The sequence below is a fragment of the Cervus elaphus genome, chromosome 3, assembly GCF_910594005.1.
Source record: "Cervus elaphus chromosome 3, mCerEla1.1, whole genome shotgun sequence".
NCBI lineage: Eukaryota > Metazoa > Chordata > Mammalia > Artiodactyla > Cervidae > Cervus > Cervus elaphus.
The window spans coordinates 41,806,371-42,380,521 of NC_057817.1; the positions used below are offsets into that span (position 1 = coordinate 41,806,371).

At 39.1% G+C, this 574,151-nt stretch overlaps 5 protein-coding genes and 2 long non-coding RNA genes across 12 annotated transcripts; 3 read left to right on the plus strand and 4 right to left on the minus strand.

Moving 5' to 3' along the window:
• Window positions 1-3,836: 3,836 nt before the first annotated feature.
• On the minus strand, window positions 3,837-77,532 carry KCNMB4 (potassium calcium-activated channel subfamily M regulatory beta subunit 4). Its single transcript, XM_043887135.1, has 3 exons — window positions 76,873-77,532; window positions 45,933-46,060; window positions 3,837-7,267 (listed from the first exon to the last, which is right to left on the minus strand). Exons 1-3 carry the CDS (start codon window positions 77,206-77,208, stop codon window positions 7,099-7,101), a joined length of 633 nt encoding a protein of 210 aa, XP_043743070.1. The 5' UTR covers window positions 77,209-77,532; the 3' UTR covers window positions 3,837-7,098.
• A 372-nt stretch (window positions 77,533-77,904) lies between these two features.
• Window positions 77,905-80,058, plus strand: LOC122683514 (WAS/WASL-interacting protein family member 1-like). Its single transcript, XM_043887139.1, has 2 exons — window positions 77,905-78,693; window positions 79,938-80,058. The coding sequence occupies exon 1, from the start codon at window positions 78,018-78,020 to the stop codon at window positions 78,285-78,287; it is 270 nt and encodes an 89-aa protein (XP_043743074.1). The 5' UTR covers window positions 77,905-78,017; the 3' UTR covers window positions 78,288-78,693; window positions 79,938-80,058.
• An 11,089-nt stretch (window positions 80,059-91,147) lies between these two features.
• On the minus strand, window positions 91,148-214,198 carry CNOT2 (CCR4-NOT transcription complex subunit 2). Of its 5 annotated transcripts, none has more exons than XM_043887154.1 (16): window positions 214,072-214,198; window positions 172,979-173,121; window positions 132,272-132,394; window positions 121,346-121,412; window positions 112,166-112,313; window positions 111,237-111,419; window positions 108,915-108,994; window positions 106,216-106,341; window positions 104,307-104,431; window positions 103,233-103,353; window positions 102,980-103,136; window positions 102,052-102,113; window positions 101,913-101,962; window positions 100,009-100,109; window positions 98,162-98,306; window positions 91,148-92,307 (listed from the first exon to the last, which is right to left on the minus strand). In XM_043887154.1, the coding sequence occupies exons 2-16, from the start codon at window positions 173,024-173,026 to the stop codon at window positions 92,221-92,223; spliced, it is 1,623 nt and encodes a 540-aa protein (XP_043743089.1). In that variant the 5' UTR covers window positions 173,027-173,121; window positions 214,072-214,198; the 3' UTR covers window positions 91,148-92,220. The 5 variants fall into 5 exon arrangements, with proteins under 5 accessions (XP_043743089.1, XP_043743098.1, XP_043743124.1 ...); XM_043887163.1 differs by lacking the exon at window positions 214,072-214,198 and adding an exon at window positions 143,315-143,371 and having other exon boundaries at window positions 172,979-173,086; XM_043887189.1 differs by lacking the exon at window positions 172,979-173,121 and having other exon boundaries at window positions 214,072-214,193.
• LOC122678924 (mediator of RNA polymerase II transcription subunit 15-like) lies at window positions 196,723-240,571 on the plus strand. The gene is made up of 8 exons (XM_043879086.1): window positions 196,723-196,806; window positions 213,238-213,475; window positions 213,559-214,206; window positions 214,640-214,724; window positions 215,538-215,645; window positions 221,243-221,359; window positions 238,574-238,683; window positions 239,128-240,571. The coding sequence occupies exons 1-7, from the start codon at window positions 196,723-196,725 to the stop codon at window positions 238,641-238,643; spliced, it is 1,350 nt and encodes a 449-aa protein (XP_043735021.1). The 3' UTR covers window positions 238,644-238,683; window positions 239,128-240,571.
• A 123,801-nt stretch (window positions 240,572-364,372) lies between these two features.
• On the plus strand, window positions 364,373-383,901 carry LOC122683546. The gene is made up of 5 exons (XR_006337776.1): window positions 364,373-364,420; window positions 366,193-366,220; window positions 371,773-371,841; window positions 378,356-378,477; window positions 383,026-383,901. It is a non-coding gene; the product is annotated as an uncharacterized LOC122683546 (long non-coding RNA).
• Window positions 365,362-428,951, minus strand: LOC122683537. 2 transcript variants are annotated; one of them, XR_006337773.1, is made up of 4 exons: window positions 428,854-428,951; window positions 378,311-378,470; window positions 370,064-370,159; window positions 365,362-365,424 (listed from the first exon to the last, which is right to left on the minus strand). It is a non-coding gene; the product is annotated as an uncharacterized LOC122683537 (long non-coding RNA). The 2 variants fall into 2 exon arrangements; XR_006337771.1 differs by lacking the exon at window positions 428,854-428,951 and adding an exon at window positions 382,447-382,881.
• A 10,381-nt stretch (window positions 428,952-439,332) lies between these two features.
• MYRFL (myelin regulatory factor like) lies at window positions 439,333-560,535 on the minus strand. The gene is made up of 25 exons (XM_043879096.1): window positions 560,490-560,535; window positions 535,197-535,308; window positions 515,602-515,669; window positions 515,254-515,500; window positions 514,105-514,196; window positions 507,783-507,933; window positions 503,384-503,579; window positions 501,285-501,361; window positions 499,359-499,469; window positions 497,192-497,282; window positions 489,765-489,965; window positions 482,939-483,047; window positions 481,979-482,088; window positions 465,637-465,800; window positions 464,939-465,002; window positions 458,580-458,665; window positions 455,954-456,028; window positions 455,821-455,873; window positions 455,510-455,699; window positions 446,618-446,667; window positions 445,894-445,981; window positions 443,533-443,607; window positions 440,469-440,589; window positions 440,087-440,161; window positions 439,333-439,810 (listed from the first exon to the last, which is right to left on the minus strand). The coding sequence occupies exons 1-25, from the start codon at window positions 560,533-560,535 to the stop codon at window positions 439,724-439,726; spliced, it is 2,739 nt and encodes a 912-aa protein (XP_043735031.1). The 3' UTR covers window positions 439,333-439,723.
• Window positions 560,536-574,151: the final 13,616 nt, after the last annotated feature.

The following is a 574,151-nucleotide window of genomic DNA, read 5'->3' on the forward strand; positions in this document are numbered from 1 at the left end:
GGTTTTTCCAGTAGTCATGTATGGATGTGAGAGTTGGACTATAAAGAAAGCTGAGTGCTGAAGAATTGATGCTTTTGAACTGAGGTGCTGGAGAAGACTCTTGAGAGTCCCTTGGACTGCAAGGAGATCCAACCAGTCCATCCTAAAGGATGATCAGTCCTGGGTGTTCATTGGAAGGACTGATGTTGAAGCTGAAACTCCGATAGTTTGGCTACCTGATGTGAAGAGCTGACTTATTTGAAAAGACCCTGATGTTGGGAAAGATTGAAGGCAAGAGGAGAAGGGGATGACAGAGGATAAGATGGTTAGGTGGCATCACCAATTCAATGGACATGAGTCTTGGTAAACTCCGGGAGCTAGTGATGGACAGGGGAGGCCTGGTGTGCTGTGATTCATGGGGTCGCAAAGTGTTGGACACGGCTGAACTGAACTGAGCACCATCAAAAAGTTTATTCCTGGGACTTGGTGGTGTGTGCTGTCACTTCAGTCATGTCCAATTCTCTGTGATCCCATGGACTGTAGCCAACTAGGCTCCTCTGTCCAAGGGATTCTCCAGGCAAGAATACTGGAGTGGGTTGCCATCTCCTCCTCCAGGGAATTTTCCCGACCGAGGGATTGAACCTGCATCTCCTGCATTGCAGGTGGATTCTTTACCACTGAGCCACCGGGGAAGCCTCTCCCTGGCAGTCCAGTGGTTAAAACTCCACCTTCCAATGCAGAGGGTGCCGGTTTGATCCCTGGTCTGGGAAATAAGGTCCGACATGCTGCAGAGTGAGGCCAAAATTTTTTTAATAATAATAAAATTTAAAAATCTGTTCCAATGACTTCTTTGGAAGCTTCTTCACGTTAGTCAAAAAACACAGATGATTGAACTTTGCTCACTTTTTGTTCTAAGGTTCCTGTCTAATGGACAATTGTGTTCTTATCAGAAGCTCCCCACTATCATTCTGCTGGATCCCTGTTTTTGAATTTATTCCACTATAACCCTAATCCATGCACTTATCTTTCTAAGTGGTGAGATTTCACCAGGAATAATTTAGAATTACAGTCAAGCTACTTCCTGATTCCTAACTTTCAGGAATGATATGAGATAATAAATACTTGTAATAAGCTTCTTCAGTTTTAGGATAATTTGATAATGAATGGAGTGACTATTCTTCTTTTCTTTGTTTAACGGGCTGCATATAATATTTATATATAAAAACATTAGTGTATCTGTCATAACTTTTCATTTAAAGGCTAAAATTGCAACATGTATTTGTTTATTCATTAATTTTAATTTTTTCCAGGGTTAAGTATGCCCTGGGTACTATGCTAAGTGTCTTACTCTGCACAGCTTTGATGAAGAACTTAGAAAGATGTTAGACAAGGCATTTAGACGCACATGGAAACCACTTAATAAAAGTTAATTGGGCATTATTGTCATTGTCATTATGGATAGAAAGATCAATAAGTTTCTTGTTGGAAAGGACGTGGAAACAATATGTACAAAGGACATAATGGATCTGGGGAGCACTTATTTATTTAGCATCTTAATGTGTCAGGCACTATGCCAGTCATGGGGAAAAATATTCCACCAACACTGTTCTTATGGATCGTATCATCTAATGGAAGAGAGAAATAATAGATAAGTAAACAGGTATAAGCAGTAATAGGTACTACAAAGGAAGAAAGAAGAATGGAGAGGAAGACGATGACAGGAGAAATCTACTTAAATAGGATTCAGGGAAGGCTTCTAGGAAAAGTCAATATTTAAGCTCAGATCTGATGAGTAAGAACCAGATTTACAAACATGGTGAAAAGCGAGGTCTAAGCCGTGGGACAGGACCAACTGAACTGTAGAGCATGTGCTAGGAACACTGAGATGTTAGAAAAATGTTACAATGAATCAGTTTATTTCAATAAATTTTCAGGACAAATTATCTGAGCCGGAAATGTTTCCTTATCCATATTGTTTGGTACTATTTTGTTGCATTCAAAGTATTAGTTGCTCAGTTGTGTCTGACTCCTTGTGACCCCATGGACTGTAGCCCACCAGGCTCCTCTGTCCATGGGATTCTCCACGTAAGAATACTGGAGTGTGTTGCCATCTCCTTCTCCAGGGGATCTTCCTGATCCAGGGATCGAACCTGGGTCTCCTGCATTGCAGGAAGATTCTTTACCATCTGAGCCACCAGCATTATCTGTCATCATTGCATTGTCTACCCATTGCTATTCTTAATAAAGAATTCATTGGAGCTATTGCAAATACATTCAGAGCTCAAAACAGGAGAGAATAGATGTGGGAATCACCAGCTGAGATCATCAGATGAGACCATTCAGAAAAACAGAACATATGTCTGCATGTCTATTCCTTTCTTGGAACTAGGTTTAACTGTACCATTTTTCTAGATTCCACATACATGCGTTAATATATGATACTTGTTTTTTCTCTTGCTGACTTACTTCCCTCTGTATGACAGACTCTAGGAGAGAACAGATGTGTAGACACAGTGAGGGCCGGGGAGGGTGAAATGAATTGGGAGATTAGGCTTGACATATATAGACTACCATATGTGAAAGATAGCTAGCTAGTGGGACGCTGCCGTGTATCACAGGGAGCTCAGCTCGGGGCTCTGTGATGACCTAGAGGGGTGGGATGGGGATGGGGTGGGAAGGAGGCTCAAGAGGGAAGGGGTATGTGTATCCTGTAGCTGATTCACTTTGCTTTACAGTGGAAACTAAGGCAACAGTGTAAAGCAACCATACTTCATACAAAAAGAGAGAAGGGCCATGTAAATTATAGCCCTGTCATAACAAAATATGTGGCTATGTATTGTTGCCAGGCAGCAAGGAAATAGATATTACAGGATGGAAAACTAGAGACCCTTGTGCTTTGGCTAACCATTAGATAAAACTGGCACTTGTAATGACTTGATAGGCAAACCTAGAGCTTTGTGGCAAGTAATTAGAAAAAAAAGCAGAGTGGGGCTTCCCTGGGAGTCCAGTGGTTGAGAATCTACCTGGCGATGCAGGGGATGAGGGTTTGATCCTTGGTCGGGGAAGATCCCACATGCCGCAGGGCAAGTAAGCCTGGGCCCCGTAACTGCTGAGCCGATGCTCTGGAGCCCTCAGGCCATGACGACCGAAGCCCTCGCATCACCACTAGGATAGCCCCTGCTCTCCGCAACGAGAGAAACCCTGCATGCAGCAACAAGGATCCAGTACAGCCAAAAATAAATCAATAAATAAACATTTAAAACAACAGTTAATTAAAAAAAAAAAAGCAGAGTGATGATGTGCATTGGCTGCTTTATTGCTGTTTTTGGCAAGGAACTATGAAAAATAGTGAAACAAGAAAAACTATTTACAAGTAGGTAATTCAGCCTTGTTTCAGGAACTAAGACTATATCCTGCAGCCCAACCATTTCTATGCACCAAAAAGCAAATTATTATGCAGTCTCTCTAAAAGTCTCCACTGAGTATCCCAATATTACTGACCAGACAACGGAAGTCAGCTGAGCAGAAAAGACCAGCTAAAGGGTGAAGCATTCTTACTTAAACCCGGTTTTCCAGAAGGCTTCAAAGTGGCTGCCCCTCAACTGAGGGATGGAGACACGGGCCAAGCACAGAGACTAGTAAATAAGATGCTGCTGCCTTAAGAAGTATAACAAGAGTAGCTCTTTGACTGTGAATACTTTTGTGTGAACTAACAAAACTAAAAGCAAAAACACCCAAAACCATGTTTTGATGAAATTTCATCACCAATGTTGTAAGCACCCCTTCAGAGGCCACATGAAAACCCAATACCCCAAATTTGGTTTGGATGTTGAGACTAATAACCATACACACATCAAGAGGGTATGAAAAGGTTTATTATTCACATAATGAATGAGACTTTCTAGGAGAGTGGAGCAGTTCCCAAGCAGATCCAGAAATGACTTGACTGGTTTGACTTTTATTATTTTTAGGGTGTGGGGCAGGGAGGGTTCCTGCAAGCAGGCCAGGGCTTGTATGATTTGAACTTCCCACCCAGTCCAAAGGAGGGGCTACCCAGGCTCACTAATCAGCTTGCCCAGATGTGCAGCAGAAGGGGAAAGGAAAAGGGGAGCAGAAAGGGAAAGCTGTTAGCATCCCAACATCAAAAATAGAGTCAAACTCCCTACTGCAGTCAATTAAACAACCACCCTATAAACTTGAAAAATCTACATTTGTTCAGTCTCTAAAGAAATCTAGGTCTACTCTACAAATGTGCACCAGCAGGTGGGGGCCTGCAAAAGCTGTGATGCCTCCCAAAAGCTTCAGATGTGGCTATGAAGTCTGATGAGCAAGAATCTCCTAGAAGTCAAAGCAGAGGCCAGAGAGAACAGAGGACAAGGGAGTTTCTCCCAGAGAGAAGATTCAAGGTCTAACCAAGGACTGTACATCCTGCCAAGGCAACAGATCTTTGTCATCCCTGCCCAGATTTTCATCATAGCATGGGCCACTGACAGCTGCCCATCATTCCTGTCTTTAACTCTAGTATCATTCTCCCCTTTTCCTTTTTTCCTGGAGCTTTAATAGGACACATGTCCATCTAGCTGGAGACAACAGGTCCCAGTCTTCCTTGAAGCTAGGTATACTTATGTAATCGGTATTCACGGATGGACTATGAGCAGAGTGATGGCTGGAACTTCCTTAAAAGGAAGCATTGGGTTGGCCGAAAAAGCTTGTACAGACTTTTTCAAAAGGTTAACACCTTATGAAAAAACCAGAACGAACTCTTGGTCAACCCAATAGCTAGCTCCCAAATTGCTCTCTTTTCACGGGCTGCAGAATGGGTGTGTATTTTTGAGCCCACTTTGACCATGGGATGAATAACACCTTTGGTAATGAGAGGACAAGGTAGACAAGCTTGGGTTCCTTGATTACCTTAAGAAACAGACCTGCCCTCCTGGATGACTTCTCAGGTACCTCCGGATTGCCATAAGAGAAAGAAAGAAACTTCTGTCTTACATGAGTCATCATATTTGGGGGTTTCTGTTCCAGCAGCTTATACCATTTCCTCGTTTATATTTAGAAAAAAAAGAGAATTGAAATATTAAGAAGTTAAGCTTCTTTGTCTTCTGTGATCTTAAAAATGTTGTTCCATTGAATTTTATCTTTAATGATAAGTATAAATAAAGTACCTCAAATTTAACTGGCTATAAGCAAGGAAGATTTTAAAATTATATGTGACCTCAGTAATTCAGCGTGCTTCTCCTTTTTTCCAAAAATCAACCTACAGAATATAACCAGGTATACTCTTTGAGCCTAAATAGAAGCATTTATTTAATATAAATGGTTAAAAACTGGTAAATAAAAACTCACATCAATATATATCAACTTCCCTTTTTACCAACATGTATGTTCACGCACTGTTTTTATCAACTCCCTGTAGTCAATTAATTACAGATTATTGGATTTAGATAAAATGGATAAAGAGACTTCATCTACACAATACATCTCCCACAATGTAATGCAATGACGTTGACTTTCTCTGAGCCCCATTTTCATGTTACTCTGTGCTTCAGAATGGTTCACTTTGTTGCTGAGACAACAGAGATGCTGCAACAGAAAACTGGGATTGAAGTCAAGGCACAGTAGCTGCCTCAAAGGATGTCATAAATAGTGTGTTCAAGGCCTTTTTCACAGTGAAATCTCTAACACTTGAATTGGAAGAAAAATATCTTACTCATCCAACACCCTAGTCTTCCACAGATGACAATGGTTCTTTCAGTTACTTGAGTTTCAAATTTAAGAAAACATTGCTATGTGGACCCAAAGTCAGGAAATCATCAAGCCACTAATATGTATCTTTCTTAGAATGCTGAGCAAAATAAATGAGGGTAGCTTGTCCTTACATTCCAATTTGTCATCATTCTAACAGAAACACGTCTGAAGAATAAGAAGAAAGCAAATAAAGTGTGTGTTGTCAGTTTTTCCTCAACCAAAAATTTGTACATCTCTTGTAAGCAAAGGTTTGATTCTACATGGTAAATAAATAGAGGAGCTTAGATAGTCACTTAGATGTGATTGATATTTGGAATCTGAGTTTATGAACAGATGCAAAGAAGTACTGTCTCGTCCATGAACTTCTGATAAAGGCGCAGAGAGCTCAGCGGCAGAGTGATGTGAGCTGGCTTGCGTCTCCAGGCTTGTCTAGGCAAACATTAACAACTGCAGCAATATTCTCATTTTAAAACTGAAAACATCAAGGCAAGGACAAAGAAAATAAAATTAACTGATTTTGATCATTTTTTTCCTGACCTAAAAGAAAAATGAAAACTGCATTTAAATAAGCTGAAATGTGTCCTTCACATCATGTACATTCTACTGCAGAGAGACAAAAACCCATCAAAAATTACCTGAACAGATGAATAATGAGGCACAGTGCTCTTAGAGCTAGGACAGACCTTGTTCAGAATCACCTCCCTCTCTTAAGAAATAATCTGGTGAGAAACAATGGAGTGTTGGGAGAATGTTTTCATCTTTGAGGGTTCCTTGCTGGAGAGTCACAGAAGTGACTGCAGACTGAGTTAACAGTGGCAGTTTTCCCTTTTCAAATAGGAGTCTAACGTACTCCTTCATACTGGAGACTGGGGGTTACATTGTGAGGTCAAGATTTGTGCAGGAATCCCTGTGTCCAGGTAAAAGTTTCACCTAGCAAAATCAAATGAAACCCATAAGACCCTTTTTTAAAACCCTGGTGTTCAAAGCATAAAAAAGGAAATAGAAAAGAACACAGACCACTCTATTTTAATATTTTTAGGTAGCATAAATCATAATAGTTTGTATTCTACACTGTACAATTATATACTGTTACTTCCCCGAAGAAAATTAACTTCTATAGGATTTTCTGAAACAGATAACTCCATACAGCTCAGAGCTTGACCCTGCAGCTATTGCTACGACACATGGAAAACAATCGATGAGGTTCCAGGTCTTCCGGTTGTGCCTGCTTCTGCTGTCATTGAGGGGGAGCCTCTCGGAGACCTCTCACAGCCCCTTCCATCTCCTCGGCCGGGAAGCAGGCTCTGCAGGTAGATGTGTGCAGACGAGAGCAGCTGCTGGGCTTCACTTCCCACGAGCCAACTCCCCTTAAGAGAACTTGCGCTTCTTCATGGCTTCTGCCTTGACTGCTAGGCTCTTGGCACAGATGGTCAGGACCACAATGAGAACACCCACCACGAACGTCACCAGGGGCCAAAGGAAGCAATGCAGGAGGACTATCTCGTCATGCGTGCGATGCAGGAGCACATCGTCTGGTCTGCAGGACAGTGGAGAAGAGGAAAGAGAGAGCGGTCAACTGCCTTGGCATGGCAGAACTCTTCACAAGTGGAGCTCAGCTGGCTTTCTAGCCCCAAGAATATAACCATTCTTGAAAGTGAAGACTCCACGCTGGCTATAAATACTGTATTTTGTGCTTCAAATCCATTACAGAAAGGTCTGAGGTCCTGAATCAAGTAACTGGTGCATATTATTTATAATGCAATTTACATGTGAAATGTCAAAAGTGCAGCAATCTCTTATTCCATTATTTTCCCCCATTCTAAATTGCTTAACATATTCCATCTACTCACTCATCCTTTAACATCTGCTGACTCAGTCTAAAAATGACTTATGAGCTGGCGCTGTCAAACAAAACCAGACCCAAATGATAGCTGGCTTTTTACCCTTTCACACATTTTGCCCACCTCCCCAACGCTTCACCTCTGGCAACCACAATCTAATCTCTACATCTATAAACTCGGTTGTCTGCTGTGTTTGTTGTTTATATGTGTTTATATATTTAGATGCAATTCTACATGTAAGTGAAATCATATGACACATATAAAGACATTTGTTTTTCTCTATCTGACTTATTTCACTTAGCATAATACCCTCAAGGTCCATTCATGCTGTCAAAAAAGGCAAGATTTTGGTTTTTTTTATGGTTGAATAATGTTCCACTATATATACTATATAACTTATATATATATATAGTTTATATATATATAAATATATAAAATCACATTTTCTTTAGCTACTCTGATTGTTGGACACAGGCTGCTGCCATGTCTTGGCTATTGTAAATAATGCTGTAATAAACATGCAGGTGCATACATCTTTTCAAATTAGTGTCTTCATTTTCATCAGATAAATACCCAGGAGTGAAACTGTTGGATCATATGATTGTTCTAATTTTAATTTTTTGAGAAAATATTTCCACACTATTTCCATAGTGGCTTCATACTGTTTCCACAGTGGTTGCACTAATTTACACTCCCCTCAATGGTACACAAACAGTTTTCGTTCCAATTCCTAAGAAGGCCAATGTCAAAGAGTGCTCAAACTATTGCACAACTGCACTCATCTCACACGCTAGCAAAGTAATGTTCAAAATTCTCCAAGCAAGGCTTCAACAGTATGTGAACCTTCCCCTTCTCCACATCTTCACCAATACTTATTATTTTTGTCTCTTTGATTTATTCTGACAGGTATGAGGTGATATTTCATTGTGCTTTTGATTTGCATTTCCCTGATGATGAGTGATGTTGAGCATCTTTTCATGTACCTGCCAAATGATCTTAATTTACACAAAAAGTCAGCTAATAAAAAGGAACACATCTGAGTCAGTTCTAATGAGGTGGATGAAACTGGATCCTATTATATAGAGTGAAGTAAGTCAGAAAGGACTTCTGGGGTGGCTCAGATGGTAAAGTGTCTGTCTACAATGCAGGGGACCCGGGTTCGATCCCTGATTAGGAAGATCCCCTGGAGAAGGAAATGGCAACCCACTTCAGTACTATTGCCTGGAAAATCCCATGGATGGAGGAGCCTGGTAGGCTACAGTCCATGGGGTGGCAAAGAGTCAGACACGACTGAGCGACTTCACTAAGCTCACAAGTCAGAAAGACAAAGACAAATACTGTATGTGCTCAGTCACTTCAGTCATGTCTGATTCTTTGCAAACGATGGACTGAACTCCGCAGACTCCTTTGTCCGCGGGGTTTTCCAGACAAGAATACTGGAGTGGGTTGCTGTGCCCTCCTCCAGGGAAATACTATATATTAATGCATATATATGGAATTTAGAAAGACAGTAACGACGATCTTATATGCAGGGCAGCAAAAGAGACACAGATGTAAAGGACAGACTTTTGGACTCTGTGGGAGAAGGCGAGGGTGGGATGATTAGAAAGAATAGCACTGAAACATGTATATTACCATATGTAAAACAGATGACCAGTGCACGTTTGATGCATGAGGCAGAACACCCAAAGCCAGTGCTCTGGGACAACCCAGAGGGATAGGGTAGGGAGGGAGGTGGGAGGGGGGTTCGGGATGGGGGGACACAGGTGTACCCATGGCTGATTCATATCGATGAATGGCAAAAACCATCACAATATTGTAAATTAATTATCCTTCCATTAAGATAAATTAATTAATTTTAAAAAAGAAACACTTGAGTAAGTGTGCTAGAATCAAAGATTAGAAGCAATAATTATGCACCAACACTCATATCTTCTAACAAAAATCTCACACAGATTAAAAAAAGGCCAACTAAAGTCACTATTTGAATTTAGTCATGAAGACCTATGGCGTAGTCTTCAGGTTAGCTTCACCACGAACAGTGAATGGTTGCATTTAACGCATTTTCCCATGCTTCTGGGTAGGATTAGCCATCATTTGAAACCACTGACCACTTTCTTGATAAATTCTGCAAAGTCTTAGCAACATAGCTTAAAACGTGAGGGTTCTATTTGCAATTTCAACATTGGTCTCATTCATAGGAAGTAACAATATCTTCCACAAACCATGACATGTCATCTTTGGCCACTTAGATACTGGGAATTTTGCTTTCATACAAGAGGTTTACATGTTCAAGGTATTGGGTTGACCAAAAAGTTCATTCATATTTTTCCATAAAATGGTACAGAAATGCCTGAGGGAACTTTTTGGCCAACCCAATATTTCCATTTCATCCACAGAAAAGTTTGTTCCATTATACTGGAGTAGTGATGCTTCCACTAGAAAATAAAATAATGCAGTAAAATCAGTCCAATTGCCCTCAAGAACATCAGAAGCTTTAGAGTACAAAAGCAATGCATTTAACAGAGGAAGGCATTCCTGAGGCGCTCTCACTAATCACAGCTCTCATAATTCAAGCCCTAGTTTCCCAGAAGACTGACAAAGAATGCTGGGTATGTCTCTTCTATCTACAATGCAGTCATCATGTAGCATTAATAAAAATGGTTTGGCAGATTGGCTTTGAAATTACATAATCCTTGCCCTTTTTTGTGCATAGTGTTTCAAATTCTGTAAACAAAGTGAGATTTTTATTGACATTTGATTTCAATTAGAATTTGAACTAAGTGAATGCAGAGTCATTGTAACAATTAAGCAAAAATCATTCCAGCTTGCAGAAGTTACTCCTTTATCTGAATTCCTGTACCAAAACATTGTCTTCAAGACCTGTGCTATCATTTGGAGAAGTGTGCTCAGTATTACGTGGCAGCATGGATAGGAGAGGAGTTTGGGAGAGAATGAATACACCTCTATGTCTGGCTGAGTCCCCTTTGCTCTCCACCGGAAACTATCACAACATTGTTAATCTGCTATACTCCAACATAAAATAAAAAGTTTTTTTAAAAACAGACTTCTGCTACCACTGATTTGTGATTTATATTAATGTGCATATCCTTTGCTCCTTTAAGACCCTTGACTGTGTCATTGTCTGTTATTCTGCACATAGAAGGTGCTTAGTAACAGCTTCCCACTGATCAAGGGAAAACCATCCCAACTGCATCCCATCTTGTTATCCATGCAAAATTTCAACAAACTTCAAGCCTTGAATGTAAAAAAGTAGAGACCTGGGTCCAAAAATAGGGAGCAACATATTTTACAGTCTTTGAAATCCCACCTGTAGCACTGCCAATGGTTCTTTTTTCAGCTATGAGAGCTCACAGCTGTCAAACTCTCTAAGTGTGCAAGGCAAGTGAAAGCTAAAGTTATCTTGGGATGACCCTCCTTCTTCCCTTCCTTCTTTTTGATTTATTTATGGCTGCACTGGGTCTTGATTGCTGCACGTGGTCTTTCTCGAGTTGTGGCGAATTGGGGCTAGTCTCTAGCTGCAGTGTGCGGGCTTCTCGTTGTGGTGGCTTCTCCTGTTGTCGAGCACAAGCTCTAGGCACACAGGCCCAGTAACTAAAGTACATGGACTCAGCAGGTGTGGCACAGGGCTCCAGAGCATGCAGGCTTCAACAGTTGTGGTGCATGGGCTTAACTGCGCTGCAGCATGCTCAGTCCCGGACAAGGGATTGAACCCATCCACGTCCCCTGCACTGGCAGGCAGATTCTTAACCAATGACCACGCAGAGAAGTTCCTTCCCTTCCTTCTTACCTTTATTCCTACCTCCCTGCCTTCTTACTTTCCTTTCCCCTCTCCTTCCCTCCCCTTCTTTCTTGGATTGTTCTACTCCTGATTTGTACAAAGATGATCTAGATTCTTCATCAAAAGGTGAGTGTATAGTAATGTGAATGTACTTAACATCATGGACTATGTAATTATACATGGCTGAAATAGTTAAAAAAGCGGGAGGTTGGTGGAAGGGGACTTGGATTTTTAATGCTATTTAATTAATTTGCATGTGATTTCCAAATTGATGTGTTTTGCGGCTAATTTTCTAGTAAAATAATTCAGTGAGTATCTTCTATCCTTTTTCTAGACATAATTCTTGAGGTTGAATCCTTTACCACAATACAGGCATCCCCTTCCCTTACCTGTAGTTTTGCTTTCCATAGTTTCAGTTACCTTGAATCAACTGAGATCTGAAAATATTAAATGGAAAGTCCCAGAAATAAACAATCCATAAGCTTTAAATTGTGTGCCATGCTGAGAGTCATGGTAGAATCTCTTGTCACCCTGCTCTGTCCGACCCGTGATGTAAATCATCCCTCTGTCCAGAATGTCCTACCTGGTAGTCACTTAGTAGCTATCACGGTTATCAGACCCACCGTCACGATATTGCAGTGCCTGTATTCAAATCACTACTATTTTACTTAATATTAACCCCAAAGCACAAGAGTAGTGATGCTGGCAATTCAGATATTCTCTTACTGTGTCTAATTTATAAATTTGTCATAGATATTATGTATAGGAAAAAACATAGTATATATAGGGTTCAGTGAGAAGTACTCCCCACTTGGGGTTTGGAACATATCTATACAGGGTTCAGTTAGATGTACTCTCCACTCGGGGTTTGGAACACACCCCTCACCTGCAGGTAAGGGACATCACTGTACCGTAAAACTGAGTCAGGAAAACAGTCCCAGACGAAGGTGGTTGGAACCGTTAAACATATTTCTGAAACACAGTTTGAGGAACATTTACTAAAAAGAATGAATAAAAGGAGGAAAGAAACAATAACTGGAAATTGCTGGACCCAGATATTTGCTTTATCTAAAAACTGTTTAGCATTCCACACCTACTAAAGCCCTTGGGGGAAAATTTGATTTTAATATTTCAAATGACAAAACAACATCATTCACTTGAGTTAGCTATGTTGAATTTGTAAATGCTTCAAAAGCCTTCTTTGAGGTAGAAATATTATATAAAAATGTACCTGGTTTCTAAAATAACTAGTGTCTGTTTCCGCTTCACACGGTCCTAAAATGCTCCACGGTCTCCTTCAATGGGAATGAAGGGTACAGAATATCCTACTTTAGCATAAGGATTATTTTGAAATGAAGGCAACTGAGAAGAATCATATTCAAGGAAAGCTCTCCACACTTTCCCTGTTTGCCTGAAAGGAGGACACAAATTTGTAAAGGTATCCCCCTCCTTTCTCTTCCTGGAAGGACAGAAGTTAATCACCGGAGACAAGTTTAGACCCTAATGGCCCAGGGATGGCACCAACGAAATCTATAAAATGAACTTTATTAACTCAGCACTTATCTTCTATTAGCTCCTAAAATATTTACCTCCCTACAATATGCTGCCCTAGAAACTCAAGGTCCTTATCCTTCATCTTGCCTCTTCTCTAATCATTTATCACTTTCTTTTCTTTTTTTTAAAGATGCCATAAGCCCAAGTTCTAACTACCTCTTTGAATCTCATCACTGAGTGCTCCCTTGTATACACAGGTGTACATAGACTTCTCTGTTTAATCAGTCTTTTTTCAGTCTGATTTACAAGGCCCCAGGCAATGAACCTCTGGAGTAGGACATGGCAACCCACTCCAGTATTCTTGACTAGAAAATTCCATGGACAGAGGAGCCTGGTGAGCTATAGTCTATGGGGTCTCAAAGAGTCAGACAGTCTGAGCATGCACATATACACAAGAAATGAACCTAAGCTGGGTAGAAGGAAAAACAGCTTTTCCTCCACTATAGGAAAAACTTATTTCTCTGCAGAGTAATGCTTAAGTCCACATTCAGTTATAGGTTTTACTGAGATTATCTCTAAATTGTCTTCGTGATATAAAGTCTGGCTCTTTCAACTGGGCAGTTAGTGCCTTAATGGAAGGGAACCCCCAACTCTGCCCCAGCTTCCTGCAATGTTACAAGGCAGACTTCAGATGAGTTATCAAAAATTATTCCCAAGGGGATTTGGGCTTAGAATTCAGTTTTCCATAATTCCATAATAGTGAGACTAAAGGGAAACATTGAAAAAAAAATAATCACTGTTTTCAGCATTCGCAAACTAGATAAATGGCTTGATGAGATCTGAATATTATGTATTAAAATAAGCATGGTGATGAGGATGTAGGCAATAAGCAAAAATAAAAAATAAAAAAGGATGACTACTTTGTATCTGAAGACTTCAAAGAAGTAAGCAAGAGATTTCTTTGGGGTTGTATAGATATGCTAATGGAAAGCACTTCTATGCCCTGAGGAGGGTGCAGACGAATATCATAAAATGAGAGTAAGTGCTGTCTGCGCGTTCCCTTAAAAATACTTTCCTAAGGGTTGGACTTACCCTGAATAGAGCTTTGAAAGTATATTGTGAAAACAGTAACCGGCATTTATTATGTGCTTACTACCCTCCAGGTACTCTGGTAGAACATTTAATCTGACTTCATCCTTAAAATAACCCTGTGCTGGAAGAATTTTTAATTGGCACTTTACAATCAAAGAAACTGAGGCAAGGAAAAGTTGGTTTTCCCAGATTTCCCTGGCGGTCCAATGGCTAAGACTCCACACTCCCAATACAGGGGGCTCGGATTCGATCCCTGTTCAGGGAACTAGATCCTATGTGCCGCAACTGAGAGTTCACGTGCTGCAACTAAGGCCTGGTACCGCCAAATAAATAAATATTAAAATAAAAATAAAGAAAGAAAGGTTAGTTTTCCCAAGTTTACACAACTTATAATGACACAACAATTTGAAATTCTATCAGTATGATTTTTAAACCTGTACTATTTACTCCTTGGCCAGCTTTTCTCAAATTGGAATCAGCTTGCTTTTTGTTGAAATGTAGCTTCCTGGGTTTCAATCCCTGGTTTAATATATCAGAATTGGAGGTTGCAGTATCCAGAAATATGCATTTTTAAGAAGCTCCTGTGTGATTCTAATACCTAATAAAGTTTAATAAGCCCTGTGAAAAATTCTATTAGTTAAAAAAAAATGAGGGTGAAACATGAGGCTGTTTAGCTGGCTATTTCTGAAACTGCCTAATTGATCCTTCAGTCCAGTTTCATGACTGCCACATACTTTTGCGCATGTGCACTGCACAAAATGTGCCCTGTGGGACTTCCCTGGTTGTCCAGAGATTAAGACTTTGCCTTCCAATGCAGGGATTGCAGGTTTGATCCCTGGTCAGGGAGCTGAGATCCCAGATGCCTTGCCGCCAAAAAACCAAAACACAAAACATAAGCAATACTGTAACAAAGTCAATAAAGATTTTTAAAGCGGTCACATTAAAAAAAAAATTTTTTTTTAAATAAAATAAAGGTGCCCTGAGATAAGAAAGGAGGGGAGCAGGGGGGCTGGTAATGGGAGGAGAGATAGGGGTGGAAATCTAGATCTGAATGCTAGATTTGCCTAGGGTTGGGGGGTGGTGGTCCTTTGTTCTAATTGGTAAAAAAGCACCCTATAGCCTAGAAACTGACCTAGTGATACCAGACAGGAAGACAAAGATTTGGTATGTATCATCCTCAATTAAAAAAAACTGATTCCCTTTGACTTTGTATCACCAAAGGAGATTTCTTCCACCCCACAATGCTTGTTCTGTTGGCTAACAAGGAGAAAAAATGTTGACAATCTCTTTTTTTAATGGACTGGAAAATTTCTTAAACTCATCTTAACCAGTTCACATAAAAATCTGAACTGCATTATAATTTACTAGCATGACATGATGGTAACGGTCCCCACTAAAAGACAAGACGATCTCCTTCAAAGTGCTTTCTCCATGAAGATCTTATAGGAAACAGAGATCTTTCTAGATTTATGATCACACGTACTTCTTACATGAGCAGAGAAACTTTTCATATGGGCCGCTAGAAAGTTAAAATATTCCCATCTCCAGCAAGACTATGTTGACTTTTTTTGTGCCAATCAGACCTTTCATGCTTTGTCTTATTTTCTTCACATTTTTCTAATTTATTTTACCTTGCAAAATTCTGTGAATCTTTAGAGCACTCATTGAACCTTTCTTAGAATAGGTGTGTGTTAATTATGTACATTTATACATCAGTATACAATAAACATTGGAAATTATGTTAGTTGCCAAGCTTTACCCATACTACTATGAGAAAGAATATGCTATCTCACTACTGAAAATTGCACTTAAGTATTTTGATGAAATCTCACTTCAAAGTCTACAAATGCCTCATCATTATCACAATCACAATAATTCTGCAGGCATAATGTTAGTTCATATATGCCAGGCCTCTGGTACAGCGGCATAGCCAAATGACATAAAAAAGGTCATGATTTCATCTTTTGAACCTTTTAAAGAGATTCTATCTATTCCTGCTCTAAATCTTGTTTATTATTGGTAACATGACCTACTTTAAAAAAAAAATCTGAAAAAAAAATCAGAAACAGATAAAAATAAAAACAAAAAACTTAAATACAATAAAATCTTTAAACTGACAGTAAAGAAGAAGTAAAATGTGATTAGGATAGAAATAAAACAGAAATCCCAGGCTAAGAAAAACTCCTGCCTTAAAGCAGAAATGGAACTTACCTCTCGAGCATCCCAGTGCCCAAGGGAAAAGGAACAGAGATGAGTTACACGTTGTCATTATATAAGAAAAGGAAGTCTGTCAGTTCACCAGATTGAAATTTTTGCTAGGGCTAACCACCATAAATTAGGTTGTGTGCATTTTTACATGAAGCAATCTGTATAACACATTTAAAGGCCCTTAACAAGCAGGTTTACAAAAGCTGGTTAATGAAACCATATTAGGGGTTTTCAAATACTGATTTCAAGGCTTCAGTTCTTCTGAGGTTTTAAATAAGCTTCCAGGTGAGGTTGATGATTACTCACACTTGGTAATACCTGACCTAAACATTATTTTACTCCAGTTTTACTGTAGTATACATATAACAAACTGCACACACTTAAAGTATACAACCTGACGAGTTTCACAGTATACACCTGTGAAACCATCACCAAAATCAAGCTGGTAGATGTATCCCCTGCCGCCAAAGTTTCTTTGTACCCTGTGATAAGCCCTCCCTGTCACTCACCTACACCTCCTACCAACAATGCTTTTTAAATATCAAATGTATCAGTCTGGTTTTTCACAATAACAAGAGCAAGTCGTTCAAGACTGAGATCACTGGAAAGCAGTCTCGGTTATGGGTTGAAAGGAGAGTCTTCTGTCAGGTTAGATTCCTGTCACTGAAGTGACAACATATTTTATATTGAATACTGAAGAACCTGACATGTATTCATTCCCAGAGAGCTTTGGGCTTCAGACAGTGCATGGAGTTGGGCTTCAGACAGTGTTTGAAAGTTTTCTATAAAAGTCTCTAATGTATAGACAAATATTCAGTTGATATAAATCCCTGGCGGTTCCGTGGTTAAGACTTGGTGCTCTCACTGTCACGGGCCCTGCGTCTGATTCGAATTAAGATTCCACAAGCTGCGCAGCATGGCCAAAAATAAATAAATGAAAAAAATAAAAACAATCCAAATATTCAGTTGAATTGCCACAGGTGCGAGGTGGCTATGGCACACAAGATTTTCAGGTAGGAACTCTTATTTAGTCATTGATACCCAATCTGTAAAACTCTGATGTGGGTATTCTTAAATGTTTCTGTTTTCAGCAACATTGAAACTTAAATGTTTCAAGTTTCAGAGCACATGTCTCTACCCATGTGCTTTCTGCTGCTGCTGTTAAGTCACTTCAGTGGTGTCCCAACTCTGTGTGACCCCAGAGACGGCAGCCCACCAGGCTCCCCCATCCCTGGGATTCTCCAGGCAAGAATACTGGAGTGGGCTGCCATTTCCTTCTCTGGAAGACCAAATTAAAATGCACCCGATGAAGAAACTGACTTGATCCACTGATTAGTGATTTTTTAAAAAATTGTTTGCTACTTATAGATGTTGAAGATTAGCCAATAAAAACAATGAATTTGGTTTTGGCGTAATTGAGCTGTCCTTACTAAGAGTAATTAACCAATGTGTTTATTTAGTTACTGTCTGAAGCAATTACAAGAACTTGGCAAGAGAGGATGAAAGCATGTTAATTGTCCTCTCTTATACAGGATTGTATATCTTCTTATGCAATCACAGGAAGGCACCTGAACAGCTGATCCAGAAGCTGTATGAAGTTATTGCTATAAATTACAGTAGGAAATGGGGACCAGAATACAGACCCTTTATAGTATTCTTTATGGTGATCTGCTGTGTGGTGAGCCCATTTTTGTCCACTTGCGTTCAGCTATGATACTGTGATATGGGCTTGGTTTTTTTGGTTGCTCTGTATCTTCCTTCCAGAATGTGGGCTTTCTCTGGTCACAGTGAGTAGGGAACACTCTCTAGTCGTGGTGCCCAGGTTTCTCATTGCAGTGGCTTCTCCTGTTGAGGGTGGAGCATGGGCTTCAGTACTTACGGTGTCCGGGCTCTCGCGCATAGGCTCAACAGTTGAGGTGCACAGGCTTCGTCGCTTCATGGCATGTGGAAGCTTTCCAGCCCAGAGATCAAACCCACGTCCCCTGTCCTGGCAGGTGGATCCTCATCCACGGTACTACCAGGGAAGTCCTGTGATTAGGGCTTCTAAAAGCTTGAGAGGTATTCTACTGACATCATGGCTTTACTCCAAAGATGGCATCTATTACGGTGAAAGGTCGATTATAGGTCTATAAATGTTATAAACATCCTTATATTTTCTTAGCTGTTTTCTCCAATCAGATGAACTTAGAGATGTAAATGTTTTCTTTATTTATAATCAGAGGATAATTGCTTTACAATATTGTGTTAGTTTCTGCCATACATCAACATGAATCAGCCACAGGTATACATATATCTCCTCCCTCTTGATCCTCCCTCCCACCTCCCACCCCATCCCACCCTTCTAGGTTGTCTGGAGTAGTGATGTTTTTTTAAAAAATATTTATTTGACTGCATGGGGTCTTAGATGTGGCATGAGGGATCATCAGTCTTCACTGCAGCATATGGGATTTTTAGTTGCAACATGTGGGATCTAGTTCCCTGACCAGGGATTGAACCTGGGCTCCCTTCATCGGGAGCTTGGAGTCTTAGTCACTGGACCACCAGGGAAGTCCAACAGTAATGTTTAATTGTATAAGAGTTGTTCCTCAGCTTGCCTGTTCTTCATGCTGGAAATTATATCAAGACCCAAACCTGCATTTTCCAGAAAGAAAAATCTGCACTGAGCCTTGGCAGGATATACAGCAAACTGGCAGGTGTGATATTTTGGAGCAATAAAGGGTTACATTAATTATAAATAGGAAAAGATTACACTTTAAGTCCACCCTGATGGAGAGTTCTAAGTAATGCTGCAAGTATAGCACCATCTTTCAGCATATGAATTTGAGTTAGAAAAACCTGGGCTTAAATATGGGCTTTACAGCTTGCTAACTACATGGTCTGAAGAAAAATACTTAATACCTTTGAGTCTTAATTTTTTCACCTGTAAAATGGGTATAATAATATCTACCGTATAGGATTCTCCTGAGGAGTAAATGAAATAATGCACACGAGGTATGTAGGCAGATAGCTGCCTAATAGTGAGCATTCAACATTCCATAAGAGGTGGTATTGTTAATGACTGTCATTACAAATTTGGGGCACACAACTCAGAAAATGATTTTAAAATGTTGGCAGTAACATATCTTCCACAAATATCTTCTTCAGTCTAAGACTCCCAGGCTGAAGTCATAGCAAACTCTTTTAATCAAGTTAGAACTCCTTTTGGTATAGATAACCTCATTTCCCTCAGGTTTCTTTGGCTCTTGTAGGCATCATTCCAGTCCTACACAGACAGGTTTAAAGGCAGCAGTGTGAAGAAAGAGGATAGAAGGAGACTTCCTTGGAGGTCCAGTGGTTAAGACTCTGTGATTCCACTGCAGGGGCCACGGTTTCAATCTCTGGTGGGGGAACTGAAATCATGCATGCCATACAGTGAGGCCAAAGCAATTTTTTAAAAAAGAAAGAAAAGAGAATTCGTTTAACAAGCTAGTGATTACAGTTGCCCCCCAAAAGCTCAGGGGTTAGGGGTACTAACATCCATATAGTCAAAAATCCCTATATAACTTTACACTTAGTCATTCTATCCCAAGTTGCTCATCCATGGATTCAGCCAACTGCAGGTACCACAGTATTTATTGAAATAAAATCCATGTATAAGTGGACCTGTGCAGTTCAGACCTGTGTTGTTCAGGGTCAATTATACTTTCCATTCTGGTATATGTATCTTGAATAGAGATATGCAAGGGAAAAAAATCAGTAACACTACTTGCTTGATTAGGAACACAAATGGAAGTTATCCCCTAAATGTATCCCAAGCCATCATTTAGCAACATTAAATTATTATAGTGGTTAGGCTTATTTAGCAAACATTTTCCTACTCATTAGGATGATTGTCCCTACAGATGCAGCCCAAATAACTGTCTCAATCCAGCTCTTCTAAGGCAGAGGCCTAGGAAAACCATGGCAATCTTGTGCTCCCAGAGTAAAAAACTTCTTTTAAGCTTTTATTCAATCTAGGTAGTAATTATTTTTAACACATCTGTCTGTTTTCCCAGCCTGAGTCTAAGAACCCTGAAGTCATTAGGGGTAATCCTTGCCTGAGAAAATCTTTCCTGCGTCTTCAAGAAAAAAAGAGGGATTACTGGTCAAGACTTGCAAACCAAGAGGATGTTTATTACTTTTTGCCTTTAAAAAGGGCAAATCAATGAATCGATTTTATCCTACATTCAGCTTGGCATAATTATAAATCCTCTGTTTTTGCTGTTCGCTTTGTTTTTTAAAAAAACTTTTTGTTTTGTTTTGGGGTATAGCCGATTGACAATATTGTGACAGTTTCACATGAACAGCTGAGGTATGACTCAGCCATATATATACATGTATCCATTCTTCCCCCAAATTCCCCTCCCATCCAGGCTGCCATATAACCTTCAGCAGAGTTCCATGTGCTATGCAATAGGTCTTTGTTTAAATCCTTTGTTTTGTTCCATTTAAAAAATGGAAAAATAATTTAAACTATCTAGATAGTCTCTAAGGCAGAAACCTAAGACTGCATTAAATCTGCATGAAATCCTTTCCTTTTCCACCCACCTCTGTGAATTGCTCAGGAAGAGTCACCTGTATCTGTGACTGCGAAAGCTAGATAGCATGACTTTCAGCTCCCTGACAGCATCAAAGAAGAGGACGAGTCTGTAAAGTGGAGGACGGTGTTGGCCCAGTACTTCCTCTGAGCTTTTCCTAAGAAAAGCCATTCTTTGGGGGTAATTTGGCTTGTGGGCCTCTGAATTACCAGGTAAGCTATTTATTTCACACAGAGCTGTGTTTTCTGGCCAGAGTGCTTAAATTTAAGATTTAAACAGAAATAAACTAGAGAAAGGAAGACATCTATATTCTATTTAAGACAAACTGTTCCCATAATAGTTCTTACCTGTGTACCCTACTTTGTAGTTCCAATTTTAAAGTGAAAATCTAATACCATTTAAAAAAAAAATCAGTGTGGCAAAGATGGGTTATTCAATAAAATTGCGTTGGGACAAGACTGACCATTTGGGGAAAAGGCATTGGTTCTCCATCTTATTCTTTACCAAAAAAAGAAAAGAAAAGTTCCAGATGGATTGAAAACCATGAATGCTCTAGAAAAACACCTGAATGTTTAAAAATAACATTGGAATGAGAAAAACAAAAGGTCTTTGTAATGGAGTTTTTTTTGATACAAATATGTCCCAAGTATTCTACTGGACTTACTTATACTAAGAAGTTACTAATTGTTTATCAGAAATTAAAATTTAACTGGATTTCTTGTATTTCAGTTCACTAAATTTAGCAACCCTAATTTCTAAGACATGAAATATAGAAACTATAGAGAAAATATGGATGATCCAATTATAGAAATGTATACATTTTTGTATCACCAAAAAACTCCACGAAGACCATTGGTCAAATAAAAACAACTAGCTAATAAAAATAAATCACTTTTCAGATGAAAAAGATACTCAATTCTTTAATAAAAGAACAGGTAGTGTCAGTGGCCAAGATGGTGGAGTAGGAAGACCTTGAGCTCACCTTCTCCCAAAAGCATCCAAAATAACAACTATTTACAGAGCAACAATCCATGAGAACAACGCAAAGACAAGCAGAAACGATTTTCCATGGCTAAAGATATAAAGAAGGAACCACACAAGATGGGTAGGAGGAATGGAGCTGACAGAGTCAGAATCCACAAGCTCGGGTGCTGATGCTGCTAAGTTGCTTCAGCTGTGTCCGACTCTGTGCGACCCCACAGACGGCAGCCCACCAGGCCCCTCTGTCCCTGGGATTCTCCAGGCAAGAACACTGGAGCAGGTTGCCATTTCCTTCTCCAGTGCATGAAAGTGAAAAATGAAAGGGAAGTCACTCAGTCGAGTCCAACTCTTCGCAACCCCATGGACTGTAGCCTACCAGGCTCCTCCGTCCAGAGGATTTTCCAGGCAAGAGGACTGGAGTGGGTTGCCATTGCCTTCTCCAACAAGCTCGGGTAGACAGCTCACAAACAGAAGGATAATCACAGTTGTAGAGACTCTTCCCAGAGTGAGAGGTCTGAGCGCCACACGGAGCTCCCCAGCCTGGGGGTCCTGCACCGAGGAGACAAGCTTCCAGAACAGCTGGCAGTGAGGACAGTGGGACCCAACCACAGGATAGCTGGAGCACTGTAGGAAACGCAGACTCTGTGCTTCAAGATGCACAAAAACATCCTGCTCTGAGTGCCAGCCCAGAGGCAGTGCTTTGAGAGGAGCCTAGAAAAACCCACTTGCTGGTCCTGGAGAGCCTCCTGGAGAAGAAGAAAGCAACTGGAACCACCCCCGGGGACACAGACACTGGTAGGAGCCGTTTGGGGAGTTCATTCTCCCACAAGGACACTGGTGCGGGTGACTGCCGTCTGGAGTCTTCCCTAGCCTATTACTGCTAGGGGAGTATGTGCCCCCCAGCAGGCCAGGGCAAGCCCTGAGTCCTCCACAGCAGGGTGGCTATCATACAAGGCAGGGTCTGACAGCCAGCTGGGGTGGGGCTAGCCCCACTTACCACTGCATCCACCGAGGTAGGCCCTATCACAGCAGATGGATGGATGCAGCCCAGAGTATAGCTCTGGTGGCTAGGACCTCCTAAGACCTCTCTTCCATAGGATAGAATTTCGTAGGATCAGAGGATCGAACCTCACAGGATGTCTCTTAAATGCTGCCATTTTTCCACATCAGGAAACAACCCACCTACCCGAAAGTGAAAGTCTCTCAGTCGTGTCCGACTCTTTGCAACCCCATGGACTATACAGTCCGTGGAATTTTCCAGGCCGGAACACTGGGGTGGATAGCCTTTCCCTTCTCCAAGGGATCTTCCCAACCCAGGTCTCCCGCATTACAGGTGGGTTCTTTACCAGCTGAGCCACAATCAGGAAACAACCCACCTACCTAATACAGACAAACACAGAGAATGAGGTAAAATAAGGCAACAGAGGAATATGTTCCAAATGCAGGAATAAGAAAAAACCTCAGAAAAAGAACTTTTAAAAGTGGCAAAAGCAAGCTACAAATATTTAAAGGTAATGATCATGAGATCAACAAACTCAAGAGAAGCATGGATGAACAAAGTGAGAATTTTAACAAAGGATTAGAAAACCCGAAGAACCAAACAAAGCTGAAGAATACAATAGCTGAAAGAAAAAATACACTAGAAGGAATCCACCGTAGAGCAGACGATACAGAAGGCTTCCCAGGTGGTTTAGCAGTGAAGAATACAGCTGCAGTGCAGGAAACAGAGGTTTGATCCCTGATTTGGAAAGATCCCCTGCAGAAGGAAATGGCAACCCACTCCAGTATTCTTGCCAGGGAAATCCCATGGACAGAGGAGCCTGGAGGGTGGGGGCTACAATCCATGCAGTTGCAAAGAGTTGGAAATGACTTAGTGACTAAACAACAACAAAATGATACAGAGGAACAGATCAGTGAGTGACCTGGAAGACAGAGTGGTGAAAATCACCCAAACTGAACAGAAAAAAGAAAAAAAAAATTTTTTTTTAAAAATGAGGATAATTTAAGGGACTTCTAGGACAACATCAAGCAAACTAACATTTCTCTTAGAAGGAGAAGAAAGAGAGAAATGGGGCAAACTTATTTGAAGAAATATTAGCTGAAAACATCCTTAACTATAAAAGGAAACAGACATCTAAGTATAAGAATCACAAAGTCCCAAAAAGAGGAATCCAAAGAAGTTCACACTGAGAGACACTGTAATTAAAATGGCTAAAAGACAACTTTCTCACACCATAAACTCAAAACGTAAGACCTGAAACCTTAGAACTCCTAGAAGAAATCACAGGCAGTATGCTCTTTGACATGATCTTAACAACACTGCTTTGGGGTAAGGCTTCTCAGGCAAGGGAAACAAAAGAAAAACTAACAAATGGGACTACACCAAACTAAAAAGCTTTTGCACAACATAACAAAAGCCTACTAAATGGGAGAAGATATTTGCTAGTGATCTATCTGACAAGGGGTTAATATCCAAAGTACACAAAGAACTACAGCTCAACATCAAAACAAAACAAAACAAAAAACCAACCCTGATTAAAAAATGGGCAGAGGACTTGAACAGACACATTTGCAAAGAAAACATGGCCAACAGGCACATGAAAAGATGCTTGACATCACTAATCATCAGGGAAATGCAAACCAAAACCACAGTGAGATGTCACCTTGGTTAATCTAAGTAAGTGTTTCCCTGAGTTCTGTGAGCCACTCTAGCAAATCAAGCCTGACATGGAGGTCATAGAAACCTGATCTGTAGCCAAGTCAGATCCCAGGTATAGTTAAAGCTATGATTTTTCCAGTAGTTATATATGGATGTGAGAGTTGGAGCATAAAGAAGGCTGAAATTGTGGAGCTGGAGAGTCCCTTGGACAGCAAGGAGATCAAACCAGTCAATCCCAAAGGAAATCAACCCTGAATATTCATTGGAAGAACTGATGCTGGAGCTGAAGCTCCAATACTTTGGCCACCTGATGCAAAGAGCCAACTCACTGGAAAAGACCCTGATGCTGGGAAAGATTAAGGGCAAGAGGAGAAGGGGGTGACAGACGATGGGATGGTTGGATGGCATCACTGACTCAATGGACATGAGTTTGAGCAAACTCCAGGAGATAGTGAAGGACAGGGAAGCCTGGAGTGCTGCAGTTCATGGGGTTGACTGACACACTGAACAACATCAGAACCCAGCTAGTGCTAGTGGCGAAGAACCTGCCTGTCAACACAGGAGGCTTAAGAAACGTGGGTTCGATCCTTGGGTTGGGAAGGTCCCCTGGAAGAAGGCATAGCAACCTACTCCAGTATTTTTGCTTGGAGAATCCCATGAACAGAGGAGCCTGGCGGGCTATGGTCCATAGCGTCGCAAAGAGTTGGACATCACTAAAGCGACTTAGCATGCACACACAGAAACTGTGGGTAATCTAGTAAGACCTACTAATAATTGGTATCTGAAACGGTGTAGAAGCAACCTGGTGCAATTGAGCCCTTAATCTTTGGGTTCTGACTCTATCTCCAAGTATATAGTGTCAGAACTGAGTTATTAATAAATTGTAGGACACCAGCTGGTATGGTGGAAAATTGCTTGATGTGGGGAGAAACCCACATACATTTAGTAATCAGAAGTGAAATTTCTGTATGAAGAATAAAGGAGACACACAGGAAGGAGACTGAACTGAGATTTTCTATTAAAGCCTCAAACCAAGGCCATACCCAAGTTTCCTAACTTGGAGAAATGAATTCATCAATCCACAGAACACAACACAGAATCAAAATCTTTAGAAACTTGTGGCAATCTAAAAGCCTTAGGCTCACAGCCATTCATTGTAAAAGGTAATTACACTTAATAGTGTCTACAGATTACTACCAGTATGTTTCCTATTGCTGCTCTAACAAATTTAGCAGCTTTAAACAATGCAAATTCATTCTCTTCTAGTTAGTTCTGCAGGCTAGAAGTTTGAACTCTGATTCATTGTGCTGAAACGGAGGTGTTAGCAGAGCTGTTCCTTCTGAAGGCTCTCGGGCGAATCTGTTTCTTTGCCTTTTCCAGCTTCTAGAGGTTCCCCGCATTCCTTGGCTCCTGGCCCCTTCTCAGCATCATTCCAATCTCTTGCTTCCATTGTCACATCTTATGTTACTCCTCAGATCTTCCATCTCTCTCTTAGAAAGACCCTGTCAATTCAGATCTACCCAGATAATGCAAAGAAACCTTTCATCTCAAGATCCTTTACTTAACTGCATCTGTGAAGTCCCTTTTACTATACAAGGTAACAAGGTAACAAGGTAAGGTACCATAAATCCATGGAGACTAGGATGTGGACATCTTCACATGTATACGTGCTAAGTCACTTTAATCATGTCCAACTCTCTGTGACCCCATGGACTGTAACCCGTAAGACCCCTCTGTCCATGGCATTCTCCAGGCAAGAATACTGGGATGGGTTCCTATGTCCTCCTCCAGGGAATCTTCCCGATCCAGGGATGGAACCCACATCTCTTATGCCTCCTGCACGGGCAGGAGGGTTCTTTACCACCAGGGCCACCTGGGAAGCACTGTGGACATCTTTGGGGGCCATTATTTAGACAATTATATAAGTTTCCTATTCCTTTCCCCAATTAGTCATTAAGAATTAAATCATCAACAGATGGAAGTTTTTAAAAAGGCAAGGGAGTACTTCCCGGGAGGTTCAGTGGTTAAGACTTCAATGCAGGGAGCGTGGGTTCGATTCCTGGTCGGTGAACTAGGATCCCATGTGCCATGTGGCACAGTCAAAAAATAAAAATTAAAAACAAGACAAAAAAACTACAGAATAAATTCTTTTCCAATATCCCAATTTGAATTATTTTAAAAAATCTAGTTTTTTCATTTTTTTCAACATTTGCTCTTTTATACAAAGGCATTTACATACAAAACACACATGACCAAAGATATTAAAAAACACTTCTCTTTCCTTCATCCACACCATTTTCCTGTACTCTTTCCTCCTAGAGTTCCACCACATCCCCCAATATCTGCTGTTCCTAATCACATCATTAATAGAGCTCCAAAAATTTCAATCCTCCACTTTAATCCTCCCTAAGGAACTGCCTCCTTATTTTTCATAAACTTTATTTTGTCTTAATAATACATTAATATAATATTACATTAATACATTAATAATAATAAAATAATATATCTTTTCTGTTTTCCTTTCAACTTTACACTTTATCAAATGTGTCCAAAGATTCTTGATTCTTCTTTACTCAGTCTTTCATGAAACAATGTCATGAGTAATTCTCTGTATTAAGTTTAACTACAGTGCCATACCACATTTTTATAATTTGACCCTCTTGAACTTTTTCTCCACTATTTTTCCTTCAAATCTTTTCAAAGCTCTGAATTTTAAAACCGGGGTAAATTTCCACACAGAGAAATTCAGAGATAATAAGTGCATAAGTTTGATTATGTCATGTTAATATTGTTGATTTCTGGTCCTTTTACCTCTAGTTTATAAAAAGTTTCATAATTTCTATCCAACCCATTCTACCATTTAAAAGCATGCATTCTTCTATAGAATTATTTTTCTCATATTTAATGATTTGATCTCATATTAAACAGATTTTAATCAGAAATGGGGAAGTTGAAGAATGCGCCTTTATGTTCCCAAAGGAAGTCTCTCAGAACCTGTTTTCCATTTCAGCAATGCCTACTCCTGGAGATAAATCCTTAGAAATTAGAAATGCTGATTTATGATGCCAATGCTTAAAATGCTCTTTGGCTTTTCAATTCCTTATTTAGAGTAACTAATACTTTTTCAAAATAATTTTTTTGATGTGAACTATTTTAAAAATCTTTATTGAATTTGTTACAATATAGATTGTTTTATGTTTTGGTTTTTTGGCTTGAGGCATGTGGGAACTTAGTTCCTTGACGAGGGATCAAACCCACACCCCTTGCATTGGAAGATGAAGTTTTAATCACTGGATTGCCAGGGAAATGCCTAGAGTAACTAATTCTTAAACATCAAAAGATGCTTGTTGTGATCTAGCATGCCTGAGCATTCAGTGAAACAAACAAGACTTCCTAGCAAGCCAGGGACTAGGAGGGACTAAAAACAATAGTACTGATTAACCAGGATATCTCAATATTCCTCCTGCTGACAGATAACAGGACTCTTTAGTCACTTTGTGAAGCCAATACCAAAGTAGAAAGAGAAGCTCTCTTTATAGAAAAGGCTGCAAACACTATATTAAAAAAAAAAAAAAATCACAGATTTTATTAAGTGCCTTTTTCTCAAAATCTTCAAAAACAGGGTAGAGGCTCCCCTTTGAAATGAAATAAAACGATATCCAAAGGCCTACAATTGAGCTAGTGTCTTCCAGGCCATCTGATTTCGTGATTCTGAGATCCTCATATTCAAACTTACTCCATCGTTTCAGGTGAAGGAAGACTTGATTGCACTCAGCATAGTAACTGCACACATAGAAAAAGGACTCTTTTGAAAGATCACTTTAACAGCCAAACTTTGTATCATTTCCCTAAGCTGAATCATATTCACAGCCCTCCCTCCAGGCAAAGAGGACACGAAAAGTAGCAGGAGATAGAATCACAGATCACACACTTGCAACGTGGGTGTGAGAAACCGTTTCCAGGGAGAAGATGACAAACATTTTGAAGCACCCGAGATATGCATTAAGCAGGGATTCCATCGGGTATTTGTAAGGCTGGCAAGAGCTTCAGAATTTGGTTCTCAAGGAAATGAGGCAGGTAAGGAATCTCCCCAAATGTCAATGTGTCTTCTTACCATCTGAACAATGCTGGACATATTGTATGCAGTTTGAACTGTGGCATTTCAAGGGAGGTAGAGAAACACTGCCCCCATGATTTCCGATATACAATCAAGATGGCAGGGGTTCCTTAACTAGCAAAACTGAAGTAGAGGCAGAGCAGTGAGGGCTCCCTCACCCGCCTTCAGTTCGAAGGCGAATGCCCCCACAAAGCGTGATCTCAATGCGTCTGCCCAGCTCGACGAAGCCTGGATTTTCTTCCAGTGGTTCCCACACCTAGAAGAGCGTGACACTGAGCTAAGCTGGAAATGAAAGCTCGGTAAATGTCAGTGGAATAAGAAGGGAGTGAAAAGCCAGCAACACAGTTTCAGTTAAGCAAATCTGGGGGGATGGAGGGAATGAGGGGGATGGGGGGATGGGGGGCGGGATCCTAGACTTCATGGGAATTCTTTCAAAGGCCATGTATATTTGTTTGGAATTATAAATACCATCGATGTAGTTGCATAAACAGTCAAGTCTATTTTTGTTTTTGCTTGTGTTTTTACCAACTGTGCCAACTATTTTCAGATAATTTCCAAGAGTGATCGTGTATACTACACTTTCTGTCATCACAAAATTTCCTTTCTTCTCTTCGTGCTTGGTTATTTAAAAATCTATCTCTAGCCTGTCCAACCAATACACGTGCATGTAACTCCTGTCACTAGTGGTTCCTTTTCCTTCGACTCATCTGCCCCAGGCTTGCTTGGTCGCATTACCCTCCCTGAGAAGCCTACCAGTGCTGCTGTTCCTTTGACGCTGCTTCAGGACTAGCATGCTTGGAAATGCTGCCAGGACCTAATAAAGCCAATACCAGATGAGCCCAAGCAGCTGAACAGACACTCTACTTTTTCCAAACCTCGGAGAAAGATCCTGTAACTCATTTCACAACTCACCCTCAGGAAATCACTGTTAATGTCTGATTAGGTGAAGTCCAATTCCCTGTAATTAGATCCTCATTGAAGAAAAATCAGCCAGTCATAACAATTTCTTTCCCTTTCCACCCCTCTCCCATCAGCCCCAGCTTCATTATTTTGGCAGCTTTGAAGAGAGGATCTGAAAAATACATCCTGGGTGGGGGAAGAGTGAACTGCATGTCTTTCTGATTATTACGAAAGCTCGAAGGAAACAGAGTTACTGCCTAATATAATATTGTCATTCCAGAAGCTTCCCAATTGTTAAAAACCCATTTCATTAAAACATATTATGCACTAAACAGTTATTTTTTTAATGGAATAATTCACAGATGATCTATACTTTGCTGCTGCATGTAGGAAAACAGAAACAGGCTAGCATTTCTATCAAGGCTAGCAATGAATCCTTCAACCTAACCCCTAAATTATACAGTAAAGAGTACATGAATAATAGCTTTACATTCTGTTTTGTTGCAGTCTGTAACGTAGTTATTTTTCTTGGTAAAAGTGCACTGAACAGATATTGTAATACTTCAACCCAGTAAAATTAGCTAAATAATTGTCAAGCTCTTTTCCTAACTAGTAAATTGCTTATTATATATATATGTTTGGAGGACAAAAGCTTTATAAAGAAGTGTGTATAACAATGAAAGTGATGACTTACAGTACAATCATAGAATTTTTTATATTTGAGAAATTAAAAAGACCCTATCAGGCAATCATAAAGTCTCTCTTGGATGTGCCAGTAACTTAACTCTACCTTGGTAGCAGGTGATATTCAAGATTCAAGAAAGTACACATACATAGCCATCAGACTGTTGGACTGAACGTGATAAACAGTTTGAAAATCACTAAAAATTTCCAGCACTGAACGTGATAAAGAGTTTGAAAATCACTAAAAATTTCCAATCACTAAAAGTTTCCTAAGGAAATCTGTTTTCTTTTCTTCTGCCACAAGACTAATATTAACGTCCCAGAGAGGGGGCCACCCCTTCAGCTGGGGGTCCTGCAGTGATAAAGGCAGGGGTTGAAGCTGCGTGGGGCCCCAGACAGACAGGTACTGTAAGCAGAAAATAAACTCTCATTGTTATAAGCTACTGAGGTTTTCAGGTTGCTATCCCAGCACAACTCAGCCTCAGCTGACTGAATCGCACAGGTACAGGTTGGGGATCCTAAAATTTCACCAAGTAAACTAGCCCTCTCTTAATCTCAAACACAGTTTGCAGGTGCACATATGAGTATCTTAAATGAATTTCTCGGTACTCTGTTCCCTTCCATTCAGCCATTCAACAACAGTTGCAGCACCCACAGCGCGGCCAGCCCCAGGGCGGCGCCTGTGTGTTGGTTCTCACGAGTTAGTGGTAAGCCTGTGGGCAGAACACTGTCTGCTCCTGTACCCTCGTCGGCCAATGCCGGGCACATGCTGGAGGTGCTCCGTCAATGTTTGCTGTTTGTTTACTGTTGAGATATATTTCAAAGTGCATTTGTACAAATGCAGAGGTGATAAAAGGGAAGGAGTACTTCCACGTGTCTGGGAAAATAAAACAGAAGTATCTTTTGAGCAAACCCAAAGCAGAAGAGGAGTATGGAGTACAAGTTTCTTGGCAGAGGACCCAGCACGTACAAAGGCACAAGTTCCTTTGTCTGCCATTTCAGATCATTTTGCCACCAAGGGTGCAATTAAAGAATGGTATAATTAAAAAGTCACTGATAAGATTCCATGGAGTTCCTGATGTTATCTGGCCTCAGTATGGGCTAGAATCCTGGCTGATGTCAGCAGCTGTATAGTAGAGTGAGTAAGAGCCTGGGCCACAGAGGTAGACTGCATAGGTTTGGATCCTGGTTCTGCTACTTGTCAGCTGTGTGATCTGTGCAAATTGCCTCACCTCTCTGTGTTTCATTCCTTTATGCAGAATATGAGAACTACGACAATAATGCTTTATATGGATGCTGTGCAGATTTAATGAGATTCAATGTGTAAAGCACCTAAACTGTTTCTGGAACACAGTAAGCACTATATGAAGGCGTTGGCTACTATTGGGTAAGGCCAGAGGGCAAGATTATCAGGGAAATAGTCCCATCTCTGCCTGTGACTCAGTATTTTCCAGCATTTTTATCAATAACTTGCATAAGGAAATTGAAGTCACTTAGATTTACAATTAGAGTAACATTTTTCAATGGAAGAAATAATACCTGTATTCCAGATTCAAGATTCAAAATAATCATAAGAGAATGGAACAAACAGGAAAACAGCATTGGTATGTATTTATATAGGTATAAAATTCTTGCACTGAAAATCAGAACATCATCTTACAGAGAAATGTGAGAAATGGGGATAGGGAGAGACTTCAAGAGTACCCTGTATAAAACAGATGTGGGTCAAGTAAGTTTGATTAATCATAAGCTCTGTATGAATCAACAGTGTGTCGTTGCTGCCAAAATAATAATAATGCCACGTCAGGCCTCATTAACTGAGTTTTAGTCTCGAGATTGAACAATGGGGGCAGAAATGTTTTGCCTTCCTCTGTACAGGCCAGCTCAGAGCAATAGTAAGAACAGCATCACAAGCAGTGAAAACACGTCTATTCTCCACAGCATGGCAGTGTGGAACGGAGGACGCCTTCGGTCTGAGGGTCAAGGACGCGGGTTCAGATCCTTACTCTGCTCCTTCCAGGCAGTATGACCTTAAAGGCTGTTTCTTCTTCTGTAAAATTCAGATAATAGGGTCTACCTTCCTTCCGAGACCACAGTGCTAACCAAGATGAAGTCTGTGTGTGTGCGGTTAAAACATACATATATATATGGAGGCTTCCCAGGTGGTATTAGTGGTAATGAACCTGCCTGCCAATGCAGGAGACATAAAGAGACATGGGTTCAATACCTGGGTCGGGAAGATTCCCTGGAGGAGCACATGGCAACCCACTCCAGTATTCTTGCCTGGAGAAGCCCATGGACAGAGGAGCCTGGTGGGCTACAGTCCATAGGGTTGCAAAGAGTTGGACATGACTGAGCGACTAACACTTTATTTTAAATACACACACATATATATGTGTTATATATATACACACAATATATATATATATACACACACACTATCTGCCTGCAACACGGGAGACCTGGGTTCAATCCCTGGATTAGGAAGATCCCCTGGAGGAGGGCATGGCAACCCACTCCACTATTCTTGCCTGGAGAATCCCCATGGAAGGAGGAGCCTGGTGGGCTGCAGTCCATGGGGTTGCAAAGAGTCTGAGGCAACTGAGTGACTGAGCACATATATACACACACGATAAAATTTGCCATTTTAAGTATACAATTTAGTGGCATTAATTAAATTGACAATGCTGTACAATCATCACCATTATCTATTTCCAAACAGAAGCTCTGTAACCATTAAGCAATGGCTCCCCTTTTCCTCTTCGACCCAGTCCTTGATAAACTCTAACCTATCCATCTCTACTTATGTGCCTATTCTAGGTATTTCCTTAAATGAATTATGGACAACTAAAGACATTGGGAAATGGACTGGATTGCTTTAGGGGAGGTGACATATACTATCACCAATTAGAGAATGGAAAATATTAATACCTACAAAAAAATGGGCCAGGGAGCCACTCTGGGTTGTGATAAATGGCTAGAAGATGTCGCCTAGATTTGATACCCTCTACATGTTCAGCTCAGGTCAGTTTCTCAGTCATGTCCCACTCTTTGTGAGCCCATGGACTGCAGCACACCAGGCTTTCCTGTCCATCACCAATTCCCAGATCTTTCTCAAACTCATGTCCATTGAGTCGGTGATGCCATCCAACCATCTCATCCTCTGTCATCCCCTTCTCCTCCCACCTTCAATCTTTTCCAGCATCAGGGTCTTTTCAAATGAATCACCTCTTCGCATCGGGTGGCCAAAGGATTGGAGCTTCAGCTTCAGCATCAGTCCTTCCAATGAACACTCAGGACTGATCTCCTTTAGGATGGACTGGTTGGATCTCCTTGCAGTCCAAGGGACTCTCAGAGTCTTCTCCAACACCATAGTTCAAAAGCATCAATTCTTTAGCGCTCAGCTTTCTTTATAGTCCAACTCTCACATCCATACATGACTAATGGAAAAAACATAGCTTTGACTAGATGGACCTTTATTGGCAAAGTAATGTCTCTGCTTTTAACAAGCTGTCTAGGTTGGTCATAGCTTTTCTTCCAAGGAGAAAGTGCCTTTTAATTTCATGGCTGCAGGCACCATTTGCACTGATTTTGGAGACTAAAAAAATAAGGTCTCTCACTGTTTCTGCTGTTTCCCCATCTATTTGTCAAGAAGTGATGGGACTGGATGCCATTATCTTAGTTTTCTGAATGTTGAGTTTTAAGCCAACTTTGTCACTCTCCTCTTTCACTTTCATCAAGAGGCTCTTCAGTTCCTCTTCGCTTTCTGCTATAAGGGTGGTGTCATCTGCATATCTGAGGTTATTGATATTTCTCCTGGCAATCTTGATTCCAGCTTGTGCTTCATCCAGCCCAGCATTTCGGCATATAAATTAAATAAGCAGGTGACAATATACACCTTGACGTACTCCTTTCCTGATCTGGAGCCTGTCTGTTGTTCCATGTCCAGTTCTAATTGTTGCTTCCTGACCTGCATACAGATTTCTCAGGAGGCAGGTCAGGTGATCTGGTATTTTCATCTCTTGAAGAATTTTCCACCATTTGTTGTGATCCACACAGTCAAAGGTTTTGGTGTAGTCAATAAGGCAGAAGCAGATGTTTTTCTGGAATTCTCTTGCTTTTTCGATGATCCAACAGATGTTCGCAATTTGATCTCTCCCTTTTCTAAATCCAGCTTGAACATCTGGAAGTTCACGGTTCACATACTGTTGAAGCCTGGCTTGGAGAATTTTGAGCATTACTTTGTTGGCATTTGAGATGAGTACAACTGTGTGGTGGTTTGAACATTCTTTGGCGTTGCCTTTCTTTGGGATTGGAATGAAAACTGACCTTTTCCAGTCCTGTGGCCACTGCTGAGTTTTCCAAATTTGCTGGCATATTGAGTGCAGCACTTTCACAGCATCATCTTGTAGAATTTGAAATAGCTCAACTGGAATTCCATCACCTCCACTAGCTTTGTTTGTAGTGATGCTTCCTAAGGCCCACTTGACTTCACATTCCAGGATGTCTGGCTCTAGGTGAGTGATCACACCATCGTAGTTATCTGGGTCATGAAGATCTTTTCTGTATAGTTCTTCTGTGTATTCTTGCCACCTCTTCTTAAGATCTTCTGCTTCTGTTAGTAAGAGGCTGTTTCTGCCCCCATTTTGTCCAAGATGAAACTGAGGCAAGAGCTCTTCAGTAAGTAGCCCAAGGTCATCCGCGAGTCAGGAAGAGAGCTATGGATAGAACGCAAGTCTCCTGACGCACAGCCCTGCCCTGCATTCCGCCCTCTGACGGTTCTGCACTCTGTGACCCACTTGTCCTTTGGTTCCTGTAGTTTTCCTCCCAAACACCCTCAGGGCTTTGTTTAATAGCTGCATAAACTATCTTAAATGAAAAGTGATTTAATAACACCAAATTCTTGACTTTACTGCCATGATGATAAAAACTGTTAGGAGATGAATTTGCAAGCATTAAGAACACTTTGAATAACCATCAGAAAACAGACTCTCAAATTTATATCCTAAGTAATGTACAGCCATTTGGATGTCAGATTTTGGAAGAACACTGAAATGAATTCCATACATATTCTACAGCATGCTGGAGAAGCCACAGAAATCATTGCTTGTTTTTAAAAAAGTACAGATTTTGAGATCAGAACTTTCAATTCTGATGTAATCTCTCTTAATAGGGAACCAGACACAAATGTACACAGAAAAGACTCAATGTGGGTAAGAATCCAGAGTCATTGCTTTGTTTTATAAAACTCAAGATATATCATTGGACTTAATGTCTAAAAAGAAAGCCATATTCCTTAAAAAAAAAAACAAAAACAACTTCGGAATCAGTCTCCTATTTAATGAAAGATTATAAGAAATATTTTTCAGAGTAAACAGAAAACAAAAGTAAAAAGATCTATTAAAAATGAAATTTTTGTTAAATAAATCTAGTATTTAGTAATTTATCCAAAAGTCAATAAAATTTCCCTATAGAATTTATTCAAAATATCCTTTTCCACATTTATATGCACATTTCTCCCCATTTGTATCCTAAGGGGTCTACCAGTAAAAACAAGTTTATTTCTTTATTAATTTGTCTTATAAAAAAATGAAAGGAAAGCTTAGAAGCCATTGGAACAATTAAATTCAACTATAAATATATTAAAAAGAAATCTGGCAGATTTTCTGCCAATTCAATGGTTAGGACTTGGTTCTTTTACTGTGGGGGCCAAAATTCAATCCTTGACTGGGGAACTAAGATCCTGCAAGACGAGAGGCGTTGCCAAAAAAAGAAGATTTTAGAGTTTCATAAGTCAAAAACAGATGCAAAGACATAGCCAAAATCAACTATAACTGACCAACCATTTTTCACCATACTGATTATAAATGCATTCAGAGACATATATATAAGCCTATATTATTAATCTCACATAATAAGAAACCCAGAGGTAGGTGGGCCAGGGCAGGGGCAGCTACTCAATGATGGTGTGGGAGAGCTGGCCTTTTCTATCCTTTTGCTCTACCCTTCATAACGTATGCAAGCCCACCTTGATGCATATCACCTCAAAGTTGCAATATGGCTTCTGCATTTCTGCCATCAAGCCACTTCTATCCACTTCTCTGCCAGGACAAAAGTAGTAGAAACAGGAGGGGATGGTACTTATATTAGGAAAGCAAAAGTCTTCACAGAGACCCCTAACTGATGTTGCCTCCAATACCCAGGACAGCACAGGTCAGAGTCAGAGGACAGCAAACCAGAGTCGTGCAATCCATCCTCCTCTGAACCTGACTCCCAGTCATGCACAGGTGTATCTCCAAGTCTGTGAGCTCCACTTCCATACAGTCTTATACCCGGTCCCTCCTTCACTTCTCCACTAATTCTGCCTTTGCCCAAGCTCTTTTCATCCTTTGTTTAGACTGACTCAATAATTTCCAAATTGTTTAACCTTATATCCTGTCTACCTTCCATGCAGTCACAAGACTGGTCTCCCTAAATCACAAACGTGAATGTTGCTCCTCCACTGCATACAGAGTAAAGTCTAAAACCTCGGCATGCCATAAAAGCAAAGCATTATCTGATTCACCCTCTTCGAGTTCATCTATCACTTTTCCCCTAAAAGTACTCTCCAAGAATGTGTAGAGCCTTACGTTTCATTCAGTTGCCTATGACATTTCAAATCTTCATGCCTCTGAATATTCTTTATTTTACCCGAAATCTCTTTCCTTCAGTTCAGTTCAGTCACTCAGTCGTGTCCAACTCTTTGTGACCCCATGGACTCTGCAGCACACCAGGCCTCTCTGTCTAACACCAACTCCCGGAGCTTACTCAAACTCATGTCTATCGAGTCGGTGATGCCATCCAACCGTCTCATCCTCTGTCATCCCCTTCTCCTCCCACCTTCAATCTTTCCCAGCATCAGGGTCTTTTCAAATGAGTCAGTTCTTCACATCAGGTGGCCAAAGTATTAGAGTTTCAGCTTTAGTATTAGTCCTTCCAATGAATATTCAGGACTGATTTCCTTTAGGAATATTCAGGACCTATTTCCTTAGCCTTCATTTATCTGGAAAATTCCTACTCATTTTTAAAGAAAATACAATTCAGACTTTCCTCTCTGAAGGCTTTTCTCTCTCCACTCCTTTTCTCCATTCAAGTAGGGTCCAAGCACTATACTCTGTGTGTGTATGATATGTGTAATTACGGCACTTACTACTGAATAAATTACATCCCAATTGTTTGTTTACATGATGGTCTTTCATAGTACTCAGTGACTTCCCTGAAGACAGAAACTAAGTCTTATTATCTTTGATTACCATCACCTGGTGTAAGGCTAGTCATTAATAAATACTTGAATAAAAGAGTAATAGGGTATGTGTGCTCAGGAGTTCAGTCGTGTCCAACTCTTTGTGATCCCATGGACTGTAGCCCACTGAATTCCTCAGTCCATGGAATTTTCCAGGCAAGAATATTGGAGTGGGTTGCCATTTCCTCCTCCAGGGGATCTTCCTGACCCAGGGACAGAATCCTTGTCTCCTGCAAGTCTCCTACGTTGGCAGGCAGATTCTTTACCACTGAGCCACGGGGGTAGTTCTAATTCCTAGATTTTTAAGGAGTCTCCATACTGTTCTCCATAGTGGCTGAATCAATTTACATTCCCATCAACAGTGCAAGAGGATTTCTGTTTCTCCACATACTCTTCAGTATTTATTGCTTGTAGATTTTTAAATGATGGCCATTCTGACTGGAGTGAGGTGATACCTCATTGTAATTTTGATTTGCATTTCTCTAGTAATGAGCAATGTTGAGCATCTTTTCATGTGTTTATTTGTCATCTGTGGCAGAAACCAACACAGTATTGTAAACCAATTATCCTCCAATTAAAAAAAAAATTTTTTTTTAAGAGTAAACGACTGAAATGGTGGTAATTCGATGGATGAAATCCAGGATGCTGAAAAGGGTAATACAATGCTAGAAGAGTCATTAGCTATTTTGTGGCAGGAAGATTTTGGACTCTCTAAAACAATATTGTTTATTTCAAGGGAAGGAGGTAGGTATTCACATAAGTGATTCTTCCAAATAATTGAAGTTTAACCTTTTAAGTTGAATAAAAACCAATACAAATATTAAAATATAATTGGTAACATCTTTCTAAAAATGCACTACACATTTTCTTACCTTTTAAAGAGATAATATTGAACCAAATTTAACTTTTTTGATGACTCAGTATCATCATTATGAACTCAATTACTGTTGAGGTAGGACTCTCTGCTCCTCCACTTAATGGCTCCAGACTGTTAACCATTTGGTTCTTTGCTAATTTTCTTTCTCTTTCACCATTAGGATTTGATCCAACATCTTAAGCTATTGCAATTGTACACACCTTCAGAATCAGGGAATTACAAAATCATAAAACTTGAGAACTTAGAGGATTCTTAGAGATCATTTAATCTATGAAATTTTGTAGGTAAGAAAACTAAGCCCTAAGTAAGTGAGCATTCCTTTTCTATGACTTTCAAACTGTACTCTAAACAGCATGTATTCAATTTTAGCTCAGACCATTATGTTCATCTTTCTCTAAAATGCTAAGGACAAATTTAATTTGGAAAATATATATCATAGGACAAACATACTCTGGATGAACTTAAAAATTAGGATATATCTGTTCAGGATCAGAAGTACAACATATTTATTTTATTTCACAATAGAATTCTTTCCTTTGAGTTATTTTTGTGTGTTCCATCACTTTACTCATTAATCAAATTTCTATTATGTATTCATTCAAGATCTCACTCAGCATCTAATCAGTCAATACCTAGGCTATGCTCTGATTAGTTGCTTCCATCATTGATGTTACAAATTTACAGGGCAAGGAAAGAAAAGCACATACATATACTAAGTACTCATTCTTGTGCAGATATGATCACTACCAGAATAAACAAATAAAAAGTAAAATCCTTAAGATAGACAATGTTGTCTCATTTTACAGATGATAAAATCAAGAGCAAGAAGTTCCACAATTTACCCTCGGTCACATAGTTATTAAGTGGTAGAGAAGAAATGTAAACCAGACACCTAAGGCCACATGGTTGTTGCATTAAGGAAGTTATAACCTATCTAAGGAGAAAGATACATATTCAGCCAACTCTCTAACAGTGTGATAAAAGCAATCATAGCCCTGCAGAAACTCAGAAGAGGGAGTGACTGATTGTACATGAAAAGGTGAGAGAAGTTTACACAGTGGCCTTTGAGGCAAGTCTTAATAGTAACAAAAATAATAATGGCAAACACTTTCATAGGAATTACTCAGGGCTAGGCATGTGCCACCTCATTGATAACCTCACAATAACCTTGTTATTTCTCCTTTCTACAAAGAGGATGGGGGCATACATAGGTCAGAGTAATATACCACATGTTAGAAAGTGGCTAGTTTCAGGATTCTTACCACTGTAGTGTGCTAATTCCTACAAAAGGGAGAAGGAGAAGGAAGGAGAGAGAGACATGAATGTGTGTGTGAAACAGGGCATACTCTGAGGTGACTGGACTAGGTGGAATGAATGTGAAAACCTTTAAATCAGGTCATGTCACCACTTCCCATCACTGGCTACTCACTGAGTTTAAGAGAAATGTGTGGCTCAGATGGTTAAGTGTCTGCCTACAATGTGGGAGACCCAGGTTCAATCCCTGGGTGGGGAAGATCCTCTGGAGAAGGAAATGGCAACCCACTCCAGTACTCTTGCCTGGAAAATCCCACGGGAGGAGCCTGGTAGGCTACAGCCATGGGTTTGCAAAGAGTCGGACACGACTGAGTGACTTGACTTCACTTCAAACCCTGCCTATTCTCTCCAGAATCAACACTCACCACTTTCCTTCTCCCTAGCAGCTCCTCTGTCATGGGGGCCTTTTGGGCCCTAAAACTCACCAAACTTTCTTGCCTCAGAACCTCTGCACACAGTGGTGTCTCATTCTGAAATACTGTTCCCCTTGCTTTTTGCCTACCTAACTCTTGACCATCTTCTGGTCTCCACCTAATTATGATTTATGCATACAGGCCTTTGAAATTCCCCACCTTGTTATAATATCTCATAGCAGCACCCCTGGTTTTCCTTCATGGTGTTTACTCCACTTTGTAATTATACATCTAATATGATGATAGGCTATAGGCTCCATGAAGGCATGGATCACATCTGTTTTTCTTTTTCCAGCTTATGGACATGTGGGTAAACAGCAGAAGTTGAACCTGGAATTGGAAGGGCATAGTCTTCATCCAATGAACAATAAGAAGGCAGAAAATTTTAATCAATGACTGTGACAAAATCAAATAAGATTTAAATGAAGTACAACAATACTTAGTCTAGTGTAGATGATTGATGAAAGAAAGGCCAAGCCTAAAAGACCAGTTGAGGGGCACTTCAACAATCTAGATGAAAAACAGTGAGGGCCTTAACTTAGGGAATAAATTCAAGGCTTCACAGGTGAAGTGGCTGGATTTGTTCAACTCTGTGTGTGTGTGTCGGTGTGGGTATGTGTGTGGGTATGCACGGGTGTGCGTGTGTAAGCCTGCTCTGTGCCCTCTGTGAACTATTATCCACTTAGGACAAAAAAATTAAGTATTAAAAAGTAAACCCGTATAGAGAAATACAATGCTTTCCTTAAGAGGAAAAGTTCAAAAACTAAGGACAGATCACACTTCCTTGTCCTTAGACCCAAAGGGAATTAAGGAATGAGTACCTATTTTCCAGGGACACGCCCTCATCAAGGGGAAGCTGGTGAAGGCAAAGATGAGGGAGGAAAATTGTGTGGAAAGACTAAGTAAGAGATGTTTTCAAGCAACTGAATGGAGATTTCAAAATAAACTTGGTGGGCCTCCCTGGCGGCTCAGTGGTAAAGAATCCACCTGCCAATGCAGGAGACACGGGTTCCATTCCTGGTCCGGGAAGATCCCACGTACCTTGGAGCAACTAAGCCTGTGTGTCACAACTACTGAGCCTGTGTTCCAGAACCCGGGAGCCACAACTACTGAAGCCAGAGCTCTTAGAGCCCACGCTCCGCAACAGGAGAAGCCACGGCGATGAGAAGCCTGCACACTGCAACTGAAGAGTAGCCCTCACTTGACGCAACTAGAGAAAAGTCCGCGCGGCAACAAAGACCCAGCACAGCCACAAAAAGAAAAAAAAACTGGTCAGGGGGCATGGATCCGGGTGGGCTACAGTCCATAGGGTCAGAGAGTTGGACATTACTGAGAGACTTTGAGAGAGAGAGAGAGAGAGAAGTGGGCGTTGCTGGGGTTTTGCTGAGAAAAGATAAGCCAAGGAAAGGCTAATAGGAGACAAAAATATATAGGGAAAGTAAGTGTGATCTTACCCATACCAAAGAGTGTAAAATAAAAATCTATCCATTGTATGGAGACGCGATGCTTCAAGGTTGAAGGAGACATAGAGCCAAAAGGCTGTATGGGAAGATCATGAATAGAGGCAGCCAGGGCCTGGTTCCACGAGCCCTGGGCATGAAGTTACTACACCACGGTGTGCTTCCTAGGGGGCACAGAAGGAAGGGGTGATTACATGGGGACCATCCTTCCAAGGCAGGCCTGGCTACTGATGGCTGCTCTGGCCACTGCAGATTCTATGTCTGAGTGTAACTCACCTAAATAAGCCTTCAACAATGGAAAGCTAAGACTCCAATCATCTTTGTCTTAGATCTTTAAAATAACACCCTTTTCTTGAAAACGGAAACTTCTTGGGAACTTTTCTCCCCAATCCTGCATTTGAGTGAAATCTAAAGGTTACTTTAAATATAAAGTTCATCTTATCAAAAGCATCTGGGAGTCTTTACAGTGAGTCTATTTTTATTTCATATTTAGCAGTAGTAAAAAGTGTACTAAGAGTAGATGGCACCAAGGAGCTGCCATTTTTCACACCTCCAACCAGCACTCTTGTTTCCTCTTGCAAATGTCATGATGAAAGAGCCAAACTTCAAACTTCTGTTTTCTCGAAGTCACTTAAAATCATGTCTGGAGTGCTTCTGAGTTGTGACAGACCACCCCTACTTCTGTCTATACCCCAACAGTTTGAAAATGGGACAGTGAGATGATGGATGGGGAATGAATATCTGTTCTGAAGAAGGAATGATGAGCTTAAATGTACCACTACTAAAGTTGATATACTATAATTGATATACTGTGTTGGCCAAAAAGTTCATTCAGGTTTTTCCATTAGATATTACAGAAAAAACCCAAAAACTTTTTGGCCAACCCAGCATAATGCAGGGTGAGTTCTTACAGACAATTCTCAGCATGCCAGGGAATGGTCCTGTGTGATTTGGTACCATGGATATTCAGAGTTCGTGCCCTAGCAGAAGGCAGCCCTATTTGCAGGAGGCAGCCTTTAGAAAACTTGGTACCTGAGTGGGGAGTGAGGGCAAGTTACCAAGATGACCGGCAGCTGGGGAGCATAGCCCTTGAGAGGGGGTGCCTATCTGCTTCCTCCTGCAAGCTCAAGGTCATGCACATTTGGAAACCAGCTCCTGGTCCAGGGGTTGGGAGCCTAAAGGATCACCTCATGCAGACCGTGGTGGGTTCGGTATCAAACTGTCTTGACTGCTAATGCCTATTTCCTGTGGCTGGGCTCCCCGTCTCACTGAAAAACATATCCCCACTTCACCTCTGCATTTCATCCTCCCCTGTTTTCCTCAGGGAATGTTCCCTTTTTTCCTTGTTTACTATGTGTAGTCAATATTTCCTTCTTCCTCAGAAGTTTTAGTCCATGCCCCGTCTCATTCCTCTGTATCCATTCCTATTTCCCTCTCAATTACTCATCTCCTCCCTCAAATTCTTTTTCCAGTCACGGCAAACTTCTTGAAAAAGTAGTCTGCACTTGGTAAAGCCTTCACAGGCTCATCTCAGCCTAAGACAAAGTGATTTCAAAGCCTTTGCTTTACGGCAGTACCTAAACTGTGTTCACAAAGATCACTTACACACTCGGAGCTTCCACAATTGATGACTTCTCAGTAGTTCATCTTGATTATTCTTTTCCCCTTAAAACACTCGCGCTTCCAAGTCTTTTCACTTTCTTCTCAACATCTGGCCACTCTCTCTCCATCTCCTCCCCCTCATACATCAACACAGCGGATCCCAAGATTCCGTCAACATTTCTCTCCTCAATCCAGGATGCATTCTTTCCCAGTGTGCGTTCTTTCTCTTTGCTTCAACTATGGCTTGTGTGCCAATGATTCCCAGATCTGTATAGCACTGACCCTGGCTTCTTGCTCTTGAACTGAAAGTCTGTACTTCTACCTCTTTCTTTTTTTTTTTTTCATTTATTTTTATTAGTTGGAGGCTAATTACTTTACATTATTGTAGTGGTTTTTGCCATACATTGACATGAATCAGCCATGGATTTACATGTGTTCCCCATGCTGAACTCCCCTCCCACCTCCCTCCCCTTCTACCTCTTTCTTTTGGCTATTTTGAGACTCTCAAATTCAGCATAGTCAGAGCTAGACAATCCTTTTCTCACACTCAGTCAAATGTGACACCTCCCTTTTCCGCATCACTCTCATGGCTGCTAAGTTCTGTTGACTGTGATTCTAAATGTCGCTCGGATGTACCCCTCCATGGGTTACTGCCACTACAACTACTCTCAGACTGCTTTATTGGGATAAGAAGATGGCTAACAGAAGGAGCTCAGGGAATCAGATGAGCTGGTTTCGAGCTGCATTCTGTTTTTTTCACTTAAAGACTTCAGCTGGAGTCTTTAAGACTCAGTTTTCCCACCTGTCAAGTGGGACCAGTATTTAGAACTATTATAAGAGATATAGTGATCTAACCAAAATGTTATTCACAATGATTGGCACAGGTCACCACTCAGAAACGCAATGCTTTTCACTCAGGACTCTCCTTACCTACCCCCCCAGCTCTGAGCTGGAGCTCCTTGCTTTCAGCCCATCTTTCCTCTCCAAAACACATTCAACTCTCACACCCCTTACTTTCTATATCAGAGATCTACTCAAGTTGAGTCTTTGGTTCAAAAAAAAGAAAACCTTTTCACAAATTTTCATTGCCCAAATGAGAAAGAACATTCTCCTTAACATGGCATTTATGACCCTTTGGAAATCTAACCCTAAGCTACATTTCCAGCTTACAAATTCACCACGCCATAACCTATGTACCTAATGTTACTTATATTGCCACACTTGTTTTTTTTTCACAGCCACCCCATCTTTAAGGTCTTCCTCCCTTTCATTTCTAACTGATGAAATCATTCTTTGCGTGAAATTCTTGCCACCTCTTCTTAATATCTTCTGCTTCTGATAGATAAACCATTTCTGTCCTTTATTGTGCCCTTACATTGCATAAGCTCTGTTTCCCCCAAGAAAGTCTAATTCCTTGGAAGCAAAGAACCCTCGTTATTATTCTGGCACATTACATTCATTGATTCATTCATTCACCAAACATTTCTTAACTGAGAACCAGCCACTGCACTAAGTACTAGGGATACAAAGCCAAAGAAGATATGGTCCATACCATTAACCAGTAGGCAATCTAGTTGGGAAGATGGGCATACAAACAATTCCAGTAGAGGGTTATAGGTGAGAGGATAGAGCAGTGACTCTCAATCCTGACTGTATATTAGAATCCCTAGAATTGATTTTTTAAATGCTAATGCTTAGGTTCAACCACCAAAAATTCTAAGTTAATTCATCTGTGATGCATTTTTTTTTAAAGTTCTTCCGGTATAGTTAGGACAGTGAGGACTGCAAACCTGGGAAAGAGCTCCAGACAGCACACAGAGGTATATCTTGTAGCTGGCACTTTGGGAGGTTCTACAAACTGTCCCTTTTCTGTACCTCCTTCCTCTACATGAATTAGGAGACTCTGCCATATCCCTGACTCAGAGGTAGATCCTAACTGCTTATTCTTGCTTTCAAGTTTAAGAAAGACATTCTTGGCAGCAACATGGAGAATGTCTTAGAGTGGGGCAAAGGGTGGAAGTAGAAGGGCTGGTTAGAAGACTATTGATTGTTGTGTTAATAGTTAGAAGACTATTGTGTTCTCAGATTCATGAGAAATAACATGAATCTGAACTAAAACAGTGGCAGAGGGAAGGCACAGAAGAGTTAATACAGGATAAAATCAACAGGATGATAAATGTAGGTTATAGAGCACAAAGGAGAAAAGTGAGTTAAGAATTACTCAAAGTTTCCAGCCTCAGTAAGTGAGTAGACTACAGTGCCATTCACTAAGAGAGGGGTTATAGGAGGAAGAGAAAGTCTGACCTAAGTGTGGAACACCCAAATGGAGAGTGACAGCAAAGAGCTGAGAATACTCAACATTTGATGAACAAATTACTATGGTTAATCTGGGTGGATACTGAAATATTCGAATTCAAGGAACTGTTGCTATATGTTATAACTTGAGTTCTCTTTAGGTCGAGTAAAGTTTTAATGATGGAAACATTTGAAGATACCTGGTCAGAATAGAAAGGAAAAAGAAAGGTAAGATTTGATATAGACCAAAATGATGATAAATCTGAACACTGTTCAGTTTGTGATCATTAATCACAAATGATTTGGGAGAACACTCCTAATATACAGTCCTCCTACCTAAAGGCACTTTCTTAGTGTATCCAGAGGGTAAACTCTATGATGCATGATACAGTACTCACCTTTTTTGGCTAGCATATACATGCTATACACCTTTTTTGGCTAGCTATACACGCCCCCCATCCTATAGAGTAAGAAAGGGCTACCCTAACTACATGCTAGGAAGAGTCGAGACTGTCTATCTCCATGTTGTATATTTTGTCAAGTGAGCACAATCTATGATTTATTAATATAATTAGCTACCGAGGCTACAAACAACTTTAATATGCACATGTAAATATTTGCTTACCTTTGAAATTGATTAAAATAGCAAGTAAATGGCTGGGAACCAATCTCATCTTTCCAGTACTGTTGCCAATTCATGACACTTTCCAAGTTCTTCTGATTTTCTCTCTTACAGGGAGGAATATAGGAGCACTAACAAAAGAGAACACAGAAAGTAAACCTATTATTCTATAGAATACTGAAATATAGGCCGTTTCTAATAGATAGATGGCATTATGCTTAAATGGTAAATCTAATTCTGACCTACTTAATTTTAACCAAACTGGAATTGCTAAACTATATTTCAAACTTTGAATTTGGTGCAATTACAGGAAGTATTCCAATAATAAAGATACAGCCAAAAATAACTTTCAGTCATTACACTATAAAGATACTTTATAAACAATTAGTTACAACCTACTAGTGGGTTGAAAGCATAATATGGGCCTGCTGAGCAACAAAGGGAGGTAACACAAAAGTTGATTTTTATCCCCAGTCTCCAGCAGACTTTGATGTTTTCCTCTTCTACTTTTAACTAACAGAGCAAGCACAGGGCTCTCTTCTGATACTGATCTCAGCTGCTGAAACTCGTTTTCTTTTCTTACATGTTCTTGAACAGCAAAATCAAAGGGAAAGTTCATCTCAGTTACATAATCAATGCATTTTGCTAACTGTTGCCCCTTTCTAGCCATGCCTCTGACAAAGTAGTCCTCTGTGAAGGGACTTCATTACTTGAAGCGATATACTCAGCAGAGTTAGAACACTGCCCTTAACCCTAGATGTTACAATTAACCCTTAGCATGCTAATCCCTTTTTTTCCATTTCAGTCTTTTATGATGATGATCACGATGAAGATGATGCCAGTTTACAGTTATTGAGTGTTTACTATGCCAGCGAAGTGGAAGTCCCTCAGTCATGTCCAACTCCATATAGTCCATGGAATTCTCCAGGCCAGAATACTGGAGTAGGTGGCCTTTCCTTTCTCCAGGGCATCTTCCCAACCCAGGGATCAAACCCAGGTCTCCCACATTGCAGGCAGATTCTTTATCAGCTGAGCCACAAGGGACACCCTTACTATGCCAGACATGGTAATAAATGTTTAATAGCCTTACCTCCAGTCCTTCTTACAACAATCCAATAATGAACCCCACCCTACAGATGAGGAAACTGAGATTTCCGTCAGTTCTACAACTGGAACTAGAGTCTGCTGACTCATCACATCCCACTCTCAGATGTTATATCAAGGTGTTCAGTATAAAGGAGCAGAAAAAAAATCCACTAGCTCTATAGTATAATTTGAGTCACATGATTTTAGAGCATCTACTTTCTCAATGTCTTCTAGCCATTTTTGGGTAAACTACAAGCATTTTAGCATGATGTACAAAGCTCTCCATGATCTAGTCCCTGCCCGGTCCTCATTCTTACTCAAGCCTGGGATGCAGACGTACAGAAGAAGCTCTTGTTCCCAAATCTGCCATGTGGAATCACACAGTATCATACTTGTCTGTTTTATGTCAGCCTCTCCAATTTGTTGGCAAGCTGGGACAAGGGCTATTTTATTTTCTCTTCTGTATCTTTAAACCTAGGACTATACCTGGTTAACATGGAAATTTCAAAAATGTTGGTAAAATTAAATAATAATAACACATGTGGATACATCTTTATTCAAGAAGAGGAAGATTCTTTTTTTTACAGCAGTTAAACATTTTAAAGTATATATAAACACATTTTAAATTTTATTTCATTTAAATTTTAAATATTTTTATTTAAAAATTTTAAAACTTTTAATTTTAAAAAATTAAAATTTAAATTAATTTAAAAATATTTTTATTTTAAATTTCTTAGATTAAAATTTAAAGTTTTATTTAAATTTAAAATATTTTTCTGTTATATATAACAAATTCACGTTACACAAATATTGTCTCAAAGCATATTTACCCTCTGCATATATAGTTTCACTTCTACTAATAACAATAATATATAGCTAAAAAGTTCTGTGAAATTATGAATCCTGAGCTCTTCAAAGCAGCAGTCGGGTTTAGAAGCAATGGAGACCATTAGATCGGGTTCCAGTCTTATTAGCTGTTACATGTTTGGGCTTGAGGTAAATTACTTTTTTTCCGAATTTCACTTTTTCTAATCTGCTAAGTCTCCAAAATAAATTCTAGCTCTACATCTCTATGATTCTCTTCTTGGAGATACAGCAAGGAAGGACCCAGCAGAAGACAGGACTGCAAACCCTGTCAAGTATTTTCTCCAGAAGAGGTCCTGCCCACTGGGGAGACGGCCAGGAAGCCCGAGGAAACCACCATTCCGGCCAGCGAGGAGGACAAGTGTGGTTAGTCTTTACTTGGAGACATGTATTTTGCATTAAGAAAATGTTTATAAAGGGCTTCTGATTTTCCTGTTGCTTATTTCCTATGATGTGACAGATGTTTCCTTTCCTTCTATTAAAAATTCTTTTTCTGTATCATGGTCAACTAGTTTATAAAGTGAGAGTAGTTGTGTCAAATGACTGTGCTCTTTGTAGGGGGCAGAAATTTCTAGATCTGGAGGTAGAAGCCATGAGGTATGAAACTTGAAAAACTCATCAGAGCTCTTTTTGCAACAGGCACACTCAATACAGGGCTTCCCTAGTGGCTCGGCAATAAAGTATCCACCTGCCAATGCAGGAGACACAGTTTCGATCCCTGGGTTGGAAAGATCCCCTGGAGAAGGAAATGGCAACCCACTCCAGTAACCTTACCTGGGAAATCCCATGGACAGAGGAACCTGGTGGGCTACAGTCCATGGGGTTGCAAGAGTCGGACATGATTTAGCAACAAAACAACTGATCCTCAAAACAAGAAGTACACTAAACATTTTGGGGAATAACAACCAAAAACCAAAAGTAATTAAAGCAGATTTTTAAATTCTGTAATTATCTCAGTTTGAAAATCTTACTATTCAGTTTTGGGAGGAGGGGGAAATAAATGGATTTAAAAGAAATGTCTCTATTGAATGACAGCTCTATAGTCTGATCAGGAGAATTACAGCTACACATTTCTGAAAAAGTCAGACTAAAACTTTCACTGAGGGCATAAAGTTTTATATTAGGTATGTTGTGATTTTATGTGGGATAAAAGAAATGTTTATTGCCTCTAGGAGACTTTGAGCTAGTATAGATGGATTTTTGGAAGCAAAGTACTCTCTCACATTGGGGAAAATAACCTGTGATCAAAATTTAAGTATTTTTTCCATGGACTGCATTCTTTCCAAAGAGTATCATAGATTAAATAATGAGTTTACAATACTCCAGCAACTTCTAAAGTGCACATCTCCTTGAAAGGAAATTTGGGAAAACTGTTAAAAGGCTAAACATTAAGGCTCTTAAAAATCATTATTATCTATTTTTTTATACCTTGATTGTCCATTTAATTGGTCTTTAAAATTTCTATGAAGCCTAACTCAGATTTGCTCTAGATTCTTTCTCAATTTAGTGGATCACTGTAGACTGTTAGAATTTTAAAATAAGGTATAAGTGATCAAAGCAGTGTTCCAGAAAAAAAGAATTCAAAAATCAGTCATAGAGATTTTCTTTTCTGGGTTCTTCACGTTGTTCAAGGTTTTCCAGGCACCAAATAGCTCCCTCATAAATCTCTCTCCTTTGGAGGCGGGGCACAAATAACAATGTGTGTCTTATCACCATCATCATCACTATCATCAGCATGGTTAACATTTATTGACTATATGTCAAACATCTCATTGATCCAAATCTCATTTAATTCAAATGAGCAAATATTATAATCACCCTCATTTTACAGATGAGGAAACTAAGGGACAGAGGAGTTTCAGAAAACTTTCCTTAGGGCTTCCCTGGTACAATACAGTTCAGTCCCTCAGTCGTGTCTGACTCTTTGCGACCCCATGAACCGCAGCATGCCAGGCCTCCCTGTCCATCACCAGCTCCTGGAGTTTACTCAAACCCATGTCCATCGAGTCAGTGATGCCATCCAGCCATCTCATCCTCTGTCGTCCCCTTCTTCTCATGCCCCCAAATCCCTCCCAGCTTCTCTGGTAGCTCAGTGGTAAAGAATCCGCCTGCCAATGTAGGAGACACGTGTTTGATCCCTGGTCCTACGTGCCATGGAGAAGCTAAACCCGAGTGCCACAACTACGGAGGCTGTGCCCTAGAGCCCAGGAGCAGCAACTACTGAGCCCACGCCCCTAGAGCCACTGAAATGAGACACCTGCTCACTGCAACTGAAGACTGACACCCACTTGTCACAACTAGCGAAAATCCTGAGCAGCAACCAAGACCCAGCACAGCCAAAAAATATTAAAAATTAAAAAAAAAAAAAGAAAATCTTTTCTTAAATTATAATGGCAAATGGAACAGCTGGGGTTCAAACCGCAGAGAATTCTTTTTTTCCTGAGCTTCTTGAGTCATTTTATTTTATTATTTTTAGTTTAATTTTTTTTTTTTTGCTGCTTGTGGGGTCTTAGTTCTCTGACCAAGGATTGAACCGGGACCCTTGGCAGTGAGAGCGCAGAGTCTTAACCACTGGACCACTGAGGAAGTCCCTGCAGAGAATTCTTAACCACTGCACCACAGTGCGAAGGCAATGGTGACCCACCCCAGTACTCTTGCCTGGAAAATCCCATGGATGGAGGAGCCTGGTAGGCTGCAGTCCATGAGGTCGCTAAGAGTCGGACACGACTGAGCGACCTCACTTTCACGTTTCACTTTCATGCACTGGAGAAGGAAATGGCAACCCACTCCAGTGTTCTTGCCTGGAGAATCCCAGGGACGGGGGAGCCTGGTGGGCTGCCGTCTATGGGGCCGCACAGAGTCGGACACGACTGAAGCGACTTAGCAGCAGCAGCAGCAGCACCACAGTACCTCGCTTGAGGGCTTCCCAGTTTTCCCTTTTTGGAGCCCCCTGATTTGGTGGTCAGGGAGATGGCCTGATATCCACCCTCCCCTCTTGGAGAACTAGTGTAATGTTTTCTTGGGAACGGACTTTGTGAAGTCCTCCTGAGGATTGGAGGGCTGAGGCTGTCGGTTGCAGCCCTTTGGTTTCCCGGTACATTCTCAGAGAAATGTAAGTCTTTGCTTGTTCCCTCCTGTCTCAATTTGGCTTCGGGGTTGGTTTTTGGTGCCACAGATGTAATTTCACTTAGGTGAATTTATAGACACAATGTCTTTGGTCATGGAGGACAATGAGCATTCCCTTGGAGAAACTTCCTCATGCCGTTCTGACCTTTTCTTGTTTTTCATTTGCAAAGGCTGCATTTCCCAACTTCTAATACCATTATCACCCGAATAACCTTCACTAGAGGCTGTGTCATTTGCTGCCTAAAATTGCATGAAATCACTCTCTTTAAAAAGTCAGGAGAAAAAGAGGCACATGATAAAATATATTTGTTTAATGCCTACCTTTTAGAAAGGAAATTTGACTTCTGCATTCATGAAGGAAACTGATAGAACTGAACGGACTGTTCTGAGTGCATTAATGTAAAAACGTTCAGAGAGTTTATAAAGGGAAGAAACTATCATCACTTGACGTGAAATATCTGATTATGTATGTATTATCACTTATTTTACATTATCTTATTTTAGGGCTTATCAAGATTCATAACAGCATTCTTTTTCAGCCTACCACAATGAATTTGTATTTTAATAGAACACTTCTTGAGTGGGATCTTTGTGATGTGTCTTGAGGACTGCGTTTCACTCATGTGGGCAGAGTAGGCAAAATTCACTTTCTTCCTTTACTGAGTCACTTTAAAAAAACCACTGCACAAAACACTCCATCTATTTAACTAAACACTGGGAACTGGGTTCTATGTTAGGCATTACCTAAGAAAGGGAAATGAAGACATTTTTTTTGGTTCCAGTTTCTTTCTTGACTTGACTTGGTTAGGGAGGTGATTATTGAAAGACATAATATTGGCATGGGTTTCGTAGATTAAATAATTTCCAAAGTAAATTTGGTTAGAAAATGAATTCTTAAAACATTATCTACTGGAACATAGATTTAATTATATTTTATACCATACTTTTCTATTTTCTGAAATCCTGTAAGACCTCTCTGTGTCAGTTCTGGTGTATAATTTTAATGACATTTCTGACAAAATAAACATACAATCAGAAAAGCACTTAAAACAAAGCGGGGGAATTCCCTGTGGTCTAGTGGTTAGAATTCAGTGCTTTCACTGCCACGGCCCAGGTTCAGCTCCTGGTCAGGGAACTGAGACCCTGTACAGCCAGAAAGGAAAAAAAAGTTCTGTAGAATAAAAAGTTTAACTGAGTCATTTATAAACCCTACAATATTTCACATGCCTCATGACTTCATTAACTGTTTGCAAACGTGTGCACTGCATGCAAACACATATTTCTTATGAATGTAGGTTAACTGAAGAAACACATAAGGAATTATATGTCAGTTAAGCTAAATTCTAGGGCAAGTGGTTCCAGTATGCACACCCACATCTGAAAGCTAAATGGAAATAATCTTATGGAAGAATCCGAAGGCCAAATAAATGGCTTAGAAAATGTGAAAAGTAGGGCTAAGAACAAAGGGGTGCTAAAATGAGCTCTTCAGAGAGAGCAAGCTGGACAGGTACAGAGCAGTGCCCAGCCTAGAATTGGGTTCGTCAAAGGATGGTCCACAGACCCCTAGACTGTCAAAAGATCCACCCTTCTGAGAGTCTCATTCAGAGGCACTAGGAACCTGCACTTTTAACAGCTCTCTTTCTTCCTTGGAATGACAGGTTTGGGGAATTGATCATTTATGCACTAAACCATTCTTGATTGCTCAGTACAGGATACTTAGATATTACTCCCTAGCCCTCTTCTTCCTCCCTTCCCAGGAACATGTAGTTACGAAAGAGGAAGTGAAAATTTTGGCTTTGAGGGGAAATAGAAGGCTTCACAAAAGAGACAACATGATTGTGTCTTTAAGGTTGAATGGGAGTTTGTTTCTCAGAGAATGGGTTGGGAAGGGGGACATTCCAAGAAGAAGAAATGGAATGTGATGGATGTTCCAGAAAGACTGAATCATCTAATGTGCTTGAAGGTGAGGGACATGGAAGAAGACATTGGAAAATGCCCCAATTATCTGAACCACTCATTACTCATGAAGAATTGTTCTCCTAGCCTTACCAGTTTCTGTGAAAAACAGCTCACTACCCACCAGACTATTCCCACCCGCCCCCAACTCTCCTTTAGTTGGACTGTATTATTAGGTGTTGAGACTACATCTGCATTTCTGTAATTTAACATTATTTATTTAACTTCTGGATTCAAATAGACTGCTAAAGTTGGTGACATTATTAAAACTGAAAAAAGTTTGGAACATTCCACTTTCAAGAGAAAACAGTTCATTCAGCTGGAAAGTCAGAAAATAAAAATGCAGAGTCTTTGCCAAAAAATAGAGGTTGAATCTCAACAGCAGTCAGACCAAAACAAGAAGTTTTAATCTGGAAGAAGCTCAACAATAATTATTTATAATAAGCATGGCAGTATATGTACAGATGTGCTCAACGGCTTATGATGATAATTTAAAATCCTTGAGGAGATGGCCAATCCTCTTATGACCATATAGAACACTGAAATGAAATAAAATGTCTTAAATGCTCTTGCATGCTTTCAGAAATGCCTCATAATACGTGTATATGTGTGTGTGCTTGGTCGCTCAGTCATGTCCAACTCTTTGTGACCCCACGGACTGCCAACCGCCAGGCTCCTCTGTCCATGGGAATCTCCAGGCAAGAATGCTGGTATGAGTTGCCATTTCCTCCTCCAGGGGAACTTACCAACCCAGGGATCAAACCCACACATCTGCATCTCCTACACTGGAAGAAGGATACTTTACTACTGAGCCGCCTGGGATTCATTTTGTGTGTATGTGTGTGTATAAAATAAAATATTAACAGCCATCATTTCTGCATGAATGGAAACAAGTCCTGTCTGTGGTTAAGTCCCCTAGAACCAGGATTGATAGATAGTGGTGATGAAAAATTGATGCTTCCTATTTGTGGCAGAACGTATTTTTCCATAGATGGCTCCACCAACATCTATCCTACTGTACATGCTCTTACAATGTGACATTGACTCTCCTCTCCTCAGGGTTGTGGGTTTCCCTTCCCTAGAATATGGATGAGTCTGTGATTACAGAGGAAGCGACGCTGTGTGACTTCCAAGGCTAAATCAGAAAAAGAGGACACAGCTTCTGCCTGCATTTCTCTCTTGGGAACGCTTGCCCTTGGAGTTCTGACACTATGCTGTGAGAAAGCCCAGAGTAGTCCATGCAGAGACCACATGGAAAGGCCTGGGTGGAGAGGAACCAAGGCCCCCCACTCAACGACCAACGTCAACTCTCTGATGTGTGAGTGAATGAGCCTTCCGATGGTTCTCGCCTCCTGGCTTCGAGTATTTCACTAGAACCTCAGACATCACAGGGCAGAGATAAACTGTCCCCATTATGCCCTGTCTGTATTTATGATCCACAAAATTTGTGATCATAATAAAAATGATACACACTCGTGTGTAGTCGCTCAGCTGTGTCCGACTCTTTGTGACTGGACTGTAGCCCGCCAGGCTCCTCTGTCCATAGGCTTTTTCAAGAAAAATACTGGAGTTGTTTGCCATTTTCCTCCTTCAGGGGATCGTCCCCACCCAGGAATCGAACCCAGGTCTCCTGTGTCTCCTGCACTGCAAGCGGATGATATCAGGCTGATGATACACACTGCTGATATCAGAAATTGGGTAGTACAAAGTGCTCTAGATTCCTTGGTAAAGTACAGGTGTGCCAGAGGGTGGGAAATGCAGTGGTCTGTTATTTCGGTGATGCTTCTGGGGGTGTCACGCCACAGGGAATTTCTGGATATCTCCTCCAAAGTGAAAGAGATTGCTGTCCCTTTCACTCGTTAAAACTGAGAGGCACAGTGCTTGATGGACTCTTGGCATTTTGGAGGAAACACTTACCCATATTTGGGACTGCACCTCTGATCCCTTACTGAGCAATCCACAGACCTGACCCCTTTCAGTGGCAGCCAGAGCAGAAGAACCTGCTCTTTTCACTGACTTCTGTGGCCCAGGACCTCGAATGGTATCCAAGGAGTGCCGGATGGGAGGGATAGATGGAGCCTGTGGAGTTCTGATAGTGTAAATCAAACCCATGCTTTCTTTGACAAATTGCTATTCCCCTCAAGAAACCCTTGGTTTGTTACTGATGCCTAAGCATGGGACATCCAGTCACCATGTCATTCATTGTATATTGGGCTATTCGACCCACCTAGACAAAGAGGTGGGGTTTTCAGGGCTAACTAACGCAGCTCCTGCAGGCAAACAAGATGCATAAGAAAATGCTTCACATTCCTGACACATCTTCACTCTTGTACTATGGCCTTCTCAACTTATCCTAATGTGCAGTCGTTAACCTAGGCTTATTTTTCTCAAACTAAGATATTCAGGAAGGCCTGGCATGCGGCAGAGCATGGGGCTGCGAAGAGTCAGACATGACTAGGTGGCTGAACAACAAGATTTTCATCCCTCTAGGAGCACTCTGCAGTGTGCGTGAGAGTGCTTAAAGCCTGCGACCAGTTCTGGTCCAAGAAAACATTTGAACTCAGTTTAGCATAATTTTGAGCAGAACTTCTAACTGTTTATTTCTCTTTTAAAGGAATGATGTTGGACGTATAGGCCTATGTTGATTTATGGGCAATAGATAACAAATAATAAATTGCATTTTGAGTAAACTGATTAGAGTATGTTACAGCCTCAGAAAAAGAACTCTGATCGATACATAACATTCTAAAGTTGTATTTCCCAAGCACCCTTTCTCAGGAAGCTACTTGAAGATGTATCTCACCAAAGCAAAGGTATATAGACAATGGCATGGGGTCAAGGAAACAAAATATCTAATAGAGGAGGGACATAGCAGGTCCGAGGTGCAACCAGCGCAGTTTGGGGCAGTAGGCTGAAGGAGTTCAGAAAGGCAAGTTTTTGAAAAGAGAAAAAAGTAGAATGAAACAGTTATACATTATGAATAAGTATAGGGGCTCCCCGGGTATTGGCACTAGCGGTAAAAAACCCACCTCCCAGTGCAGGAAACATAAGAGACGAGGGTTCGATCCCTGGGTTGGGCAGATCCCCTGGAGAAGGGAATGGCAACCCACTCCAGTATTCTTGCCTGGAGAATCCCCATGGACAGAGGAGCCTGGTGGACTATGGTCCACGGGGTCGCAAAGAGTCAGACATGAATGAAGTGACTTAGCATAGCATATATATGAAAAACAGTATACAAAGGAGTCTTACAATTCTGTGGGAGAATTTTGTAAAAGAGAAAGGTACATAAGGAAGTAAGAAAATATTAAAAGAGCATGATTATTAGCACAAAGAAAAAGCAGCAATAAAAATGAACATTATGTAGTTAAAATAAAGTTAAGCACTCCATGTTAATTTGGCCCAAAACTATGATATCTAAAGGATGAACGGCCGAAAAATGAGATGGAATGGGATAGTGTAAGAAAGTTAAATGCTCAGATTCAACCATTGGCAGGTGATTGTCTAAAATACATACACTGGAGAGCCTATTGTTTGAACATGGATTTAAACAATGGAAAAAGAGAAAACAAAAACAGTGAAATATAGTGATCTCTGGACGACAAAAAGGATTGGGACAGAGGAGTCCTCATTGTGGTTCTATTGAGATCTTTCTCTATTTCCTCTCTAGTAACTGGCCCACTTTGAAAAAGAAAAAATCATTACTAGATTGTTTTAGTTTGGAAGTTTGTATTACCCTAGAGGATCACCATATCATCCTATGGTTTCAAATCTACTAGCATAGTATTTGATCCAAGCATTCAGGAATCAGTATAGAATAACAGGCAACTTTTTTGTTTTTGTTTCTTAACCATACCATGCAGCATACGGGATCTCAGTTCGCCCACCAGGGATCAAACCCGTGGCTCTAGCAGTGGAAGCCCGGAATCCTAACCAATGGACTGCCACTGAAGTCCTCAGAGAATTTATTTTACAGTAATATTTCTGGAATTTCTCTCATTACAGAAATAATGGTTTACAGATATCTGGACATCCTTTAGCCCAGGTAAGTTGACACAGGAAATTAACCATCACATCTATAAGTCTTCCACTGAAGAGAAAGCCATTTATTGCCAAGAGCTCTTCACGGAATGAGTTTTGAGTCACTGCTCTACCATGGTGCAAATATTCTCCCAAATTGGTCATTTTTTCCTTCAACTTTAATATTTTTGAAAACCATGTTAACTTTTTTCTTACTGTGTCATTAAAAAAGTGTATTATTTTATAATATTTGCTTTTGCTTTAAAAGGCTTTGTTCACTGACAAATTTATGTAAATATTTACCTATATTTTCAGGATTTTCACAGTTTATTTTTTGTAAATTAAAAGTTCATTCCATCAAAATTATAATTTTATTTTAATTAAATATTTTCAGAATAATTTTGAGTATTTTACAAATAAATTTTATTTGGAAAATTACTATTTTAAAATATATAACATTCAGAGATCAGATCAAAATAGCAGAGGGGTATGATATGGAGCTCACCGTCTCCCCTACAGATACATCAAAAAATATCTATGTGTGTAACGACTCAGAGAACATCTGCTGAACACTGGCAGAAGTCCTTAGACCCCCAACAGAGCAAGAAAATCTCCAAGTAACTGGGTAAAATAAAAAAAAAAAAAAAGACAAAAGGAAAAAAAAAAACTTCCCACACTTCCCAGCCTGCGAGGCTTGTCCACTCGCCCAATGGAGCGGGTAGGGGCTGAGTACTGAGGCTCAACCTCGAAGGTCAGATGCCAGGGGGAGGACCGGGGTTCACTGTGTGAAGACGGTGAGAAGGGGCTAGGCTGTAGGGCCCCACAAATGAGGTTGTCTGGGAAGAAGCCTCTCACTAGAGAGGCAAGGGACCATTGTAGGAGGCTGTGCATGAAGACAGGGGGGTCTGCCACACGAGCTTCTTTCTCTGCATGCCTTCAGGTGGCAGGGCACCGCCTACACAAGCTCCAGGGAAAACAGAACTACCGTATGACCTAGAAAACCCACTCCTGGACATAAACCTAGAGAAAAATCCGTAAGTCAAAAAGACACATGTACTTCAAAGTTGACTGCGGCACTCTTTATGATAGCCAGGACGTGAAAGCAACCTAAATGTTCATCAACAGAGGAACAGATGAAGACGATGAGGTACATATACACAATTGAACTGTTATTACCCAGTCATCAGAAACAATGCAATTTTGCCATCTGCAGAGATGTGGGCAGATTGAGACTGCCATACTGAGTGAAGTTAAGTCAGAAAGAGAAAAACAAATATCGTATAATATCACCTATCTTTGTAGAATCCAGAAAAATGATACAGATGAACTTAATTTGCAAAGCACAAATAAAGATACAGACATAGAGAACAAACATATGGATACCAAAGGGCAAAGGAGAGGTGGGATGAACTGGGAGACTGGGATGACATATATAGACTACTATGCATAAAATGGATAACTAATGAGAACCCACCATATTAGCATGGGGAACTCAACTCAGTGCTCTGGAGAACTGGGCGGGAAGGAAATCTAAAAAAAGAGGGGGCGTCTGTATGTGTATAGCTGATTCTGCAGAAACTAACACAACATTATAAAGCAACTCTGCATGTGTGTGCGCTCAGTCGCTTCAATGTTGCCCAACCCTTTTCGACCCTATGGACTGTATGGAGCCCTCCAGGCTTCTCTATCCATGGGATTCTCCAGGCAAGAATACTGGCGTGAGCTGCCATGCCTTCTTCCAGGGGATCTTCCCGACCCAGGGATCGAACCTGCATCTCCTGCACTGCAGGCAGATTCTTTACTGCTGAAGTCCTGTAAAGCAACTATACTTCAATAAAAATTAATTTAAAACAACAACAACAAAAAATCCCCTGGACTCCTACCACCCAGAACTTCTACCACCGGACTTTCTCCTTTACCCCGCTCCCCAACAGTTTCCCACAAATTAAATCAAAGTAAACATTGTATTTTGCATTTGTTTCTCTCATTGACTATCGTTGAGTATACCCTGTGTTATCCTTTTTGATGGCAGTGCTTCTTGGCTGCATCTTCATCTATTTCACCTTCTTTAATCAATAGACATCTTCCATTTTTTAAATCACTATATACAATGCTCATTAAATACTGTGCACAATCAATTTTGCTGACAAGTTTGGCATTGATTCTTAAGAGTAGAAATCCTACCTCAGGGGGAGTGGGGAAGGAGAAATTAGGAATTTAGGATTAACAGACAAACATTGCACATGTGTGCTCAGTTGCTTCAGTCATGTCCGACCCTGTGTGACCCTATGGACTGTGGCCTGCCATTCTCCTCTGTCTGGGGCATTCTCCAGGCAAGAATACTGGCATGGGTAGCCATTCACCTCTCCAGGGGTTCCCCACCCAGGGATTGAACCTGGGTCTCCTGCATTGCAGGCATATTCTTTACTGTCCTTCTTATAGCCAAATAAAATTCCTTGCATGAATACAGCACATTTTATTTGTCCATTCATCAATTGATGGACATATGATTTATTTACACTTTTTGGCTATTAAGAATAATGCTACTATGAATAGTCATGTACAAGTTTTTGTGTGGACATGTGTTTTCATTTCTCTTGGGTGTATTCCTAGGAATGGAGTTACTGGGTCTAATGGTAATTCTGTTCAACTTTTCGAGGAACTGTCAACTGTTTTCCAAAGCAGCTACAAATCTTTTACATTCTTATCAACAATGTACGAAGATTCTAATTTTTCCACACCGTCATCAAAACTTGTTACTGTCTTTTAATTTTTAATGGTCACTTAGTGGGCTGAAAGTAGTATCTTATTGCAGTTTTGATTTGCGTTCTCCTCTTTGCATCGAAAAAGCAAGAGAGTTCCAGAAAAACATCTATTTCTGCTTTATTGACTATGTCAAAGCCTTTGACTGTGTGGATCACAACAAACTGTGGAAAATTCTGAAAGAGATGGGAATACCAGACCACCTGACCTGTCTCTTGAGAAACCTGTATGCAGGTCAGGAAGCAACAGTTAGAACTGGACATGAAACAACAGACTGGTTCCAAATAGGAAAAGGAGTATGTCAAGGCTGTATATTGTCACCCTGCTTATTTAACTTATATGCAGAGTACATCATGAGAAACGCTGGGTTGGAAGAAGCACAAGCTGGAATCAAGATTGCCAGGAGAAATATCAATAACCTCAGATATGCAGATGACACCACCCTTATGGCAGAAAGTGAAGAGGAACTAAAAAGCCTCTTGATGAAAGTGAAAAAGGAGAGTGAAAAAGTTGGCTTAAAGCTCAACATTCAGAAAACTAAGATCATGGCATCTGGTCCCATCACCTCATGGGAAATAGAGGGGGAGACAGTGGAAACAGTGTCAGACTTTATTTTTTGGGGCTCCAAAATCACTGCAGGTGGTGATTGCAGCCATGAAATTAAAAGACGTTTACTCCTTGGTAGGAAAGTTATGACCAACCTAGATAGCATATTAAAAAGCAGACATTACTTTGCCAACAAAGGTCCGTCTAGTCAAGACTATGGCTTTTCCAGTGGTCATGTATGGATGTGAGAGTTGGACTGTGAAGAAAGCTGAGTGCCGAAAAATTGATGCTTTTGAACTGTGGTGTTGGAGAAGACTCTTGAGAGTCCCTTGGACTGCAAGGAGATCCAACCAGTCCATCCTAAAGGAGATGAGTCCTGGGTGTTCATTGGAAGGACTGATGCTGAAACTGAAACTCCAATACTTTGGCCATCTGATGCAAAGATCTGACTCATTTGAAAAGACCCTGATGCTGGGAGGGATTGGGGGCAGGAGAAGGGGACGACAGAGGATGAGATGGCTGGATGGCATCACCGACTCGATGGACATGAGTTTGAGTAAACTCTGGAAGTTGGTGATGGACAGGGATGCCTGGCGTGCTGTGATTCATGGGGTCATAGAGTCGGGCACAACTGAGTGACTGAACTGAACTGAATGACTAAGCGGGCTTCCCTTGTAGCTCAGTTGGTAAAGAATCTGCCTGCAATGCAGGAGACCTGGGTTCAACCCCTGGGTCAGGAAGATCCACTGGAGAAGGAAATGGCAACCCACTCCAGTATTCTTGCCTGGAGAATTCCATGGACAGAGGAGCCTGGCAGGCTACAGTTAATGGGGTTGCAAAAGTCAGACACAACTTGGCAACTAAACCACCACCAATGACTAATAAGGGCTTCCCAGGTGGTGCTAGTGGGAAAGTATCCTCCTGCCAACGCAGGAGACAAGAGACTAGGGTTTGATCCCTGGGTCGGGAAAATTCCCTACAGGACAGCACGCAAACCCACTCTAGTATTCTTGCCTGGAGAATCCTACGGACAGAGGAGGCTAGTTGCTACAGCCCATAAGGTTGCAAAGAGTTGGACACAACTGTGCACACTTTGGACATGACATAGTGACTTAGAACACATGCATGCAATGACTAATGATATTGAGCATATTTTCATGTGCTTATTGCTCATTTGTATACTTCTTTGGAAAAATATCCATTTCCAACTTTTGTCTATTTATAAATTGGGTTGTTTTTGTGTTACTATTGTTATTGAGTTGTAAAGGTTCTTTATATATCCTGTATATTCGATCCTTATTAGATACATAATTTGCAAATATTTCCTCTCATTTTGTGGTTATCTTTTCACTTTCTTGACAGTATCCTTCAAAGCACAAAAACACAAATATTTTAAAAAGTTTTATTATGTCCAATTATTTTTCCTTTGGTTGCTTGTGCTTTTTGCATCATATTAAGAAACTGTGCCTAATTCAAAGTCATAAAGATTGACAACTGTGTTTTCTTCCAATAGCTTTGTAGTTTTGCTCTTACATTCAGGTCTCTCATTGATTTGAATTAATTTTTGTATTATGATGTGAAGTAGAAGTCCAACTTCACTCCTTTGCATGTGCATATACAATTGTTCCAGCATACTGGTTGAAAATACTTTGTTTTTTTTTTTTCTATTGAATCCTCTTGACACCCTTGTCAAAATCAATTACTTATGAATGTATGCACTTATTTCTGGACTCTCAACTCTATTCCATAGATTTGGAATCTACCCCTTACACCAGTATCATACAGTCTTGATTACTGTAGCTTTCAAGTAAGTTTTAAAATTGGAACGTGTGAGCCGTCCAACTTTGTTCTTGTTTTTCAACATTGTTTTGACTATCCTGGGCCCTTTGCACTTGTATCTGAATTTCAGGATCAGCTTATCAATTTCTGAAAAAGAAAATCCAACTGAGTTTATTTATAGGAGTTGTAATGAATCTATACATCAATTCAGAAAGTGTTGCCATCATTACAATATTAAGTTTCCCAATTTATGAACAAAAGGTATCTTTATTTAGTTCTTTCTTTCAAGTGTTTTGTAGTTTTCAGGGTACAATCTTACACTGTTGTGTTAAATTTGTCAAATATATTCCTAATTGTTTTATTATTTTGATGCTACTGTAAGTAGAATTGTGTTCTTAATTTCACTTTTGGATTGTTAATGGTTACTGTATAAAATACAATTATACATTTCCTAAAAATACCGGCACTGTACACTTATAGAGGACATATCCTTATGAAGATCTCAATAAAGCTATTACAAATCAAAGCTTTAAAAAATAAAAATACAATTGATTTTTGCACATTGACTTTATATCCTGCAGTCTTGCAAATTTTATTTGGCTCAGTAGCTTTTTTTTGCTGGAGTTTTCAGGAGTTTCTATATACAAGATCATGTGATTTGTGAATAGAGATAGTTTTATTTCTTCCTTTCCAATCTGGATGTCTTCTGTTTCATTCTCTTGCCTAACTGTCCTGACCAAAAACCTCCAGTACTATGTCGAACAGGAGAAGGAAGAATGGACATCCTCATCCTGTTTCTGATCTCAGGGGGAATGTTTTCAGTCTTTCATCATTAAGTATGATACTAGTTGTGGGTTTTTCAACCCTTATCAGGCTGACAAAGTTCCCTTCAGTTCCTAGTTTGTTGATGTTTTAAGTCATGAAAGGATTTTGTCAATTTTTTTCTGCATACATATATGCATGTGATTTCTGTCATTTATTCTATTAACATGCTGTATTGATTTTATTATGTTTAACCAACCTTGCATTCCTAAAATAAATCCCACTTGACCATGGTGCAATATCATAAACTCTTCTCAAAAAAAAAAAAAAAAAGGAGAGAATACATCCCAATTCATTCTGTTACTATGATACCAAAAAGCAGACAAAGATATCATAAGAAAACTACAGACCAATATACTTTATGAATATAGATGCAAAAATCTTCAACAAAATGCTAGCAAACCAAATTTTGGAATATATAAAAAGAATTATATATCACAACCAAGTTGGAGGAATTGGGAGTGAGAAATAATATGCATGAGATTTCCCTTGGGAGCAACGGAAATATTCTGAAATTAGCAATGATGCTTGCACAACTTTGTGAATATACCAAAAAACTGTACACATTAAAAGGGTAAACATTACAATATTTGAAATATATCTTTTTTACAGGAAGCTGTCTTTCCTTTATTTTTCCTCTTTCATTCTTGTTTCTGCCCACAAGGCAGATGTGATGCAAGTTAGGAGAAACATGTTAAGGGACATGTTAAGAGCAACAAGACAGTAAGAAACTGGGTGTTTGAACGACCTTCCAGATTAGAATGGTTTAGCCCCACAGACTGCTTACAAGCTCAGACATTTACAAAGAAAAAACCTAGTACTTCCTTAGATGGAGGAGACATGGGTTTGATCGCTGGGTTGGGAAGATCCCCTGGAGGAGGAAATGGCAACCCACTCCAGTTTCTTGCCTGGGAAATCCCACGGATCGAGGAGCCTGGTGGGTTACAGTCCAGGGAGTTTCAGAGTCCGACACGACTTAGACAAATTAGGATGTGGTACTTCTTAGGGTTTTTCTTATTTGTTTGTTTAGGTTACTTTTGTTAGGTTCTTATTAAAACATCCCATCCAATATCCTAATTAACTCAGTTAGATTGTTTCTACTTTTTCACTACTATGAACAGTTCTGCAATGATAATCCTCACACATACTTCTTGGACATGTGTTATGTTTTTTTTTAGGGCAAACTCCTTTGAAGGGAAATTGCTGTCATTTGCTTAGTTATCACAACGATTGTCAGGTATGCACAACTTCAGTTTCACATAGTATGTTTATTTTCCTAAGTTGAACTAACTTTCCAGCAATAAGTTAGAACTTAACATTTTCTCAAATCCTCACCATTACTTGGTCTTATGAAGCATATTATGTTTTGTCAGCCTAATAAGTGTGAAATAGCATTCCATTATTGTTGTCATTTGAATTTCCCTAGGATTACCAGACAGAGAATTATTTCACATTTATTGACCATTTGGGTTCTTTCATGAATTGACTGTCCATAGCCTTCACTGATTTTCCCATTATGTCAAACAACATTTTCTTAATGATTTGTAGACATTTTCATAAATATTGCTGATTGTTTTTGCCATTATCTTCTACTTGTATGTGGCTTACATTCTCACATTGTTTGCAATCATTTTTGTCACATGTAAATCATTGTTTTAAGATGCTCAATGTATCAATATTTTTATGATTTGTTCTTTAAGCCTTATTTAAAAAAATATGTCTTAGACCTATGTCATAAAGATATTTTCCTATTTTAACTTCTGAAAGCTTTATAGTTTTCATTTTTAGGTTTTATTCCATTTAAAATTTGTTGTTATGGGTATGAAGCATGTATCAAATTTTATTTCTATTTTATGTAGAGCTAGTTGCTCAGGTATCATTTATTCATAAGCTCACACTTTCACTGATGAACTTCCTATACTGACTATGTCTCTCAGTAAAATTTAATCATTTCTACCTTAATTTCACTGAGGATATAATATTCATTATTTCACTCCTTTGAAATTTGTTAAGGCTTGTTTTATTGCCCAAAAGTGATCAGTTTTGGGAAATATTATGTGGGTACTTGAAATCATGTGCACTGTGCTGCTACTGGATATATTAATTTATAAACATCACTTGGGTCCATTGTTAAACATGTTACTCAGATCTGTTGGATGTGTATTCATATTACTGTTGTCTGAGTATTTATCAGTTAGAAACAGAAATACCTTAAAATCTCTCATCATGATAGACATGTATATTTCTCCCTCAAAATATTTCTATATATTTCTGTTCTAATTCTTTGTTTTTATGTATTTTGAGTTAATATTTTAGGTATATCCCAGTACAGAGTTGTTATATTTTATTGAATTAACTTTTATGACTATGAAATGTCTCTTTTTAGCTCTAGTGACACATTTTTGTTTCAAAGTCTCTGTGTTTCATATTATACAAGTACTCCAGTTTTTCTTTCTTTATTTTTTTGATGGGGGTACTGATGTTTGTATAGTGTGTTTTCCAGTCTATGATCTCTACCTTTACATTGGAAGAGTTAGTCCATTTATATTCAATATAATTATAAATTTGGGTTAAACTCTGTCTTATTTTTTTAACTTTTTATTTTTTATTGGAGTATAGATGATTAATGATATTGTAATAGCTTCAAGTGGACAGCAAAGGAACTCAGCAATACATATATATGTATCCATTCTCATCCAACTCCCCTCCTATGCAGGGTGCCACATAACACTGAGTAGATTATTACTTTTTTTTTTGATTATTACTTTTAAAAATGTATTCTACCTGTCTATAGTTTTTTTACTCTCTTTTATTGCATTCTTCTAAACTTACTGCTTTACATTACTTCATTTTCCCCATCTATTAGCTTGGTAATTATTTTCTGCTGTATAAATTCTTAGATTCCAACACAGAACTACTAAATCAAACGCTAGGGTGGAATTTCTGACTCAGTGGGTTTAGGATGGGTATTGAGAATGTGCATCACTAACAAGCTCACAAATTGATGTTGATGCTTCTTGTCCACTGATTATACTTTGAGAATCACTGATCTGAAGGAAGAAATTGACTAGAAAAAGGGGATTATTGAAGAGACTGTAATAACCGAGGCAAATTGCAGTATCTTTGACCAGAACAGTTCAGTTCACTTCAATAGCTCAGTCGTGTCCGACTCTTTGCGACCCCATGGACCGCAGCACGCCAGGCCTTCCTGTCCATCACCAACTCCCAGAGCTTACTCAAACTCATGTCCATCATGTCAGTGATGCCATCCAACCGTCTCATCCTCTGTCATCCCCTTCTCCTCCTGCCTTCAGTCTTTCCCAGCATCAGGGTCTTTTCCAATGAAAAGGTGGCAAAGTATCAGGTGGCCAAAGTATTGGAGTTTGAGCTTCAGCATCAGTCCTTCTAATGAATATTCAGAATTGATTTCATTTAGGATGGACTGGTTGGATCTCCTTGCAGTCCAAGGGACTCTCAAGGGTCTTCTCCAACACCACAGTTAAAAAGTATCAATTCTTTGGCGTTCAGCTTTCTTTATTGTACAACTCTCACATCAATACAAGACTACTGCAAAAACCATAGCTTTGACTAGACGGACCTTTGTTGGCAAAGTAATGTCTTTGCTTTTTAATATGCTGTCTGAGTTGGTCATAGCTTTTCTTCCAAGGAACAAGCGTCTTTTAATTTCATGGCTGCAGTCACCATCTGCAGTGATTTTGGACCCCCAAAAATAAAGTCTCTCACTGTTTCCACTGTTTCCCCATCTATTTGCCATGAAGTGATGGGACCAGATGTCATGATCTTTGTTTTTTGAAAGTTGAGTTTTAAGCCAGTTTTTCACTCTGCTCTTTCACTTTCATCAAAAGGCTCTTTAGTTCTTTGCTTTCTGCCATAAGGGTGGTATCATCTGCATATCTGAGGTTATTGATATTTCTCTCAGCAATCTTGATTCCAGCTCGTGCTTCATCCAGGCCAGCATTTTGCATGATGTACTCTGCATATAAGTTAAATAAGCACGGTGACAATACACACCTTGATGTACTCCTTTCCTGATTTGGAGCCTGTCTGCTGGTCCACGTCCCGTTCTAAATGTTGCTTCTTGACCTGCATACAGATTTCTCAGGAGGCAGGTCACGTGGTCTGGTGTTCCTATCTCTTTGAGAATTTTCCACAGTTTGCTGTGATCCACACAGTCAAAGGCTTTGGTGTAATCAATAAAACCGAAGTAGATGTTTTTCTGGTATTCTCTTGCTTTTTCAAGGATCCAATGGATGTTGGCAATTCGATCTCTGGTTCCTCTGCCTTTTCTAAATCCAGCTTGAACATCTGGAAGTTCATGGCTCACATACTGTTGAAGCCTGTCTTGGAAAATTTTGAGCATTACTTTGCTAGTGTGTGAGATGAGTGCAATTGTGCAGTAGTTTGAACATTCTTTGGCATTGCCTTTGTTTGGGATTGGAATGAAAACTGACCAGGACAGTGGCAGTAAAAATCAAAGTATTAATACCAGAGAATAATGATATCATTGATAGAAACAAAAGATTCTAGAATAGAAGCTGGTTTTAGAGAGATAAACATGATAATCTTTTGCCATTTTTATCCTCGTAACAAAGGAAATAGAAAATAATTAAAATCAGAATAGAAGATTTTAGTCTCAGTAAGCAGTATTATTTTCTGGCTTTTTATTCTTGAGAATTATTTTAAAATAAAGTTGTCTCGATAAGGACAATTTTGTAAATTAACTTATTACATAGGAAAAAAGTATTAAACTTCCGAGATTAGAATTTAATTTTACAGGATATATTGATGAGATGGTTGGATGGCATCACCGACTCAATGGACATGAGTTTGAGTAAACTCTGGGAGTTGGGGATGGACAGGGAAGCCTGGAGTGCTGCGGTCCATGGGGTCGCAAAGAGTCAGACATGACTGAGCGACTGAACTGATTGATAATTCCCACTAAGGAGATACAACATCAATAAGTGCTTCTACAATATTGTTAAATTATAACTAGTAAATTGGCCATCAGATAAGGTTTCAAAGTCCATTTGGTCTAGTGCATCAGTTAGATGAATGGATATTTCTTCACATGTGCTTCAAGGTACAGAGAACTTTCAGTGACCAAATCTGCTGGCTTCTGCTAACCAACCAAGCAAATACATGAAATAAATTTGTTTGATTAGTTTATTTACCAAAATGGTCACAGATTTAAATAATTTAATAAACATATGGTTTTCAATTTTATAACTGATTATTTTAAAAGAAAACAGGATATTACCATAACTCAAATTACAAATTTTTACACATTATTTTATGTGTCCTAGAGACTACCAAACACACAGCATGAGGAATAGTTAGAAACATATGTAATATTGAAAACCATTCTGTTCAGTATTACACTGTGAGTATTTATGGTAATTGTAATATAAGTGTACTGTTTATCTAGGAACTCAATCGAATACGAAATTCTGCTAAAGACAGAGAAAAAAATTTTAAACCCAAGGTAAATAAAATGAATGACATCTTCACTCACAGGTGAGTATTAAAAACATTTCAGATAAACAAAACTGACAACTTATAAAAAGCTTTGTAATTCTGAGGTAAGTTTGTAATAATGGAAAATATATGCATTTCCCCCAAAACTTTAACTGAAATGTATTGTAATATCACAAACCTCTCATGTAAAAGTAAAAAGTTTCTGATTAAGTCTGAGATACAAAATTTTGAGAGTTCTTGCAAATAATTAATACATTCATAAACAGCATCCACAATGGAAGCCAGAGGTGGCTCATGGTTAAGTACTCTCAGACAGGAAGATCCTAGCAGTCTGCAGAGTAGATTGTTTGCAAAGAGCTGTAACAGGTGGATATAATCTGACCAAGCTTTCAAACATCTAATCATATTGGTCACCTACTCAAAAGCCTTACTTGGCTTCTGTGTTAGGTTCCCAATGCTGCTATAGCAGAAACTTAGTGGCTCAAAACAAATGTATTAACTTGCAATTCTGGAGGACAGAATTCCAAAACAGGTCTCACTGAGCTAAAATCAAGACACCAGCTGGGCTATACTTCTTTCTGAAGCCTCTAAGAAAGAATCCATTTTCTTGCCTTTTCCCGCCTGCATTCTTTGGCTCATGTCCCTCTTCTGTATTCAAAGCTGCCAACAGTCAGTTGAGTTGTCTTCAAATTGCATCACTCTGACCTCCTCTTCCACATTTAAGGGTGCTTGAGATTCCAGAGCCCACCAGCACATCTCCCTATTTTAAGGTCAGCTGATTAGCAAATTTAACTGCATCTGCAACCTTGACTCCCCTTTGCTGCATAACATAAGATATTCACGGATTCTAGGGATTAGTATGTGACCATCTTTGGTAGATGGGCACAGATTCTTCCTACTATGGGTTCCCAATGGTCACTAAACCCACCCTGTCTGTCAAGGACCTCTACATTACTGGCCAGAATTTACTCTCCTGCCTTATGCCAGGTGGCACTAGTGGTTAAGAACCTGCCTGCCAATGCAGGAGACTGAGAGACATGGGTTCGATCCCTCGGTTGGGAAGATCCCCTGGAGGAGGGCAGGGCAACCCACTCCAGTACTCTTGCCTGGAGAATCCCATGGACAGAGGAGCCTGGCAGGATATGGTCCATACGGTTGCAAAGACATGACTGAAGTGACGTAGCATGCATGCACACCTTTCCCCCAGACCTCTGCTCTTTGTCCCCTAGGTTCCAGCCACACCAGTCTCTCTGCTGGTTCCCCAACACACCCCATACTCCACAGCTTCAGAGCCTTGCTCCTGGCATTTTTCTCTTTCTTGATGTTCTCTTCATTTCTCCTCATCTTTCCTCCCAAGATAAAAATTCTATTCATTCTAAAAGTTTCATGGCAAATGCTTCCTCCTCCAGGAAGCTTTCCCCCCAGTTATTCCCCTTTAGATGTTTGTCATATTGTTTGCACCTCCCAGTAGAACTTGATGTGTTGCTTTGTTTGATAGTTATTGAGTTCTTATCTTGTCTGCTAAGTAATGATCTCCTTGAGGGCAGAAACTCAAGAATTCATCCTTATTTGTACATCAGTTGCCTCCAAGGGTGCTCAGCTGTTTCCGACTCTTTGCAATGGAGTGTAGTCTACCAGGTTCCTCTGTCCATGGGGTTTTCCAGGCAAGAATATTGGAGTGGGTTGTCATTTCCTACTCCAGGGGATCTTCCTGACTCAGGAATCGAACCTGTATCTCTTGAGTCTCCTGCACTGGCAGAAGACTCTGCGCTACTGGAGAAGCCCATAAGTCAGTTGCTGCTGCTGCTGCTAAGCCACTTCAGTCGTGTCCGACTCTGTGCGACCCCATAGACGGCAGCCCACCAGGCTCCCCCGTCCCTGGGATTCTCCAGGCAAGAACACTGGAGTGGGTTGCCATTTCCTTCTCCAATGCATGAAAGTGAAAAGTGAAAGGGAAGTTGCTCAGTCGTGTCCGACTCTTTGCGACCCCATGGACTGCAGCCTACCAGGCTCCTCCGTCCATGGGATTTTCCAGGCAAGAGTGCTGGAGTGGGGTGCCATTGCCTTCTCCACATAAGTCAGTTAGGCATATCTAAAACTGAACACCCGCTTTTCATGCAGTGTGTTTCTGTGTGTGTGTGCTCAGTTATGTCCAACCTCCAAAATTGCTCCTCCTTCAATTTTCCTATTTATAATAAAACAACCTCCCTTTTTCAATGGTGATTGCCACAAACCTTGGAGTCATCTTCATTCTTTTCTCCCTCATTCCTCACATCCAATCCATCAGCGGACCTTATCAACGCTACTCCCTGATCTAAGTCACCACCTTTTGTTTGGCCTACTGGACTCCTTGTTTCCAATCTTGCCTCTGCTGCTGTCACCTTGCACAAGTGAGCATGCGCGTGTACACACACACTCCTCCCCCCATACAAATTCTATCCTCATCTCAGCATCCAGATGGATCATTCAAATTTTTTAAAAGTCTAAGTCTGATTATATCTGGGTCCGGCTTAGCGTCAAATAACTTACCATCACATTTAGACTAGAATCCAAAATCCTGATAAAGTTTTCTGAGACCCTCGTCTCATCTCCCACTGTTCTCTGTTCACTCACCGTCATCCTCACTATTCCTCACACTTGCCCCAGTGCCTCTGCACTTGCTTCTCCTGCAGCTTGTGGAGCACTCTTTCTCTGCAGAGCCACACGATTCATTCCTCTAAGTCCCTTAGGCCACTGATAATCCTCTCATGTCCTTTGGGTCTCTGTGGAAATATCACTTCATCAGAGCCACCTTCCCTGGTCATCCTATGCAAAAGAACAGCTCTCATTCCTTCCATAACTTTCTGTACCTTTATGCTGCTTAAATTTTCTTTGCCCATCTATCATTACATGACAATATACTATGAATTGATTTCTTGTCAGTCACTCCACCAAAATGTAAGCTCCAGAAATCTTCTTTTGATCTCTATTCCAGTCCTAAAACCTAGAAACACACTAGAACCTAAGTAGGCATTTAATAAATATTTGTTAAATGAACTCATCTTTGTACATCCTCCCATTTCTTGCCCAGTTCTTTGATCATAATCGATGCTGAAGAAGTATTTGTGGACTTAAATTTTATGTACATCCCCAATATTATTTCATATTATTACAAGAGGAAAAACCACCACAGTAAGCCACTTTTTCATGGAGAAATAAAGGCTACAGATAAGTTGTCACAATTCAGATTAGCCTTTTATTAATTTTGATATGATGGACTCCCTAGAGCACAAAGTATATCACGTTGAACATTTAACTCAAGAATGGAGCTCAGAAATTAACCCCAGCAAACCTTACAGTCTATACAGGGAGCGTGTGTGTTGGGGGAAGGGGCACACTAGAATGGATGACAAGGGTACCAAGAAGGTGACTAAGTTACAGAGGTCTATAGTTAATCATATCCAATTTCAGGGGATATTCTTAATGCCTGAAGCCTCTTCCAGTTCTGGTCTAAGTTTTTCTTCTCTTCAATGCATTTCTCTTAGGTTTTTAGTAGTACTGATTTCTTAGAAATAGACATTTGTCCTCTCTTTTTAGGTTTTTCTTATCAGAGAAAGAAAACTCAAAAATAAAACATATAGCCTCTAATCACGTACTTTCTCTGGTCTCTCAAGAGGCCAGTTTTAATCATTCATCTTTTCTTGGCCATCCAATGTCTACAATAAGGTAAAGGCGAATGTTTGGAACTGCGTAAGTTCATTTCATTCACATTAAACTAATTTTAAAGGATTCTCTTCTTTTCCTTCAGAATTTGAGTCCTTCCTTTCATACCAACTCTCAACATTCGGTAGCATCAGTACCATCTTTTAACCTAAACACACAAATATTAATCATGATGAATCCTTTGGGTTCTTACTTTATTTTTCTTGAACAACAGATGAAGACATTTTCTAAGCCAGTGTTTATTTTCACTCCATCTACAGACTAGAATTACTTGTAGAACTTTTTTAAAATTACCAATGCCCAGGACCCACCCAAGACCAAGTGTGAATCTCTAAAGGCTGGACTCAGGCATCCGAACTTCTTTTTGAAGTTCCCCCACCCCAACCGAATAAACATGAATTCAAGCAAACTTCAGGAGATAGTGAAGGACAGGGAAGCCTGGTATGTTGCAGTCCATCAGGTTGCAAACAGTCAGACATGACTTAGTGACTGAGCAACAATAACAAATCGATATATTCTCAAGAATCAGAGAATTTTTTTCCCTCAACCATGTTCAGTGTACTAATAAACATCAGAAGCATTCTTAAAAAAATAAATAAATAAATAAAGTTCCCCCAGTGATTCTAATGGATTGTCATGGTTGAGAACCAAAACCCTTAGCATACACAACAGCTAGTCACAAAGAGATAATCCAGTGACAAGAACCGTAGTCAGAGGAAGCTGACCCCAAATTTAGATTTTTTTGCAATGGTCAACTCAAAGAGCAGATCACTGCCCTGTGGATAATTAGGACTTGACTTGAAAACTAGGATAACTGACTTGAGTACTACATTACATGAAGTACTACACTACTTGAAGGAACCAGAGATCAAACTGCCTACATTTGTTGGATCATCGAAAAAGCAAGAGAGTTCTAGAAAAACATCTACTTTATTGACTACGCCAAAGCCTTTGACTGTGTGGATGACAACAAACTGTGGAAAATTCTTCAAGAAATGGGAATACTAGACCACCTGTTCTGCCTCCTGAGAAATCTGTATGTAGTTCAAGAAGCAACAGTTAGAACTGGACATGGGACAACAGACTGGTTCCAAATCAGGAAAGGAGTATGTTAAGACTGTATATTGTCACCCAGCTTATTTAACTTATATGCAGAGTACATCATGCGAAATACCGGGCTGGATGAAGCACAAGCTAGAATCAAGATTGCAGGGAGAATTATCTATAACATTAGATGTGAAATGACACCACCCTTATGGCAGAAAGCAAAGAAGAACTAAACAGCCTCTTGATGAAAGTGAAAGAGGAGAGTGAAAAAGTTGGCTTAAAATTCAATATTTAGAAAACTAAGATCATGGCATCCGGTCCCATTACTTCATGGCAAATAGACGGGGAAACAACGGAAACAGTGACAGATTTTATTTTACTGGGCTCCGAAATCATTGCAGATGGTGACTGCGGCCATGAAATTAAAAGACACTTGCTCCTTGGAAGAAAAGTTATGACCAACCTAGACAGCATATTAAAAAGCAAAGACATTACTTTGTCAACAAAGATCCGTCTAGTCAAAGCTATGGTTTTTCTAGTAGTCATATTTTGATGTGAGAGTTGGACTATAAAGAAAGCTAAGCGCTGAAGAAATGATGCTTTTTAACTGTGGTATTGGAGAAGACTCTTGAGAGTCCCTTGGACTGCAAGGAGATCCAACCAGTCCATCCTAAAAGAAATGAGTTCTGAATATTCATTGGAAGGACTGATGCTGAAACTGAAACTCCAAAAGTTTGGCCAGCTGATGTGAAGAACTGACTCACTGGAAAAGACCCTGATGCTGGGAAAGATCGAAGGCAGGAGAAGAAGGGTACGGCAGAGGATGAGATGGTTGGATGGATCACAGATGCGATGGATATGAGTTTGAGTAAGCTCCGGAAATTGGTGGTGGACAGGAAACCCTGGCATGCTGTGGTCCATGGGGTCGCAAAGAGTCGGACATGATTGAGTGACTGAACTGAACTGAACTACCTTACATGACTGGATACAGTTTCTGCTTTGGATACAAGGATACATTTCAAAACATAAGTTGAACAGGACTTAAAGATATTTTAAAGAAATTATTAGTCAAAGGTCAAATTTATTCACACTATCTCTTTAGTAGTCTGCAGCATAAGAAGTTATATATTTGCATTATTCTTTCCCCTTCTCTGCTTTTTACTATAACTAATGTAGTAAACTCACAGGAGAGGAGAAAGCCCTTGTTCTCTTTTCTAAGGAGAGATCTCCAAATGGCTTCTTGCGGCAGTGGGTCATAAAGCAGAGAAGGTTGGAGGTGATCAGGATCCAATACACTGTAGGGAATCTAGACATTCTGCAAAGAGAATGGGTGGGGAACCCAGGCCTTCAACAAAGAGGAAAGTTCTGGGTAGCCTAGATGAAACAGCACTTGGTGGTGGGTACTGCGTAACTGCAAGGGCACTGTGGAAACATTCTGCTTATGTGATGGGCTCTGGCACAATATTTTGGTTACACTGAATTTTTCCATCACCAATTGCTTACAAGAATTTCCAAATTGAGCATTTCATTGCTCAAAAGTGGAAAGGTGACTGCAAAAGAACACGTCTAATGTTCTTTAAATGGTCCAATGCAATCATAATTTGGATAAAGAGATATACACTGCTTTGGCTGAGGGAACCTTGACTAAATCAGATGGGATGCTCTTCATCATTTTCTGTAACATTAATGTATCTTTCTCCAGTTCTGTCATTTCTTTAATGCTTTACTTTAAAAAATCTTACTTTGTTCAAATATTTCTTCAAAGCAATTGTTGCCAGGATCCAAACTGGCACTGGAAGGAAACTGTTTATTTGCAATAAAAAGAGATCAAATCTTAGGATTACATATAAGCCATTACCACTTTTTCCAAGTGATTTAGAAATCTATGTCCTAATGATCCCAATTTACTTTTTCTGCCAGATTCTACAAAATTACCTGGAAACTGTGAAGCAGTCTTTGTGTAGCAAATTCTGCCTTCTCAATGTCTTGATTAGGTATTAGGCGCTTACTGGAATATGTATATGTAATTTATTAGTGCCTGAACCACAATCTTAAACTAATCACAATGTTTCACCAATTATAACACCTTTTAAATGATAAACTATCATATAATTTCTAAATTACTACTACTGTGCCACACCTTGCTTTTATATTAATGGCTTAATCTTGAAAAAAAAAAAGTGATGTTCCGAAAGCCTTGCAATTTGTTTTGAAATTCCTGAGCATTGAGCTGCTTAACTTACAACATCTGTCTTGAGACTTTATTGCTTCTTCGAGACTTTGAAGTTTATACTCTAAATTCTGTATTTCTATACTTACTACTCATCTATTATCTTCATTTTAAAGATACTCTTCCTTTGTCATCAAGAGCATCTTTAAGAGAAGTCATTCTTTTTTTTAAAAAAGGAATTCTCTTTTAAAAATTTCCCAAATTCAATAATTAACTATTTAGGAGACAAGAACAGGAGTTTTGCTGCAGAGAAATGATAAGCTTATTTTTAAATATCTTAAAAAATATTGATAGACAACTCTTCTTTTGTATTGTTATAATTATATCCTGTCACATGTAAGGAAAGTTTTCCTGTGTACACAAGACTCATTCCCTTTTGGACAGTTTTCTTGATCTTCAAGAACTGCTCTAACAAACAGGGAGGGTGTCAGTAACTTTAAAGAAGAATACATACCTTTTCTTTGATAGTTAAGTAATCAGAAGAGTAAAAAAGGCCAAGAGAAGAAAAAACAAAAGAAAGAAAAGCCTTCTTGCAAAAGCAGGTGTACTACAAAGCTCAACTAGTTCACAGACTGAGGACACTGCTTTTTATAAGCTTTTTCTCCACTGGGAACGGTCTTCTGAGTCTCCCTTTCTCTGCTTTCCATCCCTCGAGTCCTAACCAGGTTGTTTTTTTTTTTTTTTTTTTTTTCTTTTTTGCTTGCGAGAACGGAAAAAATTGCCAAGACAGGCATATTCGGTACATTTCACGGAGGCTTTTCTATTTTCAGAAAGTTTTACCGTTCCCCAGATGGCTCCCAGTTGTTCTTAGACACACGGAGAACCTAGGCTTCCTCTAGACCCTTCTGAGAATCTATTTCGTGACAACCAGGAGTCCACCGTACCCGCCCAAGATGGATCTGCACAGAATTTCGAATTTTGATTCCACGTCGTTTGTCGACCCACGAAAGCTCATCTTTGTTTTTTTTTTTTTTTTCATCTTTGTACCCCAAGTTAAAAACATGGGTCTAGAGTGAAAAGGTAAGGAAACCGCTAACACCTCTCAAAGGGCTAAAGGACCCCCTGCAGCCTCCCTAGGCGAGTTCTGGACGCGGCCAGTGGGACTTCGGACCTTGACCATACGCCGGAGTTGGTGGTATCCCCGCTACGCACTGGATTTAATCCGAGGAAAAGTTAACTTTCGGCTCTTCGCATTTCTGCAAAGCCGGTCCGGTAGGGCCCGAACCGAAGCTGGGCCAAGGCCTCAAAATCTGAGACCAGGCAAGACAGGTGTGTAAGGAAAGCCTCCGAGTACCACGGGTCCCCGCACACAAACCCTCCTGAAGGGCCGGGGGGCGCCCCGGGCTCCCCGACGTGCTCACTCCCGGTGTAAGCGTAGTCCGCGACGCCTCGTCGCCTCCTGGTAACGCTTGCATACTCCGAGCCACCCCGCGCAGGGTTTAACACTGATGCTCCCCCAAACCTCAGCATCTCCGTAGGAGCGAGGCAGTCCCCCCGGGGCGTCCTTACCTTGGGGTTGGTCAGCAGCTGGTGCTCGTCGCTGTGCAGCAGCGCCCTGGAGTTGGACTCGGAGTTGTTCACGTAGACCTGGACGCAGGGGTACTGCGAGGTGCCCCTACAGTCGGCGCCACAGGTGAAGGTGCACTCGAACACCTCGCCGATCTGCTGCACCGACAGCACCGTGCAATTGGCCGCCGTGGCTTGCAGATCCTGCAGCGCGGGACTGAGCCAGCAGAAGCCGAAGATAAAGAGCGACACGACGCCGGAGATGATGAGAAACAAGCCGAGCCGGATGCTCTTGTCCTCGGCTTCCGTGTACTCGTAAGCCACCCGGAGCTTCGCCATCGCCCCCCACTCCCGGCGGCGGGCGCGCTCCCCCCGCCCCCTCCCGCCCCCGGCGCCGAGCCCGACTGCCTCGGCGGGAGGAGCCGCCGCCGCACGACAGCAGGGGAGTGGGCGGCCAGGGGGAGCGCGCGAGAACAAAGGGGCCGAGGCCGGCGACGCCCCCCGGCGGCGGCAGCGCCCCCCCCTCCACCTCCCCGCCGCCGCCGCCCGAGCCCCAGAGGCTCGCCGCGCGGCCGAGGTTTCAGAGCCTCCTGCACCCTCGGGCGCGAGGAGCGCACGGGCGGCTCCTGCCTCCAGCGCCCCCTGCCAGCCTCCGCCCCCGCGCTTTCCCCGCCTCCCCCACCCCGCCTCCTCTCGCCCGGTGGCTCCCAGTCTCCATCGCCCGCCGGCCGCCGCTCCGCGGACTCGCCTGGCAGCTGCCCCGAGGGCAGACGCTGCAGGGCTGAGGCGAGCCCCGGGGCTCCCCGGCGCGGGAGGCAGCTCCGCCGGGCCCCACCCGCCGCCGACCCGGGTCCTCCCGCCCCGCCCCGGGGCGTTTCCCGTGGGCGAGGGGCGGGCAGGCGCTGGGGATCGCGGCGCTGGCGCCGGGGATTCTCGTTACATTCCCCAGGAAGAGGCATCCGCGATAAGAGGTTAGGATCAATATAACTTAACGGAGTGAAAGTTTAAAAAACAAAACAGAAAACAAACGAGGGAGAGGGTGTCGTGCAAGTGGAGCGGCGGGAATTTTGAACTGCAAACGGGGACTGGTCAGCCAGCGGAGGCGTGCGCTCTCGGGGAGACTGGCCGCCGGCACCAGGCGGATAGGGATGGAAGCCCCCGGGGCGAGCGGCGTGCGCCCGGGCGTGTGCCCCAGAGACACCCGGCCGCCGGTTCCCACGCTTGGGGCGGGCGCGCGCCGCAAGGCGGGAGGCGTGACCTGCCGCCGCCCCCCCGACTCGGGCGAGCGCGGTAACTGCCTGGCCTCGGGGTCCCGGCGCTCCCAACTGTCCGGGAGCAGCCCACGATCACCCCCACCCCCGACACCGCCCACCCTCGCCGGCCTCAGCCAGGCCTGGAGGGCAGCAGGTCAGAAGTGAAACAGGCTGAGTCAGACGGAGTTTGCGGTGGAGGCAACGCGCGTGGGGGGCAGGAGCCTGACGCCCCCCACCCCAGACCCAGGAAACTCGCTTCCTGGGTCGTGGGTGGACCACGCGGCAACGCAGGTCTAAGGGCGGCCGGGCCGACCCCAAGTCTATGTGCCCAAGGCTGGGGCTGACTGACTAGGGACCCAGGGGAGCGAGTGCAGAGGCTTACAGCCCTTGAAGGAGACACCTTGTTCCCCATCAGGACCGTCCTCTCGCTCCAAACCGAGAGCAGAATCCTCTCTGTTCTGGCTCCCTCCTCAGGAGTCTTGCCACCGTTGGCCCGTCTCGGAATTTGTAGATGAGCTTTCCAGGAGCGCTCTGCGAGGCGACCGCGGCGTGCCGACCCACTCTGGGACAGGTACCGTTTCTAGAGCTGCGTCCTGCTCTCCTGATTCTTTCTGCTGCTCCCTCCACGCCCCCTCCCCAACTCGCCTGTGCATACCTCAGTCTCTGTTCTTTTCCTGATCTTTAAAAAGAAGATTATTTTTTTAAAGTCATACTGCTATCAAAATATCAAACTTGGAGAACTGTTTCGACCTACATTTTGAAGCATCAGAGTATTCACTTGGCAAAACATATAAACATGTCTTTTTCTTGACTTGCAAGTCCCAAATGAATATACTCTTAGTTAAATTCAGTCATATATTCATATTCAGTTCCTGATGAATACGGAAACACCGAATCATAGAATTCTTGACTTCTCTTTCTTGGATTTCAAATGTTAGTTTACTGGTATAGTACTTCTCAACTGAGGTCCTGATCTGTTACTTTGAAGTACTCCTTCATGTGGTATTTCCAAGCAAGGGGTAAAGCAAGTTTAATTATAGGAAGACCCCAAGTGTTTTTCTGAATAAATTAAGAAGATACAGGGTTTGGAAATTTTCCAAGTCAGGAAGACTCTGCACTTTAATACCTTTCAAGTTTTGAGAGACTATTTTATTATTTTCTTCCCTTTCTGTTGGCATAAAGACAATTGTTAGTGATTACACACACTACCTGAAAGGAAAAGTGAGTTTATTAGTTGAAGCATATTAACCTAAGATTACAGATTTTCAGTGTGAATCTCTTTCCTACAGTGGGTTATAATTATTTTCCTTTTCAAGAGGGCTAAAGCCAATCTAGGATCTAAGGCAGTGGTGAACAGATTAGATTTTTTGGATCTCATAGCTCTGATATGGTGAACAACTTAACCTTGAGGCTGAATTAATTCCTATAGCCTTTCATAAAACACAGGGATCGGGTTGTCTAAAAATCATTTAATGAATATGATTCACTTTTCAATGATTCTAGAGCTCAGAGAGTTGTGTGAATGTAACCTTTGCCTCAAAACTGAGGCAAGATGGTCTTCCAAGTAAATCTAGAGAACACACAGAGAAAATATTGTCTTAACCTAAATTCTTAAAGGCTTTTAAATTCATTTTTTCCAAGTTCTGCATTTAGTCACTTTCCTTCTTTATAATTATTCTAAAAGTATTTGAAGAAACTGTTGCCGTCTAGCCTTCTGCTCTTTACTCCTTTTTTCATACTTTTTTTGCCTTTTCATACTATTCATGGAGTTCTCAATGCAAGAATACTGAAGTGGTTTGCCATTCCCTTCTCCAGTGAACCACGTTTTGTCAGACCTCTCGGCCATGACCCGTCCGTCTTGGGTGGCCCTACCCAGCATCTACATTCCATGCAGAGATGAGCACAATAAAGAACAGAAACGGTATGGACCTAACAGAAGCAGAAGATATTAAGAGGTGGCAAGAATACACAGAAGAACTATACAGAAAAGATCTTCATGACCCAGATAACCACAATGGTGTGATCAAGCACCTAGAGCCAGACATCCTGGAATGCAAAGTCAAGTGGGCCTTAGGAAGCATCACTACTAACAAAGCTAGTGGAGGTGATGGAATTCCAGCTGAGCTATTTCAAATCTAAAAAGATGATGCTGTTAAAGTGCTGCACTCAATATGCCAGCAAATCTGGAAAACTCAGCAGTGTGCACAGGACTGGGAAAGGTCAGTTTTCGTTCCAATCGCAAACAAAGGCAACGCCAAACAATATTCAAACTACTGCACAACTGCACTCATCCACACACTAGTAAAGTAATGCTGAAAGTTCTCCAAGCCAGGCTTCAACAGTGCATGAACTGTGAACTTCCAGATGTTCAAGCTAGGTTTCAAAAAGGCAGAGGAACCAGAGATCAAATTGCCAACATCCATTGGATCATCGAAAAAGCAAGAGAGTTCCAGAAAAACATCTACTTTTGCTTTATTGACCATGCCAAAGCCTTTGACTGTGTGGATCACAACAAACTGTGGAAAATTCTTCAAGAGATGGAAATACCAGACCACCTGACCTGCCTCATGAGAAATCTGTATGGTCAAGAAAAAACAGTTAGAACTGGACATGGAACAACAGACTGATTCCAAATTGGGAAAGGAGTACGTCAAGGCTGTATATGGTCACCCTGCTTATTTAACTTATATGCAGAGTACATCATGCGGAATGCCAGGCTAGATGAAGCACAAGTTGGAATCAAGATTTTCTGGAGAAATATCAATAACCTCAGATACTCAGATGACATGACCCTTATGGCAGAAAACAAACTGAAGAACCTTTTGATGAAAGTGAAAGAGGAGAGTGATAAAGCTGACTTAAAACTCAACATTGAAAAAACTAAAATCATGGTATCTGGTCCCATCACTTCATGGCAAATAGATGGGGAAACAATGGAAATTTAGTGACAGACTTTATTTTCTTGGGCTCCAAAATCACTGGAGATGGTGACTGCAGCCATGAAATTCAAAGATGCTTGCTCCTTGGAAGAAAAGCTATGATCAACCTAGACAGCATATTAAAAAGCAGAGACATTACCAACAAAGATCCATCTAGTCAAGGCTATGGTTTTTCCTGTAGTCATGTATGGATGTGAAAGTTGGACTATAAAGAAAGCTGAGCAGCAAAGAATTGATGCTTTTGAACTGTGGGGTTGGAGAAGACCCTTTTTTTTTTTTTTTTTGGAGAAGACTCTTGAGAGTCTCTTGGACTGCAAGGAGATCCAACCAGACCATCCTAAAGGAAATCAGTCCTGAATATTCATTAGAAAGACTGAAGCCAATAGCCTTGTTATTAACATAGATACTTTTATGTGTAAAAAAAAAAAGAAAGACTGATGCTAAAGTTGAAACTCCAATACTTTGGCCACCTGATGTGAAGAACTGACTCATTGGAAAAGACCCTGATGCTGGGAAAGATTGAAGGCAGGAGGAGAAGGGGATGACAGAGGATGAGATGGTTGGATGGCATCACCGACGTGATGGACATGGGTTTGAGTAGGCTCCGGGAGTTGGTAATGGATAGGGAAGCCTGGAGTGCTGTAGTCCATGGGGTCACAAACAGTCGGACACGACTGAGCGACTGAGCTGAACTTACTCCTCTTAATTCCCATTTAAATTAGCTTGCTTCTCTTCTGAACCTTTCATTATTTCATGTGTTTCTTACTAAAAGTCAAACATATCAAAAAGACTTTCCATACTTTTATCTTTAATGGAACACTGTGTGTTACCAGTTTCCTTTATTTGAACTGGGGCTGCCTTTTCACATTTCCAAGAAAGGTTGGATATGTTAGCCCCTCAATTTCTGAAAACAGATCACCATTGACTCTCTTTAAGTTAGGATAGTAGTAAGAACACTTAGGACATCAGAGATTCTGAGCTCTGAGGCCACTGAGCATCTTGTTTCCTGTGAAGGGCAGAGGCAACTCAGGAAAAGAAAAAGCTAGTCTTTTCTTTGCATAGTTGTCCACCAACTAAAATTGAGATTAAAACTGCAGTACTCAGGACCAGACTAACTTACTTGATGCACTTCTTTGTTTACACAATGTTTTCAGGAGAATCATGGTCAAGCCTTGATGAGGTTCTTTTTAAAAGAAAAATAAGGCATATCTAAACAAGGACTTTAAAACCACTGTTATTTTATAGTTTGTTCTCATGATCAATATTCCTCAAGAAGTTCTGTGACTGATGTTACAGTTGCAATATACAATTTCATATGTATATATACCTTTATTAAAACATTGTAAAAAGAATGGTCATAAGTAAACCTATGATAACCTAGGGACAGAAGGGAATTTGGAATATGTTGGGAAAATGTTTATACATGATTTTCAAAATCTGCACATTGTGAAGTTTTTCAAACTGATACTACACACTTGGATAGCTAAAATATAGGGTAGAAAAGTAATATTGTATCATCACCTTTTCTCATTAAAATTCATATGCTGGATAGGTTTTAGACATTTGTAATTAAAGAAGAGTAAATATGAATGAAAGCATGAGTGATCCAAAAACAAAAAATATATAGAAAAAACTTATCAAACTTTTTCATTTAGTTATGTAAATTTAGATCTTGTTATTGTCAGAAAATTAAGTTTCCTTTCTGTTTGGTCTTAACTTTAAAAATGCTTAAAGTTGTAAAAATCATTTCCAGCTTGCTAATATTAACTTTCTTGCCAAGCTTCATTGTGAAAGTAAAATATTTGCTATTAGCATCAGAATTTTACATTCTAAATAAATTTCCTATGTGGCCACTGTCTTTTCTAATTGCTTTTATTTTTTCCTGTCTATAAATTTTACCTCTGATATTGAGCACATAATTATTATTGAGAACACGACTTACTATTTTTAGATAGTTATAATCATGTTAGAACAGGAAGGGATCTTAAATATTACCTAGTTAAATATTAATTAGGGGAAAGAAAGCTCCCAAATAGTTTGCATTTTGTTTTAAATAGTAAATAATGATTATTAAAAATGTTTTTTCAAAGTTCAAATTTATTTGCATACAGCCTTTAATCTTTGCAATTGAAAAAGAAAAGCAAAAAGCACAGATAATCACTTCATATTAATAAATTCATAATACTGTACTGGAAGTGCTGGTTGGATTTCCTAAATTCTTGCCACCTGTCAGTCTTTCATGTTAATGGAAGTGAACTTCTATGTATATAAATACAAATGTAGTAAAAGGGAAATCAGCTTTGAAATTAGAAAGCAAGAAGCTAAGAAGTTTTGGTCTTAACGTTAAGAATAAATAGCTTGACATAACTGATGTTTCAGACTGGAACATTACATGATTTTTATTCCAAGTTGATTTTGTTCTTCCCATGTTCTTCAGAAACTTAGGTATTACTCTCTTAACAGTTCCCTGTTCTGTTAAAAAGTCATTTAATAATTCCAAAATATGGAAAATGCCTCCTAGTACAGTGACTAACAGGAGGAGTGTCTGTCTTTGGAGAAATGGACCAGCATCTACTGAACACCTACTATAAGCAAATGCTCTAATTTAATCTTACCATGAGATGAAGAGGAACAAAATTAAATATCTTTCCCAAGATTATGCATGTGTTTATTATGGCATATTACACGGCCCATTCTGTTTTTACTCTACTGGTGGTGGTTTAGTCGGTAAATCACGTGCAACTCTTGTGACCCCATGGACTGTAGCCCGCCAGGCTCCTCTGTCCATGGGATTATCCAGGCAAGAATACTGGAGTGGGTTGCCATTTCCTTCTCCAGGGGATCTGTCCCACCCAGGGATCGAACGAGGGTCTCCTGTGTAGCAGGCAGATTCTTTACCGACTGAGCTACAAGGGAAATCCCTTCTACTGTACTACACCATTGCTAAGGAATTACTGTACAATACAAAAGAAGTGTAGGTGATACAAGTGGATTTAAAATGTGCTTATATTCTTATGGGCTTCCTTGGTAGCTCAGACAGTAAAGTGTCTGCCTACAATGCAGGAGACCTGGGTTCGATCCCTAGGTCAGGAAGATCCCCTGGAGAAGGAAATGGCAACCCACTCCAGTATTCTTGCCTGGAAAATCCCATGGACTGAGGATCCTGGTAGGTAGGCTACAGTCCATGGGGTCGCAAAGAGTCGGACACGACTGAGCGACTTCACTCACTTCACTCACTCTATATATTTATATTCAAGTATGGTTAGCCTTGATCAAAATTGATATTGTGAAACCTGACTATGAAGTGGCTATGGCAGGAGGGCAGTCCTGTTTAATTTTACTCTCAAACACTTGTGTAGAAAATAGCTTGTTTTTAGATGCATAGCAAATATAAGTAGTACTGTGTTATGCAGGAGAGAGAGATTAAGTGTAGTTTTCAGGTTTCAGAGAGACTTGTTCGAACTAAACTCAAGCTATTCAAAGCTTCTATTACTGTAGAAGTAAACACAGGGAATGAGATGTTAACACAAATCATTAAATCACTTTAGGGTAGAAGAAAAGCCCAAGTGAGTGAATGAGAGTCGCTCAGTTATGTCCGACTCTTTGCCACCCCATGGACTATACAGTCTATGGAATTCTCCAGGCCAGAATACTGGAGTGGGTAGCTGTTCCCTTCTCCAGTGGATCTTCCCAACCCAGGTCTCCCACATTGTAGGTGGATTCATTACCAGCTGAGCCATCAGGGAAGCCCAAGAATACTGGAGTGGGTAGCCTATCCGTTCTCCAGCGGATCTTCCTGACCCAGGAATCAAACTGGGGTCTCCTGCATTGCAGGCAGATTCTTTACCAACTGAACTATCAGAGAAGCCCCAGAAGAAAAGACTATCTTCCTCTTAATGCAGGGAATCACCTAATACTTTTAATAATAGCTTCCTTGCTTTTGCTTGGACACTTCCAGTGATGAAAAAATCATTAACTCCTAATGCTATTCATTTGATTTTTGGACATTTAAAAAATTTATGGTGTAGTATTTTCTTGTAAGTTGAAATCTGCCTTGCCACAACAGCCAATAATATAAATATCCTTATTCTGCCCTCTGGTGTTACACAGGTTAAAGGTAGTCTGTCTCACAAAGGATAATCTGCCTTACCAATTTAAGATATGGGAAGACAACTGTCATGTCCTCAGGCCCTTTCTTCTTAGGCTATTCTTAAATTTCTTCAGTATTCTCTTTTGATATGGTTTAGAAAACTAAACCAAAATGCTAAGAAAAATAGATAACTGGAGGCTGAAAACATTCTCTAAAACAAAAGTCTGCACCTTTCTTTTCCATGTTTTTGCTGACAAACACTTCTAGGACAGAGGACATTGCTGTTCACTAATTAACAATGTCACTGCAAAAAGATTCTGGCTCTATTCATTAGACAGAATTGGGATTCCAAACAGTGATATGCAAGTCAACTCATTTAACATTCAAATATTAAATCATTTAGAGTGAGCTGAAAAAAATTATTTTTAAAAACAGGTAGAAGTTTCCACTCAATAAAGGGACATAACTTGTTTTATATTTGAAGACTATTAACCATTTGAAGATTATAACCTAAAACATTAAAAATAAAAATGTCTGACTCCTAAGAGGAAAAATATTTAACAGCTCAAATTTTTTCTTAAAACAGACCATTTTTTCATGCAACTGTTACATATGGTAATTACATCTTAAAATAAATGTTCAGTATGTAACAGATTTAAAGGTAGCTTCAAAACATTCTGGCTGCCCTAAATCTTTATTTTTATACAAAGGATGAAACTATTTATACCTTTCCTGCATGTAATTTTTTCTCATTGAGCTGTGTATTTTTGAATAATCATCAATTTCAAAGTTCAATTTAAAAGTCTTTTCATTACAAATGAGTAACCATAGAGCTGGTCCTAAAAATAATCCCGCACACCCAGCCGTTTGACATCATAACACTCATTGAAATTTGATGCATTTCTTCCAAAATGTTTAAAGAACTCTCAAGTATTATTCCTAAAATTATCTTCAGTATATACTAGAGAATAGATTGGTCTGGAAGAAAAACATCACCTGTTAAAAGTTTTAAAAATTAAATTACGTGGTCAAAATGTTACTTAGGCTAAATACAAATGCATGTTAGCAGAACATTATGTTTCAGGGTAAGCTTATGAAAATTCAGAGACTAGCTCTGATTCATAGTAAAAATTTGTTTTCCTCAGCTAGTATCCTCAGTTGTTGCTTAAAGGAACTACCATGTGGGTCACAGGCTATTTTATCTCACTTTCTCTAACAAAAATGTCAAAATATATTTGTGGTGTGGTAGATGCCTACTCAGGCCTTAGAAATGAAAACCTAGTTTCACTATAGAGAAGATAAGTAGTTTATTAGCTAAAGTATTAAATATTTTGGCAAATGCCAAGTGGTGGCCATAATAAGCTGTTAAGACTATGCAATAATTTGGGTTTTTGACAGGAAATTATGATGGTGAAAACTACCATTGTCTTCTTGGCATTTTCAAGAAGTTATCTAAATGACTGGGTTAAAAAAAGCTTTTCAGCTGATGGACATAGAGTTGAGAGTGCACCTAACTGCCCTTAGCAGTTTTCACGCATATAAGTTGAAGTGGCAATCTAATGTCTAGCAAAAATATCCCTAGGAAATAGCTGAGGTTAAAAAAAAGAGAAAAAGCATCTTTACTGTGTTGTACTTGGAGATGGATTTAAATCCCCTCGTATTCTGCTCTAATAAATACTATTGTTAACAATGCATTGTCTGTACTAGAACACTGGTTGATGCCCCTGATACACAGTAATGCATTATCCCAAGATCAACTTGGTTTGTTTCACCAGGATCTGAGGATTTTATTCTAGTTAATACTTACACAGTAGGCATAGTATAGTATAAGTGGTAGTTCACTAACTTCAGAAATGACTTGTGGTACTTAACTAAATTTTATATTCTTGGCCTCTCTGTAGATATTAAAAATCAAGAGTATGTAAACGTGAGACCTAAAATATATTTTTCATGTGTCCCCCACTTGATTCTTGTGCACATCCGGTTTGAGAATTACCTAACTAGAGGATAACTGGTGAGCTCCTGCAGCTGTCTCAATCCAAATTTAGCTTTCTATGATCAAATTTAATGATCAGTTTTCTTTATTAATAAAAAATAGGATTATTGCTTACTCGAATTTCTGTGATCACCAATGTGACAGAAAACAGGAGATTGTACACTAATATGATATATAATTACAGGCTGAAATTCACCTCAAAAATTTAAAACTCTTTTCTCCTTTGAATGTAGAACTAAATACAAACATAAATCTGGGGAATATACACATACACATGATTTACTAGTTCTTGTGCTTTACTGTTTCATGTTCCTACTCCAAAACTAAGAAAGTGTCTTTTTTGACTAAATCTTTCCAAAGATATTGCAGTAATTTAAAGTAAACCTTACCTATGACTAAGAGAAGAGCACATTTTTGACTAGATCAGTGTTTTCAGTATGTAATTTTTAGCCCTGATGACATCATGTTCTTTGACTTCAGATCAAGAAGAGTATCAGCATATGAAAAGAGCTGAAGTTGTCAAATCCAACGTTTTACTCAAAAAGACAGTTGCTTCAATAGCAATTCTGACAGTCATCTAGTTTCTGCTTCAACGTTTCTATTGAAGCCTCACTTCATGAAGCATTGAATACTGTGGGATAGGCACCTTAATATAGAGAACAAAAATTTGTCTCAACTTCCACCTGCTGGTTTGAGACTTGCCCTTTTCTTCATTTAAATCCTCCTTATATTTGAAGACAGCTATCATGTCTCCCCATAGTTGTCTGTTGTCTCTCCTCCGAGGGGTGCATCTGATCAACTCAGTTCTTCCCATACATGACATCTTTGAAACTGCTAGGCATTTTGAAATTTTTGATTTCTCTAATTGAACTACTTTTGTTCCTTTGTGAATACAAAATAATGGTACCTTAAAATTGTTGGCAATTAGGTTTGCTGAAATACAGTAATTATCCCACTTAAACACGCTTTCAATCAATGACAGAAACTCAGTCATCCAGTTCAATTCCTTACCTTATACACGGAACACTGTCCAGCCAGTCTCTCCTTGGTTACATCATGTGAAGTTGAATTTAATGCCTTACAAATCAACTCTTCAAAATCTCATCTCAGTTACATTTTAATATTGTGCTGAAATCTTTCTTATCAGTTGTAGTTCTGCCCTTCAGCTACACAAATGAAATTTGTCTTTCACTGACAGCTCAAGTTTGATACCTGAAGACAGATTATTGGTTCCAAAGTTTATTCTCTAATGCTAAACATTCCTTCTTCCTGGTTGGGTTTTTTTTTTTTTTTTTCTAATGATATTTTAACATATAATGAGGATACTCAAAAACCTTACCTCTGATGCAGAACATATTAATCCATGTAAAACACTTAGTGTGTTGCTTGGTAGCTAGAAGGCACGTCACATTTTCTACTGCCTTCCCTAGTCATGGTAGCTCTTAAAATACATCAAACTTTCCTATCTTATTCTGAGCGCTGTAGTTGTGTTAACGTAGTTGAAGATTACATTAGTATTTTTGGCAATAAAATAATTTGATCTACATATGAACAACTTTTAAGCCATGGTATGTTTATCTCACCAGCCTTTATTCCTTTAATAGCAACCAAAGTGCAAAAGGAAGTAATTTTTCTGGTGCAATGTATCCTATTTGATGTAATTTTAAAAGATGACTGGGTTGGATTGAGATTCCAATTTTGACTTTTAATGTGTTTATTTGCTTCATCTCCTAGATTTGTCATTTATTCATGGTATGATCTAATTCATCACTGATGCTGTAACACTAGCAGCAAAGAGAGAAACTTGACATGCCATTATGATCTACATTTTAAAGACACTGAGATATGTCTGGCTTACATTATTTCCCAGAAACTGTTTTAGAACCAGTGACCAGGTATTCCTGTATCTTCTCTGTTAACTCACAAACCATGGTTAAGAGAACATTAAAGACGACATCCTCTTTCTTTACACATATACACATTTAGTTTTTCAGCAAATTTTTTGCAAGATTGATGTTATTGAGCAAATTTAAGTTAAAATAAGTGAGTCCTTCGCAGTCATGCTCAGATGCAAGAGAATGGAAGATCTATGGTTTCAGAATGAAGAAAGATTCAGAAGGATTAGCTAGAGTGGGAAAAATTTGAAAGTTTTGAGAATTAATTGAAAATGCCTAAAAAGATTCTTTTAAAAATGGAACTACAGCAGAAAAGTTATTTCAAAGCCCACTGCTTTGTTTTATTTTCAAATTGGAACTATCAATTTATGCCAATCAACATGTATTTATCAAGCACCTACTGTGTCTCAAGTTCAGTGGCAAAAAAGAAAAGATCAGATAAATGGAAACTGGAAAAATTTACATACTGTGAGAACTTAAAATTTTATTTCTTAATTAAAATGTTGTATCCAGTGAAAACCATCTGTGCAGTGAAAAATCCCTAAAGATGAAATTTATCATATTACACACCACAAGCAGTATCACCACAAGCAGCACGGAATGTATCTGAAAGTAGACAGCTGAAGGGACTTTCTTTGCAACTATTAAGTAGCTTTTGTTTCAGAAAGCCAATTATAGTATAATCACAAAACTTACGTAACAAATGTATGTGTCACTAGTTATAGAGGGAAAAGTTAATAGAATTAAATCTAAGGCAACTGGAAATATTAATTTAGGTCAACTTCTGTCCATATGAAACCATAAATTAAAAAACCAAGGAATATAACAGTGTATTATATTAAAGAATTTAATATAGTATTTTAAAGATTTCAGATAGAATTTTAAAACTTGGATTTGAAGTCAAGAACATGGTAATTTCTGCTATCAACAAGTTATAAAAAGTTTGTTTACATGTAAGAATTTTCTCATGTTGATGATTCAGAGTAAAAAGGAACTCAGAAAACTGGAAAAATATGCACTTAAAACTTTGCATATGGCAGTTAAAACAAACAAGTAGAGAGCCACTTGATGAGCTATCTTGTTTTTGTGAGTTATTCAGAGTCCCAATCGTGATAGTGGTAACACTTGTTATGTTTATACTTGCAAGAATAAAGATCCCCTTCCATTTTTTTCTTTCTACCTGTTTCTTTTGATTATGTAGGAAAAGTTACATTTTACATAGTATATTATTATAAAAAAAATGTAATCTGCTTTTAAGAAATTGATTTCTGGATTTAATTCTTATTTATGTCAAATTAGGTGTGTTCTGTGAAGTTTTTTTTTTTTTTTGCGCAGAAGTTAAATTACATAAGTACCATTTTCCTACAGAAGAGATGCTTTGGTTTAAATCTAAAGATTATAAAATCTTGACATTTTTATGTCAGTTTCTTATATCTCAAAATATATAGGAAAAGGTAAATCTTGAGTCATTCTATATTCCTGATATACAAATAAGTTTATATATGTTTCATTTTCAAACATGATTTAGTCAATGTCAATAAACGTTCATTCTTCATAGAAAAAAATAGCTTAAAAATGAAAATTTTAAAGAATAAAAACTCATTGCTTAAAAAAAAATTTCCATCTCTAGTTCTGCTTTCATAACTTCAATATTTATCTTTAAATGGAAAAGAATCCACCAACGTGTATGTGAAATAACCAGGCAAGCAAACTGAAGGGAAAGATGATTCCACTCCTCTTGGGCTTAATTTGTACATTATTTAAGATATATCTCAAAGGTCTATTAAATTTCTTATATACTACTCACAAAAGCAGAGTGTTTTGATTGGGTGTACGGAGTGTTCAGAAGTTTTATTTCTAATGCTGTTATTATTCAGTTAAAAAGTAGTTTTGTTTAGACTTGGTTAACACTAAGAGTGTCTAAATTTTCAACCTGCAAATGAAATGGGATATGGTTCCATTAAAGGTGCTGTCAAAAGCAAAAAAAAAAAGACTGCATTTTATATTGTTCAGTCATACCATTCAGTTGTCTAAAACTTTTTCTTCTCTATTTTTTCATGTTGAAGAAATAAGTTCACAATTTCAAATCAAAGTCAACACTGCAGTGAGGAGAGCTTTTCTACTTTATTACAAAGAGAAGAAGCCTTTATGTGGTCAGAAAATACAAGATTGATCTTTTTTTTTCTCTTCCTATGAAACGCTGCTGTTCAAACAGCCAGAGTGAATTGTCTCAGTTCACTTCTTTAAGTCCCATCACATTCACTTGGGTATGGATGTCCTTGGCTGCTGAAAATCTGGCCCTTGAGTGCACAGGGCGACCAAGTCCCCTGGCCAGCAGTTCCAGAATGTCCCATTTTCATATATTGCATCCATGCACACCTCCTAAAAATGAGGCACAGCAGGGCAAACATTTTCCAAAATAGATGTCATATATATAATATATACACATTCGTACATACATACCTTTATTCATGTGATGTCCAAAAATTTAAAAAAAATGTACACATTTATTACAAAATCGTAACAAAGACTGGACAGTGTTTTGCTCATTCTGGAAAGATGAAGCTCAGTAATAACACAACCCTGGAAACCATCCAGAGATTGTGGCAATATCTTTCTTCTAAACAGTCAGATATTCTTGCGTTAAGCTTGGCGAAACTGCCTTTCAAAAACAGAAGGGGAAGTAAAATGAAGGAAGCAGACCTTGCTCATCTTTCCAAATGAAATACGAGAAGGATCTTCACATAAAAATGCACAAACATTTGTTATTTTATTACCAATAGTGCTACAATGAACAATGCAAATTTTGTGGTCTAATTCTGTTGAGTCTCTTGTGGGTTTTCTTTTTTTACATTTTAGAAACTAAATGGTAAACTTCTGTCAGTGTACTTGCTTGTCTTTACAGACCCAAGTCTGTCTGCTGGCAAAAAAAAAAAAAAAAAGAAAATAAATGAAAAAAAATTCAGACCCTGCTCGAACTAGAGAAAAACAAATTACAAATTTAGTTGTTGGGCAGCACATAATTAGTAAGGCAGGACCTCAAATGGTGACCCTTTGCGTAAGCCAATTGCCAGATCCTCAAGGACTTAAAACCAGGGTGCCTGAGCCACATCAGTTCTGCAGTTCTGCTGAGTATTGTGCTGAGACAGCCATACCCCAAGAAAAGGGAAGTCTTTTTTTAGAAGGCTTGCTGAGCAGGGTTGTAGTTGAAGGTGGATGGCAGGTGAGGCCGTTCTTCTAATTTGTCATATTCCAGATGGAACTCCTATAAAACCAAATTTAAAGATTTAGATGATTTCCTCTCCCTCTGATCTCAGATTTTTGTCAAAATATATTTTATTTACTATATGAACAAATAAAATACCTACAAGGTATGTGAATGAAGACATACCAACTCTTTTTTCCCCAGTAAGTAAAATATAGCTTGAAGAAAAATAATGTGTTGTAGTTTCTATCTGATATATACAAAAATGTAGACTTTCCACAAAAAAGTCAGAGACTAGTCATGAGCATCTATTTTATGACACAGAAATTTTATGCATTTTTTTTGCTCAAAAATAAAAGTTTGAAGGGAGCAATTACTGTATTGCTAATAAAAACTATTAAAAATTATAATTTAAAGTAAAGCTACCTTCAGTGAGGTATAAAACTTAAAAACCTTTTTTTTTCATGAAAAAAGTTTAGAAATAAAGGATTTCTCAATTTGTCTTATCGCATGTTTTTAAAAAAACAAACATTAAAGTTATTTTAAGCTCATTAACTGGGGAAAACTCACACCTCTCCAGACTTTTCATTTCACAATCCTCAAATCCTGAAAAGATGCAAATGCCACCCCAAAACTGACAGTGCTTTTGCTACAGGCACATTTGAAGATGAACTATATATAGCTCATTTTAATTAAACTTTCAAAACACTACATGAGCTTTAAAATTTAAGAATGATAAAGCAAATTCTTCATACTTCCCCAAGATCAAGAAGAGTGATGAAGAATATAACTTTGTATATTAAAAAACAAAACAAAACAAAAAAACACCTTTTTAAGACCAAAAGGCCAGAGGTTCTAAAATTAATTCTACAACCTGAATTCAGGTAGCACAAGCCATCTCGGTTAATTCCATTTAAAACATTATGAACTATTATATGTACTACACACTAAAGAAAGCCAAGTAATGTCAGTACCATGGCTTAATATATTTTACCTGTTTTATTTCAAATTAATTTCCATTATTAACTGAAAATTTCATTATTACAATGAAAACCTAGGTCATGAGTTATAAAACCAAAGATTTAAAATTTTAGGATATTACAATAAGAATTATAGAAATAGCAGGTATCAGAAGCCTAGTATGTGTCAAAATTAGAGACAGAACTAATTTTGTTCTCATCTTCATAACTGTAAAGTAGACATCACTATTTTCATTTTTGCACTGGAGGAAAATGAAGTTCATAAGTAACCTGCCCAAGTCATACAATAACTGGCAGATCAAGGATTAGGATCCACACCTGTAGGACACTGAAGTCCATAATTTTTCCAGTGTAACACATTATTTTTAGCCCAAGATCCAAAACTACTTACACTCCTATCCAGAAATAATGTTGAAAAAGATCAGTCCAGTGACAAAATGTCTGAAAGGAAGGCACACTGTGATGACTTTTAAAAAGTTCACTTTAGAGTTAACTAAGGCACAGAGCTTATTTGCTTATCAGTAAAAGTTTAGCAAACACCAGCAGTAGCATCACACTCAACACAGCCTCCCTAATGCTTTGTGTAGGCACCTCTCCCTCTCTGGATGTCCTGTCTAGGGTTTAAAAGAATTTATTACCTGGCGAAAGATAAGTTATCTAAATTAGTAGAGAAAGTATCTTCCTGTTGTATCATTCTTTAGAAATTAAAATTGGCTAACTAGTTCCAAAATATGTGTAGTAATTGGGTAAAGTGTATTTGTAGCTGACAAATCATATACTCCACTATCTAAGATATAGAAATTAAAATTTTGTTCCATTGTCCTGTCCTCATCATTGTACACTATTGAATTACACTGTATTATCAGAATTTAAACTAGAGTAACTTCATCATATTAGAAGATCAGTCTAAACCTAGGGAGTAAATATGATAATTAAAATCTCAAAGACTTTATATATCAGAGATTCAGAAATTAAAGAGATCAAATTTGGTCTCATTTTTAAAATCTTTTCATCTTCTATGTCTTTTTATTTTTCTTAAAAGACATAAAGCTCACACTTTTTCTTTGTTCCCTAACTTTACTGATCATATCTTTTTTACATGTTTATCTTACATGTACACATGTCCCACACACCACACACACACTTTTGTATCATCTGTAGGGGCAAGAAGTGTGTCTGTTTTGTGTATCACTATCTACTGCCCAGAATACTGAGAATACTACTGAGTTGCCAGGCTCCCAGCAGGGGTATAATTAATGGCTAGTGAATAAATGAACATAAATTTTCATTCGTTTTAGGAACAGAACACTTAAAATAAATATTCTAAGATTAGGTATTTGAAGGTCTATGCATATAATTGCTTTAATGGAAAAAAAGAATTGTAGATGACAGTTAAATGGTTTAAAGACTAGAAAGAGTTCTAGGTACTAAAAATTACATTTATAGTATGTTATGATATGCTAAAGGATCCTAAACATTTAAAACCCTACTCAGTGTTGGATCCATAAGGTAAAGTCAGCCTGAAAGAATTCTGACACTTTGAGTCTTTATAGTTTGAGAAAGCGATTTTCACCTAAAAATTTTATGTGGATAAAATTATTTTAAAAATCTTGCTCATTAAGACTATATATATTGTAACAAATTTTTAAATAAATAGGATATTTAATAATTCCAACTTAATTACATGGGAGAGATCACACAGTGTGTCAACAAACAGATTATCTAGAAAAGAATAAGCAAATATGATGTCAAATCTTTTTTGTGTGTGTTCTTTCTTTTGGTTACAGTGTCTAAATTTTTATGAAAATAATTATTGACATATAGGAAATTCTTTATATAAGTAATGGGGCTGTATCCTAGAACTCACAGAAAATTTTAGGGGAGAAAGTATACTGCTGATTTAAATAATCTAATCCCTTATTTGAAATTATAGTTCTTCAGTTCTCTGAAAATATTAAGTGATTTGCAGAAGTGAAAGAGAGAACCTCATTAAGTATGACTGAAAACCTGATTATGGTCTCAATCAGGTCAATACTTTTCAATAATACCATGATAACATCAAGCTATTAACTTATAATACTATTTCATACAGAAGGCTTCTTATCAGTTGATGCTATTACATTCATGTTCTTTACCTGTGAATAATAAACCATAACCACTTTACAGATGGGGACTTTGACTTGGGACATGGCACATCAATGGATTTTCTGTAGTTTGATGAAGTATGTTAATAAATATACTATGGGATTCTTAATTCCTAATCCAATTTCTAGAAAAACAGTGAAAACATCCTTAAAAAAAAAAAAACACCCAGAAGCCTCTGTGAAAAGTTTATTCTGTGAATATAACATAAAAGTTTTAAGTCCATGAATTTTTTAAATAGAATCAAAAGAAGAGAGCTGCATATTAATACTTGGTAGAAATCAGTATTTCTGCTTATTTTCATCACTATGAAAATAATTTTGTTGAAGAATATCAGTGCAAGTGGCCAACAAATTACTTTAAGAAAGATTTCTCAAAATAGTTTAATAATGATATTTCTCAAGTTTTATTTTTCAACTTCACGGCTAAAAATTTTAAAGGTAAAAGTTAAGGCAAATGCTCAACTTACACAGGAGAGATCAGACAAAGCTGGGTAAAATTATTACTTTACATATACACACACATATAATTTTCTTTAAAATGACATTTACCTGAGGAAATTAGGGGACTTATTAATCTTTAAGTTGTTTCTGACTATTTCTCTTTCTGGAAAACTGATTTTTTTTTTCATGTAAGTTGATTTCCTCACAGATTTCAAACTAAAATTCAACTAAAATTACACATCTACTGATGCAAATATCTATTTCTTTTTGCATATGTTTGGAATAGTTTATGATCTTGAGCAAAAAGCTTCAATGAATAGAACAAACTTCAGTTATTTACCATCAGAATTTTTCCCTCCCACAGATACTCCTCCCATAGAAGCAGGTTCTCTAACTATGGCGCCAAGGACCAGCACTATCATGGGCATCACTTGGGAATTTGTCAGCAAAGCAACTTCTCATGTCCCACCCACAGACCTACTTGAACCAGAAACAAAGCAGGTTGGCCCAGCAACCTGCCAGATGATAAAACAAGGCCTCCAGATAATTCTGAAGCAAGCTAGAACCACTGACCTAACAACAATCAGAATTTCTCCACCTTGGATTTATGGTAATAATTTGTAATAACAACACTGATAAAAACAACAACAAACTACCAAAACTACTCTCCTATATCAAATAGCTAATGCATGCCAAGCAGTGCACTCAGTGTACATGTGTGCCTGTGTGATCTCAATTAACCTACATGAGGATAAGAGGCAAAAATCATTTTGATTTAAAAGATAAGGAGAGAGAGAGAGAAGTCGCTCAGTCATGTCTGACTGCGACCCCATGGACTGTAGCCTACCAGGCTCCTCTGTCCATGGGATTTTTCAGGCAAGAGTACTGAAGTGGGTTGCCATTTCCTTCTCCAGGGGATCTTCCCGACCCAGGCATCGAACCCAGGTCTCCCACATTGCAGGCAGACGCTTTACCGTCTGAGCCACCAGGGAAAGGAAGCAGGTTTGGAAAGGAAACTGGTACAAGGTCAAAGTATAAACAGCAGAAACAGGAGTTAAATTCAAATCCTGATACAAGAGTTATGGTTTTCTACTTCACTATATTTATTAAAGAACAGGTAATATACACAATGTCCTGTATACTATTTGTAATTAACTATTTGTATTTAACTAAAAGGATAGGTCATGAATCTACCTTTTAAAGTCAAGAGGTGAATATTAGAATTGTTAAAATAACTCAAGTACAGTGTAGAGTGGTATCTAGACTTGGACTGAGAAGCAATGACATTTATCATTAGAGAAATACCCAAAAATAATAATAATGAGAAAAGGTTTAACCTTTCATATGTGTTGTTGTCATCTTTTTTTGGGGGGGAGCTCACTTTTTCTATTTTTTTTTTCACGTTTTATATGAAGTCTTTTAGTGATGTAAAATTTTGTAATAATTATCTGGTAAGCATCTTATATTATCTTTTAAAAATGTTTTACTCTTCAGTTTAGTAAAGCTGATTTAAAAAAACACTAAAAAAGTATCCAATGAACAGTCAAGAAATAGTTTTTTCTGTTTAAATTTAACAAAACCAACAAAACTAACTCTTTAATTTTTAATCCTTAGATTTGTCAGTGGAAAGAGCATTCAGAGAAATCCTGAAGTTATGAAATCAGACACTGTGAACGATATTTTCTACTAGGTAGAGTAAGTACATACACAAGGAACTAAACACAAATGTGTAATATGCTACAGCACTGATGAAAACTGCATGTGGGACAGTTAGAAAGGTGTTTTTGTGAGGAAAAGTTGCAAACCAAAACAACTTTTCCATTGGCCTCTTCCCCTCAATTATTTCACATCCTAGTCAAAGGAACAATCATGATTAATGCTTGCAATTTTCTTTCTTTATATTTACTTGCAAATAAAAACTCAACCATATTTCCTGCAATGAGTGCAAGTGTTTAAAAAGTCTACGTCTATTTATGTACTGGTTTTAGGAAAAAAATCTCACATTTGCTTAAAGTAATAATAATATAAGAATACATGACCGGGATTGCAAGAGGGTATCTTTATTTTACAACTGAGCAGACACAAAAATATTTCAAATGTCACCAAGGCTTGTGAAAAATTACAAAATTTCTTACCAAGTTCAATCATTTTCCTAAACTACAGGTAAAATGAACTACTTCCAGATACTCTCAGAGAATTTAAAACAAGCCAAGAATGTGGAGACAATGGACTCAGCAAATATCTGGCACATTATTAGAATGGATGTACATATAAACAGATAAAAGAGGACACTTCTTATTAAAATTTAGATTTATACATTTACACATTTGCACACGGAAAAAAATATACCTTAGCTACTTTCCTCCAGTTAAGACAGTCAAAGAAGTAATATGTTCCCCTCTCATATGTATTGGTTTTCATTGTTGGCTCCATGCCTGGTGCCCTGGTAATCCATACTCGTTCTTCTTTGTGGTATCTCCAATCACGGTTAAAACTTCAATTTTTAAGAGAAAAAGACAATTAATTTTTCCCTTTGGCTCACATCAAACATTTTCTACATCTTGTAAAACAGTTTTCAGAAAATAATCAATACAATAACTATATGAATATTGATGCTTCTTCACCCTGATTTTTATTGTTATTAAATACAAACCTAGTAAAATAAATATAGGAAAAGACTTTTAAAATTTATCCCAAAACCACACTCTTTAATTAATACACAGATCTTTATTTAACTGAAGAAATTTTTTATGCAAACAAAATGAGATCTTAAAAGCTCTATGAGCAATGTGATAAAAACTTTGGCAGACCAAAAAAAGATCCAGTGTTCCAGAAACTTCACTCCTTTTTTGTTCTTAATATTCAATAAAAATTGAGATATCTATTAAAACAAACAAAAATCTCAACTATTTGTGTTATTTTGTAAGAAACTAAATGCAAAGCCTATTTGAATTAATTACTTAAATTCACATAAAATTTGTAACTAATTTCAAATTTTAAAATATTTAGAAAATTCTTAATAAGTCTATTATTTTTATTTTTTATTCAGATCTTTGATCCTAAATTCTCAATAGCCCAAAGGATATCCATTAATATTCACATGAGTATCAATGACAGTTTACACCACCTGTAAACCAGGGAAGTAACATCCAAAGGAGGTAAATATACCACAAAAAATGTCTCTGGTAGAACAAACCTCCATGCAAACAAATTCCTTCCTATCAATACAATGAGGAGTTATTTTAGACATATATTTTATATATGTTTATATATTTTTAGACATAAGTAAGATATGAGACAGAACTGCCAGTGATGGATGAATGAATGACTGATGAATTTATTTATGTATGGAGTAAATCAAAAGGAAGAACTAACAAATGCTATCTTACAAAAAATGAGGGAAAACATGGAAAAAACCAAATTCTCAATTGAGAAATTAAAAACAATTTATTACCAACACAGTGAATTTTACACTTTAAAAGTATCTGATCCAACGCCATTTGTAGAAATGTTAATAATATAAAATACTTAACTCTATAAAAAGGTCTCCCAATCATTACGTCATAAGTTTTTGGTAACAATTCACTTTATAGTAAACACGATTAATAGTCTATTGCTAACAAAATGTTACCAACTGGACATAAAAAAATGACACAAAATTTTTATTCTTAGAGCATCAGGTAAAAACAGAAATGCTCAGAAAAACAATATATTCAATGGACCAATTTCTTAATACTAGTTTATTTAAGTTGGCCAATAGGCTTCTGGTAATAACCATGGAGTTCATTTTATCAATACTTCAAAATACACAAGAAATATGCACAGTGCCTTGCCCCTATAATGCTCAATATATATAATAAATGATGAAATTCACTGTCAATAGCATTAAGTGCTTCCACAAGGAGAAAGATGACCCACAGTTATGAACCATATCTTATACTTCATTTATTTATAAAAATCAGATTTACCAAATGCACGAATCAAGCTGATCCTGACTTCTTACAAATTTAGGGTTATTTAAGTTTGAAAATGCTTTTTATGTATACAGCTAAAAGCAAAACAACTTAAATTTCTTGATGAATATTTCTGTTCTAAAAACAAAGACAAAAACTACAGCCATTGTCATTTAAAAAAATATTTTAGAATAAACAAGGTCTATCATAATACAAAAGTTTTTAAAAATACTTTGAACATACAGCTCTACTGCAGCTAAAAGTTGTAATACGTCTCCTCCGTTCATGTAATAGAGATAGAAAAGAAGGTCTTCTCCATATCGGCCAAGTTTTATTGCAGCCAGCTGGAAAAGATAAATTATTCTGAAATGTAAAATGAGTTTGAAAATCGTAACATATAACTGATTCCACTAAAGTAAAAATGTAAAGATAAAACAGAAACTCCTCTTTGCAGCAGATAACTGCCATTACATGATTACAGAGGTAAGTTATACAATTTTAAAAGGGAGTTTCATCATTTGAATGACTAAACTCATTGAACAATTATTTCTGATATATCTATTTTATGTATTAACAGGAGGAAAAAGCTATATAAAACTTTCTGAGCAAGCTCTAATGCTGTCTTACTCAAGAGTCTGTTAATAATCAATGTGGCAATAATAGTGGAACACTGTGTTCAGAAAAAAAGGACTTACATTCAAGTCTTAGTATCATTACTTACTAATATGACCATATCCAAGTTCTTTAATGTCTCTGACCTTTCAATTATAAAACGTAGTTAACGATACCAACAAGGATTACTAAAAATGTAACTGAAATTAAGTGATAATGTGAATGCACTTTGTAGAGTGCCTGATACATACAAGCCTTAAATATTAACTGAATTTACATCTGACAGTGATTCACAAAATGGTTATGTACTTTTAGCACAACATAGATAGATAAGTATAAAAATCACAACGGGATACATTCTTTATTTTGTTTAAATGGATGACCAAAAGATGGCTACTCTACATGTCACTCCACAGAGGAGAAATAACTGCCTAACAAACTGTCAAACACAAGCTCAATAGTCTCAAATTCTCACATTAAAAGAAATATTTTTTTATCTCTTTATCTACACTTGTATTTAAATGTTTGTTTAGTTATTGTTACACATTCTTTGAATGTCATTTTTCTCTCCTTTCATATTATCCCCATTCAAGCAACAGTCTTCAATGTGACAAATTATCCTAAAGCATTATTTCTTAAATTGTTACGAGAAAAGGTTCTGCAACCCTCAAGTCACTGGAGCCATAAATGAGTGTTATCGTGGAAGTGGCAGCAAATCACATAATCCATAAACAGAAAAAAACTAGCTCTATCTCACACTTCTTGTCTTCCATCTACTCAAGTATTAAAAGACATTAACAAACACATGTTTCTCTTTACTTGCCTATCTGCATCATCAACATCCATTTGACTACACAACTGCATGGTACAGAAGCAGGACACTATTTATATTTATATTATACATATTTATACACATAACACAAATATATAATTTTTAACAAACTATACGTATCCTTTCACATGACCAAAATCTAGTCCCCTAAGGCAGAAGTGTTTTCTTTCTTAGAATAATAATAAAAAGATTAAAGCTGTAAACTCTTAACAGTTATCTATAACTAGAAATTTAGGTAATTAAAAATAGAAAATGAACCAAAAAAAGTCAAAGATAATAGCTTTAAAATGTATTTTTTTCATTAAAAACATTGTACCTGCAGTATTCATAAGGAAAAATCTTTCTCATTGATACATACATAAAATGAAAATATCAGGAGGAAATTTATCAAAATTTCCATGTTACTTTGTTCCCATCAACTGTGGTTATGGTTACACCCTGTTATTAATAATTATAAAAAAGATTTTACTGGTCCTAACATTGTTTTTAAAATATTTAAAAAATATAACCCAGACCTCATCAAAACACAAGATTATAAACAAAAATAGAAATTAAATTGTTACATACAACAAAATGGACATACAAAAACATACCTCTGAGACCACTGCTAATTATTTCAAAAACTATGCTGTCAGAATTGAAAAACAGCACCTAAAAACAGATAAATTCATGCTGACTGAGTAGAATAATAAACTACACTCACCTTATCCCTAATGTGAATGTTCGTTAAGTACTCAGATGGAACATGGAAGTCTGGATAATAAAATGAAAAAAGCCTTATTAACTGATTCTCAGTTACAAATACATTTTTTAAAGGTCTAAACAAAAACAGGTTATCCTACCTATGTCTTGAGGTCGACAAGGTGAAGATGCCCAGGGTGATGCAAATTTGGGGTAGAGATTTCTGAATAAGGGGGAAAAAAACCATTCTGAAGTCCAAAGTAGAAAAAGAGATTTCTAATTTTATTTTAGGAAATCAAGAAAAACAATGAATTTAATATATTAAGATGCGCATCCTCAAACTTCCAATTTCTTTTCTTGGTTTTACTATGGCTTACACAGCAGGAAACTTAAACAAGGTTAAAAAATATACATCCATATATGCACATTTGTATATATAAATTACTACTTCAAACTCAGAATGCTTTAAGCTCATTAATACTATGTCTTCAAGTAAAATTACTTGCCCATTTTTATAGCCAATAAAAAAGTAATTATTATAAACAAAAGTTCAAATTCAGCAAACATTTACAAAGTATCTATTATTATATACCTGGCACTAGGTGCTTATACATTAGCAAGCATAACAAAGATCATCAACCACATGAAACTTACTTTCTGATTGAGGATAGTGGATTGGGAGGGAGACAGACAAAAACAACTCAGAAAATGGAAAACAGGAAGTGGCATGGCGTCACAGACCATCTTACAGACAAACTGAGGTTACCAAAAATGACAAAGTCAAAGTGGTGACTAGAGGTGAGCAGCTGAGGGATCATGAAGGGTAAAATTTCTGGAGGAGAGAAATTCAAGAAGCTGGGATTTCAGGGTTTAGGAAAGACTATATATGTGTATATAGAAACTGCAAAACTTCAAGAGGAATATTACTATAAAGTAAGAGTGATCCAGCAACTAACCTAAGAGGGGATGACCCAGAGTCAGCAGATAGCAGCAACTATGAGTGGCAGAAGATGATACAATTTGAACACATACATTAAAAACTGTAGGGAGGTATTATACACAAATAAAGAAGAAAAGAAAAAAACTTACTCGGGGGAGTTCAGATTGAGGCCTAATGTTGTTAAGTCACTTCCTAATGCAAGATGTACCATTCCTGGGTCTGTCTCTGCTGCCCTGATAAATGTTAACAGGCCGATCATTCCAAATTGGTCCGTCACCATCCCTTGGGGAATGTTAGTAACCCGACCTGGATAAGAAAAACATAGTCGTTTCTATCTTTTAGGAAAAAGGAAGTAAATAAATAAATTCTATAATATCTTTGATATATTCTATAGAGCCTCACCATCAGGTAACACCTGGATCCCTTTTTTCTGCTGGTTATTATTTTGTGTCGTTGAACTTTTATCTCCAGGGAATTTGGGTCCATCTGTACTTGAAGTTGTCTTGCCAGATGTATTCAAATTCTAACATGAAAAAAAAAATTAAATGTGACATTAAAATCTGTTAAGTGTAAAAATTTCAAGTTCATAAAGTAATACTTTTTTACTCATTTTTTAATTACATTTAAGTTGGCAGTTTTTCAAGTTCTACATGAAATTTTTTGTCTCCACAACTGTCCCATGGTATACAAATAAACCCTGTATTATATACCTTTGAGTATTTAAAGGACAAGAAATATATGGAAAATATTTTTATTTATCTCAGATCTTCAGTCACAGACCAAAAAATCCATCTCTGTATCTTAGAACTGTTTGTTACAGGATACACTTGAAGTCATATTTCTCAATACCTTCATTTAGAAGACAAACTAAACACAGTATATTACCTAAAATAGCACCAAAAAAACCTCCAAGGTAAATCAGAATATATGAATCTTTACAATTCATATCTATTTTAATTCTTACCCAATAATCTTCTGTATCAATTATTTTAATATACACCTTCCATCACACACACACACAAAAAGCAATATTTTCATTGAAATGTGGAAGAAATAAACACAATTGTTAAGTCAGAAACAGGAAGCTGAGTTGGTTGAATCAACACAGGAATAAAAATGTGTATAAAGATTCTTCAAGGAGAAAACTTACTCAAGAAAAACACAGCTCCTTAGAAGGCTATAATATCAAACTTCATGGGATCCAGCTGACAGGGACTACAATAAAAGTCTACATTAACTCTGAGAAGTTCAACAGAAATTTGCAAACCTATATGAAATAGGAGAAAAATAGGCTATCTTCTAAGTTACAAAGGTTTTCCACAGTTTTCAGAAGTTAGATTACTACAGATATTCAAAATAAATAATTTTCTAATAGCATTTAATATGTCCTTAATATAGACTATAAAACTATTAATATAAGAGAAATCTGAAGGGAAAAAACTATGTAACTCACATAGATAATTCTCAGTTACTTACAGATTTACTGTCATCATTACTTGATGTTGGATCTTTATAACTGGAACCAGGTAATGCTGGAAAATCTTCATTGTGTATTGAGAAGTCCTGGGATTGCTCATTTGCTGGTTTTGTTACCATTCCAACTATATAATGAAAATAATCCAGAGAATTGCAATTGATATTTATGAAATTTTGCTACAAATTATAAAAAGTTAAGCTTTCCTCATGATAATATACCAAAAGGAATTTTTTTTATTATGCTATGAAAACACACTTCAAAAAATTAGTATTCTGGATAACAATGAATAACTAAATTCTTATATAATTGATTAATAACTAAAATACACAAAATAATACAAGGGAAATAAGTGGTAATCCCATAATTCTAATCTAATGTCACACATAGATGCTGAAAAAACACAGTCTGATACTGGTAACAATTATTAAAATTTTTTGTTTAAAAGCTTGCTTTAAATATTTGACTAGTTACTATAAATATCAGTTAATTGTCAAATAGCAAATGAACAGAATAAATTTTAAAGAAAATGTCAGTATTCTACTTGAAAGTGACTTACAGAGTGAGCAAATTGCAATCAATTATAAAACAACTCCATATTATTTCAGATTTTCTTGGACTCCATGTAATAGATGTAAAACATGCAAGAACTGGGAAGTAATCCTCCCACTATACTTGGCATTAGTCAGGCCCTTATTGGAGAACAATATCCAGTTTGGGGCTCCACAATTCAAGAACGATATGGAGAAACTAGAGATGGTCCAAGGAGAGCAACGGGAATGATTAAAGGGATGAAAAAATGGACCTATGAGGAAAGGTTAAAAACATTAGAGTCTGAACTGAGAATCAAGTAGCTAGGTACTCAACTTCCAGGGCAGATCATTTTTGCTTTTTTGGTGGGGAGGAAAGCTAATTAGGAAACATTTGAAAGTGAATAATAAAGTTTTCCCTTCTTCACATATTATTATTTGTATTCATATTCTGAAAGTAACATAAACCCATGTTGGTTGAAAATGGGAAAAACAGTATCTTAGAACTGATGAAACGATCCCTTTAAGTTCAGTGTTTTTGCTATTAGTCTTTATCACATTCTACCAATTATGTGCAAAGGATACAAAAAAATATGGTTACATTGTTGTTACATAATTTCAATGTCTAGTTCATTTAGCCTGTTAGCCAAATCTCTCATTTATTAAAGATAGTGAAAAAGGGTAAAGTGGTGACCAAGAGTCTACATAAACTATATATACATGACCCATAAGTAGTTCTCAACAGAAGGCGATTTTTTGTTCCCATGAGACATGTGTCAACATCTGTGGTTGTCACAATGGCCGGGGGCACGGTGGGTGGGGGGGGGGGTGCAGAAAGGGTGGGAATAAGGGCGGCGGTGCTACTAGGCATTGAGTAGGCAAAGGGCAAGAATGCTGATAAACATTCTGTAATGCACAGGACAGTCTCTCATTTACAAGAAACTATCTATTCATATGTCAGTAGTGTGGAGGTTGAGAAACTTGGCTTAGCAAAAATCATCAGTGTATGGTTAGTCATTATTAATTACTAGGAATAAGAGCATGTATTCTTTAAAAAAAAAAGTGTGACGAACTGAACAAAGGCAAACCATAGATTATTAAGGTATACTAAGGCAGAAATGCCAGAAGAAAATAACTTCTGAATACCAATGAAGACTTCCTTTTGGGGTTTCTATACAAATTAAGTTTTCCCATTTAACTCTGCTATCATGGTATTCTGGGAAGAAAAAGCACTTTGCATTTATCAACTCTGACAAAACTACATTACTCTGATTAGAAAATACATGTGTGTACACACACATGCAAGCAAATATACACATATATGTGTGTGTGTATAACAGAAAATTTTCACTAGCCATCAATAAAAAGCTTAATTAATTACCATAAGGAGCTCTTCCAGCCAAGGGGTTTATTAATGGAGTTGGGTTACCACTTCCTTCCCTTCTGTTTCGGTCTGCTAATGCTGGAAAATCTGAAAGGTCCAATCCTGTCACATTTTCACTTCCATCTAAATAAGAAGAGACAAACTAGTTACTGCTCTACAAACATTTTGAAGAGATTATTACTAACTATAATAAAATTTGAAATGACAGTGTCTTCTTCCTAAATAATGTACAGCACTGTACTTGGTATATGTAAATGTACAATAAATATTTGTGGATTGACTTTGTGTGAAAGAATTTATGAACAACTCAGCAAAGCAGTATGTACCTACTATATAATAAAGATCCCAAATCCTAGAGGCTTAAGATAGATAATAAGGAGTAAGGTTGTATGTTATTTCTCCTGTGAAAGATGGTCCTCAAGTTATACGTTGCTGACTAGTAAGAGGGGAGACTGTTGTGATAAAATTGCTCTTTTCACTATATTCAAAAACAGAAGTTGTATCTGGAATGCTTGGAACTTCATTTATAACACTGGTGTGATAATGACAGTGCCTCCTGCAAATGGTCTCAATCACATTGGAGGCACGAGCAATGCAAACAGAATCCCTAAGGATACTTTTGGCCTATCTGGCCTATTCCATACACAAATGTGTACACATGTGAGTATGTGAGTGTGTGTGTTTTGCAGTTTAGAGTGTAAGTAGGGTGGAGAACGGAGGATACATGTAGAGATCCCATGTCTGGTGAGTGAAATGTATGAGAATATGACACAAAGCCCAGAAGTTTATATTACCTATTACACAGTAGGCGCTCAATAAATTGAATAAATAAAATATCTGTTCATTTTGAATTTTAAAATATCAGTTCCTTTCCTTTTAAAAACTAAAATTTAATCCAACATTTCTACTTTGCCTATTTTAATCATTACTTTGATCTCTTCTCAATGTGTTAATTATTCTAATACTCTAACAATCTTATATTCTTAATTTTTGAAGAATTTATTTTCTACCTTACTGTTAGTATGCACTATAGTTTTTCTTTGATTTGTCTCATCTAGTGTATTATAACCATTTTCAATTTATTTGCCCCCTCGTTCAGTTTAATTTTCCTCTTAATATTCATAACTAAAAGGATCTCAGAAAGAAACAACTCAAGAACTCTGTTCATAGAAAACACTTACATTCCAAGTCAGGTGACAATTTAAAATTATGAAGGGTAAAAGATAAAATAATTCAAACCCACTGCTTTTAAAGAAACTGCAGCTTATGAACGCTGAATTCTAAACAGGCATTATATAAAAAGACAACAATACATATCAATAGCTTATATAGTACTTTAAAAAGTAATCTCTCTTGAATTACTTGATTATGAATTCTAACTATAAACTTACAGTGTTAACCTTGAATACACTTCTTCAGGTCCTCTAAGATGGAGTTTAAAATTGGCATGTATTATTTAAGAATACCTAAAAATAGTATTAACTCACAAATTTTTATTTTTAGGGTAAGACTTGGAAACAACTTTCCTAGTGTAAAATATACTTACTTAAAAATGACTTAAAAAAATAATTGTAAAATTTACGGAAGTGTATAAACCGTATTTCAGAATACAAGATGGCACCGAGGCACACTGTCACTTCACGGTTCATTTAGGAGGGGAAAAAACCTCACTAACTAAATTATGATATGCATCCTAATTTCAGAGATATTTAAATATGAAAAAAATGTGCATCTGAGAAACAATGGAATATGGTACTTCATATCAGAACACAAAACTTTAAATGCAAAAACTAAAATTCTGAAGTGTCACTTGGTCAACCCAGGCTGCTACTAAACATACAATAATGTTGAAAAATTAAAAGCCGATAGCCAGAACTATCATTTCAATTGCTAACCTTCTCATGCTTCCACATACACCCCGTTTCGCTGATCATTCTTCCACCTTCCACTTCCTTTACTATATTTCTCTCAACAATCATACTCATTTTTGCTCCTATGACTATAACAACATCCTTCATTTGCTTTCTCAGGAAAGGGTCTGGAGGCAAGGGTGGAAGAAAGTAAAACCTGAAGCAGAACAGTAACAAAGCCTCCTGTTCTGTTCTGTCTGAAGCCAGCTGATAAAAGAAACCAATAGACTGCAAAAATTTGTTACTGTCAAAATCAGAATTGGCTTTCTATGTACTTAAATTTTGAATTTTACACTTAAAACTGGATTAAAAATTTATGAGTTAAATGCAAAAATTAGTATTATTAAAACTATTAAGAAAAAACTGTAAGTGCTCCATATAGTTTTAAAGGTTTCTTCAATCTGGGTCTCTATAGCCAGAATGCCACAATGCTCAACCTAGTTTAGACTATAGTGAAAGGACTGAGGATAAGAAAAGCTCTTGAAGCAAAAAGATTCTGAGGCACAAATATAGACTAAGTTAACGTTCATGCTTTCTCCAGGTGTTAAGAAAACAAATCTGAGGTTATAACACTGCTATTACCATGCCAAGTGAAAAAATATATTTAACTATCTTTTAACTACTGACTGAATTAAATCCTATTTCCTGTCAAATTCTCCCCTAAATTAAGTTCTATCATTTAAACACAAAAATTCCTTTAATTATTTTAAGACCAGTATGTTGAACTGCTTTATATTTCAAGATCTATCATATTTTTATAGGGTACTAGCTCCAGAATAAGCTTACCTGTTCCATTAAAAATGTTACTTGATAAGGAGTTATTCATTCCAAATGCCTGATTCCTGTTCATTCCAAATCCAGACATACTGGGTACATAGAAAATAATTTTAGATATACAGTAAGAATACTAACTTTCAGATGAAGAAAAACAAAAGTGTTTACTTTTGATCTCCTCATATAAAACAACATGTCTAAAAACAAACACTAATTTTATTTTTGAGTTGAATATTTTTATTTAAAGGTTCCCTAAAATCCTTCCATGAACAACTGAGAACCAAAACGATCAGTTAAAAAACAAAAAGCAAAGAATTTATATAAGGCTTGAGGAAAACAGATTAAGGGTATCATTCTGTGTACTTGGCGAGTCAACCTACTGAATATACTGAAAGACGTAACTAAATTCAAAAATAGGTGATTTAGTTTAAGACTATTCTTGAATATTTGTTTTTCTTTTACTACTGGTAAAATGTGCTATTATTACTTTTCATAAAAGATCTTCATTCATATAGTCTGTCTTTTCCCAACTAGAATGGACAGAGTTCATGTCAGACATACCTTTGCATCTCTCTGCTCTTAGCATTCAGGAGGATACAAAAGGCACTCAATAAATGTTTAGTTGACCTGAATTAAATGGTGTTTTTCTTTAACTGAATTCAGTGTTCTAAAACACATCATTCTTATCAAGTGTATCTTTTAGTTATTTTTTTAAAAATCTCTCCATAGTTCCCTTAATTCTAAATTAAGGTACTTGGTAAATAGTTACCAAAGCCTCCCTTTTCTGCACAAGCGTAAAGATGGGAAAACAAACAAACAAAAAATAAGGCTGAATTTAAAGTGAGGTCAGAGTAATTAAACACGTCAAAAAGAACTGTTAACGCAAGTTCTACAATGAAAGAATGCATTTTTAACATCAAATAGTCTGAAAAAAGACAGTTGTATTAGTGTTATGAGTAAGGTTAAATTGAAGATGACAGGGTTTTTTTTTTTGCCTAGATTTGGAAAACTAACTATAGCCAAAGCCAAACAGTATTTTCATAAAATAATGCAGCTGGTGAAACAATACTCTAGAGAAGAGCAGAAAAGTCAACAGAAAGTTTTGTTTAATAGTGCGTTAGAACTGCTGACGATAGAGGTACCCTCAAACATTGAATAAGCAGTAAGAGATGAAAACATTCCATAATACATACATCTTATCAACAGTACTAAGCAGGGCTTTAGAGACCCACACTTCATTGACAATTTATAAGAATATTTACAAGCAAAGTATTTACAACTAGAATGTGAAAAAACATGGGAAAGCAAAAATTTAAATATACATTCAATGACATACTACAAGAATGCAGAAAGATGTGTTAAAGTCCAAAAAGTATTACATGATTAGGAAACTGTCAAGGAGATGAGTCTTGAGAACCCCTTTACAGAAATAACTTTGGTAAAAATTAAAAGAGCAGTCAAAATTATAAAAGAAATGCTCATATAAGTCTTAAAGTAAGAACTGGAGGTTATGGGATGAACATTAAGTTGGAAACGTGCTAATAACCTATTTTTATTCAGAATTTACAAGTACTAAGTAAGAGAAAGTAAATTAAACGGGTACCATGATAGCACCTACACCCTTTACCCACTATGCTGCCCATTAAAAAAAAGATCAAACTAAAATACCACTTTCACAATAAAGAAAGCCCTGTATTACAGACATAACTCTCATATAAATTATCTGAACAGCTTTAAAGTCCTAACAAAATATGTAACGTTTTCATATTGTTAACTATTATTTGCATAGCAGTATAACAGTGCAAAAAAAGGAGTGAAAAGCACAAACTCTTCTTTTTGTTTTAAATCCCAGGACATGACACTATTTCAAATACTACAGATGTAGTCTTCAAAAGGTCTTTGGTCAGTAAGTCTCCAAAGAACAAAACAGAAATTCGGTTGAAAAGGAACTTAACCAAAGGATAAATGAAGCAAGGCAATAATAATAATATTTCCAGTGCTATTCATAAATATGGAGCTCTTACCACACAGGCGACCAGCCTCATTTAATAGAAGAAGGACTTTTCAACAAAAATTTTTCTGGTTGGCAAACTAACAACAATCCTTTTCTAACAACAGCAAGAAAAAGCAAACTGATTCTCAAAAGAGTATGTCTTTAAGTTTGGGAGTTTAAATTGCTATGTGTAACAAAAAGAGAAGCTTTGGACAAAATATATGATGAAACACACTTATGAAACAGAAGCCAAGACTCAAGAACAGAACGTTGAATATGAAAAGGCAAATTTGAAAATACCCAGAAAGAACAATTATACACAGTATCAATAAATATCTTACCTGTTCACAGTAAAAGGTTGTCGAGAAGGCTGCTGCTTTGGCATACATATTATGCTTGGCGAGCTTCTGCTGGGGCTACCTAACCCTGAACTGCTCATGCTATTTGTCCTGCTAGGAATTCCAATGCCCTGACCAACCTGGGAGTGGTTCATCATATTCCTAGGGTTCATAGGCAAAATGCCCCTGAAAAAGAAGTCCAGTACACTAAATAAGCTCTCTATAAGCACTCATTAAAATTCTCTGTAAATAATCAATCGACCTAACCCTAGAATTTCAGATACACTTTCAAATTGCATTGTAAATTTTTATTCATTTAATTCTCTTGTCTGGTCATTTGAAAAGAGAAAAAGCTTTCTGAAAGTCAAAGTAAACAAACCAACAAGAAAGGGCAAATTTTAGAAGAATATATGGTGATAGCAAAGATGAGAGAACTATTGGTGTGACTATCACATAAAATACAAACATATTTCACATATATATTTTGAATAATTTCATTCCAAATGTATGTCATTCTATCTTCTTAATACTAAGATGCATCATTTTTTGTGATCTGCTTTATTTTATTCTCACTGGAACAATGGATGTGTGGTGAGGGAGCAATAAATAGAATCATCTGAGGAGTGATTTGAAATTGCACATTCTCCTTTGAAGAAGAGAGTTTGCTTTTTTGAAAAAAGATCCCCAGGTGGTGATTAATCCTTGATACCCATCCCAGCTGATAACCAGTATGCTAGCTGCAAGATAAAAGCATCTTACACTATACTTATCAATTTGCAATGAAATTAAATGAGCATAGGGTATCAACTTTCTTTTCCTCAGGCACTGAACCAGAAAATCAAATAAATAGTTACTTTATTAAAAAATTAAAAAGCTCGCTTACTCTACAAAGATACATTTTGAGAAATATTCTGGTCCATCAATATAAATACCTGCTTGGAGATGGAGGCGTGTGAAGTGACATTGTTGGTACCCCTGTTGTTGGCGTGACGTGGCTCGGTAACTGAGTGCCTTGTGATAAGCTGCGATTTAACTGAGGGGTATTGTTGCTCATCCCCCTCATTGGAAGGCCTAGTGCACCTATTAAAAAAATTCAGAAGAAGGAAATTCATTGCCATCAGGAATGAAATTGCTATCCATCTTCTGGAGTTGGTAATTTAAAACATTTAAAAATGACCTAACGTAAAATAATATGCAAATTTTAAATGGAAATATTCAATTCACTCCAAATGGACTCTAATCTGATTTTAACAAAAATGTTTGTCTGAAATTTAATATTATGAATTTTCATATTGCTTCCATTTTTCTATTTTTTCTTCTTTGCTTTTATCTATCTTCTTTTCATATTTCTATTTTACAATAAACTATGTCTGCCAATAACAAATTAGATGACTTGTTTCAATAAAAACATTTTGCATAAATATGCCTTTAAGAAATTTGCAATCTTGTGTTTTTATATTTTAAATCATAACTGAGTTACACAGACATTTAATCCCCACTTTGCTGAAGTAGTTTAAATTTTTAATTGATCCTTTCTAAATGCATTTAAGAAATAGTTTATTTACTACTATTTACACATACATATTTCTCAACATAACAATTTTTATAAACACAATATGTCAGCAACTGTTAAAAACTCAACCTGATATAGCTATGAGACAAGAATGCATAATATTTCAAAAGATTTCAAAGTACAGTGACCTTCTATTTATCTATCATTTATGAGGCCAGATGTGAGGTTAGACGTGTTCAAATATGTGTACTTTTAAAAAACTAGTGAGTTTACCACTCAGAAACAAAATATTAAAATAAAAATAAACCAATTGGGATAAATCATTTCCTGCCTCATGTTAATATAAAACGATATCAATTATTATTTTCTGAAAAATTCAGAATCATCATCATAGATATTTAATGTCCTAGATGCTTTCCTCCCCTTTTATCCCTCAAAAGTAAGGATGTTCAGCTATCATTTATGTTGTCATCACACCTGCCTATGAATGCCAATATGCTTCCTTTCCTCTATCCTCATACTTTTTGATGCCTCCTGTTTCTAGTCTATTGTGGAATGACGTTATCAGTCAACCACACTTATTCCGAACTGGAGATTAAATAAAAATGGCAAGATAGAATGAAAGTTAATGAATAAGAGGATTTTAGCACAAAGCATTAGACTCCTTCCCCCTCTTTCTGGTCTAACTTTGGGTTCAAGAATTTCAAAGACCTGAATATTTCGAACCTATGACTTCCAAAAAATTGGAATGTATTGTATATGTTCTGAATATTTTCCTTCAAATATTGCAAATTTATTTTCTGGCATAACAGTGTACCACTTTGTAATTTGGGATACCAGTGAATCCTGAAGATTTAGCTGGAATCTGTCAGCTTCAGTACTAAGCTTGTAGCCTAACTGCTTCTCAGCTGAATGAAGCCAACAAATCCAATTTAATGTAACTACTACATTGTATATATATTTATATTCCATGAAGATCTGAGCTTGACTCTATTATTCTTTAAGTCACATACATAAAGTGAATTGAACTAGATTGTATGTTGGTTTAGTCATTGTATGTATGTCTTTCACTACAAGTTTTGTGACCTTGAGTATACCACTAGCTATAGCCACTTCCTCTGAATTTAGGATAAAATAAGGAGGAACAAGAGATTAAAAACCAGCATACACAAGTCATAAGTCTTTGCCTTTTCTCAAGCACACTAGCTTTCCTCTAGGCCCTCTAGATGCTTCTCCCATAATGAACCACCAACATGACACTTTTCACATCACTTACTAAACAACCATCTATTGAGTGCCTAATGTGTCAAGCACTGTGTGAGCTGCTGGGGATATGGCAGTGAACAAGACAAAAAAAGCTCACATCCTTTTCCCTAAATATGCTGTCCTAAAGTCAGCTATAGTTGCAAATTTCCCATAGGAATGTTTCTCACAGTTACTGACCACAAAGAAACATTGAATTTTAGAACATGAAGGGACCTTAGAGATCACCTAATCCAATGTTCACATTTTACAGATGAGGAACCTGAGCCTCCGATAAGTTAACTGACTTCTCCAAGGTGACTCAAAGAACCAAGATTAGAATTTAGATTTCTCAGCTCCTGGTGTTCTTAACTGGAACCCTATGGGAACCCAATTAAACAGTAACTGAGCACCCTTGTGAGTACTCACTGACTTGTGACACCCGTTATCTATTCTTTTTCTCTTGCTTTCTTTTCCTGAATATGTTTACTTCTCCAAACTTTTTCTAAACCAACGTATCTTGTCTTTCCCCTCCATTTGCTTTCTCATCTTCTCTGTCTCTGTCAAGTTTCCGTTTCCTCTAGATTTACTTTCCCTTCCCATCTCATTCTCTCTATACCTTCATCATTATAAACAAACATTCATGTTCAAAAGGACTGCACCCTTCTGGCTCCTCAGTAAGATCTTCTGAAGACCCATGAGCTCTGTTTACTTCAGCCTTTCCTATACTACGCTGTACTATGAAAATCTGTAACTTGAGAGATACTGTAGAGACCGCAGATTATCTGACCACTATCAAAATAACTTGAGAAGGAAACAATAATGGGTCAGGTAATTTATTTAACTAATTTTAGATAGGCACATTTGAATTAACCTACAGTGAGGAGGGCAGAGGAAGAGAGTATGAAATAAAGAACTCAAAGATTAGCATTTAATTTTATTTTTTCCTTTAACATTTTGATTTCATGAAAACAGCTAATAAATTCAAATGGTCTGAGCTGCATTTTATTGAGCCAGGTGGGCAGGGGAAGAAATCAAAAGAAAAGAGAGGAATGCATCAATTTCAAACTGGATCAATAACCTCTGAATACTTAATAACTGAGTTACTTTAAATTCAACTGAATTCCTTTAAAACACACAGAATTAATACCACTGACTAGAAACAGATTTATTTTTAGGAATGAAACACACAGTTGTTAAATTTGAGTTGCTTGAGTCAAACTATTAATATTACAACGGGGCAGGGTCAAGGGAGGGAAAATTTTAGTTTTACTAGTAAAATTAGAAACATCACAAAAAATCATCTCTGTCCATGAATCTCCAGGCCAGAACATTGGAGTGGGTAGCCACTCCCTTCTCCAGGGGATCTTGCCCACCAGGAATCGAGGTCTCCCGCATTGCAGGCAGATTCTTTATGAACTGAGCCACCAGGGAAGACCAAAATATTATACCGGAAGACATATAAGCTGAAAGGGGAATAAAATATCTAGCTCATTAAAAAAAAAAAAATCTGACATGAAATAACTACAAGTAGAAAATGTTAAATATGTACACATAAGCTTGTGTGTTGGAAGGACAGCAGAATTAAGTAAAATATATCAAGCACCTAAGAACTATGTGAAGCACTATGCTGCTTCATCTCCTTATAAAGTATTATAGAGAAGGTATTTATCCCTTTTTTACAGACAAGAAATAAAAGAACAAACTCCCCGCTCCCCCAAAAAGAATACCAGGTTAAAAAACAGTTTAAAAGTTTATAGATCTGAAGCAAATTTTTCTTTAATCTGACAAAGAGATAATAAAGTATAATACTGTATTAGAAGAAATACATGAACATATTCTAAGTAGACTCCTACTATTTGGCAGAGTGCTAAACAAAAAACGAATTGAATTCTTTATTGATCATTTTTCAGAAATCCAAAATATCACCTAAGAAATGTTTCCATGAACTACCATTGCACAAACTGGTTAATAGCATATTCCTTAAACAGTTATGGCATGATATGTCACACTTTATTCAATCTTTTGCTAAAAATTAATAATATTAATGACATAAGTAATAAGAAAAAAGGTAATAGCAACCAAATTCTTGAATACTCATACTTAAATAGAGTCTCCTGAAATCTTTAAAGAGACGGGAGAAAACTTAATTGATGCAAGAAGTCTTCAAGTATCCCCTTTCCATTCCCAAAGCAACTGGCTTCCTTAACTCACTGTCCTGCCCACACATAAAGGGCAACTATCTTCTTACCTCCTACCTGTCCCCATATCCTCTTACCTCCAACTTGTCCTGCACTTAGCTGGTTAATCTTCTCTGTATACTATTTCATTATGCCATTTCCTTCATTAAAATCAAAGAATTTTAGAGAAAGAAAAGTCTCCAGAGACTTTTCCAAAAGACTCCAGAGTCTCCAATCAAATTACAGATGAAGGTCATTCAACTTAATTTATAGATGAACTAACATTAGGCATTAAGTGACTTGCCCAAGATCACAAACAATGAAGAATAAATACACTGATTCAATTTCTTGTCTCTAATTTCAACCAATCACACTTTCTGCTTCCTATAGTAGTTGCTAACCTTTGCATCATATGGGAAACTTTAACATCTGGGTCCCTGCCCAGAAACTGTGACTTAGTCTGGGTCCAGCAATTCATAGGCAGCGGGATTTTTTTTTTTTAACTCTGTGGGTGTTTCGGCCGGGGCGGGGGGGGGGGGGGGGCAGTAAGGGTTGAGAAACACTGTTGTAGAGTTAAATCCAATCTCAATTTGTTTACTCTTTAAAGTGCTCTGTTAAGACCAAAAAAAATTCTTCTAGTCTTTATTTTTCCCTGAGATACAACTGACATAATAGTTTTCCAATCAACTTAATATTTTACTCACCCAATACAAACTCTGGTTTCTAGACACCACATACTTGACTTACACTGTTCTTCATTATTTTCCTAGTCTTCTTCCCTAAATATACCCCCATATTTTTACTCATATCCTTCTCCCCACCTAGAATTCTTTCCCTCCTATTGTTTTACGGAGATAAAGGACTATTTAAATCAAAAAACCAAAACCCAAACTGCTATGATCAAGGTATTTACGTGCAGTGTATGTATAGCGTACTTGGCTGTATACGGAAGGCACCTCTAAGTCAAGACAGGAAAGCAGAATGAATCTGGGATCACCAATGTTTGCTAGAGAATACTGTACATTAGCTGAATAAAGGAAGAGCCCTAGTCAGGCATTTGGTAGTGGTGCTAGGAGTTGGGGTGAAGTAGGGGGTGATGTAAACATGTCACTGCAGTTCAATCTGAGAAAACTGCAAGATGTGTGAAAGTGAGGACAAGAGATACGTGCCTGGTGGAAGAGTGGGCTTGCTTCTGAGCACTAAGGATATATGAGAGAAGCATGGATGAAGTTAACCTGGCTTCAACATCTTCAACTATGAGAAGCTGCTATGTTAGAACCCAGCCATGATTCCCGAACAATATTTGTCTGCATCTTCACAGCAGGTGGCATTCTATCTGTGGAATAAACTGTGTCAACCTCCTACAGATACCTTACACTGCTCCTAGTTTGCACAACAGATTAGTGGCACGTTTTCACAAAGTTTTGCAGGTCTTAAACCTTAGCGGCCACCCTTATCCTTCTCTTCCGTTCATACTCCACATACCCAAATCATATTAGCTGTATGTCCAAAATATCCCAAATCTAACCACCTCTCAACATCCCCATCACTAATCCAAGCCACCCTATTTTCTTGCCTGGACTGCTGCAGTAATTGCCCTTTCTTTTTTCTTATCACTTGGCCCACTTCCAGTCGGTCCATTTTCTACATAGCAAGGTGATCTTTTAAAGAGGAAACTGTATCTTAAATTCCCTCCCACTAAACTTAGAATAAAATCCAAATTCTTTATCAAACCTTCACAAGACTCCATGATCTGACATTTGCTACCCATTAACCTTCCACTTTCTTTGTTCATTATACTGGCCCTCTCATTCATCCTTTAACACATGAGGTTCATTCTTACACTGTCATGAATTAAGAACATTTGCATTCAGTTATCTGTACCTGAAAAATCTCTTACCCAGATCTTTCCAAAGACTTCCACTTCTCAACAGTCTGGTTTGCATTCAAGTATTACCTTGTCAGTGATACTCTTCACCTACTTGAAAACTGTTAATCCCATCTACTCATCCACTAATATGGTAATTTTTATAGTACTTATTACCAGAATATTATTTGTTTACTAAAAGTCTGCATGCTTATTCTATGTCTTCCTTCATTAAAATAAAAGCTCCATGAAAGCAGCAACTTTGTTATTTGCCACACTCTTCAATCCTGGGATAATTCTTCACTCATGGTATAACACAATAAATAACTGCTATCATAATTCCTTAGTCAGTGGACTCTTGGAGTCTGTGGATTTAACATTTATAGTTTCTACTATGTGTAAATTGCCTTCCAAGGTCATGACATTCAGTAAGTAATATGTGGCACCCACGTTTCAGAGAAACTCATGTTCGAAAAGTTAAACTTATAAAGCAAGGCAATCTTGGCTCTATTACTTACTATCTTAGGCAAGTCCCTTAACCTTTAACAGGGTTATTGAATGTTAATTTCTGGTTCCCTGTTCATTCCAATCCAGCACACAGCTTCAGGGAGTCCAGGGGTCTTTAAACCTAGACAATGTACCTAAAATATCCCACCCTAGTAGAGAACATCATGTAACTTTAACACAGGACTCCATTCACCAGCTTCTACAGTTACCACTTGATGCACAGCAGTCACACAAACCCTTGGATGAAAAGTTAATTACAGATTTGTATACAATTATACTATACTAGAACCCATGATCTCACTAGCTCCAAGTCCAGCGTTTTCTGGGTACCGTTATGTACTACACAATCACTTCCACCCAAATCTGGCAAAATGCACCTTTAAGCAGCTCTGTATCCATTCCAAGAGACACTCCTTCCCTTGTTTAAACTCAGTGAGTCTGAGGTTTGGAGAGGGCACTCTACCTTCTCCACCTTTTCTACCTCTCATCTCTCTAATCACCAAGAACAAAAACAGACAATAGACCTTCATTTTAATGGCTCAAATTCCTACTAAACTTTGCCCATCTGAATAAAGAGTTAATAGTGGTACTCAATCCACTTGGGAGGCAAAAGAACTTTGTTGTATCAAGTCCAATGCACAATTAAAATTAGCTGCCATAAGAACAACATCATCAATCTATTCCCACCTACTTATTCTATCTCCCCATCCTTTATTAAGGTCAGCCCCTCAAGTTTTCTCTTTCTGACTTACTTGTACTACTGAAGCTGTGATCCTCAAGTCCTAAATGGTAGCTGATGTTCTCTCTGACAAGGTGTATGTTCAAACTACTTTGGCCCTGCTAGGTCTATCTTGACAGACAGAGCCCAGGAATTCAGGCTCTGTTTTATTTTACTTTACTAATTGTAGTTTCCAGGCCTGTGCAACAGAAAGAAACAACTGTACCCTGACTTGAGACATTTCAGCTCCAGGTGACCTGTGGTTCACTTTTTTATAAGCTAATACCTACAATGTCAGTTAAAAGAATAAGTCATGCATTGAAAATGCTAGTTCTTCATTGCTACAGTAATAGAGCCATTTATTATTTTAAACTCCAACAGGAAATATTTGTCATAAATGACTTCTTTTTAAATTAATAAGTACCTTAAAATACTTTCCTAATGAAAATAACTTTCCACATTTATTAATCTTTGTAAAACTTTAACAATCAGCACAATCATGTACACAAATTAAGAAGTCAATAAATGTTTATCATACCAATGAAATAACTATATTCCAAACCTAGTCCAGGCTCTAACTTAGCTCAATTACAATTTCACATTTGCAAGTTAAAAAAATTAGGTCAGATTTTCAAAGTTCATACAGCTGATAACGCTGTAAAATAACTGACAGTCTCCTTCATTAAATAATCTTGGCTTCTCAAATTTAACTTTCTCCTTTCCATTATCTACTTTCTGCTGTGATAAACTGTGGGCTTAAGTTCTTTGTAGTGGTTCTATAGAAATAAAGGGGAGCTTTAAAATAACTAGATATTTCCAATGTAAGGGTTACCAGAAGAGTGAAAGTAGTAGATTTCAAACAAAAACAGTCCAGACAAAACAAAACAGCTAGCTAATAATATTCCCTTAACAATGAGAATGAATATTTGCTGATAAATAAGCAACATCTTTTTTGTGTAATAAAAGGCTTTAAAAATATTTTCTACTTAACTAGAGGAAAACTGTTAATACCAGTAAGTGACTAATAATTTTCCTTACTAATTCTGTATTAACAAAAATAGGGCTATGAAACAAAAGATGGAGAGAAAAAAACAAGATGGAAATTGTATTTTTGTAACAAAATACGCTATTTCCCCCTACTGAATTTCAACATAAAATTGAAGGGTAAAGTAGTATGACAAACTATTCTGACATCTATCAAAATTTGCCTTTTATTGGGAAAGAGTTCAAAATGAAATATCTGAGTTTTATTTGAAGTTGGTTAAATTACTTGGTCATCATATTATCTGCTTCAGTTACTCTATTATTCTGTAATTTCTCATGGGAATTTATATCCCTTTTAACACTCCCTCCCACTAAAGAGATGAGAAATCAGTAGTCTCTGACATTAAGAGAGATGATATACCTTATTAATATATAACAGTTTGGAAAATTAATTTGAAAAATTGGCGAAAATTTTAAATTTTAGTTTTATAAAAATTTTGTCATAATAATAGTTAACATTTATTGAGCGCTTACTATGCGCTAGGCACTGTGCTAAGCGCTATAAAAGTTAATACAACACAAAATAAGAAACAAAATCTTGTATATGGAAAAAGCATTGAACTATGAGTCAAAAACAGAGATTACATACCCAGACTGAGCTACAGTAAAGAAGTATTTGCTAAACAAAGAGAGCATTTCACAAACTGCTAGGTATGGGCTTACATTAATAAGGCCAAAAAACATAAGCAAAACAACCCACCTAACTGGCCAATCAAAAATCCTTTAACCTCCTCTAATTGAAAACATAGAGGATGTCTATTTCTAATTTGTTTAGCAAATCTTCTCCAAACCTACTGCAAAGGAACATACAGATACGAAAGATGCAGAAATAAATTTTGATCTACCCTATATCCAAATAATTTTGAATTAGAAAGGTCTGAAATAATGAGGTTTTGCTAACTAAGTAAAATAAGGAAAACTGAAAATTAAATATCCTTCCTTTTAAATCCTAGAATAAACCCACAAGGGCAGCATTATTCTTTATTTGATAGTTATTTTTTCTTTAAATAAAGTATCCCAGAATAAATACAAAATTCTTACTTTGTTGCCCGTATAAACTTGCCCCAAACTGAGACAGCTGACCTGATGTAGATGGTGATGCCAGCATCTAGAAACAAATTAATTATATTAGAGCATAAAGAAAGTACACAGAACATTGCATTGACACTTTACATACAACATATCATAGTATGTGAGTCAAATCCACATTTCTTCTCAATCTTCAGAAAAACATAAACATTGCATAGTGAATTCCACATTAATTAAGAGCATAACACACTGGATGACATCCAACTATGCAAATAAAATCAATTTTTGATCACTACAAAGTGTTTTTTCTCCAAATTACTCTAAATAAAACTATGACAGCATCATTACTTTACTTAAAAAAAACAAAAGCAAACTAGGCTAATAAAAACATGAAGACAGTACCTCAAGTCAGTCTCTATAAATTTAACTAAAATTACTGGATTCTTAAATAATATATTAAGCTAAGTTCTAAATTCAGTTTATTAAAGTTTATTATTTTATTTATTGAAAATGAAATTATCTAAATAGAAAAGCTTTGTATTTTATAATAGCTACTGATTTTTATATAGAAATAAATTGATGTGTATTAAGTGGGTAGAAAAATCTAACAGACATACACACATAACCATATACATGGGGACATGGTACAACACCAAAGGACAAGCCCAAAATACTTACAAAAATATTTATACGTGGTATATAATGTACATTGTATGTACATGCATGGCATTGGTACACAATGCCCTTCAATCTACTGCATCATTTCCCGCCCCCCAGAATAAAATTCTTTGAAGGCATGTTATATTCATGGAACATGTCATATTCATTTTTTATTTCCTCATAGAGACTAGCACTGCATGTAGCAGTGCTATAAAAAAGCTAGATGTTTAAACTGAGTAAATGAAAATGTGTATGTGTAAGTGTATGTTTGTGTATTCCCTGTCTTATATTAAGCAACCATCAAAACACCTTAATTAAATAACATATGAGTCATGTCATCAAAAGGGTTATAATCTAGTGAAAGAACAGAATGAATTATATTAATACAACTAATTATGTTCCAAGGCATAGTGTGGTAAATGCTCTAAAGAAAGTATAAAGCAACACTGGAGGAAAGTATTTCTAAAAAAGGGTCGAATACTTCCCAGACTACTAACATCTGATGTGGGTCTTCCAGGGAAAGAATATGCAGCGAGTGTGATAAAAGCTAGTGACATGATTAGAAAATAAAATACAAGAAACAACAGTGACCGAACAATAGAGTAATTAGGGAAAAGAGATAAGGCCCACCCTATGCACACTGGGGCACAGAAGAATGGGAAATAGAGTATGATGGGGCCAGATGTAAATGGTCTTCTTAAATGCTATGCAAAGATGGCTACTAACTATGGCAATAAAGAGAAAAAATAATTTTTAACCCTTTCTTCGGGAGCCACATTGCGTGGCATGTAGGATCCTACTTCCTAGAGCAAGGATCAAACACCCAGGCTCCCTGCTTTGGAAGCCCGGAGTCTTAACCACCGGCCTACCAGAGATATCCTAGAAAAAATAACTTTAAGCTGGGAAGTGACATGATCAAACTGTGTGCTTTGGGAAGATAATTCCAATAGCATAACTGGATGGAAATGGTAAGATATTGAGCTAGAACAGAAGCGGGACTAAAAAGGAGCCCTACTGAAATGGCTGAGGTAAAGGGGAAAGGAGGTGGATGGAGACCCATCCACTCTGATTTCCAGTGTAAGAACTGGGTTGACATTGACCACATTAAGAAGCCAGGAGGAGAAATATTTTAACAGTAGAGTCTTATACAATATATATTTCCTGCTATCTTCATGCTGAAATTCTGAATTGTTTTAATTATTATGAAATTGAGGAAAGTTTTTATACAATAGTAGTTTTAAACGAATGACACACAGCAGACTCTTCTGGGGTATAGCTAAGTTCACACTAAACACTATATTTAAATACAGCAACACATTTTCTGAAGAAGCATCAAACCTTATAAATATTCCTTCTGAAAACTGAAGGGTAAACAATATAAACAATTAAACTAAAAGAATATGCATTTTATGCCTGACCAAGTTCTTCTGTTACGTACAATTATCATTACTATTACATAACCACAAATATTTTAAGCACATTAAAAGTTCGTTTCCAACTTGCAAGAAAAAGATCGAAGAAAATGTATACTGAAGCTTTAGTTGGTGACAGAAGGCCTTAATAATCATGATTTTCTGTTATCATTATAAACAAAAGTAAAAGAGAATAGTTTCTCCAGGCTTCACATATAAGATGCTGGCCAACATGAACCCATGTCTTGGAATGATACATAATGTAAATATTCTAGAATGGACCACTGAAATTTTACTTTTCCCAGAAATGTATATGCTTACTGTGTACATAACTCCAAAGAACAGACATTTTATCTACTTTCTCACAAAGGTTATACATTCACAAGTGAGTTACAGGTATCACCCCTCTCAGCACTGAAGAGAACGCAGAGGAGGAGACACACCATGGAGGTAAAGGAAGAAATGGATCCCTGGGCCAAAAACACTTGAGTCAAAGAGCAGTGGGGTGACCCAACCACCAGTGGGCCACGTTAAATATTACAATTCCCTCTATGTATGAGTACATGAGGAAGGTTAGTAAATGCTGCTTTACAGAAGTATGAAAGCAGTTTAATAGTTCATAACCTTATAATCATCCAAGTAAAATAAGCATTGATCAGCTAAACATATATTAAAATGACTTCAAAATGTGTCAAAAATGCAAATATATAACTTCTTATGAAATCAATCCTATTGGTCTGTGTTAGTCGCTTGGTTGTGTCCGACTCTTTGTGATCCCATGGGCTATGGCCCACCAGGCCCCTCTGTCCATGGAATTCTCCAGGCAAGAATACTGGAGTGGGCAGCCATTCCCTTCTCCCGGGGATCTTCCCAATCCAGGGATCAAACCCAGATCTCCTTCACTGCAGGGAGGTTCTGTACCGTCTGAGACACCAGGGAAGTCCAAGTGGTATGTGTTTTTAAACTCTGAAAGCATGCTTCATTAAATATACTAGTGGTAAAAACAGATTTTAAAATAGATTTAACACACAATGAAGGAATATGGGGTAGAAATGGTATTTCTAAGAACAAAAAAATGTTTAAGAAATGTACACTGGCACAGAAATAACTATAACTAGCAGACAACAGAAAATTTACATAATTTTTTTAAATGTTGAAAGTTAACTATATACAGATAAATGTCTTAGAAAAATATAGAACTTTAGATCAAGAGACATACTTTGTTGTTGTTCAGTTGCTAAGTTGAGTCCGACTCTTGCGACCTCATATACTGTAGCCCGCCAGGCTCCTCTGTCCGGGGGATTTCCCAGGCAAGAACACTGGAGTGGGTTGCCATTTCCTTCTCCCGGGATCTTCCTGACCCAGGGATGGAACCTGCGCCTCCTGCATTAGCAGGCGGATTTCTTGCCACTGAGCAATCACTAGTACCCTGCTTTTACATTCATTTTTGCCTAAGAAGAAAAGTTTATCAAACTAATTCTAGGTAAAATGTCACATAATCAACCAGTAAGTAGGTTACTGTGTTTCCAGTCTAAAACCATCATAACAATTATATTCTTCTTCATTTCTCAGTCTACAACACACATTTCAGTCAAAAAACAACACTAAAAACCAGGAACAACTAAAGGAAATAGTAATGTAATTCAAGTCATTTTCCTCACTCAACAAAAAGCTCCTTTATCCTTTTGCTCAATACACAGAAAGCCAAGGAAATCAACAAGTTAGAAACTGTGTTTTTAAGTCATTTCCACTGTTACTAGATATAATTCTGAAAATCATGACCAAAAAAGTCTAAGATTATTTTGTTTTACATAATGTGTATTTGAAAACTTTATAATAGGCAAATCTGGCTCCTTTGTCTAATAATAGGCAAACTGCTCCAGCAATCCATAACAGCAAAGAAGTGTTAATTATTCTGTCCCCCTCATGCTTCCCAATAGTGACCACCTCTCACAAATATTCCCTCCAATAAATGTACCTTCAGTCACAAAACCTATTTTAAGAAACATTAAAATCAATTTGGTCAAGAAATAATTTTCTCCATAACAAATGAGTTCAAAATACAACAAAGTTTAAAAGTGAAATAAATTTTTAAGTGTTCCTTAAAAATCCATTGTACAATAAACTTAAAGGGTATGGTGACAATGTAATTCCTAGCACTGTCATTTTTTTCTAGGACAAAAACAGCAAAGATATATGACTCTGACTATATAATATCTACAAACAGAAAAAGAAACAAAGGGAAAGAAAGTTTTAAATCTAGATAGAATCTGAAAAATATTTAAAAATTAAAAATAGTATGGTTAAAAAAATAAGAAACCAGTGAAGTCATAATGAAATCTAGCAAACAAAAGGAAAGACTATGATAAAATAATATATTAAAAAGACAAAGAGAAAAATGGGACAAAGGAGGATGCAGGCAGAAAAACAAAACAGTCATTAAGTCATAGGGCCTCGGTAGTTTATAAATCACAAACCAATAACAAATTATGAGTTTACCAGGTGTTTTAAGCAATTTTGATTAAAACATTAAGTTTTCAAGAATAACATTTTTTAAAAATATAATATATGCTGAAATAGTCAATGTAATACATTCCATTTGAACATTTAACACTCAAAATCTTTACTAAAAAGAGTATGGCAATGAACATCTTTATATTATCTAAATTTCTGGTCAGAGTCAAAGCACAAATTTATAGAAAGGCATGGTAAAGGCTCTTAATATGTACCGCTAAACCATTTCCTACAAAGTCTGTATTAATTATGCTTCCACAGCAAGATACTTCAATGTTCCCTTACAGACAATGACTACTCTTCCACTTAAAAGCAAACAAAAACTCAAAAAACAACAAAAGACCCTCTCTACCACTGATAGAATGAAATGGTATTTTCTGACTACGGATTTTTATGATTGTTATTAGTGAATAAACATATTGCAATTATTTTTGTAGATATATCAAAATTTGTTATACCTTTTAAGTGTATCATTTTAACTCCCTTTTATAAATAGAACTTTATCTTTAAAATACAGTCTGAAGATTATTTGTCAATGAAATGGAGATTTTAGAACATTCCCTTCAAATGATTTGATATTTAATTCTAATTTCTTTAGAGTCTGATTTATTTACATTTAACTCTATTAGGTTACTGCTGTCATAAAATTTTGAAATATTTATACACATTCAAATTTTCTATTAAAAAATTTAAAGGTTATTTTGAAAGATTTTTAGGTAAACAATCATATCATCTGCAAATAACGTTAACTTTGTTATTTTCAATATCAACTCATTTCCTTCCCTTTCTCTAACAAAGACTCAGTAAGAGTCTGTTATCTCCTATACCTATTGTAAGTTCTAAGAACACAGCAGTAAACTAGAGAGGCAAAGTCCTTGCCTTTGTTAAATGAATTCTACTGCAGTAGACAGGATAACAAATAATTAATAAATATATATATCAGGTAGAGCTTGGTGTTATAACTGTTAAAATGCAAGAAAGAAGTTAGAAGGTACAGCAAAAGTAGTACTGAAATTATATACAAGACTACTTAGGAAAAGAGGGATCAGAGAGGCTTCTCACGTGAAATATTTCAGCAGGTACATGGATGGAGTGAGAAAAAACTATGTGAAAAGTGCAAGCTCCTGCGACAGAAACAAATTCAAAGAGCTGGAGAGTCAGCCAGCATGCCTCCATATGTAATGAAATACTAATCATGAAGATGACAACAATAATGGTGATAGATCATATCCTTATTTTAGACTAGATTTTAATAAACTATCGATTATTAATTGGCCTGGGAGAAATCCTAGTTGCCATAATTTCTATAGGCTAACACAAGTATGTTGGAGAAGACTCTTGAGAGTCCCTCTGACTGCAAGGAGATCCAACCAGTCCATCCTAAAGGAGATCAGTCCTGGGTGTTCATTGGAAGGACTGATGCTGAAGCTGAAACTCCAATACTTTGGCCACCTCATGCGAAGAGCTGACTCACTGGAAAAGACCCTGATGCTTGGAGGGATTGGGGGCAGGAGAAGGGGATGACAGAGGATGAGATGGCTGGATGGCATCACCGACTCGATGGGCATGAGTTTGAGTAAACTCCGGGAGTTGGTGATGGACAGGGAGGCCTGGCGTGCTGCGATTCATGGGGTCGCAAAGAGTCGGACACGACTGAGCGACTGAACTGAACTGAACACAAGTATGAAAGGTAGGAGTTCAAAATGGTTGTTATTCGTCAAAATGGGACGCAGCTTACTCTAATAGGTTTTAAGAGTTACTTTTTTAAATAAAAGTAAGGATGGATAGGTGCAACATTTTGTATGTCTTTACCGCACATATTAAAACAAGGAAAAAGGGATTCCCACAAGTTTGTGCTTCCAAAATGCTTATTTAAGCTTAAGTAAGTTATCAAATGAGTACAACAAAGACTTAGATTAGAAAATGTGAACAATTTATTACATTTATTACAGATATATTTTTAAAGAAAACCCTAAATTGCTTAGATTATATTGTCCACAAAGAGTTGTCTATTATGTCTTATATGAATATTTTTTCATTTTCTATAAGATTCCCCTGCCAGAACTGCCCAAAGCCTCAGAGCTAATAAATGGTGGCACTAAGATTCAAAAAACGGAAAGGGAAAAATCAAGCTCACATCTGCCTGTGATTTACTTAATCTTGTGAAAACATTTAAGTAATGTGTCTGCAGTATTTATAAAATTACTTTTATACCTTAAAACCAGGAAACTCAGCATTTTATAAAAGGACATATATAAGCATCTTTTGAAATAAGTGATCTTGGAAAATATGAAGTAGTCCTAAAGAAACATTTAGCAATTTAATCAGCACACAATCTTACAAAGAACAGTTTCCCAAATACTTCTACAATCATGCATATGATGAAAAAACAAGTTTCATGCTTTACAGTTTGGGCAGATAGGAATCAGTTAGGTTTTGGGGGTCTTTTTGCATCTGAGATTTTTGTTTTGGATAGTTGGATCAAAGATTCACTCAACTACTGGCCAGTTTTCCTTTATCATAAATTACAATTTAAAATTATTTTCTCACCAGGGAGAAAAAAAAATTACAAAAATGTCCCAGTTATTATGTTAAAATTTTTTTCTTTTCAAAAGCCTTATAAAGCACAAAATAATCATCTGCAGATGATAAACACAACTACTGAAAAAAACCAAAAAGAATTAAATGGAATGTTATAATTATTCATATCAGCAGCCACATTTAATATTTACTATTTGGTCTTTAAGTTTTGCATATAGCTATTCATTCAGTCCTTAAAAACACCCATGAGTCATGTATTACTGAGAAAACTCAGACACAGAGACTGAGCAACCTGCCTAAGGACACAGCTAGTAAACCATGTGACTGAGATATAAATTCATGATAAAGTAGAGTTTCCAGAGTCCACAGTCTCAATCAAAAAATAATAAAAGAGTTTTGGCAGGTAGCTGGTTATAAAATAAATATATATACATACCAACTATTCCATACATCAGTAAAAAGCAATTAGAAACATGAAAATGGCTACCATAAAACCCTACTTACTAAAGGGCATAAAGAGCAGAAATAAAGGAAACACACACTTCTGAAATAAGGTAAATACCAGTATAAATGTGTAATAGTCAAAAACACTGTTGTGAAGGATGTGAAAGATCTTACCTAAAGACATGAAAACTGCCTATAAAGCTACAGCAGTTCCACTATGTTGCAGTTCTTCCACAGAATCAGTATGATAAACAGAACAAGAGTTTAGGAATAGGCCAAACACATCAGATCTTAGTATATATTAAGGGAGAATTCCAATTAGCTTAAATGAATAGTCTAACTCAGGGGTGGGCAATTTACTGAATGCAGGCCAAATCCAGTACAGTGCTTATATTTGTAGGATGCATAAATTAAGAATGGTTTTCCATGTTTTAAATGGTTATATAAATACCTACATATTATCCTTTATTTACCCTCTAGGAGGAGGAAATGGCAACCCACTCCAGTATTCTTGCCTGGAGAGTCCCAGGGACAGAGGAGCCTGGTGGCGTGCTGTCTGTGGGGTCGCACAGAGTCGGACACGACTGACGCGACTTAGCAGCAGGAGCAGCAGGCCCACAAAGCCTGAAATGATTACTGTCTGGCTCTTTATGGAAAAGTCTTCTAACCTGTGACCTAAACTATAAAAAAATGTTTTGGGACAACTGAATACCAGATAGCCTTAATGGGTATGGGCAGCAAGAAAGGCACCACAAATTCACACCTCTATCCAAAATACATTTCTAATGAAGTTATATGTGAAGAATTAAGTACAAAAGTGGTAGAAGAAAGTCATTGGGAAAAGTCTTCCGGAGGTATGACCTCAAATACAGAAATCGTTAAAACCATAAAGTCACACAAAACGTATGAGTCAAATGCAATAAAAATGATAAATATTCTTATATTAAAAAATAAAAAACAGCCTGAAAGCAAAAAACTGAAAAAGAAAAAATTGTGACAAATAACAGAAGGTTATAATCTTAATATACGGGAAACACTAACAAATAAATAAGACCTATCATTTCAACAGAGAAATAGAAAATGGCATAAAAGCAGTAATCCACAAAGGAAGAAATGAAAATGGCCAATTACACAGAAAAAAATATCACTGGGGGGTGTGTGTGTGTGTGTGTGTGTGTAAATTCAACAATATTTTAATGCACATTATGTTAAAACAATAAGTTTCTTTTGTCTACTGGCAAAATTTACAAGTAATAGGTGGTATTTTTAAGGGCACAGAGAGTGCTGATAGTAAAAATTGGTACAAACTTTCTAGTGAAAAATATGTCAATAAGGCTCAGAGATTCAACTAAATATATTTTTAAATAAAAATATTTGAAGTATAAAATCAAAAAGTTTAGCAGTAAATTACTCCCAGCTGGCATCATTACAGGTAATTTTTCCTCTCCTTGCTCCATGCTTATTTTCTAAAATTTGTGCAGTATCTCTGTACTGTTTTGTAATGAAAAAAGATTCAGCAATAGCAGAAATTCATAAGCAGCCCACAGTATTATTATTTCCATTTTCAGATGAGAAAACTAATAGGCAAAGCCAAGATCCAAACCCCTCTCTGTACTGTGTCAGAGCCCAAATCCTTAATCCCTATGTCTTACTACCTTCTTAATTAGTTTTTAAAAGAAGTTTTTCTGAAGCAAATCATTCTGTTATTTCTGGGACAAACAACTAATCTGTAGTAACCAACATATGCATATGCATGTGTATAATAATTCTGACTAAAAAGTTTTGACATACAATATTTCTGTTCCTCAGAAGACAGACATCTCTGTCATTCATTCTCTGCAAATGCTTTAAGAATTTCAGTTATTGTTACCATCTTTCTAAAAACCACTACTATATTGCAAAATAATTAGCCTCCAACTAATAAAAATAAATGAAAAAAAAAAAAAAAGAATTTCAGTTAGACAGCTTCTTATCTTCCTCATCAGAATGAATGCTTTTCATCAATAAGCAATAGTGCACCATATTTTTGCATCAATCTTAACTTGTACTGTACAATCACAGTAACACACCACACAAATCAGTTTCTGCAATGATGCTACCGGAAAGACATCCCAAACTATTAACAATAATATCAAAACTTAACCTTAGAATTTTATGTAAAAAAATTTCAATTATAATTTACATCAAATAGCAAATAGCTAGAAAGGCAGGAAAATAACAGAAAATTAATCAGATGACACTATTCTGTGAGCTACTCAATTGCACAAAGAAAACTACCAAACACTGAATTTGAAGAGTCCTAATAATGTGTTTAACAGTTAGTTGCCAAAATGACACAACTGTCAAATAAACAAAAAGGAGTAACATCAAGATAGAAGAAAAAAAAAAAAAAAACCCATCAAAATTCTAGCTTAAAACTTGAGTAAGCCTATTTGTAAAATTCTAAAAGATATAGGAAGTAATTTACTAATGATTAACTTTAATGAAAAATGAGGGCATTTGTTATATATCTTAAAATTTTGTAAGTGTTTTAAAACATCAGTAAGAATCTCATTAGGTTAATACCTAGACTAAATTACTATACAGATAGGGAAATTAGGAATAACAAGTTTATAAAAGTTTGAAAGGGGAGGAAAAAGTTTGCCAAGTACAAAAGACAAGAATGCAACTGGTTTGACTACAGTATATAGTGTATAAGTTAAAGTAGCTTACCAGAAATTGAAAATAACAATGGAATTTATTTTAAAATACTTTATCAACTTGCTAATTATGGCTTGGCTATGTTCTAAATCCTTTCATTTCAAATGAGATTACTGAACTAATAACCTGCCAAAGCATTTAATCCATACTTCTTTAATATACACTCTTCCATGGTGTGAATACAGTTCTTCAATATTTTTCTACTGCAGCATCCCTACAGCCAAGAGAGAAGAGATGTCTTCCTATCTGAGGTCTAGGATTATAACCAGAATATTACACAGCAAAGTAAGTTTCACTGAAGCCTGCCATTAAAGTTTTAAATCTGTACAAATCAGCTTTCTGCTCTTTATAAAAGTGCTGTTTTAATAAGAAAACTTATTTCACAAATTTTAAAAATCAATGATCTAGAAGTAATATCATGTTTACCTCATGTCTTGAATACTTCCTAGCACAGTATTACCATATCCCAACTTGAGAAGCATACGACACTTTGTCTCCAGTTAGAATGTTAGAAAGTTCATCATTTTGATATCCCAAGGGCCTAGCACTGTGCCTAAAACAGAGTCACTCAACCAAAGATGGTACTCTGCAGTTCATATACTGCGTTCCAGGAATCAGAAAGAAACAGACATACACTATGTAAATACAGCTTAACCAGTTAACTTACATCTTTTTCTGACCGATGTGGAAACATAGAAGACTGGCTGTAGTACATGTTTTCGTCATGGTAGTCACTGTCGACCCCCTCTACAAACTTCTTTCTTGAAGCACCAAACATGCTGTTTGTCACCTAAACAAAAATATTACTTTCATCAAGAATAATATTTTGGAAAATGTCAAGCTTTACCTTACTCCTATGTAAAAAACATAAAATGAAGTATTGCTAAGATAAAGAAACAGGTCAACTAAAGATTAACGGGACAGGTGAGAAACTCGCGACTGTGTAGTAGTAAATGTTTACTTGCAGGTCCTGAAAGTAGGAGGAGAAACTTAAAGCTCTGTTGTATGCAAAGATTCCAGTTCCTTTAAAAGAAAAAAGGATCACTATTCTTGAAAAATGGCAACCCAAAATATTTTCCCATACAAAGATTTTTTAAAACATGTTTGGGTTTAACTATTCAAAATCTTCACATGCATCTTCAATATTATTCAATATGAATAATTATTATTCAGTACAAATAATCCTCAAGTATCTGAGGATTCTTATTCATATCCAGGAGTGTCTCTGACATCACTATATCTACTTTCTAAACTAGCTGTTTTGCAGAGTATATCATCTTCACTGATAAGCTAAGTTTATTGAGATAAAGCACTTTTTGAGCCCATGAATAGCATACGGGAAATTTTATCTCAAGTCACAAGCTCTCGCTCATGTTAACAGTAGGATAAATTTTTCATTCATCATCCTGGTGTAAATTTATGATCTTCACTAAATAACCTGCTTACTCTTGTGTTTTAAGTCTTTATCACATCCAACACTAGCAATTCTGAGCATTCATCACGGTAACTGCTAAATCTGTGTTTTCCCCCAACATGACCTCTATAAAAATTCCAAAACTGCCAGGTTATTTACTTAAGGTCAATGTGTCTATCCCTAGTAATACACTTTGTAATTCAAAGTCAACTGAAATGTCATGACAGGAGAGATTTGTAAAGACTTGAACACACAGTAACTACATGCTTTCACAAAAAAATTGGGGGAAAAATTAATCAAATTTGACATCCATCTGGTACACTATGAATAAGTGTATTTTTTTGCCACTGTAAGAATAAACAATTTCCTCTCATTTCAAAATAAAGACTGTAGTTACTACCATTTACCAGTAGATATGGTAAACTGATAGACTGCAGGCTTTAAAGCCCAAATGTGATGTGCAAGTCTGTTGAAATCACCCAAGCTATTTAATAATCACTTAATACTGGAAGTTCCTTGCTAAATTTGTAGGAAACTGAGATGCTATATATTTGTGTTTTCTCTCCCTCTGGCAAACACCCAGGGAGTCTGGGCAAATTTGGTATTGATGGAAGAGGAACATTTTTGTCTTCCTCTGTCTAGGCATTTTACATGTTTAGTTTTGCTTTCAAAAAAGTAAAACCTCTTTGCATAATATTCAGTTAGGTTCAGTTCAGTAGCTCAGTCGTGTCCGACTCTGCAACCCCATGGACTGCAGCATGCCATCACCAACTCCTGGATCTTGCTCAAACTCATGTCCATCAACTCTGTGATGCCATCCAACCATCTCATCCTCTGTCATCCCCTTCTCCTCCTGCCTTCAATCTTTCTCAGCATCAGGGTCTTTTCCAATGAGTCAGTTCTTTGCATCAGGTGGCCAAAGTACTGGAGCTTCAGCTTCAGCTTCAGTCCTTCCAACGAATATTCAGAACTGATTTCCTTTAGGATTGACTGGTTTGATCTCCTTGCAGTCCAAGGGACTCTCAAAAGTCTTCTCCAACACCACAGTTCAAAAGCATCAATTCTTCAGCACTCAGCTTTCTTTATAGTCCAACTCTCATCCATACATGACTACTGGAAAAACCATAGCTTTGACTAGACAGACCTTTGTTGGCAAAGTAATGTCTCTGCTTTTTAATATGCTGTCTAGGTTGGTCAGGGCTTTTCTTCCAAGAAGCAAGTGTCTTTTAATTTCTTGGCTGCAGTCACCGTCTACAGTGATTTGAGAGCCCAAGAAAATAAAGTCTGTCACTAAATTTCCACTGTTTCCCCATCTAGTTGCCATGAAGTGGTGGGACTTGATGCCATGATCTTTGTTTTTTGAATGCTGAGTTTTAAGCCAGCTTTTTCACTCTCTTCTTTCACTTTCATCAAGAGGCTCTTTAGCTCCTCTTCACTTTCTGCCATAAGGGTGGTGTCATCTGCATATCTGAGGTTATTGGTATTTCTCTCAGCAATCTTGATTCCAGCTTCTGCTTCATCCAGCCTGGCATTTCACATGATTATTCTACATATATGTTAAATAAGCAGGGTGACAATATACAGCCTTGATGTACTCCGTTTACAATCTGGAATCAGTCTATCGTAGAATGAAGTTTTTTATTCTGTACAATTAATTTCAGAATTCTAAGAATCTGTTAGTTGGCTTTTATGTTAAATGTTATATCAGAACTGTCAAAAGAAGAGTTCACTTTGCTCCATTTGAGTTAACCTATGTATGTAAAATTGATGAGAGATATCCTGGTACTCTCCTGAAATTTTTTTGAATTCTATAAGTTTCATGCCATTTTCTTGTGTTTTTCCTTTTTTAGAATTAGAACTCAGTAGTGACTGTGAATTAAATGTAGTAGTAAAGAGAATTAAATGTATCCTTAAGTTTCTCAAACCAAACCTTTTTAATCTCATGTGTAAAGAGTCTTAATTTGCAGATTATAAAGTGTTTTTTTCCACTGTCACTTTGCTGAAAAAAAACTCATTAAAAAAAAAAAAAAAGTTCTTTTCCCTGTTAGGGGCTACTTAGGCAGTTGGTGGATATGTGTGTGGGATTCTAGCCCCTAAAATTACTTTCAGAGTTACAGAATAGCTTCATCAGGGAGTCTGCTGCCCAAAGAAGATTAAGTATGTTCTAACAAATTAATAGTTCCTTTAAAAATATCTTTCTATATTTCACACCTAAAGAGATTTATAGCCTAAAAACATACAACAAAGCAGAAGTTGTCTTCAGACTACAGTTCATATTTAGCTGAGTAGCTGTTGCTCAGACTTTAACAGGAAGTAGTAAGGTCAGCTAATTAAGCTATTAGGCCTGTACCCCAAAAATGTCGGTTCATGTCCTTCCCCAACTAATAAACCCAATCACCTTTATCATTATTTTATCAACTATAATACTAGGAACTATCATGGTTATAATTAGCTCTCATTGACTACTCATCTGAATTGGATTTGAAACCCAGGTTCAGTCCCTGGTTGGGGAACTAAAATCCTGCAAGCCACACAGTATGGCTTTAAAAAAAAAAAAAAGAAGAAGAGGATTTGGGGGGCAGTTTAAGAGTGACATAATTTGGCATATTTCCTGTAAGTATACATGTAATATGACTGCAGCTAAGCTGTAAGGAATGGACAAGAGGGGACAAGAGTGGAAGCAGGGAAACAGGTTGGTGAGAGATGATGGTGGCTCAGAATACAGTGATATGGTAGAAGTGATGGAGAAGTAGTTAAAGGGTGTATTCTGAGAGAGTGCTGACACTAATGAATATAAGAATGGATGGATATGAAAGGGTAAGATATTCACATTACCCCCTGGAAGAGAATAAGTAAGAATCAAAGGAACCTAGAAATCTACCTTTTATCAAAAGGGGTATGTCAACACTTGGCCAAAATGTATTAAAATTACTGGTTATACCATATATATTGAAGTCAACTCAGTAAACAAAAATTTTAAAAACTAATTTAAAAACAAAATCATGCTTCACTCTACATTACATATAAAATTTGTTCAAAGATTTGGTACATATAATTTTCAGCTTTTTTCAAGCAAACATACAAAGGGTTTACATCCATTTTAACTGACCACCTTCTTCCTCAACTCTCATACCAGATATTTTAATAAAGGAGAAGCAAAAGTCAAGATTTCACCAAGAAAAATACATGAAATATGTATCTACCAAAAGCAATGTGTCTTAAGCCTTTTTGAACACAGATCTAAAACAGGTAACTAAGACATTTTTTATTTGCTTTGACTCCATAAGCACAAATCAGAATATATATAAATATACACACATACATACATATATATATTACATAGGTTAGCATACACTAATTCTATCAGCCTGACACTCCCTCCACTGCAAAAGAAAAAGAGAGAGCGAGTTGGCCTCAGAATGTAGTGACAGGAATTAAACTGAGAAGCAGAATAGAAGCACCAAGTTGGCTGATCTTCCCAGTAAACATCGTCATTACTTAATTAGGACTAGCCAAGAATTCCTAAGGTCTAACATTCCTAACAAATAACTATAATATTTCAAAGCCAAACACAGTAAGTCAAAATAATCACAGAAGAATTCACAGAACCTCAAACTCGAGATAATCTTAACCAACAAACAACTTCAAAGACTGGTAAAGTGGCCCCTGATCCAGGTGGGATGAATGGTAATTACAAAAGGGAAGGAATAAGAGAAAAGGCGTGGAGCTTTTTAAACGGTCACAGAAACAACACTAGGACAATTTACAAGTGAAACATATTTTTAAAAATAAAATTTAGATAGATAAGAAGCAGTAAAAAACAGACCATATCCAAGGCAGGACAGATGATGTTTAATCTTGCAGTTTTCTTTCACCAAGACCTCTGGAAGGAACTTACTCTAAAATCATTTACTGTCTATAATGCTGGAAATGTTGGCTCAGGCATGGAATCCTATTCCCAGGGAACAGAAACACAATCCATGGCAGAGTGGTCCTTTTCCTGATAGCAAACAAATGTAGTTTGATTTTGAAATCTATCTCACAAGGTTCCAGCAGCATATTTTAAAGTGCTGCTAGGACATTTCTACCTGAGGAGAAGCACATTTTAATCAACTTAATCAGTAATATTTAAAAATGACTTTCCAAGTTGTTCTCTCCTTTGTTCTGCATATCATCACTTTCTACCCATTCTTCACATGGCTTTCATGTTTTTTGCTGTTCTTCCTATCATCTTATTAGTTTAAGCTCTGGACTAGTTTTTTTTAGGCCCCTCACTGATCTCTCTTTACATTTCAATAAACATGCTAAGGGTTTACTATATGAATTATGTCAAAAACTGTGATAATGAACACAAAAACTGAGTAAAAGCTCCAAGTCTTGAACAAGCTTACAGTCTAGCTAGGAAAAATACCTGTAAACAAAAAATTTTTCTATGAAAACCTGTATAGGTGCTTTGGGAACACAAATAAGGAACTATCTAACTTTAACTGAGGGAAACAGATTGAAAGATCTTATTATAAAGTAATATGTGAACATATATTTAAATTTTTAATTTTTTTTTATTACAAAAAACACAGTGTGTGTGGGATGGGTGATGCAGCAAACTCTGGCATCAGAGACATCATGGATAAGTGCTCGGAAATGAGAGAAAGCCCAAGAAACAAAAAACTTTTAATATAGTCAACAAGGAGGATGCCTGGAAGGACAATGACAGGTGGTAAAGAAAAGTAAGTTAAATTCCACTGTCAGCTTAATAGGGCAAGCATACAGACAGGAAAATCAGGTATAAAAATCTCGGTGAAGACTTCCCTTAACCAATATTTTACTATGATGTCACATTCATAATCACTACACTGAATTTGTTACTTTCTTACTCTCATATTTCTTTTTAATTTTTCCTAAAGGATACAGACCAAGATTCCAGAGATCATGACCTTAACACATAATTCTGCTGTAGTAATTATCTCAAAATTCAACACAAACCTTATGCCTCAGGTTAATTTGGTTCCTCTTTGCTTTCTGCCATTAGAGTGGTAACATCTGCATATCTGAGGTTGTTGATGTTTCTCCCACCTATCTTGATTTCAGCTGTAATTCATCCAGTCGAGCATTTCTCATGATGTGCTCAGCATTTGGTTAAACTAACAAGGTGACAGCAGACAGCCCCGCTGTATTCCTTTCTCAATCTTGAACCAATCAGTTGTTCCACACAGGGTTCTAACTGTTGCTTCTTGACCTGCACACAGGTTTCTCAGGAGACAGGTAAGATGGTCTGGTATTCCCATCTCTCTAAGAACTTCCCACAGTTTGTCAGGATCCACACAAAGGCTCTAGCATAATTGATGAAACAGAGATAGATGTTTTTCTGAAATTCCCTTGCTTTCTCTATAATCCAGTGAATGTTGGCAAATTGATCTCTGGTTCCTCTTCCTTTTCTAAACCCAGCTTGGACATCTGGAAGTTCTTGGTTCGCATAATGCTGAAGCCTAGCATGCAAGATTTTAAGTATGGCTTTACTAGCATGGGAGACGAGTGCAACTGTCCAATGGTTAGCACATTCTTTGGTACTACTTTTCTCGGGGATTGGGATGAGGATTGCCCTTTTCCAATCCTGTCGCCACTGCTGGGTCTTCCAGATTTGCTGACATAATGAAAGAAAAAACCTTGATGGCATCATCCTTGAGGGATCTGAATAGTTCTGCTGGGATATCGTCACACCCACTAGTTTTACTAGTAGCAATGCTTCTTAAGGCCCTCCAGAATGTCTGACTCTGGGTGACTAACCATTAAGATCTTTTTTATACAGATCTTCTGTGTATTCCTTCCATCTCTTCTTGATCACCTCAGCGTCTATTAGTTCTCTGCCATTTTTATCCTTTACTGTGCCCATCTTTGGGTGGAATGCTCCCTGATGTTTCCAATTTTCCTTAAGAGCTCTCTAGTCTTTCCCCTTGTGTTGTTTTCTTCTATTATTAAGCACTGTTCATTGAGGAAGGCTTTCTTGTCTCTTCTGGCTATTTTTGGAACTCTGCCTTTAATTGGATGTACCTTTCCCTCTCTCCCTTGCTTTTCACTTCTCTTTGTTCTTCCGCTATTTGTAAAGCCTCCTCAGATAACCACTTTGCCTTCTTGCTTTTCTTTTTCTTTGGGATAGTTCCACCTCTGGACCTCTGCATAGGACAATACCTCTGCTTAGAATGCTCTTTCTCCCATTCTTTGAAACTCTCACACCAAATCAGGACCCTTGGTTTACACAGTCACTGAAAATACTTTATCATAACTATAATTACATAACTTTTATTGACCATTTACTATATGCCAGGAAATATATTCTAAATGCTTTAAAATGTATTTATATAATCTTCATAGTTTATTTAGTAGTAACTATGTAACATGCATGTAATCCTCATGTATTCACTTATTTAGTCTTCATTTTTAGATGAGGAAACTGAGAACTGCAGAAGTTGGGTAATTTGCCCAAGGTCATATATCTGATGCGTCCAAGGTTTTATATCTGATAAGTGCCAAAGAAGGGCCATGAACCCATACAATTTGCCAGAGTCCCCCATTTTAACCATGACAGTACACTGACCCTCAGACATACAACTAATAATTTAATGTGTGTATTCTCCCAAAACCATAAGCTTCATTATGGGAGAAGCAGGAAAGGGCAAAAGAGGGCGAGGGACTTCCTCTGCAGTAAACAACGGTAAGCAGAGGGCGCCACATCAAATGTGCGTGCAAGTCAAAAGGCCCCTTTATCAGAAGAGCGAGAACGAACTGACCGGAGGCGTGCGGGACAAAAGCTAGTCTCTATCAGACTGCTCTCACCTCTTTTAGAGAAAGAGACAAGTTTAAAATAAAATTACGCTTGAGAACATTACTACACCAATTAAAAAGTAATTACTGTTTCCTATTCTAAATTAATATTTTTACTTACTTTCAAAATATAATGAACATAATTGAATCATTCAAGGAATTAAAATGATCATTATAAAACTTTATATTTTTACTATAAGCTACTGAAATAGACACTGTAGCATTAAACAAGTAGAATACATTTACCGACTAGATTAAAATAAGAACAAATACCTAATGGCAACATTTTCTTGGGGATTGCATTTCTAAAGTAGCTAGGAGTTTTACTGTTAACATGCTGATACCTGTGACCCACCACAAAATTAACTATTTAACAATATTAAAGTATGAAGACTTTTCTATAGACAACAAATTTTCACCTTTAGCAACAGAGTCTGTACTCATCTTATATTATAAAGGATAAAGAGAGCCAAGTATAGGTAGTGGGTGTGAGTAACAAGACTGTTTTTCACTCCTGCTTCCCTAATGGAGACTTTACTAATTCACTCTGATTGCTGAACACAATTTGACTTCTAGCCTATTTTGCCCTCCCAATTTCATATTCACTATCAGAAAACATTTCACACACATGCATATAGACTGAAGTTCTTTGTTATCTATAAAGTAGGCAGAAAATTAATTTAAAAAAAAACAGTCAATTGCAATTAACATTTATCTGCCTTTACCAACGTGTACTAAACCAAACTGAACCAATCACAAGAAGCTAAGATATCTGAAATCTACTTATCTTCAATACTGGCCTTCAGGAAAAGTTGACAGGTCAAATCCATTAAGACACTGCCCAAATTCTATGAAACCAGAATACTGTGCACCTACATCAAATATATACTACCACCTAGAAATATTTATAACCCAAGGAACTTCTGTTCTAGTGGTATTTTTTGGTAATAGGATTCTGAGCTACCAATCCTACTTCACAACTGTAGTAAATAATACTAATTTTCATTCCTCAAAAACAGTAAAAAAACAATTGAAATGGGATTAGATAAAAGGAGAGTGAGGCACTAACTTTGGGGGAAAAAAACCTAGCTTCTCAAAGAACAAAGAATTTAAAATCTGGAAGTCTTTAGGAAAAAAACAAATGATCTTTCCTTCTATTAAAAAAAACTAAACTACTCTCAAAGTCCTACTAGCTCTAGAACACTGTGACTTGATACTATAATATAAATAATGTATAATGAATAGTTTAATAATCTGCTCAGGATGGATCCAAGAAAAGTGAAGATTTAGATAAATTATAAATTGATAATTTCTAAAATCATCAACTTGAATTGATATGGAAATAAATAAAAGCAATTCACTTCACAGTTTTAGTAAATGCAAAAGGCCTGATAAATGAGCAATAAAAGCCTTAATGAATTCTGAAAAGGTAGCACAGGAAACTGGCTGGAAACGTGATTCAGCAGAAAACCAGAGACTTATATGAACATATCCACAATCATCATCTTGGAGAGTGTTAAACATTCTGGCACAAGATTTTTTACAGGGGTTACAGGAATACTTTGTAAGAGGTGCCATCCCCCACAAACCAGAGCAGCTCACATTCCATAGAAAGACAGACAGGGCGTCAAGGGGAGATGGAGACACATCACTCTTCCTAATCCAACACCTGTTACTGAAAGCTGGTATCTGAAGCTGCCTTACTGAGATGACATTCCCATGTCTGGTATGTACACCATACCTTAAGATGTGCCCCTCCCCCAAATCTACAAAGTCTGTAAGTATTACCAAAAAGTCTATAAATGCTTCTATCAGTCTGACTTTGATCTAGGGTGGATATGTTGTGCATGTTTCAACTTGAAGAAAAACAGATTTTGTGGTTTTCCAAAATCTTAGTCGCTTGTATCAATATGCCTCATACAGATTCAAACCATCAACATATAAGCTTTAAAAGATAATTGTATCATCCTAAAATCAAAACTCTTCAATTACTCAAAAAGTGCTAACCAATTAAAAAAAACCACACAATCATATATTAACTAAAGAACCAACTATAATTGGGATGCCTTACCAGCAATAAGATTTGAGAACTCACACAATATGGACTAAAATTAAAATAAGCATTATTTTATCCTTGAATACAACTGGAAGAACATATAACAGTAACCCTGTTAAGTTCAGAATATAAAACAAATATGTAGGAAAATTTCAAAATGAAGGTAGATATCTTAAACGAATGTTAAACACGGGGTCGGAGGTAGGGAGCTCTAATAAAGGGGAGAGGAAGAGAATTCAAAAGATACTGGACATATGGTCTGCTTTGCTGGGAGATATGGATGTCTATAAGCCTCCTAGCAGATTTAAGAAACCCTGAAACTTGAGATAAACTGTTGAGGATTCTGTATTTCAAGACCCTGCTCTGAGATGCAAAATGCCAAATACTTGGTGCTCCACCCTTTTTAAACCTGACACACTTTCTTTGAAGAAATGTTAGCAATCACAGGCCAAATTAATTCCATTTTTCCTGGGTATAATTTTGCATGTCTTAGTATGTGCAAAAGAATTTAGAAATCACGTGAATAAAAATCATGTGGTATAGATATGAGAGAATTAAAGAACAATTTCTGAAGGCTTTCTGAGAAGCAAAAGCCTAAAATGATAATAAAGTGCAGATCCAGGGCTATACTGCCACAGAACTATTTCTAAAATGTATGTATTAAGAAAAAACCTGCATTGTTAGATCATGATTTTAGATACAAGACAGAAAAGTAGAGAATGTCAAGAGTGTTAGCATTTTATACACACACACACACAATTTGGTGAACTTGCTCACTCAAGTGTTGGCTAAACTTTGTACCAAGTATTGTGCTGCTTCTATACTTATTTTTATTAACCTCAAACCTAGAGATAGGTAGAAAAGTTTCAGTTTTCCTGTCTAGATTTCAAGGAAAAAGATGTTTCAAGTTTCTATTCCTGCAAATTTTAAAAATATATAGCTACCTGACTAAAACTTTGGGAAAGGGAAGGACAGCATGCCTACAGCTACCAGAAGGAAACTAAAATTTGCCTCCTTCTGATACCAAGCTAAACATGGCAAAATTTTAACTCTGTGGATTTATGCTTTCCCTGACTTCTCTTAGCTTCTTTTCTGAAAACCAGTTTTTTTAGTCCTGCAATACTTTGTGGAGAATATGAAGTTTAAAACAATCTAACACCCTTCCTTTGCATTATAATATTTATGACTTATTCAGTTAAAGGTTTTCCCTCTTTCACATCCAATAAGAAAAAGTTATTTCTTAGAACTCATTAGGATTTTATTTAATAATTTATGAGGTAATTTTATGAAAAATAATTTATAAGAAGCATCGTATTTTTAAACTAACAAAATGACTCACTGGTAAGATGGCCCAACACCCACCCCTAAAATATTGCTGACAGTACCATTTATTCCCCCAGCCTTTCCCACCACATACTTACCTGTGCAACTTCTTTCAACATTTGCTACTCTGGGGATTGAAAGCTCAGAGCCGGAGGCTGAAGTGAAGAAGGAAAGGTTGGAGGGTGAGCCACGGCGCCAGCCCCACACTAGGAGCTCCCCTGAGACACTACAGCAGGGTTGACACCATAGCTCTGAAGCTCAAACTCCAGCAAACGATAAGAAAGGAGTCCAACCAGAACATGATAAACGATGGGGTTCTTCTGCTCTTTGAAAAATAAGGAAATCATGCTATAAAGATCTGAATGTCCAGTTTCAACATTATGACTCCCTGTTCACATCTTGATTATTCCCCAACCCCAGATTCACCTCTCAGACTGATTCAAAGTGCTCATCAAAACAGGGTGGGAGGCAAAGTCCTACAAAGCTGTACACAGAAAATGAGGATGGGGCTTACCTGGCCAGCATAAAAACGTCCAAGACAATATGTTAAAATACTTTGCCTACCTGCCCCTTGAATACTTTCTTGCTCTCCTAAGTGTTCAACATTTAAGGCTCTCAAACACGTTAATATTAACACCATCAACTAGCAAAATGACAGCCGGGCTACTTAGATGTATTTAAATTCCTAAAAGTAGCCTATGGCTGATTCATATCAATGTATGACCAAAAAAAAAAAAAGTAGCCTAGTGACCTTTTTAAAACCCAAGGATAACATTTGGTATAAGGATACTCCTTGGAGGAATTTCCTGGCAGTCCAGTGTTTAAGGAGTCTGACTTCGACGGCTGGGGCCCCAGTTCTATCTCTAGTTGTAGAACTAAGATTTTATAAGTTGTGCAGAGTGGCAAAAAAGAAAAAATTCCTGGGAGGGCACTAAGTTCTTAAAAGTGTTCCACTCTGATAAAAGCAAATATGGACCCCCTTAACTAATACAACTCTAATCAAACTAGATGATAAAAATTAGACTTTTAGAGAAATAAATCTAAATATAGGACTTAAATGTGACTTTATGAGAATATGAATCCTCATTTTATAATACTGAAAGTAAACTATCAATTCAAAGGAAACTAGATTCTGATTATTATGACTAATAAAGCTAATAAAAGATGTTTATTTCAGTTATTTAAAGATAACACCTATTTAGTAACATAAATATTACTGAAGGTGGCAAATACTATAAAACCGTAAACTAGGAAATGGCAACACACTCCAGTATTTTTGCCTAGGGAACACCATGGACAAAAGAGCCTGGGGGGTAAAACAAACAAACAAACAAACCAAAACTGTAGACTAAATTCACTCAAGTATCAGAATCCCAAATTATTTTATATGAAACAATTAAAAATGAAAAGTATCCCTTTAGCAAGGGAACACAGGGCCTTTAAAATACTTCTAAACAGCTTGCCATATAAATTAATTCAATAAACATTATTCAGTAAACATCTACTATGTGCTAAATAATTACATTTATACCCTTATATACTTTATCCATTAGATGCTCAGAACAGAGAACATCATAAATCAAAGTGAGTAAAGAAGAAAACACATTTATAGTGCTCCTCTACTACTCTGGCCTCCAGGCCTTAAGTGAACTTGCCCTTCATCACCTCTAACCTCCCACCATTCCTGCCACACTGCCCTGCTCCCCTTGATATTTCTCAAACTCAAAGGGCATACTCCTGACTTTAGGCTTTTGTATTTGTATACTCCAGGAAAGCTTTCTTCTTAGGTAGCTACATGGCTTCGGCTCATTTTACTTCGGATACTGAGCCACCCTAGTGAGGACTTCACTGTCTATTCTATTTTAGATTATACTACCCCTTGCCCTAATCCCTTAGCACCCTTTACCCCTTTTCCTATATATGTCAACATACAACATACAATGCATTTTACCTATTTTATTTAATGTCTTCCTATGCTCTAAAACATCAGCTCCCTGAGAACAGAATTTATTTTTGTCTCTTTGTTCACCCGTGTCTCCACAGAATCTCGAACAGTGCCTGGCACTGAATAGGCCTTTAACATGCACGTGTCCTCCTCTTACTCCACACATGCTGTTACCTGTGTTATTTGACAGGAACCCATCAATGCAGTGCTTACAGCACATGTGAAAATTTTATGAGGACAACAATTATTTTAAAAAGTAATGGAATTATGTAAAAAATTAATTTTTATATTTCTGAAACATATGAATAAAACTGTTTTATGCATTTTTCCACTGAAATTGACAACCACTTCCAAAATACCTAATAGACACCTTCAGTGGTTAGAATGCCATACCATGAGAAGTAAATAAAAATTTCAGGATTTAAAATTATTTTTCTATTTCTTAAACTTTTTCTCAAGTTAGACTGTCTTAAAAAAAGTTGTTTCATGAGTATTTCAGATTTATCAGTTTAATACGATGAGACAATACACATCTCTTCTCTAGCAAAAAAAAAAAAAAAAACCCCTAGAAGAATTATACTACTCAGAGCCACTGGGTTGCACTGTAGTCCATGGGAATGTATACTCCTTAAAGTTAGCTGAACCATTTACTGCTAGAACAGTCTAACACAGTGGGCTTGGTACAAACATGCACTAACATGTACTGAGTGTTTACTAAATGGTAAATACTGCTCAAAGCACTTTATACATATTACCTCACTTAATCATAACAAAACCTCTATAAGATGTACTTTTACCTCATATTGAGGCACAGAAGGGTAGGGTCTACATACTCTCATCAGACTGAAAATATTTCTCTATCACAGTTATTATGAATACCCAGTTCTTGCAACCCCAATAAGATATGAAAGGCTTATTTACCAGAAAAACCCAAGTGGAGAGACTCCAAATTTTAGAAGTTAGCCAAAGTACAGGTAAGGGTGAGGCACTGGCTTGAAAACTGAGAGATGAAGACCCACATTCTGAACTGTGGGATCTTCAGCTTTCTTTCCTTGACTTGCTTACAGAACACTGTCAGATATAAGAATCATCCCGTCCACTGTACCTTGATACTACCTGTGGAGAAACTGAACTGCTGCAGAGAAACAAATGTCACACACTAACAAAGTGAGGTCCTTCTCAATGAAAAGGCTAACTCAACTACATGTGTTTTTTTTTTCAACTACATGTTAACACACTGTCCACAAACACCATAATCACTTTACTTTTTTAGAAATAATTTCAGACTCACAAAAGAGCTGTAAAAATTGGACAGAGTTCCCATATGCCCCATTTTCTTCCAGTGGTAGCATCTTGTTAGGACAAGTATCAAAACTAAGAAATTAGCTATTAACTAACTTCACACAGATTTCACCAGTTTCCCACTAACTTCCTTTTTCTGTACCACGGTAGACATTATATTTAGCTTTATGCTTCCTTACTCTTCTGCAACCTCAGACTTTACGTCAGTCTTTCACAACACTGATGTCTTCAGTCATACCAGTGTAGCTACACTACAGAATGTCCTGCAACTTGGGTAGGTCTGGTATTTGGTCATGACTAGATTGACGTCATACATTTTTTTTTGTTTTGTTTTGTTTTTTTTTATTAGTTGGAGGCTAATTACTTCACAACATTTCAGTGGGTTTTGTCATACATTGATATGAATCAGCCATAGATTTACACGTATTCCCCATCCCGATCCCCCCTCCCACCTCCCTCTCCACCCGATTCCTCTGGGTCTTCCCAGTGCACCACGCCCGAGCACTTGTCTCATGCATCCCACCTGGGCTGGGGATCTGTTTCACCATAGATAGTATACATGTTGTTCTTTTGAAATATCCCACCCTCACCTTCTCCCACAGAGTTCAAAAGTCTGTTCTGTATTTCTGTGTCTCTTTTTCTGTTTTGCATATAGGGTTATCGTTACCATCTTTCTAAATTCCATATATATGTGTTAGTATGCTGTAATGTTCTTTATCTTTCTGGCTTACTTCACTCTGTATAAGGGGCTCCAGTATCATCCATCTCATTAGGACTGGTTCAAATGAATTCTTTTTAACGGCCGAGTAATATTCCATGGTGTATATGTACCACAGCTTCCTTATCCATTCATCTGCTGATGGGCATCTAGGTTGCTTCCATGTCCTGGCTATTATAAACAGTGCTGCGATGAACACGGATGCATGTGTCTCTTTCAGATCTGGTTTCCTCGGTGTGTATGCCCAGAAGTGGGATTGCTGGGTCATATGGCAGTTCTATTTCCAGTTGTTTAAGAAATCTCCACACTGTTCTCCATAGCGGCTGTACTAGTTTGCATTCCCACCAACAGTGTAAGAGGGTTCCCTTTTCTCCACACCCTCTCCAGCATTTATTGCTTGTAGACTTTTGGATAGCAGCCATCCTGACTGGCGTGTAATGGTACCTCATTGTGGTTTTGATTTGCATTTCTCTAATAATGAGTGATGTTGAGCATCTTTTCATGTGTTTGTTAGCCATCTGTATGTCTTCTTTGGAGAAATGTCTGTTTAGTTCTTTGGCCCATTTTTTGATTGGGTCATTTATTTTTCTGGAATTGAGCTGCAGGAGTTGCTTGTATATTTTTGAGATTAATCCTTTGTCTGTTGCTTCATTTGCTATTATTTTCTCCCAAACTGAGGGCTGTCTTTTCACCTTACTTATAGTTTCCTTTGTTGTGCAAAAGCTTTTAAGTTTCATTAGGTCCCATTTGTTTATTTTTGCTTTTATTTCCAATATTCTGGGAGGTGGGTCATAGAGGATCTTGCTGTGATTTATGTCGGAGAGTGTTTTGCCTATGTTCTCCTCTAGGAGTTTTATAGTTTCTGGTCTTACATTTAGATCTTTAATCCATTTTGAGTTTATTTTTGTGTATGGTGTTAGAAAGTGTTCTAGTTTCATTCTTTTACAAGTGGTTGACCAGTTATCCCAGCACCACTTGTTAAAGAGGTTGTCTTTTTTCCATTGTATATCCTTGCCTCCTTTGTCAAAGATAAGGTGTCCATAGGTTCGTGGATTTATCTCTGGGCTTTCTATTCTGTTCCATTGATCTATATTTCTGTCTTTGTGCCAGTACCATACTGTCTTGATGACTGTGGCTTTGTAGTAGAGTCTGAAGTCAGGCAGGTTGATTCCTCCAGTTCCATTCTTCTTTCTCAAGATTACTTTGGCTATTCGAGGTTTTTTGTATTTCCATACAAATTGTGAAATTCTTTGGTCTAGTTCTGTGAAAAATACCGTTGGTAGCTCGATAGGGATTGCATTGAATCTATAGATTGCTTTGGGTAGAATCGCCATTTTGACAATATTGATTCTTCCAATCCATGAACACGGTATGTTTCTCCATCTGTTTGTGTCCTCTTTGATTTCTTTCATCAGTGTTTTATAGTTTTCTATGTATAGGTCTTTTGTTTCTTTAGGTATACTCCTAATATACTCCTAAGTATTTTATTCTTTTTGTTGCAATGGTGAATGGTATTGTTTCCTTAATTTCTCTCTCTGTTTTTTCATTGTTAGTATATAGGAATGCAAGGGATTTCTGTGTGTTAATTTTATATCCTGCAACTTTACTATATTCATTGATTAGCTCTAGTAATTTTCTGGTGGAGTCTTTACGGTTTTCTATGTAGAGGATCATGTCATCTGCAAACAGTGAGAGTTTCACTTCTTCTTTTCCTATCTGGATTCCTTTTACTTCTTTTTCTGCTCTGATTGCTGTGGCCAAAACTTCCAACACTATGTTGAACAGTAGTGGTGAGAGTGGGCACCCTTGTCTTGTTCCTGATTTCAGGGGAAATGCTTTCAATTTTTCACCATTGAGGGTGATGCTTGCTGTGGGTTTGTCATATATAGCTTTTATTATGTTGAGGTATGTTCCTTCTATTCCTGCTTTTTGGAGAGTTTTAATCATAAATGAGTGTTGAATTTTGTCAAAGGCTTTCTCTGCATCTATTGAGATAATCATATGGTTTTTATCTTTCAATTTGTTAATATGGTGTATTACATTGATTGATTTGCAGATATTAAAGAATCTTTGCATTCCTGGGATAAAGCCCACTTGGTCATGGTGTATGATTTTTTTAATATGTTGTTGGATTCTGTTTGCTAGAATTTTGTTAAGGATTTTTGCATCTATGTTCATCAGTGATATTGGCCTGTAGTTTTCTTTTTTTGTGGCATCTTTGTCTGGTTTTGGAATTAGGGTGATGGTGGCCTCATAGAATGAGTTTGGAAGCTTACCTTCATCTGCAATTTTCTGGAAGAGTTTGAGTAAGATAGGTGTTAGCTCTTCTCTAAATTTTTGGTAGAATTCAGCTGTGAAGCCATCTGGTCCTGGGCTTTTGTTTGCTGGAAGATTTTTGATTACAGTTTTGATTTCCATGCTTGTGATGGGTCTGTTAAGATCTTCTATTTCTTCCTGGTTCAGTTTTGGAAAGTTATACTTTTCTAAGAATTCATCCATTTCTTCCAAGTTGTCCATTTTATTGGCATAGAGCTGCTGGTAGTAGTCTCTTATGATCCTTTGTATTTCAGTGTTGTCTGTTGTGATCTCTCCATTTTCATTTCTAATTTTGTTAATTTGGTTCTTCTCTCTTTGTTTCTTAATGAGTCTTGCTAATGGCTTGTCAATTTTGTTTATTTTTTCAAAAAACCAGCTTTTAGCTTTGTTGATTTTTGCTATGGTCTCTTTAGTTTCTTTTGCATTTATTTCTGCCCTGATTTTTAAGATTTCTTTCCTTCTGCTAACCCTGGGGTTCTTCATTTCTTCCTTCTCTAATTGCTTTAGGTGTAGAGTTAGGTTATTTATTTGGTTTTTTTCTTGTTTCTTGATGTAAGCCTGTAATGCTACGAACCTTCCCTTAGCACTGCTTTTACAGTGTCCCATAGGTTTTGGGTTGTTGTGTTTTCATTTTCATTCTGCAACCTCAGACTTTACGTCAGTCTTTCACAACACTGATGTCTTCAGTCATACCAGTGTAGCTACACTACAGAATGTCCTGCAACTTGGGTAGGTCTGATGTTTGGTCATGACTAGATTGACGTCATACATTTTTAAAGTCACATTACCACAAATGTAACAAGTCCTCAAGTGCACCTTATATGATGGATATAGTCCAATATATGCATGCATGTGATGATAAAATGTCTTATTACAAGTGATACTAAACTTGATCTAGGTTAAAATGGTGTATCTGCCAGTTTTCTCCATTGGAACTCATTATTTTCCTTTTTAAAACAGTAAATATTCTGAAAAAAGTACTTTTAGAGCATGCAAATACCTGTCCTTAAATATCTGGCTCACTAATTTGAGCATTCATCCATGGATACTGCCTAGAGCACTTATTACTGTGATGGTTTAATGATGATTTTCTATTTTCTTCATTTCTTTTACACTGTATTTGTTCATCAAAATGTTTCTGTAAGTAGACAAATCATCTTTTAAAGATATCATTCTCAAACATGAATAAAAGTGTCAAATATGTAACCTAACTGACCCAAAGTGATATAGACAGAAAGTCAAAAATAATGTCTTAAAACCAAGAGTCTTTTAATCTATAACAATACATTCTTTCAGTTTCATTACACTACTCTTACCCCAGTAGAAAAGAGCACTTTTAAAATTTCATATGCCCCAAGCAGTATCTCTCAGTAATTCTAGCCCTAAATAAGAAAGATCTTTTCTTTTTCCTAAGAAAAAAAAAAAAATCATCCTATTTTCATTACTATACATCATTATACATATTTACTATAATATTTAATCTACTGAGGCAGGTTAAACAATGAAGAGATAATGTAATATTCTATGTGACAGAATAAGGAATACTAATTAGTAAAATTATTACCTCAGTTGAGAAGATAAATGGTCATTGTATTTACAAGTCTACTGGGCTTCCCCGGTGGCTCAGTGGTAAAGAATTCACCTGCCAATGCAGGAGATGCAAGAGACTTGAGTTTGACCCCTGGGTCAGGAAGATCTCCTGAAGCAGAAAATGGCAACCACTCCAGTATTCTTGCCTGGAAAATTCCATGGACAGAAGAGCCTGACGGGCTATGGTCCATGGGATTGCAAACAGTCAGACAAGACTGTGAGACTAAACACAACAACAATATTTACAAGTTTCTACTAGATTCCAGGGAATCTTAAGGGAGGGAACTGATGGGGAAATCGTTCAATTTTTAGATTTAGGTAAAAGAGAATCGCAGCTCTGATGACTCCATATATGAATAGGAAGTTATATACTGACTTGAACTGTTTGATGTTTCTTCACAAATGACGAAAAGTGCTGAGAACAAGTCTGATATTTCTTTGGATTGCATTTCACATAGTGTCTTACACAATAAAAAGTATTCAAGCCTTGACTAAACACTAACTTAAAAGCTTATTTTCTCAGTCTCAAGAATGATTTTTCATCCATCTTTTCAACCAAAATAAAAATTTTTTAAAGATGAAACCTTTTAAGATTTAGTAGGACTTACTTCTACTTCCAACCAAGATGGAGGAGTAGGGCTCCCCTTCCTCCCATGTCACCTGAAATAACTTTTAAAATGGATTTTAAAAAATGGGTAAAATATATTTGCCAATGGTTTTCAGACACAGGACATAAAGCGGTATAAAATGAGAACCCCTAAGAGAAGAGAAAGAACTGATATGAGCCCTACAACTGCCCCTGCTTATTGAATGGGGGAGTTTCCAAGTTATAATACCAAGTTGCAATACAAGGAGAGGGAGGCGTGGTGAAGGCCAGAAATTGGCCTTCACCAATTCTGTGAATTGAGGAAGTGCAGCTGAGAAGGCAGCTAGAACACCAAGTAAGAGAGAGCTGCAAAGAGAAAGCATTAGAAAAATCTGGAGAGGGTTCCTCTTTGGTCATCTGTGCATATGCATGTATGCAGAGGCTGGGAAAAGAGACAGCACAAATAATCTCTAGGCTCACACAACTACTCCCTAAGTCAAAACAGAAAAACATAATTCACAGGGCATCAGATAGAGTACTCAGAAGAATACAGTCTCAGTATGTGGGAACAATTAGCCTAGATTAAAAGCTACTGTGGTCCTTTGTAACAAAACTTACAATTAAAAGGGGGGGGGGGGGCGCGGAGGGGAGAGAGGAAGAATGTCTCAAAGGGCTCAAAAAACTTCTAAGTAACTAAGAAAGCTCAAGAACACTAACAGAAATACAAAAAAAAAAAAAAAATGTATCACACTGAACAGATTAAAAATTCTAAGAACTGGCATCCAAGCAGAAGTTTCCTGGCCATGCAAAAAAATAATAAAATACATAATGGGGAACCAACAAGAGAACAGACCCAGAAATGGTACAGGTGACAGAATTAACAATGACATTATAGAGCTGTTATGTTTTGTATGTAAAGGGAAGAATAACTGGCATGATGAAAAAAAAACTGGTGAACTTTTAAAAACACAGATATAAAAAACCATCCTAAATACATGGAGAAAAAAAATATTTCAAAAACTGAAGAGAGCAACAGTAAGCTGTGGGACTTCGCGTGATTTAATATATGTATAATTGGATTCCCCAAGGTTGAATAGGAACAGAGTAAATATTTACAAAAATAGTAGAATAAAAATCTCAACTGATTCACTTTGCCATACACCTGAAACTAACACAACACTGAAAGTCAATTATACTCCAATAAAAATTCTTAATCAAAATTCCAAATTTGATTCAAAGACTTATAAATTCACAAATTTAAAAGGTTCAATAAATCTCAAGCATGAGACATGAAACTACACCAAGATACATCATAGTTAAATGTGCAAAACCAATGACCAAAAAATGTTAATAGTAGCCAGAGAAAAAGTTACAGTATGCAAAGAGGGCCAAAGACAAAACAGCAGCAGGTTTTTTGCAGAAATGGTCTAAATTAGAAAACAGTGGAGCAAAATCTTCAAAGCATTAAAACAAAAATCTGTCAACTTTGAATTCCACATTCAGCAAAAACTTTATCAAAAATAAAAGTGAAATAAAAACTTTTTCAGATAAATGAAACCTAAAAGAATTCATCACCATCAGAAATGTATTACAAAGTCTATCCATTGGGATAGACTCTGACGTTTTTAGGTCAAAGTCTATCCCAATGGAGCTTTTTCTATAGATTCACATTGCTGGAACATCCTCATTGTATAATTATGTGGTTTGTTTTACTGTTTGTAGGAAAGAATTATAAGACGAGATGCTACTAAAAGTATGAAAGATCTAGTAGTTAAATTTTTTTATCTTAGATATTGGAATATTCCAAAGGTCTACCCTATGATAGGATGTGATGAGGGTGAATATGACTTGAATTTATACTTAGAGGGCATGTGAAATTAAGAACCAGGTAGATTCATCGATTCTGACCCTAAAAGTTGCCCTAAAGTAAACTGCTTAAGAGTCCCTTGCACAGCAAGGAGATCAAATCAGTCAATCCTAAAGGAAATCAACCCCGAATATTCACTGGAAGGACTGATGCTGAAGCTCCAATACTGTGGCCACCTGATGCAAGGAGCTGGCTCACTGGAAAAGACCCTGCTTCTGCGAAAGACTGATGGCAGGAGGAGATGGGGGCAACAGAGGATGAGATGGTTGGATGGTCGTCATTGACTCGATAGACATGAGTTTGAGCAAACTGTAGGAGATAGTGAAGGACAGGAAAGCCTGGCATGTTCATGGGGTCACAAACAGCAGGACATAACTTAGCAACTGAACAATAACAAACTGTTTGAAGAAATCAGATCATAAAGATTATAGGTAGGGAATTTTTGAAGTCATCAGTATGTTAATATTCAAGTGGAGATCAAAGAAGCTCAACTGAAAGAACTGTGAGCTGACAGGACAACTGTGGGTTAGGTTCTTTTAAAATGCAAACTCTCAAGGAACTAAGGTAAGGTAAGGTAAGGTAAGGTAGGGTAAGGTTAGGTTCTTTTAAAATGGAAACTCTCAAGGAACTAAGGTAAGGTGAAAAGCAGTAGAAGGAATCACAACATGCAAAATCCTTAAAAACAAAAGTTTAACGACTTTAATTTTGTCTGTGTCACACATAACTTAAAAAGCTGAAAAAAATCTTAAAGTCCTTCAATTAGAAGGAAAATGATACTATAAAGAAGTGAAGGAAGGAAAAAGAAAAGAAGAGGAGTGAGGACAGAGGCAAACAAGGGAAGTAACTGGAAGGAAAAGCAGAGGGAAGTTTAAAAAAAAAATGAGAAGGAATGGAAAGAGAAATAATACCATGAAAATGGATCACCAAACATTTTCAATTACTGGTAATAATAGAAAGCAGAAGTAACGCTAACCCCTCCCCACCAAATTACAGTAAACAATGTGAGAATATGTAACAGAAATTGAAACAAGAATTGTTTTTCTTAAGAAGTGAAATTTCCACTGAGACCTTGAGAATGGTAAAGAAATATGCTTCTGGCAGTCTAGCAGACTATTAAATAAAAATGCTCCACAAAATACTCAGCCAACAACAAATATTTATTAAGCATATATCAAGCATTATTTTCAGGTAGGGATACAGTGTGAAGAAAATATTAGTGAAATCTAAAACAGAGATCACATTCTGATTTTTAACTGAACGTTCAATGTAGAAGATGGGGAAGAGGGAAATTCAGCACCCCAAAAACAAAATGCTTACATTTCCAAGCAGGAATTTGCTCAAGGTAGAAAGCTATTAAAAGACTTCTCATAAAGCAGGTAACTTAAAACCCATTACTGAAGAAGGCATCAAAAATTCTTGATGGCCCTAAATTTGATGCTGGCAGAAGCAGGTAAAGCAATCTCTTCTGAGAATCTATAGCCAAAGCAACCCAAATTCACATTACCTGTATGGACTACAACTTCAAACCAACATTTTATTTTGAATTGGGCCTGGATTTGGTAGTGCCTTAGGTACTGGCAGAAGCAAATGCAAACCCCCCTGGGAAAAATGTCTTTTCACCCATTCCTCAAAGAAATCGCACAGATTTTTAAGAAACATAAAATGATAACTTACACACAAATACAAAGAATCAAGGTACCATAAGTGAGAACCAGCAGAAACAAGAAACATTAGAGTGATCTCTGTCAACTTTCAACGGCTAGAGTCAAAATCTAAACCAAAAAAATACATAACGGTAAGAATGTGAATAATGATGATAAATATGCAGGTACAAAAGATACGGACAAGATTAACAAAGTTGGTTTCATGGAAACTGAGCAATATACCTGCCAATTGGTCAATATGCATTTTGTTCAAGTATATAAAAATGATTGATATCATACTGACCACATTCTCTAGCTACAGTGGAATACATGAGAAATCAGCAATAGGAAGATAATAAGAAAAACCTTGTAAGTTCGGAAAATTAAAAACACTTAAGATTAAAGAACAGTAAAACAAGCCCAAAAAGAATAAAAAGAAATAACTTAGTAAAGAGCATAAACTGATGAATATAAAACAAAAAATAAATTTAAAAAATAGGTAAATGAAGCTAGAAGTTGATTTCAAAGTTACAAATCCTTAGCAAGGGTGACAAATTAAGAGGAAAAGGCACACAATAAAAAATCTTAAGGATAAAAAAGGTTCTAAAGAGAAAAAATATAAATAAGAAGGTAGCGTTATAATTTCTTAATCCTAATAAAGTGTATCTACAAAAAAAAAAAAAAAAATCCTGCACCAAATATCTGATTTACTAATAACTTAAAGCTTGTAGGACAAGTAACAAGAGAAAAGAGTTCTACTGTTAACACTTCAATTCAATACTATATCAGAAATACAAGTGAGTTCTGAAAAGATATCCAAGTCATAAAAAGTATAAAGTATCAAAACTGGAACCTACAGATAATATATTTATTTACATAAAAGCCCCCCAAAGAACTTACAGATAAATTATAAGAATAAAATTTCAGAAACATTAACTAATGGACACAATATATAACAGTAACATCTGTAAAACATAATTTTAAAAATACAATTTACAAAAAAAAACAAAAAGTACTTACATATAACCCTAACTAAAGATTTATAAGTCCATTGCTTAAAAAAATTCTTTTGAGAGAAATAAAAATTTACTGAGAGAAAATATAGAAGACTTCAGTGTATGAATTTAGAGAGAGGAAGAATATCATAAATATATCAATTTTTCCCCAAATAAAAATGAAGGTAATAAAATTTCACTTGTAAACACAATAGTTTTCTTTTCAATTCTAAATCTGTCATTGAACAAAGGCCAAGAAAGTTAAGACAATAATAAAAACCAAAGTGGAGAGACAGACATGAAAATCTGATGTAAAGCTATAGTAAAAGAAAATGGGATACCGGTACAGGCAGAGACAAACACACCAAAGCAACCAAATAAAGACATAAGAAACAGATCCATGAATATAATCAAACTGATTTATAGCAAAGCACTGCTGATTAGGAGGAAGGCAGAACAAGATCAATACATGATGTTAATATAACTGATTATCTTTATGCTAACAAAAGGAATTTGGTCTCCTCACACCATATAAAAAAAAATCAATCTCAGAAGAATATGGAAGACAAAACTAAAAATCTTTAAAAGATACGACAATATCTTCATTTACTTAATTTCAATAAGGAAATATGCCTCCAACACAATCTCAATAAATTTGAAAAATTTAAAATTTGACATTATTAAATGTCAGATCAATATAAACACTGTTGATGGGATTCAAAGTTGGTATAAGCACATCTAAACATATTCCTAGAAGATCTTTTGTGAATCTAATTTTCATAAAATTCAAGACTATGACATGGTTCAGAAAACTTCTCTAACTTCATAAAGCTCCTTCTATTTTTATGCAGTCTCTAAAAGTACAATGGCATGTCTTGTAAGGTTTTCTTTTATCTCCCTCTCCCACTCTGTTCCCCTCTCCCACTTTTATCTCCTCCTTCTCTTTCCTCTGTCTCCGTTGCCCCTATGCTCCTCAATTTTGGTTCTGCTCCCAGAAACTTTTCAATGGGTCCTAGAAGTGAGCATTAGTCGGTAAGTCTTGAGAGTTCAGAGGTGGGCAACTCAAGTCACTGCAGGCCTCAGCACAGGTCCTTTACACTGATCCAATCAAGCAGGCAAAAACTCCCCAATTTCAAAAGGTCTAATTACATTTTCAAACGGGTTGTTCACCACTTTGAGGTGCCTCTATGCTCAGGTTCAGACACCCCAATGCTCCTACTTTCTTATGCATAAAAACTGATAAATTTAAGTCTTTTGTTAATCTTTCATCTGCTTGTATTTTGAGGTTCATGGAGATACTTCATCTCTAGCTTTTGTTACAAATGTTTTCATGGGTTTTGATTTTCTATCTAGTTGTTCTATTTTTATGTGGGAATTCAGAAAGATAAAAAGCAAAAAACTAAGTTTCACCCTCAGTGCAATCACTTCAGAACCTAACTAAGGTCTGAGACTATATTTTATTTTTTATTTTAATTGGAGGCTAATTACTTTACAATATTGTGGTGGGTTTTGCCATACATTCACATGAATCAGTCATGGGTGTACATGCATTCCCCATCCTGACCCTTCCTCCCACCTCCCTCCCCATTCCATCCCTCAGGGTCATCCCAGTGCACCAGCCCTGAGCACCCTGCTTCATGCATCGAACCTGGACTGGTCATCTATTTCACATATAATAATATACATGTTTCAATGCTATTCTCTCAGATCATCCCATCCACACCTTCTCCCACAGAGTCCAACAGTCTGTTCTTTACAGCTGTGTCTCTTCTACTGCCTCGCATATAGGGTCATCGTTACCATCTTTCTAAATTCCATACATATGCATTAATATATTGTATTGGTGTTTTTCTTTCTGACTTACTTCATTCTGTATAATAGGCTCCAGTTTCATCCACCTCATTAGAACTGATTCAAATGGATTCTTTTTAATAGCTGAGTAAGATTCCATTGTGTATATGTACCACAGCTTTCTTATCCATTCGTCTGCTGATGGACATCTAGGTTGCTTCCATGTCCTGGATATTGTAAACAGTGCTGCAATGAACACTGGGGTACACGTGTCTCTTTCAGTTCTGATTTCCTTGGTGTGTATGCCCCGCAGTAGGATTGCTGGGTCATATGGCAGTTCTATTTCCAGTTTTTTAAGTAATCTCCACACTGTTCTCCATGGGGGCTGTACTACTTTGCATTCCCACCAACAGTGTAAGAGGGTTCCTTTTGCTCCGCACCCTCTCCAGCATTTACTGTCTGTAGACTTTTGGATAGCAGCCATTATGACCGGTGTGAAATGGTACCTCATTGTGGTTTTGATTTGCATTTCTCTCATAATGACTGGCGTTGAGCATCTTTTCATGTGTTTGTTAGCCATTTGTATGTCATCTTTGGAGAAATGTCTGTTTAGTTCTTTGGTCATTTTTTGATTGGGTTGTTTATTTTTCTGGAATTGAGCTTGTATTTTTTTTTTTTTTTTTTTGAGATTAAATCTTTGTCAGTTGCTTCATTTGCTTTTATTTTCTCCCATTCTGAAGGCTGTCTTTTTACCTTGCTTATTGTTTCCTTCATTGTGCAAAAGCCTTTATGTTTAATTAGGTCCCATGTGTTTATTTTTGCTTTTATTTCCATTACTCTGGGAGGTGGATCATAGAGAATCCTGCTATTCTGCCTATGTTTTCCTCTATGAGTTTTATAGTTTCGGTTCTTACATTTAGATCTCTAATCCATTTTGAGTTTATTTTTGTGTATGGTGTTAGAAAGTGTTCTAGTTTCATTCTTTTACAAGTGGTTGACCAGTTTTCCCAGCACCACTTGTTAAAGAGATTGTGTTTTCTCCATTGTATATTCTTGCCTCCTTTGTCAAAGATAAGGTGTCCATAGGTGTGTGGATTTATCTCTGGGATTTCTATTGTGTTCCATTGATCTATGTTTCTGTCTTTGTGCTAGTACCATACTGTCTTGATGACTGTGGCTTTGTAGTATAGCCTGAATCAGGCAGGTTGATTCCTCCAGTTCCATTCTTCTTTCTCAAGACTGCTTTGGCTATTCGAGGTTTTTTGTATTTCCATACAAATTGTGAAATTATTTGTTCTAATTCTCTGAAAAATACCGTTGGTAGCTTGATAGGGATTGCATTGACTCTATAGATTGCTTTGGGTAGTATACGCATTTTCACTATATTGATTCTTCTGATCCATGAACATGGTATATTTCTCCATCTATTTGTGTCACCTTTGATTTCCTTCATCAGTGTTTTATAGTTTTCTATCTTTTATTTCTTTAGGTAGATTTATTCCTAAATACTTTGTTCTTTTTGTTGCAATGGTGAATGGAATTGTTTCCTTAATTTCTCTGTTTTCTCATTGCTAGTGTATAGGAAGGCAAGGGATTTCTCTGTGTTAATTTTATATTTTGCAACTTTACTGTATTCACTGATTAGCTCTAGTAATTTTCTGGTGGAGTCTTTACGGTTTTCTATGTAGACGATCATGTCATCTGCAACAGTGAGAGTTTTACTTCTTCTTTTCCAATCTGGATTCCTTTTATTTCTTTTTTTGCTCTGATTGCTGTGGCCAAAACTTCCAAAATTATGTTGAATAGCAGTAGTGAGAGTGGGCATCCTTGTCTTGTTCCTGACTTCAGGGGAAATGATTTCAGTTTTTCAACACTGAGGATAATGTTTGCTGGGGGTTTATCATATATGGCTTTTATTATGTTGAGGTATGTTCCTTCTATGCCTGCTTTCTGGAGGGTTTTTATCATAAATGGATGTTGAATTTTGTCAAAGGCTTTCTCTGCATCTATTGAGATAATCATATGGTTATTATCTTTTAATTTGTTAATGTGGTATATCACATTGATTGATTTGCAAATATTGAAGAATCCTTGCATCCCTGGGATAAAGCCAACTTGATCATGATGTATGATCTTTTTAATATGTTGTTGGATTCTGTTTGCTAGAATTTTGTTAAGGATTTTTGCATCTATGTTCATCAGTGATATTGGCCTGTAGTTTTCTTTTCTTGTGGCATCTTTGTCTTGGTTTTGGTATTAAGATGATGGTGGCCTCATAGAATGAGCTTGGAAGTTTACCTTCCTCTGCAATTTTCTGGAAGAGTTTGAGGAGGATAGGTGTTAGCTCTTCTCTAAATTTTTGGTAGAATTCAGCTGTGAAGCCATCTGGTCCTGGGCTTTTGTTTGTTGGAAGATTTCTGATTACGGTTTTGATTTCTGTGCTTGTGATGGGTCTGTTAAGATTTTCTATTTCTTCATGGTTCAGTTTTGGAAAGTTAATACTTTTCTAAGAATTCATCCATTTCTTCCAAGTTGTCCATTTTATTGGCATATAGTTGCTGATGGTAGTCTCTTATAATCCTTTGCATTTCTGTGTTATCTGTTGTGATTTCTCCATTTTCATTTCTAATTTTGTTGATTTGATTCTTCTCCCGTTTTTTCTTGATGAGTCTGGCTAATGGTTTGTCTATTTTGTTTATCATCTTGAAGAACCAACTTCTAGCTTTGTTGATTTTTGCTATGGTCTCTTTTGTTTCTTTTGCATTTATTTCTGCCTGAATTTTTGTGATTTCTTTCCTTCTACTCACCCTGGGGTTCTTCATTTCTTCCTTTTCTAGTTGCTTTAAGTGTAGAGTTAGGTTATTTATTTGATTTCTCTCCTGCTTCTTGAGATAGGATTGTATTGCTATGAACCTTCCCCTTAGCACTGCTTTTTCTGAATCCCATAGGTTTTGGGTTGTTGTGTTTTCATTTTCATTCATTTCTATGCATATTTTGATTTCTTTTTTGATTTCTTCTGTGATTTGTTGGTTACTCAGAAGTGTGTTCTTTAGCCCCCACATGTTTGTATTTTTAATAATTTTCTTTCCTGTAGTTGACATATAATCTTACTGCACTGTGATCAAAAAAGATGCTTGAGATGATTCCATTTTTTTAAATTTACCAAGGCTTGATTTATGGCCCAGGATGTGATCTATCCTGGTAGATGGTTCCGTGCGCACTTGAGAAAAAGGTGAAATTCAATGTTTTAGGGTGAAATGTCCCAAAGATATCAATTAGGTCTAACTGGTCCATTGTACCATTTAAAGTTTGTGTTTCCTTGCTAATTTTCTGTTTAGCTGATCCATCCATAGGGGTGAGTGGGGTATTAAAGTCTCCCACTATTACTGTGTTACTGTTAATTTCCCCTTTCATACCTGTTAGCATTTGCCTTATATATTGTGGTGCTCCTATGTTGGGTACATAAATATTTATAATTATTATATCTTCTTCTTAGATTGATCCTTTGATCATTATGTAGTGCCCTTCTTTGTCTCTTTTCACGGCTTTTATTTCAAAGTCTATTCTATCTGATATGAGTATTGCTACTCCTGCTTTCTTTTGGTCTCCATTTGTGTGAAATATCTTTTTGCAACCCTTCATTTTCAGTCTGTATGTGTCCCTAGGTTTGAGGTGGGTCTCTTGTAGAGAGCATATACAGGGGTCTTGTTTTTGTATCCATTCAGCCAGTCTTTGTCTTTTGGTTGGGGCATTCAACCCATATACATTTAAGGTAATTATTGATAAGTATGCTCCCATTGCCATTTACTTTGTTGTTTTGGGTTCGAGTTTATAAATCTTTTCTGTGTTTCCTGCCTAGAGAAGATCCTTTAGCATTTGTTGAAGAGCTGATTTGGTGGTGCCGAATTTTCTCAGCTTTTACTTGTCTGTAAAGCTTTTGATTTCTCCTTCATATCTGAATGAGATCCTTGCTGGGTACAGTAATCTGGGTTGTAGGTTTTTCTCTTTCATTACTCTAAGTATGTCCTGCCATTCCCTTCTGGCCTGAAGAGTTTCTATTGAAAGATCAGCTGTTATCCTTATGGGGATCCCCTTGTGGGTTATTTGTTGTTTTTCCCTTGTGACTTTTAATATTTGTTCTTTGTGCTTGATCTTCATTAATTTGATTAATATGTATCTTGGGGTGTTTTGCCTTGGGTTTATCCTGTTTGGGACTCTCTGGGTTTCTTGGACTTGGGTGGCTATTTCCTTCCCCATTTTAGGAAGTTTTCAACTATTATCTCCTCAAGTATTTTCTCATGGCCTTTCTTTTTGTCTTCTTCTTCTGGGACGCCTATGATTTGAATGTTGGGGCGTTTAACATTGTCCCAGAGGTCTCTGAGGTTGTCCTCATTTCTTTTAATTCTTTTTTCTTTTTTCCTCTCTGCTTCATTATTTCCACCATTCTATCTTGCACCTCACTTATCCTATATTCTGCCTCAGTTATTCTACTGTTGGTTCTCTCCAGAGTGCCTTTGATCCCAGTTATTGCATTATTCATTACTGACTGACTCTTTTTTATTTCTTCTAGGTCCTTGTTAAACTTTTCTTGCATCTACTCAATCCTTGCTGAGACTATATTTTAAAAAGTAACTCTGCACCAATGTTTTCTGAGGCCAGTTTCCCAAAGCAAAATGAGACCCAGTCAAGCTTATAATCTTTTACACAGCAAAGGAAACCATAAACAAAACAAAAAGACAAGCTAGGGGCTGGGAGAAAATATTTGCAAATGATACAACCAACAAGGGCTTAATTTCCAAAATATACAAAAAGCTCATACAATTCAACAAAACAATCCAATCAAAAAATGGGCAAAAGAACTAGACAGACACTTCTCCAAAGAAGACATAGAGATGGGCAATAGGCACATGAAAAGATGGTCAACATCACTAATTATCACAATAAGCTACTGTGTCACTTCAGTCAGGATGGCAAACGTTATTAAAAGCCTACAAATAAATGATAGGGACTCCCTGGTGGTTCAGTGGTAAAGAATCTGCCTGCCAATGCAGGAGACATAGGTTCAATCCTTGATTTGGAAAGATCCCACATGTGGTGGAACAACTAAGCCCATGAGCCACAACCATTGAGCAGACACGTGCAACTATTGAAGCCTACGGGCCCTAGACCCTGAGCTCCACAACAAGAGGAGCCACCACAATGAGAAGCCACCACTGTGACTAGAGAGTAGCCCTTGTTCGCCGCAGTCTAGCCTGAGACCTAAGAAAAACCATGCAGCAACAAAGACCTAGCACACCCATAAATGAATAAAATTATATATATATATGTGAGTGTGTGCATATATATATATATATATATATATATATATATATATGAAAGAGTCTGCAAACTCTAAAAACGAAAATAATAAATGCTGAAGAGGGTGCAGAGAAAAGGGAACCAACCCTCTCACACTGTTGGTGAAAATATAAATTGGTGTACTCACAATGGAAAACACTATAGACGTTCCTCAAAAAACTAAAACTACAGTTGCCATGTGATCCAGGAATCCTCAGATCAGTTCAGTCACTCAGTTGTGTCCGACTCTTTGCGACCCCATGAATCGCAGCATGCCAGGCCTCCCTGTCCATCACAAACTCGCGGAGTTTACTCAAACTCATGCCCATCGAGTTGGTGATGCCATCCAGCCATCTCATCCTGTCGTCCCCTTCTCCTCCTGCCCCCAATCCCTCCCAGCATCAGGGTCTTTTCCAATGAGTCAGCTCTTTGCATGAGGTGGCCAAAGTATTGGAGTTTCAGCTTCAGCATCAGTCCTTCCAATGGACACCCAGGAATCCTACTCCTGGGCATATATATCCAGACAAAACTGCAATTCAAAAAGATACACGCACCCCCATGTTCATAGAAGCACTATTTACAATAGCCAAGACATGGAAACATCTGTCCATCAACAGATAAATGGATAAAGATGGGGTACATATACATAAAGGAATACTAATAAGCCACAAAAAAAATGAAATAATACCATTTGCAGCAACAAGGATGTAACTACAGACTATCAAACTAAATAAATCAGAAAGAGCAAGACAAACACTACAAGGTATTACTTATATGTGTAATCTAAAATATGACACAAATGAACCTACCTATGAAACAGAGTCACAGATACAGAGAACAGACTGGTGGCTGCCAATGGGAGGGGGTTAGCGGAGGGATGGAGGGGGCTAGGGGAGGGATGGAAGGGGAGGCTGGAATTGGGAGATGTAAGCTTTTGCATAAAGAATGGATAAAGAAGATCCTACTGTATAGCAGAGAACTATATTCGATCTCCTATGATAAACCACAATTAAAAAGAATATTTTAAAAAAGAACAAATATATGTATAACTGAATCACTCTGCTGCTCAGCAATAATTAACACAACGCTGTAAATCAGCTATGTTTATACTTCAGTTTAAAAAAGGCAACTGCTTCTATATTTTCTCTGATTGACAGAAATATCTACATTAATGTTTTAACTTGCTATTTAATCATGAACACATTCCATATCCACGATTGGGGCAAATCACTTAAATGTAAAATATATTTCTGAAAGAGAACACAATTATTTCATATGCAAAAGCCTAGAACTAAGTTCCCAAAGGAGCACCACAGTGAACATATGGGGATGCTGCCAGGTATTTTAAATTTTGGGAAACAAGTCAGTATCTGTCAGATACCATATGAACTATGTAAGTGGTTAAACCTACTTATTTAATTTAATGAAACTTTTAACATTTCTGTTGGCCGAGGGGCACTGTGAAAAAATACTAAGATACCACAGGTGCCATAAAACCACGTATCTTAAAGAAACTTGCCTTTTGGGAAGCAAATTTCACCTCATTTGATGATTTCATAACATGAGTAAAAGAGTATAAGAATATACACATTCAAACAAAGAACAACACTGTTAGCATCATATAATAAACCAACCAATGAGGAACATGGGAATTCATTTAATTTGATGTTTTTGGTTGGCCAGAGGAAGAAGGGGAGCCATAAATGACAAATAAATGTCAAATATTTATTTTAAACAAATATTTAGGTCATGGAGTCAAAATAACTTTTATGGCTGTTAATATGATAATGAAATGAACAGAAGCATTGCATTTTAAATGCAACTTTGAAATCCATCTCATTTTAGCAGGAATATGTAACTGCAAATGAAGAGAACTTAAACAATCATGCAATTTGAGGTTTTTTTACTCCCATTCCTTCACCTGTGGCTACAGCCATTCATTTCCAAGATTTTCAAGAGCAATGAACTGTGAACCATTTCACTGGCTTCAGGTATTTTATTTATTTTTGAATGAATTCCTTCCTCAGCTCACTCTTGCTCACCTCAACCCGATGCCAAAGAGCAACAATGACTGAAACCTTCATTGTTCTGCTCTATGCACTATATCTATTCTGACAATTCTTTGCTAAGTATATTCATTTTCCAAAAATTCTTTTTCATTTTAAGTGTTCTTTGTATTATGTATCTGTAACATTAACATATCAGATTCTAAAATGCTTTGGTGTTAGTGCTGTTTTCAATCATATAAGAACTTATCAAGAAAAGGTTATAAGCCACTGGATGGCTCTAAGACACTATCCATTGTAAGATGCATCCTGATAGCAGAAAGACAAAAATTTCCAATACTGTGCTATAACTTACAATAGAAGAAATGGAGTACACCACTGCTTACTTACATTTTCATTGCAGTAAATAAAAAGAAAAAAAATTAATTTGTATTCAGTATTGTACTATACTCTCAAATACTGAATGGAAAGATCACCTATTAGATGCATTTGTATATGCACCATCAATTGTTAAATAATTAGGTAACTTGTGTTTTAAATGCTTTCCTTATGCAGAATTGTCAGTTCAGTCGCTCAGTCTTGTCCGACTCTTTGCGACCCCATGAATCACAGCACGCCAGGCATCCCTGTCCATCATAAACTCCCGGAGTTTATTCAAACTCATGCCCATCGAGTTGGTGATGCCATCCAGCCATCTCATCCTCTGTCATCCCCTTCTCCTCCTGCTCCCAATCCCTCCCAGGATCAAGGTCTTTTCCCAACAAGTCAACTCTTTGCATGAGGTGGCCAAAGTACTGGCGTTTCAGCTTCAGCGCCAGTCCTTCCAATGAACACCCAGGACTGATCTCCTTTAGGATGAACTGGTTGGATCTCCTTGAAGTCCAAGGGACTCTCAAGAGTCTTCTCCAACACCACAGTTCAAAAGCATCAATTCTTCGGCACTCAGCTTTCTTTACAGTACAACTCTCACATCCATATGTGACCACTGGAAAAACCATAGCCTTGACCAGATGGACCTTTGTTGGCAAAGTAATGTCTCTGCTTTTTAATATGCTATCTAGGTTGGTCATAACTTTCCTACCAAGGAGTCTTTTAATTTCATGGCTGCAATCACCATCTGTAGTGATTTTGGAGCCCCAAAAAATAAAGTCTGACACTGTTTCCACTGTTTCCCCCTCTATTTCCCATGAGGTGATGGGACCAGATGCCATGATCTTAGTTTTCTGAATGTTGAGCTTTAAGCCAACTTTTTCACTCTCCTCTTTCACTTTCATCAAGAGGCTTTTTAGTTCCTCTTCACTCTCTGCCATAAGGGTGGTGTCATCTGCATATCTGAGGTTATTGATATTTCTCCCAGCAATCTTGATTCCAGCTTGTGCTTCTTCCAGCCCAGCGTTTCTCATGATGTACTCTGCATATAAGTTAAATAAGCAGGGTGACAATATACAGCCTTGACATACTGCTTTTCCTATTTGGAACCAGTCTGTTGTTCCATGTCCAGTTTTAACTGTTGCTTCCTGACCTGCATACAGGTTTCTCAAGAGGCAGGTCAGGTAGTATGGTATTCCCATCTCTTTCAAAATTTTCCACAGTTTATTGTGATCCACACAGTCAAAAGGCTTTGGAGTAGTCAATAAAGCAGAAATAGATGTTTTTCTGGAACTCTCTTGCTCTTTTGCTGATCCAGCGGATATTGGCAATTTGATCACTGGTTCCTCTGCCTTTTCTAAAACCAGCTTGAACATCTGGAAGTTCTCAGTTCACGTATTGCTAAAGCCTGGCTTGGAGAATTCTGAGCATTACTTTGCTAGCCTGTGAGATGAGTGCAATTGTGCAGTAGTCTGAGCATTCTTTGGCATTACCTTTCTTTGGGACTGAAATGAAAACTGACCTTTTCCAGTCCTGTGGCCACTGATGAGTTTTCCAAATGTGCTGGCATTTTGAGTGCAGCACTTTCACAGCATCATCTTTTAGGATTTGAAATAGCTCAACCGGAATTCCATGACCTCCACTAGCTTTGTTCATAGTGATGCTTCCTAAGGCCCACTTGACTTCACATTTCAGGATGTCTGGCTCTAGGTGAGTGATCATACCATCATGATTATCTGGGTTGTGAAGATCTTTTTTGTATAGTTCTTCCATCTGTTCTTGCCACCTCTTCTTAATATCTTCTGCTTCTGTTAGGTCCATAGCATTTTTGTCCTTTATTGAGCCCATTTTTACATGAACTGTTCCCTTGGTATCTCCAATTTTCTTGAAGAGATCTCTAGTCTTTCCTATTCTGTTGTCTTCCTCTATTTCTTTGCATTGATCACTGAGGAAGGCTTTCTTATCTCTCCTGGCTATTCTTTGGAACTTTGCATTCAAATGGGAATATCTTTCCTTTTCTCCTTTGCTTTTCGCTTCTCTTCATTTCACAGCTATTTGTAAGACCTCCTCAGACAACCATTTTGCCTTTTTGCATTTCTTTTCATGGGGATGGTCTTGATCCCTGTCTCCTGTACAATGTTACGAACCTCTGTCCATAGTTTATCAGGCTTTCTATCAGACCTAGTCCCTTAAATCTATTTTTCACTTCCACTGTATAGTCATAAGGAATTTGATTTAGGAGATACCTGAATGGTCTAGTGGCTATCCCTACTTTCTTCAATTTAAGTCTGAATTTGGCAATAAGGAGTTCATGGTCTGAGCCACAGTCAGCTCCTGGTCTTGTTTTTGCTGACTGTATAGAGCTTCTCCATCTTTGTCTGCAAAAGAATATAATCAACATGATTTTGGCATTGACCATCTGGTGATGTCCATGTGTAGAGTCTTCTCTTGTGTTGTTGGAAGAGGGTGTTTGCTATGACCAGTGCATTCTCTGGCAAAACTCTATTAGCCTTTGCCCTGCTTCATTCCATACTCCAAGGCCAAATTTGCCTGTTACTCCAGGTGTTTCTTGACTTCCTACTTCTGCATTCCAGTCCCCTATAATGAAAAGGACATCTATTTTGGGTGTTAGTTCTAAAAGGTCTTGTAGGTCTTCATAGAACTGTTCAACTTCAGCTTCTTCAGCATTACTGGTTGGGGCATAGGCTTGGACTACTGTGATATTGAATGGTTTGCCTTGGAAACGAACAGAGATGATTCTGTCGTTTTTGGGATTGCATCCAAGTACTGCATTTAGGACTCTTTTGTTGACCATGATGGTTACTCCATTTCTTCTAAGGGATTCCTGCCCACAGTAGCAGATATAATGGTCATCTAACTTAAATTCACCCATTCCAGTCCATTTTAGTTCGCTGATTCCTGGAATGTCAACATTCACTCTTGTCATCTGCTGTTTGACCACTTCCAATTTGCTGTGATTCATGGACCTAACATTCCAGGTTCCTATGCAATACTGCTCTTTACAGCACTGGACCTTGCTTCTATCACCAGTACCATCCACAACTGGGTACTGTTTTTGCTTTTCCTCCATCCGTTCATTCTTTCTGCGCAGCCGCTGCTCCTTACCTTGGACGAGAGGTATCTCCTCACGGCCGCCCCTGCTGACCTTGAACGTGGAGTAGCTCCTCTCGGCCCTTCTCGCTGAATTGTCAGGTATCTGAAATGCTGATCTGAACAGTCAGATAGGTGTTGAGTGTTTTCACAACATCTGGGAAATTGTTTATGGTTTGAGGTGGGCTGGAAATTTATTATTTTTTTTCTATTCAAAATTCTAAAATTTTGAATTTTACAGTACAGAATATAGGGTACCACTTCCTAAAAAACTGACACACAATAAAGATGCACCTGTATACTGAACTATGTATGTAACAAAAATATAAAAACACAAACAATGAAACAAAATTCAAACTAGTAAGTACTTACGGGGAAGGAAGCAATTTGAAGGGTGGGGCATGGAAACATCTACATTAGGTACAATACACAAGCTGCTGAAATGTGTGTATTTGTTAAAAACAGTAACACATCACATTTGCACTTATATAATTACTAGAAAAAAAAGACACACTAAATTGTTAACAGTAAAATTACAAACTTATACATTCTATAGCTCTGTAATTAAAAAATAATAAAATGGAAATAAACTATTTAGTGGGGGGAGGAGGAGAGAGGAGGAAACAGCAATACAATCAATGCCATCGTTTGTTCTCTGACATAATATATTTCACAAAGTTAATGTGGTATTTTAGATTATGAGGTATTCTTAAGGGACACAGAGACTGGGATGCATTAGATCCAGTTTATAGATAATATACATTGAACTAGCCAACATATAACATGATCAGTAAGCTCAAATTAAAAAAAGTAATATCCTAAAAATACTGGGTATATATATATGTAGCATTTCCCTCAGCACCGTGTGCAATTTCTGTAACTTCTTTGTTTATTTTTATTACAACGATATGCCTTTGAACACCTATTATGTAACTGAAACCATTTGGTACTGGCAATACCAAAATATCAATAAATATGGCTCCAGTTTTCAAGAAGCTTAACATACAGAAACACTGTCCAATACAACTTTCTACAATAATGGAAAAGTTCTATATCTGCACTGTTCAATATGGCGGCCATTAATAGCATGCAACTATTGAGCATTTGCAACATGGCTGACATAACTAAGAATTTAAATTATTTTATTTTATTTACATGAATTTACATACCACTTATGGGGCTAGTCCCTATGGTACTGGCAGCATGGGGCTATAGCAAGACAAGGAAAAAATAAACATAACTTTGGTTTGTCATGGTACACACTAGAAATAGGGACAAAGGTTATGAAAGCAAGGGAAAGGCCATCACTTTGAATGGATTCTGAAAGTACTGATAGAAGAAAAGGCATCACATGAAGAGGAACCCAAACAAGTAAAGGCATACATGTAAAAGTGCATTGCAGGGAGATTCAAAAGTAGTTTTATATTACTCACGCAAAAACTCACTATAAACAGAGAAGACAATGGAAATAAAGGCATGTGAGATTACAATGCACAAAGATTATATGTAAGGTTTAGGAGCTCATCTTTATTGCATTAGAAAGGGGAATAGGCACTGGTAAGTTAACCTGGTAATTAATATGATTAGATCTGTGCTCATAGTTGGAATAAATTAGTGTAAATTAGAGGAAGATAAGAAATTCTAGCCAAAAATTGGAGTTACATTTCCTTAGAAGAAGCTTGACAATTCTTCTAAGAATAAACTGTAAACCATTTATATGATTAAACTGTCCTGTCTGAACTAATATAGCAGTCTGTCCATCTAAATAAATTTCAAATACTCTATTCAAACTTTAGTAAGAAATAAAACACAAAAAGTAGATAGCAGCAGAAAAATCAATACTTCAACCAACGCCCATTTGAAAGTCACTAAGTTTTAGCACAAAGTTGAGGAAATGCATCTTCCCAAATAAGTTCCTAAGTCTTTAATCAAGTCCTCAATGAAATAAGAATTGGCAAAGTATTACCCTTTTTATTAAATTCTGGAACATTAGCTTATTATTATCAGAATGCTTAAATATCACTATAAGACATCAACGGCACTCCATAAATAAAAGGCATCAAAGAGAAATTAAAACAAGTAAGATAAATTAAAACAGGTATAAACACGAATACAAAGAAATCCTACTTTATCCATGAAAAACAACAAATAAAATTCCACAAACATGGAATTTTAAAAAATCCAAATCATTTCATCTCAGCATACATATACAGATTCTAAGTGCTACCAATACAGTAGTAGTTTATCTACTATTCCTTTGAATTTCCCATATGTAATTAGTATATCATCATAATTATCAGACCAGAAATTATACTTCCATACATGTACTTTCCAGAAGAGGCTTTTAAAAATAAAATAATTTTACAATAGAAATTTAAACAATTGTTTCCAAGAATACTCCAACATGCATTGACTGTCACTAAGTAAAAAGAAAAGGGAAAATATTTTCAGGCAGAAAAACCCTAACTAAAAATGAATTTTCTGATAAGCTAAAAAGCCTGGATTATTTATAATAACGTGACTGAAACAGTGTGACTCTAAACAATTTTTTTTTTAGCAGAATGAACAGAAACCAGGAAATCTCTTCATGTATAAAATATAACCTGATTTTTATTCTTAAGTGTAAAGTTTGGAATTCTCTATTAACATGATTTCATCAAGTAAATTAATCACACTATGTGATGATACAAAACTTCTATACTTTCATTTTACAAACTGGATTACGAATACTGAAAAGCCACACAATCTAGAGTTATGATATTCTTAAAAAAAAAGAAAAAACTTAGCATAATCTACCAAAATACAGAACCACCCAAGTAGTGTAACCAATGGAAACTTGTATGAGTCAAGGTGGTTGGAAGCGGCTGTGAGGCAGCAGTCACAGCTAGTGTGAGTGATACACAAAGGCCAGGCTGACCAAGTCTGCAAGAGCAGTTCAGAGCAGAAAAGGGTGCAGCAGAACCGCTTCTGCATAGCCACAGCTTACTCTGGCTTATTAAATTCTAAAAATCTAGCAAGAAACTTCAGATATAAAATTGGGTCAAATTCTAGAAAGGTTAAATATGACTCTATTTTTCATTATGTATAGGACCTAAGTCTTGTTTTCAAAGGCTCTTTGTTATTTCACCATGAATTTTCTCCACTGTTCACTTTTCCAATCTAAGGGAAGAAAAGACTAACCAGACTAAAATTAATGATTAGAAGATAAATGGTTAGTTAACAAAGCTGCTACTATCACACCAGTTGCCTTCACAGCCTGCAGAGAATAACACCTGGTGCTAAGGGGCAGAGGGAGGTTGGATATGTATTTGTGAAAGAAGCCTAAAGTTTATTCCTACTTGAGTTATGAACTATTGCTTATTCTGAGTCACTACATCATTTGACATTAAATTATAGGCAAATTAATAAAACATATTTTCTTTGAGAAAATTAAATTCAAATGTTATGGGTTTAAAAAAAATCACTATTTAATAGTACTATTCTTAAAATTCACCTTCTTTTAAAAGCTCAGAAAGAAACAGGAATATTACACTTCAACTATCCTTTCAGCATCCTTACACATTTAGTAGAGGATGGATATTATTAACTACCTAAATAAATGAGAGAGCAAGAATCCAGTATTGTGAGGAAAGCAAGCTAATGATAATAAATAAGCTAATTCAATACAATTTGAGTGTCTGAGTACCCTGATCTCTATTTCTTTTATACTCTAACCAGTTGTGTCTACATTTCTGTGATGCTATAGTACCCTGAATATAGTCCAAGACTTCAGATTTAGTTTTATAGGAATAATATGTGTAAAGACAATCAACATTTTGTTTCATGGAATACGAACTCTGAATCCAGCCATGAAGTCATAAATTGTGTATTAGATAAACTAAGTTTTGACATATATATACACACCAGGAAATTTATGCTCTGACACTAAAAGAACATATACATATTTACTATATAAATATATGCACATCATTTGTAATAACATACATTTATTATAAGCATGGTTTAGTCTGAAAAATGTTCTCAACTATTTCAACTGTCTAAACCAACATGCATATTTTTAAAATTATAACCACAATTTTTCAAACTCAGGTGTATCCAACCTGCTGATTCCAATTAAATACAACATATTAAGCAGTTCATGTAACTATATGACCAATAGAAAAAAAGAGAAAAAAACTGATCTTACCTGGTAGTTTCTTTTCTCAGATAATGTATGTCCATCAGTCCTCACCATAGAGTCGTGTCCTTTCCTCACAGTACTGGAGGCAATCAAACAGAACTGTCACTCAAGGGTCGTGTCACAGGAAGGACCGCCCACCAGTTCTCCCTCTAGAGTGGAATTATCCAAAAGCCGTCATAATTACTAACATGTAAACATATGAACAGCAGCAAAAATATCCAATATGATACATAGAAAACAAAACCAAAAGTACTTTTAATATTCTAATTGATCTTCCTCTTAACCATCTAGGAAGGGCTGGACTGGCAGACATACTTTATTTGAGACAGAAGTTATTAAATATGAAAACCTTTTCCCTTGCAATTAAAACTGTCCGCCAGACCACACACATAGGAAGAAAGTTACAATGAATAAAAATGAAGTGGACAAATAAATGCAGCCCTGAATTGACATATTTTTTCTTTTAAATAAACATTCTCCTGTTAGTCTCAGAAATGTTCAGTTAATTCAGATCTAGTTATTTAATTTCAAATTCCTCTCCTCCAAATGCTTATTTATATAGCTGCTATTTATTCAGTTTATGAGGTTTATTCCTATGCCATAGGATGTGAATACATCATATAATCTTAGAATTGTAAACAGAGGCAAACCTAACTCAATAGTCCGTTAAAATTTACCCCAATGAAAAGTAGCAACAAATGTTATCTTTCTGGATGCCTTAGTCCTTCAGCCCTCCAATTTCACACATGCTCTAACAATTTGCTTTTTTACATTAGGGCAAAAAATTAACAGAGCTTATTTCTTAACCTGGCTAGAGATAAACAAGTCCAAAAATGACTAAGCACTGTAAACCTCAAGTACATTAAAAAAAAAAAAAAATCACTGAGGCAGAGGTACTGATTGCTAGAGATGCTAACTCAAAAATGTAAATTGAATATGAAAGACCAAAAATTCAAAAGTGGTATCTACAAAGAATTTGCAAACAGCCATTTTCAAAACACAAGCTTTACTTTTACCTAACTTTTAGTAAAATGCTTACTGCTTGCAATGTGGGGCACCCAGGTTCGAGCCCTGGATTGGGAAGATCCCCTGGAGAAGGAAATGGCAACCCATTCCACTACTCTTGCCTGGAAAATTCCATGGGTGGAGGAGCTTCATAGGCTACCATCCATGGGGTCGCAAAGAGTAGAACATGACTGAGCGACTTCTTTCACTTTCACTTTCCCCTAGGAAAGTAGTAAGTACCATACTTACTAAGTAACAACAGTTGCTAACCACTAAAAATTATATTCAAATTGAAAGCAATTATTTAACATCAGACAAAATTCACTTTGGAAGAGGATGATAAAAACATCTAATTTAAATTCATCAGAAATATGAACCAATTTTATTAAAACCAATAAACATGCATATACACAAACATATGGATTATCCCTAAAAAGCAATCTAGTAAGAAGAGCTGAATATTTTTCAAGGAAAACATTAAGATTAGTATTATTAGGTTTACATTTTAAAAAGAAGTCGTGTAATAAAAACCTATACTCCACCTCCCATTTTATGTTTGGTAACAAGTTAGTGGGTACTTAATTTTGACCATCTTACATTGTAAATGTTTCATTAAAATACTTCAAAGATGCCTGGCTCTATGGCAAAAATGTAACTGTGCATTACCAAATTTATATGTACTACTGGAATTAAACATCTCTTTTAAAAGTAACAAAGAAGAAAAGTTTTTTAAAGAATAAGTATATTTATCGCTTTAAATATAATCCTAGCAAGGAACTGGATTATTCATAAACAAAAATGATCTAGTGAATTGGGGGGGGGGGTCAAGAACAGTTTAAGTGACATACATTCAACTCCAATTTAAACGTTCATGACAGTCACAACATGAGAAGAAAAGTATTTATTATGCATCCGACATCACCAAAACAACATTAACTCTGTTTCAATGTATTTTATAATATTAATAGGTTAAAACAGCCCTTGCCTCATTAACATGTTCATGACAACTCTGAATTCAGTGAACAGTAAGTGTAAAATTTCAGTTTTTTCTTAGGAAATAGGCATGTTTTCCTTTTAAATAAGTTTAAAAATAAGTTGATGCACTATCTTCCATTTGTACTAGTTTAATAAAAGATATGTCAGAAATCTAAAGTCAGGCAAGGCTATCCCATTTTCAACAGCATAACATTATACATATTAAAGAGATGATTAGGACTTTTGCTACTAAATAATATTATCATTAAAAATAAAAGTTAATATTTAATCTGTACATTCACCAGATAAGAGAAAAATACTAACTTTGGAGTACTATGGATTAGTACAAAAGTAAAACTTTTTTCTTTTGTTTCCCCAGCGTGGGTAACGTTAAGTATTTCATGGCTTAGGGTTTCAAACAACAGCCACTATAGGCACACCTCCAAGAACTGCAGGTTCAGTTCCAGACCACAGCAACAAAGCAAATATTACAGTGAAGCAAGTCATGCAAATTTTTCGGTTCCCCAGTGCACGTAAGTATTTGTTTACACTATACTGCAGCCTGTTAAGTGTACAACAGCATTATGTCTTAAAAGAAAAACAATGTACATCCCTTAACTTTAAAAAAAAATTTATTGCTAAAAAATATTAACCATCTCTGGAGCCTCCAGTGAGTCATCATCTTTTTTAAATAGTAACATCAAAGATCACTGATCACAGAAACAAATACAAGAATGAGAAAGTCTGAAATAATCTGAGAATTCCAAAATGGGATAAAGACATAAAGTGAGCAAATGTTGGAAAAACACCAACACCTGTTTGATGCAGGATTACCACAAACCTTCAATTTGTAAAAACACTATAGAATTAAGCACAATAAAATGAAGTGCAGCTGTTAGGGGAACCACTGACTGAAACTACCCACCCTGGCCAGACATGCGAGTCCACTTAACAACAGGAGGCTTTGGTGAGGAACTCAGACCTAACAAGCTACCACCAACTGGAATAACTTGGGAGAGAGAAGACCCCAGTCCACATGTCCATCAACCTCTCAGAGTCCTCCCTGGCTGAGTGACACATGTGCCACCAGGAAGGACCCCGAGTCAGAATGACTGGCCAGAGACAACCCTGAAACTAACCCCCTTTCGATAAAAGCCAAGACTACAAGCCACGTGGCAGAGCAGCCCTCCTGGGTCCCCTAACTATGCCGCTCTTACCTGGACACCCCTTCCCAGTAAAGTCTCTAGCTTTGTCAGCACATGTGTCTCCTGGGACAATTCACTTCTGAGTGTTAGACAAGAGCCCACTTGTGGGCCCTGGAAGGGGTCCCCCTCCTCCTGCAACACAATGAGACAATAGTGTGCCTGAATATGTCCTAACCAATATAGGAATCAATATTCTATACTGAACAATAACTAAGAATCATTATCTTCTTTTAGTAAACAAAGGAAAAAAGAAATGAAGGTACTCCATTTTCTTCTAGGTAAACAGATAACATGTCAAAATGATCTTATATTAAACTAACATTTGTCACCACTATCCTATATTAAATAAAAATGCTCAATAATAGACTGTGTTGATGCTCATATTAGGAATGGAAGGACAGTGAATAGATAAAAAAGTGTGAATAGATATGTGAGACAGAGAATATGTGAAAGAAAGTAAACATGAGAAAGAACATGCACCCCAAGTGCCTAAATTTACTAAAGTTCATCCACTGTTTTCCTCGTAAATTTTAAAAAGTCATAAAAGACAAATATAAAACTAAAATGAAGTTTTCTATAAGGCAGTGATGCCAAGACAGAAAAACAGATTTTATTTACCTTTCTACCTTAAATAACTAAAAAACTAGGAAAAAATATATCAAACAATGATTTTCAGAAACTGAACATCATCTCAGGCCAGAGATCATCAAGAGAAAAGACGAAATGAAGTAAGCTTTATTGCCTATAGAGTTATGAGGCTGAAACACAGGGAGGGGGTTAGGGGCTGGAGCCCAATCTGAGCCCCAAGAGTCTCTACGAGTTAAGGAAAAAAAGAGTTGAATTAGGGGAACCACCAAAACAGCTAGAATTTCCAGGGCAAATGGAGAGAAGGAAGCTGCAGAAAAAGGGCTCCAAAAGTCTAGAGAGAGCTTCTCAATGTTTTCGCTATATCTGTGCATGCATGTGAAAAAAGTTGTTGAGTCTGAAGAAAAAGTCTCTGAAAAGGAGTAGTCAGAATAATCCCCTCAAACGCATGTTCCCATCAACCAGTTAAAGGCACTCAGTCATGTCCGACTTTTTGCAGCCCAATGGACTGAAGCCTGCCAGCCTCCTCTGTCCATGGAATTCTCCAGGCCAGAAGACTGGAGTGGGTAGTTTATCCCTTCTCCAGGGGATCTTCACACCCAGGGATCAAACCCAGGTCTCCCGCATTGCAGGCGGATTCTTTACCTTCTGAGCTACCAGGGAAGCCCCTCCCATCAACCAGAGTAGACCTTTTAACAGGGGGTACTGAATAGAGTTAAAAAAATAATGAAACTTCAGTAATGAAACCAAAAGAGCTTTAAACCAAAGAATTTTCTTGACGCGCACTAACACAGCTTAAAACAAAGCCTCAAAAAGATCAAAACAATTCTAAATAATGTTATACCCCAAAATAAAGCCCAAAATATTTAAAATAATATAACATCAGTATTAAATAATGTAAAATTAAATGTCTAGCATCCAGTCAAAAACACTAGCTATGCAAAGAAGCAGGAAATACAGTCCACAAGGCGAAATATAAAAATGGAAAAAAAAAAACCCAACAGTGATACAGATGATAGAATTAGTGGACAAGGAGGTTAAAAGGTATTGTAGATGTATTCTATACATTTAAGCAAATAAAGAAAACTATGAACATAGTAACAGAAATGCAAAGTATCAAACTGGATCATGCTCTTGGTGGTGGCGGTTAGATGAGTCTACACGTGTGAAAATACCACAGAATGATAAAAACATGAAAAGCTGAACACATGAAGAAAATGGTGAAGTGAGTTAATCTGCATATCTAGTCAGTTATATTGACTTCTGGTTTTGATAATTAATGCACTCTAGTTATGTAAGAAGACATCACTGGAAGAAGACAGGTAATGGGCATCTGTACTATTTTTGCATCTTATGAATTTATAATTATTTGAAAGTCCAAAGATTCTTTAAAGGCTCAAACTGATCATTTTAGAGATAAAAATTTAATACCTGTAACTAAACATGCACTGGAATTCTTCTGGAATAAAAAACATCTTAATGAACTTGAAAAGAAGGCTTAATGAACTTGAAGATACAGCAAATAGAAAAAAATGCAAAGTTAAACACAGTGAGAAAAGAGGCTGTGGGGGGGGGGGAGGAGCCATGGGACAATGAACTGTGAGTTAATATCAACTGCGGCAGTGAACTGCTGAGCAATATCACAGAGTCTAAAATTAATGTAACAGTATCCCAGAAAGAGTGCAAGAGCAAGAAGGACATAAAAAAAAAACCAAAACGCCAAATTCTTCCTAATTTCATGAGAACTATAAACTCATAGATCCAGTAACTTCAACAACCTCTAAGGAGAACCAAAAAACAAGATTATCATTTGAGAGTCAAACTACTGAAAAATAGTAATAAGGAAATCATAAAGCAGTCAGAAGGAGAAAAAAGAATATACATAGAGAAAGAGAGACATAAATGACGGCCAACTTGTCATCAGAAACAAGACGAGAAAAATTTAACTTTTTTTTGGATGGGGTGGGGTGAGGCTTGTGAGATCTCAGTTGCCAGATCAGGAGGAACTGAACCCAAGCCATGACAGTAAAAGCCCAGAATCCTAACCTCTAGGTCATCAGGGAATTCCTCTCAACATTTTTAAACTATAGAAAGAAAGAGGAAAATAAAACATTCAACCAAGAACTCTATCTAAAATAATCTTTCAAAAATGAAAACAAATACAGTCACTATGGAAGCGTTTGGCAGTTTTTGTTTATTTTTTATAAAGTTAAACACACACTTCTTTCTAAAACATAGAAGTCATTCAATAAATATTTGCTAATATAAAAAAAAAAAAAAACACTTAACATATATATAGCCCAGCAATTGTGCCCCTGGGTATTTATCAAAATGTACTTTAAATTAACGCTCATACCAACCTATGTGTGAACGTATACCAAGAAAGGGGTTCTTCAGTGTGGGTGCGCTTAGTCGCTCAGTCATGTCCGACTCTGCAACCCCATGGACTGTAGCCCACCAGGCTCCTCTGTCCATGGGGATTCTCCAGGCAAGGATACTGGAGTGGGTTGCCATACCCTCCTCCAGGGGATCTCCCCAACCCAGGGATAGAACCCAGGTCTCCTGCATTGCAGGCAGATTCTTTACCATCTGAACCACAAGGGAAGGGATAAATAAAATGTATATCTATACAACAGAATTCTATTTAACAATTTTTAAAAAGCTATTAATTCATGCAACATGGATGAATATTAAAAGCACTTCCTAAGGGAAAGAATTCAGACCAAAAAGGGCATATAGTGTTTCCATCCATATGACATTCTGGAAAGGCAAAACTATAGAGACAGACAATAGATCAAAGGTTGCCAGGTAACTGGAGAGGGGTGGAGGAGTGACTGATTTACACAGGAGACAAGAGGGAACTTGCATGTCCTGAAATCCATGGAACTTAACAACAGGAAGAGTAAAGCTGAATGTATGCAAATATAAAAAATCAACCAGGAGTCTAGAAATACAAAACTGGCAAAAGAGTAACTGTATTACAAATGTTTGGCATATCCACACTGAAGAGGGCATGGAAAATGGCGCTGACCTTAATAACTTTGGTAGACAGTATTCTGACTGGTAACTGTAGCAGAAAAAAAAAAACTGTATATGAACACTGTGTTCTGGTTGGTGAAGTGATTCCTTACAAGGCTACAGATTAGTAGTAATGCTGAAACAACTATACATGTCTACTGAAGACAAGCAATCAGTAAAATAGATGGTGGCGGGTGGGAGCCAGATTTTCCACTTCAGTGAAGTTACAGGTACAGTAAGCAAGGAGCAACAGCTAGAACAAACTATGTAGAACTGGGATAGAGTCAGAGATCCCTCTACTGGTACCAGTTTGTTCTCAACTATAAAACACTTTAAATAAGGTAACCATTCAGATTAGAGACGGATCACTTTATTGGTATGTTGTATGTTGCTTGAAAATAAGTTTGTAAAATGCTACATATATCAAGCTTGATAAAGTAGTATTTAAAGGATGTGTAAGCAATGTAAACAAATGGAAAAAAAAAAAAACCCTTAAAATAGATTTAGTCGTGCTATCTGCTTAAATTTGACAAGAAGCCAGTAAAAGGGAAACTATAAACCAAATCTTACATAAGAAAAAAAAAGCAGGCTTATTCATCCTACGCATTTCCCTAATATGAGGCTAACAAAAATTAAGCACATAATATTCTCTAAATAAACGCAAACTGAATCCTGATTTTTATTTCAAAAAGAGATTTCTCAAAACAAGAAATCAGTTAATCATGAGTAAAATTTCTAGAAAATTTACTTTATTAGAGAGGAGAAATAATCATTAACTTTATTCTCCATATTCTATTAAGTTCTATATATCATTACCATACAAAAATATTATACCTTGAAAAACAAGAATCAGACAATCTGAATTCTAGTTAGTACTAGCCTGACCAATCTCCTGTCTTCAGTTTCCCAGTCTGTAAGATAAAGTGATCAATTTACATGAATTTTTTTAATGTGTGCAGCTCCAATGTTCTGTGTCAAAGCAATCCATTTAGGAAAGTGGACAATTACAGTTGATTTTTTCCCATATTTTTTCCTCCCACTTTATTTCTCAGTAGTATGTTATAACACTGCCCAAACATTTTGAAGGTTGGGAATGATATCTAAAAGAGTTTAATTTGGTAGTTATTACTACACTCAACTAAGCTACAATGTGAATTTGGTCAGGTTAAAATTAAGAGTTGAACTTGTTAGGCAGGTTTTATTTTCTGATATATTATATTCCAGATAAGTTATTAATTAGAACACATTACCAGATGTAACCAATTTCACTGAAGCTCAACAAAAGCTGAAGTAAATGCACACAGCTGTTATTTTTAAAATCTTAGGCTTCTCAAATTCCAGAACTGTTTCAAAGAAACATTTTCTTGTTAGTAGGTAGGCTGTAGTTACAAAGATATTATAAACTATTTTCTGACCTAATTTTTGGTTCGATCACATAGATAAATGTTTTCAAAATTCTAAATTGATGACTTATGTTATATACAAGAAATGTGGGCAGACAAAATAAAAATAAATAAAACTCAGGAATTTCTGTTTCATACCAAACTTAGTCTGGGAAAATGTCACATTAACTAAAAATAGTTCTTCTGAATGTTTCAATAATACAGGTTTCATGGGTCTATGATTAACATGCAAAGTGAAAAGTCACCAACAAACAAAATAAATCACTATTAATAAATAATAACCATTCTTTTAAAATCCGCTTCCTCCTGGTTGTCGTAATTTAATGCTTTATAACTTAACTTCGTGCGTCTCTATTTTCCCCACTGGTCCCAGTCCTGACACACCACTTCCGGCGTGTCTGTGCAGTTCTGTCACATAGATTTCAAGGAGCTTTCCAGGCGCCTGACACGTGCTGTGCGCTGCTGAGTCACTCAGTCGTGTCCGACTCTGTGCGACCCCCTGGCCTGTAGCCCGCCAGCCTCCTCTGTCCATGGGATTCTCCAGGCAGGAATACTGGAGTGGGTTGCCATGCCCTCCTCCAGGGGATCTTCGCAAGAAAGGGATGGATAATAAAAAATCAACAGTCTAAAGGCCCAGCATCTCAAGACAGAAAACATCTATTACCAAGTCTTAAAAGTTCCAAATAAAATGAAATACAATACAGTCCTACTGAAATGTAATGACAAAAGTTCAATATTTCTGAACCACAGGCTTTCCAATTAAACGCTCCTCATTTGTTTTAGTCTTAAATTAAATTGGGGCCCGAAATTAAAACAATCAGGGGGTCTTCCTCTGCCTGAAACTTACATATATGTTTAGATGAGTTGCTTAACCTCTGTGTGATTCAATTACTTCATATTAATGTAGTAATATCTACAAAGTCTAGGTCACAAGTAAGATCAAAAAGTTCAAAATAAATTTACAATACAAAAACCTCATTTCAGTAAATAGCTGTTTAATTAGATCAGACTACCAGATGCATTTAACAATCTGAATGTGTAAATGGCCAAACTATTAGTACTTACTAATTTTCTGTGAAGAACTGAAGCTTGGAAAAGACATTGATGCTGGGAAAGATTGAAGGCAGGAGAAGAAGGGGACGACAGAGGATAAGGTGGTTGGTTGGATGGCATCACTGACTCAACAGACATGAGCTTGAGCAAACTCCGAGAAATAGTGAAGGACAGGGAAGCCAGGCCTGCTGCAGTCCATGGGGTCGCAGAGTTGGACACAACTCAGCAACGGAACAACAACAATTTTCTGCAAGTTTATAGCTAAAGAAAGTTATCAGAATTAAAGAAATGTTTTTGTACCACTCATTGCAGTTAGTTACAAATCCACAAAGGTTTCCAAGGAGGAAGCAGCAACCACCAAAGCAGTCCCTCTAAAATAAGACTAGGTGATATTAGTCTTGGGACCTCTCTGGTGGTCCAGGAGTTAAGATTCCACAGTTCTAACGCAGGGGGCACAGGCTCAATCCCTGGTGGGGGAACTAAAACCCCACATGCCACACGGTACAGACAAAAAATTAGGGGGAAAAAAAAAAAACAAAAACAAACAACTTGGTTTCATAATTTACTTGAAGGGACTTACTGGTTCTATTGATTCAACAAGGAAATTTGTGTTAAGTTGTCATCTGCAAGTCAAATTCTTTAGAATATATAATAGCTCCTTTCTTAATACTCTCCCTTGCAAAATGGCTGAGCATTCAACAAATAATTTTATTTTATACCAGCAACTGAATATAGCACATGGGACCAGAAATCTGAAAACTGCAACTTTAATGCTAACAATTTCTATAAGTAATACATATATATTTTTCTCATAATTTATATAAGCTGTTCATTCTGATAGGGTGGTATTAGAAACTAACTAGTTCATATCAACTATTTAGACTTAATTACCAAATTCATAACAATTAAGCTCACCAAATTACCTCATTAAGATGCTGCTCTTAACATAAATCTAGAAAGCCAGTTATATGTTAAAGCATGTATTTGAAACCTCAAAACTAATTTTTTTCAGGTTTCCTAAGAATATTAAAACAAAGCTTAAGTGGAAAGCAGAGAAGAATAATCACAGCTCTCCATTTAAAGATAACATAGTCAGTGAACACTAACTTATAGATATTATGCCAACTCCTCAAAGTTTATTTTTTGTAAAACACAAAGCGGCAGCTACTGGTATACTGCTTTTTGCATGAAATACAAGGGAATAGCCACAGATGCTCTTCAAGGCACTGGTACGTGACTGTCTAGGACAATAACACAGACAGGAAGAGACAACAGGCCTGTTTACACAGGACAGAAACAGGCTGAAGGATTTACACTATTTTTAATCACAGAATGCACATCAGAATCACCGAGGGTTTTGGGGTTTTTTTTCCGTTATTGTTGTTTTTTAAGAAATATTGATACACCCTTGCCCATATCTTTGGAACCTGGTCATCAGTTTTGTTTTTTTTTTTAAGTGCTCCAGATGATTCTAATGTATAGCCAGGGTTAAGACTTTATAGCAGAGTGAAATTCAAAAATGTTTTCACCTCAATGTAAGTACTAGACAAAAAGAAACATTATATATATTGAGAGTAATGTGTAAGAGCACTTTACATCTCCTATGCATGCCAATGCACCATCTCCTTGCCTCTTACTCTACCTCTGAGAAATAATGGTGGGCCTAAAAGATTAATTTTTAAACTGCTTTTTAAAAACAAGATTTCTTTTGTTAAAATACATACAATGCAAGTGCAGAAGCAAATAATCAGAAGTAGATGAAAAATTCCAGTAAAACTTCATTACAAGAAATTTCTAATAAAAAAGTTCTTCTAATATATTCAATCAGTTCAGTTCAGTTCAGCCACTCAGTCATGTCTGACTCTTTGCAACCACATGAACCACAGCATGCCAGGCCTCCAGGAGTTTACCCAAACTCATGTCCATTGAGTCGGTGATGCCATCCAACCATCTCATACTCTGTTGTCCCCTCCTCCTCCTGCCCTCAATCTTTCCCAGCATCAGGGTCTTTTCAAATGAGTCATCTCTTCACATTAGCTGGCCCAAGTGTCGGGAGTTTCAATACTTTAGGTTTAAAAATACGTCCACTATCTTAACATTTCTTCCTAGAAATGCAATATTAAGTATCATTTGCAAGACATGAGGTACTGTGCACTTCAACCCTCAAAACAGTTCTATATGGTAGATATTACTGTCTACCTCTTTTACAGATGAGAAAAAACCTCTGACAATAAGAAAATTACACAAGGTCAAGAGGTAGTTAAGTAAGCTATAACTGCCATAATTTGTGCTCATGCTCACTTGACATGAATCCAGTCTTTACATATCTATACATGTATACACACACACAAAGATACAAGTGGAAGTGAAAGCTGCTCAGCTGTGTCTAACTCTTTGCGATCCCATGGACTACACACTGCATGGAACTCTCCAGACCACAATACTGGAATTGTAGCCTTTCCCTTCTCCAGGGGATCTTCCCAAGCCAGGTTTCCTGCATTTCAGAGGGATTCTTAACAGCTGAGCCACAAGGGAAGCCTCAAAGACATAAATGTACATGTATATATCTCATACCAATTACAGTTTCATGAAGAAAGGTGATGTTTCTTCATGAAATGTAATTGGTATGATGGATATCATATAAATATCATAGATATAACATGTATCTATCATACCAAATATGGTTTCAAGAAAAATGAAATCATTTTGGGAAATTCCAGCTGTCAAAAGTTCTACTCAAGTCTCACTATGATTCTAGAAGAAGGAAATCAGCAACAGGGTGACAAGTGACAGACATTAATCAGTTGGAATTTCAAAGTTCTAGAATCAGGAAATAAAGTACCCACAATATCCTTTCAGACACATCTTCAGACAACTAAGAAAAAAAACAGGCACTACATCACAAGGCAAACTGCTAAATTGTTTTGTTAAGTTTTAAAGCTAGATTACTATTGTCAATCTATGCTTTTGTGTCAACCTGTTTACACAGAAATTAGTAAATTCAATGTACAATTCTCTAAGGAAGCATCAAAATTCCTTAAGAAGCCCATTTCCTGTGCCTTTCTGAATTTCTGCAAATGCTTTCTACCTTTTAAATTCTCTCTCTATAGCAAGACACTCCTGGGTGACTCCTTAACAGTCCTCCCTGTGATTGCCATGGTTGTTCAGTGGTTCAACCCTACCCACATGACTTAAGGGGAAATTCTGATTGGTCTAAGTTAATATGATAATACAATGCCCCCTCCCAGCCCCATTCAGTAAATGATTTATGTAAGGGCATTAGAACCAACTCTGGCCAGTGAAATAGGGTAGAATTTTTAGGAAAGCAGGGTTTTAGGAAAGGAGAGGGGGACAGCCCCCTTTGTTCCCCTAAAAGTTCTATCAAGCTATCACAGTTAGAACTACTTACCGTAACCATCTTTCAACCATAATGAGAGCTAGTTTGGGGAATTCTCTGGCAATCCAGTGGTTAGGACTCCGCCCTCAGTGCCAAGGGACCGGGTTCAATCCCTGATCAGGGAACTAAGATCCCACAAGTTGTGGGTAGTGTGCTCAGAACCAACCAACCAACCCTATACAGAGCTAGCTTAAAGAGAATCTCACATTTTAATAAAGGCAGAACTGAAAGATGAAAAGAATTTTGCTCAGGCATTAATCCCAACTTGCAAATGTCCATTATTCCAGATATGAGAGAAAATACACTTTATGCAGTTGAACCAAAATCTTCCTAAACCTTGAGGCTTATCCACACTTAATCCTTTAGTAATTTTTAAATCATTTTATGTAAAGTCTTTCCAATGCATCCACCCTATTTTTCCAGAGCATATACACAAACAGCTTAAACAATAGTTCTTTCTACCTCATTATTTCATTAGCTTATATATACTTAGGCTAAAAGTTGCATTAACAGTGGCATAAAAACAGCTGATTCTTAGCATATACCTAGCCCTGTAGGGCAAAAGGTACATAAGTAAGCTAGAATGGTTCTTTAGCTGTAAGTGTTCAGAACACTCTAGACTATAGGAATTGAAAGCAGTGGTTTAAGAGCATGTCAGTTAAGTGGAATTTTGTTAAGGACACCTGTCACAAACACATTTCTGTACATGACTGATTATGTATTTAACAAAAAATATATTCTTTTTCTATGTGAAGTGGGGGATGGGGTGGGGAGGCAACTAAGAAATCCTACAAAAAAAGAAGGAAAAAAAAAACAAACCTTGGACAAATGTTTCCAGGAGAGAAAACTGAAGTAAACCCAGAGTCAAAGAAGTATGAGTATGATCTATTTTAGTCTCAACTCCAGCCAAGTGGCACTGCAGTAAGAGAAGAGAAACTATAAAGAACCTTTAGAACCTTTAGCTGTTCCACTGCTAATGAATTAAAAATGACAAAATCCCACAATTCAAAAAGTTCAGGCAATACAGACAAAATGTATTATTTGCTTAATCTGTGTAACAGCCAAATTCATTTTATCATATGTCATATCAAGGCTAACTACAGCGGTGTTCCATTGACAAAAAAAATTTGTTTTCTCTTTTAAGAAATATTAGCTGGACAAATTATTTCAAGTAGAAATTGATCAGAGATTCTGGAACAATTATTCAGTATTAAAACAGCCAAATACTCTTGATATTAATAATCATGTTATTTTCTACTTTCTAGCAAAAATATTTAACAAGCTTTACTATACCCCAAGACTTCCCTGGTAGCTCAGCTGGTAAAGAATCCACCTGCAATGCAGGAGACGTGGGTTCAATCCCTGGGTTGGGAAGATCTCCTGGAGAAGGGAATAGGTACCCACTCTGGTATTCTGGCCTAGAGAACTCCATGGACAGAGGAGCCTGGCAGGCTACAGTTCGTGGGGTCTCAAAGAGTCAGACATGACTAAGTGACTTTCACTCACTGTATCCCAGGTAGTAAATGGAGGTTTCAATTAGAAATCCCCATATGAAGAACTTCACTGTGGTCTAGTAGTTAAGAATCTGCCTGCCAAAACAGGTGACACAAGTCTGATTCTTGGTTCGGGAAGATCCCACACACTGCAGGGCAACTAGGCCCACATGCTCTAGAGTCTGCACCTCTAAATAAATAAATCTTTAAAACAAAAAAAGAAAGAAAAGAAGGACCCATAAGAAGCACAGAACTAGAGAATTTATTTCTGGAATAAAAACTCCAATTTGTACAGATCTTGGGCTCAGAAACTATGTTTCCAAATTATTCTCCATAGAATTATAAAGCAATGAACACCACAAAGTTACAAATGGCAATAATATCCACATCTTTAACAGTAATATTTATTCATTAAGAAAAGCACTTAATATTTATTAAACACAATTTATGTTCACCTAACACACTAAATTAAATGTCTTGGCAGACTAATAAGAGCAGGAGTTTTTAATCTGGATTCTAAAAATATTTAGTTTTGTTGGAAATTCCCTGGCAGTCCAGTGGTTAGGGCTCAGTGCTTTCACTGCTGTGGCCCAGGTTCAACTCCTGTAACTAAGAGCCTACAAGCCGTGCACTACAGCAAAAATAATAATAATTAAGAAAAATTTTAATGCAGAGTTTGTTGATCAAACACAGTGGTTATGAAACTGGATGGGAAAAAGCTACATCTTTATTCTACTAATCTCTATTTGATATTTAGCATATCTTTAATTAAAAGCATAAGCAATAATCATCAAAAAGACCACAAATAACAAGTGTCAGCAAGGATGTGGAGAAAAGAGAATCCTTGTACTCTGTTGGTGGGAATATAAATTTGACAGCCACTGTAAAAAACAGTATGGAATTTCCTCAGAAAAACTAAAAAGAGAACCACCAATGATCTACCAATTCCATTCCTGGGTATTTATCGGGAGAAAATGAAAACACTCATCTGCATTGATACATGCACTCGCATGTTTACAGCAGCGTTACTCACAAGAGCCAAAGTAAGGAGGCAACAAAAGCGTCCGTGCACAGACGACTGGACAAAGATGCAGCGCTGTGTGTGTACACAGAGTGCTGCCAAGGCTGTCAGTCGTGTCCGACCCTGTGCGACCCCACAGACGGCAGCCCACCAGGCTCCCGCCCCTGGGATTCTCCAGGCAAGAACGCTGGAGTGGGTTGCCATTGCCTTCTCCAATGCATGAAGGTGAAAAGTGAAAGTGAAGTCGCTCAGTCGTGCCCGACTCTTACCAACCCCATAGACTGCAGCCTACCAGGCTCCTCCATCCATGGGATTTTCCAGGCAAGAGTACTGGAGTGGGGTGCCATTGCCTATACTATTCAGCCATAAAAAAAAGGATGAAATTTTGCCACTGGCAAGAACATGAATGATGAACCTGGAGGGTATTGTGCTAACTGAAGTAAGTCAGAGGAAGACAAATGCTGTATCTTATCACTTACTGTGAAACCTAAAAATAAAGGAATGAATACAGCAATACAGAAAAAGACACAGAGAAGAAACTAGTGGTTACCATGCAACTCTACGGCAAGAGAGAAGGGAGGAACAAGAAAAGGACAGGGAATTAGGAGGTACAAACTACTACATATAAAAAACTACAAGGATATACTGTATAGCACAGGAAATATAACCATTATTTTAAATTTAAATGAAGTGTAATCTATAAAAATTTAGAATCACTGTGCTATATAACTGAAACTAATATTATAAATCAATTACACCCCAATTTTTAAAAAGTGTCAAAAAAAAAAAAAAAGGTAAGTAGCAAGCCACAGTGGGATGATCGCCAGCTGTGACTTTGTGACCTTGGAAAACGCAGGTATTTTCAAAGCACTTGCAGCTGCTTCAAGTCTCAAGTTCTCCTTCACATGCATCACTGGCCTCAAAACTACTCTACACCACTGGACACTGCTGATATGCACATCACTGAATTTACTTTTTAAAAGTAAATGTTTTTAAAATTTTGTTTTAAAGTTTTACTTAAAAATCATATTCTAACTGGTGTCCTCATCAGCATGTATATTTAATGTTGCACAATTAAAATATTATTTTAGGAAAGGGTCCACATGTGTCAACAGAGAACCAAAGGCATTCACAGCCCAAAAAAGGATGAGAACACCCGGGAGAGAATTTCAGAGCAAGAATAAGACTTTGCAGAGGATAACAAAGCATAGCAATTTAAGAACAAGAAAAAGCCTCAGAGCATTTTTAGTTGAAACTCCTTGTTTTAGAGATAAAGAAATCGTGGTCTGGTGACAGCATCCCTGTTCAAGGTCACACACACAACTAATTACTGACAGAACCAGAGAAAACAGAATCTACTGTTTTCTGGCTCAGGATTCAAGGCTAAATTAACCTTGATGAGACTTGGCTATAACAAAGCAAGACAGGGCAAAGACGACTCTGCAAATACATGCCAAAAAGTTATTACAGAAAGAGAGAAATTATACAGAAAGATGAGCTAGTTTGCAAAAGAAAAGGATGGGTCGAGGTGTGAAAGCATATTGAAGATAAATTCTACTACAGGGCATGCCAACACAGACGTTGAAAAAGACGAGTAACAAAGCAAAAAGGTGACACCCTCTTTGCACAGAATGCATAGGCATAGTTCAAAGAGCTGAATATTCCAAACTTTATTAAAATATATTGTCTCTCCCACTTTTCCTGAAACATATACTTCTTGGTCATTTTTCCCACTTTATACAGTGACACAGGCAAAGAGAAATTTTTACTTTCCTCCTTATCTATGATAGTAAGTACAACAGCATAAGCACAACAGCAAAAATCAAATAAGTTAGTATTCATAACAAGGAAACAACAGAAAGCGGTAGTTGCTACTACTCAATTCTAGCTAAATGCTACCAAGAAAAGAACTGTCACCTTAGAATTCTAGATAGAACAAAAGTGTCCCTCAAAAAATGAAGGTGAAATACATTTTCAGAGGAAAAAAAAAGACAAGATCATGAGACTTGTTCTAAAAACAGGAAGTTTCTTTGTGCAAAGGTAAATAATAAAGCTTAGAATTTCTTGAATGAAAAACAACAAAAATAGCAAACATGTGGTAACATATAACTGCCCAGGAGATGACAAACTTTTCTGTAAAGGGCCAGCCTGATGATAACAGCAGGTTAGGAAGTGACAGAACCTGACACGGAACAACAGACTGGCTCCAAATCGGGAAAGGAGGACGTCAAGGCTGCATACAGTCCCCCTGCTTATTAACTTATATGCAGAGCACACCATGCAGAATGCCAAGCTGGATGACGCACAAGCTGGAATCAAGATTGCCGGGAGAAGTATCAGTAAGGTCAGATATGCAGATGACACCACCCTGATGGCAGAAAGACTTCCCTGGTGGCGCAGATGGTAAAGCATTTGCCTACAATGTGGGAGACCCGGGTTCGATCCCTGGGTCGGGAAGATTCCCCTGGAGAAGGAATTGGCAACCCACTCCAGTACTCTTGCCTGGAAAATCCCATGGACGGAGGAGCATGGTAGGCTACAGTCCAGGGGGTCACAAAGAGTCGGACAGGACTGAGAGACTTCACTTTCTTTCTTTCACTTATGGCAGAAAGCAAAGAGGAACTAAAGGGCCTCTTGATGAAGGTGAAAGAGGAGTGAAAAAGCTATTCTAAAACTCAACATTCAGAAAACAAAGATCATGGCATCCAGTCCCATCACTTCATAGCAAATAGATGGGGAAACAATGGAAACAGAGACAGACTTTATTTTCTTGGGCTCCAAAATCACTGCAGATGGTGACTGCAGCCATGAAATTAAAAGGCACTTGTTCCTTGGAAGAAAAGCTATGACAAACCTAGACAGCATATTTAAAAACAGAGACATTACTTTGCCAACAAAGGTCCATCTAGTCAAAGCTGTGGTTTTTCCAGTAGTCATGTACAGATGTGAGAGTTGGACCATAAACATGGCTGACGGCTGAAGAATTGATGCTTTTGAACTGTGGCATTCGAGAAGACTCTTGAGAGTCCTTTTGGACTGCAAGGAGATCCAGCCAGTCCATCCTAACAGAGATCAGTCCTGGGTGTTCATTGGAAGGACTGATGCTGAAGCTGAAACTCCAATACTTTGGCCACCTCATGCGAAGAACTGACTTATTAGAAAAGACCGTGATGCTGGGAAAGACTGAAGGCAGGAGGAGAAGGGGATGACAAGCATTAGATGGTTGGATGGCATTACCAACTCAATGCACATGAGTTTGAGCAAACTCCAAGCGACAGTGAAGGGCAGGGAAGCCTGGCGTGCTACAGTCCATGGGGTCGCAAAGAGTTGGACAAAACTGAGCGACTGAACAACAACAGACCAAGAGACAGCAAACTTTTCTATAAAGGGCCACCCTGATGATAAATGTTTTAGGCTTTGCAGGCCAAAAAAATCTGTTGTAAATAACCAATTCTGCACTTGCAACATAAGAGAACCAACAGACAATACATAAATTAACAGGTGTGGCTGTATCTCAGTAAAATTTTCTTTATAAAAGCGTCTGGCAGGTGTATTTGGCCTGTAGTCATAGTCTAACAGGCTTCCCAGCTGGCATAAGTGGTAAGGAACCTGCCTGCCAGTGCAGGAGACCTAAGAGACAGGGTTCAATACCCTGGAGGAGGAAATGGCAACCCACTCCAGTATTCTTGGCTAGAGAATCCCATGGACAGAGGAGCCTTGAGGGCTACAATCCACAGGGTCATAAAAAGTCGGACACAGCTGAAGCGACTTAGCAAGCACAGTCTAACAATCCTTATTCTTTTCTTTTCAAATTCTTTAAAACATGTGTGATAATTTAAAGCAAAATTTGCATCACTGTCTGAAGGGATATGTGAACCATGCAGATAGACAACTACAGCATAGATGAGTGTAACGAAAGGGAGCTACGTGGTGACAAGATTATAAACTGTAATAAGTGTAGTGGGTTGAGTTGTGTACCAATAAAGATATATTTAGGTTCTAACCCCTGGTATCTCTGAATCTAATTATATTTGGAAATAAAGTCTTCACCGAGGCAGTCAAACTAAAAGAAGATAATTCTCAGTTTGTGGGGGCCCCAAATCCGATGACTAGTATCTTTTTAAGAAAAAGGAGAGACATAGAGATATACAGAAAAGAAAGATAATCAAATAAAAATGAAGGCAAAAATATGAGTGACATAGCTGTAAGTTAAGGAACATCAAGGATTTCTGACAACAACCAAAAGGTAGAAAAGGCAATAAAAGATTCTCTCCTAGAGCCTTGAGAAGAAGCACGGACCTGCTGCTACCTTGACTTCAGACTTCTAATCTCTAAAACTAAGACACAACATGAAAAGTCTTAAATCTATTGAAAAAATTGAATTCACACTTAAATTCCTCCAGGTTCAGATAGTTTCACCAGTAAAGCTTCCAAAGATTTCTAAAGAAAGAATGCCACTCTGACACAATGTCTTCCAGAAAAATAGAGAACAAAACTGATAGGAAATAATACTTCCTATCATTTTTATGACACTACCATTACATGGATATCAAAACCAAAGACAATGTAAGAAAAAAAAAAAACCTGTAAGACTGATATCCCTCAAAAAAAGAGTAAAAATCCTCAACAAAATATTAGCCAATCAAATTCAAGAAAATAAAGATAAATGACAAATAAGCCTTATTCTGGGACTATATTTGCTCACCTTTCTCTCAGTTTCTTGAATAAGAAGAAAACATATGAAATAATAGCAACATACTATTGAGTTTGTAAAATATTTAACTGTGATATGTATAACAGCACAAAAAGGGAGAGGAGAGAGCTGGATAGGAGTAAAATTTCTATATCTCACTAGAATTAAACTAGTGTGTCTGAAGTAAATTCTAGTAAGAATACAGTAAGCCTGAGTGCAACTTCCTAAGACAGTAATACAAAAGGATATGGTGAAAATAACATCAGAGGATCTAAACTGGTATATCAGAAAAACATCATCTGATGTAAAATTAGAAAGCAGCAGAGGAGGAATAAAACATCAGGCAAGACACAAAAACATACAGAAAACACAGCAAAACGGCAGGTTTTATATCTTACATCAGTAACAATATTAAATGTAAACAAAGAATCCAGTCAAAAGGCAGTGTCAGACTGCAAAAATATAAATAACACAATCTAAATGTCCATCAACAGAAGAATGGATAAAGATGTGGTGTATATACTTACATATATATGGGGTTTGTGTGTGTGTGGATATATACACATACATACATATATATATATAAACACATACACACGCACATACAACCTTCAAGATGCACAAGTTGGATTTAGAAAAGGCAGAAGAACCAGAGATCAAACTGCCAACATTCACTGGGTCAGCGAGAAAGCAAGAAATTCCAGAAAAACATCTACTTCTGCTTTATTGATTACACTAAAGCTTTAGACTATGTGGATCACAACAAACCGTGGAAAATTCTTAAAGAGATGGGAATACCAGACCACCTTTTCTGCCTTCTGAGAAACCTGTATGCAGGTCAAGAAGCAACAGTTAGAAGAGCTGAACATGAAACAATGGACTGGTTCAAAATTGGGAAAGGAGTACGTCAAGGCTGTACACTGTCACCCTCTTATTTAACTTATATGCAGAGTGTATGCCGGGCCGAATGAAGCACAAGCTGGAATCAAGATTGCTGGGAGAAACAGCAACAGCCTCAGATATGCAGATGACACCACTCTAATGGCAGAAAGGGAAGAGTAACTATTGAGCTTCCTGATGAAGGTGAAGGAGGAGAGTGAAAAAGCTGGCTTAAAACTCAACACTGAAAAACTAAGATCATGGCAGCCCACTCCATCACTTCATGGCAAACAGATGGGGAAAAAGTGGAAACAGTGGCAGGTTTTATTCTCTTGGGCTCCAAAACTACTGTGGATGGTGACTGCAGCCACAAAATAAAAAGATGCTCCTTTTCTTGCTCCTTGCAAGAAAAGCCATGACAAACATAGACAGCATATTAAAAGGCAGAGATGTCACTTTGCCAACAAAGGTCCATCTAGTCGAAGCTAGACTACTGGTTTTTCCAGTAGTCATGTACGGATGTGAGAGATGGACCATAAAGAAGGCTAAGCACCCAAGAATTGATGCCTTTGAGTTGTGGTACTGGAGAACTGTTGAGAGTCCCTTGAACTGCAAGATCAAACTAGTCAATCCTAAAGGAAATCAACCCTGAATAGTTATCGGAAGGACTAACACTGAAGCTGAAGCTCCAATACCTTCACCACCTGATGCGAAGAGCCGACTCACTGTAAACGACCAAAAGACCGTGATGCTGCGAAAGATTAAGGGCGAGAGAAGGGAGTGATAAAGGATGAGATGGTTGGATGGCATCACCAACTCAATGAAAATGTAGCTGTCGTTCAGTCACTCAGTCGTATCCAACTCTTTGCGACCCCAGGGACTGCAACACACCAGGCTTCCATGTCCTTCACTATCTCCCGGAGTTTGCTCAAATTCATGTCCACTGAGTGCTCAAATTTATGTCCACACACACACCCACACCCCTGAGTCACTTCACTGTACACCTGAAATTAATACAACATTGTAAATCACTTTGATTTCAATTAACATTTTATTGCTAAAAAATGCTAACCATCAGAGGCTTCAATAAATCATAATCTTTTGGCAACAGTATCATAAAAAATCACAGATAACAGATCACATAACAAATACGATAACAATAAAAAAGTTTAAAATATTGTAAGAATTATTGAAGTCTGACACAGAGACACAAAGTGAACAAATGTTGGAAAAATTGGCACCAACATATTTACTTAACACAGAGTTGCAACAAACTTTCAATTTATAATACACAAAATATCTTCAAAGCACAATAAAAAAGGTATGTCTGTATTGCTTGTTTCCCCTCAAGATCAAGTGGCTGACAGGGAGCTGTTGGTTTGCTGTTGCTGCTGCTGAGCATCACTAGTTTCCTACTAAATATTGCTAGCCTGGGAAAAGATCAAAGTTCAAAACTGTAAATACAGTTTCTACTTGATTGCTTTTGTACCATTGCAAAGTTGAAAACTCAAAACAATCATAAGTTGGAGACTTTCTGTAATAGATTTTATAACAGTTTAGTAAATGAGTTCAGCAAGTTTGCAGAGTACAAAATAAATATGCAAAAATCAACTGCATTTCTAATCTGAAAATAAGAAAACAATTCCATTTATGAAGCATCAAAGAGAATGAACTACTTGGTAATGAGTTTAACAAAAGAATTACAAGACTTATCTTCTGAAAACTACAAAATATTGTCAAAAAAACCTAAAGATCAACTATGTAAATGGCAACTACAGTAACAAAACAAGTAAGATGGCAATACTCCCCAAACTGATCTACTAACTCAAAACAATCTGGCTTCTTTGAAGAAAATGACAAACTACTTCAAAAATTCACATGGAAATTCAATGGACTCAGACTAATAACAATTATCTTGAAAAAAGAACAAAGTTGAAGGATTCATTCTTCCATACTTGAAAAGTTCACAATGCAATAGACATACTGGCATAATGATAGATATAGCAACAAAGAAGAATTTAGTCTAGAAAAACCCTCACATTTTATAGTCATTTTGTTTTAGATGGGATGCCAAGATAATTCAATGGGGCAAAGTATAGTCTTTTCAACACATAGTGCTGGGACAACTTAATACCCACGTGTAGAAGAATCAAGCTGGACCCATTTTCTTATATTACATACAAAATGTACTCACATGGCCCATAAACATAAATATATGAGCTGAAACTCTGAGAAAACATAGGAATAAATCTTCAAGACCTTAAGTTCTCAACATGAAAGAATGAACAAGATAACATGCTGTATTTCATCAAAATTTAAAACTTTTCTGATGAAAATTATACCACTTAACAAGTAAAAATAAAACCCAGAGAATGGGAGAAAAATTACATACCTAGTGAGGAATTTGTACCTAAAATAAAGAACTGCTACAACTGGTTAATAACAAGACAAACTGGTTTAAAACTAATTTAAAAATAGACAAAGGATCTGGATCTGAATAGACATTTTTTCCAAAGAACATACACATATTTGTGGCCAAATATGTACACACACACACAAAATTTGATGTCATTAACGACCAGGATAATTTTTAAGTGAAGTATCTAGATCATACACAGGAGGATGAGAACAATAAAAACACAAAACAATAACAAACATTTGCCAGAATTTGTAGAAACTGAAACCCTCACATATTGCTGGTGGAAATATATAATGGTACAGCAGCTTTGGATAATAGCCTGACAATTCAAGAAGTTAAACACAGTCATCATTTGACCAAACAATTCTACTATGTATGTAGCCAAGAGAAATATATATACATACATAAAAACTTGCACAAGTTCATAATAGTCAAAAAGCAGAAACAATCAAAATGTCCATCAACTGATAACGCATAGATAAAACGGGATATACCCATTCTGTGACATATCCCACAGAAATAAAAGGATTAAGATGTGAATACTTCATCATGTATGATCTTTGAAAACACTATGCCAAGTGAAAGAAGCCAGTCACAGACGATCATGTATTCCATTTACGTGCAACATATAGGACAGGAAAATGTAGAGAGACAGGAAGTAGATCTGTGGCTGCCTAAGTTGATGGAGGTGGGGGTTGGAAAGAAACGGGAAGGGCCAACTAAAGGGTATGAGTTCTTCTGAGGTGAGAAAAATGTTCTAAAATTAATTGTGGCAGTGGTTACAAAGATATAAGAAAATACTAAAAACCACTGAACTGCACAATCTTAAATGGGTGAGTTAAAATATGATAAGTGAATTGTAACTCTATGAAACTGTTCACATTTTAAGACTGAAAATCAGGCAAGGATGTTCCAGCCAGTGCAATAATGCAAAAAAAGAAAAGAAAAGAACAAACAAGACAGATGGGAAAAATAGAAAAAACAAATCTTCCTGTCTATAGATGACATGGACTGCCTGAGCAAAATATGCTAAACCATCTATAAAAAAGCTCCTAGAACTACTATGTAAGTTTTGCAAGGTCAAAAGCATGATCAAAGTATGAACAAAATCCTATTTCTATATGGAAGTGAAAGTGTTAGTTGCCAAGTTGTATCCAACTCTTTGGGACTGTAGCCCACCAGGCTCCTTTGTCCATGGGATTCTCCAGGCAAGAATACTGGAATGGGTAGCCATTTCCTTCTCCAGGGGGTCTTCCCAGTAGATAGTATATTATAGCTCCAAATAGTTTCCCCAAAATTAGACATTCAGGTATAAATATAAAATAGTTATAAATTTAACAAAAAGTGCAAATTCTATATACTGAAAGCAACAAAACTTTTATGAGATAAATCAAAGATACTATGTCTAAGGATGGGAAGGCAGTATAATTAAGATGTCAACTCTCTCCTAATTGATCAACAGATCAATTAAATACAATGCCAATCAAAATCCCCAAAGGATTTTTTTAATTAAGAGAAATAGATTTCCATCAGTCATTAGGAAAATCCAAATAAGAACCACAATGAGCTCAAACACACAAGAATAGCTATATTCACACAAACAGACAAGTACTGGCGAAGAAATGGAAAAACTGGATCCCTTACACATTGCTGGCAAAATGTAACACTGCTCCAGGTGCTAGAAATACAGTCAAGATACTAAGTAGAAATGAAGCAGGGAGATATCTGCTCTCATAGAATTTTCTTCTAGCTAACAAATAATGAACAGAAATTACTTTTTTAATATTAAATTATTTGGCTGCACCTGGTCTTATAGTTGAGGCATTGCAGGATCTTCAATCTTTGTTGCAGCATTCAGGTTTTTCAGTTGCGACATGTGAACTCTTAGTTGCAGCATATGGGATCTAGTTACCAGATCAGGGATGGAACCTGGGCCCCCGGCATTGGGAGGGCAGAGTCTTAGCCACTGGACCATCAGGGAAGTCCCCAGAAATGATTTTTGATACTGACAAATGTTAAGCCAAATAGAGAGTATTATAATATTGCAAAAGGTAAACTGGATAAAAGTAATCAGGAATTACTTTTTGAGATTACAACTGATAAAGTCATTCAAAGGATGAGGGTGTATGTGTATAAAAACACTCACCAATTCAATAAGGACTCAAAAATATTTTCTATTTCTCATCTGATTAAATAAAATAGCTTTTCTCTCTTTAATAAATACATGTAACTAACCAAGGTATTTTAATCTACAGAAATGATCACTACTATCATAAACTGGTATGCTGTTTACGAGAACTCAAGAAGACTGATTTTAATTAGGTTTGATTTTTTAAACAATGAAGTAAAATAACACACTCCTATCTTCATTGACCCCATGGGGTATAAAGCACTCTGCATTAAGAACCACAAGCCTAAATGAAAATGTTTCTAGTGTACCTTAATGCCTAAAAACTAATACTAGTTTTTAAGGATCTTAACTCATTTTTTTCCTGTCTTCAAAGGCACAATTTAGTATCTGTCCCACTTTCATCATCATGTGTATGCCCACTTAATTTCCACTCTGTACCTGTTCTATTACTTCTTTCTTCTACATTACACGTTTTCAGAATGAACATCCTGCTTTGCTTTCATCGAACATCTTTTCTCCTATTGATTGTACAGTTAAAAAGTTATCAATATTTGGTTTAAACAATATCAAGACAATAAATCAACTAGACTTACTCTGTAAAAATTGTTTTTAAAAAATGTGACATATTGGCAAACTAAAATTTTGTAGTAAAAAAAAAAAAAAAAAACCACCAAAAGATGTCCTTCAAAATTTGGCATCCTTATTCCAAAGTTTCTATATACTATATACAATCAGCAAAATTTACTATTATTCCTCTACCATTTTACTTTTTTCTTTCCAAAGATCAAGCCTAATTTGATACAAGCATAATCATTGTTTATGGTCAAAATATAAGTTTTATTAGCCTTTTAATTATTTAGGTAAATTTAAAATTATCTTTGGCCACAAATACACACTACTGATTTAATTTGCTAAAAGCCACATTAACTCCTCAGTTTCAAGGCCAAATAAAAATATTATTGCATTCAACAAACATATAGGGGAATTAAAAATTAATAATCCACAAAGTGAATTATGTCTTAGAAAAGTATCTGGTACCTAGTAGGCATTAATTAAACTTTGCTGCATGAATAAACTGTGTGTGAAAAGCACTTACTACAGAACATGACTAAAAAAATACTAGTTTCCTGACTGCTTACTCCCCAAGAACATATTACTCTTTGAAAAAATTATCCACAATAAGGAAGAGTTGATCTTATCGGTTTTTTCCCCCTTCCTTATATTTTACTAAGCTTTCCAAGCTGTTAAAAAAAGTTTTACAAATTGTCATTTTTATTACAACTTTAATTAGGAGAAATCTACAATTTTGTAACCTAAAGTAAACTAATCAAGACTTTAATCACTTTCACTATATGAAACTTTTTGCAAGCATAAACATGTGCTTCTTGAAGCCACTAATGAAGACTAATAAAAAACACAAAACTGCAACTCTATGGGTAGGCACAATTGTTAGTAGATAAAAAGCAGATGTTAGACATCACCACCCAAGAATCATCACTTGAATCACACTACCATTTTTACAAGAGTCTACATACAGTGTTTATATATAACACCCTAAATACTACAGCAATATTCAAATATAATTACATCCACTTTAGAAAAAAAGGAAACTGAACTTCAGAAAGGTTATGTAACTTGCCTATACTTACAGGATGGGAGAACAAGGACAAGGTTCCATGTCAAAGTCATTTAGTTCTAAACCCTGTACATTTTTCACTATTAAATCACACCTTCACATAATCTACACATAAATTTAAGTCTAGCAATACACACAATCTGGAAGAGATTTTAGCATCCTCATTATAGAAGATGGAGAAGGAAATGGCAACCCACTCCAGTATTCTTGCCTGGAGAATCCCAGGGACGGAGGAGCCTGGTCGGCTGCTGTCTATGGGGTCGCATAGAGTCGGACACGACTGACGCCACTTAGCAGCAGCAGCAGCATGATAGAAGAAATGTAGCAAATTGTGGAGGAAGGGATACTCACTATACTAAATACCCATTCATTCAATCAATGAATCCAATCAATGTTTTTAGGCCCTATTAGCACAACAGAAAACTATCCAAAAGAAATGAGTGATTGATACATGAAGCAACACTGAAAAAATTAAAATGTTATGCTGAGCAAAAGATGTCAGACACAAAAAGAATGCATATTATACAATTCCATTTGCTCAAATCTCTAAAAACAATTCTAATCTACAGGGACAAAAAGCAGATTAGTGGTTTGTCTGTGGCTACAAATGAAGACTGCCTGGAATAATGAACTCTGGGTATAATGGGCAATAGGAGATACATGTATACACATTTTAAATCTTCCTAAAATGTTTAGGCAGTGAATTAACAGGCTTTAAAAAAATCTTAGTACAATAAACATTTGACAGAAATTAGCTGTAGTAGAACTAGCATCATTAGCTGCCTGGTCGTCAACTGTTCTGTCCTCTTACTACAAGATTTATTTTCAGCCAACTAAAGTCTCCTAAGTTATAGTTTTTCTACAAGGAATATAAATCACACATGAGCCTTCAAATGTTACTTATATATTTTTATACTCTACTAACTGCATTACATCTTGCTTCCCAATTTAAGAGCTAGTTCTATAGATAAAAGGGCTTGCTTCCCCGGTGGCTCAGACTTTAAAGAATCTACCTGCAATGCAGGGGATTGGGGTTTGATTCCTGGGTCAGGAAGATCTCCTGGAGAATCCAGTATTCCTGCCTGGAGAATCCCAAAGACAAATGAGCCTGATGGGCTACAGTCCATGGGGTCTCAAAGAGTTGGACACAACTGAGCAACTAATACTTTCACTTATTCACTTTCTATAGATATAACAAATGCTTCTTAAGTAAACATGGCAGCTACTCTTAGCATAATTCCGAGTCAGAGAAATATGAACTTCTGGCATTCCAAAAAGACATGGTGCTGTGATTTTAAACTATGTACTCCAACAGTGGGCCATGAAATAAATTCAGTGAATCAAAACTAGCATGCTTAAAGACATGATATATAATAGAAGACATCTGAATGCACCTTGCAGTAAGGAAAATGTTTTCTGAGATTTGTTGTTCTTTTTTTCTTTCAGTCACATACAGATGCATAAACACTCAACACTCAATCCACACTATGGATACTGGTTTGAGGCGGCAAAAAAGTGAATGTCTCTACAAATATGGTAGAGGAAGAATAACAGTGTAATGAAAAAGTAGTAAGCTTTGAAATAAAAAAAACCCAACAAAAAAAACCCCAAAGTTTTTAATCTTAGTTCTGCTACTCATTAGGTATATGAACTTGGAGAAGTGGATTGTAGGTTGTCTTATAGAACCTTTATTTAACCAACTATAAAATGAGAAGTATTCAACTAATTTTGTATATGTAATAATTGTGAAGAGTACAGATAAGATCATTGTACGGAAAGTAAAAGCCAAAGAACTTTTGATGGCTTTACAAAATCTTCCCTGACTTACCTTTAAATAAGTCATCCATCTACCTTTTCTCCATCTGTCTACCTTTCTCCTTTCCCACCACACCCCAGTCACATACACCTCTTGCAATTTTTCAATCGTAAGACATCAAATCATAAAACACCCTCTCCCAGGGCATCTGCTCCTGTTTTTGTCCCTACCTGGAACCCCTTTCTCTTGAACATGCACAAGATTGCTCCTCCACTCACATCACCTTCTAAGGGAGGACTTCCATGACCAGGCAATTTAAATATGCATCCCATACAGATAGTCCAAAGCTCCAATACCTTGGCCACCTGATAAGAAGAGCTGACCCATCATAAAAGACTCTGATGCTGGGAAAGATTGAGGGCAGGAGGAGAAGGGAGCAACAGAAGAGGAGATAGTTGGATGGCATCACCGACTCGATGGACATGATTCTGAGCAAACTCTCGGAGATGGTGAAGGACGGGGAAGCCTGCTGCAGTCCATGGGGTCACAGAGAGTCAGACATGACTGAGCGACTGAACAACATGTTATAGGCTTTGATTTGATATCCATGGATAAATTTGAAAATAACAGGTGGTTTGCTAGTGGAGGGTATGCAAAGTACCATTATATGTTTGCTAACTTTATTTCTGTGAGAAATATCAACAACTTTTATTTGCCAGAAGAAATATCAACAACCTCAGATATGTAGATCATACCACTTTAATGACAGAAAATGAAGGGCAACTAAAGAGCCTCTTGATGAAGGTGAAAGAGGAAAGTGAAAAAGCTGGCTTAAAACTCAACATTCAAAAAATTAAGATCATGGCATCTGATCCCATCACTTCACAGCAAATAGTTGAGGAAAAAGTGGACATAGTGGAAGATTTCACTTTCTTAGGTTCCAAAATCACTGTGGATGGTGACTGCAGCCACACAATTAAAAGACACTTGCTCCTTGGAAGGAAAGCTATGACAAACCTAGACAACATATTGAAAAGCAAAGGCATCACTTTGCCAACAAGTCTGTCTAGTCAAAGATATGGTTTTTCCAGTAGTCATGTATAGATGTGAGAGCTGGACCATAAAGAAGGCTGAGAGGCCAAGAATTGATGTTTTTGAACTCTGGTGCTGGAGAAGACTCTTGAGAGTCCCTTGGACAGCAAAGAGATCAAACCAGTCAATCCTAAAGGAACAAAACCCCGAGTATTCATTGGAAGGACTGATGAAGCTCAAATATTTTGGCCATCTGATAAGAACAGCTGACTCACTGAAAAAGACCCTGATGCTGAGAAAGACTGAAGGCAGGAGGAGAAAAGGGTGACAGAGGATGAGATGGTTGGATGGGATCATCAACTCAACGGACATGAATTTGAGCAAGCTCCAGGAGATAGTAATGGACAGGGAAGCCCGGCATGCTGCAGTCTATGGGGCTGCAAAGAGTCAGACAAAACATAGTGATTGAACACACAACTTTGTTTCATATTTGTGTAATAATTATTTACTGAAACTATCTCTTAATCACATCTTGAATAAATATTAGACAGTGGAAAATATTTATTATATAAAATTTTTAAAAAGAAATTACAAATCAGTAAGAATAGCCCAATTTCCCTTTAACAAAAATGGGAAGAGTTATTGTCTCTGGATGGTTTTTCTTTTTTTATATACTTCTCCAGATTTTCTAAAATTTTCACACTCACTTGTGTTACTTTAATAATAGGGAGTAAACGCAAAAACAAATTGGAGCGCTTTTTAACACACACATACAAACACGGTGAGTGGAAACAACAAACAATATTCCCCTTCAATACACAATCATCTTCCAGCTTCATCACTCTGTGATTCACTTTCCTTACTTCGCTACTGCAGCTACTTAGTACTATTCACTTTCCTTATATGGTATTTATTTTAATGCTTCCAAACACTAAGTACCCAACAGATCTTTAAAATTACTCATACACATTACATAACGTAGAGACTATACAACAGTTTCAAACTACTGCACTGACTTCTTAATGCTCTTAATTATAAATTACAAATGAATTTCATTTATAGGAAAAAAAAGCATGATGTTCACAAAAATATGTTTGGCTAACAATGATAAGGAGAAAACACACAGGTTACCAAACCTAGGGGAAAAATATTCTAATTCAAAATCTTTCATCCTTAATGAAGAGGGAATGATGAGAAAGGTACACTTCCTGTCATACATATGTACACACAGAAAGTATTAGGAATTCAGCATGCAAAAAATATCCAAGTATTAACTGGCCTACTCTGAAACACAGCAGAATCATTTTTTTTCCCCCACTCTCCCAACTCCCCAGTCCAATAGCCTAATATTTAATTAAATAAAGGACAAACCACATGAATACCAAAGTACCACAAGGTAAAAGAAGTGAATGAATGAGTGACTGAACCACACGACTTAAGAAACTAGTTTCATCACCACCACTATTAATCTGGACTTTATACTTTCACATGCTTTATAGTTAGCCAGACATTTTTGCTTTTAACATCTCAGTTCTCATCAGCAACATGAGGAGGTAAGTGACTAAAAAGTTGGTTATCCAATACTAATCTGCGCAGGCACATAGCTAACAAATTCAAGGAACCCAGAAAGAATCCATCTTCAGAATCCAAGTGTTGTAGTCTGTTGAAAATAACATATTATCCCTCCATTAAAGATGGGCACATACTCAAACCTTTCTCAGCTTCTAAAAAGTAAATGGTAGGTGCCATGCTAAGTATTTCTTCTGAACCTCCTCCAGATTTCTGACATAGGAACCAACACTGCTAAGAACCTATTGTCAGGTGTTTCGCACTGTATTTAACCTGCTGCCGCTGCTGCTAAGCCGCTTCAGTCGTGTCCGACCCTGTGCGACCCCAGAGACGGCAGCCCACCGGGCTCCCCTGTCCCTGGGATTCTCCAGGCAAGAACACTGGAGTGGGTTGCCATTTCCTTCTCCAATGCATGCATACATGCTAAGTCACTTCGGTCACGTTCGACTCTGTGCGACCCTATGGACAGAAGCCCACGGGTTCCTCTGTCCCTGGGATTCTCTAGGCAAGAATACTAGAGTGGTGTGACATTTCCCTCTCCATTTAACCTTCTAAATAAGTCTAAAAGAAGACATTTTATTCATTTTAAGGAGATGAAAACTGAAGCACAGAGAAGAAACTTGTTATAGATAACCTGACATAATTCAAGTCCTAAGTGATAGACACAGTATAAGTCCTAAGTCAGTGCTCTTCCTGTTAGACTTATCCCATTTAGCAAAAGAAATTACTAAATAACTATTATGTGCCAGGCACCGTGCCAAATGCTTCAGACAGAGAAATGCTAAGATGGATCTATGTTACTAACACAATATCATCTAAACAAAATTTTTGGTAGGAAAAACATGTAAGAACAAAACCGCACTCTTCTAGTTTACATTTATGAATTCAACACAAAAAGAGCATAGTGCACTCTGAAATAAATTGTGGCTAATTCTCATTTGCTTCAGAAGCTTATATTGAACTTGCAACCTCACTCCAAAAAACAAACAAAAAACCCCACAAGAGCCTTTATTCGTTATATCCTTATGAGGTAAATACAGTTTACCTATCCACATTTTCCCAATGAGAAACCTGAAGTTTAGAAAGGATAAGTCATACAGCTAATTAAAAACATAACTGGTGACTCCAATTCAGGCTGGTGAGTACCAGAGACTGTTAACAATCATGTAAAATTCCAGCACAATATAACTCTCTTTAATAGGAAATAGTTAAAATCAGTTCCATGTTATTCAGTCAAAAACTCAACAACAATTAGGCAACTTGGGCAGCTCCAGGTCATCACGTAGAATAACATACTTCTGCTATGGAAACAAAAATAAAAAGGTACATAATGCATCCTATCAAAGTAATAATTTGCTCAAATTGCATTCTCAGGGAATCTTTTTTATTTAGAAACAGTTCATTTGGGCTCTTTTTTAAAATGTCAGAATTAATAATGTTAGCAACCTAAAATAAATTCATAACTTATGTACAGTATTTTGAAAAACACACACATTAGCATTGCAAAATAGGTACTGCTAGAAATACAATATAGGTATAAGTTTCTAAGAATGATCATTTCACTAATTTAGACTTTTTTGGTATTCTAATTTACTAAAGCAATGTTAAATTTCATGCCTGCAAACAGAATCAAATAACAATATTCAAACTCTGCCTGCCCTAAAACTTACATAACAAACCCCATTCCATTCATTAACATAAAACTTTACATTATGGACATTGGTTTATATATATAAAACAAGTTCTCTGGAAAATAACAAACTACAGAATTTCAAAGTTGTTAATAATTTAAAAATTCTGCCAATATAAATACAGAATACATTGTATGTAACAAAGAAAAAAAATCCTTCAAAAATGTCAGAAATACACTAAAACATCAAGTTTGTAATTTAATTATAAATCAACTGTGGAATCTAAAATTTCTCCCTGAAGTATAAATCTGATTTTCACTCATATTGTTTAAAAAAACTGGTTAATTATTCCTCATCATGTAAAAAAAAAGTCTCTCACACTATGGAAAATTCATTCCTTCAGTCAACTTCTCATGAGGTCCCAAGATTCAATCAAGTACTACAGATTACTTTATCATTCTCTAAATCCAGTCTATCCTTCCAGACTTTTCATATCTGCAGTGCTGATTCTGTATCCCCCTCCCCCACCTAACTGAACTCCAAATCACCCTTCAGAACCCAGTTCAAACATCACTGAACTGAAACCAACTCTATCCTTCCCTCAGACAAGGCTGTTCTACTCTAGCATGTATCCACAGCATTCACCACAAAAACTGAACTTCAAGAATTAATTTACTGCACCTCTAACAGTTCATGGCACATGGTAATATTTATTGAACTGAACAAGGAAATCTAAGTAAACGTGAAAATCATTACTGATTAGTTTCTAAGAAAAGTCTACCAAAATACTGCAAAGTCAGAATCTCTTAAATGTTTTGATTATCCTATGCAAACACAAAGTTTTAAGTTTGTTCTCCTTTATAATTTTCCACTAATACAGATATACCCCTCATTCCACCAGATCCAGAAAACATTATCATGACCTCTTAAATGAAGAGTAATTCCTCCTCTCTACAGTTCTTCATAAAATATAAGCTACTGGGTCTGTCAAAACATTTTCAGCAGCTGGAAGACAAAGATTTATGTCTGAATTATCTCTTTTTCCCTTTTGAGTTTGCCCCTCTTTATGCATAAAGCACTAAGTAACTACTGATGAAATTCCTTGTTTTCAACAAACATGAAAAACTTGACTCCATCTCAGGGTCTTCTCTTCTCTCTGCATGGAAAACATTACCCGGATTTTTGCATTGCTGTCTCCTTTCTCACTTTCTGTTCAAAAGCTACCACCAGAGAGGTCTTCCCCTCATTACCCTACTTACTTAAAATAGTCTCCTCCTTCCATCCATAACCAATTGCTGTAACTGTACCCCCCTTTATCTTCCTCATCATAATTGCCATCCTCTGAAATTGTGTTTGTGTACTACGTCTCCCCATCTAAGATGTTAGTTCGATGAAGGCAGAGACTTGTCCTGTTCACCATCATATATACCCAGCACTTACTGTAACATGTAGAAGAGAATAAACACTCAAATTATTAAAGGGTTTAGTTGAAAATGTCTACTCAAAAACAAGCAAATTCTATGAGAGAAGACAAAGTCTTGATTTTTTAGAAACATATAATTGTAGGTTGGAAGTAACTCTACATCAAGTTCAGAGGTTTTCAAACTATGCTTGAAACATCTTAATATAATCAGAGGTCAAATTTCCTGAAGCACTGGACTATGTATAACTATTCTACACATATGTATCTATTTTAGGATGTGTGACTCATAAACATACAAAACATACAGAACACAAAAGTGCATCAAGTATCAAATTTAAAATTTGGTGACTGTAATCTATTCTGTCAGGTTAAATAGTTTTGCTATAGACCTCAAAGTTTGGCCAGGCACGTCAATAAATATATGTACAATTTCTCTTAAATGTGGATAGATTAGAAAGGTTCTATGGCTCTGAAATTTTTCTAACGTAAGGCCAGACATGCTCACTCATAAAATTATAAAAACAATACCCTTAGAGCACTATTTTGTGTACTACTAAATCAAGACAAAGTTCAACACATGATCTCCTCAAAAAATAACTGTGCAATAATAAGTAAACTTGTAAAACGTGGTGTCTGTGATACAGTATTATTACTTACTCTCATTATAACAGGATTATTACTAAAAGTGTTGGTGCTTCTTGAATATGTTTATCATTTTTAAAAAATGTGAGCAGCTACTGTGTTCTGCCAAAAAGTCACTTGAAACACAAATTTCCTTATACTTCTCTTTCAAATTTCCATATTAAATGATCCTGAATCTTCAGGATGATCAGTTAAAAACAAAAACAAACCTTCTACTTACACCTACTTGATTTGATAAATCAGGATTTTCCCTATAGAGCAGCATTAAATTAGTGAGAGAGACATTAGATGCTAGGTTCAATCAAAGGATAAAACGGCCTTCAAAATTTCCAATTACTAATTTTCATGCTAATCAAAACAAATTGACTGTTCTATCTTTAAGTTAATGTTAAAATTTAACCTTATTAAAAAGTTTAAACTTATTTTAACACATTAAAATGACACTATAAAATTATAGTGGTGTATTATGAAAGTGCTTTGCGATTAGCAAGTATTTTTTTTTTAACATACATATTAAGTAGTAAAACAAACTCAAAAGGAATGAGGTCCTTTGAACAGCATGGCAAACTTAGTGATTATTATTATTTTACCAACCTATGACAGACTCTTACAAACAAAATTAAGTACAAAATTTGTATGAATAGTATCATAATCTATAATGTAAAAAGTTAATATAAAAACACATTCTTGCCAGATATGACACAAAACCAAATGTTCCTCTCCCAAACACACATTATTATTAATACTTGATCAGTCATTACATTTTGTCCAGATGTTGATACAAAATGGTTATGTTTCAACATCCAAAAATATAAATGAAAAATGATATATCAATATGTTTGAAAACAGGCAAATCTATTCACTGTTACCTAAACTGTCAGAACACAAATTTTCCTCTTATCATTTCTTGGCAAAGTAAATACGTACTGTGTGTGCATGCTCATCTACTTTCACATAAGGAAAGACATTTCAATTCAGTAAAAGCACAGAAAAAATTGGTGTCCCAAGTACTAGAGCAAATTCTCTCTGTATCTTTCATAGCTTTTTGTCACTAAAAAGTCAATGAAAAATACATAGGCAAATGAGACATTTCAAGATCTTAAGTCAAATGTTAACATCTTCAATAAATGCAATTCTGGAAGTCATTTACTGTTTTGATTTCTATAGCTCAAAAAATGGACACAAAATTGGTGCACAATCTCTTATTCAAACACTTAAAGGCCAGATATTTCTCAGAATTGGAATTTGCCAGATTTTAGAAAGTTAAGACAGCATATATATCATGTATGACCTAAAACCTCACAGGGTGGCCTAGGCAGCACTTGCAATCAATTACATTAATATTTCTACATAAAAATGGAAAATCAGGTTAAGACAGATAGACTATGATTAGGCTACTAATTTCAGTTGGAATTTGCCATCATGTTTGCTTTTTTTAAAAAGTCCGTTTTTAGAGCTTTTTGAAATTTAGACAGCCAATAAAAATACATTAAATCATCTCACCCAATTTTCATAAGGAGAAAGGTATTCAAAAACTAGAGAACTCTTACTTTGTACTAGGCACTGGGCCAGGCATTAGGAGTAAAAAGGTGGAGAAAGGGGAGGACATAGAATCTAACTTCAAAAAGCCCAAATCTAACAGTATCTCATGGTTAAGCAACTGTAAATATATATTATGGGGTAAATACAAAATATCTCCTTCAAGCACTGACCTTAATCATACAATACAGGAAGAAATGTGGACCTAGATACCGCCAGAAACATTCTGCAACTTTTTTAAGTCCTGTTCTTACTCCACACACATTTCTCCTAGAAGCTTGTTGTCTAGTTTCCCATAGGTTATTACAAAGCAAAACTGTAAGAAACAATTCAAGGAAGTAAAGGAATACAGGATGCCCTTCTTCCCCATCCCTTTTTCCAATCTTCTTCCAACGTGTGGACTGGGAAACGGCACAATGACAGCACCAAGTGTCAAGTGACAATCTGGCACCAGTTCAGTTTATTGCATGTTTATTGATAACCAAGTATTACACACTTGGAAGGCACTAGAAATGTAAATATAAGTAAGACAAAGCCCTGCCTCACAGGTGCTTACAGTCCAGGGGAGGTTATTATGAATGGTGGGGATGGACAGTAAATTACAATACAGTGTGACACACTCAGTAGTAGAAATCTGAGGAATAAAAGCAGGACAGCAGGAGAATTTGGGAAATCAAGGAAGATTTCACTAAGAAAGTAACACTATAGGTTCATTAAGGAAGTGGCACTATGTAGTTCTGAAAAATAAAGTTTGTCAAACAACAGAGAAGTGATACAAATATCACCACCACTATCCCATTCAAGCCCCACATAAAAACATACGCATGAAAGCAAAAAAAAAAAAGCATGGGGGAGTTAGCCGGGTGGTGAGGGTAGGGGGGATACCTTCAGGGTAAGTGGCAAATATGTCCAAAATATCAAGTTATATCTAAACAGACTTAGATCCCCAGTCTAAATACATACAAACCATTAAAGTGTATCCAGAAAACAATTTTTTGTTTTTTTTTCATAGATAACTTATTTTGCCTCTCATGATTATATAAGCTATATGGTCTTACCAAAAACCAAAACACTATAAGACATTTTATTAATTCACAGTATAGCATACCCCCAAGGAATAATACCAAGAGATTATCATCTGTATTTCAGAGAACTATCAGAAAAAATAAACCACTAGGAATTCTTTTTTCCAGGTCATTTCTAATAGTACAAAGTAAATAAATAAATAAGCCATATCAGCATGAGCCCTATCAGACTTGTCACAAAAGGAGTTTTAAGAGTTTAAAAAAGGATGTCAAACAGAAAAACTAAAGCAAAGAAGAAAAAAAATATATATATATATATATATATAAATTAAAGAAAGAAAAGTTCAATGAAAAAAACCAAGGTAAAAATTATATAATAATTTTTACAACTCATTAGTCTGTTCTATGTTTTCAAAAGTAGACTTCCTAAATAGACACCAATTTTGGTATAGATAATTCAAAAAAATCTAGAAAAGTCACAAGGAAATCTACTCCTTTAAGCATTAGGGGTAGAAATCATCCATAGTTAAGGAACAACAATCAGACCTATCATCATCCAGAATGATTCCTTTGTTATCAATACTACGATATCAGTAGTGTGTGAGATTCTATTCCAACATTACAGTGCAACTCGGTTTTACCTTTGCCTCTAAAACGGCCCTACCTGGTACCTTGGTTTCTTTTGCTTCTTTGTGTCACAACATCTACTACAAGTCTAAGTAACAAATAAAATCTTAGTAGTATCTTTTCCTAAGATTGTATCACTATTTGCATAAGTTGTTCTCAAATGCCTAATAAGCAAGTACATGGAAAGTTTGCTTTTAAATATGTAATTATAATAGAATGAACTTTCTACAGTTAAAAATGTTAAGACAATTAAAAAATACTGTTTAACACAGCTTTTAAAGAGCAAAAAAAAAAAGTTTACTTATTTTTACCAATCTAGTAACGTCTTATTTCATATGTAAACATGAAGCATATTTTTTATTTTCCCACATTATTAGAAAATCTGATGAAGCATATTTGTGAGTGAAAAGGTAAACCTATAATTTTCCAGAAGCTGCAAAAGATTCTGCAAAGGTCTTTCAAAATACAGATACTTTTAATACCAGTATCTACTGAAGAGATTAAAAACCAAAACAATTGGGTTAGAAGCACTTCTAATAAAATCTACTCATAAATCTAAGTATTTAATTACTTTTGAACAAAGAATTTTCAGATTATAACTAACTGTGAAGTATCTCTGAGAAATCAAAGAGTAAATTAACTATCTGAAGTTACTAAGTAAAAGCGTAAGTAACTAGCTCTCTTGGGGAGGAATATCATTCTGAAGTTTATCTTCAAGATCACGTAGTTCGAAATGGAAGGGAACATAAATCACTCATGCATTATGCCCTCATCTTCCTGCCACATAAATTTACTTTAAAACTAAAGTATTACAGAAACTAAAAGTCTTTAAAAGGTTGTATCTGTTGGTTGGTTAAATATATAAGCAATTCTAATTCCCCAAAAGTATCAGATTAGGTTACAGATATCTTTATACAGTATACTTATAATAAAAGGGTTCTGCCAAAAAACTATGCTCACATTATTTTTACTGATGCAGCATTAATCAAGAAGCCAAAATGTGAGTTTCTCAATTTCTATCAAAAATACAAAGTAATCACAGAAGTCACTGCACTTCAAGCCCTCAAGCGGGGGAAAAAATGAGAGCAAAGAACCTTTTTAAAATTAAATGAGGATCTTACAAAGTCAGGAAACAAGTGGGGCACAAGTTGTCATCTTTTCACATGTATCTTGTATTTTTCCTTTAGGGTTAATATTACACAAGAACTACAAACTGAAGAGATGCTCAACATACAAAGTTAACTAAAGATCTTGATCCACTAAGAAGTATTTCAGGAAGAGAGATCTGAATGTACACATCAAACTGTCTGAATTTAGTCATTTCAGACCACTGCGATTCTTAACCAACTCCTTACACTGAGGATAAAGTTATCTTCCACAGTTGCAAGACAGACGTGTTCACCGGTAACACGTTTGAGAAATAACTTGTCAAATATACTAAGTATTTCCAAACAACACAAACCCAGTATGTAAACAAATATTTACAAATTTCTACCTCCTGCCTCCATATTTATTACTTCCACTTAAGTAGTTTTAAGGGGCAAATAAAGTTGCACTTACGATTCCAGAGGTCTAGAAATTCCTAGTATCAAGCATGACAGAAAATTTGTTCAGCTTTGAACTCCAAATTCAAGCAAGGCCTCCCTCGTGACAGATTCTAAGTACTTCCTACCATTTCACCAAGAATCTAAGGGTTGCTATCAAAGTATTTAATGATTAGAAAACGACCAGAAGGTTAAGAAAGGAGTAGGATTCTCTGACCAAGAGTTTTATGAAACAAAAGGTATTGCAGTCGGTCTTCTGGATGTTAAAAACTGAAGGCATCTGCTCGGATTCTAAGGGAGTTGATGCTTAGGTTCCTTTCAAGAGGGTGGCACCCGTGTGTAAGACTTTTATGGTTGTAATATCGTACCCACAGGGCCTGGAATAAATGCAAATTCTAAGACCTTGGAAATGTTCTCATTAAAAACAACAACAACAAAAAACTCATATTCGCTAAGAACCACAGTTACCAAGAGTTAGAGGCTTTCTCTCCTAAAAGGACCAGAGCCTGAACTAAGAACTAAGTTTTAACCCTACTCACTTCTTCCGTGAAACTTTTCAGTTAGACTGAAGACAGCAAAAGGTGGAGAGGCCCCGGCGGAAGTAGAAACCTAGGGCTAGCAACTTCACAGACCGAGGCGTTTCGGGTTCCTCCGCCGCCCCAGGACTCTCCGGACTCAGTCACTACCAGACTACGGAAGCTTCACCCTCCGGGTGCGGAAGCAGAGGAAGCATCACAGTTGCACTCCTCCTTCCACCATCCACAGCCTTCGGTACCCCAGGGCCTGGCAGCTCCTGAGACCCGTTAGCCAGTCCAGGGTCCCCCATCTTTCACATATACATAGACAGAAACACACACAAGTTGTAGGTGATGGACGTGTATTGAGAGAATGTGAACTGCCAAAGACCGGGGCAACTGCTGGGAAGGCGGCAGCGCCGTCTAAAGCGGGCCCGGGGTCCTTGGCCACCGCCGCTGTCGCCTTCTCTTCTTCCCCAAGAAGCAGCGCGGCGGAGATTTCTCCGTGCTGGCGGGAGCCCGGGGGAGAGGAGTCTGGGGGAAGCCCCAGCGCCAGCCGAAGGGACCGGGCCTAGGATCCAGAACTGCCGCTGCAGCTACCCGACTACAGCGACGCTTTACGTCCCGTCCACCACCCTCCCCATACACACCCCCTCCCTCCCTCCACCGCCACCACCCCCCCTTCCCCGCCCGCTCCGCTCTCCCTCTCTCGATTGGAGCCGAGACAAAAGCAACGGGAAGCGGCGGGCCGGGACGCTGCCCGCGGACCCCGGGCGCGACCGGCCCGGCCCCGAGGCATTCCCCCGCCTTGCGAGGGCCCCGAATCCGCCGCTCCCGTCGCGCGCCCCGCTGCCAGACTTCCGAAAATTTGCCAAAAACTCACCGCATGAATTTTCTTGTCCCGCGGATCCAAGATGGCGACGTATCCACCGCGGAGGCTGCTGGGAGCAAGACCTTTACCCTCTGACCCCCGCCGTGACCCCCGCCGTTCCGACTTCCCTCCAGGCGGCGGCGGAAGGTGGGAGCGGCGATTGCGGACCGGACAGAGTTGGGGGTGGTTAGACTGCTTCTCGCGCGTTGGAGAGGGGACTCGGAGGGGCGCTTCCCCCCCTCGCTTTCCTCCTCGCGGCCCCCACCTTCTCTCTCACCAACTCACCGGGAGGCTCGTAGCTACTCCGCAGCCGTTACAGTGAGTAGGAACTCTGCTGCTGCTAGGCTCCCCTGGGTCCAGTTTGCTTCGCGCGGGCCACGGGCCCTAGGTCCGGGGAGGACCGCGGGGTCCAGGGGCGGGGAATGGTGAGGTGGCGTCGGTCCGCCCTCCCCGGGACTCGAAACGTGTTTGTGTTTGTGTTCCGCCCTGCGTTCCCCGCCCCCCCCCCCACCCCCCGTAGTCCGCCTCGTACCGGCCCTCCCTTCTTCTGCTTCCTGAATCTCATCTGATCGCTGTTCAGTTTTCTTCCTTCAGACCCCGAAACCTCCGGTGCTTGCGCGCGCGCTTCGAGGGACCAGCAGCACGTCACCATCACTTTTTGAGAAGTGAGTGATCGTCAGCCGAAACCGTGGGTATTTGAACTCATCACGCTTCCTATATTATTATTTTTTTTAACTTGTTGGGAGGGAGCATATTGAGGGAGGGGGCAGGTTTTTAAAACTGTTGGGTGAGCTTTCCTGAATCAGATTTATAGCATTTTCTCCCTCTCACTCCCCAATGCCCACGTAAGCTGGAGTGACAGCCTGGGCTATCAGCAAGACCATCTGAAATTACGGTGGCTTTTTTGGAAACTTGGCAGAGTCTCTGCTTCCCAGAAAAATAATTGTAACTCAAACTAAAATTAGTTTTATTTTCTTTGAAATAATAACTCTCTCTCTATTCGTTTATATATTGCTCAACTCTTCCCTTTTGCTTGGTATTTTTGGACCTGAAAAAGAGCATTTGCATGTGTATCAGGAGTCGTATCGTTTCATAAAGTGAAAATTGTTACTTCCTTTCTAGTTGAGTAATAGAATTTACTAATGTAAAGTACACTTCCTTTGGGGAAAATAAAGTTTCTACTTCCCTTGTTTTGTTTCTTTTATAAAATCATCCTTCCAAAAACTGTAATGTAATTTAAAATTTATAACTGAAGGGAAAGGGACATCTGTCAGTCAAAATAGCAGGAAAAATAAGGGTACTGTGGAATATAGATGACTTCTATGTTTATAAGGTACCAAGTATTTCGATGAATTAGTAGATACTGTGTGAATTTATTTAAACTATTAGGTGATGCTGATGAAGCCAGTAGAAAATGTTTTGCCTGGTTGTTCATTTTATTAAACATTCTGCTTCATTGTGTTTTTTTTTTACTTCAGGAAAATTCAAGAAGGAGCAAATCTTAGGTCCTTCCCTCCCTTTTCCCTCCCTTTTCCCTCCACAGTTCCTTCCTGCCTCTTCAGCTTTCTCTTCAACTATGTAAGATGGTGTGTTAAAAGATTAAATACCTTTAAGTATATGTGATACACATTAATATGTATATCTGTGTATTACTGAGCTTTTTAATTTCGCTATTAATAAATTGAAAGTCTTAACTGATATTTGGAATTGTAAGATGAAATGAGACAAGTTGGATGGATATGTGTATGGTAGCATCAAGTATCAGTTTGATTTATGTAGCAAATGTTGTTGAGTTGCTGTCTTATCTGACTCTTTTGTGATCCCAGGGACTGTAGCCTGTCAGGCTCCTCTGTCCATGGGATTTCCCAGGCAGGAATACTGGAGTGGGTTCCCATTTCCTTCTCCAGGGGATCTTCCTGACTCAGGGATCGAATCCACATCTCCTGAATGGGCAGGCTGGTTCTTTACCACTGAGCCACCAGGGAAGCCCAGTAAAGAGAATGTGTGTGCACATACAGGTGTGCATAGGACTTTGTTAAAGCCAAAAAATGACCCTTATTTGTATCATCTCATATTTACTCAAAGCACAAGTTTTAAATTGTATAAATGTTGGGTGAGATTGAAGAAATCACTTACAAAAGGAGACAGGTCTAATTTGAGGGTTTTATTACCTTGGATATTTTACTGGGAAAGATAGAACAACAGACATTTTCATCCTAAATGTGTATGGTAGCAGTGTTAGGGGAAAATACCTTGATACTATTGTTTTCTCGAGAACATATTTGTTTATGATAAATCCGCTTTAAGCCTTGCTGAAGAACAAGTTTAAAATTGTTCTATTAGTGCTGTCCAATCTTTTATATTGATAAATTTGTAAAATTTATGTAATACCTACCTTAGGGGTCAGTTCTAGATATTAAATAAGCCAACATTTGTCAAGGGCTTGTATTTATGGCTTTCTAATAAGAACTCTTAAGTGGTACATTTTTAACATTGTCCTGTTGCTTCCCAAAGTTTTTGTTGCTAAAGTTGATAATTCTGCCCATTTGGTAGGTTGTGAGGTGTGTTTTTGTTTATTTTTGATTATTCACTTTGATAGATTGTCTTACTTGAAAAATAGCCCATACTGAGTGTGTGATTTGTGTGTTTTTGAAATGTAAGTTGCATCTTATAGAAAAATTGCCAATTTGGGTTGAGAAAAAAATTCCTTAAGGGAAGAATGCATGTATGCATGCTAAGTTGCTTCAGTCTTGTCCAACTCTTTGATCCCATAGACTGTAGCCTGCCAGTCTCCTTTGTTCATCGGATTCTCCAGGCAAGAATACTGGAGTGGGTTGCCATGCCCTGCTCTAGGAGATCTTCCCGACCCAGGAACTGAATCTATGTCACCCAGGAACTGAATCCATGTCTCCTGTCTTGCCTCCTGCATTGGCAGGTGGATTTTTCACCCCGTGTGCCATCTGGGAAACCCAAGGGAAGAATGACTTTATACATGACCATTAATAGTTGTCCTTCATAGCTCAGTTGGTGAAGAATCTGCCTGCAGTGCAGGAGACCCTGGTTTGATTCCTGGATTGGGAAGATCTGCTGGAGAAGGAATAGACTACCCACTCCAGTATTCTTGGGCTTACCTTGTGGCTCAGCTGATAAAGAATATGCCTGCAATGTGGGAGACCTGGGTTCAATCCCTGGGTTGGGAAGATCCCCTGGAGAAGGGAAAGGCTACCCAGTTCAGTCTTCTGGCCTGGAGAATTCCATGGATTGTATCGTCCATGGGGTCGCAGAGTTGGACACGACTGAGCAACTTTCACTTTCACATTAATAGTTGTAGAAAAGGGAGACCTGCCATTGTTTAAAGGGTATAGACATTACTGAAAATCTTACCATGGCAAAAAAATAAGAAAGACGGGTGTCTCAAAATTAACATGTGCTGAAACAAAACATTTGAATCCAAACTTTTCCTGTAGTCTTCCTGGTTTCCACAAGCAGTACTCCCAACAATTCACTCACTTGCTTGGGTGAAATAGTAGGAATCTTCTGTGATTCCTCTCACTCTACTTATCAGTCAGTATCATCAGCTCTTCCTTGTATTTATTGTGCCTTCAACCACATCACATCTGATGCTACCTGCCTATCCAAGCCACCATCATCACTTACACAGCAATATCCAACTGTTTCTGATTCCATTTTTCCTTGTACTTTTAAACCATTCTCTAGAAACCAGCCAGAGTGACCATTTTTAAAAACTTGATTCAATTATGTTACTCACTTGTTTAAAAGCTTCCAGTGATTTCCCTGAAATAGAATACTAAGTCCATTTCCTTACCATGGCCTTTAAAACTGCATAATCTGACTAATTCTCCACACTCACCTTATCCTCACCCTTCCCATTGCCTCCTTTCTGTTTCTGTCAGGTACCAAGCTTTTTCCAGTCTGTAGCAGACAAAGACTGTTGTCCCCTGAAATACCTCTCTCTCTTTTTTTTTTTTTTATGGTAATAGAAATGGACATATGGGCATCCAGAAAAAAGACTATATTCTAGCCTCGTGTAGCTAGCTGTGTGGTAGTCCTGGCCAATAGAGTATAAGCAGGTATATGTGACTCCCTTCCAAAACCCTTCTTAAAAGATAGCTGCCGCACACCTTCAGTGCTTTTCTTCCTTTTTATATCCTGCATCCTGGAATATAGATGGGACAGCCCTTTGGCATATGCAAGCTCCCTGTTCCTGGAGGGACGGCAGGACCTCAGCCGGGTGAAAATGTGGGTCCTTGAGATCTTTGTAGAGTAGTGTATCAGCCCTCACTCCTTATGTACAGGTACTGATGTGAGGAAAATGGAAACTTTTATCTTGCTAAAGCCACTATTTCAGTTCAGTCGCTCAGTCATGTCCAACTCTTTGCGACCCCATGGACTGTAGCATGCCAGGCTTCCCTGTCCATCACCAACTCCCCGAGCTTGCTCAGACTCATATCTGTCAAGTCAGTGAGGCCATCCAACCATCTCATCTTCTGTTGTCCCCTTCTGTCTTCAATGTTTCCCAGCATCAGGGTCTTTTCTAAAGAGTTAGTTCTTCACATCAGGTGGCCAAAGTATTGGAGCTTCAGCTTCAGCATCAGTCCTTCGAATGAATATTCAGGACTGATTTCTTTTAGGATGGACTGGTTGGTTCTCCTTGCAGTCCAAGGGACTCTCAAGAGTCTTCTCCAACACCACAGTTCAGAAGCCACTATTTAGGGCATCTTATTCTAAAGTTGAACTGATACTCCATCTCCAAACCTGTGCACTTCCAATTTTTTTCTGCCTGAGGTGTGTTTTCTCTGTGTCTGTATGGCTAACTCATTCTCATCCATCAGCTTTTAATTCAGGTATCATTTCTGACCAGCATTCCCTGGCCTCTGTACCTAAAGTAGCTCCTTTTCCCATTTTTCTCACACATGGCCCTCTGTTTTCATAACAGTATTTGTAATTGTATCATTATCTTCTTTATTACTGCTTGTCTGTTTCCTTTCACCCTGTTAAAAATGTAAGTTCTGTGGGAGCAGAGACTATTTCTGTATTGTTCACTGCTTTATTCTCTAAACAGCATTGCATTACATAAGTACTGTTGAATGAATGAGACAGTGAATAAAGGGATCATTGAATGAATGAAATAGATCCTTATCCAAGATTAGGTAGACTTTTTAAAAATAGATGTCGTAAATTTTCTTTCAACAGGTAATGTATAAAATCCAAGGTAGGAAGCAGCTAGGAGAGATAATCCAAATTAATGGTATAGGCCCAATAAAGATAAATGCCTTTTTTTTGGTATACATGATAAGGTTGGGCTTCCCTGGTGGCTGAGGTGGTAAAGAGTCTGCCTGCAATGCGGGAGACCTGAGTTCAATCCGTGGGTCGGGAAGATCCCCTGGAGAAGGATATGGCAACCCACTCCAGTGTTCCTGCCTGGAAAATCCTATGGACAGAGGAACCTGGCAGGCTATGTAGTCCATGGGGTCGCAAAGAGTTGGACACGACTGAGTGACTAACACTAATAAGGTTATTACAGAAGAAGCTTAGTTGGTGAACCAAACTAGCGAGTCAAAAAGCACTGCAAACTAATCTGGGGAAGAAGCTCCCACTACATTTACTCCCACTGATTTACTCTGTAACTTACTGGACCTCAGATTCTTCATCTAAAATATAGGGAAGAATCTTAAGCTTTGAATGGTAATACTATAAAAGTTTAATTGTAAGTCCAACTTAGGAGTGACCTGACATGTTAAACATTAATTTGGTCTTCAGGTATTATTTTAACAGGTGATCATGTCTTGATAATACTGGCAAGGGATCAGAGAAACAGGACTTGTTACACTGCTGAGAGTGTAAATTGGCATATCTCTAGTATGCAGTTTGGCAGTATGTATCAAAAGCCTTGAACATATGCCTTTGATCCTGCAGTTCCTCTTCTAGAAATGTATCATAGAAAATAAGAATATGTGTAATAATTGGATTGCAAGAATATTCATTATTGCACTGTTATTAGGATATTAGTTAAATTAAGCTCCATGCATACAACAGAACAGTATTGTCATTAAAAATGATGTGGAAGAAATTTTATTGACCTGATATATAAAGTATGAAGGGAAAGTTTTAAAAATATCCAATTTTATAAAAAAAAGTTTGTAAGTCTTGCAAAGACCCAACAGGATATGTACAAGTTATTAATTCAGTTCTTTAGAAGTAACTTAATTATTTTTGTTTCATTATTTCTATTTCATAGTTTTTATTAACTTTCATAGAATACTAATTAAAATTCTACCTTTATCTTTAAAGAAAAAAGTGGATGATTTGGGGAAATAATATTATACACATACCTGATATACAAGCCTGGTATCTTACATCCTTTCTTCTTCCCATGCCCCAGAACTAATTTCCATTTCTTGGATGGTTTACCTTCGAAGTACTTCTCGGATCCCCTCTTAGCTCTCCATTCCTTCAGTCATTGTCTTAATCATTTCCTCATCATCTCTCATCTGAACTTTGAAAGAGATTTTGTTTAAATTGGTCTTCAGTAAATTTTACCCCTCCTCAGTCTTCCAGACTGCCATCAGATTTTACAGTACACATCTTAAGAGACCCCCCTGCCTAAAATCTTTACAGTGATACACCTCATCCACCACAAGTTGAAAGTGCAAACTCCTTTCCATGAGGCATAAAGCTCTTCATGTTATAACGCCTTCCTGTAGCCTTAGGTACTACTTGTGGGTCTGTCCTAATACATGATGCTTCATGCTTCGAACCTTGCAGTTTTCCTTCTGCCTTGAGTGACCACTTCCTCTCCTCAAAATATGTTAAACCAGTATAGTCTTCTATGCTGCTTTTAAAAATATGTCCATAAGGGAATTCCCTGGCAATCCAGCGGTTAGAACTCTGCACTTTAACTGCTGAGAGCATGGGTTCCATCCCTGGTCAGGCAGGGTGCTAAGATCCCAAAAGCAGTGTAGCATGGCCAAAAAAAATATGTCTGAAAAATATTTGATACTTCATTCTTCAGGATGTGGAACTACTTAATTCACCTCCTTCTAAGTGTGAGTTGAACATTGTGAATTTCTTCTTGTAAATAGAATAAGATAGAAGAGACTGTGACTCTGAGACTATGTCATAAAAGGCATTGAGACTTCTTCCTCCTGCTTATTCTCTTGAGTCACTCCCAGGGAAGCCTGCTGCCTTGTCATGGGACATTCAGACAGCCTGTGGAGAAGCCTGTGTGCCTAGAAATAAATTATCCCAGCCGACAAGGAACCAAAGCCTGTGGACAACTGTGAGTGAACTCAAAAGCTAATCTTTGGGCCCCTTTGAGATGACTCCAGCCCTAGCCAGCAGCTTAACTATTACTTCGTAAGATACTTGAACAAGAACCACCTAGCTAAGCCCCTCCTGAATCTGAGATAATATTTGTTGTTTGAAGCTGCTACTGTTTGGATTAATTTGTTATTCAGTAGTAGAACCCATAAAGCTTCCTTTGGGACTCATCTTATGTGAAAATTTTCTGAACCCACTTTTTTCTTCACTTTCTATAAAATTGGGTTTTGCCCAACTAGACGATGAGCTGCTTACAGGCAAGAACTATATTTGCTTTATCCTTTTTCCCCTTTTTCTAGCACAGTATTGACAAATGTTAAGTCCTCAAAAATATTTTGTCAGAAGGAAGTGTAAAATTCTTTGACCAATTGTAAGCAACTTGAGGGTAAAAACCCTGTATTTTAGCATTTTATCTTCCTTTACACAGTATAGGAAAGCAGTTAAGCAGGTGCCCCAGAAAGATGTATGTGATAAATAAGGTTAGACCTAAGAATTTTATGCATCAAGTGTTTTTAGTGTTAATATGCCCAGCGTTGTACTAAAAAGAGTCTCATGAGTAACATGATTTGATTAGAGAAAAATATAACTAGGAAATAGTAATAGCAACAGGTAAAGCAAACACGTATACCCACAGGCACTGTTTTAAGCATTTTACCTGTATTAACTCATGAAATCCTTTATGATTTCTACTTTATGTGCTAGAAATTGCTAAAATCTGTGGTAGAGTCTATGTAAACTCTGCTAGATCAGTAAAGGGAAGTGAGGGATAGCTTCACCATGTGGCTGCTTAAGTTTCATGTTCAGCGACATAGTTTGGATAGATGTGGATGAAAGGAAGAGACATTTTCAGTGAGAAAGAACATGACAAAAAGCAGATTGCCACAACAGAGTACCAGTGGCTAGATGACTTTTAACAGATTTATTTTCCCTGCGAATCTGTCTCCAAATTTCCCTTTTTTATAAGAACACCAGTCATATTGGATTAGTACATACCTATATGACTTCATTTAACCTTAATTACTTTTTTAAATGGCCTATCTCCAAATAGAGTCAGATTCTGAACTAGCAGGGATAAGTACCTCATAAATTTGGTCGTGGGGACACAATTCAGGCCAACTCAGATGCTGAAATGAGCATGGACCAGAGGCAAGAACTGGCCTAAGATAAGCAGAGGGGTAATGGAATTTATGTAAATTTGGGAGTATTTTAAATGCCAGGCGGAAGAGTTGATACAGATGGCTTTCAATAAGTCACCAATAATCAATCCATTCCCAGGTTTTAGCACTAAATAGAATCCTTTATAGTATTTGTTTTCATTTTATCTACTTTTATCACTGCTCTAATCTTACCAAGATAAGATCTTATCTGTGAATCATCCCAAAACTAATGAAATGTAAGTTTTTACCTATTCAAATCAGTCCTAAAATAAAAGCTGATTCTTTTGCTTGATGTTTCCCCACACTTGCAAAAGAGTCAACAAAATACAATTGACCCTTGAAATATAGTTCAACCCTGAAAAGGTTAAATATAAATTTTAATGTTTCTAATATTACCTCTCATTACAGTGCTTGATAACATGTAAGTCTGGCATAAAAAATTAAACTTTTGTTCAATGCATATTAGAAACAGTAGCTTTTGAAGAGTAAGCATTGGTTTCAAAAAGGAACCCTCTGTCAATTATCTGGTTAAACATGAATAGTTAATTTAGTTCACAAAGACTGCGTTGGTAATAATGTCTGAGAACACATAATACCAGTTTCATTTAAATAAAATAGTTACAAGTCTGTGCAGTAAGAGTGACAGATATTTCGGTAATACATATACCAAAATGCCATTAAGTTACCAAGATTTAATAAAAAGAAACCCATTACATTACTAGTGTTCAACTCTGAAACCTTTAAAATACGAAAGGAATAAAGGCGTTCGCTTTCCTTCCCAGTCTGACAAATTTAGTAGAATAAAAAGTGTTACTGGATCACAGGTTCAGCTTCTTTACATATTTTTAGAAACTGCATAGAATCATAAATGCATAATATCTGAAACAAAATTTGAAAAAAAGCATGCTATACTTTAAATGAAGCATTCACCATTCTAAAATGAGAGTCATTATGATAAATTTATCATAAGACTGCTATCTTTCTGGGGAGGGGGGACATGTTTATTGTACATATTCTTCTTAAGATCACTTTTTATGAACTTCCACATAGATTAGGGTTACTGTTTACTTAGAGAAGCATTTTTTAATGCTTGAGAATCTTTATTAAACTTCATTTTGTTTTATCTCATAATCATGAAAACAGTAACTCTTATCAAACACATAACCAAAATATCATCTTCATCCTGTCACCTATACATTTCATGAAATTATTCAATGCTGGAAAAATACAATGACAATGCAAATATAGTAAAATAAGAAAGTTTGGACAGTTGCTTAAGAGTTTGTCATATAAATGATTTCCATAATTGTGATTTTCCAAAGCTTTGCATTATTTTCATGGCATTTTTTCTGACTTCTGTAAATTTTCTATATCCTCTATGAGTTGTTTTCCAGATATGAGCATAAAAGTATGTTTTTAATATAACCAGTTTTGAAAATAATAGAACAAATGCTTCATCTTAATAGGATGTTCTGTTCTGACTTGGTATTCATTTACTGTTCATTATTCAAATGTGACTGAATCTCAGTTTTGTACCCACATTGTGTTTTATTGTCGTTTAGTTCTCGAGAAAGTACATGATGTAGGTATAATAGTGTAATTTCTCCCATATTCTTGAGTGCCACATGTATGTGAGAGACACCCAGTGTAAACTTCTAAGCCAATCTTATCTTTCAGGTATCCTGTTCTTATATTGAATTTCTCTCTTTTTATTATTCATCACCTTTGGAATTGATAGCAGCAATATTAAAGCCACTTAATATTCTCAGCTGAACATTAAAGATGTTATTACTCTCAGGTGTTTTTATGGGTCGTGCATGCATGCTCACTTGCTTCAGTTATTTCTGACTCTTTGTGACCCACTGGACTGTAGCCTGCCAGGCTCCTCTGTCCATGGGATTCTCCAGGCAAGAAGACTGGAGTGGGTTGCTGTGCCCTCCTCCAGGGGATCTTCCCAACCCAGTGAGTGAACCCATATCTCTTGCATTTCCTGCATTGCTGGAGATGCTTTACCACTGAGCCACTGGGAAAGCCCTTATGGGTCATTATCATCTAAAAAACAGGTGGCCTGAAAATAAAAACCAAGCAACCAATGAGAAGAATATGAGATCCTTGGAAACCATATAGTGGCTGTGACAAACCAATCAGCTCAAGAAAGCCTAAAAAAAAAAAACCAGTAATTAGAAAATAGAAGGTCAGTATTGGCCTGATAATAATTACAGCTACAACTGGGCATCTGCAAAATTGCAAACACCATAATTACATAATTTAACTCAATCTGCATAACCTGAGATAGCTAGTACTTGCACTTTACAGAAGGGAAATGGGGGCTTTTAAGAGGCTTTAAAAGGGAGGTCTTAGATTACATAGATTGTTTCTAACTTCAGAACCTGTCTTCTTTTTGTTGTTAATAAATGTAATTTTAATATTGTATGTAATATTTTTATGTATCTTTTTCTAGAGTGGGGGCTCATAGATATAAGATTTTCTGAGGGGTCCTAATGAAAGAAGTCTAAGAACCACTAAAACTCACTATGAGTTCAGTGTTGTTACTGTGAGGAAGAGAGTAATGCTAAGAAAGTTTTGGCTTAGTCATTCAAACAAATAAAGGTGGAGAAGCTAAGTAGATTGTGAAAGTTCTGATTCAGCTAACATTTATTGAATTTCCATTTTGCATCAGCTATACAGATTGTATAATACTCTCTCAATCTTGAATATATAGAAACACCTTGTAAGAGTTGTGTATACCCAGTGAGAGAAATTTGGAGAAGGAAATGGCAACCCACTCCAGTATTCTTGCCTAGAGAGTCCCATGGACAGAGGAGCCTGGCAGGCTATAGTCTATGGGGTCGCAAAAGTCAGACATGACTGAGTGACTAAGCACAATGTGAGAAATTATTTTTATTATACAGCAGAAAACTTGAGGTAGGCCTGTGCTGATCAGTTCAGCTCAGCCGCTCAGTCGTGTCCGACTTTTTGAGACACCATGAACCACGCACGCCAGGCCTCCCTGTCCATCACCAACTCCCGGAGTTGACTCAAACTCCTGTCCATTGAGTCGGTGATGCCATCCAACCATCTCATCCTCTGTCATTCCCTTCTCATCCTGCCCCCAATCCAGCCCTCAATCCTCCCTTTCCCAGCATCAGGGTCTTTTCAAATAAGTCAGCTCTTCGCATCAGGTGGGCAAAGAATTGGAGTTTCAGCTTCAACACCAGTCCTACGAATGAACACCCAGGACTGATCTCCTTTAGGGTGGACTGGTTGGATCTCCTTGCAGTCCAAGGGACTCTCAAGAGTCCTCTCCAACACCACAGTTCAAAAGCTTCAATTCTTCGGTGCTCAGCTTTCTTTATAGGCAAACTCTCATATCCGTACATGACCACTGGAAAAACCATAGGCTTGACGAGATGAACGTTTGTTGACAAGGTAATGTCTCTGCTTTTCAATATGCTGTCTGGGTTGGTCATAACTTTCCTTCCAAGGAGCAAGTGTCTTTTAATTTCATGGCTGCAGTCACCATCTGCAGTGATTTTGGAGCCCAGAAAAATAAAGTCATCCACTGTTTCCACTCTTTCCCCATCTGTTTGCCATGAAGTGATGGGACCGAATGCCATAGTCTTAGTTTTCTGAATGTTGAGCTTTAAGCCAACTTTTTCACTCTCCTCTTTTACTTTCATCAAGAGGCTCTTTAGTTCTTCTTCACTTGCTGCCATAAGGGTGGTGTCATCTGCATATCTGAGGTTATTGATATTTCTCCTGGCAATCTTGATTCCAGCTTGTGCTTCCTCCAGCCCAGCGTTTCTAATGATATACTCTGCATATAAGTTGAATGAGCAGGGGGACAATATACAGCCTTGATGTACTCCTTTTCCTATTTGGAACCAATCTGTTGTTCCATGTTCAGTTCTAACTGGTGCTTCCTGATCTGCATACAGGTTTCTCAGGAGGCAGGTCAGGTGGTCTGGTATTTCCATCTCTCAGAATTTTCCACAGTTTATTGTGATCCACACAGTCAAAGGTTTTGGCATAGTCAATAAAGCAGAAATAGATGTTTTTCTGGAACTGTCTTGCTTTTTCGATGATCCAGCGGATGTTGGCAATTTGATCTCTGGTTCCTCTGCCTTTTCCAAAACCAGCTTGAACATCTGGAAGTTCACGGTTCACATATTGCTGAAGCATGGCTTGGAGAATTTTAAGCATTACGTTACTAGCATGTGAGATGAGTGCAATTGAGCGGTAGTTTGAGCATTCTTTGGCATTGCCTTTCTTTGGGATTGGAATGAAAACTGACCTTTTCCAGTCCTGTGGCCACTGCTGAATTTTCCAAATTTGCTGGCATATTGAGTGCAGCACTTTCACAGCATCATCTTTCAGGATTTGAAATAGCTCAACTGTGCTGATAGCTCTTTTTAACTATTAATTTGGAAAAAAAATGGAAATTAAGCTAAAATATTTTTAATTAGATTGATTTTAATGTAACAGTATTGTTTTGCTGAGCCTAAAATCATTGGAAATTCATACAGCACATACTTGATTTTTGGGGGGATGCTGGTATTGCTGCATGGTAACTCAGTTTTCCCAGCCAGTTTTTAAGGCTTTGTTCCAGAAGCAAGCAGTCACAGCTTTTGACCTTTTCCTGGCATGTATGCACCATTCATTTGTTCATTTCTATTTCTTACTGTATGGCTCAGGGCAATTTAAGTTTTATAACTTGGCTCCAACTTATAAACACAAATGAAAATATGGCATTCAAATCAGGCAAAGTATTTTATAAATTAACCTTCCCTATGATCCAAAGTATAGTTATTAATTTTTAAATCATTTTTGAAATGAAATTTCAAAACCAAGCTTTTTTTATGAGAAATCAAAATTTAAGAACATGTTAGTGAATTGCCAATGACTTGAAAATGTTAAGAGGTTAGGGTTTTAGAATAGCTCAGAACTGGAATTATATCCAGCTAAGACACAGGCAAGCTAAGTGGCCTTGGGCAAGGTGCTAACCTCACTAAGCCTCAGTTTTGTTACCTAAAAATTACATGTAGAATATCTTGCCTTTTCAGAATTAAAATTTAATTTTAAGAGATGATCTATGTAAATGCTTAGCATAATATATGGAATGAACCAAACATTCAAAAAATAGTAGTTGCTATAATGTGAAATACCATATAACCTAAGAATGTCAAAGAGAGGAGCATAATTATTAATATAACATGTGAAAGGAAAAATGAAAGAAAAGATTGTAAAAACAGACACTCACATTTGCAGCAACATGGATGCAACTCTAGATTCTCATACTAAGTAAAGTAAGTCAGAAAGAGAAAGACAAATACCTTATGATATCACTTCTCTGTGGAATCTAAAATATGTCACAAGACTTCCCTAGCAGTGATTAAGAATCCACACTTCTGCTGCAGTCAATCGCTGGCCAGGGAAGTAAAATCTCACATGCCTCACAGTGCGGCCAAATGAAATATGTCAGAAATGAACCTACCTACAAAACAGCAGTAGACTCACAGATACAGAGATCAGACTCATCGTTGCTGAGGGGAAGAAGGGGAAGAGAGAGGAATGGACTGGGAGTTTGTAGTTGGTAAATGCAAACTGTTAGATTCAGAATGGACAAATAGCAGGGTCCTATTGTACGGCACAGGAAACTATCCAATCTCCTGAGATAAACCATAAAGGAAAAAAATATTATTTTAAATGTATATATTGGGTTGGCCAAAAGGTTCATTCAGTTTTTTCCATAAGAGAGCTTTAGTAGCGCTTAGGTGTCTTTAACTTCATTTGAAACTATTCTTATTGTGGCAGCTGTCATAGCGTCATGCATTTTTTTAAAAAACTTAAATCAAAATTTTGATGTTTGTGTAGCCATTTTAATACGAAAGATGGAAGAAAAACTTTCTTCATATTATGCTTTGTTATTTCAAGAAAGGTAAAAACACAGCTGAAGCAGAAAAAGTTTTGTGCAGTGTTTGGAGAAGATGCTGTGACTGATCAGATGTCTCAGAAGTGGTTTGCAAAGTTTTGTGCTGGAGATATCTTGTTGGAGGATGCTCTGTAGTCAGGTAGACCAATTGAAGTTGATAGTGCAATCAAATCAAGACATTAATTGAGAACAATCAACATACCATAAGGTAGATAGCTGACATCCTCAAAATATCCAAATCAAGTGCTAAAAATCATTTACACTAGCCTGCTTATGTTCATTGCTTTGATTTTTAGGTTCCACATAAATTAAGTGAAAAAAAAGACTATTTCCACGTGTGATTCTCTACTGAAACATAATGACAACATTCTGTTTTTAAAACAAATTGAAGGAGATGATGGAAAGTGGATATTGCACAGTAATGTAGCATGGAAGAGAGATCGTGGGGCAAGTGTAATGAGCCACTGCCAACCACACCAAGGGCTGGTCTTCACACAAAGAAGGTGATGTTGTGTATATGGTGGGATTGGAAGGAAGTCCTCTATTATGAGCTCCCTCTGGACAACCAAACAGTTCCAACAAGTACTGTTCCCAAGTCGACCAACTGAAAGTGGCACTTGAAAATTCCAAAATTAGTCAAGAAAAAAAACATAATCTTCCATCAGGATAGCACAAGACCACATGTTTCTTTGATGACCAGGCAAAAACTATTACAGCTTGACTGGAAAGTTTTGGTTTATCTGCTGTGTTCACCAGACATTACACCTTTGGATTTCCATTTATTTCAATCTTTACCGAATTCTCCTAGTGGAAAAAAAATTTCCAATTCCCTGGATAAGAAGCACCATTCTTTGCTTAAAAAGATAAGTTTTGGGGTGATGAAATTATGAAGTTACTTGCAAAATGGCAGGAGGTAGTGGAACAAAACAGTTAATACATTGTTCAATAAAGTTTGTGAAAATGAAAAATCTGTCTTTTATGTTTACTTAAAAAACTGAAGAAACTTTTTGGCCTGTCTGGTATGTGTATACCTGAGTCACTTTGCTGTACTGCAGAGGTTGGCACAACATTGTCAATCAAATACTGTACTTCAATTAAAAAAGTTTTTTTTAAGGCCACTTGAAAAAACAACAGAAACATAAATGTGCTAGCTGGCTGACAAATATTTTCTGTCAAGAAATAAAACTCAGGTAAAGTAAGAAAGTGAAACATATTCTTTTTTTTTTTTTTTTATTAGTTGGAGGCTAATTGCTTCACAACATTTCAGTGGGTTTTGTCATACATTGATATGAATCAGCCATAGATTTACACTTATTCCCCATCCCGATCCCCCCTCCCATCTCCCTCTCCACCCGATTCCTCTGGGTCTTCCCAGTGCACCAGGCCCGAGCACTTGTCTCATGCATCCCACCTGGGCTGGTGATCTGTTTCACCATAGATAGTATACATGCTGTTCTTTTGAAACATCCCACCCTCACCTTCTCCCACAGAGTTCAAAAGTCTGTTCTGTATTTCTGTGTCTCTTTTTCTGTTTTGCATATAGGGTTATCGTTACCATCTTTCTAAATTCCATATATATGTGTTAGTATGCTGTAATGTTCTTTATCTTTCTGGCTTACTTCACTCTGTATAAGGGGCTCCAGTTTCATCCATCTCATTAGGACTGGTTCAAATGAATTCTTTTTAACGGCTGAGTAAAATTCCATGGTGTATATGTACCACAGCTTCCTTATCCATTCATCTGCTGATGGGCATCTAGGTTGCTTCCATGTCCTGGCTATTATAAACAGTGCTGCGATGAACATTGGGGTGCATGTGTCTCTTTCAGATCTGGTTTCCTCAGTGAAACATATTCTTAAATGATTGTTATTCATAGTAGCAACTGAGTTACTATGTTTTTGTAGGAGTATTTTTTAATAGTGGGTTTTTAAAAATAAGCTGTTAGCTAATCTTTTTCATTTTTTGTGATATTGGATTTATATTCCTTCCACAGTTACTAACAGAATTTTAAAAGAACCATCACTTTTAAAAGGCATTGTTTACAAGCTTGCTGGTGGCTCAATGGTAAAGAATTCTGCCAGTTCAGGAGACATGGGTTCAATTCCTGGTCCAGAAAAATCCTACATGCCGTGGAGTAACTATGCCCACGGGCCATAACCTCTGAGCCTGTGCTCTGGAGCCCATGCTTCAACAAGAGAAGCCACAGCAATGAAAAACCCTTCCACTGCAGTGAAGACTAGTCCCTGCTCTTTGTCACTGGAGAAAAGTCTGCACAGCAACAAAGACCCAACACAGCCATACATGAATAAATTTTTTTAAAAGACATTGTTTACAAGATAATTACAATTCTCAAATAATTTTACCTTTTTAATGTGGTTTTCAATTCTAAATGAAGTAGAACTTGTAGTCATAATTCAGATATTTTAAAAACACTACCTAAAATATAGGTAAGCACAGTATTTCATAAAACACTTGTATTTTTATATGAGTGAAATTAGTTTGTTTTGGCTTCTAGATTTTAAAAGTTGCTGCATCTGCTCTAGCTTTGACTGGTGAAGGTGGTCCTGAAGGTATATTATCCTCAGACTTTCTCTTATCCTTTTAATGACGCAGCCTATATAATTAGGAACGAACTTTTCATAAACATAGCATGTAAGTGCGCAGAGGACAGTTAATGGCAGAACTGAGAAAAACGGTCAATTGATCACTTAAAATTCAGAAGCAACCCCAAGGAGATATTTTATAATGTAGTGCAAAACTAAATCATGAGATATAACACTTCTAATAATAAGAAAGACCTTTTCTGTTAACCTCCTCTCTAAAGCTAGTTTTTCCTGCTAAAAGCCAACAAACTTTATTTTTAAAAACAAAAGCCTCTTAACTATAGCTGCAGAAGGAAGAAAAAACCTCTATTTTGAATGAAGTGATATCAAATATATTATTATACTTCTTTAAGCTGAAGAACGTGCTCGTATCTCTTGTTGTTCCTTATGGAAACAAAAATTACAAAAAGGGGAAAGAGGAGGGAGAAGGGATCCAAACCAGGTTCTTCATACCAGTTCTGTGAGATATTGGTAAATATTCTGTGGGAAAAGATTGCATTGTAAAGTAGACGTAAGATTAGTTAAACCAAGTAAAAGTTTAATGACTGCAGTGTTTGTTGAGATTTTTAATATGCAAATATATGTTCCTAAATGCCTTAGTCCTTTTTTATTAACGACTTCAGTTAATACCTCACGAAACCATGAACTACCTACATTTAAGGAAATACTGTGCTTGGAAAGTTGAATTCTGAGTTCCTGTAAACAGACTTGAGGATTCTCTACTGTCAACTTTGTTGGGATTTGAATGGGCTGTTATAGATGTTTGAACCGAACCAAATAAGAAATATTTTCTCATATCCACTTAGACTAAGTTTAACCAGTACTTTAAGCAAGGACTGGCAACATTTAAAACCAATACTATAGTTAGAGCTGAATATTTTTGTAGACACATAGCATATTGAATGGGAGTTTTCCTATAATTGTCCTATAACTATGCCTCAAAACTGAAGATGAAATGCACGAATTCACCACATTGTAAGTTAAAATAACTTTAACCTCACGGTATTAAATAACTAGAGTCACAAGCAGTCCTGTCACTGCTGCCACAACCACTCCTGTCCACTCTTGGTCAAAAAAATATAAGAGATACAGAGGAGACCTGTTAAGAGAAAGCAGTGTTTTTAGATAAGCTATTTCAAATATATAATTGGGGTGGAGGATGCTCAAAGAGATTCATTTCTGAAGATTGGATTTATAAAAGAAGTGGAGACGTTTTCTCTGTTGGATGTTTGCTTGGCCATAGAACTTGGCTGATATCCTGAAGCTGAGGAAAGAGGAATTTGAAGGATGATAGACTGAGAGAGGGCAGGACCAGGGGAATAGCCTTCATGGCCACCATCTAGTGTGGCGAGAATAATATTCCCCAGGGATGGTGTGACTACTGGAGAAGGTAAGCGGGCTTGAGCCATTTTGTCAGTATGAGAACTGACAACAAAAAGAAGGAAGCACTGAAGGTAGAAGAAGGAAGCGTCTGGTAAGCTGGAACCCCGATAACCACCATCAGGAAAGTAGATAGTGGTAAACCCTTGTAGACTCCCTGAAGACTTACTGAAGATCTAGCTTTTGGATACTGTCAGAGAAAGGTCTCAAAAATCAGTCAGTGAAGACTGTGTCCTCATCCAGTCAAGGAAGCATTTGTCCTTTTCTTTTTCATGTAAGGAAGAATTTACCCTTTTTTCACTCCATTCCCTCTGCCACAGACCACGAGCACTAAGCCTGGAAGCGAAGCTGGAGGAAAAGGAGTTGTCCAAGAGCCAGATTTTCCCCCATCTCCAACTAATAGAACTTTACCTGTACTGGGGATGGCTAGATGGGAGGAGCAGATGGAAAGAGTTTTGAACTGAGTAGAGATCAAAGCTTTCAAGTTGGTGGTTCTTTTTTTTTTTTTTTTTTAAGACTTTAGATTGTAACTGTTCTAATAAAATGACTAGAAATCATAGAGCATAAGTAAGAAACCATTAAAGGAGCCACCAATCTGAGAAATGGAAAGTTCTACCTTATATTATTGAGGATAGTTATTGAAAGAAAATAAGGATGTTTCTTGTCTCTCAACAGTCTGAGACATCTTAGTAAATAAATACTTTAAAACATTTTCAGCTTAAATTATCTAGTTCTTTTTTTTGATCGAGCAGCATGACTTGAAGGATCTTAGTTCCTTGACCAGAGATTGACCGCAGCCACGGCAGTGAACGTGCTGAATCCTAACCACTAGACTACCAGGGAACTCCCTATCTAGTTCCTTTCAAAGTATGGTTTCCATAATTCATCCATTTCTTTTGTGAACGTTATAAAGTTTTGAAATGTAAAACATCTTTGCAAGTATCTAAGTTTCGCTGAAGATTCTGGGGCCCAGGCAAAGGAAACAACACCCTTTACAGGATAGTATTTTTACAACTCCTTTTTGCATTTGCTATATCAGAAGAATTGGACATGACTTAGTGACTAAACGACGACGACAACCCATCACAATAATGAGCAGCTGTGCCATCCAATCCTGATAGCCACTCAGTCCAGATTTTACACAGAAAAGCAGAATTTAAAAGCAAAGCAGTATGAAGTACTTCCACTTTCACGTTGGCCTTGCTCCCGATCTTAAATGAATTACACAGAATTTTAGATGTGTCTTTACTTCTAATTTTATCAAATTTATAGTTCCACCCAGAAAAGGGCAGAGTAAGTCTAAAACTTTAATATGATTTAAGATTTAATCTTCCAGATCAATATTAAATTTCATTGATATTTGGTGGAAAAATATCTAGAGTATATCTACTCAAACCTTTTAACCATCTTACTTGTGGTTTAAAGCATGAAGAACAATTGCTATTTGGTTGGTTGTTTATTAGTGAGGAACTAATACAATACAAATGATTGCTATGCAATTTGAATCTGCTGTTGCTGCTGCTAAGTCGCTCCAGTCGTGTCCGCCTCTGTGCGACCCCATAGACAAGACGGCAGCCCGCCAGGCTCCCCCGCCCCTGGGATTCTCCCAGCAAGAACACTGGAGTGGGTTGCCATTTCCTTCTCCAAACTTTGAATCTGGAGGCAAACAATTGGATCATTCTCATATGAAGAACAATATGAATGCCTGCAAATTCCCGGTGCATTCAACGCTGACAAGTATTTACTGTGTGCCAGGCACTGATCCAAACACGGGGAAATAGAGCAGTAAGGAAAGTGTGTAATTCCCTGTTTTCCTGGAGAATGTAGATAATAAATGAATATTCAACATAATATTATGCAATTATAAGCATTATGAAGGAAATGAGGCAAGATAAGGGATAGGGAATGACGAGGGGATGGGATGCTCTTTTAGATAAGGTGGTCAGTTGACTAAGGAGGTAACAGCAAGATATCTACAGGAAATGAAGTTGCATCAAGTTTACTCAGTAGACATATTTAGATGCCAGGCTATGAGTTTAGTTTCCCTTGTGCATGTGTGTTCAGTCACATCCGGCTCTTTGTGACCCCATGGACTGTAGCCCACCAGGCTCCTCTGTCCATGGGATTTCCCAGGCAAGAATATTGGAGTGGGTTGCCGTGTCCTACTCCAGGGGATCTTTCCAACCCAGGGATCAAACCCAAGTCTCACATCTCCTGCATTATCAGATGGATTCTTTACCACTGTGCCACCTGGGAAGCATGTAGTATTCCTTAGAGACATATATAAATATATATATATATGTGTGTGTGTGTGTGTGTGTATATATATATATATATATATATATTCATACATATTTTTGAACCAACAACCCTATCCAAGAAACACAGCTTTTTACAATGAGCAGCATTTGGGATTTCCCTGGCAGTCCAGTGGTTAAGACTCCCAGCTTCCACTGCAGGGGACATGGGTTTGATCCTTCCTCAGGGAAATAAGATCCTACAGTACCACACAGTTCAGTTCAGTCGCTCAGTCGTGTCCAACCTTTTGTGACCCCGTGAGCTGCAGCAGGCCAGGCCTTGCTATCCAACACCAACTCCTGGAGCCCACCCAAATTCATGTCCATTGAGTTGGTGATGACATCCACCCAGCTCATCCTCTGTTATCTCCTTCTCCTCCTGCCCTCAACTTTACCCAGCCTCAGGGTCTTTTCAAATGAGTCAACTCTTCGCATCAGGTGGCCAAAGTATTGGAGTTTCAGCTTCAACATCAGACCTTCCAATGAACACCCAGGACTGATCTCCTTTAGGATGGACTGGTTGGATCTCCTTGCAGTCCAAGGGACGCTCAAAAGTCTTCTCTAACACCACAGTTCGAAAGCATCAACTCTTCGGCGCTCAGCTTTCTTTATAGACCAACTCACACATCCATACATGACCACTGGAAAAACCATAGCCTTGACTAGACAGACCTTTGTCAGCAAAGTAATGTCTCTGCTTTTTAATATGCTGTCTAGGTTGGTCATAACTTTCCTTCCAAGGAGTAAGCATCTTTTAATTTCATGACTGCAGTCACCATCTGCAATGACTTTGGAGCCCCAAAAAATAAAGTCTCTATTTCTACTGTTTCCCCATCTACATGCCACACAGTGGGGCCAAAACAAAAAATACAAAAGGTAACATATTGCTTTCTACAGTTATATATTCATAGAAACTCATTTATGGTTTTGATGCTATTGCTTCTGGTCCCATTTCATTATTAATTTTTTGAAATTTATTTTTGACTGCACTGGGTCTTCATTGCTGCACATAGACTTTCTCTAGTTGTGGCAAGCAGGCTTCTCATTGCAGAGCATGGGCTGTAAAGCTCGCGGGCTTCAGTAGCTGTGGCACACGGGCTGAGTTGCCCTGCAGCATGTAGAATCTTCCTGGATCAGGAATCAAACCGGTGTGCCCTGCATTGGCAGGCAGATTCTTAACCACTGGACCACCAGGGAAGTCCATTTCATTTCACTTTAACTCAGTAGATCTTTTTTGCCCAGTTGCTATATTCCAGGCTTTATCCTAGGCTCTTGCAGTATGCCAGTGAATAAAACACGAAAAGATTCCTGACTATATGGATATTACATTCTAACAGGGAAAGGCAGACAATAAATATGTAATATTAATAATATAAGTATAATAAATTACATACTTTGATAGAAGGTGATTTGTAATATAGGAGAAAAGTAGACCAGAGACAGAGATATGTAAATACTGAGAGGAAGATAGGTTTCATTAGTAAATAGGCTAGTCAGGGTGGGTCTTGAGATGAGACCAGAGCAAACATCTGAAGAGTTGAGGGAGTTAGCGTAGTGCCTATCAGGGGGAGCAGCTCTCATTGATACATACATACATAACACACACAAGACACACATACATATGCTTTTGCCTTCAAGGAAGTTACTATCTTCAACATGTAATTTTTAGCTTATAAAAATAAGTAGCTATATACAACTACTTAAAAGTGTGCATGTTATCTTTTATTTACTTAAAATATAGCCACTTTTATAAATAGATATGTTGATTTTTTGTGTGATCAGATTATGAGTCACTACCATTTTAAAAAGCACTGAAAAATAACATGATTAAAAATGTACTTAATTTTGAACTTCTCTGGCAGTCCAGTAGTTAAGACTTCTTGTTTCCAAGGCAGGTGATACGGGTTCAATCCCTGGTTGGGGAACTGAGATCCCACATGCTGAGTGACATGGCAAAAAAAAATATGTGCATACTTTTGTTTACTGGCATGTGTAAGCCACACAGCAATTATACTGTATCTTTTATTTTTTTTAAATTGAAGTATCAAGTGTAAGTGTTAGTTGCTCAGTCATGTCTGACTCTTTGTGACCCCATGGAGTATGGCTTGCCAGAGTCTCCTCTTTCTATGGAATTCTCCAGTCAAGAATAGTGGAGTGGGTTGCCATTCCCTTCTCCAGGGGATCTTCCTGACCCAGGGATCAAACCCAGGTCTCCTGCATTGCAGGCAGATTCTTTACCATCTGAGCCACCAGGGAAGTCTAGTTGATGTACAACATTATGTTTGTTTTGGGTGTACAACATAATGATTCAATTTTTAAACACATTACAAAATGGTCAATAAGGTTAGTAATCAACTGTCTTCATATAAAGTTATTACAATACTCTTGACCATATTTCCTATGTTATGTAGTGTATCCCTGTGACTACTTACGTTATGACTGGAAGTTTGTACTTCTTAATGTCCTTTGCATATTTTGTCCAACCTCCCATCTTCCTCTGCTCTGGCAACTACCTCTGTTCTCTGTATCTGTCAATCTGTTCTCATTTTTTAGTTTGTCTCTTCATCTGTTTTCTTTTCTAGATTTCACATATAACTGAGATGATACAGTATCTGTCGGACTTAGCTTAATACTCTGTAGATCCGTCTGTGTTGTCACTAATGGCAAGATTTCACTCTTTTTTGTGGCTAATATGCCATTGTGTATACATACCAAATATATTCACCTGTGTATGTATATGTATGTACATATATGTGTACATATATACTTATACATACATATATATGGCTTTCCCAGTGGCTCAGTGGTAAATAATCCACCTGAAATGCAAGAGACAGGGGTTCAATCCCTGGGTCAGAAAGGTCCCCTGAAGGCAGGCATGGCAACCCATTCCAGTATCCTTGCCTAGAGAATCCCATGGACAAAGGAGTCCATGCAGTCCATGGAGTCACAAAGAGTCGGACATGACAGAAGCAACTGAGCACGCACACACACGTGAATATGCATGCCACATCATCTTCAGCCATTTATCTATCAATGGACACTAAGATTGCTTCTGTATCTTAACTATAATAAATAATGCTGTAATGAACATAGGGGTGCAAATATCTTTTCAAATTACTATTTCTGTTTTCTTTGGGTAAATACCTAGAAGTAGAATTTCTGGATGGCATGGTAGTTTTGTTTTTAATTTTTTGAAGAACTTCCATGCTGTTTTTACTAGTTGCTACACTACTGTATCCTTTCTCTTTTGTTCAAGGGTAATGATATTCTCAAAGATGTATTAGAAATCCAAGATAATTTAAAATAAATTGGAAAACATGGTAGATTAATTACTTCATGCTATAAATTGAGTGCTTGTAAATTAGCAAGCAAAATGATTTGTCAATATGAGTAGTTAGAAAAATGTACCTTTATGAGTTCTTTCAATAAAATTAGAACAATTTATAGTCTTTTATTTTTGCTTCATTCCATCTGTTTTCCAGTTATCACTTTATTATAAATCTATTTAAAGTCAACCCTCATCAATTTGCCTGTAATATCTGTTGTTCTGCAGAATTAAATAAAATCTTCTAATCTTTGTGTTTTTAATGCATAACTTTTTAAAAAAGTAGCTAGACAATTACAACTAGCCATAGAGAAATAGTAGCTAAATTTCTTTTTTATTTTAAAGTTGCTTTCTGTTTTAATTCTGTAAGAAGAAAATTACGTTTTACCTCCCTGGTTTGTGCTTTTGAATCAGTATTGGATATCAGATGACTTTTTGTTTTTATTATTTATTTATTTTTTGACCAAACTGTGCAGGTTGTGGGGTCTTAGTTCCCTGCCCAGGGATGGGACGCACACCCTCGTCAGCGCAAGTGCAGCGCCCTAACCACTGGACCGTCAAGGAATTCCCAGCAGTCAATTTTTTGGTACAGTCAACTTTTGGTACAGTGTCTTATTGAAAAGGGTGCAAATGTTTTATGAACTTAAACATTTGGTATACTTCTTTTACTAATATGAAATAATATGTTTGATTTGCTAAAATTTCTTAAACTTTTTTCATAAAATCCTTCCTTTCCAGTCCTGTCTATGGTGTTCCTCTCACTCTTCAGAACAGATTTTTCTATACTGCTTATTTTACACTTTATACAAGCTGTCTTGTGTCTGTTTTAGCTTCTAGAAATAGACTATACATTTTCCAAGGACAAAGATTCAGTTCTTATCAGTTAGCATAATGATATTTCAAAAAGTAACTGTTCCACTAAAATTTTTTGTTCAATACAAGTATAACTTATGTAACTCAGAGTTACTATTGTGATATGGTGATTTTTAATCAGAAATGTAATTTGGTTTTCATCCTCATTTTGGCATAGATTTTGTGAAACCCATGGACTTTCTTAAGTGAAGAGAGATAAAAAGGTACAATTCATAACAAGCTCCAGTCAACCACAGCTGAGTTGATGTTAACACTGTGACTTTTAGACAGCCTCAAAGAATGGAGGCTTGTTGCCAAGGGTATCACCGACATTACTAAAGGACTGAAGTTTTCAGCTTACCACCCAACCTCTAGGGAGTTGAGGGGCTGGATGTTGAACCAATCACCAGTGACCAATGATTCAATCAATCAGTAGTGCCTGCTAGAATGAAACTTCCATAAAACTTAGAAGACGGGATTTGAAGAGCTTTCTGGTTGGTAAACATATGGAAGTGCTGGGAGCGTGGTACACCGGCGGGGGCATGAAAGCCCCACGCTTCTTCCCCTGTACCTTCCCTGAGTCATGTATTATTTTATGACAAACCAGTAATCTATTAAATAAACTGTTTTCCTGAGTAGTGTAAATAATTTTAGCAAATTGATCATGAGGAAGGCTTGTGGGAATCCCTAATTTTTAGCCAGTAGGTAACAAACTGGACTTCTGATTGGCCTCTGAAGTAAGGACAGTCTTCTGGGTCTGAACCCTTACGCTGTGGGATCTGATGTTGTGTCCAGGTAGATAGTGGCAGAATTGAATTGAATTGCAGCATATCCAATTGTGTTTGCAGAGAATTGGAGAATTGCTTGGTATGGGAAAAAATTCCACAGATTTGGTCAGGATTGTCAGAAATGACATGCGAGTGAAAAATATATGACATACTGTAGTATACAAAGCTATACCCAAATTGGAGTCTCTGTGAGTTTCAAAGTGTTTTTGTAGTATGCTTCCCTAAGCTAAGGAAGGAGTCCAGTTTTCCAGTATTCCTCATTTCTCTGTGGCAGTTGGAATTCTATTATCAAAAATAATTGTGTACCCAAATTTGTACTTGCCAGCTTTTAGATGTAAAAAGTTGGTCATGAGCAGTGTTAAGGAGAAATAGTTTAGCCCCCAAATGTTTTTGTTTTATATTGACACCAAAATGTTTTTCTTTTATAGCAACACAGCCTGAAGATATAAAAGTTAAGGAAATGGGTGGGCAGAGTTCCATGTTTTCCACCTCTAACCTTCACAGATGTTAAATATAGCAGTGGAAACATTCTTGCCATTAAAATATGAGCAGTATATTTTAAAACCAGTCATGAGAGTCATGCCATCTGATAGACTTAATCTTTGAATAACTAAGGTGACATGGTCCCTGGTTCTACCCAGATATACATGTCCACAACTACTGATGCTAAACTGGATCATGGATAAGAATCAGTTTTGTCTAAGATGTCCTTGTCACTTCCCTGGTAACGATAGCCCTATATGCAAAATGGAAAAAGAGACACAGAAATACAGAACAGACTTTTGAACTCTGTGGGAGAATGTGAGGGTGGGATATTTCAAAAGAACAGCATGTATACTATTTATGGTGAAACAGATCACCAGCCCAGGTGGGATGCATGAGACAAGTGCTCGGGCCTGGTGCACTGGGAAGACCCAGAGGAATCGGGTGGAGAGGGAGGTGGGAGGGGGGATCAGGATGGGGAATATGTGTAAATCTATGGCTGATTCATATCAATGTATGACAAAAAAAATAAATAAATAAATAAATAAAAAAGAAAAAGAATCTGCCTGGAATGCAGAAGACTGCCTACAATGCAGGAGACCCTGGTTCGATCCCTGAGTCAGGAAGATCCCCTAATAGAGGAGAAGGAAATGCCAACCTACCCCAGTATTCCTGCCTGGGAGACTTCATGGACAGAGGAGTCTGGCAGGCTTCCGTCTATGCAGTCGCAGAGTCAGACATGACTGAGTGCACACACCGCAGCATGAAGATGTCCTTAGGAAAACAAGTTAATCGTTGATGCCTGCCCTTTACTCACTTTAGATCCTCATCCCTGATGAGCACCTTTTTCCCGAAAAGAGTGCTCCAATTCCAGAGTAGATTGGGGAAAGGGGAAGATAGACTCCAATCTTAGGAAAATTGGGTACTGCACAAGTTATCAAGGCCTAGGAACCCAACCACTTTACTAGAAAGTTGGAGAAAGATTAGCCAGTTAACCTAATGAAGAGAAAAGTGAGGTACGGACATCATGCTTCCTAAGTTTTTCTTGACAAAGGACAACGTTGACCTGTTAGCTCTGGGCAAAGCTGAAGCTTCACGCGAACTTCTAAGTTCACATCTGCAGGTTTAGTGAAGAGACTCAACAATCCACACTGACTTCCAGTTCCCCAGATTTTGATTCCTCATTTCTCCTCACCCTCCCTTCCCTCTACCTGTACACATTCTGCATGGAAATTTATGTGTTCTGTATGTGATCTCATACACAAAAAGAAGAGTCAAGGGATCTCTACTTTTAAGGGCTGTCAAGTAGTTAATCTGATAAAAGAGCCAAGCACAGAACCCCATGGCCCTGGACAGAATGCGTGCCCGTGAAGCTGGCCCCCTACATCAGTGGGAGTCATAGAGTGAAAATCCTTGACGTCTGCTGTGACTAGCACAACTGCTGGTCCTGTCTTCTGCGAGAGTCCTTAAGAGTACCTGTGCTTGGGACTTCCCTGGCAGTCCAGTGGTTAGATCTCCACACTTCCACTGCAGGAGTTTCAATCCCTGGTCAGGGAACCGAGATCTCATGTGCCTGGTGGCATGGCAAAAAAAAAAAAAGTACTTGTGCTTTTTAAGATTTTATTTGGAAAATTATTTGATATCAATATTATAAAGAGTTGTCGTTAGCATATTTTCTCATAGTCCAAATTAAAATGTTTAGTTATGTTAAAAATTCAGAAATCAGTATTGGTTAAACCATAGTTTTTGTTATTTTTCTCAATGGTTATAAATTCAGATTTTCTAAGGAGAAAAAAAGTTATTTTTCAGTTCTGATAAAAGTGTGAAAAAATTTTAATAAGCAGTCTTAGGTCTTATTTTCTGTAAGTTGATAACATCAGCTTAAATTACCATACTTTCAGTAGAATATTTTTTGGCCTCATTAATCAAAAGTTATACTTTAGTGAAGGAACTCTAGTATTATGCCAAATAACTGCTTCATTAGCTTGATCATCAATAATCACTAGAAAAATAGCTAGGGGGTGGAAAAACACATTTGTCAGACAAGCTTATGACTTTAGAACTTAAAAAGTTCAGCAATTAAATTGCAATGTACTTAATCAAACTTGCTTAGTTTACATATTCCTATAATGTGGAAAGTGGAATGTGACCAAGAACCTGTCAACCTGTTCTATTACAACAGATGTAGTACCCTTTCTTTCCTTAAAAACTACAACAGTTAAGAAAGTCAAACTGACTTGATTTTTTTTTTAATTTTGGCTTGAAGTTTTAGGATGGCTACCTGATTAGTGGATGATCAATTCTCACTATGACAGTTCTTTGTAAAAGAAAGTAGTGGCTATATAAATACAGAACTTATGTTTCAACCCTTCTAACTTGCTGTGCTGAATTTTACAACTTATTCTTGTCTTTTAGAGATTGGATCACTGAATGAAACCTCTTCTTACACTACCCTCTCTAGCAATCTTTGTGCCAGATGGAGATAAAGCAAACCAAAATCCCTGCCTCATGGAACTGAAACAGTGGAGAGGTTGAGGCAGGCAATAGATGAAAATAACATCAGTAAAATTTTGATATGTTAAATGTGGTTAAGTACTAGGGAGAAAGAAAAAGCCAAGAAGGAATATAAGAAGTAAACAGTAGAGTTAGGGGTAGGAAAGGATTGTAATACTAAACAGGATGAAAGGAAGTCCTCTCGGAAAAGGTGACTACAGAGAAACCTAGAGAAAGAGTGAGTATGAGCCTTTGAATTTTAAATATTGTGGCAAGAGCATTGCAGGCAAGTGCATGGTACTCAGTCACATCCAGCTCTTTGTGACCCCATGGACTGTAGCCTTCCAGGCCCTTCTGTTCATGGAATTTTCCAGGCAAGAATACTGGAGTTGGCATTTCCTACTGCAGAGGATCTTCCTGACCCAAGGATCGAACCCCTATCTCTTGCATCTCCTGTAGCTCCTGCATTGATAGGCAGATTCGTTACCAATGCACCACCTGGGAAGCCCCAGAAGGGAACTGCAAATGCAAAGTCCTGATGTGTTCAAGGTTCAGCAAGAAAAAGTAGAAAGGAGTGAGCAGATGGGGGAACAATAGGAGACAAGGTAGGAGAGTGAGGTGAGGGCGGAGAGCGTCCTATGGAGAAGGGTACAGATTTCAGTCACTTAGGTCATTGTAAACTCTTTTGGTAACTTTTACTCTAAGTGAGCTAACAATCCACTGGAGCAGAGGTGTGACATGGTCTCTTTTATTAAGATCTGACAGAAGTGGGACAGGAAGCAGAAGAAAGACCAGTTAGAATGCAATAGCAATAGTCCGGATGAAAGAAGATGATGGGTTAGACAAGATTCTGAATACAGAATAAAGAGGTCCCGAATATATTTAGTTTGTCATTGATTGAAGTATTTTTTATAATCATTTGTGTTATACATTTCCATGGTAAAATACTGTGATCATTTCCCATTTCTTTAAATATTCTCCTACCACATAATACCTGTGGCTGCAAGGTATAGTTTGGATATAGCATAATTTAGCCATTGTATAGGTAGAATAATGTATTTAACTCTCCTCTGCCTAAGCACTTTCCAATATTTCTCTATTATAAATACCACTAAAATGAACATCTACATCGTTATATCTTTGCTAATATAATTACTACATAATTTAGGAATCTCTACTGATTTTAGGAATGACTGCTTAAATTGTGCTAGAAAGACAGAAACTGGAAAGACAGACATATTACTATAAACCAGCAACCTAGATTGGTATTTTTCCAGACATAACCGTAGAAAGATTGTCTCTATCAGATGCAATTGATCTTAACATTGAAAGAGTTTAAAGGACACCAAAAATATTTGAATATGAAATATTTATAAATTCTTACTCAAGATTGAATTAACAGTATTGTATTTTAGAATTTGTTTTCTATTTCTGATAACCTTAATTATAACTAGGAAGAGATGACCAATTATAAGAACTGTCGCCGTTTTAACATTCTACCTGAACTGTGGCCACAAGGATTTCTGGCACCTGAACATTGACATCCATCTGTTTTTAGGTCACTCTGCCCATTCATGGGGTTTATGCCAGTTTCCAAAAGTCAGGTGTGAATCAAGATAGGCAATGTGTATTTTTAAGATATAAATAATCTACTATTTAATCTCTTTGAATTATGTTTTTAGAAAGAACTTTAGCTACTTACTGATTTGAAATAACTTTCAATTAGGCATGTATAGAAAGCAAAATATAAGTAAAATTTTAACTTTATTAAGTAATAAGTAGAATACTAGACTTCTTTAGCATGAAAAAGTTGAAATTAGAAAAGTTGTTATAACAAATCTGTGAAAAGAGTTTTTTGAATATATTAATATTTGAAGCAAAGAAACTTTACATTTATTTGGTCATGCTTTGTACAAGGTGTTTTTGCATAATTTGTTTATATAACTCATAATCCTGTGAAATAGGGATCATTATCCCTGTTTTGCAGATAAGAAACTGAAAGAAGTGACTTACCTAAGATCACACATAGGAAATACCAAGATCATTTCAAGTAAGTTCTATCTCACTCCTAAACTCATGTTTTCTCAGCTCTACCACACTATGTAAATGGTTGGAATCCAAATAGTAGGGCAGATTTACAAATCTGTGATGTTGATTGAAGATGGTTTTTAGATGTTAAAAAAAAACCCACCAAACAAATTACTGCTTTACTCTTAAAACTCAACTAAATATTCTAAAGTAAGTAGTATAAATTAGCTCTCATTATCAGGAGGGCAAAACCAAAGAGCAATTATTTTTTTACTGTAAGAGAATATGTACTTAGATACAGTATTTAAGAAAAAAAATCTAATGATCTGTTTGCTCAACTGTAGGTCAGTGGTTTTCAAACTTAACAAAAAAATTTTAAAAACTGTTTCTTTTCCCCAAACTAAACTATATAAAACAAATGAAAAGGGTTGAAACAAGGGTGCAAGTGGGAGGTGGTAGCTGCTTGCTTCTTGCCCAGTTTCCTCTCCCCATTTCCTCTTGTAACCTCTAATGGAATACTTGTAAATCCGAGGATGTCACTTAAAGCCCATGTTTGGCTGGAACACTTAGTTAATTGGCTTACTTTCCCAATGTTTAACTGATTTATTTTGGTTATCCACTGATTACAATAAAAATGTAACTCAAAAGTGATGGGAAATTTCCTGCAGCAGTGGCTAAAACCATTTTATTTTAAATAGAATTTTCTTTCTTTCGGTCCAAATCAACGAATTCATCTTTCAAATGTGTTTTGAACATCAACTGAGTGCTAGACACTAAAGCTGGTTTTTACCTTCAGGAAGCTTAGATTCTAGTTGAGAGAGACAGATAACAAAGAAGTTAAAAAAATTATTTTGTGCTATAAAGGAAATATATATTTTTAATAAAGAATTGTTATGGTCTATTAAACTACTTTATTTTTGTCTTATTGGTAAGAGTTATTTGTATTGCCTTGAATGTGTTCCCCAAAAATTCATGTGCACCCAGAACCTCAGATTGTGACTTTCGTGGAAATAGAGTCTTTGAAGATATAATTAGTTAAGATGAAATCATATTGGTTTAGAGTGAGCCTAATTAGTGTCTTTCTGTGAAAAGAGAATGTGGAGGAGACACAGATACACAGGAAATTCATATGAAGGGGGCAAAATTGAAGTGTTTTATCTACAAGCCAAAACCAACATTTGCCAGCAATCACCAGAAGCTAGAAGCAAGGAAGGATTCTTCCTTAGAATCTTGGGAGAGAGCAAGGCCCTGCCAATGCCTTGACATTGGATTCCTAGATTCCAGAACTATGAGAAAGTAAATACCTGTTGTTTTAAGGAACCCGGTATATGTTAGTTATGGCAGCCCTAGGAAACAAAAATACTATTTTAGATAGAGCAGGCAGGAAGTCTTCTGTTAGTAGTTGTAAAACATTCTTTATTTTCTCCTTCACTCCAAATATGTTTCCTTTGCAAAAAAATAATAATAATTATACTTGGTATGAAATATCCCTACTTTTCATATACAGCCTAAGGAACCTGGCAGGGTCACACACCTAGTGAGTGGTAGGTAGCATCTAGATTCAAACTCAGGTGATCCAACTTCAAGAGCCTAAACTCACCAGATCATACTGGCACTAACTTTCAAGTGTCAAGCACCCTGCTTACACTCTGTCCACAGGCTTCAGAGTTGCCCTCCTGTGATAACTCCACTTTAACCAAGTCTTTTATGTGGAATATAGCTTCTCTCTTTTGTCTCATACTTTTCATCTTCCTCTTTAAAATAACAGTAATAGTGATGACAATCATGATTGCTAACTTCATTGAACACTAAGTATGCCAGCTCACTTAATCCAAGCAACAACCCCTTGAGGTAGATACTATTGTCCCAATTTTTTTTTTTAATATTTGTAAACCACGGTATAAACATATATAATAAAATGCGTAGTGCTTAAATAGAGAGTTCCATGAATTTTCTGGTGTCTTGTTTCTTTCTGGAGTCCTCAATTTTAGTGACCAGGTCCAACAAAATTGCCAGATTCTCTGTCTTACTTCCCTAAGCTTTTATTAAGTAGTTAATATTGATGATTTAATAAACTATTCTTTCTGAAATATTAGTGCATGAATGCAGTTTGTTAGTTTTTTCCAGATAACTTATTAGTATTGTAACTGGCCTTAACCCTAGAACTATTATGGACATTCTAAGCAGAGTCAGAGAGAATTTTTGGAAGGAGAATAGAGAGAAGATTTTGTTTTTTTCTTAAATCAGAACACATAATTTTTTAATGAGTACACTAATTGTATACTTGTCAGTCTTCTAAAATGTAAATGCTGTATCTATGATTGGAGTTGAAATACTACAGAAGAAATCTTAGATGCATAAAAAGAAAAGTTAATATAGAAAAATAAGCATTGAAGTTTCATCAAAAATTTGAGATTCTGTTCCCTGCTCTGCAATTTATTGCCTCACTTAAATCACTGAATTTTTCTGACTCATCATAAAAACATTTGCATGCCTGACAGGATTGGTGTGAAGATCATATATGATACTTGCCATATATATAAGAAAACTTTACAGTCACATTTCCATAAAGCATAATGGGTATACATAAAATTGAGTATTTGGACCATCTGGTATGTAAGAGGTGATAGGGAAATTGTTTTTGAAGAACTTTTAATTTAATAACCCAAACTGCCAATTGCTTGGTTCAAGTTTGTCAGATCTCTAAATGAGTTTATTTTGGAAAACACAGTGATGTATGGGGGCTTCCCAGATGGCCCTGGTGGTAAAGAACCCACCTGCTAATGCAGGAGACGTAAGAGATGTGGGTTTGATCCCTGGATTGGGGAGATCCCCTGGAGGAGGGCATGGCCATCAACTTCAGTATTCTTGCCTGGAGAATCCCATGGACAGGGGTGCCTGGCAGGCTACATTCCATAAGGTCACAAAGAGTCAGACATGACTGAAGCGACTTATCATGCAGTCACGCATGGATGTGAGGTTGCACCATAAAGAAGGCTGAGCACCAAAGAATTGATGCTTTCAGATTGTAGTGCTAGAGAAGACTCTTGAGAATCCCTTGGACTGCAAGGAGATTCAACCAGTCAATCCTAAAGGAAATCAGTCCTGATTATTCATTGGAAGGACGGATGCTGAAGTACTTTGACTACCTGATGCGAAGAGCCAACTCTTTGGAAAAGACCCTGATACTGGGAAAGGTTGAAGGCGAAAGAAGGGGGCAGCAGAGAAGGAGATGGTTGGATAGCAACACTAACTCAATGGACATGAATTTCTGGGAGATGGTGAAAGACGTGGAAGCCTGGCATACTGTAGTTCACGCGGCTGCACGGAATCGGAATTGACTCGGTAAGTGAACAACAACAACAACTGTTTGCTTTTTTATTTGCTTAGATCTTGTTTTTATATTTTACCTCTCCTTGGTTCTAAATTTCATTGAGTAGCAACACTGTTTTTTACTTTTAACCCTTTCCTTAGAATTTCTTGCACGTTACATAGATTTGTCTAGGGATTCTCCTTGAACAAGAATTATCTAAATGCCATGTTAAAGTGTGAAGGATTTATTAGAAAAATGTGGAAGACTTTTCTCACTGAAAACCACTTACCAAGTATTCTATAACCAGTGAGAGCAAGTTGTGGGGAGGGAGTTGAATAGGAGAGGGTGGGTAGTAATAGCCTGTTCAGCTTTATTTTGGAGTGCCACCTGCTGGTAAATGAAGTCCAGTAGAGTCTGACAAACAAAAATAAGAACTATATTGGAAGATTAGAACAATCAAATTGTTTTATATAAAGTATATCTAATTATTTGAATCACTGTGGAAAATGCTGATTTGATTTAGTAACTGGATAGTTCTGTTATTAAAGAGATTTTTCTCAAAGCTTTTTGTGGGGTAATTTCTTTATTTTAAATTCTGAATTCTAATCAGAAAACTGAAAATATATTTTGAAGGTCCATTATATTAGCTAATTCATCAAATATTTAAGTGTTTATGTGTCGTATTTTGCTAGACATGAGGTGAGGTTGTGAAAGGAGCAGATAGAATCTCCCTGCCTTCTTGGGACTTAGAGTTCAGAGTAAAGAGAAGTAAAATGACAGATTGCTTAAAGAGGATATGAATAAAACAAATAAGGAGCAGAGTGAGAGAGAAAGAGAGAGAGAGAGAGAATAGTAAGTGGCTGAGGGAAACAACTTTGGATGGGACTTTGAGGAAAGGTGTTTCTGATAAGACTTTTAAACACTTGTTCTTTGTTATATTCCCAGCACTGAACACAATGCCTGGTATGTAGTCAATGTTCCATGAACCTTTGTTGAATGAAAGGGTAGATGACTCTGGATGATAACCTTGAACAGATTTGAAACGTCATTAGCTTTTCTTTCTGTTCTGGTCATATATTCATGGGTCAGGTTGGTCTAATAATATAAAAATGTGGTAGAAAGAGAGTGGAGGAAAACTGCTGAAAATGTATGTAGCATACTCTTTTCCCCTTTGAGCTGGGCCAGTTGGTAAAATCCAATCCAGGTTCAAAGATTGATGAGAATGATAACTCAGTTCAAGGCTACTTTCATTTTAGTTTACTGCTGAACTACCAAACAAGCAGTGCTAGGGATACAAGAAGTATTATGTGATATTTTTGGAAATTCTTTAAAAAGAAGTGTGTGTGTATTCTTTCCCTTCTTCCATCTTGCTGCTTGGAATACAGTTGTGGTAACTGGTGCTCCTAAATTGATAATGGGTCAAGAGTTCAAGGGCTGCAGAAATAAACCCATGCATCTATGGTCAATTAATCTATGACAAAGGAGGCAAAATTACACAGTGTAAGAAAGACAGCCTCTTCAACAAATGGTGCTTGGAAAACTGGACAGCCACATGTGAAAAATGAAACTAGATCATTCTTTAACACCATACTCAAAAATAAGCTCAAAATGTTTTAAAGACCTAAATGTGAGACCAGACTCTATAAAACTCCTAGAGGAAAACATATGTTGAACACTCTCTGATATAAATCATAGCAATATCTTTTTTAACCCATTTTCCAGAATAATGGAAATAAAAACAAAAATAAACAAATGGGGATCTACTTAAACTCAAACGCCTTTGTACAGCAAAGGAAACAACAAGCAAAATGAAAAGACAACCACAGACTAGGAGAAAATATTTGCAAATAACTTGACCAAAAAGGAATTAGTCTCCAAAATCTACAAATAGCTCATGAAGTACAACATAATCAGAACAGTCCAATCAAAAAATGGGCAGAAGACCTAAATAGATATTTCTCCAAAGAAGACATATAGATGGCCAAGGGGCATGTGAAAAGATGTTCAACATCACTGATTATTAGAGAAATGCAAATCAAAACTACAATGAGATGTCACTTCATATCAGTCAGAATGGCTATCATCAAAAAATCCACAAACAATAAATGCTGGAGAGGGCATTTATTTATTTTCTTGGGCTCCAAAATCACCGCAGACGGTGACTGCAGCCATGAAATTAAAAGGCACTTTCTGCTTGGAAGGAAACCTATGACAAACCTCAGTTCAGTTCAGTTCAGTCGCTCAGTCGTGTCCTACTCTTTGTGACCCCATGAACTGCAGCACTCCAAGTTTCCCTGTCCATCATCAACTCCCGGAGTTTACTCAAACTCATGTCCATTAAGTCGGTGATGCCATCCAACTGTCTAATCCTCTGTCATCCCCTTCTCCTCCCGCCTTCAATCTTTCCCAGCATCAGGGTCTTCTCCAATGAGTCAGTTCTTCGCATCAGATGGCCAAAGTATTGGAGTTTCACCTTCAGCATCAGTCCTTCCAATGAATATTCAGGACTGATCTCCTTTAGGATGGACTGGTTGGATCTCCCTGCAGTCCAAGGGACTCTCAAGAATCTCCTCCAACACTACAGTTCAAAAGCATCAATTCTTCGGTACTCAGCTTTCTTTATAGTCGAACTCTCACATCCGTACATGACCACTGGAAAAACCATAGCCTTGACTAGTGGACCTTTGTTGGAAAAGTAATAATGTCTCTGCTTTTTAATATGCTATCTAGATTGGTCATAACTTTTCTTCCAAGGAGTAAGCATCTTTTAATTTCATGGCTGCAGTAAGCATCTGCAGTGATTTTGGAGCCCCCTTAAAATAAAGTCTGTCACTGTTTCCACTGTTTCCCCATCTATTTGCCATGAAGTGATGGGACCATATGCCATGATCTTAGTTTTCTGAATGTTGAGCTTTAAGCCAACTTTTTCACTTTCCTCTTTCACTTTCATCAAGGGGCTCTTTAGTTCTTCTAATGACAAACCTAGACAGCTATTAAAAAGCAGAGATATCACTTTGCTGACAAAGGTCCACATAGTCAAAGCTATGGTTTTTCCAGTAGTCATGTACAAATGTGAGAGAGGGACCATAAAGAAAGCTGAATGCCAAAGAATTGATGCTCTCAAATTGTGGTGCTCGAGAAGCCTGAGAGTCTCTTGGACTGCAAGGAGATCAAACCAGTCAATCCTAAAGGGAATCAATACTGAATATTCATTGGAAGGACTTATGCTGAAGCTCAAATACCTTGGCCACCTGATGCAAAGAGCTAACTCTTTGGAAAAGACCCTGATGCTGGATTATGCAAAATGCTGGGCTGGATGAAGCACAAGCTGGAATCAAGATTGCCAGGAGACAGACAAAGATGCCACAAAAAAAGAAAACTACAGGCCAGTATCACTGATGAACATAGATGCAAAAATCCTTAACAAAATTCTAGCAAACAGAATCCAACAACATATTAAAAAGATCATACATCATGACCAAGTGGGCTTTATCCCAGGGATGCGAGGATTCTTCAGTATTCACAAATCAATCAATGTGATACACCACATTAACAAATTAAAAGATAAAAACCATATGATTATCTCAATAGATGCAGAGAAAGCCTTTGACAAAATTCAACATCCATTTATGATAAAAACCCTCCAAAAAGCAGGCATAGAAGGAACATACCTCAACATAATAAAAGCCATATATGTTAAACCACAGCAAACATTATCCTCAATGGTAAAAAATTGAAAGCATTTCCCCTGAAGTCAGGAAAAAGACAAGGATGCCCACTCTCACCACTGCTATTCAACATAGTTTTGGAAGTTTTGGTCACATCAATCAGCAAAAAAAGAAATAAAAGGAATCCAGATGGGAAAAGAAGAAGTAAAACTCTCACTGTTTGCAGATGACATGCTCATCTACATAGAAAACCCTAAAGACTCCACCAGAAAATTACTAGAGCTAATCAACGAATACAGTAAAGTTCCAGGATATAAAATTAACACAGAGAAATCCCTTGCCTTCCTATACACTAACAATGAGAAAACAGAGAAATTAAGGAACAATTCCATTCACTAATACAGTATATTAACACATATATATGAAATTTAGAAAGATGGTAACGATGACCCTATATGCGAGACAGCAAAAGAGACACAAATTTAAAGAATAGACTGTTGGACTCTGTGGGAGAAGGAGAGGGTGGGATGGTCTGAGAAAATAGCATTGAAACATGTATACTATCATATGTGAAATAGATTGCCAGTCTAGGTTCGATGCATGGGACAGGGTGCTCAGGGCCGGTGCACTGGGATGACCCTGAGGGATGGGATGCGGAGGGAGGTGGGAGGGAAAGTCAGGATGGGGAACACATGTACACCCATGACTGATTCATGTGAATGTATGGCAAAACCCATCACAATGTTGTAAAGTAATTAGCCTCCAATTAAAATTTTAAAAACATAAAAAAGAATATTCCACACACCCCCACCTGCACTATCCTACAGTATGTCAGCTCATAACTAATAATGGATGCTTTTGAACTGTGGTATTGAAGAAGACTCTTAAGAGTCCCTTGGACTGCAAGGAGCTCAAACCAGTCCATCCTAAAGGAAATCAACCCTGAATATTCATTGGAAGGACTGATACTGAAGCTCCAACACTTTGGCCATCTGATGCAAAGAGCTGACTCATTGGAAAAGACCCTCACGCTGGGAAAGATTGAAGGCAGGAGGAGAAGGGGGCAACAGAGGATGGTTGGATGGCATCACTGTCTCAATGGACATGAGTCTGAGCAAACTCCAGGAGATATTGAAGGACAGGGAAGCCTGACATGCTACTGTTCTCGGGGTCACAAAGAGTCAGACACAACTGAGTGACTGAACAACAACAACAATAGTGGACAGATGTGGGAGGATAAATACCTCTGCTCCCTCTTCCCTTGGCCAGGACAACTCAAAGGCATGACCTACACTCTTCCTAAACTCTTCTGTGGAACTGAGCCCAAGTCACTCTCTCTATGACTGCCTAACATCACACCCTGGCACACCCTCTTCATGTCCCAATCCCCTACTCTCCTACAAGTCTCCTTCTGGGAACATTTCCTAATAAAACTGGAATTTTTATCTCAAAAACAGAAGATTGCCAGGAGAAATATCAATAACCTCAGATATGCAGATGTCACCACCCTTATGGCAAAAAGCGAAGAAGAATTAAAGAGCCTCTTGATGAAAGTGAAAGAGGAAAGTGAAAAAGTTGGCTTAAAACTCAACATTCAGAAAACTAAGATCATGGCATCCAGCCCATTACTTCATGGCAAATAGATGGGAAAACAATGGAAATAGTGACAGGTTTTATTTTTAGGGGGCTTCAAAATCACTGCAGATGGTGACTGTAGCCATGAAATTTAAAGGCACTTGCTCCTTGGAAGAAAAGCTGTGATCAACCTAGACAGCATATTAAAAAGCAGAGACATTACTTTTCCAGCAAAGGTCCATCTAGTCAAAGCTATGGTTTTTCCAGTAGTCATGTATAGATGTGAGTTGGACTATAAAGAAAGCTGAGCACCGAAGAATTGGTGCTTTTGAACTGTGGTGTTGGAGAAGACTATCGCGAGTCCCTTGGACTGCAAGGAGCTCCATCCAGTCCATCCTAAAGGAAATCAGTCCTGAATATTCATTGGAAGGACTGATGCTGAAGCTGAAACTCCAGTCCTTTGGCCACCTGATGTGAAGAACTGACTCAAAAAGACCCTGATGCTGGGCAAGAGTGAAGGTGGGAGGAGAAGCGAATGACAGAGGATGAGATGGTTGGATGGCATCACCGACTCGATGGACATGAGTTTGAGTAAACTCCGAAAGCTGGTGGTGGAGAGGGAAGCCAGCATGCTGCACTGTGTGGGGTCGCAAAGAGTCAGACACGACTGAGAGACTGAATTGAACTGATGCTGGGAAAGATTGAAGGTAAAAAGAGAAGGGAGTGGCAGAGAATGAGATGGTTCGATACCATCACCAACTCAATGGACGTGAATTTGAGCAAACTCCAGAAGTAAGTGGAGGACAGAGGAGCCTGTCTCACTGCAGTCCATTGTGTCACAAAGAGTCATACATGACTTAGTGACTGAGTAATCAGGGAGAGATAAAGGAGAGAGAACGTAAAATGTTGATAAAAGAATTGTTCAATATGTATTAATTAAATGGGCTTGTGTTTGGTTATTAAGCTTGAATTTTCTTTTAAGTAGCATTTATTAGTGACCATTTACTCCCATGGTCCTGTCCTGCTTGCTCCTTCATTGAGAGAGACATCAAAGTCCTTTGTAAAATGTACAGTCCTTTACCTAGGCAAAATATGTGTGTTATTTTACCTTCAAATTCCCAAGCGTTGCCTCAATAATTAAAGAAATTAATACCCACCCAATAAAAGGACACAGTGAATGAACCAAACCCACAAAAATTTATATATACTAGTTAACCAGGGCCTTTTGGAAATTGTACCTCTTCTTCCTTGACTGTCACGCATGCTGACAACTATTTATGATGGAATCTAAAGCCAGATCGTTGTGGATGTTTGTGCTAGATGGACCTTTCAGGGACCTTTAAGTCAAGTTGTATTGGAAGCCTCTGTTCAGTCTTCCATAGGACCAGTCCAAAGGAAGGAACTCTTAAACACACACACACACACACACACCAACACACAAAGTCAGAGATTCAGAATATGTAGAGATGTGATAATTTTAACTCTCTCATTGTACAGATTAAAAAACTCAAGTCTTGACAACTTGATTGTCTTACCCTGTATTATTACTAATTAATAGCAGAGCCAGGATTAGAACCCAGGTCTCTTAGCTGTAAAACTAATGGACTTCCCACAATATCTAGTTGCCTCATGTCTAGGTGTTAAATACACACTTTCAGAGCCCACAAAAACACCAGACAGAGCAAGGCAAAATGCCAAAAACAAGATCCTGCAAGTCCGACATCAAACACTGGGGAAAAAGGTATAAGTATTAGGTGGAATAGAATCTCAAGCCATTTTGCCTTTTGTAGAAAGTAGATTGCATCAACTGTACTAAGTGATTTTTTTTCCTACTAAAACTGCTAAACAAAAGAGCAGAATATGGCTTGCTACTTATTTGGGACTTGAAACATTTTTTTGATATAATATGATGTGTGTCATTTGAAATTTGGCTTCAATAATTTGTGCAGTAGTTATTAGCCATGGACAAAGAGTAAGAATGAGGCTATTTTGTGACGATGCCTAACTGAGTGCAGAAGGAGTCAGAATAAGGTCATCTTTATTCTACTGGATATTTTACTCCTTATCTAGACACTAGGAAGGCAAAAAGCCTGATAAGAAGGCATATTGGTGACCTAATTTGGGAGGCATTGTCTACGTGAATGAGGAAAGAAAAGTAAAATACATATATACAAGTTTAGACATATATGCCAGGAAAGATACAAGTAGGACTTCATTTCAAAGGAAACCTGACAACAGCTTGGAATGGAATTGTGTTCCAGAAACTCTAAGGATAGGAAAGACATAGAAGATGATAATGACTAAAAAAGAAACAGGGAATTTTAACAGTTTGCAAGATGATAGAACATTGTAATACAGAAGAGAGAAAAATATACCCTAAACAAAGAAGTGCAACTATGAATTTATACACATTTACATAAATTTTTCATCTCAAAACCTATGATTAAAAATATTTATGTTATATTGGAGATAAAAACATTCTTGGTGTGGAAATGGACATGGTATCAAAATAACCAAGTAAAGGGATGAGTTGCACAGAAAAAGGACTGTGAGTACAATGTGAAGGTGTTGGTAACATCCTCACGATCCCATTTAAGTTAAAGACAAGAGTAGAGAGCAAAAAGGAAGTTGCTGTGTCTACCTTATCTTGTGTATTATGCTTTTTTTTCTCTGTTGCTTCATGGAGAAAAAATTAAACAAAATTTTTCTCTTGTCCTTGTCAATTCTAGGTCTAGAAAAGAGTAGCCAGGTGGCTGTTACAGCACATGTCAAGTTGGTGAAGCTGAGGCTCCTGCTATAATCCTAGGAACACTCTTGATATCTCAGCAGACTAGAGCCAGTATTGCTCAATATTCATCATTCTCCCACATTTATAGGGTTAGAATCCTCTCAAAGCTCTTTATCAGAGCATACAACAGTCTGTTCCCCACTATATGAAAGTGTTAGACGTGTCCAACTCTGCAATCCCTTGGACTGTAGCCTTCCAGGCTCCTCTGTCCATGGGATTTCCCAGGCAAGAATGCTGGAGTGGGTAGCCGTTCTTTCTCCAGGGGATCTTCCCAACACAGTGTATAAGCAATGTTATAATGAAATTCAGCACAGGTGATTACTATGTAGTGAGATTCTTTCAAAAACCGTATGCCATTGGACCAGAAATGGATTCTCCCTACTCAGCTGGATGAAGAACTGGGGTTGCCCTTTTGGCAGATGCCTCTATTTCATGGTAGAAGGAATCCATGAAAGATTGTGAGAGATTTAAACTGAGGGCTGACTTACCCAGAAATATTAAATGATCCAAATACATTAATTCTCACCAATCTACAGGTATACAGGGGTTTAATTGTTCTGCAAAAGTATAAGAGAAATGAGAGATGACACATGATAAGTAAAAAAGAGACAGACTTATAAGAGAGAAAAGATACTTTAGCATGAATTAGCATGAATTTTAGTAAGCATCCATCTAGCCTTCAGTTCTAAGAGGACAATCTGCTCGACAATGAAGTAGTCATTGTTTACCAGTCTGGACTGCTGGGAGCCTAAAAACAACTTCAGATCATCTCCCAGAAGAGCTTTAGGAATGATCTGGATACCAGATTTTCCCCTTCTCTATTCTTAAAGTCTGCCTGTTAAAAAATTTCAAATGTAGCGCAGCCATCAGAGAAGGTGTACTCTTCCCCAGCCAGCACATAGGCTGCAGGGCGTCGTTTTCTTAGACCAACACACTATTTTGACAGAGGGCCCTGTGTCAGCATTACTTTACCTCACTGTATCCTTTCATGAATCAATCCAGGGACTCCTAAACGACATCCTCTTTCTTTTGCCTGCTCAGTTCTGTGTATCTGAAAGGTTTAGCTTTTAAAAAAACAAACTAAAAGAAAGGCCGCAACTCTTCAATTTTCTGGAACAGTATCATATGTGCTGTCAGAGCAGTAAGAGAGGCTGCTCTGACCTCTTTTTGTTCTCATCACCCGTGTCCATGACGGCACAGTGATGATTTTAAAGAATTTATTGAATGCATCAGATAAAAGTCATCATTGACAGAACTGATTTACATTCAAGGACCTTAAAATAAGTGCTTCATGGCTGAGGGAAACCTGTTTCTGATACAACTAATATTTACGAGATGTATTTATGAGTACCTGCTACATGGGTCAGGCACTATTTACTTCATTTCAATCTTACTAAATGAAAAAGAAAAATAAAAATCTCACTGAATGCCAACTCTTGTGTTTATGCTAGGAACGCAGAGATTAATGAAATATAATCGTTGTTTTCAAGAGGCTCACAGTCTGGTAGGGAGAGAGATTCCAAATAAATATTAAATTAAATAGTCACATTCAGTAACAATACAGTAAGTGTAAGGAAAGAGGCAATCATGGAGGGCTGCAGAAGGAAGTAGGAGGCCTTAAGCAAGGTTTTCTGCAGAAGTGACTTTTGAAAAGTCTTGAAGAAGACTAGAAAGAAGCAGCAGCTTGAACTAGGGCCAAGGGCTGAGAACCAATTCTTGAATGATACTAGAGAATATAGTAGATGTGAGGAGTTGAGGGGCAAATGATGGCCAAAGAGTCAGGCAGAGTCCAGATCATTCAAGGCCTCATGTGATATGTTAAGGAGCTTTCGTAGCAGATACTGGATGGAATATTTTATTCCTAGAAGGAGAATTCTATGGGGGGAAAAAAAGAAACTTTGAAAAACATTGGATCACAAAGACTTCTTTAAAGCAGAGTCTCAAATATGTTAATGTGTATTGTGACTCTCTGAAACAAGGGTATACTATACAGCTTTTTTAAATGAAACACTTATAAAAGATCATTTTGGGGGGCTAGAGTTCTGAAAAGCACACTTTGGGGGAACCGTTAAGAATTTTAAATAGATTAATGTTATGAATAGGTTTGCATTGTGGAACTCACTGGCAGCAGCACTTCAGACCTCTCTAGCTGTAGTGTAGTCAGCAATTTTAAGGGGACAAAATTGATGGCAGAGAGAGAATTTAGGAGACCATCATTCCAGGAGAGCAAAAACAGTGGTCTGCAGTTAGATTGTTGAAGGAAGATAAGGATTTTTTAAATGTTTAGGAGGTTGGCGTGACAAACTTGATCATGGATTGAATCAAAGAGAGTGAGGGATAGGAAATACTCAAAATTTCTAATATGGGTGATTGAGTGAATGGGATGCCAAGAATTAAGTATTTATAAGAGGGGGAGTTGGGCTATAAAAGATACCATGAGTTTAGTTTTGGGCAAATTGACATTGAGGAATTCTATGTCATATCTGATGGCATTTTAAGGAGATAAACGGATATGAATATGAAGCTTCTGTTAAATGTACAGGTTTGGTAGTCAACAGTATATAGGTGTAGTTAAAATTATGACAGTATTAAAAATGAAGTAGAATTAGGAGGAATATGGACTAAGAGTGAGAGCCAGGGAGAAATCTAACAGTGTTCACATACATAACAATTTCAAAACTTTAAGTCAACTCAAACCATAAACTCACATTGCTATAAAAAACACCAACACCACATATTAGGTCTATTTCAGTGATGACTTTGTTGTTGTTGTTCAGTTACCCAGATATGTCTGACTATGATGCCATGGACTGCAGCATGCCAGGCTTCCCTATCCATCACCAACTCCCTAAGTCTAACCAAACTCATGTTTAGTTGGTGATGCCATCCAATCATCTCATCCTCTGTCATCCCCTTCTCCTTCTGGCTTCAATCTTTGCCAGCATCAGGGTAGTTTCCAATGAGTCGGCTCTTTGCATGAGACGGCCAAAGGATTGGAATTTCAGCTTCAACATCAGTCCTTCCAATGAACACCCAGGACTGATCTCCTTCAGGATGGACTGGTTGGATCTCCTTGCAGTCCAAGGGACTCTCAAGAGTCTCCTCCAGCACCACAGTTGAAAAGCATCAATTCTTTGGTGCTCAGCTTTCTTTATAGTCCAACTCTCACATCCATACATGACTACTGGAAAAACCATAGCTTTGACTTGATGGACCTTTGTTGGCAAAGTAATGTCTCTGCTTTTTAATATGCTGTCTAGGTTGATCAGAGCTTTTCTTCCAAGGAGCAAGCGCCTTTTAATTCTATGGCTGCAGTCACCATCTACAGTGATTTTGGAGCCCCCCAAAATAAAGTCTGTCACTGTTTCCACTGTTTCCCCATCTATTTGCCATGAAGTGATGGGACCAGATGCCATGATCTTAGTTTTCTGAATGTTGAGTTTTAAGCCAACTTTTTCACTCTCCTCTTTCACTTTCATCAAGAGGCTCTTTAGTTCTTCTTCGCTTTCTGCCATGAGGGTGGTGACATCTGCATATCTGAGATTATTGATATTTCTCCTGGTAGTCTTGATTCCAGACTTCCCTGGTTGGCTCCATGGTAAAGAATCTGCCTACAGTGCAGAAGCCACAAGAGATGTGGGTTCGATCACTGGGTCGGGAAGATGCCCTGGCGGCAGGCATGGCAACCCACTCCAGTATTCTTGCCTGGAGAATTCCATGGACAGAGGTGCCTGATGGGCTACGGTCCAAAGGTCATAAAGAGTCAGACATGACTGAAGTGACAGTATGCTCGAAATCTTGATTCCAGCTTATGCTTTATCCAGCCCAACATTTTGCATGATGTATTCTGCATATAAGTTAAATAAGCAGGGTGACAATATACAACCTTGACGTATTCCTTTCCCAATTTGAACAAGTCCATTGTTCCAATGTTGATTTTGGATCCACGTTAAGTTTGTGTCTTTTCTTACTTAGACTTTATTTATATCAAATATTTTCACAGCATTCTCCATTCCCACTCCAATTAAATTACCAGAATTTTATTTTATTTTTTAACTCAGAAGTGCTTTGTCTCTTTTAGTCATTCTTTGAAAATAAGTTCAGTAGCAAGTAGAGATTTAAACTGAAGCTGTCCAAAGAAGACATATAGATGGCCAACAGGCATACAACCATAAGAAGACTGGTGCAGCCAAATAAAATTTCTTTAAAAATACAGTCATCCATGGCAAAACACAGTTTTGTTTTATTCTATTGTTGATTCTCAATTTTTATAATGTAGATACTAAACTTTTTACATAATCATGTAAATCTTTTGTAGAAAAAGTCAGAATATAAATAAAAGTTAGTAAATAAGTATACTGATTTGGAATAATAAAATAAATTATGTATCTCATTCATTCATGTGGAAAATTACATACTTTGGTATTTGAGTTGCAAGTTTATGTTATATGAATGTGGAGGAATATTAAGGAAAATGGAATAAGCAAAACAATGACATATTCTGTATGTATATCAATAAACAGTAGTTCAGCAGATTATAGGGCTTCCCAGGTGCCTTTGCAAAAGGCAGTTTTGCCTGAAATCCTTGCACTGGGTACAATTAAGTTGAAGCTTAATCAAGTCAAGGTGGTTTTCAATGCCCAGGTTCATGCTCAAAACAATGTTCATTGTGAGATTCTCAGAAAGATTAATGTATGGCCCATACATTAGCCCAAGAGATGATGTTTAGTTAAAGGAACAAAGCAATACCAGCAATTACTATTTCCAAAGACTGGTTTCTTTCAAAAGAATGCCAAAGCAAGTACATTTTATATCAATAGGATCTTTGCAAATTTAGAGCAGAGAGAGTAAATTGAATCTCATACGAGGTCAAAGCCGGTTCTTTTAAAAAAGAAAGTTATTTAGGAAGAGGAAAGACATGTAATAAGACTCAGTTTTGGAGAAAAGCTATTTCACATTTTATTCTTTGTCATAAGAGATTAGCGTTTAGGGTATTTCCTGTTGGCTCAGTGGTAAAGAATCTGCCTGACAATGCAGGAGGCCCGGTTCGATCCCTGGTCCGGGGAGATTCCCACACGACATGAAGCAACTAAACCCATGTGCTGAAGCCTGTGTGCCTTGGAGCCTGTGCTCTGCAACAAGAGAAGCCACCATAATGGGAAGCAACTAGAGAATAGCCCCTGCTCTCAGCAACTAGAGAAAAACCTGTGCAGCAACATGGACCCTGCACAGTCAAAAATAAATAAAATTTTTAAAAAGATTAGAGTTTACGCATTAAAGTTGAAATTTTAGCTAATAAGATAGATGATTGTATTAACTGATATTTCTTAGGAAACTTAGCTAGTATTTCTTGGGAAATTCTTATAAAACCTGCTGTTACTGATAAATAATAAAATGTTTATGAGAACCTATCTCCCTTCCAGAGAGATGTCAAGCCCCTCTTTGGTCTGAGTTTTCTGGCTTCAAATTGCAAAGGAACCTCACAAGCTGTGAATCTGGAGTTTAAGGATGACTAAAAGGGAAAATTCTGGGTAGAAAGGCTGAAAAGAATTTCATAATCTTGAGATATTTCCCTGCCTCATTTCCAGAATATAAACAATCCCCAAAAGACCAAGGAAAATATAATTGAGAGTCAAAGAATAGCAAAATAATGTCAGTAGGGGAAATAACTAAATATTTTTCAATCAGATATATGTAATGATTTTCTTTAGACTTTATTTATCATATATACAGGTTTTATTTTTGTCACTTTATGAAAACCAGACCACATAAATGATGGAGAAATTCAGGCAGATTTTTGATTTTGGGGTTTTTCTTTTGACCCCACAACTCTGCTAGTGAGATCTTACTTCTCCCACCAGGGATTGAACTCAGTCTACAACAGAGAAAGCTCCAAGTCCTACCCACTGGGCCACCAGGAAATTTCCCCAGGCAGATGTCTGTGAAACAACCTTGATAGAGTTTCTGAGTTTAAATATGTGTTTTCACTTAATCCACATTTTAGTAATATAGAAGAAATCTATAGTAAATTATAGATTGGGTATTGGTAGATTTTAGGAATAACTTTATATATCTGTGTTATTTCTAGCCATATTTTCAATTTCAAATAATGGCAGTTTGGGGTCATAATGTGGTTTACTTTCTGTTTCCCACATTCTCAGTTCAGTTTAGTCACTCAGTCATGTCCGACTCTCCACGACCACGTGAACTGCAGCATGAGAGGCCTCCCTGTCCATCACGATCTCCCAAAGTCTACCCAAACTCATGTCCACTGAGTCGGTGATGCCATCCCACCATCTCATCCTCTGTCTTCCCCTTCTTCTCCTGCCCTCAATCTTTCCCAGCATCAGGGTCTTTTCAAATGAGGCAGCCCTTTGCATCAGGTGGCCAAAGTATTACAGTTTCAGCTTCAACATGAGTCCTTCCAGTGAACACCCAGGACTGATTTCCTTTAGGATGGACTGGTTGGATCTCCTTGCAGTCTAAGGGACTCTCAAGAGTCTTCTCCAACACCAGAGTTCAAAAACATCAATTCTTCAGTGCTCAGCTTTCTTTATAGTCCAACTCTCAAATCCATACATGACTACTGGAAAAACCATAGCCTTGACTAGACGGACCTTTGTTGGAAAAGTAATGTCTCTGCTTTTTAATATGCTGTCTAGGTTGGTTGTAACATTCTAGACAGATTCTTAATCATCTGAGCCACTAGAGAAGCTCCATAATTATAGATACGCATACAATGTTTGGCTTCCCAAGTGTTCAGTTCAGTTGCTAAGTCATGTTCGATTCTTTGTGACCCAATGGACTGGAACACACCAGTCTCCTCTGTCCTCCACTATCTCCTGGAGTTTGCTTAAATTCATGTCCATTGAGACAGTGATGGTATCGAACCATCTCATTCTCTGCCACTCCCTTCTCCTTTTACCTTCAATCTTTCCCAGCATCAATTCAGTTCAGTTCAGTCGCTCAGTCATGTCTGACTCTTTGCAACCCCATGAACTGCAGCACGCCAGGCTTCCCTGTCTATCACCAACTTCTGGAGCTTACTTAAACTCATGTCCATCGAGTCGGTGATGCCATCCAACCATCTCATCCTCTGTCATCCCCTTCTCCTCCTGCCTTCAATCTTGCCCAGCATCAGGGTCTTTTCCAATGAGTCAGTTCTTCACATCAGGTGGCCAAAGTACTGGATTTTCAGCTTCAACATCAGCCCTTCCAATGAATATTAAGGACTGATTTCCTTTAGGATGGACTGGTTGGATCTCCTTGCAGTCCAAGGAACTTCCAAGAGTCTTCTCCAGCACCACAGTTCAAAAGCATTGATTCTTCGGTGCTCAGCTTTCTTTATAGTCCAACTCTCACATCCATACATGACTACTGGAAAAATAGCTATGACTAGATGGACCTTTGTGGCAAAATAATGTCTCTGCTTTTTATTTTTTTCATTTATTTTTATTAGTTGGAGGCTAATTACTTCACAACATTGCAGTGGGTTTTGTCATACATTGACATGAATCAGCCATGGAGTTACATGTATTCCCCATCCCGATCCCCCCTCCCACCTCCCTCTCCACCCGATTCCTCTGGGTCTTCCCAGTGCACCAGGCCCGAGCACTTGTCTCATGCATCCCACCTGGGCTGGTGATCTGTTTCACTATAGATAATATACATGCTGTTCTTATGTCTCTGCTTTTTAATATGCTGTCTAGGTTGGCCATAGCTTTTCTTCCAAGGAGCAAGCACCTTTTAATTTCATGGCTGCAGTCACCATCTGCAGTGATTTTGGAGCCCCCAAAAATAAAGTCTGTTACTGTTTCCATTGTATCCCCATGTATTTGCCATGAAGTGAAGGGACCAGATGCCATGATCTTAGTTTTCTGAATGTTGAGTTTTAAGCCAGCTTTTTCACTCTCTACTTTCATTTTTATCAAGAGGCTCTTTAGTTCTTCTTCGCTTTCTGCCATAAGGTGGTGTCATTTGCATATCTGAGGTTATTGATATTTCTCCCTGCAATCTTGATTCCAGCTTGTGCTTCATCCAGCCTGGCATTTTGCATGATGTACTCTGCATATAAGTTAAATAAGCAGGTTGACAATATACAGCCTTGACATACTCCTTTCCCGATTTGGAACCGTTCTGTTGTTCCATGTCGAGTTTTAACTGTTACTTCTTGACCTGCATACAGATTTCTCAGGAGGCAGGTCAGGTGGTCTGGTATTCCCATCTCTTTCAGAATTTTCCACAGTTTGTTGTGATCCACACAGTCAAAGGCTTTGGCATAGTCAATAAAACAGAAGTAGATGTATTTCTGGAACCCTTGCTTTTTTGATGATCCAGCAGATGTTGGCAATTTGATCTCTGGTTCCTCTGCTTTTTCTAAATCCAGCTTGAACATCTGGAAATTCATGGTTCACATACTGTTGAAGCCTGGTTGGAATTTTGAGCATTACTTTGCTGGCATGTGAGATAAGTGCAGTTGTGCAGTAGTTTGAACATTCTTTGGCATTGCCTTTCATGGGTTTGGAATGAAAATTGACCTTTTCCAGTCCTGTGGCCACTGCTGAGTTTTCCAAATTTGCCGGCATATTGAGTGTAGCACTTTCACAGCATCATCATTTAGGAACTGAAATAACTCAACTGGAATTCCGTCACCTACAGTAGCTTTGTTCATAGTGATGCTTCCTAAGGCCCCCTTGACTTCACATTCTAGGATGTCTGGCTCTAGGTGGGTGATCACACCATCATAGTTATCTGGGTCATTAAGGTTTTTTTTTTTGTATAGTTCTTCTGTGTATTCTTGCCACTTCTTAATATCTTCTGCTTCTGTTAGGTCCATACCATTTGTTCTTTATTGTGCCCATCTTTGCATGAAATGTTCCCTTGGTATCTCTAATTTTCTTGAAGAGATCTCTAGTCTTTCCCATTCTATTGTTTTCCTCTATTTCTTTGCATTGATTGCTGAGGAAGGCTTTCTTATCTCTCCTTGCTATTCTTTGGAACTCTGCATTCAAATGGGCATATCTTTCTTTTTCTCCTTTTTCTTTTGCTTCTCTTCTTTTCACAGCTATTTGTAAGGCCTCCTCTGACAACCATTTTGCCTTTTTGCATTTCTTTTTCTTCGGGATGGTCTTGATCCCTGTCTCCTGTACAATGTCACGAACCTCCGTCCATAGTTCTTCAGGCATTCTGTCTATCAGATCGAATCCCTGGAATCTGTCACTTTCACTGTATAATCATAAGGGATTTGACTTAGGTCATACCTGAATGGTCTAGTGGTTTTCCCTACTTTCTTCAATTTAAGGCTTCCCAGGTGGCTTAGTGGTAAAGAATCTGCCTACCAATGCAGGAGACACAAGAGATGTGGGTTTGATCCCTGGATAAGGAAGATTCATTGGAGGAGGAAATGGAAACTCATTCCAGTATCCTCGCCTGGAGAATCTCATGGACAGAGAAGCCTGGAGGCTACAGTCCGTAAGGTCACAAAGAGTTGGACATGACTGTGCAACTGAACCTATAATATTATGTAAGCAATGCTGAGAGTCCCTTGTACTGCAAGGAGATTGAACCAGTCAGAAATCAACCCTGAATATTCATTGGAAGGACTGATGCTGAAGCTGAAGCTCCAATACCTTGGCCACCTGATGTGATGAGCTGACTCATTGGAAAAGACCCTGATGCTGGGAAAGACCCTGACATTGGGAAAGATTGAAGGCAAAAGGAGAAGGGGGCGTCAGTGAACGAAATGGCTAGATAGCCTCATCGACTCAATGGACATGAGTTTCAGCAAACTACAGAAGACAGTGAAGGACAGAGAAGCCTGGCATGTTGTGGTCCGTGGGGTTGCAAAGATTCGGACACAACTTAGTGACTGAACAACAACAAAGCAATAGTAAAGCTTCATTTTTGTTTAAACAAAACAACAAAAATGCAATGCTTATATTCATAATTACTATTTGCCCTTATTATAAAAAGGACTCTAAGCTGTTAATTTTTAAATCTTAATTAGGCTGATATTTCTTACTGCCAGCAAATATTTTTACATCTCTATCTTATCTGCTCCAACTCTCTCTGTAGCCATCTCTTCCAACTGCTATTCCCATTCTATGTTTCCCTGGTCCTACTGAATCCTGTCAGAATGACTTTGCCTGAGAAAGCATGAGTTCAAACATATATATATCTAGATTTGACAAAAGCTGTGAATAATATTTTCATTTAAGAAATCAAACACTTTCTAGAGAATCTAATTTAGGGCCGCATTCTCTAGAATGGACATTTAGCACATAGGGTTTGTGTAAGATGATCCATAGAGCATGTGATAAAACTTTGGATGCTTCTGTTTCTACTTATGTTTTTTTGTTTGGTTTGGTTTCTTTTTGGCTGCACTGCACAGCATGCGTGATCTTTGTTCCCAACCAGGATGGAACCTATGCCACCTGCAGGGAAAGCGTAGATTCTTAAACCACTGGACCACCAGGGAAGTACCTCAATTTATGTCTTCTTATCCTCTTAAAATGTCAGTCTTACATGTTTTACAATGTATATATTTTCATAATATCTTAGGCTAGTAGAACATATGTATAGAGCAGAATTCCCCCCACCCCTCCCCCCCAAAACTTTAATGATGATTGAAATTGCATTTTAATGTTTTTTTTTCCTTTTGTTTTTCAGTTTGGTCTGTGCTGACCCAGTGTTCAGTCACTTGATTCAGAGAACCCTCATAGAACCTAAGTAGAAAGATGCCTGGATAATAGTTTTTTTATATGGTCATTATAGAGTTCTAAGAGGAAGAGATGAAAAGGGACAAAAATGGACTCTGAACACTTATGACAGTTGATGTGACATCAGACTTTTATTTCAGTCAATATGTGACTTTAGCATAAATGTATTTTAGAGAAACAGATAATGAAAATCAGATTCAATGAAATATTCATAAAGGGCCTAAAATGCTTAACAAAAATATATTAAGTACCTTTTGTGTACAACACATCACAAAATTCTGGGAATGAAGTAGAAGGAGATGAAAAATAGTAGGATATATAGATGAATAAGATACGATCTTTCTCCCCAGAGAAATTCCAGTCTGGTAAGAGAGATATACAAAGTAAGCATGTAAAATATGAGAAAAGCTGTGAGATGGTAGAAAGAAGACTGGTAGAATTGTATCTCAGGTGTGAAGAATTGTATTTCCTCTTAGTTACTGGTTTAGACTAAACTGACGCCTAGCTAAATTTGAATTTTAAGTAAATAAGGAATAATTATTCATTTTAAATATACCCCATTACATGGAACATACTTAAACTAAAATTTTACTTTTTAAAAAACTATGAGATTCAAATTGAACAGGGCATCCTGTGTTATTACTTCCTAAGTTTGGCAACGCTATTTGAGGCAAGCTTGTTGGTTATTTATAGTCTGCCAGGCTCATCCACCCTCTTCTGCCCTCCTCTGTATCCCTCCTGCAGACCGACTCCTGAGATCTCTGTTTCCTGCGTTTCCTTGCCAGTTGGCTTCTTGTTGATTCAGCCAGTGGGAGGGGTGGGGAGCAGAGTAGACAGCAGGAGCAGGGAGAAGTCAGGTCTTCTTCCTTGCCTCTTCCATGCCTCAGTGGTGCTTCTCCGGTGGTGTCAGTGTTCCTGTTGTAGCAACAACTCTTGCATGACAGCTCTGCCTACATGCCTGTAGCTTTCCTGCCACACTGGTCACGCTTTTTTCCTCCCATGGACCTTTCAGGTTTGGAAGTAGCAACAACTTCCCTTTATTGCTAAAATCTGGATGCCTCAGCGTTCTTTTTGGTTTTCCCAACTTTGCATATATCTCTGTAGGTAGTCTATTATAAGCTTCTATTAAACTGAGTTTCCTTCCTGGTCCCTGGTTGGTAAAACCAGTCTCTTTTTCTTTGAGTCACATCTCTTTATTTATGAGATGAAGAAATTATAAATATATATATATATATATATGTATTTTGTAAGGAGATTATATACATGGATATCATGGAGTGGGGGAGGGAATCTCACATTTGATTCATACTTAGCACACATTTTACAGCTCTGGTGTAGCTGAGTATTGTTTTTCAGTTTGCTAAGTCATGTCTGACTCTTTGGGACCCCATGGGCTACAGCATGCCAGACTTCCCTGTCCTTCACCATCTCCCAGAGCTTGCTCAAACTCATGTTTATTGAGTCAGTGATGCCATCCAACCATCTCATCCTCTGTCACCCCCTTCTCTTCCTGCCCTCAATTGTTCCCAGGGTCTTTTCCAATGAGTTGGCTCTTTGCATCAGATGGCCAAAGTATTGGAGCTTCAGCATCAGTCCTTCCAATGAATATTCAGGGTTGATTTCCTTTAGAGTTGACTCATTTGATCTCCTTGCAGTCCAAGGGACTCTTGAGAGTCTTCTCCAGCACCACAGTTCAAAAGCATCAGTTCTTTGGGACTCAGCCTTCTTTATGGTACAGGACTACTGAGAAAACCATGGCTTTGATTATATGTTCTTTTGTCAGCAAACTGACATCTCTGCTTTTTAATATGCTGTCTAGGTTTGTCACAGCTTTTCTTCCAAGGAGCAAGTGTCTTTTAATTTCGTGGCTGCAGTCACCATCCAAAGTGATTTTGGAAACCAAGAAAATAAAATCTGCCACTGTTTCCACTTTTCCCCCATCTACTTGCCATGAAATGATGGGACAGGATGCCTTGATCTTAGTTTTTTGAATGTTGTGTTTCAAGCCAGCTTTCTCACTCCTCTTTCACCGTTATCAAGGGGCTCTTTAGTTTCTTTTCACTTAGTGCCATTAAAAATGGAGTTGTTATTATAGTCACTTGAATGCAAACCCTTTCACTTCCCTCTCTTCCCACCATGAGCTAATTATATACCATTGCCAGTATTCCATTTAATCTCTTTGAGATTCAGTTTCTTCATGTGTTAAATTGAGATTTTACTTATTTCACCTGCCTCACAAGATTTTTATGTTAAGATAATTTTTGTTGAAGCACTTGTAAAATACTACAAACATTAGTTAGCATTATTGTTTATTTTGCAGGTTACTTTCTCATTTATAATTCTGTCTCAAATGACTTAGAATAACACTCAATGTTTTTCTGCAAGAAAACAGAGATGAAACTTCCACTCACATATAAACTACTTTCTAAAAGTAGGTGTGCATTTTCTAGACATTATTCATAGATTCTGTAATTGCAGTCATGGTGTAAGGTCCTACTAGCCCATTGATCTTTCTTCTTCTCTGGGCTGAGCTGCTCTCCTACTTTAACTGAAGTTTCTCAATATGGGTTTCTAGTAGGATAGATAAGAGGGTTCTAACTTCTGAAAACATGTTCATATTTTACCTGGGCAGGTAAGGCTAACTTCGGGGTTGAGAGAGGAGATTATCTTATGAACTTCAATTAGCACAAATCAATTGATTAGATTAACCCAGAGTTCACTAAAAATATCCAGATAGTAAAATGGGCACATTTCAGTAGAGGAGCAACACATGATCAAAACATCTAAGAATAAATAGCTCAACAAGCTTTCATTCTATTTATACCCAACAGAAGGTGGCTGCTTCCCTAAGATGCCTCCCACCAGATGGTGACTTCTCAGTTCATTATTTTAACTACCTGTAAAATCATAACACATGGCTCTGACTTCTTTTCATTTTACAATTCACCTTTCAGCACTAGATTACTATAGCTTCTGATTTCCATCTGGGAAAAAAAGTTCCTTAAAAGGCAAGAGGTCAAAGTCACAGGCAAACACACATGCACACAAATATATTTAGTTTTATAAACAGAGTCTTCATTCTCCATCTGTAATTATGGACAACTGATTTCTTGTTTCAGACAATTTTATCTTCTCTACCTACATAATAGCAGTTACCTCTGTTGACTCGAGAAATGAAAGCTGATTTTAAATTATCCTAGAGAAAATGTAATTACAAAGGATATTGAAAGTTTTCCATATATAGTGCCTTCTAAACTCAATATAAAATTCCTTGAATTATCTATATCAATCCTCATTCCCCAAATCTCCTTTTGTTAGTATTTATGATTGAGAATTGACAGCAGTTTTACTCAGCCTCTGGGATAATGAGGGTAAGACTTTCCAGTGATGAGGTGTCACTAGAGCTTAGCTACTACTCTAATCAATTGCTTTGTTTTGCCTGAATTTATGATCACATATTGCTCTCTTAAATTTAGCTGAGAGCAGAGAATAGGAACTGCTGGTAGAAAGAGGTATGGAGCCAGTAGAAGGATTAGATCTGTTCATCATCACTACTGGGAAAATAATTCACAATAACTCAAGGGTGGGCTAGTTTATCATTCTCTTACATGCAATTTAGCAAATGTTGTTTTGGAGAAATGAAATCATGTCCTGCTCTGCCATCAAGTATAAATTCATCTCATCTGTTTTGATCTTTATTTCCCAGGGTGAGCTGATTATTGTACTGGGCACAATAAATGTACTGTGTGCTTAGTTGCTCAGTCATGTCCGACTCTTCGTGACCCCATGGACAGTAGCCCACCAGGCTCCTCTGTCCATGGGGATTCTTCAGGGAAGAATACTGGGGTGGGTTGCTATGTGCTCCTCCAGGGGATCTTCCCAACCCAGGGATTGAACCCAGGTCTCTTGAATTGCAGGCAGATTCTTTACCATCTGAGCCACCAGGGAAGCCCAGATACAAGAAATAGGTTATGGGAAAAAGTCATATGTGTGTATGAAAAATAATATTCATTTAAAAGACACAATAAAATTAAAATAATTTTTAAGAATAGTTGAATATTCACAGTAAATTTGAGGGGAAGATACAGAGAATTCCTGTATATCCTCAACACTGACACATGCATAACCTTCTTATTATCACCATCCCCCTTCAGAGTAGTACATTTGTTACAACTGATGAACCTACATTGATATCATTACCACCCAAAGTCCATAGTTTACATTATGGTTCACTCTCAGTATTATACATTCTTTGTCTATGTTTGGACAAATACATAATGACATATATCCATCATTGTGGTATCAAAAAAAACACAATAAAATATTTATAGTCACTAAATAAACAATGATAATAATCACTCTCAACATCATATAGAGAACTTTCTGTTGTTGCATACTTTTTAAAATTTTAGATTTTATAGCATAGGATGTTATAGCTATTACCCCCAAAAAACCATGAAGTTAGAACATTTGAGAATGACTAGTCCAGCATCCTAATTTTACATAGAAAACTAAACCCCATATAGATTAGGTGACTTTCCCAAAGACACAAAGCTGGCTCATGGCAGAAGATTGTACCAGATGTGATCCTACATCTTCTGACTTTTAGTTCTGCCTTCTTCCCACTTCTTTGCACACAGATATTTACTTCTATGTTAAAAATTAAATTTATGCTTATGGTTAATAACTTTATTTTAAAAAGTGGTCCTCATCTTAGACACGATAAAATCGCCTGGACTGATGTTTAAACTACCAATGCCAGACTACATCCCAGATTAATTCTATTACAGCATGTATTTATATATGTGTGTGCACTCAGTCACTCAGTTGTGCCCATCCTATGTGTTTACAGCTAAGTGTAAATAAAGAAAGAAGCTATGTGCTGTTCGGGAAATGTTTGTTGTTTTTTTTTTTTTTCTATGTGTGTGGGTGGAATGGGTGGGGTGGACAAATTATGGGTGTGAGAATTTCATATATCTTCTCAATGCTTTGTAATAGATCATATTATGGGAAATAAAAGATTAAACATTTATACAGTGAATACTTACTATGCACTCTGAGGATATAGAAATAGAATATGTGAATTTCCTGTCCTGTGAAAATTCACAAATTTCTATAGGAGATAAAACATGTACACACATTACTCTGAAAGGAGAAACCAAGTTCGATTATATGTGGAAACTAGTATTAGAAGCACCTTAGAAATTCAGAGAGAAAGGGAGAGAATGCGCCATTCTCTAATCAGAAACACTCTATAGAGAAGTCAGGATCTGAGTTAGGATTTAGAATATGGGTGATGTTTTCTTGTGTGAAGACTAGATGGAGAATTTTTAGACTGAGGTAAGAGAACAGCAAAGTATGGAAGCAAAGAAGTATAAGGCCCATTTAAAGAGAATACGGACTAGGACAATTTGATGTACCAAAATTGTGTCACAGAGTAGCAGAAAGTAATATGAAAAGGTAGCTGGATTTTAACTGATGTTGAACTTCTATTGGATCGGTTGCTTTTCCTTATGGATTCAATTGACTCTTTGTACACTATGAACAATCATAATAGCTCTCAGCTAACCCTATTATTATCTCCATTTTATAGATGAATAAATTTGAGGCTCAAAGGAGTTAAGTTACCAGCCTAAGATCAGAAGACTAGAATATGGTGTAGCTAGGATCTGTATATGGCAATCTCATTCCTGAGTCTGTGCTCTTAGACATCACCTATGCTGGTTTTATATGTCTGTCATATGTGTTGCAAATATTTTCTCCATTTTCATTTATCATTTTAACTTTCTGTATGATGTCTTTCACTGTTTAGACATTTAAAATTTTATATAGTCAAATTTTTAATATTTTAAAAAATATACTCAGTTTTGTCTTATACTAAGGCTTAATGTGAAGAATAATTAAAATTTTACTGTATTTTAGTCTGAAGTTTTATGACTTTTACTTTCAACTTCATGATAATTAATCTTGAATCTCTTACTATGTGTGTCTATCTTCTGAGATAGGGGTCTAATTTCACTTTTCCCCCAGATGGCTATCCATTTTTCTCCAAAATAAATCTTTTCTCTAATGAGTTGATATCCCACCTTGATACAGTAGATGTTCAGAAATTTGCTAAATTACTGGATGTTCTATCAATTAGTGTTTCATTCTGGTTAAAAAGAATTCTTGTAAAAATTCAACCTTGGAAGGGTTACAAATTAGAAATACTACAGTGCAAGTTAGATAATATTGAGTTCTTAATACATAGTTGAGATAAACGTAGCAAAGAACAGTAATTTTGGCTCTGGAGGTCACATCTTCATGAAGAAGAAAGGTGATGAAAGAAAAAATTTTAATTTTAATTTAGGCTATGGTGAAAGAAACTATTGCCTTCACAGTTTTGCTTTTAATAGGCAAAATTCTCACATTTTTTGATGACAATAATTTAAAGACACCTGGCAACAACTGAAGTAATGAGGACTTATAACCTGACTTTTTTAGTAAGCAAGTATCTCCAAAGTGTTCTATTATCTCCCAGCTTTCAACCAATGCAAAAGCTATCAAACAAGATGACCATAATGATAAATAATCTAGTGAAGACTCTTTCTCTGGAAATGTGAAACTAAGATGTGCTTTGGGGGGAAATGCCAAAACTTTTAATTTCTTCCAGGAAAACATCATACATGTGTATCAGTGATTCTTCTCTGTAGAGTATTGGGAAATTCACATGCAATATATTGAATAGTTTCACCCCATTTCACTATGTGCATGCTCTGAACAATTAATGTCCCTACTTGCCTTCACAATGGTTCAGAGTGATCTAACATAGATTCAACCATCTGTCCATGTTTTGTTCCATTTGCAACATTTGTTCTTCCTGCTGATCTGACTGCTTCTTTTCTCTGCTTCCTGATTCAGATAGAGCAAGCTCTTCCAGAAATGTGTTTGTTAGCCAAAAGCAAGTCCCTTTGACTATAGAAATATAAAATTCACCCCAGCTAGTAATGTTTAAGAAAACCATTGAGTTTTTCTTTTTCCTTTTAAAAAAACATATTGCTTAGAAAACATTCAAGGTCTTAATGACAGAGGCTTTTGAATCTGTTGGCAAAATCAAATATAGGTAGATCTAAAACCATGGTTGGAAGAAATAAACAGTGTTTCCTTTATACATGGCTCTGAAGATCACTGGTGTCCTGTTTCAGTAAAGTTTCCACTTTCCTGCTTGATAAGTGCATCTCAGGACATCTTACTAGAATCACTTACCTTCTTATTGAAGTACATTCTTGAGTTGTTCCCTCAGTGAGAATTATTTAGTGGTAAATCCTCTTGGTTTATTTATTTTTTTGAATAGTGTATTTCATTTTCAGAAGGTCATTCTGATTATATATTATTCCACTATCTTCTGGCTCCCATTATTATTATTAAGGCATTAGCTGCGAGTTTAACTATGTCTCCCTTGTGGGTAATCTATCTTTTCTTTCTAGTTGCTTTTAAGACCTTCTTCCTGTCTTTGTTGTTCTGCAGCTTTATTCTGTATGTAGGTATGGATTTCTTTTTATTTATACAGTTTGGCATTTATTGGACTTCCTGAATGTGGTTATGTCTTCAATTGATTTTAGAAAATTCTTAGCCATTATTTTTTTTTTTCTTTCTTTTTGGCTGTGCCACACAGCTTGTGGGATCTTAGTTCCACAACCAGGGATTGAACCCAGGACCCTGGCAGTGGAAGCACAGAGTCCTAACCAATGGACCACCAGGGAATTCCCTTAGTCATTATTTCTCCTCACATTGTCTTTCCTTATCTCAATAGCCTTTTGAGGAATTCTAATTAGCCCTTCTCACTCTGTACTTTATGTCTCCAAAACTCACTTTGGTGTTTTACATCAATTTGTCCCCTCCATCTGCAGTCTGAAAATTTTTTCAGTTCTATCACTCATTCATTCTAGTCAGCTATATCTAATCTGCTTTCTAATTCTTTGGTTGAGTTTTACATTTATTGCATTTTCCTTTTTATGAGTTCACTGTATTAGCTTTCAAATCTTCCTGATCAGTTCCTATTACCTTTTTCTCATTCTCAGATATTTCAATCTCTGTTATATTCCTGGAAATATATCAGAGTAATTTTGTATGTTTATCTGATAATTTCAGTATCTGTAGTCTGTTAAGGTCTGTTTCTTTAATATTTATTCTATTTCTGATTTTTTTCCTTTTGTGTTTGTAATTTTAAAATTACTATTAAATAATTGGATTATTTAATTGTGTATTATTAAATAATTGGAACTCTATATGTAGACATTAAGGCTAACATAAGAGTATACTCTTCCAAGGAGGGTTTGTTTTCTTCTTCCAGGGGCCTTCCGGGAAACACAACATACCAATACCACTTAAATCTCAACGCTCAATTACAGAAGATTTAGACTCCAAGCATAATGGCCAACATTTTGTGGAGAGACATTTTTTTTTTAACTTCTGCCCAGAACCAATTCTGAGACTGTGCATCTACTTTACTATTAACATGGTCAAGTTTCTTTTTTTATATTTTGCTCTTTTTCTGAGACTATAGGTCTTAAAGCATTTCACTTTCATAAAGTATGATTTCTGGTTTACTTAAGTAAAAAGGTGTTTTTCAGAAGGATATTGAGAATCAAAGCAGCTCTGGGCATCAATTAACATGAATGATAGGAGAAGTTATATTAGCACTATTTTAGTTAGGATACCTCCACTGAGATGAATGTATTTCAGCTATTTTCAGTGCCTTTACTAAGTCTGCTCAAGATTCAAATTTCAGGAGTTCTGGGAAGAAGGTGGCAGGGTGGCAGCAGAATTTTCTTGAATCTTTACATGAAAGTAAAGTGAGAAACTAGATAACAAAACCATCTGGAGAGCATTTATAATAGAATTAAATGAATAAGATGTCCCTCCCAGCCCCAAAACACTGGTATCCTCAGACTTGTATGTTATCACTGTCTTGGTGGAAGAAACCTGGAAGAAGCACTAAGGCATCTGACAGACCTAAGAACAAAATAATACCCAGAAATTTCCACTGGGATTAAAAAATTAGTTTTCATTTTTCTACTGATATTTCTCTACTGGTATCTATCCTTTAGTTAACCCATTAAGACAAAATTTCTATAGCTGTTTTAAAATCCTTGTCTGCTAATTCCAACATTTAGGCCATTCAGGATTGCTTTCTCTTAATTGTTTTTTCTTTTGTCCATGGGTCATATTTTTCTGTTTCTTTGCAAATTAATTATTTTTATTGTATGCATGTGTGCTCAGTTATGTCTGATTCCTTGTGACCCCATGGACTATAGCCCACCAGGCTTCTTTGTCCATGGGATTTTTCAAGCAAGAATACTGGAGTGGGTTGTCATTTCCTATTCCAGGGGATCTTCCCGACCCAGGGATGATACTCATATCTCCTGCGTCTCCTGCATCGGCAGGTGAATCCTTTATCACTGCACCACATTTCTGTTGTATACTGGACATTATAGGAACATTGGATTTTGCTAGTTTCCTCAGAAGAACATTAGTTGTTTTTTCAGCAGTAGTTAACTTGACTGGATACAAACTCAATTCAGTCTCCCCTGTGACAGACAGTAAATGAAATGTGCCAAATTCCTTCCCTCTTTTCACTGTTGTTTTCTACGGGGTTCCATAGAGTTTCCCTACAAGGGTATAGTTCTGTGATCAGCCAAAGACTTGGATGGAATTTTTATGCAGATTTTCAGACTTCTTTATTCTCAGGGCTCCCCATTCCAGGTGTTCCAGCAGCTCTACACTCAGTCTTATGATTCCTCATGCCACTAAGATCTCAGTTTTCTACTTGAGTTCTAGCTACCATATGTCTCACAGACAAGGAATTTCCCTCAAGCAAAAAGCCTTCGGAACACAAATATCACACAGTACATCCTTTATTTCAAGGGTCAACATTCCTTTAGTTCTTGCCTGTCTTTTTCATTCTCCAGAGCCTTCAACTGGTTGACTTAAAACAATTTTTTTTTTTTTTTTAAACAAATGTTGTCCAGATTTTAAATGTATCATGTGCAGGGGAGTTAGCCTCATACATGCTACTCTATTATTCCTGGAAGCAGAACTCATTGTAGTAATCTTGATTTCTCCTGGATGGGTCTAAAAGCCAAGAATGCTAGTAGCAGTGAGTGTGTCTGAGCCTAGGTTTAATTGTAAATACCATTCTTTACATTTGTACCACTTCCATGGTATTTCTGCCAAAAATGCATAACCTGAATCTAATCATAAGAAAAGATCAGACACATAAATTGATGAAAGGCTCTAGGTTGACCTGGATTAATCAATCGACATAATTCCAGGAGTGCAGTTGAGTGAAATATTATGAACTGTGTGAATGCTTCAGATTTTCCCAACTCTGTCTCTTCGTTATGCTGTGGTTCTCACTGAATTATGACCATTAACATCCAATCACCGAAAATATGATGTTTCCCCCTCGAGGAGTAGCTCAAAACAAAAACATATGCTAGACCATAAAATATACAATGTACGTGCTGAAAATAAAATATCTTCTTTCTAGAAAAAAAAGTTTGTGCCAATAGAATACAGGAATCAACTGGAATAAGCTTCTATTGCTCAAGCATGACATAATTTGAGCTTCAACGAGGATAAGAGGGCTTCCCAGAAGGTGCTAGTGGTAAAAAAACTTGTCTGCCAATGCAGGAGACCTAAGAGACTCAAGTTTGATCCCTGGGTCAGGAAGATCCTCGGTAGGAGGGCACAGCAACTCACGCCAATATTCTTACCTGGAGAATCCCACAGACAGAGGAGCCTGGCAGGCTACAGTCCATAAGGTCGCAAAGAGTTGGACACTACTGCAATGACTTAGCCCAAGGATAAGAATTACAGTGGATCAAAGTCCATTAGATAAGTTTAAATGTGTGATAATGAATTATCATAATGACATTAGGGAAAAAAACAATTGGTTACTTTTTGAGGGTAGTCAGTTCAGTTGCTCAGTTGTGTCCGACTCTTTGTGACCCCATGGACTGCAGCATGCCAGGCTTCCTTGTCTGTCACCAACTCCCGGAGTTTACTCAAACTCATGTCCATCGAGTCAGTTATGCCATCCAACCATCTCATCCTCTGTCATCCCCTTCTCCTCCCACCTTCAATCTTTCCCAGCATCAGGGTCTTTTCAAATGAGTCAGTTCTTCGCATCAGATGGCCAAAATATTGTAGTTTCAGCTTCAGCATCCGTCCTTCCAATGAATATTCAGGACTGATTTCCTTTAGGATGGACTAGTTGAATCTCCTTGCAGTCCAAGGGACTCTCACGAGTCATCTCCAACACCACAGTTCAAAAGCATCAATTCTTTGGCACTCAGCTTTCTTTATAGTCCAACCCTCACATCCATACATGAGTACTGGAAAAACCGTAACTTTGACCAGATGGACCTTTGTTGGCAAAGTAATGTCTCTGCTTTTTAATATGCTGTCTAGGTTGGTCAGAGGTTTTCTTCCAAGGAGCAAGCGTCTTTTAGTTTCATGGCTGCAGTCACCATCTTCAGTGATTTTGGAGTGATTTTTGAGGGTAACAGGGAACAAATTCATTTTCTTGAAAAGTAGAGAAAGAAAAGAATCATATATTTAACCTGCCTTTCCTATATAAACTGTGCCATGGGGTAGCCAAGTAACATAAAATTATATTGGCAGATAAATGAAAATAAAATGATAAAATTAAAATGTAAGCATTTTTGCAATCTTCAGTGAATTAATGGAGCTAAGCATTGAGCATCAGTGGCTGCTAGTATCAAAAAAGTGAGAAAACTGGACATTATGTGCTTCCTAACACATTTGATTAGGTGGCTGGATTTCATCTACTACTTCATAAGAAATAGGAAAGAGGAGAATTTTACCTGCACCATGAGTGTGTAATCAGCAAAACCCAGACTTTGGAATACTCTATAGGTCAAATGGTTTTAGATTCTTCAAAAAATGTATTTTAAGAAAGAGGAATAATGGAGAGTCTGCAGATTAAAAGATTCTTAAAAGACATATTAGGTTTGTTTTTTAAAAATTCTTCATTGCATTTGCTGCAATATTGCTTCTGTGTTCTATTTTGGTTTTTGGCCATAAGGCATGTGGGATCTTGGGTCCCCGACCAGGGATCGAACCACACCCTCTGCATTGGAAGGTGAAGGCTTAACCACTAGACTGCCAGGAGAAAAATGGGGTAAGACTAAACTGCAATGCCTAGAGACACTTACATGATTAAATCACAAAGAAATGTAAAAAGCAATCATTGTAAGAGTCGTGATGGTGATTATTTTGTAGAAAAGGAATAGTGTTTTGGATGGGCAACATGAAGGGACTTCTGGAGTAGTTGCAAAGTTTCTTTTTCATAATGTGGGTGGTGGTTACAGGGGTGTTGGCTTTTAATAATTCACTTTTATACATTTATTTTGTGTTTTATTTAATAATAAAAAAGGTTAAATTAAAAAAAACATTCTAGAAAGAAGTTTCTAACTGGCCTAGTATGGTGAACCAGGATATCTGTTGGTTAGGGAAATTACAGTCCCACCATATTGTATTTATAGGATTAAAAATTATTCCCCAAGATAATGGAGTTGCTGCAAGGATTGAGCAAAAGCAGCTAGACAGCCTAAGCCCACTACCTTTTATTACAGTACAGTCACCTCAAAAATAATTCTGTATTGCTTATTAGCATTTAAACAGGGAAATCAAGATAGATTAGAGTCAAGATAACTCCTGGCTCCTGGTTCCCCAAGTGGTGTAAGCCAGTCATCCCCTCTGACAATTGATTTTCTTATAGCTCCTTGACTTTTTCTTCTCTCTTTCTTTCTTTTCTTTTCTCCCCCCTGGGGAGGTTTTATTATGCACAGAGGGAAAAGGCTCAGTCCTTCTTCGCTACCACTTTCCCCCTGGTGGCCAGGACATTGCTCAGCTCCTCATTCTTCCTCTTGGCAGGAATGTGTGTCCCCACTCTTTTCTTGATGAAGCTGAGGGCTGACTTGTCCTTGGAAATCTTGAACAGCTCCACAGGCTGCCCCTCAACAGGGGCAAAGCCACACACGTCCCGCACACAGTTGGTGCGTTTGGTGAAGCGGTGGCAGCGATGTCTCAGTCGCTCACGTTCTTGTTCTTGGTCACCTGTGGCCCTTGGTGAGGCCGATGGCCACAGGACAGCACAGAGCCATGGCCGATGCTCTTCAGTGGCTGCCGTGGAAGAAGCTACTTTCTCTTTTTTTATATTTGCTTGAAAGAATTTGAACTCAGAATGAGGAGCACTAATTGCCTTTGATGATATCAAAATCAGAAGTCAATACTGAACAAAACAAACCAGGCTTATACATCAGCTACGCTGACTAAGTAAGGCAGCTAGATATGCAATCATTTGTCCATCAGGTACTCCCAACTTCTGCTGATCATTCATTGCTATTAGACAGTGACTATATGAATAACTATGGATGGTGTCTCTGAGAGCCTGCCTCAGAGTCTCTGACTGAACACATTCATTCATAAAATATTTATGGACTATAAATGGCCAACCAGGACATGAGAAGGTGCTCAACATCATTAACTGTTAGATAAATGCAAATGAGAACCACAATTAGATACCATTTCACACCTACTAGGATGATTAAAAAAAGATAATAACAAGCGTCAGTGAGTATGTGAAGAAATTGGAACTCTCATTAATTGTTGGTGAAACTGTAAAATGGTTCAGCCATTTCACAAAAACAGTATGGCAGTCCCTCAGAACGTTCAACATAGAATTGTCATGTGACCCAGAAGTTCCACTCCTTGACATATCCCCAAAAGAATGTATCATATGTGTCCACACTAAATATTATATGTGACTGTTCATAGCAGCACTTTCATAATAGCTCAAAAAGTGGAAAGAACCCAAATGCGCATCACCTGATGAATGGATAAATAGAACGTGATATATTGATACAATAGAATGTTGTTCAGCCACAGTAAAAGAACCAGACAAGAAAAGACCACACATCATATGATTCTATTTATATAAGATGCCCAGAATAGGCAAATCCAGAGAAAAATAGTGTCTTCCAAGGGTTAGGGGGAGTAAAGAGCATGAAAAGTGTTAATGAGTGAAGGATTTCTTTTTGAGGTGATAAAAATATTATAAAAATTATGAACTGGAGTGACTGTACTAAAAGTGAATTGTGCACTTTAAAACATCAAGTATTTCTCAATAAAACTGTTACAAAAAATATGTATTGACTGCTTATTCTGTGCTGGAAAACTCTTCTAAGTTCTGGAAATAATGCAGTGAAGATATCAAAGACCCTGCTCTCAAAAAGCTTTGAATAAAGAGATGGATCTGCTGAGTCCAAACTTGTGTCCCTGATAGACTGCACATAGATTAGGGTCCTATCACTTTTTGCCAAGGGAAAAATTTGTCAGGGTAGTTGACCTCAATGTAATCTTCACTCTACCCTTTTCTGAAGTTTTTTCCACTAAGAATATATAAAGAAGAAATTGTCAAAGAAGTAAAAAAGAAGAATAAACCACCACAGATTACAAGAATTTCAAGAAGGTGAGAGTGAAAGAAATTAACTAATGCTGCAGAAAGGTCAAGAAATAGAAGGATCAAAAAATAGACTTTGGATTTGATTAGGATTTCACATGATAATCTCTTAGTACAGTTTCAGTGGAGTGATAGAGGCAGAGCAATTTTGTAATGGTTGTACATAGCACAGTGCTGGATATATAGTAGTAGCTAAAGAAATATTTGTTGGATTGAGAATAAGTATGTTGTGAGTTAGGTAAACAAAATAAAGACAATGCTTATGACAAGTTTGTATGAGAAGGGAAAATAGGTAGTGGGTGGTGTTTGGGAGAATATGAGTTAAAGGAGTTTATTTTTTGGTATGAGAGAAATTGATTGTAGTTTGAGAATGTGTCGCTAGTAGGGAAGAAAAATTTGAATGTAATGAAAAGAGAGAAGGTAGCAAGGTCTGGAAGAGGTGGGAGGGTCCCTCTGAGATTAAATTATTCCTGTAGATGCAAGAATATTTTCAGAGATGGGAAAGAAGTTTAGGAAAATATTATTTGATGACTTCAAGTTTCTTTATTAAGCAGAATGCTGTCATCTTCAAAAAGTGAGGTTAGGTAGTAGAGGACAAAGAAGGGGCCTTGAAGATAGCAGTTAAGATGTGGAGAGAACTACAAAAAGTGGAATATAAATTTGTCAAGGACAGGAGAAAAGATTGCCAAGGCATGTTGATATCTCACATATAACTAATAAAATTATTCATAAATGTGCCCAAATGCTTGATAGTTTGAAGTTTTCTTGGGCATATTTTATTTAAATGTTTTTTAGCAGTTATTTAACTTCATTTAAGATAAAGAAGGTGAGTTAGTGCTGTGCTTATGGATATTATTTTCAGAACTCAATGTAAGATTTCAGTATTTCAGATCATAAACAATACTTAATTTTTTTTCTTGATAAAATGGTCAAACATAATATGTATAACTCAGAGGTCATCTTGGTTCTCTGGGGCCACCAAAGACATGGATGAGCTTGATTCAATCCATCACTAGTCTATGGATTGTAGATGTCTGTTTTCCTAAAGTTTTATATGTGCCCCTTGAGGTCTTGAGACCTCATAATAATTTCTGGCTCTGAGTTCCTGCTTCCATCTACTTAATCTAGTTTACAAATTATGCATCATCCTGTTCATGTTACCTGTTTTGTAACATGGTAACCCAGCTGTAGATTTTGGTCTTTTCCCCAATATCTATTTAAAACATTCAAAGACTTTTATATGTAGAGATGACTGTAATGAAGGTGGTAATGTGCAGGGATGCTCATCATTTCATAGTAACAGAAAGCCCAAGTTGATGTCAGCCTCCTGTATTTTTCTTACTCTTGTGACTTGTCTTGTCCTCTCCTTTAAGGAACACAACTTCAATTTCTCCAACTCTATAGTGATAGAATAACTTAGGTCTCCATGTCTCCTACTCCCAAACTCAGTTTTATACATCTTGGCCTATCCAAAGCTGTAAAATGCTCACAGAATAAATGGGCCTTCTTTAGAAGTCTTTTTTTGCATCCCTCACATTAGTATTTAACCAATTTCATTGGATTCCCTTTTGTATAACTGTCATTGTCTATAAAACATCTCAGGGTTTCAAAGCAGACCACAGTTTTCATGAAGGCACCAAAGTCACACATAGCTTCTTCAGTGTTTTAATTTAAGCTGCTGTATCATTGAGTTTTGTTTAGTTGCTCAGTCGTGTCTATTTTGTGACCCCTATGGATTGTAGCCCACCAGTCTGTGGGATTTTCCAGGCAAGAATACTGGGGTGGGCTGTCATTTGCTATTCCAGGGGACCTTCCCTACCCAGGGATCAAACCTGAATCTCCTGTATTGCAGGTGGGTTCTTTATAGCCTGAGCCACCAAGGAAACAGGAGTGTCTAACTGACTATCATGGCACACCATCATTACATATTCTTTAAAATCCCTATGCCAGATTTACTAATCCTCTTTCCCAAGAGAGAGATAAAAAAACAGAATTTGCTTTGGTAACAGCTATACATCAGTTTTCTTAGATTAATGCAGCTTTCCTCTGATACGGCCAACAACGTCCTATCTCTTTTCCTGAGGGAGGGTAGTTTTGAGCTGTGTGGGGAATCGAGAATGCTGGGCTTTTGTCATTAAACCAACCACTACCTGTTCATGTCAGCTAAGTGACATAACTGAATCTAATTGCTTGTTTATTGCCCCCTCACAGGGATGAATAAAGAAGAAAAGGGTACTATTTGGGAACAATTGAGAAATGTAAAGTAAAATCTTTCTTATAATGTATGAAAGCAATGAAGTGGCTCAATGAGTCCAAGGTGGTACTCTCGGGATCCAGAAGGAAGGAAGGTGACAAGTACATAATTACATGCTGTCCTCCCCAGTGGATTGGTATCACATACCAACAAGAATAAACAGGAAGTAATTAACAGGGGATGAGAAGAAACCCATAATTTGAGCAAGCCCATGTTCTTATTTCAGAGGAAAACACCCTCTTAAGACTTTTCAGATTCAGGGGCTTTTCAGATTCAGGGTGGTTCAGCTGTTACATTAATGCAGTTTTAGCTTAATAAAAAATATTTCACCCTGTGACTACAGAATGTAACTAGAAATTGTTACAATAACATTAATGAAAGTAAGACAATAAAATGTCTGAGGCATGAAAGCCATTACTAAGAACAGTTATCCACTGCTATAATATGGAGTTGTAAGGAGTAGAGAAAGTGGAGAGATCACCACCGGGATGAGCAGCTTAAGCTTAAGTGAAAGAGTCCTTGGGTTTTGTGAAGAAGGGGAAAGGGCCAGCTAGAACACCAGAAGATTAAGAAACCTGGGGAGACTGCTCAGCAGGCGATAATACCAGTGGCCACATATGCAAGAACACCTTAACTGATACTCCATGTGTTATTTTGACTCTGTGAATGCCAGTAGCATTGTATTTCTGTTGTGGACACTATAAATTGTAAACATCAATGATCAGACTTTTTCTAGAACCTTCTGAGGAGTAAGAGAACACTTCAGAAACAGAAGACTGGAATTGATCATTGAAAACAAAAAACAAATGGAATATTGATTGAGCTTGAGATATGTAGAAGTCCAGTTAGTCACAACTGAATTCTGGATAATAATGACAGTAACTACAGTTTTTTATCGACCTTATACCACGTACTGCACTATACATTTTACAAATGGAAACTCATTTAATTTACATAATAAATGAGGTGAGTATTTTCTCATGTTTACAAATGAAAAAAATTGAGGTTAAATAGATGTGTTTCGAAGACTAGAATCTGTAACATAAATGGAAAGTTCCAAGAAGACATGTTTGTCTAGGAAAAGCTTAATAAGTTCTACACCCAGGGATGGATTAGATGGCGTTATCTACTTTGTAGCAGAGATTGACTTGAACCAAATTTGGGATATTAGTGGGGAAGTCATTAGTAAAATCCCTTCCTTGCCTTGCTACCTTATCAAGCACTCATCACTCACTGATATTACTATGCTAAACAAATTAATAGAATCTCAAATCCCATGGAATTACATTCTAGTGAAGGAAGCAGATCATAAACAAGTAAACAAATATTAAAGTAATTTCAGATTATGGTATTGTATAAAGAAAATGTGATGGTGAAATGGGAGTGGTTAACTTTAATTAGGGTGGTACCTGAGGAGGCAAAATTTGAGTTTATCCCCAAATAATTGAAGAAGTTGGCTATCTGAAGATCTGGCAGGAAAACATTTCAGATGAAGTAAATATTTGGGAAATCCTAAACTGTTTCAATATTTTGGTGAATAAAAAGAGCTTTAGTTGGTCTTGGTGTTTCCTCTAAATCTTTTAGTATTCAAGCACTCAGTGGTCTAGTCTGCATCTAAGATCCCACTATAAATATACTTGGTGGCCTCCTAATGGAGGCCTCTTGTGACCTTCTTAGCTTATGTCTCAGCTCCTAGAAAAGAAAGGCTTTTAAATAATACATAGCTGAGGTAATTGTTTATAAAGACAACTGCAAAGATTCCTTCCATCTATGTACAAGTGTTTCTTTGCAACTGTGACCTTGATACTTCTCTTATCAAGAGGTGAAATTATTTCTCCAGATCCTTGAATCTGGGCTGACCTTGCCTTCTTTACTTACAGTGGAACTTAACACTGTGGTACTTCTGAGTGTAGGCTTCAAGAGGGCCTTGAAGCTTCTATTCTTGTCTTCTTGGAACACTGACACTATCGTATAAAAAAGTCTCAGTCTCCTTGAGAATGAAAGATCACATGGAGACAGAGAGACCTAATCAAAACCATCACTGACTACCAGACTTCTCAATTAAAAATAATTTGGACCATGCATACCTAATGGCCTCTAGACAATAATTTCTACAAGTGACCATCAGCAGAATGAATGAGATTAGCAGAGGAACCACCCTGCTCAAATTTCTGACCCAATGAATTATAAGCAAATTGAAATGATTATCATTGTTTGTAATGCAGCAATAAATCATTAAGAAACTAGCTAGACTCAGGCTTTGCTGCAAGGGCGGAGTGGAAAGACTAAGACCTTGAGCTGACTTCCTCTCATGGGCACACCAAAATTACAACTATTTACAGAGCAACTGTGGATGAGAAAGACAGGGATCTACCAGAAGAGATCTTCTACAACTAAAGATATAAAGAAGGAACCACAATGACATGGATAGTAGTCACAGTATAGTTAAGATCTACACCCGCCAGGTAGGTAGCTCACAAACAGGAGAATAATTACAATCACAGATGTTCTCCCCAAAGAATAAGGCAGCTGAAGTTCACATCAGGTTCTCTAGCTCAGGTGTCCTGCATCAGGATGATGGACCCCCAGAATATTTGACTTTGGGGCTTACTTTGAGGAGATCCAAAGGGCTGTGGGAAATAGAGAGTCCACTCTTAAGAGTGCACACAAACTCTCACATATTCCAGGACCCAGGGTAGAAGCAGTAATATGAAAGGAGCCTGGGTCATACCTACCTACTGAGAGTCTCCCAGAGAGGCAGAAGGCAACTGGATCTCACACTAGGGATGTAGACAGTGGTGGCAGCTATTTTTGGAAGCTCATTCTCCTGCATGGATGCTGGTGCTAGCAAGCATCAGTTGGGAATTCTCCCTCTAGTTTATTAGCTTTGGGACTTAACCCTGACCTTGCCCACCAGCCTGTAGGTACCAGTACTGGGATACCTCAGGTTAAGCAACTAGCCAGGTGTTTACACAGTTCCCACCACCAGAAGGCAGGTTGCCTCAAGACCCCCTGAGCACACAGCCACTCCTGGATATGGCCCTGCCCAAGAGCAGATGGTTACCAGCTACAGGACAACCATAGCCCCATGGCCTGCCATGGCAGGACCCAATCCAAGCACTAGTAGACCAGCACCAGCCCTGGGACATGCTGGGCCCCAGCCCCAGCCAAAACAATCTCAAGAGTAAAGAACAGAAATGGAGGTGTCATGCTCCCTGACTGCAGATTATACTACAAAGCTACAGTCATTGAAATAGTATGGTACTGGTACAAAAACAGATGCATAGGTCTGTGAACAGAATAGAGATCCAGAAATAAACCCATGTACTTATGGTCAATTAATCTATGTCAAAGGAAGCAATTATCAAATGGGGAAAATGCATACTCTTCAATAGATGATTCTGAGAAATGTAAAAGCTACTTGTAAAATAATGAAATTAGAAATTCTGTAACACCATATACAAAAATAAACGCAGAATGAATTGAAGACCTAAATGTAAGATTGGAAACCATAAAACTCCTAGAGGAAAAAAAGGCAGAACACTCTTTGACATAAATCAAAGCAGTATTTTTTTTTTATCTGTCTCCTAAAGCAAAGGAAATAAAAGCAAAAATAAACAAATAAGACCTAATTAAACATAAAAGCTTTTTCACAGTGAACTATTGACAAAGTGAATAGATTACTGAATGGGAGAAAATATTTTCAAATGATATGACCAATAAGGGGCTAATATCCCAAACATAAAAACAGCTCATACAACTCAATGTCAAGAAAACAAACAACCTGATTTGGAAATGGACAGAAGACTTGAATAGATACTTTCTTAAAAAGAGCACATGTACACCCATGGCTGATTCATGTCAATGTATGGCAAAAACCACTACAATTTTGTAAAGTAATTAGCCTCCAATTAAAATAAATAAATTAATTTTAAAAAAGAACATAAAAAAAGAAGATATGAAGATAGCCAACAGGCACATGAAAAGATGCTCAACATCACTAATCATCAGAGAAATGCAAATTAAAACCACAGTAAGATATCACCTCACACCTGTCAGAATGGCTATTATCAAAAAGACAAAAAATAACAAGTGTTAGTGAGGATGTGGCAAAAGACCTTCATGCACTGTTGGTGGGGATGCAAATTGGTGCAGCCACTATGAAGAGCAGTATGAAGATTCCTTAAAAAACTAAAAATAGAACTACCATATGATCCAGCAATTCCACTCCTGGGAATATATCTGAAAAAAAAAAAATGAAAACATTAATTTGAGTAGATATATGTACCCCCATGTTTATAGCAGCATTACTTACAATAGCCAAGATAAGGAAGCAAGCAAAGTGTCCATCAAGAGATGAGTGGATAAAGAAGAAGTGATATATTCATATTGTTGCTGCTGTTGTTTAGTTGCTAAGTTGTGTCTGACTCTTTTGCAACCCCATAGCCTGCCAGGCTCCTCTGTTCGTGGGATTTCCCAGGCAAGACTCCTGAAGTGGATTGCCATTTCCTACTCCAGAGATCTTCCCAATCCAGGGGTAGAACCCACGTCTCCTGCATTGGCAGGTGGCTTCTTTACCACTTAGCCAACAGAGAAAAGCTATGACAAACCTAGACAGCATATTAAAAAGCAGAGGCAATCACTTTGCCAACAAAGGTCTATGTAGTCAAAGCTATGGTTTTTCCAGCAGTCATATACAGATGTGAGAGTTGGACCATAAAGAAAGCTGAGCACCAAAGAATTGGTGATTTCAGATTGTGGTGTTGGAAAAGATTCTTGAGAGTCCCTTGGACTGCAAGAAGATCGAACCAGTCAATCCTAAAGGAAGTCAACCCTGAATATTCATTGGAAGGACTGATGCTGAAGTTCCAATACTTTGGCCACCTGATGTGAAGAGCCAACTCATTGGAAAAGACCCTGATGCTGGGAAAAGTTGAAGGCAGGAGGAGAAGGGGACAACAGAGCTGGGTAGCTCAACTGGTAAAGAATATGCCTGCAATGCAGGAGACCCCGGTTCACGTCTGCGGTCGGGAATTTCCCCTGGAGATGGGATAGGCTACCTACTCCAGTATTCTTGGGCTTCCCTGGTAGCTCAGTCAGTAAAGAAACTGCCTGCAATGCGGGAGACCTGGGTTTGATCCCTGGGTTGGGAAAATCCCCAAGAGAAGGGTATGGCAACCCACTTCGGTATTCTTGCCTGGAGAATCCCTATGGACAGAGGAGCCTGGTGGGCTATATAGTTCATGGGGTTGCAAAGAGTTGGACATGACTGAGTGACTAAGCACAGCACAGCAGCATATGTTTGTGTATGCATGTATCACACACACACACACACACACACACACACACACACACACACAGTGGAATACTATTAAGCCATGAAAAGGATGAAAACTTTGCAATTTGCAACAACGTATATGGACCTAGAAGGTTTTATACTTAGTGAAATAAGGTATTATACTTAGTGAAATAAGTCAGACAGAGAAAGACAAATATCGTATGTTATCATCTATATATGGAATCTAAAAAGTAAACAAATGAATATAACAAAATAGAAACAGACACACACATATGTGTATCTAGTGGTTACCTGTGGGAGAGAGAAGGGGTGAGGAACACAACAGGGGTAGGCAATTAAGAGATTCAACCTACTATGCATAAAATAAATAAACATAAAGATATACTGTACTACACAGGAAACATAGCCAATATTTTATAATAACTTTAAATGGAGCATAATCTATAAAAATTTTGAATCACCATGTTGTATACCTGAAACTTGTATAATATTGTACATCAGCTATGCCTCAATTTTAAAAAACACCACCCTTAGGTTTTACAGGTCTTCTAGTTTACAGATGAGCCTTGTAGTGTGGGCCTTTGCTACTGAGAATAAATCACCAAGATTCTGTATCCCATCCACATTTTGGAATATGAAAAGCAGTGAATTATTAGTCTTAAGGATTCGCCTCTATTCACTTCCCACCTTTAGTTTCTCATTGGAAACTTGAGCAAATGTAGATTTCTTTAAATATGTTGGGGCCTTTCCTTAATGAGGAGGTAACGAGGAAAAAAACTAAAATTGGGCCAAAGGGGAGGAAAAAAACCCCACCTAGTTAGACTCCAGAGCTCTCTTTACAGGTTTATTTCATCTTGCTTTGACCTTGAAGTAGCTGACTGAAAGCTTCTCAAAGAGGTCTCTTGAAAGGTACCAGAATGTATTATGTTAAGCTTTCTCCATTTTTCAAATTATATATATCAGCAGATTTGAAAGATTATTTTTACTTTCAGTTAGAGCAAGGATTCTTTGCTTATTATTCTGAACATATGACAGACATATGACATTCCTAAACCTGAACAGATGGATTGAGTCCCTTTCTCACCGCTCCAAACTTCTGCTTTCTTTTAGCACATGCTCTAAATTCCTAGTTTAAGAACATTTTATGTATCATGATCCCCACTAAGATGGGGATGAAGATTGGTTACCATGTCTTTATGGTTTTTCCATTATTCTGGCTGTGTTTATTCTTTTTTGCTGCTGAACAGATCCAGGCTGAATAATTCTTTAATCATAGTAGGATGCCTGCTACAGCTTCAACTAACTTCTATTTATTTATTTATTTTATTATGGTAGTTTTGTAAGGATCCATGGTGTTTGATGAATAGTCAGGTTCTGACATGAGTGTCCACTGAAAACTCTTCCTGTTACTTGTAATCCCACTACTTTATGGTTATTTTGTGTATAATTTAATCAATACCTCTTTTCTATTTTTCCATTAGCATCAGCTGTGGTGAAAGCTATCCATTTATTGACCACTGGGGTTTATGTGGTTTATCCATGCAGTGGCACTTACATGTGGATTATCCTTGTCTCTCAAATGATTTTCTCTGTTGCCTGTGAAATACCTTGACCAGTTTCATTTTTAACTCTTAACTTTTCTTCATAGTGTCATATTCCTCTTAGTCCACGCTTTTTCTGTTTCCAGGTTTACGTTCCCTTCCTACTTCCTGTTGGAAGAATAGTTTTCCATTTACAGTAGAAATAAATGGGGTTTCCTTAGCTCAATCAGTTATTGGGACTACACTCCTGTCAGTTCCTGGATTACATATCCAGCTCTGCACATTGCACACGCCCATGTTCTTTCCGGAGTTTAACACATGTTTTTAAGAGATAATGTTTCTAAATGTCCCTTAGTTGTAGCATTATAGTGCTTAAGATTTCAAACACTTTAAGATGAGAGATAGATAAATCCCATTAATGCTCTTTTTTTGAGGGAATAGCAGGTTTATAAATTTCAGCTTTCTGTAGACTTATAAACTGACAAAAATCCACATCAGGAATATTTTCCTATGATTCTACTTAATCAGTTTCTAAACATGAAAGGCCAAGAACAGAATGAGTTGGAAATATTTGTTGAAATCTGGATCTAAGCTTTGAGAGATTTAAAAGAGTATGAAGCATGAAGTATTTTTTACATACAAGGTTCTTTTAGAGAAAGCTTCCCAGGTGGCTTAGTGGTAAAGAATCCACCTGCTGATGCAGGAGATGCAGGTTTGATCCCTGGGTTGGGAAGATCCCCTGGAGAAGGAAGTGGCAACCCACTCCAATATTTTTTCCTGGGAAATCCCATGGACAGATGAGCCTGGTGGGTTCCAGTCCATGGGCTTGCAAAGGGCTGAACATGACTGAGTGACTGAGCATGCATTCACACACTCTTATAAAAACAAAACCTAAAATCATAAAACAATATTCCAGATTCACAGGTGTGATTTGGCCAGGGTGAACATTTTTAATTATATTTTTGAATAATGTAAGACCTACATGAATGTATCATTATTGTGAAAAATTAATATTATACAGAAACTTATGGAGTAAAAACTTAAGAAACTCTTATCTTAGTTTGGTGTTCCAAAAACAGGTTCTGAGAAAATGACTTGAGTACAGGTACATCAAGGCTGCATATTATCACCCTCCTTGTTTAACTTATATGCAGAGTACATCATGTGAAATGTCAGGCTGGATTAAGCACAAGCTGGAATCAAAATTTCCAGAAGTATCAATAAACTCAGATATACAGATGACACCACCTTTATGGCAGAAATTGAAGAAGAACTAGATGGCCTCTTGAAAGTGAAAGAGGAGAGTGAAAAAGTTGACTTAAAACTCAACATTCAGAAAACTATGATCATGGCATCCGATCCCATCACTTCATGGCAAATATATGGAGAAACAATGGAAACACTGAGAGATTTTATTTTTGGAGGCTCCAAAATCACTGCAGATGGTGACTGCAGCCATGAATTTAAAAGGCACTTGCTGCTTGGAAGAAAAGCTCTGACCAACCTAGACAGCATATTAAAAAGCAGAGATGTTACTTTGCCAATGAAGGTCTGTCTAGTCAAAGCTATGGTTTTTCTAGTAGTCATGTATGGATATAAGAGTTGGACTATAAAGAAAGCTGAGCACCAAAGAATTGATGCTTTTGAACTGTGGTATTGGAGAAGACTCTTGAGAGTCCCTTGGACTGCAAGGAGATCCAACCAGTCCATCCTAAAGGAAATCAGTCCTGAATATTCATTGGAAGGACTGATGTTGAAGCTGAAACTCCAATCCTTTGGCCACGTGATGCAAAGAACTGACTCATTGGAAAAGATTGATGCTGGGAAAGATCGAAGGCAGGAGGAGAAGGGGATGACAGAGGATGAGTTGGTTGGATGGCATCACCAAATCAATGGACATGAGTTTGAGTAAGCTTCAGGAGTTGGTGACAGACAAGGAAGCCTGGCATGCTGCAGTCTGTGGGGTCACGAAGAGTCAGACAGGACTGAGCGACTGAACTGGACTGATAAGTATTATGGGAAGCTCCTTGTTTTTGTCCGCCTCACCACTCATCGAATACTTCTGTACTCCAATGTGTATGGGTTTTTCCAAACTAAGCAATTCTCCAATTCTTTGCAGATACCAGATGTTTTACAATTCAACTCAATTCTGATATTACCTACCTGGTGGTGAGTAGTATCAAATCCCACAAATTAAGGACTCAGTCTCACAAGACTGTATCCCACTGCACTTGCCAGTTGCCAAGTCCAGGTTGCTACCTGGCTTCTGACTGGCTGTAAAGCAGAGGTTCCAACAACCCACTCCTCAGGTTTGATAATTTGCTAGAACGGCTCACAGAACTCAGGGCAAAAAGGAGTTTATGTACTAGATTACTAGTTTATTACAAAGGATACAACTCACGAAGGGCCAGATGGAAGGGAAACATAGGGTAAGACATGCAGGAAGGAGTGTGGAGCTTTCTTGCCCTTTCAAGGCTTGTCACTCTGTCAGCACCTCCACGTGTTCAACAACACAGAAGCTCTTTGCATTTTGTCCTTTCGAGTTTTCAACTTCTGCCCCTCTTCCTTCCCCAGGTTATTTCTGCTTTTTTAAATGATTGAGTAACTCATTACTCAACCATTATATATGTTTATACACCTATATACATATATATGTGCATGTATATATATACACACCACATCTTCTTTATCTATTCATCTATCAATGGACATTTGGGTTGCTTCCATATCTTGGCTCTATTGAGGTGCATGTTTCATTTTGAATTATAGACTTCTCTGAATATATGCCCAGGAGTGAAATTGCTGGACCATATAGTAACTCTATTTTTAGTTTCTTAAGGAAGGAAAGTTATGACCAACCTAGATAGCATATTAAAAAGCAAAGACATTACTTTGCCAACAAAGGTCCATCTAGTCAAGGCTATGGTTTTTGCAGTGGTCATGTATGGATGTGAGAGTTGGACTGTGAAGAAAGCTGAGCGCCGAAAAATTGATGCTTTTGAACTGTGGTGTTGGAGAAGACTCTTGAGAGTCCCTTGGACTGCAAGGAGATCCAACCAGTCCATCCTAAAGGAGATCAGTCCTAAATGTTCATTGGAAGGACTAATGCTGAAGCTGAAACTCCAATACTTTGGCCACCTCATGCAAAGAGTTGACTCATTGCAAAAGACCCTGATGCTGGGAGGGATTGGGGGCAGGAGGAGAAGGGGACAACGGAGGATGAGATGGCTGGATGGCATCACCGACTCAACGGACATGAATCTGAGTAAACTCTGGGAGTTGGTGATGGACAGGGAGGTCTGGAGTGCTGTGATTCATGGGGTCACAAAGAGTCGGACACAACTGAACAACTGAACTGAAGGAACCTCCATACTGTTCTCCATAGTGGTTGCACCAGTTTACATTTCGAGCAACAGTGTAGGAAGGATCCATTTCCCCACACTCTCTCCTGCATTTATTTACATATTTTCTGATGATGGCCATTCTGACTGCTATGAGGTAATTATAGCTTTGATTTATATTTCTCTAGTAATTAGTGATGTTGAGCACTTTTTTTCAAGTGCCTATTGGCCACCTATATGTCTTCCTTGGAAAAATGTCTACTTAGATCTTCTGGTCAGTTTGTTTTGATTGTGGTTTTCTTTTTGCATATTGAGCTGTATGACCTGTTTCTGTATTTTGGAAATCAGTCCCTTGTTGGTTGCATCCTTTGCAAACATTTTCTCCCATTCAGTAGGTTGTCTTTTCATTTTGTTTATGGTTTCCTTTGCTGTATAAAAGCACTATTGTAATTCTTTTTGAAGCCTAATAATGTTTATAATTTTTTTCCTTCTATGTAATTTTTAGAATAAGCTAATCACAGTCCACTTTTTAAAAAATCCTGAGGAGATTTGGACCATAATTACTTTGCTTTCGAATATTGAGTCTTCCTATTCAGGAACATGGTGTGTCTCTATTTAACTGGTTGTTTTGTATGTTTGTAACCCACTCCAGTGTTCTTGCCTGGAGAATCCCAGGGACAGGGGAGCCTGGTGAGCTGCTGTCTATGGGGTCACACAGAGTCGGACACGACTGAAGTGACTTAGCAGTAGCAGTAGCAGTTTGTATGTTTGTAAAGTTTAATTTTTTTCACACAGATTTTGTGCGTTTCTTATTTCATTTATTTCTCTAAACTTTATAGTTCTTGATGCTGCTGTGAATGGAATCTTCAAAAACATGTTATCAGCAGTGTATAAGAAAGATACCCATTTTTGCAAGTTGATATGTATATAGCCATTTTTCTGGTTACTGACAGTCTCTTGCTTTCAAAGTTTTTTGTTAGCAATTGGAGACAGAAGTTGGCTGCTCTTTCCCTCATCTCTTATTCCTGGAGATTAAAGGCAAGACTTTATTTTTATGTTTTAACTAGATGTTACTTCTTTGAGGATTGTGATTGTTGTTCAGTCACTGGGTAGTGTCTGACTCTTTGCATCCCCACAGATTACAGCACACCAGGCTCCTCTATCCTTCACTATCCCCCAGAGTTTGCTCAAATTCATGTCCTTTGAGTCGATAATACAGCTAATCATGCAATCCTCTGCCGCCCTCTTTTCTTTTGTCTTCAATCTTTCCCAGCATCAAGGTCTCTTCCAATGAGTTGACTTTTTGTATCAGATGGCCAAAGTATTGGAGATTCAGCATCAGTTCAGTTCAGTTCAGACCTCAGTACTGTCTGACTCTTTGCAGCTTAATGGACTGCAGCATGCCAGGCCTCCCTGTCTATCACCGACGCCAGTGTTTACTCACGCTCATGTCCATTGAGTCAGTGATGCCATCCAACCATCTCATCCTCTGTCATCCCCTTCTCCTCCTGCCTTCAATATTGCCCAGCATCAGGGTCTTTTCACATAAGTCAGTTCTTCGTATCAGATGGCCAAAGTATTGGAGTTTCATCTCCAACATCAGTCCTCCCAATGAATATTCAGTACTGATTTCCTTTAGGGTAGACTGGTTGGATCTCCTTGCAGTCCAAGGGACTCTCATGAGTCTTCTTGAACACCACAGTTCAAAACCATCAATTCTTTGGTGCTCAGCTTTCTTGATAGTCCAACTCTCACATCCATACAAAACTATTGGAAAAACCAAAGCTTTGACTAGATGGACCTTTCTTGGCAATTAATGTCTCTGCTTTTTAATATGCTGTCTAGGTTGGTCATAACTTTCCTATCAAGGAACAAGCGTCTTCTAATTTCATGGCTGCAGTCACCATCTGCAGTGATTTTGGAGCCCCCCAAAATAAAGTCTCTCACTGTTTGCATTGTTTCCCCATCTATTTGCCATGAAGTGATGGGACTGGATGCCATGATCTTAGTTTTCTGAAGGTTGAGAATTAGGCCAACTTTTTCACTCTCCTCTTTTACTTTCATCAAGAGGCTCTTTAGATCTTCTTCACTTTCTGCCATAAGGGTGGTGTCATCTGCATATCTGAGGTTATTGATATTTCTCCTGGCAATCTTGATTCCAGCTTGTGCTTCCTCCGGCCCAGTGTTTCTCATGCTGTACTCTGCATATAAGTTAAGTAAGCAGGGTGACAATATACAGCCTTGATGTACTCCTTTTCCTATTTGGAATCAGTCTGTTGTTCCATGTCCAGTTCTAACTGTTGCTTCCTGTCCTGCATACAGGTTTCTCAAGAGGCATGTCAGGTGATCTGGTATTCCCATCTCTTTCAGAATTTTCCACAGTTTGTTGTGATCCACACAGTCAAAGGCTTTGGCATAGTCAATAAAGCAGAAATAAATGCTTTTCTAGAACTCTCTTGCTTTTTCAATAATCCAATGGATGTTGGCAATTTGATCTCTGGTTCCTCTGCCTTTTCTAAAACCAGCTTGAACATCTGGAAGTTCACAGTTCATGTACTGTTGAAGCCTGGCTTGGAGAATTTTGAGCATTACTTTGCTAGCCTGTGAGATGAGTGCAATTGTGCAGTAGTTTGAGCATTCTTTGGCATTGCCTTTCTTTGGGATTGGAATGAAAACTGACCTTTTCCAGTCCTGTGACCACTGCTGAGTTTTCCAAATTTGCTGGCATATTGAGTGCAGCACTTTCACAGCATCATCTTTTAGGATTTGAAATAGCTCAACTGGAATTCCATGACCTCCACTAGCTTTGTTCATAGTGATGCTTCCTAAGGCCCACTTGACTTCACATTTCAGGATGTCTGGCTCTAGGTGAGTGATCATACCATCATGATTATCTGAGTTGTGAAGATCTTTTTTGTATAGTTCTTCCATCTGTTCTTGCCGCCTCTTCTTAATATCTTCTGCTTCTGTTAGGTCCATACCATTTCTGTCCTTTATTGAGCCCATCTTTGCATGAAATGGTCTCTTGGTATTTCTCATTTTCTTGAATCTATCTCTAGTCTTTCTCATTCTATTGTTTTCTTCTATTTCTTTGCATTGATTGCTGAGGAAGGCTTTCTTATATCTCCTTGCTATTCTTTGGAACTCTGCATTCCAAAGGGTATATCTTTCCTTTTCTCCTTTGCTTTTCGCGTCTCTTCTTTTCACAGCTTGTAAGCCCTTCTCAGACAGCCATTTTGCTTTTTTGCATTTCTTTTTCTTGGGGATGGTCTTGATCCCTGCCTCCTGTACAATGTCATGAACCTCTGTCCATAGTTCTTCAGGTACTCTGTCTGTCAGATCTAATCCCTTGAATCTGTTTGTCACTTCCACTGTATAATCATAAGGGATTTGATTTAGGTCATACCTGAATGGTCTAGTGGTTTTCCCTACTTTCTTTAAGTCTGAATTTGGTAATGAGGAGTTCATGATCTGAGCCACAGTCAGCTCCTGGTCTTGTTTTTGCTGACTGTATAGAATTTCTCCATCTTTGGCTGCAGAGAATATAATCAACATGATTTTGGCATTGACCATCTGGTGATGTCCATGTGTAGAGTCTTCTCTTGTGTTGTTGGAAGAGGGTGTTTGCTATGACCAGTGCATTCTCTTGACAAAACTCTATTAGCTTTTGCCCTGCTTCATTCTGTACCCCAAGGCCAAATTTGCCTGATACTCCAGGTGTTTCTTGACTTCCTACTTTTGCATTCCAGTCCCCTGTAATGAAAAGGACATCTTTTTTGGGTGTTAGTTCTAGAAGGTCTTGTAGGTCTTCCTAGAACTGTTCAACTTCAGCTTCTTCAGTATTATTGGTCAGGGCATAGACTTGGATTACTGTGATATTGAATGGTTTGCCTTGGAAATGAACAGAGATCATTCTGTATTTTTGAGATCGCATCCAAGTATTGCATTTCAGACTCTTTTGTTGACTATGAGGGCTACTCCATTTCTTCTAAGGGATTCCTGCCCACAGTAGTAGATATAATGGTCATCTGAGTTAAATTCACCCATTCCAGTCCATATTAGTTCGCTGATTCTTGATTTCTGATCAGCAAATCAGGAATCGGGATCAACATCAGTACCTCCAATAAATTTTCAGGGTTGATTTCCTTTAGGATTGACTGGTTTGATCTCCTTGCAGTCCAAGGGCTCTCAGTCTTCTCCAACACCGTAATCTGAAAACATAAATTCTTCGATGCTCAGCTTTCTCTATGGTGCAACTCTTACATCTGTGTTTGACTACTGGAAAAACCATAGCTTTGACTATATGGATCTTTGTCGGCAAAATGATGTCTCTGTTTTTTAATATGCTGTCTAGGTTGGCCATAGCTTTTCTTCCAAGGAGCAAGCGCCTCTTAATTTTATGGCTGCAGTCACCATATGCAGTGATTTTGGAGCCCAAGAAAATGAAATCTGTAACTGTTTCCAGTTTTTCCCTTCTATTTGACATGAGGTGATGGGACCAGATGGCAAGATATTTGTTTTCTGAATGGTGAGTTTCAAGCCAGCTTTTCACTCTCCTCTTTCACACTCGTCAAGGGGCTCTTTAGTTCCTCTATATTTTCTGCCATTAAAGTGGTATTATCTGCATATCTGAGGTTGTTGATATTTCTCCCAGCAGTCTTGATTCCAGCTTGTGATTCATCCAGCCTCGTATTTTGCATGGTATATTCTGCATATGTTAAATAAGCAGGGTGACGATATACAGCCTTTTTGTACTTCTCTCCCAATTTTGGCCCAGTCAATTGTTCCCTGTCTGATTCTAACTGTTGCTTCTTGACCTACATACAAGTTTCTCAGGAGACAGATAAGGTGGTCTGGTATATCCATCTCCTTAAGAATTTTCCACGGTTTGTTGTGATCCACACAGTCAAAGGCTTTAGTGTAGTCAATGAAACAGAAGTAGATGTTTTTCTGGAATTCCCCTTGCTTTCTCTATGATCCAACGAATGTTGGCAATTTGATCTCTGGTTCCTCCCTTTTCTAAATCCAGCTTGTACCTAAGTCCACAAGAAACCTTAGGTTTAACCCAGGTTAAATCCATTTATGGATGCCTGAAATGTTTATCACTGTAGTTAACTTTAATATGATGTATAAGAGAGATGGAAGCTTAGTAAGAACTGAGACAGGCTTGAATATACTGGCTAAGATAGCTTTATTTCTTATTCTTTGATTTTATCTCTTTTTTTAAAATGTTACAACAATTACAAAATAGCAGTTTGATAATAGTGAAGACTATAATTTTGGGGATCTTATAATTTTCCAAAGGGAACACTGAGTACAGTATTAATGTGGTTTTTGGTAACATGCCTCAATCTGGCTCAGTTCAGTTAGTTCAGTTGCTCCATCGTGTCCGACCCTTTGTGACCCCACTGACTGCAGCATGCCAGGCTTCCCTGTCCATCACCTACTCCCTGAGTTGCTCAAATTCATGTCCATCGAGTTGATGCCATCCAACCGTCTCATCCTCTGTCATCCCCTTCTCCTCCTGCTTTCAGTCTTTCCCAGCATCAGGGTCTTTTCAAATGAGTCAGTTCTTCACATCAGGTGGCCAAAGGATTAGAGTTTCAGCTTCAACATCAGTCCTTCCAATGAATATTCAGGACTGATTATTATTTATCATTACATTATTTCTGTCTACTATTGTACATAATCAAGAAAATGAAGTTATATAGGCTTGAGTACTACAATTGCCCATATGCCATGACTATATTAGTGGAATGTGAGCAGAAGCATGGCTATGTATTCATACTAGATATTTTATAACTATTGCAAAGCATGTAGTTAGATTGACTATGTAACCACTCACTCCAATATGTTATACAATAATTATTTTGTATATTTGGATTTAATCTATATGGGAAAAAATCACCAAGATAAAGCTTTTTCTAAAATATTATTTTTATAGTTTATTAACTTAACTATCACGTCTTACTTTTGTCCTTGTTTCACTGTCACTTGAGCTGTAAGTTGAAGTGCTCAGAATTACCACTGAATTCATATCACATGACCCCGGCTGCACATGAGAATGGATAGTACCCTATGCTACTCTATATAATTAGTAAGTGTGGTTTTTAAGGGTTTCATGTAAAGATTTTAAGCTCAAATTTTCCATTGCTTCCATTAACAAACAGATATGTCCACAGAGAATATGTTGGCCCCAAGGAATAATAAAATCACTCTTAGGAAAACAACAAATCCTTTAAAGTAACCATTTTAAAGGAAAATGTCATTGTGAACATATCCCTGAGAAAATAAAATAAATTTTCCACGCTATCATTAGAGAATTACTTTGCAGACAGAAATTTTCAAAGCTTTCCCATGAACATCTAAACCTCTATAGCATGGTATCTTTGTATTAACTTACAGCTTCCTCTCCACTCTTCTCCCCCATGAAATCTCTGCTCAAGTGTTATGTTTTTCTTCCCATTTTCTGAAGATACAATGAAATCTCGCCTCAGGACCTTTGCCTTCAAACTTTCCTCCCTCTATGCTTAGCAAGCTTCCATTGACTCCTCCTCTCCCCCATCTCTGCTCTTACTACTGTTTTGTTTGTATTCAGTCTGATTCCACAGGGCATTCTGACATAACAAATTATACCATAGAATAAATTCTTACATTGAGCTGAGCAGACTGGTTCTGACGCCCACATGTCAAGCCGTCATTACCTGTGGGAAACCCTGGAAGGGATGGTGGAAGGCAGTTTGTGAGGGGTGTGGAGCAAACCCTTGCAGGCCAGGCAGTTTCTGCCAGCTTAGGACAATTCTCTGGAGAACAGGAAGGCTGTGTTGGCACCTTATTAGGTGGATCTGGTTGAGGCACCAACTGTATCTACTATAAAAGTGATTGCTCAAGTAAGTATGTTCTAACAGGATCAGCAAACAATAACGTGGTAGCAAAACAATATAACTTCTACAACAGCATCATGAATTACTGGATTTTATTCATTTCTGTGTATCAGAAGCTGAATTGAATTAACAAACTGATTAAAGAAACCTGTAGATTAGGAATTACTATAAAGGCTTAATAATCTGTGAGATAATGAACTAATTTTAGCAGCCAACAACTTCCATTCAACCAGTATTTATTTAAATCTTACTCTGTGTCAGTTCGTGGCACTGGTGATATAAGGTTGAATCAAACAACTGTGCCACCCTCCTTCCAACAAGAAACATAAAATATAGTGAACTGATTAAATATTGCACATCTAAAACACACAGATCTTGCATGATAATTTGATATTTTGTCAGATTAAAACAGACTCCCTTGCTATATGCTTTTAGCATTCTATGATAAGAAAATTCACTTCCAATTTTCAACTCTTGCACTGAAGTCTTTTTGTGTGTTTAGGTTTACTGGATAGGACAATGACATAATGGAAAAAACACACATGTTGTGATTAAACAGATATGTATTTAAATTCCAGAGCAGGACTCATCCTTCAATTTAAACTTTTGCAAGTTACAGAATAACTTTGAATCTTTTTCTCTTTCTCTCTCAAGAAAATGGCAATAAAATACTCATTGTGCAGGGTTAATGTGTGGTCTTTCATCCTGTCAGTTCTTGCCTCCTTCCAGAAACTGTATGTTGAATATAAATTTCAGAATAGAGGAAAATGAAATAGAGAGACTGCTCCCAATTACTATAGATTACCTAACAATGGAAAACTCTGAATCTGTACAGTTTCTATCCTGAATTTTAGTACTACTAAAGATTTTTGGCATGTGCAAAAGTTTTGGAAAGCAAGCCTTATTTTTGGTAAATTGAAAAGTATCAATCAACTTTTACTTTTTCTATTCAAGAGCTATCTGAAGGAAAAGGGCTTCCCAGGGGGCTCAGTGGTAAAGAATCCACCTGCCAAGCCAGAGACACAGGTTCAGTTCCTGGATCAGGAAGATCCCCTAGAGGAGGGAATCGCAATCCACTCCAGTATTCTTGCTTGGGAAATCCCATGGACGGAGAAGCCTGGTGGGCTACAGTCCATGGGGTCGCAAAGAGTCAGACACGACTGAGCAACTGAGCACATCTGAGGGAAAAGAAAGTCACTGATACAGATTTTCTTTTTCTGTAACTTTCTATGATCTTTCTGCAGTCATCATGAAGAGAGAAAAATTGGCTCAACTGACTAAGGGCCCTGTAGATAAGAACTAATCTTCCATTGCTTAGTAAATTCTTACAAGTTAGAAGATTTAGGTGAAAGGCAATAGGACAAAAATGAAAAGTTTTACAAGCCCTATAGTTGGGTCAAGACTAGACAAAAATGTGGAGAGGATGGTCTTTGGTGTTCCTGATCTCTCTTTTCACTCCTCCATCTTGAGTACACAGGGCGCTCCAGTGCTTTCCCCTTTCTCCTTTTATTGGAGGTTCTGTTAAATTAACTCTAATTTGTAAATGTATTACCTCCTTCAGGGGTATTTTTCAGTCAACAAGGAGGTAGGACAAAGTCAGAGGAATATATGAGAAATATATGAATCTGTAAGCAGTATGAGGAATATGTTTAATGAACTCAAGGATTTCTTCACCTCAATGAGATAGTTGAATGTGGTAAAATGAGCACTGGGCAAGCATACTGGGCATAGGAGGTTTTCTTTTTTCTTCCGTTCTCCCTTTTTGGGCAATAGCATAATAGTATTATAATTTCCTTTTGTGGAATTACCTCTCCCCTATTAAATAAAAACTTCCTGATACCATAAATCAAGGTGCATGTCTCACTGACTGAGGAATGGATAGGTGACCCAAGAGCCAATCTGACTTTTTCTTACTAGTCCTTGGGCTCATTAATGGATTGATCCAGAATAGGGACAACATATTGGTTCCTTATGTTCTATGATTGCTCTCTGTCAAAACATTGAATACTTTCTGTGACCACTGTAGCTACCTGGTTTTTTTATTTTTTATTTTTTTTTTTGTCATACATTGATATGAATCAGCCATAGATTTACACGTATATCTTGGCACTTGAGACTTTGCCTTATCTGTGAGATCTCCATTATCTCCCAGCTAGTCATTCTTAGGATAGCGAGGGAGGCTTCTGTTTCTTACAACCGGAGACAGACATCCAGCTTAAGGTATTAGGAGACATGATGGCTCTGTGTGAAATACCAAGCATCTCTGGTTTTATTTTTCTCCTGTGTGAAAAGGAGGTAGTTGAACTACATGATTTCTAACATTTCTTCTCTAACTCTAAAAAGAAATAAATATATAAGGCCAGCCCTCCTTAGAAGTCTTTAATAATTCTGAGCATATGCCTATTCCTAGATGAATAGATTGAGGGATAATGCACTTTCCCATTAACTGTGACTTCTCATTTGGTCTCTTAGCATGCCTTCATCCTCTAGGCCCTGGAGTCCATTTAAGGTCATTTAAGCAGAGGCCACATCTGCAATATCTGAATTATCTGGCTAAGCATCCTGAACTTGTTGGATATTTGCCAACCATATGCTAGGTCAGGGCCTGTCAGAATGGCCTCATTTTGAAGGGCTATTTAAATGGCAAGAGAAATTACATCTGAGAGAAAGAAAAGCATGGGTAAAGAGTACAAGGAATTGGCACAGCTGGGTTTCATTAGCAATAATCAACCTTATCCAAGATAAAAAGCAACAGGAAGTAAGATGGGGACAATGTGTATATGTATGTGTATGAATATTTATGTATGTATTTATGTATATGTTTGTATATATGTATGTCTGTGTAAGAAAGTAAATGTGTAAACATTTTTAAAACATTATTTCTTCTGCCTGCTTTGCTCCCTCATTCTTGACTTGACTCTTTCTACTGTGTTCCTGTGAGAGTGTTTGATGTATGAAATCATCTCAGAATTTCACAGCCTTTGAGGCAGTGACTTTGATGCTACAGGCTCAGAGGAGGATTAAATAATTATAACATTAACAAGAAAAAAAGTGCAAACATTAAACAGCTTCAGGACAATTGAAGCAATGTGAAAAACATATCCATGAAAGATCCATATCCTTTTTCCTCCAATTATTGCATATATTATAGTGATTAATTTTGTGATTGTGAAATAAAACCTTTATTATAGAACACAATAACTTGGAAAATAAATAAAATATATATAAAGGAGCAAACAAATATTACCTATACTTTTATCACCCAGATATATCCACTAATAATATAGTGATATATTTCCTTTATTTGCAGAAAATGTTTTTTAATGAAATAATCCAAATTTCAGCTTTACTAAAAAGAGTCTATAATTTGGGAATCTTCTAATTCTGAACTTGCATTTAGTTAGCAATTTGCTAAAAAGAGACAGGAGTTCCCTTAGCAACTCTAAATTTAGCTTTAAAAATTTCTTTTAAAATGATTATTCTGCAGATTTTATTTTTGAAGCTGAAATTTGACATTCTACGTTTGCCCCTCCCCCAGCCCCACTCCCTCTCAGTCTGTTGTACTAATCCTTGTTCACCTTCAAGTGAAAGCCAAAACCCGTGCCCCACATTCACACAAATCCATAGGACATGTCGAAATGGGAAGAGAGAGTCAACAAAAATCATTGAGCACATGTCAGGTGCCTTACCAGTGACTTTTTGTGGGTCATCTCATTTAATCCTCACAAAGCCTATGATAAAGATAGTACTAATATGCTTATTTTATTGATGAGAAAACTAAATCTCAGGGAAATTAAATGACTTGCTCAAGATGGTTATAAACTAGTTAGTGGCAAAGTTAACATTTCTGTTCAGGTCAACCTGATCTCAAAGCCGCTATGCTGCTGTAGCATGTAAGGGCAAAGAAAACCCACACCTAGACAAAACTGTGAAGACAGAAGTGTGTGATTAGTGCCCTTAATTCCCATCCAGTAGGAGCCCTTTTTAAAAAGTAGTCTTTGACGGGAAGAGGAGTATTCATTAAGCGTTTTCTGTATTAAGGCAGATGAGATACTTTGAACATTATGATGTTCACAGGGAACACTGACCTCTAGACTATTAGAGCTGGGATCTAGAGCTCTGCTAAGTATATCTAGCTATACTAAGTATGTGTGCATGCATGCTAAGTCGCTTCAGTGTCCAACTCTTCACGACCCCATGGACTGTAGCCCACCAGACTCCTCTGTCCCTGGGATTCTCCAGGCAAGAATAGGAATGGGTCGCCATGCCCTCCTCCACGGGATCTTCCCAACCCAGGGATCGAACCCATGCCTCTTCCATCTCCTGCACTGGCAGGTGGGTTCTTTACCACTAGTATTACCTGGGAAGCCCATGAATTAATTTAATTCCTTCAATTTACAGATAAAAAACAGAGGTCTGGAGAGGTGGGACTGTAACTTCTTGGAAATAATAGGGCATGGCCTAGAATCCATGTCTCTTAATTCTCTCAATCTAAAGCTTTCTGGCCACACCAAGGTGTCTTTCTTTCACAATGTAGATGAATCTGATGAAACAAAATGATTTTGAATGGACTTTGAACAGTATTGTTTTTCCACCTGCTAGATCATTTTCTCTAGGTTCAAATTTCTAAGGCCAAGGCCACATAGTGGCTAATATTTACTTTCAAGACTCTGTGTCTTTCTGATTTTATCAACAGAATCATGTGAGATTCAACTATATTCCTAAGTTTTAAAATGCCCATGTGAAACTTCTTCTGTACCATCTGTCCTGTGTGTTGTTTTAGTTTATATGGAACCACATAAGGCAGCAGTTATGTCTGAAATGATTTCATGTTGCAATGTGTGTTCTTTTTCTCTTTTTGGCTCTTTGTTGTAATTTTTAAATGGAAAAACACGTCAAACACAAAAAGTAACCAAATGAAACAGAAGTATAAAACACAGTCCCTTCCTATAGTTTAACAAAAATAGCTTAGAAAATAAAAGGATAAATTAATGCATACAGAATCATTTCTATTTGAATTCTTATGATTGGTCTCAAGTCTACTAGCCTTGGAAGAGTCCACTCTGAATTTTTGCATCATGAAATTCAGTGCTTCTTTTCAATCCAGAACTCAAGGCCATTATTGAAGCCCCTTTACCTTCAGTTTGAAAGACAGTTTCTTTTCCCTTGGTTTTGAACTTAAGCTTGATTTTGAGCCTCTGAGTTTGACTATTTAAAATAATTAGATTGCAGAAATAACAAGAATATTTCTTATCAGATAGAAATGATGAAAACAGAATGTCTACTTAGTTTTATTCCGATAAAGCCTGAGCTGAAATTCCCAGAAGCCTGAATAAGAGTAAATAGTGAGGACAGATGTTATCAGATTTGTAGACTTATGAAGCAATTCTGTGAAATGTCATTTGAATAAGTAAATGTTTTTCAAAACTAAGCTCCATCAGCAGCACACCCAGGATGTTTACTACAGTATGCATTTCAAATAAACACATATGGATTTTCTATATTGATGCTTTTTCTTTGAGTTTGCTAAAGGCTTGAGTTATGTTAAATGAAACAGAGAAGCAGAGGAGGATATCTAAATGCTGGGTGACAAGTGGGGGTGATGGATGCCTATAATTTATACATCTAGAAATCTAATCTATCATTACTTTGGGAAGAAAAGCATTTTATATGGTTAAGGACTGGCTACCTTTACAAATCTCTTTCATTTCAGAATTTCCATAAGTTAAAGTGCCATTTATATTTAGATATGTAATACAAAATGAATATTTGTACATTTTTAAATAGAAAAATATTTGGCATATAACATTGTGTAAATTTAAAGAATACAACATGCTAATCTTAATACATTTATATATTGTAGTATGATTGTTATTTTATTGATAATTAGCACCTCTATCACTTTAACTATCATTTCTTATGGATGGCTAGACAAATTAAATTCTAGCCTTTTAGCAAGTTTGATGATTATAATAGAATATTGTTGTCTATATTCACCATAATGAGCATTATTAGATCTCTAAACTACTCACTGCAAGTTTGTCCCTTTAAACAAAATATGTCTGATTCCATTCCTTCCCTCACATCCCTGGTAACCACCATTTTACTGTTTCTATGAGTTTGGTTTTTTAGATTCTACATAATGAGTGAATCATATAGTACTTGTCTTTCTCTGTCTGATTTACCTCACTTAGCGTAATGTCCTCAAGCTTCGCCCAGGTTTTCACAAATGACAGGATATCCTTCTTTGTCGTGACTGAACAATAGTTGATTGTGTATATACACCACAACCTAATCAATCATCTGTTGGTGGGCACTTAGGTTGTTTCCATATCCTGGCTACTGAGAATAATGCTGCAATAAATATGAGGGTCCATATATCTCTTCAATATCCTGTTTTCATTTCCTTTAGATATATACCCAGAAGTAGCACTGATGGGTCAAATGGTAGACCTGTTTTTAATATTTCAAGGAATTTCCATATTGTTTTCCATAGTGACTGGACCAATTTACATTTCCACTCACAGTGTATATGCTTTCCCTTTTCTCCATATCCTTGCTGACAGTTGTTATCAATTGTCTTCTTGATGATAACTATTTAATACGTATGAGGTGGTAACTCATTGTGGTTTTTCTAATTTTAATTTTTTGAATGTTATAGCTTTTTATTTATTTTTAGATCTCATTAGAACATCAAACACCTATATTTTCACTGTGGTTTAATTTGAGTTTCCCTGGTGATTAGTGATATTGAGCATCTTTTCATGTACCTGTTGGTCATTTGGATGTCTTTGGGAAAATGTCTGTTTATTTCTTCTACTTATTTTTAATTAATTTATTTGTTTTTTGCTGTTGTATGAATTTGTACCTTTTAAGTTCACAATTATACAGTATTTAAAAATATCCCATATCCTTATATACTGTACCTTTGGCACATGACTAAAAGAAGTTTATGCATCCAGAAATCATTTGATTCTGGATGAAATCTCAATTCCCTGACAGTGGCAAAGACTGAAGAAAAAATACAGATTTCCACATTTTTTGTGATAAGCCCATGTTGGGTAATGCTACCCTATATGGGGCTTAGATTAATATATTATCAAGTATTTTCTAAATGTCTACTCTATGCAAGCACTGGGCTGCATTCTGGATACATAGTAGTGAATGAGATACACATTATCCCTGCTTCCTGAAACTTTCAGTCCCGTGGTCAAGACAGAAAAGATAAATAACTACAAACTGTAAAAAGAGGATAGAAGAAACAAACAAGGAACTCTGGTAGGGAATATCTGGGATGAAGGAGATGGGCGAGGAAGACCTCTATGAGGAGATGACCTTTAAATAGAATGCGTGGTGAAGTGGGGTAGCAGTGAGGTGTTCTTTTCATCGCAACCACTTTTTTGAGCTGTAAATCTGAGCTAAATTTTTAAATGTATTATCTGTCACCTCTACAATATGATGCCCACATTAAAGATGAGCAAACTTACGCCTTAGTTACCAAGGTCACAAGGCCAGTAGTAAGTGGAAAGGTCAGTCAGTTCAGTTCAGTAGCTGTTGTGTCTGACTCTTTGTGACCCCATGGACTGCAGCATGCCAGGCCTCCCTGTCCATCACCAACTCCCGGGGTTTACTCAAACTCATGTCCATTGAGTCAGTGATGCCATCCAGCCATCTCATCCTCTGTCATCCCCTTCTCCTCCTGCCTTCAATCTTTCCCAGCATCAGGGTCTTTTCCAATGAGTCAGTTCTTCGCATCAGGTGGCCAAAGGATGGGAGTTTCAGCTTCAGCATCAGTCCTTCCAATGTCACTCTCAGACACTTTTCAGGAAGTTTTAACAGAGTATTCACATATAACATGCACATCTCCTTTACTCCCTTAATTCCTTAGATTTGTACAAAATTAAATAGAAACAGAAAACCTAGGGCAATAGAAAATATATTTATGGAATTTATATAGTTGTGTTTGAAAGTTACTGTACTTTTGATGACTGAATACTAAATAAAGCAAACATAGAACAAGAATCAACAACTCTCTTGGTCAATTAGAATTTTCATCCTGATCCATGAACTAGTTTGGACTCACCTAGGTTATGATTCTGTAGAAGTAAGTAATAATGTGACATGCCAGAAAATTTACCCAAAACTTGGAAATAAGGCCAGAAAAAAAAAAAAAAAGGTGGACACTCTTCCACCTTTTAAAAAGCAGGGGCCAAGGCCACCCAAGGATTATGTAGGGAAGGTACTCAGTTCATAACAATACTTAATACTGATTAAAGGCCCAGACTTTAGTGACATGGCTCGCTCACTCAGAGACTTTGTCAAGTGGAGATAGTGATGGAGTCTGCTAGAAAAGATAACCCCAGAGATTTATGGCCTGTTGGTCATTACCAGTTTACATCTTAACCCAGGAATCTCATTCTAATATTTCTTTGTTAAATTTCCCATAAATACCTCAGCTTCTTGAATTCTTTTTGAACTTATCTTACTGGCTTTCTTGTTAGTTAAAGAAAACCTTTTACATGTGTTAATTTTATATTTGCTTGAGAGTCATGATTTTACTTTTTGAAAATTATACTTTAACATGAAGGATAAAGAATCTTTATAACTTGGTTTTATTGTGTTTTATTGATGTTTGTGAAATGGGATTATTTTTAATTTGCTGTGAATTTTTATTCTTATTACTTGATTTATAATTCACTGGGCTTCCCTGGTGGTTCAGATGGTAAAGAATCTGCCTGCAATGTGGGAGACCTGGGTTTGATCCCTGGATCAGGAAAATCCCCTGGAGAAGGGAATGGCAACCCACTCCAGTATTCTTGCCTGAAGAATCCCACAGACACAAACTATAATCCATGGGGTTGCAAAGAGTTGGACACGATTGAGTGACTGAATGTTCGTGTGTATATTTATGCCTGAAACCTCCATAGAGGAGGTTTTATTCTTTTTAATCAGTGCTTTTGCAAGCAAATCCTCAAAAATTTTCAGTTAGATGAAATATTTAAACTTAGTGGACCCAATTAACATTTACAGTAGGAGCCTAATGCCCAGAATAGATGAAGTAAGCTGAGACCAATCTGATGCTACAGCTAAAATGGAAATGACATCATCATAGATCCTTCTGTACCTGATTTCCTCCTTTGCCTCATTTTCCATTTATCCTCTTGTACATACTTTGCAGGATATGTTGAGACAGGTGTTTTTAAAGAGCAATTAAGTGGGCCAGTATTTCATATCTGTTTGCCTGCCTTTGTTATTCCATTCGGTAAGGTGAATGGACATCCAATTGCTAAGAGCATTGTTTATGCTTGGGTTCTATGCCGACAGTGTTCCACCGATTTAAAAGAATATAGATTCCAATTTGATAAGCAGTGCTCATTAATGGATTTCTCCATTTCTTTCACTGGAAGTTACTGACAGACAGTTAAGACTGCTTTGAATTTGGAGGAAACTATCTGATACGAATAAAATGGACTGATAACGAAGCACTCACTTTACTGCCCACATCTCATTTGTCTACATTCCATTAATTCTATATAACTCCATGCTCATTGACTTAAGGTGTTTTGTTTCTGTTATGCTGATATGCTGTGGAAATAACATCTTTTAAAATTTCCAGCTCAAAGTATCCTACATAACAGTTGAAAGTGATAACTTGAGCTTTGAGGGAGAGGGATGCCGTATCACACCACCGGTACTTTTCAGGTTTGTAGAAAACAACGACAAAGTAGTTGAAATGTAAATGATCCAGCTCTGCCTGATTATTATGTCAGGTGATTTCCATTACTGATAACTGTTATATATAAACCAATTAGTCATCTTTGTGCAATTGTAGACCAAGGAATTGCCACATTATTGAAAAAGAAACTAGAGGCTTCCTTTGTGTTTTATGTTCACTTGCTGTAGACAAGTTAAACTGTTGTTAGGTCCTGGATGTTAAAGTTCCAAATAAGTCTCATTGTGTCCTGAAACTTTAAACTTTTCTAAAACAATCATCTTGCTTTGACACTAACTGGTGAAGTGATGTTTGGCAAGGCAGTTAACCTCTCTCTTCTAGGTTTCCTTATCGTGAAAAGTGGTTATTGAAGCAGGTGACTGGAAAGATTTCTTTTCTAAGCATTTTTGAGTCTTTAATTTGGGCCTTAATTTAATGAAGCTCAGGCATTTATAGGCTATTACTAATTGGTGAATTTTCTTTTAAAATGACACTCTACATTAGTGTTTACAGTTGACATACGACTCCCAGAAAGAAACAGGTTTGTCTCCTCAAAACTAACAGCTTATTGGGAGTAGTAAGTGTTTAGTAAATATATTTTGTGTGAATTAATACATTCTACTACAAATGTTTAAACCTTCCTAGAGAAGGTTTGTGGTGTTTTGTTTTTTTTTTCAAGTATTACAATAATAACAGGGCTTCCCTGCTGGATCACACAGTAAAGAATCTGCTTGCAATGCAGAAGACCTGGGTTCAATCCCTGGGTTGGGAAGATCATCTGGTGAAGGAAATGACAATCCACTCCAGTATTCTTGCCCGGGAAATCCCATGGACAGGGAAGCCTGGCGGACTACAGTCCCCTGGAGTAGGAAATCCCCTGGAGTAGGGAATGGCAACCCACTCCAATATTCTTGCCTAGAAAATTCCATGGAGAGAGAAGCCTGGTGGGCTCCAGTCCATGGAGTTGCAGAGTCAGACACAATTGAGTGACTGAACTGACTGATTATAATAGAAGGTAAATATTTTCTTCAGTGATTTGCAATAGTTAAAATGTGGAAAGAGCACTGGGTTTGTAGATAGAAGAACTTGTTTCTAGTCTTGTTCTGCAACTCAGTTGGATGATTCATATCTCTTATCTGTAAAGTGGGAATAATATCTCACAGAGTTGAGATATATACTACTTCATCTGTGAAGTGCTTTGCAAATCTGAGATAGACTCATTTTTGGATTAATTTATACGACTTAGCAGCAGCAGCAGCATACAACTCTTGATGAAAGTGAAATAGGAGAGTGAAAAAGTTGGCTTAAAGCTCAACATTCAGAAAACTAAGATCATGGCATCTGGTCCCATCACTTCATGGCAAATAGATGGGGAAACAGTGGAAACAGTGGCTGACTTTATTTTTTGGGGCTCCAAAATCACTGCAGATGGTGATTGCAGCCATGAAATTAAAAGATGCTTACTCCGTGGAAGAAAAGTTATGACCAACCTAGACAGCATATTAAAAAGCAGAGACATTACTTTGCCAACAAAGGTCTGTCTGGTCAAGGCTATGGTTTTTCCAGTGGTCATGTATGGATGTAAGAGTTGGACTGTGAAGAAAGCTGAGCGCTGAAGAATTGTTGCTTTTGAACTGTTGTGTTGGAGAAGACTCTTGAGAGTCCCTTGGGCTGCAAGGAGATCCAACCAGTCCATCCTAAAGGAGATCAGTCCTGGGTGTTCATTGGAAGGACTGATGCTAAAGCTGAAACTCCAATACTTTGGCCACCTCATTCGAAGAGTTGACTCATTGCAAAAGACCCTGATGCTGGGAGGGGTTGGGGGCAGGAGGAGAAGGGGAAGACAGAGGATGAGATGGCTGGGTGGCATCACTGACTCGATAGACATGAGTTTGGGTAAACTCCGGGAGTTAGTGATGGACAGGGAGGCCTGGCGTGCTGTGATTCATGGGGTCGCAAAGAGTCGGACATGACTGAGCGACTGAACTGAACTGACTGATACAACTCTACATAGTAGATTGCGTGCATACTTATTTGCTCAGTTGTGTCCGACTCTTTGAGACCACATGGACTGTAGCCTGCCAGGCTTCTCTGTCCATGGAGTTTTCCAGGCAAGAATATCAGAGTGGGTTGCCATTTCCTACTCCAGGGGATCTTTCCCACTTAGAGATCGACCCTGTGTCTCTTGAATTTCCATCATTTGCAGGTGGATTCTTTACCACTCCCTGATCTGGGACGCTCCACATACTAGATTAAGACCTCTTTATTTTTCTCCCCCCAGAGTTGAAATGGAAAACTGCAAAGGTTGATGAGTTTATGCTCACAAAACCAAGTTGAAAAGCCAGGGCAGCTATGACAAGGTTGAAGTTTATCCATCAGAAGTGAATGAGACAGAAGGGAAAGCTTCCTAATCATTTGATCACCAAGATAATGATGGCTGACCAATTAAATTAGTAATTATATCCAGCATAAAAATGGCCATAACAGATGTGATCATCCACACTGTAATTTAATGGAAAACAACAATCATTAATAACACAAGACTGCGGGTAAGGAAACCTGGACTTACACTCCCACCAATAATAAAGAATATAATCTAAAGTTAATCATTCAATCTTTCTGAGCCCTAGTTTCCACTTCTGTGATACTGTGCTTGGCAGTAAATGACTTTCATGTTTCCTATTTGGCATCATTGCTGATTCCTGTTTCAGCCATGCCTTCCAGTGATAGAGTTGAGGTAGGTGTTTTCTTTTTGCTACATTTCTATATCTTCTCAAATCTATCTGGAATGGCAGGTTAAACTATTCTTTATTTTGTGCCTACCGACAATCATTGCATTTAGGTTAGTCAAAACATCTGTCTTGGCTTTTACGATTTGAAGTTTGGAAAGGATATTTCCAAAGAAAATTTAAAGAGGTTGATAATTAAATTTATCTGTTCACAATTCAGAGGATAAATTAGGCAGGCTCTTTTAATACCAAAAATTATTTTTCAACACAGTCCAAATTAATAAAATGATTGCAATCTAAGATTACGTATACATAAATCATAAAATAGAGCTTCTAATTTTTTAAAAATCAGATCAAATAAGATTTTTCTTCAATAGCACATTATCACTCAAGCTTAAAAATATTTTGAAGGTAAGTAAAGCAATATTCTAAGCTCATATTTACAAAGAGAAATTTTTCTCAAGAGAACTAAACAAGTACATTGCATCATGACATTGAGACTGATAAGGCTGGTAATCAGTCAATCTGAAAGGAAAATCAACCCTGAATATTCATTGGAAGGACTGATGCTGAAGCTGAAGCTCCAGTGCTTTGACCATCTGATGGGAAAAGCTGACTCACTAGAAAAAACCCTGATGCTGGGAAAGATTGAGGGCAGCAAAAGGAAAAGAGGGCGACAGAGGATGAGATGGATGGATGGCATCACTGACTCAGTGGACATGAACTTGGGCAAACTCCAGAAGATAGTGAGGGACAGGGAGGCCTGGTGTGCTGCAGTCCATGCTGTCCTGCAGACAGAGAGTTGTACACGACTTAGCAACTGAACATCGAAGGCTGGTAAACTGCCTTCCACGGAAACCAGAGAAAGTAGTCTCCCTCGAGACATGTAAATGTGAATCAACCTGGTGAGGCAATTCATGAATCAACTTGAATAACTAAAATCAAACAAAGCCTCTTTATGATACCATATACCTTGTCAACATTTGTTCATTTGCCTGTCAACCTTATTTGGCTGTTATAAAGGCCAATTAAGTAGGAAGTGAAAACTCAGAGAAATGACTGAGGACTGTAAGATTTTCTTGAGGTAGGATCAAGCAGGATGGGGTCTAAGCCCTGGGTCTCTGTAGCTGGCAAGTCTTTACCTCTTTGTTAGGGCCTACTACATTGGGGGCATTGTTGCTGTTACAAAATCAGGGTTTTGTGCATGAAGGGGAGGAAACAGCTGTCTTCCATGCATATTGTCCAGTATACTCATATCTGATTGACTTCCTCTAAGTGAGTACCTATTCAATCAGGATTTCCAACTTTCACTCCCTTTCTTTTATGCTATGGAGCTGCTAGAAAAGAAAAAAAGAAATCCATGCAAAATAGAAAAACAAAACTAATGACTTTTTCTGCATAAGCCTTGCTGAGGTAACTGCCATGGAACCACAGAACTCTGAAGGACAGTTTGTAAACCACTGTATGAATTTGTCAATTTTTTAAAAAGTTGTGACATCCAAAAATGAAGACATAATTCAGGGCATGCATGAAGTTTGGCTTGCATAAAATTGATCTTTCAACTCACTTGCTTATATCTGGTAGATGTTTTTTTAACCCATTTTCTGTTTACCTATATATCAGATTAACCAAGTATTTCTGTTCTGTCAGTAAAGCTTACCCACTGAAGCCTACAGTGCTGAAGACTCAAGGCTAGGGAGGCTATTCTCTAGTATACTCTATGTGTCCTCTCTCCCAGTTGAGTGGTACACTTACCAAGACTCAGTTGAGCTTTTCTAAGTTCTTCATATAGTTGTACTTGTTACTGCAATAATGTAATTTGAATATTATCTAACCAAAGAAATACAAATGCAAAAATAAAAGTGCTATCTTCTGTTTACAATAGCGAAGACATGGAAGCAACCTAAACCATCAACAGAAGAATGGATAAAGAAGATGAAGTAGATATATACAATGGAATATTACTCAGCCACAAAAAAGAACAAAATAATGCCATTTGCAGCAGTATGGATGGGCCTAGAGATTGTCATACTGAGTGACTTAAGTCAGACAGAGAAGAAGAAATATCATATGACATCCTTTACATGTGGGATCTAAAAAGAAATGATACAAATGAACTTACTCACAAAACAGAAAGAGATTCACAGACTTAGAGAATGAGTCTATGGTTGCCAGAGGGAAGGATTCAGGGAGGGCATAGTTAGGGAGTTTGGGATGGGCGTGTACACACCGCTATATTTAAAATGGATGACCAACCAGGACCTACTGTATAGCACATGGAACTCTTCTCAGTGTTATGGGGCAGACTGGATGGGAGGAGAATTCGGGGGAGAATGGATACATGTGTATGTATGGCTGAGTCCTTTTGCCTTCACCTGAAACTATCACAACATTGTTTATTAATCAGCCATACCCCAATACAAAAAGTTTTTAAAAAAATAAAAGTGCTACCTTGTGGAAACTAGATTGACAAAAATTAACTCAAAGGAGAAAACATGGGAGACAGTCTTTGAAACCTTGGCTTAAGCCGAGCCAAAATTTCTTAGATGGGACACAGAAAACACAGACTATGAAAGAAAAAAAATCAATAAATCAGACTTCATTGAAATGAAAACATTTTGATCTTTGAAAGAAAATGAGAAGAAAAGCTTGAACTGGGAGAAAACATATGTAACACATATACTTGATAAAAGACATATTCATAATAATAAGAGATAAGTAAAAATCTCTCACAATTCAATAAGATCACACACACATATGTGTGTGTGTGTATATATAAATGTAATATATATATATATAAAACCGATTTTAAAAAAAATGATCCAGAGTTGAACAAATAAGTAATGGGTGGTGGATGAGAAGAGCCAGGTTTCTACCAGTTGGAGAGGGAAATCACAGATGAGCAAGAAGAGAAGGCTAGAAGGAACCCTGTGATACTGGATTAGAGCCTGAGACATCTTTTGAATTCAGTAAATAATCTTTCTAGGTGGCTCAGTGGTAAAGAATCCACCTGACAAGCAGGAAACACGGGTTTGATCCCAGGGTCAGGAAGATCCCTGGAGGAGGAGGTGTCACCCCAATCCAGTATTCATGCCTGGGAAATCCCATGGACAGAGGAGCCTGGCGGGCCACAGTCTTTGGGTCACAAGGAGGCGAACACGGCTTAGCAACTAAACATCAACAACAATGTAGCTGGTACACGCAAGAACCTAATTCTATCTAAGAGGGCGTAGGGATTTCAAGTATAGCTGGGCCTCAAGAGAACAGGGAAGAGGTCTCCATAATGCAGCCTCCCGAGGCTCACCAGACAGCTTCTCTCTCTCTCTGATGCTCTCTGTGGTCACAGGGTGTCTTGTTATCTCACCTAAAGCTTCTACATTCTCCAGTTCTTCTTATAACTGGCCTTTTCCACCTGTGAAACTGCAAGCACATGGTTGTAACTTGCCACCAGCTTAAAGTCTACATTAACTAAGCTCAGTGCCCACCACCATTGAACTAAGCTAATCTCTGTCTCTTAGATTTAGTTCTTCAGAGAGGATATCCTTGGGCCAGCTTGGCTCACCTGTGTCTGGGGAGCAGGGTTACTTGTGTAAATATGGCTGCTGGGCAGGAAACTTCATTGGTGTGCAACCTGTGCAATCACGTGGGGTCCTGGGCTCCGAAGGGCTCGCCAAACTCACTTTACGGTTCCACTGTCGCTATCATAAAATTCTTTATGTCTATATATATATATTTATTATTTATTTATGACTGTGCTGCATCTTCGCTGCTGCTTGAGCTTTTCTCTAGTTGCAGTACGCAGGCTTTTCATTGCAGTGGCTCCTCTTGTGGAGCACGGACTCCAAGGTGCACGGGCTTTAGTAGTTGCAGCACATGAGCTTAGTAGTTGTGGATCCCAGACTTCAGAACACAGGCTCAACAGTTGTGGTGCATGGGCTTCATTACTCCCAGGCATGTGGGATCTTCCTGGACCAGGGATCGAACCCATGTCTCCTGCATAGGCAGGCAGATTCTTAACGACTAAGCCACCAGGGAAGCCCTATCATGAAATTCTTAGTTTTCAAATGAGGGCCCCGTAGATGATTTCGCCAGTTCTGTTCCTGGGCTCAGCCATGGGACAGGATTTGGTGGTGTGGATAGACTCCCTTATAAGCAGACACTGGCAGATAGGCAATATTTGGTGTATTTAGAGTCTCGATTTTCAAAACTAGGCTTCTTCCTTCTTTGTAGTCACATCCCTGCTTAGTGTCTTATTCATCTCATCAGAAAATTGTTGTTGTGTCCCTAAGTCATGTCTGACTTTTTTGTAACCCCATGGGCTGTTCATGGGATTTTTTTCAGGCAAGAATACTGGAGTGGGTTGCCATTTCCTTCCCCATCTTTTCGACCCAGGAATTGAACCCATGGCTCCTGCCGCACCTCCTGCATTGCGCTGGGTTCTTTATCGCTGAGCCACTGGGGAAGCCCATGTATATTGGCTCCTAATGTACTATTCCGTGCTATGTACTGAAAACACTCAGTGAACAAGATAGATTTAGTTTGTTGTCATGGAACTTAGCGTCAAGCCAAGTTGACGCCAGTCCTAGAGTTACTGCCTTCTTCAGTTCTTCCTCAAGGAACTGGGATTCTGGTGGTAAGTAACCTCTGACCTTTCCATCCTGAAGCTCCTGCCTGCTCTTGTCATAACTCAGACAAGTATAATTGAAAGGTATGTAGGGACCTTAGTGGCAGAGACTGGTAAGGAAAAGAAGCCAGTAGTAGGATTTGTAGATTTGCCAGACTGAAGTTTCCTTTATTGCCCCACTTCAAGTGCACTGAGTCCCAAGAGACTGATATTCGGCAGCCTAATATGGCAAGTCCGAAGGGCATATTAAGTTTGCCCCCAGCTGCCATTAATATAAAGGTTAGTCTTATCTGATAGGAAATGGGAGTGCAAGGCATCAGGGAGTTGTAAAACTCAGATGGGCAGCAACATTGTGGTTTTAAGTCCTGGATTTATTTTATAGCAAGATAGTTAGCTAGCAGCTGGGAACATAAGGAAACACAGCCTTCCTAGTGGAAAGTGCTGGAAGAAGTAGGGAGGAGGTATAACATGTCAAGTATATAGATGCTCAGATATTAATAAAGATCAACTAAGGAAGCCAATGCAGAATACACCATAGAAAGTCTTAAGAGGAGGCTGAGATCCCTGGACTCCTCGCAAATCGTGGTCAACACACCAGCACAACCATTTTCAGATCCAACCAGCTGCTGACTCTTCCTTGTACTGTGCAGAAGTCACTCAGGAGCCAAGTGTGGCTGACTCTGTGGGTTGAAGGTATCTGGATCTACAACTGATCAGATTTGCTTAAATGCATACATTTGTGAATATTGTTAACTCTGCAATTATTCTATGCTGAAGATAGCTCAGAGGTAGAGAATCCGCCTGCCAGTGCAGGAGACACGGGTTGGATCCCAGGTTGAAAAGATCCCTTGGAGAGGAAAATGGCAACTCACTCAAGTATTCTTGCTGGGATAATCCCATGGACAGCTGCCATAATCCCATGGCAGGCTGCAGTCCTTGGGGTCGCAAACAGTCAGACATGACTGAGTGAGCACACGAAAGTAAACCACATTTTGAGGTACTCATCTACTTTGTGGCATACTTCTCTTATTCTGACAGCTTCACTAGAGCATGCCTCATGATGTGTCCTGCAATAAAGCCACTTTGCTACAGCAAAAATTGCTAACCCTTCTTCCTGTTAGTAAGAGAACACCTGAATTTGGCTGATCACATGACTGTGCAACTTTATTTCTCAGCACCCTAGGAGCAAGATATGGCTTATAGAAGACTAAGCTTTGCTTGTGTGATGTGACTGGAGATGATGCGTGCAACTTCAGCATCATTTCCTTAAGAATAAAACTGCTCACTTGGAAGTCCTACTTTCCCTTTTTCCACTGGCTGGATTTCCAGGCTACAACTGCAGCAGGGTCCTTGACCTGAAGTGTGGCAGAAATAGTAATCTGGGCCCCAGGATGACCCCATCAAATTAAGCACCCCTGCCAACTTGGGACTGTTAAGTGATAGAAAAATGACTTTTTAACCCACTATTTTGGGAGTCTCTTTACCGCAATTATTGTAGCCTATACTCTAATTTGGGCTTCCCCGTGGCTCAGTGGTAAAGAATCTGCCTTTGATGCAAGAGCTGCAGGGGACTTGGGTTCGATCCCTGGGCCAGGAAGACCCCCTGGAGAAGGGCACGGCAACCCACTCCAGTATTCTTGCCTGGAGAATCCCATGGACAGAGGAGCCTGGCAGGGTGGGGTCCATGGGGCTGCAAGAATCTGGCACAACTGAAGCGACTTAGCACATACTCTGATTCACCTGTTTATCGAGGACTCCTTTGTGCCAGATACTGTGCTGTGAGCATTTCTATGTATTATCTCATTCAGTTCTTCCAATCATGCTGTCCAGACAGTAGTAATATCCCTATTTTATAGGTTGCTAAATTGAGGTTCAGAGGAGTTAAGCTACTTACTCAAGATTTCTTAGCTACTAAACAGCATAGGATTCAAATTCAGGGCTGTTTGACTAGTCAGTCCTTGTTGTCTCTTCCCATGTATCTCCCATGATGCTACTGAGCCCTCTAGGAATTTTGTTTCCTCTTCTAATGTGACACTGTAGAAATGTTGCTGCAGATAGTAAAACATTCTCCTCTCCATATCCCACTTCATCCACACAAAAATGCAGAGTTTAATACACATTATTATTAAAGGTAATAAAACAAGTGGGATGGTCCATTTCCAGTTATCTTGTTTACCCCTTTGATTCTATCTTCAATTTCTTCTTGTAACACTATTAATGAGGTTATGACTCTATGTACCCCAGGAGTCATTTTCTGTAATAAGTTTCCTTTCCTGATATATAATTGAAGAGAAGCTCTGAGACTATTAGAAGAATTAACCTTTCAACTATATAAGAGTCTTATTGCTTGTATATATTTTTTAATTATAGGAGAATGTCATCAGTAGATAAAATATAGTCTCTACCTCCATGTGCAACATACTGGTGGGTATATTGCTTTTTTAAAAATTTAATCTGGGGAAGCCTCAGTTGCAGGAAGGGTATGAGTTAGGTAGAACTGAACTCCAGCAAAGTCTTACTTTAGGGTTTAAAACCAGGAAATGCTGAGATTAAAAGCACATTGATATCTTCAGGAAACAGTTGTGAGTGTGTGGTATGGGAGAAAGGATGTGGTCTAAGTCATATAAATAACAAATATTTGAGTTCACTAATTGTCAGGCACTACAGGCATACCTCATTTTATTGCACTTCACTTTATTGTGCTTCACAGATACTGTGTTTTTTTACAAGTCAAAGATTTGTGGAAACCCTGTATCAAGCAAACCTATCAGTGCCATTTTTCCAACAGCATTTGCTCACTTTGTGTCCCTGTGTCCCATTTTGGTAATTCTTACACCATTCCAGACTTTTTCATTACTATTGTATTTGTTATTGTGATCTATGATCAGTGATCTTTGATGTTACTATTGTAATTGTTTTGGGGCCCTCTGAACCATGCCCATGTAAGACAGTGAACTTAATCCATAAATATGTGTGTTCTGATCACTCCATTGACTGACTGTTCCCTCAAGCTTCAATTTCTGTGTGTGTGTGTGTCTGTCTGTTTATTTCTCTCCTTGGGCCTCCCTACTCCCTGAGACACATCAGTATTGAAATTAAACCAATGAATGATCCTATAATATCCTGTAAGTGTTCAAATGAAAGGAAGTATTGTATGTCTCTCACTTTAAATCAAAAGCTAGGGATGATTAAGCTTAATGAGGAAGACATGTTGAAAGCTGAGACAGTCCAAAAGCTTAGTCTCTTGGGTCAAACAGTTAGCCAAGATGCAAATGCAAATGCTCATTGACAGTACACCTGGTCAGCCAAGAGCTTTGATGGAGATGTGCAATGAGATTCATGTTGTTTTCATGCCTGCTAACATAACTTCCATCCAGCCACCCATGGATCAAGGAGTCATTTTGACTTTCAAGTCTTATGATTTAAGAAATACATTTTGTAAGGTCATAGCTGCCACAGATGGTGATTCCTCTGATGGATCCAGGCAAAGTAACTTGAAAACCTCTGCAAAGCATTCATCATTTTAGATACAACTAAGAATATTCATAATTCACAAGAAGAGGTCAAGATATCAGCATGAACAGGAGTTTGGGAGAAGTTGATTTTAACCCTCATGGATGGCTCTGAAGGCTTCATGACTTTGGGAAAGAAATAGCTATAGATGTGGTAGAAATGGCAAGTGAACTGGAAGTAGAAGTGGAGCCTGAAGATGTGACTGAATTGCTGCACTATCATTCTAAAACTTGAATGGATGAGGAGTTGCTTCTTACAGATGAGCAAAGAAAGTGATTTCTTGAGATGGAATCTAATCCTGGTGAAGATCCTGTGAAGACTGTTGAAATGACCGTAAAGGATTTAGAATATTTCACCAATTTAGTTGATAAAGCAGCAGCAGGATTTGAGAAGACTGATTTCAGCTTTGAAAGAAGTTGTATTGTGGGTAAAATTTTATCAAACAGCACTGCATGCTACAGACACAGAAAGGAAGAATCAACCAACACAGCAGATGTCATTGTTTAAGAAATTGCCACGACCTCCCAGTCTTCAGCAACCACCACCTTGAACCATCAGCAGCCATCAGCATCGAGGAAAGACCCTCCACCAGCAAAAAGATTAAGACTTGCTGAAGCCTCCACTGATGGTTAGTGTTTTTTGGTAATAAAGTATTTTTTATATGTGTCCACTTTTTTAAACATAGTGCTATTATGGGCTTAATAGATTACAATTTAGTGTAAGCATAACTTTTATATGCACCGGAAAACCAAAAAATTAGTAACTTTCTTTATTGCAATATTCACTTTGTTGAGGTGGTCTGGAATCAAATCTACAGTATTCCTGAACTATGCCTATATAAGCTGCAACAGGGATACGAAGATAAATTAGACATGGGTTTCATGTACATGGAATTTTGCTTTTGCTTTTTAATTCATTTGAGTTATTATAAGTTTATTCCTTGAGTTTTCTGTATTGTACTCTATGGAAAATAAAATTTGCTTTTAAAAGACAGAATTTCAAGATATAATGATGTTCTGACCTAGAACCAACTCATCCCTCATTAATATCACTATTCAAAACTACAATTTCTGCATGGATGATTCAGAAGACAATAAAAAGAGTCATAGGACCAGGAGAAAGGGACAAATGGACCTCAAAGTGTTTGGGGGGAGGAGACAGCGTTTTGCTTCACAACCTAGAATGAAATAGAATCTGAAACAGATTTCCTGAGTCAGAAAATTTGGGTTAGAACCTTGCCCTTGTCTATAAGTTCAGGCAAATTACTTCAATATTCAACACTTATTTATTGGAAACTGTTGTTGTTTAATCGCTAAGTCATGTTCAATGCTTTTGCAACCCCATAGGCTATAGATTTCCCAGGCAAATATACTGGAGGGGGTTGCCATTTCCTTCTCTATATTGAAAACTGACAATGGGTCAAACACTGAACTAGGTGTATATTGTAGTGAACATCTTAGATAAAGTTCCTGTCTTTGTGTCAGTTTAGTGGTACGTATTTGACAAAGCCCATAAAGGAATAGACAAGTACTACTTTAGAAAGGGTGATCAGGAACGACCTCTCTAAAAGGGTGTCATTTGAGGCGAGGCTTAAATGAAGCAAAGATATTATCTCTTCTGAGCTTTGGCTCTCTCATCTATAAAATGAAAAATAATAAAGGTCTACCTTATGGGGCTGTTAAAAATAGACTGAGACAGTATATGGGGTTCACAAACCATAATCACTAATCCAAAGTGAGGTATTCTTGCTTTTACTGTTAATGTTGTGTTTCTCTTTGAAAATAATGTTCTAGGCATTTACAGAGGTTGTGAAGGAGAAAGGAGCAGATTACAGAAAATACAAAAGAGCATAAAAAGAAGTTTAAGGACTTTCTTGGTGATACAGTGGACAAGAATCCACCTGCCTATGCAGGGGACATGGGTTCAATCCCTGGTCCAGGAAGATTCCACATGCCGCAGGGCAACTAAGCCCGTGAGCCACAGCTGCTGAAGCTGCACACCTAGAGCCCACGCGCTGCAACAAAGAGGAGCCCCCACTTGTCGTAACTAGAGAAAGCCCACGCACGGCAGTGAAGACCCAGTGTAACCAAAAAGTAAAGAATTTAACCTATTTAATAATTTAGTATAGAGTATCTGTGCTACTTGTTCGTCCTTTTTTATAATCCAGTCTTTAAAATCACAATTCTGTAAACAATTCATTTTTTGAATGTAACATTTTTTTCCCCAAATTTAAAAATAAGCTTTATTGAAGTATATGTTGCATATAATAAAATGCACTTATTGTATACATAGGGCTTCCCTGGTAGCTCAACTGGTAAAGAATCCACCTGCAATGCAGGAGACCCTGGGTTGATTCCTGGGTCAGGAAGATCTGCTGGAGAAGGGATAGGCTACCCACTCCAGTATTCTTGGGCTTCCCTGCTGGCTCAGCTGATTGGGAAAATCCCCTGGAGAAGGGAACGGCTACCCACTTCAGCATTATGGGTTTCTCTGGTGGCTCAGATGAATCTGCCTACAATGGAGAAGACCCAGGTTCAACCCCTGGGTTGGGAAGTTCCCCTGGAGAAGAGAATGGCAACCCACTCCAGTATTCTTGCCTGGAGAATTCCACTGACAGAGGAGCCTGGTGGGTTACAGTCCATGGAATTGCAGAGTCAGACATGACTAAGTGACTAACACTTTTCCCCTATATTGTACACTTACAGTTCAATGCATTTTGAGAAATGAATGCAACTATGTAACACAAACAAGATTTAGAGCGTTTCTGTCACTCTTTGTGTCCTTTGCAGTTTAATCCTCTCCACCCTTGATCCCAGGGAACTATTGATCTGCTTTCTGTCACTATTGATTAGTTTGCCTGTTCTAAATTTTATACAAATGAAAACGTACAGTATGAAATCCTTTGAGTCTTTTGTGTTTTTATTCAACATGTCTTCAAGACTTGCACGTATTGTTGCATGTATCTGAATTTTTTTCATTTTATTACTGAGTAGTATTCCTTGCCATGGATTTAGAGCAATTTGTTTATCTAGTCACCTGTTGATGGACATTTAGGATGCTTCTAGTTGTGGGTTTTTATTAATAAAGCTGTTATAAATACTCATGTACAGACTTTGTGTGGATATGTTTTCATTTCTCTTGAGTAAATATCTAAAAGTAGGATTACTAGTTGTATGTATTTAACTTTGTAGGAAACTGCCAAATTGCTTTCCAAAGTAGTTGTGATATTTAAAATTTCCACAGGCAATATATAAGTGCTCCAGTTGCTCTGTATTTTCACTAAAACTTTGTATTATCAGTCTTTCTAATTTTAGCCATTCTAGTAGGTTTGAAGTGGCATCTCATTGTGGTTCTGTTTTATTGTATACACCTGCGATGACTAATGATGTTGAACTATTTTCATGTACCTATTGGATATTAATACATTTTATTTTGTGAGTTATTTATATTAATATTTAAATCTTCTGCCAATTAAACATTTTCTTCTTATTTTTTTTCATTTATATGAGTAATAGTTTTCTTTCTTTTTTTTTTTATTAGTTGGAGGCTAATTATTTCACAACATTGCAGTGGGTTTTGTCATACATTGACATGAATCAGCGATGGATTTCTTCTTATTTTTTTGCTGTAAAATTGCTTTGTATATTTTGGATACAAGTCTTTTGTCCAATGTATGTATAGTGAATATTTTTTACCCCATCTTTGGCTTGTTCTTTTTATTTTATAACTTTTGCTCTTTTGATTTTTTAAAAGAATCTTTTTGAAAAGTAAGATTTTAATATTTATGAAATCCAATTTATCAATTTTTTCTTTGATGGTTAGTTTTATTTTTTCTACTTTTATGAAACATTTATGTACCCCAAGTCCACAAATACTTTATTCTGTTTTTTTCTAGAAATATTTGTATATAATTCGAATTTTAGGAATAGGTGAACTAAATTCATTTTGGGAATCAGTGAACTAAAATGGACTGGAATGGGTGAATTTAATTCAGATGACCATTATATCTACTACTGTGGGCAAGAATCCCTTAGAAGAAATAGAGTAGCCATCATAGTCAGCAAAAGTCCGAAATGCAGTACTTGGGTGCAATCTCAAAAACGACAGAATGATCTCTGCTCATTTCCAAGGCAAACCATTCAATATCACAGTAATCCAAGTCTATGCCCCAACCACTAATACTGAAGAAGCTGAAGTTGAATAGTTCTATGAAGACCTACAAGACCTTCTAGTACTAACACCCAAAAAAGATGTCCTTTTCATCACAGGGGACTGGAATGCAAAAGTAGGAAGTCAAGAAATACCTGGAGTAACAGGCAAGTTTTGCCTTGGAGTACAAAATGAAGCAGGGCAAAGGCTAACAGAGTTTTGCCAAGAGAATTCACTGGTCATAGCAAACACCACCTTCCAACAATACCAGAGACAACTACACATGGAAATCATCAGATGGTCAGTACCAAAATCATATTGATTGTATTATTTGCAACCGAAGATGGAGAAGTTCTATACAGTCAGCAAAAACAAGACCAGGAGCTGACTGTGGCTCAGATCATGAACTCCTTATCGCAAAATTCAGACTTGAATTGAAGAAAGTAGGGAAGACCACTAGACCATTCAGGTATGACCCAAATCATATCCCTTATGATTATATAGTGGAAGTGAGAAATAGATTCAAGGGATTAGACCTGATAGAGTATCTGAAGAACTATGGACAGAGGTTCGTGACATTGTACAGGAGGCAGGGATCAAGACCATCCCTAAGAAAAAGAAATGCAAAAAGGCGAAATGGCTGTCTGAGGAGGCCTTACAAAGAGCTGTGAAAAGAAGAGAAGCCAAAAGCAAAGGAGAAAAGGAAAGATATACCTATTTGAATGCAGAGTTCCAAAGAATAGCAAGGAGAGATAAGACAGCCTTCCTCAGTGATCAATGCAAAGAAATAGAGGAAAATAAGAGAATGGGAAAGACTAGAGATCTCTTCAAGAAAATTAGATACCAAGGAAACATTTCATGCAAAGATGGGCACAATAAAGGACAGAAGTGGTATGGACCTAACAGAAGCAGAAGATATTAAGAAGAGGTGGCAAGAATACACAGAGGAACTGTACGAAAAAGATCCCAATGACCCAGATAACCATGATGGTGTGATCACTCACCTAGAGCACAACATCCTGCAATGTGAGGTCAGGTGGGCCTTGGGAAGCATCACTACAAACAAAGCTGGAGGTGATGGAATGCCGGTTGAGCTATTTCAAATCCTAAATGATGCTGCTGTGAAACAGCTACACTCAGTATACCAGCAAATCTGGAAAACTCAACAGTAGCCACAGGACTGGAAAGGGTCAATTTTCACCATTAAGTGTGGTATTATTCTTTAGGTTGTCCATATATATCATGGATGATTTTTTTTTTTATCATGACAGATCTTGGATTTTGTTAACAGCTTATTCAGCATCTATTATAATGGTTATGTGCTTTTGCTACTTTAGTTTGGTGAACTACATTGATTAATTTTTGAGTATTAAACCGTCTTTGCATTTGTAGGACAAATCTCATTGTCAAGATTTATTAAATTTTTTATATGTTGCTAGATTTGAGTTCATAATATTTTATTTTAAATTTTTAACTTTTGTCTTCCTGTATTACCTAGCTGATTTTGGTGTCAGAATAATGTGGCCTTATAAAAAGATTTGTGAAGTGTTCCCCTGTTTTTTATTTCCTGTATTGTGTGGGATTACCTCTTTTCCTTCCTTAAATGCATGATATTATTCATCAGAAGATTCTCACCTCTGATCTCACCTTTTGTTTTATTGTCACAGTTACACTTCTAACTTGAATTATTTTGAATATTAACTACTTAACCAAAGAGTGCTGATAAACAGATGCTGCCTGGGACTGATAAGTTAAAAGCTAGTTATAACTAGATTAGAAAAATGAGAATTTAACTTACTTACATTATTCCTGTCTTTTTTCCTCTCCTCCATATGTTTGATATTTGTATTATTTTTAGTTCTTCTACTGTACATCTTTATAGCTCTAATGTATATTCATAACCCTCTATTTCTTGTTCCATAAAGTTTTAACAATCTCTTTTAACTCCCGTTTCTTTTAAGTTTATAGTATGAATGCATCTATTTTATTTTTTACTTGTCATCCTGTTTCCATATCCTCCCTCGTGTCAACTAAACTTTAAATTTTTGCTGTCAGGGATGTTGAAATTTGCATTTGGTCTTAGAAACACAAGTAGGTCGTCTATATTTTGCCGTAAGTTAACTCTTAAAGTTAAAAAGCACTAGATGGTCTTTATTATCACGGTAAAATTTATTCAATGCTGGTTCAATTTACTGTGCCAAGATTGTATTTCTTTCTTTATAGATTCAAAGTAAAAGTGGCCTTTTTGAAGAAAAATATTGCTTGGTTTTTTAAAAATTATTTATTTATGTCTACACTGGATCTTCACTGCTGTGCCTGGGCTTTCCTATAGTCACGGCGAGCGGGGGATCCTCTCTAGCCTCAGTGTGCAAGCTTCTCATCGTGATGGCTTCTCTTGTTGCAGGGCTTGGGCTCCAGGCACGTGCGTTCAGTAGTTGTGGCCCACCAGCCAGGTCGCTCCACAGCATGTGGGATCGTCCCAGACCAGGGATCAAACCCATGGCCCCTCCATCGGCAGGCAGAGTCTTAACCACTGGACCACCAGAGAAGTCCCAAAATATCACATTTTAAGATCGAGGGTATACTCTTTGTTAAGCTTTTATTAACCAGTAGCTTCATTTTAATTTTTTTCTTAGTTAGACTGTGTGTTTCATGTGTTTTATTTTGTTTTTCCTGGGTTTCTGTCCTTTTTCTGCTTGCATTATCATGTACTGGTTTTCTATGGCTGCTATAACACATTACCACATACTTGGTGCCCTCTAATAATACACATTTATTATCTTACAGTTCTCTAGGTAAGAAGTTTAAAATGGACTAGTAGGGCTGCATTTCTTCTGGGTGTTCTAGGAGAGAATTTGTCTGCTTGCCTTTTCCAATTTCTAGACACTACACCCATGTTCCTATCCCCCTGACCCTGCACTACTCCAGCTTCTGTTTCTATTATAATACCCCCTTCCCTCACTCTGATTCCCCTATCTCCCTCTTCTAAGGCCTTTTGTAATTACAATGGATCTACCTGGCTAATCCAGTATAATGTTCTCATTTCAAGATCCTTAATTTAATCACACCTGCAAAGCCTCTATTGCCAAGTGAAATAACACAGTCACAGGTTCTAGGGACCAGGATGTGGATGTCCTTGGGGAACCATATTCGTACGTACAGTATTTTACAACTTATCAATCATATTTTACTCCAGCAAAAAATAAACATGTAAGAGTACCCTGCAAATCAAGTTTTCCCTAGAATTAATTTCCAGTTAGTTCTTTCCCCCATGCTTTTCCTGGCACTAACCTTGTATAGGGTAGGAATTTGTATTTTTCAATCAGATTACTAGACTGTCATCCATCTTCGTTATTAGACAGAAAAAACCTTTTGAAAGAAGATATATGTGCTTCTTTCCCCATTTCTAATTCAACTGAAAGTTGTCCCCTTTTTGGAAAAAACTGCCTGAGGCCTCAAAGAAAACTCAACACATTATAACATCCAGGTTTGTCCTTCCAAGGCTCTGAATGTTGCATTTTTATTAAGTACACTGTCTGCATCACAAGATTCAACAGACAATTAACTAGCTGTGTGCTACAACATAATAAAGTAGCACTTGACTTTTTAATTACAAGCAAAAGCCACTCAATGTATATCACATCTAGTCACTGTGCTAATTCCATTGATGGATGTAATGATGAATATCATGGTTCCATGATGGTTTAATGAAACTCAATCTGGGGGTTTTATATGGACAATTGAAAATAGATTTTTTTTCTTTAAGGTTTTTGTACTGGTAAAGATGTCCTTTGGAGCTGCTGGTAGCCTTCTTGGTATCATAAAGGGAGAGTCTATGTGAAAGAAAAAACAACAAAAAGAATAAGTAGAGCTGTGAGTTGGAAAGACAGATAGATGGTGAGTCCCAGTGACAGTTGCTAAGCCCTTTGATCTAGTTACGGCTAAATCCAACTGTACATCTCCATTGTCTGAGATAATGAATTCTCTTTTATTTTAAGCTAATAGGTCTTAGTTTTTTATATTCTTTTTTAAAAATTGAAATACAGTTGACGTAAAATATTATGTTAGTTTCAGGCATACTACATAGTGATTTGACATGTACATACATTATAAAATGATAACCACGAAAAGTCTTGTAACTATATGTCCCCATATAAAGTTATTACAATGTTATTGACAATATTTTTATGCTGTATGTTACATCCACATAGCTTATTTATCTTATAACTGGAGGTTTGTAGCTCTCAATCCCCTCCTCCTATTTTGCCCTCCAGGTTCCTCCCTTCTGGCAACCACCTGTTTACTCTCTGTGTCTATGAAACTATTTTCATTTTGCTTTGTTTGTTGATTCATTTTGTTTTTCACACTTGTGAGATTTTGTGTGTGCCCTTTAGGAGCAGAGTTGCTGTTTCCTGTAGCTCTCCACCTCTCTATCTCTCCCAAACATAAGCCCTGCTGGTTTTTAAAGCCAGATGTTCTGGGGGGTTATTTTCCATGTTAGGACCTCTGGTTGAGAAGCCCAGTGTGGGTTTCAGCCACCTCACTCTCTGGGGAGGACCTCTACAGTTGTGGTATTCCTCTGATTTGTGGGTCACTAACCCAGGGAGTTGGTGATGGACAGGGAGGCCTGGCATGCTGCAATTCATGGGGTTGCAAAGAGTCGGACACGACTGAGCGACTGAACTGAACTGAACCCAAGGATGTGGGTCCTGACTACTGCTTCTCTACCCTTCCTATCAATCTATTTGTGATTCCTTCTTTATGTCTTTAGTTGTGGGGAATCTTTTCTACTAGTCTTCAGGTCATTCTCACAGATAGTTACCCTGTAAGTAGTTAGAATTTTCACCTGGAAGGAGGTGAGTTCAGAGTGTTTTATTAATACTCCTCCATCTTGGCCCTTTCTAATAGTCTTCATTTTCTTCACAAGTTAAAAATAGCTATTTAGGTAAGAAATTTGTGAGGACAGAAATATGAATCAATAATTCACTCATTTGAAAATTTCCCTGAGACAACGTGAAACTCTGATCTAAAGATCTTGTATTTGCATTCTATATTCTCTTTTCTCAAAAGGAGCAGAATATTGTTCCCTAATGGTAATTTCTGTTACATGTTTATTTACTCACCTCTCAGAATAAAACTTTGTAGTGGGAATTGAGTGGCTATGACTTCCTAATAGAGGAAGACAAAGTCATTTAAGCTCTCTGAAATTCCCAATTACTGGGCTTCCCCCGTGGCTCAGTGGTAAAGAAACTTCTGCAGTGCAGGAGCTCCAGGAGATGGGGGTTTGATCCCTGGGGCAGGAAGATCCCCTGGAGCAGGGCCTGGCAACCCACTCCAGTATTCTCGCCTGGAGAATTCCACAGACACAGGAGCCTGGAGGGCTACAGTGCATAGGTTCGCAAAGAGTTGGATGCAACTTAGCATGCACATTAGCTTTGGGGCTTCCCAGGTGGTGCTTGTTGTAAAGAACCCTCCTGTCAATGCAGGAGACATAAGAGATCCCTGGGTTGGGAAGACCCATGGAGGAGGCCAGGGCACCCCACTCCAGTATTCTTGCCTGAAGAATCCCATGGACAGCGGAGTCTGGCGGATTACAGTCCATAGAGTCGCAAAGAGTTGGACACACCTGAAGCGACTTAGCATGTGCACACACGTTAGTTTTTATCTCTTGAACATATAGACAGACAGACAGATAAACACACACACACACCCCCCCCAGAAAGAAACTAAAATACACCACAGAATGTTTTAATAGTAAGGTTAAATCTACGTCCTTTGACTGATCAATCCTCTTTCATGTACGTAATTACTTACAAGGACAACAAAAAATTTCATCCCAAACATCTGTATATTTAACACATAATCCCTCTGCTGGATTTACTTTGGATTTGGTTCTCAAAGATAGACTCTAATGTCTTTAACTGAAGCTTTAAAAAATAGATTTTAGATACCCGGGCTCTAATCTGAATTCTAGGGAGAAGCCTCCTCAGTGCATATCAGATTTTAACAAGAACCATCTCATCTTCCAATATCCACTTTAAAAAATATTTTCCATGCTCTTTCTGTTATCTGCTTACAAAATATTGGACTGGTTTGTCTAATGTTATTTGCAAAGGAGTGACTTTTGTGTTGCCCTCTCCCAAATCCCAGGATAATCCTCTCTGAAGGTCTGATAGACTTTATAGAATTAATATGACATTCAGAGTGCTCTCAAGGCTCTGAACCACACAAAGTATTTTTCCAATATTGTAATTTATCTGTGATCTTTTTACTGCTGCGTCCTCTAAAATACTCAAGAAGACAAAGTCAACATGGCTTATTCTCTAGTCCTTTTTTTTTTGTTATAGGAAGGCAATTTTTGAATGTGAGAGGTAGATGATGGTACATTCATAGTTTCCTCTTTGGAAGTGAAAAGTATCATTGTTTTTTCACCAATGGGTTTAATGGCTTTGGATACGCATAGCTTAACTGGATCCTTTGCCACTCTCACAGTAACATGTACCCATTTCCCAGTATTGGGGGAATCTGTGGGGCATCCAGGTACATAAGCAAAATAACCTTCACACTAGGTTTGATAGAGGACTCTTAGCTCTGAGTTTTGTTCTGAAATTGCTTCATAACCCTGCAGCGTCTCAGGTTCCTGAATTGTCTACTTCTCAGGAGAGATAGGGGTGTGTGTGTCGGCCCATAGAGTCATACCTAATCACTAGCTGTTTGGTGGGGAATTGCTTTATTCCAGAGCTATCATCTCAGAGCTCAGCACTGGAGAAATAAGATTCTGATGTGTCAGAGTATCATTTTGAAGCCCTGATCATTGCCCAAGTCTACATAGAGAACTATGAAGGGCTGTGCTTGATGCTATGGAAATCTGAGTTACAAGGGATCAGGAGAGAGGAGAAAGGCTCGGAATTCAGATAAGTTTGTCTGTCTCAGTTTTGCCAAATGGTGGCTCTGTTTCAGAGCTCAACTCCAAGGGCTGGGGGGAATAAAAACTTTGAGTTTATTCTCCTCCCCACTTTATGCTTGTTTTAAATTTTTTCCTTTGTGGTCACATCTGAGTTTTCCTGACTTCTACACTCACAGAAACAATTTCATGCTGAGAATTGTTACAAAGCAGATCAGTGAATAAAAAATAAGTCAAATGTTCACATCTAAGGTCAAAACATTTATACTGCTCTGATAAAGACACCCAGTAATTTTCTCATTATTTAAATGGAACTTATGTCTATAAGACATTCCCAGAAACAATCTTCCATGTAGCTGCAGATAAAGGATTTTTTTTACCACTAGCTCTCTACAAAACCTCTATTAACAGAGCACAAAGTAATTATATTGTCTGGTTGTTTGGTAATATTTGGAAAAAAGTAATTGTTTAAAAAAGGAGAATATGCAGACAGGCAGATTTAATAATTTATATATCAATTTTGCCCTTTGGGTGGTTCTTATTAACATATAAATTAACTTATAAAGCATATTCTGAACAGTGCATAAATTCTGGGACAATTAGATAAAATAAAACCAGGCTCATAAAGTTTCCCTCTACACTTTAGAATTTCTTGTAGCTCAAAATGGAAAAGTAACTCAAAATTCTGAAAACATGTGAGACTGCCTCACTGTGCTGTAGAATTTTGAATCACTTCCAACAGAAGGCTTTCTTTAATATTTGGGCATAGATCGCTTGCCAAACAGGGCAACAAAAGGTAGAAAATGCAAGCATTAGAAGCTCTTCCTATATGTCCCATTGAGTTATTGAATATTCATACCCTACTTGTATGTTCAAAAAAGGTATTAGGATTCAGGGTGCAGCTTCTGCCAAAAGTCCACTTGTGAATAGACATTTTTTTTAAATTAATTAATTTTTTGAAAGATAATTGCTTTACAGAATTTTGTTGTTTTCTGTCAAACCTCAGCATGAATCAGCCATAAGTATACATTTATCCCCTCTCTTTTGAAATTCCCTCCCACCTCTCTCCCCATCCTACCCCTCTAGGTTGATACAGAGTCCCAAATAGACTTTTAAAATCTACTCTAGTAAAGCCCAGAAATCATTGCAGCAGTTTATGCCATCTAGTCTTAAATACTTTTGAAGCCCAGGAAATGGATCATGCCTAAAAGGCCCAGGATAGGGTATTTAAAAATATTATAGTATTTCTAAAAATATTATAAATGGTAATGGATAATTGATGATGGTAATTGATTCAGTAATATTTGAAGACATCTTTATAATTATTGTCCCCTAAGATCCTTCTTTCTGATCAATGAGATCCCTTTTCAAATTCATTTATATTTGGAAAGAAATCTCAACATATAGAAATGAAATGAATACTTTTTTGCCTTTTCATACTGTTCATAAGATTCTCAACAAAAGATCTTCATGACCCAGATAACCACAATGGTGTGATCACCCACCTAGAGCCAGACATCCTGGAATGTGAAGTCAAGTGGGCCTTAGGAAGCATCACTACAAACAAAGCGAGTAGAGGTGATGGAATTCCAGTTGAGCTATTTCAAATCCTAAAAGATGATGCTGTGAAAGAGATACACTCAATGTGCCAGCAAATTTGGAAAACTCAGCAGTGGCCACAGGACTGGAAAAGATCAGTTTTCATTCCAATCCCAAAGAAAGGCAATGCCAAAGAATTTTCAAACTACCGCACGATTGCACTCGTCTCACAGACTAGCAAAGTAATGGTCAAAATTCTCCAAGCCAGGCTTCAACAGTATGTGAACTGCGAACTTCCAGATGTTCAAGCTGGATTTAGAAAAGTCAGAGGAACCAGAGAGCAAATTGCCAACATTCACTGGATCATCAAAAAAGCAAGAGAGTTCCAGAAAAGCATCTACTTTTCCTTTATTGACTACGCCAAAGCCTTTGATTGTCTGGATCACAACAAACTGTGGAAAATTCTGAGAAATGGGAATACCAGACCACTTTACCTGCCACGGGGCTTCCCTTGTGGCTCAGCTGGTAAAGAATCCATCTGCAATGTGAGAGACCTGAGTTTGATCCCTGATTTGGGAAGATTCCCTGGAGAAAGGAAAGGCCACCCACTCCAGTTCTGATCTGGAGAATTCCATGATCTGAGTAACTTTCACTTTTACATTTTACCAGACTCATGAGAAATCTGTATGCAGGTCAGGAAGCAACAGTTAGAACCAGACATGGAACAACAGACTGGTTCCAAATAGGATAAAGAATACCTCAAGGCTGTATATCATCACCCTGCTTCTTTAACTTATATGCAGAGTAAACATGTGAAATGCCAGGCTGGATGAAGCACAAGCTGGAATCAAGATTGCCAGGAGAAATATCAATAACCTCAGACGTGCAGATGATACCACCCTTATGGCAGAAAGCAAAGAAGAACTAAAGAGCCTCTTGCTGAAAGGGAAAGAGGAGAGTGAAAAAGTTGGTTTAAAACTCAACATTCAAAAAACTAAGATCATGGCATCCGGTCCCATCACTTCATGGGAAATAGATGGAGAGACAGGGGAAACAGTGACGTGACAAACTTTCTTTTCTTGGCTCCAAGATCACTGAGGACAGTGACTGCTGCCGTGAAATTGCAAGACGCTCCTTGGAAGAAAAGCTATGAGCAACCTAGGCAGCATATTAAAAAGCAGAGACATTATTTTTCCAACAAAGGTCTGTCAAGTCAAAGCTTTGGTTTTTCCAGCAGTCACATATGGATGTGAGAGTTGGACCATAAAGAAAGTTGAGCACCAAAGAATTGATGCTTTTGAACTGTGGTGTTGGAGAAGACTCTTGAAAGTCCCTTGGACTGCAAGGAGATCCAACCAGTCCATCCTAAAGGAGATCAGTCCTGGGTGTTCATTGGAAGGACTGATGCTGAAGCTGAAACTCCAATACTTTGGCCACCTGATGCGAAGAACTGAACTTTTCATTGGAAAAGACCCTGATGCTGGGAAACATTGAAGGCAGGAGGAGAAGGGGACAACTGAGGATGTGATGGTTGGATGGCATCACTGACTTGATGTACATGAGTTTGAGCAAGCTCTAGCAGTTGGTGATGGACAGAGAAGCCTGGCGTGCTGCAGTCCATGGGGTCACAAATATTCAGGCACGACTGAGTGACTGAACTGAAAGAACACCTATGATATTCACCTTCAAAATAAACAAGCGTTAACTTTCATTCCCTTCAGTTGTTTTTTCTTTTTTAAATAAAGCATTAAAATCTCTCTGTTTCCTTTGTCCTGCCCCATTCTCTTTTCTTTCCAAAGGTCAGTGTCATTTGTATATGTATCCCAATTGTATTTTTGTACCATATTAATGTTATGTTCTTTAACATAGTTTTTGTGATATTTCCATAAATGTCTTAATTAAAATTTTTGAATTGTATTTCCTATTTGTTATTGCTAGTGTTTAAATTGCTATTGCTTTTTGTCTGTCACTCTCAAGTCAAATAATCTGAATTCTCTTAATTTTATAAGTTTATCTGAAGGTTCTTTTGAATATTTTAGGAAGGTAATTATATGGCTTACCAGTTAAAATTTTACATCTTCTTTTCTAGCTCTGATACCTCTTTTCTTTTATTCCTTTGATTAGGAATTCCAGTTTGATTTTGCAGACATCCTCATCTCATGTTACCAGATATGCTTCTGAAGTTTTACCATTTAGACTAATGTTTATTGTTAGTGCTTGATAGATTCCCTTGATTAGGTAGGAGAAGTTATCTTCCCGCACAGGCTGTGTGACCTTGGACAAGTTACTTAATCTCTCTTCACCATAATTTTCTCACCTATAAAATGAAAATAATTATAATTGTATCTACTTCATGGGATCGTTGTGAGGTGGTTTATTATTGTCAATGATTGTCAGTTTTGATTACAATTAGAATGATTATTACCATGTCTTTGTGCAGATACTGTGTTAAGTGCTCCCATGTCTCCTCAAGTTTCCCAGCTTCCCCGGTGGTAGTATCATTGCTTAGGAATGGTGGAGCTACGCTTGAATCCTCTGACTCTAATGCCCATCTTCTTAATCACCACCTTCCTGTGACTGGAGGTTTATGAGAGGATAAATCCAAGAAAGAGTTCATAAATTCTGGCATCATTCTACAGTATCAGGTATCTGAGAGGGAAAAACAAGAGGACTTAGGCTGCCTTGTGACAATTCTCACGTTGTCACCAATCTTGCTGCTGTTTAGACCACTCAACCCTGATTGCAGTCTACAAGACATCCCACAAACTTCACTGAAAACACTTCAAGAATGTCATGCCTATTTTCTTTGCCATGAAAAGGCCAACATAACTTAAACAGTTTTGTTTGGAAAAAGGATGTTTTTGGCATTGAACCATTTAGCATGAGGATATTTTATGGAACATCAAACATTCGATGATAGCTAACAATGCTGGTTTCGCTTAAATGAAAGCCAGCATGAAGCAACCAAATTGTTGCATCTAACCAAGAGCCACAAGACTCAGTAAGCCATGGGGGCATCTATATCAAAGGGAAAGATTTTCCAGCTACTACTTAACCAGAATGTTAATCTCTTTCTGGAAAAAAAAAAAAGCAAGGTAGAAGGACAATGAGAAAAAAGAAAGAGAAAAGGAAGTTCTAGTTATTGGGAGCTAGCAAAACAAAGTACCCCAAGTACCTTCATTTCTTGAATAACAAGTAGAAGTAGCACTCCTTAGAGGTATAAAATAGCATTGATAAGGATTCTGTAATTAAAGTTTGAATTCTGAGTAGTTATATTAACATAAGTAATAATGTGTAAACCATTCTCCAGTAGAGAATGGGAAGCTCCAAAGAAGGCCACCAAGCAAAGAAGAATAAAATAAATAAAGAAGAACATCTAGACAGGAGAGCTCAAGGACTCCCACTGTGATCCTCTCATTCAGGATTTACCTATCCTTTTATTTTTGTCCTTTTAAAACTTTTATTTTGTATTGGAGTATAGCTGAATAACAAACAGTGTTGTGATAGTTTCAGGTGGACAGCCAAGGGACCCAGCCATACATACACATGTATCCATTCTCCCCCAAACTCCCCTCTATCCAGGTTGCCACACAACATCTAGCAGAGTTCCATGGGCTACAGTATTACCTATCCCTTCACAAGAAAGGGTTAGAGCAAATACCAGAAGCATCCTCTATATTATTTGTAGTTTGTGGTGTTATGAATTGTTGCTTAGATTGAAAGTGGAGTAGCAATATACAATATAGCATTTATCCTTTTACGTCAACATAAAGTCCTGAATAAAATACCTCCATCTCAGGCAGTGCTTATGGAACTATGGAGGATTCAGCTGATAATAGTGGTATAGGCTTGTTACCTATGCAATTTTCTCAGGAGAGAAAGGAAAAAACAGAGAGAAAAACAGAGTGAGAAAGAGAGATGTGAAATTAGCCCTAATGCCCTAAGGCATCCATTGTATGTAATGAATAACTTCCCTCCTTTGCATCTAGAATATTACTAGTTATTCTATGCCACCATCCTTGGAAGAAATGAGAATATAATATTCAAATCACTTTTTGGTAGAGTCTAATTTTCTTGTGGAAGCTGCATTGAAAGAGACTGCTAGAAAATGTTTTCAGAGGAGGCCTTGGCCCATCTGGATGCGTCAGAGGTTTCACTGATGTGTTGAGAGATGTTGAACTATTATTTCTTGTTACTGACACTTCACCCAATGGCATTAAAATAGCCTTTAAGCACTGACTTTAGAGTCTAGCAGGCATGGATTCAAATTCTAGGTCTTGCATCTCTAGGCTGTCTGATTTCAGGAAATTTATTTATCTACACCTGTGGCATGTATGATACATAACATAATAGTAGTGTCTACCTTACAGGCTGTTGTGATTTCAGGAGACAATGCACATAAAACAGGCTTCAGTGCTATTGTTAATCACTGGTTGTGACAACCCTGAGTACCCCCCTCTGCATAGCTCTCCTCTGGGGGAGATGGAGAACAACATAGAACCATTAGACCTGTCTCCTACTGAGCCATCTGGCATCGATTTTTCAGCTGCACATCCCGGGGACAAGCTGCATCTCACTAGGGCCATAAAATAAAGGAAGCAATAATTTTCCTCTGACCACTCAACTGCTAAAATGAAGGGACCTGGAATTTTACACCCTCCAGTTTAACACAGAGAAAGCCTTGTAATAGGTTACCCTGTTGCTGGTTTCAAGAATGTTAGCTAAGGGGGAAGGGATATTTTGTATGCTAGAAGACCTTCCATTATCCATTAGCGTTGTGGTCTCTTTGAGTTCTTGTCATAAACTGAAGTGGTATTTTATGAAAAAATTAACCCCAAGTATCTTTGGAACCAATAAAATTATATTCTGTAGAAGGCTTATTCATCTTCTGTCTATATTTTACTGCTATGTAAAACATAAGGAGTGAGAAAATGCAGAGAAAATGCATGAGGAGAGGCAGAGAGATGAGCAAAGAGAAAAGGAAGAAGTATGTATTGATCCTACTCTTTTTCGCTTTGACTAAATATGTATTTTCTGTTTTAAATTGGAGTATAGTTGCTTTACACTGCTCTATCAGTTTCTGCCGTATAGCCAAGGGAATCAGCCATACATATACATATATTTCCTCTTTTTTTTGGATTTCCTTCCCATTTGGATCACCACAGAACTCCAAGTAGAGTTCCCGGTGCTATTCAGTAAGCTCTCATTATTTATCTATTTTATACATAGTAGTGTATATATGTCAGACAAGGGAAATGCAAATGTATATAGTGTATATATGTCATGCCCTCCTCCCTTCCCGCTTTGGTATTCATACATTTGTTCTCTATGTCTGTGTCTCTATTTCTGCTTTGCAAATAAGATCATCTATACCATTTCCCCCCTAGATTCCACATATATGTGTCAATATATGATATTTGTTTTTCTCTTTCTGACTTACTTCAGTCTCTTTGACAGTCTCTAGATCCATCATGTGTCTGCAAATGACATTATTTCACTCCTTCTTACGGTTGAGTAATATTCCATTGTATATCCATACTAAAACCAAAAATAAACAAATGGGACCTAATTAAACTTAAAAGACTTTGCATAACTAAGGAAACGGTAAACAAGATGAAAAGACAACCCTCAGAACGGGAGAAAATATTTGTTAATGAAACAACTGACAAGGGATTAATCGCCAAAATATACAAACAGCTCATGCAACTCAATGTCAAAAAAGACACAAACAGCCTAATCAAAAAATGGGCAGAGGACCTCAATAGATATTTCCCCAAAGAAGACAAACAAACACATGAAAAGATGCTAATAAAAACATCACTAATTATTAGGGAAATGCAAATCAAAACTACAATGGGGTATCACTTCACACTGGTCAGAATGGCTATCAAAAAAATCTACAAACAATAAATGCTGGAGAGGGTGTGGAGAAAAGGGAACCCCCTTATACTGTTGGCTTCCCTGGTAGCTCAGCGGTGAAGAATCCGCCTGCAATGTAAGAAACTTGCAGGAGATGTGGGTTCTATCCCTGGGTCGAGAAGATTCCCTGGAATAGGAAGTGGCAATCCACTCCAGTATTTTTGCCTAGGAAATCCCATGGACAGAGGAACCTGGTGGGCTACAGCCCATGGGGTCTCAAAGGAGCTGGACACTACCGAGGAACTAAACAATAGCAATAAAAGCTTACACTGTTGGTGGGAACGTAATTAAATATATATTTTCTAAGTCTCTTTTTCAGACTACAAAGTAAAAAGCAGAGCCAAGTTTTATTTTTTTTTAAATTAAAAACCATGTTCTGCTTTTCTTTCTGGTTATAAATATTCATTGGGCTTCCCAGGTAGTGCTAGTAGTAAAGAGCCCGCCTGCCAACGCAGGAGACATGAGACCCTGTTTGGATCCCTGGGTCGGGAAGATCTCTGGAGAAGGGAATGGCAACCTGCTCCAGCATTCTTGCCTGGAGAATCCCATGGAGAGAGGAGACTGGCAGGCTACAGTCCGTAGGGTCACAAGGAAGCAAGCACGCCTGAAGTGACTTAGCACACACGCATAAATATTCATTAAAAAATATAAAAAGGATATTGAAAATAATACTTTAAATTTCCTATAATGCTATTAACCAGATGTAAACATTTATCACATTTTGGTGCATTTCCTTTCTAGTATATTTTCTATGTGTATTTGTGAGGGTCATATTAAACATATAATTTTTATCTTCCCTTTTTTATCCTAAAGGAAATCAGTCCTGAATATTCATTGGAACAACTGATGCTGAAGCTGAAGCTCCAATTCTTTGGCCACCTGATGAGAAGAGCTGACTCACTGGAAAAGACCCTGATGCTGGGAAACATGGAAAGCCAAAGAAGAGGTCAGCAGAGGATGAGATAGACAGCATTACTGACTCAATGGACATGATTTGAGCAAGCTCCGGGAGCCAGTGACAGACAGGGAAGCCTGGTGTGCTGCAGTCCATGGGGTCACAAAGAGTCAGACACAACTCTTAGTGACTGAACATCAGTAACAAATGGATTCCTAGAAGCTAAATTACTGAGATAACACATGCAGCACTTTTGAAACACTTTTAGTGTGGGATAACACTTTTAAAATATTTGATGCATATACTGGCAAAAAGCTTTGGGCAACCTTCTATACATTTATTCAGTTATTCAGTTATTTCACCCATGTATTCATACCAATTTACAGTATTTTGCATGCTCACATCCCTCCTTAACACTGAAAAGAAATTTTCTTAATATTTCTAAATGTATAAGAATTTTATTACATTTTTGTTACTATATACATTGTATTAGAAAAAACATTTTAATATGCTTACTAGCCATTTATTTGTTCTAGGAATTTTCTATGTTTTCTGCTTATTTTTAAGGATGTTGTGGGTTATTAATTGATAAGTATAACTTCTTTATGTAGAAGATAACACTTGGCTGTATTTATTGCAAAGGAGGATGAATGGCTTAGCTGCTTGAATTTTAACTACACAGCCCTGGCCCTGATGTGCAGAGGAAGGTTTAGCAGGAAACACTGAAGGCGCTAGTAGGCTGCAAAAGTCCTGGTAAGTGGGGCTAGCTGAGGAAGAATTAGATTATAGAGAAAGAAAAAAAAGAACATTTAAACAAACATGAGGATAGGGGAAAACCTTCCCAGGGAGCTATAGTTCACAGGCTTAATTAACTTCATGGCAAGAGGCAGTGGGAACAGCCCCTGGCATACTGGGCTGAAAGTGCTCCCTCCCAAAAGACAGTGCAAGGCCTGTCTCTAGGTGGGACCTACTCTCCTTGTGGTATCTGGGTACCAGATGTGGAGCATTGAGAGGCTTTAAATAGGCAAAATGGCAAATTTTATCAGTTATGAAGGTAAGAACACAGCATTATCTCAAATGCCATTCTCTGAGATAGGAGACAGTTTGCATAGGTAAATGTCACCATTCACCTCCATCTCTAATTCCAGCAGATGTGCTGTTTATTTGCACAGGTAGATAACCAAAGCTGACTGGCATTCTGGTGAGATTGAGATCAAGTTTCCTTCTAAGGCTTATTCCATCTTAGATGATATTGCTGCGAGTCTGCTATGATCTTTGTCGATATCATAATTTTGAGATCTTGGGATTTTTCTTTTTTCTGGGATAATGACTTTATGTGCTAGGTGATTACTTTTTTATTTCTTCAGCGGGTGTTTGGGGAGATTCTGTGTCAATCTAGTATATTCTGTTAACTCTTCAGGAGGCTCATGATAAAGTGGGTCCCACAAGAGGCTTCTTTAGCGTCTGAGGCCCTGAAAGAAACATTCCCATCCCAGGAAAGACAGCTGAGGCTGCAGCAAACCAGGAAACATTGATTCTTTCTCGGCATTGCAAATGGTAGACTGAGCAGAATACAAAATTAGAGCATAATTTAATTTTTTTTGAACTTTAACTCATAAGAACAAGAAAATCTGATTTCAAACTTAAAGTCCTCTGGATATTTATATTTTTAGATTCTAATATGCAAATAATTTTAACCTTTAGACTTAAATTTCTCCCCAGGAATTTGCAATGGAATGTTAGTTTATATAGCAATATTGGGCATTGCTATTTTATTCTTGGAGTACTTCAGTTGGCTAATCTCATTGCAAAGCCTCTGCTGGGCTGTGATGAGCAATGTGGCTGGATATAATTTGGAATAAGAAATAGAATGAGAATTTTCTTCTTCTATGACGTTCATGAAAAAGAACAATGTCCAGAATGACTGTTACAGGGCTCTTCCTGTCTCTTCTTTCACCTGCACCACAGTCTAGGTTAGGTTATATTGCAGTAAAGATCAGCCATAAAACCTCAGTGGTTTAATACAAGGAAATTTTTTTCCCTAACTCATCCTATGCATCTAGTGCAGGTCAGTGAGCACTGCTTATCATAAAACTTACTCAGGAACCCAAGCTGATGAGTGCTCCTTCTTGACCTGAGCTTCTTTCAGCATCACGGCAGAGGGAAGGGAACATGGTGAATCATAAACAGTGCACCTCAGCTTACATCTCATCAACCAAGAAAGCTGCACTCCAAAGAGGATGAGATCATATGATCCTACTACGTGTCTAAGAGAAGAGAACTGAAATAGTTTTCAGCAGCTCTTCCGCAAACACTTTATAAAAATCCCACCTCCAAGTGTGTATTAATACACCACTATTGATTCCTCTCACTTAATACATTTAAGAAATTGAGTTTCTAAATGAATGTGGAAAATTAGACATCAGTTTGCACGAGTGAATGGTGCATAATGATCTGGACGTGTTAAAAGCCATAGCCAGTGGCCGTACATTTTACCTGTGGGTAAAGACCCTGAGTAGAATAGCCTAGAGACAGTCATGGGCTGGGGGTGGGAGGGGGAAATGAAGTGTCTTCTTACTTCTGTTCAGGCCAACAGTTTCCTCTGTGTCAGAAAGGAATGTATTTATAGACCATTGAAAATAGATTCTCAGTCTAGTTCCATCAACTTGTGGTTTGTGTCTATACTGGATTTTGGCCACCATTGACTGTCAGTCTTAGATTGTAGTATTATTGTTATTGTCATATTTTTTTCTGTATTGCTTCTAATTGTTTTAATGGGGAATAGGTAAAAGTTGCATTGGAAGCCATATAAAAATGTTAACTAGTGAATTTTTATAGTATTGTTCTATGAAGTCTCATAAAGGATTTATTTTCATTTATATTGTTGATTTTAAGTAATGTCTATGGATAAGTTGTTGATTTCCCTTGATTTTGATTGAAGAATTTAACTTTTAAATGAGTGAAAGTTTAATAAGTATAGAATATAAAACCTCCAAGCTAGAAGACTTAGAGAATGAACTTACGGTTGCTGGGGTGGGGGGAAGAATGGGGGGAAGCGATAGTTAGGAAGTTTGAAATGGACATGTACACACTACTGCATTTAAAATGGATAACCAATAAGGTCCTACTGTATAGCACAGGGAACTCTCTTCAATATTATGTGGCAGCCTGGATAGGAGCGGAGTTTGGGGGAGAATGCATGCAAGTATATGTATAGCTGAGTTCCTTTTCTGTTTACTTGAAACTATTACAACAGTGCTAATTGGCTACACCCCAATACAAAATAAAAAGTTAATAAATAAGAAAAACAAATCTCCCAACTAAACATTTCAGAGAATGTTTTAGTCCTCATTATTTTCTAAATTAGTTTGCTGGGATTACAGTATCAAAGTGCCAAAAAACTGGATGGTTTAAAGAACAGAAACTTACATCTCATAGTCCTGGAAGCTGGAAATCCCAAATCAAGGTGTTAGTAGGGTTTATTCTTTCTAGGGGCTGTTAGAGAGAATCTGTTCTAAGCTTCTGCCTAGCCTCTGGTGGTTTGCTGGCAATCTTTGGCATTCCTTGGCTTGTAGAAGCATCACCCCAATCTCTGGATTAATTTTCACATGGTGTTCTCCCTGTGAGCATGTCTGTGTCCAGATTTTTCCTTTTTATAAGGATACTTGTCATACTGGGTTAGAGGCCCACCCCACCCCAGTATGACTTTTATTAACTACAATAATGCACCTTTATCTTATTGGGAGATGCACTCCAAGACTGCCAGTTAATGACTGAAAATGCACAGAGCACTGAACGCTATATATACCATGTTTTTTCTTATGCATACATATCTAAGATAAAGTTTACAATTAGGCACAGTAAAAGATGAACAACCATAGCAAATAATAAAATAGAACAACTATAACAATATACTGTAATAAAAGCTATTGAATGTGCTCTGTCTCTTGCTACCTATCTTGTTCTCTCTCTCAAAATATCTTACACAAATTTACTGTCTTTTCCATTTTAACTAATCACTTATGGCATGATGGACATAACTTTTGCAATCTGAGGGATGACAATGAAACTGTATGATTTTCTTTTTCCTTCTTCGTGGTTTGTTCTTACAATAGACCTTAGCAACCTCAGCATATGAAATTTTTCTTATAGAGTCAAGAACTTTCTCCTTTTCACTTAAAGGAAGCACTTTATGGCTTCTCTTTGGCATATCAGAATTGCCAGTAGCACTTCACCTGTGCTTTGGAGCCAGCATTAAGTAAAATAAGGGCTGAACACAAGTATTGGGATACCATGACAGTCAGTCTTGTAACCCAGACAGCTGCTAAGTGACTACTGGGCACGATGCAGTGGACAAAGGGGTGATTTATGTCCAGGGCAGGACTGAGTAGGATGGTGTGTGGGTTCATCATTCTATTCAGAACAATATGCAATTTGAAACTTGTCAATGATTTCTGAAATTTTCTATTCAATAATTTTGGACCACGGTTTACCATGGAAAACTGAAACTGTGGCAAGTGAAACTATGGCTAATGGGGGAGGGGGCTGTTGTGAGTACATTTGCAATACCTCTTTCCAAATAGGTTCACATTCTCAGGGGCTTCCAGCACAGCCCAGTCGGTAAAGTATCTGCCTACAATGTGGGAGACCTGGGTTTAGTTCCTAGTTTGGGAAGTTCCCCTGGAGAAGGAAATGGCAACCCACTCTCGTATTCTTGCCAGGAGAATCCCATGGACAGAGGAGCCTGGCAGGCTACAGTTCATGGGATCACAAGAGTTGGACACACCTTGGCACTTTTTTTTTTTCACATTCTGAGGTATGGAACATCAACACAGAAATTTGGTTAACTCATAATATATAGGAATATGAAAACATAATTTAAGCCATAACATTTACTATATAATAAAGATCCACAAAAATAAAAATGTCCCCCACAAATTCATTTGGCCCCCTTCGTAAGGAAAACATAATTGTAAGGGACAAATAGAAAGCAGGGGAAGAAAGTGAAATAACTTTCACTGAACTCTTATAATATGTCGGTAAATATTTAGGCATTTGAAGCATACATCATTTAATCTGATATCAACTGTCTTAGGGAGATAAGTGTAAATGACAAAAACCAAGTTTCAGTAATTAAATTACTTTCCTAGGATAAATTAGAAACTGGATTCACACTAGGATGTGTCTGACTGCAAAGCCCAGGACTCTACCTTTTTCTTGGCTCTCTGCAAAAGCAAACTATCAATAATAATGATATAGTAATAATAATAACAACCTCAACACCTGGGAAAGTTTCATTAAAGCAATCATTTCTTAAATTAAAATGGTTAAAACAATCAGTGTTACATCTGACAGGGTGATAACACTCAAAGCTTCAATTCTCCCTGAACATTCACAGCAGAATTTTCCTTCCTACAGCTGAGTAGAGGCTAATTCCTAAGAAAAAAGAGGGACAAAGAACAACAGAACACAATTGAAATATTTATGAATGCCAGAAATTAAAAACACCTTTTTCACATCTGAGTTTTAAATCTTCAGGCTAGTCATAAAGCCAATATTATCCTGAGAGTTTCATGACAGCGACAGCTAGCAGTTATTAAAGTTTCCTAGATGCCAAGCACTTTTGCTTGGCAAACGTATTAACTCATTTAAACTTCACAACGATCTTGTGGGTTAGGGATAAGATCATCTCCATTTTACAGATGGAGCAGAGGAACACAGCCCAAATTCAAAGCCTGGTTCTCAAACACTATGCCTAGCTCTTTCTCACTGAATAGAAATGTTAAACCATAAATGAGAGCTCTGTGTGGTCAAAATTCTGCTTTGTAGCCAAATCTTTCCTAATGGAGGATTTACAGTGGTTAGAGCAAGAGGTTTGGAATCAGTCAGACCTGAATTCGAATTCTGGTTCACATTTTATTAGGTACCTGAACTTAGGCAAGTAGCTTAGCCCTCCAGCCTCATTTATCATTTTCAAAATTAGGATAATAACACTTTTGCCACAGGTTATTATAAAAATTAAATGAGGTAATGTATGCAGACCACAATCACTGGAGCTTAGGTAATAACTATCAAATTTATTATTATTATACATAACACTTTTGAATTATATTCAGATACATTTTCATGTCTTATAAATCATGTCAACTGGCAACTTATCACTGTTTAAAAAGGGGAGTTCAAATGCTTCAGGAGAAGGATAGGTACCTGTTAAATCAAAGAGATTATGGCTAATGTATTTGGTTGAGATCAAAGCAAAGCAATAGTTTTAAAAGCCTCATTTTGCCAAGGAAGAAATGATTTAAAATTTTCTTTTACCTTTATTAGCATACTGAAAATTGAGCCTGAGTTTCTAAAATGTAAATGTATTTCCTTGAGTAGGGCAAAGACTTCTGAAGCCTCTCTTGGCTGGCTTTCGGTCTCGACTGTAATGAGAGGAGAGCATAGAGGAAGCAGGATTTACAGTCAGAGCGTTGCACAAGTAGATTAAGGAGGTCAGCTAGCGGAGTCCTTCTAGTAGCCCTTTCTGCTGAGGACTGGGAGCACCGGAAAGCACCTCAAGAAAGTTAGTAGAAGGAAGCATTTTCAGAAACACCCAGAGAATTTAGGAAGCATCTGGAAACAGCAAGGTTTCTGGCCAGCTTTCCTGGTCTGGGTGTAATGTGTGAATGCCGCAGGCATCTGGGAGAAGTCTAGCTCAGGACGAAGTGTTACATCCACATGGGGTGGGAGCCAGATCATGGAGGCGGTGGTAAAAGAACGCCAGATCAATGGGGCTTCGCTGCTCTCCTGGTTCCCTGGAGCTCACACGTGGCAAATGCATGCAGGAAAGTAAGCAGGAACACTGAAGAGGCCACAGATCTGCAGCAGCCTGGGTTAGAGTGAAGAGCAGTCAGTCCCCTTCTAGGAACTGGCAACAGAAAATACAGATTCCAGTAGTGGATCCTGGTATATACATGCTTACTTGGTTGCTTTAGTCATGTCCCGCTCTCTGAGACCCCATGGACTGTAGCCCTCCAGGCTCCTCTGTCCACTGGATTCTCCAGATAAGAATACTAGAGTGGGTAGCCAATTCTCTTCTCCCGGGGATCTTCCCAACCCAGGAATCGAACCTGTGCCTCCTGCATTGGCAGGCAGATTGTTTCCCACTCAGCCCCTGGGTGGGTGCTGGTGCGCCTGCTTACAAACTGTGCAAGTTCAACCTACACCTCAGTGACCTCCAGGCCAAGCAGCAATCTGAATCAGAAACTGTCTAGCAGTGACTGGCCAAGGCTTTCCAACCAGCTTTCCTCATGGCTAAATGTTAGCCTGTAGATCCTTTTCTCTTAGTACCAGCTTGGAAAGAGCAGAAGAAAAAAGCAAAACTCTGAATGACTGGAAAATTTCCTGAAGCATCCAAGCAGAGATTATAGAAATTAAACCATAGGTCACACAGATATCACTGGATTGTTCTAAAATGTAGTATATTTTCTTCTGCTGCCTGGTGGGTTGGGTCTCCTGGGTTAGAACGGATAAGGCATAGGAGACAGGAAGTCCAGTTCCTTTACACATCTTGCCTCACGTAAGAGCCTGTGAGGAGACTTAAACATCAGGGTATAGCTGTTTTCACACCAAGAATTGATTATAACCCCTACCAAAATGAGAATGCTATGGTTTTTCCTATAGTCATATACGGATCTGAGAGTTGGACCATAAAGAAGGTTGAGCACTGAAGAATTAATGCTTTTGAATTGTGGTGCTGGAGAAGACTCTTGAGAGTCCCTTGGACAGCAAGGAGATCACATCAGTCAATCCTAAAGGAAATCAACCCTGACTATTCATTGGAGGTACTGATGCTCAAGCTGGAGCTCCAATACTTCAGACTCCTGATGCAAAGAGCGAACTCATTGGAAAAGACCCTGACACTGGGAAAGATAGCTGAGGGCAGGAGAACAAGGGGATGACAGAAGATGAGATGGTTGGATGGCATCATCAACTCAATGGACATGAGTCTGAACAAACTCCAGGATATGAAGGGCAGGGAAACCTGGAGTACTGTAGTCCATGGGGTCACAAAGAGTCAGACACAACCTAGTAACTGAACAACAAGATTAGAATGAAAAGTTTTCTTAAGGACCAGGCCATGAACCTATGAGAAAAACACGGGAGGAATTCAGACTGTTGTATAGATATGCAGAGAGAAAGAAAGACCTAGTAGATAGTTTCTGGTGTTCAAAATAGGTTTTTTGGATATGTAGCATGATACTGAATTTGAAAGTCAGTCTTTTAAAGAAAGCCTTTGGAAACAGCCTACACAAGCTAATTTCTATGTTGGAAAAAAATGGCATTGAAGGTAGTGACAGATGACAAATGAAAGGATGAGTGTTGTAAGTTGGCTTCTCTGGAAATAGATGCTGAGACAGAGTTTGGGGGGCAAGATGTTTTTAGGGATCAGTACTTGTGAGAAAGGGGAAGCAGTAATGGACAGAAAAAGAAACTGATGAGGTTGTGATGAGACTCAACAAAGCCTCAGCTAACCCAAAGGGAAACTCTAGAGTGAGAATTGCCCATTAGCATTGTTTTGCAATCTGCTGAATTGGTCAGGTCTTTACACCCCACCTCATTTAGGGTTGCCCTGGGAAGGGCATGACCTTGGCTGAGATGCCTTTTTATAGCTGAAGGAGATCCTGAAGGAGTTGTAAGCCCAGATGCTATCTGCTGACCACTCTCTCAGCTGCCAAGGCAGCAAAACTTTTCTTGAAGGGGGATCCGAGCAGTGAGCCTTAGGTCTACCATCAGGGGTTGGAGACAGAGTTCCCAGTATCCCTTTGCTGAAGGACTCTGAAGTATCTGTTAGTCCCAAAGGGGCACGCTCTGAGTACTGGCGGAGGGGACAATCCAATAAAGTCCTGAGGTTATGATGGAGAGGCTGCTGGGAAGACTTGCAGAAAAATAAGGCCAGCAGCCCCCTGATGAGTGCCACATGAAGGGGCGTCCCTTTCCAGCCCCTGTTCATCCAACACCAGGAGGATTCAGAGACCACAATAGAGCTGAGGATACCCGTCTTACCAGCTGAACTGCACCTCTATTATTCTGTACAGGCAGACACCACCTTGGAGTGGAACAAAAGGAGCAACAGAGCATTTAATATTTGTTGTGGTTACCTGACCAGAAATTGAATTCCCTAAAGAGATTTCAAATGAGTGGACCAGACTAAGGTTCCAAATTTAGACTAAAACTTGGCTTTTAATTTCCCATTATCTACAAGGCTGAGAGAGCATCAGAGAGACAACATCAGCTGAGAAGTGCTCAGGGCTTCACTGGTGGCTCAGTGGTAAAGAATCTGCCTGCAATACAGGAGACACGGACTCAATCTCTAGGTCAGGAAGATCCCCTGGAATAGGAAGTGGCAACCCACTCCAGTATTCTTGATTGGAAAATCCCATGGACAGTGGAGCCTGGCGGGCTACAGTCCGTTGGGTTGCAAAGAGTCAGACCCAACAGTGACTGAGCATGCACGCGTGCAAGGAAACCACGTCTGCTCTGCCCGCTTGGTTGTAGTGTGAGAGCCACTTTATATTTGCTGCTTTACCAAAGGAAAACAAGCACCAAAAGTTCATTCCAGACTTGGAGGACAAAAATGACACTGGAAGAGGGATCAGGATTACGTTTTCTGAGAAAGTACATTATGCAATTGCTAGGTTTGGTGGGTGGACAGTGTAATTTTTCATTCTGGCTTACTTCCTATATGAAGTTCTGAAATATTAGGACCTTACTCATTCTCACTGGCCATAAAAGTTATATGTTAAACAAAGCCCAAGATTTAGTAACCTACAAATCACTTCTGACTTCCCGCTACTGTGAAAATCTACACCCAGCATAAAAAAAAAAAAAAAAAAGGTTGTCATTGATCTAGTTGCCTATGAACATTATAAACACTGAAGTCAGCAGCCAGAGACTAAAGAAAATTAAATTCACATAAATTTCTTCATCAGCAAGTAAAACCCCAAAACAACACAACTAAAACTCTGGAATCAAAGGATGGCAAGATGTGAGAAGCAGGAGGTATACTATCAGAAACCCAAGGCACAGCCCAAAATTAATGAAGAGAGCTTCAGATGAGAGAAGCCTGGCCATCCCTCAGCTGTGCCAGCCCCTTGAACGGAAAGCCATAGATGAAAATGTCAAACAAAGCCTGGAACAACTGGGGTCTTAATTCACTCTAAATTTACTAATCCCTTGAAAATGCACAAATGCTCAAAATGATCACTTTTATTATGGCCACAAAAGTCTAACTCTGGAAGGAGTTTTAGCCCCATTTCTAAACAATTTTTTTTTTTTGGACAATGGAACAGAACCTTGAGGCTTTATTGTGTAATATCATTATGTGTACTCAGAAGTATGCCAATGTGTCTTTCCAACCATGCTAAAAGATCTGTAAATGAACCTCCTTTCCTTTTTCCATCTCTCCTAGAGCTCCATCATGTTGCAAATAGGACTGATTTTTATAACAATAACAACAACTGACATCTGTTGAGCATTCACTATAGTCCAAGCACTATACTCAGTGATACATTTTAAAGTTTTAATTACAATCATTTAAAAATTTTAATTCCTCCCACTCTTCATGAGATAACCATTATTATTATCTCCATATTACCCTGAAGAATAGAAGGCTCAGAGAAATTAAGTAATTTTTTCAAAGTCTCATATTTATGATACAACTGAGTAAAAAGCCAGAAAAGTGTCCCTAGGTGAGAAAAGCCAAAATTGGTGGTGAAATCGGCATGGTTTTGCCCGTGGATCCAGTGGTGTTGTCTCAGCCTGTGTTACCCAGACAGTAGAGCTGGAAGCAAGGCGCTTAGAATACTTCTACTTGATTAGGGAGTGCGTTTCCAGCTTGGGGGACAAGAGGCAGAAAAGGAGGAGCCGGTAGAGGACCACATTACCAAACTGGCAGCTGTCAAGTGAGACTGACTCTTCAGAGCCACAGGGTCATCCTTCAGGAAGTCACATAAACGGCATCTCAAAAGAGACCATCCAGAGGGAGAAAGAGAGATAGGCTGTTTATTAGCTGTCTCCTTCAGCAAAAGTTGGCCTCGTGGGGCACCCACTCCCTGCACTTCAGGGCTCTACAAGCAGAATCCTGTAGCGCTCTTAATCTTGGCATTAACGCCTCCCTGGGGCTGGAGATGAGAGGAACACGGTGCAGCCTAGTGCGAGGCGCTGTCGGCAGGAGCCCACATAGAGCTGCTGGTGTTAAACAAGAGACAGGTAAGTCTGAGAGCTCCGACCCCTCTGAGGGCTCTGAGACATGTGTGCCCTTCTTTTTTTGCAGGATAGAACTCAGTTCTAGAATGTTACAAGTGGTTGGGATGCTTAATAGTGACTGAAATATAGGAAGTTAGTTTGTCATCTCAGGTGGACACTGAAGCGAATTCTTATGCTCTAGTCCAGAACGCAGAGTCTCGAGGCATCTGGACAAACAGCAGTTATATAGCACAAAAAGGGTCAAGGGTAGAGAAGAGGAACATAAGAAAAGCCACCTAGTCATGAATTCTTCCCAGAAAACTAACCAGTGGGGTCCAAATACATGCACGGAGGATCTCAAGAAGTGCACCCTCTTTCCTGGAGGAAAGAACCAACCATGGTGTGATTCCATCTGGGTTGAGACCATTGGAGGGCTTAGAATACCACTGCACAGTTCCCTGACCTAGAGTCTGATGCAGCATTTTGCTCTTATGCAATGACTTCAGAAAACAAAATCCCCTTTGTTTTGGACTCAACAAGATAATAACCATAAGCCCTCCTGGAGTCTGTGACAGTTAAAATTTGTTTTAGCTAAAATTAAAATTTAGGTCTTTAGCTAAAATTAATGGTAAAAGCCCTTCATGGATAACTCTCTATGTGCCAGAAGGAAATCCTCATAGTTCTAAGCAAAGTGGGCCATGATGAGGAAGTTACTTCTGATTGCTGGAGCCTAGGCCACCTGACTGTACTGAACTACAAGGGCAACAGGGAAGGCATGTCATTTTCAACTAACATAGCGGGTGGCAAACTTTGCCTCACAAATTATACAAATTACCCAAACGTAGAAAGGAGGTTCAGGGCTCTCCAGGTGGTGCTAGCGGTAAAGAACCTGCTTGCCAATGCAGGAGATACAAGAGATGTGGGTTCATCCCTGGGTCAGGAAGATCCCCTGGAGTAGGAAATGGCAACCCACTCCAGTGTTCTTGCCTGGAAAATTCCATGGACAGAGGAGCCTGGCAGGCTACAGTCCGAGGGACTGCAAAGAGTCAGACACATCTGAGCGACTCAGCATGCAGGAAGGAGATTCAGATTCTAGGTAACAAAAAGAAGGTCAGATGTCTGTTTTTGTCCCCATTCCCTCTTCTGTTAACTGATTCTTTGCCTGATGCCAATGTTCTCCTTGTAGCTGGGTCCCTGATATTTTCTGCTAGACTTCCTTGACAGCTAGTAAAGTCAAAAGAACAAAATCTTGCCAGACATAACTCTGCAGGTCTATTCAACACTCCCTGATTGGCCTTCCTTGGTTTTCCTGGTCCAACAGCTGGCCAAGCCCAGAATATAATGCTCTTGTTACAAATCTGTTAGAAAACCCTGCCATATGGAATCTGAATATTGGAACCACTAGTGAAAACAACCATGTTACACAATGTAATCCAACTCCCCAGTAGAGTTAAGGCTGATAGATTGTGATATAAGAGACTTGGATGTCAGCCCTTGCTCTCATATTAACCAACTATGTGACCTTAAAGAAGCGACTCAAATACCTTGGTTTTGTAATCTGTTACAGCTTTTTGTTTTGCTTTTGTTTGTTGTTCTGCGGCCTCACCACGTGGCCTGTGGGATCTTAGTTTCCCAACCAGGGATTGAATCAAGGCAATAAAAGCATCGCGTCCTAACCAGTGGACCACCAGGGGACTCCCCCAATCTGTTTTTTTTGGTTTGTTTTATTCAAAGGTTTTCAATTTTTTTTTTTAAACGAACATACATGGGATTCAGTAAAGGTTACTAACTGAAGGCGATCTAATGCACAGATTCTCTGTGGCTTTGACACAACTTCTACATGATCAGCTCGCTAGTTAGGACTGTACATCTGGTACTTTTTGTTGTTCTTCAGTCATTCAACAATGTCCATCTCTTTGCCGCCCCATGGAGCCCTCTGTCCACAAGGCTCCTCTGTCCATGGGACTGTCCATGGGACTTTCTAGGCAAGAATACTAGAGTGGGTTGCCACTTCCTTCTCCGACCCTAATCTGTTTTTTTAAAAGTTTTTTTAAAAGAAAGACAGAAAAAGCCACTGGACTTGGGATAGGGAAAAGAAGACTAATAAATGGGAGTACTGATAATGTACAAGGAATTTTATTTTCAGTCTTTACAGTAAGTTTCCTTGGACTAGTAGCCTTCTTCCCTGCTCATGTCATATATAACCACTCTTACCATTTCAGTGTACCTCCTACCAGAGTTTTTCTATGCATTTAAACACTACGCATTAACCTTAGAAATCATATAATAGTGCTTATATATATATATATATTTTCATGTGTATACTTTTCTACAGAAAAGTGATGGCATCTGTGTGCAGCTTGTTTTTTCCTTTAACTATAGGTCTTGGAGAGCTTTGGTTTTCCCAATGGCTCAGCAGTAAATAATCTGCCTGTAATGCAGGAGATGCAGGTGGAATCCCTGGGTCAAGAAGATGACTTGGAGGAGGAAATGGCAACCTGCATCAGTATTCTTGCCTGGAAAATCCCACGGAGAGGGAAGCCTGGTGGACAATAGTCCAAAGGGTCACAAAGAGTTGGACATGACTCACACACACACACACACACACACTTGGAGATCTAGGTACCTAGAGATGGTACCTAGAGAGCTATCTCATTCCTGTTTGCTCCTGCATAGTATTTCATAGTATGGTGATAACTGATTTATTTATCCATTTCCCTGCTGGTGGATATTTTGTTTATTTGCTGTTATCCCATGTTTCTATTCCCATCTTCTAGAGCTGAGTTCCCTCGTGGCTCAAATGGTAAAGAATCTGCCTGCAATGCAGGAGACTCGGGTTTGGTCGCTGGGTCAAAATTCCTCTGGAGAAGGTAATGGCTACCCACTCCAGCAGTCTTGCCTGGAGAATCCTATGGATAGAGGAGCATGGTGGGCTACAATCCATGGGGTCACAAGGAGTCTCACACAACTGAGTGACTCTTACTTTCACTCACAGACTCTTCTAACTAAAAAATTCTGTGCCATGAAGGAAATGAAAATGTCTAAGGACATCATAATTCACTTCCAAAAAACTCATTTATTAAGCAGTGAATTAACACCAAATTGTGAGATATATGTTACCATTAAAATAAAAGAGCTAAAGAGACCAAACAAAGGAATCTAAACAGGTCCAGGCAAGGATAATGTCTCTTTGGTAACTAGGGACAAACCAGAATCTACTCTGTGTTCATTTAACCTTGTGACTCAAGGCTTTGCATGGATAATCTTGATTATAGCAGTTTATTCCAAAATACTTGAGGCTTAACAAGATACCATGCAATATACTGGATAGTACAGACGTTATCTTTTTAATCCTTGATAATAATCCTTTAGAGAAGGTCTTTGTTTTGTTGATGAAATCCCTAAAGGTTTAGAAAAGCTAAGTAATTTTGTCCAGAGTCACCAACAAGTGACAGGACAAATTTCCAACCTAAACTCCCTGACTCCAGAAGTCTGCCTTCTATCCGCTGTCTGTCATCAATTCCTTCTCTCTAGAGTCAGTTCAGAAAGACCTGCTCCTAAAGAATGGGTTCTCAAAAAAAAAAAAAAAAAAAAAAGCATATGTTCTCACCTGGTGGAACAGCTGTCAACGCCCTGTCCTGTGCTTACCTTCTCAGCTCATCTCCCACTCTCTTCCCTGCCCTGGCCCTAAATTACTTAGAGTCTCCCTGAACACATTACTATGAACTTTGACACATATTATTTTTCTTTTCCTGGAACACTTCTACTCTTTGTCCAGGCAACTCCTACTTATCTTTCAGCTCAAACATCACTTCCTCCAGGAAACTTTCCTTGTAGCAGCCCCAAGATTAGGTTAGGACCTTTTCTTAGCTTCCTAGGTTTCTAGGACCTAAGTAAACAAAAAGTAAACAAGATGTTTACTTTTCATAGCATATATGACATAATTATAAATATTACAAGTTTATAAATATTTATAAATATTCATAAGTTATACATATTTGTTACCTGCCTGTCTCCCTATATTACACAGTGAACTCCTGTGCGTTGGCAGGCAGATTCTTTACCACTAGTGCTACCTGGGAAGCCTTGAGAACGGATACCACAGCTTATTCATAATTCAATCTCTAACTCTAGCACAGTGTATATTACACAGTTGTTTAAGTTGCTAAGTCATGTCCAACTCTTGGCACCCCATGGATTGTAGCCTGCCAGGCTCCTATGCCCTATGGGCTTTCCCAGGCAAGAATATTGGAGTGCGTTGCCATCTCCTTCTCCAGGGGATCTTCCCAGGGATCTAACCTGCATCTCTTAAAATCTCCTGCATTGGCAGGAGGGCTCTTTACCACTGAGTCACATAATACACGATAGGCATTCAATAAATGTTTGAAAACTAAATCTCATAGTGATGACAAAAGTGAACCTGGAAGTGTACTTTTTAGCACCACTTGTGCTGATGGCATTCCTTTATTAGTGTGTGAGATGAGTGCAATTGTGCGGTAGTTTGAGCATTCTTTGACATTGCCTTTCTTTGGGATTGGAATGAAAACTGATCTTTTCCAGTCCTGTGGTCACTGATGAGTTTCCCAAATTTGTTGGTGTATTGAGTGCAGCACTTTCACAGCATCATCTTCCAGGATTTGAAATAGGTCACTAGAATTCCATTACCTCCATTAGCTTTGTTCGTAGTGATGCTTCCTTAGGCCCACTTGACTTCACATACCAGGATGTCTGGCTCTAGGTGAGTGATCACACCATCATGATTATCTGGGTCATGAAGATCTATTTTGTACAGTTCTTCTGTGTATTCTTGCCACCTCTTCTTAATATCTTCTCCTTCTGTTAGGTCCCTACCATTTCTGTCCTTTATTGAGCCCTCATCTCACACACTAGTAGAGTAATGCTTAAAATTCTCCAAGCCAGGCTTCAGCAATACGTGAACCATGAACTTCCAAATGTTCAAGCTGGTTTTAGAAAAGGCAGAGGAACCAGAGATCAAATTGCCAATATCCTCTGGATCATCGAAAAAGCATGAGAGTTCCAGAAAAACATCTATTTCTGCTTTATTGACTATGCCAAAGCCTTTGACTATGTGGATCACAATAAATGGTGGAAAATTCTGAAAGAGATGGGAATACCAGACCACCTAACCTGCCTCTTGAGAAACCTGTATGCAGGTCAGGAAGTAACAGTTAGAACTGGATATGGAACAACAGACTGTTCCAAATAGGAAAAGGAGTACGTCAAGGCTGTATACTGTCACCCTGCTTATTTAACTTATATGCAGAGTACATCATGAGAAATGCTGGGCTGGAGGAAGCACAAGCTGGAATCAAGATTGCCGGGAGAAATCAATAACCTCAGATATGCAGATGACACCACCCTTATGGCAGAAAGTGAAGAAGATCTAAAGAGCCTCTTAATGAAAGTGAAAGAGAAGAGTGAAAAAGTTGGCTTAAAGCTCAACATTCAGAAAACTAAGATCATGGCATCTGGTCCCATCACCTCATGGCAAATAGATGGCGAAACAGTGGCTGACTTTATTTTTGGGGGCTCCAAAATCACTGCAGATGGTGATTGCAGCCATGAAATTAAAAGACGCTTACTCCTTGGAAGGAAAGTTATGACCAACCTAGACAGCACATCAAAAGCAGAGACATTACTTTGCCGACAAAGGTCCGTCTAGTCAAGGCTATAGTTTTTCCAGTGGTCATATATGGATGTGAGAATTGGACTATAAAGAAAGCTGAGCACCAAAGAATTGATGCTTTTGAACGGTGGTGTTGGAGAAGACTCTTGAGAGTCTGTTGGACTGCAAGGAGATCCAACCAGTCCATCCTAAAGGAGATCAGTCCTGGGTGTTCATTGGAAGGACTGATGTTGAAGTTGAAACTCCAATACTTTGGCCACCTGATGTGAAGAGCTGACTCATTTGAAAAGACCCTGATGCTGGGAAAGATTGAGGGCAGGAGGAGAAGGGGACGACAGAGGATGAGATGGCTGAATGGCATCACCGACTAAATGGACATGGGTTTGGATGGACTCTGGGCGTTGATGATGGACAGGGAGGCCTGGCGTGCTGTGGTTCATGGGGTCGCAAAGAGTCAGACATGACTAAGCAACTGAACTGAACTGAACTGTGCTAATGGCCCCAAGACAGTCACCTTAGTCTCCCCAGTGCCAGACTGTTGACCTTCCTGAGCTTTCAAGATTTTTTTTTCTGCATAGGGGTCAGGAGGCTTGGGTTTAAGAAAGCTTGGGAATCTAAAGTCTGTAAAGACAAAGTAGCCCTTCCTTATGTGGAGTCCAGATTTATCTACAAAAGATGGTGCATTCCTCTACATGAAGAAAGAAAAGAGAACTGGACTCTACTGAAGAAAAAATAAATTGTAGAAGAAAAATAATGAAGATCCCCTGGGAAATGTCATGGAAAATATATCGTTCAATAGTTTTAAAGAACAGCATCAAAAAATCCAAAGCAGAATATGTGAAACATAAACAGATTTTGCAGATGATAAATTGGTCTCCTGTGCACATTTTTCTCTTTTCAGTTACAGATCATTTGATGAAAAGAATTTGTTTAGTCCAAGTTTGCCGACAGAATTTTTGTTTTGACAGTTCAAGGAATGTATCCACTTTATCTCACTGCCTTTGAGCCCTCAAGATGTAGAAATTTTGTGTTCTAGACAATGTTTAAAAAGTATTCATGGAACTGAAACTTACAACTTGGGCTAACTAAATATTAGGAAGAAAAAATAGAATGTGGCACCAGAGAGAAACTGACCTACACTTCAGAAAGAGTTGACATCTTCATTTGATTGTTCAACCATCCTTAAAAATAATGCTAAGTCACTGCAGTCGTGTCTGACTCTGTGCGACCCCATAGACGGCAGCCCACCAGGCTCCCCCGTCCCTGGGATTCTCCAGGCAAGAATACTGGAGTGGGTTGCCATTTCCTTCTCCAATGCATGAAAGTGAAAAATGAAAGTGAAGTCGCTCAGTTGTGTCCGATCTTAGTGACCCCATGGACTGAAGCCTACCAGGCTCCTCCGTCCATGGGATTTTCCAGGCAGGAGTACTGGGGTGGGGTGCCATTGCCTTCTCCAGTAGCAGTAATTATGGCTACCTTGTACTGAGCACTGACTATGCCAGTGTGCATTTGTGTGTGTGAGTGTGTAGCTTATGTGCTCAGTTTCTCAGTTGTTGTTCAGTCACTCAATCATGTCCAACTCTTTGCAACCCCATGGACTGTAGCCCATCAGGATCCTCTGTCCATGGGATTTTCCTGGTAAGAATCCTGAAGTGGATTGCCATTTCCTCCCCCAGTGGGACTCTTTCATAGCCAGGGATCGAACCTGTGGCTTCTGCATTGGCAGGCAGGTTCTTTACCACTAGTGCCACCTAAGAAGCCCCAACTACATGCTAGGCACGCTGTCAAATTATGGCAATGCAGTAGGAAGCAAAAGAGATATGTCTTGTCCCTGGATAAGTAGATAGTAAACAGATCATTACATATATACATATATAATTCTGAAGGTTAGTAAAAAGAGATTTTTTAAAAAAAGAATAATAGAGGAAGACCTACTCTATATTGATATCAGGGGAGACCACTTCAAGGAGATAATGTTTAAGCTGAGACATGAAGAATCAGTCAGCCAGGTAGAACTGTGGGGAAATAATTGTAGGCAGAGGTCAAGAAATATGTAAATATCTTGACTCTGGGAAGAGCTTGGCCTTTCCAAGGAACTGAAAGAAGGCTGTTGTTTTCCTGTTAGTGCCCAGATCAGTTCTTTCCCCTGCCCCAGGAATGCTGGCATCACCAAGACCTGACTCTGCAGGTTGTTTTAGACTGTCTTGTCGGATGACTCTGCTGAAGAGAGCCTGCAGAAAGGGCTGGTAGGAGATTGAGGTGAGCAAAAGGGAGAAACCAGGATACTTCTATCTCTTTTCCCTGTCTCAGGAAACCCTCTCCAGCAATGATGATATCTTCTCTGTGGCTTTAGAGGGTTTTGGCTTTGGGGAAAACATGATGATGATCCCTTTCCTTTGCTTTAAGACTAGAATAGTTGGCTGGGGACACAATTCTTATAGTTTAATGGTAACTCCTTGTGCACAAGGGTGTAGCTGTGGTTACAATCACCCAGTTGCTTCTGTTTAGAAGGTAACAAGTTTATAAGAAACGGAAAGGTTAAAACATTGCAGCACTCGCACATTAAAACACCATCTTCCTATTTTCCCACTAAAAGAGAGAAAAAAAAAATACTGTGACCCATTTCTGGAACATCTTGCAAAGTTATCAGAATTTTGATCAGGGCAGCCAAGGTTTAGAACCGTGACTCACATGATCAGTAATCCACATGGAAGCAGCTGTCTGAATTTTTTTTTTTCTTTTTTGGCTAACAGTAGTAAGTAGAAAAGTCTACCCTTGCACAGGAAAATTGCATGTGACCCAGAGTGAGTTGAGTGTGTTACGTATACATTTATAGTAGTAGTCACCAGTAACTGGACATTAATTCTGCTCTGGCATCTAGATTCTTTACATATAATGATACATTTTCATGATAGATCAAAATTACCCTTAAGATTGTTAGTATTATTACCTCCTTCTATAGAAGAGAAACTGAATGTTGAGAATATTAGGAAATTTATTTAAGGTCAAAGAGATGGTAATCTGCCACAAATTCGCATCTGTTTGACTTTACAATCCACAATGCTATACTACAATAGTATCTCCTTTTTTCAGTAATCTCACAATAGTTCCATTTCATGGTAGAATTAAGTATTTAAAAAATGAGGCTTGAATTGTATTCAACTTTAAATATCACAAGTAACTGAGCCAGGACTGCAAATATGTAAATGGTGGCAATGAGGTAAAAGCAACAAGGCTGTTAGATCCTATTGGGCTATGCTTTTATTAAGGAAGTGAATAGATCTTCAAAAACTGTTTTGCTGTAGTTGTTGTTTTAAATAAAAATTTGAGATGTGTTGCACTGGCTCCCAGCCAGTCTTGGATGCCCGGGACTCCTCCCCTTGAGTATGATGATCAATACCTTCTTTAAAACAGCAAGCATGTATGAGGATGTTTGGTACTAACTCTAACTAACTGCAGGGGTTTTCCGGAGTGCTGTGCAAAAACCTCTAGGAGTGAATCAGCAGAAAAGAGGGCCTTGACATCTCTGGAGTACTCTGGGGGACGATGGATGCATAGGGAAATTTATACTTGCCATTTCTGCCTTAGCAACCTATTGCTGGTGTCGAAAAATGCCTTAATGCTTTGGGTTTCCTTCTTCTACTGGACTTCCCAGGCCAGTTCCTCAAACCCTTTCAAAACAAGTCATTATAAGATGTGATACTGGCTGTATGGTTAGGGGAAAAGGCATCTTCTTTTTCTTCCTTTTTGTTCTCGAAATATGAGGCTAAGAAGAAGAAAAGAGGGGAGTTTGGTAATGTTTGCTGATACAGCACACATGGGCTGAATGACCTGATACCACACGCACTAGACCTGGGCCAGCATTTATTCAGAGAAATTCACAGAACCAGGAAGCGAGCAGATGTACAGTTCCTCACTTGCCAGTTGCTCTCTGGGACAAAGCAAAGCCATCAACATGACTGCCATCTACATTTTGGACTGATAAGCTGCATGCTTAAGGAAGTGCCTGCATCAGCTTCGATATGATGAGGGCCTTAGGTCCAAGCCTTGTGTTCTCCGGTCTCAGAATTTGTGACTGGGGCAGCCTTTGGCATGAACAGCTGCTCAGGTACAAGCCTTGCAGTTTCAGATGTCTGTGCGTGGAACCTTGGCCTCCTGTCCAATTCCTCCACCTCAGTATTCTCTCAGGATATTTGCCAAGTGGTCCCGCCCTGCAGGAAGACAACTCTTGCTCTGGGAGGCCTGCCAGGGGAGGCCAGATAAATTAACCCTTACTTCTCACTGAAGCATAAACCTGAAGCTCTCTGAGGACCAGGTAAAATTGAGACCATTTTGTTAGCATGCTTTGTTGAGTCTTTACCAATGCATCAAGTGTTTCGGCCTGTAGTATTTCTATTATCATCCTAATCGATCAAAAGAAATCGATCAAACCAAAAGCCTTCATTTTATGGGTCAGAGTCATTCCCTCCAACATGTCTGCTGTCCAAATTCTTGGTCATTTCATTATAAGCAAATATGAGTTTTCCAATAGCTTGATACATCTGTTTCTTTGAATTCTTATTCTCTAGTGATTTTTTCCCTTCATCCTACCTCCCCGACACTCCCACAGTCCTGTTGTAAATCTTGTCATTACCAGCAACTGCCACTCCTTTGTTATCTCAATTTCACATCCCCACCTTTTATCTTTCCAGTTCATGCCTTTTAAAGTTCAACTTTAACCATCCTTTGACCTCATCAGGACTTCTAGTGCCTTGATCCCTGTATCATTTTCCTGTCCCTCATCCTGCTTTCACATTCTTCATTTCTATCTTAAAGTCTACGATGACCCCATCATCACTTCTGTGCATGTAGAGAAATGCCTCTCTCTCATATTAACTTGGAGAAACACAACCCCGATTAAATCTAACTCCCCGCCTACTCTGTATAATATGCAGCAGAAGGAAGCCATACTACCCTTTGATTAGCCCCATTTTAAATTCATAACTACAAACATCAAAGGGGTCTAATGCTGCCTGGCAATATCACTGTATTACCTGGTCCATTTACTATTCAATTTTGCCAAACAACTATTTTCCACCTTCTCTTCAAACTTTTTTTTTTTTTTTAATGCATGGCTTTCTGCTTCCTTTTTTTCAGGTTTCTGCTCAAATGTCACCTCATCAGAGAAGCCTGCTGGCATAAATAGTAATTGCTTTCACTCTGTCTCTTTGCACTGCTGCCTGCTCCCAGAGCACTAAAAACCATATGAGAGACATTATTTAATGTATGTGTTTGTTGTCTGTCCTCTGTCTTCAGCTAGATGGTGAGCTACTTGAGGACAAGGACCTTGTCTTTGTTTTGTTGAATATTTATCTATTTATTTGGCTGTGCTGGGTCATAGTTGTGGCACATGGGATCTTTGATCTTTGTTGTGATATGCAGAATCTTTAGTGGCAGCATGTGGGATCTAGTTCCCTGACCAGGGGTCAAAACTGGGCCCCCTGCATTTTGAGTGTGGAGGCTTAGCCACAGGACCGCCAGGGAAGTCCCCCCAAACTCTTCACAAACTCTCTCCTCCATCTTTGCCCTCAGATGATAACCTTCCTGCCTACTGACTTAAGAAAATTGAGGTACTTAAAGTTTAGACCTTTGCTACACATTTACCCTGTGGTAGCATCTGTACCGTGTACACTGCCTTTCTGCCTCTTCCCAGAGATGAGCTATTCATGCACCTAGCTAAGGCCAGCACCTCAAATCCCTTTCATATGCATGCAAAGATTTTACTCTGATAAATTTTTTCCAGTAAATTTCTTCTCCTTCTGCAGCATTATATTTTTCTTCCTCTCAGGGTTATTGCCATAAGCTGCTAAACATTATATTGTTTCTTTCATTGAAAACAAGCAAGTCTCTTGATTCCAGTTCCTCCTACAGTTACTGTCCCATTTCTCTGTTACTTTTGACAGCAAATTTCTTCAAAAGAATTGTCTCTGCCTGCTCTCTCTAATTCTTCTCCTCACCTTCTGTCCTGAATATCCCACTGCACTCAGGCTCTGACCCCCGTGATTCCATTCTAACTGCTCTTATCAACTTCACCAATGACTTTTACTTGATTAAATTCAGTGGTCAATCCCAGGAGCATTTGCCATCCTCTCATCCCTAATATACCTTCTTCACTTAACCTCCAGGACACTATATACTCTTGCTTTCTTCACACCTCACTGGTGACTTCTTATTTCCCCCAATGATTCCATCTTTTTCTTCCCCCAGACTTTAAAAAAAAAAAATTTATTTGCTTACTTATTTGGCTGCATCAGGTCTTAGTTCTGGTATATGGGAACTAATTCCCTGACCAGTGATGGATCCCAGACCCCCTGCACTGGAAGCATGGAGTCTCAGCCACTGGACCACCAGTGAAGTCTCCCAGACTTCTCAACATTTGCTATTGACAGGGTTCAGTCTTTGGAGAGCTTCTCTTTTCTATCTACATTTACTACCCATTTACTACTATCTACATTACTATCCCTTTCTATCTACATTTACTAATCTCATCTAGTCTCTGTAAGCTTTGTCAGCATGGATCTGGGTTGACCTATACGCTAAATCTAGTTTAGTCCTTAAAAAGTAGATATTTTGAAGTCTTGACTGAGTTCTCCCAGTGTCCACTCTGCCTCTCCATCTCAGTTAATTGGAACTTGAACATTTCCCAGCCAAGGGCAAGCTCTGGTAATTGTTCAGTTTGTGTGTGTGTGTGTTGAGTTGCTCAATTGTGTCCTACTCTTTGCAGCCCCATGGACTTAGAGCCCACCAGCCTCCTCTGTCCATGGAGTTTTCCAGGCAAGAATACTGGAGCAGGTGGCCACTTCCTGCTCCAGGGGATCTTCCTGATCCAGGGATCGAGCCTGAGTCTCTTGCATCTCCTGCATTGGCAGGTGGGTTCTTTACCACTGCACCATCTGGGAAGCAGTTTATTCTCCAGTAATTAGAGTTGCCAGATAAAATATAGTAAGTACACATTGATACTCAACACTTATTTGTTGTTCACCTAAAATTAAAATATAACTGTGCATCCTATGTTTATATTTGTTAAATCTGGCAGCTCTAGCAGCATTTGGGTTTTGCCTTTCCTGTGGAATCTTACCCTGCATATGCATAACTTAAGAGTTCAGTCAAGGACTCAAGGGACATCTCTGAAGATTTATGGAGATCTAGCTCTATAGATAATTTTTCATCTATAGTACTCTGTCCTACCAATTCCTTAAATTCCAGTCTCTGACTCTTCAACAACAAAGACCTAGCTCTATCTGGGCGACCTCACTCTTTTCCACAATCCTGAAAGGGTGCCAAGTAGGAAGCTGGGAGAATTGTAGGGCTCATTTAATTTGCTTTCCTTCTCCCAGGAATTCCAGTTCTAAACTGCCTATTGTCCAGTGTCTGAAGACAATTGTTTATTTTAGTAGTGATAGTGAAGTACCATCTGCTCCTTCACAGACAGAAGCAAAAATCCATCTTTTGTCTTTTGAATTTTCTGGTGGTTTTCTTTCTTTGTTGTCCAGAAATTTAAGAATTGCATAAAAAGTCAAATTTAGCAAACATTTTGGTATCATTTAGTGCTATAAAAGACCCTTTCCAATAAATTACTATTAAATTTTAATCAATTTTCTTTTAATAATTGGTTTACTTTTTTACAGTTAAATCTTTGGTTTCTCTGAATTTATTTTGATGTAAGGAGTGAAGGTTCAGTCAGTTCAGTTCAGTCACTCAGTTGTGTCCAACTGTTTGTGATCTGATGGACTGCAGCACGCCAGTCTTCCCTGTCCATCACCAACTCCCAGAGCTTGCTCAAACTCCATCGAGTTTGGTAATGCCCATCCAACCATCTCATATTCTGTCATCCCCGATACAGATTTTTGTTCTTGTTGTTGCTTCCAGCTACCTAGAGTAGAAGATTAAAGACATTGATAAATTCATAAATTTGTGGACCACATTCCCAATGAGAGGTGGATTCTACTTCCCCTGTCCATGAATCTGATCTGTCTTAGTGATTGGCATGGCCAGTTGAGAACAGCAGAGGTAATGCTTGCCAGTTCTGGGCTTAATATTGGACAGCAGTGATAGCTTCCACCTTAGTTTCTTGGAGCTCTAAGTTGCCATGTCAGAGGATAGCGCCATGCCTGTGGGAGAAGTTGTATGGAGGGGCTCTGGGGCTAGCTGGGAAGAGAGTGGGGAACCAAGAAGAACCCAGTCTTCTAGCTGTTTCTGCCAAAGTTCCAGGCATATGAGTGATGCTCTCTCAGACATTCTAGACTGACTCAGCTATAGCTGAATATCACTAAGTGACATAGTCAACACCATGTTAGAGCAAAATAATCACCTAGCCAGATCCTACCCAAATTCCTGCCCCCCAAATCACAAGATATAAACAGTAGTCTTGTTTTAGCCATGAGTTTTAGGGTAATCCATTATGTAGCAAATTTTTAGTTGTCCCAACAAGATTTTTGATGAATCTATTTTTTTCTATTCATGTGATTGTCACCTTTATCAACATTAAATTTTCTTTTGTAGGTTTTTTCTCAACTTTTGATTATGCTGCAATGATCTCTTTATTATTTCTTTACCAGTTCTGCAGTGGTTTACTATATAGCTTTATGATATATGTGCAATGTAGTGGAGCTAACATCCTCTCATCTTTCTTATTTTTCAGAATGCCTCTGCAATTTGTGCATTTTCAGGTGAGGTTTTACATACTCTTGACATGTAACAAAAAGTTCACCATTAGTATTTTTATTGGTACTAAATTATACTTCAATCTAAATTTAGAAAAAATAAACATGAAATATAGATAACATTTTCATTCTTTTATAAGCCTCATTGGTTTAAAGTGTTTTAAGTATGTAAGCAAGCCCTCTGCATCTTCTTGGAAATTTTTACATGAATATTTGATCATTCTTGCTATCCTAAATAAAAATTAGTATTCTATAATTTTCCAGTTTATTATTGCTTGAATATAAAAAATTTGATTTGTATATTAATTAGAAATTATTCAATGGCTGAGAGTTCTTGTTTCTCATAATTTGCATTTGAAATTTGTGATTTTCTGTGTATACGGTTATTCACATCAAATCATAATTTTGCCTTTCTTTCCAAAATCAATCTTTACTGGTTTTATTTCTATATTGTAAGTTCCACGAGGGCAAGGGTTTTTGTCTTTTATGTGCTGCTATATCTTTAGTGCCCATAAGTCTGATATGTGATAGACATCCAATACACTTTTGTCAATTAAAAATTAAGAGTGCAATAATTTCGAGTTGGAGTCAGAGTGCCTGGGTTTGAATCCCGGCTCTACTATTATTGGTGTTAATCGAAATTTCATAAATGGAGACCTGATTAAAAGAGGAAAGTGTCTATTTGGGGTTTGTTAGGACTGCAGCTTGGGAGTCACAGATTCAATAAGCACTTGAATTGTGTTCCGCCAGCCTCCAAAATGGAGGAAACTTATAAAGGCAAAAAGCTGCAAGGCCAGTCAGTTACGTAAGTTGTTTGTCAAGAATTATAATTGGAGCTGGCAAGCAGTGACGGTGCCTGGACAGCAAGGACTGGCTGGGGTTTGCAGTGGTTGCATAGTTACAAGGGGAGACCTTGAGACCATAAAGTTGCAGCCGGCAGGTGTTGTTCTGAATCTGCCTGGTGGTGTCCTTGGGTCTGGTACAGTTCAAAGAAAGTTCAAGTTCTCAGCGGTGCAGGGACACGCCTCAGACCAGATCCTCAGTAGCCACCCTACTCCATTTTTGTGTGTCTGAACTGTGATTACTCCATTATAATTTCAATTTGCCATTCTTGGATATGTTACTACATCTCTGAATTAAATTTTCTTAGCCTCAGTTTCCTTTTTCAACAGCAATTTGGTGTTGCAATAGCATCTTATAAAATTGTGAAGATTAAATGAATAATCATAAAAACATCTTAATGGAATACTTGACACATAGTAGGTTCTTGGTATATTTTGATATTTCCCATTATTTCTCATGTCTAACTGTTCTTAGTTATAGAATACAATAAAGTAATAGTAATTATGGTAAATCACTTTTGCACAATTAGGAATGCTTATAGAGTTTCACCATTAATCATGATGTCAGTTGTTGGTTTGACACAGAGATTTCTTAAATATGTTAAGGAAGATTAGATATACAAAATCCTATCATTACGGTTTTGATTTAGAATATTTGTAAGATTTGGTTAAATTATTTATTGAAATAATCATGTTATTTCTTCTTTAACCATTTAATAGAGTTTAAAAATCTTAAGAGAGTTTATAGCACTATAGTTTTTACTATTGAAAAATTATGTTCTTTAGGCATTAGGAATCCAAATAGCATTTCAGGACTAAAATTTTAAAAAAATACACTTATCACAGAAACGTGATTCTATATACTTCCTTAAAAAGTAATAATCAGTTCTCACAATAACAGGATCTTTGAACTGGACTAATATGTGATGCTTCTTGGAATTTCAGAGTTCTGGTGCAGGTTCACAGTTCATGTAAAGAATCTGAAGTTACCACAACATTTATCTCAAAGAGGAGATTTTTAGAGGCAAGCGCTTGGACTTTCTGCATTTCTACAACAGAACTGACTATAGAGTTTATTCTTTGTCCCAGATATTTCATATATCTTTCTCCCAATATTTTATTCTGCAAATAACTCAAACTAAAATAATTTTTGAAAATCCTTTCAAAAATTGTATAGCAGCAACGTATATGTATATTTAATGAATGATGAGTATGTGTTTTATCTTTCGAAAAAATTCGGTTCTATTGAGATATAATTGATGTATAACATTGTATGTTTCAAGTGTATAACATAATGATTTGATATTTATATTTATTACAAAGTGGTTACCACAATGAGTTTGGTTAACATAATTCACCTCACATGATTATAAGGTTTTCTTGTGATGAGAACTTTTAAGATCTACTCTCTGAGCAACTTTTCAAATATACTACAGACTATTGTTAACTATAGTCACCATGCTGTATATTACACCCCCAGAACTTATATTATATATATACATATACATATATGTCTTATAAAACTGGAAGTTTGTACATTTTGACCACCTTCACATAAACCTTTCTTTTGTATCGACCGTTTCTTCTTAGCAGTTTTGCTTGCTATTTCACTTTACTTTCCAACTCAAACTGCTAGTGTCAGCCTACCCATCTCATTAGTAGTAAAAGGATCAACATTTATAACATAACATTTTAATGGCTTTCCTGTTGATTTGGGTTCTGACTACTATGGTCCTTAGAAGAAGCAAATCAAAGAACCACATTTTCCCCAAATCCCAAACCTTTAGCCTGATAAAAGTATTTCCCCCTAAATTTGTGTTTATTTATATTAAAAAGTTTCATAAAAATCAAATCATATTAAAAAAGAGTAAACTGCCTGAAATTGGGACTATCTCAGGAAACTTCCAATCCCCTCACTAAAGTTTGAAATGTGCTCTTTCCATTCATCCCTGGTTTAATTTCCATGTATATATTGACCTTTTATACTTTTGACCATATTAAAAAAATTTTATACCTTGGATAGAGATATATCTCAGTGCCCTTGGATTTGGGATTTCAAAGATCATCCTTTTTCCCCACAATTTCCCTTACATTTATGAGTTTTTCCACCTGGATGCAGTGGATACTTGATCTTTTTTTGTGTATACATCCTTCATTTTTCAAATGTTCATTCCAGGACCGAAACGATCACACTCCTTTATTGCTGCAGCCGGAGTTCCAAACACGTTAGGTGACCATTCTGAGGGCCAGTATATTGTTTCACCAGAGCCCCACATTCTGTGACTATTCCTGCCCATCTGCTGAAGCTAACCGTGTTTTCTCCTCACTGATATCCCCAGTCAACCGAAAGCTGCCCTCCAGAAAGCAGCAATAAAAGCTGGGTGGTTTATGGGCTTGTGTATTTGCTTTGGAAGTGTTCTCCAGTGCCACATTTCTGGGCTAGTAATTTTCAAACATTAATTTGTTATGGTAGTATAAGACTCTTCAAATATCATCTTACATGGCAGTCCACAAGGTAAACTAGATGAAAAGGTTGTTGCTCTGGTTGATGTAGGGATAGGGCCCGGAGTCCTGGGAGCTCAGAGTTCTGCATCTCCTGCTCGCTCGCGTAGAACAGCACCTACAGGTCTCGGTAGAAGTCCTCATGTGAAGGTCTCAAGATGGCAAAGATGTATTACAAATAATACATCTTTCTTTTAAGGTCTCTTGCTTCTGTTAAATGTGTTTTGTTTGACCTCTATAGTGTTCTTATTAACTATATTTTTTTCCCAGCTGCTTTATTTTCAAAGAAATCACAATGAACTCTTTCAGCTGCTTAACTTGATACTTTACCTCTTCACTTCTAAATATTATGTGTTTACTGCCATTTCTTTTTTCTTTACTTTTTACTTTTTTACTAGTTAGTATTTATAAACATACCAAGAAGGTTGGTATTGGAGACACAAAATCCAGAATCTGAACTACCTGGCAACCAAAAGGTGGAAGGGTATGTTTTACTGTAACTTACCATCAACCAATTTCTTTCCACCCCTTAACTGAGAGAACCAGGGATTTGAGAATGTCTTCTACAGCGCCTCTGTAGATTTTCTTTGACCAGAGGACCCTAAAATGGTTTCAAAAAAGACAAATTGCTATATCTTCCTGAGCTTAGCAATTTCACAATTAAATTTTCATATCAATTAATTTTGACCAAAGGGCAACTATCCCCTTCTTAAGCATACTTTTATTACATTGTGGCTTGTGCTCAGTCGTGTCTGACTCTTTGAGACCCCATGGAATGTAGCCCGCCAGCCTCCTCTGTCCATGAAATTTTCCAGGCAAGGATACTGGAGTGGGTATTCATTTCCTCCTCCAGAGGATCTTCCCAACCCGGGGATCAAACCCATGTCTCCTGTGTCTCCTGTCTCCTGCATTGCAGACAAATTCTTTACCCACTGAGCCATCAGGAGAGCCCCTTCTTAAGTATACTTTAGGTTTTTTCCTCAATATTTTCATTGTTACTGACTGCAGTTTACTTTCTTTTAATATATATTCTATTATCATGTATACATATTGAAAGTATAATAAATTTTTCTGTAATAATTTCAATTGAATAAAGTTTGGTTTTTTTGTTATACAAGTAAATATTGTAAGTTTATTTGTATAAAATATGGACTATTTTGCCAATTTCCTTTTCTTCTTTTCCTGTATTTGTACTGGAAAATTTGTATCTCCTATTTTTTTTTTTTGTTGTTGTTGTTCTTTATGCCTTGGCTGGCACTTTCAGAACAATAATGATACATAAATTTGATTGTGGCCACCCTTTGGTTGCTCCAGCCCTAATAGGAATTCTTTAATAGCTTGGGCTTCCCTGGTAGTTCAGCTGGTAAAGAATCCACCTACAATGCAGGAGACCCAGGTTCAATTCCTGGGTAGGGAAGATCCGCTGAAGAAGGGATAGGCTACCCACTCCAGTATTCTTGGACTTCCCTGGTGGCTCAGCTCGTAAAGAATCTGCCTGAAATGCGGGAGACCTGGACTCAGTCCCTGGGTTGGGAAGATCCCCTGGAGAAGGGAATGGCTACCTACTCCAGTATTCTGGACTGGAGAATTCCATGAACTGTATAGTCCATGGGGTCGCAAAGAGTAGGCCATGACTGAACAATTTTCACAATAGAAGCAGTGAGTTTTATTCCTGGTCTAGGATATAAGATTCCCCATATACCATGTGGCGAGGCCAAAAGATTTTTAAAAAATTGTTTCAGGTATATTCACAATTGCTTGTTAAAGTATTTCTGTGACGGCTGTTTACAAATCCTGTGAGGTAACTCCAAAGTCTGTGTCATCCCATTGTTGACATTTGTTGACTGCTCTTTCTAATTCAAGTTGAGATTCTCCTGGTTCTCTGTAGGAGAAGTGATTTCATTTGTATCCTGGAGATCACTCTGTTTCCTCTTTACCTTCTTTTGTGCAGCTATTCATCCCGTGTAGGTTTTCATATGTTAAATGTGGACAGTTACAATACACTACACTTGTTGAAATGCTGTCTTGGAATTTCACTTTTTCATACAAAGAGCCTCTCTGAGAAACCTCACATACTTTGGCTAAATTCACTGTCCAATTTATAATTACATTTTGTTTCTTACTGCTGTTATTTAACTTTTAACATCTCTTACTTTTAAAGTCCATAAATATTCATTTTTAAAAGAATATTTTATTATTTATCTTCTCCCACAGAGGGCCCCAGGCCATTTCCATCTGTCCCACCTTTTCCAGCCATGTTCTCAGCAGCGAATCAGAATACAGGTATTTAGCTTGCTATTTTTGTTATTCAGTCATGAAGTTGTGTCTGACTCTTTGCGACCCCATGGACTGCAGCACGCCAGGCTTCCCTGTGCTTCTCTTTCTCCTGGAGTTTGCTCAAATTCATGTCGATTGAGTTGGCGATGCTATGTAACCACTTTGTCTTCTGCCGCCCCCTTTTCCTCTTGCCCTTAATCTTTCCTAGCATCAGGGCCTTTTCCAATGTGTCGGCGCTTCACATCAGGTGACCAAAGTATTGGAGCTTTAGCTTCAGCCTCAATCCTTCCAATGAATATTCAGGGTTGATTTTCTTCAGGATTGAGTTTGATCTCCTTGCTGTCCAAGGGACTCTCAGGAGTCTTCTCCAGCACCAAAGTTAGAAAGGATAAATTCTTTGGTGCTGAGTATTTAATACTCCTCAGATCTTTCTGAGATATGAAATTTTGCAGGGTTGTCAGGCTGTCTCACTCTTAACTCTCATAGACAGCCTGGGATCCTGACGTCCTTTCCCAGTCATTTCTTTCCCGTAGCCCCACCATCCTTCCTTCTCTAGGGCACCTGAACTGCCTTCCAGAGAGCATATTTGTACCCACACTCAGTTTAGCAACAACTGTTGCTAGTTAACTTATTCATATTATTTCTTCTGGAAGACTGGTGTGAAAGTGAAAGTTGCTCAGTCGTGTCCGACTCTTTGCGACCGCATGGACTCTACAGCCCATGGAATTCTCCAGGCCAGAACACTGGAGTAGTGGCCGTTCCCTTCTCCAGGGGATCTTCCCAACCCAGGGATTGAACCCAGGTCTCCTGCATTGCAGGTGGATTCTTTACCAGCTGAGCCACAAGGGAAGCCCTAGAAGAGTGATGTAATGGCTTCTAAACATTGGACAGAACTTCTGCTTTTGAGCATTGTGAAATTATTCAACGGGCAAAGTAAGCACTAAAATCAAAATTAAATCACTTTCTCACCCACACTTAGGCTCTGGACTCTGGAGGAGGAAGACCAGTAGGGCTACAGGAAGAGAGGGTGGGAAGGGAGACTCAGAGAGACTCCAGATTGTCCCTGGAGTGAGAGCCCAAAGGCCCCTGGAAAGCTCCACCTCTCAGAAACATTCAGGGAGTATTAAAAAGTTAGTAAAATACGTATGTTCTAATCAACAACTGGACCTAGCTAGACCAGGTGGGGTGTGAAAATGACCTGACAGCATAGGTAGGAAAAGAAAAATAGTAAAACAATTGCAGAACTTGCAAAACAGAAGAGATGCTAAAAATCCAGTGATAGAAATAGTAACCAGGTCTTCCTTGGTGGTCCAGTGCTTAAGAACCTGCCTGGCAATGCAGGGGACACGGGTTCGATACCCAGTCCGGGAAGATCCCACATGCTATAGAGCAACTAAGCCTGTGTGCCACTACTACCGAAGCCCGAGTCCCCTAGAGCCTGTGCTACACAACAAGAGAAGCCACAACAATGAGAAACTCACACACTGCAACTGAAGAGTAGCCCCCACTCACCACAGCTAGAGAAAGCCTGCATGCAGCAAGGAAGGCCCGGGGCAGTCAAAGAAAGAAAGAGTAAACAAATGGACCATCTCCTTGCTTTCCTAATTTCAATTTTTCTTATTTTATTCGTATCCAGGATGTAGTTTCTCATTTTAAAGTGTATGACAAGTGTTCCCTTCTTGCAGACCAGATAGTGGTGTCTTTGGATTTGAATGTGTAAACTTGAAAGGAAATGGAGGCCTTTTACATGGGAACATTGTGCCAGAGAGGGCCTCCTCCTATCTAACTGGTCTGGTGAGCAATGTATTGAGCAAGGTGAACCTGCTCTTCACTGCTATTCATGCAGGAACTTGTTTTAACTGTGCTTCCCTCATTAGGCAGATCAGCGGCCTGTAGGTGGTTGAGTGCATGAGCAAATAAAACAATAATAATATGGAGGACTTGGCCTACCACCTCAAACCTATTTTCAGGCTGACTACATGACCGGTGATAGAGGGGCAGTAGGAATGGGAGGAGAGGAAAGTACTTTGCTGGGAGGAGGAAAAAAGGGTATAGGTCCCTAACAAATTGAAAGAATGAGGTCCCTGGACTGCAGACTGATGGATGGGCTGCTCTCCCGGGCCCGTGCCTCCCAGACAGGTGTGCGGCTGTGCGCATGCGTTACGTTTATATGCTAGCGCTGCAGCTGTCTGTGTTTCTCTAGCCTGGTGCCTTTAGCTTCTTATCTCTGTTCCACATGGCATCTCAACGTCTGGCCTCTGCCCAGCTCAGTCTGCTCTTTTTTTTTTTTTTAAGAAAGAAGCCATTTACAATTTTTAAAAATATTTTGATTTATTTATTTGGCTGCGCTGGGTCTTAGTTACTACAGGTAGGATCTTTAGTCTCGTCATGTGAACTGTGTGTTGCTGCATGGGGATCCAATTCCCTCACCCAGGATGGAACCCAGGTCCCTTCATTGAGAGCATGGAGTCTCAGCCCCTGGACCACCAGGGAAGTCCCTCGGTCTGCTTTCTAGCCATCCTCCTGCTCCCCCATCTTGTTTCTGTTAGTGGGCCTGGATATTTGATTAAGGAGCTCTGAGGACAATCCATGTCTTTACCCATCAACCCCCCACCAATTCCTCTCATTATCTCCATCCTGCTTATCAAACCTGGTCCCAGAAGACCTGAGAAGCTGACTTCTCTTGGGGAGGTGCAGTCCCAAAGTGTTTGCATTTTTAGAGGCAACCAAGTGAAAATGTTAGTTGCTCAGTCCTGTCAGACTCTTTGCAATGACGCCATGGACTGTGGCCCACCAGGGTCTTCTGTCCATGGGATTCTTCAGACAATACTGGAGTGGGTAGCCATTCCCTTTTCCAGGAAATCTTCCCAGCCTGAGAATCGAACCAGGGTCTCCTGCATTACAGGCAGATTCTTTACCATCTGAGCCACCAGGGAAGCCCCTAAGAGGCCACAAACTTCATGTCGAACAAAGCAATCTCTAATTATATTGCTTTAGGCATCAGTAGGAAGAAAAACACTCTTTGGAGAAGATTGCAGGGAGAGATCCTATGGGTGTTTAGAATTCTGATTTAATAATTAAATCACCATTTTTCTGTCTATAAAATGCAGATTATAATAATATATAACAGAATTTTTGAGGTCTAAAGTGAGAGTGCCTATATCAAGTCCCGTGTCACATACGAAAATAAGTGTTTGATAAATGTCTGCTGCTGCTTCTGTGGCGGCAACTACTCAGCTATGTCTCTATACTGGGCACTGGGCCAGGCAGTGGGGAGACATCCAAATACAATAATAACAAGATGATTCTCCAGACCCCTAGGAGCTCAACCCAAGGAGAGATCATTAGCATTTTGACAGCCTAGTTCATTCTTCCCTAAAATGTTCTCATACATGTTACCTCACTTAACTCTCATTTTCTGCCAGGTATGTGTAATTTTCTTGGTTTCCAAGAGACTAGAAGATTCCAAATGACTTGCCCAAGTTCCACACCCAATCTGGAGCAGACTTTTTTTTTAAGTGAACATGACTCAAAGCTATGTATATCACAGCAAAATACATTTATTACAAATAATCCTTAGCACATTACTGAACTCAGGACCATGGGAGGGGAGGACCCATGAAACCAAGAGAAAATTCTGCAAATTTTTCAAAGTATGTGTCTGAGTTATGGCTCAGAAAATATGACCAATGTAAATGTAACATGATGATAGGAAATCATCAAAAATGCTTCTTAAAACAGATTTTATTCATGCTGTCACACTGGAAGAGCCACAGGCCAGTTCTCTCTCCTCCTTACCTTCCGTATGTATGTTTAAATGGGGTAGAGGTTAGTGGAGGGTAGCTTAGCATGAATAGACAGTCAAATAAGCTCCATGTTGCAGTATACCCTTCATAAAAGTGAGCACTTAATTAATTCAAGAGCACACCTGTCACTTTAATTATGATTCTGTCAATAAATTTTAGTGCCTATGAGAGGTGCTAAAGTGAAATTACACTTCACCTTTCCTGGCACAATAACGAAGGAGGACGAAATCTGCAGTCAATGACTCTATGCCCCCTGCCTCCATAGGGGACCTGGATACCAGAGCCAAGATCTAATTAAATCTCGTGGTTTGTTCCTATGTATTTCACAGTTTTTGTGGCTACTGTGTATAAGATCTATTTTTCTATTTAATGATGAATGTTAGCATATACCATTACACTTTCATGGCTCATTTTGGCAACCCAAAATTTGATTGTCTCTTAAAGATCACTCTATTGCTCTGTCCCCTTGAGGATGGAAAATTGACTGTGATGGTGATAGAGGAGGTGAACGTTGTGGGGAAAGCAATTTTGCATCAAGTGTGGGGTGGAGGTTTCTGGGTCCTTCACACAGCATTGGAGGAGCTCTGAGAGTGCAGCCCGGAGCACCATTTGCCTGGGAAATAGAGGCAATAGGGTCTCCACTATAGGATCTCCCCCTCCAAAGTCTCACATATAGTGTAAGTGGGCATTCCTGGTTGCGTGGCTTCAGGCTCCACCCTGCTGGCCTCCCACAAATGTTGTGAACTGGCCAATATCCTTTCGTATGTTCTTTTCTTATTTAAGCCAAGCCGAGTCTTTACCCACAATCCGTGGATTGCTTTGTAGCAGCTAAAAAGAATTTGATAGGTTATACACACTGACATGGCTTCCCAGGTGGTGTTAGTGGTAAAGAACTTGCCTGCCCATGCAGGAGACATAAGAGACGTGGGTTTGATCCATGGGTTGGGAAGATCCACTAGAGGGGGAAATGGCAACCCACTCCAGAATTCTTACTTGGAGAATCCCACGGACAGAGGAGCCTGGTGGGCTACAGTCCACGTTGTTCAGTTACTCAGTTGTGTCCCACTCTTTGTGACCCCCTGGACTGCCGAACACCAGGCTTCTCTGTCCTTCACCTTTGCCTGGAACTTGCTCAAACTCACGTCCATTGACACGGTGATGCCATCCAACCATCTTGTCCTCTGTCGTCCCTTTCTCCTCTTTCCTTCAATCTTTCCCAGCATCAGGGTCTTGTCTAATGAGTCAGCTCTTCGAATCAGGTGGCCAAAGTACTGTAGCTGCAGCTTCAGCATCAGTCTTTACAATGGATATTCAGGACTGATTTCCTTTAGGATGGACTGGTTGGATCTCCTTTCAGTCCAAGGGAATCTCAAGAGTCTTCTCCAACACCACGGTTCAAATGCATCAATTCTTCAGTGCTCAGCCTTCTTTATGGTCAAACTCTCACATCCATACATGACTACTAGAAAACCCATAGGATCGCAAAGAGTCAGACATGACTGAGTGACTAACACACATTGACAAGGAATTCCTAAAACATTATTATGTATTCAACACAGCAAAGCAAAACAAACAAAAAAGATAAAATCAGTGGGCCTGAGTATAGCAAATCGAGAACAGGAGCCTCCAGCTCATTATCAGCTTGATTCCACTGAACAAATTCTATGAGCACTGTGCCATGTACTGTTCTTTAGCCACTGAGTCGTGTCCGACTCTTTAGCCACACCATGGACTGTAGCCTGTCAGTCTCTTCTGTCCATGGAATTCTCCAGGCAAGAATACTGATGTGTGTGTTTAGAATACTGGAGTGGGTTGCCATTTCCTTCTCCAGGCTATCTTCCCGACCCAGTGACCGAACCACATCTCCTGCACTGGCAAGCAGATTCTTTACCACTGAGCCACCAGGAAGACTGTCAATGAACCAGACAAACAGATAAACACTATACAGTGTTGTAAGTGGGAGGATAAGAATACGAAGAAGGTTTGTGGGGAGCTCCTGCTCACCCACCCAGTAAGAACAAAAGAGGTAAAGCAAAAACTTCCTTGAAAAGGTGACACCACTCTCCAAGTCTTGAAGAGTAAGAGAAAACAAGAGAAGGAAGGGTTCACAGTAAGCTTGACATTCTATGAAGTACAAGCAGTATTATAATTCCCCTCTAGCTCATCCTCAGCAAAGCTGTTTTTCCCCACCAGGTGAACAAGACAGCCAAAGCAGACCACATCAAAGAAAACTGTTAACAAGTAGCAGCGCATCAGAGCATTCAATCTGAGCCCAAATAGCCTCAGGCGGCACAGGCAGGTTCCAGGGCCAACTTGGAGACAGCTGTCTCCATCACCAGGAGTAAAGCAGAAACCAAGAGGCTTCCTTGGGGCAACGTTGTCGTAACTATCACCGGCATGTTTTCCAGGCAGTGTGGGGGCATTTACTGAGTGTTTACTGTGTTATAAACTATTGAGTCTTTATACAAAGATCACAGGATGAGGCTGCATAAGCTCTGATGGATAAATAGCTAATGCTTATCTTCCTCACCCTGCACACTAAACCTGTGACCTTGTCCCACTTTCTTATCTACCTCATTCCTTATTCCTTTCCCTCATGGCACCTACTAGTGGCCACCCCCGTGCCTTTCAGTAGTCAGGACCTCCCAAACTCTTCTTGGTAAGTGTACCTTTCAGCTTCTATTTGAACATCCACTTTTCCTTTGTCTCAGCAGCCAATTTTTGACACTCCCAGTATGACTTGTCTCGGTCTAGCTGAATCTTGGAGCCAGTCTGGTAAAGTCAGCTTTCCAGTGTGATGATGGAAGATGATGGCTTGATGAGTAACTCCTGCCAGGTAAGAGATGCATATTTTAATCAAGTCTCTAGGGCAAGCGATCTCTTAAGCCCAAAGAGGAACACCGATACATGGGGAATTTAACCATGGGATTGCCCCACCCCCTCCGCCCCACCATTCTGGTCAGAATTAATCACCTGGGCTGTGCACCTTCTGTTCTAGGTCATCCTCTTGTCCAGCCCAGTTAGGTGCCTCTGACAATCCCTACTCTAGTCTGTGAGCTCCCTGAGGGCAGCCCTCACTGTGAACCCCCTGTTGTAGAGCTCAGTGAAAGTCAGCTTGAGCTCACTCATCCAAAGAAGTTTTGAACTCCAACTGTGTGCAAGAAGCTGCTAATTCTGGGGACAAAAAAAAAAAAAAGAAGAAAAAAAGAAAGAAATGCTCTAAAGGAGTCCACTGTGTGTAGAACAGTTCCTCTTCCTGATTTATGAGAGTTTATATCCAATGGGAGAGAAGAGATGGTCCAGGCATAAATAAACCCACTGCCAAGCCAAACACGTACAAGTAACAGTGTTTCTCACATCACCACAGCAGTTAAGCTGAGTGAAATATATGGACAGGTCTCTGGTATTAGAAGAACAGTCTTACATTCAAATAGAATGGTGGGTCTTTTCCATTAGTTTTCTATTTTATTATGAAACATTTTGAATAATAAAGATAGCAATATAGAAAATATCTTTACCACTGAGCCACCTGGGAAGCCCAGGAGTTGTTTTAGGTTCCTTTAATTCATTAAATCTCTTAATCTTTACTACAGCCTTTCGAGAGACATAGTATTGAGTTGGCCAAAAGGTTGTTCTGGCTTTTCTATACCATCTTACCCCAAGCAAACTATTTGGCCAACCCAACTTTTTGGCCAACTCAGGTTTATATTCTGAGGCTACAGATGCTGGGCTGAAGTAAGTACCCTAGCCAAGATGACAGAGCCAAGACATGGCAGAGGCAGGACTTCAGACCAAATCTCAGGGGCCTCCAGGGCCCACAGTGTTACACGAAGAGAGATGACACCCTCAAGAAAACACACAAAACTAATTTCTGCCAAAAATGGTAACTTGAATCTCATTTAGAAAAAACAAACCAAATTGAGGGACATCCTTCAAAACAAATGAAATACACTCCTCAAAAATATCGATGTCATGAAAGACAAAAACTAAGGAAACTTTCCAGATAAAAGGACACTAAAGAGACATGACATCTTAATGCAATGTGTTACACTAGCAGGGGGGAATGTTTTACAAAATATTACTGGGGTTACTGGCAAAATTAAGCAGATTACATTTCAGATGATAGTATTGTTGTTGTTCAGTCACTAAGTTGTGTCCAACTTTTTGCAACCCCATGACCTGCAGCACGCCAGGCTTCCCTTTCCTTCACTATCTCCTGGAGTTTGCTCAAACTCACGTCCACTGAGATGGTGATGCCATTGAACCATCTCATTCTGTGTCATCCCTTTCACTTCCGGCCCTCAACCTTTCCCAACATCAGGGTCTTTTCCAACGAGTCGGCTCTTCATGTCAGGTGGCCGAAGTATTGGAGCTTCAGCTTGAGCATCAGTCCTTACAGTGAATATTCAGGGTTGATTTACTCTAAGGTTAATTGGTTTGATATCTTTGCTGTCCAAAGGACTCTCAAGAGTCTTCTCCATCACCACAATTTGAAAGTATCAGTTCTTCAGTGCTCAGCCTTCTTTATGGTCCAACTCCCACATCCGTGCATGACTACTGGAAAAACCATAGCTTTCACTATTCAGTTCAGCTCAGTTCAGTCGCGTCTGATTCTTTACGACCCCATGAATCGCAGCACGCTAGGCCTCCCTGTTCATCACCAACTCCCGGAGTTTACTCAAACTCATGTCCATCGAGTCGGTGATGCCATCCAGCCATCTCATCCTCTGTTGTCCCCTTCTCCTCCTGCCCCCAATCCCTCCCAGCATCAAGGTGTTTTCCAATAAGTCAACTGTTTGCATGAGGTGGCCAAAGGATTGGAGTTTCAGCTTCAGCATCAGTCCTTCCAATGAACACCCAGGACTGATCTCCTTTAGGATGGACTGGTTGGATCTCCTTGCAGTCCAAGGGACTCTCAAGAGTCTTCTCCAACATTACAGTTCAAAAGCATCAATTTTTCGGTGCTCAGCTTTCTTCACAGTCCAACTCTCACATCCATACATAACCACTGGAAAAACCATAGCCTTGACTAGGTGGACCTTTGTTGGCAATGTAATTATTAAATCAACATTAAATTTTCTGAATTTGATCTTAGTCATTATGACTTTGAAGGGAAACATGTCTGTTCTTAGGAGAAACATTTCTTTCATTATTCATAAGACCGATCACTTACTTCTAACATACCTATAGATTACTTGTAGTTCTTCTATGAATATCCTATTGTTATCTTTGGCCAAATTAAAAATGAGGATATGATATGACTAGATTAATTTCAGTTTTGTTTTTATTTAATTTTTTAATGAAATTTACTGCCTGCATATTGAGTGGATCACAGAATCAAGGAATGAATTGGAACAACAAGGCTGGAGGAAAAAAGAACTAGTATTTGATAATGTCATTTTTAAGGATTTGGTGGGTTTCTTTGGTATGAGGCCCCTGGCTCTTTAATCATGAACTGTTCTCTAGCGGGGCTGTGACTACATTCTACCTCATTAAGTGCCAATTACACTCTTAGACTTCAAATATGATACTTGTGCCTGAGTTCAAACTGTCATTATACTAAAAATGCATTAGTATGCTTTTAATTTAAAGCCTACAGCCTTCGACAAGTTTCGGGGTAAAAGAGAGAAAATTCCATTACAAAACTGCCAATTAAATGCCTGTGGTAAGGGAGAGAAGTTTCAGTCAGGTCCTATAAATATAATCTTTTGAGACTCACCCTGAGGAGGACTTCTCCAGGAGGTCAGACTGGGCTAAGGCTGCTTGTTGGTAGTCCAGCAGCATTTCTCTGGCACTTACTTAAAACATTTGATTATTGTCAGGGCCCATCATGGGCGTCTCTCTCCCCTATAAACTATGTGTGTCCCAGGAAAGATAGACTTATTTCTTTTGACCTGTTGTCTAACCCAGTTCCTGGCATTCAGATGAAGGTCTGTAAGTAGTTAGTGAATTAATCTAAATTTCTGTTTTTTGTTTTTTTTTAAAAAAGCATGTCCAAGTGCATTTATGTATGTCTCTGCATCTATATCTAAAAGTCAGGGTCTGATGACTCCAGTGATCACCTTGCTCACTTGCTTCTTGTTTTATACAGAATTCTAATAAGCGATTCTAGTTTCATGCCTTCAGTAAGAATCAAAAAATGGAACAGAAAAAAGAGGTTTTGTAGTCTGCTTCTAGAGGAGAACATTCATAGCAGCCATAAGTAATACCCCAACAGAGATGAGAAAGAGAAAATTAGGAAAAGTAAAAGTCTGGAGATATTTACTATAATTGATGTCTATAAGGACGATGCTAATTAGATTGTACTCCATATACTCTGGTTCAGCAGACAGCAAAACATATAATGTCTCTAAAAGTTAAAATAAAAATGTTATGAAACATTTAAATTGTGGATTTTTTTTTTCCTTTGGACACATCACTCCTGTTCAGAGTTTAATAGCTAGGGAACGGCTATACGTGCATTTTTAATTACTTGTTTTTACTGAAGGCTCACAGGGCTCCTGCTTTTAATTTTAAAGCAGATGAGTTAGAACATTTTGTATTTTTCCCTTCCAGAAAGACCCCACCAAAAATGAATTTCTGTTGTGGCCCTTGACCAAATTTTGTCAGAAATGAAACATGACTTCCCTCAGGCACCTTTGCAACCTCCGGAGGAGGGAGGAGAGATGGGCCAGCCCCTTCCCTTCCTCCCACACATTTCCAGTCTTGTCAACACTGCAGCCGCCTGCGTGGCAGAGGCAGGTCAGGAAACAAGGCTTTCCCAGCCCTCGGTCCTCTTCCTCCACCCGGGTTCCCAGCCTCCCACCTTTCTGAAGGGTGACATTCTGAGTACAAGCAGCCTTTGTCGGTCTCCATCAGCGCAGGAAGCCAACTCCTGGGAGCCGCTGGGGTGGCAGACCCAGAAGCATCAAGGCATGACCAGGGAGCGCTTCATCCAATCAGTCTCACGGGGGCTCCTCGGGAGCCCCTGCCTGCATCGCAGCGCGGCACAGCGTGAGGTCCTTGTTCTCAGAGCTCAGAGACAGCTGTCCTGGCCGCCCAGTTCCTAATTCCTTTGGCCAGAGGCCTTATCCAGAACTCGCTGCCTTTGGAGATCAAGCCTCCAGCTTTCAAGGATGGGGCAGCGCTGCCTCCAGCCCAGCCACTCCTGCTGGATGGTTCACGGCCTCCCCCTCCGCTCTCCGAGCCCCGCCGGGGAGGGGGAAACTGGGGGCTGACAAACTCTCTGGGTTCTGCTCAATTTCTCAGTGCTTGGCCCGGCTCTAAGGAACCTGGCCTTATTCTTCTTAGCACATCCACCCTCCCTCTTTTGCCAGGGATCTGTGCTCTGCGGAGCATGGCTTCAGAAGCCCACTGAATTAGATTTATTTGTCTGTGTTTTCAGATAGAGAACCATCAACTGTTCCATTCATTCACTTAAAAAGTTTTAAGAACAAAGATTGTGAGACTTGTGGAAAAAGAAGACAAAGAACAGAGCCCACCTTTGGGTCTGCATTTTGGCCATTGATACGAAGAGAAGTATGAGGAAGAAAAAAGAAGATAACAGAAGAAAATAAAGGGGCCAGGACAGGTTAAAAAGATATAAAGAGATTTAGACAGCAAGGAAGAGAAGACCAGACATTAAATAATTGAAAAAGAAAGGACTGTACAACTGCAGACCAGACGTGCCTACAGAGAAAGTCAGAGAGAGAGAGAAAGCCACAGAAAACCAAAATACTATTCACAGAAATAGAGCGGTTCCCTGAGGACAAGCACTGTGTCTTTTTGTTTCTATTTTCCCCAGAACCAAACACAGTGCCTGACGTAGAGCAAGCACTTAAGAAATAGTTGTTGACTGTATAAATGAACAAATGAGACAGGCGCATGGAAGGCAACAGAAAGAAAGAAGTCTGTGTAGTGACCAAGCACAGGTGGACGTAGGTTCTGATCTTGGCTTCGTATCTTCAGATTTGTGTCATTTGGGGGTAATGCACTCATTACTTTTTAAATATTTTTGTGTCCCAGTACTTTAATATGTCAAACAAAATTCTGTTCCAGGTATTTCACTATTTTGTTCCTATCTCCAAACTACCCTTCCATGTTCTGCTCTGTGTCTCTGGGGCTGCAGCTTTGCAGATCACACTCTGGCTTTGCCAACTGGCTGAGAAGGAAGAAGGGGTTTGCTCCTCCCCTCTGCTTCCTGTTGAGCGTCCTTTCCCCCAGAACTTCATCACAGCAGTGGCAGTTCTTTCCTATAGCAGCAACTAAACTCACTTTGCCATTTTCCTAATACCTGCGGAGTCAGCTTCCCTGGCACCCCTCAGGCCCTGCAGAGGCCTGAGGTTCAGGTCTGAAGCTCTCCTCCTCTATATTTCTAAAGTTTAATAACTTCAGCCTCTTGTTTTGGTTCCCCCAGGCCCAGGGTGGTAGCTGCTTCCTGCTGCCTCCTTGGTATGTAGAGTCCTCTTTCTGCCCTTTCAGTTGCTATGTTCTGCTTAGTTGCTCAGTCATGTCTGACTCTTTTTGACCCCATGGACTGTAGCCCACCAGGCTCCTCTGTCCATGGGGATTCTCCAGGCAAGAGTACTGGAGTGGGTTGCCATGCCCTCCCCCAGGGAATCTTCCCAACCCAGGGATCGAACCCAGGTCTCCTGCATTGTAGGTAGATTCTTTACTGTCTGAGCCACCAGGAAAACCCAAGAATACCAGAGTGGGTTGCCATTCCCTTTTCCAGGGGAATTTCCTGACCCAGGAATCAAACTGAGGTCTCCTGCATTGCAGGTGGATTCTTTACCAGCTGAGCTAACCTGGGAGGCCCCACCCTTTTAGTACTAGTTATCAATTTCATACCTTGTTAGCAATTATTTCTAATCCATTTTCTCTGTTTAAATGACTAGTACTGTTTCTGCCTCCTGCCTGAATCCTGACTGAAACACAGTAACACTGACATCATTGAATTGTGAGGCTAGCTGTGTACAATGCTTAGTATGTGGCCTGGCTATAGCAAGAAACCCAGTAACTATGAGCAGTGTAGTACATGGAGACGCAGACAGCACATTTAAACGATAATACTGGAGATGACACAGGTGGGCTTTCATGGAGCACTACATCGACTTTATGACCTTTGGAGACATAGGAGACCTTTGACAGGTGTGCTCAGCCCTCACAGCTATGGCACAGACAAAGTATCCAAGTCAAGTCATTGAATCTAACACACCACTGATTGTCAAGTGAAAAGTGAAAGTGTTGGTCGCTCATTTGTGTCTGAGTTGAACCCAGTCTCCTGCATTGCAGGTAGATTCTTTATCATCTGAGCCACCAAGGAAGCCCGATGGTTAAATATACCATTCATTAATTATATGTATGACTAAGAAAAGTAAAAAATCACTACCAATTAAACTAGGATTTTTCAGGTGGTGCTAGTGGTAAAGAGTCTGCCTGCCACGGTAGGAGATGTAAGAGATGTAGATTCCATCCCTGGGTCAGGAAGATTCCCTGGAGAAGGGAATGGCACCCACTCCAGTATCCTTGCAAGGAAAGTTCATGTGCAGGGGAGTCTGGCAGGCTACAGTCCATGGAGCCACAAAGAGTCGAATACGACTGAGTGCCTGAGCAGACAAACCCGCTAAGCTGCGGTATATTATAGACTGTGAAACTCATTCTGATGTAGAAATACTAAAATGTGAAAAAAATGTGTGCCTTAGAGTTGATGCAACAGTAGTCAGTCCTCTGTATCTGTGGGTACCACATCCATGGATTCAATCATCTGTGAATCAAAAAATTTTTTAATTCAAGAAAGATCCAAAAAGCAAAACCTTAATTTTCTGTGTGCAGGTAACTATTTTACATAGCATTTACATTGTATTAAGTATTATAAGTAATTTAGAGATGATTTCCAGGATGTGCATAGGTTATATGCAAATACTACACCATTGTATATAAAGGACTTGAGAATCCACGGATTCTGGTATCCATGGAGGGTCCCAGAACCAATCCTTTGTGGGTAACAAGGGACAACTGTTTTCACATTAAACTGGTGAATTTTAGGAAACCGTTGAATAGATCTATAGTCATTCCTTAACCCTTACTCTATACTAACATTAAAAATATATACATACACCCACACAATTAGGAAAGGTGAAGAATTTCCTGGACTTTCATGTATCATTATTTGAGGGTCCCTGAGGATGCCAACAGTTGGCAATTGGCCCCAACAAACTATATCTTTTGTTTGGTTTAGTCTGCCTATTCTAACTAAGGTCTTACCTCTCTCACCCAACAAAGACTTCCAGTTTTCTGAGCAAAATAACCTAGGACACAAACCACAGACTCATCAGAAGTTTGTTTTCCGTTCAAACTGAGAAGGAATGAGAACCTAAAGTGGAAAATGTCCTTGCTTACTAGCATGACTAGTGGTACGAACTAAAATTATCCTGTGTTCAGATCATTCTGTGGACTTTTATGCGTCATACTTAAGCTTCAGTCCAAGTATGTTTCTGGAGTATGGTTACAGTCAGAAAAACAAGGAATGTGAAAATAGCACCTTATGACTCAATGGATTTCCTGGCCCCAAAGAGTTGTTACTATAGCTGGCCTCCACAGCCCCAATCACATTGGGGAACAGCCTGGAACTGACTCCACATCAAGACCACCTATCCCCATATAAAGTCATGAACTACAGAAAAGTGCTGAAGTGATGGAACTTAAGGAAGGAGAGAGGAAGCAAGAGAGATGGATGAGTGTGAAACTAATTGGCAGTTGATTTGAAGAAGGAAACAAACTAAATGCAAGCTCTTCAGACAGTGTCCATTGACAGAGGCTTATTTTCTTTAATTTTCACACACTGGTCAAACGGGGAACTGTGAGCCATCTCTTTCCCTGCCTTCATCCGCTGACTTGATACGAAGGTGGAGAATCACAGTAGAGCCTCAGCCTCTTCTAAAGCTCTGTCCATTCTGCGGGCACACTTGTCTAAAAATCCTTTCCATGCCTCTCTGTCTCAGCTTGCAATTTTTTTCCCCTAGGATGTGTAAAGAAGAAAATTCAGCACCACCAGGTAAGAATATTGGAAAGGAGGAAGTGTGGGCTGCAGAAGAGGGAGGAAATGAACCTACTGGGCTAGTGTTGTGAGATCCTCAGAAAGCCTAAACAAATTGCTGGAAGAACACCAAGAGAGGATGTGGAGAGGGAAGTAGATTAATCAGGTGATGTATGATGTGTCCTCTTTATTGCACATTTACTACATAACTAGCATTGTGCTGGACCCTGGGGATGCAAAAACAAATAAGAGAATTCTAGCGTCTAGGAACTCACAGTGTAATCAATCAACCCAATAATTTCCAAAAGTTAAAAGCAGAGTTGTTGATTCAGGGCCCACAAAAATGACAGAGGAGGAAGTGAATTAAGAGGCAATCACTCCCAGGACCTTTGTAGTTGCTATTCTCTCTGGCTGGAAGTTCTCTCCTGAGATATCTTTGTGGCTTACCCAGTCAGCCATGCTCAGAAAAGAGCTAGCATCAAGGAGACAAGGATACGATGGGTGAATCTATAGGGTCTGTGACACCCCTGAGATCCTTCTATCAAAGACCAAATCTCTTACCATATTATTCAACAACATTTTGATCATAGCACTTTCTTTCCCCACATGTGTGTCAACTTCCCTCTGTGCTAAACTTCTCAGAGGTGAACAGTATTTCTGATAATATATTCTGGGAAAAGTCCCTAATAGAAAGGTAAGTCGAACCCTCTCCTTGGTGACTCAGTAGCAGTCATGGGCCCTGGAGCTTCAGGTTGCACGGCAGTAGTGAGGCTCTAATTGGAAGTCAAGGGCATGCTGATGCTGGCTGGCATGGCTCATAAGAACAAAAGGCTAGAGTCTTAAAAATTTTGCAAACTAGTTAATCACATGTTTATAGCTTGAAATCGGCTATATGTGAGTATTGAAACCATAGAGATTAGCCAACAGTACACACCAGTCTTTTCCTTCTGTGAAGCTGGTTGTTATCTGTTTACTAGCACACCATTGCTAAGGATGATCCTTCTGGATTGCAGGGAACAGATTTGACCAAATAGTTCCTTTAACAAAAACAAGACACAGCTTGTGAAAGGCAATAGGGAACAGGATCCTCCTTGATCCTGAGCAAGAATGAAGGTCCTCACATGCTCCATGCTCAACAGCTCCTTGAAGCAGGACTGGCAAACTTTGTAAAGAGCCATATAGTTAATATTTTCAGCTTTGCAGGTCATCCTGTCACTGTTGCTACTATTCAATTCTGACTTTGTCGCACAAAAACAACCAAGGACAATACATAAATGTTGGGTGTGGCGGTCTTCCAACAGAATTTTGTTTATGGACACTGAAATTTGAATTTCATATCACTTTCATGTCTCAAAATATTCTTCTTTTGATCTCTTTTCAGTCACTTATAAATGTAAAATCTACTCTCAGGTCACCATCTGCCCAAAATCAGACTGGATCTGGCCCATGGGCTGTAGAGTGCCCAATTATACAAAGTATAAGCGCCAGGGGCTATCCTCTGCCTTGAAGTATAATCCTGTATGATATTGAATCGTACTAAAGAAGGAAAAGATATCAGTGTGTCTCAATGAATAGAAATAAATTTTTTTTTTTTTTTTGGCTGTGCCAAGTCTTCATTGCAGCTCGGGCGCCCTTCATTGCTGCCCACAGTCTTTCTCTAGTTCTCTTTCTTGAGCAGGGGCTACTCTAGTTGAGGTGTGCAGGTTTATTGTGGTGGCTTCTCTCGTTGCAGAGCATGGGCTCTAGGTGTTCAGGCGTCAGTGGTTGTAGCTCACGGGCTCCGGAGTGTGGGCTGACTAATTGTGGTGCCCGGGCTTAGCTGCCCCTCATCATGTGGGATCTAGTTGCCTGATCGTGGATTGAACCCATGTCCTCTGCATTGGCAGACAAATTCTTAACCACTGGATCACCAGGGAAGTCCCAGCAGCTCTCATTAGTGACTAGTGTGTGTACCAAGTGCTGTCCTAGGAGATTTATATGCTTTTACTCACTCAATCCTTAATATGATCAAGAAATAAATGCTATTATTGGGGCTCAGGGGAGAAAAATTCCATGACCAAAGCCCCACAGTGGGAACATGGCAGAGCTGGCTGAGGTTTAGATTCAATTTTTCCCTCATTTGAAACTTGTCATTTTAGCCTATACCACCCCTTTTTGGAATTGGCTGTCTTACCACTAGCTCATAGAGCTTCCCTCCTTCAGCTGGTCATTTGCAGCTACTCCTGCTTTCCTTCTCTCGTCTCCAATCACAGGCCATCCAGCAAGCTTACTTCAGAAGAACAAGAAGATGGGCAAAGTCACATGCAAGTGACTTTTTTCAAGAACTACATAAAATATGGAAGTAGACTGAATAGCATTTGCAATATGTTTCTAAAACATTAGGCAAAAAAAGAGGCCTCTGGGTCACACGAGGATTAAGCAAAGTCCCTGGCTGGACCTCACCCTTGACTGACAAAAGGACCAGCTCATGTCTCAGGGGCTGAGAGGACAATGCTTCACACCATTTCAAAGAATAAGACAAAGAAAATGAATTCTTGAGAGGACAGTGACTCCTGGCAGGAAAAAAAAAATTATTTGGGAGCTGTATGTGTATTTGTGTGTGTGTATTTATGGAAATAATATTCAGAAATAAGAAAAAATGTAAATTACAAGGTTAAATTATTCCTAGTAGATTAAATATAATTTCTGTAATTATCTTACCACTACTTTAGTAAGAAAAAAAATCGGATGAAGTTAATTTAAAATGTTAATATTTTTAGATCTAAATGAAATGTTTCACAATTAACACAATTTTTTAAATGCATAAAACAAATAGTATGACTGAATAAAAGATAGATTTTTATGTAGAACATAAACAGTTGTTTAGCTGGAGTTCTAAGGTAAATCAGAGGGACGGTGACCTGAGTGCAATTGAGTGGTGTCCTGACAATGATTTTCCAGTTTAGGTCAGCTCTAACCAGAGATGATCCTTCACTTGGACATTAATTTTACTCAGCTTTGAAATAAGCCCAATCTGTCTTTGCCAATAAAACTCAGAAATCCAGACACACAGTTAAAGGGAAACTTTGGTTCAACCCTGACGACCAGGATAAACAATCATTGGTTTATGGAGAAAGTTGATTTGTCTCCTTGGGAAGCCAACTCTTTAGATAATAAAATGCCATGCCTGCTTAACCTTGAAAAAGGTCAAGCTACTGGTGATGAAATCCAGGCTTCAAAAAAAAAGAACCAGGAGTCAGAATGGAAATGATCAAGGTGACAGATGGTATCTAGTGTTGCTGAGGGTTTGGGGAAACAGGCACGAGCATGTACTTTTGATGGCAGTGTAAATTGGTATAGCCTTCCTAGGGGAAAACTTGACAGCATGTAGAAAAGCCTTTTTTCAAAAGTCTTTGACTTAGAAGTTCCACCCCTAGAAACCTACCCTAAGCCAAAAGTTGAGTAAATGTGTTAGGATGAACAAACAGGATGTTAATTGCTGGAAAGATTATGGTACTGATAAATTTGAAATGACCCAAATATAATCAATAGAAATTTACTTAAATAATTATGGCATATCTATACAATGAAAACCATGAAGCCATTAACTAGAATGATTTGGCTATATGTTTATAGACATGAAAATATAGATGTTTATATGTTGCTAAGTTGGAAAAAGTGTCCTCTGATTCTATTCACTTTGCTATACACCTAAGACTAGCACAACACTGTAAATCAACTATACTTCCATGAAAATTAAAGATAAAATAAAAGTTAATTCTGATCCTGTGTTTTTCATGACATCTGCTAGTTGGTCTTCTGACACAGGCTTCTCAGAGGTTGAGATATTCAAGCGATTTCCATTTCTCTAGGGTCTTAGCACGGCGTGAAGTGAAAGTTGCTCAGGTGTATCTGACTCTTTTTGACCCCATGGTCCATGGAATTCTCCAGGCCAGAATACTGGAGTGGGTAAGTTGTTCCCTTCTCCAGGGGCTCTTCCCAGTCTAGGGATTGAACCTAGGTCTCCCGCATTGCACGTGGATTCTTTACCAGCTGGGCCATGAGGGAAACCCAAGAACACTGGAGTGGGTAGCCTAACCATTCTTTAGCAGATCTTCCTGACCCAGGAATCGAACCAGGGTCTCCTTCACTGCAGGCAGATTCTTTACCAAAGGAGCTATCAGGGACCCTCTTAGCATATATGTGTATATATATTCACACAAATTCAATTTGTACTGCATCACAGACTGTGTAGTCCTGTAATAGGCCACAAGTTTAAAGTGGTATAATGAAGTTCTTTGCCCCAGTCCTTTCAGACTATCTCTAGGCCTGACCGTATGCTCCTTTGGAGATATCAGAAATCAAAATAACCAAAGTCAAAATGTGAGGCCTTTTGGCACGTACGCCTTGAGTCATATGGGCCTCCTGACACTCTTATGAGAGGCTCCCCCTCTGTCCCAAGCTGGACTACTTCAGTACAACGGCACACTCCGTTCTATCCAGCCCCCACTTCTTCCTCATTCTGGTTTTTCTAGGCTGTAACCTGAGTCTCTTGGCCTACAGCTCTCAAAATATATTTTCCTCAGAGTACCTCAACCCAGTGGGTTTTACGTTGGAGAATCTGGACTCTCTCAACCCCCATGTGAGAAGTGTGGCTGCCAGCAGCACCACAGTAAGGGCCCAGCACCACATCATGGTTTCTCTGTTGCCTGAAGAACGTAAAGTTCTAGAAAGAGTGATTTGGGAGCTTGGCAAGATGACGAAGTCACTGATGGGGGAATCACGGTGCTAAGAGTAGACCAAGGAGCATAAGACACCTGCCTGTGTTCAGAGAGGGCAGCTGCGTGGCGCTGGAGCAGCCATGAGGAGATACCCCACGTCCAAGGTCAGAGAAAGTCCAGTAAGATGGTAGGCGCTGGAGCAGCTGTGAGGAGATACCCCATGCCCTGCCCGAAGGCAAAGGAGAAGCCCCAGCAAGATGACAGGAGGGGCAAATTTGAATTTAGAATCAAACCCCATTCCCACCAGAGACGCTCAGAGGGCTCAAACAAACCTTGCATGCACCAGAACCCAGGGACCCCACAGAAACTGAGACAGAACTGTGTTTGAGTGTCTCCTGAGGAGGTCCAGGTCAGCAGTGGACTGCCGCAGGGGCAGGGGCTCTGGGTGCAGCAGACCTGGGTACGGCATAAGCCCTCTTAGAGGAGGTCGCCATTAACCCCACCATGGAGCTGCCAGAACTTACACAGGACTGGGAAATAGACTCTTGGAGGGCACAGACAGAACCTTGTGTGCCCCAGGACCCAGGAGAAAGGAGCAGTGACCCCACAAGAGACTGACCCAGACTTTGCTGTGAGTGTCCAGGAGTCTCCAGTGGAGGTGTGGGTCGGTGGTGGCCTGCTTCAGGGTTGGAGGTACTAAGTGTAGCAATGCATGCATGGGCTCTTTTGAAGGAGGTCGCCATTATTTTCATTACCTCCACCATAGTTGGCCCCAAATAAATAACAGGGAGGGAACACAGCTCCACCCATCAAAAGAAAATTGGATTAAAGATTTACTGAGGATGGCCCCGCCCATCAGAACAAGAATGGTTTCCCCTTCATTCAGTCTCTCCCATCAGGAAGCTTCCATAAGCCTCTTACCCTTCTCCATCAGAGGACAGACAGACTGATAATCACAATCACAGAAAACTAACCAATCTAATCACATGGACCACAGCCGTGTCTAACTTAATGAAACTACGAGCCATGCTGTGTAGGGCCACCCAAGATGGATGGGTCATGGTGGAGAATTTTGACAAAACTCTTCTGAACAGTATGAAAGGGCAAAAAGATAGGACACTGGAAGACGAACTCCTGAGGTTGGTAGGTCCCCAATATGCTATTGGAGATCAGTGGAGAAATAACTCCAGAAAGAGTGAAGAGATGGAGCCAAAGCAAAAACAACACCCAGCAGTGGATGTGACTGGTGATGGAAGCAAGGTCTGATGCTGTAAAGAGCAATATTGCATAGGAACTTGGAATGTTAGGTCCATGAATCAAGGCAAATTGAAAGTGCTCAAACAGGAGATGGCAAGAGTGAACACCAACACTTTAGGAATCAGCGAACTAAAATGGACTGGAATGGGTGAAGTTAACTCAGACGGCCATTATATCTACTACTGTGGGCAAGAATCCCTTAGAAGAAATTGAGTAGCCATCATAGTCAACAAAAGAGTCCGAAATGCAGTACTTGGATGCAATCTCAAAAATGACAGAATGATCTCTGTTTGTTTCCAAGGCAACATTCAATAGCATGGTAATCCAAGTCTATGCCCTGACCAATAATGCTGAAGAAGCTGAAGTTGAACAGTTCTATGAAGACCTACAAGACTTTCTAGAACTAACACCCAAAAAAGATGTCCTTTTCATTATAAGGGACTGGAATGCAAAAGTAGGAAGTCAAGAAATCCCTGGAGTAACAGGCAAATTTGGCCTTGGAGTGCAGAATGAAGCAGGGCAACGGCTAATAGAGTTTTGCCAAGAAAACACCCTCTTACAACAACACATGGAAGAGCAGACTCTACACGTGGATATCATCAGATGGTCAATAGCGAAATCAGATTGATTATATTCTTTGCAGCCAAAGAATGAGAAGCTCTATACAGTCAGCAAAAACAAGACCGGGAGCTGACTGTGGCTTAGATTATGAACTCCTTATTGCCAAATTCAGACTTAAATTGAAGAAAGTAGGGAAAACCACTAGACTATTCAGGTATGATCTAAATCAAATCCCTTATGATTATACAGTAGACGTGAGAAATAGATTTAAGGGACTAGGTCTGATAGACAGAGTGCCTGATGAACTATGGATGGAGGTTTGTGACATTGTACAGGAGACAGGGAGCAAGACAATCCCCAAGAAAAAGAAATTCAAAAAAGCACAATGACTGAGGAGGCCTTACAAATAGCTGTGAAAAGAACAGAAGCAAGCAAAGGGGAAAAGGAAAGATATACCCTTGAATGCAGAGTTCCAAAGAAGAGCAAGGAGAGATAAGAAAGCCTTCCTCAGTGATCAATGCAAAGAAATAGAGGAAAACAACAGAATGGGAAAGACTAGAGATCTCTTCAAGAAAATTAGAGATACCAAGGAAACGTTTCATGCAAGTATGGGCTCAATAAAGGACAGAAATGGTAAGGACCTAACAGAAGCAGTAGATATTAAGAAGAGGTGGCAAGAATATACAGAAGAACCATACAAGAAAGATCTTCATGACCCAGATAACCACGATGGTGTGATCACTCACCTAGAGCCAGACATCCTGGAATGCGAAGTCAGGCGGGCCTTAGGAAGCATCACTACGAACAAAGCTAGAGGAGGTGATGGAATTCCAGTTGAGCTATTTCAAATCTTGAAGGATGATGCTGTGAAAGTGCTGCACTCAATATGCCAGCAAATTTGGAAAACTCATCAGTGGCCACAGAACTGGAAAAGGTTAGTTTTCATTCCAATCCCAAAGAAAGGCAATCCCAAAGAATACTCAAACTACTGCACAATTGCACTCATCTCACAGGCTAGCAAAGTAATGCTCAAAATTCTTCAAGCCAGGTTTCAAGAATACGTGAACCGTGAACTTCCAGATGTTCAAGCTGGTTTTAGAAAAGGCAGAGAAACAAGAGATCAAATTGTCAACATCCATTGGCTCATTGAAAGAGCAAGAGAGTTCCAGAAAAACATCTATTTCTGCTTTATTGACTATGCCAAAGCCTTTGACTCTGTGGATCACAACAAATGGTGAAAAATTCTTAAAGAGATGGGAGTACGAGACCACCTGACCTGCCTCTTGAGAAACCTGTATGCAGGTCAGGAAGCAACAGTTAGAACTGGACATGGAACAAAGGACTGGTTCCAAATCAGAAAAGGAGTACGTCAAGGCTGTATATTGTCACCCTGCTTATTTAACTTATATGCAGAGTACAGCATGAGAAACGTTGGGCTGGTTGAGGCACAAGGTAGAATCAAGATTGCCAGGAGAAATATCAGTAACCTCAGCTATGCAGATGACACCACCCTTATGGCAGAGAGTGAAGAGGAACTAAACAGCCTCTTGATGAATGTGAAAGAGGAGAGTGAAAAAGTTGGCTTAAAGCTCAACATTCAGAAAACTAAGACCATGGCATCTGGTCCCATCACTTCATGGCAAATAGATGGGGAAATAATGGAAACAGTGACAGACTATTTTTGGGGGCTCCAAAATCACTGTGGATGGTGACTGCAGACATGAAATTAAAAGGTGCTTGGTCCTTGGAAGAAAAATTATGACCAACCTAGAGAGCATATTAAAAAGCAGAGACATTACTTTGCCAACAAATGTTTGTCTAGTCAAGGTTATTGGAGAAGGCAATGGCAACCCACTCCAGTACTCTTGCCTGGAAAACCCCGTGGACGGAGGAGCCTGGTAGGCTGCAGTCCATGGGGTCGCGAAGAGTCGGACACAACTAAGCGATTTCACTTTCACTTTTCACTTTCATGCATTGGAAAAGGAAATGGCAACCCACTCCAGTGTTCTTGCCTGGAGAATCCCGGGGATGGGGGAGCCTGGTGGCCTGCCATCTATGGGGTCGCACAGAGTTGGACACGACTGAAGCGACTTAGCAGCAGCAGCAGCACTCAAGGTTTTTCCAGTAGTTATGTATGGATGTGAGAGTTGGACTATAAAGAAAGCTGAGTGCCGAAGAATTGATGCTTTTGAACCGTGGTGTTGGAGAAGACTCTTGAGAGTCCCTTGGACTCCAAGGAGATCCAACCAGTCCATCCTAAAGGAAATCAGTACCTAATATTCATTCTAAGGACTGATGTTGAAGCTGAAATTCCAATACTTTAGCCACTTGATGCAAAGAACTGACTCATTTGAAGAGATCCTGATGCTGAGAAAGACTGAAGGTGGGAGGAGAAGGGGTTGACAGAGGAACAGATGGTTGGATGGTATCACCGACTCAATGCACATGAGTTTGAGTAAGCTCCAGGAGTTAGTGATGGACAGGGAAGCCTGGCGTGTTGCAGTCCATGGGGTCACAAAATGTCGGACATGACTGAGGGACTGAACTGAACTGAACTGAACTATGTTCAGAGAAACATATAGATACAGATATAGACCAAGACCACAGCTGCCTTAACGTGGCAGCAAGCTCCAAACTAAAAGCAGGAGTTTTTTTCAACTTTTCTGAATGACTAAGAGACTAGACCCTGCCCAGATGCCACATTTGAATGATTGAATAGACAAGGCTTCCGCATTCTCAACGAGACAGAGATGGATCACTCACAGTGATTTCCTGGAGAGGAAGCAACTGAGCCAACTGTGATGACATTCCTTGTTTTGCCACATCCTCTTGTGAGATGGAGAGGAGTAGACAGACCCTGGGAACCCAGTGTACTCACACAGTCACCATAGGCAGCTGAGAAAGGGTGACCGTCCTGGAAGAAGAATCAAATGTAAGATACTCCAAAGCACCTCTGTAAGCTACACTAGCATCAGGAATGGACACAACAGACAGACAAGTCTGGCAGGCAAGTGGTGCCACAGACAAAGCAAATGGTCTGGAAAACACTTTTTGTTGTTGTTTACTTTTGAACATTCTGTTCAGTGACATCAAAAGCCCACACAAAGCCTCTCCCTTATTTTACTTATAAATTAATTTCTATAATAGATTATATTATTAAATAATTATTACATAAACTAATTTCCATTTATTCTGACCACTACCATCATGCTTTCACCATAGGCAGTCATTTTAATGTGTTTAATGTAGATGTTTTTATTTGTAGGTCTTTTTGCAAAACATGTAATGCTTTGTGTTCATGCATTTTTTTTTTTTTTGCCATGTATGTGGCTTTCTGGATTTTAGTTCCCTGACCAAGTATCAAACCCATGCCCTCAGCAGTGAAAGTTGAGGGTCTTAACCACCGGACCACCAGAGAATCACCCATCAATTTTTAACTTACATAAGTGGTTGTGTTAAACATCTCATTCTGTTTTCTCCCTTTTCTGCTAATTCACTAAATATTAGCATGGCTATTTGTTGGTGTATTCCATATTGTTGTATGTATATCTATTGTCGTGTACATACATCTAATACACTTTTAAGTTCCACCTCATGCCCAATCATGTGCATTCACAGCATTTTACCCATTGCCTTTCCCAGTGATAGACAGGCACTCACAAACTATATTGCAATTAACACTATTGTATATGCTCTCTTATGAACCTATGTCCCTGGCATAGGTACCCAGGAGCTATGCCGTTGGAACACTGGATGTGTGTATACTTAGTTTGACTTAAATTCTGTAAGATTGCTTACCAGAATGGCTGCACCAATCTCTACTTGCATTAACACTGTGTAAAAATTCTTCTCTCCACATCCCCAGGGCAGGAACCATTTATTTACAAGAGGTAGGTCACACTGTGGAGCCCTTCTGTTTTAGATAATGGACCTTGTGTGTCTTGCTCCCAGACTAAACGCCTGAGCACAACACTGGAGGAACTCCTGGGAGTTGATGCTGAGAATACTCGTTGCTCAGGCTCCCTGGATGAAAAGTGCATTAATGAGCCTCACTGCTGTTCAGTCATTTTTTGAATGCCTACTAAAAGCAAAGCTCCAAGATAATGTAGAAAATCTCATGGGGTCTGTGGCTTTTTCTGGATTTAGGAATTAGTGGGGAAGAATGACATTAATTCAAATTCCTACAAATGAATAACCACAAGCTTGCAGGGTTGTGAATGAGAAAGCTGTGGGGAAATTTATCTAAACAAGAGTGAAAGTACCAAGACGGAGGGAGTTTTTTAATACTGTATATTAGTTTCTAGAAGAGTGCCTGACACTGGTTGCCCTCATTAAATATTTGCTGAATAAAGGACTAAAAGAATAGAAAGTCAAGGTTGAGGTAAGACTTCCCCAAGAAGGTGATGTTTGAACCAAGCCTTGGAAGGTGAGTATGGGTTAGTAAGGGCAGTAGTGGGGGTACCAGGAGTTCTCCCAGGGAGGGAGTTGGGGAACAACTAAACCAACCTGCTCAAATACCCTCACATGGCACCTCAGACAGTTGTGTTCTGGACTTCTGATCCCTCTTCTCAACAAAGCTGTTGGGACCAAGTTCAGACCCCTGAGCAGGGTCAAAGGCAATAAGAAACCCTGCAGCCCCGGGGCAGCAGACACGTTTCCATATAATGAATTGGTGAATTTTTTTGCAGTGCAATGAAAAGAGAACAAACTTGGAATCCAGAAAAACCTGAATTTAAATTTTCCCACTCTATCTCTTAGCAGCTAAGCAAACACATGCAAGTTACCTAACTTCTTATAGTTTCCACGTGAATGAAAAATGAGATGATGGCACCAACTTTCTAGGGGCTTTGAGAAAATTAAATGAGCTATGTTAGATTTATAAGATATATAATAATAAGATGTATTATTATAATGTTAACAGCTAACTACTGCTGAACATATTTGCAGAGTTCTTTACATAAATCATTTTTTTTTTATTTTATGTATTTATGTCATAGGATTTTGCGCACACAAAAGCACTTAGAACAGTGTTTGACACGAAAACACTCAAAAAGTGTTAGATATTATCACACAAGTATCCTCACTTTATAGATGAGGAAACTGCATTTGGAGGGGTTAAGTAACTCACCCAAATTCCCGTATCTAATAAGTGGCAGAACACACTAACAAGTAGACAGGATCAAACACAATCTCAGCTTCATAATTTCGCCAAGGGTGGTGCTGACACGCAGTGGTCTCAAAATACCGACCAGCCTCTCTCACCACCCAACCCCATGGATCTTTCCACCTTCCTCCCATCCTCCCACTTTCCTCCCTTGAGTAGTAGTTAGCAATGAGGAGCTCCAGAAAGGTCTTCAAGAGTGGATGGAACTGTTGGTGATAGCATGAGGCATCTAAGCATTCCTCTGTATACACACACACACACACAAACAGAACTTACAGATATTTCTGACAGATGGAAGACAGGCCATAAGTATTGTAAATGGTCCTAAATGGACACAACAAAATGTGTCCGGCTTATTTGGGGGCACTCTAAACCTCTATGACAAATAGCGGTAGATTTCATAAACGTCGTTTAAAATTGGAGGTAATTTAAATTAGAAGGTATTAAGTCATTTCCTCACTTTTCCTTGAAGAAACATGAAATTTTCATGATGGTGCCTGACAATTACTACCTATTTAATTTTTTCGGAAATCCACAATTGGGCTGAATCCTAGATTCAGAATCTAGGTTGCTGAATTCCAGGTAGTCACTGGTATTTTGTTTTAAACAAAATAAATCCAAGGCATGAAGAAGTTCAGGTACTCTGGAGAGAGAATAAATCATTTGAAATAGACAAATGGAAGCCTGAAACATTCTTTTTTCTCTCTCTTTGTGCATTTTCTTTTCCAAGGAAGATTTAGCTCAGATGGAGTAATCTGTTTTCTGAGAAAGTTGAAGAATTCTCTTGGGATCTCTTGAGGATCTGGTAGAAGGTACAGTGATTAAGTAACTCAGTCCAGATGAAGAGCCAAAAGTTTTCTATCTACTTTTCCCAGGCTCCTTTCTCTTGCTCTCCCCTCCCACAACTCTTCACATTTTTAACCCTACAATCTCTCTGAGCACATGGATTTTCAAGAAGCATACTCACCGGGGACAAAAAGGATTTATTTTACAAGGTAATCTAAATATCTTGGGGTTTCCACCAGACACAGAAAGGACTTCTGGCAGTGTAGAAATGTGCAGATCCGGGGAAGGGGAAGAAATCCTCAGACTAGTGAGGAGTGATTCCTGACAGATTTGTGGAGGCCTCAACCATGTTCTCAGGAAAAGGGATACGACTGAGTCTCTAACAAAGATACATAGCATAACCATGCTAAAGGAAAACTGCTGAAAACACACACACACAAACAAAATGGGAGGAAAGGAAATGGAGGGGAATATGTAGATGACTTAGACGAGGTATGTGCATGCCAAGTTGCCTCCAGACTCTGGGACCCTATGGACTAATAGCCCACCGGGCCCCTCTCTCCATGGGATTCTCCAGGCAAGAATACTGGAGTAGGTTGCCATTTCCTTTTCCAGGGGATCTTTCCAACCAAACGATTGAACCTGCCTCTCTTCTGTCTCCTGTGTTGGCAAGCGAGTTCTTTACCACTAGCACCACCTGGGAAGCCCCAGACGACTTAGATTAGGTGCAGTTTTTACTAATAACATGCTAGGCAGGACTTGAAGGAATTGTATGACAAGCTGTGAAAATAAAATATAAAAATAAATCTGATAGAAGATACAAAATGTATTTTTTCAGGGAAGGTTTACAAACTAGGGAGATTATGTTTCCTCATGAATAGAGATGGATTTCCACCTGGGAATGATTCTTTAGAACAAATTGTCAACAAATCCTTCTCTGATTAGGACATTCCCTTTTCTCCTGAACTGGAATACCACAAACAGCGAAAGGTGTTTGTGAGTGTGTGTGTGTGTGTGTGTGTGTGTGTGTGACTCATTATCTAGATAGATGTGTACTATGCGTCATGTTGATTTTTCTGGTAGTTCAACACTAATTCCTGGCAAAGCACCCTAGGAGATTCCAGACTTTTGCTTTTCTGGAAGATCACAATCAAATGTGTAGAAATCCAACTATATTTCAAACAATTCTTGGATTCTTTTTAAAATCAGGAAACAGCACCCCTGTATTATTTTTCTCCTCTTCTGGTAAGTACCATTCATTAAACTGCTAGTATTTTAAAAATTTGACCTAATCCTCAAAATACCTCAGGAGGAAATGTGACAAGTGTTACCACTACAATTCTCCAGAGATTAAAGAGAATGCACTTCCCAGGCCAGTGGTGGAAGTGAACATAAACACCGGATTTCGTTACTCACAGTTTAGTGAGAAATCCGTGACACAATGTCATTTTCTTGCCTCTAGAAATCATAAATAAACTGTGTTTCATTTAAACTTTAAAACCTAAGTTTTCTTTAGCAAAAATAAAAGAAGCTATACTGTTAGAGGAATCAGAGATCAATTTGCCAACATCCACTGAATCATAGAAAAAGCAAGAGAGTTCCAGAAAAACATCTACTTCTGCTTTATTGACTATGCCAAAGCCTTTGACTGTGTTGATCACAACAAACTGTGGAAAATTCTTCAAGACCACCTGACCTGCTTCCTGAGAAATCTGTATGCAGGTCAAGAAACAGCAGTTAGAACTGGACATGGAACAATAGACTGGTTCCTAATCAGGAAAGGAGTACGTCAAGGCTATATATTGTCACCCTGTTTATTTAACATATATGCAGAGTACATCATGAGAAATGCTGGACTGGATGAAGCACAAGCTGGAATCAAGATTTCTGGGAAAAATATCAATAACCTCAGATATGCAGATGACACCACCCTTATGGCAGAAAAAGAAGAAGAACTAAAGAGCCTCTTGATGAAAGTGAAAGAAGAGAGTGAAAAAGTTGGCTTAAAGCTCAACATTCAGAAAACTAAGATCATAGCATCTGGTACCATCACTTCATGGCAAATAAGTGGGGAAACAATGGAAACAGTGAGAGACTTTATTTTGGGGGGCTCCAAAATCACTGCAGATAGTGATTGCAATCATGAAATTAAAAGGTGCTTGGTTCTTGGAAGAAACATTATGACCAATGTAGACAGCATATTAAAAAGCAGAGACAAAGGTCTGTCTAGTCAAAGCTATGATTTTTCCAGTAGTCATGTATGGATGTGAGAGTTAGACTATAAAGAAAGCTGGGTGCCGAAGAGTTGATACTTTTGAACTGTGGTGTTGGAAAAGACTCTTGAAAGTCCCTTGGACTGCAAGGAGATCCAACCAGGCTGTCCTAAAGGAAACCAGTCCTAAATATTCATTGGAAGGACTGATGCTAAAGCTGAAACCCCAATATTTGGCCACCTGATGCGAAGAACTGACTCATTGGAAAAGACCCTGACACTGGGCAAGATTGAAGGCAGGAGGAGAAGGGGGCGACAGAGGATGAGATGGTTGGATGGCATCACGGACATGATGGACATGAGTTTTAGTAACTTCCAGGAGTTGGTGATGGACAGGGAAGCCTAGTGTGCTGCAGTCCGTGGGGTCACAAAAAGTCAGACACTGTTAATGCCCGATGTCCGAATCCCCGAGTGGGAAGAGAGAAGGCTTCCAAGACAATGCAACTCGCAGGAAGGGAAGTTTATTACTGACTCGAGCCAGGACTCTCCGCCTGCAACCAACGCAGTGGTGCGGGTCAGAGAGCCCCGAGCCCAAGCTGTTACACAAATTTATAGGGTGAGAAGCGGATTGGTTACACGTTTGCAAAGCAATTTCATTGGTCAATACTTTCGCGCACGCGGGACTTTCCTGGGGTTTTCCGCCCCGTTCCTAATTTCCTAATTGGCAAACATCAGTGAAAGCTAATTGGTCCTAATTGGCAAATAGTGGTCATTGTTAAGCGAAAGCTACCTGATAGTAGGAAGGCCTACTCCTAATCTAAGTTGCGTTACTTCTGCTCGCCTCACAACACGACTGAGTGACTAAATTGAACTGATACTGTTAGATTCCTTTTTGCACACAGCACCAAATTATTCAGTCAATTCAGTGAAGAAAAAAGACACAATCATTAGATTCCTTTTTGCACACAGCATCAAATTATTCAGTCAATTCAGTGAAGAAAAGACACAATCTCAGTTAGCATTAAATAAGTAAAAATAACCTAAATTTGGATCAGTTATGAGATAAAAAGTGGTTCTCCCACCTGAATACTCTTCTTTCCCTCCTTGCCCATCTAGGTTATTTGCTATGGAAATGGGTGTTACTACCGTTCCCATTTTACAGATGAGGAAATTGCCTTGAGAGTGTTGAGTAAATTGTGCAATGTCACAGGCCCGTTAACATGGACGAGCAGTGTCTACACCCACGGCTGTGCAAAGTTCAGATCTCTTTCATAGGCTCACAAACTGACCATCTGCTAGCTCTTTCTTATAATTAAACTGTTCATCAAAGTCTGACCCCTTCCAGGCTTATCTGTACTTCAGTAAGGACTGTTTTTAGAATGTGCACTCCATCAGGGTAAGGACTTGGTTTATTTTGTTCAAAACTACAGGTTAGCAGGTATTAGATGCTCTGTAGTTACTGAAACCCTCTCAGAAGAGCTCCACACTTGGGATTAATGCTCTGTAGTCACCATCTTGAAATCCTTAATAATTTAACCTTTGAACTTTTGTCTTATGGATGATGACGTCTGATGGGACAATGAAACTTGGGCAGGGCACTTGAAGTCTCAGTTCAGCTCATGCGGCATGGCAGCCCTGAAAGACTGTGTGATCAGTGTTCAGAGGTCAGGCCTGAAAGGGCCAGGCTTCACATGCCTGAGTGTGAGTAGATATGTGAATGTAGTCACATGTGAACCAGTGGGAATCATAGGAAACAGGTCAAAATTAGAAAATGGCACACTGATTCCTAAAAGCAATCAAACTGACTCTTAAAAACTCTATTGGCTAAATAATAGCTATCTACAAGTAACCTTGTCCATTGAAGCCACAGTTCTCTTGCGGGAGTCATCACCTGGATGTCCTTAAAGTGGCCTGTTCTAGCTCTGATTGTCAAGAAATTCGGGGGTATAGAGTATTTTCTTAATTCTACCCACAGTCTACTGGTCTGGACTCAGTCACAGGGTGCTACTTAACTGCAGGGGAATTTGGCAGCTCACATGAACTTTTCCTTCTAGCAAGGCCCTTTCTGAAATTCAGATGGGTATGATATTTAAATACAGGCAACGGTCAGTGAATGGTCTGTTTTTGAGTCTATCGCCTAGGTTTGAAATTTGTTCTACCCTAATTTTAAATCCTGCTATGCAACTTTATGAGCTGTATGACTTTAGGCAACTTATTTAACCTCCCTTCAGCTCATTTCCATCTACCCATATGCCTAGAAAAAAAGAGCGGGGGTCTTGCTGCTGCATTGGGAGTCTTTGCTATTACAGTAAAGATTGTGTAACGTTTTCTTTGTATACATGATGACTGGCACCTAGGAAGTATTCTGTAAATATTTTCCAGACGAGGAAAATAAATGAAGTGGCGTTAATTGCATTCCTGTAGCAAAACAAAAGTTCTGATCTGAATATATTTAAATTGAGAGGGCATGTTAAAAATAAAATAAGCTACAAGGATATGTTGTACAAGTGGGGAACATAACTGATGGTTTATAACTATAAGAAGAGTATAACCTTTAAAAATTGTGAACCACTATATTGTATATTTGTAACATATAATACTGTGCATCAACTATACTGCAATAAGAAAAAATAAAGTGAGAGGTGGTGTTGTTTACAGAAAATGAGAATTCAGAGAGTTGACTGGAACTGTTGATTTGTGTTTGTTCTCTGACCCAGTGAGTAAGTGGAAGATGTGTGTACAAAGTCAATCTTCTCTACCTCATTTACTTTTTCTGTTTTAGTGAATTGCTTTTCTCCATATTAGATTCCTTTCTCTTTATGTTTGTCCATTCTCCAAAGAACATGCCAAAGGTTTTCCAAATTTTGATCCTGCCCTTTTTGTGATGTCATCAGTTGTCTTAAAAACACTTCTGCTCTGAAAGATATTAATGGCTCAGCAAAGCATAATAAACTTCAGCTTGGATTTAGGACAAAACAAATGTCAAACAGATATTAACTTCAATGACACATCTTTCATAACATAAGCAGTCCCCTAAACAGGAAGAATACAAATGCAGTACCCTTTATCCTAGTGGCAGATATTTACCTTCATCTGTACATACTCAAGTGTGCCAGAATTATTCTCTTTGCATTTTCTATTTCCTTGAAATCATTTTTATTTTTTCCCCTAAGTGTTCATTCTACTGTCTGGTGCAAAGTTTCATTTTAGACTTTATTAAAGCCTGAAACAGCTTCTGAGATAAGACCAGAAAGCAGGAGAGTTCTTAGGACTCAGAACTGGGAGAAGGTCCTCTAATATCTAGTTTATCCCAGTTTCCTCCTGAGTTCCTCATTGCTCAGACCAAAGTCCAGATGCTGTCAGCCTCACTGTCATGCCTGTGCATAGGGCATCTTCCCCTGTGCTCAATGCCTCAGTGGTCCAGCCTCCCAAAGACCCTGCCTGGTCAACCCGTATGGAGCTTTGTCTATATAGAGTGTTCAGGGAGCTGAGGTTGGGAGTTGCTGGTGGTGAGGAATACAATCAGTGATATTAGTAAGGTTTGGAGTCACTGCCTTGATTAGTTCTAAGGTAGCATCAGTTTTATCCAGATTGTTTTAGCAATCTCAACATAGTAACTGTACAGGCAGACATCAGCTAAATTAATCTTGCCAAGGAGTTCTTCAGACAAATTCCATAGCTCCTAAGAATCTAAGTTCACACCATGGTGAGAAGAAGTCTCAGTATAAACTATACAATGTTAAAGCAGGGAAAACCAATGCCCATTGGGATGGGGTAAGCACAAGCCCAGCATGAACAAGCAGCCTAAAGAACCTTTAACCTGGAACCTCCCTCATGCACCAGTAGTTAGGAATCCACTTTCAATGCAGGGGTCAGGTACTGCAACTAAGATCTGATGCAACCAAATGAATAAATAAATAAAAAAGAACCTTTTACCCAAAACCCAAACTTGGATTCCACGAGTTCCATACTCCCACTTGCTTACATCTGTCATGAGAATTACAATTATCTAGTTATATGACATTACTGTTACCTAATCTAATTATAGTTGTCAACCCTAAACACAAAAGTAGTAGGAAGAGACTTCAGAATCTCAGACATTACTTTCTTCACCCACAAAATAAATGTGGCCAGTTCATAAGAAGTCAAAACTACTTTTCACAAGGATGTTAGATTTCGACCATTACCAAATGTTGTTGTGTAAAAATCTCACTAAAATTAGATTTTACACCCTGGATCACTTGGTAGTAGTAATAAGAGCAACAATACTATATATCTAGCAAAGCAGCTATACACAAGCCAATGTGATAATCATCACAGCTCAGAGGAATGAGGATAAACTAGGGCTTCCCTGGTGGCACAGTGGATGGGAATCTGCCTGCCAACGCAGGGGACATGGGTTCAATCCCTGGTCCAGGAAGATTCCTCAAGCCACCAAGCAACTAAGCTCACGGGCCACAACTACTGAGCCTGTGCTGTGGAGTCTACACCCTGCAACTACTGAGCTCATGCGTTGCAACAACTGAAGCCTGTGTGCCTAGAGCCTGTGCATCGCAGTGAAGAGTAGCTCCCACTTGCTGCAACTAAAGAAAGTCCTCACACAGCAACAAAAACCCAACTCAACCAAAACACTAATTAATATTTTTAAAAATTATAAAAGGAAAAGATAAAATAGCTTCTTATTAATCCCATTTTGTGGGAGGGAACCCTGAGAAATTATGTAATTTGTCCAATGTCATATATTTATTGGGCTTCCCTGGTGGCTCAGATGGTAAAGAATCTGTCTCCCGCTTTTGGGACCAAAACCCGGCTTTCAGTCCTTATTATTCTCTGTTTATATGCATTTTGACTGTACTAATTATATTGTTTTTATTTTCCCATTAGCTCAAGGGCAACATCTTAGTAGGACATCTACGTTTAATATTCTTTCCACAAACTCTTCAGAGTTTATTCATTAGAATAAAGGGTTTTGTCAGCAGTTAACCTTTGGACTGCCTCTCAGGAAAGCAAAGGCAAGCCAGTGGAATTGCTTCTCTCTGTGTGGGATTTCCTAGGCAAGACTACTGGAATGGGTTGCCGTTTTCTTCTCCAGGAATCTTTCCAACCCAGGGATCGAACCCAGGTGTCCCACACTGCAAGCAGATTCTTTACCATCTGAGCCACCAGGGAAGCCCCTTTCTTTTTTGGCTTTTTTAAGCCCTTTGGTCTGCCTCTCAGGAAAGCAAAGGCAAGTTGGTACAGATCTGGAACTGACATTTTTTAGTAGCTGCTGCTGCTGCTGCTAAGTTGCTTCAGTCGTGTCCAACTCTGTGCAACCCCATAGGTGGCAGCCCACCAGGTTCCCCCGTCCCTGGGATTCTCCAGGCAAGAATACTGGAGGGGGTTGCCATTTCCTTCTCCAATGCATGAAAGTGAAAAGTGAAAGTGAAGTCGCTCAGTCATGTCTGACTCCTAGCGACCCCATGGACTGCAGCCAATGAATCAGTTGCAGTCAAGATAGACCATTGGAGCAAACTTCATCTATCTTTACGCGCCAACCATTTTCAGAAAGCGGAAAGGAGGAGTCAGTCACTGAGAGGGTATGTTTATCCCATAACCTTGATCACACATCAACAAGATAGAGAAAGCTCAGGAAGTCCAGGATTCTAACCAGTTTTCAGGGCCTAACAAATTCCTGGATTCTGAGCATAGTGGGAAGACCAAAGGAATATGTCTTTTGATGGAGAGGACGGGTGGAGGGTAATGCAAGGGCTCATAGGTAGGTCTACAAACAGGCCCTGTTCAAGGAAATAGGACAGCAAGATGGGTGCATCACAAGAAAATGGCTTAAGCCAAGATCTCTGTCTTTAGCCCCTTATAGTCTATTAAGGCAGAGAAGGCAATGGCACCCCACTCCAGTACTCTTGCCTGGAAAATCCCATGGACGGAGGAGCCTGATAGGCTACAGTCCATGGGGTCGCTAAGAGTCGGACACAACTGAGCGACTTCACTTTCATTTTTCACTTTCATGATTGCAGAAGGAAATGGCAACCCCCTCCAGTATTCTTGCCTGGAGAATCCCAGGGACGGGGGAACCTGGTGGGCTGCCGTCTGTGGGGTCGCACAGAGTCGGACACGACTGAAGTGACTTAGCAGCAGCAGCAGCAGTCTATTAAGGAACATACGACACAGGAAACAGGTGTCACAGCCAGGACTGCAACATAAGCGATCTAGCTTCAGAGTTACCTGGCACTTAATGGCCCATGGCATTATTGGCAAGGGCATTAAGAGAAGGGCTAATTGAGTACTACTCAGGAACAGAAAGAGGGAGAGAGGCAGGCTTAGGCCATTCTGCCTGGAAGGAATAAGGAAGGCTTCACAGAGAGTGAGTTTGAACTGGGCTTGGATACTGAAGAAAATTTTGATTGATAGAGGATAGAATGTGAATAATGGAAACGACCCACCCAAAATAGTTTAGGCAAAACAAAAGTGTTTTGGCTTGCATATCTGAAAAATCTAGAGATAGTTTTGGCTTTGAGCTTAGCTTGATCAAGCTTTCTAATAACACTGTAGAGGAGAAAAAGAAAGCTTTTTCCTCTACTTTCTTAGGTTCTCCAGCCGGAGCCAACAAATTAGACTGATGCACACATGTGCACACACATACACAAAGATTGACAAGAGAAAAACAGAGTTTATTAAAATGTGCAGTGTGCTTATAGTTGGTGAAACTCAGTGATAGGTAACTCAAAGGTGTGATTAGAACTTGAGGCTTATATAGCATCTTGACAAAGAACAATGCATTTGTAGAGATGTGACAAGAAAATGCAAAAGGTTTTAGGCTTCCAAGGGCAGCAAACTCTTGGAAAGTAATATAGGAAAACTAATGGAGGAAGGTTTGTTTGTGCAGGTCCATCTCGATGCCAAATTCCCATCTTCTTCATGGCCATAAAACTTTCCCCTAAAGAGATTTATGGCAGTCTTTATTTCTCAGAAGCTTCTGCCTTTAGTCAGAGAAGGTTTCTTTCAGCATGTGTTGACTCTCATTTCCCTCCAACTCAAAATAACCCTGATGCCAAAATGTCATATCTGAGGATGGCATATTTTGATTCCCCCACTGTATCTTTGGGACCTGGTTTCTCACTCTGTCTCAACTTTGCTTTTGGCCATCTCGACCCCACCCTCAGGGCACCCTATTCTCCTAGTAGTTAGATGGCTGCAGCAGACCAATTGCTGGGCAGACTGTCTCCAGGACTGCATACTTAATCACTGCATCAGACTTCCTCTTAGGTAAAGGAGTCTAGAGGAGAGAAGGTTTGGTGTGGAAATAATAAATCAATTTCCTATATGTTTCTGTACCCCAATATTCAGTTCAGTTCAGTTGCTCAGCCGTGTCTGACTCTTTGCCATCCCATGGACTGCAACATGCCAGGCTTCCCTGTCCATCACCAACACCCGAAGCTTGCTCAAACTTAGATCCATTGAATCAGTGATGTCATCCAACCATCTCATCCTCTGTCATCCCCTTCTCCTCCTGCCTTTAATCTTTCCCAGCATCAGGGTCTTTTCTAGTGAGTCAGTTCTTCGCATTAGGTGGCCAAAGTATTGGAGCTTCAGCTTCAGCATCAGTCCTTTCAATGAATATTCAGGACTGATTTCCCTTTAGGATGGACTAGTTGGATCTCCTTGCAGTCCAAGGGACTCTCAAGAATCTTCTCCAACACCTCAGTTCAAAAGCATCAATTCTTCCGCACTCAGCTTTCTTTACAGTCCAACTCTCACATCCACACATGACTACTGGAATAACCATAGCTTTCACTAGGCAGACCTTTGTTGGCAAAGTAATGTCTCTGCTTTTTGATGTGCTGTCTAGGTTGGTCATAGCTTTTCTTCCAAGGAGCAAGTGTATTTTAATTTCACGGCTGCAATCACCATCTGCAGTGATTTTGGAGCCCCAAAAAATAAAGTCTGTCACTGCTTCCATTGTTTCCCCATCTATTTGCCATGAAGTGATGGGACCAGAAGCCATGATCTTAGTTTTCTGAATATTGAGTTTTAAGTCAGGTTTTTCACTCTCCTCTTTCACTTTCATCAAGAGGCTCTTTAGTTCCTCTTCACTTCCTGCCATAAGGGTGGTGTCATCAGCATATGTGAGGTTATTGGTATTTCTCCTGGCAATCTTGATTCTAGCTTGTGCTTCACCCAGCCTGACATTTCTCATGATGTACTCTGCATAGAAGTTAAATAAGCAGGGTGACAATATACAGCCTTGACGTACTCCTTTCCTGATTTGGAGCCTGTCTGTTGTTCCATGTCCAGTTCTAACTGTTGCTTCTTGACCTGCATACAGATTTATCAGGAGGCAGGTCAGGTGGTCTGGTAGTCCCGTCTCTTTAAGAATTTTCCAGTTTGTTGTGATCCACACAGTCAAATGCTTTGGTGTAGTCTTTTAAACAGAAGCAGATGTTTTTCTGGAACTCTCTTGTTTTTATTTAGATTATCTAAGCAAATATTGTGATTATTTTGAGTCCAATATTAGAATATCTGTATTCAGTATTCTCTAGCCTCAAGCTACTTTTGCCTAGATAGGTGTGTGGTTGGGTGGAAACTGAAGCTATTTGACAAGGCATCAGTTGACAAATGGTTTCCCTACCCAGAATGATTCCAAAATTCCATGCCTCCCAAGAGAAACATATTCAGAGCTATCCAGTGGGAAACCAGAGTCCCTGTCAATGAAGTCTGGAGGTCACAAGTCAGACCAAGTGATTAAACAGACATTTCTCCAAAGAAGACATACAAGTGGCTAACAAACACATGAAAAGATGCTCAACATCACTCATTATCAGAGAATGCAAATCAAAACCACAATGAGGTACCATTACATGCCAGTCAGGATGGCTGCTATCCAAAAGTCTACAAGCAATAAATGCTGGAGAGGGTGTGGAGAAAAGGGAACCCTCTTACACTGTTGGTGGGAATGCAAACTAGTACAGCCACTATGGAGAACAGTGTGGAGATTCCTTAAAAAACTGGAAATAGAACTGCCATATGACCCAGCAATCCCACTGCTGGGCATACACACCAAGGAAACCAGATCTGAAAGAGACACGTGCACCCCAATGTTCATCGCAGCACTGTTTATGATAGCCAGGACATGGAAGCAACCTAGATGCCCATCAGTAGACGGATGGATAAGAAAGCTGTGGTACATATACACAATGGAATATTACTCAGCCATTAAAAAGAATTCATTCGAATCAGTTCTAATGAGGTGGATGAAACTGGAACCCATTATACAGAGTGAAGTGGGCCAGAAAGAAAAACACCAATACAGTATACTAACACATATATATGGAATTTAGAAAGATGGGAATGATAACCCTATATGCAAGACAGAAAAGGAGACACAGATGTATAGAACAGACTTTTGGACTCTGTGGGAGAAGGCGAGGGTGGGATGATCCGAGAGAATAGTATTGAAACATGTATGTTATCAAGTGTGAAACAGATCACCAGTCCAGGTTGGATGCATGAGACAAGTGCTCAGGGCTGGTGCACTGGGATGACCCAGAGGGATGGGATGGGGAGGGAGGCAGGAGGGGGGTTCAGGATGGGGAACACATGTAAATCCATGGCTGATTCATGTCAATGTAGGACAAAAACCACTACAATATTATAAAGTAATTAGCCTCCAACTAACAAAAATAAAGGAAATAAATTAATTAAATAATTTTAAAAAAAGAGTTGTGATAAATTTGTAGGCAAAACAACAGAGTCAATTGCTTGAGAATTGAGTTTGATGAGCTGAAATTAGCCTTTGAGAATTTACAATTGTTGAGTTAAAACAAACAAACAGATTTACATTTGTTGAGTTCAAACAAACTCTGTGCATGGTAGAATTCTTTTTTTTTTTTTTTGGTAGAATTCTATAACTAGCTTTTATTTGCCCATTTTTCACACATGTGTGCATGCTAAGTCATTTCAGTTGTGCCCGACTCTTTGCGACCCTACAGACTATAGCCCACCAGGCTCCTCTGCCCATGGGATTCTCCCGGCAAGAATACTGGAGTGGGTTGCTATGCCCTCATCCAGGGGACCTTCCTGACCCAGGGATCGAAGCTGCATCTCCTGTGTCTTCTGCATTGGCAGGCAGGCTCTTTACCACTAGCACAACCAGGCAAGCCCTTTGCACACGCGGATTATCTAATAAAGCCAGATTAGTCCACCCTAAAGACTTTTTAATGGGCCTAATCATTTTTTACCCCACCTCTCTGCCAACATTTTCTCACAAAAAAATGAAAAATCTTTTGTGTTTCCACAAACAGGGAACCAGTTAAATGCCCAAGGACTCTGCCAAGTGCTAATCACACAGTTTCTGATCTCCAGTGGGCAAACCAAAGAGACAGGAATGACTGGTCACTATGGAATTACAGTTGAGAGTAAGTTCAAAGGCTTACTTCAGAATTTCAGAACATGCTTCACCTCTTACTGTACTGAAAATCTGTCATCTGGCACTATGTGGTGAATGCCTTTAGACAATGATGAGTTTCTCCCTCACCTAATACTTAGAACTGGAATTTATTTATAATCCTGGCTGTGTCCACAGAGAACTTCAGGGAGGGCGAAGCCTGGTTCTAGACTTACAAGAACCAGGTTTGATCCCAACTTCCACCACTTACCAGCTGTATAAACATGGCAAGCATCTTACCTCTTTAAATCTCAGATTACTGGAATATAAAATGGAGATTGAAGTGGCACCAGATGTAGCGGTCATTGAAAAATAATAAGGTGATAAGACTACGCCACCCCAAATATGCCACTTTGGTGTAAGGATTATTTTGAGCTGAAGTCAGTTAAGGAAACAGACACAGAACAAAGAAAGCTCTCTAGCTTTGTCTAGTTTGCGTGAAAGCCGGACATAAATTTCCCTCATGACGGTGTCCTTCCTGCCTAACACTCTCATACCAGGAGGGGCAGAGTAGTTCTTAGTCGCTAGAGACAACTCTGGACTCTTAGCTCATGGGTGGCACTAAGAAGAATCTGCCTTACAAACCTTACGAAGATGAGCAACCCTTATCTTCTATTAGCTTTCTCAACTATTTACATCCCCACAATTTACTACTCCTGGAAGCTCAAATCCTTTTGTTCTGTCATGTCTCCACATTTATCACTCTATGTTAAGATGGTACATAAGCCTCCAGGTGTCCGTGCCTCTTTAGAGCTTTCACTTCATTTCTGTGAAAAGTGAAAGTGCTGGTCACTCAGTCGCGTCCGACTCTTTGCAACCTCAAGGAACGTAGCCCACCAGGCTCCTCTGTCCATGGAATCCTCCAGGCAAGAATACTGGAGTGAGTTGCCATTCCCTTCTCCAGGGGATCTTTCAGACCCAGGGATCGAACCCAGGTCCCCTGCACAGCAGGCAGATTCTTTACTATCTGAGTTGTGAGACTTCCCCTACTCATTTCAAAGGTTCAGAAAACCTTTTCTCCTGCTAATCTGTCTTTTATCAGTTTCTCTTTCAGGGTCTCAGTCACCAAACCTAACAGGGTAGAAGAAACTATTTTTTTTCTCCCCAACCAATATCTCATATTCAAAAAGTTCTGTTTATATCCTGTAAAGGTATATGCTCAAAGTTGGTGGTTTCTTCATGCTCAAGAAATACAATACATTGGAAATTTTAACTGTTATCCTTGATTCACTCCTGGCTAATGCTACTTTTTCCTAAAGTTGCCTCTAAATTGGCATCAGCAGGCCTATGAAGCAAATTATCATTATCTCTTTTATAACATTTTTAAAATATTTAACATTTACTAGTAGCTTACTATCTGCTGAGCCATCAGTGTAAGTGAAGCACTTCCACTATCCCTATCTTCCAGATGAGGAAACCAAGACTCAGAGATGTGAAGTAACTTCCTCTAGGTTGCATAGACCACATGACTAATTATTCTGACAAAACATGGTCCACTAGAGAAGGGAATGGCAAACCACTTCAGTATTCTTGCCTTGAGAACCCCATGAACAGTATGAAAAGGCAGAACGATATGACACTGAAAGATGAACTCCCCAGGTCAGTAGGTACCCAATATGCTACTGGAGAAGAGTGGAGAAATAGCTCCAGAAAGAATGAAGAGATGGAGCCAAAACAAAACCAAAGCCCAGTTGTAGATGTGACTGGTGATGGAAGTAAAGTCTGATGCTATAAAGAGCAATATTGCATAGGAACCTGGAATGTTAGGTCCATCAATCAAGGTAAATTGGAAGTGGTCAAACATGAGATGGCAAGAGTGAACATCGACATTTTAGGAATCAGTGATCTAAAATGGACTGAAATAAGTGAATTTAATTCAGGTGACCATTAAATCTACGCCTGTGGGCAAGAATCCCTTAGAAGAAATGGAGTAGCCCTTATAGTCAACAAAAGAGTCCAAAATACAATACTTGGGTACAATGAAAAACAACAGAATGATCTCTGTTTGTTTCTAAGGCAAATCATTTAATATCACAGTAATCCAAGTTTATGCCCCACCACTAATGCCAAAGAAGCTGAAGTTGAATGGTTATATGATAACCTACAAGATCTTCTAAAACCAACACCAGAAAAAGATGTCTTTTTCATCATAGGAGACCGGAATGCAGAAGTAGGAAGTCAAGAGATACCTGGAGTAACAGGCAAGTTAGGCCTTGGAATACAAAATGAAGCAGGGCAAAATCTAACAGAGTTTTGCCAAGAGAACGCACTGGTCATAGCAAACACCCTCTTCCAACAACACAAGAGACGACTCTACACATGGACATCACCAGATGGTCAATAATGACATCAGATTGATTATATTCTTTGCAGCCAAAGATGGAGAAGCTCTATACAGTCAGCAAAAACAAGATCGGAGCTGACTGTGGCTTGGATCATGAACCCCTTATTGCAAAATTCAGATTAAATTGAAGAAAGTAGGCAAAACCACTAGACCATTCAGGTATGACCTAAATTAAATCCCTTACAATTATTCAGTGGAAGTGGCAAATAGATTCAAGGGATTAGACCTGATAGAATGCCTGAAAAACTATAGACAAGAGGTTCATGACATTGTACAGGAAGCAGTGATCAAGACCATCACCAAGAAAAAGAAATGCAAAAAGGTAAAGGGTTGTATGAGGAGGCCTTACAAATAGCTAAGAAAAGAAGAGAAGCAAAAGGCAAAGGAGGAAAGAAAAGATATACCCATCTGAAAATGCAGAGTTCCAAAGAATAGCAAGGAGAGACAAGAAAGCCTTCCTCAGTGATCAATGCAAAGAAATAGAGAAAAACAATAGAATGGGAAAGACTAGAAATCTCTTCAAGAAAATTAGAGATACAAAGGGAAATTTTTATGCAAAGATGGGCTCAATAAAGGACAGAAATGGTATGGACCTGACAGAAGCAGAAGATATTAAGAAGAGGTGGTAAGAAGACACAGAAGAACTGTACAAAAAAGATCTTAATGACCCAGATAACTATGATGCTGTGATGACTCACCTAGAGCCAGACATCCTGGAATGTGAAGTCAAGCAGGCCTTAGGAAGCATCACTACAAACAAAGCTAGTGGAGGTGATGGAATTCCAGTAGAGCTATTTCAAATCCTAAAAGATGATGCTGTGAAAGTGCGGCACTCAATATGCCAGCAAATTTGGAAAACTCAGCAGTGGCCACGACTGGAAAAGGTCAGTATTCAATCCAATCTCAAAGAAAGGCAATGTCAAAGAATGTTCAAACTACTACACAATTGCACTTATATCACATGCCAGCAAAGTAATACTCAAAATTCTCCAAACGAGGCTTCAATGCTACATGAACTGTGAACTTCCAGATGTTCAAGCTGGATTTAGAAATAGTAGAGGAAGCAGAATCAAATTGCCAACATCCATTGGATCAAAGAAAAAGCAAGAGAGTTCCAGAAAAACATATACTTCCGCTTTATTGACTATGCCAAAGCCTTTGACTGTGTGGATCACAACAAACTATGGAAAATTCTTAAAGAGGCGGGACTACCAGACCACCTTACCTGCCTCCTGAGAACTCTGTATGCAGGTCAAGAAACAACAGTTAGAACCGGACATGGAACAATGGACTAGTTCCAAACTGAGAAAGGAGTACATCAAGGCTGTATATTGTCACCCTGTTTATTTAACTTCTATGCAATGTACGTCATGTGAAATGCCAGGCTGGATGAAACACAAGCTGGAATCAAGATTGCTGGGAGAAATATCAATAACCTCAGATATGCAGATGGCACCACCCTTATGGCAGGAAGTGAAGAGGAACTAAAGAGCCTCTTGATGAAACTGAAAGAGGAGAGTGAAAAAGCTGACTTAAAACTTAACATTCAAAAAACGAAGATCATGGCATCTGGTCCCATCGTTTCATGACAAATAGATGGGGAAACAATGGAAACAATGACAGACTTTATTTTCTTGGGCTCCAAAATCATTGCAGATGGTGACTGCAGCCATGAAATTAAAAGACACATGCCCCTTGGAAGAAAAGCTACAACCAACCTAGAGAGCATATTAAAAAGCAGAGATATTACTTTGCCGACAAAGGTCTGCCTAGTTAAAGTTATGGTTTCTCCAGTAGTCATATACAGATGTGAGAGTAGGACCATAAAGAAAGCTGAGCACCGAAGAATTGATGCTTTTGAACTGTGGTGTTGGAGAAGACTCTTGAGAGTCCCTTGGACTGCAAGGAGATCCAACCAGTCAATCCTAAAGGGAAATCAGTCCTGAATATTCATTGAAAGGACTGATGCTAAAGCTGAAGTGCCAATACTTTAGCCACCTAATGCAAAGAACTGACTCATTGGAAAAGATCCTGATGCTGGGCAAGATTGAAGGCAGGAGGAGAAGGGGATGACAGAGGATGAGATGGTTGGATGACATCACCAACTCGATGGACATGAGTTTTAGTAAGCTCCAGGAGCTGGTGATGGACAGGGAAGCCTGGAGTGCTGCTGTCCATGGGGTCACAAAGAGTCAGACACAACTGAGCAACTCAACTGAACTGTCATCCCTGGTGATGAAGTAAAGATGGGAAGTAGAAGAAAAGATAAGAAGGGAAGCAAAGGAAAAGGGTCTATAGAAATGTTCTCTTGTTGAACAATGCCTTGCATGTGGCCAGTACTTAAATATTTGCTGGGCTTCCCAGATGGTGCAGTGGTAAAGAATCTGCCTGCCACTGCCAGAGTTGCAAGAGATGCAGGTTTGTTCCCTGGTTGGGATGATCCCCTGGAGTAGGAAATGGCAACCTGCTCCAGTATTCTTGCCTGGAAAATTCCATGGACAGAGGAGTCAGTTGGGCTAGAGTCTACAGTGTCACAATGAATTGGACATGACTAAGCACACACACACTTTACACATACCTCCTAAATATTTGCTAGATGAATGACATACAGGAAATAACAAAATAAAATTATATTAACAGCCAATGAGGTCAGTTCTTCTCCTGGCCATAGCTCTTTAGCTATATGAATATTATCAGAAAGGCCAACTGTTCATCCCACCCTGAACTCTGTAAATACTGATTTCCCATCCATTTACCTTTATGACATCTTCTATCAGGTAATCACATGAAATTTCTCTGTGTGTCATATTATGTTTACAGCTTTGTCTTTCTTCTCACCACTATAATCTACATGATAGGCCAGCTGGGTGAGTAGATTAAAATCCTTTTCAGATCCACTCTTAATGCAGCTCTATGGTTCTGTCCTATAAGCCAGATAGAATGGAATGTTTGTGAAAAAGCAGTGAAATCTCTTGGAACAAAATGTGATCATTTTTGCAATCATTCTGCCCCAAAGCACATTTATAAGCCAGTAAGTTCCCTGTTGTCCATTTCAAATTCTCATTTCCATCAGCCAAGCACAGAGCTCTGAAGATTAGATTATTTTAAAACTATTTGAATGTCATTTGCTGATACTATGTGCTAATTTCCCTGGGCCAAGTGTTTTGAGTTCATTCAGATTAGGGATTTCCATTAGCAGTTAAGCCAAGTCTCCTGTCCTTGACCCTGTAATTGAGAGTGATGAGGCTGTGACCATGACCTCCATTTCAACCTAGGTCAGAATTCAGTCTAATTGTCTGAGGAACCTCTATAGATGTTAATAAAAAACCCCAAAGTTACTTCCAGTTCTCTGAAGAGTGATTTCAAACAGGATATGTCTTTGCTTATCATCCACAGGCTTGAGTCAGATCCCCCCTGGATCACAATTTGGCAAGTTACATTCTATTCAGAAGTCTTGCAGTTTAAGGAGCTGAAACAGAGTGGTCATCCCAAGAAGTAATGTGGCCACTCCTGAATGTCCTAAAAGTGGGGAAAGTTTGGTCACGTAGGCAGCATCATCCTTAGAGCTAGCCAAATATATCCCCTGGCCTGTGCCCCACCCTGGTCTTCCTCTAGGCAAACTCACCTCCAAGTAATGAGGAGCCATGAAGCCAAGGAGACGTGTCCATACTGAAGTCACCCCCAGCCCCAGATCATCCTCACCAAACGGGCTGTAGCAAATACCAGCCTCTTCCTTGAGTCCATCCTCCAAAGACAGTCATTGCACACTCCTGAGCCCAAGATAAGGCCAAGGTGAGACTATTGGGTAGGCCGGGGCTGGGGCAGATTGTAGACTGGATAACTAGTGTGTTCTTATAGTTGCTCACATAAACCACTTTACCCCACCACCTCCCATTGTGATGGCTACAGCCACCAGTGAGAAGAATGGGGGCTTGGGTCCTGCATTTGTACTTTTGCCCTGAGCTCTGCAAATGGCAGGAAAAGGACCACAGGAGGAGAGGGGAGTGAATTAGTTGGGTCACCTCAAATTTGCAGGTTAATGAATCTGGTTTGTATACCGTAATATGCTAGCTCTCTAGCAAACACATCTCTCAAGAAGGTGGTACACAAATCAGTGGTCCGTTTTTCTGCAATGAGAACCAAAATGAGTTGCCAGGCCAACTGGGATGTTCAAGCCAGTTGATCAAATATTTGCTCACTAGAGGAAACGCTGTACAGAAAACCAGATTATAATCACTTGTGTTCTTATCAAATGTGGAATCAGAGGAATGGGAGTCAAGAGCAAGGCCCGTGCTTCAGGTTGATGTTTTTTGAGATCCAGGTTTGGGGATATGCCTGCTACGTGGCCTCAGTGCTTACAATGCCAGCTTCTTAATCAAACATTTCTTTTCCTATTAGACAAGCTCTGAATGCACTTCTCCTGGAGGAGGGCATGGCAATCCACTTCAATCTCCTTGCCTAGAGAATCCCCCATGGACAGAGGAGCCTGGTGGGCTACAGTCCATGGGGTTGCGGAGGCAGATATGACTGAAGCGACTTAGCACACAGCTCACACGAATGCACGTCTAGGTTTGCTTTCCCCGCTTGGAATTTATACCTCTTATTTACTTAATTTTTGGTTGCACTGGGTCTTTGTTGCTTCACACAGGATTTCTCCTCTGCTCACACAGAGGAGCACCAAGAAAGGGCTCCTCTTCACTGTGGGGCTGGGGCTTCTCATTGTGGGGACTTCTCTCTTTGTGGAGCACAGGCTTCAGGCACGTGGGTTTCAGTAGTTGTGGCACACAGGCTTAGTTGCTCCTCAGCATATGGAGTCTTCCTTGACCAGGGAGCGAACCTGTGTTCCCTGCATTGGCAGACAGATTCTCACCCGCTGCACCACTAGGGAAGTCCAGAATTTATACCTTTTAAAGTGAATTTTCAGAGAAAAAATCTCAGCTGATGCTTATTGGACTAAATGCCAGTGATAAACTTGAAAGAAAGGGTAGGAATCTTCATCGGTCATGAGAAGACTGACAACTATATACATCATTTTAGAGTTATTCCCATCCTGAGCAAGGACATGGGAAATTCTCAGTTTTTATTAAAATTACTTACCAGAATTTTTCTTTTCACGTCCTTTGCTCATAATCTGGAGTAGCTTGCATTGGTTATTGTAAATGATGTTTTCCTGTATCCTGGGTTTGAAAGCAAAAACACAGCAGGGATGGTCTTCAAGCTTTCCATCAGCCCTTCCCTGCCAATTCCTCCATCCACTATTACCTTTTCTATTTCACTAGTCACCAAGAAACAGAAGAGACATTTCAGAGTGGTTCTCATCCTCATAGACAGGAATAAACATGAAGTCTGGCGAGTATGTCATGTGATACCTCCATCTCGAAGTTTAAAAAGTGTTTGGATGTCTGTATTCTAGGTCTTATAAGAATCACAGAGGATTAAAATTCCAGAGCAGAGCACATCAAAAATGTGCATGTGTGCATATATGTGTGTTTTGTTGTTTAGTCTCTAAGTCATGTCTGATTCTTTTGTAACCCCATGGACTGTAGCCAGCCAGGCTCCTCTGTCCATGAGATTTCCCAGGCAAGAATACTGGAGTGGGCTGCCATTACCTTCTCCAGGGGATCTTCCTGACCCAGGAATCAAACCCATGTTGCCTGCATTGACAGGTGGGTTCTTGTACTACTGAGCCACCAAGGAAGCCTATATATGTATGTGCATGAGTGTATATATGTGTGTGCATGGGCACTGATTCCCTTTGTTTTGGTACTTCTAGGGATCTGTGATAGAAGCTGGAGAGTAACTGCCAGCAGATGCTTGGCTTTCCCCAACTTGTGATGAGAAAAGGAGTAGGAAAACACTGTCAAAAGAACTTGCTGATTAAACATGGGATGAGTGATTCCAAGTTTTGACAGGCAAAGAATGTGTTTCTGGATGGAATCGATTTTCAGGCTGTCCAAATGTACACAGCATATTTATGAAGAGAATAGATAACCGGCCCACTTGATTTTAAAGCTATCCCCTGATTCAGTGTCTGCACTTACACCCTGGTAAGATTTTTGGCCACCTGATATGAAGAACTGACTCATTGGAAAAGACCCTGATGCTGGGAAAGATTGAAGTTAGGAGGAGAAGGGGACAACAGAGGATGGGATGGTTGGATGGCATCACTGATTCAATGGACGTGAGTTTGAGCAAGCTCTGGGAGATGGTGTTAAGGACACGGAAGCCTGGAGTTCTGCAGTCCATGGGGTCACAAAGAGTTGGACATGACTGAGTGACTGAATAACAGCAAAAGATTTTACAGCACACAGCATCTAAAGATCTCAGAAAACACTTTCTAGACAATTGTGTGCTCAAGATTGCCTCTTGCCTTTATTTACATTCTTCTCTCTTCTTGCCTCCTTATGAATCTTAGGCCATTGTGAGACCTAATATTTTGCTGCTCAATGAGGAATCCAGAAGGAATCAATCTAGATGAACGTGCTGTCAAAAGGGATGCTGGTCCAGGAGAGGTCTGTCGACCACAAAATCCAGCAAACTCTGGTCATCAGGCTCACGAAGTAAGGGGACAGTCTGTTTGATGAAAAATACCCCGAAGCTACAGAAAACTGGACTCAGAAAACAGTAGTAACAGTAACAATATTTACAGAAAATAGAATCATACTTAAAGGCTTGGCAATGAATGCTATTTCCACTCAGACTAATGAAAATGCAGTTCTGAATTGTTATAAAACTTTGATGTAAATATATTGCAGGATGGCATTGAGGGTAGGGGAGCTAGAATCCACACACACTTTAATGTCTACATGGATGAACGATAGTAGCATGTGTGTATTATTTAGAAAAATGAGCCCCGACCAAGAATCAAGAGCTTCAATAACAGGAAATGGTTGCCTCTGGAGAGTGACATGGCTATGCGTGAGAGAAATGTAGCTTCAGCAATAAGCTTACTGGTCCCATTCAACTTGTGAAATCACACTCATGTATCACTGTGATAAAACAACATTAAAAAAAAATTGAACTCTGTCTAACTCCATATATCACTGCACAGGGAAGTCAGCATTACTAACTTCTCATTCCCCATGTAAAGGCAGAGGGCCACAGTTTGCACACTCCTCAGTTTGGAGCTCTCTCTGCCTTGCAGTCCAAAAACACTGTCAACTGGGACAGTGAATTCCCCTGGGCTAGATAGACAGGGAGGCCTGGCGTGCTGCGATTCATGGGGTCGCAAAGAGTCGGACACGACTGAGCGACTGAACTGAACTAAACTGAACTGAGAGTGACTCTGAAGGTCTGTTTTCAACATTTCTGGTTTTCTGCACACACACGCTTCCTATGCAGGCCATATTATCGATAGCTTAGTTGAAGGAGGGCTTGTTAGATAACATAGAAATAATTTGCAAAAAGAGACAAATACTGGCAGTTAGAGGCTGCTTTTAAGGGAATGCACCCTTCCCATTGCCACTGGTGACCATGCATTTAGATTCTAAATCAAGAGGAAAACAAAGCAGTGAAATGTTAAGCGACTCTTGGTTTGAAGGAAGGTTAATAGCCCCTTGGGAGTTTACGCCATTCCTCTCTAGAATTCACTCACACTTTTTCGGTGTTTATTTGCACATACCTAGTTTCACAGAAGTCATAAAAGATATTTATTTCTCTCTGTGCTTATCTTTTAGTTACACACCAGAGGCCTTACCTGAAACTTGAACACTGGGGAGAGGCTGTTCCAGACAAAATCACCAGAGCTCAGAGTCAGAGATTCCCTGGTGACAAAGGCTTTTAAATCCAATAGAAATGGAGAACTGCATAAAGCAGCGGATGGTCAACTGTGAGCAGTGCCCTGCCACCCAACTCAGGGTGACCTGACTCGCTACTGTCCTTGGGGAGACAGCACTACCTTCGGCCAGGTAAACGATGCTGATTTGATTCTAAACCCAAGCATCTCTGGGTGGGGGTGGAAAGTTCTTTCTGGAGTGAACAATACCAAACAGTGAGCTCCAGCAGCATTCCTGAGCTGCGTGCCAGCGCTGCAGCGCCTGCCCCTAATCTCCAGGGCTCCCGCCTTCCGGTCCACGCACCCAGTCTCAGCTCCTTAGTGTCAAGAAGACAAACGGGGACAGAGATACAGTCTGGGGACCATGCAGTCACTGCTGCTGGTGGAGCTGTTTGAAACTAATATCAAGGAATCGTTACAGACCCAGAGTGTCAATGAGTGTGGTGAACACACACTCAAGCATCATAATGGACTAGAAATCAGAGGATCTATGTCCAGTTATCAGCTCCACTAATTCCCATCTTACAACATTAGTCTAGTTACTAACTAGAACATGTCTACTATGGAAGCAAAAGTGCCTTAATTTTTTATTAATAAATGTTGAAGTCACTTGAACTTTTTGGGCCTCTGTTGCTCTATATTAAAAAATAAGGAAGTTCCTATGTTGGTAATAATGATACCTGTTATTTATTGATCAATTACTATGTCCTGGGCACTGTTTTGAATTAATTAAATCTAATTAATCAATCTAAGTAATTAATTAATTCAATAAGCTAATTAATTAAAAGGCAAAGTTAAAATCTTTTTAACATACAAGAAAATAAAAATACAGAGAGGTTAAGTAACTAGCCCAAAATTATTCGTTTGGTAAGAGACACAATCAACATTCAAAATTTCAAAGCCCATGTGTCTACCCACTTTGCTTTTGTCAACTTCTAGCTTTATTATTATTAATATTATTCTCATTTTTGTCATTTGTTATCATCAATGGGAAAATGTTTAATCTCTTCTTCTAATTCTATGTATATGTCTTCTATTACTTCTCATAAATTGATCCTCCATGTATCCATCAACACTTGAGCCTCCAAATGTCACTGAAAAGTCTGTATTTATAATCCAAATATGAGAAATCAGAAATTTTGTACCCACCTGTGGATACAGTATAAAGAGGAGAGGGACAGTAAGTATTTAGACAGAATCTCCAACCAAAACATGCTAACTGGCAATATAAAGGAGCAGACAGAACAGGATACAAGGACTGGGATTATACACAGCTGTGTACTTTCTGAAATGGAAAGACTTGATATGTAATTTCTCTAAGCAATGTTACAGGCCAAGAGCTGCAGTATGCAGAGGGACCCTAGTCATGGGGGAAGAAAAGCATAAGGCTTAGATTTTGAGAACTAAATGGCCACAAAACCCTGGGCAAGTCTGTTGACTTCACTGAAACTGCCTCCACTTCTGTACAATGGGGTTGTGTCAGGTACGTTACAGGCTTCTTATAAGGACCGAATGGGGTTACAAGGAAAATACACGGCAAACTCTTAAGACTGGCTATGCAATGGGGTGCCCATCACAGAGCAGCGGCTACAGAATCACTTAGGAGTTTGTTCGAAAGGCAAATCCCAGGCCCCATCCTAGACCTACTGAGTCAGAATCTGCATTTCAACAGAATGCCCAGGTTAGTCACAAGCACATTAAATTTGAGAAGTTTTGCTGTAAGCCAACAAATAAATGCAGCCTGTTGTAATTTGGGGCTCCGTTTTCCTTGCATATACTGCCAATGAAATATAACACGGCCACATTTCAAGGATTCGGCCTGCTCAAAGGTTTCTACATCCTCCCTCCCTGGGTCCTGATGAGTTGGCCTAGTACACATGTGACCAAGCAGGTTATTCTTAGAGAGCAGTTCTGTTTGTTCAGGAAAGGACCACCCAAGAGAGGCATTGCCTTGTAAAACCCTTGGTCATTTCTGAGTTAGGAGAACCAATAAAGTGCAGACCCACGTGTTTAAAACTGTCTCAGCCCTGGGAAAGGTTGTTAAACATGAGGTTGTGTGCTCAGTTATGTCCGACTCTTTGTGACCCCATAGCCTACCGGGCTCCTCCGTCCATGGGATTTCCCAGGCAAGAATACTGGAGTGGGTTGCCATTTCCTCCTCTACGGGATCTTCCTGACCCAAGGATTGAACCCACATCTCCTGCATTGGCAGGCAGATTCTTTACCATCAAGTCACCTGGGAAGCCCAAGGTTGAAGGGGAGTAGCAAGCAAAGTGGAGATGGTGTAAATTTTAATCTTTCCTGAGAGCAGCAGCTAAAGGAAGCCACTCAGAGTGGAGGGCTTTTGTCATAAATGTGTCTTTTATTAGATCCCTGTTGTGTATGGGAGACACGGAGCAGGTGTTCACAACTGCCTGCTAACATGGGTGGGATACGGTATCTATCAGCTTCTTACCTGTTAATACAATTGTGAACACATGCTATCCTAAAACATGCCACTTTGGATATTGAATATTTTAAACTGAAGGAGTTTGAGAAAACAGCCAAACAAGATCTCTCTTGTCTTTCTTCTCTGGAACATGGCACAAGACTCCCAGGTGAGATGCTACCCCTCTGAACTCTAAGGAAAGGAGCGTCCTTACCTCAAACACAAGGGACAGTGCCAGAAGAATTCAAACAAACAGGTCTCACTGTTTTCCCCAGTTTACTACATTCACCTTATATTTTTTGACCTAAAATATTTCTACATGACTACCCGCTCATCATCAAACCCAGCATAAAAATAGATTTAACCATTTCTTCAGGTCTTCATTTTATTAAGACTCTTGTATCACACAAAATGTATATTAAGTACACTTGTACGCTTGTCTTCTCTTATTTGTCTTTGTTGGTTGAATTTTCAGACCCAGCCAAGGACCCTAAAAGGAAAACGATTTTTCCTCCCTTTCACTGGATTAACCCCATTTTATGTGTATAGATGCACACTTACATCACCATTACTCCTTTTCACCACTGTGATCTTCTTTACCTTCCATTCTCCTGGTCAGAGATTAACCAAGTGAACACATAAATGTTAATAACCTGTCAAAATGTCATAATAGAAGTGGAATGATTCCATTTGTAAATCAGTATTGACAAAAAATATTTCTGCATTTCAAAAGTGTTTTAAATAGATATCTGTCCTAAATTTGGTTTAAGAAAGTCTGTTCCAGAAAGTCTATGACTAAGATATGAATGATGAACTAAAGTGAATTAATGAAGCATTAGTGCTCAGACAAATCATTGTTCATTGTTCTAAAATGTCAAAGGTCGGAGTCCTTTGCTGTGTAGAAGTGGGTCAGGGGAGGGAAAAACCTCCCAAGTGGAGAAAGTCTCAACTGGAGAATGTCCCAGTTGAACTTATGTGCTCCTCAGGACTAATGCAATTCGTAATAGCTTCTTTTAGCTCCCATGGTAGAGCATGGGAGCAAGCACACTGGCACCCTCTCCTTGAGCGGTGATTGTCTGGTGTGAGGCATGGAAGTTGCCTGGGAGGGCTTGACCATCAAGATCCTCCCAGGCCCTTATTATAGGAAAGCTGTGTGTGTCCTGGGACACATTTGCACTCCCCAAAGTTTCAGCATGAGTTGACTTTATCACAGTGATAGGGTTATATAAAGCACTATTCAGTAACAATGGAAAGTCTGTCAGAAGGTGCCTATACATATGCAAGTATTCATTTACATTTTGTTCTAAAATCTCCATTCAGTTAATATTCAAGCATCTCTGATTATGGGTGGGTCCTCAAGGTCTTTTAAAAGAGAGACAAAGGGGCTCATCCCAGGGGAAGCAAGTAGAGCCCCACAAGCTTGTTCAAGGACAAAAGCAGCCTCCTAGGAAGTGTTTTTTAATAAGATCCAACTTTCATATCATTCCAGATCTATCTTCAAATCATGGCTGACTTCTCAGAAGAGGAGGCTGCAAAAAAATGAAGCCGCCTCCACACAGGTTCCATGGAAGACAAATCCCTTGGTGTCAGCAGTGACAGGCAGAGGTCTCAGCACAGGCTTGGGAGGCTGTGAAGGCACAGACACCGATGGCCAGAGTCAGCGGAACTTTCAGCGGCTATCTGCGGCATCAGCGGGTGAGCCACTGAATTTGGCGGTGCTGATGACCACGATAACAAACCAGGAGCCACAGGAGAGAGAAGGGGAATGGCAGCTGTCCCATCACAGCTAAGGATGATGCTGTGCAGTGTCAAACCCTCAGGGCCTCTGAGAACTATTCAAGGTGGAGTTTAAGTTGGAAGTGGCAGGCTTCCCTAATAGCTCAGTTGATAAAGAATCTGCCTGCAATGCAGGAGATCCCAGTTTGATTCCTGGATCAGGAAGATCCTCTGGAGAAGGGAGAGGCTACCCACTCCAGTATTCTTGAGCTTCCCTGTGGCTCAGCTGGTAAAGAATCCTCCTGCAGTGTGGGAGACCTGGGTTCGATCCCTGGGTTGGGAATATCCACTGGAGAAGGGAATGGCTACCCACTCCAGTATTCTGGCCTGGAGAATTCCATGGACTATATGTATAGGGTCACAAAGAGTCAGACAGGATTGAGCGACTTTCACTTTCATTTGGTGGGGGGGGGGGGGGGGGTGGATTGGAGGTAAGGGGTAAGTCCTGCATAGCAGGTCACATCAGTCAGAGACAAAGAAATACAATGAACTTTTGCTTTCTTCTCCCCAGTTCAAGACTGGTGGGATATGGGAAACAGAGGGCAGAATAGAAAAGTCCAAGTTTGTGAAAGTGTGAGCTATAAATCTGAGATTCAGTCCTCTGTGCTTACAGAAAGCCCAAATGGGGACATTTTTAACAACATACCACTATACAGTTGGCAACATTCACTACTCAAGCTTATAAATGATAAATTTTTTGTTGGACTCAATTTTATTCTTTATTCTTTCTTCTCCCCCAGACTGAATGGCACTGCTTATCTCCATAAATATTATATGCTAATTTAGTGCAATTAAAAATGACAAAATAATAAACTAGATAAAGTGGGTAGTACGAAAAATAGTAGTACCATAGCACTATCATTTGAAGGAAAAAATTTGGATTTTCCACCACCTCAGCTACTGCCAAAACCTCTGCAGCTGCAGATAAGCCCCACAGATGCCAAGAGCCCAGGGTCCACTAATTTCCAACTGAGTTTCCTGTTGCACTTCTTCTGATAGAATTCTAACTCCTGCTCACATCTTCATTGACGGGTATCAGTGCATTCTTCAAGACCCATAGTTAGGTTGAATGGGGATAAGAATCAGTTCTATCTCTCAGAAATGCAGGTATCAGATGAGACAAAGAGACTATACTGATGATATATGTAAGTTCCTTCCCTCCCACATTCCCTACTTTCTCAAATATAATTTTATTTGTTTATTTATTTTTGGCTGTGCTGGGTCTTGGCTGCTATGTGGACTTTCTCTAGTTGCTGCGATGGGGGCCACTCTCTGGTTGTGGGGCATGGGCTTCTCACTGCAGTGGCTTCTCTTGTGTCACGTGGGCTCGTGGGCCCGTGGGCTTCAGTTGTCGGGGTCCGTGGGCTCATTAGTCGCAGTTCCCAGGCTCTAGAGCACAGGCTCGGTAGTTGTGGCTCACAGGTTTAGTTATTTGATGGCATGTGGGACCTTCCTGGACCAGGGATTGAACCCGTGTCTCCTGCATTAGCAGGCAGATTCTTTACTGCTGAACCACTAGGGAAGCCCACATTCCCTGCTTTAGAGTATCTATTCACCACTACCCCCAGCTTAAAAGGAGGAGCCCTACAGGCCACATGACCCTCTTCCTTGGCCTTAGCTGATGAAATGCCAGATGGACATCTGAGACAGGCTGGACCAGCCAGATTCTCTTTCCCAGAATTTGAGAGACTGAGTCATGTAGCCCTGGAGACCCAGGCTGGAAGTTGATGGAGACTTGGGGTCCAAGATTACACTTGGGAGTGGCCCTGATGGGCGTAAGCAAGTGAGTGGATGGAGAAGCTGGCCCACAGAAAGAAGAATGAAGTGGCCTTTCAGATAGAAACAGGCAAGACTCTGCATTCCCCCAAAGAGGACAGATAGTGGGAGAAACTTCTAGTTTCTGGAACTGTCTAGTTCCCATACATCTCAGCTCAAATGTATTTCCTGCATTTGGTGTATAATTATTCTATGAGTGAGTGAAAGTCTCTTTGCGACCCCATGGACTGAGGCTGCCAGGCTCCTCTGTCCATGGAATTCTCCAGGCAGGAATACTAGAGTGAATAGCCCTTCCCTTCTCCAGGGGATCTTCCTGATCCAGGGATCAAACCCAGGTCTCCCTCATTGCAGGCAGATTCTTTACAGTATGTGCTACCAGAGAAGCCCAAGAAAACTGGTGGGTAGCCTATCGCTTCTCCAGAGGATCTTCCTGAATATTCTAATACAATAAACCTACTGTTCTTGTTTCAGTTTTGTTACTTTAAGTAAGTTTTTGTTGCCTGTAAAAAAAAAAAAAATATATATATATATATATATATATGTATATGGAGAGATCATTGTAAGATCATAAAATGGAAAGCACCATGTAAGATTAATTTTGTCTTTGAGTGTCACCTAGGACATAGCAGCCATTAGGGAAAGGCAAGGGCTGTCCAAGTGCACCTTCCAGATTCCAAAAGTGACTGATACCCTCATAAATAAGGTATCAGGATCTGAAGACAGCCAGAGGAACACCCTGTGTAGAAAAACGTTCAGATTCTTGATAAGGGCTGGTATTCACCACAATTCTTGTTGGCTGTGTGTCAGAATCCAAATGTAATCTACTAAAGCAAAAGGAACTGTATTAGACCACCAAATGCTAAGTCGATGGGAGGAGGCAAAGGGAAGGGGAGCCAATATCAGGCTTGGAAATCTGTCCTGTCTCAGCCCCACTTTCGTTTGTATCAGCTTCATTCTCAGACAAGCAACCTACCATGATGATGAGACAGCTGGCTCCCGGCAGCTCCAGGTTTAGTCCTGCCAGCTTAGTAACTCCCACCAAGGATACCTCGTAGCTTATAGTTCCAGTCAAACTCCCAGGGATGGTTCTAAAGGGCCTGATTTGGGTCCTATGCTTACCCTGAACCAATCGCAGTTGCCGAGGGACTGCAGTATTTTCTTTCCTTGGGCCTGGGGTAAGGGAGTGGTGCCAACCTCATCTGATTCACACGGACTGAGAGCTGGGTCAGGTTGTTGCCAAAAGAAAATCAGTGGGTGGTGTACCCAAAAATAAAGAGGAAGTCATCCCAGGAGATACCCTGAGCTTGAGCTTCTGAGACTTAAAAATGAGAAGGGAGCTTCCTTTAGAAAGGAAAACCTCTTTATTTCAAAATGGGCAGAGGGACCAAAAGACAGGTGGGCATTGGTTACATACAGCTGGCCCTTACCCACTGCACAAATACTTATCAAACCCCTACCACAGAGAGAGAGGTACCTGTGGGTGAGTCAGTCACTGTCCCGAGGCTCAGCCTCCCCGCCCAGTCTCATCGCCAGCTCTCTGAGTCATCCCATGCCCCACCCAGGGAGTTGTGCCTTTCCCACAGTTTTCTTGAATCTCCTGGGACAGATGGCCAGCTCTTGGCACTGAAAAGGAAAAGGGGTGTCTTTCAGAAAGAGGAGTTCCTCTCCCATAAGCAAAGCGAGCAGAAGAGCTGGCTCAGATGGGCGGGGGTGGTGATCATTAACTTAGCAATTCCTGATGTATTTAAAATCAGATTTTTCTCTCTTATAAAAGACTGATTCACAGGTAACTTCTGCCTTTTTCCATTTCTGGTTAAACACACACACACAGAACACTTCTCGTCCTTTTAGACCCATACAGCTCAGATAGCTCTTCCTGCTTGAAGCCTTTCCCTTTCCTCCCTTCAGACTCTTTCTCACCTGAGAGGCAGGATGTACCACCTCTTCCCTGCATACTGTCGATGTCACAGTGACAGCGCTTTTCACGCTGTGTGATGGCTAGCCCTCCAGACGGTGGATGCCTCCCAAATGTCAGGAAGGATGCCAGGCTTTTCTTGTGCCCCAGCACTGTACTCAGAGTCTGGTACATAGATAGTCCCCCACAGATGTCAGTAAGTGAAAATGAACAATGTGTTACAGAGCTCGGAGGTTGAACAGGTGGAAGATCCTCTGTATTGGAGGGTTTTCTTAGCGGTAAGTGGACCTCTGTGAAGTAACTAAGAAACTTTTTCTTCTTAACACAATCTTGAGTAGCTCTCTGTGTTAGATAATTGAGGGCCAAGAATATACGCACTAAAAAGAAGCGTTTCTCAGTAATTATATAGGATGTGAAGCCTGAGATCTTACAACTCACGTTAGGGGAAAACTACAGCAGCTTAATTACTGTCGTAATGCATTCAATGTTTGGATACAATATGAAACCCTTATTACACACTTTACTGTTAATCTGCAATTAATTTAGATATGCAGTTGTACTACACAGAATAAAATGCAGACGTATAAATATAAATGATGAATAATAAGTCATAATGGACCATCAGGATCTGGAATCCTCTAAAGGACAATAGGCCATTTGACTTTCTAGTTTCTACTGGAAGTCATTTGGGGGTGTTTGGAGCATTAAAACCACTCTATTATTTCTAATAATAGCAAAAAAAAAAATCACAGTTAAAAAGGGAGAGGAATTCCAATCTCTTTCAGTATGTCATCTTGCCATTCTCCCTGGTAAAGGAGAGGCAATGTTCCTGTTTACTCACTTTTCATTTAACAAGTGTTGATAGTTATCTATTGTGTGCTACATGTTTTCCAGGTGAAGAAGATGGTGGATGGAAATATAAGCAACTCACCCTAAGCGTAATGGACTGAAGCTCATTAAAGAAAGTGAGGATTTCCCTGGTGGTCTAAGGGGTAAGACTCCACACTCCCAATGCAAGGGGCCTGGGTTTCATCCCTGGTCAGGGAACTAGATCCCACATGCTGCAATTAAGAGTTCACATGCTGTAACTAAAGATCCTGCATGCTGCAACTAAGACCCAATGCAACCAAATAAACATATATATTTTTAAATGAGAATTTCTAACTTCTTACTTACTCATTCAAAATAACATCTTCCCAGGGACCATTGTTAAAGACTCTTGTCTTTGTACACTTTCCACTTTACAACAAGGTTTTCCATAAATACCTCATGTAGTGTCCACAGTAACCCCTAGTGTAGATAGGACTATCATAGATTCAGTGTTGCAACTGGGGAAGTGAAATAAACTATCCAAGATGACACCAATGGTCAGTTAATGAGCCAGGACCAGGACAAACGTTCCTGACTCTGAGTCTAGCTCTTTTCCCAGTTATTCTGTGTTTAAACAGGAAGCCAGACTAGTGTAGCTAAAAATGGTTTTAGAATTCAACTCTAGCAAAGACATGCCATCAAGAGTCTTTCTCAAGTGTGATCTCATCTATATTTGTATGGGGCCATGAAAAATTACCTGCTACCCAGTATCTATTTCTGGGCCTTCCCTGGTAACTCAGCTGGTAAAGAATCCACCTGCAATGCAGGAGACCCCAGTTCGATTCCTGGAAGATCCCCTGGTGAAGGGATAGGCTACCCACTCCAGTATTCTTGGGCTTCCCTCGTGACTCAGACAGTAAAGAATTTGCCTGAAATGTAGGAGACCTGGGTTCGATCCCTTGGTTGGGAAGATCCCCTGGAGGAGGGCATGGCAACCCACTCCAATATTCTTGCCTGGAGAATCCCCATGGACAGAGGGACCTGGCAGGCTACAGTCCATGGGGTTGCAAAGCATTGGACTTGACTGAGCAACTAAGAACAGCGCACGTGAAAAAATGGAAGGAGATATTGTGGTCATTGGCATCCATCCCTTCCTCCAATAATATCTCTTAATAATTGTCAAAGACTTTCTCCATTCACAGAATCCAGCCATGAAAAGATGAAATCGTATGTGGAACACTGTTGATAAACTGGAGGCCCCTGGAGTTGTGCTTCTGCAAGCTTTAAACAACCACATCCAAAATGCACTAGAGTTTAAATCCTTGGATGCTTCTTAAGAGCTCAACCAGCTGCTTAGAATCAGACACAAAAATCAATGACATATGTCCTTGAAGAAATGAAAACCAAAACACTTTTAACTTTGCCAAGTGAAGTTTTTCCTGAAGTGTTCCTTGGAGTGAGGTTGATATTTAGCATTCTCAAGTGAGCTGTTAAGCCCTGATGCAGTATAAATAGATATAACTTAGTGGCTGGTGACAGGGGATTTTACTCACGTCTGTCCCTCTGCCCTCTCTCTAGTCTGTATTATGGCCAAATGGCCTGTAATAAATCCTACCAGCTCACAGGACCTGGGAGGTGTAAGTATCTCTTACCAGAGCCATTAATGTGTTAGTACCTCTGAGGTAGATCATCATCTATGTTGGTGGTCTTTTGCAAACTTTGAAAAGTTGTGAAGAAAGGAAAAAATCTCTGAAGAGTATGTGATGCAATTTTCTGAACTGAATTATCTCACTGTTGAATTCATATTACTGAACCGAGCTGGGGTCCATTCACCTGACATAAGCAAATCCAACCTGACACCAGCTGTGGTGAAAGAAAGTACATTTATTGCAAAGCCAAGCAAGGAGAATGGCTGGTTCATGCTCATAGATCTAAACTCCCCAGTGGCTTTTAGGGAAGTGTTTTAAAGACAGTGCTAGGGGTAGGGTTGCAGGTGCCTGATTATCTTGTGCACAATTCTCTGGTTGGCTGATGATGAGGCAACAGAGCGATGTTTCAGGAATCTCATGTTTGACAGTGAGGTAATAGGGTGATGTTTCAAGAATCTCAACCATCAAGCTTCTGGCTCCAACCAGTTTGGGGTCTGCATGCTGACTGATGGTCAGCATGTCGTTAACTTCTTCCGTATGATAGGGATTTTATTATCTGCAAAACAGCTCAAGAATATGACTCAGGATATTACCAATAGCCCTTGAGGAGAAGCTGAAGATCCTTGACTTGTTTTATGGTCAACTATTATTTTTGTCTTGCTTGACAGTTTTCCTTTGTTTCTGCATTTTCTCAGTTCTCTAATGAAATTTGCTTTTTGGAACTCCGAGAAGGCCTAGGAGACTAAAACTCTTCTACAAACAAGAGGGACATGGGGAGTGGCCCTTCCCTTGAATGTTTCCCTCAGGGTCCTGTCAGGCTTATGCTGAAGTCCAGTCCCTAATATGATGATGTTTGGAGATCTGATTTGGGGTGGTAGTTAGGTATAGACAAGGTCATGAAGATACAGCCCCCATGATGGAATTAGCACCCTTATTTTAAAAAAGGCACCAAAGAACTTGATTTCTCTCTCTCTCTCCCTCCATGTTCATGTACTAAGGAGAGAGCACATGAGGACAGAGCCAGAAGGAGGCTGTCTCAGCTGAAGGATACAGCTCTGACCAGACACTGAGCCTGCTAATCTTAGACTACCCAGCCTCCAGCACTGAGAAATAAATTCCTGTTGTTTAAGCCACCCAGTTTTAAATTTTGTATGATAGCCCACGCTGAATAAGATATGTGTATAGTGGAAGTGGATTAAATTTAACACCAGAAAACTAGGCTCATCTCTTATCCTTGCTTAACCTCTTTGTGCCTTAGTCTCCTTATCTGTAGAATGGGGACCTATGAATAACTCTCCTCACTCCCCGCATCACAAAGTTCTTTTTTAAAACCCTTTTATTTTGTATTGGAGTTTAGCTGATTAGTAATGTTGTGATAGTTTCAGGCGGACAGCCAAGGGACTCAGTCGTACATACACATGTATCCATTCTCCCCACCTCCTTGGGCTTCCCTAGTGGCTCAGTTGGTAAAGAATCTGCCTGCAATGCAGGAGACCCAGGTTTGATCCCTGGGTCGGGAAGATTCCCTGGAGAAGGAAGTGGCAACGCACTCCAGTACTCTTGCCTGGAAAGTCCCATGGACAGAGGAGACTGGTGGGCTATAGTCCATGGGGTCATAAGAGTAGGACATAACTTAGGGACTAAACCACCAAATTCCCCTCCCATCCAGGCTGCCACATAACAAACAGCAGCTTTCCCAATGCTATACAGTAGTACCTTGTTGGTTATCTATTTTAAATATAGCAGTATGCACATGTCCATCCCAAACTCCCTAACTATCCCTTCCCCTCATCCTTCTCCCCTGGCAACTATAAGTTTGTTCTCTAAGTCTGCCAACATCAGAAGGTTCTTGTGAGAATCAGGTGAGGGAAGATTTGTAAACTGCCAACAGAATTGCTTTTTTGATCTTCTCTTGAGGATCTTTAGTTTCATGACTCAAATAATGTGTTGTTGAGAATCTGCCATTAAAGTTGAGATGGCAAAATTGTGTAGGAAAAATAAAAATGGAAAAAGAGGTTAAGAGCTCTACAAAATATTTTTATTTTTAAAATGCTGGAGGTCCGAACCCATGCGTGCTAATTGTTTTAAGTGAATGAATTTTTATGGTTTGGCTGTTCAAAAAAAAATCTGAGCTAGTTTGAATTCCTGTATTAGAACACAAGAAAAATCATTGTAATTCTATTTGCTATGTTATGTGTTATTTTATATTTTATATTTATATTTTATAGTATCCTTTAAGGTATTTGAAAGCTAACCCACCAAGCTGTTCTGTCCATGGAATTTTCCAGGCAAGAACACTGGATTGGGTAGCCATTCCCTTCTCCAGTGGATTTTCCTGATCCAGGGATCAAACCCAGGTCTCCCTCATTGCAAGCAGATTCTTTACCATCTGAGCCAATAGGGAAGCCCTCTGAACTGAATTCATGTGATCACAAATGGCACCGTGTGGTACATGTGATACTTTAGCCTGCTGTTATGGACTGCATTTCTTACTTTTTTAAAATATTTTTTAAAATTTTAGAACAAATTTAGATTTATTACAAAAATAACGAAGCTAGTACATAGAGTTCCAATAAACCCCACACCTAGTTTCCCCTATTATTAATACCTTAACATTAGTATGATATATCTGTCATAGAAAATGGACCAGTATTGACACATTATTAATAACTAAGGCTATACTTGATTCAAATTTCCTTAGTTTGCATCTAATCTCCTTTTTCGGTTCCAGGATCTCCTGTAGAATATCACATTACATTTAGTTATACCCTTTTTTATGTCTTGAGAATTCCTGGCAGTTCAGTGGTTAGTACTTGGCACTTTCACCACTATGGGCCCAGGTTCGATCTCTGGTTGGGGAGCTAAGATCCTGTGGCACAGCCAAAGTTAAAAAAGAACAGTATTGGGTCAGGTATTTCATAGAATGTCCCTCAGATGGCATTTGTCTGGTGTTCTGCTCATGAGTGAGGCTTCCCAGCTGGTGCTAGTGGTAAAGAACCCACCTGCCAATGCAGGAAATGTGAGAGGCACGCGTTCGATCCCTGGGTGGGAAAGATCCCCTGGAGGAGGACATGGCAACCCACTCCAGTATTCTTGCCTGGAGACTCCCGTGTACAGAGGAGCCTGGCAGTCCCCAGGGTCATAAAGAGTTGGACATGATTGGAGCAACTTAGCATGCATACACACACTGCGCATGATTAGACTGGAGTTACGGGCTTTTGAGAGGAATACTCTTCTAGACATTCGAATCACATGAATTTGGGAATACTCCAGTAGAGAGTCAGATAATTCTCTGACTCTGATAAGGAAAAATCTTTTGTCCTGAAGCACCATGGTCCGTAATGAACTTCTAACACCTAGAGAAGTAAGAAGTGTTATCCATACAAAAAGAAACTTACAGCAAGATCTGTTCTAGACCTAACTAATCTCAAGAAGCCATAGATTGCCACAGGTCTGTTCACTGTCTTAAGTCCTTTTGTTCTGAAGTCTTTCAACACATCTCCTGTAGTAAGTTTTCTGTGGGGAAAAGATTTTCAGTTTATTATGGAATTTAATGGGAAAGAAGTATTCATTCATAAGAATTGTTACTCAACTAAATATCTGAAACCTCTATAGTATCCTGAACATAAATGAGTGAATAAGAATATGGGAATTATGTACTGAGAAGAACTCTTTTTGCCACTGACAAGTATGTACCCGTGTTTGCTAGGTCACTTCAGTTGTGTCTGACTCTCTGCGACCCCATGGACTGTAACTGGCCAGGCTCCTCTGTCTATGGGATTCTCCAGGCAAGAATACTGGAATGGGCTGTCATGCCCTCCTCTAGGGGATCTTCCTGACCCAGGGATCAAACCCATGGCTCCTGAGGCTCCAGAACTGCAGGCAGATTCTTTACCGCTGAGCCACTGGGGAAGCCTCGTGTACCAGCAGAAGAGTCAAATTAATGGTGTCTCCATCACACCAAGCACCTGGGACATTATTTTAAAAATGGAGTGGCAGCTCCAGCATCCAGACCAACGTCAGGCTGCGACAGTCTGATACTACAATTCAGAGAAGCAAGTTTGAATTTGAATCTAAGAAAATGTAGGAATCGTGAACTCTCAAGACTTAACTACCTTATCTAATTTCCTGCAAAGTCTGTGCTGTTAGTAAAGGGAAGACAATTTTCCAAATATAGAAAAAAAAATAAATGTTATATAGTACACATGCATGTGTCCTATCTGCAGGTTGATTTTTGCAGTTGACAGAATGTCTCCGTGTATATGAGTGTTCAGTTACCCAACCCCTTTATAATCCCACTGTGATCTTTATTCGGTTCTGTATAACAAAGCAGCTTGTATTTATTTAGATTCTATCTGTGTATTATTTTATCTCATTTAATCCTATCTGTTGCAGGTACTCACTGTCCTCGTCTATAAAATGAGGAAATTGAGGCTTAGAGAAGTTAAGTAATTTGCTCAAGATACACAAATAAAGTCAGGATTCAGGACCAAGGCAAGGACTATCTGACTCCAAAATCTCAACTCCTACAGGGTTAAACTACCTTTGTGTCCATAAGTTATTTCAAAATGCCTTCTGTGTAAGTTAGCCACATGTCTTTTCTTAGAAGCTCTTGTAATTTCCATCCACATGGCATGTGCTTAATCATACTTGAAAATAAGGAAAGAGGGATTTATTATCCCTACTAATTACCACTATCAAGGTAATAAAAAAAAATCCAATTGTCTCATCATAATTGACTCATAGGCTAAAAAGGATTCTGGGACCCAAGTCCACTCTATGCAAGTGTCTTATCCCCACATCACCAAACAATTCTCCGACACCAGCTAGGTGTCCAACAACTCAACCCAATTCTGGTACCATCTGTCAGGAGACAGCTTCAGATTCTACAGGTTGAGGGCCAGGTCCTATAGGACTCTCCCCAACCCCCAACTTCAGATGCCAGATGCAAACCCAGATTATCATGTGTGCGTCTGACCTACCAGCTATAGATTAGTATTTCCCTTGTACCCCCTCTTTGGGTTTGATTAATTTGCTAGAGTAGCTCACAAAACTCAGAGAAACATTTTACTTACTAGATTATGTGTTTATTATAAAAGAATGTAACTCAGGAGCAGCCACTTGGAAGAGATATCCAGGGTAAGGTGCAGGAAAAGGGTGCCTTCTTACCAAATCCCCATGTGTTCACCTACCCATAAGCTCTCTGAACTCCATCCTTTTGGATTTTTATGGAGGATTCATTCCATAGGCATGACTAATTAAATTATGCCACTCGTGACTGAAATCAACCTCCAGCCCCTCATTCCTCCCCAGAGATCATGGGTGAGACTGGAAGTTCAAATCCTCTAATCACGTGATTGGTTGTCCTGGTAACCAGCCCTCATCCTTTGGTGCCATGTAAATGTCACCCCTTTGACAAAACCAAAGATACTTTTATCTCTCTCAGCACTTAGGGAACTCCAAAGGTTTTAGGAGCTCTGTGCCAGGAACAAGAGATAAAAATCAAATATACATTTCTTATTATAAATTACAGTATCACAGATGCCAACAGTAAGATAAGGGAAGGCCAGTCATTCAACAGCTCTGTTACCTGAAGCTAGAATGACTTGAACCTCCATATCCTAAAATACAGTATATTAATGAAAAATCTGGGGTATATGTAGGTCAACAGACCAGAAGATGATCCCCATTGAAAGACAGTTTGTTACAATTCCAGGGGAAGGGATATGACACTAGGAAGCACCAGGGTCAGTAAGGAAGAGGAAGGAGAGGGAGGAACTGTGGGCAAAAGCCTTTATTGTCATTTCCATGCAAGGAACAGGTGAGGCAGGGGAAACAGGCTTCGAACAGGCTAGTCTGAGTAATTTCATCAGGCTCCGGGCAAAAGAGGCTGTCCCTAGTTGTCTGGTACACGGCCCTGGAAATCAGGGAAGGGGAATAGTAGTCCCAAATATGAGAACTTGATAAAGGAGGTGGTTGGGGGTGGAGGCTCTGGGTTGGTTGGTTGGTATTTGAAAATCATTGGTGGCCAAGTTTACTATCTCTAGGAATAGCCTAAACTCGGGACTTAGAGTCCCATGAGAGTCAGCAAGACCCCAAGATATCAAAACATCAGAAAACAGAAAATAAAAGATATAGTTAGTACACTCTAGTTAGAGGATTTCCAGCTCTTCTAAGTTGGGAAGGGCATTCAAATCTACCCACAAGCTAAGTAGAAATATCCAAAGCTAATTCAGCTGTAAACAATGGAAATGGGTCTTAATGCTCTGTAAGAGAACCTCTTGCATGTAGCGGAAGAATAACAAAAACAAGGCAATGTTTCTCTCTTTCTGCCCTGTACATAGGCTCATCTGTTCCATTTCTCTAGATTCCATATATATGTGGCAATATACAATATTTGTTTTTCTCTATCTGACTGACTTCACTCTGTATAACAGATTTTAGGTCCAACCTCTTCGCTATAAAGGACCCAATTTCGTGCCTTTTTATGGCTGAGTTATATTCCATTGTATATATGTACCACATCTTCTTTTTCCATTCATCTGTGATGACCTCGAGGGGTGGGATGGGAGGGTCGGGGGGGGAATCTCAAGAGGAAGGAGATGTATGTATACATATAGCTGATTCACATTGCTGTACAGCAGAAATTAACACATTGTAAAGCAATTATACTCCAAAATATAAAAATAAAAGAATTTTTAAAATAAAAAAAACCCTAAGATACTGGTAATGACAACTGAAAGATCAAATGCAACTATCTGAGCCTAGATAGTTAATTTAATTTAATCTGGGTTAATTTAAAGGACTTGTCACAAGCTAGTGCTTTCCAAGAGGACGTAAAAGTTTAGCACCCATCAAACATTACAAAGTAATATTACAAAGATCTTATTTTTTTTTAAATCCAGTTTATTATCAAGTTACAGTCTCTACACTAGTATATGTAGTTCAAGTGCACGCACACACATATACACACAGTAATAGCTTGCCTAAATGTGAGCTCAGCTTCAGATACCGCCCACCCCTCCCCCGACACACACCAAATCACAAATTCTCAAGAGTCTGTGTCAGCCGGGTCCAAGCTGACACGGCTCAAGTGGGTCTTTTTGTTTTCCTCAAAAGCGTTGGGATATACAAAGACAAAGTAAAGTCAAACCTGCGCACTTTGACCTCACAGCTTCCTTAGGAACAGAAGCAGTATTTTCAAATCCAACAGTGCTGTTTACTCCAGGAAATGTTTTCCTCATAGTCACGGCGAAATCAAACACCACAGTACCTCAAATCCTAGCAAACACTTTATTCTCCTCACTAATGTCTCAAAACCTTTGGAAGCCAAAGCCTGGAAAAAGCCCTTTGGCAATAAACGTGAATGTTTTACAAAGGGTAAAGAGAAGTTGCAAGAGGATAAAAGTTTCTGTTAACTGTATTGAAGTATTTTTCTTTGGTAGAGTCCCCAAACAAACTTGAATAAATTATACACACTGTCGATAGAAGTAAAAGAAGTAGTCTGTAAAGAATTTCCCGGCAAAATAAGGGTCCGTTGAACAATCAGCTAAATCCTGTCAGGAGGGGAGTGGGGGGAGAGAATGATTAATGTAAGAATTAGTTGTAATTAAAATTACCTACTTATCTGTTTGGAGAAGGAAATGGCAACCCACTCTACTGTTCTTGTCTGGGAAATCCCATGGACAGAGGAGCCAGGTGGGCTACAGTCCACGGGGTCTCAAGAGTCGAACACGACTTGGTGGTTAAACCACCACCACCACCATTTACCTATTTATTTATTTAATGGTCCATTTCTTTCTCACTGAAAAGAAAAAAGAAAGAGAGCTTACTGGTGCAGCTACCCGGAAATGGTACCCGCTGTCGAAGAGTGGTGCTACAGGTAGGCTCCAAATGTGCTGATATCCCTAAATAATGAATGAAAGAGAGATCCATCACATAACTACATTTTACTCTTCGCTGGGAAAAGCCCAGGTGGAAAAGCATTCCCTTGACTGCAGTAGGAGAGGTGTTTGTGGCATAGTTTCTGATGGTGTCGCTGGAGAAGTCTGCAGCTTCCAAAGGATGCTGAACCAAATGCGGTGACCAGGGTCAGCAAAGGGGAACAACGGCATGTGACTCATGGCATCTCTGTCATGGTGAGGATCAGAGGCTGTGCCACCATTACGGATGCACTTCTGGAAGGCAGAATGCCGAGGAGCTGGAAAATGTTACCTGTGTCATCTCCTGGGAGACTTCCTGTTGACTTTGCATCCCTTTGGCCTCCATTTTACTACGGAAACACACATTTCCAAGGGTGAACTTGCATTGGAAGACTATCAGTGGCTCTGTTGTGCTTCAAGAGACAAAGGAAAGAAACGGCAAATGGAAAAGCGGATATCAGCTCTCAGAGGCTACAGCTTGAGAAGAAGAGGGGCTTATGGGAACATAACTTGGAAATCCATTCAAAGTTTCAAATAGGCCTGTTATTACACAAAACTCACGAATGCCAATATACTAATTCACATCTCATCATAATAGAAAGAAACTCAATCTCAGATGACTACTGTTGTCAACTGAATGCTTGTGTCCCTCACCCCCCCAAATTCATATTTTAAATCCTAACCTCCAATATGATGGTGTTAGGAGGTAGAGCCTTAAGGAAGTGACAGATCCTGATGACGAAGCCCTGATGAGTGTGGTTAGTGCCCTCATGAAAAGGACCGCAGAGAGCCCTCTCACCCCTTCTGCCATGTGAGGATATAGAGAGAAGATGGCTATGTATCAACCAGGAGGTGGGCTCTCATCCTACATCAAATCTGCCAGTGCCTTGATCTTGGACTTCCCAGGCTCCAAAACTGTGAGAGATGAATGTCCATGGGTTAAGCCACCCAGTCTATCTGGATCTTATTGTACAGTAGACTGGAACTGACTGAAACTAAAACTGAGATAACACACGACAGTCTTGAAAACCTAGTCCTGACTTAAGTCATTTCAACATTAGAACTTCTTATCTCCACAGACTTTAAAGACAATTTAGTCCAGGTTGGATGCATGAGACAAGTGCTCAGGGCTGGTGCACTGGGATGACCCAGAGGGATGGGATGGGGAGGGAGGTGGGAGGGGGGCTCAGGATGGGAAACACATGTAGATCCATGGCTGATTCATGTCAATGTATGGCAAAAACCACTACAATATTGTAAAGTAATTAGCCTCCAACTAATAAAAATAATTGGGAAAAAATAAAAAAATAGAAACAATGTGGGGGTATATCCCTTCTCTTTTCACCAGCAGGTGAATTTGCTTTCATCTGACATTTCCAGGATTTGAAATTCTGCAAACTTCTGGTCTGGATAGGTCTTGTTTGAAACAGAGAGGCAGACAACACAGGTATGGGTGTGGGGGTGAGCCCCATTAGGAATTATCAGTCCTTAAAGTTATCAGAGTAGGAGACCTATCAGAAAGAATGGTTCTTCTCTAGAGGCTGGCCCAGGAATCATCATCAGGAGGATGAGGTGCACCTATCTCTGGGACAACCTACAATCTTGGTTGAGTACATGTGTTACTTTAAGATCACTGCTGTTAGAAAAAAAAATGATTCCTAAACTAAAAAGCCTGATTTATTGTGGGAGACCCAGTTTCAGTCTCTGGGTCGAGAAGATCCCCTGGGGAAGGGAATGGCTACCCACTCCAGTATTCTTTCCTGGAGAATTCCATGGACGGAATCTACAGTCCATAAGGTTGCAAAGAATTGATCATGACTGAGTGACTAACGCCCACTTTTCAGTGGTTCAAGATGACCTTCTGCCACTTCAAGGGATATACCACTTCAGCTTACTTCCTTCCATCGAAGCCAGGGACAAATGAGGAAACACTGTCCCAGGCAGCTCAGAGAGTGCTAGAGAATAGTACACTTAGCTTTTGCTCTGCCTTGTAACGTGGTGGATAGTGAGTCATGAAATTTTAGCTGCTTGAAAAAGACCATTCCAAGGCAAGCAGTTGACTTGTGTTAACATCTCATTGTAGAAGCAAAGTCGATGAGAGAAGGAGTATGAAGTCTGAGGGAAACAGAGGAAGAGACCAGAGTGGAGTGGGAGGAAATGATGGAGGAAGAATAACAGAGCTGGGGAAGCAGAGGGGGAGAGGGGAAGACAGAGGAAAGGGAAAGGAAGGGAGAAAGGAAAGAGGGAGAGAGGAAATGTGGAGGGGACAAAGGAGAAACTGACATCAAGAGACACAAACACCATCTTCAGGGTGAGCACCTCACTTCATAATTTCTGTGAAAGTCTTCTGAAGTACCATGATTATGCAAAATAGCCGATAAAATAGATTCGAGTTTTGTGATTTGGAAGGAAAGGTAGTCATAATGTGAAGTGCCTGCTCTATGCCAGGATGGGGCAATGTTCTTACGGGTCTCACCTCACTGGGGAGGCAGCAAAGTGATGGTCGAATGGAAGGGCTGATTGGAAGCCCATTTCCACCACTTAATTGCCCTGACTTTCAGGACAAGCTTTTTGACCTCTCTAAACTAAGTGCTCCCATCTGAAAAATATAAACTAGAAAAAAACACCAACCACAGAGGGTTGTTGTGAGGACTCTATGACCCAGTAGTAAAGTGTAGAGTGTCTGGCATATAGTCTGTGCTCAGCAAATGGGAGTAATTCATTTTGCTATTATTATCACTGATTCTCACAGAGGCTCTCCATGTTATGATACAATGTCAAATTCATCTTATAGATGAACAAACAGTAGTTCAGTGAGGATAAGTGGTTTTTCCAAGATTACAGAATTAATAAGTGATGGAGACAAAATCTGAACCCTGGTCTGCCCAAGCTCCAAACTCTGACTCCATTTTTTAACTCCCCTGGGGGAAGTAGATGGTGTCTGCATTAGCACTGCTCCCAGGAGCTCACAGAAATGTGCAACCCACCCCCCTCCCCCAGTCAAGGAAACATGCTATTATTCTAGCTCCCACCCCAATTCAAAGGGACACAGCCAAGGGCAGCTGGCAGCCTGAGAACATCAAATCCAAGGTCAGGCTCACTTTGCCGGTATGAGTGCACAGCCTAGAGCCTTTCTATCCCTTGGAAGAAGCTTGGAAGGTCCCAGGCTTCATTTTGAAAATCCCTCCCTAAAACTGGCCCACCTCTCAACCCAACCGTCGTTCTTTAACTGAAAACTTTGCACCTCCTAAATTATTAATCAAATTGTGAGGAAAACTCAAGCTTGGTATTCAGATAGTAAAAACAGAATTATAACATAATAAAAACAGAATTATCTGTTACAGCTATGAACTTACTTGATTTCCAGAGAGAATTTGACATTGGTGGGTGTGTACTTATTAACAGGAATATGGTAATTGTAATTTCCAGACCTAATTAAGGGAAAAAATAAAATCACAAGTCAAAATATGCAGGGAAGGGTTCAGTCTTTTTTCTAGTTGTGTATACTACATAAACTGTGAAATAGTCTATTATATGTGATAGATACAGAAAATCAAGTTTAACATGGCACAGTTTCATATTTTTCAGAGATATACCTGTCAAATTTCAAAGTGATCTCTTTCAGATCAAACTCTATAAAATATACCACAAACAGATTCATGGTTTCTTAGAATACACAGAAGAAATGATAGAAAGTCAAATCCTCGACCAAATGCACAAAACTAAACCAACAGGAAATGACTTCAACGTCACTTAAGGAGACAGAGATTTCAGAAAACAAATGAGGCAAAGGCCTCAAACTTAACAGTACCTCTGGAAAGAACTGGAAAAAATAACTACCAGCTTTGATACAGTAAATCACTCCCTTTTAGGCAACATCAGCAGGAAATACCAGGTACTTTCAAAAATGAAATCAAGTAAAATTATTACAGTCCTAATTATCATTGAGTAATGGAGAAAACCACAGGATAGAAATGCTTATACAGGGATTCCTCCCACCCTTGGGGAGGGATGGTTGGGAAAAAGGGGGAGTTCCTTTGATTCATATTGTAATGAAAACTCAAGCAAAACAGCACATTGTATCTAATACAAGTTCTTATGACCTTCCTATCCCTTGAATTATATACAGAAATAAAGCCAGATAAATGAGGGAAAGGGCCAGTCATTTTAAATTCTCTTTAATGAATACTAAACTGAGTTGTTAAAAATGAGAAAGCAAAAATAGAAGCAATAGATGTGAATTGGGATCAGGAGGACTTTGTCCCACCAGAGGAAGCTTAGATAAATAGAAGTCATTTCCTACTATGTTCCTCCCACTATCTATGTGCTTCTCTGAAGCCCAACTACTTAGGTAGTAAATATCCTCATCTTACAGATGGAAAACAGGTACGCAAGGAGAATGAACTTCTTGTCAATTGGAATTTGAACCCAAATCATCTTACTCTTCATCATCACATCATTCTACCAAATCAATTAAGGTCTGTCTCTGACTTTTTCAAGCTCACTGAGCCTCAAGTTCTGTAACTTCAAAATGGGGATAAATAATACCAACCTTGTGTGATTTTGTGAGAATTCAATGAGATAATGAATGTAAAGGTCATAAACAAATAATAAAGTGCCATTCAGGTCATTTTCAAAAATCAGGTCCAGGAAATAACCCAGTGGTCCAGTGGTTAGGATGCCCGAACTCTTACTACCTGGGTTCAATCCCTGGTCAGGGAACTAAGATCCTACAAGCTGTGTGGCAGAGCCAAAAATGAAAAAAATATATAAAAAAAAATTTTTTTATAAAAGTCAGGACCATCAGCCTGAAGCCTAAGCTATATCAAGCTTAAAAAGAGATAAGGCTGAGAGGACTTTCCTGGTGGTCCAGTGGATAGGGTCCACCTGCTAGGGCAGGGGACATGCGTTCAACTACTGGTCCGTGAAGATTCCACGTGTGATGGAGCAACTGAGCCTGTGAGCCGCAACTACTGAGCTGACATGCTGTAACTACTGAAGACTGAGGGCCTAGAGCCTGTGGTCTGGAAGATATGCAGCCTTGCCTTTAACCTAGCAGGCTGAAATATGAGCGGGCTTAACTAAACCAGTAAATACTTACCAAATAAAGAAAAATACCTCCCCATTCTTAATACCTTCAACTTGCATATTGTGTTTGCTGAAGCTTCTGTGCTTGCCCTCTATGCTTCTAGATGCATCGTTACCTTGATGCATGTGATACACTAGAGATGAACGTTGCTGTAAACTTTTGCAATGCCTAGATTTTTTTCCTCTTAACTGAAAAGGTTAAGATATGCTCTATTTTTTCAGCAATTAAAATAATGATATCCCTTGTTATTAAAATATATAAATGTCAGCTCACTCATAACTCAGAGCCATCAGTAATAATGTCTTCCTTTTCTATAAAATTAACTAACAGCTCTGTGCCTATGGTATGTGGCCTCTGAGAGCTGCCCCCTAAGCTTTCTGCTCTGGACTTACCCATTAAACCAGGAGACTGTAATCTTTGGAGCCATGGCTTATTGACATTTGCTAATACCAACCATTTTACGATTCCCTCGCCCACCATGTAACAAATGTGTTTTCCACTTGAGGAGCCATGTAAGCACACATCGATTTTGCCATGTAACTAACATCAGCTTTCATTCCAATCTCCAAAGCCCTGAGCCCTGAGTAAATTCCAGAAACAATGGGAGATAGTGGGGAGGCTTACACACCCGCACTGGAGGCTTCTGCTGCAATACCGCCAATCTATTATTTGCTGGATTTCCATAATCTGAATAGAACTGATGGTTGTATCAATCCCTGAATTGAGAAGAAATAAAGAAAGTAAACTCTTCTGCAGAGGAAAAAAGCATTGTGCTCCAGTGCAGACTCCAAATTACAGAATGTGAAATAAGAGTTTTCTAGTCAAATGGATTCCATTTGCATTCAAATGAGATAAAAAGAACAGGAGAAGGCTTTTGTTGCTGTTTCGGTAAATTTTAAGGAAACTAAAAAAATAAAATAAAACCCAAGCTCCAATAGATAGCCCCATAACATCCAAAAGAAAACCTGGATCACTGAAGTCCTACTAAGTTGAAATTTATTGAAAATGGACAGTGCAATGGGATATGCGATCTGGCCAATAAAGATTTTTTTGTTAGAAAACAGAAAACCAACTAAAAACTTAGCAGTCAAATAGAAGAAGAGAGCAGGAAGTTCAAATAAATTCTTAAAATCCATGAAGATCAACCACAAATGCCTAGCAGTATGCAACCATTTCCAGTGCTTCCTTAATAGTTAGGTTGGCATTGATTACAAAAAATGTAATCCCCACAGGTATTTAGGGCAGAGTGCAGCCTCCGTCCCTCTGCCTCTTCCCAGGATCACTTTCATAGCTTGTTGTTACTCTGCCTGGCTCCACAAAGCCAAGGAAGAGTCACTTCAATGTAAACTTACAGTCACTCCTCCAGTCAACGCTGGTTTGTGCCTCTGCTGCCAAGAATGATGTGCGTCTGCCTGTTGAAGAGGAAAAAGTCTTAAAGCTTGTTCAGGATGAGAAGAAACCCAGTGTGTGCCCTAGCTTGTCAACCAGTTGAATGTTTCCCCACTCTTTCTCTCTCTCATTTTTCAACCCACCATATCCCTATGCCACTGTTTGTTTGTTGGTTGGTTTTAATCGATTTGACTCTGCCAAGTCCTAACTGTAGCATGTGGGATCTAGTTCCCTGACCAGGGATCGAACCCAGGCCCCGTGCATTGGGAGCGTGGAACCTTAACCACTGGGCCACCAAGGAAGTCCTCCCTATGCCTTTTCTTACAGATCTAGTTTAGTGTCACCCTTCTCCAAAAAGCCACCTGTTTTGGAATGAATTAAAGTCCTCCAAATTTTCACACATGTAGCCCTAACCCCTGGTACCTCAGAACATGACTGTGTTTGGAGATGGGCCTTTAAAGTAATATTACATTAAAGTGAAGCTGTTACGATGGGCCCTCATTCAATTTGAGTGGCATTCTCATAACAAGAGGAGATTAGGACATGAAAAGCCTTGTGTGTGTGGAGGAGAGAATTTGCAAGGATGCAGTGAGAAGGCATCTCTCTACCCCCAACTGTGAGCTTCTGGGTCACTGCCTCTTGTTCACTGTTGTATTCCCACATTCGACAAGGCCACACTCAGCTATGATGCTCAATACATATTTGTGGGAGGATAGAAGGGGGACGTCAAGAAAGAGGGAGGAAGAGAGAAAAGAAAGCCAACCGTATATCTTCTTTGAGCCCAGGAGTGGGACTTCAAGGAATCAGACCTCGTAACCCCTGAATCTTGGACTTCTAGACTCCAGAACTGTGAGAAAATGAATTTCTGTTGTTTAAGCCACCTAGTCTGTGGCGTTTTATTTTGGCAGCTCCAGCCGACTAAGACGCCATCCCAAATTAGATCACCATAGCTGAGAGCTCCAGCCTTTCCAATGGAGGGTGTATTACTATTATGCTGTAGCAGGTATTATTACTGAATCCTCAAAGTGGTGACCAGTATTAGTGATATCTTCTCTATCACTGTACCAATGGGCTATTATCACTGTTTTGTTACTTAACTTTTCATGTATTTTTGCCCTTTCTCAACACCTCCAGGACTTCCCTGGCGGTCCAGAGGTTAAGGTTCTCACTTCCACTGCAGTGGGTATGGGTTTGATTCCCGGTCAGGGGAACAACTAAGATCCCATGTAATGAGCGGGACAGTCAAAAGGAAAGAAAAGAAAAGAAAAACTCCAGAATAGGGAACCTCTTTTAACACTCTTTGAATTATGTATAACTCCAAGCATAATGTGATCCACACAGAAAAAAAAGCGAGCTTCAGCTTCCCAGGTGGTGCCTGCCTGTCGATGCTGGAGACATAAGAGACACGGGTTTGATCCCTGGTTTGGGAAGATACCCTGAAGGAGGGCATGGCAACTCACTCCAGTATCTTTGCCTGGAGAATCCCACAGACAGAGGAGCCTGCTGGGCTGCATTCCATAGGGTCTCACAGAGTCAGACATGACTGAACGGACTCAGCACACACGCAAAGCAAAAACTGAGCTGAAGTCATCTGAGAAGAAGAATCAAATCACTGGTGTGAGGCCAGCGTTTACTGATGGGGAAGGAAGCCAGGGGAGTGGTTATGATCTGTCAGCTCCAAAAAGGCATTTTAAAAGCAATTTTGAAAAGGTAACCATTCAGATAATGGTTGTTAAGGCTGTGAAAAAAAGAAAGTGTATCTTTTTAAAGTGGATAGTGAAAGCCATCATTTAGTGAGTTGCTAAGCTAACCTCACAAAAGAATTTTAAAGTGTTTTCAGTAATTTCTTTAAATTTGCAGATTTTTTCAAGTAAATGTCCTCTTTATTGCAGTCCTTCATTTGCATTAAACAATATCTATGTTTTTCAGTATAATTTTGGGCAAAGACATTAACATTATTTAACAAGAGATATAAGTTAATACAATATGTTCTGCTTTCATGGGAATGAAAAAGAAACAAGATGTGAAATTAGTTTCTGTATGGAATTTCAGGAGAGAAAGCAAAGCTAGTGTGTATTCCTGAGTGTCTCTGTCTGTCCTGGTTAGTACTTCTTTTTTTTTTTTGTCTTTTATTTATTTTTTTTTCATTTATTTTTATTAGTTGGAGGATAATTACTTTACAATATTGTAGTGGTTTTTGTCATACATTGACATGAATCAGCCATGGATTTACATGTATTCCGCATCCCAATCCCCCCTCCCACCTCCCTCTCTACCCGATCCCTCTGGGTCTTCCCAGTGCACCAGGCCTGAGCACTTGTCTCATGCATCCAACCTGGGCTGGTGATCTGTTTCACCCTAGATAATATACATGTTTCGATGCTGTTCTCTCGAAACATCCCACCCTCGCCTTCTCCCACAGAGTCCAAAAGTCTGTTCTGTACATCTGTGTCTCTTTTTCTGTTTTGCATATAGGGTTATCATTACTATCTTTCTAAATTCCATATACATGTGTTAGTATACAGTAATGGTCTTTATCTTTCTGGCTTACTTCTTACATGAAGTGGAAGGGCTGGTTTACTTATCCAGTTACCCAGCTGTGAGCTTCTGGAACACTGCCTCTCATTCACTGTTGTATTCCCACATTCGACAATGCCAGTCTCATCTGTGGTGCTCAATACATATTTGTGGAAGGATAGAAGGAGGGACGTCAAGAAAGGGGGAGGAAGAGAGAAGAGAAAGCCAACCATGTATCTTCTAGAGAAACGTTTTCTCTTCCACACTCAAATGAGAAACCCCTAGGGGCTGGGTGGGGAGGGATGCTGGGGGTAGATGAGGGAGCTGGACTTTTTCATCTCATTAGCAAGTGGGAGTGAGACAACTGGAAGGCAAGGCCAGCTTGCTGAGAATCTTCCCCAGTGTGATGCTTCTCTTTAAGAAGAAATGGACCTTAATATATACTGATTTTCTAGAAAATTGAATATTTACTTCCGTTTACATATAAATATATGTGCTGTCTAAAAAGCCTCAAGATTACTTCGATTCCAGCTCTTCAAACAATAATCTTCAGGCACATGTCTCCTGCTATGAGTTTTGTTTACGATTACTTCCATAGAAGGCTAATTTACAAGGCAAATGAGGCATAAAGAGAAGGAGAAACCAGACTTATCTATCCTGTTTTTTTTTTTTTCCCTTACCTTTTGTTCTATTTTCCTGCTGAATTTGCAGGAAAACAGCTCATTTATAAAGTCTGGCAGCAGAACTACAGAGTTGCCTTAGTTTCACAGAAGCATGTTTCCACGTTCCTGGAGACATAGAACCCTAGGATAGGATTTAGCTTCTGACGGGATAAGGTATTTTTTAATGGTCATAAAAAGGTGAAGTTGAGCTTGCAGCTTAGAATTATGAAAATGGCTTTTCAAAAGCAGTATTGGAAATAACAAATTTTAAGTCTCCTATAAAACACCTCTACTGTGTCACTTTTCTGAGGCAAGACTTTTCCATTCTGAAAGGCTGGCTATTGGAAAACCATAAATTCTCCTGTAGTCATACAGGAGTAGATCTCATTTTACAAGAGCCTTCCAGCAACATTCCCTATAAACTTAATATACATTCCCAATGGTTTTCATCGTAAAGTTAGAAATATATTTCACAATCAGCAAATGAGATCTCCCCATAAGCTAAATTAGAAACTTCTGGAGAAGAGAGATTTAAGATGGTGTCCAACCAAAGCATATCCTGTCGTGGTAGAATGTGTATATTGCATTACTTGTAAAACTGTACTGATGGCTGAGGCCCAGTACAGCATCTTGGATTCCTTTCTCTTCCCTGATTGAAATAGACTCAGGCCAAGAAAAAGTCAATAAGCCCAACCAATCCATGGCTGAGTCCTTTAACGCAGGGAAACATTTTCTTTCAACCACTGGCTCTTCTCAGAGGTCTGGTCTCCAAATCAAAGTAAGCATGACTTACAGATGTTTCTTGCTTTGTGAGATTTTAAAAATCTTTACCAAATCTCCTAAAATCTATAGAATTCTATTGGTACTTTTTCCCATAGGCACTTAACTTTTTAATGTCTAATTCTGTTGCCTATTTAAATCTTTATTAGTTCCATAGATTAAAATCTACTCCATTATACTCAGTTCCTCAGAATATAAGTTGAATATTTTGAAGTACCTGCTTTCCACTTGTTAGTTTTACTCAAACCTTTTATTAAGTGTGGGAAGAGGGGATATAACCTTTCTGAAAGACACTTTAAGCGATCAACTTAGGCCCAAAGGAAGAAAAATGGCTTGAGCTCAACATGTCATAAAAATGCCAATTTCCCTTTCTTTATTTTACTAGTATTCTTACTCTTCAGAAAGGAGGCTCATAAGTGTGTTATGGGGCTTTGTAAACTATGAGATATTACTCCACATCCTACTGAGGGTTATTCTACAATATTTAATTGAAAAATGTATTTGTAAATTTGTAGTTGGTCTTAAATGCCCCAGAAACACCTGGTTGAAATGAATATTTGCCTGACTTTCTCCTCTGTTGGATTTAGAAACTCTGGTGTTACATGGTGCCCTGGACAGAGTGAGGAGATGGAACATCAGCAGGGGGAAAATGCCTTTCTTCAGACCCCAGAAATATCCTCAAGTGGGAACGACATCTCAGTGGCTATAGGCACACAATGGAATACTACTCAGCCATAATAAGAACAAAATAATGCCATTTGCAGCAACATCGATGGACCTAGAGAGGATCATACTAAGTGAAGTAAGCCAGAAAGAGAAAGACAAACACCATATGATACCACTTACATGTGGAATCTAAAAAGATGACACAGATGAGCTTACTTATGAAAGAGACTCACAGACATAGAAAACAAACTTATAGTTACCAAAGCGGACAAGGGTGGAAAGGGGAGAGGAGATAAATCAGGAGATTGGGATTAAAACACACACATTACTATGTATAAAACAGATAACCAACAAGGACCTACTATACAGCACAGAAAGCTATACTCAATATCTTATAGCAACATATAACAGAAAAGAATCTGGAAATTATATACATATATGTAACTAAATCATTTTGCTGTAACCTGAAACTAACACAATCTTGTAAATCAACGGCAGTAGTAGTAGTGTTAGTCACTCGGTCGTGTCCATCTCTTTGTGACCCCATGGACTGTAGCCCGCCAGATTTCTCTGTCCAGGGGATTCTCCAGGCAAGAATACTGGAGTGGGTTGCCATCCCTTCTCCAGGGGATATTCCCGACTCAGGGATTGAACCTATGTCTCCTTTGTCTCTGGCATTGCAGGTAGATTCTTTACCATCTGAGCCACTAGGGAAGCCCTAATTAGCTCTATTTCCCTAATTTTTTTTTAATTTAATTTTTTTAATATAAATTTTTAATGGCTATAGGCAAAGGGGAGGAGGCATAGGCTATGTGCTGAAATTGCTTTCTAGAACGACAGAATAGACACTTTCTGCATCTTCTGGAGTTGATCTCAGGTAGATGCACACACAAGCCTAAATAAATAAAGGCTGAATGATGGGGATGGGCACCTAGATTTTGATTTCGACATTACTCATAATTCACTGCAGAATCTTAAGCAAAGTGCCAAGCTTCTGTTCCATCAACAGTAAAATGGATAAGCTGGTACAAATCCAAGATCCTCCTGACCTGGGGACTTTGGAACCCCAGATGACTGCATAAAGGGGTCTGTGATGTTGGTTGTGAACTTAAAAAGTAACATCTCTCCCATAAATACGTACCATTTTTCAAATGTTGCTGTTAGATTAACAAAAACAATTCATTTAAAAGCTTAACTGAACTTATAGTTACATTCTCCCTCTATATATTAATACTTTTTCAGTCAAATAATTTCAAAAGCATAATGGATTCATAATCTCAGGGTCAAAAAATCAGCGCACCACTCGAGTAGCTGCTCTGGGGCCTTCTATAACTCTAAATCCCTCAGAGTTTTCAAGTTTCCTGAAGGTGATAGCAAACAGAACATTTCAATCCTTTCCATTTTTTTTCTCAAGTGAAAAGAGAGAAGAGGAAAACAATTGCCCAGTGTGTCAGAGAACCTGATAAAGCAGAACTTCAACTCCATTCTTAGCCAGAGAAGTTGACTGCTGCATCTCGGAGGACACAGCCAGACGCCTGGGGCAGATCTCCTCTCTCCAGGATTCTCTGCAGTGTCTCTCGTCATTATGGAAACATAAGGTAAGCAGACATTCATTGTCCCAGAGCAGAGAGCAGCAAACCTTCATCTGGTTTGATATGGTCTGCTCTTCCCAATCTCCCCTTGATGGGAAGAGATGGTGGCTATAGGAGTGAATTTGCACAAAAGTCAAAAAACTTTTTGGAAGTGAAGATCTGGCCAGTGTCCAACCTCTTCCTGTTCAGGATCCATGATTATCCACCTCACATGAGTGAGATGGTCTCATCTGAGCACTGCTCTCAGAAAAGGACACCAAGTGTCCCCAAGGTGGACTCCCATGATAAGGGAAAGATTGACCAGCCATAAGGTTCCATGTGCTCTAAGTAAGAAATGAAGGTTCTGGGGGATTTTTGTGACAGTAAGGGATTTTTCCATATTTAAAACCATTGAGGATGTGATGACTGAAATTAATTTTTTTCTTTAAAATGAACTTTTATCTTCATTCTATAGTGATGCATCTGTTTCCAAGTTCAATCAAAAATTGCTTTCAAGAGAGAAACAGTGTAAACATTGCTTCCTGTAGCTGTGGGGAAAACTCTCTGTGCCTTAGCTTCCTCATTGGGGGAAAAAAGATCATAAAACTGCCTATCTTTCAAGCTTTCAAGAACTAAACAACTTAGTCATGTAGACTACTTATGACGGTGCTTTGCCTACAGTATTAATACCTCATAACATGGTGTTGTGATGATGGTGATAACAATGGTTTGTAGAAGCTATTTATTCAAGCTTCAAATATAAAATAATAGAGGAGATTACATTGCTGCCCCCCAACTTCAACCATTGACCATAATGATGTCATTCATAATTTGGGCTATTCAAAAATATTCTGGTTCCTCTTCTTCCAGGCATGTGTAGGTCTGCACTTCACCAGCTGTTTTTAAATTAGACATAACCAATGTCACTTGCTTTGGTGAATAACATGTAAGAAGAAGTGACTTAGTGGAAACCCTAACAGCCAACGCACAATTTGCCCTGTTCTTTTACCACCTCTGTAGAGATTGTGGAAATACATACTGAGAAGGAGCTTCATCAGCTTAGTCCTGAATAGCATGATGTACAAGATCCATCTTTTGATGCACGTTTGATGTATAGAGCAAATATAAGCACATTAAGCACTGTGATTTGGGAGTTGTTACCATAGCATTCTAATTGATAAGTCACACTGATATGTATGTATTGTTATTATTAGCATAATCATCATTATTATTTTGGGCTTCCCTGGTGGTCCAGTCAGTAAAGAATCCGCCCACAATGCAGGAGACTTGGGTCAATCCCTGGGTCAGGAAGATCCCCTGGAGAAGGGAATGGCTACCCACTCTGGTATTCTAGCCTAGAGAATCCCATGGACAGAGGAGTCTGGTGGGCTACAGTCCATGGGGTTGCAAAGGGTCAGACATGACTGAGCAATGCACACATTATTATTTTAGACACTTGCTAATATGTGTGTATACAGAAGGAAATTTCTGAAAAAAAAAAAAAAACTTAGTATACATTTAGATGTGCAGTATTTGATCTTTCAGCGATAATTTTGTCCTTAATCAAGTTTCCATATTTTTTTTTTTGGCCTTGTAGCATGTGAAATCTCAGTTCCCAGATCTGAACCTGTGCCCCCTGCAGTGGAAGTGTGGAGTCCTAACTACTGGACCACCAGGGAATTCTCAGCTTTTTTAACATGAACATTCTGATACTAAAAGAGCACCAGTGTGTGTGTGTGTGTGTGTGTGCACGTGTGTGCATATGTGTGTATGTGTGTGTGTTTGTCTATGCCCCAAGAAGATAATTTGAAAGTGAAAGCTTTTTTTCATGGACTTAAAGCTTACCCTGAACTCAATAGAATCTTCAAAGCCATTTACATCTTGTCACACTTGGTTTGGGTAGAGAGCCCAGATGCTATATCACTTTTTAAGTTCTAAGTGAGTCAAAAAGTCTACCCGTCTGCACATGATGACTTCATTTGTGCTACTGTTACTATCTTGGTTGGCAAAGGACAAATGAGACCCTTTCACATGAATCCATCAACACTTCAATATTTTGGGAATTCAATATTGTAAATGCAATCATTTGATGTGAAAGAAAGCTGAGTGCTGAAGAATTGATGCTTCTGAACTATGGTGTTGGAGAAGACTCTTCAGAGTCCATTGGACTGCAATGAGATCCAACCAGTCCATCCTAAAGGAGATCAGTCCTGAATATTCATTGGCAGGACTGATGCTGAAGCTGAAACTCCAATACTTTGGCCACTTGATTCAAAGAACTGACTCCTTGGAAAAGACCCTGATGCTGGGAAAGATTGAAGGTGGGAGGAGAAGGGGACAACAGAGGATGAGATGGTTGGATGGCATCACCGACTCAATGGACATGAGTTTGAATAAACTCCGGGAGTTGGTGATGGACAGGGAGGTCTGGCGTGCTGCGGTTCACAGGGTCGCAAAGAGTCGGACATGACTGAGCAACTGAACTGAACTGAACTGAACTGAAATGATTGCAAGTTTGTACGTTTGTGTTTTTAGAGATCTTGCCACCCCTAACGGAGGAGTGGAACCATTGTCTAGACTCATTAACAGACTAACCATGTAAACATTGGGAAAGGGAGCAAACCCCTCAGATTCAAAGCACTAGTTGTTACCCTTTGATTGTTCTTTATCTCCCCATGGCCCCTGATTCGGCTCCTGCTCCTCCGACTGTCTTTGCACGGGGCTTGAGAGGCCTCTTCTTGTTCCCCAGATGGGGCAGCAATAAGTCTGCTGACATGGCAGGATCTCACAGAAAGTGATCTCGGGTACTTGGAAGGAGGGTGGTGTGGTTGCCAGGGTTGTATTAGGTGCTGCAAGGCATCAGGAAGAGGGGAGGGAAGTGATAAGGTTAACCTGGAAGGCTGGTTCTTCTGTTGACAAGTCACATGAAACCCAGGCTGGGTTTGAAGGTGACCGATGGGGAGATCTTACCCGAGGGGGAAGCTGTGGAGGGCAGAGCTGGCTCCTGGGAGCTTGTGAGGTTGCTGGAGGAGGAGAACAAAATAATTAACGAAAGAGGCCTTCAAGAGTCCTCCCTGAAGGAAAAGAAGATGGGAACTCTTACCTGGAAGGGGCACTTGGCGTACATCGGTCTTGATCTTTTAAGCTAAGTATGTAAAGGGAGACTATCGTCAAGCCACTGTTTAAAAAAATAACAAAAGAAAGAGTTATGTGGCTGATTTGATCCCAGATAAATCTCACATAACCCGCTGCCAGAGATGTCCCCTCCCAGACCACACAGATGAGCGAGCAAGGGGCGGGCGGCCGTGGAAACCAGCACAGCTCTGCTTCTTTGCCCTGGTGAGAACAATCTCCCAGTCTTCCTGGAGCTCAGAGGCTCCTGGGGTAGGTGGGGCATTTTTCCACAAGCAGACCCCTGACCCTGGCAAGCTGTCTCAGAAGTGTCTGTCACTAGCGGAAGATTACAAAAGGAAGTGTGTAGGGCGCTGGAGGAAGCCCTCTGCTCCTTGCAGGAAAAGTCATAGCAAAGTTCACATCCCCCAGTGGAGGCGGCCTCGTGGTGGTGTAGGGAGATGAAAGGCCACACAGGTTTAGTCAGCAGTAGGTCCCAATCCTTTTGGCCGCTTCTGACGTCTTCCTGCAGCCTGTCTTTTGAGAGTGCAGTGCACCAAATTGGACAGAGGAAGGAAAAGCAGTGCCATAAAGCGTCCATTTCCACTCTACGTGACTTCAAAATAATGAGTGTATCGTTCCCCACAATGATCAGAACTTATACATCCAAGTGGAGGCTTTCCTCAAAGGTCCTGAGCTTTGGGAAGCTATTCCTGATACCACTCACACATCCCAACACTCAGCATCCTCTTCTCTGGGAGGGTGTCTGTAGAACTCTACCATCCCACTGTGTGTGGGCCTGACACAGGGGGACCTCACTTGACCTCCTGCCAGCTTGATATCACATCTGGTTCCCTAGACTCAACTCCTCATTATTTTGTTCCCCATCAAAGGTAGTGGGTTTACCATCATTAAATACAAACAAAGAAATGTACCCCCCATTTGAATTCGGCTCATAGAGAAAGAATTCCCAGAGTTTTCTCAGAAGCAGCTGGTTACTACCCAGCGGGCACAGGGCTGCTTGGTAAAAGCCATGCTGAGCCCCAAATATGCCGTCAGACAGAATCTGTTGCGTTGCCCTGGCAACTACTTGCTGTGGTCCAGTCTCCCTGACTTTGTTCTCCCACATTCCCCATTCTCTATCTCCCTACTATTAATCCTTAAACATGTTTTCTGATCCGTCTGCTATCTGCGTCAATGCATGGCCCAGGCAGCTTCTAGGATCATAGACCAAAATAGGCATCTGCTTCTTTCTTTAGGGCTTTGACCCCTCTCGGGTACACCACAGGCTGGAAACAAGACAATAAGCCTAATACCACCTATTTCTGGCCTTGGAGGTCAACAACATTGGAATTCATAAGATCTGATGAGCACATTTAAAAAGCAGTTTCTTCATGTCAAAATTAGACTTCCTATAAGCTTTGCATTTGGCTTTCATGGGAACCTGTGTCTCTAGAGAATGTTAAGCATGTCTGTGAAAGGTCAAGGTGCTCACTCTCTGCTGAACTGAGAATCCTAGCAGAAGACAAGTTCATTTAGAAGCGAGAAGAAAGGACACCAGCTTCTATGGAAGTTCCATGTAGTGATGTCAAATACTTGGGATGCTTCCCACAGTGGGCAGTAGCAAGTGAAAAGTTAAAATGCTGAGGGGAGAGAAGGGTACAGAGAGACCAACAGTGTCTCCTATAACTAGGAAGCTGCCTTAGTTCAAGGAACCGGAAGCATCTTTGGGCCCATCGCTTACTTAGCCTCTGAGGATAATTGTCTCATCTGGGACATGGCCCAGGAGCGAGTCCTTTCCCACACTAACACAGCATTTTGGAGGGATAGATAAATACCTATTTCACCCTGTGAATAGTCAGACAGGAAACCAGAAGGCAGGGAAGACACAGGCAAGATGACCGGGGCTCAAAGGCTGAGGAGCCATCATAGTGGAAGCCCAGGCCTGAAGACCAAAGGCCTGAGAAAAACCTCTCATTCCAGAAAAGCATGACTCTTCCTCCTGTGGAGGAGGGTGGCAGACCAAGGGTATCCAATACTTGCCTAGCAAGTACCTCATCCTTTCTGTACTTGTTTGATTTAACTGCTTAGCACATTTGGCTGGCATTTCATCATATTGCATATCTTGGGATAATCTGATAGTCTCTTTTGGCACAAAACCCAGAAGAATCCTAATAAATTTAAGTATCCAGGGGAGAGTGGATTGTACCTGATTGTTTACTCACTCTTTTCCTCCAAGTAGATGGGAAAGGAGAGCAAAGATTTTGCAACAGTTATTTACAGGGCAGGACTAAACAAGATACACACATTTATGCACACACAAACGTGCATACACACAAACATGAAAGGCACAATGGGCTAGTAAAAAATAATCAGTTGATTATAAAAAAGATCACTTCATATTTAAGAGCAGAAAGCCTGTGTTTTTTTTTTTCCTTCAAAGAATGAGTTTACAAAGGGCTCCCTCATCTCTAAGCGAAATCAAAGACCAACACCTGGTTTAAAGGGCTTCTCAGTCTTCAAAGTAAATAGAAAGTCAGTCCCCAGTTCATGTGTGAGAAAGGAAGATGGAAAGAGAAAAAGAGCTTGACGTAGCGTAACACTGATGTTTTTCTTACCAAAATGCCATCACAGCAATGAGGGTTATAACCAAGGTCTGGAAAACCCAGTTAGGACATGACTGTTTTTTTCCTGAAAAAGAAACCTATAAAAAATTCAGCAATGAGAAATGACAAATCAGTGACACCAACTTTTGAGAAGGATGTCTGAAGATTCACTCCCCGGGGGATCTTTGCTGCTGCCTTCAGCCTATCTCTCCCTCCTCCTCTTTGAAAACAAAGTTCTTTCAAAGCCAAGTCCTTCCCTTTCCTTGGCACTCCAGGCCACGCTCTCTTTTCCCTGCAGGACAATTGTCTGTGCCATTCATTTAGCACTTATTCTTGAAGTTTTTTGAGAAAAGAGGACCTACCAGACAAGATACTGTCAGAACACAGAGGTCCATTTCTTTGAATAAGATACTTTTGAAAAACAAAATGTCTTCAAGACATGATAGAATAAATCCCAATGGAAGAATTTCAGGCAGCATGAAAATTTGCAGAAAAGGTTTTTGTGGCATGAAATACTATTAATTACTCCTTAAATCATGTATATTAGTATCCAATTCTGCCACCTATTTTTGAGAACAGTTCTGGGTCTATGTCTTATTTATTCTTATATCCCTTCAGCAAATATACATTAACTACTATGATGAGTAACACTACAGGGGAAAATGAAAATAAGTAAATTACGCTCTCTAGGAAGTGAATGAGATAAACCTTTAGGACTGGTACATATTTGCACTAAAAACTTGCACATGAGGAATGAGCCAGAACTAGGATAGACAGCTGTGCAGTTGGTGAGGAATCTGACTAGAGATAGGAGAGGTTTTCTGCCCAGTTTTATATAAGCTCTTTAAATATGAGTTTTCCTACTAATGCAATAGAAAGTGTTATGTTTGCTTCCTCCTGGGGGGTCCAGGGTAAGAAGGGAATTGAAGGAGTAGGCAAGAAAAAGCTTAAATTGGTCTTTGAATTTCTTGGGCAGATTATCTGCATAAAGAAAATGTTCTTCAGTGTAATATTGTGGGTGGGATTAACTTCACCCTTTTTAACAATTACCCAAATCTTTAGGGCTATTATATATATATAAAATATATATAACTGAGTCATGCATAGGTGCAATAAGAAGCCACTCTGAATACCAATAGGCTTCCCTTGTGGCTCAGCTGGTAAAGAATCCGCCTACAATGTGGGAGACCTGGGTTCAATCCCTGGGTTGGGAAGATCCCCTGGAGAAGGGAAAGGCTATCCACACCAGTATTCTGGCCTGGAGAATTCCAAGGACTGTATAGTCCATGGGGTCGCAAAGAGTCTGGCAAGACTAAGTGACTTTCACTTTCACTGAATACCAATAGCTCAGTTGCTAAAGAATCTGCTTGCAATGCAGGAGACCCAAGTTCAATCCCTGGGTGGGGAAGATTCCCCTGGAGAAGGAAATGGCAACCCACTCCAGTATTCTTGCCTGAAAAATCCCATGGACAGATTAGCCTGGTGGGCTATAGTCCATGGGGTCACAAAGAGTCAGACACAACTTAGCAATTAAACCACCACCACTGAATACCAAGAAGTGGATGGTTTATACCATTCCCACATCTCACTGGAACAGTTCTGAGGATGCTCTGCTAGTGCTCTGTACACAGAAGGAACTCAATGCAATTTATTGAATTGATTAGAATTAAATAGTATTAATTTCAGGATAGCAGCTTCCCTTCCAACCTACTCCCTAAAGGTGCCAGATTGTTTTAAATCTCTATGGTTTTGTTCCAAATCCTTTGACCTAATATAGGAAAATCACCCAAGACCTGGAGTCAGACTTGGAGTCAAGCCCTGAACAAGTCATGGAAGTGTCATTGATCCTCATTTTCTTCATCAATAAAATAGGAAGGATGAAATCATACCTGCCTACTTTTCAGAGTTATTACGTGAATCTAATTAACAGTGTAATGGTTCTCAAATTCAAGTTTGCATGAAGATTACTATGGAGCTTGTTAAAAATCTAAATGCCCTGAAATATTCTGATTCAATAGGTTTCCATCCAGACTGAGGTGGGGGCTGGCAATCTATAGGAAGCAGGATAATGAAAAGTGTCTGCATCAGTTCCTTCCCTTTCGCTCTTCTTCTCCATGTCCTCAGTGAATTTCTACTTGAACTCTGAGGTTTTTTCAACTTCACCCAAGTCAACAGCACACATTGGTATTTTGCCAAGCTCCCTGGAAGACTCTGATACATGACAAAGTATGAGAACCACTGAAAGAGTGGGTTTGAAAATACTAATGGTGAATACTTATATGACACTCATGTGGCACACCCTCTTCTGAGTGCTTTATGTATACTAATTTATTGAACCTCACAATAACCCTCAACAACCCTTATAAGGCAAGTACTATTCTCATCCCTATTTTAGAGATGGGGAAAAATGAGGCCCAGGGAGGCTAAGTTCTTCACTCAAGATCACACAGCTAATAAGTTACAGAGCCAGGCTTTGACCCAAATAACACTTGACTTCAGAATCTGTGGGGCTCTCCTGATGGCTCAGACAGAAAGAATCTTGCTGCAATGCAGGAGACCCGGGTTCCATCTCTGGGTTGAGAAGATCCCCTGGAGGAGGGAATGGCAACTCACTCCAGTTTTCTTGCCTGGAGAATTCCATGGACTGAGGAGCCTGATGGGCTACAGTCCATGGGGTTGCAGAGAGTCAGGCACAACTGAGCAATGACACTTTCAGAATATGTGCTCTTATTCTCAATGTCATGCTGTCTCCCTTTTTCTGTCTGTAAAGAAAAGAGACACTGAACAACTTATTGTTATTATTCAAAAGGTCTTCATGGCTACCAAATGAACTCCTTAACTGGTGGTCCAGAAACTGAGACTTATTTTCAGCCTTAACTTCTCCTCTTCTCTCTAACAAACTTCCCACCTAGTCAATGAAGCCAGCACCAGCTCCCAGACCTTGGCTTCTGTCATTCCATCCAGAACTGCTCCAGCAGCTCCTGGCACTTTCCAGCCAAAGCTTTGCCCCCTTGAAGGCCTGGTTCCCATGATACTCCCGCAGTGCTCTGAGCTTCTACATTATTTATCACTTCCAGGTACAACTGGTCTTTTTATTCTCTTCTGATTTTCCCTGGCTACTTTAAACTTCTTTTATCTTCTCTTTAAGATTTTTTTTAAAAATGTAGACCCTTTAAAAATCTTCATTGAATGTGTTACAATATTGCTTCTGTTTTCTGTTTTGGGTTTTTTGGCCCCAAGGCATGTGGGATCTTACCTCCCTGACCCCCTGGGGTGGGGGGGACCTGCATTCCCTGCATTGGAAGGCGATGTCTTACCCACTGGACCACCAGGGAAGTCCCTAGCTTAAAATTCCTTAGAAGAGGCCACATCTTACTCAACTTTGCCTCCACAGGCATAAGACAGTGACTATAAGAGGTCTTTGAAATGAATGAATGCTCTTCAATGTCTATATAAGTCCTGGACTCTGTGTTTATACGCCAACTCCCCCGCCACCCATGCACTCAAGACATGAAATCTCTTAATGTTTTAAATTTAGATTGTGAGCCTACAGGGAATATTTTCAGACTGGTCTCCATTCACGCATTGATTTAACGAATGGTTCTTGAGTACACACTATGTGTCAGTCCCCTGGGACAGAGAGTGAGGAAGGCGACACAGAGTCTGTTCTCATGGACATACATTGTAGCTGAAATCCTGAGAAAACTGTGAAAGAAAGAGATCCCTTAGGTGCAAGATGGTTGCTACAAAGGTTACACAGGAACCAAATGCATGTGTGCTTGCTAAGTTGCCTCAGTTGGGTCCAACTCTTTTGCAACCCCATGGACTGTAGCCTGCCAGGCTCCTCTGTCCATGAGATTATCCAGGCAAGAATACTGGAGTGGGTTGCAATACCCTCCTCCAGGGGATCTTCCTGACCCAGGGATCCAACCTGAGTCTCCTGCAGCTCCTGCATTGCAGGTGGATTCTTCACTGTTGAGCCACCAGGGCCCACAGGAACCAAATGGCACCTTCCAATCAGGGCCTCCATTGATGTAAATACAGTTCCTTCTATTCCCTTGCAAACTGGTTAGTACAAAGAGCACCTTCCCTACATAATATTGTTAGTATTTTGTGTTTATTGAGCAACCTGCTATGTGCTGGGTATTATGCCGAGGACTTTAGATCATTTAATCCTATCAATTATTTTTGTAAGATAGACACTATTATTATCTGTTCAGTTCAGTTCAGCTCAGTTCAGTCACTCAGTCATGTCTGACTCTTTGAAACCCCATGGACTGCAGCACTCCAGGCTTCCCTGTCCATCACCAACTTCTGGAGCTTACTCAAACTCATGTCCATCGAGTCAGTTATGCCATCCAACCATCTCATCCTCTGTTATCCCCTTCTCCTCTTGCCTTCAAACTTTCCCAGCATCAGGGTCTTTTCAAATGAGTCAGCTCTTCGCATCAGGTGACCCAAGTATTAGAGTTTCAATTTCAGCATCAGTCCTTCCAATGAATATTCAGGACTGATTTCCTTTAGGATAGACTGGTTGGATCTCCTTGCAGTCCAAGGGACTCTCAAGAGTCTCCTCCAACACCACAGTTCAAAAGCATCAATTCTTTGGTGCTCAGCTTTTTTTATAGCCCAACTCTCACGTCCATACATGAGTACTGGAAAAACCATAGCTTTGACTAGACAGACCTTTGTTGGCAAAGTAACGTCTCTGCTTTTTAATATGCTGTCTAGGTTGGTCATAACTTTTCCTCCAAGGACCAAGCATCTTTTAATTTCATGGCTGCAGTCACCATCTGTGATGATTTTGGAGCCCCCCAAAATAAAGTCTCTCACTGTTTCCATTATTTCCCCATCTATTTGCCATGAAATGAAGGGACCCGATGCCATAATCTTAGTTTTCTGAATGTTGAGTTTTAAGCCAACTTTTTCACTCTCCTCTTTCACTTTTATCAAGAGGCTCTTTAGTTTTTCTTCACTTTCTGCTATAAGGGTGGTGTCATCTGCATATCTGAGGTTATTAATATTTCTCCTGGCAATCTTGATTCCAGTTTGGGCGTCATCCAGCCCAGTATTTTGCATGATGTACTCTGCATATATGTTAAATAAGCAACATGACAATATACATCCTTGGTGTACTCCTTTCCCGATTTGGAACCAGTCTGTTGTTCCATGTCCAGTTCTAACTGTTGCTTCTTGACCTGCATACAGATTTCTCAGGAGGCAGGTCAGATGGTCTGGTATTCCCATCTCTTTAATAATTTTTCATAGTTTGTTGTGGTCCACACAGTTAAAGGCTTTAGCATAGTCAGTAAGGTAGAAGTAGATGGTTTTCTGGAACTCTCATGCTTTTTTGATGATCCAAGGGATGTTAGCAATTTGATCTCTGAGTCTTCTGCCCTTTCCAAATCCAGCTTGAACATCTGGAAGTTCATGGTATTATCTGTTTCCCAATGCAATTAAAGTAAACTTGCCCAAGAACACTTCTACATGTTTATTTATCCATGTATTTATATCTGTTGACATGTATCAATAAATTTGTCTGCAGTATAGCATTTTAGTACTTTTTAGTAGAATACTGTACTCTTCTTAAATCCTCTTAGAATAGTTCAGCGATGTACAACAGAAGAAGTAGAGAATAAACCAGGACAATGGCAAAAATGTCAGGTCAGCCCTTAACAGGATATAGATGAAGGTCGTAAATATCTTCCTCTGGGAACATCAGTGGATCTGAGGGGTGAACTGAGGGTCACAGCTTTCTATGAATGCAGCTAGGAAGAGAGGACTGCAGCTTCGCCCTCCCTGACACTTCTCTGCCATGGAGAGGCTGTCCTCTAAGCTAATGATTAACCTTCATTTTTTACTGTAAATGTTATCCTATTTGATGAAATGCTCCATTCGTTAATAAAGTTGCCACATTTTAAGCTTTGCGAGAAAGTGAATACCTAGTCTCTATTTGCATATAGAGTACCGAATATCAAAGGGAAAAGAGAGATTTAGAGGTTAACTGACATGCTTTTTGGATCTTTTGGAAGCAAAGATAAGGGACTACGTCTAGTCAAGGAATACACACAGGTCTTATAACCCAGGGTCATCTGCTGATGAATTTCACTTGATAGGGAATATACACACAAAAACTGTCAGAGTAATATTTCTGAAATGAATGTGTTCTATACTCATACCCCTAAACTCCTCTTTGAAAAACCAATAATATCTATTATAGGAATAGTATTTAAATGCCTTAAGCACATAAGGATACATACTAGAGAACCCATCAACAAATAAATGAAGAAAAAACTTCTTGATTAATTTTCATAAACTCCATTTTAATAGAAAATATCATCTCTGTTCATTATAAATTTAAGTCTATTTACCTTGCTGTTTTTTTTGGAAATGGTCCTTTTTGGAGAAGATGCACTAAGAGCTCTGCTAAATTTGCTTTAAAAAGAGAAAGAGAAAATTAATTACAAATCAAATGCCTCTCTGGGAGTTATATGACAAAGGCCCAGGCTGTCACTAACACAGTATGGCTCTTTTTTGTAATACAGTGGTAATTTTAAAAAGGAAAGTCAAGGCAACTCAGAGTTCTTTTTGTGTATAAAAACTTTAGTAAATATAAATAAATGCATTAAAATTTACATTTCCCTTTTTCTCAAAACTATACCCTAGAAAATATGCACTTACCTCCTTAAGTAATAAAAAATAGAGTAAGTTTTGTCCCTGAGGACCAAACATGGTTTTCTAAATTTAGAAATGGTCCCCTTTCCTTGTTAAAAAGAGAGGCTGTAATTTTGTTAAAATGTCGCACATCCTATAATCACCACTCTTAAACAGATCCATTATATTTTGTTTTATCTTAAAAGCAGCAACAGAAAAAATAAGAAAATTATCACATAAAATAATTGTGTTTCAAAACATTCATTCTAAAAGAAGAATAGAGACTTAATTAAAACAAAGTAATGGTTGCTGCTTGGTAGACAAACCATTCAGATTGTTATAGAAAGGTCTTTCTAGTTATAGAAAGACCCTCATTCTCCCTTTCTCCAAATTTCTATGGCAGTCGTGGAGGTACCTGATTGAGCTCGCCTCACTGGCAGAGGACTTCCAACTACTGAGCCGCTTTAGCCTGGCCAGCTTTCTGTTCCATATTTCTAGCTCTTCTATTCTTTCTTCAAGGTTGTTGGTTAATTTGCAAAGCTGCTTCACTGCACCCACATTTTCCATGAAGATCTGGTCCTAAAAATGAAAATAATTCAGAGCACAGAAGTTTACAATTTGAGACCACTAGACAAGTGTCCACAGCCAATCTAAAAACAGTTCAACACTCCATTGAAAATGGTTACACACACACACACACACAACCTCAAGTTCATTCAAGACAAATCTGGAGGCTTGAAACTTGAAGTGATCTTGCTAAACTTCTGGTTGTGCAGTAAAACTGCTTATGTTCAATTTGCAATAAAATGGAGATATGTCCTTGTAATCTAAGAGAGAGAACAGAGCTGAAGGACATTGTCAAGTTTTGAATCCAAAGATTTATTTTCAATGGCCATTATGCTCTATTTAAAACTCATAAAAAGAAAGTCAGAACAGGCTTCTGAATGTTGATTTGTGTGTGCATCACTAAATCATCATAAGGAATGACTCCTGATAAAATGTATATCAAATTGCTCAGGTGAAGGAAGGAGGAATGAAGATCTGGGCTTTTCTCTGAGCTCTGCCACCTGCTAGATGTGAGGGACCAGTAAAATAGAGCAACTGCTCTGAGCTTCAGTTTCTTCATTTATAAATGAGAGAACAATTCTTGAGGTATTAATTCTGTCTTGCTGTTGCATGCAATTTATATTTTAGCTTAAACAAAATTTTAAAAACAACACAATTCCTTCTATTCAGAGAAGTTATCAACATGTCAGAAACAGCAATAAAGGAAAGACCAACCAAAACCACAGCATGCCAGCCATCTGTTCCCCTCCCCACACACTTCAGCCATCATAGGAACATGTGTGTCTATCTTCTGTGTGCATGCTCAATGACTAAGTCGTGTCTGACTCCTTGAGACGTCATGGACTATAACCCGCCAGGCTCCTCTGTCCATGGGATTTCCCAGGCAAGAATACTGGGGTGAGTTGCCATTTCCTTCTCCCGGGGATCTTCCCAACCCAGAGACTGAACTCATATTTCTTGCATCTCTTGTATTGCCTGGTAGATTCTTTACCATTTGAGACACCTGGGAAGTCCCATAATTAATAATACTATATTATTTACTTGAAAGTTGATAAGAGAGTAAATCTTAAATGTTCTCACACACACACACACAATGTAATTATATGAGGTGATGGGTTTGTTGATTAACCTTATTATGGCAATCATTTTGCAATATAAGTGTATATCAAATCATCATGTTGTACACCTTAAACTGACATGGTGCTGTGTGTCAATTATATCTCAACAAAGCTAAAAAAATTCAGCTGTAAGGGAGGATAGTTTATTTAACTAAAATAAGATCGGAGATGAATTGATAACTGTGGAATCTGAATGAAGTATATAAATGCACCTTATTATTTTTCTGTCTCATTTTGTATGTTTGAAATTTTTCATTAGGAAAATGTTTAAAAATAAATAAATCACAAAATAAAAACAAAGCAAAAAAAGTCTCCCGACAAAGGCTCTTCTAAATTTTCTAATTCTGGTACAGATTTCCCTTTACTTCTAAATTTGTTTTATAAAAACAAGTCAGAAATTACAAAGATAGGAATGACATTCTATGGTTCTAAACCATAATAAATGTCATGTTACAATTTATGGTAATGAGTAGAAAGCCTTAGAGTAGAATTATAACTGTATTATTTAGAGTGGGTCACAAGGTCATATGACGTCCACTTAGCAGTCCAACACAGGTTCCTAAGTATCATCTCTGACTCCCTCCCCCTGCAGGAAATCCGTCATACAGTTCATCATCCAAAATCTACTGAATCTACCTACTTCTTTCCATCCTCATTGGAATTACTATTTCTCATAGTATTTTAAAAATTTTTTCTTGGCAACTGGCTTCATTTTTTTCTCCTTTAAAAAAAAAAGTTTGCTTGATATATTAATTTGTGATTTAGTTCACACTAAAACAGGCTGTGGAAAATGATATTGGTGTCCTCTCTAAACCACAGTCAGTTTTTTCTGCCATGTTTCCCCACAGGACTTTTCATGCTGCCTCATGACACATGAGCGACGGCTGCATTTGTTTGGCTACATGTCAGTAATGATGAAAAGCCAGCTCTGATTCCTCCAACTCAAATTTGCCAGCACCATGCATCTTCCATGTAGATCCAATGGGCAAGAAGATAATTCATGGTTTTCCTATTTAAGAGGAAATAGAGCTGGAGAGTGGATTTACTACTACCTTTCAACAGCAATGATGGCTTTGACTTTATGGATCCAAAGGAAGATTACCAAAAAAAATAAATTTCTAGGACATGTCATGGAGATTGACTCTTATTAGAAGACTTCTGACTTATCCCCTATCATCATAGTGAAGTCAGTACAAATATATTATTCAAAAACATTACTACATTTTTAATCAAAAATGTAATCTAGAATTTTCTGAAAATGACCTTTTCTATGCAAGTGGTAAGGTCTCCATGAGTTCATTTTAACTATGAATGTGCACTTAGATGGCTGAGGAACTTTTTGTAAGTATCCAACTTGCATGTAGAGGTTCATATTCATTAGGACTGAGAAGTGCATAGGATTGGGGAATTTTGAAAAGCTTCCCCATCTGATGCCCACTGTTGGTTAAGAACCATTTTGTAGTTGAATCTAATTTAATTACTCAACTCTGTCCAGTTATTATTGACCATTTCAAATGAAACCCACTACCTAGTTGAAGTGTAGCTTTACAATCATGATGTAAAAATGATGAAAATTAATGTGTATGCTATTCTGTATGAGGTAGATGGTTGGTGAGAACCTACTGAATAGTGTGTGTGAGTGCTTAGTCACTCAGTCGTGTCCGACTCTTTGTGACCCGATGGACTGTAGCCTGCCAGGCTCCTCTGTCCATGGGATTCTCCAGGCAAGAGTACTGGAGTGGGTTGCCATGCCCTCCTCCAGGGGATCTTCCCGACCCAGGGATCAAACCCAGGTCTCTTATGTCTCCTGCCTTGGCATGTGGGTCCTTTCCCACTAGCGTCACCTGGGAAGCCCACTGTATAGTACAGGAGAAAGAAAGAAGAAGGTACAATCTGTTTATAGGACATTTATTAAGTCAATCTTTAAAATGCACACCAATATGTCTTAGGTGCAGAAAAATATTGTTTGATTCCACTTATAGGAGACACCTAGAATAGTCAAATTCATAGGATCAGAAAGTACATTGATAGATGCCAGGGGCTGGGTTGCATGGGGGAGGGAGGATGGGGAGTTAGTGTTTAATGGAGATAGAGTTTCAAATGAAGACAGTGAAAAAGTCAGGAGATGGATAATGGTGAGAGGTGAATAAACTTAGTGTCACTGAACTGTGCAATTGTGAAGTCACTCAGTCATGTCCTACTCTTTGCAACCCCATGGACTGTAGCCTATCAGGCTCCTCTGTCCGTGAGATTTTCCAGGCAAGAGTACTGCAGTGGGTTGCCATTTCCTTCTCCAGGGGATCTTCCCGACCCAGGAATCGAACCGCATGGCAGGCAGATACTTTATCATCTGAACCACCAGGAAGGTAAATATGGTTAAAATAGATGTTTTATGTTATGTGACTTTTACCATAATTTAAAAAAAAATTAAAAATGATTAAACCAGCTTGCCACCAAAATTGCTCAGAAGGCTGGGGGTAGGGGTATTATTCACCCAGCATTTAAAAGACTTGCTTTGGGGTAAGGGTACACATGGACAGCATGAGCATATTTTTTGGAAGGACACATAGGGCAGTTTGGCAAGTGTGTGTGCACAGAAAAACAACAGGAAGTGTTTGTGAAACCAGAGGCCTTGTTTAGCTTAGATGTGTCTCTGTCCCAGCCTCGCCTTTCACACATCCCCTTCACAGGCTGCACGCTAATCATACCTAACCTTGTGCCCTTCATGGAACACATATCATGTATCCCCTGGTCTCTGACTGCTCCCTGGGCCTGAACCAGCTGTCATCCCTCTTCACCCACCTGCCTTTCACTCGGTGTCATGGTGACCAGTGTTATAACCCCCTGGAGACAGGGCCTGCCTCTCCTCCACAGCAGATTCTTCCACACAGGGCAGAAATGAATGAACGTTCTTACAGCGGTGACTCAAGAAGCCCTGAAGCCCAGGGATGACATAGCCTGGCTCTCTGGTGAAACTGGAGAGCGTGGCCAGGCTTCCAGTTTGTTTCTTTACCTGAGGTTTCTTTCAGAAAAACGAAGTCTATGTTCCAAATTCCCTTTCCATGTTAGGAAATTTGAGTGAATTAAGTAAACAAACACTAGTGTCTGACACCCTCAGTGCGAGGGGCTAGTGACTTGCTGGTCACCTGCCATGTGACTTCCACTCTTGGGGGTACACGTCCTCTCACTGCCTCCCCACCCGCTAGGAGACAGACTGCAGGACGCTCCCGGGTCCCTTGCAGGACTGACAGTAAATGAGCCCCCGCACGGTGGAGCAGCCAGACAGTGGACTTGATTTCTCCTCTCTTTGGGAACCCCAGCTTGTCCTCTGTCTAAAAACACTGAGGAGGATAACTAAGCCTGAGAGCAGAGATTGCTTTGAGAAGTTGAAACAGACTCTTATTGCTTTCCAGGGAGAGTCACAGACTTGAAAAAAATCTCTCCTTGTGGCATCTGATGTTGCATAGACTGATGTTTTTATAATAAAATCATGGGAATAAAACTGCCTATAATTGAGTATTATGAAAATGATGGTCCAAGGGAGAACTGTCTTTTAGCCAATGGGTGTGCCCGGCAATTGTTTAGGCTTTGGATAAACTCAGCTTTAGATCTTTGTCCAAGAGTTTATTTGTGGACAGCTCACAAAGCCTTGATGTGGATAAAAAAAAAAAAAACAACTAGAATCCCCAAACCAGAAAAACAGGCTCTGAGATGATGTGGGAGCTCAGACTTCAGCTCAATTTCCAGCAGGTCCCTGGAGGGAAGGTTTCCCTCCCGGGCAGTTTTCTCTGGCAAACAGGGCAACTCTTGGGCTCGCTCCACTGGATGTTGTGTTTTCACCTCTGCTTTACGTGGGAGGAGCACAAGTTCATGAAACTGTTTACAATTATGTGTTTTATTGTTGCCCTTTGTTTGTTTGCTTTAGAATTCTTGCTTAATTTTCATCATCTCTGTTTCAATGTAATTTTCTGTGGAAGGGCTTGAGTTCTTTGACTGAGATAAGTTTCCAGTTGAACAAACATATGGCACAGTTTGTTGCAGTTCTCTGATTTCTTGTCTTCCCTGGCTGGCCAATGAGCTCTTTTTGTGGGCAGTGTCTTATGACTCCTCAGAGCCAACTCATGGCACCTGCAGTTCAATATTCAATGAATGAACAGAATCAGTAGTTCTTTTTCAAGGACCTCTGATGTGCTAACCATTGTCTTAAGTGTGTGTGTGCACTCAGTCGTGTCTGAGTCTTTGTGACCCCAAGGACTATAGCCTGCCAGGCTCCTTTGTCCGTGGACTTTTTCAGGCAAGAATACTGGAGTGGGTTGCCATTTCCTTCTCCAAAGGATCTTCCTGATTCAGAGATTGAACCTCTGTGTTGCTTGAGTCTCCAGCACTGGCAGGTGGATTCTTTCCCACTGTGCCACCTGAGAAGACGTCTTAAGTGCAGGGCGAACACAATTAGATAAGGCACAGGATCTCTGCCTTCATAGACCATGTTTTCTAGCAGGGAGATTAGCCAAGAACAAGTAAACCAGAAGTAAATAATATAGTTTTAAGTTGTAATTAGCACTAGGAAGGAAGCCATTGAAACAAAAAATAATTGTTCCTCTCTTAAGCCATTGCCATAGATTTGGTCTATTTTATTTAAGAGAGCAACGGTGGAAAAAAAAATTAAATAACAGCATTAAGTGGAAAAGTATATTCTTGTCCTGCAAAAGAAAGGTAATCCAATGGAAAACTGGACCAAGCAATTCACATAAGGAGAAATCTAAATAGCTAATATAAGAAAGAGATGCACAACTTTATCACTCATCAGAAAAACACAAATTAAAACAGTAAGAAACCACTTTACCCTTATTAGAAGTGAAAAAAATAGAAAGTCTGAAAATGTCAAGTATTGATGAGGACACAGAGAAGCAGTCCGCCTCATGTACTGCTTTTATGAATTGGAGCTGACTAACATTCTGGCAGCGTTTTGTAGAACTAAGGCTGTGTATATCCTATACCACTTCCGGAATGCGTGCCAGAGAAAACCGCCCACATATTCACAAGGAGGCTTGTGTGAGAACATTCATCGCTGCATAGTTGTGGTCAAGAGAGTTGGAAGAGTCCGTCACTGGAAGAGAACGTAGGACACAAGCCAAGGAATTTCACGCATCAGAGTCTGAGCAGATGTATATAATTCAAAGAAAGTTAAAACACATTCATGAAACACTAATAATATTCCAGACAGCCTGACTATCCAAGGATATATATGAAACACATTAGCATGGCCACCATTGTTGTGGGGGGGTTGCATGGAAGAGGAGGATGCAGAGAAGAAAAAATGTAAGAAAGGAAAAGAGCAGCACAAGGGGGAAGGTAGTACCTCCACTCTAAAGTTCCAGTGATAAAGACAAAGAGGAAAATCTACTAGAGAAAAAAAAGAAAGAAACAGATTTTACATCTGGAGAGAACCACTCCAAGTCCAAAGTTTCTTTACCTACTCTCCAGTGCTCTTACTCAGCTTGTCGTTCAAAGGCAGAGTGATGGACTCTGCATGATTGAGACTGAGCTCAGAAATCTAAGAGCTTCATGGATGAAGGCTAAGCAAACTGAACTCTACCTACAAGGAAGAAGCTGTTCTGGCCTAACAGCCAAACTTAACAGGTAAAGAAAAGTCAGCAGTCATCTGAAAGGGACTTGAGTATCCTTAAAGACTTTATTTTTTAAGAAATTATTCAAAAATATTCTCTTTGAAACTTTTGGCAAAGGTCCATGTAGTCAAAGCTATGGTTTTTCCAGAAGTCATGTAGGGATGTGAGAGCTGGACAATAAAAAAGGCTGAGCATCAAAGACTTGATGTCTTCAAACTGTGGGGCTGGAAAACATTCTTGAGAGTCGCTTGGACAGCAAGGCGATCAAACCAGTAGATCCTAAGGGAAATCAACCCCAAATATTCATTGGAAGGACTGATGCTGAAGCTGAAGCTCCAATACGTTGGCCACCTGATGCACAGAGCCAACACATTGGAAAAGACCTGGATGCTGGGAAAGACTTAGGGCGGGAGGAGAAGTGGAAGACAAAGGATGAGATGGTTGGATGGCATCACCAACTCAATGGACAAGAGTTTGAGCAAACTCTGGGAGATCGTGAAGGACAGGGAAGCCTGGTGTGCTGCAGTCCATGGGGTTGCAAAGAGTCGGACACAAGTGAGTGAGTGAACAGCAACCACCACTTTGGTAAATAAAATGTGAAATTCCAGGTATTAAATTAGTAAAGGTTTAAATAAACGGGCTACCTGATCTTCAGAGCATTGCCACCACCTGCTGACACAATGTTTAAATTGCAGTTTTAGGTGTCTGGAACAGCGTTTTTTTCCCCAACATTTTATTACAAAAGTTTTCAAGCATACAGAAAACAATTTAAGCATGCATTTAAAAAATTTTAATTGCAGAGTAAATGCCCACATACCACCTCCCACTTTAATTTCACAATTAGCATATTGCTCTAATTCCTTTATCACACACCTTTCCATCCATCCATCCATCAACCCACCTTATTGAAATGCATGGAAAAAAGTAAATGAGCAATTACTTTTTAAAGATATGGCTACAGAAAGAAACTTTCCAAGAAAACAAATGTCTTGGGTGTGTGTGTCTGTGTGTGTTAGTCACTCAATTATGCCTAACTCTTTGCAACCCCATGGACTATAGCTCCTCTGTCCATGGAATTCTCCAGGCAAGAATACTTGAATGGGTAGCCATTCCATTCTCCAGGGCATCTTCCTAACCCAGGGGTTGAACCTGAGTTTCCTGCATTACAGGCAGATTTTTTACTTTCTGAGCCATCAGGGAAGCTTAGTACATGGCATATTTCTCTCTAAAATTTAGAAACAAGAGAATTTTCTCCCTGCTTCCAGTGTAAAGAGCTCCTGGGAAAGAAGATGATCTACATGGATTTCCCTAGTGGTCCAGTGGCTAAGACTGTGCTCCCAATGTAGGGGGCCCAGGTTCGATCCCTGGTCAGAGAACTAGATCCCACATGCTGCAACTAAGAGTTCACATGCCACAACTAAAGATCCCACTCACCACAACTAAGACCTGTGCCAAATAAATAACTTTTTTAAAAAAGATAATCAACAGACAAGTGGCCAGTTTTTAAAATATCCAGAGTTGTTTGCAATAGCATATGAGCTTTAATCATTTGGCTTGGAGTCAAGTCAATCAGTGAGTGCAACAGGGTATACTAACTCCTATGGGAAACATCACTGCAACTAAGGAATGAATTCTACTCCTCTCTTGATGAGAAAAGAAGGGACTTTTAAACTAACTGCTGAGTAAGACCTTTCAAAGTCCCATTTAGATTCCAGGCTGGTTATAAGAAGTGTAACTTATAATTTTAAACTCAGTTTTTCTATATTTAAAAATGAAAAATAATACTTGTCACACATTAAAAAACATAAATCATTTCAGAGACACCCCAAATAGTGGCATCTGTAAAAAAAATTAACAGTTAACCATTTATCAAGCTACCCTGGTGACTCAGATGATAAAGAATGTGCCTGCAAAGCAAGAGACCCAGGTTCGATCCCTAGGTCAGGAAGATCCCCTGGAGAAGGAACCACTTATCATGTTATACTGTGTTGCAGACTCAAAAGTTGCGGTCCTAAGAAGATTTACTTTAAAAAAAACAAATTGCTTATGAAAACAACTGCTTCATTGGGAGAAAGTGATTAAGGTGAGTGATTAACTCATCATACTAAAGTTAGTTCACTCCAAAACTGTAAAGAATAAAACAATTTGTTTTAAAGGTGACCTTATAATTCTCCAAACTCGCTGAGTCAAGTTTGGGACAAAGTTTTATTTGATGCTGAAATTCATGCTCTTAAACTAGTGTGCCATATACTATCAATGAATTTTTAATCATCAAAATCAAAGAGATTTTGATAAGGTTCATTTTCTTCCCATCTCCTCCTTATTTCCTTATCCATCCTCTCTGCCCATCTGGTTTTTTGACACTGTGTTGTCCCACATTCTCCCCCTACCTTGCCCAATCCTTCAGCCTTCCCAAGGGCCTCTCTGTCCCCTAAAGGCCCTCTTGGAAGTTGCCTTTATTCTTCTGTGCTTCTCATCCAATATCAAGACCCTGCAGGGCCAGGCAGGTAACAGAAAGCAGAGGTGTGAGGGCGCTGAAGCCCCTCTGGGATGGGGCAGGGCGGAGGGGTGGCACTCCTTAAAACCACATTCCCAGATCTGATATCAAGGGAGCCAGAAACCTGAAATTTGTGTGAAGATCTCCTAATTTTATTTATTCGTTTATATTTTTTGGCATGCAGGATCTTAGTTCCCTGGCCAGGTATTGAACCCATGTCCCCTGCAGTGGGAGTTCTGAGTCCTAACCACTGAACCGCCAGGAAATTTCCATCCTAATTTTTAAAAGCAGGCAATGAATTTGAAAATTTCTTAAACATCCTGAGGGAAAAATGTCTGCAGGCTAGACTTCGCCACAGTCTTGCCATCTGTGACCTGTGACCATAACCTTTTCCTTATGAATTAATACCTTCACCCCTGTCTGCAGCTCCCCCTCGACCCCCCAGTGGCTCGCTCACGTTCTATACTCCCAGTCACCTCTGTATGTCTTCATCTGAAAGTTCAGCTGGCTTCCCAAACTCGAAATTGAACTCATCTTTTCCCCCAGAAAAACACTTCTCCTTCTGACTCCTTTATGTGAACAGAACCACATCTCTTCTATTCACTGCGATTCAAAAACGTGTGCATTGATATAAACAAAGTCTTATTGAGAACCCACAAGGTATCAGATACTGTTTTAAACAACACGGGATGGGGACTTACCTTGCAGTCCAATGGCTAAGGATTCACCTTCCAACGCAGGGGATACAGGGTCGACCACTGGCGGGGATACCAAGATCCCACATGCCATGGGGCAACTAAGCCTGCACGCCTCAACTGCTGATCTCACAACTACTGAGCCTGGACACTCTAGAGCCTGTGAGCCACAGCAAGAGAAGCTCACACAGCACAAGGAAGACCTAACACGGCCAAAAACAAATAAATAAACTGAACACACACGCATATACAACACACACACACGGGATCGATGAGGCACATTCCTGACCTTGAAGAACTCTTAGTCCAGTGGAGGAGACACTGAACAGAAAAAAGAAGGATAACACAATGCGACAAATACTCTAGAAGATGTCTATCCACAGGCCTAAGGCCGTGTGTAGACAGGAGCAATCCAGGCACCATGGAATGCATTAACTCAATCACCCAAGATTTCTCAAAACCCTACAGTCCCCTAAGCCTGGGGTTAATACCACATAGAAAGTATTAGAGATAGAGTTTGGAAAAATATAGAAAGATTTGCTCCCATACAACCACCCAGGGAGCTTGGCAAAGAACAAGTAGGCAAATAAACGAGCTCATGTCAGATAGGGACAGAAGTGTCCAGGATGCTGGGAGCAAGTTTGCCGTGTATCCTGAGTTAGAGGCCCCGCTGAGCGGAAGCATGAGATCTGCACCAGCTAGAGGGAGCGCCCTTTTCAACTCATCGCCAAGGCGCTCTGCACCCTCACAGCGGCCCTGGATCTTAGAAAGAAAGTGAAGCTGAGCACTGCGGAGACTCTTTTAGCCAAGGTGGTCAGGGAAGGTCTTGCTTTGCGATCCAAATGATGAGATCATCTGAAGAGAGGGTCTTTAGGGCAGAGAACAGTCCACAGAACACCTCCAAGGCAGAAATAAAACGTGGACTGTATGGAGCAGAAAAAAGGCTGGTGGGGAGGAGCTGGGAAGAAGACATGCGTGTGTGTGCAGATACATCAGATTCTGAAGGTCTCAGCTCATTCAGAGGGTGTTCGGCAGCTGAGGGGTGTGAGTGTTAGGAAATGAGTTAGAAAGGGAAGATTCCATCCAGATTGTGGAGGGTTGTAATCATAAACCAGTGAAGAGTCAACAACGGAAAAGGGGGATTATAGATGAGATATTTGTTTTGTTTTGTTTTTAAGGAAAATGATTCTCTTGGCGTCTAGTAGGTCAGTTACAGGGTTGCTATGATAGCCAAGGAGAAAAACAGAATAAAGAAGGGAGCTGACATACACGAGATAGTGCCAAAGTAAGAACAGCAGGACTGGGTGTCAAATGGATACTGTGGATGAGAAAAAGGAAGGTTTGGGGGCCCTTATGATCCCCTTCTCCGCATGGCCACACTCAGTCTCGTCACTTCCCTTCCATCTGAGAAACCCTGCCTGGCCTCCAGGAAGCCCCTCTCCTTCCTATGAACTGATGTAACACTTCATCTATGCATTCCACAGATCCATTACATCTCAGGTTTTAACTTAGAGCTTTATTTCTTGTGTACCTGCCACATCACCCTGCTTAGACTGACAGCTACTTGAAGACAAGAACCAAGGGTTGTTTATCTTTGCAGGACTCAAACAGACAACTCTTGGCACCTTACAGTTGCAGGAAAAATAGAATCAAAGAGAAAAAGTGGCCACAAACTGAGTTATGGCAGGATGGCTTCTAACGCAGTCTTAAAAACACACACAGATTGTTCAAGAACTGGTGATTCATAAGATGAACCTCATCTTCATATAGACTCTGTTGTGAATTCCTTTAAGGCAGTTGTTACATTTATTGTGGACATTTTTCTTATACCAACTATTCCTAATAGTAAGGCTCAAGAAATGGAACCAGTTGTTCCCAAATAATCACAGAAACAAATTTTAAAAGTTGACAAGTAAAGAGAAAGATGAGCAAGCCAAAAGGCAGAGCCCCAGTAGTCTAGCTCAGGAGACTATGGTGTCCACTCTAAGGCTCCCTTGCTCTCAGTATGAACCCCAAGTCCTCTCACCCCATCTCCCATGGCTGAGCTCTCACTGAGCCACCCAAACCATGATAAATTTTGAGAAGCAGCACGTCACCCTAGATGTTTATCTCACAAGGACATCTCTCCTGTAAGGAGAGAAAGGGTATTTCCCTGGCCATCTAGTAGTTAAGATTCACCTTCCAATGCAAGGGATGTGAGTTCAATCCCTGGTTGGGGAGCTAACATCCCACATGCATCATGGCCAAAAAAAAAAACATAAATGAAACAAAATCAATGTTACAACAAATTCAATAAAGATTTTAAAAAATGGTCCACATTTTTTAAAAAATGTGAAACTCATATGTAAAACAAAAAAAAAAAAAAAAGGAAGAAGAGAAAGAAGAGGGGCTTACATCAACTTTGGCTGACATCCCTAATCTCCAACTTTGGTTGGTTGTATGGACAATCTGTAAATAAAGATCCAGAATTCTCTTTCCTATTTCAGCTGCAAGTTGCAAAGTCCAGGTGGAAATGATATAGCAGTCACGGAGCACAACATTTCAACATTTCCAGGTTCTAGTTTGCATTTTAGCTTCAGTGAGAATTTCTTTATAAAAGAGAAGAGAAAGGGAGTGCAGAGGAAGAGACTTGTATCTTAATTGGATCTCCACCTATTATTATAACACACAAAGCCCAGGAAGTGCTAGCGAAGGTCTTGACAACAAACAGGCCTGGACAAAGCAAGAGAGGTTGCCATGGTGCTCACACGAATAGGGAGGAGTCCAGGAAAGCAAGAGTCTGTCTGTACGTCTTTCTCATCGCACAGTTAAGAGAGCCTGGAAGTACTTCCCTGGCAGTCTAGTGGTTAAGACTTTGCCTTTTAGAAAGTGCAGGGGGTGTGGGTTCAATCTCTGGTCAGGGAACTAAGATCCCACATGCCTTGCAGCCAAAGAGCCAAAACATAAAACAAAAGCAATATTGTAACAAATTCAATAAAGACTTTGAAAATAGTCCACATCAAAAAAAAAAAAAAAACTTTAGAAAAAAAGAAAGAGTGCGGACAATAGGAATCACATACCCTATGCCTTTTTTTTTTTTTAACATGAGAAATGCATGCATATTTTACTTAATGCAATCTCGTGGACTGTAGCCTGTCAGGCTCCTCTGTCCGTGGGATTCTCCAGGCAAGAATACTGGAGTAGGTTGCCATTTCCTTCTCCAGGAATTCTTCCATATGCATGGGCAATTTCATAAGAGAATGAAGACCTGAAAACATGACCAGAGCAGCAAACTTCTAAACTTGTTAGACAAAGAAATAATAAATTTGTGAAGAAGCGACAAGGCAGAGAGATTTGGGTTAGGGACAGAAAAAAGTGAACAAGTAACTAATTCAGGTTTAGTTAAACAAGGTTTATTTATGCAAAATTCTTTGCCCCCAATTCCAAAGGGCTTCCTTCCTCCTGGTACATGGAGGGGACCTCTCACGTCACCCTGTGCTACTTCACTACAAAGGATATTTGGGGATGAACTTATAATGTAGAAGAGGGATATTCCAGAGTGTTGAGGTTTAAACCAGCAATTCAAGTCTGTCCTCAGAAGGGAGTCAAAGAAGAAAGTCGGGCTTCAGAGTGTGGGGATGTTCATCAGCTCTTGGTGTCACAGATGCTGTAAATGACTGTGGCCTTGGTGATGTTGCCATAGACCATATCACGACAAGGTCCTCTTCCTAAGAGAATCATCTCTTTTCCTTTCTGGACTCTTGTCAGTTCTAATTATTTATAAACTGAGTGCCCCCTTGGCATGGATGGCTTTTCAGGTGATAAGTGAACCTGGCTGCTTGGAATAGGAATGCCACCCCCCACTTTCCTAGGATTCTGGGCTTGGTTTCCTAGCAATGAACTTGGGGTATAGCTTCCCCAGGGGAAGTGGGGTGTTGGCCCGCAGCACTGCTAATCTTCTTGACTGTCTCCATTCAACTCATCTGGGAACGGGAAAATACTAGGCCAGAGGGAGAACTATTAGGTTGTCCAAAACGTTCGTTCGGGTTTTTCCATACCATCTTACAAGAAAAACCCGAAGAAATTTTTGCTAAACAGTGACAGTCCTAAGGTCCTCAGCAGGTGCTACCCACACAGGTAACATAGAAATCTCTTTCCTGAATGTTCCAGGGAAGGGCTGGAGACAGAAGTGAGACAGCTGCTACCAGATAAGACCCCAAGAGCCCCCACCCTGGCAGTCTGGTGACATACTCCCAGGACCCTGAGGCTGACAGTTGGGCTTCTGCTCTGTCTCTCACCCCAGGAAGCTTGAAAATGCAAGAGTGCGAGGGTGACTTTATTTTACATATACCTCTAAGTATATTTTATATTTTAATTTATTTTTAATGGCTTCCCAGGTGGCATAGTGGTAAAGAAACTTCCTGCCAGTGCAGGAGATACAAGTCAGGAAGATCACCTGGAGGAAGAAAGGGCAATCTGCTCCAGTATTCTTGCCTGGAAAATTCCATACAATACCTCTGAATATATTTTATATTTTATTATATTTTAAAATCTATTTTATAACATTTTATTTTATATATAAAATAGCTTGGATTTTAAGTAAATTATATAAAAAATTTAGTGCTGTTTTTATTATTAAAAATAAATTTCTGGGTAACTCCCTGCTGGTCCAGTGGTTAGGATTCGGTGCTCTCAGGGGCCCCAAGTTCAATCCCAGGTCGGGGAACTAAGATGCCACAAGCTATGTGGTATGACCAAAATATTTTTTTTTAATTTCTTCAAATACATTTCTGATGATAACACCTCTCAACTGAACATAGCCTAGGTCTGAGAGCCTGAAGAATTTCTCCTGTGGAGGATGTGGTCCTAGGAGGCAGGAAAGTGAAATTCAAAGTGTTAGTTGCTTAGTCGTGTCCAGCTCTTTGCCATCCCACGGACTGTAGCCCACCAGGCTCCTCTGTCCATGGGATCCTCCAGGCAAGAATACTGGAGTGGGTTGCCATGCCCTTCTCCAGGGGATCGGAGGCAGGAGGAAGTATTAACAACTCAACTTCTACTACTCGGCCCTTGCTGCCCAGTGAAGAGGCCATCTGATGCTGTTATCTAAGTGATTGTTGTCTAAGAGCTTGTCGGTGGAAGACTGAAAGGGCCTACCTGGCTACTCCAAGTGTCTTGCTGATCCGCAGGACTGGCAAAATTGGTTTTACCTGGAGGCTGTTTAGAAATGCAGGATCTTGGGTCTCACCCTGTTCTGACTGAACCAAAACCTGCATTTTAATAATGCCCCCACTGATTCATGTTCACTTTGAAGTTTTTGAAGCACTGCCCCGATGAGCTGACAAATTGCAAATTAGTCTTCACTCAAACATCTCTTCTGACTACCATGAAATCCCTATGTCAATCAGCCTTCCCTCCAGCATCAAATATAATAATGCGATGGAAAGCAAATCAGCTACAGAGTGAATGTGCAAACCTTGCAAAAGACGCAGGATTTCACGGAATTAGCAGACGTGATCTGGGAGAACCCCTCCAATCATAACGGAGGCATCAGCTAGTGAGGAAATGGCAGACTCCTTAACACGGGAAGAGGAACAAATCTACAAGGGCGGTGACATTCCTTCACAAGAGAATGATGTGAAAAAAAGGAGAGAGAGAATGATTTAAATATCAAAGAGTTTCGACAGGCCCTTGGGAAAAAAAGATGAAGCGCATGAATATCTTTGTAAAAATGACCCACTTTACGATTGTGCTGTGAAAGTCAAACTTACAGTTTTGTTGAAAACCTATGCTCAAAAAAGAAAAAAAAAATTCAACATTCCATTCAGTCTTCAATCATTCTAGGGAGGAGCACACTGTGTTAATTACAACTTAAAAGGTATCATGTGAGAGAAATGACACGTTCGCAAGGTTTAGTCTCTTTTTTCAAGACAAAGTCTAATCAAAATGGGCTGTCACTATTTCTCATGATGTTTGGTCCTTGTTTGAAAGGCAATCCGGGTGAGTGGACTTTCCCAGAGCCACTGCTCTTCGGATAAGATCCACGGTTTCCAGTGTTGTTTTGTGGTCTTTCCCCCTTTTCCCTAATGTGACTTCTTTTTTGGTCCCTACGACCAGTGCGGGACAATTAATACCTGCTTACTCTACAGCTCAATGAAGAATTCTTTTTACTGTCCCATTTCCTGGTTGGATATTCAGGACACAGTGACTATCCAACATGGAATGATCTGGCCACAGAAGGGGGTTCACTGTGGGGAGCTATCTGTGCAGGGGTTACCTTATCCACCATGAGGAAGTTCTCCAACGTCTCTCCGTTTTCACAGGTGACATCGCCGACCTCCCTCACAGCTCTGGGCAGGATCTCTTGCACCTCCTGGGCGATCATTCCTAGACACAAACACTCCATCAGGTTTCGTCAGGAAAAGACCTTTCCCAGAATGGGAACGGCAAACAGGATGGCTTTGCAAACAGATAGTTATCCCTTCTCAGTGTTGGCTTTGATCTACAAGGCATTTGAAGCAAAGGAGGAATTTGGATCCCAGAACCACTCTAACATTAAAATATGTATACCTGTGACTGATTCATGTTGATGTTTGGCAGAAACCAATGCAATTTTGTAAAGCATTTATCCTTCAATTTAAAAATAAATTAATTTTTTAAAAAGTGGGAGTGTTGTTTTCTCCACTCTTTCTTGAGACTCTGAGCCAAAAATTGGAAAGAATAAGTGCCTTAAAATCCCTGTACATAGACGTAAGGCTGGAGCTTGATTTTCTCTCTTCCTGCAGGTGCACTCTGACCCCTAAATGGTCCTTGTTTCTTTAGAATTCCTGGACTGGAGTATAGACACCACTCTGCCTTTCCTCTGACTGGACCCACCTGCCCGGCCACCTTCCCCCTCTACCCGGAGGCTGTCCAGGGCTGCTTACAGTTTGCTCTGCCATCTGCCCCTCAGCCCTCATCCCATGAGCAAGAGGACTCTGGGGAAGAGAAACAACGCATTTCAGAATCGTCCACCAGTACCTTGGGCTGCAGGAGCTGGGGTGGGAGTGTTGTTGAGTAAAGATGACACAGCAATTTCTTTAACCTTCCCTGTTCTGGTGATGATAGCTTGCACAGGGGACATGTTAGAATGACAGGATGCTGTCAAGAGCTATGGACATACAGCCTCCAGATGAAGTGGGAATTAAAACTTGAATAGTCGACCACATAAAATCAAGAAGGGAGTTTGTGTGTGTACCTGTCTGATGGGCAGTGTTTATTCCCATTGCAGACGCAAATTCAGGCTTGTAGTCATATTCAACAATCCTCATTTGGGCTATTCTTCTCAGCTGTTCATTTGTGTCAACCTAATGGAATTAAAGAGCAGATTTCACACGCTTAAATGTTTGTTATTCAAATTAAGGCTCAGAGTGACCCAGAGAGACAAAGAATGTTGGCAGTGGGACTGTCCTTTCCTTTTGCCCAAACTATTTGAAGAGAAATTTATGTTTTTCTCCTCCAAGAAGCAAAAGTTTCAAAATTCATGTCAGTGACTTCCATCCACTAGTTTATAAAATGAGCCAGAATTAAATGGCTAAATTACAGGGAAAAACATTTAAAAAAAAAATAAAGGACTTCCCTGGTGGCTCATTGGTAAACATTCCACTTACCAATGCAGGAGACACGGGTTCGATTCCTCATGGGGGAGGATCCCACATGCTATGGAGCAACTGAGCTCCTTTACTACAACCACTGAGCCCATGCTCTAGATCCTGGGAATGCAACTTCTGAGCCCACGTGCGGCAGCTGCTGAAACCCGAGTGCCCTAGAGTCTGTGCTTCCACTACAAGAGAAGCCACCGCAATAGGAAGTCCACACACTGCAACTAGAGAGCAGGCCCTGCTTGCCGCAACTAGAGAAAAACCCGTGCAGCAGGGAAGACCCAGCAGAGCCAAAACTAAATCAAATTTAAATAAATTACAGGGCAAAAGCTCCCTCATACACTACTCTGGCCTCACTTCTCTCTGCTGAGAGTTAAACCATCTTTTTGAGAATGGAGCTGGCTGACCTTGGAGAGAAACAAGTGCTGTCCAAGATGGCAAGGTATCATTTCCAAATGATCACGTGGTATAATCACCCAACAAATACAGGCCAACCTTGTATTTATAAATTAAAAGAGCAGTGCTTACTTCACGTAACAACATTTGAAGAATGGGTATATAATATATCATTGAATTTCTGGTGGACATCTTGCTGGAGAAAATTTCTTCAAGGGGCAGTTTGCACACCCAGATGACCCACCAGCAGGTCCCTCAAAATTCAGGGTTCCTTCCTACAGATGACTTCTCTCCTAGACCACCCTAACCAGGGGTCCTCCTCTGAGCCGACCACTCTTATAGAAGTAGTTCAAACACTCCCAACTGTCAATGCAAATTGCTCAAAATAAATTTCATGGGCGCCAGCAAAATGATAACAATAAAGCAACATAGTGGAATTTTCCTAGGGCTAAATGTGCTGATTCAAAGGTTTCTTTTTCAATTGGAGTTTTTAAAAAATGAATTCATAGTAATAGCATGATCAATTTTTTTAATGACCTAATTTGACAAGTTAAAAAGTTGGCAGTACTATGTGGGTCCCTAAATTTTCTTTTAGGGAACAAAACTGGATTATGAAACCAGCATCTCTTGGCAATTAAAAATATAGCACCTGGACATCATCTATATGTTGGAACAACTAGAAATGCTTTTCTGTTGTTTTAAGAAGTCCCTGCTTTGGCCCTTAACTCCTCCCTGCACTCACTCTGTGAGCAGGAAAATTCTTCCAATATCAGAAAGGCTCTCTGTTCATCCATTTGGCTGGTATCAGAAGTTGTGACTTGGTGCTTAACTGGATAAACGGACTAACTTTACTTCAGGTACTTGTCAGGGAGCTCACAGCTGTTTTGATCACTGCTGTCATCAAAAGCTTAGTTCAACTCATTCATTCACTGCTTCATTTGACTAATATTCGCCAATCACCTTTGACATAGCAGGTAACTACACTAAGTGTTGGAACTTCAAAATGATTGCTCTTTTAAAGTTCATGGTCCAGACAGACTCATCCCATAAGATTATATTACAATGTGAAAAACGCAGGTGCAGATGGAGTTATGAAAAGAGAATCCCATCAACTCCAAGGAGGTACCTAAAGCATTCTCAGGGGACTGTGAAAAAGGGCTTAACAGTGATGGTGAAGCCCAACAGAGATCTTGGCTTATTTCTCAAACACACTCTGCCCCTCCATAAGATCAAGACCTTTGCTCAGGGCATTTCCTGCCTCAGAAGCTCTTCCTTCCTGCTCCTCTACCTCCACGTCCCCTATTTAAAACACCCCTTCACCAGAGAAGCATTGTTTGACCTCCAAGACTAGGAAGGCTCCCTCTGCCTTACATGCCCGCATTAATCAATTCATCACCAAACAACTAGTAAGTCACCTTTACTGTCTTCTTCTATTGAATAGATACCCTTATGAGGGTGAGGATGTATTTGAGCCCATGGTTTTCGATTCGTCACCATATCACCAATTTCTAGAACAATTCCTTGCATGTAGTAGGTGCTTAAGTAATATTTATTAAATAAATTAAAAACTTTAAGATAGGAGTGGGACTTTGCTGGTGGTCCAGGGCCTGAGACTCTACGCTCTCAATGTAGGGAGCCCAGATTTGATACCTGGTCTGGGAATTGGATCCTGCATGCTGAAACTAAGATTTCTCATGCCACAGCTAAGACCTGGTGCAGCCAAATAAGTAAATAAAAAAAGATAGAAATTAGTCAAAGACAGATGTCAGCTAGGGAAGGGAGTGGAAAGGGTAAGAATAAGACAGGGATGCTGGGCAGAAAGAACACCATAAGCCAAGTCCTGAGGCAGCAAATCCCCTGAATTATGTCTGCACGACCGAATGCAGAGTTCGATGTGTCTAGACTGTAAGGCTCAAGGCCAGAGCAAGGAGAGCCTTGCCAGCCATACCCAGATGAAGCAGTCAGAGTCTCATATTGCCCTGTGTGTACATGCCACTGTGAGCCACTTCATTCAACAATATAAAATGAGTAGCTACTATGTGCCAGATACTATGCCAAGCCCTGAAGATTCAAGGAGTAGTTCTTATTTGGAGCTTAAATTTTCATGAAAGTTCCTTCCCTGAGGCTGAGACCTGTATCTTGACCATCTAAGAACCTGCAGAGCGCCTGGCACAGTGTCTGACAGGTAACAGGCACCCAGACTTTGAATGAAGAAAAGAAGGAACGGAAGAATGGAGGTAGTGAAATGGCAGAACCGTCACTGACACTAACAGAATTGAAGGCAGGGTCAATCAGGAGCCCATTAGCCAGGCCCTGCCCTGGCCCCCGCTCCCTACTCTCTTGGGAGACCTGTGCCCACTTTGCCTACTTCTCATTGTCCCCTTGGTTCCTGCATGATGGCCCATCAGAGAGCAAAGCAGAGGCAGCGTCAGTTTCTTTGTTGCAGAGGGAAACCAGAGGAGAATGTGCCCTCATGCCAACTGTCCAGGATACACAGAGGGAAAATAACTCCTGCTGTCTAAGTGGGATTCTTGACTTCGTTTTCCCCGAAGACATATTCCCGGACATAGCAATTAGATTCACTAGGACTACTACCATTGTATTTCAGACAGATTTTTGGCCAAAGAAAATTTTAAGGGTTGACTTGGAGAGCTAGACACCTTCTAGAACAATCTTTATCTAAGAAAATGTTTTCGTGATTTCTAATGCTGGATTGTAGACTTTCCAAAGCTAAATATAAACAGCTTGAGTTGCATGTTCCCTGTGCCATGTACAGTTGGCCCAGGGAAACCCCTAGAGACAAGGGCTGTGCCTCCTTGGAATCCGCTGCCAGGAACTGTACCAAGGCCACCATTCAACCCCATGCCTTGCTCACTGGTATGTGTTGAGTAAGAGCCTAGTGAGTGAACCTGGGCGCCCGATCTTGCCCACAGCAGTTTTGGAAAGTTTTGACTGTGAATGCAAATGGTTGTCTCTGTCATGCTATCTCACACTCAAGGTTTCCATATCATTAACTCAAGCATTGTACCGCGGAGAAGACATCGCAGACCGTGGACTCCAGTCTGTTTAGGGAGGGAGATCTCATTACACATGGCCCGCAGCCCAGGCTATCAGTCTCCCATCCGGAGCAGCTGAATGGCACCAGCTCACCCTGAACTTCTGACTTGGCTCATGGCCCTGAAGGGAGACTTTGCACGTTTGGCTTTCTTGAGCTCATCACACTTTTGTCTTTAACTAGCACACTGCTGGTGCTGTTGGGAGAAATGGTCTAGACCATTGTGCTAGACCAACTGAAATGGTCTAGACCATTTCGCCTTAACTGATTTTTTTTTTCCTGGCTTTTCTTGTTTAGCCCTTTGCCGCCTTATTTTCAGCCTTTACCACAACATTTGACTGATGCATTCAATGTTCAACTTCCTTATTTTATTTTTTTTGCATTGACCTTGCTGTTCTTCATGCCCCTTTGGTTCTCAGCATACCCTGGCCACCCTAATTTTGCTCAGTTTCCTTTGTAAAAGCTGTGTTTCATCTCCAGGTTATTATCGCCTCAGTAAACACCGTGTCTGGGTAAGTAAAACTGCTCTTCACAGAGGCTGATCTCATTTTCCAGAGCTTTTGTTTTGCCAGCTTCAGTCACATCTGCTTTATCGTCTCTGTGTCTTGGATGTGAGTCCACACGAGTCCCAGAAATCTCCTCCAGGCCTCTCCACACAGGGAGCTGTGTGCGTATTATCTGCAAGGCCCCCTCCCCACTGCCTGGAGTGAGGAGACTTGGAGTCAGGCGCTCAGCCGTTGACATTTGTCCCCCATCACAGCACCAGCCACAGGTGTAGCCACAGCAGTTGTTTCACAGAAGCTAATCCAGAAGGCAGCTCTGGTTATCACGCCTCCTTAAAGAATGGGAAAAAGCCTCCAGTCCTATGCTTGCAATCAAGTCAACCAAGCTTCACTTCCCGGCATGTTTGGAAGGATGGCCTTCCTTTTAAAAGTTGGGAAAATTGAGTCAGGGAGAGGTGAAGATGAAGTTCACATGTCTGTAAGCCACCATCATCAACATTACCATCATCTCTCTTGTCTGTAATAAATGGCGAATGAGGTAGACAAGATTTCTAGAAACGTGTACTTTATAAGTGTGGATAGACTTATGAAAAACAAAAATATTAATGTGAAATAATGGATGGATTATGTATATAAACTTTCATTTTTATGTCAATAATAGTAATATCCATTTATATCTGCTTAGCTGTATACATCTAAAAAATGTTTCCCGTATATGAGATTAGAAAAATCCTTTAACGTGAGTGAAATGAATATGGGTATTCCCCGCTCACAGAATAATAAACAGAGGCATAGAGCAGGTCTGGGCCAAAGTTACTGGGCAAGGAGGTACCAGAATCAGGACTCAAACTAGCCTTCTAACCAGGGATTTGCTTTTCTTTCTTTCCTCCTGCTGCTCTGGGCAGGAAGGGGACACAGGAACGTCTCATCTAGAGCCTTGATTGGGTGGCTTTGCACTTTATGGAGAAGCTTCCTAGAGGGACTTGAGAAGTTCCAGGGAACCTTGTTATTTTAAGACAATATGTTTTTGTCAAACCAAGGAACATCATTCGATGAAGACATTTGGTAAATGGTAGTAGGAGGGATTATGGAGGACCCTCCTCACTTGTCATCTTCCGCTTACATTTAGATAAGGCCTGGTGGGGGATTGTAGAGCCAGTTGCAAGGGTGAGTTTGAGTTGGTGTAATCTGAAGCACAGACAGTTCATCTCTTTCTAAAAGGCAGAAGCATGGTATCTAAGGTTGGTATCTGGAAATGTGTATGAGAACCTCCCAACCCTGAGAGTTCCCATCCGGCTAGTAGGTCACATCTCTTCTAACATGAACCGCAACTTTGCAATCAGTATAAAAGTCTACAATTACAGCCTTTCTCTGGGATTCTCTCAGCCAGCAAGGACATTCCTTGGCTACTTTAGAAAAACCAGTGCAGATCTGCACTGGGAAAGGAATGCAGTCTGGAAGCATGGCCAATGATTTACAAATTAAGTCTCCTATTAACTGAGAAAGAATACGGAAAGGAGATTTAAAAGCACCATTCTGCAACTGCCTCAAAAATGTTTACAGGAGATGCAGTATGTGTGAGAAGGTGGGGAAGGGGCAGAAGCTGTGAATGGGAAACAAAATTAAGGTTGGCATGACCTGGCATCTTCATCCTGACCCCTTAGGTCTTCATAGCATTTGTGACTTTCCAAGATGATTCAGAGACTTATTGTCTCCATGGGTTAAAAATTATAAAAGACTCAGTGGGGTTAGGCAGAGAAGCATCATCTCTACCTTATAGATAAAGACACTGGCATTTCAGTGAGATTAGGCATTTTTATCCAGGCAAGCCCAAAGTGGACAAGTAGCCTCCTGCTTTGAAGGCCTGATTTCTGATGTTTATAAGGCACGCATGCCTCATTACAGAGGGAAAAAGTCTTGACCTGGAAACGGGATGATGGGGTTGCCTGAGTGAGGACTGAGGAGGTGAAGTTTCTCTAAGTGTTCTCAGAAGGATGCTGAGCAGGGAAGACAGTGGCTGGCAGGCCTGGCACCAGGGACTCTGGGAGGAAGAAGGTGGAAGGCCCAGGGGAAATATGAGCAAGAACGGACCTAAAACAGTGCTCAGAAGATGAACAGGGAGATAGAAGGGTGGAGATGGAAAGGAAGGCAAGCTCCAGTGGTTGACAACAGAAAAGCAGCAGCCTGTGGAAAATAACTGGGAGACTTCTTGCTTGTGAAGCCAGTGTCACGCTGCCATGGCCCACTACTCCTGGGAGGTAAATGCATCCTCTCGGGTAGGAACTGCATTATAGTTTCAGCAGAGACACCTAACGACTCCAGCACTCATAATTGTTAAGAGCCATGTTTATCTCATGCCAGCAGGTGACGTGGAGAGATGCCTCGTGCCCAGCGTGTCAGAGGCCAGGAGAGCCCAGAACTCCTGATTTGGGTGTCAGAGGAGGTGTCCAAGGTCTGCCCCCTGCTCACCTCCTGGACATTCTGCTTTGCCCGGCTGTCAGAGGGATGCATAATCGACCCCATCACTTTCATGTTGCCACAGACAACCAGGGCTTCGTCCGGTGCATCTGTGTTTATGCCCACTCGCCCGTGACAAACGACAGACTCTGGAACTTGTCCTCGCTGCCATAATGCATCAATGTCATTTTCAAATTGCCCAGGGTTGGAGGCCTGGAAAAAAAATACATAAATACATTGCAATTAAAGTTATGGACATAGGAACAAATGATTGCTTTATTCCTCAAAGGAAAGCAGAATGTTAGCTAAGTCTTTCACTTGAGAATCATTTGTCAGATGGGACATTCTGACATATTCTAATAATTGCAGCCCCAGGAGAACAAGGAAGTCTCCTTTAAATGCTCTATATCCTCCACAGACCCCCGCCCCCACCTCCACCTGCAGGGGCTCAGCCTGTCATGGTTTGCAACATCCGGTTTCAACATGGAACTAAAAATGTGTCAGTTATAGTAGGTGGATGATAAGGAAGAAGAAAAAAACCTCAAAGTGAGTATCTTTTTAGGGAGAATAATAATAATGATTTAAAACCAGAATATTATGTCAGAAAATATTACGTTTATTAAAGCTCAGATGATTTTTAAAAGCCCTTGCATTTAGCTAGCCCTTTTATGGTTTCAAATCACCTTCATGTTTATGATTTCATATACAGTCGACAAACAAATGACAATACAAGCATAATTCATACACCTCAGCTTTTCCCTAAGCACAGATTATACTGAAGGAAGCATTATAACAGCTATATTTGCTGAGTGCTAATCCACGCCCCAATTCCATGAGATAAGACCCTTATCTTTCTTTTACTGATACTGAGACTCTAAAAGAATAAGCCTATTTCCCAAGGTCACAAATCTAGTAAGTTCTAGAGTTGCAATTATACTTCCTTTGATTATTAAATAATGATTCTAACTTTGACTTTTGTGTGGTATTGCATAGAAGCAGCCCTGGCTGAATGCAGTCTTCAAGGAAAATCCAAGTGGATCTATTAGACTAGAGAAAGTTTTGGAGGTTTTATTGTTATATAAAAATTTTTTGCCAAATAATTTTCTACTGTACTGCTTTCCCTCTGCCCCATTTCCCTGTAGCCAGTGAACATATTTCCACATAGCTTTTCAAAAACAATTTATTTATATGTTTGGCTGCGCTGGGTCTTAGTTGTGGCATTCAGGATCTTTTGTTGTGACATGTGGACTCTAGTTCTCTGCCTGGGGATTGAACCCTGGGCCCCCTGCATTGAAAGCGTGGAGTGTTAGCCACTGGGCCACAAGGAAAGTCCCATATTTCCACATATCTTTGAGTGGGGAATCAATGAATCCATCAAAATCCTCACAACAAAATAATGTTTTTAAAATTATGACCTATCCTTCTCTACCTGCTCTCTTGGTATTATTTGAATGTCTTTACCATAGTCATGTGCTACTAATTTACAAATAATAATTAAAAGAAATCTCAAAGTTTATTGCTAAGTTTGGGTTCAGTTAGGAAATTCAGGTGTCTTCCGCTTCCAGTTTCATTCCCACCTGTCTGAACCTTGATCTGCTTGGAAGACTCAACCATTGACACCACATAGACAAAAGCAGGGAAAGAATATACAGCGACAACTTTGAACAGTATTTTGTGTGAATTCACTTGAACAAAGAGCTTTTCTGCAAGGTCCCCAGAGCCTCCTTGGTTGTGAATGGCAATTTGGCTTTGACTCAAATCCTTTTATAGTGAGCAGTCAACTAAATCCAAAGGTATGCCATATAAAATGCTGATGTATTTTCCTCTACTATGAACATAATGAGCCACTTCAAGGAAACAAAACAGGACGGTGATGGATTTTCTTTTTCTTAATGAGCTCTGGGATAATTATTATCCTGGTGGTAACTTGATAGTACTGGAAGAGCAGATATAAGTAGGTTCAATTTGGGGGGAACAATTACAAGAATCTCACTTGGCTTTCACCAAATGAAAACTCAAATTCCTAAAACATATTCAAATCATTTTGGAATGGTCCATAGATCTACAAGGTTTAAAATACAGAGCCTTGAAGAGGATTCCTCCTCAGTAATGTGTGTGTTCAGTTGTACCTGACTCTTTGCGACCCCGTGGACTGCAGCCTGCCAGACTCCTCTGTCCATGGAATTCTCCAGGTAAGAATATTGGAGTGGGTAGCCATTTCCTTCCCTGGGGATTCTTCCTGACCCAGGGATCAAACCTAGGTCTTCTGCATTGCAGGCAGACTCTTTACTAATGGAGAATTTTATTATAAAATCTGTGAACTTATTTCCCTTCTCTAGTAACAGGAGTGTTAATGTATCAAAGCAAACTGAAGTGGAACCACAGAAAAACATTCTGTAATCATGAATTTGTGCTCAGATGTGGCCCAATAGTGGTTGATTGCTATCAAATGCCAAAATAAAGTTTACAGAATACTTTTATTATTTATCCCACAGCCTTACATATTTAGGGATGACCTGAACATTTTATTCTATGTTGTGACACAAACTGACTGTGTGACTTTGGGCCACTTAATTAACCTCCCTCTACCAGTTTTCTCCTCTGAAGAATACAGATAATAATGTCTTTACCTATCTTATGGGGTTGTGGGAGTTAACTGAAATCATGTATGCATGAACACTTTGTAAAAATGAGGATGAATGGTCTCAGATTCATGCTCAATACAATCTGCTGGGCATAGTAAGCACCATTCAACCTGTAATCAATCTGTCCCCTCAGTAGCATCTGCAGAGCTACACAATTAGGAGGGAGCTCCCTCCACAGAGAATACAATGGAAATGGCGCCCCCTGCAGATGCTTGGGATGGGAACCATCACTAGTAGCAAAGTTTGGAAAGGAAAGCTGGATTTCTTTGCTTTATCAGTTTGTGCTTCTAAAGAGCAGCCAAAGAGCATAATACGAAAGCTTGAGCTGAGGAAGGCAAGAAACTCGTTCTTGTACCTTTTGAAAGGTCTATCGAAAATGGGCCTAGAGATGCGATCTACCAGCACTACTCAAAGTGTGGTCCAGAGGCCAGCAGTGTCAGCATCCCCTGGAAGCTTGTTAGAAATGCATAATCTTGAGAGAGTAGCACTGAAACATATTCATTACCATCTGTAAAATAGATGGCTAGCGGGAAGCTAGTGAGAGTCCCTTGGACTGCAAGGAGATCAAACATGTCAATCCTAAAGGAAATCAGCCCTGAATAGTAATTGGAAGGACTGATGCTGAAGCTGAAGCTCGAATACTTTGGCCACCTGATGCAAAGAACTGACTTTTTAGAAAAGACCCTGATGCTGGGAAGGATTGAAGGCAGGAGGCGAAGAGAACGACAGAAGATGAGACGGTTGGATGGCATCACCGACTCAACGGACATGAGTTTGAGCAAGCTCCGGGAGTTGGTGATGGACAGGGAAGCCTGGCGTGCTGTGGTCCATGGGGTCGCAAAGAGTCAGACATGACTGAGTAACTGAACTGAACTGAAGTGAGTGGGAAGTTGCTCTACAACACAGGGAGCTCAACCCGGTGCTCTGAGACAGCCTAGGAGGGTGGGATGGCATGGGGCGTGAGAAGGAGGTTGAAGGGGGAGGAGACATATGTGTACTCATGGCTGATTCACATAGCTGTCCCCAGAAACCAACACAACATTGTAAAGCAACTGTAAAATTAAAAATAAATTTTAAAAGATAAATTAGAAAAAAAGAAGTGCATGTTCTCAGACATCTCCAACCTACTAAACCAAAAATTGTGGAGGTGGGACCCAGGCATCCGTGTTTCCACCAGCTCTCCAGGGGATTCTTATTCTCAACATAGTTTAAGAATAACTTCTTTATGTCATACACTAGTTCCATACCACTATGAAAGGGCTCATGAGTTACCCCTTCTATAGTTAGCAGACTGTTCTGTTGAACTCCAACTGCACAGTGAGACAGACATTGCTCTACCCACTGATTCCTTTGTGTAAATAAAACTTCAGCTGAACTTCAGAAGAGGTGTGTGTGTGTGTGCAGGTCGAGTGTGTAGGGGAAGGGAAGGGAGGTTTGTGGTCAGAAATGGGCACGGGCCAGGGAAAACAGAGATGGTACCTGGAGTGACTCTGTTCTCCCCCCATCCCTCACCATCCTTGCATCTGCATTCTTTCTCTTGTCTTTCCCGATCCTGCGTGTGGGTTTCCCACCTTGTGGCACTGTGGTTGCAGAGCAATAAAAGAGAACTAGGGGGGACCTGCCCATTTTTATTCTTCTGGAAAAATAAGCTGGAATAAATTAATGGTTTTCAAAACTAGGAAACCCTGGCGTGTCTTTGAAAGGCAGACAAAACTGATCATCCCTCCTGCTCGCAACATAGCCCTTCCAACCAGGTTTAATTATGTGTTTTAGGAGAAGAATGGAGCTGAAGGAAAGTCTAGCCATTAACAAGGAGAATCGAAGGAGCTCTGCTGGGGAATGCTCCCCAAAACAAAGAGCTGGGAAACAAATCTGTTCTTTGGAGTGAGCTTTAATTTCCATTAAATTGGTCAATTTACAGTATGGGACCAAAATATCTTTCCAAAGCTGTTTTGATTGACAATCTGGATGAACAATTGCTGGATCCTGCCCCTGTTTCTCTCCCCTCAGAGAATTCTGAAGAGCTTGGTCTCCTGAAACACCCCCACCGCCCACCTTGAGGCCTGAAATTCATCTACTCCAGTCTTCAGGCTGTGTGTGCTTTGCTTAGTCACTCAGTCGTGTCCAGCTCTGCAACACCAATGACTGTAGCCCACCAGGCTCCTCTGTCCATGGGGATTCAGCAGGCAAGAATACTGGAGTGGGTTGCCATGCCCTCCTCCAGGGGATCTTCCCAACCCAGGGATCAAACTCAGGTGTCCTGCATTGCGGGTGGATTCTTTACCATCTGAGCCATCTGGGAAGCCCAACCTTCCTCCATACATTCACCCTTATGTTAATTTCTGCTACGGGGAAAAATGACTCAGTTCTCAAAATGAATCTGGATTTGCTAAATGCAATTTGCAGGTCTCCATATAATGTGGTCAGGTCTTATCTTTGTCACATTTTTCTTCCTTCATTCTAGAACTCGAACTAACAGACCCAGGCCTTGGCACAAGAGGGCATATCTGGCTTTTTTGTAGAATATAGGCTGGTCTGCCCTCTGCTCAACCCATGGTACATATACCTGTTTAACACCCTCTAGAATCTCAGGGGCAGGAAACGTGCTCTCTAAAACTCACTGATTCAAACAATAATGCCATTTCTTAAATTCAGTTTTTCTCTTAGTTGGTTTAAACATTATATGCTTAAATAAATGCAAAAGTCTGCATTCATTTTCACTCTGCATTTGGGGTTAAAACAAAATAATCTCAGTAAGATATTTCCAGTGTGAGGGAAAGACATTATTACTATCATTTTTTTTCTCATTGTTGTTAGGGTAACCCTTGTGTTACCCAGCATACATATAGAATAGGGTATTCTCTTTAACCAAAAATTATGGCTAGAAGAAAGCCATTGAATATAGAACACACTCATTTTTAAAAAATAAAAACTTAGTGAATAATATGACATCCAGTCTATACTACACATAATTTTTTCAATAGTCATACTTAACATGCATTACAGAAACTTTGGACTTCTCAGGGTCATCATCATGAGTTAAATTTTCACTGAACTTTGGGTACAAGAAAGAGCCCATTAGCAGAGAGTTCTGGGAACAGCATGTCCAGCCATGTTCCCCTCTCACTTTGCTGCTGTGGAGACTTGCACGGCAGCCTAAGCAGAGCTTTGCAGGGGCTGTCAGCAGGAAATGGAGAAATCTCAACACCAGGTAAATTATTTAAAGTACGCAGGTGACTAGCAGACTGCCTGACTTAAGCATGAATGTCACCACTCAAAGCAGCAGTTTCCTGGTACCCGATCTACCCCAGTTAAAAAGAAAGTCATTGCCTGAATTTGCTCCTTCCTGTGAGGAATCAGAAAAAACAAGCAACCTAGGTTTCCAGACTTGACTTTAAATCACATTTATTAGCACACCAAAGCAATTCCAGATGACAGCAGGTGAGGTGTCAAAGACCACCCCGACCCTGGCTGAGGTACAGGCCGGAACCTCTGCCCTTGGCTCATGACCTAAGGAGGGGTCCCACCTGCCTTTGCCCCAGAGGAGGCTGTTTTGCCGAAGCTTAGATCAGGCCCCACAGAAACACAGTCCGCGTATGCGTGCTGGCGGGCACACAGCCGGCCTCACCCAGGGACATCTGGACACACCAGTGTTTTACTTCATTTCCATCATTACTTTACTTCCAATAAAACTCTGAGATGTAGTTTCAAGAGTTCCACTAATAGATGGCTTGTTATTTTTTATTGACTGAAAGAATGACACAGAGGGCCCTTTGTTTGAGAACAGCTCAAGGCGAGCTGTGGAAGACTCACTTCCCCAAATGGGCAGCTCTTGTCCCCAGGCCTGAGTTTAACAGCCAGGTCAGTGGGCGAGCCCCGCTGTGAACTAGCTTCCCTACTGGAGTGTGCACGTCCCCCTGTGGCACTCCAAAGAGCCATCACCCAACAGCCCCGCCAGGGCTGCCAGGCCTGTGGTTACCTGCTCCCTCATGGCCCTGGCATTCCCCGTGCTGGCCAGCCTGGCCGCACACCGCTGCAGCTGCCAATAGCTTTGTGTTTCTGTGGCTGCCAAGACTCCCGGCCAGAGCTGTGACCAATCATTCATTCAGCAAAGCGCGCTGAGCCGTTACTATGCTCTGGGCAGCAGCCTAGAAGCCCCTGGGGTCACCAATCACTCTGGGCCATGGGATGCCTTCCTGCCTATTGCCCCACCCTGTGGGCTTTGGGGTCAGAGGGAACTGGGTTATAACCCAGGCTCCATCATTTACCTACTAGCTTTGTGCCCACGGATGACTTTGTCTCCCTCTTAAGCCTTAGTTCCTCTGGGTGTAAAGAATGTAATGTAAACGTGAAACAATGTAGAATGATATCCTATAGAAATTATGTATCCCAGTGCCTACAACATACTGTAAAAACCGGGGCTTCTCAACTACGGCACTGCTGACATTTGAGGAGGAGTAACTCTGTTGCGGAGGCTGTCCTGGGCATCATAACGTGTTGAGCAGCATCCCTGGCCTTAACCCACTAGATGCCAATAGCTCCCCTAGGTGTAACAACCAAAACTGTTTGCAGACATTGCCAAATGACCCACGGGAAACAAAAGTTCTGGCTGAGAACCACAATGTAAAAACTAAAATAGCAGTGTCTGCTATTACTATCATTATCTTTGTCATCACTGGCAATTGAGAAACTGCATACTCCATGCATTCCACTGAATATGTAAAGTCTTCTTAGAGGGGAAAAAACAACAACAACAACACATGGGATCCTGAAAAGTCAAAGAACCGCACTTACCCTTACAATGATCCGTTCAGAGATGTGGGCAGACAACAGGTAGAACTGGTCTTGGTTAGCAGCATACAGTCCAACCACCAACATGAAGTATCTAGTTCAGAAACAGCAAACCAATGCCAACACATCAGGAAACAAGAGACATAGTTTGAGCCATCAAATTGTAATTAACAGAGAATTTACCCAGATGGGTTTACATATTTAAAGATTTTCTCTTCCACTCTAATTTGCCCCTCCTGTGAAATCACAGAGGCGTTGGTTCACTCACTGTTGTTCTGGGTCTGCCTGTCACTCAGCTTGAAAGACGAGTGTGGTGTTTTGCACGCCCACAACAGCCATCACTGGGCCGACTGGCTCGGCCCATCAGTGCTGGCCTGGGGCAGGCCTTAGGCCGGTGCATCCCTGGGCCCTCAGCACAGCACCGCTCACATACACACGCACAAAAAAGTCATCTTAGAGGTGCCTTTGTCCAGACCATCCAAGCCACACATCCTAGGCCATAAGGCAGGGGGTGGGGGGGTGGGGGGTGACCCCAAAGGACTCGCCCAGCCACACAGGCTCCTTACTATCCCGATCTGCTCTTGGTCAGGTAACCTGCACCTTTCATAGCCTCCAGTCATGACTTCAGTCAAAAACCAGAACCCTCTCTTCCAATTGTTATCAAGGCGATCTTCCTCACTATTTTAACTGCTCTTTATGTGTATCACTGATGAGACACTTTTAAGATTAGACCATTTCTTCCTCTTTTTTTTAAAGAAGTATGATGCATTTTTAAAACTTTTTATTGAAGTTAGTTTCTGCTATACAGGAAAGTGAATCTCATATATATGTCCACTCTTTTTTAGATTCTTTCCTCACACAGGTCATTACAGAGTATTGAATAGAGTTCCCTGTGCTATACAATAGGTCCTTATTAGACCATTTCTTTAAAGTCAAAATATAAACTATCCCTATAAGAAAAGCATTTACTTTAAGAATTTCATTAAAAAAAAAAAAAAAAAACTTCGCCAACTTCTTCTGTAGCACTCTAAACCGTCTCCAGTCCTTAGGGAGTAAGATTTTTCCCCTGAAACTAAAGTATGTCAATAATTGTAATAACTGTTACAATGATGATAGTAATTAGCTACCATCCACTGAGTTCTCAAAATGTGCCATGTGCTGGGCTAAGCAGTTTATCTACATTATTTCACTTAGAACCCCAAAACAACCTTATTGGAGAAGGATATGGGTATTGAACCATTTTTACAGAATAGGAAAATGAATCTCAGGGAGGTTAAGTTCCATGCTCAAGGTCACCCAGCTAGTAAATGGCAGTATCAAACAGTCAAACTCAGTTCCCTCCAACTCCAAAACCTTTGTTCTAAAATCAGTGGTTCCTAAACTTGAGCATGCATCAAATCACTTGGGGGGGGGAGCTTGTTAAAATATAGACTGCTGGACCTCACCCCAAGTTTTTGATCAGGTAGGTTTTTAGTGAGTCCCAACAACTTGCATCTCTAATAAGTGTCCAGGTGATACCATCTGTGCTGGTCCTGGGAGCACAGTGTGAGAATCACAGGTGTAAATCATTAATGCAAATATATTTTCAATCAAAAAAGGCTACAGCAGAGCTTCAGAACTCAGGGCATTAAAGTAGTGACCAGCACACAGAATTCAATAAATGCCATCAATCCTTAGCCCTCAGCCAGTCATAAAGCATGAACACATGGCCCCTCCAGATGCAGCTGTCCCCAGCTGCACAAAGGGCCAGTTTCATGGAAGAGAATTTTTCCATGGACTGGGGTGGAAGGGGCATAGTTTCAGGAAGATTCAAGTGCATTGCATTTATTGCGCACTTTATTTCTATTATTATTACATCAGCTCCACCCCAAATCATCAGGCATTAGATCCGGGTGGTTGGGGACCCCTGCAGAAGGATCACGGGGAGAATGAAAACAAGCCACTTGAAGGCTGGACAGGAGAGGAGGCATCGCAGGGTGTGAGGATGGAAGAAGAACGATGTCTAAGGATGAATGAAATGTGGCAACAGACAGAGTCAGGGAAGGGAGGAAAGCAGCTGAGGGAGGCCAAGGGGATCAGAGGGGCCTCTGGGGGCCCTGGGCTGTCAGGTAGCATAACCAGCTACCCCCCCCACCTCACCCCCCGCGATGCATACACACCACACCAGTACCTCTGGTCAGGGTTTGGCTTCCCCTTCTTTCTCATGTTATTTGCTGTGGTTTCGCTGAAGTGTAACCGGCCCAGAGTTACTTTGGTGACCTGGTCGGCCAGCAGGTTAATTCTAAAGCAAACAGCAAAAACACCAAGAAACTGTAAGAGAACTTAGTTCTTGATCATATCTGATTCATTCTTAGATTCTGAGGTATGTTTAGTCCCCCATTCTTATCACACGGTGAAGGACACCGATTTTTAATATAGTACCCACAGCCTAGTCAGGAATGGCTGCCAGGGAGTTACTCTTTGTTCGGTCCCTAAGTAACGTCCAACTCTTTTAAACCCTTGGATTGCAGCACACCAGGCTTCTCTGTCCTTCACAATCTCCTGGAGTTTGCTCAAATTTACATCCATTGAGTCAATGATGCCCTCCAACCATCTCATCCTCTGGCGTCCCCTTCTTCTCCTGCCCTCAATCTTTCCCAGCATCAGCGTCTTTTCCAATGAGTTAGCTTTTCACAATAGGTGGCCAAAGTATTGGAGTTTCAGCTTCAGCATCAGTCCTTCCAATGAATATTCAGGGTTGATTTCCTTTGGATTGACTGGTTTGATTTCCTTGCAGTTCAAGGGACTCTCAAGAGTCTTCTCCAGCACCACAGTTTGAAAGCATTATTTCTTCAGTGTTCAGCCTTCTTTATGGTCCAGCTCTCACATCCACACATAGCTACTGAAAAAACCATAGCTTTAACTATATGGACCTTGGTCAGCAAAGTGATGTCTCTGTTTTTTAATACGCTGTCTAGGTTTGTCATAGCTTTTCTCCAAGGAGAAAGTGTCTTTTAATTTAGTTGAGTGGTCAGAAATGCTCATTCAGCAGCAGTTCAAGTCCAGAGTACCTGACTCCACAGGGCTGTGTGCGCCTTCATTGCGGCTCTTTGATCTCGACAGCAGGAGAGAAGCCCCATCACCTCTGTCACTGTTGCTATAGCGCTCCCCTCCCGACAGAAGCGGTTCCTCTAGGTTCCTGGTGAACTCCTTCACATCTCCTTCACGTATTTGCCTTCTCCTGGCCTGGCTGTGGGAAGCTGCCTGCTCCTGAGGTAGACCACACACAGCCTCCCAGCAAGGGAAAACCAGATGTACCAGGCAAGTTCAGAGCTGTCTGTACATGCTTGAGCTTCAGGCTGAGCTCACACCTGGTCTATCCAGGCTCTAGCACTATCTTCTTCCCCAAATAGGACTGACTCCAGGTCAAATCATCCCCAGCCAGTCAGTCAAAAAGCAAGTCTCATTCATTTTATATGGTGTGGTCCACCATATTGTTTTGGATGATCCCAGTCCTCTGGCTTTCTTTTATTTGAAATATTATTTTCATTTATTTATTTCTTGGGCTGCACAGGATCTTAGTAGTGACATGTGGACCTAGTTTCCCGACCAGAAATTGAACCCAGGCCCCCTGCATTGGGAGCACGGGGTCTTAGCCACTGGACCACTGGGGAAGTTCCCTTCATTCTTTCTATTTTAGGGCTCATTAAGCAATCTAACAGCATTGCTTTAAGAAACAAGATAAATGAATTATAAGCACAGCATGGATCCAGAACTTTAAAATCAATTCAATCAGTAGCATGCTGATTTAAATGAAAAATTAAAAGGAAGCTCTAATTATAATCTGTCTCGAGGAACCAAAGTTGTTAGCAAGATTGTCAGTAATAAATATTCTGTAAATAATGATGACCTAAAAGATGGGGCTTTTTATACAGATTTTTTTGCAATTATTTCAATATATTTTACCTACTTTTGTTGATAAGCATGTGTTCATAATACTAACACATTATTACTAGTTTAGTTTGTATCATGGAATTCTTTTAAAATAAAATAAATTTGGCAATAGATTTTCTTCCCAAAAGATGTTCACAAGAGATTTCAGAAAAGAAGTTCTTACTTAACAGGATCGAATATCTTTTTGCTTCTGTCTGCTTGGGACTGTTCAATAGCAATTATTTGATTGGTGGCTTCTGCCTATGTAGAATAACAAAAAGTAATTACTTCATAATTAATTTCTTTATTAATTAAAACATTCATTAGTAAATAATTTTCAATTACTTAAAAAGTTTCCCAAGGCATTATGTTAAGCACTTGACAAGAGGCCCAAGTCACTGAAAGATGTGTAAGGACTCTGACCTTAATGCAGTGCGCTATTGGTGAGAAAAGAAACAAATACCTGAAGAGCTAAACAAAGAAAACACAAGACAAGAGAGAACTTCAGGCAAACAGGGAACATAGAGCAGACCATGGATCCTCCCGACCCAGGGACTGAACCAGGGTCTCCTGCACTGCAGGTGCTGAGCTATTAGGAAATCCCCAAAACACAAGAGCAAGGCAGCTCAACAGATACATGCACTTACTCGTTCATTCATTCATTTCATACATACTTGTTGAGCACCCGCTTTGAACCAGGCATTGCATTAGGCAATAGAGGTGAGAAGACAAAGCTAACAGAAATCTCAGCCCTTTCAGAGCTTATTAATAAGAAATAACAATAAACAGTAAAAATAAATAAAACATAGGAAATGACATTTATTCAACAGTTGCTACAAAGTCTTCTTGTTATTAGGGAAGAGTAGCAAGTGTCTGCTGGTATCTGTCCTATGACTTGTAGGTATTTGCATAGTCACTATCTTTCCAGAAAGCAATTAGGCAACCAGTATCAAGAGTTTTATTACTGACCATATGTTCAATGTGCAATGCCTATTCTGGAATTTATTCTCATACAAAAATTAATATGCCTGAATGTTCACTGCAGTTTTATTACCAATAAAAAATTTACAGTAATACAGGAATTAATAAGGTATCTTGATATAATGGAAAACCGTATCATCTTTAACAATATTTTATAGTCTTTAATGATATTATATAATGCTATTTCCACAATATAATATTATCTATATGAGATTAATTTTAATAACAGAAAAAATAAGGAAAAATTAAGTTACTAAATGGTGGATCCCAAGTATGAATGAATTGTATCGCTTCTTTCATACTTTTCTATTTATTCCATAATGTCCACACTGGACTCATATTACTTCCACAATCAGAAATATATGTTTTATTATTGTGTGCTTGCTGTTTATTTTTTTGTGTTTGTTTGGTTTGCATTGGTTTTATTTAAGAGCTTGGTTTGGAGCAAGGGCAGCTGATGTGTTTAGCGGTGAAGAGCCACTAGTGGTAAAGTGCCACTTTGGGAGACTCAGGTTAGTGATCAGAAAAAAATATATGTAGATAATGGATATTCCTCACCCTAAGGAGCTGGATCTGAGGTAATAATGCAATAAATACTTGTTGACCACTCAGAAGTCATCCTACCTGCATTCTAATCCCAGCTCTATTATTTACTATTTTGAATGAATGGTGTGACTTTCCTGGGCCTCAGTTTCCCCTCTGTTAACTGGGAAAGAGGGAGCATTGACTAGATTAGTGGTTCCTTGGCTTTTTTAAGTTACAGACTTCTTTGGGAATTTGGTGAAAACTATGAACCAACTGCATATGGAAACACACCAGCCTCAAAAAGAATAAACTAATTACACTCAGCAAAAGAAGTCTAAGATTTATACACTAAAAACTTTAAAGCTGTGGTTTGAAGTGATGTTCTGCCAGATTCTGAATTGGCAGCTTCTATTTCCTGTGTCTTGAAGTATTTATTCTTAGACCCCATCCACCATGCTGTGAGGAAGCACAAGCTGTCCGGCAGAGGTCAATGTGGAGAAGAGCCCAAGGCCTCCGAGCTACAGCCCTCTTTGAGCTCCTGGCTGATGGCCAGCACAGACTTGACAGACACTCAAGTGAGCCATATTGGAAACTGGATCCAGCTAATGACTCCTGAGTAGAGCCAAGCCCTGACCAAGCGGCAGATTTTTGATCCAAACCAATGAGTGTTATTATTTTCAGTTGCTAAGTTTCAGGGTAGATGGTTATGTAGCAACAGACAACTGGAACACTTACTAAATGTTGGCTGAATGAGATGAAACTAAATAAAAGACTTACCTTAACCCCAAAAGCTTTCAAGTAAAACATTTCTATTGGCTTTAGACCCATTTGGGTTTTGACAAATTTTGGACTTCCCCAAACTTGAATATGGATGGTGATCTGAAAATGGTTCTTCTTTTGGCAAACAAAAGCTTCATCTGCTGGCGAAAAATTAAATCCTTTGTCTGTGACGACTCGATAGCCTACATCGGGTCTATGAAAAGTGGAAGCAAGAAACCAGTCTTACAAATATTTTCTACACATTTTCTTTCATGAACAATATTAATTATACAAACATTTTGGGAAAATACATTTTGGAAAGTATCTTTTGCTATATCTGAACAATGTGAAAGTGTTAGTCACTCAGTCGTGTCTGACTGTTTGCAATCCCATGGACTGTAGCCCGCCAGGCTCTTCTGTCTATGTAATTCTCCAGGGAAGAATGCTAGAGTGGGTTGCCATTCCCTTCTCCAGGGGATCGAATCCAGGTCTCCTGCATTGCAGGCAGACTCTTTACCAACTGAGCCACCAGGGAAGCCCTCTTGCTATATTTAATCAATCAATTTTGTTAATTTTAACCAAGGAAATGAAAATGGTATTTCAGACCACAGCTGGCTGTCTCACAGCCTTTTTTCTTCATGAGAAAGAAGTACAATTCTTGCCAAATGGAATCATTGTCTCCTCAGCCTGCCTTTTCGCTTTGTGTTTCCTACATTTCTAATTTGACTCCACTATACAATAGAAAGACTTGTATAGAAGAAAGACTTAGTTAGAAGTTGAGAAGTTACTATCATATCAAATATCTGGGATAGAATTCATTTTTTTCCTTCTTACAAAAAATCTCTCATTTCATCAGCATAACCACACTCACATAGTCCCTCAGATGAAAGACTAATCAGCTTCCTGGTAGTCATATGAAAAAATAAAGCAGACTGGTCATAACTACCAGGAATAGCTTTCAACCAGATTAACCAGAGTCAGTCAATCATGTTTACTGATTGAAAACATGTTTTCACTAAAGTATGGCCATTTCCTTTTTATCCTTCTGATCTGATCAGAGCACTGACTACCTACTATGTTGTTTACTTCTGCAGAAAAAAATAATAGGATGACCGTGGGGCAGCTAATCAGACTCTTGCTTTATTTGTTTTATCAAATCATTTCCAAGAGCTACACTTTATATATATGTACATGCTGACTTGCTGTAGTCGTGTCCAACTCTTTGCGACTATATAGACTGTAGCTCGCCAGGCTCCTCTGTCTGTGGAATTCACCAGGCAAGGATACTGGAGTGGGTTGCCTTTGTCTGCGGAATTCCCCAGGCAAGAATACTGGAGTGGGTTGCCATGCCCTCCACCAGGGGATCTTCCCAACCCAGGGATCAATTCCATATCTCTTATGTCCCGTAGGTGGGTTTTTTACCACTAGCACTACCTGGGAAGTCCTTGCATTGTCCCTATGCGTGATTAAATACTTTTTAATGTTAATAAAAATAAAACGTATTTTTTTGAAGTTGTCATATCAAAAATAAAACCTATTAAACATGCAACATTATCAAGTAGAAAAGAGAACATAAAAGTTGAAAATTTTGGTAATTTTTTCTGTATGTGTTGTAGATATGGAACATAATTTTTAATGCATCAAGTTTCCTAAATGTTCCTCAGGAAAAGAGCGCCTTCCTAGAATGACACAGAGATGGCAGTACTTCCTGCTTTGTTTGCTCTCTGCTACTATGTGGATCTTTGCTTCCTGGGATCTCAGTTTGGATGGCTGCCATTTAATGAACAGCACAGACTCTCTACATTTTTTTCTAATTTCAGTGACAGAACTATGAATGGGTCTCTTGGGAAAAGAGTATTCACGTTCTTGGCACGCTAAGCACCTCACCAATGGATCAAGTCACTAGGTCACTGATTAGCCTCAAAGTCTTCTCAGGTGGCACAGTGGTAAAGACTGCCTGCCAATTCAGGAGACATAGGAGGCATGGGTTCTGTCCCTGGGTTGGGACGGTCGCCTGGAGGAGGAGGTGGTAACTCACTCCGGTATTCTTACCCAGAAAACTCCATGGACAGGGGAGCCTGGGGGGCTCATGGCATCGCAGAGTCAGACAGGACTGAGCGACAAGGGGAGCACAGGCTGATCAAAGGCCCCACAATCACAGTGCCCTCCAGCAGCAACGGGAAAATCCATTGAATGAAGGGCTTGATAAAAAGCAGGTATTTTAAGGCATCTGGGACTTTATATTGACTCATGTTTCTGTAATTTGCTTGTCAAAAGGCTAGATGGATTGAATTGTATAGATTTTACTACAGAGGGTAGTAAGAACAGTTTTGATTAAGGAAAAAAAAAACAAAGGAAATATTTTTGTGTGTGATCTTCTATGTTTCACTGTCAAAAACTCTGAAGAAAAAAGGTAAGATTTGCAGCTCAGATATGAGCATTAGCCTGAAATTTAAAGACAGCTGTAAGCAGACACTATATCAACCCATAAAAATTATACAGTTGAAGAGTATTCTGAATATTAAAAAAAAGTCTGATTATAAAAACTATTCTATTTACCTAAGAGTAGCGATTCTGCTTTTGATATCAAAAGTTAATTATAAAATCAACTAAACTGGCCTTTTTAAAGGTCTTTTAACACAAGTTGTAAATATCATTCAAAAAATGTAATAAAATTTTAATCCCCTAACTTTATAATTTTCAGGTTATTTAGAAAAATTATGCTTTTGTAGCAAGTTAGATCTACTAATCTAAGCAGAGGCAAATGATTTTCTGTCTCAGTGATGTGAGTAGTGAATTCAAGATCTCCTGAGTTCTAATCCAGATGAATACCGCCAATCTTTTTTGCTTAAGGAAAGTGAATTATGGCTAAGCATTCAAAATAAAACTGCCTCTACATCTTTGAGTTGATACTACTCATGTATCCTCTTTTTTTTTCCAGATCAGTGAAGCATAGATTGACTGCTCAGATAAACTTAAAAAAGCCTACTCAAGTAAGAAAAGAGATAACAGTTACCTTGAAAACTTGATCAACTCAGATACATTACAGACTAGGAAGCATTACAGGTTTCGATTAAAATACTGTGCTTACGTGTGACAGTTTCAGACCTGGGTACTCATACATAAGATACTATATGGAACAACTCCCCCCAAACCATTAAATGACCTCTGACTCAAAACCAGGACCTTTGGATCCTTCTTTTCCTTTTCTATTGCACACAGCAGCAAAGATACAAGTTGCGACATTTCAGTGATACAACTAGCAACTTGCTTCTTTTTGTCTCCAATTAAACACATTGAGTCCCAAAGTCTAACTCCTCAGATTTTAAGGAAACGATTTCTTCCTTCTAGTTCATCCAACATAAAATTCCAAGTGATAAGTTTTGCTCTTAAAAAACTATTGGGATTAACATATATGCACTACTGACACTATGTATAAAATAAATAACTAATGAGAAGGTACTGTATAGCACAGGGAACTCTGTAGTCAATGCTCTGTGGTGACTTAAATGGGAAGGAAATCCAAAGAAGACGGGATATATGTATAAGAATAGCTGATTTACTTTGCTGTACAATTGAAACTATAAGCAACTATACTCCAATAAAAATATAAAAAATAAAAAATTATTTGGAGTTTGAAAAATACCTTGAAGACCCCCAAGTTTGTAGCCCAGCATTTCTCATTTCATATTGTATTTATTAATTGAAAATCACATTCTTTACCCATTAACATACTTTAGTGTTTCAAGAAGGCATTTACAATCAGTGAAAATTCTAGAAGAGCTGGGTAAGTAAATTATATCCTAAGGAATAAAGAGAAGGCTGAAAGGATCTTTAAGAGCAATAGTGCATAAGTCTACATTTATTTCTTGAAACTATAATGTCATAAGAATCAGATGAAAATTTTCTAGTTTAAGGATATTTTGTATGGTTTGATTTCAGTCTCTTAATATAAAGCCAACCTCAACTATGATCACTACAGGCTATATTGACAAGAAAGGGGCAGTATTGAATTGCAACATCGATGCTGGGGGAGATAACAATTTAATATGCCCCCCAAAATAATTCTATGAAATTTTTAATTGACTGCAGGATTAAACATTAGTGATTTGGGAAATCTCCCTTTTCCAGCTTTTAGTTTAAACTGGGCATTTGATCTCAAAAAGATTCCCTCTTCCTCCATCATTTAGTGGGTAAATTATGAGTTAGAATTACAAATCTGGATTCTTGAAGACCAAAACTCATGTCCCAACTGTTTATTGTTAAAATGCAAAACATAAGGAGTAAGACACACTTTCTCACTGACAAATTCCATTTGATCAGAGGTAGACTCAAAGCCCAAATACTTCGATTCAGTCTTGAGAGTTAGCACTGCCTTGCTCCCCAGCCAACCATAGGGGTTCCTAAGGCCACTTACAGTTTTTCATATTGACTGTTTAATAAGCTGTGCCAAGGAACACTTCGGTATGGCTGCCACTTCAAAGCAGGAGAAGGCTGGTCCACAAGAATCGTGTTCTGTCTCTCACTGTCGACGTCTTGCACTTCGATGCTGTGACTCCTACCTGTCACTGCAAAGAAATTGGTGTGTTAGATCTTCCCTCTGAGGCTGTTTTTCCTAGACTCACAGACAGCTGCATGGAGCGAATGCATAGTCCACGTGTGAGGCAGAGGGACCCTGTGGGGAAAGACAAGTGTTGGGAAGCAGGGGGCATGTGGCTAGGTTTGTTTCCTCATCTGTAAATTGAGCAGCCTGGGTCAGTGATTCTAAGGTGCCAAGGTGAGCACTTGTTGGAAACATTGCCCTCGGTATCTATCTTCCGACATGGCATCTCTTCATTCCCAGTCTGTCTGGTTCTAGTGAATTCCATTCCCAGCCCAAAGAGGTGCAGTTTGAGTGAAGTCCATTCCCAGCCTGAAGATGGTAGGGAGCCCAGGCTTAATTAATAGAAGTACGACACTCACTATTTGCATCAGTAATTGTACATACGTGGCCTAATTCAATCCAAGAAACATGGGTCTCTGTGCTTTAGGGAAGATGGGTTCAAAGATGCTGACTCTTTTCCATGAGGTTTGAATCTAAGACACATTCCCCAAAACTGCTGGCACCATTGTGGGACAAGAGAGAAAAGCCTGTCTGGAAATGAACCGGCCCAGCAGAAGGTGGAGTTGAGAATGAACACACCCAGTCCCAGCGGCATAAGTTTGAGTTCTGGCATCCTAGTACTAAATCTTGGGTTACAGGAGCCAATAAAGCCCCTCATTTGGATTTGTTGTTTGGTTGCTGCATCAGGCAGTTGGAGGGGTTTTTTTTTAATTGGTTTTGTCCTTTGCTTCTTTGTTTTTGCTCTTTGCAACCAATACATTCTAATTTGTTACAGGTCCCTTGTGACCCCAAGATTCTGTGGTCTAGTTTTTTTAAGTTATTTATTCCCTTAGTGTCTTACTTCCCTCAACTGCAAAACAGAAATTAAAACAGGTGTCTTACCCGTCTTGCAACAACACATAAGCAGAGAGAATATCATAACACAAATGAAAGCGCTTTCAGAAGCTAATATGAAAACCAAGATAAATTAGCAGAGAATACTTTGTTAGAAGTTAGTATTAACTGTATGAAACTGCTTCTTTTGTATACCAAAAATGGTCCAATAACAGCAATTTTGCATGTGCAAGCTTCTAGTTTTGCATAATCCTTGCAAGTTGTTTGTCTAATTTGAGTATGCCTCCAAAACTTATGATTCAACCACAGAAAAATTTTATGTAAATCCTATTAAGATGTTTGCTGTTTCCCTTTTCTGTGAGTTTTCTCCCATCACTCACGCCTCATATCAGGAGTGAAAGGGAAATAGTGTGTGTGCACAATGACTTGGTGATGGCTGTAAGCAACAAGTCAGGATATAACACCACCTTATATACAACATGTACTTAGCCCACTCACTGTTCTGTCTTTCTTTATACTTTTATTGAGGGCTTCTTAAATAAATAGCAGAGCTACTTCAGTTTGCTTTGTATCCCAAATGTCCCAGAAACTGTGTTTTTCTTGAGATAGCACTATTATGTGTCACCTAAGCAGAACACCTATTTTTTGAGTTTTGTATACAACCATTTCAGAAAAGGATTTTCTCAAAATCCTGAAAAAACTTTTTCCCAGCTAAGAATATATAAGGTCAGCAATGCTCGGAGTTCTTCATGTCCTCACTCCTCCAAAAGTTACCTGTCTTAAACTTTTCAAAACAAACAAAAAAACCTTGTGTGGTTCTCCTGTTCATACCAAGTTCAAAGAAAGGGAGAAACTAGCTCTTCCATCTTTTCTTTCTGCCTCCTGCAGTGGAGAGAGGATCAAGGAAGTTCAAGAGCTTGGAGTTTGGAACCATATGGAACTGGGTTTGAATCACAACTCTGCATTTACTGGCCAGTTAGGAAGTGGTCTAACATCTCTAGGCTTCAGTTGCTTCACCTGCAAAATGTGAGCAACAATACGATGCCTCCCAGGACTGTTGAAGGAATTCAGTGAGTCATGTCTGGAAGTGTTTACCAGAGCGTCTGCCTCCAGTGAGAATTTAAACAATGGTGCCTTTGGTTAGGATTACCAGCACTGTCATTATCACATGTACTCATTCATCTCAGGTGACTCAGTTATTCCTAAGAAGCCTTAGCAAACACTTCTTTCTTGGCCTCCGTGGTGGCTCTGTCTGATGTGAAATCATGTTGTGGGCCTGAGTGAATACCTGCTAACTCAGACCCTTTCCTACTCAAGTATGGCAGCAGGTGACAGGGAAGCGGTCAAAGGTCAGCTCTGCTCCTCTAGGTGCTGGTAGGGAGGGTAGGCAGGGGGCAGGGGGTTCTTCACTACTTGTGCCACCCAGGAAGCCCTTATTGAAGTATAATATTCATGAGAAAGAGTGCACAGATCATTAGTACACAATTTGATGCTTTTTAATAAAATGAGGTATACTGGGTAACTACCTCTAGATCAAGAAGTAGGATACTTTCAGCACTCTAGAAGACACACGCATGCTCTCTTCCAGTTACTACTTTCTCTTGCTCAAGAATAATCACTATTCTGATCCAATATCATAGAGAAGTTTATATAAATTATGTAACATCATATGTACTCTTACGTATTGGCTTCTTTTAACCAGCAATGCTTATGAGATCATTCATCATTGTTGCAAATGATAGTAGTTCGTTCATTTTCCTTGCTGTATAGTATTCCATTTGTGGTTATTATAACTAACGCTAGTATGAATGTCTGTGGGGTCTGTTAGTGGGCATATGTATATACTTCTGTTCGGTGTATTCCTAGAAGGGGAATCACTGGACCATTGGATATGTTTCAGTAGATGTAGCCAAAGAGATTTATAAAGTGATTACAAGGTAAGGATTCTTAATCCCATTTAACAAATGTAGAAATTGGGGTTCAAAGACCTGAAACACTTCTTCAGTGTCACAATTGTTACCTGGGACAGATGGATTCAACATTTCTCTTCATGCTGCACTGAGGAAGTCTTGAGAAATGTAGCAGAAGAGAGAAACAGAAGTGTGAAGGCAGCAAAGTCTCAACTTTGGGGAGAAAACTCACAGCTTGCATCTGAATGTCTTTCAAAATATTTTCTTTTACTTTACTTTTTTTTTTTTTGCTGTGCTGCATGTGGGATCTTAGTTTCCCAATCAAACCTGCGCCCCCTGCAGTAGAAGTACAGTCTCAGCCACTGGACCACCAGGGAAGTCCCTATATTACTTTTTTTAAAAAACTCTTGGTGAAATAGAAATCATGATTCTCATTTGATAATTAAGAAAGTCAGGCTTGAAAAAGTCCATGATTCCTGGAGACACGAGACAGGTACTTTTCCTGATTCTACACTGGAAATTCTTTCTCTGTGGACTAATGACCATGACTCTGGGGTTAAAAAACACTCATGCATTTGAAGTTTAAGCCATATAGGGCCATGAGCTCTCTTATATTTAGAATTTTCATCAGACAGGACCAGGAATCCTCTCATATTCGGGGTCCAGACCACGTGGGGCCAGGAACCAGCTGGCAGAAGCCTGCTCAACACCTACTCTCTCTCTAAGCAAGTTTTCACATCTGCCTCCAGCAGCCCAGTAATTCTTCATTGTGAACCCAATAAATGGGCATCTTGGAACCCTTGACCAACATGAACTGCTGAGGAGAAATTCACCAGAAAACCCTTACTGATTGATTTAGGACAACTTCCCCCATCAAAAGTCCTGCCTGTAAGACTAGCTCCTCCTTCCATTCCCCATATGCCATTTCTCCAGGACCTTTGTAAAACTCTTGATCTCTGCAACAACAAATATGAGTTCTCCAGTGGAAAACTTCTGCTGAAAGCATAGCATTTGGATTAAGTGGGTTGTTGTTGTTGTTTTTTAATTCCCCTGGGAACCTGCTCATTTTCATTCTGGAATTGCTATCTGGAGCCAATTATCTTTGAAGGCTTTTCAGGGATCTTTGAATAGGATTTAAATAAGGAATGCAAGATTTCTGATGTGCTGGGACAGTTCAGTTACTTCTCTATGACTATTCTCTAGAGAGAGAGTGACACATCAATGCCCTCCCTAGGGACAGGCTGCAGACCATCGTCACAGGGTGGAGCTTACTTCTGAAATGGCCAGGAGAATTTGAGGAGCGATCTAGCTTATGAGAAAGCTCTTGGAAGGTTTGGGTGACTTACCCAAAGTACTCTCAGTAAGCTGGTGCATCTGTGAGAGAGTGAACAGATGGTCCCCTCATCTGGCTAGAAATTTACTCAGCTTTTTGTGTTTAAGAAGCATAAATAAGCAGCAGGCAGTATGCAAGGATCCTTGAAGAAATTAGAGTAACCGTGCATAGGAAGGTGGATGGAGAGCTCTATATTATTCAGAAACAAGGCTTTAATTAGCATTCTGTGTTTCTAAGGTTGAATAAGAAAAACCAAGGCAGCTGCTGGCCATGATGGGACCATGCAAAAGACAAGAAGTCAGCAGAGGTTTGGTTTATATGCCGGATTTGGTTTATATGATACCCAGATGCCCGGGTACTACCACAGCACGTCCAGGGAGTGATGATGTGTGGGACTTGGCCAAGTGAAGTCATCATCCAGTGAAGGACTCCCACAGCCCATGACAGAGCGGAGGCCAGCTGTCCCTGAACAAACCAGCAGGCTCCACGGGACACAGAGGGCCAACTCGCATCATGTGGCTGTGAAAGGCAAAGGCAGCAGTTTTCTCACCTGAGCGGGTGAGAAGGCAATGGGAGCCTCCTGTCTGGGCAACATAAACCTCTGGAGTGTGGGGACAATCGTTTCAGGGGAGCCTTAAGAGGAAAATCTTGGACTTCTGGCTAAACTGATGATTAGGAATAAAAGAGACGTGACTGGGTATCCTGAACTGGGGGCACTGTCCCCACTGCCTACGTTCATTATTTACAGTGGGTAGTAAGATTGGCATGGAATAGTATCCTTGCCCCTAATAAGTGTCATAGCACTTAATCCCGAAATTCAGAAGTTCAAGGCTTCAGGCTCAAAAACTTCAGCTTGTTCTCAACTTGGTCAGGTCCCTAAGCTCAAAACATGATGTGTCAAAAAACAAAACAAAACATGATGTGTCATATGATATGTAAGAGAAAGAATGAGGTGGGCTGACCACTTGGGCATCATATAACCTGGCTAAAGGACTTCTAAAATGGTTTTTGTTGTTGTTTTAATTGCTCAGTCGTGTCCAACTCTTTTGCGACCCCCATGGACTGTAGCCCTCCAGGCTCCTCTGTCCATGGGAATTCCCAAGCAAGAATACTGGAGTGGCTTGCCATGCCCTTCTCCAGGGGATTTTACAAAATGTCAAAGATCTACTGGGAATCTGCTCATTGGAAGCAAGTGCTAAGGAAGCTCATCTCTCTACCTTCTTGCTCCCCTGGAGAAATCCTCTTAAGTCCTGCTTCTCCCAGTAATTTCCTTTCCATGAGCCAGCAGCATCAGCATCGCCCAGGAGCTTGTTAGGAATGCAGAATTTCAGCCCACACCTCACACGCACTGCACCTGAGCATCTGCATGTTACTAAGATCCCTGTGTTATTTGTGTGCATGTCTGTGTTGAGAAGGATTGCGCTGAACGAAGCCCTGAGCACAAGATCAGGCTCTGCCGGTGCTGCGACACTGCACGGCCTCCCCAGGCCTGGAGCCTGGGCCCTCCAAGACACAACTGCCCCTAAAACTGAAAGGATAGCATTTCATCTCTGCCAGAGAGGGACAGTGGCGTCTTTCCCCAGGAGCACATATATGACCCCACCTAAGACTGCATGAAACATTACATCAAGAAGGAAAAAAAATAGGATTTCCCTGGTGGCTCAGTGTTAAAGACTCCGCCTGCCAATTCGGGAGACACAGGTTCCATCCCTGGTCCAGGAAGATCCCACATGACGTGGAGCAATTAAGCCCATGTGCCACAACTGCTAAACCTGTGCTCTAGCGTCCAGGAGCCACAACCACTGAAGCCCAAGCACCCCGGAGCCTGTGCTCCGTAACAGGAGAAGCCCCTGCTCACCACGAGAGAAAAGCCCACGCAGCAACGAAGACCCAGCACTGCCAAAATATAAATAAATACAATTATGAAAATAGAAGGAAGAAATACACTCCCAGAGCATATCATCGCCCTTCTATGAGAGAGAAAACGATTTTTAGGCCTACTCCAAGGCTGGTAAAAGTCCCTTATTTAATGGCAGCAAGGGGCCCCGGGTTGGCTCACTGGGTCTGGAGTGGTGGGCCCACACGTGACGGTCCCCGGAGTCCTCCAGCACCTGCGTGCACTTTCTCTTCTTGGTTGGTGGCAATAAGACTCTAAAATCAAGAACCCGAAATAAGGTTAGGATTTTTCTTTGCTCTCCATGTCACATTAAATCAAATTAAATTTCCCAGGACTCTGCTCTTGACCTTCCTAAGACTAATTCTAGTTAAAGTTTCTTGCATCCTGGAGTCTGTAATACAGGGCTGATAAATGGAGTGGATGGAGCAAGCTCCTACTCCATGAGCTCTACTAGTCTGAATTCAGTTTCCCATTATCCAATGGATCTGGGATTCATGTATTTGAAAAAATAAACTGACAACATTTCCGAAGGCAGAAACCAAGACAGAAGACAGAAGATACTTAAAATTTAAGTGTACATTTTACACCTGAAACTGTTTTTCATGTAGAATTTTGTCACAATATTTGATGGCCTTTACTCTTTTAATCATCCTCTAGATCTAGAGGAAGGAATGAGAGAGAGGGAAGGAGGAATGGAACGGAAGAGAAAGAAAGAATATTGATACGTGAATACTGATTGAAAGACAATTGACACGTGAGTTTCAGAGCGCTCATTCACAAATCACTTGAGTGGTCTAGCTGAGGCTGCAAACTCAAAGAGTGCTTTCTCATTCATCTGGAATATCCCTCTACATTTCTGACATTTTGGCTTTCCATCACAGGAGGACCTTGGGTTGGGTGGATTGTTATTTAAAAGCTTGTCTAAAGCCAAGGCTACTGGGTATCTGATATGTGTCTCAACGCTGCCATCTTCTGGAAAGGACTATACAGTTCATTCTACCAGCGCTGCTGGGGAGAGGGGCTGGCTGGACTTTCAAAACGAAGTATCTACAAACATCAACATGAATCAGCCATAGGTATACATATGTCCCCTCTACCTCCCTCCCCATCCCAGCCCTCTAGAGTCCCGTTTTGAGTTCCCTGAATCATAGAGCAAATTCTGTCTACTTTACATATGGTAGTGTAAGAAATCAACACCATTCTGCAAAGCAATTATCCTTCAATTAAAAAATAAATAAACTTTCAAAAGTTAATTTAAAAATAATTGTAAAAAAGAAGACAAACAAGTAAACTAAGTATCTAGCCCTTTACCCAGGACTGTGGCACAGAGACTGCTGATGGTAAGAACAACCAATTCCCCCAGACTGGTCCAGGGGGCTCACGAGGTGACTGGCGTCTGGGTAGCAGTTGTGAAAGGCGCTGTGGGGATGGCCGGAGTTGCTCATTTCAGACGAGCTGTGAGGCTGGTGTGCGGGCAGAATCCCAGGTGCATTTGCCGAAGGGAGGAGGGCAGCTGGGGTCCCCCGGGCTGCAGGTGTCAGGGTCGGGCAGCACGCACCTGGGGGAACACGCAAGTCAGGGAGGCCTCTCTTTCTCACCACACAGGGCCCAAGAGAAGAGAAGGGCAAGACAAGTGAGAGGGAGGTGTGTCCCACTCACCTTTGTCCTGTGGAGGAGAGCAGGAATCTGATGCAGAATAGGGCGGGGTGTCTGGGAGCTGGCCTTGCCTGAGGATGAGAGACAGGCATTGATTTTTGTTATAACCTATTTCATCATTGTATTTTTGTCACAAACTGGTAGTGTGTGCAGCAGCCCCCAGGGAGGGTTGTAGGTGCTCCTGGGGGCCAAAGTCCACCAGATCACGCCCAGTGTCACGTTGAGTGGGCTCCAAGCTGAACAGACCTGGGTTTGAATCCCAGTTCTTCCTAGCTGTGTATCCGTGAACAAGTACTTACTCTCTCCAGGCCTCCATTTCCTCACCTACAAAGTGGGAATAATCATGATGCCTCTTCAGAGCATCATAATGAAAATTAAATGAGACACTGTGTATAAAGCATAAGATACACCCCCAAACACAGTGAGTACTCAATAAAGTTTAATTAACATTAGCGTTGCTTTTTGACATCCTCAAAGCACTTACACCAGAGAGATGGTTGGGCCAAAGCAGTATAAAATATCACTACTAAAGCTCTGGCTTTCCATCTGTGCTCTGGGGAGTCCTAAAGGTCTTGGAAGGAGTTCGGGTGTTTAACAGAAGAAAAAATTTAAATGCCTATAGGGAAAAAAATTACAACTTTTTTCTGTTTTATATATCGAGATGCAAGTAAAATTTTATTTAAAAAAAAATGAGTACCACCACTAAAGAAAGTGTGAAAATGTCTTTAAAAAAAACCTACATATGTATACTTATGTATACACATTGTTGTACGGCAGAAACCAACACAGCGTCGTAAAGCAATTATACTCCAATTTTTTTTAAGTTATTACAAGATAATATTTTAAAAAGTAAAAAAACACAAACCTATCATTTATGTTCAAAAAGTTTTGGCTTCTGCCTCTGATTCTAAGTGATGTATAAACACCACCATCTTCCACCTGACTCTCTTGCTGAAGAGTAACTTATCCTGTTTTTCTCGGTTAAGATTTCAACCTCATGCAATAAAGAGAGAAGTGAAAGTTGCTCAGTCGTGTCTGACAATTTGCTACCCCGTGGACTATACAGTCCGTGGAATTCTCCAGGCCAGGATAATGGAGTGGGTAGTTATTCCCTTCTCCAGGGGAATAAAGAGAGAAGTAAATCTGTCTTTATAAAGACAATATAGAAAAAAATATAGAGAAGCTATATTTTCTCCTCAAGTCGGTCCTTTATAGTTTATTCATTTTCATTAATAAGGAAAGAGAGAACATACACTATCCTTCCTCCCAAAGCTCCACCCAAATGAAAGCAAAAAGGAATAAAGAAGCGGAAACACAGAAGGACGTAGAATCCGTGAGTAGAGACCACGACAGACCATATTTCAGTAACCGCGTGGCAGACAGAAGTAGGATAGATGGTAACTGAATTAGCAGAAGGGAAAAGCAAAAACAAGACTGCCTGGGGATGGAAGAGGGGCTGTGGGAGCCAAGAAGAGTTTTTCCAAGTTGAATATAACTCCAGCAAAGCCCAAAACCTTGATGTCACCAGCAGCCTCTGAATCCAGGGATAACAAGCTGGAGCTAAAAGTGAAAAGATTGGGACTCCCCTGGTGGTCCAGTGGTTAAGAATCCGAAGGCTCCCCGTCCCTGGTGGGAGAGCTAAGATCCCACGTGTCACAGGGCAACTAAGCCCACGTGCCACAATTCAAGGGCCCACATGCCATACTGTGTGCCACAACCAAGCCCCTATGCAGTCAAGTAAATATATAAAAATATTCAAAACAAAAAATAAAAGTGAAATAATTGATTGCAAGTTTAAATAAGAAAAATAGCTGGACCCTTAGATCAGCTTCCCCAACGTGTATAGTCTGGCAACTACCTCCATCATCCCATTGGAAAGATTTTTATTCTCCAGAGATCCTGGGAGATTGTAGAGCTTTGGGACCAAAAATGGAAGGACTCATTAAAAGTCTAAACGCTGAAAGGTGAGACCCTTCTTCAATTAAGCTTTGCAAGCAACCAAGCTGATTTCCCACAGTAAGAAATTAGAAGATTGTTCCCTAAAAATATTCAATCTCCTCAAGACTGGAGAGGGGGGAATGAGATTTGGAATTGGAAAGAAATAAAATGGCCAATCCCTGCCTGATCACCCTATAGTAAAACTCATTCTTTAAGAATAGTGGTTTGCCAAATAACTTCTTAAGCAGGAAAAAGCAATAAAAGACCAGACATTTTTCAGAGAATCTTAACCATTAAAGACAGAACAGACAACTAGATTCAATAAGAATGCAAAAGAATCACAAAGAGTTCTTCTACATCTGATAAGACCGGTAAGCTCTGACCAGACTTGGTTGACCCTCCCAAAGATAAAAATATCAACTCCAGAAAATTTTATATATATATATATATATATATAGTTGTTGTTCAGTTGCTTAGTCGTGTCTGACTCTTTGTGACCACATGGACTGCAACACACCAGGCTTTCCTGTTCTTCACCATCTCCCAGAGCTTGCTCAAACTCATGGCCATTGAGTGGATGATGCCATCCAACCATCTTATCCTCTGTTGTCCCCTTCTCCTCCTGCCTTCAATCTTTCCCAGCATCAGGGTTTTTTCCAAGGAGTTGTCTCTTTGCATAAGATGGCCAAAGTATTGGAGCTTCAGCTTCAGCATCACTCCTTCCAATGGGCATTCAGGATTGATTTCCTTTAGGATTGACTGGTTTGATCTAATTGCAGTCCAAAGTACTCTCAAGAGTCCTCTCCAGCATCGCAGTTTGAAAGCATCAATTCTTCAGCACTCAGCCTTCTTTATCATCTTTTTTATGGTCCAACTCTCACATCTGTACATGACAACTAGAAAAACCATAGTTTTGATTCTGGAACCTGGTGGGCTACAGTCCAGAGGGTCACAAAGAGTCAGACACAACTGAGCAACTAAGTACGCACGCATGCATATACCTTAAAATACTGAAAAGTAAACAAAAGGAAGAAGATTTTGAGGAGTTCTGAAACTTAGAAGAAAGTAATGGCATAGGGTGAGCTGTCTATTTACAGCTTTTAGCCTTAAGGCCAATTGAACAGTTGCTTCTCTGTCCATGGGTTTTTCCAGGCAAGAATCCTGGAGTGAGTTGCCATTTCCTTCTCTAGGGGATCTACCTGACCCAGGGGTCAAACCCCAGTCTGCTGCAATGCAGGCAGATTCTTTACTGTCTGAGCCACCAAAACTCCAATAGAAACCCACAGTCTTTCAGGACTGAAGAACCAGAGAACAGACTTTGGGGCAAACATAGCCGCTGAAATTGAAAGGGAAATCTTGGGAAAGAGGGATACAGAGAGGGGAAACCCTAAATTCTGTGTAAAAACCCTGGCCAAATGTCTGGCTGAATCATGAGCCATCAATGTGTCTTACAGAGGAATAAGAAGTAGAAGAGATTTTTTAAAAGACAAATAATAAAGCGGCAGAATTAAATGCAGTATCAATAATTGCATTAAAGGTTAATAGATTATATACTCCCATTAAAGGGAAGATATTGGAAGAATGGATTTTTAAAAAGCAAGGCCCAAGTATATGTTGCCTGCAAGAAACACTTTAAAGACTCAGATAAGTTGAAAGTTAATGGAGAAAGAATATGCATATGGGAAGGCAGAAGTGATTTCATGAATAACAGCTAAAATAGACTTGAAAAATAAAGAGACTCATTCAATAATAATAGGATAAATGGCAAAGTGTGGTCTCCTGGGGGCTGAAAGCCATGCAAACTAAAAGGAGTGCAAAATAGATGTTCTCTGGAGCTGGTGGAAGTTAACACATCCAGGACATCTGCATGCGGTCTCCAAAACAGCCAGGATTCCTTTCAGATTGCAGCCAGGCTGAATTAAGCATTGACTGAGTGCCTAGTATGTGCTCATGACTCTACTAGACACTGGACAGGACTTACAGCGCTAAGATGTGGGCTTCCTGGGACTTCCTGGCGGTCCAGTGGTTAAGGCTTGTGCTTCCACATCACTGGGCATGGGTTTGATCCCTGGTGAGGGAAATAAGATTCCTCATGCCCTGCAGTGAAGCCAAAAAAAAAAAAAAAAGGCATGGGCTTCCCATGAACACCCAGCTGGGACTATTCACAATTCTACAATTCGGTCCTTAGTTTTCTACCAATTGCACCTTCTCTAAAGCTCTATTTCACAGTGACATCACCTCAGCAGAGTACCCTGTACAGAGCTATTACTTAATAAATATGATTTACTGCTTTTTACTTGACATATAGCCATAAATATGTGTATATATATAAATTCATATATCAAGAGAGTTTTCCTGACCACACCAGTCTAACCTGGTAGTCTTCCCCCACCCCTTGCACTCTACTCTTCTACCCTGCACTTGCTTTTCTTCATCTTACTGAATGACTTTATACGATACATCATTGTCTTTCTCTTCCCACTGGAGTCCATAATGACCTTGGAGCACTAAGGGTGAATGCTGAAGGCATAGGAAGCGTTCTCCCCAGGAGCAGACAATAAGGAAACGCACTGTCTTCTGAGAATTTAAAAAAACAATACTTAAATCCACAGAAAGTCAATCTGCTATTTGTCATTATAACCACACACCACTAAATCAAAGAAAAATGCCTGGGTGCCCTGCAGGGCAGACAGCTTTACCACAATGCCCTCGGTAAACGGTTACAGAAATTGTTTACTGTTGTACCCCATCATGTAAGTACAAAGATAGTTGTTACTGAAAGTATTTTCTCCAGATTTTCATGTGTATGATTCATGTCCTCCCACACAGACATTCACTTAAGAGCATGTCTTAACCCACACAGACATTCACTTAAGAGCATGTCTTAATTCTGTGTGTGTGTGTGTGTGTGTGTGTGTGTCCTGCATAGTGCCCACTGGCAAGCATGTAGAAGTGAAGTCACTCAGTCATGTCCAACTCTTTGTGACCCCATGGACTGTAGCCTGCCAGGCTCCTCCATCCATTGGATTTTCCAGGCAAGAATGCTGGAGTGGGTTGCCATTTCCTTCTCCAGAGGATCTTCCCAACCCAGGGATTGAAGCAGGGTCTCCCGTGTTACAGGCACACTCCTTAACGTCTGGGCCACCAGGGAAGTCCATGTCTTAATACTGTGTGTGTGTGTCCTGAATACTGCCCACTGGCAAGCATGTAGTAGGCACTTAATAAATGAGTATTTGATCAAACTTGGTACCCACCACCTGGAAGCTGGGATGGGAAAGGGCCTTGGCAGAAATGTCATCACCAGATAAAGTAGCCCAAGAAAATCATTTTATGACAGGGCAGTGGAAGCAAGAAAAGCAAGGTGCAAAGCAACTATCCTACAATTAGAAAAAAGAAGAAGAGCAAGCTGCTACCCCTCTTCTTCAGCCCTATCTTGGCAACCTGCAAAGACCCTGACCCTCTCACCGCTCTCTCCTGCTGCTTGAGAAATAGGCAACCTTTAGAGAGGACCTACTCTGGTCCAGTCACTGAGCTAACCCTTTGCATGTGTGGCCTCATCTAATGTCTGCTATGATTATTTTTGCCCCTAACCCCCAGACAATGAAACTGAGACTTGATGAGGTTGAGTAATTTACCGGAGGTTATTCATCTGGCAACCAGTCAAACTGGAGTCAAAAGATCTAGCATCCGAGTTTATGCTCTAGAGATCAAGGTGTTGGACTTCTCTGGTGGTTCAGTGGTAAAGAACTTGCCTGCCAATGCAAGAGACATGGGTTGGATCCCTAATCTGGGAACATCCCACATGATGCAAGGCAACTAAGGCCGTGCACACAACTTCTGATCCTGTGTTCTAGAGCCCGGAGTTGCAACTACTGAAGCCTGTGCGCCTGGAGCCTGTGTTCTGCAACAAGAGAAGCCCATGCACGTAACTAGAGCACAGCAACGAAGACCCAGCATGGCCAACAATAAATAAAGAAAATTATTTTTTTTAAAAGGAATATGGTGTTTTTCGATACGGATATTTAAATATCTTAAATTCTTTACTATAGGTGACTTCATTTTTTACAAATATCTTTAGAATTGGGAAGCCACTGGTCATACTTTAGCTCAGGATTCTGTTTAGCTTTTCTCCTACTGCATCCGTTTGAACCCCGAAATCAAACTGGTCGATGAACCCAGCCTTTAACAAGCTCATCTCACAGAATTACACAGACTATCTCACTCTCTTTCGCAACATCACAGTGAAGAGTTCATCAGCCCCACTATAGCAGTGGCAGAACTAAAACATGCAGCTGGTCATTGACTCCTAACTCGTTTTGCCATCCAACTCCAATAAGCCAAGTCCAAAGTGAAACCTGGGCTTCCCTGGTGGCTGAGCAGTAAAGAATCTGCCTGCAATGCAGGAGACATGGGTTCAGTCCCTGGGTTGGGAAGATCCCCTGGAGGAGGAAATGGCAACCCACTCCAGTATTCTTGCTTGGAGAATTCCAAGGACAGAAGACCCTGGCAGGCTACAGTCCAGGGGTTGCAAAGTCGGACACGGCTGAGTAGCTAACACTCTCACATAGTAGAGGGGAAGTAATGCAATGTTTGTAGTAAATTCATGCTTGAATCCCAGCTCTGCTACTTATTAGCTGTGAACCCAGGAAAGAAAACCTACATTCCAGGGCTTCTGTGAGGAATACAACTAACCTGCAAAAAGAGAGCCTGGAATTTAGAAACACTCAACACTTGGGGTATTTGAATACATTATGCAGATGTATAATGATCATTGGACCAGCTCAGCAACTCCAGGAGTACAGACTGGGGCTGTTTCCACTTGTTCTCTCTTGGATTTTTATTGCAGCTTCACTTAATTGCATGTACCTGAGCAAAGGCAGGTTATCTGATCATAGGATTTCTCTTTAACGTGCGAGAACTTTGACAATCTTTGCAAACAATGGTTCAGGATCCATCTGAGTCACAGCTTTCAGCACACAATTTTAGACAAACTTCATGTGTTTCCCTGAGAGTCATGGAGTCTAAAAACATCTCCGAAAATATCAATTAATCCAAAAGATGCATGTAGAAGAAAAGGCAGGTGTTCTAGAGCCAGGCACATTTTAATTCCGGCTTTGTCTCTGATTAACCGATGAAGATTTACATTGCACCTCAGCCTCTTCATGTGTAAAATATAGATAATGCTGTGCCTATTTTGAAGAATTAATAAGAGAATGAAATGTGTAAAGTCAAATATGTAATTAAATAAGTGAATAAATTACAAAGAATAACACATAATAATTGGTGTATGTTCAACAATATTAACTCCCTCCTCTACTTCACTTACAAACTCTCAAGGTAGAAAGTAAATCTGATTGAGCAAACTATGTCTGAATCTCAATAGCGGTCATCCAGAGTGAGATATCTGGTCTTACTTGAAGGACCATTATTATCAGGAAGACCAAAATCAAATGACAGATTTCTGAACTCCCAGGTAGAAAGACAGCTCTTCGAATAAGACTTAAAGACTTGTTCACTTTTTCCCACAAATAGCGAAAGTTCTTTCTGCTGATTAAACAGATTCCGATGGGATAAGCTTTACTTTATCTTAAGAAGAAATCACGTGGGGGAAAGAAACTAGACAACTTCTGACGGGTTGTTTGTAGGCAGAGATGGTTAGGGTAAACCCACTTGCCCATCCTTCTCACAGGAATAATGGCAGCTGCCTGGATGGACTGAGAGGAATATGAAAGCAGGCACGGGGGCAATTTGTGTCTGGTGTCAGCCCATGCAGCCACCTGGAGCAAAGAGCCAGCTCAGAGTGTGGGCTCAGAGATGTGGCAACCCATCAGCTGTGTGTGTGTGTGTGTGTGTGTGTGTGCGTGCACGCTTAATTAGCTGCAAAATGTTGAGCTTCCATTCTTCCCCACAGTCATTTTGGCATGGATGTTTTTTGTTGGCAAAGAGCAACCAGAGCCAGGTACCAAAGTACCTGCAAATAGCTTTCCATGTTACTATTGAGATTCACGTTCATTGTTCCACTCTCTGCCCTTCATGGGGGAGAGATGGAAGGGCATTTATAAGAACATCGATGTGGGCTCAACAACAATGACAGAGGAGGGTCGGTGAACTTAAAAGACAGATTAATAGAAATGATCCAATATAAACAACAGAGAGGAAAAAAATGAACTGAGCCTCAGGGACCTGTGTACAACATCAAAAGTCTAACATTTGCATCGTTGGAGTCCTAGACAGAGGAAAGAAAGACATTGATACAGAAACATAAATGTGAAGAAATAATGACTAAAAACTTCCTAGAGGTAGTGAAAAACAGAAATTTACAGTTTAAAAAGTGGAGCAAAACAGTATAATCTCAAAGAAAACCATGCCCATATCCAGACACATTATAATAAAGTTGCTGAAAATGTTATCTTGCAGGTAGAGAAAAATGACATATTATATATACAAGGAAGCAATGATTCAAATAACTGCTTATTTCTCATCAGAAACCATAGAGATCAGAAGACAGTACTGGGGAAAAAAGAACTGAGAACTCTAAATCACAATCATTCTTGAGGACTTTGGCATTCCTCTTACATTAATAGATAAAAGAAGTAGAGAAAAATCAGGAAGGCTATGGAAGACTTGAACAACAATGTTAACCTGCTTGAATACTTGACCCAACAACAGCGAATGCACATTCTTTTCAAGTGCACATGGAACATTCACCAGATAGATCATGTCCTGGATCATAAAGCAAATCTTAACAAATTTAAAATAATTAGAATTATACAGAGTGTGTTCTCTGTCCATAAGGGAATTAAACAATGAATCAGTGACAGGAAAATTCCAAAATATTTGGAAATGAAACAAACCAATTCCAGCAACCCATGAGTTAAAGAGAATGTCTCAAGAAAAAATAGGAAATATTTTGAGCTGAAAGAAAATCAAAGAATAGCATATCAAAAACTGAGGAAGACAGCTAAAGCATTGAATGATTAAATTAGAAAACAAAGAATGGTCTCAAATCAAGAACTAAGCTTCCAACTTGAGAAACTAAACAATGAGGAGCAGACTAAACCCAAAACAAGCAGAAGGAAATACTAAGAATAGAAATTAGTGAAATTGAAAACAAACACAATGGAGGAATTCTTAAATTAATTAATGGCTTCATAAGATTGCAGGACCCAAGCCCACTATATAAAAAAACAAAAATAGTTCTAGATGATGGCAATGAATAATTGGAACCTAAAATTTGAAGAAAAAAAAAATTAGAACCACAATTATTTACAGTAACTCAAAGAAAAAACATGAAATATTTGGGTGTAGATCTAAACAAAACATACAGGATTTGTATGCTAAAACTATAAACACTGATGAAAGAAAGCAACAAAAGTCTAAATAAATGGAGAGGTATAATACGTTCATAGGGCTTCCTTGGTGGCTCAGCAGTAAACAATTTGCCTGCCAAGGCAGGAGATGCAGGTTCAGTCCCTGGGTTGGGAAGATCCCCTGGAGAAGGAAATGGCAACCCACTCCAGTATTCTTGTCTGGCAAATGCCATGGACAGAAGAACCCAGGTGGACTACAATCCATGGGGTCTCAAAAGAGTCAAACTCAACTTAGTGATTAACCAACAATTATGTTTATGGCTTGAAAGACTCAATTTTCTTAAGATGTCGTACGTACAGCCTCAGTCACTAAGTCATGTCCAGCTCCTTTGAGACCCCATGGACTGTAGCCCACCTAGGTTCTTCTGTGCATGGGATTTGCCAGACAAGAATACCAGAGTGTGTTGTCATTTCCCTCTCCAGGGGATATTTCTGACCCAGGGATCGAACCTACCTCTCCTGCATTGGCAGGCGGATTCTTTACCACTGTACCACCTGGGCAGCCGTTAAGAGCTGATTTTCCCCCAGATGGATCTCCAGACTTAATACAATTCTAGCCTACCTCTCAGTAAGATTGTATAGATATAAATAAGCTGATTTTAATATTTATGTGAGGTCAAAGGAACTAGAATTATCAAAGCACTTTTGAAAAAGAAGACAAATTTGGAGAACTTACACCAATGGTTTTAAGACTTATGATTACAGTAATCAAGATAATGTGGTATTGGCAAAATAACAGATACATGGATCAGTGAATCAGAATAAAGAGTCTAGATACAGATCCACACAAACATGGTCAGCTAATTTTTTTACAGCAGCATAAAGACAATTCAATAGAGAAAAACTATCTAACAAGGAATTCATAAAGCAACTGGACATCTATACACAAAGAAATTAATCTCAACTTGTATTGCAAAACTCATATGAAAATTAATTCAAAATGGATCACAGACCTAAATATAAAACTAAAACTTTTAGAAAAAAACAGAAGAAAGTCCTTGACAACTTGTTAGGCAATATCTATATTTCTTGTATATAAAACACAAAAGAAAAATTTGGTCTATTGGACATCATCAAAATTTAAAGCTTCCACTCTGGAAAAGACATTGTGAAGAGAATGAAAACGCAAGTTACAGGCATGGAGAAAGTATTCATAATCACAGATCCAATACAGTTCTAATATCCAGAATATTTAAAGAATTCGCTAAACTCCAAAATAAGAAAAATTTAGTTTTTTAAATGGGCGAAATATTTGAACAAACACTTGAACAAAGAAAATATATGAAAGGCAAACAACCACATGAAATAAGGCTCAACATCAGTTGTTGATAGGAAAATACAAATTAAAACAAACCGGGATACCATGATAAACCTATTAGAATGGCTATAATAACATTTTTTTAAAAACCAATAATTCCAAGAACTGGTGATGAAGAGAAGAAATTGGCTATCTCATATATTGCTAGGGGTAATGCAATTTTATAAAGTTAAGCTTGCACTTATAACATGGTCCAGCAGACTTTATCCAAAGTGTTGCCCTAGAGAAATTAAAACTCTTGATCACACAAACACCTATGCATGAATATTTATAAGAGCTATTCGTAACTGTCAAAACTGGAAATAATGAAAATATCCTTGAATGAGTAACTGGACAAACAAACTGTTACAACAACAGAGTTTATCTCAACAATAAAAAAGAATGAACAACAGCAAAAAGAATGAAAAAAAAGACATTATGCTTAGTGAAAGAAGTCAGACTCATCGTATTATATACCAGAGGGTCTCACTTATATGACATTCTGGAAAAAGCAAAACTACGGGGACAGAAAAAGAAAGATCAGTGGTCACCAGGGGTTAGGGGAGCATGATGGGTATGAACACAAAGTGGAAATGCAGGGGAAATGTATCAGGTGAGAGAATGGTTGTGTGTGGTAATCATGGCAATAGTCACCCAACTCTATGAATTTCTCAAAACTCACAAAACCATACACAAGACAAAAATGCAATTTTACTGCTTATAAGTTGTTTTAAAAGAAAGTGGGGGGAGGAGCCAAGATGGCAGAGGAGTAGGACGGGGAGACCACTTTCTCTCCTACAAATTCATCAAAAGAATAACTGAACGCAGAGCAAACTTTGCAAAACAACTTCTGATCGCTAGCTGAGGTCATCAGGCGCCCAGAAAAGCAGCCCATTGTCTTCGAAAGGAGGTAGGACAAAATATAAAAGATAAAAAGTGAGACAAAAGAGCTAAGGACGGAGACCCGTCCCGGGAAAGGAGTCTTAGGTGGCATTGCTTGGGGTAGGGTCCGGGCCGAGTGCCCTGAGGACAATCAGAGGGAGCTTCTGTGAGTTGCCAACTTGAACTGTGGGAGACCAAAAGAGAGAGAGAAAATTAACCGGCCCGAACACACTGCCGGCCGTTCGCAGAACAAAGAGACCGAGAAAGTCCAGAGAAGAGCTCGCAGGCTGCGGACCGGCCCAGCCCCGCCGGAGGCAGGAGGCAGGGGGGAGGGGAAGGTCGCGGCGAGACACAGGGCGCAGGCACCCGACCGGCGCGGGCGGGGACTGGGGCTGGGGACGCGGAGGGCGGAAGGCGCGCGCACCCGACTGGCGCCAGAGGAAACTGAGACTGGGTCCGCGGAAGGGAGTGGGTGCGCCACACCTGGGGATAGCGCGCCCACCAAGCCCCTGGCTGCCTGGACCGCTCTGACGGGGAAGGCACAGAGAGCAGGCGCAGCTTTTCGCTCCGCGCTTTTGTGGAACACCCGAGGGCTGGAACCTCGCGCAGCGCGGGGCGCGCTCCATATAGAACAGCCGGGAGCCTGAGCAGCGCAGACGGAGAAAGCGGCGTCAGCCCCTCCCGGCAGCGCCAGCCCGTCCCGCCGCGCAAGCCCGCCCCCACAGCGCCAGCCCCTCCCCGCAGCGCCAGCCCCTCCCGGCAGCGCCAGCCTGTCCCCGCAGCGCCAGCCCCTCCCCGCAGCGCCAGCCCCTCCCGGCAGTGCCAGCCCGTCCCCGCGGCGCAAGCCCGTCCCCATAGCGCCAGCTCCTCCCTACAGCGTCAGCCCCTCCCCGCAGCGCCAGCCCCTCCCCACAGCGCCAGCCCCTCCCAGCAGGGCGACGGAACTAGCTACCTGAATAAGAGTCCACCTCCGCCCGCCTGTGTCAGGGCGGAAATGAGGCTCTGAAGAGACGGGCAAACAGAAGCCAAATAAACAAAGGGAACCGCTTCAGAAGGGACTGGTGCAACAGATTAAAATCCCTGTAGAAAACACCGACTACACCGGAAGGGGCCTGTAGATATCGAGAAGTGTAAGCTGGAACGAGGAGCTATCTGAAACTGAGCCGAACCCACACTGACCGCAACAGCTCCAGAGAAACTCCTAGATATATTTTTACTTTTTTTTTTCTCTTTTTTTATTTTTTCTTTTTTATTTTTTCTCTTTTATTTTCCTTTAAAATTTCCTATTACTCCCCCATTACTCCTTAACTTTCATTTTCATAGATTTTTACGATTTTTTTTAATTAGGGGGAAAAATTTTTTTTTCTTTTTTTTTCTTCTTTCTTTTCTTTTTTCTTTTTTTCCTTTCCTTTTTCTCTTCTATTTTCTATTTTTATTTTTCTCTTATTTCTTTAAAGTTCTCTAGTACTCCTCTACTACTCCTTAATTTTCATTTTCAATACACTATAACCTTACAAAAAAAAAAAAAAAAAAGAAGAGAAGCCCTATTTTTAAACCGAAGACTATTCTCTCGCAATCTTGACTCTCTGTTTTCTACCTCAGAACACCTCTATTTCCTCCTTTCCCCTTCTCTTCCCAATCAAATTCTGTGAATCTTTGTAGGTGACTGGGTTACGGAGAACACTCGGAACAGACAGCTGCGTAGATCTGTCTCTCTCCTCTTGAGTCCCCCTTTTTCTCCTCCTGCTCATCTCTATCTCCCTCCTCCCTCTCCTCTTCTTCATGTAACTCTGTGAACCTCTCTGGGTGTCCCTAACGGGGGAGAATCTTTTCGCCATTAACCTAGAAGTTTTATTATCAGTGCTGTATAGTTGGAGAAGCCTTGAGACTACTGGAAGAATAAAACTGAAATCCAGAGGCAGGAGACTTAAGCCCAAAACCTGAGAACACCAGAAAACTCCTGACTACATGGAACTTTAAGTAATAAGTGACCATCCAAAAGCCTCCATGCCTACACTGAAACCAACCACCACCCAAGAGCCAATAAGTTTTAGAGCAAGACATACCATGCAAATTCTCCAGCAACGCAGGAACATAGCCCTGAACGTCAACATACAGGCTGCCCAAGGTCACACCTAACACATAGACCCATCTCAAAACTCATTACTGGGCACTCCATTGCTCTCCAAAGAGAAGAAATCAAGTTCCACGCACCAGAACACTGACGCAAGCTTCCCTAACCAGGAAACCTTGACAAGCCAATCGTCTAACCCCACCCACTGGGTAAATCCTCCACAATAAAAAGGAACCACAGACCTCCAGAATACAGAAAGCCCACTCCAGACACAGCAATCTAAACAAGATGAAAAGGCAAAGAAATACCCAACAGGTAAAGGAACATGAAAAATGCCCACCAAGTCAAGCAAAAGAGGAGGAGATAGGGAATCTACCTGAAAAAGAATTTAGAATAATGATAATAAAAATGATCCAAAATCTTGAAAACAAAATGGAGTTACAGATAAATAGCCTGGAAACAAAGATTGAAAAGATACAAGAAATGTTTAATAAAGACCTAGAAGAAATAAAAAAGAGTCAATTAAAAATGAGTAATGCAATGAATGAGATCAAAAACACTTTGGAGGGAACCAAGAGTAGAATAACGGAGGCAGAAGATAGGATAAGTGAGGTAGAAGATAAAATGGTGGAAATAAATGAAGCAGAGAGGAAAAAAGAAAAAAGGATCAAAAGAAATGAGGACAACCTCAGGGACCTCTGGGACAATGTGAAACGCCCCAACATTCGAATCATAGGAGTTCCAGAAGAAGAAGACAAAAAGAAAGGCCATGAGAAAATACTCAAGGAGATAATAGCTGAAAACTTCCCTAAAATGGGGAAGGAAATAGCCACCCAAGTCCAAGAAACCCAGAGAGTCCCAAACAGGATAAACCCAAGGCGAAACACCCCAAGACACATATTAATCAAATTAACAAAGATCAAACACAAAGAACAAATATTAAAAGCAGCAAGGGAGAAACAACAAATAACACACAAAGGGATTCCCATAAGGATAACAGCTGATCTATCAATAGAAACCCTCCAGGCCAGAAGGGAATGGCAGGACGTACTGAAAGTAATGAAAGAGAATAACCTACAACCTAGATTACTGTATCCAGCAAGGATCTCATTCAGATATGAAGGAGAATTCAAAAGCTTTACAGATAAGCAAAAGCTGGGAGAAATCAGCACCACCAAACCAGCTCTTCAACAAATGCTAAAGGACCTTCTCTAGACAGGAAATGCAGAAAGGTTGTATAAACGTGAACCCAAAACAACAAAGTAAATGGCAACGGGACCACACCTATCAATAATTACCCTAAATGTAAATAGGTTGAATGCCCCAACCAAAAGACAAAGATTGGCTGAATGGATACAAAAACAAGACCCCTATATATGCTGTCTACAAGAGACCCACCTCAAAACAAGAGACACATACAGACTAAAAGTGAAGGGCTGGAAAAAAATATTTCATGCAAACGGAGACCAAAAGAAAGCAGGAGTCGCAATACTCATATCAGATAAAATAGACTTTCAAATAAAGGATGTGAAAAGAGACAAAGAAGGACACTACATAATGATCAAAGAATCAATCCAAGAAGAAGATATAACAATTATAAATATATATGCACCCAACATAGGAGCACCGCAATATGTACGGCAAACGCTAACGAGTATGAAAGAGGAAATTAATAGTAACACAATAATAGTGGGAGACTTTAATACCCCACTCACAACTATGGATAGATCAACTAAACAGAAAATTAACAAGGAAACACAAACCTTAAATGACACAATGGACCAGCTAGACCTAATTGATATCTATAGGACATTTCACCCCAAAACAATCCACTTCACCTTTTTCTCAAGTGCACACGGAACCTTCTCCAGAATAGATCACATCCTGGGCCATAAATCTGGTCTTGGAAAATTCAAAAAAATTGAAATCACTCCAGTCATCTTTTCTGACCACAGTGCAGTAAGATTAGATCTCAATTACAGGAAAAAAATTGTTAAAAATTCAAACATATGGAGGCTAAATAACACGCTTCTGAATAACCAACAAATCATAGAAGAAATCAAAAAAGAAATCAAAATATCTATAGAAATGAATGAAAATGAAAACACAACAACCCAAAACCTATGGGACACTGTAAAAGCAGTGCTAAGGGGAAGGTTCATAGCATTACAGGCTTACATCAAGAAACAAGAAAAAAGCCAAATAAATAACCTAACTCTACACCTAAAGCAATTAGAGAAGGAAGAAATGAAGAACCCCAGGGTTAGCAGAAGGAAAGAAATCTTAAAAATCAGGGCAGAAATAAATGCAAAAGAAACTAAAGAGACCATAGCAAAAATCAACAAAGCTAAAAGCTGGTTTTTTGAAAAAATAAAATTGACAAACCATTAGCAAGACTCATTAAGAAGCAAAGAGAGAAGAACCAAATTAACAAAATTAGAAATGAAAATGGAGAGATCACAACAGACAACACTGAAATACAAAGGATCATAAGAGACTACTACCAGCAGCTCTATGCCAATAAAATGGACAACTTGGATGAAATGGACAAATTCTTAGAAAAGTATAACTTTCCAAAACTGAACCAGGAAGAAATAGAAGATCTTAACAGACCCATCACAAGCAAGGAAATCGAAACTGTAATCAAAAATCTACCAGCAAACAAAAGCCCAGGACCAGATGGCTTCACAGCTGAATTCTACCAAAAATTTAGAGAAGAGCTAACACCTATCTTACTCAAACTCTTCCAGAAAATTGCAGATGAAGGTAAGCTTCCAAACTCATTCTATGAGGCCACCATCACCCTAATTCCAAAACCAGACAAAGATGCCACAAAAAAGAAAACTACAGGCCAATATCACTGATGAACATAGATGCAAAAATCCTTAACAAAATTCTAGCAAACAGAATCCAACAACATATTAAAAAAATCATACACCATGACCAAGTGGGCTTTATCCCAGGAATGCAAGGATTCTTTAATATCCGCAAATCAATCATTGTAATACACCACATTAACAAATTGAAAGATAAAAACCATACGATTATCTCAGTAGATGCAGAGAAAGCCTTTGACAAAATTCAACACTCATTTATGATTAAAACTCTCCAAAAAGCAGGAATAGAAGGAACATACCTCAACATAATAAAAGCTATATATGACAAATCCACAGCAAGCATCATCCTCAATGGTGAAAAATTGAAAGCATTTCCCCTGAAATCAGGAACAAGACAAGGGTGCCCACTCTCACCACTACTATTCAACATGGTGTTGGAAGTTTTGGCCACAGCAATCAGAGCAGAAAAAGAAGTAAAACGATTCCAGATAGGAAAAGAAGAAGTGAAACTCTCACTGTTTGCAGACGACATGATCCTCTACATAGAAAACCCTAAAGACTCTACCAGGAAATTACTAGAGCTAATCAATGAATATAGTAAAGTTGCAGGATATAAAATTAACACACAGAAATCCCTTGCATTCCTATATACTAACAATGAAAAAACAGAAAGAGAAATTAAGGAAACAATACCATTCACCATTGCAACAAAAAGAATAAAATCCTTAGGAGTATATCTACCTAAAGAAACAAAAGACCTATACATAGAAAACTATAAAACACTGATGAAAGAAATCAAAGAGGACACAAACAGATGGAGAAACATACCGTGTTCATGGATTGGAAGAATCAATATTGTCAAAATGGCTATTCTACCCAAAGCAATCTATAGATTCAATGCAATCCCTATCAAGCTACCAACGGTATTTTTCACAGAAATAGACCAAAGAATTTCACAATTTGTATGGAAATACAAAAAACCTCGAATAGCCAAAGCAATCTTGAGAAAGAAGAATGGAACTGGAGGAATCAACCTGCCTGACTTCAGACTCTACTACAAAGCCACAGTCATCAAGACAGTATGGTACTGGCACAAAGACAGAAATATAGATCAATGGAACAGAATAGAAAGCCCAGAGATAAATCCACGAACCTATGGACACCTTATCTTTGACAAAGGAGGCAAGGATATACAATGGAAAAAAGACAACCTCTTTAACAAGTGGTGCTGGGAAAACTGGTCAACCACTTGTAAAAGAATGAAACTAGAACACTTTCTAACACCATACACAAAAATAAACTCGAAATGGATTAAAGATCTAAATGTAAGACCAGAAACTATAAAACTCCTAGAGGAGAACATAGGCAAAACAGTCTCCGACATAAATCACAGCAAGATCCTCTATGACCCACCTCCCAGAATATTGGAAATAAAAGCAAAACTAAACAAATGGGACCTAATGAAACTTAAAAGCTTTTGCACTACAAAGGAAACTATAAGTAAGGTGAAAAGACAGCCCTCAGATTGGGAGAAAATAATAGCAAATGAAGAAACAGACAAAGGATTACTCTCAAAAACATACAAGCAACTCCTGAAGCTCAATTCCAGGAAAATAAATGACCCAATCAAAAAATGGGCCAAGAACTAAACAGACATTTCTCCAAAGAAGACATACAGATGGCTAACAAACACATGAAAAGGTGCTCAACATCACTCATTATTAGAGAAATGCAAATCAAAACCACAATGAGGTACCATTACACGCCAGGCAGGATAGCTGCTATCCAAAAGTCTACAAGCAATAAATGCTGGAGAGGGTGTGGAGAAAAGGGAACCCTCTTACACTGTTGGTGGGAATGCAAACTAGTACAGCCGCTATGGAGAACAGTGTGGAGATTTCTTAAAAAACTGGAAATAGAACTGCCATATGACCCAGCAATCCCACTCCTGGGCATACACACTGAGGAAACCAGATCTGAAAGAGACACGTGCACCCCAATGTTCATCGCAGCACTGTTTATAATAGCCAGGACATGGAAGCAACCTAGATGCCCATCAGCAGACGAATGGATAAGGAAGCTGTGGTACATATACACCATGGAATATTACTCAGCCATTAAAAAGAATTCATTTGAATCAGTCCTAATGAGATGGATGAAACTGGAGCCCCTTATACAGAGTGAAGTAAGCCAGAAAGATGAAGACCATTGCAGTATACTAACACATATATATGGAATTTAGAAAGATGGGAATGATAACCCTATATGCAAAACAGAAAAAGAGACACAGAAATACAGAACAGACTTATGAACTCTGTGGGAGAAGGTGAGGGTGGGATATTTCAAAAGAACAGCATGTATACTGTCTATGGTGAAACAGATCACCAGCCCAGGTGGGATGCATGAGACAAGTGCTCGGGCCTGGTGCACTGGGAAGACCCAGAGGAATCGGGTGGAGAGGGAGGTGGGAGGGGGGATCGGGGTGGGGAATATGTGTAAATCTATGGCTGATTCATATCAATGTATGACAAAACCCACTGAAATGTTGTGAAGTAATTAGCCTCCAACTAATAAAACATAAAATAAAAAAAAAAAAAGAAAGTGGGCATGGCAATATAAATATTAGAAAATAAGAGCAGAAATCAATGACATAGAAAACAGAAAAACAATTAAGAATATAATTTTAACCAAAACCTGGTTCTTTAAAAGCCTAAGAAAACTGATAAATCTCTTGATAAATTATCAGCATAAAAAGACATGAATTACTGATATCAATGACAACACTTGTTCACTATAGATTCTACAGACATTAAAAATATAATAAGGAAATGTGATGAACAATCTTATGCCAGTAAATTCAATAGGTGATCAGTGAAATTTATAAAGCCATTGAAAGACATAAACTACTTAAGTTGATAATTAACAATTGATAACCTGAATAGCCCCATATCTATTAAAGATACAGAATTGGAAGGGAGGGCCTTCCTGTTAGAAAAAAAAAGGCAAAGCAAACCAAAAAACTCCAGACCTAGTTAGCTTCACTGGTGAAATTTGCAGAAGGTTTACATTAAGAGAAGAAATAATGCCAACTCTACTTAAGCTTTTCTGGAAAACAGAAAAGGAAGAAGCACTTCCCAGTTCATTTAATTATTTCATAACTTTTTAAACACCAGATGGAGAGCAGTGCTCTTATTACTTACAAGGCTCCGAAATCGAAATCATTGCCCAAGAACTCCTCCAGTAGACTTGTATCCAGGGTGGGGTTCCCCAGAGTCCCATTGGCACCTTGAGCTGCAAAGGCAAATTGAAAATCTAGAGATTCACGAAGATTTCAGAATGGTTAATCACTAAAATTTCAAAGCAATTAAATGGCATAATGTATTTATTGAGAATGTGGCCTTCCTTCCATTCAAATATTTCCTTCAGAAATCTTTTTAGACATTACCCTCTTCCAGTAGCCTTCCTTGATCGCCCAAGGTTGGCTTAGGTGCCCATTTCTGTGTGCTTTCATTAACACCATGTATTTTGCCTTTTGTACTATTTTAATTGCTTGCTTTTGTGTTTGTTTCTATATTTAAATTCTCTAACTTCGGGGACTGTGTCTTTCTTATTGTATCTACAAGTATCTATGGTATAAAAAAAAGAAAACATTTATTGGCTGGCTGACTGGCTGGCTAGCTGGATGGATGGATGGATGGATGGATTGATGATTGGTTTGTGGGCTGGACAGATTACTTCCAGTTAAGTCACCAAGAAGTTCAATATCCGGCCTCATGTTTTTGTTAGACTTCCCAAATATAACACAATAGTTCTGTCTTTTTCTGGATTTGCAAAATGAAAATGAGCTTATTGATTTCTTTCTGATCATAATAAAGATACTAGAATTTTTAAAGAATGTAAAATATGTTATAAAGAAGACAAAACAATCTTTCTTTGCAGATAACATGGCTCTATACCTAGATAATTCAAGAGAAACAACTGACTACACAAGGAAATGATCAGAAAAGTCAATAAAGTACAGTTAAAATTAACTATAAAGACTAATTACTTCTGTATATACAAAAAATGACCAGTCAATCATTCAAATAAATATAATGGGGGGAAAAGAAGATTCCACTCAAAATAATGAAAAGCCTAAAATATCTAAATATATATTTGGGGACAATACATTTTTTAAAAAAAGCTAAGAAACTCTATGAAGTAACATAAAAAGAAATTTGAATAAATGGAAAGGCCATCTTTATACTTGGACTAAAATAATCATTATCAAAGAGCTTTTACTAGACATTATTTAGGATGCCTGCCAAACCCACAGTCATTTTCTAAGACATTTCCCCTTATAAAAAGTCTTGAGCAACCTTTACAAGTACCTGAATCAGAGAAAGAAATCATTGGTTGGACAGTGACCAATTCAATTATTTCTCCTAAAATTTGAACCACTAAACTTTAAAGATTAAGTCACATAATAGCTCTGGCAGAGGACTGGAGTGAGAGTCTAAGTATTTCTGCCAGGTGCTTTACCCAGATCCCTCACCCAGGCCCCTCATGATTGAGTGATGCAGGTTGTTTCCCTTTTACTCTAATCACATGACAATGTCTCACATGCATGCAGTAAACCCATTTGAATTGATTCGTATGTTATCTGAAATCAAATAATCCCCAAGGAAATTGTCCTGGAAATCTTCTGGAAAAGTAAATACATAAAAATGACCAGAAAAATTATGGAGTTGGGGGGAAATAAGTACTGAGAAATACACAGGTGAACACATCAAAGGAACACCATGAGTCCAGAATATATCAAGAAATATTACATATGTACGGACTAAATATATATATTGTATGTGTACTAAGTTGCTTCAGCCATGTCTGACTCTTTGTGACTCTAGGGACTGTAGCCTGCTAGATTCCTCTGTCCTTGGGATTCTTCAGGCAAGAATACTAGAGTGGGTTGTCATGCCCTCCTCCAAGGGATCTTCCCAACCCAGGGATCAAACCTGAGTCTCTTAAGTCTCCTGCATTGGCAGGAGGGTTCTCTACCACTAGCACAACCTGGGAAGCCTCATAATATATATTATATTTACATATATATATACACACACAATAGGTACATGATAAGCATATCCTTTGACACCAGTGAGGAAAGATTATTTAATATATGTTGTGGGGGAAATTGGTTATACATTTGGGAGAAAAAAACCTGGATTATTTTCTTGTTCCCACACCAAAATTCCAGATAGGTCAAATTTTTCAACATAAATAAATAAAACCACAGAAAGAAAACGTCAGTGACTATGCTTACGACCTTGAGATAAAGAAGGTTTTTTCAAACACGGCACAAAAATCAAAAATTATTTTTTAAAAAAGCCTTGATAAAATTTCATTATATACATGTTTTATGCAGGGAAGAATTTTTAATGGTTTATTTTGAAATAATTTCTAACCCAAAGAGAAACTACAGGAATACTAAGAAAGTCACACATAACCTTCACTCACATTCATCAATTATTAACACTGTGCTGCATTTTCATTATTCTCTCTCTCTCTCTCACACACACAAACACACACAGATACACACCCACCTATACATATCATTTTGAATCACTTAAGAACAGGTGCCTTCCATCCCTACTTCAGTATATCTTCCTCGGTATAACCATTATCTTCACAACCACAATTCAATTATCAAAATCAGAAAACTTACCATTGATACAGTTTTATTATACAATCTACATTACACATTCATATTTTGCCAATTGTCTCAATAAATGTCATTAATAGCATTTTTCTGGTACATAATTAAATCCAGTGGAACATAACACATTTAGTTGTCATGCCTCTATAGATGTTTTTGAAGGGTATAGGCTAATTGTTTTATAGAATGTGCTTCAGTTTTGGCTTGCTCATGTTTTCTCAAGGTTAAATTCAAGTTTTGTGTGTTTAGCAAGAGTATTACATAAATGATATTATGTCTCTCTTAGTGCCGCATAGCAGGAGGACCATAATGTCTCATTATTACTGACACTAATTTTCACCCCTTGGTTAAGGTACTACCTGCCAACTTTCTCCACTATGAAGTTACTACGGTTCTTTTCATGATTTGTGGCAAAATACTTTGAAATTATGCAGATATTCTGTTCCTCATTAAATTTTTATCTAATAGTTTTAGTATCCATCGAAGATAATGAGCCTTTTAATCCATGAAGAAAGTTAAAAACAAAATGAAGGAATATTTTCAATATACATGAAAAAGTAACTATCCATAATACCCAAGACATTCTTTCAAATCAATAAAGTAATAGCTACACTTCAATAGAAAATAGTAAAAGACTTAAAGAGGCAGTTCATAAAATTAAAAATCAAATCGGTTAATAACTGCTCAAAATATATTAAACTTTACTAAGAAACAGAATTTAAAATATAAGAAAATTTTGGTTTTTCTTACAAAATTGGCATATATTCAAGGAATTAAGAAAATCCACTGTTAATGATGATAGAAATAAATGACCCTCTTATGCACTGCTGACAGGAATACATATTAAATAATCTATCTACAAAGAACTAGCATATGTTTCAAAAAAACTGAATGTGCATTTATACTCTGATCCAGAAATTTCACTTAATACACTTATGATAATATACTTGCTATAATAATAGAAAATTGAGAATAGGTGACCGTTAATTGACATTCATTTAATGAAATACAATGCAGTCATTTAATAAATTCTATAACATTTCAAGAGAAAGTAGGTTGCAAAATCTTTACCTACCCAATTTGTGTTCAAATATAAATGCAATAGACAGACAATTCCAAAATTTAAAAGTTGAGAGTATAAAGCCCCCATGACTTCCTCTTGAAAATAACTCCTTGACAGTGAAATCCTACCAAGCAAAAATGATTCAAAAGAAAGAACTCGGAAATATAGAAATTGAAGGGGGAAAACAATGACGAACAGTGAATACAGGACTTAAACTGAATAGCTGAGGGAAATATGGTTAAAGATAAAAATGTAAAACTAATAAACCCTTAAAAAGGAAAAAATATCAGTGACAAAATTTACAAGATAGGGAGAGGGAAATGGGAAAAGATGTGATGTCAATCCCTCTATTATTCATATCTCAGAGTTCATCTTCATTAAATCTCTAAATCTCAACCATTGAGTAAAAAACTAACTGTTTCAGCTTTGTAGTGACTTTTAAATCCCCTTTCTTAATCTTGGAAGAATCATTTAGAACTATCTCTAATAGTAAATAAACAATTATTTAAATTCTATAATTCCTTCAGTTTCCCTTCAAGTTCTTTTTATCTTATTAAATTCAACTAAAATTAATATTCATATTATATTTACTATCAATATTTTATTTAAATAGTACATGTGAGATAAGATCCATTTCTTACAAAATTATTTCTACCATCTATCTAGTTATCCATCCATCTATAGATATTCATAGAGAAGATGAAATAATATTCTACCACTATTGACAGTAGGTAGATGGTAGGATTTAGAGTGATTTATCATTTTTTTAAAAAAAAATTCCTATTACACACTTTGGAAAATTATTTTGCCCTTTGCACAATTTTGAATAAAATGATTTTCTAAAACAAGTGAGAAATAAATTGCTGAAATAGATAAAAACACAAAACCTAAACTGACCAAAAGCTCTGAAGTAAATAGAGAAAATTTCCACTCATGACTGTCACCCTATACTTGCATAAAAGATAAAAATCCCAGTGGCATCATGAGTTATGTTCTAAAACATGGTAATTCCTCTGCCTGCCATTTTCACAATTCTGGAACATAAAGAAAGAAGAAAAGCATTCAAATATTTTGCATGAAGCCATCATAAAACTGATGCCAAAAGATGAGATACATAAAGAAAAATACAGACTAATGTCATTTGTGAATATTATACCAAAATTCTAAATAAAATGCTAGCAACATGATTTAACATTTCTATTAAGAGAAAAATTCAAGAAACCAAAGGATAATTCAATATTGGAATTCATGTATCAAAGGTAAACTAGTATTTGACCTCAACTGAAATGTTAAAAAGGCATTTAACATTCATTATTGATTCCAATGAATACATGCTTAAGATTATATGTACTTAAATGCATACATATACATATATCTATATCTCTCATATACAGAGATGTGATAAAAACCTATATTAAATAACATCATGTTTAACTGTTTAAGAAATTAGAACTATTTCCATTTATATTAGAAATGTGCATATTAATTTCCCTGCTATTATGCAATAACAGCATCAACACTCCTGAATTAATCTATATCAAACATCCACAATTTTAAAAAAGTCTTAAAATGATTCTAAAGTGTATCTCAAAGAATAATAATGTAAAAATACCCAGGAAAATAGAATAGAAGCTGAAACAACTGGTATTCTTTTTGGTTTTTGCCAACAGTCGTAAACCAAAAGCTTTTTCTCTTATTGCGATGATATCTGAATAGGTTAGAGATAATTTAATGAGATCTTTATTGAACTTTGCGGCCATCTCCCGGGTATAATTTCAATATGCATTATTTCAGCTGTCTGTCCCACACACCCGTATCCCTTAAGGAATCCAGTGCCTTGAATTCCTCCTAGGGGTAAGGTACCTCGGTACTAGATCACTGCACTGGTTATATGAATTGTAGGAGGACCATTTCATCTTCAGCTTTGGGCTTGCTAATTCACCCATGGCATTAAAACAAAATTTTTAAAACCTTAAGCACCTCACAAATGGGAAAAATTGATGGGTGCTGAGACAGGCAGAAGAGGAGGAGGGGGAAAGGGAAGAGACAAAAAGAGATCCCCAGCTCCATTCAGCGACGTGAACTCAGAGGGAGATGGCCGGAAGATATCCCTAAAGGCTGCGATGGTCAGAAATGACCTCGTAGTGGGGCTTTGTCTCGAGCTAGACTTGGGAGAAAGGATAAGATGGAGATGAGAAGAGACTCATTCCTTCTCTCATTGATTCAACCAGTACTTACTAAGCACCTGCTATGCGCCAAGCACTGCCCAAGTTCTGAGAACACAGCCTTGAAAAAAATTAACAAGATCCACTCAGGAGGCTTGGATTCGAGTGGAGGGGAAGAGAGCAACAGTGGGGGAGGAGGTACATGACATATGAGAAACAATAAATAAACAGGATCTTTTTGGGTGGTGATGAAAATAAAATAGAGTGGCGTGATAGGCGGTTGGGGAAGGAGCTCCATTCAACCTGGAGGCTTTTCTCAGGAAGGCACCAGCCGTGCAGAGACTGAGGGCAGAGCATTCTAGGGAGACGGAACAGCCCTGCAAGAGCCCAGGGACTGGACTGAGATGGCTTGTCAGAGAAACAAGCTGTTCCAGTGTGGCCAGACCACAGGAGCACGGGGAGGAGGAAGCGAAGGTGCTCAAAGCAATGAGAAGCCTTTGGACACGGAAACAACACGCTCTACATTTTTTTGTTTATCTAATTGTTTGGCTGCATTTGGTCTTAGCTGCAGCACACGAGGTCTTCATTGCGTCATTGTGGGATCTTTCCTCGCGGCCCGTGGACTCCCTCGTTGCCCCTCGAGCGCTGGGTAGTTGCCCCGTGGGCTTGGTTGCTCAGTGGTTTGTGGGATCTTCCCGGACCACGGTTCGAACCCACATTCCCTGCATTGCACAGTAGAGTCTTAACCACTGGACTACCAGGGACGTCTCACTCTTCCTTTATAAAAAGTCACCCTAGTTGCTTTGCAGGAAAGGACTATCCAGGACAAGGACAGAAGAAGGAAAATCAGCTTGAAGACTGTCGCAGCTGTCCGGGGACTTCAGAGGGAGTTTGGAGTTCTTACTCTGGAAAGAAGAAGCACTTTGCCTGATCTCACCAGTCCTCCTAACAGCCCTAGGGGGTGGGCAATTAGCATTATTTCCAGTGTACAGAGAAGGCAACGTGATTACACAGGTTAACTAGCTCGCCCAGGGTCACACAGCTGTAAATGACCTGCAGGGACGCCAACTGGCCTGCGCTGATTCCTGAAAGTGTTCTCACTCCCACCCCCATCACTCCCATCCCCCCCTGTATTCCTCCTCCTCCCCAACAATGCCAGCCAACTGAGGGAAAGCAACTTGCTTTCAACTGGGCTTTGGTCAAGACAATTGCTAAGAGAAGCAGATGGAGGAAAAGATCTATTTAGTTTCCCACTGAAACCCCTGCTGGAGTCCCATCTGCTTTATACAGCACACCCCACCCCACCCCCAAACGCATACACACAACACCCCACGTAGCAGTAGGAGGGGGCCCATAGATTCTCAGACCTGACCTCTGTGCGGCTTGCATTGCATCACCCATCCTCCCCAACCTCCATCCCCAGGTAGAAATAAGAGATGGTCCACGGCATCCAGGACCTGCCTGGGTGGCTTGTCCAAATTCCTTACTGAACCAGGAGAGATGAACCCCAGGGTAGCTGGCTTTCTGTAGGACTCCAAAACCACAGCTGTGCTTTCCAGACCCGAAGGAAATTATTTCACAAGATAAATCCACACTGTCAGATAAAATTGTTTCCAGGAGGCTTTACACACAGGACAACACTCAAATGGCTCTTCAAATAAATCACATGCTTTTAAAAATAATCACTTTGCTCTAAATGTCTTAAACGCTGGTTTGTAACATCCAAACCTGCAAACTGTGGGTTCTTGAGCATTCCACCCACTGTCAGGAAGGCTCAGGTTCAAACCTTGATGCCACCCTTTTCTATATTTCTCTCTGTGGCCTGGAAAGGCTGTCACCATCCTGCTCACAAAAGAAACTGCCCAGGCCTCCAGGAGTCCCAGAGACCCACTCTCTTCATTGCTCTAAGGAAGCAAGGTCCTTCTTCACCCTATCTCTGTCCCACTTCCAAGCACAGTGACAGCTGCAGGATGCTCACCCGTCCTGTTGCCCCTGGCCTTGGGCAGACAAGGAAAAAAACCTCAATCCACCAGGGATACCACAGACAAATCTAAGTTGCATCCACAAGACTCACTCATAAGCATGCATGTGCCTTTGGGGACACAGGGCTTCCCCGAAGGTATGAACAGGGTGCATACAGCAAGGACCTCCCTTTCTGTTTCCCTCCCACCCACCCAGCCACCACTAACCAGTCCTGCGTAAGGACCCTTCTTGTTTCTACCCAAATGACCCCCTTCCAATATAACTCCCCCAAACCCAGGTGCCCCCTGTTCCTTTTAAACTACTCTTTCACTCTTTGTCCCAAAACAGTGCTGCCCAGACTATTCAGACAACAGGTAAGGTGAAAAAATTTGTCTGTTAGGACAACTCTAGAATTTCTTAAATTTTTATTTTTTATTTTTGGCTGCCCCGGGTCTTAGTTCCATCATTTGGGATCTAGCTCCCTGACCAGGGATAGAACCAGGGGTCAAACCTGGGCCCCCTGCATTGGGAGCACAGTCTTAAACACTGGACTGCCAGGGAAGTCTCTCTAGGTTTTTTAAAGGCTCTAAATAGCAACCAGTGTTCCTGCCTCCCCCAGCCCCCACCTTGATTGCCCTTTGGACTTAAACATAGAGCTTCCCTCTGATGTACCAGTGCTCATGAGGAATCATAGCGTAAATGTTCGTGGATATGCCAAAGAAGAAGGAGGAGTGTGTGGGGGGGAGGGAAAAGATGGAGGATAGGAAGAGAAACGAGACACTCATTTGCTTAAGGATGTGTTCTCGGTCCCTTGAGCCACCCCTTTTGCCTTCAGTCTTTCCCAGCATCAGGGTCTTTACCAAGGACTTGGCTCTTGGCACCAGGTGGCCAAAGTATTAGAGCTTCAGTTCCAGCACCAGTCCTTCCAATGAATATTCAGGGTTGACTTCCTTTAGGATTAGGTGGTTTGATCTCCTTGCAGTCCAAAGGACTCTCAAGAATAATAATAATAATAGAATAAAGATAGTAAGAGCATTTACCTCAGGGAATTGTGAGGATTAAATGAGATAATGCATAGAAAGGTAGGCAGCATCGTTCCCAGCTCAATAAATACTGTCCTTTGTCATAACCATCCGTTGCTGTGCTCAAGAACTTCATAACCCAGTGAGAAAGACTGACATGAAAGTCCACCATAGCAGCTTGATGCGGCAGCTGAGTGTCACAGGGCATTACAGGTCACCTAAATGACTCAACAGGAGTAAAAAGGTGCTAGGGAAATCTTCCAGTAATAGGGGTCCATGAAGCTGGAACTGTTAGCAGGGGCAAATCCTGGGGCTTTGAATGACATGAGATTCTTTCTTTAATGTTCCTTACTGACATTATTTTTTAAATTAATTCTTATTGGGATATAGTTGCTTTACAATATTGTGTTAGTTGTTGCAGTATAGCAAAGTGAATCAGCTGTGTGTATACATATATCCCCCCTTTTTTGGATTTCTTTCCCACTTAGGTCACCACAGAGCATTGAGCAGAGATCCCTGTGCTACGTAACAGGTTCTCATTTGTTGTTGACATGTATCATGTTTAGTCACTAAGCTGTATCTACTCTTTGTGACCGCATAGGCTGTAGCCCACCAGGCTCCTCTGTCCATGGGATTCTCCAGGCAAGAATACTGGAGTGGGTTGTCACTCCCTTCCCCAGGAAATCTTCCCCACCCAGGGATTGAATCCGGGTATCCTGAATTGCAGGCAGATTCTTTATCATCTGAGCCACCCGGGAATGTCAGTCCCAGTCTCCCAGTTCATCTCACCCTCCATTATCCCCTTGGTATCCATAAGTTTGTTCTCTGCATCTGTGGATGACATGAAATTCTGATCTGGTGCCATGGAGGTGGGGTCGGGAGAGTGGAGGAGTGTGCAGTGGTATGCTGGAGCCAGCTTGCACAAGCTTGGGCACATCTCTTCCCAATTCCATATTTAAAGTCTAGTAACTTGAAATTCGGAGAAGGCAATGGCACCCCACTCCAGTACTCTTGCCTGGAAAATCCCATGGATGGAGGAGCCTGGTGGGCTGCAGTCCATGGGGTTGCTGGGAGTCAGACCCGATTGAGCGACTTCACTTTCACTTTTCACTTTCACGCATTGGACAAGGAAATGGCAACCCACTCCAGTGTTCTTGCCTGGAGAATCCCAGGGACGGGAGCCTGGTGAACTGCCATCTATGGGGTCGCACAGAGTCGGACACGACTGAAGCGACTTAGCAGCAGCAGCAGCAGCAACTTGAAATTGGCAATAGTAGGAAGATTTATACCATGGAAATTGGCAAACATTACAACTTGAGGAATTTTCTCCAAAGGTTTGTTAAACATTTACCAGCACACCCCTGGATGTGAGTAGTATTGGGGAAAAGAATCCCACTGGATTTAGTTACTGATTGGATCTTCCCATCTCTGTTTTGGTGGCTGGTTGGGAGGTGGTGTTGGTGCCTTGAAATAGGAAATAGGAGAGCATTGGGTGAGGAGCCTGGGAAGGAGCTGGAGGGGTTCATCCACTCCAGACCATGTAGTACCAACCCTGAGAAGTGATCTGCAGGGCACTGCCCCAGGAAAACCTCCACCTAATGACCTAGAATCCTGGGAGTCTCCCAGGCCTTCCTTGTACAAATAGTCCTGCATTGATCCAGGAAGAAAGAAGCTAATCAGTTCTTTCAGGCGGCAGTAACATGGCCCAATGTTGAAAGCAGTCACCCAATTAAAAGACTGTCTCTGAACTTTAACATGATATGAATCACCTGAAATTTATGTGTCTGATAATGAAAGATAAAATGAAAACCTTTATTCAACTTGAGTAAATAAATGGATCAAGCACATTGTGGAACAAGATGGCAATGCCCACATAGCTTTTAAGAAACTGTCATGGATGCAACATTCTAGAAAGGATTGCTGAACACTTCGCTGTTGGCCTTTGAGAACAGCAGAAGATTATCCAGGAGGCTGCATGTGTCCCACAAGAACTGGTCCTGTGGATGGACTTCATCTGCTTTCCTGACTAGATTAGGAGCCTGTGCATGGAAGTGTATATATATCTTTTTTATTTATTTATTTATTTATTTTATTTATTTATTTTTTATTAGTTGGAGGCTAATTACTTCACGACATTTCAGTGGGTTTTGTCATACATTGATATGAATCAGCCATAGATTTACATCTTGATTTCAATTAGACACCTAACAAAAATTGTTAATTCACTCATCCAATAACAAATATTTTAATGAAGTGTGTGCCCTAGGCAGTGGATATAACCATGAGCAACATTCAGTCTTACCCTCGAGCCAGGGAATGAGAGCATAGACAGTAAAAAGGCAGGACTAAGGGTGATACATAAAGCTCAAGAGACATATAAGAATGCCTCTCCCATTTAGCTGGGGGAAGGGCAGTCAAGAATGGCTATACTTGTAGCTCAAACACAGAAAGGTAGAGGAAATTACATTAGAATTGGGTGAATTTGTATCCGGGAGAACAACTGAACTCCAGCATGCTAACCCAGAGAAAATCCTAAAATTTACTGTAAAAATGACTCTGCTCTTATCCTTCTCAATAAGGTTACTTGTAATTTTAACAAGTATAGAAAAGGCAAACCTGCCACATATACAGATGGCCCAAAGGAGATGAGCAAGGTGCAAATACAGTATAAAGCAGTTTCAGGTCACTAGAGATAGTCATACTGAGTGAGTGAAAGTCACTCGGTCAGTCATGTCCTACTCTTTGTGACCCCATGGACTATACAGTTCATGGAATTCTCCAGGCCAGAATACTGGAGTGAGTAGCCTTTCCCTTCTCCAAGGATCTTCCCAACCCAGGGATTGAACCCAGGTCTCCTGCATTGCAGGCAGATGCTTTACCTGATGAACCACAAGGGAAGACAGATAAAGATAAATGTTATATGATATTACTTATATGTGGAATTTTTTTAAATGGTACAAATGGTTCAGTTCAGTTCAGTCACTCAGTCATGTCCAACTCTTTGCAACCCTATGGACTGCAGCACACCAGGCTTCCCTGTCCATCACCAACTCCCAGAGCCTACTCAAACTCATGTCCATCACATCAGTGATGCCATGCAACCATCTCATCCTCTGTCTTCCCCTTCTCCTCCTGCCTTCAATCTTTCCCAGCATCAGGGTCTTTTCCAGAGTCAGTTCTTTGCATCAGGTGGCCAAAGTACTGGAGTTTCAGCTTCAGCATCAGTCTTTCCAATGAATATTCAGGACTGATTTCCTTTCAGATTGACTGGTTGGATCTCCTTGCAGTCCAAGGTACAGATGGACTTATGTACAAAGCAGAAATAATAGAGTCACAGATCTAGAAAAGAAACCTACGGGTACCAAGGGGGAAAGTGAGAGGATGGATGAATTGGGAGATTTATATACACAGTTCTATATATAAAATAGGTAACTAATAAGAATCTACTGTATATTACAGGGAACTCTATTCAGTACTCTGTAATGGCCTATATGGAAATAGAATTTAAAAAGAATGGATATGTATTTATGGACAACTGATTCACTTTGTCGTTCAGCAGAAACTAACACAGCATTGTAAATCAACTATACCCCAATTTAAAAAATGGTCAGTCAGACCCTACTACAAAGCTACAGTCATCAAGACAGTACGGTACTGGCACAAAGACAGAAATCCCAGAGATGAATCCATGCACCTATGGGCACCTTAGCTTTGACAAAAGAGGCAAAAATATACAATGGAGAAAAGACAATCTCTTTAACAAGTGGTGTCAGGAAAACTGGTCGACCACCTGTAAAAGAATGAAACTAGAACACTTCTAAATACTTAAAAATAATCTCAAAATGGTTTAAAGATCTAAATGTAAGACTAGAAACTATAAAACACCTAGAGGAAAACATAGGCAGAACACTCTCTGACATAAATCACAGCAAGATCATCTATGACCCACCTCCCAGAGTAATGGAAATAAAAGCAAAAATAAACAAATGGGACCTAATAAACTTAAAAGCTTTTGAAAAATGAAGGAAACTATAAGCAAGGTGAAAAGACAGCCTTCAGAATGGGAGAAAATAATAACAAACAAAGCAACTGACAAAAAATTAACCTCAAAAATATACAAGCAGCTCCTGCAGCTCCATACCAGAAAAATAAATGACACAATCAAAAAATGGGCCAAAGAACTAAACAGACATTTCTCCAAAGAAGACATACAGATGGCTAACAAACACATGAAAAGATGCTCAACATCACTCATTATCAGAGAAATGCAAATCAAAACCACAATGAGGTACCATCTCACACCAGTCAGAATGGCCGCTATCAAAAAGTCTACAAGCAATAAATGCTGGAGAGGGTGTGGAGAAAAGGGAACCCTCTTACACTGTTGGTGGGAATGCAAACTAGTACAGCCGCTATGGAAAACAGTGTGGAGATTCCTTAAAAAACTGTAAATAGAACTGCCATATGACCCAGCAATCCCACTCCTGGGCATACACACTGAGGAAACCAGATCTGAAAGAGACACGTGCACCCCAATGTTCGTCGCAGCACTGTTTATAATAGCCAGGACATGGAAGCAACCTAGATGCCCATCAGCAGACGAATGGATAAGGAAGCTGTGGTACATATACACCATGGAATATTACTCAGCTATTAAAAAGAATACATTTGAGTCAGTTCTAATGAGGTGGACGAAACTGGAGCCTGTCATACAGAGTGAAGTAAGTCAGAAAGAAAAACACCAAAACAGTATATTAACGCATATATGTGGAATTTAGAAAGATGGTATAACGATGACCCTATATATGGGACAGCAAAAGAGACACAGATATAAAGAAGAGACTTTTGGATTCTGTGGGTAAAGGCGAGGGTGGGATGATTTGAGGGAATAGCATTGAAACATGTATATTATCATATGTGAAACAGACCACCAGTCCAAGTTTGATGCCTGAAACAGGGCACTCAATGCTGGTACACTGGGACAGCCCAGAGGGATGGGATGGGGAGGGAGGTGGGAGTGGGGTTCGGGGCTGGGGGAACATGTACATCGTGGCTGATTCATGTCAATGTATGGCAACAACCACCACAATATTGTAAAGTAATTAGCCTCCAATTAAAATAAATTAAATTAATTTAAATTAAAAAAAATTCAGATCAAATCTCAGCAACTGGATTGATGGCTGACTCTGACAAGATGAAATTTAGCAGGTTAAGCATTCAGCTTTCCATTGATTTTCTCCATTATGTAAATATGAGATAGGGAAACCTGAATTTTGAGTAAATAGATGATAGAGACATCAATTTAGTCTTGTCATCATGGAGAAGTATTGGAAAACAAAGAAACAAATTTCCTCCTGAAATCATTGAGTACAGAACTGGGAGAGTAGGTCCCTGTTCCTCTAGGCACAGGTCCAATCTTAATGACCTGGGCCCCGTACCTTAAGAGGAATGTCCACAAATAGCCGGATGTCTGCAGGAGAGCCAATAAAGTGAGAAAGAATCATAAGTCAAGCTACATACGAGATGATCAATGGAGAAAAATATCAATAATAATAGTAAAACTTGGTAAATTTGCTGAGCACATTTTATGTATCCATAATATGCGAAGAATTTTCCATTTACTTTCTCACTCATTTCAAGCAATAATTTTATTCTGTCAGATAGGTACAAGTACTATTCCCGTTTTTCAGGAGAGCAAATAGTCTCAGCAAACTTAAGTAACTTGCTCAAGTTGCAATAACAGTGTTGTCATTGCAGGGATTCTTTTTTTTATTGCAGGGGTCCTTATTGCAGTGTTTTCTACTATAACATAACATACATGTTCCTGAACAAACTTGCTTTCTGCAAAATCATGCGAAATAATGAATGAATATGGGATAAACCACTCAAAAGCTAATAAAAACAATAACATTCCTAGTAAAAATGTAAAGGACACATCAAGTTATAATTCATATAGTGAAGTACTTCAGAAAACATAGGGATTTACCCTTTATAAAAAGGTTGTTAGAAGGAAGAGTTGTGGCTACTGAATGTTGAGAGAAGAGAAGAGGGAAGAGGCAAATGAAATTAGGATAACTGGTTTACATCACCTGCATTAGTGCCTACCCTTCCTGGGCTCAAGGACTCTCCTTTGTCTGAACACATTAAGCTTCTGTTAGGAGGAAAAAAGGTAGAGTGTCTGCAGTTTATACCTTAGAAATATAGTTCTTTCAGCATTAACATTGTTACAATTCCACGTGACTGTGTCCTGAATTGCTTTTTTCACAAAGTCAGTGTTGTTCGGTGTAAATAATAAATGATGGCTGATGGGCTCAGCACCTTTGGAGACCTGTCTTTGTGGCACAGCTTCTGGGTGAATCATCTGACAATTCACAGGATTTAAGGTAGGAGAAGGAACTAGTCTGTCTACTCAGTTTTCATGACAGTATTTCAGTGTCTTCACTAGCTGATTATCAAGTTCAGACTTCTCCTTTAAAATGAATTATTTGAAATATAAATTAAGCAAGATCCTCTGGCCTTTCTGGGAGCCTGGGGATCCGTTTTTCCAGGAGCCTTCCAGCCTTTCAGAATGAGTATTAAACTTTCATGCTGTGTCCATTTTCTCTTCAATAGCACATACTAATGTTAATACATACAGGAAAAATAAAAGAAGAGAAATAAAACACAATCAGCATGTTAACCATACTAATTTAACCGTGGAAGACAAATTTTGGAAACAGAAACTGATCACATTTCTTTTAAGTAGTGTAGGAATACACCAAGGGCTCTGTTTTATGCCCACGATTTGAAGAATTATTGTTGTGGTTTATTCCACGTGTGCATGCGTACTCAGTCATGTCCAGCTCTTTGCAACCCCGGGGCCTGTAGCCTGCCAGGCTCCAATATCCGTGGAATTTTCCAGGTAAGAATACTGCAGTGGGTTGCCATTTCCTCCTCCAGGTGGCCTTCCCGGCCCAGGGATAGAACTTGTGTCTCTTGCATCTCCTGAATTGGCAGGTGGATTCTTTACCAACTGGGCCACCTGGAATTCCCAGTTTGTTCTATTAGAAAGTCTAATTCTACTGAGGGTCAAAATAGAGGAGGGAGGGAAAGCAGAAGGAAGAAGGCTGAGGAGGAAGACACCCCAAAGGAAGCAGAGCTAAAGTGGAGATGCCCATCCACAGTCAACAGGAGGGTTGACTCATGTACAAATCAATGTCCCCTGGGCCTACACTGCACAGATTCAGGAAAATGTGACCAGGAAGCGGCTTGTCCTGTGGCTTTCAGTGATCCTGCCTGAGTCAGCGATGTCTTCCTTCCCGCCAACCCAGACAGAGGGGACAGCACGGCAGAGCACTGGCTGAGGGCCGAGTCTTTAGCCAGGTGTAGGACAGACTCGTGTCCTCTCCAATGCAAGAGATAAAAGAGAGAAATCCTGAAGACTTAGGATTTTGAAGAGTGATCAGGCTCAGATTTGTTTATTTATTGATTTGGCAAATATGGTCGAGTGCACACTACTGTGCCGGTCCCCAGCTATACGAATGAATGAGACATAGTTCCTTACTACCAGGAGTCCACAGGAGATAGACACAAAAAAGGCAATCCAGGCTTTGAAGGGTGAAATGCAAAGTGCCCTGGAATACACGGGAGCCGTGACAGGTGGATACTGAAGCAGGGACCCCGAGGGTGGACTAACTGCCATTAGCCAGGTGAATGAGAAGGGGGAGGGTGTTCCAGAAGGAGGGAGCCCCAGGTAACCTGGAGGTAAGAAAAGCAGGAGCTTTGGAAAATCACAAGTCAGTCAGACTTGGGTTAAATTTCAGTTCTTGAACCTCTCTGGGCCTGTTTTCTTATCCAAAAAGAAGATGGGTTTTACCACCTTAGAGTGTCACTTGCAAACTAAAAGTGATAACATATATAATCCCACTACAAACAGACTGTACTCAGGCCCCCCTGCACTTTTTTCAGTGAGGTCTATTTCCACATTTCTCTCTTCATTTTACAGTTTTAGCAAGAATCCTGATAAATCCGTTTAACCAGAATCCCTTGTCCTTCAGATCTGATCACTCTCGATGTCAATCCAGCCCCTCATCCTCCACCATCCCCCAGGTCACCATCTGACCACCCAGCCTACTTTCAGGAAGAATCTCCTTTGGTCAGTTTATGAACAATCTCCCCGCTTACCCTGCTCCCTGACCATAAATTCCCACTTGCTGTATTGGGAGTTGAACTCAAGCTCCTTCCCTCACTGCAAAGTTCCACCCCAGTTGTTATTACTTGCTATAACAGCCCTTCTCTTAAATAAAGTCCTTCTTTATCATGCTTTCTGCTTCCCAACTGGCTCACTGGTAAAGAATCTATCTGCCAAAGCAGGAGACAAGGGTTTGATCTCTGGGTTGGGAAAATCCCCTGGAGAAAGAAATAGCAACCCACTCCAGTATTCTTACCTGGCAAATCCATGGACAGAGGAGCCTAGCAGGCTACAGTCTATGAGATTGCGCAAGAGTCAGACATGACTTAGACACTAAACAGCAACAAATCATGCTTTAACAAGAGGCATTGAATTTTTTTTTCTTTAATACTACTAGTGTTTGACACATAATGAATATTCTTTCCCTTCCAATCCCTTCTCTGTTCCTCATCCCCATCCCCAAACACAGGATTTACGTAACTTGATAAATTTGTTTCAAAGCAACAAGATTCTCTAATCCACCAGGGAAGGAAAAAAGAGGATCTTTGTGTCCACATTTTGCCTCTATAGAGTCTCACACACAGAATGCATATGGAGCAAGAGGAGTAAAATTCCCAATAATGCTTTTTCACTATTTAATATGCATAATGAGACAAATAGCCATGCAGATTTAAAAAGCTATTTCCATATATGCTTTTATAAGCTTTTAAAAATATAAATTTTACTAGAGTATTTTACAGGATATTATATTTTTTTAATTCATTTTGGATTTCTAACATTTACCTACTAATTATCTACATGTAAAAACAATAGGAGTAACTAAAACTTTGAAACCTTTCAAAGAAGTAGAGAATACAATTTTGTTATGGGAAGCCCAAAGCTAGCTTCCCAAACCCTGCCAATCCATGGCTGAATAACCTGTTTGAGGTCAGTGGTTACAAGGTCAGCAGATAACATTTTTCATATGTATTTTACAGTGCCCCAGCCTTTTCCAAAAGACAACCAATAGATCAAAGAGCCAGCTTTCTTACAGGGAGAGCATCACAGAACAGAAGTAAAATGAAACAAGTTCTCTCCTTAAAGTGAATTTGCAGTGCCCCAACTTCAGAACTTCTTACAGATTTATTATGAAGTTAGCATAAATGCTTTAGACCATTCAAGAACAGACAATAATAACAATTTATTCCTTTTAGCTTTGATTCTATCCCCAATCAAGGAATGCCCACAAAACACAAATATGGTATTGTTTCATTATTCTGTTTTTTTTTTTTCTAAAAAATGTTGATTTCAAGATCAACATGGAAAAGCTGAACCTTTTGCAATAAAAGGAACTACTCAGTACTTTGTCCTTTGTTGCTTGGCAACTAAAGGCTATAAATGGATTTTATGATTATAAAGGCTCTGGAATTAATGTGAACATGTTAAAGTTGTAATAACTCCATGAGGACAAAAGTATTCCTTTGAAAAAAATGTATGTAGGTTTTACTCATTCTTGTTTCAAAATAAATAGAACAATTTTTTCACACTTGTAAATGCTATAATTAAAAATCAATAACTATCATTTACCTCATCTTTCAATATTTTATCATTAATGCTCACAGCCCCAAGACGTAGGTGTTATTATCCCCATTTCACAGATGGAGAAAACTGAAACTTTAAAATGTTAATTTAGGGGTGATCCCTGGTGGTCCAATGGCTAAGACTCTGAGTTCCCAATGCAGGGGACCTGGGTTCAATCCCTGGTCAGAAAACTAGATCTCACATGCCACAACTAAGAGTTCACATACCACAACTAAAGACCTCACATGCCGCAATGAAGACTGAAGATCCTGCTTGCCTCAGCTAAGAACTGGCACAAGCAAATTTTTTTAAAAAGTTGAGATGACTTTAAAAAAATAAAAAATAAACAGCACAAATAGTATGATCCTAATAAACACACCCCAAGATCAACACCAAAATGTGAAGAGCTGTTATCACTAAATGGTGTGATGTACAGTGATAACTATTTCTTGTTTTGGGTTATCTGTCTTTCCCACAACTGTCCATGTATTCAATGTTTAGCTCCCAAGACATTGTGGAGTCTTCCAGAAGGTGACTTCTAACTCCCAAGTTGAGAAGTTTGACATCAATAAAACCAAAGAAAGTGGTGGAGTCTCTGCTCAGGAGCATTTGTCTGAGTAATTTTGTTCCAGGATTCCCTAGAGTTGCTAATAATGCTGGCAGGTCTCAAATGTGGGATGTGTGTGGTGACAGAAGTTGGCTCTGACCTAGTTACAGCACATTTTAAATTCTAATAAAATCGCCTTCACCTTGGGGATCCCAGTATGAAAGAATAAAGGATTTTTTTTCTTAATGGCAACAAGCCCATACCTCTTTGTTCTGGATGCTTCATGATAAGGTAACATAATTTCTAACCACCTTCCAGCATCAGATAGAAGTGTTCAAATAATTATAAGCTGCTTGCATTATCTTCTTGTCCTTGATGTGTTCTTGTTCCCAGTCTCCTGAAAAGTCTATACTGTTTCCAAACAGAAACAGAGGCAATCTCATCAATAAACAAGGAGCTCCTATCTCTGTGGGATAATTTCAGAGATACTAGGATGCAACATGATGTCTAAAATTCCACCATTAGAGAGCAACCAAACCTACCCTTAGAGAAGGTAATCTTTTTGATTCATTTGATCAAAATAAATGTGTTCTATGAAAGTGCATTGGATACAAAACACTTTAGAGATGTCAGGTGGCATCAGATCTTTCGCCATTTGCACCTTCTGTGCAAGCTCAGGTTTTATTGGGACAGAAGGAAGAGGGAATAAGGATGCTGGTTTGTGAGAGGTGAGAAGGCGGTGGTCCTAAAGTGAATGAAAGACAAAGATTGAGAGATTGGTCAAAGACATCCCTTACCTGCAAGACTCGTCCCCAGGGCCAGCCCTCTATACTGCACTCAGTTGCTCAGAGCTTCTGATTCCAACCACAGGAATTCAGAAACATCAACCAATCAGAGCTGGTTTCACTTTTGGAGGAGTAATATACAGGAATCACTTAAGACATTTATGACTTTACCTTTGGTAATAATGGAACCTGAGGCTTTCCACCGACTGGCAGCACTTTGTACAATCTGCCTGTTTTATTCACTGAACCTTTATGCTGTGTTAGTCAGTCAGTTGGGCCTGACTCTTTGCAACCCCATGGACTGTAGCCCACCAGGCTCCTTTGTCGACGGGGTTTTCTAGGCAAGAATACTGCAGTGGGTTGCATTCCCTTCTCCAGAGGATCTTCCCGATTCAGGGATCAAGCCCGCATCTCCTGCATAGGAAGCAGATTCTTTACCATATGCTAGTTTTTCTTCTTCTCATATCTGAACTTACTAGATGCTCCTAACCTAGAGTTTAAACTATTGAGTAGAATTGTCGTCATCCATTTATTCTATAAGTATTTCTGTCTACTGTACGCTGACACCATATAGGCACTTCTCCAAGCTGCATTTCTCTTTTCTCAACAATTCTCCCAATGCCTTGGAGACTTGATGCCTTTGACACCTTTCTAGATGCATTCTATCTGGGGTGAGTCCTTTGAGTCACTGCGTTTCTGCTCCAGAGTTTTCAGCATTTTCTTCACTTCCAAGAAAACTTGGCTCCTCCCTAATATTCCTGTACAATTCATGGGTAGCAGATGTTTTTGCCTAAATCCCTACCACCCTACTTTAATAATAGGTAATTAGAAATTTAAATCTTAAGCAAAGAGAGGAGGGCAGAAAATATACTGCTGCTTGTTTGACAGCCGCTTCCTGAAGGGCCTCTTCCTCCTCTTTGATCTCAGGAGCTGTTCAGTGCTTCCTGCCCGTCCACAGTTTCTGGTTCTAGGAGGTACCTTTCAACCCTCAAATTTCAATAGGTGCGTAAGAGTTTCTTCAACTAGTTTCCATCTTCTGCTTTTTCATGTGATTCTCTCTTAGGAGAGTCAGCCCTCCATGTCTGCGAGTCACACATTTGCAGATTTCAACCAACCAGGGAAGGAAAATATTTGGGAAAAAAGATCCCAGAAAGTTCCACAAAGGCAAACTTGATTTTGCGACATTCTAGAAATGACTCACATAGTATTTACCTTGCACTGGATATTATAAATAATCTAGAGATTATTTAAAGTATGATGTACATAAGTTAATATGCAAATACTACTGCTATTTTATATAAGGGACTTGAGCATGTGTGGATTTTGGTATCAGAGGGGCTGGATACTAAGGGACAACTGCATGTAGTTTTCCCATTTCTGCTCAGTCAGGGCGGGAATCTCCTCTTTATTTCATGATAAGCCAAAAAGCATTTGAGAACCTACTTCCAGATCCTATGAAGAAGATGAGCTAAACATCTTCTCACCAACTTAGAAAATTTCTTCTTAAAGATTAAATTAATGAACTATAAAATATTCTCAAATTAGCTTTTATAAACTAAAATCTACTTTAGAATAATTTTCTTTTTCTTCATTTCCATGAAAAGTAATTCTCAAATTCGCTTTTATAAACTAAAAGCTAGTTTAAAATGATTCCCATGGGAAATAAAAGATGAATCCTGATATCACAGTAGTCCAAAAGAAATACCCATAGGGAAACAAATTTAGAATGGAAGGTCACAGCTATCAAAATGAGTGAAGTAAACTGAGGGATGGGATCTAACATAACTTTATTTTGTATTCCTTTTTTAACCAGGGGGTTGTAAGAATTAAATGAGATAATGGTGTAAAGTGAATGGAACAGTACTTAATGCCTAGTAAATGTTCAGTAAACATTATTAATCTGGTTCGAATTTAAGGTAAAACAAAATCTAAGCTAACTCACTTAAAATTTGGCAAGTGTTAAAGGATATATATTTTTAAAGATAAAATCATGACTTATACAAATAAAAGATGAACACATGTCAAAGATTTGTATTTACTTAATTAAGGAAATTAAGATGTTACAATTGGTTCAAGGAATATTGAAACAGCAGATCTAGATCTAGGTATCTAGAAAGATGAACCAAGATAGATAGATGGATAGATAGATAGATCTATATAGGTATGTAGATAGATAAGCAGATAGATAATCTAAGTCTAGCTATGCTATGGAATGAATTTAATAATAATTGGAAACCTGGGGTTTACTGAAGCTGTTGTTTAGTCACTCAGTCGTGTCTGACTACTTCTGCAACCCCATGGACTGTAGCCTGCCAGGCCCCTCTGTCCATGGGATTTCCCAGGCAAGAATATTGAAGCAGGTTGCCATTTCCTACTCCACTGAAACTCTACTGAAACTATTGATCCCCAAAAGGAGATAATTGACTTACATATCTATAGACAAAATTCATTGCATTGATATCAATCATCTACAATTTACAGAGTTTCAGAATAGCTCTAAAACAGTAAAAGGTGAAAATCCCATAGAATTTGATAGCCCAGAGGACATGATGCAGCCATAGTTTTCTGTGGAAGATACCTAGTAATCTTTTTTTCATCCATGTCAATGTGTTTTACAATTTTTCTTTATGCAAAAAAGAAACTCTAACAGAAGAGTTTTGTGGAATTAAATTCAATGCCCTTTATTTAAGATAACCTATGACATAGTACATTCCAAGTTTGAAGTACTGAGATAATAAAGAAGAAACTAAAAATCTCAATATTCCTACTGCTAAGAGATAGCTACTACTAATACTTTTCATGTAATCATCCAGTTGTTACCATGGATATGTGTGTGTGTGTGTATATATAGTGTATGTGCATCCATATATGTATATATAGTAACTCTTTTCAGGTCAGTTTAAATAAACTCTGTTCTAGAAATATATAAATATATAATTATAATATACCAATTTTAACCCATGTTTCTGCTTTATATCATTAACATTTTCCTTATCATCATCATTTTTACTAGCTACAAAATATTCCATTATATAAAAGAACTATAATATATTTAACTAGTTCACCACTAATTTAAGTTGTAATCAATTTTTGGTTGTTATACATAAAATAATGTGCCTCTCCTCTGACAACTTTTCTCTTGCAGTGGTATCAACTTTATTAAAAAACAAATATTTCACATAATATCTGAGCTTCCAGTGGATGTTGGGATCCCTGGAGAATGTGATCCAACTCTTCTCCTTTAGTTGATGGGCCTACTTATTGCATCATTGGCAGGCAATAAAATAAGGCTTGCCAGTTGCCTAGAACCACTCTTTGTTCTGATCATTTTCCTGAGACACACAGTAAAGATTTAGCATAATCAGCATGAACTCTGATGTTCAAGGTCATTTAATTCACAATGATATTGTCAGTCCAGATACTTTTTACCACAAAAGTGTTCATAAGGAAAGATATATTATTTAGGATTCAGTTTATTAGAATGAAGAGTTTGAGGAAACGAAAAATTAGCTTTCAGGTGGGTAACAAATTAAGAAAACTTTTCTTGTTTTTCAGACCTTGGTTTTTTTATATGAGATTGCACTTAATTGGAAGGTGATATATAAACAGGAGAACAACATATAACTGGCCCTCCTCATGAGAATATCATATCCAGTTTTGCTGTCCTCATTCTAAGGAATATTTGAGAAAGGAAATCATAACCTAAGGGAAATTCTTCAAAGCCCTACAGGCTTTCAAAGAGGTGATTGTTGGACTTGGCACACAGTCAGTGATCGATATTTGCTGAACAGGTAATAAAAAATTGACAACCACCCCTGTGATATTCAAGGGGAGGGGAGTCACTAAAATTAGTACTTCTACTTTTTATTTCTAAGTTCACCATCTTTTCAATCTATTCATTCAGAGATAATGTAAGAAAACACTGACCATTTTATTCTCTTTCCATGGAGAAATTACTCCTCCCTAGTTAAAAAGTCTCCAAAAGGAGCCCAAGTTCAGTTCGGGCTAAGAAAGATACAATAATATTAATCAGATTTTTGTAACCAGCTATAGAGAGGATTTGTGGAAACTGTATCTCCAAAGACTTCAGAAAATAGCCTGAACAAGGACAATACAGTGACCCTATAGGCATGACAGGACTACTAAAAAACAGAAGGTAGACCAGATGAACTTTTCAGGTCTTCTCCAGTTCTGGAATGAAGCTAGGTTGATTTTGTGCTTTTATAAAATGAATGGTTTCTCTAAAATAAAACAGATATAACTGTAGCTCGGAGCTTGCTACTCTATTCAAATGAATGTTGCATAGGATATAAAATCAGGCAACAACAATTGAGCCACATTATTATACCTAGTGTGTGACCCAAGTGGACACATTGACTTGGCCACTGTCGGAGATAGAACACAATGAGATAGATTCTAGAGCTAGAATAACACCATACTTCTCTAGGTCCTATATTTTTCTTGCCCCATCTGACAAAATTCAAGCCATTGGACCTTTGTACTGTGCTAATGCCTTCTGATAGTGACCTAGAATCTCACAGTTTCTTTGGTAGAAACACTCTTTAGTGTTTGACACAATATGGTCATTCAACCTTTAAACATCTAGTATTTGTCAGGCACTTTACTAATCACAAGAAATGCCAAAAGCACTTTCTCAATATGCTGCTAACTGCCCCTGGGATTCTGTGAGCGAGCAGGTCTGCCCTCAATAATTCTCATACTCTCTCCTGGGAAATACCCGGAAATGTGCAAAAGCTCTGGCCACATTTCCTGTTCCATGGAAGTCTGAGCATTGCTAACTGATAAGAAACTCTAGCTGCACTAGTGTGCAGCATCCCAGGGGCTCCCTAAAAGATGTCACAAGAAGGCAAGTCATTGCTGACATTTGCAGTGGACCCATCATGAGAATATCAACCCAACTGAATATGAGAAGTGCTACCGACATTTCAGGTTTTTAGAAAAAAGAAAACCTGTGAAACCATGTCATATAGTAAGTCTCTCCTTGGGGAAAAAGATACTTACCCTCAAAAACAAACCATCATTCAATAGTTATATATTTTTTTAAGTGTTGTGAAAAACACAGATGGGAATGAGAAAAGAGGTGCTTCTTTGCTGTTAGGCTGTTTTGTATTTAATTATACCGAGAGAAAAATTGTCTTTAGTAAACTTTTGCATTTTTGTTGTGCTATATTCAATAATTTTAGAAGTAAGAAAAATCTAGCTTTATGAAACATAGAGATTGGAAAAAAATCTAGCATAGAACAGGGACAAATTCTAGTAACATAGGAATGCTGACATCTTGATTCTTTTAATAACCAACCTATAAGATGGAAATCCTGAATTTTTAAAAATCACACCTACACCACTGATTTTTTGCTACAAACACAACAAACAAACCTGAACTTCTGACTTTAGAACAGTTAGTACAATTGTATTTCTTTGAAAGCCAAGTTTAAGTGAATTCCAAAAAGGTGAAACAGTGACGTAAGCAATGTCATCTCCCAGGTGTTGAAAACAGGCCTCTTACCTTCAAAGAACTGCTGTAGGGCCTCGTTTTCGCCTACCACATCCATGGTACTGAGGTCCTGGTTGTTACTTCCTCATGGAACAACTACCAGAACTCAGGAACGAAGTGCTCTCCTCTTGGCTCAAAGCCTATGAATGCTCTTGAAAAGTTTTCATTTTCTTTTTATTGAAGTGAAGCATCTCTTCAGCCATTGAACTGTGCCCAAAAAGATGGTCAAGTTTTCAAATGTGATTATAAAGCCAGAAGGATATGCAAGCATGCAGAACGAAAATTCATGAAGAGGGAAGTGGTAGCAAGTCCATCTATCTTACTAAAGGGAACTGCTTCTACTCTGCCTTTCGTCTTTGTTTTAAAGACCTTTGTCCTCAGTGACACATGTAATTACATAAATGGGCAATAAATACATAGTCTTATCTCCTATGTGTCCTTTTACACCAATATATTTATATCTCTGCCTCTATCAACCAGATCAATTTAGCTACAACTAAGCAAAGATACAGGTTTTTTTTTTTTTAATTTTTACTTAGAGAAAGGGGACAAATCAATACATCACTTTTATAGACATGAAGACTTGTGAAAAAGAAAAGTTAGGGTTTGTTAAATATTTCCAAATCTACCCACAGTGCAAACTTAAATTCCTTAATACACATGTAGTCCATTTCCTCCAGCTTATTTCCTTTGAAAGTATAAGCCATAAAATATGAGAAGTCCCTCTAATGAGCAATAGAACTTTATTTCTGATTTTCTAATTCTTACAACTAAGTACATGACTGACTGTTAGCTGGTTTTATTCCTAAATATAAAGTTATACCCAAATAACTGTTTTGTTTTCATTGCTTAGCTATTAACTTATCTATTACGAGACAAAAAAGAACACAGGAAATTAAACCAGGTCTTTTGGCTTCTTCCTTTTTCTCTAAGTTTATTTGGAAAGTTTTTAACCTATAGAAAAACTGAAAGAATAATACAATGGAGTACCCTATATTCTTCAGCTAGATTTAGTAATTACCAATATTTTCCCTTATTGTTCACTTAAGAAAGGCCTATTAAGTGAACAATGCAAAGAAACAGGAAAACAATAGAATGGGAAAGACTAGAGATCAATTCAAGAAAATTAGAGATACCAAGGGAACATTTCAGGCAAAGATGGGTAAAAGGACAGAAATGATATGGACCTAACAGAAGCAGAAGATACTAATAAGAAGTGACAGGAATACACAGAAGAACTACAGAAAAAAAACGTCTTAATGACCTGGATAACCACAATGGTGTGATCACTCATCTAGAGCCAGACATCTTAGAGTGTGAAATCAAGTGGGCCTTAGGAAGCATTACTATGAACAAAGCTAGTGGAGGTGATGGAATTCTAGCCAAGCTATTTCAAATCCTAAAAGATGATGCTGTTAAAGTGTTGTACTCAATATGCCAACAAATTTGAAAAACTCACCAATGGCCACGGGACTGGAAAAGGTCAGTTTTCATTCTAATCCCAAAGAAGGGTAATGGCAAAGAATGTTCAAACTACCACACAATTTGCACTGATTTCACATGCTAGCAAGATAATGCTCAAAATCCTTCAAGCTAGGCTTCAGTAGTATGTGAACCAAGAAATTCCAGATGTACAAGCTGAATTTAGAAAAGGCAGAGGAACCAGAGATCAAACTGCCAACATCTGTTGGATCACAGAAAAAAATCAAGGGAATTCCAGAAAAACATCTATTTCTGCTTCATTGACTACACTAAAACCTTTCACTGTGTGGATCACAACAAACTGTGGAAAATTCTTAAAGAGATGGGAATATCAGACCACCTTACCTGCCTCCTAAGAAATCTGTATGCAGGTCAAGAAGCAACAGTTAGAACTGGACATTGAAAAACAGACTGGTTCCAAATTGGAAAAGGAGTGCCTAGAGGCTGTATATAGAAAACTAACCAATCTGATCACATGGACCACGACCTTGTCTGACTCAATGAAACTAAGAGCAACGCCATGTAGGGCCACCCAAGATGAATGGGTCATGGTGGAGAGTTCTGACAAAATGTGGTCCACTGGAGAAGGGAAGTGCAAACCACTTCAGTATTCTTGCCTTGAGAATCCTGTGAACAGTATAAAAAGGCAAAAAAGATAGGACACTAAAAGATGAACTCCCCAGGTTGGTAGGTGCCCAGTATGCTACTGGAGATCAGTGGAGAAATAACTCCAGAAAGAATGAAGAGATGGAGCTAAAGCAAAAAAATAAATAAATAAATAAATAACACCCAGTTGAGGATGTGACTGGTGCTAGAAGCAAAATCCAATGCTGTAAAGAGCAATATTGCATAGGAACCTGGAATGTTGATTCATGCTCCATGAATCAAGGCAAATTGGAAGTGGTCAAACAGGAGATGGCAGGAGTGAACATCGACACTTTAGGAATCAGCAAACTAAAATGGACTGGAATGGGTGAAGTTAACTCAGATGACCATTATATCTACTTCTGTGGGCAAGAATCCCTTAGAAGAAATGGAGTAGCCATCACAGTCAACAAAAAAGTCCAAAATGCAATACTTGGATGCAATCTCAAAAACAACAGAATGATCTCTGTTTCCAAGACAAACCATTCAATATCACAGTAATCCAAGTCAATGCCCCGACCAGTAAGGCTGAAGAAGCTGAGGCTGAACGGTTCTATGAAGACCTGCAAGACCTTTTAGAACTAACACCCAAAAAAGATGTCCTTTTCATTATAGGGGACTGGAATGCATAAGTAGGAAGTCAAGAAACACCTGGAGTAACAGGAAAATTTGGCCTTGGAGTACAGAATGAAGCAGGGCAAAGGCTCATAGAGTTTTGCCAAGAGAATCCACTGGTCATAGCAAACACCCTCTTCCAAAAACACAAGAGAAGACTCTACACATGGACATCAACAGATGGTCAATAGCAAAATCAGATTGATTATATTATTTGCAGCCAAAGATGGAGAAGCTCTATACAGTCAGCAAAAACAACACTGGGAGCTGACTGTGGCTCAGATCATGAACTCCTTATTGCCAAATTCAGACGTAAATTGGCTCAGAGGGTAAAGCGTCTGCCTGCAATGCAGGAAACCTGGGTTTCATCCCTGGATAGGGAAGATCCCCTGGAGAAGGAAATAGCAACCCACTCCAGTACTCTTGCCTAGAAGATTCCATGGATGGAGGAGCCTGGTAGGCTATAGTCCATGGGGTTGCAAAGAGTCGGACACGACTGAGCAACTTCACCACCAGAGACATAAATTGAAGAAAGTAGGGAAAACCAGTAGACCATTCACATATGACTTAAATCAAATCCCTTATGATTATACAGTCAAAGTGAGAAATAGATTCAAGGGATTAGATCTGATAGACAGAGTGCCTGATGAACTATGGACGGAGGTTCGTGACATTGTACAGGAGACAGGGATCAAGACCATCTCCCAAAAATGCACAAAAGCAAAAATGACTGTCTGAAGAAGCCTTACAAATAGCTGTGAAAAGAAGAGAAGTGAAAAGCAAAGGAGAAAAGGAAAGATATACCCATTTGAATGCAGAGTTCAAAAGAATAGCAAGGAGAAATAAGAAAGCCATCCTCAGTGATCAGTGCAAAGAAAAGGAGGAAAACAATAGAATGGGAAAGACTAGAGATCTCTTCAAGAAAATTAGAGATACCAAGGGAACATTTCATGCAAAGATGGGCTCAATAAAGGACAGAAATTGTATGGGCCTAACAGTAGCAGAAGATGTTAAGAAGAGGTAGCAAAAATACACAGAAGAATTATATAGAAAAGATCTTCATGACCCAGATAATCACGATGGTATGATCACTCACCTAGAGCCAGACATCCTGGAATGTAAAGTCAAGGGGACCTTAGGAAGCATCACTACAAACAAAGCTAGCGGAGGTGATGGAATTCCAGTTGAGCTATTTCAAATCTTGAAAGATGATGCTGTGAAAGTGCTGCACTCAATATGCCAGCAAATTTGGAAAACTCAGCAGTGGTCACAGGACTGGAAAACGTCAGTTTTCATTCCAATCCCAAAGAAAGGCAATCCCAAAGAATGCTCAAACTATTGCACAATTGCATTCTTCTCACACGCTAGTAAAGTAATGCTCAAAATTCTCCAAGCCAGGCTTCAGCAATACGTGAACCATGGACTTCCAGATGTTCAAGCTGGTTTTAGAAAAAGCAGAGGAATCAGAGATCAAATTGCCAATATCCACTGGATTATCAAAGAAGCAAAAGAGTTCCAGAAAACAATCTATTTCCACTTTATTGACTATGCCAAAGCCTCTGACTGTGTGGATCACCACAAACTGTGGAAAATTCTGAAAGAGATGGGAAAACCAGACCACCTGACCTGCCTATTTAGAAATCTATATGCAGGTCAGGAAGCAACAGTTAGAACTGGACATGGAACAATAGACTGCTTCCAAATAGGGAAAGGAGTACATCAAGGCTGTATATTGTCACCCTGCTTATTTAATTTATGTGCAGAGTACATCATGCAAAATGCCAGGCTGGATGAAGCACAAGCTGGAATCAAGATTGCCAGGAGAAATATCAATAACCACAGATATGCAGATGACACCACACTTATGGCAGAAAGTGAAGAAGAACTAAAGAGCCTCTTGATGAAAGTGAAAGAGGATAATGAAAAAGTTGGCTTAAAGCTCAACATTCAGAAAACTAAGATCATGGCATCGGGTCCCGTCACTTCATGGGAAATAGATGGGGAAACAGTGGAAATAGTGACAGACTGTATTTTTGCGGGCTCCAAAATCACTGCAGATGGAGACTGCAGTCATGACATTAAAAGACACTTACTCCTTGGAAGAAAAGTTATGACCAACCTAGACAGCATATTAAAAAGCAGAGACATTACTTTGACAACAAAGGTCCATCCAGTCAAAGCTACGGTTTTTCCAGTAGTCATGTATGGATGTGAGAGCTGGACTATAAAGAAAGCTGAGTGCCGAAGAATTGACACTCTTGAACGTAGTGTTGGAGAAGACTCTTGAGAATCCCTTTGACTGCAAGGAGATTCAACCAATCAATCCTAAAGGAAATCAATCCCAAATTGTATCAGAAGGACTGATCCTGAAGCTGAAACTCCAATATTTTGGCCACCTGATGCGAAGAACTGTCTCATTGAAAAGACCCTGATGTTGGGAAAGATTGAAGGCGGTAGGAGAAGGAGATGCCAGAGGATGAGATGGTTGGATGGCATCACCGACTCAATGGACATGAGTTTGAGTAAACTCCGGGAGTTGATGGACAGGGAGGCCTCACATGCTGCAGTCCATGGGGTAACAGAGAGTTGGACATGACTGAGTGATTGAACTGAACTGAACTGAAAGCTGTATATTGTCATCCTGGTCATTTAACTTATATGCGGGATGCATCATGTGAAATGCCAGGCTGGATGAAGCACAAGCTGGAATCAAGATTGGAGGGAGAAATATCAATACCCTCAGATATGCAGATGACACCTCCCTTATGGCAAAAAGCAAAGAGGAACTAAAGAGCCTCTTGATGAAAGTGAAAGAGGAGAGTGAAAATGCTGGCAAAAAACGATGATCATGGCATCCAGTCTCATCACTTCATGGCAAATAGATGGGGAAACAATGAAAACAGTGACAGACTTTATATTCTTGGGATCCAAAATCATGGCAGATGGTGACTGCAGCCATGAAGATAAAAGACTTTTGCTCCTTGGAAGAAAAGCTATGACAAACTTAGACACATATTAAAAAGCAGAGACATCGCTTTGCCAACAAAGGTCCATCTAGTCAAAGCTATGATTTTTCCAGCAGTCATGTATGATTGTGAGAGTTGGACCATAAAGAAAGCTGAGTGCCAAAGAATTGATGGTTTTGAGCTGTGGTGTTGGAGAAGACTTGAGAGTCCTTTGGACTGTATGGAGTTCAAACCAGTCAAGCCGAAAGGAAATCTGTCCTGAGGACACATTGGAAGGACTGATGCTGAAGCTGAAGCTCCAAAACTTCGGCCACCTGATGCAAAGAGCCAACTCATTGGAAAAGACCCCGATGCTGGGCAAGATTGAAAGCAGGAGGAGAAGGGGATGACAGAGGATAAGCTGGTTGGATGGTATCACCATTTCAATGGACATGAGTTTGAGCAAACTCAAGGAAATAGTGAAGGACAGGGAAGCCTGGTGTGCTGCCATCCATGGGGTTGCAGAGTCAGACATGACTGAGTGACCAAAGAAAAACAAAAAAATTTCTCCCACTTTTGCTTTCTCTCTCTCTCTTGCTCTCTCTCTTTCTCTCTCTCTCTCTATATATATATATACACACACACACACATATATATATACACACACACATATATATATACACACACATACTTGTTTTGGCTGAGCCATTTGCTGACATAGTTATTTCATTCAGAAATAACTCTGTATATGTCTCCTAACAAATAAGGGTGTTTTCCCACATAAATCATGATATTATTGTTACTATCATTATTGGACCCAAGAAACGTCATATTAATTTAATACTAATATTTTGTATATAATTCCCATGATTGTGCCAAAACTATCTTTTATGATTTTTTTGTCTCATCAAGGATCCAAGCAAGGTTATACATTACCTTTGGTTATGCGTTTCTTACAATATAGAACACTCTCCTTGTCATTTTTATTGGTTGGTTTTTATAAGACTGACACTTGTTTAACAGTCCTGGTGTATTGTCTGGTAGAATGTCCCACATTTTGAATTTGTCATATTATTTCATTTTTGTAAGAATTGGTATGGGTGATGAGTATGATTCTTAATAAGTATTTTAAAACTTCACACTTATAAACTGTTAAAACAAAAGAATTAATTTTATCCTGGAGAAAGAAAATGAGGCTTAGAATCTTGTTTTGAAGGTTATATTGGGCCCCATATCTTTAAGGACAAGTCATCAAGTTCTTCATGAAATAGATTTTCTATTTGAAACAAATAGAAAACTTGTGCTAAACTCTCTGTTAGGTGCAGAAAATAAAAAGATGTGTAAATCATGGTCCCTGCCTCCCTAGGCTCAAATGCAGGGCATGAGAAAAATTCAAGGAACTGTAATTCAAGGCAGAGTCTGATAAGAGCAGGGGAAAACATCCCAAGAGAACAGAGGCAGGAAATATTAATTTCATCTGAAGGGACTTGTAAAAGTGTCATCAAGAGCTAGGATTTGAAGAGACTTAAACAATGGATATGTCTTTAAACACTTGAGCAGTGACTTGGAGGGGAGAAAGCCCATGAACTGAGCCTGGAGTCACAGTGGATGCGTGGTAGAGTGAGAAAAAAAAAATAAAGGGAAGTAGGCTGAAGAAGGGTTTGGGTAGATTTTGAATGTTTGGCTAAATCTGAATTTGATTCTATGCATATTCATTCTAAGTATATCTGTTGATGTCTTATATTTGGATAGTGTGTGGTACATGATATAGTTAAATCTAATTTAGAAAGAAGCTGTGTTAGAGTGTGCTGATTGGGGCAGTAACTAAATTTATAGCAGCTGAGATGCTCCTGCAGAATCCAGATAGGCAGTAACAAAGCCTGAAGATGCTAGAGAACCAAGAAGATGTGCTGCTGATTGGATGTGGGAAGTAAGGGAGAAATCAGATGTGATTTCTCAAAAGGATTTCTTTACCTTTAGGTGCAGAAAGAATTAAAATGTCTAAAACGTGTGCGCGCATGCTAAGTTGCTAATCCCAAGGACTGTATCCTGCCAGGCTCCTCAGTCTGTGGAATTCTCCAAGCAAGAGTTCTGGAGTGGGTTGCCATTCTCTTCTCTAGGGGATCTTCCCAACCCAGGGAACAAACCCTTGTTTCTTATGTCTCCTGCCCTGGCAGGCGGGTTCTTTACCACTGTGCTGTGTGCTGTAATTAGTTCACTCGGTCATGTCTGACTCTTTGCAACTCCATGGACTGTAACAGGCCAGGCTCCTCTGTCCGTGGGGATTCTCCAGGCAAGTATACTGGAGTGGGTTGCATGCCTTCCTCCAGGGGATCTTCCCAACCCTGGGAATGAACTCAGGTCTCCCACATTGCAGGTGGATTCTTTACCATCTCAGCCACCAGGGAACCACCTAAAACATGTAGCCTACGGCTAAATCTAGACTCCAAAGCAAGCTCCCAGCCAAGTTTACTGAAGGCCATTGGAAATTAAGTCAGCACACGGCATCCTCTACCAAATGATGATTCAGGATTCTATGCAGCAGTTCACCCAGAGACTTGACACAGTCAGCAGAGAGTAATGAGTGATAGGAAGCAAATCAAGTTTCATTTAACAAGCTGAGAGACAAAGGTTAGACTTGGAGTCCCAAGCTCAATTATAGGACCAAGCAGATAAGTGAGTAAAATGGGTCAAAATAAGCAAAAACCACCATGCAAGCATATAGATAACCGACACCTGACCCTTAGCCGTGGTGTCCAGGAGACAATTATGGGTGGTGGGGCAGAGAGCGAACGAGAGGGGACACACCCTCGGGGTGGAGCTGCCGGCTGCAGGTGGAGTCACTCCACCCCCTTCACGTGCCGCCGCTCAAGAATGTGGACTCGGGGTTCTTGAAACGGTCAACTTGAAGAGAGGAGCTGGCAACGCAGTTTTAAATCACATTTGTAAATATTGCAAATAATCCGTTTAGAAACAAAACAATAAACCAAGACACTGTCAAAGACAAATTCAGCACATGTGTGAAAGCACAGTTCAGCCTTCAGGTGGCAATGTCTGGGTTGGAGGCTAAATCATAAACAACAGGGTTTGAGGAAAGCCTCAAAAGAATGAAGAAAGATGTTGGAAGGGCTAGAAAATACATCTGTATTGATTAATGAGCAGACAGCTGAGCACAATACAACTGGTGGGAACTGGAATTCAAGTGGAAGTTTCTCCCTCACAGTGAATAATAAATACTACCTAAATTTTGCCTCAATTCTGAGCTTTACTTCCCCAATGGTCTAAGATTTTCCAATTCTACTGGGCATCCCATCTTGCACACATTTGATGGAGATTCATTATCTTGAGTAGCAATCTAACGTAGCTGTCCCTTGGATTTGTTTGGGATTAACAATTCCTAAAGAACACCAGTAGATAAACGATCAGAGCTGAGCTGCTGTGGTTATCTGGGCATGTAGTGAAGGGAAACTTGTCTGTCTTAAGACTGTCCTTGGTGGATGAACCTAGAGCCGGTTATACAGAGCGAAGTAAGTCAGAAAGAGAAAAACAAATATCGTATATTAACGTGTATATATGGAATCTAGAAAAATGGTACTGATGAACCTCTCTGCAGGGCAGAAACAGAGGCACAGAGAACAGACATGTGTACACAGCGGAGGTGGGACTGATTGATTAAGAGAGTAGCACTGAAATGTATGTATTACCATATGCAAAACAGCTAGCTAGTGGGAAGTTGCTGCGTAACACAGGCAGCTCACCCTGGTGCTCTGTGACAACCTGGAGGGTGAGATGGGGGAGTGGGAGGGAGGTTCAAGAAGGGAACATATGTGTTGTTGTGTTGTGCTCAGCTGTCTGACTTTGAGGCCTCATGGACTGAAGCCCGTCAGGTTCCTCTGTCCATGGGATTTCCCAGGCAAGGATCTGGAATGGGTTACCATTCCTTCTCCAGGGGATCTTCCTGACCTAGGGATCGAACCCTCGTCTCTCACATCTCCTGCATTGGCAGGCGGGTTCTTTACCATTGAGCCACCAGAGAAACTCCAAGTAAGTATCTTTTAAAAGGCTGTCCCTGAGACCCATCGCTCCAGAATTCTTGTATTCATACCAGCCCTCCCTCTTGAAGTCAGTGTTCGTGGGCTTGTACTTCTGGGACAGATGCCTTTGGCAAGGATTTCTATTCTTTGACAAGCTTGCTCCTCTTCTCTATTTTTTTTTTTTCATTTTAAAAAGATTCATGAATTGTTTTCCAACCTGATTTTTATTGTTTTTTCTCTGTTAACAATAACCACTGTGGAAACTTGATGATTTTCTATTGAGTTTGGCTTTATTTTTCCAAGAAGCCATGAGAGGACATTTTGATTTTTGTTTTTAAAATGATTATGTCGGCTGCTGTCAGGAATTATAGAGGGGCAGGAGTGGAAGCCAGGATACCAAGTAAGAGGTTATTGCAGGAATTCAGGTGAAAGATGATGATGGCTTGGACAGAGTGGAAATAGTGAACATTGAAAGGAGTGGATGGTGCCAAGATATGTTTCTGAGACTTGATGGGACTTGCTGATGGATTGGACTGAGGTAGTGGTGACAGAAAAGGAGAAATCAAGAAGAACACCTAGATTGTTGCTTAAGCAGCCGGGAAATGTTCAGCCACGTTAGATTTGAGATGCCCATTTGAAATCCAAGTGGAGTGGCTGAGTAGGCCAATGGGTACAAGAGTCTGGAGCAAGGAAAGGTGTAACGCCAGGGCTGGAGATGCAGTTATGAGCAATAGTTACATAAAGTTTTCAAAACCATGAGCCTAAATGAGATGATCTAAAAAACATTCAGATAGGGAGAAAGGGGCCCAGCACAGAAATCTGAGGATTCCAGTATCTAAAAGCTGAGTTGAAAAAGGGCCAGCTAGAGCCTGACCAAAGCTGTCACAGAAAACTCCCCATTTCCAACCACAGCTTACAGAGATCTGCATGGTCTGACTGCCCACTCCCCCACTTTTCTCTTACCACTCTTCCTACTGCCAGCTGCACACTAGCTCTCCTTGCCGTTTTTCCATTTCTTCCTCAGGGGTTAACACCAGCTTTAAAACACTCTCCCTACCATCTTCCCTTCCCAAGACTGGATCTTCTCAGAGCCCCACCTAAAAATGCCAAGTCCTAAACGTGGCCTTTCCACACCACCCAATATGAAGTGGTCATCCATTCCCTCTAGCCATTATCCCATTTTAATTATAGAGGACGTGTCCAGTCTTTGAACATTTGTCTTTTTGTCCCTTTCTTACTACTGAGAGCTCCATGAGAACTGAGACCTTGTCTGTCTTGCTCATTGCTGTACCTGCAACACCTGCTTCTGACACATACAAGACTCCCAGAGATGTGTGAATGAATGAATGAACGAATGTAGTGTGGAGGAATTCTCTTTGTAGAAGTCCTACACACAATTATAGACCCTACTGGGTCTTTGTCCACACAACAAAGACAAGAAAGTCAGCTATTAAGATGTATGGCATCCCGTGAGGAAAATAAAAAATCATTTTCTAGCACAAATTCATACTGCTTTGGACTCTTGTTCTTAAATTAACTTTTATTGGAGTATATTTGCTTTACAACATTGTTAGTTTCTACTGTACAGAAGATGAATCCGCTCTCTTTGTTTTAAATGTTGTATCCTATGGGGGGGAATCTATGTAGGGAAAAATTCAATGAAGAAAATCTTTGAAAATAAAAGCTGAACAAAATCAGACCCATTTTAGAGTCTGGGTGCATGAAACAAAAAAACACAGGATTCACAAGGCGGTGGTGGTGGAAGTGGGTAAGTAGGTGGTTGCACGTTCTTTTCAGGACTGAACAAAATCTTTCTTCTTTCAGTGTAGATGTTTAATTAAAGGCTGTGGGCTGTTAGAGCTGGGAGAAACCATGGAGAACACCGGATCCAGCTTTACAGAGGCGGCCGGAGAGGAGTGGCCAGCTGCCTAACTTTCCAGTTTTTGCAGACCCAAGCCTGGACCAGAATGTAGGTCTTCTGAGCAACTCCCAATCCAGAGTTCTCTTCACTGGGCTAGGCTCTCTTCCCAGCTCTGAACTTACTTACAGAAATGTATCCAAAAAATCTTTTTTTTCAGAATTGGTAATCAGGGCAATTAAACTCTGTGTAGAAATATTCTCGAGAACCTAAGTCACTGATCAGCATCCTAATCGTCCCTCTCCTCTGCCTTTTAGTGCAATTAGCTCCTTTGTAGTCAGTCTTCTTCCAGGCTTTTCCTTTCCTTGTCATAGGAACTCAGGGCTCAGTGCTGTATTTCTGACTCCCAAGTATCCCCAAAGCTCTCATGGCTAACTACACCCAAACTTATCTCCTGTTCTGACCTTACCACTGAATTTAGACTTGTATATCCAGTAAAGGCTTCCCCAGTGGCTCAGTGTAAAGAACTTGTCTGCAATGCAGGAGATGTGGGTCTGATCCCTGGGTCAGAATATCCCCTAGAGAAGGAAATGGCAACCTACTCTGGTATTCCTGCCTGAGAAATCCCATGGACAGAGCCTGGCGAGCTACAGTTCATGGGGTTGCAGAGTCAGACATGACTTAGCGACTAAAATAACAACAGCATCCAATACCTTACTTAACATTTCCACTTGTAGTGTCTGTAGTGACATACACCTTTTCATTCCCAATATGGGGTATTTGGTGTTTTTTCTTCAGGATAACTTGCTAGAAATTTGTCTATTTTGTTCATCTTTTCAAAGACTCAAAGGCTTTGATGATCCTCTACTGCATTCTTTTCTATTTCTGCTCTTATCTCTTTCATCCTGCTCTTGTATAGTTTCTTTAACAGGACACCAAGCTCATTTTTAAAATGTAAGTAAGGACTTAGAGCTATAAACTTTTCCTTTGAAGCCTTTCTCTGCATCACTGTAGGTTCTGATATTATTAGTTAGCTCTTAGTAATTTTAAATTTCTATTATTTCTATTTTCTCATTAAGTCTTCACAGTGCACTAAATTTTTAGCTTTATCTAGAACCTCTATTTCTAATAATGCTTTTGTCTTAATGACATCTGTTTTGTCTGTATAATCACACTAGCTTTCTTTTGGTATTTTCCTGATTACATTTTCCATTCTTTGATTCTAACTTTTCCATGTCCTTATGTTTTGTGTAGTATATTTTAATCCAATTTGATTATCTTTTTACCAGTGAGTTTATCTCATCATTTTACCTTTTATTTCCATATCATACTGTTTGGTTCTCTACTTGGTCTTTTTTTGGTCTTTTACTTTTAACTGATACATCTAACAAGATGAGAACTTTAATATATCCCCATATTCTCTGGTCTCCTCCCATTCCAACTGTGTTGATACAGTAAAGAATTTCAGTTCTAAAATTGTTATGAATATACTTGAAATTTAATATTTTTCTTTACCTTTGTATTTTATTAAGTTATCAATAAGCTATTACTTTTCCTCTCAAATCTCAAGCATCTCCTGGATTTGTTTCTCTTTTTAGTATTTTCTTCAAAAGTGTTTTTAATTTGCATCTTTGGGTGGAAAAATCTTCTGAAGCTTTGAAAGTCTGAGAGCATGTTTATTATGTCCTCACATTAGAGTAACTATCAAGACATGAAATCTAGTTTCAAATTTCATTTTCAATTTCATATTCTTGAGCTGGGTATAGTGATCTCCAAACACAATTAATTAAACTATGCTAACATCCTAAAATCAAAACCTTACAGTGATTAAGCTTTGTAGAATATTTAAGTAAAGTTTACTTTTTGTTTCAGAAATGTACATATGTAGGTAGAAAATATCTGAAAATCTATTCTTCAAAAATATGGAGTGGCTTTCACTAGATGGGGACACTAAAGTAATTTCTTGTTTCTTTTTGCTTTTCTGTACTTACTATATGCAGGAGATGTTATGAGATGTGTGTTTGATCCTTGGGTCAGGAACACCCCCTGGAGGAGGGCAAAGAAACTCCAGTATTCTTGCCTGGAGAACCCCATG

Bases quoted from the DNA above. Each gene is read 5' to 3' on its own strand.
- KCNMB4 (XM_043887135.1), bottom strand. From the start codon at position 77,208: ATGGCGAAGCTCCGGGTGGCTTACGAGTACACGGAAGCCGAGGACAAG. The intron at 46,061-76,872 runs GTAAGGACGCCC...CTCTTTTGTTAG, and splicing joins AGCTGCTGACCAACCCCAAG to TGCTCCTATATTCCTCCCTG. The intron at 7,268-45,932 runs GTAAGCAAATAT...ACTGTCCTGCAG, and splicing joins TATTTTAATCAATTTCAAAG to ACCAGACGATGTGCTCCTGC.
- LOC122683514 (XM_043887139.1), top strand. From the start codon at position 78,018: ATGGAAGCCCCCGGGGCGAGCGGCGTGCGCCCGGGCGTGTGCCCCAGA.
- LOC122678924 (XM_043879086.1), top strand. From the start codon at position 196,723: ATGTATTCCATTTACGTGCAACATATAGGACAGGAAAATGTAGAGAGA. The intron at 214,207-214,639 runs GTGGGAGCGGCG...ATCGCTGTTCAG, and splicing joins CCTCCAGGCGGCGGCGGAAG to TTTTCTTCCTTCAGACCCCG. The intron at 214,725-215,537 runs GTGAGTGATCGT...TTTTTACTTCAG, and splicing joins TCACCATCACTTTTTGAGAA to GAAAATTCAAGAAGGAGCAA.
- CNOT2 (XM_043887154.1), bottom strand. From the start codon at position 173,026: ATGGTGAGGACTGATGGACATACATTATCTGAGAAAAGAAACTACCAG. The intron at 112,314-121,345 runs GTAAGAATTTTG...TTTTTTTAATAG, and splicing joins AAGTTTATACGGGCAACAAA to GTGCACTAGGCCTTCCAATG. The intron at 101,963-102,051 runs GTAGGATAACCT...TTTATTATCCAG, and splicing joins TTGTCGACCTCAAGACATAG to ACTTCCATGTTCCATCTGAG.
- MYRFL (XM_043879096.1), bottom strand. From the start codon at position 560,535: ATGGATGTGGTAGGCGAAAACGAGGCCCTACAGCAGTTCTTTGAAG. The intron at 489,966-497,191 runs GTAAGTGCGGTT...TTTTTTTTCCAG, and splicing joins CTGAACGGATCATTGTAAGG to GCCTCCAACCCTGGGCAATT. The intron at 465,801-481,978 runs GTAACCCCTGCA...TTTCATTTTTAG, and splicing joins ACTTCCTCATGGTGGATAAG to GACCAGATCTTCATGGAAAA.